The sequence below is a fragment of the Halictus rubicundus genome, chromosome 8, assembly GCF_050948215.1.
Source record: "Halictus rubicundus isolate RS-2024b chromosome 8, iyHalRubi1_principal, whole genome shotgun sequence".
Lineage (NCBI taxonomy): Eukaryota > Metazoa > Arthropoda > Insecta > Hymenoptera > Halictidae > Halictus > Halictus rubicundus.
Genome location: NC_135156.1, coordinates 17,305,169 through 17,828,190, shown reverse-complemented (window position 1 = coordinate 17,828,190; position 523,022 = coordinate 17,305,169). Strand labels below are relative to the sequence as shown.

The following is a 523,022-nucleotide window of genomic DNA, read 5'->3' as shown; positions in this document are numbered from 1 at the left end:
CGGGTTTGCGACGGTCCCGCGTTCGCGATCGGTTCTCGCCGGCTCTCGTCGCCGAGAGGCTCCGAGACACCACTCTCCTATTCCTCGAATCGCCTCGGCCTTCCTTTCTTTTCGCTCTCTCTCTCTCTCTCCCTCTCCCTCTCTATCCCTCTCTCTCTCTCTCTCTCTCTCGTAGCTCTCCAGCTCTCTCGCTCCTTTCGCGTCTCTTCTCCGCTTTGCTTTCGCAGCCGAACACCGCTCCGGAAAAACCAGCGGGCGCTCGCTCGCGTCAGTCGCGCGCAACGCGTCCACGAACTTCGGATCCATCGGACACGCGATTCCGCATTCTTCCGTGGATTTCACCTGGCCGGGCTTTCTCGGCCGCTGCCCTTGCACACGTAACAGTTCGCCTTTTCAGCTCGGCGAGCTCCGAACAGCACCGAAATCTCGGCCGGAAGTCGCGAGCCGAACGGAATCGATCATCCGAATCCCCTCGATCCGCAGTTGCTCCGTTCCTGACGCAACGATCTCGCGATTTTAACCCTCGTGCCGGCTGCACGCATTTTTCACCGATAACGAACTGATAGCATGCTCTACACTTTGGTTTGTCGGTTGGCAATGACGCGATGCTCCAATCCTTGGGTTGCAGGAGTTCCACTTAACTCATAAAGCCTTCCCTTATTTCAATCCTTTAATCCTTGGGCTGCAGGAGTTCCACTTAACTCCTTTAGCATAGAGCCTACCCTTATTTCAATCCTTCAATCCTTGGGCAGCAGTAGTTCTACTTAATTCCCTTAGCATAAAGCCTACCCTTATTCCAATCCTTCAATCTTTGGGTAGCAGGAGCTCCACTTAACTCCCTTAGCATAAAGCCTTCCCTTATTTCAATCCTTCAATCCTCGGACAGCAGGAGTTCCACTTAGCTCCCTTAGCATAAAGCCTTTCCTTACTTCAATCCTTTAATCCTTGAGTAGCAGGAGTTCCACTTAGCTCCCTTAGCATAAAGCCTTCCCTTATTTCAATCCTCCAATCCTTGGGCAACAGGAGTTCCACTTAATTCCCTTAGCATAAAGCCTTTCCTTATTTCAATCCTTTAATTCTTGAGTAGCAGGAGTTCTACTTAACTCCCTTAGCATAAAGCTTTCCCTTATTTCAATCCTTTAATCCTTGAGTAGCAGGAGTTCCACTTAATTCCCTTAGCATAAAGCCTACCCTTATTTCAATTCTTCAATCCTTAGGCAGCAGGAGTTCTACTTAATTCCCTTAGCATAAAGCCTACCCTTATTCCAATCCTCCAATCTTTGGGTAGCAGGAGTTCCACTTAACTCCCTTAGCATAAAGCCTTCCTTTATTTCAATCCTTCAATCCTCGGACAGCAGGAGTTCCACTTAGCTCCCTTAGCATAAAGCCTTCCCTTACTTCAATCCTTTAATCCTTGAGTAGCAGGAGTTCCACTTAGCTCCCTTAGCATAAAGCCTTCCCTTATTTCAATCCTCCAATCCTTGGGCAACAGGAGTTCCACTTAATTCCCTTAGCATAAAGCTTTCCCTTATTTCAATCCTTCAATCCTTGAGTAGCAGGAGTTCCACTTAGCTCCCTTAGCATAAAGCCTTCCCTTATTTCAATCCTTTAATCCTTGAGTAGCAGGAGTTCCACTTAATTCCCTTAGCATAAAGCCTACCCTTATTTCAATTCTTCAATCCTTAGGCAGCAGGAGTTCTACTTAATTCCCTTAGCATAAAGCCTACCCTTATTCCAATCCTTCAATCTTTGGGTAGCAGGAGTTCCACTTAACTCCCTTAGCATAAAGCCTTCCCTTACTTCAATCCTTTAATTCTTGAGTAGCAGGAGTTCCACTTAGCTCCCTTAGCATAAAGCCTTCCCTTATTTCAATCCTCCAATCCTTGGGCAACAGGAGTTCCACTTAATTCCCTTAGCATGAAGCCTCCCTTATCATAAGCGACTTCCCTCAGCACTCGAATGGCGACTGCAAGGCGCCCACTAGAAATAATTTTTACATTATTAAGTTTGTTTGTATTTAATAAATTACTGAACACTTCAGTACTGTACGAGTAAATTGCACAATGTATAACACGAAAAGAAATATATATATAGGAGGGAAATATTGTAGGTCAGAAGAAATATTTCGTTTTGGAGTTAAAATAGCTTTGAATGCAAAGGGTTAAAGAGATTAAAGCCCTTAGAGCTATAAGTAGTTAGTGCATGAAACGTCCGGAAGCATTTATATCATTGAAATCTAATAAAATTTTTAATTTAGTCTGACCGCGGCGAACCTTCCGGTCTCCGAACGAGATTTCTCTGCCAATTGAATTTTTAGAGAAGGAATTATAAAAACGAGAAATCGCATAAAGCAGTCTAGTTTATTCTCCGGGAATAAAAACTTAACAACCGAATAACGGAATGGTGTCTGGTTAACTTTGCCGCGAACCCATTAAAAATTGTAAGAATCATAATTTCTCACGATTTTACTGGGATTTTCAAGATGTCTACCCTGGTTACCTTGTTGAAGTATGTTCGTCGCGACGCACTTTAACGTTTCATCGTTTAGGATTGCGAGTGTTCATTCCGACGATGATTTCCGCGGTTTTCGCCACAGTGCCCGATTTTCCACGCTCGAATGCAAAGCGTAACACGGCGAATGATCGACAAAATTGCCGCGGTTGCCCGTACTTTGCACGCTTATCTTCGTCGGAACGTCACCGCCTCGGCGTTGCATCATCGCGTTTCAATGAACTTAATTACCGGTCGTCTACTTTATCGGGTTCCGTCTAAATCACCGAAACGTGTTCCACCGACGCGTTTGTTGATCGTCGACAGTGTACCCCGGTTGGCTGCAATTTCGTCATCGAAATTCCACGCGAAGTGTTTCTACACCTGTTATCTTGGCGCATAGCTAGGTTGCGTGCAATGCGCGCGAGTATTTCGAGCTTTTCGATCATTGCAATATTTATCTAACGAATCTAAGCGAAGGGATCGATAAGGATTTGAACCAGTGTCTAGGTCAGAGCTAATCTGTAATTTCTAGGCAATCACTTCTTCACGAGCTTTCTCGGCAATAACGAGCCGCAGTCGTTAGGAATATTTGAGGAACGAAGCAGTTAAAGATAATTAATTTCTCGAGCAACGCAACTGTAAACTTCTACGTAAAACCTGGAATTATTGGCTGGTGAATAAAACGCAGGGGAACGCAATAGTTGTATCCGTTAAAACCAGGGACCATAACTGTTACAACCAAAAGGAAGAAAAATCATAGAATAACAAGTATTTACTAATATCGTATTGGTTGCAAATAATTCATTTCGATCATTTATAACAGTTATCAATGAGAGAAGTTCATTTGGATCGCTCGTAACAGGTATCGATGCAGAAAATTTGTAATAGTTATTATTAAATAGTACAACTTTCAAACGGTAGACAATCAATTATTGAATAAACTTTTCATTCGTAAAATCAATTGCTACAATCAAAATTCAATGCGACAAACATGTTTGAAACGAATTGATGCCTTCATTTAACATTTTGACTGTCAAACTAGAAACCTCAAAAAATAATCAAGGTGTTATTTAATGAAATAAAAATCGAATGAAATTAAATGTATGACATTGACTAGTCCTCCAACTTTCTTACATTTTACTGATCCCAATCGGTACAATGAATGTATTAACGTACAAATTAATTTCAAAACTTGGACAAATAATTCCGTCAGCCACACGTGGGTGACATGGGGTAGTCAACGTGTTAAGCACGTATTATAATGAAAATCGTACAAAGTTTAAGTGAACTCAATCTTCTCCCTTCTATAAGACGTTTCACTTTTTATATGTCTTGTGTTTGGTAGGATTAATTTTAAGGATTTTTATCGTAGGAAATTGTAGAATAACTGTTATTTTTGGTACCTGGTTAAAACCATTAACGACACCAGAAGAATTCTTCTTCGGTAGGAAACATAGCGATTCAAGTTAAGCTATATTCCTGTACTGTTTACTTCGAACCGGTGTAAGATTGAGTTCTATGAATGCTGTGTCGAGGACCCGGTTCGAGCAAGATGTTCTATGAGTCAGAAACGAGTCGGCCCCCCTCCCTCTTCTGGTCGAAATCCAAAAAGACGCGGAGGAAGCAAGAGACGACGCATCGTTGTGGCACGAAGACCAGAAAGCCGGAGTAATTAGTGGAAAAATGAACGACTACCGTTTCGTCAGAGCGATTCCGACGAGTCGACTGGAAAACGAAAGGCTTCCAACTGAACCGTGTTTTCGCTTGAAACCGGCGCACAGTGGTGCCAAATGGCCAAAAAACGGCAAAAAATCTGTAAAAACGAAACTATCCAACGAATTTGTTTGAAAATTTGTGGAGAGATTGCCACAGGTACAACGCTTATTTGGCAAACAAAATTTTTGTAAAAAGTTGTTAACATTAAGTAATACGGACTAATCGAAAATCTCTGTTTTCTGCCCATTTTTTATTTATGGAAGCATACAACAAATACTTTAATAGATTTTGGTCTGGAACTAATCGTTTTGGCAAGCTGTAATATTGATCGAACCTTGTGCAAAAAATCATGAGACCCTTCGAGACGCTTTCGCCACAATTTAAGTTTAAATATCAACTTTCAGAATTTCCAAGAGTGAATCGTACGGAAGATACGATAATTTGATGTTCCAGGAGAAATTTTTTAGGAATATTTCTAAATAGTAAAGAAAAATGTGAAGTGCATATGATTTATTAATTTTTTATGTGTAAAAAAATATTTAATAACAATTTTTTTTATCTTACATAAATTATTTTCGTAGCGTTCATTGGAGCACTGCCGAAAAATACCTGTTGCATTTTTGCGACAGTGGTCCAGCGAACGAAAACTTTGTTTATTTAACATAAAAAATTGTTATTAAATATTTTTTTATATCTACGAATGTCACATTTTTTTTATTATCTGATATGTATCTCTTAAAAATTTCACCTGAAACATCAAATAATCGTGACATCCGCGCGATTCATTCTTGGAAATTCCAAAAGTTGGTATTTAAACTTAAATTGCGGCGAAAGCATCTCGAAGTATCTCATGAAATTTTGCACAAAGCTAGATCAATATTATAACTTGCCAAAACGATTAGTTCCAGATCGAGGCTATTGAAAGGATTTTTTATATTCCTCCATAAATAAAAAATGAGCGCAACGCAAAGGGGCTTCAGGTTAGTCCATATTACTTAATGTTAAACAACTTTTTTTGGAAAATTTTTTTTGCAAGTTAATAGTTGAAGCCATTTGCAATAACCCATACGATTTGTAGACCCCTAAGTATTCAATTATAGGCAGAGTAATTACATAACTATCGCACTGAAAACTGATGAATTCCCAGGAGCGAGGAAATGGTTATTTACCATGCGTATATCTCCGTAAAAACTTCTTTTTTCAAAAATCTGACGTTGGCACATCATGCACGCACTATTAGGCTATATAAAAATAATTTTTTTTTTTATAAAAATCGAAAATTTATAAAATGTATTTTTTGCCGAATTGGGCAAAAACACAGGCGCACAGTGGGCAATTTGGACAAAATCGGATTCAAAATCAAGGAACTTTCGATAGGAACGAGGTAGAGCGATGAAATTTTTTTCAAATTAAAGCTGAAACTTTGTAGAATATGGGAAAAATAGGGAGATTATTACCATCCAATCATTTAAACGAAAAAATGACTTCATTGGTTTTTGTCACAAAAATCTATTCTTTGCAAAATCCTGAGGTCGTAGACAAATTATGAGACCAGATTTGAAATCAGCGTGAAAAAATCTATGGGAAATGATGTATAGCATGTTAAAAAAAAATTTTTTCCGCCCGTGGTGTTGGAAAAACTAAAATTTTCTTGAATTTGTGCGCGTTTAACGAATTTTCTCGAGGTTGAAAAACGTTCGTACCACAATCTCTCCATTTTTCCCATATTCTACAAAGTTGCAGCTTTCATTTAAAAAAAATTTCATCGCTCTACCTCATTCCTATCGAAAGTTCCTTGATTTTGAGTCCGATTTTGTGCAAATTGCCCACTGTGCGGCGCGGAGAGGCTCGAGGAGAGAATGCGGGGAATCATCGTGTTAAGGGGCAAGCAGACGGGCGATGACGATGTCGATGATGTGGCAGGAGGCGGCGTTGGCCTCCTTTCCTTTTCATCGTTTCCCCAGTCCTCGTTCGGTCACGCAGAGCCGAGCCATGCTCGCGAATTTCCCCCAAAAACCTGGCCAAAAATCGCATCACTGCCGGGTCAAGCGCAATTAATAAGCGCAGTTATTAATTCGCAAGCTATCCGCTCACGCTGTCTCTCGTCGATGCGAATCATCGAACTGCAATCGAGAAAACATAGGTTCAAAGTCGACACCATGCATTAAGCATGATCTTTGCGAAAATTGTTATGTACGAATGCCGAGAGCAATAATGTTATTTATTTATGGCAGAGCAAAAAGGTTGTGCCACTCATGAATATGTGGAAGTTCTTTGCAAAATTGACTCGTGCGAAGCCCGAGGTCATTGATTCGGTTACGCTGCCCACTGAGCGGTTATGCTCTTCGGTAGATCCCCCCCGCGATACTAAACGATCAGTAGACGGTTTTCAGGACGTGCTATTGGCTCGCGGCGATACGAACGGACAGCGGCGATTATTATCGTTGTCGCTCGAAAAACACGATTACGTCGAGATCGAAAGAATAAACCAGTGGCACGATCCGGGAGTTGAACGTTGATCGTTGCGAATTAATTCGCAATCTGTTGTCGGTTGAATCGAACTCTGGAAGTGGAGACGGGACCGGAAGGTGTATTTAATCGATGCATAGGTAGATCCACTGGACAGTGTTCATTAAGCGCACGTAACCAGCAAACCTCGCGGCAGAATGTCTCTCGATCAGGTAACTGTGTGTTTCTATATTTCTGTTGTTCGCGAGCGAGCGAGTTTCTCCGGGAAAATGGGACAGGATCTTTCGCGAAAAATAGGAAAACACGGCGGTGCGGTCGCTGTTGCGGATTTTACCGGATTCGTTTTCACCGTTAGCCGGTTTCTATCGCGATTTTGTTGCAATCGAAACCGCGACAAAATGGCGAAATCGAAACGGAAATTGAAAATTATTAGCTGGAATTTCTGCGAATGAAATTGTTCATCTATCGAGAAATCGTTCGATCGTTCAAGGACCACTGTGTGATCGGTGATAGTGTTAACAATGAATAACCACCGATCAACAGGTTGTTCGAACAATCCTACCGCGATCTGCCGTTACGCGAGCACCGATAAAAATCCATAGTAATCGAGATATCGCGTAGTTTATCGGGACTCGCGTTGTTCGACAGATATGAACTGCGGAATAACAAAGGGAAGGAGAATGTTGATCAAACGAAAAATTTGATTATTTTCTTCCGATTGAAAGATTAGGTAGGGAAACTTATGGGAGGGGAGACGTTTTCCGCACAGTCACCGCCAAGGTAATGTCGGGTCGAAGGTGCGTGGTGGACAAGGTCCATTGTTTTATACTGGGGTCTTGACCTTTTTTTATTGAATTCTGTTATAGAAATTCGAAGAAGCGGCCGAGGCTACGAAAAAGTTTACCAAGCGACCTACGGATGATGAACTTTTGAAACTTTATGGTTTGTACAAGCAGGGAACAACGGGCGACGTTAACACCTGTGAGTGTTCTTTATTTCGTTCATTGTACTGTGCTTTATTTTAATCTTTTCGCGTTTGTGCAAGTATTCGGAATTTTTCGAAACATTCGATTCTCAGCCAAAGATTTCGCTGTTAATTTGTTCGATAACAATGTCAAGTTTACTCGCGTAAAACAGGAACAAAATGTTAGAAACGTTTTCATAAAATTCCAGCCAGGCCCGGGATGATGGACTTGAAAGGAAAAGCTAAATGGGACCAGTGGAAGTCAAATGAGGGCATGTCCAAGGACAAAGCGAAAGAAGAATATATCAAGCTCGTCGACTCGTTGACGGCAAAGTACACTTAACAAGTTCAAAGAATTATTCCACGCGTTGCACCGAGTGAACACATATTTTATGTTATTAGACGATGGAAACGTTGAAATAAAAACATTACCCATTGGTTTTCTGCTCCTCCCGGACCTCCATTAGCTCATAAAAACAACAAACGAATCAAAAAATCGAAATGAAATCGTAAAGAAACGCTCAAATATTTTCACAAGTAATTCGAACATTTAAATTTGCGCGCGCACCCGCTGGCCGCGTCCACCAGACTATTCCATCTATGTTCCATCTAATTATTGTACACGTTGCACAGATTTTCTCCATCACACGATGGAAACGATGAAATAAAAAGTTTCTATTTATGTATTCGCTCATTCTCTACCATTACTGTCGCAAAAAACCGAGAAACTAAACTGCGAATCAAAAAGAAATCGCGAAGAAAAATGTTTAAATTTGCGCGTCAATTCCCGCGCGTGCGCTGCGGACGCCCATCTACGATTCGCGTTCACCACCGTCGGTAATGCAGATCGCGCGATAGAAAATCTCACGTACCGACCGATCTACGCTCGTGTCTCGTCTATGGCGACGACCACTCCTCGACACTTGGCGGCGTCACGCGTGTGCGTGTCAAAACACTTGAAAAAAATGAACGCCAAAGCTGTGCTGATATTGTTGGTTTGCGGGTGCGTGGCAAATGGCCAATTTTTAGAAGACGAGTACGGCCAAGGTACGTAGCGGGTCCCCGCTCGACTGTAGACCTTTTGGACTTTCGTCAGGTTTGCTTGAAACCGCTGCCAGACAGCTGGGTTACCGACCGTTTCCGCTGCCACTGTCAACGTAACGTTTCGTTTTCTAACCTAGGTGCTAGACGCGCGCTCATCGAAAGACTTGGCAGGCTGTCCGACGGACCGGTCGCAGACAGTCCGCGGAGTTTCGACTTGAACTTGGACAATTTTGGGTTACTCCGAGGATACGCGTTCCGCGACGACGACAAGAACCGGCGAAATGCTGCTGGGAACGAGGATACCGCCGAAACTTGGAAGGGACGATGGATGCCTGATAAACCGGGCGAACCTGCTCCCCCACCAAAAATCTTTCCAAACTCCGAGCAGACCTCGTTGGGCCTCGAACCCATTCACGGGGTGCCGATGGGAAACCCATCGCCGAATTGCGACGACGCCAAGGTACGTGATCGAGGCACAGACCAAGGTAAATCAATCTCAGAGGTTTGGAAGAGAAATTTTGTGACTTCAATTTCAAACAAATCTCTGATTGTCAATGACGGTCGGTATGGTAGAACGCGACACGGAGTCGGTAACGGTGTCCAACTAATTTTAGTTGAAAATTTTCAACAATTTGCTTTGCCTTTTCGTCTGTGGCCAATATCGTCGCAGCTATTCTCCTTTCTCACAGCATCTCGTCCCCTAGACAAACCTGACCATGGACTGGAACGGCTCACCAGCCGATTACACGTGCTACCAGCCAAAATTTATACCAAATAAGAATGTATACCCCACGGAATACTGCGAACGCATTCCCAGGAATTATGTGGTAAGCATACGTCCTGTAATCGAGCTGATCAGCTACATCATCTCCTTCGTTCTCGTCTCGTTGATTCCAGGCCCTGCACAAGTGTATGCGCGAGAAGATAGAATACGACGACGAGGTTCCGTTGTTGTAAGTATCGCGCGGTTCGTTTCGCTAGGATATAGACTACCTGTTTATCTAATACCGGTTGCTCTTCCTTCAGTGGACCGCACAGACCCCTTTGGCCCGTCTACGGGGAGTACAAGTTTCTGCCGAAGCAAAGATGGTTGCATAGTCTAGAGGTACGCAGTGGCGTCGCATCGAACCGAACTAACAGAAGTTACGTTTGATTCCGTCTGTCCACAGCACGGCGCGATCGTCGCGCTCTACCATCCGTGTGCCAATCCCTTAGAGGTGCAGCGTCTGAAGAGCCTGGTATCTGGTTGTCTACGCCGTCACGTCATCACTCCTTATAACATGTTACCCAGCGAGCGCGTGAGTGAAACCCGCTACTATCGTTGGGAGCTTGGAATTGGTACAGAGGAGATAAAAGCATTCGAGGCTAGATCTATGCTCAGCGTTGTCGCGAAAATCCTTCCGGGGAACACATGACGTCACGTTCGTGTCCGTCATCGCCCTGCTGTTTGAAATGAATCACAAGCTGGCCATCTCTCTAGCTCCTAACGCTACCGACATTCAATTATTGAGAATTAAACGAGTTCGCTAACGATTTTCTAGCCGTTGGCCCTGGTCGCCTGGGGATGTCGATTGAACATGGCGTACACGAACCCCGAAGCGATAACGACCTTCATCCTGAAACACGCGCTCAGAGGGCCGGAGGACATACCGAGAGACGGAGACTTCGACGAGGGCCTCGTCCAAACGGCCGAGACCGTTTCCGACCTTAAAGACACGAACCTGTGTCCCAACGACTCCAATGCTTAAGCCTTACTCTCCCTTCGCGTCTCCGTTTATTTATTCATCTATCGATTTATTTATTCGTTCACCGATCTACCCGCTTCCGCGTAGACTTATATTATCCGCGTAGACCCAGCACCGATCAGACGACTCTCTGATGGGTGGGTGAAAAGTATAAGACAGATCAAAATAATATAAGTAATCGTTTGTGAACGAAGAATGTTTTTAAATCGAATATAACGTATATTTTTTAGAATTAACTTTCACGTCCAAAATCTCACATAGAACTTTAAATGTGCCTATTTGCACAACTAATCATTCTGTCTTGTACTCTACTGCTGACCCATCGGAGAAAAATATTCTTCGACAATCTGCTGTTGCGCCTGAAGACAGGCAACACGACATACGGTAGCGTTGACCATAGAACCTGTGTAGTATAGTCTAATAGGCGTCTTATGAATGCGAACATGTGGGACACTTTTCTCTGATAGATCTCTAGCATTCGGACAACCGAGTGGTTAATATATTTGGGTGTACATGGTTATACGTACCGAAGCGTTCGCATTGATGTCTGACATTCCCACGAGAAGTACTCTGTAGGATAAGACGGATACTCGTTGTATAACATTTGCCTTAATTGGTGCTGATACGTTGCAAGCCTATGCGAGTAATATAAAGCTACCACCGTACGTTCCCTCTACTCTCTTTCTCTTTCTCTCTGTATCGTTTGCGCGCACTCCTTGCCTGGAGAAAAATAAAGAAAGTACGAAAAAGCCATGACACTTTGTTTGCTTCTTTCGATCCGCCCTTCGGGCCCGCGCGTGGCCGTCGAACGTTGGCGAGAAGGAGACGAATGAATGGGAACCGCAGTCGTTTTTACTCCCATTACATATTCTCGTATATTGTTCCTTTTGTCGAGAGAAGATCGTTAAATACATTGAACATCGTGACGGTTTGTTAAATTCTCTTTGCGGACTTCATTGTCGTCTACAGACAAGTATTAAGTAACTTCATTGTAGTGCTGGCTAATATCGTTATTACTGCGGATACTTCGACGATATATAAAATTAGGGTTAAGACGATTAACGCTACCATGTTTCATTAATGTAAAATAGTCTACTCGTCTACTCGATGGTAAGTCGTTAACGTAAAAGAATATATATATGTATATATGTTGCAATAGAGTATATATATGTATATATATATATATATATAGATATATATATAATTGTACAGTAAACGCTTGGCTTCCTATATCCGTTATCGATGGATCCGCGGATGGATCGGGATTCGATCGAACCGATCAGGGCGCATCGGAAACCGAATTCGTTCGACGATTTCACGCGACGCAACGATCCCGACGTCTCGATCGCGACCCCGCTCGACCCGATCCCCATCGATTCCCCACGCGTTTTCCGTCCTCTCCTCTACCTCCCTTCACCCTTTTATCCTGACCCTTCGAATCTACCACGGTGTTTGCTCGCCGACAACAAATCGCTGCGCGTTTCGCGACCATACTCACGGAGGAACGAACGTTTGTGCATGATTCCACGACGACTAGACGCGTTCGATCGATCGCGCGTCCTACTTCCTATCATGGCGACGATCGTCGTTGCCGTCGTCGTCGTCGTCGTCTTCTTCCTCAACTCGTTTGCCCCTCGTCATTTTCCTCTTCTTCCACTACTCGTTCTCCCCTCGTTTCGACATTACCATGTTGGATCTCTTAAGATTATTGCCAACTTTGTACACGGTATAGATAAGAATGATCACTGCGATGACGATGGTACTAATCAGGGCGTGCTCATCTTGGAGCTGCGATCAACGGAATAAAGCGACGATAACAGCGGAGCTTGGACACACGTCAAGCTATGTCCATGCTGAAGGGAGGACATTTTCGTCACCTCTTATTGCCTTCTTCTTGATTCACCTAATCAAATTTTGCTTCAGTCTGGACGTGTAGCTTTACTTTGTAACGGAAGCGTTTCATACTGAAGCAGTCGGCAGAGGCCTGCTGGATGATCAACGATGCAAGAGAATATAGACACAACGGATTATCATAGTGGACTTGTTTTTTTGGACGAGTCGAGGGATGAAACTAGCACGAGACGCGTACGGTGTTTACTATGGAGACTTTTTTCCCATTTTCCAGAACTCAAGGATAACGTTAGGGGTAGCCATAAGCAATCAATTATTTGCAAAGAATTTGTAGAGCAGCCTGTGTCCAAAATATTCTAAAAGGTATAATTTTTATTACAACCCTGTAATAAAATGGCGGGGTCGGTACCTTCCGAAAATTTGCAGGAAGGATGGCTAACTGTCCTTGATAATGATGGAGATTATTAAGCCTGAGGACTCGAATGGCGACTGCAAGGCGCCACTAAAAATTGCTGTATCGTTATTGAAAATATTTTTTACACTATTAATGTTGTTTGTATTCAGTAGATTACTAAACACTTGAGTATTTTACGAGTAAATTGCACCATTTTTGTATGTATAACATGAAGAAAGAATATGTAGAAGAGAAATATTCTAGGTCGGAAGAAATGTTTCGTTTTGGAGTTAAAATAGCTTCGAGTGCAAAGGGTTAAAACCCTGAATTTACCACAAAGTTTGTTTTAGGTTACAAAACAATTGATTACTTATGGGCCCCCCTAATCCGTAAACTGTTACCATAGCTCCGATATGAAAGAAAGGGACCTCTGAGCAGCGTTTTTTATCGCCGCTCTCGTAGCTGCTATCGCAACTCCATCGTGAACGTAACCCTTTAGAAGTAATTCATGTGTCGTAACAAAGACAAGAGCGAAACAGCGATCTATCATCGCGATTCCCTCGAATTCGCTTTCTCCCTCCCAGGCACTCGGAACAGCACTCATCGGACATGCACACGCTCAAGCACACACGCACATATACGTCCGTACCGATTTCTTACCGATATCTCTTCCAAGTTCCTTGCCGTTTAGCCATTTCAACGTGTATCGTTCGCTCGCCCTTTCTTCCCCTTTCTCTCCCACTCTTTCATCCCCTAGTTTGTTGTTTCTCGGTAAACGGTGAATTTGTTCTTTTTCTTTTATTAGTTAATCTCACTTCGCCGAAGCTTCCCTTAAACGTTACGATTTGTTTTGTCAACACTGCTTTCCATTCGATCGCTCTTTATTTTTGTTCGTTTGTTTTCTTTTGTCTCAAAACATTCGCAAACTTACGACTTACGGTTTGAAAGTGGAATTGACACTCATAAGGTTATTTAAATAGTCTCTCGAAGTAATAATTGCACCGATGCGACACGACCCAGTAGTTTAGTCTACGCTCTCGACGGTTTGTCGCGATCAAGATTTCTAAAGCGTTCCCTCTGCTCCGTCGCGGCTCCACCCTTGCCCTTCTATGGCAAAACCGATCTTCTCGATCCCGATTCGATCGCGTGGCCTCCTTCCGCTTTCCGATTCTTCGGCTCGGTCGCGGGTCCCTTGCGCGAATCTGTTACCAATTTACCTCTCTCTCTCTCTCTCTCTCTCTCTCTCTCTCTCTCTCTCTCTCTCTCTCTCTCTCTCTCTCTCTCTCTCTATTTCTCGATCTACGTGTTTCGATCCCGAAGGCCGTTTCGTAGAAAACAGAGTCCCTGTAAACCGTGTTTCCCGAACGATTCGAATCTACTGTGCGTTGCCAGAGCGAAGAACGCCGAAAGCGGACGAGAAAGAAAGAAAGAAAGAGAAAGAGAGAGAGTGATACAATTAAGATCGAGAGAAAGATCGTTTCGTTCGTTCGTTAGGCCAAACCGAGTGCCGCGAGTGGCTGTCGATCAACACTGCCCGGCGAAACATTCGATGATGAGAAGGCGCGGTTCGATTTCTTCAATTCCTGTCGCGACGATTCGCCAAGGGACGAGGCTCGATCGGCGCCGGCGATACATACAAGATACAAGCTTGAATTCTGTCGAACGGAAACAGAGCCTCGCGTCGAGAGATTTCCCATCGAGGGATTTCCGCTTGCCGAGCGCTACGACGACTGAATACTGGAATCGGCAAGGCGCGTGCGAGGATGGGCGCTGCTGATTTTCAGAGCGATCGAGTTCTCTCGCGGAACAAGGACAGAGAGAAAAAGAGAGAGGGAAAGTGAGAAAAGTGTTTCGATCGCCCGTGGGAGTGACAAGGAGAGAGGGAGAGAGAGAGAGAACAGGAAGAAATCTCTCGAACGCGACGCGATCGGCGGGACAACGAGAGCGCCGATCTCGTCGACGGAACACCGAACGCGATCGGTTCCCGAACGCGAGACAATCTGTTCGCGGATCGGGATGATCGAGCGCGCACGCGCACGGTCGCTTACCCGACGATCTATTCGGCTCGTCGCAGAGGGATTACACGTAAACGTTCATCGTTATTCGTTAACGAATGATCAAGTAAATAGATCGTGGCAACGTAACTATCTATAAACTAACAATTATTATGCCCCTGTACAATGCAAAGTGATTTCTTTAAGTATCGGTAGTTTATCGTGTTCTCTTTTTTCTTTTTCTCTCTCTTTTCGTTTTATCATTATTATCGTGCTCTTCGTCCTCGTGATCGTCATCGTAGAACGCGTGTCGTACTTTCCTTTCCGCTTTTGTTCGTCTCTGTGTATACCATGATTCGTTTACGATTCATTTATCGTTAATTATTATGGTTGTCGGCAGCACGCGGCGATCGCCTAGCCCTCTCCGCGTTATATTCTAATCTCGCGTTTCCCTTCGCGCGAAAGGAAGTTTCTGTTTTGTTTTTTTTTTCTTTTTTTTTTTTTTTGTTGGTATTTTGTTTGTATTGTTATTGGTTTAGACGGGGGCGAGGCGAACGCGTGCCGTCGACACGACCGCCCTGCGGAATGCGGAAATTTCTTTTCTCCCCCCTCTTCTTCTTTTTTCTTTAATCGTTATATCATTTTGAAACATTAACCCATAATCTTTTTAAATATATGGTACCTCAACGTTCATATAATATAATCAACAAAACATTAACACGAACGTCGCTCGTTCCTTGCTCGAAAAGCGATTAGTTAATTGATAGTTCACGAGCAACAGGCGTCGCGAATAATAAATTATTATCGTTAATAGATTACTCTTTTCGACTGTGCCGACTAACTATTCATATATACATGTAACGCGTGGAGTGTGTGTTTGCATGTACGTGTGCACGCGTGTGTTTCTCTGTATCCTCTCGTGTACGTGTACTCGCGTTTCCACCGTGTCCGTGTGTGTGTGTGTGTGTGTGTGTGTGTGTGTGTGTGTGTGTGTGCGCGCGCGCGCGCGCGCGCGCTCGTTCGCCTATGCCGAGAACAACGAAACACCATCCCCCGTTCATCTTTCACGATCTCGCCTCGAAGAACAACGACGGTACGATGATCCTCATTTGCAAAGATGAGGGAGGATGTCTTTAACAATTAATTCTCGTTCTCGAACGCATCTCTGCTTTCTAGATACTTTCACGCGCGATTCGGCCGAGAAACAACGAACACATGCGAGAACGTTTAAGGGAAACTACACGCTGTAAAATGCAGACGAAATTCTGCGACTAGAAAACTGAAAATGGTGCTGAATAGAAATAAAATAGTGCTCTTTAGCGCGTTAAACGCTATGCCAGTCCCCCGGGGACTGCCGGTATACGATGCCTACAACATTAAAAAATGTTCACACTGTCAAGCAAGTGTTTTGCTTATGCACAGTCGCGTTTTTGTATTTAAACATAAATACAAAAGTGAAATGGAAAGCGTTTAACGCGTTTAACGTGCTATAGTAGTTGCGAGCGTTCTCGAGAGAAAAGCGAGAACAATTTAATCGACGCGTAACTTCCTGCGATACTAATCTTAACTGTCGAATTTATAATAGCAGAGCTTGAGTGACGCGTTTCGAACTGTTTCCTCGGAGCAAAATCGCGAAGGACGGTCTCCCGTTGTTATCGGCCAGTGTGTACGTGTTTTGAATCCGTGTGTGTGTTTTGTAGTGTACATGCGTGTGTGTTTTGGGCGCGCGAACGCATCTCCCCGCTCGTGTTGCTCTGTGTACTTCTATACGCATGTATACATTGTTTCGCGTACGTACGGTACATCGGTACGACCCAGATATTACCCTCGGCGCTTCTATTACCGTTAATTATTTTCCCCATAACACCTATATTATATTATTGCTGCAGCTTTATAGACACCGCCCTCTTTCCTCTTTCTCGCGCGTGCCTTCGCATTTATCCGCGTCGCACTCGCGTCCGCGCCGAATTCTCCGCGGCGTCTGTTTCACCACGGCGCGACGGCGAGACAGAGAGAGAGAGAGATACCGATCGTTCCAAAGACGATCTTCGCGAGATCGTGATCTGTAGTTCCCGGCTCTGAACTGAAATTACGACCGACGGAACGCGTCGATGAACGTAACGAACGAAACAAGGACAGAACACCATCGAAACGACTAACAAAAGAAACACGGTCCTAGCGGATCGGCGAAGCGCGTCTCAGGATGCGTCCCACTCCGATACAAGAAACGAAACCGGAAAACAGTGTCCGTATCTCTCACTGTTCCCTTATCGCACAACGCGTACCCCCCAAACCTTAACAAATCTAATTCTATACTGATAGCGGCAAAATCGCATCGAACGAACGCGTGCTTACCGGCAATTCTTTCTTAAACTGAGACCGACGGATTTGATGCGTCTACAAGAAAAATTGGTACGCGTGAAGTTCAACAGTAACAGTAGAAAGATTAACAAAATTGAACAACGTCCATATATATATATATTACTCTCTCAATGTGTATCAATGCAGAGAATGTTTGCACAAAGGCCCGCAGCCCGGTTCGAACGCGACAAACGCTTCGTTCGTTCGAATACATTTTGCCATGAGATTCTGTTCTCCTATAAAACGATTCCCAGAAAAAACCAACGTCCGACTTTGACGAAGGCATCCCTGAAGACGGGCTAGCAGAGTTGGACAGCGATCAGGACGCAGCCGTGACTTGTCGTCGTTTCGCTGAGCGTGTGTCGGTCGCGGCAACGTAAATGATTGGCGTAAACGATTGACGATTGGAATACCGGACATATCTGTCGCGTTCGAGAGGTTCGTCGGACCTTCACGAGGAACGCAACGCAAAACGAGCTGCCCGCGCTTTACCGACTAGCATGATCGGCCGTGTTCCGTGATTCAAGCGGAACAAACGGACATCCGCCATCCACCGCGCGGACGTACGCTTCGAGTAGTATGATATGTAGCGAAACACAAACGCATCTGTTGTCCGCACCTACTCCACGACAACCGAGAAACGCGAGAAGCTACGGGCTGTGTCCCGAAAGAAGGGACCCGAGGCCCACCGACGGAATACGGTGGTCGTGTACCGTCGGTCCACCTCGGGCTTCTTCTCCTGCAAAATGGACCGGAAGGTTCAACCTTCCACTGGGAACGACCAGCGAATTCCTCGGTTTTCTGCGAGCCGATTCTCGTTCTTAACGCGCTACTCGCCGGAAGCTTGCCGATCTGAGAGTATCGATGACAGCGAATCTTTACGTAATAGCAAAATTTTCTGCACGAATTGCAAACCGGAGGGAAATAGAAATTTATTTTCGGCCTTGACGCGATCGCCGAGTTTCGATCAGAGTTATTAATAGTTATTTGATAACGAAGTCTGCACTTCGTGGCAGCCGACGTGTTAATATGCTTAATAGATTGAAAATAATAGTGTATATAAATGCACACTGCTTGTCCAACTATAGCAGAGAAGAACTTGAAAATGTTCGTTCGACCCTCGCCGTATCGTGTACAGTTTCATTTCTCCGTTCGTGGCAAATTGGTACAAAGGTAAAATCAATATGGACATATCGGAGAACGATAATTATCGGGAACGTAAATAATTGACTCTGCAAATTTCCTCTTTCCTGGTGCGACGAGACCAGTTTGAAACGTGATCATTCTCGCTGTTCGCGATTAATGAATTTACGAGAACATACTATTCGTTCGGTGTACAAATAGTCCCAAAGAAGTGGCGTAAATTGTAGAATTGCGATCACCAGATTTACCATTGCTACCGAATAATGTTCCGAAAATTCTCAGATATCTAAGAACAAATTCTTACTCTGCAAATTTCCTCTTTCCTCGGCAAGGTGCAACGAGACCAGTTTGAAACGTGATTATACTCGCTGTTCGCGACTAATGAATTTACGAGAACATACTATTCGTTCGGTGTACAAATAGTCCCAAAGAAGTGGTTTAAATTATACAATTGCGATCACCAGATTTACCATTGCTACCGAATAATGTTCCGAAAATTCTCAGATATCTAAGAACAAATTCTTACTCTGCAAATTTCCTCTTTCCTCGGCAAGGTGCAACGAGACCAGTTTGAAACGTGATTATACTCGCTGTTCGCGACTAATGAATTTACGAGAACATACTATTCGTTCGGTGTACAAATAGTCCCAAAGAAGTGGTTTAAATTATACAATTGCGATCACCAGATTTACCATTGCTACCGAATAATGTTCCGAAAATTCTCAGATATCTAAGAACAAATTCTTACTCTGCAAATTTCCTCTTTCCTCGGCAAGGTGCAACGAGACCAGTTTGAAACGTGATTATACTCGCTGTTCGCGACTAATGAATTTACGAGAACATACTATTCGTTCGGTGTGCAAATGATCCCAAAGAAGTGGTTTAAATTATACAATTGCGATCACCAGATTTACCATTGCTACCGAATAATGTTCCCAAAATTCTCAGACATCTAAGCGACTACCGGGCGAGTGACGCGATATTCCAACGAACGGCTCTCTCGCTTCGCATTGTCCACATAGGTGGAAACTATTTCCGTTGCATTCGCGATGAAATTTGGTTCCCTGGAATTCGCTCGTCTTCGTACAGGCGTACAGAAGAAAAAGTCGGAAAGTCGGCCGAGTGAAGAGGTCGAAGCTCGCTTAAATGTTACGGTCGACGGACGCGTCCGTCCGTGTAATAGAAAACGAAAGGCGCGAAGAAAAGAAAACAGGCGTGGAAAGAAAGTGAGAATAGGTGGAGAGGACTACGGGACAGAGAGAATAGAGAGAAAGAGAGACAGAGAGAGACAGACAGTGAGAGAGAAAAGAGACAGTTTGTTGTCGCGGTACGGGGAAGTCGAACCATAGGTTCGCGATTATCGAATCGCCAGGTAATAATCGTCGACTCGGACACGAGCAGTTGATCCGATCGCCGTTTGGTACGCGTTGATAGGCCGAAGAACGGCTCAGGCACGCCGTTTCCGCACAGCCGCGGCCGCGGGAGAACGACGATCGAGCGTGGAAATCGGCTCGACGGTGGTTCTCCTCCGTCGCAGCGACGGATCGCGTCGCGTCCGCGTCATCGGTCCGAACCGAATCCGTCGACGACGCGACGGAGAGGAGGATTTCTGGTACAAGAAGGCAGGAGATCGCGTGATCGGACGAGATCGAGAACCGATTCGATCGCGTCGCGGATTCGCCGGGGATCGAGCGGCTGTTGATTGTTGTTCGACGACGATTCCGTTTAGATCGCGTCGCGTCCGCGTCGATTCCAAGCGAATCCGTCGACGACGCGACGGAGAGGAGGATTGGTGGTACAAGAAGGCAGGAGATCGCGTGATCGGACGAGATCGAGAACCGATTCGATCGCGTCGCGGATTCGCCGGGGATCGAGCGGTTGTTGATTGTTGTTCGACGACGATTCCGTTTAGATCGCCTTGCGTCCGCGTCGATTCCAAGCGAATCCGTCGACGACGCGACGGAGAGGAGGATTGGTGGTACAAGAAGGCAGGAGATCGCAGGATCGGACGAGATCGAGAACCGATTCGCGGACGTCGATCGGCCGTTGTTCGCGTCGGTCCCAGCCGAATCCGTTGACGACGCGACGGTAAAGAGGAGAATCGGCGGTTCGAGAAGGCGGGAGGGCGCGTCGTCTATGGGATCGCCGACGATCGCGGAATCGGACGAGATTGAGAAGCGAGTCGCGGGCGTCGATCTCGTCGCGGATTCGCTGGAAATCGGCGTGGCCGCGACGGACGACGATCGTGCATACGACAGCGGCGGCGGCGGTGACGGTGGCGATGATGATGACGGTGGTCGAGATGAGCACGATGGCGGTGACGATGATGGCGGTGACGTTGTTGTTCTCGTTGTTCCACTGTCGTTCGACGGCCGATAGTATCCGTAGACGCGCGACAGCAGGATCGATTGGACGACGACGACGACAACCGGGGGCGGAACGAGAAGCGATCCTCGTCGACGAAGTCGTTGACGCCATGCCGGACTCGGTGGACCTGGTGGCTGACGACGGCTGCCGCATCGTCGACGGGACAGTCGACGCTTCCGACGTCGACCGCGCGGACCGCCGCGGCGATCGTTCGACCACTTCGAAACGGTCTGGTGTCCTGCGCGTCCTCTTCGGCCCGCTTTACCTGGGTTAAGATGCTGCCGGTGGTTCACACTCGCACTCGTACACACGACGGCGACGTCTTTCGACTGTTCTGCAACAACAAACCACACCAGGTTACCAAGACTTTCCGGTTCCTCGACGCGCTAGGTGAAACCGCTTCGTTTCATCAGCCTTAGCTGCCCCCCGCGTCCACAAGCTGCACTGTTCACGAAATTCGGACATTTTTCTGTGCCCTCGGTATCCATTTAACCCCTTGACTACGGCAGACTTTGATACGCACCGGCCGCACCATACGGCGAACTTTTGGGCAGGGATGCATTTTTGTGAAAACATATTTCGTGACTCCACTCCCCCCAACTTCCCCTCTTTGATTTTTCGCTAATATTTCAATGTTTAAATGGCAGATGACTACTGGAATATGAACCAGCGAAATTAGCATTTACTCTTGTCTAACTGATATAAGATTTATGGGATATCGATATAATTTTCGGGGCGCCTATAGGCGCTCTCAGTAGCCAAGGGGTTAACTCGTACCTGTCCTCTTTCTTCGCGATGTTTATAATGTTGTTTACACAAGGTGTTCACTTGAAGACACGTGTCCGAGGATTTCGAGGGGAAAGAGAGGGGCAGGGTGTATTTGGGTGGCGTTTTCAAGGTCGTTTGAAGGTCAACTTTGTGTTTTCGAAAGGGAAGATATATTGTTTAATCTGGGATCTTATTGCACGTAAAAAGACCGACAATTTTCGTAGGATACTTTTCCTTTTATCCGGGCAATACACCATTTTATACAATTAATTGTACTACGATACAGTATCTCTTATTACGATGATTCACACTTGACCAAACAGTACAATCTTATATCGGAAGACAGACAACATAAACAAGAGATCAGTAGAGGACAATTTTGTTTTGAAACGGTACGTGCTAGTACAACTGGAAAACTATTACACAAATTTTACACAATAATATGCCTTGTTCTACTTCTTTTTAAATATCTCCGAAACTAGTGCGCGGATAAAAAAAAACACGAAAATTGCTGGTCTTCTTACGTACAATAAGACACCATAATCAAAAATATAGGTTTCCATTTGAAAAAACAAAGTTGACCTTCAAATGACCTTGAAATCCTTTTCCCCCTCGAAATCCTTGGACAGGTGTTTTACACTTTATTAATATCTTTTACACTTTTCCCTTTTGTACACCCTGTATATCGAGAATTCACTGTAAACGCGTGCTCAAAGTGCAAGGAGAAAGCAAGTGAACGGTGAACCTAGCTCGGCGCTATTAACACGTTAACTGTCAGTCACATATGACTGACAGTGATTTCTGACTAGGTTTAGAAATTCACTTTTATTCTGACATATCCAGATAAACCGAAATCTATTAGGACCCTTAAAACTCCAAAGGGTTGAGACAGCATCCCCTATAATACATTTTCAATTTCTAGTTTCGGTTTCGTTAACTAAATTACACTGTTTTGTAAGAATCTCTGGGATTGATTTCTGGCATTTAACACTTTGACCGCCAAACTGGAATCCACAAAAATTCCATAAAATCAAACTATTATTTAATGAAATAAAAATTGAAAAAAAAATTAAACGTATCATATCGAGTAGTCCTGCAACTTACTTGCATTTTACAGATCCTAATTAACTTTGGTACAATGAATGTGTTACCATAAAAATTCATTTTAAAACTTGGACAAATAATTCCGTCACCCACATATGGGTGACATGGGCAGTGAACGTGTTAACGTGTTAAAAGAAAAGATCGAGATCGACAAATCGTGTATGCCAGGTGCGTATAAAGAGGGTACCTGATTGCGGCGTTCACAGTCCAAGGTATCCAGCGACGGTGGTGGCCAGAACGATGACAAGTATGGTGACGCATATCATGATCATGATCTTCTTCTACGCTCGGCATCATCGGATCGGCATAAAACACAACAATCGGTTAAAAGAGGGTTCGTCGGGGTGACATTCGACGAATACTAGCGAACCCGACGCCGGATGGGCGCACGGTTGTCTTCTGGTTCCAGCCGAAGGGTCAGCCATTGTTCCTCCATTAGCGAGCTGCGCCGTTTGTGCTCTCGTGTCCGCTCTCGAACCTGCTCGAACTCGCGTGCCTCCGTCGAACATTGTCCCATTCGACAATCTTTCGACAATCTCTGAGAATCGCGACAGACACCGGGTGATTCGTCACACAAGCCGGAAAACAATAGAACGGGGAAAACGGTTCTCTGTGGTAGTATACACCGCGTTCTCGCGCGCTTTCGCAACGCGCGTCCCCGCGATTACAATCCCAACATTTGCCGTGTGTACTCGTAATCGTAATTATTATTATCTGTTCTATACAAATGCGGTTATGTACAATAATAGGCGTCGCGAGCGGGATCGCAGCCGCTCGCGACCATCCGGACGATTATGGTCGAGAGTACCGAGAGAAGATCGTTCTCGGTACGCACGCCTAATTCGCGTGGCTCGTTTCGGTTGTCGCGCGTTCCAACACACGCTCGCAGAATTCCTCCGCAAGCTCTTCTCCTCGGTTTCTTCTTGCTCTTCGAGAACCTAACTTTCAGCCTGAACCACTTCCGAACTATGCCGCACAGTCGCGAGATCGCGGACCACGCGTTTCACGTGTTCGCAAACGCTTATGGCTAGACCTTCAGATTTATTGCGCGAAGGAAAGATTGCTTCAGGTGTAAGAAAAAGAAAGGGGAATTTCTTTCTTCCTTCGACGATTTCAACCAACTGAAATTCTTTTAATTGGTCTGATTCAAATCGCACATACTCACTTTCACGCGGTCGATCACTTGGGTAATGTTCAGAAATTCTCTGAGCATTAATTAACACGTTCCCGCCGGCATGTACCACCAGTGGTACATAGAGGGCTGTTCCATGGGACGGCTTGTACCATTGGTGGTACATGCACAATTATCCCATCGGGCGGTATGTACCACCAGTGGTACAAATGAAGCGATCAATTTTCTGTATCTTTTTCCTTAATAAAAAGAAAGAAAAAATTTGCAAATGGACTGAATCGAAACAATTCTTTAAATTTAAACGATTTTAACATACAAATATATATATATATATATAGCCGTCAGATGCCGAGAACTACAAATAAGACCGCCGGCGGGAACGTGTTAAAGGCTACAGAAGCAAAGTACAAATTTATTTTCCTAGCTAATAATTCTCAGCTCGTTGAGCTCCCCAGTCTTTTTACTGTTTCAAATTGCAGCTACTCGCAAAATCCACGGTCTAGTGATATTAAACTGTTCGCGGATACTCGTTCACAGGAAGAGAACGAAACGCGTGTACAATAAACGATATAGGAATACTGATCACGAGGCGTGATTCGAAAGTGGTCCACGCGAACAGGAAGCTGTGAACCATCCTCCTCTGTCAACGTCGGGCCATCGAGCCTCTCCGGCGTTTCGCGTGCGTGCGGTTCTATCGAATGCGATTTTCGATCATGTACGGATACATACTCTCGCCTAGCTTGTCTCAACGCGTCCTTAACTCTTCAGTAGCATACGACTGCTTTTCACGCAAAATCAGAAACAGGAGGCAACAAAATACGTTCAGATTTCAAAGAATGCTAACTCTAAGATGCTGTAACGTAGATACAGTGAATTCTCGATATAAGTCACTTGTGGGGTCTGGCGAGTGACAATTAGACGAAATCTGTGGTTCTCGGCGAACGTTGCACTTGAGATAGTGCACTCGATATCAGTCGGTATCCGTGGTGGTATGGCTAGTCCCGACGACCCTTAAATGCGAGGCTCGCAGTGACTTATATCGGGAATTCACTGTATCCGACTGGCAAGATTTCTAATATAAATAATAATGATACTCTTCACGTTCTAGAGGTAATCGGACAAACGTATCGGCAGAACGATCAGAGTAGGCGTGCCGCAGGATCGATGATCGCATTCGGCGAGCCGTAGAGGAATGTTCGCGAGAACACCGTGGCGAAATCGTGAGCGCCGATTTTCTGCGACCGGGAGGTCCGCTTCGATCAGAGGTATCTTGTCCTAGTGGAGAGGCCAGCCTCCTAGCCTCGGGCTCGAGGAAAACGGCAGGGAAACCTGCAGAGAACCGACCTAGAGATCGACCCGTTGGTCGATCTTGACGAACGATGAACGGGCAGGAACACGATCGGCGAGATCGACTCGAATGGACCGTTTCGCTCGACGAAACGCGACTTGAACATGCGAACGGTGAACGATGTATATATATATATATATATGTATATAATGGTGAACGGGACACATTCCAAGTCGGAGATTGCCTATCCAAGAAGGAGAACGAGAGGGAGGAGCTGGATTTTTTGGAGGGACAGAGTCGGTTTTGCTTTGGCAGAGAGATGCTTCCTCCGAACAGTGATCTCCTATCCCAGAGTGCTATGCTACCTATCCTAGTTCTATCCTACGGTATCCGTTCGTGTTCCCACGACGTCGGAATCGTTTCGTTTCGCATAATCCCACGACGACCGTACCGAGCTGTACAACATACACACGCGATTATCCCCCCCCCCCATCCCCCATCCCCCAATCCCGGATACTCCCCCGATACACCCCTGACATCTACAGCGTGTATCAGGCTCTTTAGCTTCCGGGAAGGCACGCTATTATTATGGAGATTACTATCACGGCCAATATTAACACGCAGATTGTGATGAAGATCATTTTCTGTGGACAGAAAGAACAAGAGACGGTTGCGCATCAGAGAATAGCTCTCGGAACGAGGAGGCGCGGATAATACAGCTCACAAAGGCAAAAACGACGATGAACGACGACGTACGAAATCGGGTCGGGTCGGGTCGGGTCGGGTCTAGTCGAGTCGAGAAGTATGTAGGGTGGAAGGGTTTGCGCTTGCATTTCAACAACAACAATATAAAACACACCGAGAGCTCTATACAGGAACATCGAGAGCCAGTCGTCGTGGTACAGTGTTGTACAATGTGGTCTCGCGACGCGACGGTCACAAGCGAGAGATATCGATATGCTTGCACAGTCAAGAAGAACAACGAGTGAACAAACAACGGACAGTGAGCGAACGAGTGGTTGTACAAACAGACGGATAGAAAGGCAGACAGGCAGAGTTAGAGAGTGAGGGAGCGGACACATAGATAGATATAGAGATAGATAGATAGATAGATAGAGAAAAGCACAACGATTGTCTGTACTTGACACGCGTAACCGATGCGTTTCGGTGCAACCTTTTCGAGCACGGTCGAGCACATCGGAAACCGATGCACGCTCGCCGAAATTTGTTTAGCGTTATCGCGATTTTCAACCGATCAACCCTCCGCCGCACGGTGCTCTAAAACCAGAAATTTAGTGGCATTTTGCCAAAAAAAAATCAACTTGAATGCTTACTGCTTTCTAAAGATCCACCAACCTTGAAAATGAAGAAATTAATAAAATTTAACACTGGAGCTAGCGAACCAATCAAAATGACTGGTGGATGATTTTATCTTTCACGATTAGTGAAACTATGAAAACGTTTTCAATTTTTTAACCCTTTGCACTCTCGGCGCTATTTTCAACCTAAAACTAAATTTTTCTTCCGTCTTACAATATTTTCATTTTATTCGTACGAAACTGATCCAATTTCTACGTATAATATTTAAATGTTTTGTAATATATTGGATACAAATTTTGCAATGTAACAAATATTTTGTAATATTTTTTGTAATTTCTTCGAAATAATGCCACAACGATTTCTAGTGGTGCTTCAGAGTCACCACTCGAGTGCAAAGGGTTAATATATCTCTTCTTTGGAGTGCATGTTACCAATCGTATGAAACCTGAGCAAATTCGATCTTGCTGTTATCATAAAGGGGTAAGTCTAAGTCACGTTTAGGGCTCGGTAGGTCTAGTGTTAATAAATACTATTACTGTAATAAACGATTGAAGTTGGAAGTTTTGAAGGCGGGCTTTCTCATGGAAAAAATTGCTTCTCTTCTTTGAGATGCCCTGAGGATCCTTTCTAATATTTTCCTTGCAATTTTTTTTTGTAATGAAAGGTTTATCTTTGAGCTGTAAATTGCCATTGTCGATTAAAAATTACTATTCATATTAAGCATGTTACGCCGAATGCAATGTAGAAGATTTTCAAAATTCTTAAGACTTCGCAAGGAACATCTTCTGTATCATACGAGATCATAGAATTTTACAAAATGGAGTGTTTTCGGCATACTTTCTTCTACACAATCGTCTAAGAATTATTTCACATCTCGTCCCATATCTCAAGTTATTGTTATCTTTGAGCAAAAATAATCTTTTTAAATTTTATAGCGTTTTCTCTGTCTGCGACCTTGACTGACCTTCAGCAATCATAGTCATTGAATTCCCAATGAAAGGGACTATTATTGTAAGTGTTTAAAAAGAGGTGGTCCCGTTTAACAAAATGAAGGTGACCTTGATATCTCTAAAACAAAAATGACATGAAAACACAATGAAAGTGACCTTGATACCTCTAAAACAAAAATGACATGAAAACAAAATGGAGGTGACCTTGATATCTCTAAAACAAAAATTTTCTCGGTATCGCGTGAGCCCAACGTTACCATTCAACTTTGTCCTCAAGACATTTAATGTATCTTCGAAAACAACAAAAACATATCAGGTATATTCCTGCATATTCTATAAATAATTGGCCAGAAAATGGCGAGCTCCGATTGTTTCAAAGAATCTTTGCCCGCAGAGGGTTGATTTCGTGGCTCGCGGGAAAGATCGATGATCGATTTCGACGAGATTCTCTCAGCGAAGAACGGAGATCGATCGATTATGCGAATCATCGTAGAAAGGAATCACGGCGACGAAGCACAGGGCGGTTTCTAAGTTCGCGATGGTCGCGTAGGATCGCGAATCGATTCGTTTACCTTGCGAGTTTCGCTCCTTTTCCTTTCGCTCTGGTCCGCGTGGTCGTCGCACCGCAACCGCAACCGCAGCCGCAACCATAACCGCGATCGCAGTCGAGAATCGATCCGATCGGCAGAGCATCACCGGACTCCGATCCATCGATTTGCCCTGCCGAGCAGCAGAGGAGAACGGGGGAGGAGGGACAACGGATGTTCTTCGGGGATCGGAATCGAACGAAAACGCATCGGTGATATCGGCAAAGGATACTCGCTGACGATCGACGACAACAACCAACGGGAACATAGACGTCGCGACGCGTGTCGTACGCGTGTATTCTGAATCTCGGCGTCGGTCTACCCGAGTCTCTGTGCAGACGAGAGGAAAGGTGTCCGTCCGGGTCAGGGAGTCAAGCGAAAATGATCGTTAGTACCTGCTTTGCGACGGATCTGAGCGAAACAGTTAGGCAGAATCGGCGTTCTAAACACAGGCATCTCTCAGATCATTCCAACACAGTTGATGGAAGCGACCTTTCTCATACCCTGGCATTAGGGAGCACCCAATTAAGAATTTTTGGCACTCCTGAAATTTTCAGCTCCCAATTAAGCTGATATCTCCTGATGATACCTCCATTCTGGAGATTTGACAAGTTCTATAGTATCTTTCCCATCCTACTTTCTGCACTCAATACCCATGCTTCTATTTCTTTGATAGACCGCGGTTGATGCAGTTAAAAATTGTCAGCAACAGATTCGTCGTCTATGCCTTGTTAGAATGAAACCATGCTGTGAGAATACTACACTATGCAGGGGACTTTCCCAATTAACAAGCCGAGTTAGTGCGAAACCATTTTGCAAGGGAAACTCCTGTTACTGTCGCGAGGAACGAACATTTCTGTTCACAGCGATTCACAGCCGATATCGTACACCGCATACAAAAATATTAGGCCTATTAGGCCTATTATAATTAATATTAGACGCGTCAAGAGTCCTTGGAAATATAAAAGAAAAATAAAGTCACCGTAATTCACTCTAGAAAATGTCTCGCATCGGTCGAAACGTGTTTCAAATATTTTAGACGGTCGGGCACCGCCTATACAATTGAACTTTATCAGCGAAAAAGAAGTTCCCGCTTGCAGAACACAATGCACCGGCCGCCCCAATTCAACGGGCGAGCCCTACAAAACCGATTTTTCTATAGGATGTACGAGATTGTGGCCACAGAAATATCCCTCGTAACAGTTATTTAGAATATCGGTTCTTCGTAACTGTTTCAAGGACTGGAATCGATACCGCAACGGTTTTCAACCCCCCTGGACTAGATACACGCGTACAGGAACGCGCGCGCGCGCCTCCACAGATAATAAACACATCGACGACGTGTATGCGTGTGTATACAATCAGTCTCCTAATCGACGGCATACGCTTCAAGTCGGAATAACTCTTTTCTCGAAATTTGCCAAACTTCAGCTTTTCTTCCAAGCTAGATGCGTATGCATGAAATATTCGGCGTGTACAGAACTCATCAATCTGCAAAACACATTTCATAAATTCTCATTAGATTCAGACTAAACGCAATTTTTCAACAAGTAATCATTCCGTCTAGCAAACTAATCCATCCAGCTCGGGAGCAAGACCGAAGTCGTTAGGTCAATTTCGAGAAAAGTGATTCGGATACGGTGCTGTCGATTACGAGCATGATCGTACGTTTTATACACAGACAGACAGAGAGAGAGAGAGAGAGAGAGAGAGAGAGAGAGAGAGAGAGACGTATACATGTATATATAGTACAGGTGTACAGACGTACGGATAAGAGAGCAGTAAAAACACAGATATCGTGTAGAAAGCGAAAAAAATCGCGCTGCGCCGCGCGCCCTGCGCCATGAGGATCGCGTGTGTCGGTCGTCGGAGAAGCGCAGCGCAACGACGCGAAGCGCAGCGCATCGAAAACCCCCAATAAAGCGGAAACACAGCAGGCCTGGCGCTTCTCGACCGATCGCAGCAGCCGATCGACGCCGGCGACAACCGAATCGAGAACGCTATAGTTAGTCCGGTTAGAGAGCATAGGTTAGTAATACGCAGACTTTCAGTAGTACGAATGGAGACAAACAGTTCAGGGACGGAGGCACAATTAGCACACTCACGTTCAACAGGACAGAGCGACACACAAATAGAGAGACACGCGTGTGTTCAACATCTATACGACGATGCGTGTACATCGTGTGGTTGCAACGCTACCGATCGCGCCGCTGTCCGACACCGATTTCACGTTCCGACAACCGGTAGATGATTCTCGCAAATGTTTCAATTGTTCTCGGTAACGGTGAATTTTTGAATAAACGAATTTGTAATTTTTCAGAATTTTTTCCGCTACAATTAACAAAGCTGTACGAACGATTCTTACGCCCTAACGAGTACACTGTACATTTTTTAATAATCTTATGAACAGTCGAACATGGTTTATTTCCTCGGAGAATCCTCCACTGGTCGTCGAGACGCGAAGGAATTGTTAAAACTTGTCGAACAGTGTCATCAACACTAGAACTACGACGCGAGTCGTTTCATCATTCGCGTTTTACAATCGTTGAAACGGTAGAGACACTCTCGCTGACGATCGTCGTCGAACAATGTTGCTTAATCGTGTAACAATTCACGCTGTTCTTTGATCTTTCTAAGGCGTTTACAATGCAGTGCGCGATATTTCTAGTGTCAATGGAGACGTTCACAGGCCAAATCGATTTACAGACGAGCGTATATTATTTCGTCGATTGTCCGAACATTTCTTCCCAATCGATTTGGCAAATGACCGGCTCGTACGTACACGCACGTCCGTATATATGTAATAACGTTTCACATTTCTGAACCGACCAGAGCCAGGTCACACTGTAATTACAATTCGGAGACGCATAGGTGCGTAATTTTTAGTAGCAAAGGCGAACTATGTCTGGTTTCACCGATCCGAAGTGGATGAATTGATGGGAGATTGAAAAAAGACGCGCTGCTTACCGGAAGCCTATTAGTATGATTCTCAACAACTGTGCTAGATCAAAGAAGACCTTGAAAATCTTCCTCTAGAAAGCAATATCCCGAACGAAACGATTGTATCACGTTATTCCTTTAAGAATGGCCTAGTTCGCAAATAAAATTGGCTACTGTTGAATAATGTTTTCAGTAATTCTCAGCTGTGAATCATAATCGTCTGGCTATGCGGTGCAGATCGACATACAGGGTGTTTCAGCTGAATGGGATCCGCTAAATATCTGCCCTATTTACTGTTGTATAAAAATATCTCTCAGGACACCGTTTCAACAACCACATATATTCTCAAGGTCGTCGACACGTTTGTAGATAGTGGCGTATGTTTTTCCTTTAAAAATGTCGATGACCTTCAGACCCTGTATAACGATAACCTTGAGGAACAACTTGTCTCAAGATTACACGTGGCCGTTGGAATGATTCGATGCCGAGAGATTTTTCTTTATATAATAATAACCGAGACGGACATACTCGCGTGATCCTATTCAACTGCGACACCTTGCGTGTATGCGAGCAGCGATTCGATAGGAGGAACGGTTAACGCGCTGAGAAACGTTAAGAAGTGTCGCCGAAACACGGCCGGAAGCCGGAAGTCAACGTGGTTTCGTGTCGAGTTGTATTCGTAACAAACGATACACAGAAACAGATAAACAATAGAGAGACATAAAGGAAGAGAGAAAGAGAGAGAGAGATAGATATAAACAGAGAGAGACAGCAGTAATACGAAAAAGCATACGAAGGGAATATCGAACGCGATACAACCAAACAAATGGGGGAAAACGGGACCACGGGGGAGCGTCGTTTGCGAGGGTTTCGTTTTTGTAAGGAGGGGAGAAACAAAATGTGACCAATTAGAGACGAACGGAAGACCAATGGATACGCGCGAAATACCGGATAGACTCACCCGTCGGGCTTTGCTTTGATACTTGAGTGCTTTCTTGGTGTCCTGCGTAGCCGTCTGCACGTAATCTACCGCGTGCTCCACGTGGTACTCTATGCGATCTATCATCTCACCCTAAAATTAGGCGAACGTTAGTTCAAGCTGCGGATAAATATCCCCGTGAACGACAACTGGGAACGAGCCGATCGATAGATCTGTTGATAACAGAGAAAGTGACCACGACGCAACGTGTTCCCAACCTAGTGGACAACACCCCAAAATTCAGAACAATACAAATTTTCTTCTTTGTTCTAGTGGACGTCTAGTCTGCGGATTTCTGTTATTTCAAACCCATGAATGTTATTACGGAAAGAGACAAATATCTACAGTCAGGGACAAAAATAAGTGGACAATTAGTGGAGAAAGGTAAAAATGAAGTTTAGTCGAATTAACATGACTGTTATAAATTCAAGTTTATGACTGTTATAAACTTCATTTTTACCTATCTTCGCTAACTGTCCACTTATTTTCGTCCCCGACTGTACCCGGTTTGCCTTGCGGACGATTTTTATTCTGCAGAGAAATCTGCAGAGAACCTTGAAGAAGCGTGCGACGATTCTTTCGGGTCCAATTTAGCGTCGAAGAACATAAGAATTTAGAGTTGTTGTCCAGCCGGTTGTTACGTTCCGGAACACGGTTCGCGCGACGCGTTTGTTACGTTACCTGGCTTTCCACGAGCATGGCCATGTCCATGAACATGTCGTGGAGCTCCCTGATCGAGTTTTCCAATTTGATGATGTCGGCGTGGCGAGCCTCGATATCGGCGAGGGTTTGTTTCGCTTGTTGCGTTTCCATGATTATCTGCGGGAAACACGCAGTTCATCAGTTGAATCGTTCTTACAAAACCGGAGCTTTCCAGACGAGTAATGATGCGAGTGATTAGGCACGGGTAATTCGCTACCAAGTCATGTTTTTTCATAGCGTTCTTCGACTAGAACGGTATTCTGCACAATTTCGGGTCGCTACTCTCTCGTTCAAGGGAGTGAAAACCGTAAACTGTAGCTTTGATTTGATCAGTTATTAATTAAGATAGATTCTGCACAATTTCAGGCCGCTACTTTTTCGTTCAAAGGAGTGAAAAGCTTGAACTGTAGCTTTGATTTGATCAGTTATTAATTAAGATAGATTCTGCACAATTTCAGGCCGCTACTCTCCCGTTTAAGGGAGTGAAAAGCCTGAACTGTAGCTTTGATTTTCTCAGTTATTAATTAAGATAGATTCTGCACAATTTCAGGCCTCTAATTTTTGGTTCAAGGGAGTGAAAACCGTAAATTGTAGCTTTGATTTTCTCAGTTATTAATTAAGATAGATTCTGCACAATCTCAGGCCGCTACTTTTTCGTTCAAGGGAGTAAAAACCGTAAACTGTAGCTTTGATTTTCTCAGTTATTAATTAAGATAGATTCTGCACAATTTCAGGCCGCCACTTTTTCGTTCAAGGGAGTGAAAACCGTAAACTGTACCTTTTATTTCCTCAGTTATTAATTAAGATAGATTCTGCACAATTTCAGGCTGCAACTTTTTCATTCAAAGTTGTGAAAAGCCTGAACTGTACCTTTTATCTCCTCAGTTATTAATTAAGATAAATAGATGAAACAAAGGCGAAAATACAGCTATAAGCTAGCATCGTTTGTGGACATTTTTTTCAGAATTCTATGTCAATTATCAGTGAGCTCTCGATATATGTCAACAGCACGTGTCATGTATCGTCGAGGAGCCATATCGTGTTACGTTTGCACCCCTCGGCGTCCGAGGTCTCTCACGAGGTATTCCTGACGGTAGTGGGGATAAGGCCGCGACATTTATCGTCTAGGTCTCGGCGACATATATCGCGAATTCACTGTACTTCGGACCGCAAAGGGTTAATAGAAGGGGTGGATTCGGCATGTTTCTCCGGCGGAGTGGAGATTATTCATAATTACTCGTCCGGTCCGCTCGTTAGAGAAACGAGAAAGTGGAAATCGGGTTGAGTATCTCACCCCTTGCGTGAACACGGCCGGATTCCCCTGTTCCAACATCTCCTCGAGTTCCTCGTTGGTGGTCGTTCTTCCCGCTGCAAGCGACGAAATCGCACGGTTAGACACGCGGTTAATCGATCGCGGTAACGTCGCGAGATCCTCCGGGGAGGGGGGGGGGGGGGATCTCGAAGGTTTAGAAATGGAACCGGCTCTTACTGATTTCCAACTGTCGCTGTATCCTCCCCTTGCATCGCTCTCTGTAATCGGTCTGCGTCCGATTGTACTCCGTCATCACCTCGACGAACTTCCTGGACAGCGTCGAGTGCTGTGTCTTGCGTATCCTCAGGTCCGCCGACGATTTGTTTGTGTGCTCTTCCTGCTCGATATTTTGCTCTATCACTGTGGACACCGAGAAAACAACATACGTATCACCGTCGAAGGTCGGGCACCAGGCGTTGGCGCGCCCGCGAATCGACGAACCCTAAACGCTCCTCGGGTTCACCTACCTTTCGTCCTTCCTCGTCATGCTCCCACCGCCCTTCGTTCTCGCACGAGACGAACTAAACGGTTCATTCGAGTGTACGGTGCTGGATGAAATGATAAATTCAGTTCTCGTTCGGCAAAGTTCGTTTAGCGAAGCTACGGAACAACTTCTTTTCCCGTGAAAATGTACGAGGATTCGGAGCAACATTCGCTCCCTGTAACATGCACAACGAATAAGTGAACGTTTAATCTCCTCCAGCACCGCATCTCGTCTTTTCTACCTCGCATACTGTCCCAAAATGACCGTTCACGATTAACAGTTTGAGTACCGTGTCTCCCAGGGATGGTAAACGGAATTATTCGTAGCGAACGTTTACAAAATACTGGAAGAGCGATGGGACGAATATTTTCGGACCGTCCGCTGCTTCCTTTTGACAACGGGGAGAGGATGTTCGTCGTGTTCGCGGCGCAACGGTCGAAATTAGCAACGGCGAGTCGCCGCTCCCGATGTTCCTTACCCTTTAACTTGGCTCTGACTTTGTTGGCCGTCTTCTTAATGTCCGACATGAGGTCCTCCAGTTCCATCTTGACCTCTGCAACAGAGAACGACGGGGCATTTGGTCAGCGATCGACAACCACCACCCCATTCGCGACCATGGGGTCTCGCCTGTTCACGGGGAGACGTAGAAGAGCGACAGCGAATCGATTCCACCCATAGCACTCGATCTGGACGAAATCGGATTCAAAATCACAGAACTTTCGATAGAAACGAGGCAGAGCGATGAAATTTTTTTTCAATTAAAGCTGAAACTTTGTAGAATATGGGAAAAATAGGGAGATTATTACCATCCAATCATTTAAACGAAAAAATGACTTCATTGGTTTTTGTCACAAAAATCTATTTTTTGCAAAATCCTCAGGTCGTAGACAAATTTTGAGACCAGATTTGAAATCAGCGTGAAAAAATCTATGGGAAATGATGTATAGTATGTTAAAAAAAAATTTTTTCCGCGCGTGGTATTGGAAAAACTAAAATTTTCTTGAATTTGTTCGCGTTTAACGAATTTTCTCAAGGTTAAAAAACGTTCGTACCACAATCTCTCTATTTTTCCCCATATTCTACAAAGTTGCAGCTTTCATTTAAAAAAAATTTCATCGCTCTACCTCACTCCTATCGAAAGTTCCTTGATTTTGAATCCGATTTTGCCCACTGTGCGCCGCTGGAAAAATATTGCTGTATACCATTATTCGAAATATCGTCTACGTCAACTACTACACACTTTGGTTCTGTAACGGTTTTTTTAGCCGTAAAATTCAGGAAAATATACGCTGTAAAAATAAATCGAGAAAAAGGGAACAACGCTTTTTCGTTTTCGAGACAAATCGAATTTAACACTAGATTTACGGGACCCTTCGAAATGACGGATTCTAGTATTTCTAATTTACGAATATTGAGATTGTAAAGATGCATCCATGAGGAATTATTTAACAAATTGATTTCTTTGGATATACAGGGTGAATTCGATAAAGCAGCACACCTAAATATCTCCGTTACTTTTCGTTGTACAAAAAACTTCGTAGGACAAAGTTACACTGTTTGAAGGGCCGCATATAACGGTGTAAGGGGGAAAAAATTCAAGGTCATTTTTATGAGATTTCAAGGTTATCGATGTTTTTTTTAATGGAATGATATATTTTCGTTAACGTAATGTTGTAGCTGACAAAATAACGAATTCGTGCGTGTAACACAATATGACCTTCAAATGACCTTCAACCCAGAAAAATGGTATAAATAAAATTCAACGTGTAAGATTCATTTGATGTATTCTGTTAGATGGCCACAAATTTTGATAAATACAATCGTGTTATTTTTGAACCTAGTGTTAAAGATCCGTCCGGTTCGTTGCGTTCTCAAACTCTGTTTTCTCGAGAACGAAGCTGCGAATGGAAAAAATTTTATCGCCATATATTTTTCTGATATTTTCGGAAGGAATCAGCCTGTATAAAATGGAAATATTTTAGCTGGGCGAAAATGTTTGATCTCCGCGTTAAAATAGCTCCGAGTGCAAAGGGTTAATCAGCTAGGTTCAAACGAGCGAAAATTTGAACGAAGTACGTAACAAGCACCGGTTCTCGATAATCCCGGAGTTAACGCTCGGATGGCAGTGCACGGGTCTGTTTTGACCCGGCATTTCAAAGGCATCGCCTAGCTACTCACCAGGGAACGGAACAACAAAGTTCCCCCGACTGTCCTACTTCGATTTTAACGAGCTTTCGTGCGAAGATAACGTACAGGTCCATAATGGTGTATCTCTGGTGAACGTGTGCGAGAGTGTGTCGGTCGGAGTTGTTAGTTGTTGCGTGGAAAAGCACGTTGAAAATCCGATGTAGATCGTCAGTGATTTTCGACGTGACAGTATGTACAGATCTCATTTGATTAGACTTCAAAGGTTTCTTTATTAGTCAAGAAATTAGGTAATAGAGTCGTTGACTTTGTCCGATGATAAAATTGTAAAATTGCTTGTTTCTAACCATTTTTTGGCACTCTTATAGTTCGAAACGACACCGAACAATTTGGGTTAGGTGGTACAGCAGGACACGAGGCGATTCTGCTTGAAAAAATAAGTGAAAAGAACGAGTAACATTTTTTCATTTGACTCTATTAGAGAAATTTGTTCAACAGGAATCGGCTGATCATGGCCAACCGATTCTACTTCTCCCGGACGTCGGGACACGCGGTAAACTTTTCTTATATTATATTAATGATATTGTATAATATTAATATTATATTAATATTCGGTTGCCCGGAAAGTTGGTGCCGATTTTTAAGGGAGAACGCGGTACATTTCAATTTCGATGTACATTTATTGAATTATTATAGCTGCCATTTTGTTCGATAATCTTCCTCCATCTTTCGCGCAACTTTCAAATATGATTTCTTATGTCGACCAAAGAGTTAAAGTTCTTGTGTCATTATGGGAATTTTGTGTTGACCTAAACAGATGAAAATCTGAGGGTGTAAAGGGCGAATGGGGTAGCACATCCCAAGCAAGCTCCAACAGTTTTTGGAAGAAAAAAGCATCAAACGCCTACAACAATTCACTCTGTTTCCTTCCACATTTAACACTAGGTTTACGGAGCATTAAAAGTGAGTATTTCACATTACTTTATAAAAATAAGAGGAATGTGTCCATCCAAGTTTTCAGCCATTAGAAATAAGTTTGTTGACTAATTCCACGTAGATGGATCTCCACAATCTCAATAATCGTAAAATAAAAATATTAGAACCCGTCATTTTGACGGGAGCCGTCGTGTTAAGAGCGCATAGAGCTAACAAAAATTAATATATCCTGATCAAACTTTTTTCTAAAAATGCCTGATTCGGAGCTATCCTAATGCCACCTACAGAAAAACGGCACGAGCTTTCCGGACAACCCAATAGTATTCCTATTGTTTCACGTAGTTTTTCAAGCGGAATCGCCTGGTGCCTGTGCCTAATCGTGTTGCCCTGATTGGTTCGGTTAGCCGAACGGTTCTACCGCGCTGTAACTGTTGAGATATTGGAGACCACTTGTCGGCAAGATCTCGGGCCGGGTTCGTTGAACGCTTTGCAAGAGAATCGACGAGGGGGCGGTGCGGGGCTCGAGGGCTGCAAGGGTACGAGGACGAGGACGAGGACGAGGACGAGGGAGGGGCGCACGTATTCCCCTGCGTCGAGGGTGCTCGATGGAATTGGGTTAATACAGGGTGGAAACGTGCCAGACCTACTTCTATGGCCTCTCGAGACCTCGCCACGCTCGGGATACGCGGGACACGCTCGAATTCGATCGCGAATCGTCGCGCTTTTCTCGTCCCAGAAAAAATGTTGCTCGACGCGTTTAAACCCTCCTATTACGCGGGTACAAACATACAATACTATTTGTATCGAATCCAAGCCAATTTCCCGATATTCAACGTTCCTTTTCATCGAAACAATTTCTTCGTTTGCAAACTTCAACGACGGCGGTGTCCAAAATCATTTGACATTACTATTTTGACAAATTTTCACTCTTTGGTCCCGAGACAATTAACACGTTCGTCGCCGCCTCACCCATACGCGGGTGACGGAATTACTTGTGCAGGTTTTAAAATGAATTTTTCCGTTGATATATTCATTGTACTAAACTCGATTAGGATCTGTAACATGCAAGAATGTTGGAGGATTATCATACATTTAATTTTTTGCAATTTTTATTTCATTAGATAACTTACTTCGATTTTATGGAATTTTTGGAGTTTCTAGTTGGCCGTTCAAAGTGTTAAAATAATTTTCGAAGAAAGCAATCTCTTCGACAACCCCCTTGTGCAAGAGAAAATAAGGAATTCGAGGGAAAAGAGTTTTCGAAGATAGGTGGTGGTAGAAATTCGAAATTTTTCAGCAAAATCCGACTAGCCTTAATTGAATTTGATCCGATTAGTGCTAATTCCGAGTTTCCTGTAACGCGGGTACGAATTAATCGCGTTATGACAGGGTTGATTGTACAACGGCGAGGAAGGATCGCGGGTGTCGAATCGATTGGTGATCGACTCTCGCCGCGCTGATGGGACATTTTTGTTCGGTGGAAACGTCGCTTGTCGCTTGTCGCTTGTCGCGCGTCGTGTGCACCTGTCTTCGAGTCGATTTTCTCTCTGTCGGCGTGTGCGTCGCGTCGCGTCGCGTCGCGTCGCGTCGCGTCGCGTCGCACGCTCGATGGACCAGGGGTACGAAACGCGGGGCACGAGGAACAGCAACGCCGAGCTGCGAAATCGATCCGCGTTACCCACCACCTACACCACCCTGCCTGCCTACATGCCACGGCCTACTGCACAGTGCGGCAAACAAAAATCGAAAAACCCTATTGTTCAACGGGCTACGCGCCGCACCAATTTTCGGATGCGTTCCGCCTCGGAGCCACGTGGCCCGTACACGCCCCGCGTTATTACGATTAACGGGTTTGCTCGTGACAGATGCTGCGCAATATTTATACTATTGCGAGAGTCACGGTTTGCGCGTTTAACGCATCGAACGCCGCGCGAGTTCTACTTAACCTGTGCCCTGAAACATAACTGTGCGCTGTAACGTTGAGTCAGGCTCGCGAGTCTAGTAAAAGTATACGTTAATTTCCTGTAAACCGAAACGAAGTTCTACTCGACGTGGAGCCGATAGAAATATCGCTGCAACCGTATGATCAATCATAGTGCAAGTGGTTAACCCTCAGCACTCGAATGGCGACTGTAAGGCGCCACTAAAAGTTGCTGTATCATTATTTAAAATATTTTTTTCCTTGTTGAATTTGAATTGTATTCAATAAATTGCTAAACATTGCAGTATTGTACGAGTAAATTGCACCATTCTCGTGTGTATAACGTGACAAAAAATATATAGAAGGGAAATATTCTAGGTGGGATGAAGTGTTTCGTTTTGGAGTTGAAATAGCTTCGAGTGCAAAGGGTTAATACTGGATCTACCGGTCGCATGCGGTTCCAGACTATTTTTATTTGACAATTATTAAGATTCTATGTAAAGAAAGATGTTATCATAAACTGGCCCAATCAGTTAGCAACCAGTTAGCTGTTGCGACCTCTTTGAAAAATGTGTACCTAAGTTGCGTCGCAAAAGTTAACCGCTGTTCGAGTTATAGCTGTTTTGACGAGTATACTCGTCGTGACACAAAATATTGCCATTTCTTCGTGACGAGTATACTCGTCAGACACAGTTAGCTGGTTAAGGGTTGAAGGCTGCGATTCTACCGTATGCGGTTTTCGATCGCATGCGACGTACTGGAGGTCTGACTCGCTCGAATGCGTTTCGAACGCGTCCGAACCGTTCTCGCGACAATGCATTCTGCACGGTGCAGCTGCACATGCATAGGAATCGTCGAAATCGATATTTACTATCGACCCGGTATGTTTAATCCGCAGAAAATCGTTAGAACAACGCCGAGCAGTAGGAGTGAGTAATTTGCATTACCTTTTAAAAATAAGACCACTTTTTTCCGACGCGTTGCACGATCGACTAAATAAGTGTACCTACAGAGTAAGCGGCCGCATAAAAATCTTTAATAATCTCGGCAACGTGAAGCAGGGAATCTGTAATCCATTATTTCGGTGGCTCCGGTTTCCTGTTAACCTCTTAGCGCACTCGACCGAATGAAGTTGGGATTGAGAAAACGTTTTTTCTTCCGCGCGACCGAGTTAACTCGTCAGTTTCGGTTTTCTGTAGAAATACAACCGAATATACTCTTTTCACAACCCTGTAATAAAATGGCGGCGTCCGGTACCTTCCGAGGATCATATTCGTCGTTGCATACTTTTTCATTTTCATGCGGGATTTAATGTAACAACAAAGAAAATTTGCGATGTTTATGGAGATGTATCGAAGGTCAACAAGTGTCAACGTTGGTTCAGAAGGTATGCTGCTGGTGATTATGATCTCTCTGACAGGCCGCGGACGACCAGTTGAATTTGATAATGACACCCTAAAATCTCTAGTGGAAGCTGATCCAAACTTAAGTATACAAGAATTATCGAGAAGCCTTGGGTCCACCTGGTCAACTATACAAAGGCACCTACACGAAATGGAAAAGGCATATAGGCAAGGAATATGGGCACCGCGTCAATGATCTGAGACCAACAAGTATATTCGTCGATCAATTTGCACTTGATTGCTATCCAGATTTCGTAGAGATCCATTTCTCAGCAGGATCGTTACCGGAGATGAAAAATGGATTCTTTGTGATAACATAAAGCGTTCCAAGCAACGGCTTTCTGCAAATCAAACCTCAATATCAACCCCTAAACCTAGCTTATCACTTGGAAAGGTGTTACTGTGCATTTGGTGGGACTGTCGAGGCATAATTCGCTTTGAGTTGTTGAAACCTGGAGAAACAGTTACTGCTGAGTTGTATTGTCAGCAATTACAACGGCTGTATTCAGAACTATTGAAAAAGGGGGCATCTTTGGTCCAGAGAAAAGGTGTAATACTGCAAATTGACAATGCCCGGCCCCGTACAGCGAAACCCGCTCAGGAAAAAATCAAAGAATTGCAATGGGAAGTTTGACCGCACCCCCGTACTCATCGGATATTGCTCCCTCCGATCTTTTCAGATCTCCGGAGCATTATTTAAGAAATAAAACATTCCGTAGAAGATGCAAGGAGGCACCTTGAGTCACATTTTGCTTGAAGAACCCTGGATTTCTATAAGAGATTGAAAATTTGCAGGAAGGATGGCAAACTGTCCTTGATATTAACACTAGGTTTACGGGACCCGTCAAAATGTCGGGTTCTAATACTTTTAATTTACGATTATTGAGATTGTGAAGATTCATCTACATGGAATTACGCAACAAACTTATTTCCTTAGATGTATATTATTTAACAAATGACATTTCTCTTATTTTCATAAAGTAATGCGAAATACTCACGTTTAATGCTCCGTAAGCCTAGTGTTAAAAACCTGAATTAACTACAAAGTTTGTTTTAGTTTCCAAAATAATTGATTACTTATCGGTCCGCCTAATATATCTGCATGTTTGGTGTCGTTCGATCGACTTGGACAATTATCCTGTTGCATAAAAATCCGCGGTCTAGGTGTAACCACACCCTGACTCGTTCGCAGCCGCAATAGCGCGGCGAAGGAGTCTTTTCAAGAACGCGCGGATCGACAATCGGATCGCGTCGGGTATAATCGCTTGGATCCAAGGCGGATCGCCAGGAACGCGCGGCATGATCGACGTATCCCGACGTCGCCGAGACGGCGGCGAGGTTCCGGATGCGTGACGAGGTCGACGGAACGCGTTGCGTTCCCTTTTCCACGCCAGTCGACGCCGCGGCGTCCCGATTCGAATATTCTGCTTTCGAGGAGGAACGGAGCTGCATCGATCTTTTCGCTAGACCGCCTCCTTCGAGTCGACCAACGCGTTCTCTCGTTCTCCCTCTCCTTCTCTCTCTCTCTCTCTCCCTCCCCCCGCCTCTCTCGTCTGTCCCTCGTTCTCTTTTTCAATATCGCGAATCTTGCTCCACGATCGACAACAATGAAGAAGATCGCGATAAACGCTGTCCAACGGACGAAACGAAAACAGAACACGAGACGACCACGATGTTCTCTACACCGAGGGCCGACGAGATCGATCGAAACCCCGAAGCAATCGCCGGCGAGGCTCTCTCTCTCTCTCTCTCTCTCTCTCTCCTCTTCGTGGGGGCAAACAGGAAACAAGAGAAAGAGAGGCGAGAGGGAAACGTCGAGTCCGTTGACGTTTCCGAGATCGCGCCCTTTTGCACCGACGCGACGCGAAACATGGTGGACGATTTCCTCGAATAAGGTAAAGGTATCAGTAGTTGACCAGTTAAGAGAAGTTTTTCACGCGAACAACAGTAACCGCTTGCTCTGTCATCAAATAGCGACAGTCGATGCCTGAAGACACTCTTTAAGTCTTCTAGATTATGTAACAATGCCACTTTTTAAAAAAAGTTTACTTATACAAATTTAAGAAAGATATTTAAAAATTCTGTAATTGCTTCAGAAGTTGACCACTCTTAAACATGAAAAATCTAGTAATTGACCTTCTCTTCGTTAGTAGTTGACCACTTATACTAGAAAGAGGGTTAAAGCAATAATGTTGGGAATCATTTTAGTATCATTTAGTTTCAACAATGACTAGCACAAATTACAATTAAAGAATAAAATAAGAAATAAAATAAATCAATTCCATAAAAAGTTCAATTCAGGAACAGAGTAGACGTTGCGAGTTCTGCTCGATTTCGTGGGCTCATTGATATGCGCATCAGGCTTGTCTGGCCACTTCCATGATCGCCCGTACATTTTCATGGACGAAATAGTCGCTTTTGTTTTAGTTACACGAAGAATTTTTCCAAAAAAAAAAAAATTTCATCGTCTCTTCAGAATAATTTCTAAAGGAGCCCTTGATAGGAGGCATCTCTCGATAAGTAATGAAATAACTTCTGAAATAAATAATTAAATAAATGCATTTTAATTTTCCGTTGGTATTTATAATGTCACGCACATGGCTGTTTTAAAAGACACCGATCAATACTTGACCGTGAATGCAGTCAATAGTTGACCATGTGGTCATCCTCTAAAACACAGCATGCTACAAAATTTATAATTATATTTTGTACTCTTAACAATCGTAGATGTAAAATGGATACATTATAAGTCGTAAACAAATCTAAATGAGTCACGTTAGTAATTGATCACGCCTGTCAACTTCTAAAAATTGTTCAAAAACAATATTCAATATTTGACCACCTAATAAGCTATTGTTTTTCAGGTTAGAATAACAAAAACAATGCATTTATCACTTATAAAACTCTGTGAGAATATAAACAGCAAATAATTCGGTCGCGAAAAGTTCACAACGTATAGATTTCTTTACCTGAACCGTACAGCTTTTCTTAACAGAAACGTTAAGGAAATAGAGATATATCAGCATATTACTAACCTTAATGAATTCAAACGTCCGTTATTACTATGCATACTTCACTTCGCATGCAATTCTTTTGAAATTTGAACAACAGATAGCATGGCATCCGAGATTCACTTTCATCAAAAGTGCACAGCTCATAAAAACCTTATTTTTTATGTTTTTCTATAAAATGGTCAACTACTGGTACCTGGTCAACTACTGGTGCCTTTACCTTAATGGGACAAAAGAGAAAAAAAATATTCTTTAACAGTAAACCTACCGAGCCTTAAAAGTAACTAATACGCGTTGTCTTATAAAAATGACGAATTTATTTGGATTTTGTGCGGTTCGTAATATAATGCATGCTCTCCTAAATATATTTATTTAACACGTTCGCGGACGTGAATGCTACAGCATTCATTTTCATAGAGATGCAAAACGACACTTGAATGCTGTAGCATTCAAATTTTAAAGCCAATTTGTCCATGTGGTTGTCTGGTACAGGATCCTAATCATGTGCTACGACAGTGTCCAATCTTTGACAATAACAGAGACGCTTTGATTCGCAAACTTTGCAACAAGGGGTTCTTTCCACTCTACACAATAGACTCCTTTTTGTGCGGACCCTTTCTTTGTCCTCTATTTTTCATACACTCATTTCTTAAATCTCACTGTTTATATCTTTAATGTTAATGTTGTACTCGAAAATGCTCGTTATATTGTCTCAATCCTAGTTTTTAAGTCACCTATGTAATGTAACGTTAGCATGCACAGCCATGTGCATGCTGCTAATAATCCCATGTGGGGTTCTATAGCTTAATAGAAAAAAAAACAGTTTTTGTAATTAATATACATTTCAAAGTAATGACCAACTGTCATTGCTAATGACAGTTAACTTATTATTATTGTTTATGTCTGATCAGCTGTCGGACAGTACAACCAGTTTCGAGAAAAATTGCCTGGCTACTTTTGCAGCTGACTGAACTTTTTACTGTCCGTGAACGCATTAATCATTTCCCACGAAAGCATCTCTACAATTTCAGTAATCGTAAAATAAAGAATATGGAACGGTCATTTTGACCGGCGATGGTAGGCTCAGTGTTGAAAGATGAAATTTTTTTGGTAATATGATTTATTAACCCTTAGCACTCGAATGGTGACTGTAAGGCACCACTAAAAATTGCTGTATCATTATTCAAAATAGTTTTTACATTATTAAATTTGTTTGTATTTCATAAGTTACTAAACATTTTAGTATTGTACAACTAAACTGCACCGTTCTCGTATGTATAACATGAAAAATATATATATATATATATATATATATAGAAGGGAAATATTCTAGGTCGGAAGAAACGTTTTGTTTTGGAGTTAAAATAGCTTCGAGTGCAAAGGGTTAACGTCTGATACGTGAAACTCTCCTTCATTCCTATTTATAAGATAATTGGAACAATAAAAAAGTATTAAAATTTTCTCTCCACGGAGAATGCCTCCTGTGCATTGCAATGAATGCAAACATATCTTGCATAGTGATCCGCAGTCTACCAACAACGCAACGATATTCTTAAATTCTTTAAATATGTCGACTGCTTTGCATTTGATCCGCGCATGATCGAATTGATCGACGCTGAATCGAATTGATACTGTCGGAGATCGTCGAAAGAGTTTCCTCGACGCTCCGAGAATGATGGAGCGCCGCGGCAAATCAGTGTCGGGTTTCATCGTTTGCTTTTACCATTAATGAAAAATATCTTCTTCCGTGCCGTCGCGGATGAGCGAACGCGACGATACACACGGTCTTGTCAATGAATAGATTGATTCATTTGATCGAATACTTTTTTGCGGACGCGTTGCCATGATCTCGAGTATCGACAACGATGCGTGTGGGGGTTGCCGGATGGCCGCGAACCCGATTACGAGAGCAACCGGTGATACTGCTAGGCCGACTACCGGCTTCTCATTCTCTCTCGTCGCCTAACAGCCTTAGAGTACGCGCGTGTCGAAGCTGCGACGCTTACCATAAACACGCTCTATCTTTTTACAAAAGAACTTATTCCATTAGCAAGTCTATCAACGCTAAACCCGCACACGGTCGAACGACCGGTTTTATATTTTTGGGAATCATACTCGAACAATAAATTTTTCGTTTCAATGCAACAATTGTAACGAGCGTGCACTCACTCGATCGAATTTCGTCACCGCGTTTCCTGCTATTTTCCTGTTCCTTTCGCTCGCGGTTTCATCCTTGACTATAGCTTTTCCAAAGTGATAGTTACGCATCCTGTTCTCTTCTATCTTCTAAACAATAATTATTTCTCTCAAAGGAACGCGTCGCGTTACGAACGGCGACCAGAACATAATCGTTCGAAACGGACGCATTTCCCGTGGAAACGGCCAACAACGATCGGATCGATTAGATCAATCGTACAGACACGGGACACACGCACGCAACATTCAAAGGAATCATGGCGGACACTCACTTTCGTCGGTCTGCGGCGCCGACAAGATGGCACTGTGTTTTTTCTTGACATCCTCGACATTCGTCTGGATCCTGTCTATCATTTCACGGATCTCCTCCACCTAGATCAAAACGAAACAAGACCTAGATCGAAGCGGAACCGTTTGGGGAATCGGACTGGTCAAGGACGCGACTTTCGAGTCATGCGAGCGTTTTCTTAGAACGTTCGCTGATTACAGTGATTCCTCGATATATGTCGCCGAGGCCTGGACGATAAACGTCGCGGAATTATCCCCACTACCGCAGGGTATACTCCCCGTGAGGGGTCTAAAAGCTCGAGAGGCCTCGGTAAACATAACACGGCTGGGGTATGTCTCCTGGACGATATATGTCGCTGACAATACCCGTGTTGTTGACGTATATCGAGAAAAGACTGTGCTGACCGGTACAATGCCAGTTTTCCGCGTTAATTGGCCATTAAGAGAACTATTAGGACCGATGCGCCTCCCACTCGTGCTAATAATTATTTCATTATTTCATACGTAATTATTCGACTCAAATGAAATCGCACTGTGAACTTTACACGTTCGCGAGAAAAGTGCGTGGGTGAAATGCGAATGGGATTTAAACCGCTCGTACTATAAAATGTCGAGTCAGGCTCGTGACTACGAACGGAGTTTGATGAAAACGTTATTAATACCCTTCGAATTGAAATGAAATTCTATTTTATCGAGATCAATATTTAACCATTGCGGAGCACGTGGGCACATGAAATATAAATTTTCTTCTTTCCCCTGTTACTTTGTACGCATCGGAGAATCCAATAAGAGTAGCATAATCGTCGACTTATTCAAATTATTAAAGGAAGAAACAAACGTTTATTTGCATCGAGTCGCTTGTATTTAAGTGATGCAGCTTATCTCGCATAAAGACCCGCTCGTTACGCTTCTTTTTACCGTTTCGATGAATATCAAATAGAACGTAATCGAAACGAGCATTGTACCGAATCAGAACCAGTCGACATTCGTTTGCGACCCGAACGGACCCGAAGAGTGGAGAGTACCGTTGAAAAGGGAGGAGGATCAAATCAAGGAGAAAGGTAGAACGCTCCTGATGGCGACGGGTCAGAAAGTTCATTCCGGATTCGTGCTCACCTCCTGGAAAAACTCTGTCATGAAGTCATCTTGCCCGCCGACGTTGATGGACACGTCGTCCGCCACGTCATCGTCGTCCGACTGAGCCTGAAACCAAACCAAATCACTTTTCACTAAACTGTTTTCCCCCTCGAAAAACTCTCTCTCTCTCTCTCTCTCTCTCTCTCTCTCTCTCTCTCTCTCTCGTCTACTTTCATTTTTCTGAACGCCGCACAGTGGGCAATTTGGACAAAATCGGATTCAAAATCAAGGAACTTTCGATAGGAATGAGGTAGAGCGATGAAATTTTTTTTTAATGAAAGCTGCAACTTTGTAGAATATGGGAAAAATAGAGAGATTGCGGTACGAACGTTTTTCAACCTCGAGAAAATTCGTTAAACGCGCACAAATTCAAGAAAATTTTAGTTTTTCCAACACCACGCGGGGAAACAATTTTTTTTTAACATGCTATACATAATTTCCCGGAGATTTTTTCACGCTGATTTCAAATCTGGTCTCAAAATTTGTCTACGACCTCAGGATTTTGCAAAGAATCGATTTTTGTGACCAAAACTAATGAAATCATTTTTTCGTTGAAATGATTGGACGGTAATAATCTCCCTATTTTTCCCATGTGCTACAAAGTTTCAGCTTTAATTGAAAAAAAATTTCATCGCTCTGCCTCGTTTCTATCGAAAGTTCTTTGATTTTGAATCCGATTTCGTCCAAATTGACTTAATTGAATTAATTGTTCCATCTTAATTTTCCAGCAGCCGCCGCCGAGAAACGTTGACCTCGAGGGAGCGGGTTCAAAATGATTAGGTCAGTGCAAAAATTCGTGTCCGATTTCCCGGTTGTATTTTAACACGAAATCGGGCACGAACTTCTGCACTGACCTAATACATAAAAATAGTTGATACCGAGCAGTCACTCAGCCTTAACCCGTTTATGAGCAGTGAATTCTCGATACATGTCATCAACACGGGTCAAGTATCGTGCAGGAGACGTACCCTAGCCGTGTTATGTTTACCGAGGCCTCTCGAGCTTCGTGAGGTATAGCCCGCGGTAGTGGGGATAATTCCGCGACGTTTATCGTCGAGGCCTCGGCGACATATATAGAGAAACCACTGTACATTCCCGAATGGAGATATTTTTTCAATTGATCAGGGGAGTAATTAATTTTGCAAATTGAATTTAACTGCAGAAATTGTCTCACCGTAACAGCAAAAACGTGGATTACAGAGACTAGGTGAAAAGCCAGGAGAAGAAAGTATATTCGAAATTTCCACGCGCGTTTTTCCCTCGGTAGAACCATGATCCGAAATAGACAGATATTTTCCACTCTAAAGCCGGTGCATAAAGGATCTTATAGCGAAAACCTCTCACCTTTGTATCGTTCCGGTAAGATGGGTACCATCAGTGTTAACCCTTTACCATACTGTACTCCGACAGCGACCATAATCGTCCGACGAAATGTTCGCAATCTCGGCTCGATGAAAAATTCGATGCATCTCGCGCAGAACGTGAAAGTGTGATACATGTTACTCGGTTCTCGGGAAACAGCGAGGGATCATTCTCAAAAACGTATGTACTCGGTCTTATCTACTTTTTATCGAGAGGTTCCGAATCGATTCGGTAAACGGGCCTCGTTTACGTTTCATTCGGCAGCTGAATGGGATCGAGATAAACGAGGCACATATTTAACCGATTATGCTGTTTGGTGTCGGTGATCATTCTTTCTCCTGTCTCTGTGTTGAGAATTCAAGAAATGCAAGAGGTTCGAGGCAGTTATTGAATTAACCCATTTGCGTCATTAACGTATATATACGCTCAACTTTGTCGGTCGCTATCATTGTTCGTTAGCTAAAAAATAGAAATGGAAGGTGTTGTTGGAGATGATAGCAGTAATTCTGATTTTTTCCTATAATGCTGAGATATGAAGTTCTTTTACTTGTAGTCATTTCTGTACTTAAATATAATAAAAACAAAGTTCGATGATAAAGGCCTTCTTTTCAGATTTCTCTTTCTGATGCAAATGGATTAATACAAAATCGGAACAATTTATCTACTAAAAACAAGAACCGAGACGCTGATAAGGCAGATGGCTGAAATGGGCTTTTCGAAAATCTTCTTTCGCACAATAATCCCACACGAAGTTATTAGATTACGTTACTGAGCTGTTGTTTTTCGATTGGAGATTCAAAAGTCCTCAGCCAAAAATTATGCAATAATCGTCGGTGGATACTACGTTACGGTTTCCCATATAAAAACAAAATTCACTTAAAATAGAAAAATACAATTTGGTGCCAGAATCCGTGTTACCGTCCGGAAATTTGCAAACGTGGCAGTCCCAAAGACGATACCGTTGCAAAATATCATTCATGTTGCAAATGATAGTAATGCAAATCATAGTATTGAATTTTTCACCGCGGGAGTTTGCTATGATTCAAATCACAAGCAATCCGAGAAGAGGCATAGTGCGGGAATTTTTTTCTCGGATGAAATTCCCGAAAAACCGCGGTTAGCTGACGACCTATCGAGGATCAACGAGCAATCAGCTCGCCGTTCCCGGCTCGCGTTATCGATTATCGCTCAACGGGCACGCGATCTCTTCGTTAAAATCGCGGCGCGAGCGAAATTCGGATATGGATCGGAATCGTTGTTCGGAGAAGCAGGCCGACCGACCCGTACCGGCTCACCACCCTCCATTATCGAAAAAGGCATCATCGGCCGCGAGATTAGCGGGCTCTGATTAGGATCGAAAGACCGGTGGGGCACGACAACGCGATCAATCGGTGCCACGATCCCGCGAAAGATTCGTTTAGCCGGCCCCAACCGGAACACCGAAGCCCGATCAAGCCCGACACCCTTCCGATCATTATAATCATTGATTAACCCTCCGTTACTGACTTTCGAGCGACGTTCCATGCACCCATCGAGCCTCGTTTCCTTAAGATTTCGATTAGGCTATGTCGTCCGAGTCTTTGCCACCGAAGAGTCATAATTAGACTGCGGATCTTTTTGCAAAAGCTAATTTTTGTACATCAGTTGCAACCTGTGGGAGCTAAGTGAACACTTATTTTGATCATTAATCATTTTTATATGTTAAAGATGGTGTGTCGACATTTTTAAACCCCTTTAATCTTTTTACCGTTTTGAATCGCGCCTACTCATTTTTGTCGTAAATGCATAAAATCCTCAGTCTAATTGCAAGCGACGAAATAAAATTGCTGTTCATCCTATAAAACCATCATTCCTCAAATTCTCCTAATCCTCTTCCTACTTTGAATCGCACCTACTCATTTTTGTCATGAATGCATAAAATCCTCAATCCAATTTGCAAGCGACGAAATAAAATTGCTGTTCTTCCTATGAAACCTTCATTCCTCAAATTCTTCTAATCCTCTTCCTATTTTGAATCGCACCTACTCATTTTTGTCATAAATACATAAAATCCTCAGTCTGATTGCAAGCGACGAAATAAAATTGCTGTTCATCCTATAAAACCATCATTCCTCAAATTCTCCTAATCCTCTTCCTACTTTGAATCGCACCTACTCATTTTTGTCATGAATGCATAAAATCCTCAATCCAATTTGCAAGCGACGAAATAAAATTGCTGTTCTTCCTATGAAACCTTCATTCCTCAAATTCTTCTAATCCTCTTCCTATTTTGAATCGCACCTACTCATTTTTGTCATGAATGCATAAAATCCTCAGTCCAATTTGCAAGCGACGAAATAAAATTGCTGTTCCTCCTATAAAACCTTCACTCCTCAAATTCTTCTTAATCCTCTTCCTACTTTGAATTGCTCCTACTCATTTTTGTCATAAATGCATAAAATCCGCAATCTAATTGCAAGCGACGAAATAAAATTGCTGTTCATCCTATAAAACCATCATTTCTCAAATTCTCCTAATCCTCTTCCTACTTTGAATCGCACCTACTCATTTTTGTCATGAATGCATAAAATCCTCAATCCAATTTGCAAGCGACGAAATAAAATTGCTGTTCTTCCTATGAAACCTTCATTCCTCAAATTCTTCTAATCCTCTTCCTATTTTGAATCGCACCTACTCATTTTTGTCATAAATACATAAAATCCTCAGTCTGATTGCAAGCGACGAAATAAAATTGCTGTTCATCCTATAAAACCATCATTCCTCAAATTCTCCTAATCCTCTTCCTACTTTGAATCGCACCTACTCATTTTTGTCATGAATGCATAAAATCCTCAATCCAATTTGCAAGCGACGAAATAAAATTGCTGTTCTTCCTATGAAACCTTCATTCCTCAAATTCTTCTAATCCTCTTCCTATTTTGAATCGCACCTACTCATTTTTGTCATGAATGCATAAAATCCTCAGTCCAATTTGCAAGCGACGAAATAAAATTGCTGTTCCTCCTATAAAACCTTCACTCCTCAAATTCTTCTTAATCCTCTTCCTACTTTGAATTGCTCCTACTCATTTTTGTCATAAATGCATAAAATCCGCAATCTAATTGCAAGCGACGAAATAAAATTGCATCATTTTTCCTATAAAACCTTCATTCCTCAAATTCTTCTAATCCTCTTCCTATTTTGAATCGCGCCTACTCATTTTTTTCATAAATGCATAAAATCCTCAGTCCAATTTACAAGCGACGAAATAAAATTGCTGTTCATCCTATAAAACCATCATTTCTCAAATTCTCCTAATCCTCTTCCTACTTTGAATCGCACCTACTCATTTTTGTCATGAATGCATAAAATCCTCAGTCCAATTTGCAAGCGACGAAATAAAATTGCCGCTCTTCCTATAAAACCATCATTCCTCAAATTCTCCTAATCCTCTTCCCATTTCGAATCGCGTCTACCCGTTCTCGGAACAAATGCATCAAATCCGTCTACTTATGATTCAGGATCGAGACGGGCCCAGCTCCCGGGCCGCCGAGGGTTGAATCCCCGGGCAGGGGATGCTTCGGAACGAAGGCTCCTCGGGGCGATCGAGTAGATCGACGTTCTAAATCGTCTAGACTCTGGAGAATCGTCCCCGCGAATCCGGTGACCTCGTGATCGAGGATCAAGTTGGCGTTCCGAGGTTCGAAGGGCAGCGTCCTTGCGGCGGAGTCTCTTGCGACTTGTAGCCGCCGCTTCAGGTTCTCTCGCTTCAGGTTCTCAGGTTGATCCTCGGGGATCAACGGCGGCGACAACGGCAACGGCAACGACGGACGCGCAGTTTCTGTCCTCGGCGAGATGCTCGTCGATATCTCTCTGCCGCGGATCGATCGATCATCTAAACGACTCTCGACGAGCTCCCGAAGACGCGAGACATTAATCGGTGGAGCGAACATCCCTCTATCCATTTTCATCGTCGACCTCTTCCCCTCCCTCTCTCTTACTCTATACCCCTCTCTCTCTCTCTCTCTCTTGCCAGCCTTTGTTTCCATCTCCTTAACCTAGCTATCCACCAAGCCACCCACGAAATGCAAAGCTTAGCAAAAATTTCCTGCGAGACGTCGTCGAATATTGGTCGCGCCTCGAGTTTCGATTGCTCGAACCTTCGAGTTCCATTTCGTTCGGTCTCTCGTCCCACGCTCTTCTTCTTCTTCTTCTTCTTCCGCCTCTTCGGCATTTCTCCCGGCTCTGAGAGCCTCGAAGAGTGGGCGTCGAAGACGCGTGGCGCGTGGCCGCGTGACGTTCGCTGGATTCATCCTCGTCGAAGCTATCGGCGCTTAACAGCGAGCCGTTATGTAAATGCCACGGGGAAAATGGCATCGCCTCCTTCGGGGGCGCGCCATGTTTTTCCCCGTTACCCACGATATTAGCTCGCCGACGAAATTATCTCGACGCTCGACTTCGAGTGCACACTCCAAAAACCCCCGGCCCGCTAACTTCCCCATTTCCAATAGATTGCCGCCTTCCAATCGTTTCACCCCGAAGCGGTTCCCTATCTGTCGCGTCTTCGGGTAAGATCAACCTAGAAGTTCCAGTAAGAATGCGTGAATTCAATTGTATAGTTCGAGGCCAGAATATCAGAATATTGCTGAGGAACCGTCGTTCTCACAATGATCTGGCGTCGCTAAGATAGGTGCTGAAGATCATTTCATTAGGGTCATCAGAGATCCCAGATTTAGCTGTGAGCTTGGAGCCTCTTCATAATCGTTTTCTTTCTGCATGGTGCAGCTGTTGGGACACCGAAGACACGTTTTTCCTAAAAAATGCTTTGCAACTACCACCTGGAACTTGATGCACGATTATTTTCTTTCTGCATGGTGCAGCAGTTGGGACACCGAAGACACGTTTTCCCTCAAAGACGCTTTGCAACAACCCCCTGGAACTTGTACGATTTTTTCCTGGCCACTTTATCAACCCTTTAACGAAGCGTGTACAGGCAACTTCACTGCTGTAACCATGATGCTTTTGCGAACTTGTTCCCCGTTCCCGTTTTGTAAAACAAAAAAAGGTTGAGTTTTACGGAGTCGTTCTAGAGGGAAAACTTCAATCTTCGAATCCACGGTGGACTCGGTCGTCTTTTTGCCAGAGCAACGAGCAACAAGTTTATTTCTTCCGGAATTCTGAAGTTAAACAATTCTTCGGAAGCGTTTCGAGCATCGGCTTGCTTCTCGAACGGTTTCCCCAGCAGGAAGTTTTCGAAATACTTGAAGAGGCGGTAGTGGGTTATCGGAGGGTTTAATAAGTATGCTGGACGAGACAGAATCTCACAAGTTCGTTCAATTTTCATTATTCGTTGAACGTGCGGTCGGGCATTATTGTGCTCGGAATGGCTCAACTTTTTCGCTAATTTTTTGCGATAGATTTCTTTAGAGAAGAAAGAAATTGCATCCTATGCATAAGACCATCTAATCCGGATTATCCCGATGGGACGACTCACGATTCAGGATGTCGCGGCCCAATTACATTTCGGTCTGGCTCAATTTTTTCCCACATTTTACGGCTTTTGAATTCTCCTGAAACCTTGCTCTCCCAGAGCTCTTTGTCACGATTTTCCCAAAATTCTTGCTTTCTACATTTCCCAAATCACATCCTGGGGATTGAATTAACCCCCGTAAGTTCCGTAGGGTCTTTGATTAATAATCAAGCATCTCCCCACGCGAGGGGTTAACTTTATTTAACAGACACTGCCTCGAGCAAAGTACATATTAAGTCGTCCCATAAGTTCGATATGTTTATACTATTCACCATTGAAAAATGTTCAAATGAAAAACCGCAGAAATTTTATAGCGACGGTATGATGTCTTTGCCAAAAAGGTCAGAAGAATGAAAGGGTGATTGCACATTTTATTTTTAGAATTTAAATGGTACAAGTGTAAAACGAACTTATAGGACGACCAAATAGAATGAAAAGAACAATTAACACATTGCGAGACCGACTGACTGTTGTACCGATTAACACTAGGACTACCGGGCCAGTCAAAATGACTGGTTCCTAATTTTTTCTTTTACAATTACTGAAATTGTAAAGATGTTTTCTCTTCGTTGAAGCACATGTTACAATAAAAGTTGTATGAATGGGCACAGTCTTGTCGCTGTTACAAAGCGATATACGTCAGTCGCGTTTGTCGCTCGGTAGTTCTAGTGTTAAGGCGTTAAGTGTTCCGGTCAAAAATTGATTTCTACGGTTAAAAGATTTTGCCAGCCAGCGGAAATTGGAATTTATTTTTGACGTATGTACGAGACCGTGTCGTCCGAGCCGGAATTACTATACGCGACGCATTCCCACGCTACGATTTCGAGAGAATTGGAACGCGGATCGCAATTGTCGGAATGGATGGAAGTCGGCTCCGTGATTTACACGGTCGAAAGGGGAGGCTCAACGAGATCGAGTTCTCGAAATTCAGAACGATCGAGGACGCGGAGAAACGAGCAACGCCGGCCGAACGCGAGCTCGATCTAGATCGCGGTCTAGATCGCGGTCGCGGTCGAGGCCGGGATACAATACACGAAATAATTACGTATATTGGACAAAGTATCCTCCAGCCGTTATCAAGAGATAGTTTGCTTTATCTTCGACTGTTGCGACAACAATCGTGATTGTGGTCATACGATACCGTACAGGAAATCTCTACGCGCAGCTTCGTGATTTTTTATTTGACAGTACAAAAAAACAATACAAGTACAATTGGAAAGACAAACAAGTACGATACGATACAAGCACAATTTGGAAAATGAGATTTTTCGTTCTTAACATTTTGTACTCGAAGCTATTTCCATTCTGAAACCAAATTTTTCTTCTAACTTAGGATACTTCCATTTTAGGGTATTTTCTTTTATTTTGTGTATACGGAACTGATCCGACTTACACGTGTTAAATGTTTAGCAATTTAAGAATTTTTAACGGCGCCTCGGAGAAAATGTTGAACATTGTTAATCGTCGGTGATCCGGATATCTCGATAAATGTCACATGGATATTAACCCTTTGCCCTCGAGTGGTGACTCTGAAGCACCGCTAGAAATTCTTGTGGCATTATTTCAAAGAAATTACAAAAAATATTACAAAATATTACAAAATTGTTAAATGACAACATTTTTATTTAACAGATTACTAAAAATTTTAACATTATATGTGGAAATCGGATCAGTTTCGTATGAATAAAATGAAAATAAGATGAGAGATAAAATGAAAATACGACGGAAGAGAGATTTAGTTTTACAATGAATATAGCGCCGAGTGCAAACGGTTTTTTACAAAAACGCTTCGTTTCGATCGTGCTAAACCTCGACGTAATTTCTGATGAAAAATTAGTCGATCATACCATATTATTTCTAGGCCAGTCGAAATGAACGGTTCAACTAATCCAATTTCGAAAAGGTTGTTCCGTTCGAAGGGATGTTTGATCAATTATGCGAGTCGGTGTGATTAATTCGTGGAGCGTACCGCAGGTGGTTTCGAGGATTCGTGGTAAACGGTTCGACGAGACAGGTCCGGGCCCGGTTTTCGTAGATTCGCGATAAGGTAGAGTGACTACATTACCGTCCAAAAATGGTTTCACGTGCCTCAACTTTTCGTCCTTATACAAGAATATTTTGTCGCTGGTAAAGGGCTCGTTCGAAAGAGGAAGGTTCAATCTAGCGCGCGCTGGTCAGGAGCTGCCGAGATTATGCGAATATTTGGTAACATAAGCGTTAGAAGCAGGCCAAAAATTAAGAGCCAAGACTCCGTAGATTTGCGATAAGGTAGAGTGACCACGTTACCGATAAAAATAGACGAAAAATGGTTTCACGTGCCCCAACTTTTCTTCCTTATATGAGAATACTTTGAATCCGACCATTTTTCTGCTATTGGATCAGTTTTCCGAATGAAATCGAGAGCAGCGCGTGCTAGGAAATATCTCCGGCTACAAATTGAGCTATAATTTGTCTCGATTCTCTGCGAAATAAACCCGAAAACTTGAAGCAGGTTTCTGTCGTTAGAATTCACAATATCGATAATACAGAGCAAAAACTGTGACAAGTTTAGTCACGGACTTAACACCCGTCGGATCAAGACCAAGGACGGATCTGAAGTGTGAAGGCTGTGAATCGAAATTATTAATTAAAAAGTCACGTGACCATCCCGGGCCGAACGGGAACGGTAAAAACAAGAGGCGATACTCGGCATTGCCTAATTGACCGATGGAACGAGCGAAGTCGATAAAAATGCAGAAATAATTGATGGCGGATGCGCACCGCGCCGACAGATACGCCCAAATAATACACGGTTTTCTTGGCTGTCAGTGAACGCGGGCATGAGTCATCGACTGCCGGTACTCTGATTCCCCGAATCGTTCCAAACGATCGACGAGCATACTCATCCGGGAAGAGATCCGCGTTCGAACGGGAGCCACGCCGCTGTCACAAGCGATTCTGTCATCGTTACGAAATAAACGATGACGAAAAACATATATTGGCAAACACCTGTCAGCCACAGGAGCCACTGGTCTCTCCCCTTCCCCTCCGACCCCTCTCTATCCCTCCCCCGTCGCTGACACTCCATCTATGCATGGACATACGTATTTTCCTTTCTCTATCTATCCAACTATCCAAATATCTGTCCTATCTCTCTGTACGTATACGTATGTATACCGTACGTAGATCTGTCTCCGCTATCTAACTGTCACCGCGTTCAATTATCTATCCATTTTTCCCGTTGATTCACGGAACTTTCTTCCCGTGTGCATATCGACTGCTCGGGTGACACAGTCGGATGACAGTGAGCGCAACGGCTCCGACACCTCGGTAACGCCTTCTTTCACGTTTGTCGGTCTCCGTTTTCCTCGTTCCGGCATCGATCTCATCAATCTCTCGCGGAAGCGCGGTTTACGAAGGGACAACGGGCACACGTACACATACACACGCGCGCACCGTGTGCCAGAAAGAGAAAACAGGCGACACACGAGTTGCATACGAGTTGTCACGGCGAGCAGAGGAAGAATCTTTTTTCTCGGCTCGACGTACAACAGGCAACCGGGACGAGAAAATACCACGGGGAATCATAACAAAAGAATACGAGGGGGGATCGGCGACGAGATCGCGCGGGGGACCGATTTTTGGTTTTTTCTTTTTCGTCGACGGTTGACAGAGAAAGCGCGCGGTGTGCCCGTGAGAATTAACGAGGAGTAACGCGGATGGCAAGAGCCAGGAGGAGAAGAAAGAGAAGAGGATCGTGACGGAAAGAGAGAGGCCGATGAGAAGGAGGGAGAGAACGTTAACGGGCCTGGCTAGCTGGCTGGCTGGCTGACTGACTGGCAAGCGGACCGAATGCTCCGGTTAGGCGAATCGGCTTTAGTCTGTCCGCTGAATTGTACGTAGGCTACTTGAACACTCACCGCGACGAGGGCTGCTAATCTATCCTTGGTCATGGCGAGGGTGACGAACGGTTGCGAGTCAGCGGATGTACGAAGCGAAACAACTAGCGACTAATCCCATTCACAATTTGCTCCATGTACCACGAGCACGGCCACTAAAAACTAAAGGAAACGGACACACTAGCGGCGAGAGACACGATCGTAAAATCGATATACTCGCGAACTCGCCTGCTTCTGCAGTGCCGTCCGCTGTGGCGCGCACGCGCCGCTGACGTCAACTCGGCTCAGGACCGACCCCACGCAACCGAGCACCCTCCTTGCAATTTCAATTTCTCCCCACAACGCGGACTCTTGCCAGTGAGGAAATGAGAGTGATCACGCCCGGGATTTTAGTTTCCCCGGTGTAGTGCTGCCACCTAGTCTAATTTTTAGCCTGGACCAGAACCTGCAGCATTAGCAGCGGATTCCAAATAATGCCAAAGTGGATGCTACTTTTATCTTAAAAGAGGGTCTTCTATGTTGGCTCTGATCCAGCCTAAAAGATGATGCAGGCTCTAACACAGGCTAAAAAGGTGATGCAGGTTCTGGTCCAGGCTGAAAAGTTGATGCAGGTTCCGTTCCAGGCTAAAAAGTGATGCAGGTTTTGTTCCAGGCTAAAAAGATTATGCAGAAATGTGGGGACTCTCCGGTCGTCTCGGTTGGCCGACATCTGTCGCGATCAAGCTGCCAGGCCCTGAAAAAATTTGTAAACATTAACGTCGGATCCATTCAGTTTTTTCGAAATTTTCGTCGTAACAGATGTTTGAATGAGAAAATTTATTTTGTTGCTCTCCGTGAACGCAATTCTATAATGTTTACGAATGTAAGCTAAGAGACCGGTCATTTCGCCGTGAATTTAATCATCGAATGCATCTCTCTCTTTAAACAGTGTAGAAAATAACGGAACGGTGCAAGCATTTAAAATTAAAATTTCGTATTTGCCGCCGCTACGCGTTCAAGGAATGCAGAAATAATGAGAAAACACCTCTCTCATATGTTGTGGTACTATGGTGTGTTATAAAGGAAAATATAAAAGAAACCGTGCACGCTACCGCTCGGTACTTCTGCGACAATACCGAATTGTATTCGCTAATCAATTATCGTTCGTTAACAATTGTTCAATTCACCGATTTTCCTAAATATTTAATTTCCCTGCACACGAGCCATGCGGTAAGAAAGCACGTTTACCGCCATCTACGGCGAAATGCTCGAACTGCTACCGGGGATTTAGTTTGGTCGAGTTTTAAGATTTCGTCACGAGAGGGCACCATTTTGTAATTTCGTCTGACAAACTGTTGCTTTCAAATGACCGTCAAAATATTACACGCTATGTCGACAACATACGCGTTTCAATTGAATTGCAGCTATGTAACAAGGCTTCTATAACGAGACAAACGAAACTGTCCGACAATCTCTGAGAAGTACCCGATATATTTAAGCATAAATCTATATACATAGTTATTGAAAGCGCAATCATATTTCAAGTGAAAGAATATGTCGTCTCGGATTATTATTGAATAATACAAAACAATAAGGCCAAAATTCTGCGACTTTCGCCCTTAAGTTTTCATCGTTAAACGTTTGTAGCTCGTTGCAACGTTGACCAATTTAGATGAAATATTCACAATATGTATAATTGATACAGATGTACAAAACGTACTTTTTAAATTTTTAATACAAGTCCGCATATAAAAGTTGAAAAATACAGCTTTTAGTACTTTTTAGTACTTTTTGTTATGTAGCGAACCAATTGTTTTAAGTTCTCAAAAAATTTCAAGTAGTACAGTCCAATATTGACAAAGCTATGCGATTTTTAAGAGCGTCCGAATATTAGTGGGAGTCGCTGTACATTAAACCGGAATTAAACTGGTGTTCATAGTAACGGTTTTCAATTTGAATAACACCAATAGGAATGTGATTCAATACCCGCAACGATCGGTACGGTGCGTTGTGACATGAAACTACTAATGTGGCTCTAGATCAGTAACGCTTAATCAAATTAAATTTCAATTTACAACGTCGTCGTTGCTCACTGTTGCTACATAATTCGGCGCTTCTGTGTTCTTTATTGCGAACATGTAAGTAGTCGGTACCAACCGTTAAAAGTGCGTCGGTTGTGGTATACTATTGGCTATCGCATATTTCAGACTTCGCTGAAAGCTCTCTGATTGGAAGGGAGGAGCGAGATTGCTGTTGGAACGCTGTTCTTTCGTTGGAAGCGAAAATTCATCGGCGTCGGTTCGATATGGCGCGCATAAAATAGATGTCGCCACATTCGCCCGTATTCCTGTTGGGATTTTTAAAAAAACACAATGATCCACGCATTTTTTTAACAATACAATCAGAAAAATATTCAAACTGAATTTTTTCAGATCTGATTGGACGTACCTTGCCATTAACTTGAGTCCGGTTGTGCTCGACGAATGACGAAAAAGGGGACCCCTACTCGTCGAGTCAAGGGAACGCCATTGTGAGCCATAACAACTGTGTCGCAGGGTAAGTTTTATCGGTCATTTTCACGTACACGTCACTTGCCGGGAAATTTCGTACTCGTTCCGTTCACTTTTTGAAAATCTCGACAGAGTTTAAGGACAAGACATTCAACTGTTAAACCGTTCGTCGTTCCCGCAGCACCAGCCATAATAGTATTTCGTTAGAGTATAACGTAAAAGTGGTTCTCTGTGTTTCGACGGTAGGCGCCATTCTCTGAGAACGTGGTGGGTGAATTTTTATCTCGTCAAGTATAGTCACAATATCGCCGAACCGGCTTTTTGTGCTGCTCACCGATGTATACTCGATCGAGAATCCGATAGACCAAACTTCTTAAGTAAACCGAGACACGTTTCAATTTCTTCAGGCCCCGTTGTTCGACGAATAGGGACCGATCACGTTTCCGACGCGTGATACACGTCCAACGAGAAACTAGTATTTTCCAGTCATTTCCAAAACTAACAGGTACGAAAGGTTCGGTTGTCGCGCGCGCTATAGCGGAGTCGCTCGTTAACCGTGATCTCGCGAGATTTAAACCGTGTTGTAATCGTTCCAACGTGTTTCAGTCCACGAGGCATCCCCAGAGCGTGAATTTTGCCGTGGGCAGTGTCCTTCACGTTCATTTATACACGTTCATCGCTAATTTCGCAGATCTATCGCTTCAGCAAACATGGCACTTGAAATGGCACAGAATGCAACTATTCCGACTTTCAAGTGCGTACTGGTCGGGGACGGTGGTACTGGGAAAACAACGTTTGTCAAGCGACATTTAACCGGCGAGTTTGAAAAGAAATATGTCGCCACCTTAGGAGTCGAAGTACATCCTCTCATATTCCATACGAACCGAGGGCCAATCAGGTTCAATGTTTGGGATACAGCTGGCCAAGAGAAATTTGGTGGTCTCAGGGATGGTTACTACATTCAGGGACAATGCGCTGTTATTATGTTCGATGTTACATCAAGAGTTACGTACAAGAACGTGCCGAACTGGCACAGAGACTTGGTAAGAGTTTGCGAGAACATACCTATAGTACTCTGCGGTAACAAAGTCGACATCAAGGACAGAAAAGTCAAAGCGAAGAGCATCATATTCCACAGGAAGAAGAATTTACAGGTACTTGGGAGAATCTGACTAATCCGTGCAACTCTTTGTTCGATTGTACATACATGGAATATACTAATCTGAAGATTTCTCATGTTTTTAGTACTATGACATCAGTGCGAAAAGCAATTACAACTTTGAGAAACCTTTCTTGTGGTTGGCACGCAAACTGATCGGTGACCCAAATTTGGAATTCGTCGCCATGCCTGCTCTCCTCCCGCCCGAGGTGACCATGGACCCACAATGGCAACAACAGATAGAAAAGGACCTCAAAGAAGCACAGGAAACCGCGCTACCAGAGGACGACGAAGACCTTTAGTTTGTTACATCGTGCACACGATCCAAATAGGGGCATAGCGTACACGAGCGCACCTCGGCTGTTACGTTCTCATGCCTCTCCTATAGGTCGAAGATTCTTTCTTTGAAGGAATTAAAATTCGCGTAAAATTTTGTTCCATACGTTAACAATGATAAGAAATATTTCTGTGATTTCAAACTTCACGCGAGCTTTATCTTAAAGAAGGGATACAGGAATTGAACGTCGCCGCGTTTCCGAACGCTCCGTGAGCGGGAACGTGGTACGCGAGACCTCTAATTTTATACCAGTACCGAATAACCCAAGCATAACGTAAAACTGTATCGAAATATGGTATGAACACATGTAGGGGCTTCAATCGATGTATAACAATTTTCAAAATTTTACATGTCGAAGTTGAGAAGGTAAAGTCGTTCCACGATCGACGTTGTGCTTGTTCTCCAATACTTTATGCCCGCCCTGCATATTGTAAATGTATATGCGTGAATAAACGTATGTTGTCCGACACGATGTATTTAACGTAACCGATGAAATGATTTGTTTGGTAAACAAAATTGCCAACCGGATTTCAAATATACCGTTATAGTAATTCAATTTCCATCGTCGATACTGCCACAGCTAACTTAAAATCAGTAAAAAGTATGAACAGAAAAATAAATTGTCGAATCTTCGAATGAATGAACGCGCTGTTTCGTAAATCACGAATGTAGCATGCAAACGATTAATTCTGCAAGAAAGAATCTATCGATACAACTAAAACCGCTAATTTTTAGAAGTCACTGTTTACGCAAACACACATGTAAACACCTACACAGAGGTCGAGACGTACACGAACTCACAGGCCCAAAAGTTTTAATCGAATACACATCACTCCGGAACAAAAGTTCTTCAAATAGTCGAATCCTTATCAATCGATGACATATACTCTTCGATGTTACTTTACACCTCGGTTACGCGATGACGAATGAATTAGAAAAAGAAAAGAGGGCATCAATGTGTACATTGTTACTCGCCAAACGAACAGTGCAACAGCAATCGTCTTTGCGAACTATCTGCGACTCCCAGACATACTGTTGTATTTTGAAATAATGTTACGATTGAGATGAAGCACGGTTTGTAGTCAGTTGCGCCTGTCCATGATAATAAGGACTGTTTACTATTTTTATAAGCGAAGGTGAATGTATGATTTGTTCGACTTAAATTATATAAACAGTGTTGTTTTTCTTTTCTACACAAAACAGTTTGTTTTTCCGTTCAGTTCCGTTGGGAGGCTAAGCGTTTCACATACTGCTTTCTTCTCCTCGATTCCTCCGGTTTGTCACGGATGAAAATTGAAAATACTAAACTAGTACACGGTCAAAGGTGTACGCCAAATTTACCAAGGGACCTTTGTCGATGTAAAGAAAAAGCAGAAACAAAAAGAGTGAAACCACTCGACGATCGAGGGTTTGGTAATTCTGCTCAATCGAACTTGTACCGATGATGTATTGGATTCAATAAATCATCCTTGAACTGTTCTCAACGTTATAACATTCCCGAGAAACACAATATTCACAAAGGCACGCGGGCCGTATGTCGATTATTTATTGTATCGTTCGAACACGGAGCGTCAAAGGTCATTTTATCGTATTCTGGACTTACCAGATTGATATACCGTTTTTGCTTATCTTAGAACTCTATAGAACCACTAGGTTTTCACTGAGAGTTTTCCTTTTTGTACTTCTGGTGAGTCAGAAATAGAATAAACAGTTTTTATAAGAGCAAAGTACCTTGTATTATAAATAGTACTTGTATTTGCAGTATTTCGGTTACATAAGACTATAAAATCAACATTACAATAAACACGTATTTACAGTGAAAATGATTAAATTCTTAAAAGTAGTGTGTATTTGTCAAAAATGCATACACGTGGGGAACTAATACTTATATCGTATCGCGACATTGTTAGATATCCACTTTTAGTCGTGCAAACAATGTAATTTCCGTACAGAGCAATCTAACTACTGGAACCATATATCCAATTTTCCACTCATACTCGATGCAATACAATTTAAGCTTCTTGCACCTTTTCCTGCCTACTAGCTTTCTTTTTACCTTCCAAAATGACTATTCGCTCTTGTTCGGTAAGAGATTTTAATGTCTCAGTTACCACTCCGGTTGCCACGGTGACGCTACCAGTTCGCAAAGTAAATCGTTGTCCCTTTTCAAGAACCATCGGCCTGATCAGCTTTAATATGGCTCTGGATAAACAAAATAGTAAATACATTAATCTACCAGCGACAGGATGCATTTAAGTCCAGTAATCGTTTACATGTTAAACAAAAATGCTTACGTAAAATCTTCACCGGGCATGGCCATATCTTTTCCTGGCAAATTAATTTGTGCTGCGACATCCCATGTTTTGCAATACATCTGAGTGTTGCATTGGTTATTTAAAGGTTTCTTTCTGCCTCCTTCCTCGTGGGTTAGCATGTACAGCTGACATTGTAAATGATCGTGAGGCTTCAACGAACCTGGTTTACACATTATCATACCTCTCCTAAGGTCCTCCCTCTTCAATCCTCTAAGCAAAGCGCCCAGCTGATCTCCCGCATGTGCCTCTTCTAGTATTTTATGAAACATTTCGATTCCCGTTATGGTACTCTTCACAATTTTATTGTAACCGAGTATCTCGCAGTCTGCGCCCTTCTTCAATTTGCCACGTTCCAATCTGCCTGTTACCACGGTTCCTCTACCAGCGATCGAATAAACATTTTCGATAGGCATCAGGAAAGGTTTATCCAGGTCTCTGATAGGAGTCGGTATAAAAGAATCTACGGCTTCCAACAATTTAATTATAGACTCCTTTCCTATCTCTGGCTTGTTCCCTTCTAGTGCGCAGAGCGCGCTGCCTTTCACAATGGGAATTTTGTCTCCTTCGAATCCCATCGAGGACAGCAGCTCACGAATTTCCATTTCTACCAGATCCACCATTTCTTCGTCAGCCGCGTCGATCTTATCAAAGAGAAGAGAATGATATAATTGCTCGGACGTAGTTTTTGATTCGAACGTTAACAAATTATACCTTATTGATAAACACAACAATGTAGTCGATGCCGATTTGTTTGGCCAGAAGCACGTGTTCTCTTGTTTGCGGCATAGTTCCGTCAGTGGCTGCAACTACCAGAATAGCTCCATCCATCTGAGCTGTACCAGTGATCATGTTCTTGATGTAATCGGCATGCCCTGGACAATCCGTGTGTCCATAATGACGATTGTCCGTTTGATACTCTACGTGAGTTGCGTTGATCGTAATACCACGTGCCTTCTCCTCTGGCGCGTTATCGATTTCGGCGTAAGCTTTCGCCTGTGCCAGTTCTTTCTCAGATAGAACTGAAAAGGAAAGCGTATACCATTACTATAATTGATGATCAAAATGTTTATACGCAAAGAAGCCACAGATCTTGTAATAAAAGTATACTTTTGGTGATGGCTGCGGTGAGTGTTGTTTTTCCATGATCAACGTGACCGATCGTGCCGACATTACAATGTGGCTTGTCTCTGGAGTATACTTTCTTCTCCGCGTAAAACCTCTGTGCCGTGATAGTCGGCAAAAACGAGCCGATACATAACCTATTGCAAAATTGCTGCAACGATAACGGGAACGTAATAAGACACTCGTCAACGTTGATACAAGACATAAGCATAAATGCGATAAGTTTTTGAAAACTGTCTTACGTGTTTCACAATATTCTCGATGTAAAATACTTGTTTCACGGTTCGCCTTAAAGCTAAAAAAAATAACCGTGTTAGAGAATGATCCGTTCGAAAATGAATTTTCAATTATAATCTGACTGGGAAAGTGATGGCGCAACGAGAAAACGTTACTATTTAGGTACCTGGACTGAAAACAGATTTTCCGCAGTGGAATGCCATGCCTTCGAGATTCCTCGGTTATTTAACTATCTTCTAAATAGTAAATCCGTATTTCTGGTATATGCGTGTGGAGCAAGAACCAGATATGTTCTGTACACAGTGCAAAGTAGATTTTTAGAGGCGAAACTTCGGTAACGAATTTCCAGTGCGCATGTGCCCTTATGTAAATGCTCCATGAACATAGCTTCAGAACCAGCGATATTTTTCATCGTAATATGTACATAAAATATGTAGATGTAAAATTCGTCTTAAACATATAAAAATATCAAGTTACATTCGCAACATAATGAAAATAATTCGTAACATTGTTTTCAAACAAGCTACGTTTCAAATATTGCCGCGTTTCTCAACGTTTTCAATTTGTCGATCGAAGTCTCTTCGCTCCTTTTTCATTTAACCAATCAGAAAAAGGTACCATCTTGAAAAAGCGGCAATGTTGTGTGGAAATATGTATGTAGGCTGTCAAGGTCGCAGAATTTACGATTAAAAGCACAGACGAGGTATAGGCCTTATATCTCGTCTGTGTTAAAATTATCAAAATCAGAATGTACCTACTTGCGGGCGCATGCGCGTTGCGAGTTGGTTCTTGGAAAAACGCGGAAGAGTTTTGACTCTGATGCGTTCCGTAACACGGGTTGTTTTTGAAAAGCACCATGAATGGTTGGCGACCGAAGGTGTTCAATCTATAGAATTGAAATTTGTGGCGGGTTGTTGGCTGCCATCTTGGACCTCGCTCGTTTGAGAAGCCGGCCGCCCGCAAAAATCTTCGAGTTTCACGCGTTCGCGCGGCTTCACGTATTCCGGAGACCGTTTGCGTGATTTCACGAGGAATCGCCAGATCTGGCGCGGTCGATTCAATCAAGATTCGGGTCCGGAATGTATTAGGTGAGTCCGAAATAAGTCAACGTTAATTTCCTGATCGCGATGGCGTGTGATTTATCTCGTACATGTGTGTTCGTGCCTTGTGCTTGTGCGTGCTTCTCTATTTCATGTAGCAGATAGCAGATTAATTTTTACCTCGACTCGTCTTCGATTCGCGAGGATATTATAGTATTTTTTTTCGAACCACGGTCCACGTCTATTGGTCTCACTGGCGATCCGCGGACCCATAATTGTAAATTGCTGAATGAACCGGTAGTCTTCGGTAAACTCACAATCAATAGACATCTGAGTAATATGCTCTTCATTCGTCGTAATCACCGAACACATTTTTTTGTTTATTAATTTTCCGTGTCACGTTCGATCATTCCCTCCGCGTTTAAGACCCGATTTTACACCGCACAACAATTCCCGTCAAGATTCTTCACCATCCTAACCACATGAACGATTGTTTCAATTAAATTCTTTTAAACTTTGTTGCATAGGTACTTCCAGTAGAAAATACGTCTTAACAATTGTATAAAAGATTCGGTCACGTATTTCATCATTCATATTTTCAACAAAATACAATGGTAATTAATAGTTATTGGAGTACTTTAAGTTCTTTTTTTGGATTCTGTTGCTTTACCGCATGTTTAAGGAATACCTTTGGTTATATTTAGTGCGAATCATTTTCATTCAATAGATTGTGCATACCGTAATAGCTCTATGCTTCAATGAATCAATTTGCTTTTGTGTGTCAGCTTCCTTTTCTGCTATGTACGAACATTGAATACAATGAGAACACATTGCTTCAATTCCAAATAGAAAATGTAATGGTCTCAAGTGGGATATACATTGTTTTCATTTTATAATTCTTCGATATTTTATATTTTGGCGAAGCACAGTATAATAATTCTCGCAAGAAGCAAGTATATAGTTTGCTTACTTTTTTAGCATTTCCTTTTTTCCTGTTTTCTTTTCGATTAGATCGAGCATATAAGTTTGAAGTGAAATTTTCACATTCTACAATAAATCCCATACAAGCATTTTGTTCTTATTTTTTAATGTGAATTTTTTTTAATGACTCAGGTGTACTTTTTTCCTCGCGCATTCGTAATTGGGTGAGTGAAGGAGAAAAAGTAACTAGGTCTTGTAAATTTTTGATAGACAACGGTGAAAGAATAGCAATCAACAAAACAAATAATAATAGCTATATATCGGAGAGAATGGCATATCCTAGTAGATCGCGCGTTTATACCGATGTGAACTCACACAAACCTAGAGATTATTGGGACTACGAAGCCTATGTTGTCGATTGGGGGTAAGTAAAGATTTTTGGCTGACGTAAGTACATACATTTTCTGTAATTTCACTAGCCTCTTTGGTTTCTTAATCCATTTATTTTGATATATATATACATATAGGCAGCAAGATGATTACCAATTAGTAAGAAAATTAGGCAGAGGAAAGTATAGTGAAGTATTCGAAGCTATTAACATCACAAATAATGAGAAATGCGTTGTAAAAATTTTAAAGGTAGGCAACAAGCTTTTGATAATTGGTACATCATTTTTCAGGAAATCTAATATCTCTTTCCATCGAATTTTTAGCCTGTAAAAAAGAAGAAGATAAAAAGAGAGATTAAAATCTTAGAAAATCTTAAAGGGGGGACCAATATAATCACACTCCAAGCAGTCGTTAAAGATCCAGTATCGAGGACACCGGCACTGATCTTCGAACATGTCAACAACACAGATTTCAAGCAGTTATATCAGACATTAACAGACTACGACATTAGATACTACCTCTACGAGTTATTAAAAGTGCGTGTATTGTTAAGTGCAATGGAAACAAGTTCGAGATTATTATTTTCATAGATGTAGGTGTATATTATAGGTTCGAGTAAGAGTTCGAAAATATTCCTTGCTTAGCACGTTTGCAAGCGTGCAAAATTCTCATTTTATTGTCCATTAAGAAAGCGTAAGTCGTTCTTTTATAGTCTCTAACGAACGTTCAAAGCTGAGAAAGCTTTGTTCTGTTAGAAAGTGTAAAAGAGCCGCTTTATTTCAGCTTTTGAAGATCGTTGAAATTTTCGAACTCTCGAAATAGTTGCTTAAGTAAGTAATACGCGAGAATTCGCTTGATATTTTCGTTCGGTTTGTATATCTATAGCTGGTTCGAAGAACGAAGAGACGCGAATCAATTCACATGACGTTATTCCATCGTTTTCTTTGCTTAGGCACTGGATTATTGTCACAGTATGGGAATAATGCATAGAGACGTCAAACCGCACAACGTTATGATAGATCATGAAAATCGGAAACTGCGGTTAATCGATTGGGGTCTAGCAGAATTTTACCATCCTGGCCAAGAGTACAACGTACGAGTAGCTTCGCGTTATTTCAAAGGACCGGAACTACTCGTAGATTATCAGGTTCGTAACAACAACGATTTCACATATACATATATTTACCCACCGTTTAGCTTAATCGCTAATAACAAACCGATTTCTTTCCATATTGCAGATGTACGACTATTCGTTAGATATGTGGTCTCTTGGATGTATGCTCGCGAGTATGATATTCAGGAAAGAACCGTTTTTTCACGGTCACGACAATTATGATCAATTAGTTAGAATCGCAAAGGTCCTCGGAACCGAAGAATTGTTTGAATATCTTGAAAAATACCACATCGAATTGGATCCTCGTTTCAATGACATACTAGGCCGGCATTCGCGTAAACGTTGGGAACGCTTTATGCATTCGGAAAACCAGCATTTGGTGACTGCCGAAAGCCTCGATTTCCTTGACAAACTTTTGCGCTATGACCATTGCGAGAGACTCACCGCACGCCAAGCTATGGACCATCCTTATTTCTGTAAGTACACGCGGGATACAGGTTTTGCACTCCAAATTAATCCTTTTGCAAGTCAAATTCACCCTTTCACAGATCTAATGAGTCAGCCTTGGTAGCTTGATGTTTGGGTGTTAAGTAAAAAATTCACCCAATACAACAATAACCATTTATTAACAAAACAAAACTCAACAACGTAACAGGGAACAAATAAAACAACGAAATAACGACGCGACAAAATTGTCAACGCTACGGAACGTGCTAATACTCGGACAGATGATTACAAACAACTGACTACAACTGACTCTGTCATCCATCAGAATCCGCGCTTATATCTATCCCCCGTGACTCCGGAAATTTCCTTCAAACAAGAAAGAAAGAAAGAAAAATTCTCTTGCATTGATTACTTTGATTGATCGATTACAACAATGTAAGGAAACAAATTTGTGGGAAAACTTGATTTGCAAACGGGTGAATTAGGTCTGCAAAAGGATGAACTTGAAATGCAAAATCAGAGTGTTTTATAAGTGGTAGTGGAACTGGTCTACGGGTGACTCTACATAATACAAATTATCAGTCACTCTGTATATCGCGTACCTCTGCACGAACTCTGACTAATCTATCGCACTGTATATTTTAGACCCGATAGCGAAAGATCAAAGTCGATTAAATATGGTATCATCGTCACCTACTCCCTTGACAGGTTCGTTGCCTGTAGGTGAGTAACGGCCCAGGTAATGTCACATTTCCAATTTATAATTATTTAACCATATCATTCACGTATTGCTGAATCGACCACACCACGAGAACGCCATAAAAGAAACCGGAAAAGAAAAACGAAACGAAACGAAACGAAATGAAATGAAATGAAATGAAATGAAAATACTTTGATCCGCATCACCGAATATGATGCGCGTTGATGAGAACGATGATCCGTGAGAAGAGTTCGTAATTATAATTCGGATTCACACACACACACACACGATTTCTATTTTATAATATTTGGAAGGAACGAAAAGAATACCAGCTGGGGGGGTCAACGTACGTGGTATCTGTATCTCGGATATGGCGCCTGTGGTTTAACAACATGAGAGTCAGTTTCGGAATCAAAATCAGAATCCGGAGTCGCTTCAGCCGATTCGCAATGTCGAACAAAACCCCGTTCTTGGTGAAGAGGTGTTTGAAGCGTTGAGCGTTACAAACACACAACTACGTGCATATGTTCAGAGAAATGTATCGTTACCGAGAGGGTGTCGGTCCATGGATACCGAATTCCCATTGCGAATAGGTTGCAGCGGGAAACGAGACAAAAAAAACCTACGTTACGCTTTACGCAAGGTCGTTCCAGGCACCTAAGATAACAAACGGACAAAACAAATGTAAGCGCATCCGCGGCCAGAATAGGAATCATGTTATTTGTCACTGATGTATATTCGATTCAGAGATGTTCAGAGCAGGAGTATGGAATGACCAGTGCGGCTTATATAATAATACGATAAAGAGAAAGAGAAAGAGAGAGAGAGAGAGAGAGAGAGAGAGAGAGAGAAAGAAAGAGTGTGTGTGTGAGAGAGAGAGAGAGAGAGAGAGAGAGAGAGAGAGAGAGAGAGAGAGAAAACATGCGAAATAATAAAGTAACGGCCCTTAACAGCGCGGAACGATCTTCTTCGTTGCGAGAGTGAACCACGCGTTTTTATTTTTCACACGGTGCGACATGCTGTGCCTCGAACAAACTTTTTCCGATTCTCCGCGACACCGTCATGGTTTTTATCGTCTTCAGTGTTATCATTCTTTTTTTTTTAACAATGTGAGGGAGGGAGAGAATGAGAAGATCGTTTCGGATGACCGTCGTCGCTAGCGTGACCAGAGAGCGAGAGAGAGAGAGAGAGATGCGACTAAGCAAGTGTTTGATTTGAAATAGTCAAACGATTCAAGTCTGTGTCGTATGATTGTCGAACGATCGAGAATTCGAATAAAACTGTATAAAGTGCTGCCGATTGTTCATTCACATTTCGTTGTCGCATCGACGGATCTCGGGAGTGTCCTCGCGCGGTTCTTGCCTGTCGTCCTGTGCCGTCGGTCTCGTACCGATGCTCGGCAACAAACAAATAAGAGTCAAGAATCAAGTCGCCACGCGTCTGCGTGTCATTACTTGAAGGAAAATGTTTGATTCCGCCGTGAACATGAGCGATCACATTCGGGGGACTGGTTTGTCCTAATGCGGCGCATCTTCGCCGATCGAACAACATGCGAGATGTACACTGTATTATATGCTATGTATCATATTATATGCTCCAGACATGTATATATTTATATGTACGGTGACCCGCATAGTTAGTCGAGTACCTTTTCAAAACGGAATAACTTTTCCAAAATTGGACCGAACCGTTCGAATCCTTTCAAAAAGAAGCTGGCGACATTAGTTTACTAGATGGCGAGCAAAAAGAAAATTGGTCGGTACCGGAATAGTATAGGTCCGGAATTAAAAGAATGTTGTAAAAAGTGGCCGCTTTCCGCGCAATTCCGACCGCATAGAAATGTTTTCAACATTTTCTTTTTACACCATCCGGTAAACTAATCGTTCCAGCTTCCCACCGAGTAGACTCGAGTCCTCGGCTCCGATTTTCAAGAAGGTGTTCGACCGATTATGCGAGACTCCGTGTGTATATACACGAACACGTTGAACGTACCAGATGCAGTGCAATGAAAGTCTTGCGATTCCTGTAGTACCGAGAAAATACCGGTCGGCTGTTAGCGAAACGACAACTAGACTTGAATTGCTCGGTCATTTCAAAACAGGCAGTTTCCGTTAGTCGGTGGTAGCGTCTCTTTCTTTCTTTGTTCCTCGTGTTAATACATTCTATTGTTCGAATGCAACGAATCAAACATTTTCGTTTAGGTATTGATAGCTCTCGCGGGGGGCTCGAACCGATCCCTAGACCTGACTGCGAGCAACGTGCCGGTTCATGGAACGGACGGATCGAAAAACGCGAGAGAAGATGGAAATGAGGCCCGGGATGGAACAAAGTGTTCGCAGCGAGCATCCCGCTGTTACCGCACGGTCTCGGACTGTTCGCCCGTTACACCTGACCTCACCTGTGGCCACCCTTCCGTTACAGCCGACAAGAGAAAAGCCGAATTTAACGTTTTCCGTGCTGCGCAGAGTCCCGGCGCATTTTCAAACGTTCCCCGTTGTTCCCGGGGCCCTGGGAACCGTTTGAAAATCGAGTCCCGAGCGTGGTGCAACCGTTGCACCGACCTCGGCTCGCAGAGAGTCGATCCGACGGCGGTCCTTCTCCAAAGGAAGCGGTAGAGAGTGTTGTCTTTTAGAGGCGCACGGAAAAAAACGTCCTTCCGCTGACGCTGCTAGTTGACGTCACGGCCCTGGGGCTGACGATCGCCGTGTGTCACCCGGAGGATGACTATGATCGATCAATTTCCACGAGACATCAATGACGGACGAGATAGAGAGAGAGAGAGAGACGTTCGTTGCAAAACGAAAATGCCACGCTCGCATCTTTGCATTTGATTGAGAAATGCGCGCACGCTCGCGCCTCTACTCGACTCGACTCGACTCGACTCAACTCAACTAAACTAAACTAAACTAAACTCAACACGCTGTACACACAGAGAGGAATACGTCACACGGGACAGCTACACACACCGATACCAGAAACGATACATGCGCATATACATACACGTATACGTTCTCACACTTGTACACGTAACTTAGGCCGCTCGGTTTAGTACTTTTAACGATGATAAAAATGTTCGTTTATATCTGATACAATGATAGTTGAATAAAATGTTTGTTATAGCCAAGTACTCTTTGTGCTCTGTGAATACCTGTGTATCCATGACGAAAGATGCTCTTCCGGAGAGGCATCGTTCGCATTCGGGGGTGTGTTGATGTTACATCGTTTCAAGAATGAGAGAGAGAGAGAAAGAGCGCGAATCGAATTTTTCGATTATCTCATCGGTTCTATACGATTGTTTGCTCTCCGTTGTCCCGTTTGCGACGACACGTTGAACCGAGAATAGTCCATCGATCGGAATCGAGCATTCACAGACACCTTACACCACTTGGCGTCGGTAAAATCCTACGAAAAGATAGAATATTGTACAAGAAAGAGAACGAAACGCGCTCCTGCGTAGCCTGTACACACTTGCGCGCTCGACGCGTTGCTCGGAACTTGCAGTTTCGAACGAGTTCGACGGAACATCATTTGTACATGCTTGTTTCACCTGACTGCGGCAAATCGCGCGGACAACTTAGTCTGTTCCATCAATACATTGACAATATTACTTTTACCATTGTGTTCGACGCGTTGACTGCCGTGTCGCCTGCATTAACGCTAGGTTTACGGTTTACTTTATAAAAATAACAAGAACGTGCAACCCAGATTTTCAGAAATATTCTAAAAATAATATATACCTAAAGAGATAAATTTGCTAAATAATTTCTCATGTATGCATCCTTAGAGTCTTAATAATTTTAAATTAAAAATATTAGAACCCGTCATTTTAACGGGTCCTGTAAACCTAGTGTTAATACCGTACATTTTAACTTTCTAATTTCTGTTTTTAACGGGTCGCTTCGATTTTATGATTACGGCGGTCAACGTGTTCAACATTCGATCACATTCCAAATACGTTATTGAACCGTGTCGAACGTTCCACGAGTATTCGAAAAGAAAAAAATATCCGCAGTCTAATCTGTACAATTCCGAGAGCTGTAAGTTAGAACACCGTGTCGTTCGTTGTAAGTGTTTTCTTAGATAGCGTTGATTTTATATCATCGATGTCGGTGCAGCATTCTTATCGAGAACACTTCACCGAAAGACATACCTACGTGCGGGAATCGAGATTATTATTGCGTGCGTGAACACGCTCGGGTGTTCTCGAAACGTTGACGAAACGTATGCCGAACGGAGCCTCTAGTTGACAACATCTCAACCTGGACAACACGCATGATCGATTAGTCTTTCGTATACAGCATTACCAATGTGTTTCTTATCGAATTGAACGTGTAATTATTTATATACAAATATAAGCCGATTCATTGTGTACATTTGAAAAGAAAAAACAAGGGATATTCACTGCGCGCGCGTGAGTGAGCGAGCAAGAGAGAAAGAGCGAAAGATTAATAGATAGATAGAGAGAGAGAGCGAGAGAGAGAGAGAGAAAGAGATATGTACTGTTGGAAGCTGAAAAGTTTGCAGTCGGCAATGGCTGGCGCTAGTTCGTTAGAATAGCCCCCATGGGCAGACACGTAGAATTGAAGTGCTATGCCAGCGTACACGCCCTGTCCAAACAGTATCAGAATTTTCTTTGTCCCCCCGTAACGTCTCGACCGCTGTCTTTCCGGCTCCCAACAGTACCTCCATTGTATGTATAGGAAATAGAACACACACTCCACTTGTACACCGCGTACTTTCGTATTGTTTCGAAAGAATTCGTCAGTTCCTATACGTATAAATTCTGCGCATAAAGTACGGTCAATTCGATATACATAAATATAAATATATAAATATATATATATATATAAATATATACATAGCATATATACATTCACGATATATATATACGCTAGCGTATAACGCGTACTCGATTCAAGCGGAGTGTGAATTCAAATTCGAAATTCGACGAGCGACAGGTGGCTTTACGAAATAGTACAGTTTGCTTCTTACTCCGACCGGTGTGCCGTTTTTGCCTTATCGTCAAGTATCTTCGAATCTCACGTGTGAGACGTATACGTATACTTTATTTTTTAATATCACCTGGAAAGATATACGGGGTGTTCGCGCAGTTGCCAAGCCAGTTTCTCTCGTGAATGATAAAAGGTACAAAATGGTACTGTTCCCCAATGACGGTATCATTGTATCGCACGTGGGTGGGATTTGTTTTAACTGTCGCCTTCGTTTTGTCAACGGATGCTGTAAAATGCAAGATTTACAAGCATCATTCCTTTATTCATACTTTCTGTACGGTTGTTCTTTACAAATGTAGCTACTAGGACACCCTGTATACACACACGCATGCATACATACATACATACATACATACAGACATACATATACGGGAGGTTCCACGGGAGCTACGCTGTAGATACTAAGCGCATTAGGGAAAAACGAAAATTCTAAATACAATTTATTTATTACGCTTACGATCGTTGTGACCGCGCGGCGAACCAGTTCCGGTTCGTTTTGGAATCGTTTCACGGGGCAAGAACGGCGCAAACGCACTTGTTCAATCCGAGTTTTACAACCCCCCCTCCCTCCCTGTTCGTGCGTACGTTAAGTTTACGATAATCTAGTTTAGTTTTATAGGAGAACAACAAACGACCGAATAACCACTATTTAAATCTAAACGAACGAACGAACAAAAGAAAAAACAAATGAAAAGAGAAAGAAGATTAACACCGATTAAAGTAACGACTTTGTGTCATCAATACAATTAATATATTACACTATGAGCCTTGACCGTGCAATGGCACACTGTTTCCTCGGACTATCTATCTCGTACGCTACTACAAAATCATCATTGCCTAAGAGAATATGGAAAAGTACTCGTAATTATTTCGTTGAAGTCCAGGGGACTCCAGTGTGCCATTACAGGGTTGACTTTGATAATTTGTCTCGCCGCGTCATGATCTCACGCTGTAGTTTAAAGGGTGGGATTCCGTCGCCACTTTTCTTTCTTTTCTTTTCTTTTCTTCTTTTTATCTCGTTCAGGAACGGCAGCGTCATGTGGAAACGGAGTGCACTAAATTCGAATCTTAGCCCGGAAGCACGTAAACGCTCGAATGCCAAAGCGACGAAGCGAAATCGTTCTTCTAGTTCCCTCTTCTGCTAAAAAAACAAAACCAAGGAGGAGTCGCTTAGTTTTTACTTTGTCGAACGAACGCGGGATTAATTGTAAAATAAAGTATTTTGACATGGTTGAGGTATGACAATAAAATTAGCCAAAGTGCACCGAACTGCGAATTTGTTTTGAAACCTCGACGCCGACCGCCCCGGTGCTTGTTGCCAAACGGGAAACGATCATTCGTATATTTACTCTGTACCCGTGCGATATTTTGCAATGTTTGTCGTCCGGATTAGCGAATGCGATGGTTCATTAGTGAACCAACAAAAGCTACAGATTGTTCTTCTACGTGGACACGAGACGAGACACTCGCGCGCATCTGCGCACGATGTAATAGCAACACGTATATGATATGCAACACAAAGAATACAGCTTTGTAACAACAGGAAAATAACAGCATTGTATAGAAGCGATTGAACAAAAGGAAAATACAATTTCGTTTGTACCAAATATGCGAATTTTTGTCGGAACGAATTCACCCCTTGTTCGGATCGGGTCGGATCGACGCATTAAAAGCTCGAACCTACTGTATTTATTTTTTAAGAATCTAAACTGGCATTTAAGTTAACAACAAGACATTTTCAATATTCCTAACCCCTCAAATGATTTATTATATTTTAAAAGGTCGTTGAACTTGCAAGCGCAACAAACAGACTTTACCGATTGAAAGACCAAGAAGAATTTCATAGAAAGTAGAGTTACAAAAAGATGTCGGATGATAAAGAAGAATTAAGGAAAGAACTTTTGAAGATTTGACGTTTTGGAACGTCTTGCTTGAAAACCTGTAGGTTATGTTCCAACATAATTCTATATTACAGAATCTTTGCGAGCCTGAATGTAGATGATAAGTGATAAGTAAAATTCGTAATGTTTTATTCGCCACCTTGTTGATTTGTGTTAAAAATTTGACAAATTTTGTGGAGAAGCCGCGAACTTACTGTGACACGTATGTACATACACATACGTAATGTATAGTACTTTCTTTTTCTATCAACGATACGTTTCGAGCCGGACGCGTGTCATAGTGACATCGTTGTAATAAAGAAACAGTTTCGACTAGCAATTAATTGGAAGTTCAACGATGGATCAGATCGAGGAATTACAACGACGAATAAAACAGCTCGAAAATCAACTGTCGGAGGAACAGAATAAAAACATGCTGTCAGCTAGAGAAAAGATAGAACATATGTCGAGCGAGGTGGTTGATTCGAACCCCTATAGGTAACTGACCTTTTTCTGTTGTTTATTTCTTTAGGAACGATTTAGGTCAAAGACGGTCGTATTAGGTCGTTTAATATGAAATGTCCGATTTCTGATAATTATCTTTTTTGACTAGTCGCTTGATGGCCCTGAAGCGTATGGGCATAGTAGACAATTATGAAAAGATAAGGGAGCTTACTATTGCCATAGTTGGTGTGGGTGGAGTTGGAAGTGTAACCGCAGAAATGCTGACAAGATGCGGCATTGGAAAGGTAGTACTGATTTCACTCATCTGTCAAAAGATTGCGAATTACTCATGCGTTAAACAGCGAATATCGTGGATTCCAGCTGATCCTGTTTGACTACGATAAAGTAGAGATGGCGAACATGAACAGACTTTTCTTTCAACCCTACCAAGCTGGTCAAAGCAAAGTAGAAGCGGCAGCGAAAACGTTACAGTACATTAATCCAGACGTGGACATTGAGACACACAATTATAATATCACTACGATGGATCACTTTGACCATTTCATGAAAACCATAAGGTAGAGAGAACAATGCTGTGAGAATTACAAGAGTTGCAATAGCTACAGAGAGAAACTTTAATTTTCAGCACATCAAGTTTGAGCCAAGGACCAGTAGATTTAGTACTGAGCTGTGTAGATAATTTCGAAGCGCGTATGGCAATTAACACCGCATGTAACGAGCTAAATCAAAAATGGTTCGAGAGCGGAGTCTCGGAAAACGCTGTCTCTGGGCATATTCAATTTATTATTCCCGGGGAAACAGCTTGTTTTGCGGTAAATATGAATTATGATAAAAATACGAATGCAACTTCGATCGTTCTGACGAACCTGTTATTTTTAGTGTGCTCCTCCCTTAGTGGTAGCAGCAAATATAGATGAAAAGACGTTAAAGCGAGACGGTGTGTGTGCAGCATCTCTGCCTACAACCATGGGCATCGTGGCTGGATTTTTAGTTCAAAACGCGCTGAAGTATCTTTTAAATTTTGGCGAGGTATCCTACTACTTAGGCTACAATGCAATGCAAGATTTCTTCCCCAAAATGATACTGAAACCGAACCCGAACTGCGATGATAGATATTGTAAAGAACGCCAAAAAGAATACGCGTTGAAACCGAAGCTCGAGCCAGAAGTCAAAGAAATTATCGAGGATAAACCATTACACGAAGACAACGAATGGGGTACGTCGGTAACGCAACAAATGGAGCCTGAACAATTTAATCGATTATTTAAATAACATCATTTTGTAGGAATTTCGTTGGTCGACGAGCAGGATCAACAGGTGGACGAAGGATCGTCTTCTGTGGGCGTGATGGAAGCTCACAGTTCAGCATCCCATTCTACTGATTCCCCAATCTTAAATCCGCAATCCGAATCTGGCCCGAGTCTAGAAGAACTCATGGCACAAATGAAATCCATTTGAATTTTCCTTTTTATTTGATTTCCATTGGAAACTTTTCGCTTAAACTCGGGAGACATCAAGTCTATTCTTTTGCTACGGAAAACAATTGCATTGAAAACAAACATATAGCGTATAATACTCTACAGAGTATACACTAACAGTGGAACAAACAAATTTTTGTAAATTTATTATATTTTTTGCCACAGCATATCTCTTTTACGATTAAATATTTATTTAAGAGTTTCGGATTATTTATTACGCTTCCTTAAGCAGGTTTCTCTGGTTATATTAATTCTTATGTATTAAATATAGCTTGTTTAATTTCCTTTTGGATAAAAAAACTTGACAGGAATGTGAAAAATCAAGTTCATAATTGAACGGCGCGCCAAAATAAATAGTGGCGCCTTCTATCGACTAAAATGTGAGTCTAAATGCCTGTAGTTATATAGGAGAGGTAGAGAGTAAAACTTGTTAAATTATAGGGATGGAAATTTCAACTTATAGAAGCGACAACGTTGTATGTATTTTGGATTTCTGGTCAGCGAATTTGAGAACACAAGTGTCGCAGGATCCGACAAAATTTTCGCTCCTTATATATCCTTTTCCATGTCGATAGATTGAGAACACATTTATGCATTTATATAATTGTACAAAATAAAAAATTCAATCGGAACTATTAATAATTTTTAGTCCATTTTTAACGTACTGAATCTTTTAAGCAGCGAAGGATTTTTGGGAACACTTACGCATTAGCCAATAAAAATTCATTTCATTTACCAATCAGAATTAGTCTAATTTAAATGCTCTTCTCTTATAGTAACAAAATCCAGTAGGAAGTAATGAAATCGATATTTTTGTAAATAACAACACGTATCGTTAGAATTTTATTTACACCGTTTCAGTAAACAGAACAAGAATTAAGGCGGGGCATTTTTATTTTGAACTCAACAGTGCACTCAAAAAGATCGTTAAGGGTTCTCACGGGGAGATAGTGAATGCAGGGGATGTAACAATGATAAATCATCTTTCGTAGAAAACCACTTTCCCAAGAGTTCTTCCATATTAGGTACACCTTCCTGAAATCGAATATATTTTATACATTGAACAAGTAACAAATGCCTCTAATCTTACCTCATTGATATCACTATCAGGTACATTTAGCTCCTGTTTAAGGCGCACAGCGTTTAAAAGCCAAATGTGAGCACACTTGTGAACAATGTACAAATCGGAGTTTCTTGTTCCAACAATTAGATTATCGTTTATACACGGGGAACTGCAACAGACAAAGAAGTCTAACATATGTACGTCTGTATGTAACAGATTTATAAAACTTACTTATTGAGAAAATTCTCTGTTACTTTTTCCAGACTCATGTCCCATGGAACAATGGTTCTCAATAGTAAACTTTCTTTCTTTTCAGAATTCGAGGCTTCTATTTTCTCCAACATCTTTAGCAATCTACTTTTCACTTTTTTATTACCCACGTCTTTCCCAACGTCTTTCTCGCTAGTTTCTTCATTTTTCGTTTCCATTTTCTCGTCGCGCGCGAGATCTCTATAATAACCGCGTTCTTCGGATGATAATTTCTTCCAGAGACCAGCCAAGATCTGTGCAATTTGAGCTGCCGACTTATTAGGATTCTGTTCTACAACTAGCAATAGAGATATTTATTGTCGACGGTATTCGAATTTGTTCTGTTATACTGAACCGTGTGCAATACACCAAAAAGTTTACCTTGCGATCTGATTTGTGTTGAAAATTTAATGAAACCATCGCATACATTAGTGCGAGGCAAATTACTCTCTGACGGTTCGGTCAATCTTGTATCGGCACACGGTTGCACATCTGTACTTCCCTGCAGCAAAAGTTTGTGCTTTCCTACATCATAAAAATTATTTAATCGAATTCAATAAAATATTTTTACCTTTAAACCAGGCACGTGTCCTTTGCTCCATTCCAACAATGTGACACACTTCTTTTTATCCGGTTTATTCTGTTGTCGCGAGTCTGCTACATTTTCATTCTGCATCCTGTTCTCTTTCTCACTTGTGTCCGCGTTATGTGCAATCGAGGAATCGTTCCAATCAAAGTCTTCGCCTAAATCTACAACGGGTAATTGACTCAATGTTTCCTGTGACTTTATATCGAACGGAGGACTTTCGTCATCATTTTCTGTTCTCTCCTTCCTATGAAAATTTGTTTGAAAATATGTTTGTGGTCACTTTGCAATTGATCATACAATACAATTTCCAAGTGGTCAAATACTCACGATAGAGTGTACAAAGCATCGTCATCGCTGCACACCAGCGTGAAATGTTGGGAATCGTTCGAATCTGACTCGCTCAAATTCAAATTGGGCATACGAACATTAAAATTTTCTATTCCCTTTTCAGCAGTTTCCGCTTGCTTGTTATTTTCGGAATTGGCATGTACAGGAAAATCAAAATTTTGTTCCGCGTTGCCGCGTTTCTCCAGCGCACACGCGTGTTCCTCGACAGCTGTATCAACGACTTCCTTGACCAGTAATTTTCGTTTTTTACAGGCAGGCAATTCGGTCTCTTCGTCGTTATCAGTTCTCTTTTGCGTGTAGTCTTGGTACTCGCTCATCGAGATTTCACAAGCGTTTTCGCTTTGCACTTCTGTTTGTATTCCGTAGAATTCTTTTATACATTTAAGGAGTGTATCGTGAACTACTTGCTGTAGATACGACACGCATTACGCACAAATCTGTATGTATATATGTATAAATGAAAATTGTTTTTGCTAGAAGTGTAGTCACCTGTTCTTTGAAAAGAATGGAGGTTTTATTTGGTTCTAGATTAACGTCGATATTTGCAGCGGTCGTTAAAATATGTAGAAGAAATACTGGTTTCTTTTTGGACGATGAATCGCATTCGAATGCTTCCAAAATTGTTTTAGTCACGATCTAAAAATTAATTGACATCTTTCATTGTCGTTCTATATAGCTAAAATATATAAGAGACATAAGATTATACCTTCTCTAAATCTTTGTACTTAATGGGCCTATTATTTACAAAAATATACTGTGCTCCAGACTGAAACACTTCAGATGCATTCTGAGATTCTTTCAGAGGCAGCATTATTTTTATGCTGACCTGGAAAGTAGAAAATTTTGTTTGTTACGCATTTTATCTAAATACAAATAGAATTCTATCGTATAGCTACCTCTTCATTCTCAATGTTTACCCAAGCCATTCTTGATGTCACCTTCTTTCCTAAAACGCAAGATACCGCTTCTTCTAAGGTGGATGTGCTGGGCTTTGTGAATACAACATTGCTGTTTACCTTATAACTCATTCGTACCAAAAATTTGCACATTGCAAAACTTTTAATGAATGATTCTAATATCTTCAGATCTTGATTGGCCTTCTTTGGATTAGTTATGATTTGCCTCCTCACAGGCATTTGCTTAAATAATTGTCTAACTTGAACAGTTGTCCCTGAAAGAATATAGATGTAGAAATAATTATAAATGTAACTCTGCAAGCTGTCTCTATACCTGTAGCTCTATGGCAACTCTCAGACTTTGTAATGGATCCACTATGGTCAATAGCATACGACGTAGCTGCTTCCTCTTCTTCTGTTTTAGATACAATTGTAAGGTCCGACACTGCACTTAAGGCATACAATGCTTCACCTCTGAATCCATATGTCTCCAATAAATCTGCCATTGGTACGAATAGCAAAATTAGTTCGATACACAGTTTATTTTCTGTTCAGGTAGTTTGTTTTTTAGGTAAAATCTTTAGAACAAAAATGTTCAGCAATTACCTAAATCAGAGAAGTTTGAAATTTTCGAGGTGTATGCAGGCAAAGCCATGTAAGGTGCATCTGCCTTGGGAATACCACAGCCGTCGTCTTTCACTTCTATTAAAGTCGCGCCATTATCTGTCTGACAATTAAAACAGAGGTTTTACGTTAAAACCATTGTAGAAGTGAACGACGGATTAAAAAGAATTAGGTGCGAAATACCAGATTAACTTCAATATTATTAGCGTTCGCATCTAATGCATTTTCTATTAATTCTTTGGCGGCGTTCGAGACCGAAGTTATGATTTGCGTGGTGGTGATTAATTTCACCGTATCGCTGTCTAAAGCCGAAATGCCCATCTTTGCGGGACATCAAACCAATTCAATGTTCTACAAATTTTCAAAGTTTAACGAGTTGTGTTTTGGAATCAATGTTTTTTACATGGCAAGTGCAGAGTGCATGGAGTGCAGTACGTTGACGTACGAAAACATTAAAATCGCCAGCGCGGGAATACGAATTTCAAATTTCAGGCACGAATCATGGAGAAAACCGAGATGCCCGACCATGACGGGGATTAGAATATTTTCAAAATAATTTAATCTAAGACACATTGGCTAATTGGACGATTACTGTTTCTTATTATTAATAACATATACGACTTTTGTCATACTCAGACGATCTTAACTAATTCGCCAATTAATCCAGCGATAGAGACAAAATATGGAAGCTCAGTCCAGGGGTCTCTACAGCGCCAATCCATGCAGCGGCAAAACGCTGAAATCGCTAGACAAAAGTTACCGACGGATGTTAAATCTTTCTATTGCCAGATGGCGCGACATGTTGCTACTGTGGGCCGGTGTCGATAACGTAGATTTCTATATTGCGAATTCTTATTTCATAAATGTATATTAGATTTCCATTTTACCGACAGCATTAATATTGATTAATTGTAAATTTTGTTAAATAGTTTTGGACACATTGTAAATAATATTCATTCGTTTGTTCATCAGAATGGCTACAAGAGGCACCACTATTGCGCCAGATGTCCCTGAATAAAACACATAATTTCGAGATACTTGTGACGTCACAAGATAATTTCAAAATGGTTGACACAGCAGATCGACGCCGATACGCCGCGTTCTGTTTCATGCTAAAAAGTTGCCCAGGTTCTGTTCCATGATAAAAATGAGTAGGAGGCAGCACTTTATCGGGAACCCCGAAACCCCGGGTGTGAACACTCTCATATCCTCTCTGTCGACACTTTCCCTTGAAAATTTTTAAATTTTTGCGCACTCGAATTAAAGCTGGAAGAATGCGTTTTATAACAGATGGATTGTGAGCTGAATTTATTTACGATGGCATACTGAAAATCAATGTTCATCGTTTTTAACCAAATTATGATTCAAATGTCGCCGCGCTTTTCAACATTTCCAATTGCTTGCATGCAGTCTCTTCGTCCTCTTTCTTCCAGAAATTCTATGCTCTCGAGCGCAAGCAACAGTGCTCCCGAGTTTCCCCAGTGTTTCCTGTTGACTAGGGTTTTTCGGAGGCATTGTGTTCCCAGTAATCCCTCTAGCATCAACGATAGACATTCTGGTACAGCTGAAGCGAGTGCGAAGCAGCGTAAAGTGCTCCAAAGTGCTCGGAGTGACTTGACGGTCTTGACCCCGGACCCCTATGTTGTTGAACTCCGAATAAATTCTACCGTCTCGGAGTAGAACTTGCCGGCGGCGAAATGGCTGATTTCTTAGACTCCGAAGCGGAGGAAAGCGAGGTATTTTGTTTGTTCGTTCGGAAACTTGGAAACGGCTGTGCGGCTACTCGTTTATCTCCATTTGTTCAATGTTCGGCAGCTTATGTCACTGATCGATGTGTTCCGTTATATTGTAGGAGGAGGAGGAGTTGGACGAAAATGAGAAAAAAAAGCTGAAAAAGATAAAGGCCGTCGAGGAGAGCGAGGAAGAGGAGGAGGAAGGTGAGACGATGTAGTAACATATTTCGATTTTCCGTCACGATCGGTCATGGAATATTTTTTATGCTCCAAAGTGCCATATCTATTCGCGTACGCTAATTGTTACGCAATCGAAACAAATCCAGTTGTTTGATATTCGTTCGCAGACGACGAGGATCGCTTGCGCGAGGAACTCAAAGACCTGATAGATGACAACCCCATCGAGGAAAGCGAGGGGGAAGACAGCGATGGGTCCGGTACATCGAAAAAACGTAAGAAAAGCGACGACGAAGATTTCGACGATCGCCTGGAAGACGAGGATTACGACTTGATCGAAGAGAACCTGGGAGTCAAAGTCGAAAGGGTATATATACAATACGAATTAGTGCGGTGTTCGCAAAGATCGATCGATCGTACGGATGTAGTGATGTGATCCTTTACTTTAGAAACGTTTCAAACGCCTCCGCAGGATACAAGATGAGGAATCGGAAGAGGAACAAGAAAAGGAGGTGGACGAGGATAGGGATGCTATAGCGAACGAGCTGTTCGAAGGCTCCGGAGATGTAAGCCTGATTCTGAATCCTTACATGTTGTTATATCTGATTTTGTTTTTAGTTCTAATCAAACATTCGCTGTTTCTCATAACGTGAAACGCTTAACTTTTGTGCTTGTTTTCATACCTCTATCAGGAAAGAGAAATTAGTATGGTATGTACGGTAGCCAGAAAGATGAATTCACCATTGCGCTTCTACTTCGGCCGCACGATGTATGTTTTCGTTATTTATTAGGAGGACGAGAGGAGAAGCGAGCGAAGCCACAGGCCAGAGGTGGAGACGTTCGATGAGGAGGGAAGCGAGGGAGAGTATACGGACGCGGATGATTTTATCGTTGACGATGACGGCAGACCTATCGCTGAGAAACGTAAAAAGAAAAAGCCTATATTTTCGGACGCGGCCTTGCAAGAGGCCCAAGATATTTTTGGTGTCGATTTCGATTACGACGAGTTTGGTAAGTATGGAGAGGAGGATTACGAGGAAGAAGAAGAAGAGGAGGAGGAGGAGGATGAGTATATGGACGAGGAGGATGCGGAAAGACCAAGGAGACCAAAGAAACAGTTGAAGAAGAAGACCACGAGGAAGAGCATCTTCGAGATTTACGAGCCCAGCGAACTGAAACGCGGTCATTTTACCGACATGGACAACGAGATACGCAACACAGACATACCGGAAAGGATGCAGCTCCGTTCGGTTCCTGTCACAGCTGTCGCAGAGGGTTCCGACGAATTGGACCTGGAAGCCGAGTGGATCTACAAGCAGGCGTTCTGTCGTCCGACTGTCTCCATTCAAGACGCTCACTTGAACGCCGAGGCTAAAGAGAGAGCGCGAAAGGGGCCGCAGACGATCGGGAAAATAAAAAAAGCTTTGGACTTCATGCGGAACCAGCATTTCGAGATTCCGTTTATATCGTTTTACAGAAAGGAATACGTTCTGCCGGAACTGAACATCAACGATCTTTGGAAAGTGTACAAGTTCGACGCAAAGTGGTGTCAACTGCGTCAGAGGAAAGAGAACCTGTTGAAATTGTTCGAGAAGATGCGGAACCACCAGCTGGACGAGATCATGAAGAATCCCGACGCTCCGTTAGCCGACAACGTACGGGTGATCAAAGACGACGACATAGAACGGCTGAAGAACGTGCAGACCAGCGAGGAACTGAACGACGTGTACCATCATTTCATGCTCTACTACAGCCACGAGATCCCAGCGATGCAGGAGGCTGCTCGTCAGAAGGAGAAAGAGGCGCGGCGAGAAGCAAAGATTCAAAAGCGAAGGCAACAGCTCGCCGAGGCCGAGGAGAACGGCGAAGATCCACCGCCGGAAGACGAACCAGAGGTGGAAGAGGAACAGGAGCCGGACGAGACGTTGAAGCAAGCTGTACGGACAGGTCCGTACTCGATCTGCAGGCGAGCAGGACTCGACAGTTTGGCGAAGAAGTTTGGCCTCTCGCCGGAACATTTTGCCGAAAATCTGCGGGACAATTATCAACGGCACGAGGTCGATCAAGAGCCCACGGAGCCGTTGACCATCGCGAACGAGTACTGCAATCAAATACTCGGGACACCGGAAGAAGTGTTGAAGGCCGGGCAATTAATGGTGGCAATACAGTTGGCTCGCGAGCCTCTGGTCAGGAAATGCGTTCGGGAGATGTATATGGAGAGGGCGAAGATATCGGTGAAACCGACGAAAAAGGGGATCAAGGAGATCGACGAGAACCATCCTATCTACGGAATGAAGTATCTGAAGGATAAGCCGGTGCGCGATCTCGTCGGCGACCAGTTCTTGAACCTGGTGATCGCCGAGGAGGACAAACTGATATCGATCTCGTTGAGCGACAGCATCGAGGGCAACACCAGCAGCAACTACGTCGACGAGACGAAGCAACTGTATTACCGGGACGAGTTCAGCAAGAACGTTCAGGATTGGAACGCTCTGCGAGTCGGTAGCGTGGAGATGGCGTTAACACGTATGGTGATACCAAGCCTGAAGAAAGAATTGAGAACGAATCTGGTCGCGGAGGCGAAGGAGTGCGTGATGAGAGCGTGTTGTCGTAAAATGTACAACTGGATCAAGGTGGCACCGTACAGCTGCGAGCTGCCGGAAGAAGAGGACGAAGAATGGGATACCAGCAAAGGTCTTCGCGTGATGGGTCTGGCGTACGTTCCCGATTACTCTCAGGCCGCGTTCACTTGCCTCGTGGCTCCGGACGGAGAGTGCACCGATTACCTGAGGTTGCCTCATCTGATGAAACGAAAGAACAGCTACCGGGAGGACGAGAAAGCAATGAAGGAAGCCGACCTGGTGGCCCTCAGGAATTTCCTAGCGACGAAGAAGCCGCACGTGGTGGTGATCGGAGGCGAGTCCAGAGAGGCGATGATGATCGCGGCCGACGTCAAGGAGTGCATCGCGACCCTAGCCGAGGAGGAACAGTTCCCGACGATTCAGGTCGAGATCTGCGACAACGAGTTGGCCAAGATCTATTCGAACAGCAACAAGGGCGTGTCCGAGTTCCGGGACTATCCGGAACTGTTGCGACAGGCGATCTCTCTGGCCAGAAGAATGCAAGACCCTCTGGTCGAGTTCTCCCAGTTGTGCACCGCGGACGAGGAGATCCTCTGTCTGAAATACCACAGTCTGCAGGATCAGTTGCCGAAGGAAGAGCTCCTCGAGAACCTGTACCTGGAGTTCGTCAACAGGGTGAACGAGGTCGGCGTCGACGTGAACAAAGCGGTACAGCAAGCTTACTGCGGGAACCTAGTGCAATTCGTCTGCGGCCTCGGCCCGAGAAAGGGCCAGGCGTTGATCAAAATGCTGAAGCAGACCAACCAAAGGTTAGAGAATAGAACGCAGCTGGTGACCGCTTGCCACATGGGGCCGAAGGTCTTTATTAATTGCGCCGGTTTTATCAAGATAGATACGTACAGCTTGGGAGACAGCACCGAAGCGTACGTGGAGGTGCTCGACGGTTCCCGTGTGCATCCGGAGACGTACGAATGGGCGAGGAAGATGGCAGTCGACGCGCTCGAGTACGACGACGAGGACGCGAACCCCGCCGGTGCCCTCGAAGAGATCCTCGAGTCGCCCGAAAGGCTGAAGGATCTGGATTTGGATGCGTTCGCGGAGGAGCTGGAGAGGCAAGGGTTCGGAAACAAGTGCGTCACACTCTACGACATCCGAGCAGAGTTGAACAGCCGGTACAAGGATCTGCGTGTCCTCTATCAGTCGCCGAGCGCCGAAAGGCTGTTCGACATTCTGACCAAAGAGACACCGGAAACGTTCTATGTCGGTAAACTGGTCCTGGCGACCGTGGTCGGCATCAGCCACAGGAAACCACAAGGCGACCAACTCGATCAAGCGAATCCCGTAAGAAACGACGAGACCGGCCTCTGGCAGTGTCCGTTCTGTCTGAAGAACGATTTCCCCGAGCTCTCCGAGGTGTGGAATCACTTCGACGCCGGTGCTTGCCCCGGTAAAGCGACCGGCGTCAGGTTGAGGCTGGACAACGGGATATCCGGCTACATTCACATTAAAAACTTGTCCGACAGACACGTTGCCAATCCTGAGGAAAGGGTCAGCATAGGTCAGATCATTCATTGCCGGATCATCAAGATCGAGGTCGAACGCTTCAGCGTCGAGTGCACCAGCAAGAGCAGCGATCTCGCGGACAAGAATCACGAGTGGAGGTACGCGGTACTCTTTGTGGACTCTGCTAATCCCGGCTTGTTATTCTGTAGATTGGTTAAACTTGGGTTGAAATGGATTTCATTATAATTCTAATTCCTGCCTCTCTTCTATCTTTGACCCTTGTGATGAGTAGAACAGGATGCAAGAAAAAAATTTGACTTTGAATCTCAAGGTCAAGGTCAATTTTGCGGGGCGTTTTTTTAACAGATCTCCACCGATCGGAAGATGTACACCCTGTACCATAGCGTGATTCTACACCTACGATTTGGTGGAAATTGACATAAAGAACTCCCCGCAAAATTGACCTTGACCTTGAAAATTAAACAACAACAATTTTGTTTTCGTTTAATCGTGTTCTACTGGTCATAACGATCAACTTTGTGAAATAAACCATGGGTCGCATCTCAACCGTTCTCTTAAAAAATGATGTTGCATTTCTTATCATTTTTGCAGCTTCTTTCTTTCATTCTGTAGTTAGGGGAAATAGTAGTATCATGATTATGATAATTTCATACCCAACGAGATAGCTTACTGACGGTACCCGCTGTATGATAGTACGCTATTTACTTATATATTGGCGCTGGATGTAAAAAATTTAAAGAAGCTGCAAAAATTATAAGAAATGCAACATCATTTTTTAAAGAGAACGGTTGAGATGCGACCCATGGTTTCTTTCACAAAGTTGATCCTTATGACCAGTAGAACATGATTAAACAAAAAAAAGTTTGTTTCTTTGACCTTGATTTTCAAGGTCAAGGTCAATTTTACGGGGAGTTTTTTATGTGAATTTCCACCAAATCGTAGGTGTAGAATCACGCTATGGTGGCCGTGATATATAATTTTTTGACACCCTGTACATACTTGATTTAGTTAGAGCTTGTAGTCAGAGCTAGTCCCAACAGCTGTCCCGTCGGCTACGTCGCGTTGACGATTGTTCTCTGGGTTTTCAGACCGCAACGGGACCCGTTCTACGACACCGACGCGGAGCAGAAAGACGCGAAAGTCGAGGAGGACGCGAAGAAGGCGAAACAACGGCAGACCTACGTGAAGCGAGTGATCGTTCATCCGTCGTTCCACAATATCAGTTTCGCGGAAGCGGAGAAGCTGATGCAGACGATGAAGCAAGGCGAGGCGATTGTCAGGCCGAGCAGCAAAGGGGCGGACCATTTGACCGTCACGTGGAAAGTGACCGACGAGGTCTACCAGCACATCGACGTCAGGGAAGAAGGGAAAGAGAACGCGTTCTCGTTGGGACAAAGCCTGTGGATCGGAAACGAAGAGTTCGAGGACCTGGACGAAATAATAGCGAGACACGTGAACCCGATGGCCGCGTACGCCTCCGAGTTGTTGGACTTCAAGTACTACAAACCCACCGTCGAGGGTATCAAAGACAAAGCTGAGGAAATACTGAAGGAGCAGAAGAAAGAGAACCCTGGCGGAATACCGTACATAATATCCGCCGCGAAGGTCCGTAACGATCGGTTTCGGCGATGCTGGGTAGCGCGATACACGCTCACACGTTTTCCGTACACGTTTTAGAACTATCCTGGCAAATTCCTGTTGTCCTACCTGCCACGCACTCGGTGTCGCCACGAGTACGTGACAGTGTCGCCGGAGGGATTCCGATTCCGAGGGCAAATGTTCGGCAGGGTGAACGACCTGTTTCGCTGGTTCAAGGAACATTTCCGAGATCCGGTGCCGGGGCAATCGACTCCTAGCACTCCACGCGGTGCTATGACTTCCAGAACACCTTACCACACTACTCCAGGAGCAGTGAGCGGTGGGTAGTTTTCTCTACTGCGCGGATCCTAAGACCTCCTCAACCCTCGGCTCATACGAATGTCGAATCTGTTGCAGGAATGAATCAAGAAGCGATACAAAGAGTCGCGCAAAATCTTCCTCATCACATGCTGCACTCTCTGTCACAAGTGGCGAACCAAACCCCCCATCATTATCCACCACACACACCGGGTACCGCGAGCGTGGCTGGCTATGGTGGCGTTCACACTTACCCGAATACACCGTACACGCCATCCGGGCAAACCCCGTTCATGACACCGTACCAGACACCGCATCATACCCCGCACCATGGTCAGCCTACTCCCAGATACGGGCAGCAGACGCCTAATCATCAGCAGGGTCCCTTCGTTCATCCACCTCCTCCCTCGGTCGCCACTCCGGGCCACCATAGGTCCACTCCATCGCACAGACCCACACCTCCGATGTCCACACCCGGAGATCCGATGGATTGGAAAAAGGCGGCTGAGGCCTGGGCCAGATTGAAAACTGGCCCACGAATGTCGTAAGTGTCCTACCAGTTGACCATTCGTCGACTCTTCAGGATGTCAGACCATCTGTACACACAGGACGAAGCATTTAACACTAGATTTACGGGACCAGTTATATTTTTATTTTTAATTGTAAAGATGCATCCATGAGGAATTATTCAACAAATTTATTTCTTTGGCTATACAGGGTGGGGCATTTTAAACAGGTCACCTGAATAACTCGCTTGTTTTTGAAGATAAGAGAAAATGCATTAGACCAAACTTACTTGGTATCGGGGGCTCATAATCTGGTATTACCAATTTTACTGTAGATGGACGCGTAAAGGACATATGAAGGTCAACTTGATTTTTTAAAATGGAATCTCCCATTTTTTATACCATAGATCGATAGAGTATCAAAATCTGAGTATAAAAGCGTTGACCTTCATATGGCCTAAACCTAATGCATTTTCTCTTATCTTCAAAAACAAGCGAGTTATTCAGGTGACCTGTTTAAAATGCCCCACCCTGTATATTATAACACTAAGCTAAGGATTTGGATAAGCACATTCTCGTTATTTTTGTAAAGTAATGTAAAATAGTTACTTTTAGCCCCCCCGTAAGCCTAGCGTTAAAACAACGAATATTATATTCGACTGATCTGTTTTAAGTGCTTCATCCTGTTATTAATATGTTGCTGTGCCATTTTCCACCATGTTCACAAAATTTATTTCTGTTAACAGCTCGACGCCAAGATACGAGGACTCGAGGAAAACCCCTCGAAACTACGAGGAATCGGTCGGAAGGACAACCCCACGGAACAGAACTTCGACGCGAACTCCATCTTACAAATCTCCACGCGGAACGCCGCATACTAATTCTAGTCCTCGGAGTATGTCTCTCAGCGGAGACGGTACTCCCCTGTACGACGAAAGCTAACGGATTAATTTCTCCTTAATAATTCACGCTTTCGATAATATCATTCGGCACGATATAGAAAGAAAAGAACCGTACAGAAATGTCTGTAAGCGAATTGGGAATTGCATGGCGTCCCATCGCGTCGAAGATTCGATCGTCCCATAGCGACGAACATCTATCGTACTGTATAAAAAAGGAAAAAAAAAGAATGGCGAAGCCATTTATAAAGTTACTATACACATTAATAAATCGTTATCTTCCCCTGCACGTTTATATATTTAGGAAAAGCGATATTGGATGCACACTAAGATGGCATGCTACCGTATATACACGCATATGTACATATAAGGCGTCATTCGAGTACTAGATTACGTTTAAACGTATTCATCATTGTACGATTTGAAAAATCGTAAAACACCATTTATTAAACTTTCATTGTTTTTTTTTCACCGTACTACCGCATATCGACTTATACACCTTGGTACATATAACACGTTGCGTCTCGATTTTAACTCCACCGATGCTGAGTTATTGTACATTTTTTATGTTACTGGCTTAGGAATGGAATATATTTCTTACGCGCTTTATACAATTGTTAAATCACACTATTAAGCAATAAAATAGTCTACACAATACTTCGTGCGTTGACTAAATTTATGACCGAGTGCATTTTATCTTAAAATCAGAAAAGCATTCAGAATCTTTTTCTTTTTCGTGTTTTATTTACGAATGTAGCGAAATACATATAAAACTTTAAAACATTAAAATATTACTTCTCTTCAGCCGTAGCTATAATATATATGTTCGTTCATGCGAACGGAAATATTATGACGACGTGCAACGTGTAATTCTCTATTGTACATAAGATTCTTGATCCTCGGACAACGTGTCATCTTCTTTCGACCGAGATTTTCGGCAGTACACGTAATTTACGCTGCAACGATTTCCAGTTGAAGATGAGTATCGATTCGTCGACCTGAACAAGTACGCTGAGCGTCAACAACATCGAACATTGTATAAAACAAAACTACAAATACAATACTCCCGACAATTACATTTTCTTAACATGGCCAGTTGTCAAAACCGGTTTATCATTTGATCTTGTTTTCCGTTTAGTTTCTTCGTCCTTCAAGGAATGTTTACGCTGTAAGAACGAATTATATGCAATTATATCTTCGCTGGTCTGACCAAATCTGGAGTAATTAATCATTTACCAGTTTTCTTGGGCTTTCGTCTTCATCGTCATTTGTATAGGAATCCTGTAGATTCACCGTAAATCTTTGTCTCTGCCAAATTAAGCGTAGAATAAATATACATGTATTCGAAAAGGAGGAAATATATTACCTTTTTCACGGGAGAGCTTTTACCGTCAGAAGTGTTACTTGAATTCGATAGTCGCGGTACGAGTCTCTTCTTTTTTCTTCTTACCACTTCGGTTTTAGCACCTTCAACTTTCTCCGTACCACCTACGATACTCTTGTTCGTTTTATTTTCTGTCAAATATGTGTTTGGGCTCTGCGATATAAAATGTAAAACACTTTACAAAGTAACATTTACAAGAAATTAAAAGTCATAAAACGTAACGACAAACGCACCTTCGATTCCTTCGAACCGTTTTCCTTGTTCGAATTATTTTGCTGTTGTTTCGTTTCTTTCATATGTTTACTGTTAGTAGAAGTTTTATTCGTATATTGTATCGAAGAGTTTTGATGCGAACCAGGCGAGTACACCGAATTATCTTGTATCGTCGAGAAACGTTCACCTGAAGAGGAAGAACAACATTGTTATTTTGCTCGACTGTTGATCGTTTGAAAAACAAGTGGTTTATATATTTTACCAGTCCAATAACTTAACGGAGGCATAATTCTCCTGCCTTTCGAGCTCACACGAATGTTTGTTGTATTGAGTTCATTCTCGGTTGCATTGCTACTTTGCAATGATTTCCACTTCTTGCAAAACATATTTATATTTGCAGGACATCCTTGACGGCATTGATTCAGTAACTGTTTGGGTACCGCTGCGTACGCAACAATAATTTCGAATTAATTCTACCACATTTTTTGAGATACACGGAGCATTAGAATATCTTACCATGTTTGTGTTTATTGAAATCACCAACTAGTTCGTAAAACTTGTGACTTATCGTCTCGATTAAATTCAGTGATACTCGACGAAGTACAGCGTCCGTTCTAAATCTTCTATTAATAGTGAAGCCAGCAGAGCTACACATTCATGTCAACAGGTTATATATTAATGAGATCGTACCATCGGTTAACAGGATGTATATCAAAACACTTACTTCAGTAATTTACCCTCAAAACATAAACGCAATTCAGGATCGCATATAAGTATCGGAAACCAGCTGGATAATTTTTCAGTTTTGATATCACCATTGACTTGTTTATCTCCACAAATACGTGTGCGATCCAGCTGTATCAATTTTCTTGATCTTTCGTGTTCTTTTTGATCACAATCGATTGAGTCCGGATCAATGTTCTTTAGAGCGTTAGGTGTTTTTACAGGAGACTTTTCATTCGACAAATGTTGTACCCCTTTCTCCGATCCTCTGCTATTTCCATCAATGTTTCTCGTTTGCGCAATTTCTTTATACATTTTATTTATATCAACAGCCACAGAACTAACCACAACAGGCTTAGACGTGTTACTCGAAGTCTGATAATTATTATCGGGAATGTTATAGCTTTGTTTGTCTGAAGTTTTCTTCCGAAGATTTGTTTTTGAAATTGCATTCTCATTTTCTAAAGTTTCATTAATTTTACGTGTATCGTCTTCGTTTACATCGGAAAAGTCAGAACAATTTTCTGTTAGCTTATGAAGAGTCGTTGGATTTTCTTGAACGAAATGTTCTTTCATTTCACGAGGATTTCTTCCTTTCGTAGAAACATTTGTTTCTTTCCACTGCGATCTTATTGTTTTACCAAGATTAACATACTTTTTAACGTTATTTTCTATCCCAGAATTCGTCAATTTATCCACATCTGAAAATTCCGTGTGTTCTCCAATAATACTAACACTGGAATCGTTATAATACGTGTGATTAATATTGTCAGTGTTGATCGACGAAGTTTGCTTCTTTTCCGAATGACCGCATTGTCGTTGCAAACGATTTGTTGATCTTGTCTTATGTTTATAAGTTTTCATTAATACTTCTCTTTGCCGTAATATTCGCTCTGCAGATATTTTCGGAATTCCAGTATAAACTTCGCTTTCGCTATCAGAACTATTTTCATTTATACAATTATTAGCTTTAGCAGAATTTTTCAACTTTAATGAACAGTCATTAGAAGCAGTACTTTTGTCCGGATGTATATTAATGCTCTTACATTTACTCTTATTAAAGTCAATACCATTGTTTGAAGAAGTCGATTTATCATTAATCACATGTTTCCTCTGTTCTTGCACTACACTTTTGTCCTCTTCCAATGTTGTAATTTCCGTGTTGGATTCGTTCTCCCTACTCGATCCATGGGTCAGAACGTAATTTAAACAGTCAAATATACCAATGACTTTACTAAGATACTCTTGAGAACAGTTCTTATCTGCTATACTATTAACAATGAAGTGTAATTTGTCTTTCACTTTCTGTGTTTTATTGTCCCCATAAGGAATAAGTTCCTTATTCCTGTTCTGTTGATTATCTTCGCTTACATTAAGACTCCGCATACTCAAGTTCTCTTTGTTTGTATTTGTTTGTACATAAGTGAGCGAATTCGCTAAAGATATATTCATACTTTCTGCAGATGCAATCGTGAGATCCGTTACTTCGCTTCTTAAGTCATCGTCGCTGTCTGCGATTGGGGTGGGCCAGCGAAACGTTAGCTTGGATCCTTGTTGTTTGTACATTTGCCAAATCTGATGAACGTTTTCCCAGTCATCAGGAAATCCGTTGTAAAATTTATTTCGGACATAATCTGGTAATTCTACAAAGTAATCGTATTTTAGTTTTAAAGCATTACAAAATATACTGTCGAATAAATTTTTAATTTTTGTTCGTTTTGATAACTAAAAATTCTTAAAGTTCAAAAATCGACTTTGAGTCGATCGCATGATAATATTGAAAAATATTTACCACACTCATCGTCAACGATATTGCCTTCCAGCTGGTATACATGATTAAATAAAGACAGAATCTTAATTGGCGTCAACATCCTTGCGATAGGCTTGCTTCTAGCAAACTGGCCACTGCAATATTAAAGTAAAATTAATACCGAATAATTCATACATATTTCATGTAGACTTACCCATTTATTGTTCCTTGAATAACCAATTGGTCCTGTTTGTCTAATAGTACTTTCCATCTGGTAAAGATTCTAATCCTATTTTTTGCATGTTGTGTTGCATTATTAGGACTAATTTGTGGAGAACTAGAATTGGTTTTTTTAGGTGACTGTTTATTTGTGCATTTACTCTGAAACGCCGGCCCACTTCTAGGAACATTAGGCAATGGAGTACTGTTCGCTTTCTTAGAAGCACCGGCGATAAAATTAAAATTAGGAGGTGGCATCATAAAATAATCTTCTTGTAAACCAATCGTACTATTACAGTCTCTAACGCTAGACGTGCACATAGTTCGACAATTATTCTTTGCATCGTTTCTCAAGACTATGTTCCTGAGGTTATTACTGGAGGAGACGATTTCGCTACCGACTCTAAAGGCACACGGATCTGGAACATTGCAATTTATATCGGATGCATCCACATTAATACTGGACAGGCTAGGTGACATGGATAAACCCCATGATTTGTTTGATGTAACTGCTTTCCTGAGATTTGCCAGCTTCAATTCTCGTTCCAACTTCCTGTACCGTTCGTCATTTTGAAAATCGGAGAATTTGACCTGTACGGATACGAATAAATTGATAACTGAATAGCGACAAATCGATTCGATAATGGATATGAACAATTACCTCCGAGATAGGATCCATTTGGAGAAACTCGTGCTGATTATTTACACAAATTACAGAATATTTGTCACATTCATACAACTCATTTATTTCTTCGTGTCAAATCTGATAAAATGGTTCACAAAACAACGTTTATTTGTAAAATAACGGGGTGAAAGAACAATGTTTATTTCATACGCAATTTCATTCCGTGTCTTACACATACGCGCGCGATTTCCATAACCCCTCAGTTTTCAAATTTAAACGCGCAACTGTCTCTCTTTCTATAAAGTGGTTCTCAATTTGATGTTTATGTCACATACTCATAACGATACAGATTTGCATGATTTCTGTTTACGTTATATTGCGAAAACCCTAAGTAGTCGTTCAATTTATTAGTATACATTTATTTGTCTACTCGATGAAAAGTTTCTACGTTAAATATGTTACTGTTATTGCAACAGAAAATGTTCATAATATAAGTGTAGTTGATGGGGAATAGAGGGCGTATGGAACAAAGATAAAGAAAAATAAGAGAGACAAAGAGAGAAACGGTGTTTAATTAAATGGTTTTTTACGATTATAATAAGTTTTTCATTTGCGCTTCTCTATACAGGTCCGAACGTAATATATAAATTGTTAGAACGGAGAAAATATTTGGATGTAACATCGATGGCAGGTTGATCATACAACGATGTGTTAAGGTCATCTGTAAAACTATATACATACGAAGTCTATTATGACATCACAATAAATAATATTGAGTAACCTGTAAGTAAACATCGAATACACGTACACACCGTACTGAAATTTGCGCGCACATTAAGCTTAAGCATTGGTCAATTTAAGCCTGAGAAACTAACATCATATAAATATTGGTCGTATTTTTCTTTTTATTGTTATCATTGTCAACATCCTTACCGCCATCATTCATCATCATCATCATCATCATCATCATCATCATTATCATCATTGTCATCATCATCGTCATTATCATCATGATCACTTAAACAAAAAGAAGTACGTTATTGTTTCTTTCAGTGAAAAATGAAACAATTTCACACTCTTTCTTTGAATTTGTGACAGCGCAAGTAATTGTATTTACTAATTATCACTGACTCGTGAAGCACAGATGCTCTACCTTTACAACGGTAGAATACAATAGTAAAATTCGACTAGATTTCCACATTAAAGATCGTATAATCTCAATTCAATATTACCGCTATCTCTATGGCAAGCTGTACGTATGTAATCAACATTAATTATTAGTTTTAAGCAGGTAGAAGAAAAAGTAGATTATTCTCTTATTAACAAATATATCGCTATTGAAATGTTCCTTACGATCACCTGTATTCAAGATGAATAGAACAAAACGCGTCTGCCGCACGTCTAATATTTTTTGCAGACTGTTTCTATAACTTTATGATTTACTAGCCGTCGATTTATCTGCTTCTCTCGATCCTTCCGCCGAATCAACGAATTCTTTCTGATGATCCTTCGGATTTCTGTCCTTATAGTCCCGTCGGTGATCATGATGATTATTGTGGTTATTATGATTGTTATGATTATTATGACGATAATGATGTTGATGTTGGTGGTGATGATGATTGTTATCGGTATCTCTTCGATCTTTCTGCGACGTGTGAAGCCAATAATTTCGGTGAATTTTATAATGGTGGTACATATTTTCAAGTTGCTTATATTCAAGTTGCGGGAACACCGTAAAGTCCACTTCCGGCAGATGATCTTGTTTATCGTGTCGATTTTTGCCATTTCTGAAATCAGACGAACCGAGATGTAACCACGAGACAATAAAAATCGGTTCATTACGCTTTACCTAGGCGTTCGACGATGCCAATAACTCTGGCTTTGCAAAGGCGGAAATTTATGAGGCATTTGTTCCTGCATAGAACTCGTTGGTGATCCTCGATTATGGTGACCGTTGTTACTGTCGCGAGAACGAGCACCTTTATTAACACTTGCTGCATTTTCTAGTACTTCTTTTAACTTTTCAATTTCTTTCCTTTGATCTATAATCTGTTTCATTAATTGTTTTACCATCGATTCTACACATCGCAAGTCGGCCTCGTCGGTCTGATTCAGTCGAAAACAATCGACTTGAATCCCAACATCCGTTACCGATTGTTTACTTGCTTTTTGTTCCGTCGACGAATCCAATTTCCTGCAGCAAATAGAAATTTTTTCACATTAACGTGCAACGAGCGTGTTTCACCGTATCAGTCGTGATTACTAACTTTTTCTGTTTTTCAACGATCTCGGACAAGTACTGATTTTGCGTCTTAGCCTCCTGCAAAGATATTTTCATATCCTGCAAATCTTTCTCCAATAGTTCCACCTGCAACGGTGCAACATTCACGCATCCTGGGCTATCCTAAAAGAGAAACGAATCATGTATATAATCTTTGATATTCTTATTATACAAAACCATAGTAATTACCTTTGGTTTCGCAAACCCAGTTCCATTATCTTCGGGGGATGAAGGACTACTAGGTACAAAAGCAGATCCTTTCGAAAATACTAATTGAAACTGTAAATCTGTAGAGAAACGAAAAATTGTAACATGTTATTAGAAGTATATTATGTTATGCTAGAAGTATAACGATTTACCTCTGTTCCTTTGCCGAAGAGAATCTACTTCTTCGTGTAGAGCAACCAACGTTACTTGATGTTGTTCTTGCAAGAATTTCATGTTTTGTTCTAACTGAGCTACTATATCCGATGGTGGTTTCTTTCCCTTCGAAGCAATGTATATTATTCAAAGCTTTTACAATATAGTTTAAATAACGAGAAAAAATATTGTTCTTACTTGAGGAAAGGATACTTTCTGAACCGTCGATACCGTTGGTACTTTCGGCAATTTAACCAGCACTTCGGATGCCATTCTTGAGAGTTTAATACTTAGTTGAATGGATAAGACATAAATGTTCACCGCAGGTTTATAGAGATCAAATGTGGCGTTCTAAACGCAGACGAACGAAACGAAGGAACTTCCCTTTCGAAAGAGATCGCGCTTTCAAATATCTAGAAATACATCGTAAATATTAATTTTCCAATAGTAACATATGATATTACACTACCGATAAAACAATGACGTTATCTCGTATAAATGAAAATAGTCTCGCCTCGCAGCGTCGTAATCGGACACAACTCTGTTCTTCGACAGAGAGACACATTTCGATTAAACGCGAGATAACAGAAAAGATATGCAATGTCAGAAAATAAATGATACTACCCCAGAATGGCAAAGGTTCCTCCGACACTTTGCCGAATAAGTTACGTTTAAACAGGGATCATAAGTGCGAAATGACAGCTGAAAATTCGACAGGACACACGATCACCAAGGTCTTCGAGGAGCGTGATTCTGCGCCTGGATTTTTTGACGTCATTTCACACCAACCAAGGATTGGTTAATACTTTAGCAACAATGGTGGACATCGACTTTTAGCGATTAATTGTTCCGATACGATTTCAAAGATCGCCGACATTGGCTGAGCATAGGGAAGAGAACAAATTCCACATACGATCCAAAGAGCGCGAATGAACATTACGATAGCGTGATCGAGGAATAGAAACAGAGTTTCGCATCGGTGCAGTTAGCTCTAGAAGTTTGAAAAATAGCGCGTAAAATTTGTAGATCGTCAGGTGGATCCTGTTTGGACACGCAGAACAGTACCTGTTCGCAGGACGACCTGTGTTTTGTATGTCCTCACGAGCGGGAGTATTGACACAGAATACTCGGCCAGAAGCGTGGAGTACTCCGTCAGAGGCGAAACTTCGGAATTTTGCAAGGATCAATTTCCAGTTCGCATGCGTGCGCAAATTGTATTCGAAAAATTCAACAACCAATAACACCTATCGAGCGCGCGTGCGTACCCGTAGAAATTCTTTAATAACACAGTGTAACAGCACAAATATAAATATTAAAATTTGTGGAAATCTGTAGGAACATTCACTGATGTACCTGATTCAGTGAAAGTAACTTTTTAAGCACAAGTGAACTTATGAAACTACTTGCACTTCTTGAACACTGTTTTCCGAAAACAGGTCGAGATCTGTTTTACGTTTCGAATATTCCCGCGGTTTCGAATATTTTTAAAACAACGTCGGTAATGTAGATTTTGTCGGTAAAGAAGCGACAACGGTAGATTTAAATTGTAACCAAGGTTCTCCAGTTTAGGATTACAAAGGTGAAAGGTTCCGAAAGGAGTTTCGCCTCTGGTCAAGCACTCTGTAGTATTGATCCAATAACATTTAAACATATGATATCAGGCCATAGCATACCACAGCCGCGCCCATATTTTCTGTCGATATTGCCTTAACATTTATTAACGTACGATATATCGGTAAAACTTCGCCAACATATGAAGCTGTTTCTTTGATAACACAAGACAAACAAACATGATTTTCTAATTATTTCATATTTTTTAAAATTATTGCTATGTCAAACTAGAACCATTCCTCAGACATTCGATACATAAATGGATACAACCGGACAAGATAAATACTTTTAAGTTGAAAGTATTTCTCAATAACTAAACAAGCACTGCGACGTGCGTTCTTTATAGCAGCAATATGTATATATGTCTGTGTATTGCAAAAACGAATGTTCAGGTTTCGATTACCGACTACTCTGAAGTACTTATGTTACGCTACTGAAACATCGACATTTCATTGCCAATTTAACTCCTGTTCAAAAGTAAAAGAAAAGTACTTTTTTTTAATTAATTTCCTTCACGTTACCATTCGAAGGAAAGTAAGCTCGTATCCGATTTTTACAGAAATTGCGCGCGCTTTAATCTTTGGTCTTTGAAGCATTGCTAGATGTAAAAAAAATTGTTTAAATAATGTTTTGAATCTTCGACGTAACGAGAAAAAAAATGGCTTGTTTGGTAGACAGCAAGAAATGCGATGAAATAAATAATAAGGATAGAGAACATGTTCTATCTTTTGAAATGGGCGAAGATTATAAATTTAAGGTATTTATACATATATATGTATATTACATAACTGTGTGCGTGTGTTTGTGTCTATATGTCAACACGTTAATATAAAATGCTGTTTATTATAGTATACGCCAGAGAGTCATTTTAAGCATGTAATAAAAAGTGTTCAGAGGCAACGATGCAAGGAGGATGAAGAGCGCATCTGGACCTCTTTCGTTAAGGAACAGGAGTTTCATAATGTAAGATTTCCAGAAAAAGATATTCACCTGCCTATGCAAAGCGTTAAAGATCTGATACAAGAAAATATGCAAGATGTAGATAGAGAACTTAAGAGGCTACAAGAAGACGCTCTTCCTGAACGAAACAAAGGAATTTGTAACTGTAAATTGAATAATAGAAATGAAAATATTACAAGTGTAGAAGTAAGTGTTTTTACAATTTTCAGTTAATTATTGTCATAATTCATGAAAAGATAACGTTCACATTATTTTTTAAATTCTAGCCAAGCAGTATACAGAACTGTTCTCTAAGACAAAAGATGCCAGCAATAGATAAAGCTGCGTACGACTCTAATATATTGATTCCGATATCGCAAGCAAATAATATCACTGATTATCAAGACTTTAAAACATCCAAAAAAATAACAAAATCAAGAACCAAAAAGTCTGTATCGGATTCTTCTATTACACATAAAAAACATTATACCGATCAACTACTTCGCGCGACTAACCGCTTTGAGGACGATTCAGATTCAGATTCGAATTTGAGCAATAGTAGAACGGATACTGTTTGTGTACAAGCGGATCCACTTACAATACACAAGCTTCTTTCAATGCAAAGGAAAATATCTACATTGCTGAACGAAATTTCATTTCGATTACGTAGAATTCCTTTGCCAGATGGAAATAACGATCTGAAAAGAAGACAACAACAGACCATAGAATTTGCCATTAGGTTTTCAAGAAATTACCTGTATAATCTCAACAGGCTTGTGACGAGCATTCACGAACATATCGAAGCTGCGTCCAGCAGAAGGAAGCAGTATCATAGAAGTGTCGCCTTCCATCAAGATATGATTAAGCAAAAACTGATCGCTGCTTATCAATTGTTAATACAAGCATTGAATGCCTATTGCAAACACATACCTAACTCTATCCACGAGGGTCATCCTGCGAAGCTTCAAAATGCATTGCAGATCGTTAGCGACTTGAAAGACATTTGCAATAAGATTGAAATTACGGCCAATTATTTCTGCTCGGGAGACGTAAATGCCACGCCGGTAATAATACATATTGAACAAAAGTAATTCTAGCGATTTGGGTGTAAAACCCTATAGGAAAATTCTCTGTTACAGGAAAGAGATCCTCAAGACGACATCGATGCTGTCTTGTCTAAATTAAAATTGAATTTGGAATCTAAAGAGCAATCTGCAAGACGCAAGCATGTCGAACCCACAGTAACTCCTGCAAGAACGTCCTTGCAAAACGGAAGGCAGTTAAATAAAAAAAAGAATTTATCTAGTCGACTAAGCATGTACAGTATAGATGTACCTAAAGCTAATCAAAGGAAAGGCACAGATTTAAGAGGAAAAAGTATTGGAACTTGCATATTATTGATTATTACACATGTTATTTGAAATATCTTGAAAACGTGATTCTATCAATTTTTCAGAGTATCACAAAGGAAGAAATAGTAAAGTGATGGACGCGAAAAGCGTACACATTCAACACTTTACAATGCCAGAATTATTATATCCTAGTCCTGCTACGCACACATCGTCTTCTCGAGACACCGTTCTGATCGATTGTACGAAGAAGATGAAGTATTTGAAAGATGATGATATTAAAACTATGATGGACGAAGTACCGATCGATTCCGAGAATGTAAGATATATCAATAATATACAGAAACGAATTAGAATAAGTTTAAAAAGAAAGTAATTTTGTGAAATAGGATAGTAATCTAGAAATTCAAACCAAACATAGTAATGCGACGAAAGTAGAACAGTCTGAAGGATTGGAAAAGAAGTCTTTCATTGAAATATGGAAACCTAGGAACGTGAAAGATAAAGAGACAGATACTAGAGTAAAAAATACTTTAAATGACGATGATTTAGTAAAGAAAGTGACGACAATTACTAAAGAACACCTGTCCACTCTAGTTCCTGTGGTTAGCGATTTAATGACTCTCATAACCAAAAAGGTAGCACTGTGTACGCAGTAAAATATTTTCTCGTATTTCTCATAGTTCACGGTCTATTTGAATGCTTGAATTGTGTATTAAATCATTTGTCAAATTTTTCATAGAAGACAGACTTGCAAACACAGCCTCTGTCTGAAACATCTATGGGAACGCTAGTGAAGTTTCTACAAAAGTATCAATCCCCTAAAGATTCTGATACTCAAGCACCTTTAACGGATGGTGGTTGTAAATATTTTACAGCGGATAGGTAAATAAAATATAATAATAAAAATTCGTCTCACTTAGGTAAAATAAGAACAAATATTTTCCGTATTGTGATAGCTTATCTGAAATTCAGAAGCACAATAACAATGTACAATTGATTTGTATGACGTCCACGGATAAAAATTCTAACACAAGACAATGCGATGTTTCGTGTCAGGCAGACGAGACTGCGATAAATGTAAGTGATGCTATTGAATATTTGGGCCATCCTGGTATTCGATTCTTCCCTAAACAAAGATTACGTTTCATTTTTTTTTAGATGCTCGGTGACAGAAAAGCAACGCGTCCGAATACCAAGCACAAATTGAAACTTTTTATTTCGAAGGAAACCGAACAACGAATTTTAGCATATAGAAACGAGTACAAAAAAGTGTGCCAATCGAAACCAATGTATTCTAGCAATACACAGAATAAACCATGGGATATCGTAGCATGGTAAGAACATGGAATAATAATTGTCCTTTAAATTTGTACTAACACCAATTTTTGGAGCAGGATATCCGATAAACTGATAGACGAGCTCATAATGGAAACAGCGAAAGAATTAGAACCGGTCGGGGTAATACAAAAATTATACGAGATGGAATTTCAAGAATTTTAAGGGCAACCGTTTCATAATTATTGAATTAATCTAGAAGATCATATTTATGAAATTTTTTAAAACAATTTTCGCTTGGAGTATAAATTTTTTTAATAAACTATTGCTTTATACATGAACGTTTAATTTATTCTATCGTTTTTTTCTGTATTTTTAGAATAACAAATAATTATGTATGCATTTAAATAGTCATGTTTGTGTGTACTGTTCACACATACATGTGTTTGTTGCAACATGGCGCTGAACCTAACCTCTTAAAGTGCTTATTATCCACGATTCGAGTAACAATGAATACATGTAATAATTGAAAGACATAAAAGTACAAAATGAGACGGATGGTTCTAAGATTGTATAAAGACTTGTTGCGATACGGTGGAAATTTGAAATATACGGATAAATTATACTTTCGAGCTAGAATTCGTCATAGTTTTACACAAAATAAACAATTGACTGATGAGCAAGAGATAAATTTTCAGTTTCAGGTAAACATTAACTTTAATTATCCTTGTTGACGCGGTCCCCAATTTGTTGAATCATGAATGCACCTGTATTGCGTCAATGGTTGTTTCACTTGCATTTAATGGCTTCTGTATTTCGCTTAACCTAAAACCTAAGGAATTTAAATTGATAAATTTTTTTCAGAAAGGGCAGAAACTTTTGTTGGATCAACGTGTTGTATAATTAGTTATGAGGAAGCGAAGCTTGTAATTGTACAGTAGTAAAAATGTTTAAACATTCATTAAACAATGATTATTTCATTCATAAGTTGGTTATTTACATATCCTCGTTGACTCACAGAAATGTTGAGTTAGGTTGTAAAAACAGCCGAGAATTAATCGGACCTTTCAACTACAGTAATCAAGTACGGCATAAATCTTATAAACGCTTCTTAGACAACTCAAATGTGCCTAAACTGGACGAAAATGATCTCGAAGAACAATTCGTGAGGGGATCCGGACCTGGTGGCCAAGCAACTAATAAAACGAACAATGCGGTCGTTTTGAAGCACACACCGACTGGATTAATTGTAAAATGTCATGAAACTAGAAGTGTGTTTAAAAATAGAGAAATAGCCAGAGCGAATATGTTGACGAAATTAGATGATTTAATTAACGGTGAAAATTCGTTAAGAAATCAAGAAGAAACGCTTATGAAACAGGATAGCTTGAAAAAGAAACAGAAACAAAAGAAATTGGCAGCCTTAAAAGAAGAGTTCGAGAAACGTGAAAATCTCAAATAATTTATCACTCGATCAATGTACAAAAAAAAAACATTGTAAAACCATTGGCAACGAATAAAAGGGCAGGAAAATGCATGTAACAAGGTTTTCTTTCAGTTTTAATGGAAAATTCATATCTTTAATAGTCATCTCTTTTTTTGTAATCATGAAAGGCTTACAATTATTTTTCTTCGAAATAAAATATTTAGGTGGACCCTCCGCGAGGGAATTTAATAGTTAATGTTACATACAATGATGCGCGTTTTGTAACAGAACATGGTCAGTACGCTACGATAAAGCTTTGTATGCAGTCTCGCGTGATTTCAGGAAATTGCTTTCGCGAATGACAAAATCATCCGTTCCACACTAAAGATATTTCGCGCGCCGTTGTACCGTGCAAAAGCAAAATGATGACGAGTCTTTTACGAACACAGTGAAAACATAGAAACGACGAGAATGCCTCGTTCGAGAACGCAAAGACTGCATATATTTAAAGAATGTACAGTGGTTCTCGATCGAACCCAGTATCGGAAAAGACACTATGAAGAAATATTAATAAAATTCTATCGATGGGTGCCAATAGCATTAAATACTATTCTCTACGTACACAAATAATGTTTTATACATAATGTACAAGTTCGCAGGGCGTACAGGGGGTGTCGCCCAACGCGGCGATTTAACATTACTAATAAAACTGATTGACGCAAGTAATTCGAGTTCATCGTGTTGGGCGACAACGCCGTGTAAACAAGAGTAAATTTCAACCAGCGAGATCCCGTGGAAAATCTGTGTGTATGTCTCTCTCTGTGTCTCGAAATTTAAACTATACAGCACAACCTCTTCCGTCGAGGATTATTTCAGCTACTCTTCAACCATCGGCCGAACTGACCGCGGCCGGTTTTCAAACGTTTTTTCGGCGGCTGAACGTTCGACCGCGGTGAACTGGAACTTCTTAACCGTCTGTTGCTCGCGATCGTCACCGAAAGAATACTGTGGTCCATGTCAACTTGCTCGTCGATCTTCATCATCCGAACGACCGGTTGGAACTCGATGCTCGAGCGTCTCTGCTCGAGCTCCGAGGTTGCCATCATCGCCGGGCTTACGCGGCCCGACAACGCGCACTCAATCTCCGAGTTCTGCGTCGTCTCCGAGGATACGGCGTGTTCGGCTCGCCGTTTCACGCCCCTCAGGCTCTGTTGCTTCTTGCACGTGATGTTCAAGTAGGCTTCCTCCTTGCAGTTCTCGTTCTCCTCGTACACGGTGTCGGAAGACATGTTGTTCCTCCTAGCTCGCTTCCTCGAATGGATCCGCCTCCTGCCAGGACCTCTGCCGACCTTGCCGCCTCTGTACACGTTGTTGCGATGCTCTATCTCGGGGCTCGGATCTTCGGGATGGATCTTCTGCGGGCTGCGTTTCCTCGGCAGTCCGTTATGATGGTTTCTTGCGACTATACCGGACTCGGTCTCCTTTCTGCACACGTTCTCATGATTCTCGAGCTCCGCTCGCGACTCGCACGTCTCCGTCGACGTATTGTCTCGTTGACGCTTCTTCATCGCCGCCTTCGAGACGAGAACTCGCCGTTCCGCGAGCAGATTAACATCCTTCCCGAACACGTGATTCTCGTCGTTGCCAGGATCGTTCTCCGATATCTCCTCGATCTCCGAGAGATCCTTCTTGAACGCGAAATCTTTGTTCGTCAGATAACTTCTCTCGGGCTCGGTGCAAACACCGCCGGCGCTGGCTGGCGTCAACGGTTCCGTGCAGGCAGTGGTCTCCGTGTTCGTATGCAGAACAGAATTCTCTAGGGTCTCGATGCTCGCGTCGTTCTTCTCTTCCCCGTCGTGCCGCGCGTCCTGGCAACTGGTGTTCTCGGTGTACGTTTCGCATAAACATCCGTCGTCCTCCTCTCGATGGTGATGACGATGACGATGGTGATGATGGTGATGGTGATCAAGGCCGATCGATTGCTCAGTGGTAGATGATATCCGGACGCTCGTCGCCGCGTCCACTAGTCTGTCGAGAGTGTTCGTGTCCTGCACGTCGCAGCTGGTCTCGTTCCGCTCGACGTTCTTCTCCGACAAATTCTCCTGGTCGCAATCGGCGTCGACCGCGTGTTTCGTTTGGAGTTTCTTCTTCATCTTGATGCCGGGCCAACCAGTACGATTCTTCCGTTTTTTCCTGCGTTTCGACGGCGACTCGACGCTCACCTCTCCACACTCCGAGCTGGCGCACGAGGAGTTCTCCAATAAGTTCGCCAGCTCGTGACAATTCTCGAGCAACTCGAGCAAGTTCGACGGCGGACCTTTCGGGATACTCGGCTCGTACAGAGGGTTCTGTTCTATCTGCGCGACGGCAGTCTCGAAAGAGTCCTCCAGTTCTATGGTGTCGTTCGCGTTCAGCATCTCGTCGATCGTCTTGACCATCTCCTTCAGGTCCTCGTCCAGGTCCGACTTCACCTCCAGTTTCTGGTCCGGCCTCGGAGTAGCGTTGTTGCTCGTTTGCGAGCCGACGGACTGGCACTCCTCTATCGTATACAAATTCGAAGGCTGTTGATGCTGCTGTTGCTGCTCCCGCTTCCTAATGATCGTCGACATGATCGCCAAGGTGGACGCGTGGCACCGTGGACTTTTCCTCGGGGATCGCCCGACGCAACCGCTGCTACGGCCACGACCTTTCCTCCTGCTGTCGCTTCTGTTCAGATTCTTCGTTAAGACATCGTGAAAATTATCAATCTCATACGGTAAAAGAAACGGTTTTTGCGAGTCACCTTCGCTGAAATAATGCCAGTACTCGGCCCCCTCGTCTTGCCGCTGATACGTCTGATACCACGGCTCAGACTTCGGTACAGCTTCGAAGGAGAACTGCATCTTCTCGACTTCCGGCGAAGGTTTGGACGGATATACTCTCTCTTGCTGATCGGCTTGTACTTTCTCGACGACCTCCTCTTGCTCTTGGATGGCCGGCCTAGTCGTCTCCTCGACGAACGGGGGCTCTCTGATCCCGGTCAACGGCGCCTGATACCTCAGCCTGCTCCCAGGTGTCTCGAACTTGTAATAATTCTCGTTGTCCTTGATGAGCGCCTCGGCTTGCGTTCGTCTTCTTTTCCTGGCTCGACCGAGACTCAGCGAGTCCTGCGAGTCCTCCTCGATGGGCTCCGTTTTGATGGGCGTACTACAGTCTATGGATGAACTGGGACACACAGAGCTGACGGTGTCGTTGTAGTCGCTCTCGGTGTCCCTCGGCAACACGCTGCTCTGCTCGTCGTCGCTCGCCTCGCTCGAGTCGTCCCGCCTCGGCTCGCCGAACATAAACGACTCTGCCTCGTCGCTGAGCAACGACAACTCCGATTTCCTTACACGCTTGAACCGTACGACTACCGGTTTCTCGCTGGATGGCACTTCCTTCTTCTCCTCCTCCTCGTCGTCGACATCCTTCTGCACCGTACACTGCGAATTATTGTTCGATACCACACTTGAGCGCAACTTACTACCTAACACTTCCACTTTATAATACGCGCGGTTGTCCTCGATCAAACGCTCCTCTACAGACAGTCTGTGCCGTCCCCTGAACCCCCTACCCCCTCGCCTGCCCGATTTGAAATATCTCGGTTTCACCGACTCTACTACTTTCGTGTCGTCTTTTATAACGTGACCGTTGCACAGAACGTCGGCGTCGGCGTCAGCGTCGACGCTGCCGCATACCTCGGAAATCTTTCTTACACTCGACGCGACATTCTCGACCGGCAGTTTGCCGTTCAACCCTTTGACGATCTCGCCTCTAGACGTTCTGCAGGAATTGTTACAACCGTTCTCGTTTACACTCAATGTATTCTCGTTATAGTTAAGTTGTACACTACCGTTCGTTTGATCGTGATTTCTGTACTGCACAGAATCCCGATCCTGTTTGACGTACTCTGCACTCACACTGTTATTCTGTTCGTTATTGCAAGGTATCGTTCTCTGCAAATCCTGATTATCGGGATCGTTTTGCTTGTTGCACGCCACGCCACAGTCTTTCTCATTGTCCCGTTTCTCTTTCAGCTGTAAACGTTGCGCCGCTGTGAACGTATCGATCTTGAACTCGTTCGGTTTCGATTGGTTCAGCACCTGGTCACGCATCAAAACGTCCTCCGGATCATCCTCCTCTATCCAGATCGTTCCCTTCGCTCGTTTCTTTATGGTGTAGCCCTCGAATTTGTCGTAGAACTTCTCCGTTTTCTCGACCTCGTGCCACGGGCTACCTTTCGACCGTAGCAAGTGCCCGCTTTCGTGTTTCGCGCGAGTACGTAAATTGTGGGGCGAACTTAATCTTAAATTGAGATTCCTGCGCGCGCCATTGCACTGCACCATCTTTATATCGTCGACCTCGAAGTCCCCTAAGCTTTTCGAGTTTCTACTTACTTTCCCTTCTGGCAGTACTATGTCATGAAGATTACGATCTCCATTGGAAAACAAGTTGCAGTCTTTTCTGTTGAACAGAACGGAAAGAAAAAGGAAGCTTATCAAATGATTCTTGACAAATCGGTAACGATAAAAACGTGATTATATGTACGTACTCTATATCCTTTGTTCTGTTCAATTTTAGAAATGCTTCAACGTTGGCTCCTGCGTTGATCAGAGTATCCAAAGATAAAAAATTGTCATTGTTCCGCACAAAGCTGAGATGTTGGTCGCTTTGCACATGTTTGCTAAGATCCCGGTAACTGATACGACAAATTTCACAATAACCAGAAGCTAATTGTTCAGTTCTGCGAGCACGAGTGCCAGTCGTCCGTGGTCGCCGAGTCATCTCTTTATCCTGTTCGTTATTCAGAATATTATCGCCTGTTCTATTTATTGTACTTTAGATTGTAGCGCGCATCGCATAATATCGACTTACCTCCTCTTCTTTGATCGGTTGAATTCCCTCCCTATTTTCCTTTATGTCTGCTCGCAATTTCTCCGGCTTTTCTCGTCTTTTCGTGTTGAAAGGACAGGAGCCTAACGGCCCAGAAAAATTCAACGTCGGCCACACAGGTAGTTCAACGAAGACGGGCCTCGTATTCCTGGATACAGTTGGAAATCTAATACAAACTGTCACTTGCAATTTCACGATACTCCCTGCGGGGAAACTTACCTCCGGAAGGCCTCGAATTTGATATAAGGTCCCTTGAGATGCCTGACCTTCAAATCCTTCGTCGAACTCTGCTGATAAGACTGCTTCGATCGTTTCAAAGGATCGGTATCTTTAACAGAGGAATAGATTTTATCGAGCCAAGTTTGGAGTTTATCGATCGCCCAAATAGGAATTCCCCAATTTTGGGCGTTGTAAAGTGGATCCACGGAACACTGTTGTGGCTGTATCAGAGCACGTTCCAACATTGCATCCACTCGCGATTTCTGCAACAAGTCCAGAAGAAGAAACGGAAGGTCAACGAACCAGTACAACGTAGAAGCAACGTCCACCGTGAACACAATACTCACAGATCTTTGGGTAGTTTGACCCCTCAGAGAAGTAGAGTTAGAGAGAGCACAGTCGGGACTAAAATACGGCGTCTGAGGAGTTGGCACGGGAGTAGGAGTTTCTAAACTCCTCAGCGAGGGAGGTCCCCCGCTGCCTCCGCTGGCACAACCCCATTTATACTTCTCGAAGTTGATGCGACCCGACTTGTTCACCCTGTCGCTAACTACCAGAGTCACGTTTTGTACTAAAAATAATTCGATCACCTGGAAGGAACAAACGAGATCTTAGAAAGTTGGAAAATTTTCAGGAAAGAAAAGGATAGAGGACAAAGGACGTATAAAGCGAAGGAGGAAACGCTTTTCAAAAAAGGACGAGGGGGGGCCAACTTACGCGAGGCACGTCGGCAGCTGTGTGTGGAAAAGGATGTGCAGAAAGTGTGGACGCACAGTGATAGTAAGTGACTGGTTGACGGACGCACGGGCACTGATTTACATCGGTGGTATGCTGACGTCAAGGCGGTCTCGTGTTCCTCTCGAGAAGCGTAGCCGACCGAGCCCGCCTATCAAGCGATTTCGCAGAAGCGCGAGTTACGCGCTTGCAGATAGAAACGTTCGTGCAGCGAACAATGGTCGCCGCATTGTTGCACACCGCCGTTCTAATAATACGTCGGACTCGCGGAGAATCCAGAACAATAACGAAACACGTGGGATCGAACGAAACGAATAATTCAACGACGTTTCGATCGGAACGCCGACGCGAGAGTATACCGCGAGACGAATCGCCGCGCGATGGTCGAGGTTGTCGCGGCGAGTTTACGCTCGGTTACTTGTCAAACGGTATCGAAACGCACGAAACCGTCAGCACAAAACAACTTCCTCGAACGACACTGTTTATCGGGTCCGCGGATCACCCGAGTGTCGTAAAGTAAGCGGCGGACACTTTTCGAAATACGAAATTCGAATTCGAAGTAGGGGGAAGTTTCTCGAGGCGTTTCTCGGCCGGTCAAACGAAAGTAAAGAGATAAAGGAAAAGAGCGCTGGGACGCGCTGCGAGATCGTTACTCGCGGGGGAGAACTGTCACGCACAAAATGGCCATTCGCCGTTAACAGCTTGGCAGACGAGCCTGGAGGCGGCGCTTTGAGTTTCTGTTCGCCCGAGGACAGCGAACACCGCAGCGAACCGAACAACAGACTTTCCCTGGATACGTGAAAAGCGATTTTCGCTCGGTTTCCACGTCCATTTTTTCGCCTTTTTTTCCCCCCGTTCGACGCAACCCACCACGCAACAACACAACAACCGATGATGACGAATCCGCTCCACTTCGTTCTACTTCTCGGGCTGGCCTAAAGATGGCGCGAGCACGACCCGGTTTTTCACCGATTGTTTGTCAACAGAGAACTATTGGGTCGTACTAGAACTTCGACTCTTTTATTCCAGAATAATACATATTTGTCTCGCTTCTGTATTTATTTCGAATATTTTTCGATGTATCTTTCTACGGAATGTTTTGCCCGTTTTAAGAAAAGAATGTAGTGCCCGGAATGGGTGGTAATACGATGCAGTGAAGTTTCGAAACGATAGCAAATTTAAAGGTTAATCGGGATCGGTGAATGGAATTTTTCGCGGCAATGCGCGCGAGTTATTTATTTCCCGGATTCTATACAGCCGAATCGGAAATATTTCTCGAGAAACTGACAATTCTCGGGGCCGTTGAATTTTCGGGACTTTCGGTTCTGTCGAATTTCGATACATGTCGTTTCGGTTTATTTCGGAGAATTTGTTTTCCGTGGAGTAACGCTGCGCGTGAACCCGCGCGTAGAGTAAACGACGACGAGATATACAAATGAACGGGTTGAAAGTGGCGGGAAGGGGGGTAGAGGATGAAGCCAAAGGAGGGAAGAGGAGAAAGCAAACAACCATGAGAGAGAGATATAGTGGGATGAGGAGGGGCGGGGGAGGAGACGTTCAGATGGAACGCGAGGAGGGAGTTTGTGGTCCGTGGGTCGTCAACGAAAAGAAACTCGTATGCACTCGACTTATGTAGCTCGTTGTGGGCGATGATTCAACGATGTGAAAATAAAGACAACCGAAACCGAGAATTGTTTCGGAAAGACGATCCACACCCGAAAAGAATACTTACTCCGCCCAATTCTTTGATTTTCGCTTCTATTTTGGCTGTGGTCGCATGGTTTTTTATGTCCAAATAAAAAGTCTTTCCCTCTAACGGTTTATTATCTTTCCGAACACGAACATCTAAAAATATTAGAAAAATCTCTTAGCAACGATACAGGTACCGGGCAGGCAATTTCTTACACGATTAAGCGTACATGTAGTGTACGATAGGTTAACAGATAAAGCTTATCGTATCGGTTCGGTAAAATAAAAAGAAGAAAAATTATTATTTACGTTCTCTTTCGAAAGGGAACGATCGTTTCGCGAACCGAGAAACAAACGAATAATGCAACGCGATAAGTAGACTGTGTATGTTCATGCGAAATCGAGGATTTACGCGAACATCAATTAAATGGAGATGCTGCACCTCTGTTAATTTCAGGTTAACCAGTAGTAATTGAAATCTGCGAATCTACTCGAGTCCGTGGTCTCGTGACAATGAAACGGAATATCGTTGAAGAAGTATGCAAGACAAAATAAGAAAAGTAGCATTTTCATTAGACTGAATTGGTTGTATCGTACGATGAGATCATCGTATAAATGTCAAGGGACGAGTACGTTTACGTGTTGGGACGAGGTAAAGCAATAGTTTTACATGAATACGTTAGTTGTAATGTACACGGAAGGGGAGAGAGACGGTCGATGAAAGACTTGATTCCACGAACGGCGATCGTGCGTGCCGAGAAACTTTAATACGCATATGCTAGACGTACGTGACTGTGTGGTGAATTTATTTTCTCTCGGTGGCTGCTTCTGCTCTTGATGTTGGATTTTGGACGGAGATACCATTCCTATGCCATGCACCGCACACACAACAACTATATATTCCTTTCACTATACTTTAGTATTTTTGAAACACTTCCCATTCTCGCAAGCGTGCCGCATACCATCACAGATACCTCTCTGCATATTCACCTAGTCGCTCTAGTTTCTCGAAAGAACCATCACCGATCTAAACATCTCCTATCGAAATTTTCATTTTGTAACGAAAACGTACTCTGAAATCTTTCCGCACCGATCTGAACACATCGATGAACTGAACTGCTATGCGTAACAGTTTGATATTTTAAATTGTGAACACATACAAATGCGCAGGTGGCCAACAGAATAAAAGTTCCTGAATTCAAACCAGAGAGGAAATGAGAGTGCTCACACCCGGGATTTTAGTGTCCCCGGTATAGTGCTGCCCTCTAGTCTAATTTTTAGCCTAGACCAGAACCTGCATCGTCTTACCTGCATCATTAGCAGCGGAATTCAAATAATGCCAGAGTGGATGTTACTTCTATGTTAAAAGAGGCTCTTCTATGTAGGCTCTGATCCAGCCTAAAAGATGATGCAGGTTCTAATACAGGCTAAAAAGACGATGCAGGTTTTGATCCAGGCTAAAAAGTTGATGCAGGTTCTGTTCCAGGCTAAAAAGATGTGGACACTAAAACCCCGAGCGTGAGCACTCTCATTTCCTCTCTGCTTGGAACTCGCGGATAACTCGTATGAAAAATTAAAATCTTGCTCGCATTTAAAAATTGTTGCTCAGTTTTCCGCCGTTGCATCGATTATTTACTGAAAATATTAACTATTCAAATATGCGTAGAAGAAAAATTCAAAATCACATGGGTATGTTCGTCTATTGTTTTTTGATATTTATGCATAGGGATTTTTTTTCAGCCTTTATTCGTAGCGTTTTGCGTAGCGAGCCACAAGGTGGCGTTTCATAAAAATGTATATAAAGGATGTCATGTTACGAATAGAACATCTTAAATACATAAAAACGTTCAGTTGTATTTATGACACCAGAAAAATTAATTCTTGAACCACATTCAGTTCACGAAGCGACGCATGTTTGGTGAACATCGTTTTCTACCGTACAACATTTCAAATATTGCCGCGCTTTTTTGATCGCGCCATCTGGCGTTCTACCATCGAACGTCATAGTAAAAAAAGCTGGTTAGTGGAAATAGGTTGCGGATATTTCCGAATCGATGTATAGGATCTGGAATTAGGCGGACGTTTGTTTACTCTTTCAAAAGTTGTGTTAAACTTCAAATGAGATGGACTGTACATTTCCGATGAATTTGCTACACCGACTTTTAAGCTGTTAGATATGTTATACGAACTCTGTCGGAGAATTTTCGGTTGTCAGAGCGGGGCGGATGAAAATTCATCTGCTGTCAAATAGGTATGTACGATTTAATGTCGGTGGAGCTCGTGCATAACCTCACTCTTGACAATGTTGCGTTTCGCAGGTTTCTTCGGAAGAAGATCGATAACGATTGGATCATAGAGTTCGTACCGTAAGAAAATTTGAAGAATGTCGTGTACACTTGTACAACAGTTTGTCCAAAGACTTAAATCCAGAAATGAAGAAGGACGTAATAAAGCAGCCAGAGACCTGTGTCTCTATGTTAAAACGGAACTGCGGGAAGCGTCGCAGGAAGAAATTACAGCGTTTATGGACGAATTCAATCATCATATATTCGAGATGGTATCCGGATCCGATGTGAGCGAGAAAAAGGGTGGTATATTAGCCATAGTTTGCCTTATCGGCGCAGACGTAGGTAACATTAACACAAGAACCATAAGATTCGCGAATTACTTGAGAAATTTATTACCTTCCAACGATGTGGGTGTTATGGAACTGGCTGCTAAAACTGTTGGAAAGCTGGCGTTAGTTTCAGGTACTTACACGGCCGAATATGTAGAATTCGAAGTTAAACGTGCCTTTGAATGGCTAGGCGGAGATAGACATGAAGGCAAAAGACATGCGGCCGCTCTTGTTTTAAGAGAACTAGCTGTTTCTATGCCGACGTATTTTTTTCAACAAGTAACTCCGTTTTTTGAACTTATATTCAATGCCGTACGTGATCCAAAGCCTGTGATAAGGGAAGGTGCTGTAGAAGCGTTGCGCGCTGCTCTGGTCGTCACTGCGCAGAGGGAGACCGCGAAGCAAATGCACAAATCTCAATGGTATAAACAGTGCTACGACGAAATAGTCGCAGGATTCGAAGAAGTATATACCAGAGAAAGGGGGGTGAACAAGGACGACAGAATACACGGTTCGCTATTAATACTAAATGAATTGCTTAGATGCAGTAATGTCCAATGGGAAAGAAATTACGAAGCTTTAATGGAGAGATTGAACTGCTCCACTCAACAGAACGAAAACGATATACTGTCGTTGATGCCGCGCTTGAAGACGACCATAGTGTCGAAGTGGTCGAACTGTTCTCAAAATTCACCGAATTCTCAACAAACATTGTATCCGGCCCACGAATCAGCGGTTTGTCGTTGCTTGATGCAAGAGAGACTGGACGATATTTATACCGATGTAATGAATCAAAGAATGTCTAGAAATCCACACATCCAGCATGCTTTGATGATGTTGTTACCGAGACTCGCAGCGTTTAATAAGGAAAAGTTTACGAAAAATCATTTAAAGGAATCGTTGGCGTACCTGCTGATGACCCTGCGCAGCAGAGAAAAGGACAGGTACGCTGCGTTCACCACGATCGGATTTATCGCGGTTGCGGTGGAGGATGCGATAAATCCTTATCTTTCGAAAATCATGGAGGTGATCAAGAATTTACTGCCATCCAAGGAAACGTCCACCAAGAAGCGTGGTGCATCCTTAGAACCTGCGGTCTTCGTGTGTATAACTCTGCTCGGACACGCCGTGAAACAAGTAATAGCCGCGGACGTGAGGGACTTGCTAGAATCCATGTTAACCACTGGCTTGAGTCCAATTCTCACGACTTCCCTCCGAGAATTAGCTCACAGTGTTCCATCGTTGAAGCCCGATATATCTCAGGGGCTTCTGAGGATGTTGTCTCAGGTTTTAATGCAAAAACCGTTGCGACATCCCGGTGCACCATGGACCACAACCAGTCCGATTTCCGCAGCACCGACAGAGGTGGATATCCCATCGACGGTGCTAGCATTGAAGACACTCGGGACGTTCAACTTCGACGGTAATCCGCTTCTGCAATTCGTACGACGATGCGCCGATCATTTCCTGACGTTCGAGCAAGCAGAGGTCCGACTGGAAGCTGTGAGAACGTGTTCCAGGTTGTTGAGGTTGGCGTTGAACCAGCCAGGACCCACGGTAACGAATACCGTCTCCACTGTTCTTGGTAAATTGTTGGTCGTAGGTATAACAGACACGGATCCTGACGTCAGATTGTGGGTTCTGGCTTCCCTGGACGATTCGTTCGACATTCACTTGGCGCAAGCGGAAAACCTATCCGCGTTGTTCATTGCGATGAACGACGAGATGTTCGAGATCCGAGAACTGGCGATCCGAACGATCGGGAGGCTCAGCACTATGAATCCGGCCTACGTGATGCCTTCTTTGCGGAAAACACTTATACAGTTCCTTACAGAGTTGGAGCATTCTGGCATGGGTCGCAACAAAGAACAGGCTGCCCGCATGCTGGATCATTTGGTCGTCAGCGCGCCAAGACTCATCAGACCGTACATGGAACCCATCTTGAAAGTTCTCGTTCCGAAGTTGAAGGAGACTGAATCGAACCCTGGGGTGGTTTTAGCTATACTGCGTGCTATCGGCGATCTAGCAGAGGTGAACGGTGCTGAGATGCAACAATGGATGCCAGAACTTCTGTCCATACTGCTCGAAATGTTGGTGGACGCCAGTTCCCCGGAGAAACGAGGTGTAGCTTTGTGGGTTCTAGGTCAGCTGGTCGGAAGTACGGGACACGTTGTGAAACCGTACATGCAGTATCCATCATTGTTGGACGTGCTGATCAACTTTTTGAAAACCGAACAGCAGCCGATCATTAGGCGAGAAACCATAAGGGTGCTCGGACTGTTAGGTGCTCTAGATCCGTACAAGCATAAAATGAACCTCGGCCAGATAGATTCTCAACTGGACACGCTCACGTCTATGGCCGACACCAAGAGCGAGACCGAGAACACGCAAGATTTAACCACCAGCGAGATGTTGGTGAACATGTCCTCGTCCACTTTGGAAGAGTACTATCCGGCGATCGCTATTGCCACGCTGATGAGGATCATTCGCGATCCAACGTTGTCGCAACACCACACTATGGTGGTGCAGGCTGTCACCTTTATATTTAAGAGTTTAGGAATTAAGTGCGTGCCGTACATCTCTCAGGTGATGCCCAGCTTTCTGAACGTCGTTCGCACGGCCGACGTTAACTTCCGCGAGTACCTGTTCCAACAGTTGGCCATTCTAATAGCGATCGTGAAGCAGCACATTCGAAACTATCTGGACGACATATTTAATCTGATCAAAGAATTCTGGACGGTGAACAGCCCGCTGCAGAGCACGCTGATACTTTTGGTCGAGCACATTGCGGTCGCGTTGGGCGCAGAGTTCAAGATTTATTTGCCGCAGTTGATGCCGCAGATATTGAGAGTGCTGACGCACGACACCAGCAAGGACAGATCCGTCACGGTGAAGCTTCTTCAGGCCCTGCAGAAGTTCGGGAACAATTTGGACAACTATCTGCACCTGGTGTTGCCGCCGATAGTGAAGCTGTTCCACACGACGGATTGTCCGATAACCGTGAACAAGGTAGCTCTGGAAACCATCGAATACCTGGCGGACACGCTCGACTTCACGGACTTTGCATCGAGAATCGTGCATCCGTTGGTAAGGACCCTCGACCAATGTCCAGAGCTACGGAGCACAGCGATGGACACGCTATGCGCACTGGTCATCCAGTTAGGGAAAAAGTATCAGATCTTCATACCACTGGTACAGAAAATCATGACCAAACACAAGATCGGCAACTCGCGTTACGACGTTCTAATCGACAAAATTTTAACAGAGACCACGGTGGCCGACGGCGAAGACTTTCTGTTGATGAGGCATCGGCACACGAGGAACAAGAATCGCGACTTGTCCCTGACGTCCTCGGACACGACCACCATAAAGAGGTTGCACGTCAGCGCCTCGAATCTTCAGAAGGCTTGGACAGCGACCAGGAGAGTTTCGAAAGACGATTGGCTCGAGTGGCTGAGAAGCCTGTCGATCGGCTTGCTCAAGGAGTCACCGTCGCCGGCGCTCAGATCCTGCTGGGCTCTCGCCCAAACCTATTCCCAACTGCCCCGAGACTTGTTCAACGCGGCATTCGTTTCCTGCTGGACCGAATTGGACGAGACGTACAGAGCCGAGCTGATACAGACGTTGCAGCAGGCGTTGATGGTCCCGGATCTCCCGGAGATCACGCAGACGATACTGAACCTGGCGGAGTTCATGGAACACTGTGACAAAGGACCGTTGCCGTTGGACAACAAGATCTTGGGAGAGCGAGCGATGCACTGTCGCGCTTACGCGAAGGCACTGCATTACAAGGAGGACGAGTTCCACAAGAGCAGGAACAGCAACGTCTTCGAATCGTTGATCTCCATCAATAACAAACTGCAGCAAAAGGAGGCCGCGGAGGGTCTTCTCGAGTACGTGATGAACCAGAACAATCAACAGGATCTGAAGGTGCAGGTTCGATGGTACGAGAAGCTGCACAATTGGGACAAGGCGTTACAGTTGTACAGAGAAAGGCTGGAGGGAGATCCCACGGACGTTGAGTCGACTTTGGGCGAGATGCGCTGCCTGGAGGCGTTAGGCGAATGGGGACAGTTGCACGACGTTGCCACCAAATACTGGACGAACCAGAGCGACGAGACTAAACAGAGAATGTCCAGGATGGCGGCAGCCGCGGCATGGGGTTTGAGTCAGTGGGAAAGCATGGAGAAATACGTCTCGCTGATACCGAAAGATACCCAGGACGGCGCGTTTTACAGAGCTGTCTTAGCGATCCACGACGAACAGTACAACGTCGCGCATCAGCTGATCGACAGCGCCAGAGATCTGCTGGACACGGAGTTGACCGCCATGGCAGGCGAGAGCTACCAGAGAGCTTACAATGCTATGGTGGAGGTGCAAAAATTGGCGGAGCTGGAGGAAGTGATACAATTCAAATTGGTCCCGGAGAGAAGGTCGACCATCAAGTCTATGTGGTGGGAGAGGCTCCAAGGTGGACAACGAATAGTGGACGACTGGCAGAAGATTATACAGGTGCACACGTTGGTGATCTCACCTCAGGACGACATGTACACCTGGTTGAAGTACGCGAGCCTTTGCAGAAAGAACGGCAGCTTGATGCTGTGCCACAAAACGTTGGTGATGCTACTCGGAGTGGATCCATCGTTGACACCTGACCAGCCGTTGCCGACGACTCACCCGCAGGTCACGTTCGCTTATTGCAAGCATATGTGGGTCGCCAATAAACGGGAGGAGGCGTACAGTCAGTTGCAGAAGTTCGTGCAGACGTCCCGGCAGCCGACAACCGTGTCCGTGACGAATCCAGAGGACGAGAAGCAGCAGGAAGCCAAGAAGAGGTTGCTGGCTAGATGTTACCTGAAACTCGGCGAGTGGTTGGAAGCGTTGCAAGGCATCAACGAACACTCTATACCAGCCGTGCTGTCTTACTACGCCGCGGCTACGGACCACGATCCGACCTGGTACAAAGCTTGGCACGCGTTCGCCTACACCAACTTTGAGACTGTATTGTTTTACAAGCATCAGCATGGGGAAACGAACGCGGACGCTGCTCCGGGAAATGGCGGGACACGCAACAACCTATCCAGCTCGCAGTACATATCGAAATTCACTGTACCAGCCGTCGAAGGATTCTTCAGGTCGATCAATCTCTCTCATGGCAACTCGTTGCAAGATACTCTTCGGTTGCTGACATTGTGGTTCGACTACGGTCAATGGCCAGAGGTGTACGAAGCTATCGTCGAAGGGATCAGATTGATCGAGATCAACACTTGGTTGCAAGTGATTCCTCAGCTCATAGCTAGGATAGATACACCGAGAGCTTTGGTTGGTCGTTGTATACATCATCTTCTGATCGATATCGGGAAAGCGCATCCTCAAGCACTGATTTATCCGCTGACCGTGGCCTCGAAGAGCGCCAGCCAGGCGCGGAAAACCGCTGCGAACAGGATTCTGAGGAGCATGTGCGAACACAGCCCGACTCTGGTGCAACAGGCGATGATGGCTAGCGACGAATTGATCAGGGTTGCTATCCTCTGGCACGAGTTATGGCACGAAGGCCTCGAGGAAGCTAGCAGGCTCTACTTCGGGGAAAGAAACGTCAGAGGAATGTTCGACATACTGGATCCCTTGCACGCGATGTTGGAAAGGGGACCGCAAACTCTGAAGGAAACGTCTTTCAATCAGGCCTACGGTCGAGATTTAATGGAAGCGCAGGAATGGTGTCAGAAGTACAAAGCGTCGCGCAACGTTCGGGATTTGAATCAAGCCTGGGACATGTATTATCATGTTTTTCGAAGGATATCGAGGCAGCTGCCGCAGCTAACTAGCTTGGAGCTTCAGTATGTCAGTCCGAAATTGCTACTTTGCAGAGACTTGGAACTGGCTGTGCCTGGTAGTTACAGTCCTGGACAACCGGTAGTCAGAATAGCGAGCATACATAGCTCTATGCAAGTGATAACGAGTAAACAACGGCCACGGAAATTATGTATAAAAGGTAAACATTTCTTTGCGAGTTTAGTCTCGTTTGAACCTCGTTGAAATTCTAATCCTTGACGTTTGAATCTTGCAGGAAGCAACGGTAAAGATTACATGTTCCTGTTGAAAGGGCACGAGGATCTTAGACAGGACGAACGTGTCATGCAATTGTTTGGTCTAGTCAATACCCTTCTGTTACACGATCCAGACACGTTCAGAAGAAATCTTACTATACAGGTGAGTGAACCGAGCACAACTCCTCTAGTTCAAGATAACTGTTTATCTCGTTCTATTTTCAGAGGTTAATGCTTTGGAGTCTCTCATATTTTCCATCTTCTTCATAACTTCCTCGTTCGTCATTTCCACTCGAAAATCAGATTCTTGAGTCAAATAATTGTTTAACTTTTTTCAGAGGTACGCTGTAATTCCGTTGTCAACGAACAGTGGACTGATCGGGTGGGTACCACACTGCGACACGTTGCACACGCTGATCAGAGACTACAGGGAAAAGAAGAAGATATTGCTTAACATAGAGCACAAAATAATGTTACGGGTAAGCAGCTAGAAGAACGTTGCTTCTCTTTCGATAAACTCTACCAAACAATCTGACTTCCAGATGGCCCCAGGCTACGATCACCTTATGCTCATGCAGAAAGTCGAAGTTTTCGAGCACGCGCTAGAGCATACTCACGGCGACGATTTGTCGCGACTCGTGTGGCTGAAATCGCCATCGAGCGAAGTATGGTTCGATCGTAGGACAAATTACACGCGATCCCTCGCCGTGATGTCCATGGTGGGGTACATTCTTGGTTTAGGGGATCGGCATCCGTCGAACTTGATGTTGGATCGCCTCAGCGGGAAGATACTGCACATCGACTTCGGCGATTGCTTCGAGGTTGCCATGACACGCGAGAAATTCCCGGAGAAGATACCGTTCAGGTTGACTCGAATGTTGATCAACGCGATGGAAGTCACCGGGATCGAGGGCACCTACAGAAGAACTTGCGAGTCGGTGATGTCGGTGCTGCATCGCAACAAAGACAGCTTGATGGCTGTGTTGGAGGCTTTCGTCTACGATCCTCTTCTGAACTGGAGATTAATGGACAACGCCACGCCGAAGAGCAAACGATCCGACGCTCAAGGAATGAGCGCCAGCAGCACTCAAGAACATGGCGACACGTTGGACTCTCTTACCGCCACGTTACCAAAGAAAGGAGTGCCATGCAGCATCGAGAACGGCGGTAAGTTCGTCGTTGTATTCAACTGTTTTATATAAAAGAGAATTAAACGGCGAATACATTCGTACAGGTGACACCAATCAACCAGAAGCGTTGAACAAGAAAGCTCTTGCTATCATAACCAGGGTTAGGGACAAATTAACAGGACGGGACTTCTCGCACGAAGAAACGCTCAATATTCAACGACAAGTGGATCTTTTGATTCAACAGGCTACCAACAATGAGAATTTATGCCAGTGTTATATCGGATGGTAATCGAGTTATTGTTCTATAGATTCTCAAAACTCCGAATGTTTCATTTGTATATAATTGTTTTATGTGAATTATGTCTGATTGCAGGTGTCCATTTTGGTAAATATGAAAAAGCAACACTCCCAGGCCCGTGTGTAACATAAGTATCCATAGAGTTATCGGATGTGTACTGTACGCAGTATCGTTCCTGTCTTTGCATTTTTATTGTTAAGAAATAATTACGACCGAAGTCATAATGCTCAGACGCTATTGCACATTTGTATTCAGGGCTCTAAGACGCAACGATATAGACCAGGATTCCCAGATGTTTCAGTTTACGTTTCAATCGAGGTCTAGAAGACGGTATTTGTATTTTCAAAAGGAAAAAGCGTGTCGAAACAATTTTTTCTTTTAAAAATAAATATACGATAATACGAAAGTCGAACGTATGCGGTACGTTTGTATAAAAGCACGTGACTTGTATCGTTTCGTCTTAGAATTACAGATATACGAACTATATTATTACATCGATTGTACATACTATTCATGTTACTTCTGCTTACTAAGTAATGTATATTAGAAAATGACGCATCTTAGAAACCGCATGATAACCGATTACAGCTATAAATTACAGTTTTTTCAATGTAAACATAAAAGAAGCTACTCTAAAAAATAAGATTGTACAGTAACAATATATGGTTTCTTAAAGATGGCCTTTGTACCCCTGGAAACTTGTATATAAATGAACATTTCGATCGTTCAAATTACATGTATATTGTATGATAGCGTTAGAGATAAATTTATACATGATAATCTTAAGATTAGAACACTGTTCCGATATCGAAGATAACAATTTCCTTACACAAGCTAAGACAGCATAAACTCAGCCTTATGTCGTGTATAATTTAGTTCCTCTGTTCCGCGTGAACTCATTGTGATACTTTTAGATAACTAATGTCAAAGGTGTATGGCAACAAATTGCTTATTGTAGTTCTTAACACATTTTTCATATCAGGACTCGACAAATAAATTGGTATGTCACCGAACTCTGAAATATGTTGTCTACAGAAACCACATGGTGCAACAAAACTAGTACTGTCCCTCTTATCGGCTACTACAACCAATGCTTTGAATTTCCTTTTACCCTCTGACACTGCTTTTCCAATGGCTACTCTTTCGGCACAAGTTCCAACAGGGTAGGATGCATTTTCGACGTTGCATCCTGAAGAAATGGTCCCGTCACAGCATAAGACTGCTGCTCCGACTTTAAATTTGCTATACGGTGAGTAAGAATGCTCACGAACTGCGATACTCTCTTTTATTAGACTTTGAATATCAGGTTCTAAAACGATATGGAGCGTTTATTAAAAACTATTATCTAACAAACACTTATCTGAATATATCAAATTCAATCACAAATGACTTTTAATGCAGAAATGAAATATTATGCTGCAATGCTGCGAAATCAATTAAATGAGAGATGATCCAAAATGAGTGATCAAGTATGTATACGTTATCAAAATAAACGACTGTTAATGGTAGTCGGTAAATTCGGTTACGCAAAAATATTAGAAGGTTGAATTTACCTAGGGCCGAGAAATCAATAACTTTGTCTGCGCTCATTCTCGGTTAGAAATAGCAAAATTGTGTTCCTTGCTCGTCGCTGCTACGATTTACTTTCCAATTTGCAGGAAGAATTATACGTATATATATACATCAGATAAGAGACGTATGCTACATTGATAAGGCCTTGAAAAATAACTTACGTTTCTAACCTAACAGATATTTCGCACTATCATCGTTGCACTTCGTCATCAGAAACTCTACCTAACATTCATAACGTGAAACGTTTACGTAGCACATCTCAATGTACAAATCAAAAGCATGCTTGCTAAAATTATAAGGAAGCGTTTTGCAACTCATGCTGTTTGATCGAATTGTGTTCATCGATACGACGGTATCCAATTATGCAATTAAGCAGTTGATTTGCAAAACCGTGCGTCCCACTTTTCATTGCAAAACAGTACATGAACAGTGCAAGTTTTATTGTGAGAGGGCACCTGTAATTTAGTTGGCACCAGATTCGCCTATTTCATGTGTACATGCAACATTGTCTCTCGAACGTCGCGATTCGCAATCTTTTCCGTGTCACGTTTTCCATCCCCACCATCCTATTGCACAATTGACAGTGCGCAGGCGCTCGTCAAGGAGAGAAAGCGACGGGCGAGGAAAAAAAGACCACAGCAAACAATTTCTCGTGACTATAGTGTATGCACAGAATCATATGCTATTATTTGACTGTCCATACTCTCTTTCAAGTGTGTATTCGCGTTCATGCCATGCCCTTTCACTTTCTTTCACGATCTCCCTTTGTCTTCGGCCGCCAAACGGCACTGTCGCAGTGACAAGTTGTCGGCCAATCAGGGCGAAGGCGCAACTGTCTCCTCTGCTCTTTAACGTATCTCGAGCAAAGAGACGTTAAAGAGACGTGCGATACGATATTCCAAGAGAAAAATTTTTTTAAATTTAAAGAATAAATCTAATCTTACTTTTGACATTTTCTACACTATAGGTACTAAAATACAGAAATAAAGTGTTCACCATTTAGTAAAGAAGATGAAAAAATTTTTCGTCGACTATATCATTTGATGGAAATCTTTAGGAAAATCAGTACGATATCAAACTATTATTATGCACAACGACTTTGTTCAAGTTCGACCAAATGGTGACAAAATAAAAAAAATATTCTAATACATTGACTGCAGTGTTCAGATATTGGTTACGGAAGAATAGAATTTGATTGCAACCTAAAAGAAAGGAAGAAACTTTTCATTTCGATTTGGTGCATTCTGTATGAAATGTTAAAAAGTAGAAGAAATCCGGGGAAACCCGGAACAGAGAGGAAATGAGAGTGCTCGCGCCCGGGATTTTAGTGTCACGGTATAGTGCTGCCCCCTAGTCTAAATTTTAGCCTGGACCAGAACCTGCATCATCTTTTTAGCCTGGATCAGAACCTGCATCATCTTACCTGCATCATTAGCAGCGGATTCCAACTAATGCCAGAGTGGATGCTACTTCTATGTTAAAAGAGGCTCTTCTATGTAGGCTCTGATCCAGCCTAAAAGACGATGCAGGTTCTAATACAGGCTAAAAAGATGATGCAGGTTCTGGTCCAGGCTAAAAAGTGGATGCAGGTTTTGTTCCAGACTAAAAAGACGATGCAGGTTCTGTTCCAGGCTAAAAAGATGATGCAGGAAAAGTGGGGACACTAAAATCCCGAGCGTGAGCACTCTGATTTCCTCTGTGCCCGGAATGGCTAGCAATCCTACGCCTAATCGAATGCAACCACCAGACACGCGTGTAAGTCGATCGTGGCGTAGTTACCGTTATCGATGCGAGGGTGCGTTCCGGCTCCAGTTGCTCAGCTGTTTTGAAGAATTGACGCAGCTTGGCAGCGATTGTCCGTGGAACAGCGTGGAATCGCTACTTTCACGTCCAAACGCAAACAGATGTGGAGTGACTGTCCAAATTTTTGACATATCTCGTCCAGTATTCTCCGGAAAACGGCGAGCACCGTTTTTTTCCTTTTTTTTCCATTGGACTTCCGCGGCACGGTGAAAGGCCACGATTCACGGACGGTGTCGGAGGTTAGAGGGTTCGAAAAGGAAAACAAGAGATCGCCATGAGCGAGCTGAGTCAGGAGGAAGTGAGTACCAAGTAACACCGTTCTCAGTCGTTGTTCGATAATGAGTTTTGTTGTTGTCGTTCCGGGGGGCCCGTTTCTCGGTTTCGGTACCCTCCTTCGCGTGCCGTTGCCGTCGAAACCTGCCGCGACGATACCGTTCGCCAGAACGCGGCCGAGAGAACGACAACACGATCAAAAATAAAACAGAGAGAAAAACGAAACGTTTCGTTTGACGGCAACAACGACTTTAACCGTGAATTAACAGTCGTTTTATCGAGGCACCGTTCTTAAAGTAATTATGTAACGATAACAAATTACCGTTGATTTTTCATTCACAACGTTTGCACCGCACAGCAGAAGCTGTTCTCTTTCTTTGTTATTAACTGGAGCATACACCCCCTTGGTTGCAATAGCGTATTTTCTTTTTAATCGTTTTCTGTTCTACAGAAGTATGTCGTGCTTAACACACTGTTCACACAAATTTCGGAGTAATTTTTTCTGTAAACTTTAGAAGCAAAAATTGCCTTGCTGCTATTATGTCATTCTTTGTGGCCTTTGTCTTTGTTACAAATATAGTTGGGCTTTGCTCCGGTTGTACAGTCTTCTCTGTTTGCTTTGCGAATTCGTTATATAATGTTTGTTACATTGAATATTATGAAATTGTAACATGGATCGTGTAGTTCCTTCACCGACAAATGTACTTCCATCGGGCAAACATGATTATTGTACCATCTACATTTCAATCGTAGATGAGGAGAAGGCGAATGGCTCGTCTAGCAGGCTTGGATAACATAAGCACGGCCACTACGTCTGATCACAATGCTGGTCCTGTTTCCCCAAGTACACCGGGTCCATCCAAAGCATTTACAGGACAGATGATATCTCCTTCGAGTCAACAACAGCTTCAGAATCCAGAAGTGGCGATGGAAGTGGAAGAAAATTTTTATAAACAATGCGTTTCCGGGGTGGATGTGGATTCCGGAATAGAGAATATGGAAGTGGATGAGTCCGATAGAAGAGACACAAAGTCAAGATCGCGTGTAAGCATCTTGGTTTAATCCTTAGAGATCAGAGACGCGATTAGAATGATTACTATACGACTTTGTTTTCTTGTTTAGACTACCAGTTCCAGCACAGAGATAACCACCGAACAAATACATTCTGTGATCTCGCGGGTATTGTGCATATCATGGAAAGAGCCAACAGAGGGCACTATATTTCTTCCGCAAACAGCGTCTCAAGTGTCCATACAAAAAATTGTAGATCCTACAGAGATCATCAATCAGGCATTAATGGAGGTTCTGTGTATGTTCACACGAGGAGAAGATCCCTTAAAAGAAATCAATGTGGAAACCTCATCGGATAGGGAAGATAGTCCTAATAGTCAAACGAGTCCTTTATTAAGCCCAGTCGCGATACTTTGTCGTTGTGATATTTGTTGTAAATTGTCTGAGCCTAAGAGTTTCCCTTATTTATTAGATTGTTATTCAAGAGTTGCCGTCGAGGAACGAAATCACCCAAAGGTACGATATATTATTTACAAATAGAACATAACATGTGACGATCACGATAAACAATAATACTGTTTTCATTTTTTAACAGAAATCCAGTATCCCGCCACTCTCCGACGTATTAGCTGTTTTGAGAGCACAATGTGTTCAGTACTCCACTTTGGTGCTACAAGGCCTAGTGGGCATTCCTCAGTCTTCGACATCGTTTCCTTTGCCTATAACGCTTCTTTTGTATCCGTTGCTATCGCAGAGTTTACCTCGGGGCTACTTACACGAGCTGGTAGCAAGGACACACACGAGCCCGACAGTATTTATTAAAATTCTTACACCGCTGTTGCAAGGCTTGTACCTAACCATGCAACAGGGTAGCTTGGTAGGGAACACGCACCGAAGACCGATAGAAGCGTTAGAGGAACTGATAGATATTCGTTGCGGGCCGTCCAGCAACGTGCGTCCTATCTGCCGTTTGATCACTCATCAAGTTCAATTCTTGCCAGACATCATGACCCAGGGTGCTGGCAGAGAGCTCACCATAACGTCTTTCTTGGGACCGTTCCTGTCGGTGTCCGTATTCGCCGAGGACCAACCTAACGTAGCGGAAAAATTTTTCAGCGGCAACCCGCTTGTTGACAAGTGTTTGAACTTGACGCTGCAGCAAGAGCTGGAAAGCATCAGAACGTCTCTCCATAAAATAATCCACGCGATCCTCGCGAACACTAGCTGCCGCGACAACATGCTAAAGTACTTGGCAACGTTGTTGCGCCACAACGAGAAACGCGCACAAATACAAGTGGACGAGTTCTCCCTTGCCGGGGACGGATTCATGTTGAACTTGTTGTCGGTCCTGCAAATGCTCTCTGTAAAAATTAAATTAGACACGGTGGACACTCTGTATCCGTTCCATCCGTCGAGTTTCGTCGAGATCAAAAACGATACAAGGCTGAAGCTTTCGTCCCAGGAGGTGGTCGAATGGTTGAAACACTTGGAGAGAACCCACAAATGGGCCGAGCCAAAATTCCCGACGCAATGCTGGTTTCTCACGTTGCATTGCCATCACATAGCATTGCTACCGGCTTTACAGAAATATCAAAGGAAGCTAAGAACACTGCGAGACGTACAGAAGATGCTCGACGACTTACAGGCCACCGAGCAACAGTGGAAAGATACACCTTTCGCTGGACGCAATAAAGAATTAATCAAACGATACAACGAGCAATTGAAACAGCTTGGTAAATCGAGATCATGTACCGACGCTGGATTAATCGATCCCGTCTTGTTGAGAAGGTGCTTGCATTTTTATATTTCCGTGGCGGAGGTTCTACTGAGTCTGTTGACTCAGACCACGCCTGGGAATCCTCTTCCCGAACTTCCGCTGCCGCAAGAGATTCCACAAAAGTTTACAGCGCTACCGGAGTGGTACGTTGAAGACATAGCAGAATTTTTATTGCTTACTCTTCAGTAAGTATCGCTTCGTAAGAAATACGCCAGCAACTGGTTCGTGTTCCGTTACAATTACTATGATTCAATGTACTTTATAGATTCAGTCCTGGCGTGATAACAAACAACATGGATAATTCGCTGATCACGTGGTTACTCGTCGTAGTGTGTACTCCACATTGTATACGAAATCCATATTTAATAGCAAAAATTATCGAAGTGCTGTTTGTGATAAATCCCAGCGTACAGGTAATTCTTGTCTATGTACGGTGTAGGCATAGAACTTGGCTCGTAGCTCTTGTGAAACATGATTTATTGTTTCAGGGACGAACCGAGTCGCTGCACGATCAAGTTATGGCACATCCTATATCGAAAACGTTATTGGCATCGTACCTCATGAAGTTCTACACGGACGTCGAGACGACCGGCTCCAGCTCGGAGTTTTACGACAAATTCTCGATCCGATATCACATTAGCTTAATATTGAAATCAATGTGGGACAGTCCGGTGCACAGGGAATCGATCATCAACGAGAGCAATAACGGCAAGCAATTCGTCAAGTTCATCAACATGCTGATGAACGACACAACGTTCTTACTAGATGAAAGTTTAGAGTCGTTGAAGCGTATACACGAGATCCAAGAACTGATGTCCGATCTGAAAGCGTACGCGGCTCTGTCGCCCGACCAACAACACTCGCGCATAAGACAATTAACGGCGGACGAGAGACAGGCAAGGTCGTATCTCACTCTAGCCAAAGAAACCGTGGCCATGTTTCATTATTTAACGGTGGACATCACCGAGCCGTTCTTACGTCCGGAACTGGTCGGAAGACTGTGTGCCATGTTGAACTTTAACCTGCAGCAATTGTGCGGGCCCAAATGTAAAAATCTGAAGGTACGGAATCCACAGAAATACGGATGGGAGCCCAGAGCTTTACTTAGTCAATTGGTGGACATCTATTTGCATCTCGACTGTGACAACTTTGCGGCAGCTTTGGCCGGCGACGAGGTAACGTTATCTCTCTTTGTCGCAGCGATCAATATAACCGTTCCCACTCTAATAAATCTTTACAATTGCAGCGTTCCTTCTGCAAAGAGTTGTTCACCGACGCAGCGAACAGATTGCAGAGATCGGTGATCAAAACCACCACAGAAATCGAAAGATTTATAGCTCTCGCGGAACGAGCCGCAGTGATCGCTAGAGATAATCGTGCTCGAGACCAAGACTATGGCGACGCACCAGAAGAATTTCGAGATCCGCTCATGGACACTCTTATGGAAGAACCCGTTAAACTGCCGTCTGGTATCGTTATGGATAAGGCGGTGATCATCAGACACCTTCTTAATAGTGCTACAGACCCCTTCAGTAGGCAACCTCTCAGTGAAGATATGCTTATGCCAAGTGAGTACAAAGAAATTCGTTGGGTTAAAAATAAACGTGACCGAAATACCTTATATTCGATTTATCTGCTAATCGTTGCAGCGGTCATGCACTCTCGTGACAAATTTCAAATAGTCCCTCTGTTCTTTATTTGTACGTGTTTCTGAAAAAACGTTAACGACTAATATAATTAATGACTAATATTGCTCGAAAAATATATGACTTCGTGTTAACATGGAATAAAGGGAGTATTTATCATTCTGCAAGTAAAGATCATCGCTTACATTTATGATTCTCCCGAATGTTTTTAGTGCACGAGTTAAAAGAAAGGATATCAACATGGAAACAACAAAAGAAAAAGTCGTCAAATATATAAATCGTGATTGAATTGTGGCGTCCATTTCACAGAAAGACATCACGATGTCAGCTGATGTTGTTACTACAGAATTACATGCCACCAGCCTACGAATGAATTATTCTCGAGTGGTAAATGAATATAGTGCAATGATCTCGCTATTGTGCAAATAATTGCGCTCAATAAATCTACGGTTTTTATACCTTAAAAAAAAACAAACAAACAAACGTTAAACAGACTGCAGCTAGGTAACTGCCATCAATAACTACTCCAACAAATAATACCTGTAAACGAATTTGTAAATAATAGTCGACCGAGACCGGGTCGGCTGATCTTCCCCTCAGAGAAATTAAAATCGGATTCGTAAAACTTGGCACCGGCTTGTTCGTATCGGTGCACGTGCCTGCGAGTGAAGAAAAAAAGAAACCAAAACGTTTAAAAAGCATATCCCGCGGTTCAATTTTTGACAAGACACGAAAGTGAACAGGACAGATATTAGGAAATTAATTAAAGTTTCTCTCGGATTTTGCTGTGAACTCGATAACAACGCACGTAAGCGGCGATATTGTCCGATGCAAAATTTCTGCGTATCAGGTTTGTATGAAAAACGATCTTAACCGAAGTAAGAGGAAATTCATTTACAGCAATTACGAATTCCTTTCTGAAGATGTACATGGTAAATGTATCATGCATATTCGTTCAATAAATTTCATGATTAAAGATACGTATATGCATATGTATATAATAATGTCATTTGGAACTGTTCCATCCATTGAAGTATTTTTCGTTGTGTAAAAGAGTACTTTTCGAATAACTCAATCATGGATCTGATAAAATTTTTCGTTTTTATATATGATCAATTCGGGTGCTTGATTCTTTAAAACTTTCAATTGTTTGCGTGAATCGTAAGAGATATTCTTTCCTAAGATCTTTTGCATTTTTTGAATATCTAAATACGCGTATTACAATTATGTATGTGTGTATATATATATATAAATAAATATATGTATCGTTTGTAAAACAAAAACATTGCAACATTCCGAGAATTCGAAAAATGTAATACCGGAAGTTTGAAGGTACGATTATAATCAATAACTCGACGCATTTACAAAATTATACAGTACATCATTTACATCCCATAAACTTGTCATCAAACAACATCGCTATAACTTTTGAGAAATTAGAATATATTGCATCATAATTGTAAATATGAAGAAACAAATATTTCACAATGTATGATGAGTTGCTGCGCATGAATATCAGTAGTATAAAAATGAAATTTCCAGATAATTTGTTCAACCAACATTAAACATTATCACGTTGCATCGTTATGAATTTTGTAATTATTATTTGCCGCTGGAATATATATATATCTGTCGCGCCCTTATTTTACGAATCATGATCATGACAGGTTTTTACCTATACGATTCATTATGTAATGATAATGTTTAATTTGGCACGAGAATAGATGAAAACGCGAAACATTCGACAAAATTTATAACTAAGTATTAGAAAATTAAACAGTCACCGCGTTATCCCATATTTGTAAATAATTTTAGTTTTCTCTCATACATGATACTAACACACGTAACAATATTTTATGTATTATTAAAGAAATTATGAATAGTTCATCTTTTGGAAGATATTCCAAATCATGTTTGTAAATATTATGATTAATGTAAGTTACCGAAATTAAAAGATTTATGAAACTGAACGTTCTTCAATAAAATAAGTTTAAGTAACTAATACTTAGCAGGTAATAATAATAATAATCGATCGATTTCGTATTAATTGTAAATGATATAAAAACTGTATTATTGAAATTACACAGGTTTTTTTTCAACTATTTTCATGGTATCATAAATATAGATTTATATTCCTTCTTTGGCTTAGTTTACTTTAATGTGTCCAAGTATAAAAGACAATTAGATGAACTAATCTCTTTTTAATGATCTTCCAGCGCCCCTTCCAAGCAATTTCAACTGAACCTCTTGGATAATTCTGCCCCTTCCCATTCCTGATGAGCTATATACTGACTCAACGTCATCCAGAGCCGAGTCCTCGTTCTCCTCTCTCAGCATAGCCTCGGAATAACCACGAGGAGGTCTCAGATCTTCTCTGAAGTCCACTCTGAAATTATATAATAAATTAATAAAAATATATAATTTAACCCTTTGCTGTCCGCGCCAATCTTACTGTTTTGTTCCAGCCAGTCCATGCTACACTCACTATTTTGTACCAACCAATTTGTACGGATTCAATCAGGAATGTTGTGACTTTGAGCCACAATCGACATAGGACTGACTAAAACGAAACATGATGTCGAGCCACACTCAACATAGGGCCGCAAAGGATTAAAAGAAATATTCCAATAAACTAATAACAATATACTTCTGTGAGACAAAATTGTCATTCGAAATATTCTCGTTGTCTAGCGCAATGCTATCATTGTCCATATCTAAATCCCAATTCTCTGTACAATCAACTGTACTCGAGATCTCGGAAGGCATTGGAAAATTCATGTATCCATGATTTCTTACTTCTGTGAAACAAAACATTTGAATCTTGTTACCAATTAGTTAATTGGAAGCATAAAAATAAGTATCGACAAAGAATAAACAAACACCTTGATTCATTTCGGAATCCAATCCTTTACGAGTAGGACATGTCATAATATGTTCTTCCAGTTCAGATTTATCTAAACGATGGGTTGCATCAAAGGGACACATAATTTTGTAATGTTCAGGATAGTTCTAGAAAAATGAATATCGTACATATTAATGTTACAGCAATAATATTGAATTTGATAATTAATGCGTTGAAATAAATGCAATTACCTTCTCACATTTGACAATGTGTTTTTGCAGGCGAGACCTTGCAATGAGATGAAGATTATTATAGGGGCATGTTACGACTGGATCGACCAATTTAAGATACCTGTACATTTTCTTTTATTTTCGATACACTTTATAATGATTAACTATAAACTGTAGTTATTCAGCAATGTAACGAAAATGTACATTAAATCAAAATATCTTATCGACCTTCAAGAAGCTATTGTATTTCTTTTTAGAGGCGTTCCAAACAATCTGTAACAATCACAATATGTTCGGCGTCCGGCGTTTATTTGAAATATTTTCATCCAATGGGAACAATGATGGGATAATGGACGAGTTTTTCGTGCATCAGGTCCAGAAGCAGTAGCGTATCTAGAGCAATCTGGAGGGTAACGAGGCACATTCATTGGCGGAAAAATACCGAGAGAATCCAGGACGAGACGACGAGACAAGCAAGCTACTAAATTATTATTAATATTTGAGTGATATACACGTGTTATACATTCCTTTCCGCAAAATAAAATCATAAGAAATTTTACGAAATTATGCGGGGTGACCAAGGTACCCCATTTTAGTCAACCTTTGTTGTATTTATCCATCACTGAACGAGAATCGAAATATTCAATAAATCGATTTTATAACATGTATTGATGATATTTGTACGTAGGTATCGCCTAACTTCATGCCAAACTACAGAGGATTTTCACTCGCTCGATTATTTAAATATCGAGCGACTGCAAATAAATATATACTACACGACGAGCGGAAAATAAAAATGAAAATCTGTATTGATAAAAAAAGTCATTTATTAAATCATTACCTACAAAAACTCATTTCTCCTTTTTCTATACTTATTTCTTTATCTTTCTTTTTTTTTTCGTTCATCGAGACTATATACTCTACAAATATGCGATAGAAATAATCGGTATTAATTAAGTATCTGCATTTATCGTAGTCATAAATAATTACATTACATTTTTATATAGATTACTTCCATCATGTTATGAACATTTTAATTCAGGTGGTTTTGCATTTACAAATAAAATACATATTTTTATACACAGTAAATAAAACACGAGCAGCAACGAAATTCAGCTTTCTCCTTATTATTTTTGTTCTCTAATATCCTTTAATGCAATTGCATACTGTATTTTTTAGAAAACGGTACACGGTACAAGTTCGCTATCATAGACAGAGCTAAATCAATAACTTTTACTAATTGTCACAGCATCGACTTTCGTCTGCATTACAGAATAATGAAGCGGTACTTGATCGTATGATTAGTGGTACAGCGTCGAAAGTTATTGTCTTATTTTATGAATTTATCAACTTATAAAATGTAAAAACTTTGTGTTTCAGGTATATCTTCTCAAGATTACAAAACATTTTAGGATATGCACACAGTTCCGTACGAATAATACTACTTAAAATTCTAAACAATGAGTTAAATTATATATATATATTTTTCGTATATATATATATGTGTACATATATTTATATATATCAACATATATAAATATATATAAACATATTTAAACATATATAAATATATATAAACATATTTAAACATATATAAACATATTTAAATAAGTATACGTTCAAAACTCGCATTTACGTTCACACCTATTTTAGGTGCAAAGAATATTATGCTTATTACACATATTAGATATACAAGTACAAATTCAGATTCTAAATAATGCAGGCACTTTGTACATATGAAGGATCATCACATTGGTGAAAAGTTGCATCTAAATGTGTATTATATTAGAAAAACTCGATCGTATGATACATTAACTCAGTAACAAATTCTGTAATGTACACAATAATGCTTGCACAAGAGAGGCAAATAAATTAGATTTTTATAAATTAGAAAAAGCAAATCTAAACAGTCTCACGTTCGGGTGTTGGATGATTCACAACAAAACCAAGAACCAGTCAAAACTCATTTGAAATTATGCCATGGATTGATTTATCAGCTGCCTATGTAATCGCTCAAACTATGAATGTTTTCTTTCGAACAATGATACAAGATATATGTACATTACACGTAAGGAAGAGGATCGACGAGTAAGCACGCGACAACGTACAAAATGCCCAAAAACATATTCAATTTAGCTGTTTGTTTAGGCACGCTTTGAATCATATGTGGACTTCGAAATTGCTTTTCTATTTTAAAGGCAGTCGGCAGAGTGATGACCGGTAAAAGAAACCAGACCGAATATCTTAGCGCAAGCACCACGAAAGTTACGTACGGTGTGAACAATAAAAAAGCGTACAAAACGTGAGATACGGTATGACCTATTAATATGGCTAAAGTTACTATTCCAGCTTTTTTATCACTCTCCAAATCTCGAGTGTTATTACTATGTAGAATAGCCTCTGTATTCAACGCGAGAGGTATAGCATAGTATATTGTCCCCAATTCAAAATAACCAGTCTGAGCCATGAACGCGAAAAGTACGGATATAGGGCCGAATATAACTAAAACAAGAACATCGCCCAACGCGATGTACTTGAACCCTATGCCTCCCGTGTACAGAAACGAGAAGGACAAACCACCGAAGTATACAAGAGCTAGGTGCTCCATTTTTGCAGGTGATATCATGGTTAACAAAACAAAACCCAAACATCCTATCGCGTACAACAGTGCGCCTAGCGAAACTAATTCATCTTTCGATAAAATTTGATCCACTAATATTCTATCGTCGCTCTTTCGACTGTCTACTCCTTTGATGTAATCGAAAAAAGTATTTACTACATTACCAGCTCCGTGTACGCAAAACACTGTGTACAATGTAAGAATAAAGGATATCCAACTAAAATTTGCCAATCCTATTAATCGATACGCAAGTACAGATCCAAGGAGTGTTGGCATTAACGAAGCGCTTAATGACCATGGTCGTACAGCTAGAAAGTAGGAGGATAACTTCATCAACGGAGAGTTCAATGTAGATGATGATTTTGATGAACACTTTGTGTTATGTGGCATGGATCTGCCTCCAATTTCGTTGGTAGAAATCCGAACACCATTGGACATCATAGTTTATACTATGCTATAAACAAGAAACATAATTAATTATCTTCACATTTATTTGACATATCAATTTCATATACATTTTACATTTTACTCCATTTATCACCTAAATATCGAATGTTTCTTATGTTCCGATACGTGTCAATCCAAACTTATATAATAGAAAAGAACTGTTTGCAATTCAAATTTTCCTAACATAACAACAGTAATATATAGTTGATACATCGCTTGAAAATAATATTCCATGCGACAAAGATGACAACATAAATATGTCCGAAAAATTATTGAAATTAATACATTTGGTCGAGAAGTTTGCAACACCGTTCTCATTCACGAATTTTCTCTTTTTGCTACAACGCGTATCGCTGTACGAGAATTAACGACATTGGAGAAACGGCTCCGAAAATTTCTAATCGTAACGTACGTACTGTATTGACGAGAATGAACTTACCTACTGCTCGTTCAAAATAGTGAAAGTACCAGTTTCAGGTTAGAATTTCAATCATCATGAAAACTTCGAGATTCTTTCGGGCCAAGAATTTTCACATAGTTAACATTTGAACTTCGCGTTCGAAAAAGAATTTCGGATGTTCTTCTTGTATACGTTAAATGTAACGGTGACGTGTTTTCATTAATTTGCACGTGGCGCTCTCTGAAATATTTCTTTCCTTTTTCGTACGGTTAACAGCAGTGTCGGCGATCCTCGCTTTTTCAAAAGAAATTCGTTAATTTTCTTAATTTTTTACGGGAATCTCTAATCTGTCATCCATTTTTTCAACTTTACTCCGTGACTTGGCAAGTTTCTACACCGCACACGCCGACGTTTCTTTTGTCCTTATTATTACTTTTTCGATTCTCTTCTTCAACTTTTCGTGTACAGGATGTTTGGCAACAGGTGGAAGAAAACTTAAGGGTTTAATCTCCATGATAATAGAAGAGGAAAACCGAAAATGAAAAAATTCCGGTTTCAATCTTGTTTTCAAGATATTAAGCAATTAAAGTCTGCTAATAGCGATACTCTGTCTCTGTCTCTCGCATGGACTAACCTGACATACACACTTCACGATAGGTGGATCAAGATCGGTGGTTCAAAGATGTTTAATTATTCGTTTTCATAGCTATTTCGATTGTGTATATACAACTGATCTCGTTTCTTGTTCGAATCATTGATTACTTCTGGCTTCGTACTACTTAACACTCAGAAAGCAGATTAGTTTTCACGATTCTACAGATGACAATACTTATATATGTAGGTCCATTTAGGCAATTGTTTATCAATTTCTTGGTGATGTATTTTTAAAAGTCCTTGAACTGGACTCACACCCCATTAAATAACCTCTGATTTAAATTATTTACCAGACGCAATGTAGCTACAAATAGCCGATGCCTTTGAAATACAGCATACTGGGTCAAAATTGACCCGAGTAACACTGTTCACGGGTTAAATCGATCTTTTCTCCTTCTGGTGCTTTATTAGCATCGTATACAAATATACGATTAATATTATCCTCGTAACAGCCACCAAAAATTCATTTCTATGTAGAGCGAACACTTTATTTATTTTTCTGTTTTGAAATTTCACTATCAATCGGCATTACAAAATGTTGTTGTATACCGAGTAGGCTACCTTATATTATTGATTGTATACCTAGGACATTGAGTACTTGACGAGATGCGGAAATTCTGCTAGAATCTTTGACGTTCGTGTTACAATGTATGTAGGCTTAGTTTAATAGTAACTAGTTACAATATTTTACACCAGTAATTGATATTCACATCAGAGATTGCTCATGCTCGGGGTTTTAGTGCCCCCACTTTTCCTGCATCATCTTTTTAGCCTGGAACAGAACCTGCATCAACTTTTTAGCCTGGAACAGAACCTGCATCATCTTTTTAGCCTGTATTAGAACCTGCATCATCTTTTAGGCTGGATCAGAGTCTACATAGAAGAGCCTCTTTTAACATAGAAGTAGCATCCACTCTGGCATTATTTGGAATCCGCTGCTAATGATGCAGATTCTGGTCCAGGCTAAAAAGATGATGCAGGTTCTGGTCCAGACTAAAAAGATGATGCAGATTCTGATCCAGGCTAAAAATTAAACTAGGGAGCAGCAATATACCGGGGACATTAAAATCCTAGGCGTGAGCACTCCCATTTTCTCTCTGGCATTTTGGCATTCCCGAAAATCCCCCTCGTAATCATCATTTTTGTATGAAAGAAACCTATGTACAAAATGTCAGTCAATTCAGAGCATGGGGGTTTTCGGAGGTATAGCCTCCCTATTTTTTAATAAATTCATTGATTCGTGAAATATAATGTTACAATGTTACAATTTTTTACGAGGTGAAATTCCGAATAATATACGCGCAACATTGAGTAACTTCAAAAGTCGATAACTTGTCCAAGTTTCTTCAGTCGGTTAAGTAGGGCGTCTCCCCTTTTGATCGTGTTCTGGTAACTCAGTCCGCGATCACAGGTGGCGTCAGGTGCCTTACCTCTGTCGCAGCCGGCAGTGCTAACCGTGACGATCGTTCCCGCCACCCTGTCAATCTTGCAATGCAGTTTACCGTTTGCAATGAAACGCGCGACTTCCTGCTCGATGTATTCCTCGGTTACCCCGAATTCCGTAGCCATTCTATCGAGGTTGATTGTCCTGTATGCTTGCAGCAATTGCGAGTACGCTTTTACGCGCATCTCCCTCACGTAGTAACGGTAATGGGGATGCAGCAAAGGGTTGGTCTTCAGTTCGGTTTCTATCCAGGCGAGATTCTTGAAAAATTCTTTGTAACGGCAATCGTAGAATGAAAGGAAATAGTCCCTGTACGGGAGGGACTCGGTGAGCAAAGCCTGTTGCAACAGTCCGTTGTTGTTGACTTGACGGTCGAGCTCGGATCGCGTTAACGAGATCAACCCGGACAACACCGTGTACTCGACGACTTCTTTGAAGGACAACAGCTCGTACGATTCGAAAGTAGGGGTGCAATCCAGCAGAAGTTTGTTGGCCCGCGGGAAGTTTCGAGTCGCCAGGCAGTAAACAGCCTCGTACGCCTTTAATTTGTTCCGACAACACCAGTCGCTGCCGGACCCGCAAGCTGATTCCATCAGGCTCGTTATGTCTCCGATGATTTTTCCCATTGAACGACAATTGTTCCTGACGTACGCCAATCGAAACAGACAGAAAGCAGCTTCGACTCTGACGCTCGACGAATTAGTCTCGTTGTTAAATATTGTGCTGGCTAGATCCGTGGCGCGATCGAGATCACCGATCTCGCACAGGAAGTCCAGCTTCTCCCGCCAATTCGTTTTCAAATCGTCCAAAGTCGAACTCTCGTTCGACTCTAGTGTCTCCCACGCAACCTCGTTCGCGCGTTTCATCTCCTCGAGCAGTTCCTCGTTAAGGTTCCAATCCAACTCCTTGCACACATCCTCGTAATACTTGCTCATGTTCTTGCGAATCACTACTTCGAGGAATTCGTTCTTCAAGTGTTCATCATCTTGGTGTTCCTTTAAGGTTAGCCTGAACCGAATTTTCGCGAGCAGTATATAATCGGGAGTTTTCTGACACAATTCGAAATTGCTCATGTTTACTGTACGTTGTGTTCAACTTTGAATTACTATAGATGGTTCTATGCGTCTAGAACGTATCTTTTAACGTTCACGAAATTGTTGATATTTGTGCTCGTGAAGGGATCAACATTGATTTGCATGAGAATGACGCGAAGACAACGTCGTATGACGAGCTATTTTTAGAATTTTAATTGAGAATCGAGGGTTTTGACAGAGGGGAAATGAGAGTGCTCACGCTCGGGGTTTTAGTGTCCACATCTTTTTAGCCTGGAACAGAACCTGCATCATCTTTTTAGCCTGGAACAGAACCTGCATCATCTTTTTAGCCTGTATTAGAACCTGCATCGTCTTTTAGGCTGGATCAGAGCCTACATAGAAGAGCCTCTTTTAACATAGAAGTAGCATCCACTCTGGCATTAGTTGAAATCCACTGCTAATGATGCAGGTAAGATGATGCAGGTTCTGGTCCAGGCTAAAAAGATGATGCAGGTTCTGGTCCAGGCTAAAAATTAGACTAGGGGGCAGCACTATACCGTGACACTAAAATCCCGGGCACCAGCACTCTCATTTCCTCTCTGGTTTTGAATTCCAATCAGAAGTCCCAAGGTGCATTTCGACGTTCGTCGACCAATAGCAACGATCCGTTCAAACGAGTGTCACCGTGCTGCATGGTAGTGCTGGCGCCATTTTAAATCGTGTCAGTTAACCGCCAAACGTGTTGCCGCTAACCTCGCAGTGTGTTTACATCGGAGTGTCTAGTGTGACAACTTGAATTATAAACGATGACACAAAAAGCAGGGACTGTCATCAATTTACCATGGTGAATATTGCTTTTTGTTTTGCAATCGTGTCTTAATAGCATTCGTAGAAACACTCAAATCGGTGACTTGTCTTTGTTGCTTCAGGGTCGAGAAGTATCGTCCGAAGACATTGGAGCATCTTATATCTCACGAAGAAATCATCAAAACAAGTTAGTATGTTGTTTATTTACATATGATTCCATACGATCGACTAACAGAATATCTTGCTTATCAATATTTCTCTTTTGTCGTAGTAAATAAATTCATCGACGACGACCAACTTCCACATCTTCTTTTTTACGGCCCACCCGGTACAGGCAAGACCAGTACAATACTTGCTTGTGCTCGAAAATTGTACACAGCGGGCCAGTTTAATTCGATGGTACGATTTAATGTTTTCTTGTATATTCATTTTCACATGTACTATCCACTGTTGCTACCTTTTACCCATAGGTGCTAGAAATGAATGCTTCCGATGACAGAGGTATCGGCATAGTCAGAGGTCAAATTCTTAGTTTCGCGAGTACAGGGACGCTGTACAAATCTGGTTTTAAATTGATCATCCTGGACGAGGCGGATGCTATGACCAATGACGCGCAGAATGCCCTTAGGAGAAGTAAGTGTTGCTTGTTAAAATACTTAAAACCTGAGGAACATCTTCCAACAGAATGCTATGTTACAGTCATCGAGAAGTACACGGATAACGTAAGGTTCTGCATCATATGCAACTACCTGAGTAAAATTATTCCTGCTCTTCAATCTCGATGCACCAAATTCAGATTTGGCCCGCTGTCAGAAAGTCAGATTCTACCTAGGCTAGACGATATCATCAAGGAAGAGAAGTGAGTCTGTCTATGTGCACAGGAGTTTCCATACCTGTTATAAAAAAACGAATGGTCGTAGATTGGAAGTCAGCGAAGATGGGAAAAAGGCACTGGTCACTCTAAGCGGAGGAGACATGAGAAAAGTTCTAAACGTTCTCCAGAGCACGTGGCTCGCTTTCGGTACGGTCACGGAGGAGACTGTTTACACTTGCATCGGCCATCCTCTTCCAATAGACATAAAGAACATCGTGAACTGGTTATTGAACGAGTCGTACGAGCTTTGCTACAGCAGTATCCTTATATTTGTACAACAAGTGTCATTTATTACTCAGTAGATCATTTGTTTATTATTTCTTAATTTACGGCTGCACAGAAATACAAGATATAAAGCTGAAGAAGGGACTCGCGTTGCAAGACATACTAACGGAACTTCATCGGTTTGTCAATAAAAGTATGTAGCTGATTTAACGAGATATTCGATGCAGTCACGCTATGTTCTTAATTATTTCGTTTCAGTTGAATTTCCGGACCAGATACTTATCGATCTGGTGATTAAACTGGCCGAAATAGAGAAGCGGGTTGCGATTGGTTGCAGCGAAGCGGTGCAATTGAACGCCCTCGTTTCAGTGTTTCAAAATGCCCGCGATATCGAGGTCTCGTGAACTTTACACCAAGGTAATCGAATAAATTGTATTACTATTTTGTTACGAATGAATTCGAATAAAAGCGCCAACGTGGAAAAGTTAGCTGTCTTTTTCTAATCGTCGCAGACGTTATCGAACGAAATATCGTTGTTGTTTCTAGGAAACTGCGCATCACGCAATGCCTCCCACGCTTCCATATCCCACCATCTTTCTTTTTTTTCGATGCGGTTCGGTAATAAATTACGTTCTCTCGTGAGTCCTATCAAGGCGGCCAATCTCCAAAAATAAGTTGTCAAAGTCCGAGTCACAAATCAGTCTAGTCTGAACGTGGATACGAACGATCGTAAATTCTGTCGCTCGCAGTTCCTGCGATCGTGATCGTCCCTCACGTCTGCAGCCGAGTTATAGAAAACCCATCCACAGGGACGATAAGTTTCCTCGGGTCGGCGCGGCGTAGCTGCAACATCATCGTGTCTGTAGTTGATCGTACGAGTGAAACAGCGTCTGACAGTGGTCCGACAAATACTGGCCAATCAGCACGCGATCACTCGACGAAAACATATCCGGGAACCAAACACGCGATGCCACTATTTTCCACCATGGGCAAGCGGTGGCCATCGCCCGTGGTCCCCGCATTCCTTCGAATAAACTTTTATCGCGAGAAATCTGACGTGGGTCGCGCTCGCACGCGCTTCCGTGTAGATCGAAGCTTTCTCGTTCGACGAACGCAATCGTTGTTTATTTAAAGGTTTCAGTTGTTTATTTATGGAGACACGCTGATCCCTCTGGTTCCGGAATGGGAACCACTGACGCGCGAGAACTAGGTATCGGTCTCCTAAATCGTACCTCATCAATTTTTTTATAATTAACGACTATAGACGACGTTTATTGGTAAAAAAATACCAAACGAATGGGTCGTGAAAAATATAATAAACTGGTTCCCGGACTACATTTTATTTTATTCGTGCCGTAAATAATTAAAAAAAAACACAGACACACAGGCGCGATCGATGTAACGCGTGACCGCCTTATTTTAACCGATGATAATCTAACTACATGTTGTATGTATCTGTTTTTCCCTGTTTATTCGCGTTTCGCGTTGAAAATAATTAATAGTTGATTGATCGCGGATTATATGTAGATTGTAACAGGGTGTGCAACACTGATATCGTGTAATCAACATTTTTGCGTGTTCTCCCAACGGGAGACTTATTGGACATCCTGTATTTCGGTAAACCCGTAGAACAGTAATTTTCGTGCAATTATCCCGATTTCAGCTTACCGGGGAATAAAGTGTTCCCTAGTTAACGTCGTCGTCCCTTCGGCGAGCAGTTTTACGATCATTAACGGCCACCCTAATAAAATGTTTTATCGCGTTTTAATTGTCTCTCCCGCCGGACGAAGCGTTTCGCAATTCTCTCGTCCAAACATGGCGGTTCGGTTTCTCAAAAACGCGCGGCGGACCCGCGAGAACATGTTGCGATTCGTGTTCTTGAATTAGTATCGGAACGGTTATTGAAAAACGAACTCCTCGTCGAAATAAAGCTTTAAATTCATATTTTCTCCATTTTCCTTTACTCTCTTGTACTGCTTCTAGCCTGCGTGGCTAGTGGCTGCCTACTATCTATTAAATTTTTAATCATTTCAATGTTGTACCATTCTTGTTCTGTCCTTTTCCACAATATTTTGCTAGCCTTCTTTTCACAATTTTCGATTGGGTTCATATCTGAACTTTGTGCTGGCCACTTCATCACAGAAAACTTTTGATTTCCTAGCCAGGTTTTCACTATCTTTGCAGTATGCTTAGGGTCCCCGTCTCGTTGAAATACTACTTGGTCTTCAGCAAATAGAATTAACAACAGAAGTTAAACTATTTTGCAAAATATTTAAATAGTGCTCTTTGCACACGATACCTTCTATCCGAACTAAGACAATCTCATTTCCCTAGCATTTGTGTACTGTCTTAACCGTTTCTGATGATACGTGGAAAACTGTAAACATTGCTTCAAATCCTTATTTTTGTAAAATAATAATATTGCTTTATTCAGCCTTACAGCCAAGAATTGGGCTCGGTTTACAATATCCTATAATTACAACAAAATAAAACTATCTTATCTCTACTCTCTCCCTTTCTCTCTCTGACTCACTCATCCCTACTCTGACCACTCTACCTATATTCTGCCTATTCCTATTCCTATCCCGATTATTGCACCATTTCCTACTCTGCTACCTTTGGTTTACGCTTCATTACATTTTCTGCTCTCTTATCTCTCTTCTTTCTCAACTTTTGAAGAAAAGTCTTCAGCGGTTCCGCAGTCGGAGACCACAGCTACTGCACCAACCGGCGCCGTTTTGTAAAATGTTATATACATGGTTAATATTATCTAACGTTATGTTTTGTTTATCACAAGGGTCTCTCGAATTTGACACCGAGTTCCAATCACTTCGACTACCCCACTAGAGCCAATAAATTAGCCTAAGAGTCGAACACACTTGAGACCGAAGCGACGGGACTCATCCCATTTTTTCTGCGAGTTTCCGGCACGAGAACATTAACAATTGAAGACAGCGTCTGGACAACCTCTAAACACTCACCCCCAATTTTCTCCCACTACTATTTACCACCTCCACCACCAATTTCACATCCCTTAAAAACCCACCTCTGCGTGCGAGCAGTTTGTCTTCGGTCAGTCTTCAGCTAGTCTTGTTATCATTAAATTCGGAGTTATTGTTACCAACAAGTTCTACAATTCATTCTACCGCGCAAAACACCTTTGAAAAGAACTACCTAGCACGGTTTTAATTAACCAAGCAGGAGTGATAGATGTGAGAAAGTCGACTTAACTGATCTCTTCCATCTACGCACGTACATACAACATTCACTATATCATTATATCATTACCTAAGCTTTATCGTTCAATTGAGAAATAGACTGTATTATCACGTTTTAACAAAGTGTGTTTACACTTTTGCTCGTTTATGTATCAGGAGGTAGGTATTGAAACTGTAAAAGGAGATTTCCTTTTTCATAGGAAATTACTGAATTGACTTCTTTACTTAAGCAGATATTATAATGAAAATCGTAATTAAATTTAAGTAAATTCAATCTTTTCCCTTCTAGAAGATCTTTCACTTTTACATGTTATGTGCCTGGTAGGTTCAGTGTTAAGCATTTTAGTAGATATACAATGAATGTACATTTTCTTTTCCCACTAACAAGCAAGTTCGAATCATCGTACTATTCTATCATTATTGAAGTTTTAATCGTTCCATTACCGTGAAGAAAAGGATACATCAATATAACATTGAACGCGAACATCGAAGGGGTACAAATCGATGTCGGGAAGTTGGGGTTTTGTCGTAGCGAGTGGCGGGATTAGGATGAAATAAGGGAGCCGAGGACTGCAAGGTGTTTGCACTTGCAGTCTCGTTGAAGTGCGAGAGATCACGGCAGGTTGAGAACGCGCGAAAAGGAGAGCCCCAGCTAATGGGATGCCAGGCGAAACCTGGGTTATTCCACTTGCCGGGGATTGGGTATAGACTGGCAGTGATACTGCACGACGAACACGCCTATAAGCAAACGCTGAACCTCCTCGATTCCCGCGGTGCAACGTGCAACCTGCAACCAGCGAACATTAGCGCGGCGACATTAGTTCGCCGACGTAAATCGAATTGCGCGCCGAAAACCGTAATGGTTATCCGGAAATTTCCTGCGAATATTCGACCATTAAAATCTCTCATTGAAATCCATCTGGTCGACTCTCATTAAAATCGAGCCGTTCATGTTAATCGATTCGTATTTCACGAGATAGACCCCTTTGACCGTCGTCCGACGAGTAGCCGGGTCCACGCGGACCCGTTAATATTTCCTTTAGCGGTTCCGTTACTTTTTCTCAGGGAACCTATCAAACGATTCACCATTGAGCGCAATTGTTTCGTGCCGTTTCCGCGCTTGTTTTATCCCGTCCCGATACTAATGAGATAATCTGAGCGTGCTAATGCTCTTGTCTCGGCGAAGATGCTTCTTTAACGCGCATTCTATTGTTCCCCTTTGTCGCGCGATTAGTATTGTAGAATTGTGGACGCAGCCAGTGACGAATCCCAATTTTTTGTATCCCGCATTTGTTTGCAGAGGCTGGTAAAATGGTAGCGAAACAAAATATACGAAAGTTCAATTCGACACGGCGAAATGGAAGCGCGGCTCAGCCAGGTGCACAGGTGTGACAGGACTCTCTGTTGGTCAATTATATTCATCGCATCGACGTTCGCGATCATGCAATTCATATGGCCAATCACAGAGACCTACAGTATCAATGTTTCAACTGTTATTTCTTGGTGCCGGATGCTAAACATTAATATTTACCGTGGCGCAGGGGCTCTCAGTTCGAGGAGACCCATTTTTCCGGCGCAATCGATACTCTCGAATATGCATGGAACATTCGTTTAAGCGAAGTTAAAAAGCGTATTAATATTCGAGCGGGCCAGAGAGAAATCGATTACCGATACTCCGCGATTGAAATAACCCCGAATTAGACATTGCGCGTTCGCCGGAGTTATTCGCCGGATATTAATTGATGCTTTCCGAATCGTCGTCGAACTCGCGGGTCCGCGGCGCAAGTTTCGCGCGCGCGCGCGCGTCTCTGTCATCCGGACAAAATATTTTCTAATTAACGTCCAACCGGCTGAATAATTCATGCGCTTTTAATGGAACTTTTCGGAACGAAGACTTAAAGCGGCGCGACGTCGTCGGTGAAAGCTTCGTTACAATTGTGCGAATTTCCTGTATATCTTCCGTGCGAACGCGATCGAGAACCGACGTGAAAACGGGGAAAAAGGAAAAGGGAACTCGGATTCCCCATAATTCGTATTTAGCATGGCCGAGCAAATATTTTCACGGGGAACTTTTCTGAAAAGCATAACCGACCGGCCGATCGATTTATCGACGAGCGTTCGCTCGCCGGGAAAACAAGCGGACTGTAAATGTAATGCGTCGACAATGGCCATGTAAATTCGCCTGGAAAAAATATCGATCGCGTTCGAATATCCCCACGGTATATTTAGTTTATCTCACGCGGACGCTGATTCCGGAAACTCTGAGTCAACCAGTCGTACCCGGTCGGCTTTCCGTGATTTCTCGAAATTTCTCCTTGCTCGATATCGTGCCCGAATCGCGCCGAGCTAGTCAAGATATCAAATAGAACGTTACTGGCGTAAATACTCCTACAGATTTTCGGCAAACTTAGGATTCCATTCGTTAGATGTTCGTACCGTTAATAAGGCTGTCTATTCTGCAAAGTGGGCGTGTCTCCGTGGCCCTGTGGAGCAATATCTACGACTGCCAGCCGCTCTAGCTCAGGGAAATACGCGTTAAAATTGATTTTATGCATATTTTGGTTCCTCTGCAAGGAGCAGGCGTGGCCCGTCCGGAGAGGGCGTGGCTTTGTGGCCCCACGGAGCGGTATAGAAAACTGGCAACCGTTCTGGTGCGAGGAACCACTCGTTGTTACTGATTCAAGAAACGAGTTAAAATAGATTTTATGCATATTTTGGTTCCTCCGTAAGGAGTAGGCGTGGCTTTGTGGCCCCACGGAGTGGTATACGAAACTGTAAACCGTTCTAGTGCGAGGAACCACTCGTTACCGATTGAAAAAACGAATTAAAATTGATTTTATGCATATTTAGGTTCCTCCGTAAGCAGTAGGCGTGGCTTTATGGCCCTACGCAGTGGTATACAAAACTGTAAACCGTTCTAGTGCGAGGAACCATTCCGTACCGATTCAAGAGACGAATTAAAATTGATTTTATGCATATTTTGGTTGCTCCGCAAGGAGTAGGCGTGTCCCGCCCGGAGAGGGCGTGGCTTTGTGGCCCCACGGAGTGGTATACGAAACTGTAAACCGTTCTGGTGCGAGGAACCACTCGTTACCGATTCAAGAAACGAATTAAAATTGATTTTATACATATTTTGGTTCCTCTGTAAGGAGTAGGCGTGGCCCGCCCGGAGAGGGCGTGGCGTCGTGGCCCCATGGAGTAATGTCTCTGGCTGCGAGCCGAAGCAATCGTTACCGAACCAAGAAACGAATTAAAATCGATTTGCGAATATTTTTACGCCATATGGCTTGGAATAACCGGAGCGAACGTTGCGCAGTTTGAAAGCAGTTTAAAATCCGGTAGGTATCGAACAGGTTTTCTTAGCCGACTGGGCGGCCCCCCCCCCCGAATTGATAATTAAATAATACTCATGCTCGATATCAAACGAAACTTTCGGGTTAATAAGAAGTTTCTGGGGCTCGGGCGCTTGCTCGCATTCGCGTCGGAGGGGTCGAGAGTGACAGAGATCGTCGCCGGCCCCGGCGCGGCAGCACGTCGATTCGCCGAGTTATTTCAGCTTGAAAACTTGGCTGGCAGACGTGCCCTTAACTTTCCGCTTCGAAATAACTAATTCAATTAGTATATCAGCGCCGGTAGACCCGGGTTAACTACACCTTTGCTCGGTGTATCTAATCTTCGCGCGAACCTACCCGCTCTCCGACATTGCTAATCTCCCATGGAACCGCCGCCCCTCCCAGGGAATCGACTGTTCCCTATCCCGGCTCCGTTCCCGTTCCCTTTCCCGTTCCAGTTACCGTTGCCGTTCTCGTGTAATTCGAGACCCACCCTCGTAAAGAGTGATCATCAGCCTGTTTGATTTGCCGACGATTTCACGCGCGATTAAGCAGCTTCGACGAGAGTACGACTCGCGCCGTCGTCGTCGTCGTCGTCGTAGTTCCCGTTCACGGAATTGCTCCGACGAGGAGGAACCTCGTCGTCACCCGATTCCGATGAAACTTTGCGGATTCCTGTAACGCTAAACAAATTTTAGAGTACCTAAGCCTTCATTAGAATCCGTGGATCAATGGGCCAATTCATCCCGTGGAACGCCAAAATTTTCGGAATCGACGCTCTTCATTCGTCGTAAGCCTATTAGGATTTTTAACGACATAAAGCTTCGTCGAGAAGAAGGTGCTTGTTCAAATAACAATAATAAGCGACACGATTGTTCTACGAATACAAGGTGGACTATATTACTCGACATCGTTCCATCTACAAATAGCTGTTCCGCAGTGTTTCGACATAATTTTTAAAAGTTATTCAACAATGTTTCACCTATTTGACCATCTCAAAACTTTTACGCATAATACGTTATTCCTGATTTCTTTGAAGGTGATCACTCGCGGGGTTGTTTGCGAAAATCACCCTTGAGAAATAAGTGATCTTGTTTCAACCCTGAATAAGTGGTTTAAAATTCAAAATATCCCAGATGAGTTTGTAAGGGGTATGAATATCTCTCGAGATCTGAAATTTTGATCTCCTGAAATCTACACAGAGTAATTATTTCTGCGAATATTGACCAGTAGGTGAAGCGTTATGGTTTTACGGGAAAACAATCGACAATATTGGGGGGAAAATATTAGTAATCAATTATTTCGAAATCTAAAACAAACTTTGTAGCAAATTCTTCATTTATTATATTATTTCCGTCATTATCAAGGACAGTTTGCCATCTTTTCTGCAAACTTTCGACCCCCCTCTTATAGAAATCCAGGGTTCGCCAAGCAAAATATTTATTACAGGGTTGTAAGAAAAAATGATATCATACTTTTTAGAATATTTTGAACACAGGCTGCTTTACCGAAAACTGTTTCCTCTTCAACGATCGGTACAGAACCAAAGGCAAAACAAATTCTTTGCAAATCATTGATTACTTATGGGTATCCCTAATACAATTCCACCGACTACGGTAAAGGCACCAGTAGTTGACCAGGTACCAGTAGTTGACCATTTTATAGAAAAACATAAAAAATAAGGTTTTTATGAGCTGTGCACATTTGATGAAAGTGAATCTCGGATGCCATGCTATCTGTTGTTTAAATTTCAAAAGAATTGCATGCAAAGTGAAGTATGCATAGTAATAACGGACGTTTGAATTCATTAAGGTTAGTAATATGCTGATATATCTCCATTTCCTTAACGTTTCTGTTAAGAAAAGCTGTACGGTTCAGGTAAAGAAATCTATACGTTGTGAACTTTTCGCGACCGAATTATTTGCTGTTTATATTCTCACAGAGTTTTATAAGTGATAAATGCATTGTTTTTGTTATTCTAACCTGAAAAACAATAGCTTATTAGGTGGTCAAATATTGAATATTGTTTTTGAACAATTTTTAGAAGTTGACAGGCGTGATCAATTACTAACGTGACTCATTTAAATTTGTTTACGACTTATAATGTATCCATTTTACATCTACGATTGTTAAGAGTACAAAATATAATTATAAATTTTGTAGCATGCTGTGTTTTAGAGGATGACCACATGGTCAACTATTGACTGCATTCACGGTCAAGTATTGATCGGTGTCTTTTAAAACAGCCATGTGCGTGACATTATAAATACCAACGGAAAATTAAAATGCATTTATTTAATTATTTATTTCAGAAGTTATTTCATTACTTATCGAGAGATGCCTCCTATCAAGGACTCCTTTAGAAATTATTCTGAAGAGACGATGAAATTTTTTTTTTTTGGAAAAATTCTTCGTGTAACTAAAACAAAAGCGACTATTTCGTCCATGAAAATGTACGGGCGATCATGGAAGTGGCCAGACAAGCCTGATGCGCATATCAATGAGCCCACGAAATCGAGCAGAACTCGCAACGTCTACTCTGTTCCTGAATTGAACTTTTTATGGAATTGATTTATTTTATTCCTTATTTTATTCTTTAATTGTAATTTGTGCTAGTAATTGTTGAAACTAAATGATACTAAAATGATTCCCAACATTATTGCTTTAACCCTCTTTCTAGTATAAGTGGTCAACTACTAACGAAGAGAAGGTCAATTACTAGATTTTTCATGTTTAAGAGTGGTCAACTTCTGAAGCAATTACAGAATTTTTAAATATGTTTCTTAAAATTGTATAAGTAAACTTTTTTTAAAAAGTGGCATTGTTACATAATCTAGAAGACTTAAAGAGTGTCTTCAGGCATCGACTGTCGCTATTTGATGACAGAGCAGGCGGTTACTGTTGTTCGCGTGAAAAACATCTCTTAACTGGTCAACTACTGATACCTTTACTTTAAAGGCCGTCGTTCGCAATCTTCGGAGGAACGTCCGCTGGCGCGTCGCGCCGGACGTCGCGCGGATTTGTTTTGTCGTCGAGAGGGTAAGAGATCGTGTGTCGTGTCTACGTGACGGCGGCCTGGCGTTGCTGGAGCCGGGTGTTTCAAAATCAAGAGGCGTGCCAGCGTTTAGGTGGGTGGGGGATCGACGGGGGATAGGGGTGGCGACGGGGGTGGGGGTCGTTTCGTCAGGGAATCGAGGATCGCGCGACGAACGTTTGTATTCATCTATTCAACGTTTATTGCATGTTACAGGAACGAAGAAAAATGTCATCGGTATCGGGGGCTGGAATTTTTGTCCGACTCCGTTAGCCGGGCCGAGTAACCAACCATCCAGCACACATCCAGCACACATCCAGCACACATCCAGCCGGCTAGCCGGTGCGCCGCGAACGATACATCATTTAACGAGAGCGGACAAAGCGGCATGTAAGCGCAGCGCGAAATCGCCGACGGTCAGGAACGAGCACAAAGGCGCGGGCTTGAATATCGTGTATACCGTGGTGCGGTGCCGAGGTCCGTGGCCCGTGCTCCGTGCCCCGAGCTCCGAGCTCTCGTGCTCAGAGCTCGGAGCTTGGGCAGAGGGGGTGGTGGTGGTGGCCAGTCCACGCTCGATTAGCCGTGTCTCGCTGCTCGATGCTCCAAGAGATTGAAATGCTGCCGCGCGAGAAGAATCGCGGGGATTTATGTCCCGATCGAATCCCCCCTCCCTTCCTCTCGCTCTCTCCACCCTCTCCCTCCGACTTACATCCCATTTTCCTGCCTCCCTCTCTCTCTCTCTCTCTCTCTCTCTTTCTCTCTCCTCTCTCTTTCTCTTTCTCCGTATTCCTATATTGTGAAAGTACTTTCCTCGAGTGTCTAGAAACTTATACCCAGAAAGTTCCGAGTTTGGATTCTTGCAACAACCCTGCACTCCGGCCCGGAGTTGTTAAAGTGTCCATGAATGGACACTTGACGGCCACAGTCGGGGAAACGGATTCTCCAGACACTCTTGCGTCGATATTTAACGAACATCCGGCTTCCTCGAACACCGTCGCGGACCTCGCTCATGGTACACCATGCTCCGACGACGGCTCGGACCTCTGACCAACTTTCGACATACATAGTCATCGGGCACGTTTTTAACGCTGTAGAGAGAACGATGGTTTCTCGGCGAGAATAATTTTTAGCGTGCGTTTCCACGGGTCGAGTGTATCTGTTTTCCCTGTGGAACAAGGGAGAATTACACGAAGGAAAACGCAGGCTGCTTTAGACACCATATTTCTACCACCGTGTTCACGCCGGCGTGAACGTGTTGATGGAAATTTGTTTGGTACCGTCTCGGAAAGATAATTTTACTATTACCGCAGAGACGACGCACGTTCGCAAAGGTATAAAAATGGTTCTGGAAGGGGTACCGTATCTTTGGTTCTATGTTAAATTAGGCTACTCCCCCGTAGATCTTGGGGACCTCGAAAGACCTCCGGTAGACTGTAAATAGCACGGAAGTACCTGGAAGACCGTGAACCACGGCTTCCCGAAGTTTGTAGACAGGATTAGCGGGAGTCCTTTAAGGGACGCGGAGAATTCTCGAGGCCCTTCTGTCTCCGAACACCGAGGGCTCGGTGAACTTGCGATAGACTCGAAACATCATCGATCTCCATTAAGGTCCGCCGCTCGTCGAGTGCCGAAGGGACCAGGGGAGCCGGTCGAGGTCCAAGGTTCCGCGGAGAGACCCTGGGGACTGTAGAGGACATCGGAGTCCCGGCGCAGGGAAAACCTCGACCTTTTCAGTCGACGACCAGCCCCGTCACGGCACCGGCTGATTCCGAATCAGCTCGCGTTTACAATTATTTGCAACAGGGCCGAACTGCTCATCGCCGCGTAACAAGTGCATGATGCAGCGGGTTTCTCGGGGCGTGAAAGGATTTTTAAAGTCACTTCGGGTCGGAAGATCCCAAAGGGGTGCTGTTAGCAACGCGGTCGACACGATTGTAATGCTCATTAAAATTCAGGGCCGCCTCGAAAATAGCACGAGGAACGCGCGGCCGCGAAACAAAACCACGTTCTTCTTCCGAGCGACAACCGCCGATCGTAATGAAACTTGGCGCGTGTATAAAAAAGAAAAACGTTCGACGCTTTTTTCAAATGACGCCCAGGATGAAAATGTCTTGCGGAACGACGGGGACAAACTGTTCTAGAAATATCGTACATTTTCCGACTTTTCGAGAAAATAAGCATTTCTTCGTGGCATGTCTCTTCAATTGTTCGTCGACTAAATCAATATACTTAGCATAATTCGTTTTATCACTTACAAACTTAATTTCAGTGTGTCCATAGTATCCAATTCCGGCCCACACCATTACTCCACCACCACCGTGTTGCCGTGTACATAAAATTTGCTGTTCTTTACGCAAATCGTGGAAATAACATCGGTAGCCATCCGGTCCATCTAACGCAAATCTCTTCTCATCAGTAAAGACACTTTTTGCCATTTTTTCTTCGAATGAATATACTTCTCAGCAAATTGTAAACGTGCTCCTTTATGTTGCTTCGTTAGCGGTGGTTTACGCTTTAATTTTTGGCGTTTTATGTATTTACACTTTTGTACAATACGTTGTACATTACATATTTTGGTATTTACTCCAGCTTCTGCTGCAATCTCTCTTGTAGTAGCAGCAGAATTGGATGCAGTTCTTAAAATTGCACGCCGCTGACGATCAGTTGTCACTGTTGGACGACCTGTGCTCTTTTTTTTCCATATTCGTCTACATTTTTTAATAAATTGTAAATTACCTTGCGACTACGATTCAACAGTTTCGCAATTTTACCGATAGAACAATTTTCTTTACGTAAATCGTGTATTGTTAATATTTCAGGACCAGTCAATCTTTTACCGCGAGCCATTGTTGCAAAATTTCACAATATATTTAACACTGGAACACGAACAATCTTAACTACTCGCCGATATGAACAGACTGGCGCCTTGACGCTGACTGAAAATATACAATTTTGACTTTGCGCTATCATTTTGACGCAGCAGTCAGTACTACCGTTTACGTTTTCGGCTTAACGCTCAACCTATAAACAGAAACCGAGTGTTTACCCTGAACAGATACAACCTATTGCTAACTGAACAGTGATATATAATACGGGAACTGCTGTTCTTCGATTATATTTGCGAGAATTAACAAAATTAGATAATGTGCTATCTTTTTGTCGCGGAGTGTAGAGGAATAAAGTGGACATAACAAACAGTGTATCACCCTATTCCCTAACCAAGGTGCTCAATATTACCCAATACATGTTGAGAGAAGGCAATGGGAAATCATTCAACGCTGCCTTCGTATACAGCGTGGTCTTCAGTTTCCAGGAGCGAGATCGATTTGGCAAATGAGCGGCTGAGATCGATTTTTCGGCGGAACGGGCAGAAATAACAGCGGGAGGAGCGGGTTGACGTTAATCGGCGAACATTTCTCGGCCGATCGATTCCCTCGCTTCCGGTTGGCTCGTTCGCGAAGGATCCCGCGATGCTTAGGAATTGATGCGCGCCGCTAAAGGAAACGAAAAAAGGACGGTGGAAAATGGCTCGTGATCGATGCGCGTCCGCGAGGCGCCGCCGCCGCATCGCCAAAAATTTTCCCCGTCAGCCCCGTCGAGCTGCCCGCTTTAATATTAACCGTGCTGCTCGACTATTTTTGCCCGTGCGATCGACTTTTTGCCGCCACGCCACGCCACGCCACGCCACACGGTGAAAACTGTTATCGATCATGGGGGCCCCCGGTGCCCGGGAGAAAAGAGATCTCGGAAGTTACCGCGTGCTTAGATAACTTCCAGCGAACTGTTCCGGCCCGGGTCCCGAGATAATTATCGCCCCGGCGAGTTCCCTGTCTTCCAGTTTGTATATCAACGAGTCTCTTCGGCTGTTCGATCGATCGGAAACTCGGCTGGCCCCCGCGCCTTACGCGTTTCCTCCACGTCTCTCTCTCTCTCTCTCTCTTACTGAAAAAAACCTCTTCTTTCCTCGTACAATGTCGCCGTTCCGGAAGAACGATGACGAAACTGCCGAAGAACCTGGTTCCTCAAAGGGACCGTTACGCGAAACACCCGTGAAATGACCTCTAGCGATCTTCTTCGAGTTTTCCCCGTCAGTCTTCCCACGTAGCATACCGATCATTCGCCTGGAGATACTCGAGTCCGACGGTATTAAGCACCTCGGTTCTCGGACGAAATCCTTCTCCGGCGAGCTTGCTAGCTGCCCTTCGATTTCGATGATCTTCGAACGCTAGGCATGTTCTGCAGGGTTCAGTCTTGCAGTTAGAAGGTTAATATGTTCCTGTGCGCTTGTGGCGTTCGTTATTCCAGCAGTGCTATGAGACTCGTATGTTGGCACGCGTTAAATATGCTGTTCCGATTTTGCGCGACTGTTGCAGGGATTGGTGAGCCATCGAAACGGGTTAATAAGTTCCTGGGTCGTTCGAATCCCTGGCCTGGAAGCGGCGTTCGTGCTCGGTGGGCTCGAGAGCAGCGTGTTCCAGATCGTCGGCCCCTGGAGCGACGACGAGCATCTTCGTCTTCGTCTTCGAGTAATCTCGAGCAGACTGATCGAGCACAGCACGCCGGAATAGGTGTACGGTGGTGCGGCTCGATGCTGATCGCAGGGAGCTTGACCCGGTGAAGAGAGAGAGAGAGAGAGAGAGAGAGAGAGGGAGAGGGAGAGCTGGCAGCGTGGGTGGCAACGGGGGTGGCAAAACGGGGCTGAGATCGGACGAGCGGGGGTTGCTCGCCCCGCTGTCGTTAGTGCCGTAAGGCGCCGCTCAAGAACCTGCTACCACTTTCAATCGCTGGCAACTGGCATGCCGGTCACTGCCGGTCACAGGCCGGTCCTCGAGCCGAGCCGAGCCGAGCCGAGCCGAGTCGAGGCCCCCGGAGCCCTCGAGTTTAATGTCAGCCTCGCCTGGCAATTGCACGCGTTTACTACGAGGATTACATCCAGTGTCTACTCGGTGGTAACGAAGTAGCGAGCCAATAAACTCAACGGGACCATAAATAGAAGCTCTCTCTCTCTCTCTCTCTCTCCTCTGCTCCTGCTGCCGCCTCCGCGTCGTTGCTTCTGCTGCCTCGGCCTGGCCGGCTACAGAATTTTTCCACTCGAGGAACTTGTCACAAATTGTGGGACTACCGGTGTCCGCTGTAACTCGAACGGACCTTTGTCTTTCGGGAACCAACGCGTTAAAGAATATTTTCCTGTTTCTCCACGCTGCGACCTTATGCAACGTTCTGCTCTTCTGAACCTTCTTTGCATTTGCTCGACGATTCTATTAGGATATTGCATCTATAGAGTGTTCATTTGAAAAATTTCACACTCGACGAAACGGTACAATCTTATATCGAAAGACAGAAACAAGAGATCGATAGAGGACAATTTTGTTTTCGAACGGTACCTGCTAGTGGAAGTGGAAAACATCAACGATTTGTGTCAATGAATTTTACACAATAATATGCTTCGCTCTACTAGTGTGCGGATAAAAGAAAGTATCCCACGAAAATTGCTGGTCTTGTTACGTACAATAAGATCCCATAATAAGAGATATAGATTTCCATTTGAGAAAGCAAGGTTGACCTTCAAATGAGCTTGAAAACGCCACCCAAAACTCTGATACTGCCCTCCTCTTTCCCCCTCGAAATCCTTGGACACGTGTTTTACACTTTTTGAATATCTTTTACACTTTTCGAGATGTTCGGCTGGAAAGTTTTCAAACGAACACCCTGTACACATAGTTCTGATATTTTTAATTTACGATCATTAACGCGTTAACTGCCACGTCAGTCATATATGACCGACAGTGATTTTTATCCAGATAATCCGAATTTTATTGCAGTCTTTCGAATTCAAAGGGGTTAAGACAGCATCCCTTAAAATACATTTTAAATTTCTAGTTGTGGTTTCATTCATTAAATTACTCTGAGTTTGCAAGAATCGCTGGGGTTGATATGTGGCACTTGACGTGTTCAGATTGTAAACTTACATCCATGAGGAATTGTACAACAAATTTATTAAAGAAAAAGAGAAAGAAAGAAAGAACGATTTAGTAAAGAAAAATGGCTAAAAATTTGGACCGTTCTTGTTATCTCTATAAAGTAATGTGAAATGGTGATGTTCGGTGCTCCGTGAACCTAGCGTCGAGTTTATTTGAAGTCTTGGACCCCGATTTCTTCAGGGTTGATAGAGCAGGCTCTGAACCGTTATCAATTTTTGTTCGCAGGCTCGCCACTTTGCATTTCACTCGAACGTGCCGCGAACGCGGGAAGATCCACGGACAAATAATTGGTTTATTTTGTTTTGGAATGAAACGCTGCGCTTGCGGGGGTGGGATCTAGGCTTATCTTCGCTGCCGCTTACGCTGATTTGACCCTCGCGGAGGGTTCGGCGTAGAGTAAACAGTAACCTGCTTATAACACCGGTGTAAGTATTCCTTGCCGCTAATTGTGTTACCGGTTACCCGCACAAATGGTGATTCGAGGGTAAACAAGGGGTAACTTTATCGGCGGGACGTCTGCCTTCGCGTTGCTTCCGAAGAATCCGTGTTTTCAACTGATTTCCCAATGCTCTACGCATTTAATCTGTTCGGCCATTCTTAAACATTTCGTTCGCACATCCTTTCCGAAATTTTCCGTAGAAGTTATTCTTCCTTGTTCAGGCGAACGTTGAGAAATATTTTTGCGTTCTTTTTTTGCAGCGATCCTCCCACTTGTTGCGTTGAGAAAAATTCCTGGAACCGCACACATTCGAAATGGTTGAACGTTGGAGCACCCAACCACCGCTGTATCAACACTCAAAATATCCAGTTGTAAATTCGTTTGCAATTATCTGAGAAAGTAGAGGGCTACTAAGCAAGAATATGTAACGAATTTTAATTGTTGAATGTTGCGTCTGTACAGGACAGAGGACACGGGAAGTCGCGCAGTAAATAAATGGCCGACCACCAACCGAGAAGCTCAGAAAATCCCATAAAATAAGGGTAATTTATCGAATCAGATAGAAATGGAAAAGTTAGAATGTATGACGCCGAGAGTACTCTATCAACCTTCTTGCATTTTGCAAGAACCAAATTCGCTACACATTCCCGTTTCCGGGAGACGCGGCAGTTCCGGTGTTGAATTGAAACGAATTAAGATAATCCATCAACGAAAACGATGCAATGACAATTGATTGGAGAACGTTGGGAAGAACGGAAAAATGGCCGGAGAAGAATTCCGGTAGGTTTACCGTGAAGAGGAAGAAGAGGACGATCGAAACCGAGTTTTTGTTCGGGTTCGCGGGTTTCGACGGGTTCCGACGAGGGTCTGGGCTCGCGGAGGCCCATTTCCCGGTGATGTGAAATTTCGCGTCATTATGTGCTCTCCTAGCGGAACAATCTCGCGTCGACGCGAACCGGGATGACGCGCGCTTCGGATTCGCGGTTAGTTCCGGGCGGAGCGCGAGTTACACGCGTCGCGGCCGCGAATTATTCGACTGTGGAGTATAGCGCGCGAAGCACACAGCATGGAGCGCAGAGCATGAGAGCGCGGAGCGGAGGCGTCGAGCACCCGGATAAAATCTCCCACGTGCCCTCCATCGAAACTACCCCCGCAGTGCCATCAGCATTTTGTTTCGAGCGGAACTTTCTCTCCTCGATTTGATCTCGCAGCAGTTTTCTTCGAGGGTGGGAAAAACTTAGCGACCGCGGCCACGGCTCCCCTTCAGCCTGGTCGGAATCCCCTTAGATTAAACGCTCTGTATTTCAATCTTTCTAATGGCGGGTCTCGATCAAACGAACCAATTCTCACTTCGATAAATCCTTGCTCGTCTAACCCCTTGCACTACTATTTATTTTCTGACTATAATGATTTGGAATTCTCCATCGTTCAGAATTTCAAACAAAGGATATATATCAACTACAACAAAGTAGAATTTTATTTCGGTTTAAAGGTACTTAGATTAGCCCTTAGCACTCGAATGGCGACTGTAAGGCGCCACTAAAAATTCCTGTATCATTAGTTTTACATTCTTAAATTTGTTTGTATTTAATAAATTACTAAACATTTCAGTACTGTACGAGTAAATTGCACCATTTTCGTATAGCATGAAAAAATAGAAAGGAAATATTCTAGGTCGGAAGAAATGTTTCGTTTTGGAGTTAAAATGGCTTCGAGCGCAAAGGGTTAGAAATTCTCCATCGTTCAGAATTCCAAACAAAGGATATATATCAACTACAACAAAATAGAATTTTATTTCGGTTTAAAGGAACTTAGATTAGAAATTCTCCATCGTTCAGAATTCCAAACAAAGGATATAAATCAACTACAACAAAATAGAATTTTATTTCGGTTTAAAGGAACTTAGATTAGAAATTCTCCATCGTTCAGAATTCCAAACAAAGGATCGTATATCAACTACAACAAAATAGAATTTTATTTCGGTTTAAAGGAACTTAGATAAGAAATTCTCCATCGTTCAGAATTCCAAACAAAGGATATATATCAACTACAACAAAATAGAATTTTATTTCGGTTTAAAGGAACTTAGATTAGAAATTCTCCATCGTTCAGAATTCCAAACAAAGGATATATATCAACTACAACAAAATAGAATTTTATTTCGGTTTAAAGGAACTTAGATAAGAAATTCTCCATCGTTCAGAATTCCAAACAAAGGATCGTATATCAACTACAACAAAATAGAATTTTATTTCGGTTTAAAGGAACTTAGATTAGAAATTCTCCATCGTTCAGAATTTCAAACAAAGGATATATATCAACTACAACAAAGTAGAATTTTATTTCGGTTTAAAGGAACTTAGATTAGAAATTCTCCATCGTTCAGAATTTCAAACAAAGGATATATATCAACTACAACAAAATAGAATTTTATTTCGGTTTAAAGGAACTCAGTAACATACCAATTTATTACGCTCTGTTCAGAAACATCATCACATGTCTGACTCGATAGGGCAAGGGGTTAAACGTCGACCGCAAGCGAGTGTTTAAAGGATACATGAAATAAACAAATCAATTTTAGTCACAGACCTTACTCGGCCTCGTGACTACGTCTGGCGAAGAAATCGTAATCGCGGCTGGAAGTTTCATTATTGAATTCAACTGAACAATTTCATGATTGAAATTCGAATTTCGTCGGAGTGGCGGCCGGACAAGCACTCGTTCGTTTGGTCTAAACGCGTGATAATGTTACAGTTGCCAACGTGGATCGAGTAGTTTTAGATATTTGGTTTCACAATCGTTAAAAACACAGAAGTGCTCTCGTCAGAATTGATGCATTTATACGCACCGTCGCGTCGCGTCGCGTCGCGTTGCCGAGTATCCTAAATCGCGAGGATTCACGGCTCGGGGAGGGTGTCGCGGGTGTCGGGAACGCAGGAAGCGATTAACAGCGACGAAACTACAATTCCGAGCCGGTCGTCGTCCCGGGAATATTAGTAAAATTTTATTTCGAGCACGCAAGGACTATTACCCTCTCACGGCCGAAGAAAAACGCGGCCGCTGCTCCGTCTCGAGTAGAAGGAAAGCGACCGAAGACACTGCTCGTCCTACTTTCTTGCCTCTTATCCAGTTGCTTTTTGTTTCTCGCTTCGCAAATGGCTCTCTCTCTCTCTCTCTCCTCCTCCGCCGCCCCATTCCGTCCCCTTGAATGGCCTGCAATCAAACACACCGTGAACACGCACACACACGGAGAAAAAAAAGAGAAAGAAAGGGAAGGAAAACCGTGTGCCTCCCGCAGCTGGAGGAGGGGAGAAGGAGGGGAAATTTTCGGGACAATAATTGTAAGAGCACGATCCCGCGGGACCATCGATATCAGTCGCGAGAGTATTACTCGCCGCTCGCATAAATTTCCGGCCGCAGGACCGAATCGGGCTTTTCTTCCAAACCCCACTGCTCTCTGCCCACGGCCCCCGCTAATTAATTAAGAAGAATAATCGTGCGCGTTTAGTCGGAAGGATGACAATTACCGATATGAAAATGAACGCTGATCGAACGCCGTCCAAGTGATCGTCGGATTATCGATCGCCTCCGAAAATTACTATTTCAACCAGCTAGCAATTTACTCAAGGATTTCAAAAATAATATTCAGATTTTCCACGACTTTTGCAGGTTGTTTGAATAATACGCGGAGGAGGTGCGCCGCATTCGATCAAACGTTTCAATACCAAGCAGCGAGACAAATGGCGGCAGCGAACGCGTTGACCCCTCGCCTGACAATTTCACTTGAAGACTTTCGGATCGAGTTCCCGTTAACACCGGGGAAAACAAGTTCCGGTCGGCGATCGTTTCGGGGACCGGGATCGATATCGCAACAGTTTTCAAGACCGGCTCCCTCATGAATTAGTTAGCGAAGAAACCGCGAAGCCGTGCCCCCGCGTTCGCCGCTAAGTAATTGCAGCGTTCCGAGCGAAAACGTCGCCGATCGACGACGGAAAGGGGATCCGGCCCGGCTTCGAGAGGGCCGGGAAACTTCGGGGAAACGGCGTTCCTCGAAAGCGGGGTCGAGCGAAAAAGTTCGCGAAACATGGGGGCACGCGGTCGAGGGTTGCGCTTCTATCCGCGTTTCCAAGTTACGTCGCGTGACCGATTTTCGGCGAAGATAACGAGTTGTACCTCGATCGGGTAATTCGAGTCGACGATTCGCCAACGGAAACAGCTCCGCCATTTTCTACCGAAAGCGAAATAGAAAACCCACCCCCGTGGACCTTGAGACTCTCGGTTCCTAACAGATTTTCGTTTTGTCTTGCTTCTTTTTGAGGTAAAATATATTGGTCGTCGAATAGATGGAGCTCTACAAAGTGTACGATACAGTAGAACCTCGATTATCCGAACCGAAGATATCCGAGGTCTCTATGATCTCAACAAGCTTCGAATTTAAATAGTTCAACCTGAGCGGACCAATATGCAATGCTGTTTAGAAAAATCTCCAATGGAGATTATAGCTGGAAATTTAATTAGATTCTATTAGACGAACTTTCAGGCGTCCTTGTTTACTTCGGATAATCGAGCTTCTAAAAAGAGCGACTAGATCCGGATTCATTGTGCACGGTGGTTCACGGGTTTCCTCATAGATAGCTGTAACATATTTGTTCATCCAAAAAGCTTCGATGAAGCGTTATCATTTTTGTAATTTTTCTGTAGAAAATGCGAGACAGCATGCGAGTGGCTAGGACTCAGGAAAATGTTGAGGTCACAGTCGACGCTTCTGTGTCGCGCGAATTATTATTCGGCAGCTCCGCCTGTTTCTATTCGACAAGAAAGGGACAGGTGGAAGAGGGTAGGTAGGGCAAATTTTGCTGAAAATATAAACGAGCAAGTTCGAGTGAGGAAACTCGCGCTGATTGGCTCACGAGCCCTTCATACGTGATCAACGTTCACGTCCAAAATTTAACGTCTCCGATCATCCTGATTCGCACTTTTTTCTTCGGCCACCGGAGAATTAACGCTTCGACTGTCGACCCGGCATCCTGAAAAATTCCGGAAAATCAAAGTAATTTACTTCGCGGTGTAAAAATGGGAATGTTCAGGTCCCGGAAACTGCTACACCGGAAACAGTAGCGCAAAAATTCCGTTCTACAGCCGGAGAATCAATTCCATATCTCGTTCCAAGGTAGACGCGGCGGGCGAGCCGCGTTAATCTCAAATATTGTAGATGTTTTCGTTGCGTTTTTATCGGGTTCACTGAAATTTTTCGGTTTCATTTGCTTAACGGTGCGGCCTACACCGCGTCTGAGAACTGGAACGCTCCGTGAAATTGCTTCATTGGCGATTGCCACGATATCTGTATCGGTGTTGACATAAAAAATTGCAATCGGAGCAATTACAGTTATCGTTTGACCTACAATCAACGGGAAATACTGGTTTTCTAGGCAAATGGTCGAAACGTTCTATTTCGGTCGAAAATTTTCCTAGGAAACGAGCAACGTGCAATTTAGATACGTTAAATAAAATCCCAATTACTGTAGGGGTAACAATTACTGTGCCTATATTAATTAAACTTATCTTTAAAGCGAAATCAATCTTCAAAAAGAGATATAAAACATATATATTAACCGATTTCAAAGAGAAACATTAATATCTCTCTTTTAATATTCATTGTGCTTCAAGAATAAGTATAATTAATACAGGAACAGTAATTGGTACCCCCAAAGTAATCGAGTCACTTACCGTAACTGAAACTTGTCTAGAACCGATGTCAATAACACCATGTAGTCGACGCCGATAACAATGACAGGATGAAGCGAAAGGGTTTCTCGACGAATTAATCCTTTCAGTTAATCACACTTCACCTACCAATTGTCTAGTGGTCCTTTCGAAATTACGCGAATGAATACAGTGCGACAAACTTCTTCTGAAACGATCGTCTAGAAGACAATGATCGAAGAATCATAGCAAAATTCTTTAATAGGCTCTCGGTGGAAGTATTGAAATCGTAGACAAACAATCCAAACATCGCAGTAACATCAAAACTAGTATAACACCTTCGCTTTTTTCCAGGATTGAAGACATTGTACTCAGCTTCCCGAGGAAAATATTTCTCATATCTTAAAGGAACGGTGGTCCGCAAAGGATTCGGAGGAAGGGGAACGTTGACAGGGACCTCTAACGACGAACCAACTCGTCCCGGGTCGAGGGATGAAATTACCAGCGTGGAGTCAGCCTCGTGATCGGACTGTAACAGGTCAATCGTTGGATCCGGCGTGAAATGAAAATTCCTCGAGGATCGTCGGGGGTGCGGGCACCGAGCGTGTACGTCCCTGATGGAGATACGGGGGTGGTTGGAGGGGATGGAGCAGCTGGGGTGGCTGGAGCTACCTCGAATGCGAGCCCGCGGTACCTACACGCTGGCTGTCTGGGTTTGGCCGGGTCGTGGCGGGTCCTGCGCAGCCAAAGAGACAGAGAGAGAGAGAGAGAGAGAGAGAGAGAGAAAGAGAGAGAGAGAGAGAGAGAGATAGAGGTAAAGAGAGAGAGTGAGAGCTGGAGGAAGCGCGGATCGAGGCAGTGCCGGAGAGGGGTGAGCAAAACCGAGCTGGCTGGCGAGCAGGCAGAGGCAGGCGACGCCAGGAGGTAGGCAACTAGGCAGCTAGGCAGCTAGGCAGGTAGACAGGCGACACGAGAACGGGCAGAGAGGCAAGGTAGGCAAGGCAGGCAGGCAACCAGGCAAACGGGCGAGCAAGCGGAGAGAGCGAGATTTCGGGGGAAAACGAGCAGAAGTACGGGGGCTCGTCGGCCACCCTGTTGGGCCACCCTCGCGCGCCACCCTTGCCCGAAATCGCTCCCCCACCGATCGTCACTCGGTACACCCCTCTTCTCCGGCGTTCTTCGCACTCCTACTCCTTCTCCGGTGGTCTGAGCCGCCTCGTTCGTCCGTGCGCTCGTCCTCTGGCTCGCCAGCTCGTCTCGGCTCGGCTCGGTCCAAGTGCTGCGTGTCCAGGTGCTCTCTATCCCGACTTGTGCATCGTCGTCGTCGTCGTCGTCGGTTCTCCAACCACCGTCGCTTGTCATCTTCGGCCTCGTTGTCGGCTGTTATCCGTCGTGGATGTCGCGTACGTCCGAGTCGACGGCCTCGCGCGCGCAAACCTGACCTGCCTTCCGCGTCCTCGACGTCGCCCTTTCGCCTCCCCCACCTCCCTCTGCTTCCTCTCTCTCTCTGTCGGCGAGAAGAGAGAGAGAGAGAGAGAGAGATAGAGAGAGCGCCTAGTTCAGTGCAGAACTGCCTCCTGGACGGTTCAGGGGTGTTCGTTCGTTCGTTCGTTTTTCGGTCTGCGTGAGGAACAGTGAGAGCGTCTCCGGTGCCGATCGAGGACTGTGTGCGCTGTGTTTTGTACCAGTGACTCAAGATGACGAGGAGTACCGACGCCCCGCTAAAGGATCCCCGTCTCATCTGACTTGCCACACCGAGGAAGACAATCACGCACGCACGCACACCTACGAACAGCGAGACGAAACGGCACGCCGTGTCCTCGGACGTTGACACGCGTCGCCGCATCGCTGCCAGTCCTTACCTAGGCCGGTCGTTCAACGTGGCCCAACTTGGACATGTAAGTATACCTTTGATCTATGCGGATCTACGTTCATCAGCACCGAGCCGTTTCGTCGGAAAACCGAGCGCACTTTTCCGCGACGGTCCGCCAGGCAGCTCTGCCGCCCGAACTTTCCTTCCTTCGGGAACGGCGAATCCTGGTCACCACGACACCTTCTATCCCGATTATGCGAGCCATAGATCGTCCTCGGGATCCTACGGACTGTTCTCCTCGAGTCCTGTTTGTAAACCTCCGTCGGAATACAGCGCTCGTCGACTCTCTTTCCCGAGAATCCTTTGACAGGCTTATAGGGAATCAGAAAGCTTCTGTAGATTATGCTATTCGTCGTTTTCTCACACATACACTCAGTCCGAAAGCCGTTTGTTCTTTAACACTAGAACGACCGAACAATAAATGCGACCGACGTATATTGCTTTGTAACAGTGACAAGCCCATTCAGACTTCATACAACTTTTATTGTAATATGTGGTTCGATGAAGAGGTTCATTAAAACGTTTCCGATGAAAACATTTTTACAATTTCAGTAATTGTGAGAGAAAAAATTAGTGTTAACTAGTGTTAACACGTTCGTCGCCGCGTCGCCCGAATGTGGGTGACGGAATTATTTGTGCAGGTTTTGAAATGAATTTTTTGCGTTGATAGATTCATTGTACTAGACTTGATTAGGATCTGTAACGTGCAAGAATGTTGGAGGATTACTCGGTATCGTACATTTAATTTTGTGCAATTTTTATTTCATTAATTGACTTACTTTGATTTTTTGGAATTTTTCGGGGTTTCTAGTTGGGCGATCAATCATTTTCTAGTACTTCGATTCTTCGCGTTATTTTCCTACCCACGATGCGAGGTTTCTGAAATCGTACATCCTCTGTCCACAGCAAATTATTTCCTAGCATTGTTATTCCCTGTTTCTCTGCTCACTCAGACTTTCGCTGTTCCGTTCCTGAAACGCGTTTTAAATTATACATTTTCTTTCCGCGGATTAATCTGTTTGTCACTGATTGTCGACATTCATAGAATAACCAATTCCGAAAGCATTATTGAATTCTATGCAGCACCGCATTAAAATGTCCACCCCGTTCCAAAGCCGTCGCTAATTCGTCCTTGATTATCGCCGGGTTCCCTAATCCCGTTTACCTGTAGCAAACGTGGAGTCGTTAGACTGCCGATCTTTATGCAAAATAATTTTCTGTGCGGTTGGAGTTTTCTGTCGGAAACGATGTATCGACACTGTTCGATTCCTTTAATCTTTACAACCTTACAAATTATTGGACTGCCGATCTTTATGCAAAATAATTTTCTGTGCGGTTGGAGTTTTTTCTGTCGGAAACGATGTATCGACACTGTTCGATTCCTTTAATCTTTACAACTCTCCAAATTATTAGACTGCCGATCTTTATGCAAAATAATTTTCTGTGCGGTTGGAGTTTTCTGTCGGAAACGATGTATCGACACTGTTCGATTCCTTTAATCTTTACAACCTTGCAAATTATTGGACTGCCGATCTTTATGCAAAATAACAATTTTCTGTGCGGTTGGAGTTTTCTGTCGGAAACGATGTATCGACACTGTTCGATTCCTTTAATCTTTACAACTCTCCAAATTATTAGACTGCCGATCTTTATGCAAAATAACAATTTTCTGTGGGGTTGGAGTTTTCTGTCGAAAGCGATGTATCGACACTGTTCGATTCCTCCCAAATTGCAGTTACTCATTTCGTTCTTCATAAACGCATAAAATTTGCAGTCTAGGTCGACCCAGAAGCTTTCCCACGCACTTCCGGTTCTTCCCGATACGAAACATTCTTTCGCTCGCCATTGACATTCTCTGGATCGCTTTTTCTCAACCCTCCGCGATCCAGAGGATGTCTCCTCTAATTTAATTACGCTTTCGTGTGCAGCTTTGCTAGTCTACGTAAAGAACAACTTTCATGAATGCATAAAATTTGCAGTCTAGGTCGATCCAGAAGCTTTTCCACGCACTTCCGGTTCTTCGATACACACTTCCGGTTCTTCCCGATACGAAACATTCTTCTGCTTGCCATTGGCATTCTCTGGATCGCTTTTCCTGAACCCTCCGCGATCCAGAGGATGTCTCCTCTAATTTAATTATGTTCTCGCAGCTGTGCTAGTCTATGCAGAGAACAACTGAGAAATATTAGGTCGTCCCATAAGTCCGTGCCGTGGATATGTTTATATTATTCACCATTGAAAAGTATTTTAATGAAAAACCGCAGTATAGTGACGGTATGATGTCTTTGCCAAATAGGGGTCAGAAGAGGTCGTGGAACGAAAGGGTGATTACATATTTTATTTTTACAATTTAAATGGTACAAGAGTAAACGGCACGAGCTTATGGGACGTCCTAATATCACCTACTTTACCTAATATTGCATAAAATCGTTACCGTTGAATGATCAATCAGTGAAACAACTGTTGGCGCAAGAATTCAAGTCAAGGGAATGAAGGAAAGGGTTAAGGTCGTGGAACGGAACGGTGATTACATATTTTATTTTTAGAATTTAAATGGTACAAGACTAAACTGCACGAACTTATGGGACGACCTAATATCACCTACAGTAGTTGCATAAAAGTTGAATGATCAATCGGTGAAACAACTGTTGGCGCAAGAATTCAAGTCAAGGGACTAAATGAAAGGGTTAAGGTCGTGGGACGAAACGGTGATTACATATTTTATTTTTAGAATTCAAATGGTACAAGACTAAACTGCACGAACTTATGGGACGACCTAACATCACCTACAGTTGTTGCATAAAAGTTGAATGATCAATCGGTGAAACAACTGTTGGCGCAAGAATTCAAGTCAAGGTTCTAAAGGAAAGGGTTAAGGCTTGTCCTAATCAAGACTAAAATTTGTTCCATCATCTATTCGGTGTTTAAATCGTTTCATCAGTGGTGAATCCGTCCGCGAGGAACTTTTATGATATTCGTTCACGGGGTTCGTAAACGTGCAACTCCCGGCGCGATACTAACGTTTCGAAGCGTCGTTTTAGAAGACGTCGGAGCAGTAAACATCGGGGGCGAGAAATCAGCGGCAACACACGGGGTTGCAGGGTCGGTATCCGGGGCCGTGTTATTCCCATAACAATCGTTGAACCCCTCTTCGGACTCTCTCTCTCTCTCTCTCTCTCTCTCTCTCTCTCTCTCTCTCTCTTTCTCTCTCTTTCTCTTTCTCTCTTGGCGAATCTCGACGGAATTAAACCGAAAGTCGTGTTCCCCCGAGCACTAAATTCCGCGGACCAATCGGAGGGAAGGCCCGGCGCAGAGGGAACTTTCCGAAGCCGGTGGTTCGATCAGGCTTCTCTAAAACGTTCACGTTGCACGGGACAGGTCGTCTTTCGGGTTCGATCCGGTTTTACCCGTGGCCCTCCCGAGTCCCGAGGGATCGGTTTTGTCGTTTGCCGGGCGAAAATCGGTGAAAAGCGGCGGCCGCTCCTCTCCTCTCCTCTCCGCTTCGCTCCGCTCTGCTCCGCGCGCGCGGACCCCCGAAGATCGATCTGTTTGCCGGTGAGAGAGAGCGTGCGACACTGACAGAACTCGAACACGCGAGTAAACACTCGACTCGTGTGCCCGCGACGGGGAAACGGGAACTCGAGGGAAACAGACAGAAACAGACCGGAACAGAAACTAGCGGGGGTGAAAGGGGGTGGAAAAGAGTCGCGCGGGGAACGGAGAATCCGATTGGCCACGGGAAAAGGAATTTCGACGCCGATCGGCCGACTTTTCCCTCTAGGGCTCTCCCCAGTTTGTACAAATTGTTTTCGGTTTTTTTGCATCCTCTTGCCGCTTGACCCCCGGGGTGGTGGCGGTCCATTTGAACTCGGAGTTCCGAGCGTTACGGCGAAATTTGAATTTTCTAGTAGCTCGGTCTCGAAGCGTTCGCTGTTTCCACGCAGGGCAGGCGCGCCTTATTTTGGCCCCTATCCAGTACTCAGCCCTCCCGAAAATGAATTGGGTCTTCTTTGACCCAAACGTTTCATTTGAATTTTTACTTTAGAACAGTTTGAGCATTACTTGTTTCTGCATTTTTTCGAAGTTTGTGCTCCACGGCTGAGGACTTCTTAATGCGTTATTTTACTCATTCTCAGTAGTGCGATACAATCGTTTAGGCTTGTTAGTGAAAGATGGTTCATGAGCTTCCTATTGGTACAGCACAATTACCGAAAATCCTATTAACCCCACAATATCGAGCCAGACTCTTGATGCAGATTCTGAACGGGGTCTAATAAATATGTATGTTATTAATTTCCTTTAACACTCGACCCACCGAGCATTAACAGTAAATATTGCCTGATAAAAATGGCACCCTAAATTTATTGAGATTGTCTGTAATTTTCTGTACAATAAATGCTTGGACAAGGAAATTTGTTCCATTATTTTCCATATACGAATTTTTATAGTTTCAATCATTGTAAAATATAAAACTGGTCATTTTGACCGTGGTAGGTTTAGTGCTAAACCGAAATAAAATTCGATTTTGTTTCCTCTGTTTTTCTATAAAATTCTGGACGATGAATTTCCAATCATTCGAATCACAAAATAAATAGTAGTGCAAGGGCTTAACAGGGGTTAACTTGCATAAAGTGTTAAGTCCGATAAAAAGATGCGTGTTGATTTTTCAAAAAAAAAAAGAAGATGCCATTAAATTGTCAAAAGCATCCCCTTCGCGACAGTTAACCCTTAGCCCTCGAATGGCGACTGTAAGGTGTCACTAAAAATTGCTGTATTATTATTCAAAATATTGTTCACCTTATTAAATTTGTTTGTGTTTAATAAATTACTAAACATTTCAGTATTTTACGAGTAAATTCCTCCATTTTCGTGTGTTCAACATGAAAAGAAATATATAGAAGGGAAACATTCTAGGTCGGAAGAAATGTTTCGTTTTGGAGTTAAAATGGCTTCGAGTGCAAAGCATTTCCTTTGCTCCATCGAGTTCCAACAGCGTTACAGCTCGATTCGAATGTTGAGTAAGCCTGCGGAATATGGAAAACATTGGCGCGCTAGCATAAATTCCTTAGCACTCGTGGCAACGACTGATTATTGCACTAAAATACGACGCTCTTCTGTTCCAAAGACCCCTCCAGCCGTATCGTCTAGCGACGCTAAAATGATTAATTAATTATAATGTTGTTGTACTCCGAAGCAGTCCCCCGAAGGTGAAACGCGTTTTCCGAACGTAATATCTCGGAGATCAACCGACGAAACAACTCGAAACTCGGCAGACATCGCCGCCTTAAATCTGGACAGTTAACCATTTTAATCTCGCAGTATGAAACGGTCGTTCGAGTGTCCCGTGGCCATCCAGTTCCCCCGTGAAATAAAATATTTTTGTAGTCGAACCTCGCGACGGAGCCAACGACTCGTTTCACAAAAAGATGAAAGCTTGTTTTCGAAACGGTGCAGCGGTGTTTTTTTTTTTACATCGCAATATATTTTATTGGTTCATACGATACCGAAACACGCGCAGATTCAGAAACGTTTTGCCCTTTTTTGCGTCGCAAGACCACAGCGGTCGACATGCTCGACATGCTCGTTTTGTTGAAAAGGCTACCACCGCTGCAACTCCGAAGAAAACTGTTATTGTTGCTCGCAAAAATTTGAGTGCATCGTTGGAGTGTCGGCCGACACCGGCACCAAGTTTGGAGTTACAATGCTGGATAGGTTCTCTGGAAAAAATTGCGAAATATTGCCTCGCAATCGTCGATCCGGGGACGACACCCCTTCAGCCTGGGGGACACGTGTATCTCTTTAGAGGGAAAAAATGGGGATGGACGGGGTAACAACCGGTTCGCTGCAAAGCACCCTCGGGAAGATTGCGCAACTCCGAGGGAAAAAGGGAAAGAGGGACAGGGGAGACGGGGAAAGAGGGAGGAGCAGAGCGAGAAATTCGCGTGAACTAAGATCCTGCAGCCTCGATACCGGAGCCTGTTTTATGTCCGCCATCGCGATTACCTTTGATCGCCGGACCTACCGACGCCTTTGACCATAGCTCCTCGACTTGGTCGCCGAAGAGATCTCGGAGGCGTTGAAATTTCAGTTTCTGGATCAGTCCACTTTATTTTCGACCGTCCAAAATGTACACAATAATCCAACCTTTCCCGAACGACGACTAAAAATTAAACAGCAGAATTTTAGCCGCTTAACTAAAAATCTTCCTTTTCTTCTTCTTCTTCCAATTGTTTTCACAAGTTGAAGAGCAATGTTTCTCTCCACTTAGTAATTTTTGCCAGAAAACCCGCGCTCTAATTACCGTACCGTGATCCAGAACAATTTCCGCATCGCTAAACTCGTTTGCACGAGATTGCTAAAAATGTGGATTCGATAATTGCGAAGAAAATGAGAAAGGTTGTACACGAGTCCGTTCCAGGTCAAACGAAACGTCCGAGTTAACTTTGAGCGCAAAGGATGCGACTTTGAAACGGGCGCTGCCGGTCGAAAAAGGTTGGAAACTCTGTGCCTTTGACGAACACGCGAAGATCTCGAATTTGAAATCGTCGTGAAACCGTCGTTTGTTCAAATCTTTGACTCTCGAACCCCTTTCGGTGTTTCCTTTAAAACGTCGCGGATCACTAGCGGAGTATTGTCGCTGCATTATACATACGGGAGGCGAATCTGCGTGCAAAAACAAGTCGGAAAGGAGGAACAATGTTTTCTCGTTTGCGGTTTCGTTTTCGAGAAAAACGAGTTCGAAGGTCGGTCGATTTCGCGTGGCCTAGTATACGCAGTAAGTAGTATTGGTCGGCCATTCAGCAGACGCGTCCGACTTTTCGATTTTCTCGGGAACGAAGCCTCGAACGAAAAATCATTATTCCTCTTTTCCGACATATTTTTTCGCGTGGATTCACCCGGTTGTTGTTGATCGGTGACGCCCTGCGCAACTCGCCTCTCTCCGTTAAAGTAATCTATGGGACAGTGGAAGGGCGGGTAATTTAATTCGCGGAAATTTCAGTGTATTAAACGGGATAAATGATCGATGACCGAGAGCTCGTCGGAGGGTGGTCGGTGACCGGCAATTACAGAGACAGTTACATCGGTTGCCACAGTTAAGCGTCAGAGTTCGCGGAGTTTTTAATATTACTAATGGGGGCGGGGACATTCGGCCGGATAAACGAGCAAACTTCTCTAACGCGACTCAATTAAATAATTTCATGTATTCCGGCTGTTCTGCGCGCGCGCTATTATCATCGAGCACAACGAAAAGTTGAAAATTTGTTTTTTTTTTTTTGGACTTCTCCGAGAAGCGAAAAACGCGGATTTTTCGTTCGACCCGGTTCGACGGGGATTCGTTCGCGATAATATCGGTGCCCGTAATAATCTTTTAATTCCGATTGCAATTCGTGCGACGCGAATATTGAAATTTATTCGGGAAGATTGTTTTTTGGAACGGTCGGAACACGACCGGTCGGTGATTTATTTTTTCTCGCGCGAAATCGGACGGCAGCAGCCGGCGCGGCGGACAGTTCGATAAAGGGAGAGCGGAAGTGTGTTTCGCGGATTTGTCATCTGTTGCTGCGCTGCGTTGGGTCTTGGAAAGGATCGCATGATCATTTTTGAATAATTAGCCGTCTGTCACGGGCTGTTGGCCTGGGGCCACCGGGATTATTCGCTTTCGACATCAAAGAATTGATAAAACGTCGATACATCGTTAACGTCGTAACGTTAGACTTTATAACGTAATTTTCCCGGCGCTTTTATTTCGCAATATGCTCCGACGATTATAATGTATTTTCACGAGCGAATCGAACGCCCGCCCTGTCCCATATTGCCATGCTGCCGGGTCCCTCCTCGCTCAACAAAAGTATATTTAACGTTTTAACCGAGTCACTTTAATTGCGCACATTTAAACGTCGCTGCGGACAAGCGAGAGGAGCGGACCAACATTTTCGGCACAATATATTTTACTAGCTTGTTGCGAATTTTAACAGCAACGTTAAACAAACATTTTTTCTCAAAGCACCACCGTCTCCTCAAAGTATCCACAGTACGGATAATCGAGGTTCTACCGTGCAGTGAAATTGAACGAGTAAACGCTGATTTGTGCAATCAGAAAAGTGTCACGAATATGCAGTGTGTCCCACGAGCTCTGTCCACTTGATTGTTATTTCAAACAATACGAGAAAATGTTACAGAAGTTGTAGGGTTTAAGAAACCACATAATATGGTATAAATGATATCCTTGCAAATGGCCGCCTAGAGAAGATATAAAGGTCATCTTTCTTTTTTTAACACGTTGAACGCCACGTCAGCCATATGTGGCTGACGGAATTATTTGTGCAGATTTTAAAATGAATTTTTACGTTGATATATTCATCGTACTAAACTTAATTAGGATCTGTAACGTGCAAGAAAGTTGGAGGATTACTCGGTATCGTACATTTAATTGTTTGCAATTTTTATTTCATTAAATAACTTACTTCGATTTTATGGAATTTTTCGGGTTTCCAGTTTGGCGTTCAAAGTGTTAAATGGAATGTCCAATTTTGTATGCTCGATTTCGATAGATTGCCGTACTCCGAGTAGAAAAGTACTAAAGTGTATTTGTCCTAAAACTTACCGTTGCCGAGAAATCCTTGGAAAGAAAGAAGTTTTGTCTCGTCGATGCTCCGATGTTTTGTTAGCTCGCGATCATTTTCATTTGTCTGTTCGCGATATGATCGACGTTATCGCTATTTCCGAGATACGGAGAGCTTGTGTAGCCTAGTTGGCCGGGGGTTAATATTCTTAATGCGCAGGGGTCAGGTTTTTCAGCGCGAGTGCACGCGTAACGCGATAAATCGCGACTGGAAGGCGCGAGGGTAGAAAGTCTCGGACTCGGAGAGGATTGGAGAAAGGAGAAAAGCCATCCGGCAGGATCGAGGAAGGATCGAGGGAGGATCGCGGACGGCAGATCCTCTGGCACAATGAGCAGAGCTCGCCGAGTGGTCACAATAGTGTCCCTTCCTGCCGGAAATCGTTGACTCGGGACTCGGGTGTATCGTAAAGAAGTTTCCGGGGGAGACGCGTCCGTGACGACGTCGTCTGTATCTTTCTTCTTTCCCGTCTTCGAGATCGTAGAAATTAAATCCGTCGCATCTCGGCGACGGCGAAAAGAGTGATAGAGACGACGCTCGTCGCGTCGCGTCGCCTCGAAGCTGGGATGACGGAGGCGTGACACCGGGAGCCATTAGACCCATCGAGGAAAGATTCGGGACGCGAAGATTCAGGTTTATGACAGCTGTTCCAGCCGTTCGACGGGCTCCGAAATGATCGATTACGATACTACCCAAGCGCGCGATCTCTATTCTCGGGCATCCACACTTTTCTCTCTCTCTCTCTCTCTCTCACTCTCTTACTCTCTCTTCCGCTCCCTTTCTGCAGAACTGGATAGACACTGTTATGGATCCGTGATGGTTCTCGGCAGGGAACGATGACAGACACGGGTCTATCAGAAGAGCTTTATCGGATAGTCTGTGCCCGATTTCACCCTGGCTAACTTTTTGTTTCGCGAAAATGATGATCCTGGCATTCGAATCTTCCGACGTTCGACCCTCCTCTCGTTTCGTCATTTGACTGACGATTTTACGCGTCTATGCTGAGAATGGGTAGCCGCATTATCTCTTGTCTTAGTAATTAATAGACTGCGGATTTTACGCATTTATCACGAAAACGGGTAACCACAATTTAACACGTTCGTCGCCGCTAAAATGAATTTTTACGTTGATATATTCCTTGTACTAAACTTGATTAGGATCTGTAACGTGCAAGAAAGTTGGAGGATTACTCGGTGTCGTACATTTAATTTTGTGCAATTTTTATTTCATTAAATAACTTACTTTGATTTTATGGAGTTTTTGGGGTTTCTAGTTGGGCGTTCAAAGTGTTAAAGCAGTGAACATATTAACACTAGAACTACCGAACCAGTCAAGACGACTGGTTCCTAACTTTTTCTTTCGCAATTACTGAAATTATAAAAATGTTCTTATCAGAATTTTTTGAATGAATTGTTTCATTGAAGCACTCGTTAGAATAAAAATGGTATAGGTTTGAATAGACGTAGTCTTGTCATTACTACAAAGCAATATTCATCGGTTGTATTTATTACTCGGTAGTTCTAGTATTAAAAATATTTTAAGCGTACTGGTTTCAACTTAACAGAATAATCAAACGAAGAAATTAATTGTAACTCCGCTCCTGCGTCTTGCAATCGAAGCAAACATTTTTTATTTTGCATAAAGATCCGCATTCCAGTAATCGAGTTGAATGTTTTTTCTGTTCTACATTCGAGCTACTAATTTTCAGCACGAACGCATTAAATCTGTTCAGAAGCTGTTTGTTTAAATTTGTTCGAATTTCTTGGATATTTTGGACACCAGCGTTCGCGCCGGCCTGTGCATCAACAATATTGTTATCGAGGAAGTTCCAGCTAGTTTCACGTTTCAGCGGCCGCAGGATCGAAGTAATAAAACAGAGGCGGTCCCCGATAAAACTCCGTCGCAATAATTAGCTACTGTAACACTCGTAATGATCCTAAACAAGCAGCCGGCCGCGCGAAGTGCAAGGAGCCACAGCAAATATTGTACTTCGATCGAAGCAGCCGTTACTCCCGTCTCGGCGGAAGCTCTTCGGCATCTTCCAAAAATTTGCAAACACTCTACAAACGTCCAAAAGACTTCTGCACTGCTCCGCCCAATACAACCGTTCACTTTATCTCGAAAATTACAAGAACATCTCTGATCACTCTTTAACTCTTTTTATGGCATTCTTCAGGAAATATGGATTTAAACCGAAACAAAGAAATGCTCAAAAAATTTTTTTTTAAGGCTCCCCTTTAAATTTCCGAGGACTCGCCGCGGTGTCCATCGACGCAACAGAAAATTTCTGGCCGAGGGGCGAGGGGGGTTGTTAATTCCGGCGCAGATTAGTCGAACGGGGTAAGACGTCCACTTAGCGAGATAAGATTCGACGGATAGAGAGAGAGAGAGTTAGAGAGAGTTAGGAGAGAGAGAGAGAGGGTGCTTAAAGCCAGCGTATCGGCGCAACTTTGACCGACCGAACGAACCAACGAACGAACGAACGGTCGGAGAGCATCGAATCGCTCAATTACCGGGTCCAGGTATAAACCGTGCAACGAGCCGCGTACGCGGCGGAAAGGAAATGGGAAAATCGAGCAAGCCCGAGCGGAAGGCAATCGTTCTCTCTCTCTCTCTCCCGCTCTCTATCCATCTCTCTCTCTCTCTCTATCTCTCTATCTCTCTATCTATCTCTCTCTGTCGTGGTCCCGCTCTCGCGCTCTCTCGCGGCTCCGGCCGAATCGATCGTTTTCCACGTCGAATCCTACTACCCCTTGCGAATACTCTGTACGTGAAGCAATTCCAAGATGGAGCCGCCTCAAAAGAAACGGCAACTCGGCTGGCAGATGAGGGCGCGGATAGAGAAGAACCAAGGAAACGTGTTCGACGGACCCGACACTCTGCCACCGGGCTCTCCCGAGATCATTCCTAGACGACATCCGCCATTGTCTCGGCTCCATTCATCCTGGTACAATCGCGGCCGACCGATTGCCCCGTAATTATGCAATCGTTGCTACCTCGTGCACGCGTTCTGCTGACATCCAGTCTGCCCGCAGAGCGTGGCGGTTTCTTCGCTACTTTTAACTCGAGAAATGTCCAATAAAACATCCTTTGTATTCAACACGTTCACCGGCGCGTCTATGTTTGAACAATTCAATTTCGTACTACTGTCAAGAAACTTCTAATTCAGCGACGGAACGCGTTGATCACGACGCTGACTTTGATCGATAGATAAGTTTAGTTCGGAAAAGGAAGTTGGACATCTCATATGCAACAAACCTAATAACCGCGGATTTTTATGCATTTATGGCTTATGGGAATTTTCAAAAAATACTATAGCATAAAATTCGAGAGAATTTAGCACGTTTTGGATCTACGAAGGTAATTGCTACTAAAAGTAGGATTCCATTTGATGCGACTTTCTTAAAATTAGTTTGTAAAAATTGGAAATTGCATAAACATTCCGCAGTCTGCTAACAACTCTCGATCCGTGGACCGGCGTAGCGCGCAAGGATAAGAGGATAGCAATCGCGAGGCGGCGGAGGGAATAGAATAACAATTACCATCGAGCACACGGTCGCCAGGACAAACTATAGCTCGGGCGAGACTATAGGTAGTCTTCCGCGACGGTTCGGTCCGTCGTCTATCGGCGCGTTTCGATCTCGTACCCTCTTTCTCGCACCTTTTGTGTCATTCTCCCGGTCTTTCGAGCGCGACGTCAGCCGCGCGACTATAAAGAGATTGCCAGAGCGAGATAATAACGAGAGAACGGCGCGAGTGACGGCGGAGCTCTCGAATCCAGCTCCGAAAGAAGCTCAAAGGGGGAAATTCTGCGTGGATGTTTACCGGTGTCGATAAATTCTTCGGCGAAGGCATCGACTCGCGGAATTTCTGCGCAACGTTTCCTGTCTCGCGGTCGATCCTCTTCGAGGCATTCCGAATGGAACGAGCTAACGGAGGAGTCCTTTTTCCGCTCACGGACTATTTGTTCTTAAGGGCCCGGGGATAGTGAATTTTCCATTAATAATTTCCATTCACAGGCTTCAGACACTGACTTAAGATCTGTCTTGGTTTCGATCCGACGGGTCTTAAGTCTGTGACTAAACTTGTCACACTTTTTGCTCTCTGTATTATCGATATTACGAATTCTGACTCGCCAGAAACGTGCTTCAAGTTTTCAAAAAAAAAAAAAACAAATATAGATCAATTTGTAGCCGGAGATATTCATCCAGAAAATTCATCCAATGGCAGAAAAATGCTCGGATTCCATCGTCAATTTTTGGCCTACTTCTAACGCTTATATTACCAAATGTCTGCATAGTCTCGGCAGTTCATGACCAGCGCGCAGTAGATTGAACCTTCCTCTTTCGAACGAGCCCTTTACCAGCGACAAAATATTCTTACATATGTCCGAAAACTTGAGATACGTGAAACCATTTTTTGACGGTAATGTAGTCGCTCTACCTTATCCCGAATCTACCAAGACCGATGATAACTTTTACAAAAATTAACCCCCGCTCGACGAACACCATTTTAATCGAAGAGAGCGAGTGATAATATAAAAGGAAAAATATTGGAAATGTTTGCTTTACACGTGCACGCCAAGTTTTCTCGCGCTTTTCGAGATTGTTCTGTTCGAACACAAGGGGAGGGGGGAAAAGATTGGCGATAGCGGCATTATTTTTCATTCTTCTGATGCAAATGGGTTAACTGTGCCCAGCGGAGCTCCGCCGATAAATTGCGGAGCTCCGAGGCCGTCGTTTCCGGGTTCGTGGATCGGTCCGCCCCGGGAAGGAATGGCATCGGTGTATTTTTCGTTCGCGAAACTCGTTATACTTTGCTGACCGGCCGCGGCCAGTTTAAAGTACAGTGTAACCAACCTAACGTCGAATTAATTACGGGGAACGGTTCTTCACCTCGTCGCGGTGAAGAGAGTCGATCGCTTTTGCCAGGCCGGCGTCTCGTCTCGTCTCGTCTCGTTTCGTCTCGTCTCGTCTCGTTTCGTCTCGTTTCGACAGTCCTTCTCGGTCCTCCGTTCCCTCCGGTTCGTAAAAAGTTTTAATTGAAAAGCACCGGCTCGATGTTTAGAGACGAATCGATTACGAGTTCGTGAAAGCTTCCGCACTCGAAATAATTTCGTAATTAAACGAAGATTACTCTGATTGTCTTGGGACCATTTCCTCTAGCCGGGAGCGCGAGCGGTTAAGACGGGTACGGCCGCAATCCGATTACTCGTACCCGCCGCCCGCCGCGACGTCCTCTTCTTGTCGAACCTTCGTCGCTAAACGTTACTCGTGTCTATTGGCGAGCGGATTACTCGACGACCCGAAGCCTTCCGTAAACTACAACTGTGACTACGAATCAGCTTATCGATCGGTATCGACAGAAATTTTTCCGCTCACCTAATATCTCGCAATTACTCTAAACAATGCAAGTGAATTGTATCGCGTTGCAGCAGCTTCCGTTGCGAACGAGAGAAAACCCTTAACGGTCCGGAAGTATTTCAAGTTTACTTCCCACCAGGTCCAAGCTATTTTTCATACGAAGAGATACTGTGGACTCGACATTTTTATATCGAGTATAGAAAGGAAAATATATTTCAGTGAAAATTTATTAATATACATTCAGAGTAATGGGATAACAAGATGATTTGAATTTGATTTTTGCCGCTTATATGGTGGCATTGGTCCGTCGCGATAAGGTAGAGTGACTACGTTACCGACAAAATTGGGCGAAAAATGGTTTTACGTGAATCAAGTTTTCGTCCTTGTGTGAGAATATTTTTCGCTGGGAAAGGGCTCATGCGAAAGAGGAAGGTTCAATCTAGTGCGCGCTGGTCATGGGCTGACGAGATTATGCAGATATTTGGTAATATAAGCGATAGAAGTGGGCCAGAAATTAAGAGCCAAGACTCCGTAGATTTACGATAAGGTAGAGTGACTACGTTACCGACAAAATTGAGCGAAAAATGGTTTTGACGTGCCTCAACTTTTCGTCCTTGTGTGAGAATATTTTTCGCTGGAAAAGGGCTCATTCGAAAGAGGAAGGTTCAATCTAGTGCGCGCTGGTTATGGGCTGACGAGATCATGCAGATATTTGATAATATAAGCGTTACAAGTAGGCTAAAAATTAAGAGCCAAGATTCCGTAATTCGCGATAAGGTAGAGCAACTACGTTACCGACAAAATTGGGCGAAAAATGATTTTGACATGCCTCAACTTTTCGTCCTTGTGCAAGAACATTTTGTCGCTGGTAAAGGGCTCATTCGAAAGAGGAAGGTTCAATCTAGCGCGCGCTGGTCCTGAGCTGACGAGATCATGCAAATATTTGGTAATATAAACCTTAGAAGTAGGCCCAAAATTGACGATGCGAATCCAAGCATTTTTATGCCATTGGATGAGTTACCCTTGGCCCTTAAGGACCGCAAAGGGTTAAGGAAATGGATTCGAAGCGTAAAGAGCGATGGGGCGTTTTGACAGTGAAACGTGAAAAGGCTGCGAAGGTGGTTAGGCGGTTGAGCGATGTGAACGGGTGAAATGTAAGTGGCTCTGACTGCAGTCGGGGGGTGTATCAGGCGCGCACACGGTGTTAATACCGCGATGCGTGCACCCAGCCGGGGAATACTCTTGTACACGTGTCCGGCTGCAAATCCTGAACCGTGGCACACGGTGTAGAAGCTTCTGGCCGACAGCTCTCCGAGCCGCGTCGAACCTGCCCGGTACACAACGGATTCTCGTAGATACGTGACGGTCTATTACGGCTTGTATAATCGACCGATCGACCGGCCGGATTCCCAGAGCTGACACCCGATTCGTATCCGGCCATTTCGGCCGGATATGCGATTCAGACGTTCCGACCGTTTCCGATGTTCTCCCCACGAATTATTACTCTGACACCCCCTCCCGACGATGGATCCAGCCGGGGAACCACGATCGAATTGTTGTCCGTTGGGTCTCCGAAATTGCCCGTTTCGGATCGGGATGCGTCTTACAATTAATCGAATCGATGTTGCAGCGACGATGCTACCGAATGATCAACGCACGACCTCATTAACTCTAGCGCTTTTATCCCCGAGATGGGGAATTTTTTAAAAATCGATTCTGCATTAGAAAATTTTGAAAAAAATCACATGCGTGTGTCCCACTGGGTAGAAGGTTCATGAATTTTTTCGTAATTTTTTGTTGAGCAAAATGGAAGAAATGCACAGCTACCCTTGTGGTGGGGTTACCGATTTGAAATTTGCCACACTAGGCTCTCTCTGAGGGCTTCATCGAACGGTAGGACGAAAGATTAATTTGGTAAGTTTTTTATTCGACCATCCAAAGTTTTATTCGAAGACCCAAAGTTGGATAGAGTCAAGTTCGAGGATCCCAAAAATTCGTAATCCCAGAAGTACGACGATTTTTCTTTCGGGATCTTGACTCGACCGGGGGCTCCGGTACTCGCACATCCCTATCAATTATTCGTAAAGACTGTTTCGGAGCGATCCGGACGAAATGGGTGCTCGTTTCGGAACCAAACTGTCCGGTCCGAGCAACAGCTATTCCCGCCCCCTAATTAAATTGCCGAAGGTTCCCAGGGAATCATCCTTTTACGAGTCCACCCTCGGCAGTTGCTGTCGAATCTCCAATTTCCGACGTTTAGCCGGCTGATCTCGAGCCTCTCGGCCGAAACTTAGAAAATTTCCGCCGGGGCAAGACTAATCCCTCGAATCTGCGACACTTAAGTGGAAAGACGAGAGGCATCGAGGCGGAGAGTTAACCGTGGGGGAGAAGCGCGAACCACGAAAATAAGATGGTCGATTACTGGGTGGCCGGGCGAGAGAGAGAGGAAAAGAGAGAGAGAGACGGAGAGAGAGTGAGAGCGCACGGTCCGTTTAACCTGTATCACGGAGCTGGAAAAAATTGATGGAGCCGGTTGCGACGCAAGGGGGGGATCGGCAGGTGTCCTCGTCTCGGCGAGAGTTCGTTAAACTAATATTCATACATCTTGGGAAAAGTGGGTCGACCGAAGCCGTCCCGAGCCTTACAGGTCGCCCGTTTATTACGTTTCGTGCGTTCCGGAAACTTTTATTAAGAGTCTACGGTGAAATTCTGCTTATCGTCCGCGCGCCGGTTCCTTCTCCCCCACCGCCTAACAGGGTCAATCCGCTTTTCGTTTGTTCTTTCGAGGTCCTCCACAGGTGTGCGCGCGAGAAACTAACTAACTTTCAACCCTTTGTTCGTTGAAACGTCCAAACATTTCCGTCGGTTATTGATCACAGTGATTTTTCATCTATCGATGATAGATGACATATATCGAGAATCCACAGTGTATCTATCGGATCCGAAACGCGTGAAAGAACGAAGAATTGTGAAGAGTGTCGCGATAAAAGCCCGACGAAATTGCACGCGTTCTCGCCGGGTTTCTTTTTTTTTCCCCCGGCCAAATAATTTGCACAGCTCCGTGTGCCGGCGCCCTCGTTGGATGGTTGTTATGCTAACGAGCTTCAGCCGGCAAGGGAGCCATCTTCATTTTCCTGACACGTCATAACCGACGCGTCTAATCCGCCCTGCCCCCCCCCTCCCCGGTGATCTCGACAAACTGACGTAAGTCGCGTCATTTGCGAAGATTCCGGCCGATCGTTAACTTAATATTTGCGCCGGAAGAAATCCAAGGGGTCCGGGGGGGGGGAGGGAAAATTCGATTCGGGAGCGATCGAACCTTCTTTTCTCCGCCCTTGATCCTCGCGTTCGCAGCCTAAACTCTGAAGCCCCTCGCGTTCCGGCTTGTATCGTAATTTTTGCGCGATCGACTCGCTTCTTCCGAGTGATGCCCGCATATTAACAGCCCCCCTTCCTCCGGCCCCGGGCAAAACTCGGAACGTTTTGGACCACCGGAACGGAACACCCAGCACAATCATCCTTTGTGTCCCGGGCAGAAAACGAGGCACAAAGCTGCCGGTGTCCGCTTTGATCAGAGGACGCGTCTTCGAGTTCGACGGCGCTCATTCTTTTGCCCATCGGCGAGAGTACCGCACGCGGATACCGACGGCGATACAGTGGCAGAGACTGTACCGATCGAGAGGAGGGGGTTGAGAATTAATAAACGACCGAGAAAGTTCTCCTCTAAGAACGTGCGCGTGTCGGGGCGAGAAACGAGGCGCGCGAGTGTGCTCACACATACGCGATCCATTATACAAAGCGGGTTCGAAAAGTTAAGAAAAAGAGTGGGGGAGTGAAAAAAGGAAATGGAGAGAGAGGGAGAGAGAGAGAGAGTTTCGCGCACAGCGAAGATTTACGCCCGGCCCGTCTGTAATTTAATACAGGATACTTTGCCCGGAGTTCCTTCGAGAGTTACCTGTTCTTTGGGCGCTCGCGGAACGTGAGCGGACTTTGTGTCTCGGCATATCGCGCGGAGGAAGAAATAAAAACCCGGTACGAAGCTAGAAACGGAGAAGAAGGGTTGGGGGGGGGGCGTGGGAGTAGGGGATTGAACAACGGAGGCGTGAAAATAAAAAGGAGAGAATCGGGGTTGGCGTCGTTATTCACCAGGCTGCCGAGTCGAACATCTAATTACGATGAAAGAGGCTGTCCACGTACCGCGAGACCCGATGAAAAATTCAATATGAAACTGTAATCGGAACTCGCCGCGTTTTTCACCGAATCGTTATTATATCAGTGTCTTCTCCCTCTCTTTTGTCTCTCCGTCTTTCCACGTTATCCTTCTCGGGCCGTCGCTCTCCTTCCACCGTCGTAAGCCTCTTCCGGCCCAGTGATTTATAGCCGGGCCACACGTAACGCGCAACGGCTGAATAATTTTCCAAAGGGGCGGGGGGGACGATGTACGATACTTTCCCATTCTCATCGATCTCCAAGTGTCAAACTGGTATTAGAATCGGAGGAGTACGGTGTCTTATCGAGTTCTCGGCCGGAGGATCGTGCCGCGTACACGTATCACCGCGTATCCCGGGCTGTTTGACGAGCTCGCGACAGCTCGCAGAATTAAGAGACGGACGACGATACGACGCGCGACGACACTCCGCTCTGACGACGTCGCTCTTATTCCCGACGCGCACTGGGGACATTTTTGTACAAGCTTTGTAGTCGAAATTCGCCGTTTTCCAATCGCAACGGTGAAACAACGAAGTTCACGCGATCTCACGGTTTATCTAAACATGGACAAATCGATTTAATACAGTTCTTGTAGGTTAAAGTCATTGCGCATAATATTTGACGAAATTATTTTTCTTTTTGCTGAATTCATTGAATATTTCATGAAGGAGGTACGCTTATGGGGGCCGGCATGGTTTGAAATCCATATACGTATGCAAGGGTCAAAATCTAGACAAACTGCCGCTTCAATATTGCAATCAGCAGTTTAGAAGTGGTCAATTGTGTTTCCTAAAAGTCCAATCGACGTCTGTATGGAGCCCAAATTGCGAATTTCTACCTCATCCCGGGGTAATTTGTAATATTCGGCAGAAAATTCGAATTCTGAAGCAAGTATGACGTCACAAGATGGCTGCCGCTGAAAGATTCTCTTAATTTCGAGAGATTTAGTGTTCGTATCGGAAAAAAGGCTCCATACAGACGTAGCAAAGACATGTACAAACACGGTGGTATGCATTTTTAATTGATTACTTACTTATTTAAGACGTAAAATGTCTAGACAAAAGGCACAGGATAACATAGCGTGACAGTCAAGGCCAAATGCCTGCCGGCCCCCTTAAGGGGGGAACCTTGTGTAAATGGCCTGTTCTTCAAGAATTTTTTTGGGGAAATGTAATGGTTCGATTGATTTAAAATTTGAGGTATCATTTGTTAACGATATAATGTAAACGAAAATATTTTCTCAGAAATTTTAAGCGTTAATATCAACGGTGCAATGGCGGGTTGAAAAGGATCCAATTGGAAGGGTGAAAACAGCCCTTAACGCGTTCGCCACGAAGTTCACGCGATCTGGTTTATCTAAACATGGACAAATCGATTTAACACACTTTTTGTTGGTTAAACCTAGCACGGTCAAAATGTTCGGTTTTCTTTTTCACAATTATTGAAATTACAATAACGTTTTCATAGGAAATTACGGAATTGACTTCTTCATTTAACGCTAGGTTTACGGAGCACTAAAAACGACTATTTCATATTACTTTATCAAAATAACACGCATGTATCGATCAAAGTTTGTAGCCATATTCTTAATAATATATACCCAAAGAAATCAATTTGTTAAATAATTGCTCGTTTTTACAATCTCAGTACTCGCAATTTAAAAATATTAGTATCCGTCGTTTTGACGGGTCCCGTAAATCTAGTGTTAAGTACACATGTAAACAGAATATACTCTCTTTAAAATCTAGCGCGCTTAGTATGCTCCGCGCGCTTCTGTGATCCCGCTCGGTGTCTCGTCGAGTATGAAATTAGAATAAAACATAAAGATAATTAATTGGGATCAACAATATAGGAATAATTGACCTTAATTGTCGTTTCTCTAAATTTTACAGGTAGGGCGTGTGTAAATAGTGTACATAGCAATTATCGTTAACCGAAAATAAAAACTCTAAATTTTACAGAGAAACAAATTTGGTTAGATTATTCTGGAACCCCCCAACGTCAGATATAAATAAACATTATACATGTTTAAGTGAATTCAATCATTTCCCGTCTACAAGACGTTTCGCCTTTATATGTTTTCCGCTTGGTAGAGTGTTAAAGTTAAAATTAAAATTCAATATTTCACGAAGGAGGTAGGCTGAATGAAACGTTTCAACAATGAGAGGAAAGAAACAGTACAACAAACGCAGGCGATTTTGCCGAACTTCAAGTCGAAAAACAAGGATCGGGCTGGTACATATGTTTGGGGGTCGCGTGCGGGGTGGGCGGCAATCGATCATGGAAATCCCCGTAAAAAGTACACTCGAACGTGTCCGGGCCATCGGTCTCGTAGTGTCAAACGAGAATTAATAGTTTGGCCGAGCAATGTACAACGTGTATCGGGCGCGGAGAGGGTCGGCGCGGAGGCGCGATGAATAAAGATGAGCCGGCGGGCGGACGACGACGCGAATCGCTTCATCGACGTCGGCGAAAGACAAAAGACAGAAGGAAGAAGAGACTAGGCCCCGAGCGCGCAAGGGGCGGGAGAGGCTCCGAGTGTCACGACCGAAAAACAGAGGAAAAAGAAATTAATAATCGAGGCAAATCGCGAGGAGAGAGAGAGAGAGAGAGAAAGAGGGAGAGGGTAGCAAGAGGCACAGAGGTGGAGTTCCGGGAGAAGGAGGAAGCAAAGGAGTAGGCGGGGATGGTTTAACCGGTGACCTTTTTGAAATTCTAATTTCGTTGAAAGCACTTCGAAGCAAGCGGATTTTCATTTTTTTCTCCTCCTTCCTGTATTTTCTTCCTCCACCCTCTCCCGTCCCTCGATGCGCCTTCGGTCGCCTCGTTTCCTCTTCTTCTTCTTCTTCTTCTTTTTTTTTCTCTCTCTTTGTACGCAGCGAAAGACTCGGAAATAAACGCTTTGACGAACGAGCAGCCCCGGCCTCGCTAAATAGATTAATGAGGAGAGATCGTTTCCGGGGACTTCAATTTTATTAAAGGCGGTTCAAAGGGAGAATCCCTCGATACAGTCCCGTATCCCTTGGTCCGTATTTAAAACTGCTGGCTGGCGTCGGGAATGAAGAGAAATGAGAATTGAGAGGAACAGAGGACCCGCCGCGCGGAACCGTGGAATCGGAACGCGGGAAAAGAAAATCCGACTATAACCGGCAGAAAGTATGGCGTCGAGAGTGAAGGGTACGCTCTAACGTTCAGAGCCAAAGGCAAGTATACACTTGGCGGAGGTTTTCACCATTTCGGCTAGTTCGCTGCGCTATAGTTTCCCTAACACGTCCCGTGCGCCATGCCGTTTTTGCTTGACTTGTCCTTCAGGACATTTGATGTGTGGGCATTAACACTAGATTTACGGAGCACCAAAAGTGGTCAGTTTGGATTATTTTATAAAAATACCAAGGATACATTCAGCCAGATTTTTACTATAATATATGTTCCAAGGAATAAATGTGTTAAATACATTTCGTACAAATGCATTTTTACAATCACAATAATTGTAAATTAAAGCACGTAAAACCCGTCATTTTGACGGGTCCCGTGAATCTAGTGTTAAATAAATATGTCTGCGCGTACCACCGGTGGAAAATTCAGGCGGGGAAGTTACGAATGTTGTTTCGTAATGGTGTTGTCGGGTCGGGGCAATTATGCGAGGAAGATACACTATCCCGCCGGTGCGTAGGGGCAGAGTCCCGACGGTGATCCGTCAGCTTTCTTATTTACTATACAGGAGGCGGGAACGCGGACTCGCTCGGTAACGAATCGAATTGCTCCGATTTCCGGGGCCGCGCGACACCGTCCGGCCGAGAAATTCGATTAGCGAATCACCGGGCACCGCAGGCTTTGATCTATACTAGACGCCGCGGTGGCGGTTCGTTCTCCTTTTTTTTTTTCTTTCGAATTCCCGGGCTCGATATAGTAATCGCAATAATTTCCCGGCGAGCGCGAATGCGGGCGCGTGCCGGCTGTGCCTTTGGGATCCGGTTGCTCGCTGGCGACTAATTACAGTGACTCACGAAAGTATTTGTACACTTACCGTGAAATATTTATTATAAGTATATTTACAGAAATATTATTAACATTGTAAATTGGTACGACTCTCTAGATTGTACAGGTCGAGCTTCAATCGAATCGAAATATGTATACAATAGTTATGAATTATTTCTTACGAACATGAACTTCGCTGATGCCACGAAAGTATTCGAACACACAGAAACGAGCTCTGAGAATGAATGAAAACAAAGTTTTTCAGGCACTGAATGCAAACATTTCGCTGTTGGTAGTTGTTGTACGTTTGTCAGACATAGTCTAGCATTCATGGTGAAATATTCTATTGAACATGTGTCCCAAAACATGTGACAAATTCAGGCGAATCCTGAACACACACGGTCAAAATGGCGTCAAGGACTCACGAAGGTCGTGGAGCGTTTTTCTATGTGAATATTGCTAATATGTATACTCCGCGAAAAATTCAGGGGACTCCCAAACACATACGGTGCTCCGATCAAAATGGCGTCAAGGACTCACGAAGGTCGTGGAGCGTTTTTCAATGTAAATATTACTAATATTTATAATCCGCGAAAAATCCAGGCGACTCCCGGACACACACGGTGAAAATGGCGTCAAGGACTCACGAAGGTCGTGGAGCGTTTTTCAATGTAAATATTACTAATATTTATACTCCGCGAAAAATCCAGGCGACTCCCGGACACACACGGTGAAAATGGCGTCAAGGACTCACGAAGGTCGTGGACCGTTTTTCAATGTAAATATTACTAATATTTATACTCCGCGAAAAATCCAGGCGACTCCCAAACATACACGGTGCTCCGATCAAAATGGCGTCAAGGACCCACGAAGGTCGAGGAGAGTTATTCCAATGTAAATATTGCTACGAAAGGATTTTTGTTTTACTTATAAACGAATAATAATTTAATATCTGTTTCTAGAGGATAAAAACCTACATCGATTGTTCTTCGGAATGTTTTAAAATGGCCGGCCGGCGAATTCCTCCGCGCGGAGGGTTTCCGCAACGGGTAAACCGGCCCCATAATTCATCGGCCATGGGGAAAAACAAGGAGGTATCCTCGGCAAGTGTTTGTTTGCTCCGCGGGTCTGAAAGGTGAACTTTTTAACCGAGACTCGACTGGCGCAACGGCGCGCGGCACCGCGACGCTGAGAGCGCGGAGTTTTCGAATTCTTTGAAACTGAAAGGGCGAGAGAGCATGAGCGGGACCACGGTAGGAGATTTTGAAGTATTCAAATCCGTGACCGCTTAACGCAAAGTACACATTTAGTTTGCGTACTTATGTCGACGAGGCGGAGGGCGAGAGAGGAGAGTGAGAGAGAGAGGGGGTACATGTAAAATTCCTAGCAACAAGGAATTTCTAATTAAATAATTTCGAAGTTTCGCCGTCCGCGTGCGCGCGTGCGAATTGGCAATCTCCATAAAACGGTAATACCCGTGTTCTCCGGGCAGCCACGCCACAGCCTTACAACAGTCACGAATCGTGCATCTACACGCATAGTGGACCCGTGTAGATCAGCGTACAGACTGTTCCAGAATTATTGGCCGAAACTGTAGCATCTAATGGAACTCATGAGCAGTTGAAACTGCGGCCGTGGAAGAGCTGTTCAAAATGATCTTTATTGCCGCACGTACACCCGCGGCCCGGCCTTGTAAGCGACGCAAAGCTTTTAGAGCGAAATTTTAGGAGGCTACTGTTCCAAAACGCTTAATCTTCGAACAACGCCGCGCGTTCGAGCACACTTTCAGGGGCGAACAACCCGTGTAAATATTAATGCGCCGTGTTCTCAGGAACTTCTGTTACAGAAAATTATAGGTACTGAATTAAACATTAACGTCGCCGACCCTGACGAAGAAGAAGGATAATCGAAATCTCGAATTTTCTGTTATTCTATTATTATATTTTCTTGTTTCGCAGAGATTCCTTAAATGAAAAATAAATCCACCGGGTGGATTAATCTTACGGCGAGAGGCCACGGTTTGTTTACACGGGACGATAAAACTTGCACCGCTTCTCCGACACCGTGACGGGAATTTAGTCAACCCCGAGACTAGTTTGCTAAGTGAGAATAATTCGAGAACGGTGAACGGCCGCGTAGACGAGGCACGGCGTACAACAAGAGGAAAATTATCGTCCCGACGCCAATTTCGATCCTGACAAGGCTTTGTCGGGGCCACGTCGCTGCATTCGCTCGCGTCCGTAAGCTCCAAGACACTTCCGGAGGGTAACGACTGTTCCGTATCTGTGGCGTTAACTGTTCGCCGTGCGAGTTCCCTCCCCGGGAGCGTAACTCCTCAAACGAGCATAACCTCAACCTGACGCAGTAACGGGATATCGTCGATTCCCTAGACTGCCGTCGTACCTTCAAACAGGTTTATCCATTCGCTTGAAAAACCTTTGTCTGACATTTGTCGCTGCTCTCCTACAACCAAAAACATTCGATCCGTTTCCGTTCCATTCAAATTAATTCTAGCTTTTCGATTACAAACCTCTGTAACCTTTTCGTCAATTTTTGCTTCAGCTTTATACAATACGCCTCTGACTTTGTCAGAGAAAATATTAACCCTTTGCACTCGAGTGGTGACTCCGAAGCGCCGCTAAAAATCGTTGTGGCATTATTTCAAGGAAATTACAAAAAATATTACAAAATATTTGTCATATTACGAAATTTGAGGTCAATAGATTACCAAACATTTAAATATTATATGTGGAAGTCGGATCAGTTTCGTATGAATAAAATGAAAATATTCTAAGACGGAAGAAAAATTTGGTTTTAGGATTAGAATAGCGCCGAGTGCAAAAGGTTAATATAATATTTGTCAGAGAAAATGGTCCAGAGGACGATGCTCGAAGAATCGAACCTTTTATTTTGTTTGGTAGCACTGTGGTTCGAAACGAAAATATGCCTGTCCAGGAGCTATTAAATGAATTATTATTATTAAGTTATATCTATTTTCTGACATGACTTTTTTCCAGCTAAAATGGCCATTCGCTATAGTGCGTGCTGTGTCCCGCGATGGCGGAATCGAGCAATCATCAAATATTCGGATAATTTTGAAGCGGCCGGTACACATCGGTCGAAATTCGGACGTGCCCGTGTCCTTTCGCCGCTTTTACGGCACGCCTGGGAACCAGACAATTATTACAATTAGCGCCTCCGATGCGGGTCACGCGTTGCAATACGGCAAAATACAAGGGTCGGTGGGGAAGGGGGAAACAAAACGCGGCTGGGACGCACGCCGGCGTTTTCCTGCCGATTTAATGACGTTACACACAGGATTTAGTAACGGGCCGCACGCGTGACAGATACATTAAATTCCCGCGATCGTTCCGTGCCCTCTTCCGTTTCACGCTGAAATTAACACTAGACTGCACCGTAAAAAAATTATAAAACGATTCATAGTTCGGCTGTTCATACTCGAGCGCTTTTTTGCCAGACAAAAAATCATAAACAACGAGGACGCGTCGAACGTTTTGGAACCGATGGTGGAACCACTGTCTACTCTGCTACCCCCCCCCCCCTCCACCGGCCTTTGTTTCAACGGTATGCTCCCCTCCAGCCCGAATTTTCCATGCGGCGGGACAATTATTCGCGTCATCCGGCAAATTTATCATTGTTGATTCGCTCGGGGTTTTTTTTTCAAAGGACCAGCCGGAATAATGCCGGACGAACGTATTGACAAAAAGCCGGATAATTCTGTTCCTTTCATCCCCTCGGCCATCGACAACATCCGCGTCCCGGAATTTATGGGGAATTGGGGGAAAAAAGGGCGGCGCGGTTATTCGTGGCATTAAAAAAAGCCGGGCAGAAAACAACGGTGTCAATCGACTAGTGACTCGTTCACCATTGTTAAGTTGGCAATTCGCGAGCGCCACGCGGGACGCAGCGGTTCTCAACGAATTTCTGCGGCGAGTCTGTCTGCAAAAATTGTACCGTTCGTCGATAGGGTACGAATGAGACTAGTGTAATCGTTTCGCCTAATTTGCCGACCTTTCGTCTGCGAAGAGTGGTCGCCCGATCCGCTCCAGTTTTTTCAGCCTTTTTGTTCAAAGTGCGACAAGATGATCCAAGCACTTTCCATTCATTTGTCCCTCAGAATATAATTATAATCCATTTCTATTCGGCGGATTCGAAATGATCTTTTGATGGGAGGTGCTTGGAGTGCAGCCAATCGACGACGACCCTGCGCAGAACGAACGGAAACTCGCATAATTCGCCGGGCAGTATACCTGAACACGGAACCAGAGAGGAAATGAGAGTGCTCACGCCCGGGATTTTAGTGTCCCCGGTATAGTGCTACCCCCTAGTCTAATTTTTAGCCTGGACCAGAACCTGCATCAACTTTTTAGCCTGGACCAGAACCTGCATCATCTTACCTGCATCATTAGCAGCGGATCCCTAATAATGCCAGAGTGGATGCTACTTCTGTGTTAAAAGAGGCTCTTCTATGTAGACTCTGATCCAGCCTAAAAGATGATGCAGGTTCTGTTCCAGGCTAAAAAGTTGATGCAGGTTCTGTTCCAGGCTAAAAAGATGATGCAGAAAAGTGAGATCACTAAAACCCCGAGCGCGAGCACTCTCATTTCCTCTCTGACGGAACGATCGACAAGTGTGTTTATACGCATGCGCGATCGCGACCGATCACGGTCCAAGTGAAACGAAATGTCAGTAACGAGAAATTGCCTGGACGTTCGTGTGAGTTTGAATTTGGTGTGTGTTTTCTTTAATGGAGGAAGCAGAAGCAAGATCAAAAGACTGCGAAAACGAAGAAAACGAGAGGGAAAGAAGTAATCGAGCAATGGCGGGATTCGATAGACAGGTAGGCGGCGGCTGGGCATTATTTTCGAGGGATTGAATTCCGACTACAGTGCGACGACTAATTCAGCAATAACTTATCGCAGACTGATACACCCAGCCCATTGTCCGGGTTACACTCTTGTCTACGTTGTCGGCGTTTTCCGATACACGTCCCTCTTTCAAAAATGGCGATGCGTGCGCGCCATCGGAGCGAATTTTACCCTGTACCGCCGGCGCGGCGGTGGTTTATTTTCCTCTTCCAAACACGTTTCGATCGTTAGACGCTTTGTGCTCCCAATCTCCACACTCTTGTCCGGGGGATGGTCACGACGGCGCCATCTTGTTTAAAAGCCTCGTAAAATGGACGTGTTCGCTCGGTTCGAGGTTGGAATCCCGTCGCAATAAAACCATATCATTTTATAGAGAGCGAAAAGGTCAAAAGTTTGCGGTCGAGTGAAATCCGGCGCTCGGTCTTTTGGTCTTGCGAGCCGCGATCGGCGGCCATGTCGAACATTTCGGTTCGACAAAGTCGTTTCGAAAATCGCGGCGCCGTCGATTGATTGTCGATAAGTTTCATCGGGGATATTCATCGACACGCGACGTGTCGGTTATCGAATAGACGAATTATCGATATTTTCGTTACGCACGATCTGAAAAGTGCATTAACTGGATAAAAAGTTATCGATAAGTAATCGATATTGTCGAAAAATGGGACGTCGTCGATTATCGGTGATCGATAAGCGCGCGAGAGTTCCATGTGGGAAAATGGGTCGATAACGCGGGATGTCGGAGACAATCGATCTCGCAAGTTCGAAATACGCGCCGCCAGCCCGCGGCAAGTAGAAAAGGTCTTGCATGGTCAGACGCGTCAGGCAATTCTCAAACACGATTATCTTGCGAACGATGCTTCGCACGCGATAACTTTGTTCGACACTTTCGATGCAGTTTTTCATGCAGAATCATCCTGCGTTCGTTTTAAAATGCATTTTAATCGTGAAGGTTTTAAAATTCATTCATATTCATTGTATCAAACTTGATTAGGATCTGTAAAATGCAAGAAAGTTGGAGGACTACTCAATCTCATACATTTAATTTCGTTCAATTTTTATTTCATCAAATAACTTGATTTTATGGAACTTCTCAGGTTTCCAGTTTGGCAGTCAAAGTTCACCTTGTGTGAATAGTCTGTTTTAGGAATTTGTATTGAAAAATGTAATGCGTAGATTGATTTGAAATTTGGGGTATCATTTATTAACGTTCTAATGCCAACGGAAATATTTTTTCTAAACTTTAATCGTTAACACCAATGGTGCAATGGCGGTTTGTAAATGGCATCCTGGAAACGCGCCGTCAGGTTATCGTCTTTGCATTCGGCGCGGTCGGCTGGGCGTAGTCGTGCAATTGCATCGATTACTTTTCCGTCGCGTAAGAGGAATAATAGCGCCGACTGCAAATAGCCAGGAATTATAACGTCAATCAGTTACATCGGACTCGAATTTACTTAGCCGGGCCGTGTCACGTTTACGCGCCCGTAATGCAGAGCACTTTAAGCGTGGCAAATGTGGACAGAGGTCTCTCTCTCTCTCTCTCTCTCTCTCTCTCTCGCTCTCTATCTCTTTCATCGTTCTCTCGCTGTTCCTCCGTCGGAATATAGGAGGCCCATTATATATTTATGCACTCGATACCACGGCACAATTATAGAACACTCTGCCCGCAGGAATAAATTACGAAAGAATAAATTGTATGAAATTCACTGGCAGCCAATCTGCATATCACGCTTGAATAATGTATCGCAAACAGCGGAAACATAAAAATACGAGAAACGGTCGAAAGCAAAACCGGTCGCACGGCGGACCGGAATCGCAAAGAGCCCCGGACGATATTCGTGTCTCCGCTAATTAGACAGCGCCAATTACACGGGCGGAATAGTTTTTAGGATTAATTTCATCTGTTTTATGCGAACGGTTTAGCGCCGCGGCGGCGGTCGGTGCCCGGGCAACGTCGTTAAATGCAAAACCGCCGGGTATATCTCGTCCGTCTCGCGATCGGGTAAATTAAAATGGCTCTAGAAGAATAGAGAAGGTGATTTAAACGGAGAAAGCGGCAGGAAATCTGTAGGAAACGGAACCGAGGCCGAGCGCGTTCGTAATCTCGCTATTAAATTCCTAATGCAGTCGTCGTGTTACGTTCCTTTTGAAAAAGAAAGAGGAGAGGAAAAAGTGGAAGGGAGAAAAGGAGAGATTTTTCTGCAGCAGGGTCATGAAAACGCCGCCTTAACGGGGAAACGATCCCGGATTATACGAGGGAGACATTCGCGCGGGTACTCACACTTGGCACGCTTTAAACGGGAATGCGAAACGAGTAATCGAGCGATATATGGTGTTATCGATTATCCGTCTATCGTTTCGGCAAGCGAATTTCGATATCCGAAATGTCTCCCGGACGAGCATTGAAAAATGAATGGCCCCGCTCGAAATAAAAACACGTCGCGGGAAAACGAAACACTGGAACCGACCCGAAACGTACCGATCCTCCGCGGCGGCCATTTTGCTCGTTAACCAGATCACGGTCGGTCGAGCCAACACCGGAAGAAAAATCACGCCGCTCCCTAAGAACTTTGCGCCCCGTATAGTTAATACTTCCCCCCCGCTCGAGACAATGGAAAACTATTTTTCCGTCTTATCGTCGAGACCACGCGATCCTCGGACGTCACCGAGCCCCGGACCAATGGGAAACACCCGTCCGCTACTCGAACATTATAGTCCCATTCTAATTGCACGTCGATTACGCTGCTGTTCCATTTGAACAAATCTCGGCCGATTAATTCTTCGTAGGGCGAGGTCGTCTTTCCGTTAACCTCTTCTTTTACCATTTCTTTCAGCCCCGCTCTAATTAGAACCCGGATACTTTTTCTATACGAGGAAGAAAGTTTCTGTTTATTATACATTTACTCGAACGGAAAAATATTGATCACTCGATTGCGAATCTTCGTGCAAAAAATCCGATTCTGGGTGGTTTCATATTTCACCCGGCCCTGTTTCTTCGCTAATTGAACAAATATCGCTATCGATAGCAACAGAGTACGTGTTCCGATTTGAAAGAAACGAATACTGTAAATGTTTATTAGATTCTTCAGCGGAGTCCAACTCTGCATGTATTACAAGGGGGTTCAATAAAAAGGATATTGTATTCGTGTTCGTATCCCTTTGTACTCGACTGTGCCCTTTAAGAGAAGGTCTGCCCTATAAGAGGGGACACGGAAAGATTGCTGGCAGCTTGCAAGATCGAAATTGGTTCTATCATAGAATATCGCGGAACATTTTCGGTAATAATTTCGGCAAATGAATGCGTGCAAGTTGAAAAAGCGATTTCTATCGCTTCCGAACTGGTTGATTCTGATTTGGGATCGTTGTCAGCAGCCTGGTCCGAGGGTGAAATCTTTTCGCAAAATATGGAAGATCGGGCGCGAGGGAGGTTAGCAATGAAAACGATCATCGTTAAGGGTGAGGCGCACGGCGAGGCACGGCCCGTGTCTGCATGTGTAGCGTATAGCCGGCTGCCGTGGTAAAAGCCGGTGACCTAAATGTCGCCTTTATGCCAGGGGCGTATCTGTCATACGCGCAGGTGCACCCTATCCCACGACCGCCCCCGGGATATTAGCAGTGCTCCTCTCCACAATTCCTTTCTCGCTCTCTCGCGTTCTCTCGCGCTCTTTCGCTTCCATTCTTTGACTCGGTCCAACCTCCTTCCATCTTTCTCCGACGCGATCCCCACTCCCCCCCCCCCCTCCCCCGGCAATTTCTACCCACCCTTTTATCCTCCGTTCGCCGAAATAAAAGGTTTATCCGGTTGTCTATCTGTTTATCTAGCCATCTATCTATCTATCCGTTCATCTATCTGTATTTTTATTTCCGCCGTCCGTCTCGTTCTTTTTTTCTTCCCCCGCTCGTTCTCCGTTGAACGTGTCTTTCATTTTCTGCTCTACATTTCTCGTTACCCCGAGCCACCCAGCAGCCCCCGTCCTTTCCATTCACAACCACCCTCTCGCACCCTCTTCTGCTCCTATCCCTCCTCCCGTTCGGTCGCCTCGTCCTCACCTCACCCCCCACCCCCCCCCAACCCTGCCCCTCGCCGCTCGTTTCAGTTTCTATTTTTCTTTCTTTATCTCCATTCTAGCCTCCTAGTTCCGCGGACTCTCCTTTGTATAAAATCCTCTTGAAAAATTTACGGCGTGATAAATTATTGTTCGGCGGAGGCACGGGGACGGCGAAAGAATTAGACCGCTCGAAAAATGTTTTCCCGTGCGCCACCTGCCGTTCCGATCCGGCTCGCGAGAACCGAGCATCGGCTGAAAGGTGTCGCTCGAGAGGAATTAATCATTCCGTTATACTTTATCCCCCATTATATCTCTTGCTATCTCTCTCTCTCTCTCTCTCTCTCTCTTTCTCTCTCTCTCTTTCTCTTCATCCCTCCCTCCCCGTTCCCCTCTGTCTATCCGTTTCCCTCCGCACAGGCTCTGGCTCGCGTTACGTTTCAATTTTATCGGGATAATACCGCGGCCCGGTTCGACGGCTAAATGCCGCTGTAGATTTTAACGAACGGGAATTCGACGCAGCTAGCCTGGATCGAACAATTACCCTCTTTCCCGAATAACAACAGGCTTTTGTTCGCTTGCAAGCTGTTCGTTAGCTTCGCGAGCCACCCGCGGATATACGGGGTGTGCTCCGCGAAACCTCGCCCGAATTTATTCGATATCGCTCCTCCAAATTATCCGGACGGTTCCATAATTATTTCGGAATCATGGCTGGAGATCCTTCGGTGGATCCATCGACAGTAATTCTGTTCAGGATTCCCCTGTAAGAGAAGACTTTTCTAAGCTTCCGTTCGGTGCAGCAGAATTCTTGAAAAGATTGTTATTTGGCTTCCCCTGGATAAAGCGTCAAAATTATAAACACTCCGACCGAAAATACACTATGCCCAACGCATTGGAATTTTGTTGTACACGGTTCGCTGTATGTAGCGCAACAATTTCCATCTAATTATGGCGGCGCACTCTCGAGCAGGGCCGTGGAACTTTCGCGGCCATTTTGTTCCGCGAGAACATGAGAATATAAAGAGAGGAAAATGGTAGAATCCGGTCCCCCCCCCCCTACCCGCGTTCCACGTATCTTCCCGGCGATGAACGGCGAACGAGAATCACGGCACGCGAAATAATCCCCTGTTTTACGAACCAAACACGCCAGAAGGAGATGGCGGCCGTTCCAGACGGAACAATTAAATGCTTTATGCTACTGAAATTCGTAATCCGGTGGACCTACTTTCCATACAAAAACCCATTATCCGCCTTCGAAACGGCCAGGACACGCGTGTATCCTGTAGCGACGGTAATTAATGGAAATATGTAGGGTGCGGATGGTACCGCTTCGTCGAATAAAGTAGCAAATTCTGGATGGAACGGTGGATGGAACACCCCCACCCCCAAGGATGGGGGTTGGGAAACGAGCTGTTCCTGCGCGGGGGCGTCTCATGGTACGAGTAGGCCCCGGGCACTTTTCTAATGACTCTGCCGTCAGCCGTCTCTCCTCTCTCTCTCTCTCTCTCTCTCTCTCTCTCTCTTGCTCTCTGTCATCTCCGTGGCAGGGTTTATTTTGTTCCGAGCTCCGTGGAGGAACAGAGAGGAGAACCACCTACGTCCTCCAATTTTCATCGATCTCGCAATTGCATCGCCGACACTAAATTCCACCCCTCGATCCCATATGCTCGCCCGACTTAAGGGCTCGGCATAGTCACGTGACTTTCTAATTAATAATTTCCCCTCACAGCCTTCAGACACAGACTTCAGATCCGTCCTTGGATCTTGACGATGAATGAGATTTTTTTTTGAAATTTTCTCAGCAAAATCCAAAATTCCTGGGCAAAATTACGAGAAAAAATTCATTATCTAATTCAAGGTTCCCCCCTTAACCCTTTCGCTTCGGCAGTCCAGTCCGCCGAAGTGAAGTCACCGAACGGAAGCATGCGCCAGAAATGTGCACAATGCGCGTGGTTTTGTTACGTTCTTCTGAGTCTTAAATAATTACTATGCTTAATGAAACAATTGTTGCTCTAATGTAGCACGCATTCTTTATATTTTTGAAATGAGAAGATTTATACAATGTTATATTAATTACTTATATACACTCATATAGATGCCGGATGTATCCGGCGCTCGAAGCGAAAGGGTTAAATAACGGCGTACTTGAGAAAGAAAATTGAAAAGCTTTACTTCGACTATGAGATCGCGGTCACCGATTATCCAATTGTGTCATCAATTGAGTCGTTCATTGCACAAATCGATTAACTCCATAAAACAAAAAGTTGAGAAATGCAATGAAATAATGTACATTGTTTTTCAAAATTCCCGTTATAATATAAATTCAAATAAATATTGTAGAATGCATAAATTCAGATGTAGCTTTTATCTAATGGTATATAAAATTAATAAGAAAGGATAGCCAAAAAATAGTCGTCAGTAATGTTACAATTTTTATGTGACTGGTGGAGTTAATCGATTTGTGCAATGAACAGCTCATACATCCCAAATGCCTAGCCGATAAAAGTCCTAAACTAAATTAACTAAACTAACCTAAACTCCTCTATTCCTGTATGCCAAACCTTTTGTTTTTTTTTCATGCTTTTGTAAATTTCCGGCCCAATTATCAGGATTACAACTTCTTTTCCGCTCAATCAATGTGTTCGTTGCAATATTTTTACTATTTCAATCAGAAGAATCCGAAGAAAACCATAAACGTTTTCTCGAGCCAGACTGTCTGTTGATAAATCGTATTGAAGAACCATCAGATGATTCACTGTTTTCCACATCCACATTGTTATTAGTCTCACTCATCTTGATTATAACGGTGTAATATTTATTTCTTTAAAACCACCGACAAATTGAAATAATTGTTTACAATAATTTAATCTCAAATACGATCTGGGAGTGATGTTGAAAAGTATACAGTAGAAGTGAAAACATACCCAATTAAACTTCATTCTTGATAATAATTAATTTGACTTCACAAGTACTTGATCCCGCGGCAATTAGATTGTCACTGACTAATTTATTTCACTTTAATTCTGATAAGGCGGCACTGAAAAATGTACCGTTATCATTCAGCGGTTGCTAGTGCATTTGAGTTGCATTATTGCAATAGATTTACATTGGAGTACGGAGTTAATCAAAATGGCCTGTGAAATAAATTATATATTATTCAATGGCCAAAAAAATTTTGTCGTGTAATGGTGTTAATCTTTATTATTCCGGAAAGTTATGATAAGTATAAAAGGTTATGATTATACCAAGTGCTTTGACACTTAAATTTAAGATTGTTCAAAAAGTGGAGTTAATCGATTTGTGCAGTGAACGGCTCATTATTATGTGACAGACCGGTACGTCGATGATCACCACAACCTATTTCCGGTCCCGATACCGTGGAGATCGTTGGCCGATAATCACGAATTTTCGTCTATTCCAGGAATAATCATGAAAGTTGTAGCAACCTCGCCGTAGAACGTAGCCGAGAGGGGAGGGAGAGAGAGAGAGAGAGAGAGAGAGAGAGAGAGAGGTAGCTGGTACCGGTGGAGGGTGCTGAGCTAAAAGAGAGGCCGACAAAAGAGCCGGAGGAAGTAGAATGGGCATTCAATTCAGTCTATTCCAAGTTTTCAAATAATTCAGTCGTTTAAGAACTCGAGGTACTGTAATTTGCCTGAATCGCGGCGGAACCTAACGGAGATTTCGAGTCGTCTGTTTCGAACGTCGGCGCTCGGCCCCCGGAAAATCCAGGGAGTATCGCGGATTAATTAACGACGCTGGATATTGTCAAAATTTTGGTAAACAACGATCCCCGTTCTCGCGTTTCACCAACCATCGAGTTGCCCCGGTAGCCGAGCTTTGAAGCCTGTTGTAACACAGACTTCCATTGTATCGACTGTTTAACTGGTTCGCGAAATTCTTTTTGTACCCGCCAGACGGGGACGGATCCTCGGTTTTTGAGAAATTTCGTTTTGAAAGAAGCTCTGATTTTCTACGGAATATCGCCCTCCGTGAAAGTCATTGTTGTAGCTTTTGAAGCTGGAAAAATGTTTAACTCTTTGACACACGAATTGAATGAAAGCCAGTGTGACCAAAGGCGCCACTCAGTTTTCAACTTGTCGTCAGACTGCGGCTGCGTTTATAATGGAAACGAGCAGATGAGGTTTGAAACAGTAGAAAGATCAGAAGAATTTTAGAACACGCGTGTATTGTTTTCGGCTTAATTAAGTTATTAACGGGAGAAAGGCGTTTCGGTTTGGCTCCTGTTCGCTGCAGTTACCAAACACAATTTTAATTTTTGCATAAAGAGTCTTGCAGTCCGCTTGCCTGAATCTGAATATATTCCTAGGACGATAATACACGCGTTGTCGATAATAATTGCTGTTAATATTGAACAATGGCTTCGTGCGAAAATGTACAATGACGAGACTATGCGTCAGGATCAGTTTAAGCGTCGTGGCTCCGCGCAAAGGGTTGTTTCGCACATTTTTCCGTAAACGTTTCATTCTCCCGCAAGGTTTCGCTGATTGAATCGCGCTGTTCGCTCGAAACGAAACGAAGTTTGGGGACAGGCTGATATTCGAGTTGGTCGGCAACGAACAAGCATCGGTCGGGGACCGAACCCCGACGAGGTTAGGGTAAAATCAAGGGGGAAGAACACGGGGGAGGTGGGATGGCAGTTTGATTAACTTTTCACTTCGCGTCATTGCTTCGGCGCAGTCCGAAGTGTTGCGAGCCGTCCGTAAATCGCTTTCAAAAAGTTGAATTGAAACATCGGCGGATCGCTGCGCGGCTAACTTGGGGCTTTGGCTTGATTTACCGTCAACGAGGCTAACCCGTTCCGATCGTGCAGATATTTTTATATTATGGGTACCCATAAGTAATCAACTATTTGCAAAGACTATCATCTTTTCAAATCTCTGGAGCATCATTTAAGAAATAAAACATTCAGTAGAAGATGCAAGCAGGCACCTTGAGTCACATTTTGCTTGACGAACCCTGGATTTCTATAAGAGGGGGATTGAAAATTTGCAGGAAACATGGTCAAACTGTCCTTGATAACGATGGAGATTATATAATAAATTAAGAAATAAAAACTTGAATTTGCTACAAAGTTTGTTTCGGATTTCAAAATAATTGATTACTTACGGGTCCCCCTAATATTAGCCACGGCCTCGCGTAATCCGGATTCTCGCGAACGAACGGATGGGCGGGGCGGGTTACATTATCAACTGTTTGCCCTCTTCGAAATTGGCCCGAAAAATCCTGCCCCACGCGGGTCGCGATCTCGCGTAAATCACGGCTAACCGGGACTTTTTAGTCGCGACAGTTTAACCCGGACGTACATATGCAGTTCCCACGGCAAAAACAGGAAAGAACGGGAAACGATATAATGAGAAACACACGGCCAGAGTTACGCCGGACGATATCGCGCGCCCGAATTTATGGAATATTCAAAATGTGTTTTTCGTGTTGCTCGAAACTGGCCGAACGACCCCGCGTCGAACTGTCTCGAGGTGCGCGAAAGCACCTGGACAATTCATACTTTTCGTGGAAATTCCATTATTCCACGATGCTCGCGATCAGACGATTCGGACGTTCGTGCCCCGATTTCGAAATGAACAGTTTTAATTGTCGATTACAGTGTTTGCTCGATCTATGTCCGAAACACGGGTCTAGCGACGGACATGTATCGGCCAGGAGATACTTTGCGATCTTACGCTACTCCTTACACTCTCGAGTTTATAGGCCCCTCACCGGGGACATTTATCGGCCATGCCTCGGCGACATATATCGAGAATTCACTGTACTGAGAAATATTCTTCCGCTGCCAGCATTTGCTGTTTACCCTTCCTCGGTAAAATGTTCGATTAAATGCAACGTACCTCCTTCATGAAGTATTGAGACAACACAGTAGAAGTCTGGTACTCGTAGAACTCCTGCATGAAATTGAATGGTTTGGCGTCGAGTGTACAAATCGAAACGTTCAGCGGATTTACTGGCATCAGAGGGCTCGAATATTCGCACATCGTCGTTTCCAGGAGAGGTTAGTTGCGCCAGGGTTAAAAGAAAAATACTTGCTGTCCATCCGTTTAGTTTCGGGCCGCTTCGTTCCCGGCTAATCTGTCCTCCCCTAAAAATCCGTATAGCTCGGGGCTTTCGCGCGCGCGAGTCCTCCCGAATAACCGCGAATATTTCGTACGTTATGAAAGCGGGCCTCGGTCCTGCACCGCGGTGCGTATTTCGCAAACGAATGAATCGCACAGAAGACAAATTTTCATTCCGAACGACTCGTCGTTGTCCCGACGAGATCTCTGTGGGTTCGTGAAATTCGCGTTCTTGGAATTAGAATTGAAAAATTAATTATCGTTACGATCGATGGAAAAAAATATGCCCACTTGGGGGAATGGCGAGGGTTAGCATCGAGCGCGAGAAAATGGCGCCACGAAAGGGGTTCGCGGCCGTTTTATCGTCCGCCAGTGGAATCGGCACGGCTAATCAAACCGGCGTTTTCACTGGTTTTCGAGGCGGATTGGTGGCGACGACGACGATGGTGATGACGATGGCTACGAGGATGGCGACGGTGGTGGTACTTTGATTACCGTCTACGTCGTCTGCGTCGTCTGCGTCGTCCACGAGAAGAAAAGGAGCCGGGGCTAGTCGGCTCTGTCGATGACACCCACATTCACCCTCTTAACTGTATCCAGCTTGGTCTCTCTTCGTGGAGCGCGTCGTCTGCACGAGTGAAGCTGTGTCTTTGTGTCCTCGCAATCACGAGGAGAGACGAGCACCGCTATATAGCGACATCAAGGACGACGACGACGACTACCTAAGGCCAGGGTGGGGCGGGGGGAGAGGGGCCGGAGGGTCGGAGGAGGAAAAGAAGTCGCAGATTAATCGGGGACGCCTAACAATCGCGTGGTATTCTTCGTTCATGCGCTGTTCCCTGGCTCGACTACCTTTTCCGCACGAGAGGACGAGAGCCTCTGAATTCGACGAGGCCGTGCCACCAGAGAAACACGGGGAGAACAGTGGAAACGCGAACAGCAAAGAAAATGCGGACGCCGCACGATGCACACGGAATGCCCCGAAACACCGGCTACAACTTGCGACACGTACACACACAGACATACACATATACACAACCTGTATCGAACGATTTTTTCCACCGTTCTATCGAGAAACGCGACCACAATAGCTCGTTTCGACGTGGTTTCATTATTTTACGATTTCGCGTTGCCACGAGGCACGCCGTTTTCGGACACTTAACCCTGGTTACATCGAACGCGGCAACGTGATCACAAATTCATGTTTATCGCGAGACTTTGTCGTTCATAATTTTTCGTCATTTCCTAGAAGAAAAAGAAAGTCTTTATTTAGATGCTGTCTTAATTGGAGGATATCGAACAGTCAAATGATTTCTGAACGGAGCGACGTCGCACGGGGTATATAATGGTGCCGCAGAATTTATGAAAAAGTCGCTGGTTCAATTTTAAAGATTCTAAAGAAGCAATTTCGAAAATGCACTGCGGTCCTGCGTCCACAGATATTTTTTTAGCAAACGGGAAAAATATTAATAAGCGGGGATGTCCATCGCGAATCGAAACTCCGTAGATCGTTCTCGAAGATCCGAATCGAGCGGCGCAGCCTCGAAAATTCGTCGGCGAGAGGCGAACGAGAAGCGCGCGCATGGCGAACGAGAAAAAAAAATATGGAAGAATCGCGAGGGACGTTTTAATCACGACGGAACAAATTTCGGCCTCCTAATTTGGCGCGAGATGACGCGAACGTGTTCCCCTTCTATTTCGCGGGGCATTCAGTCGAAAATGCTGAAGCGAAAACTGGAAGCCGAGCGGCGCGGCGCTGCGGAGGAAAATCGTGTGGTTCCATTTGCGGGATATGTACCTTCACCGACAAAAAAAAATATGTTAATCATTCTATCTCCACGGTGAATAAATATTACTGCGCGCCGAGAACGCAAAGGGAGGGCAATTATTCGCGTAAGGCGAATCCGAGTCGTAATTACCGCGTTTCCGTGTCGATGTCCGATTATGCCAACAGCAGCAGACCATTCGTACAAAATTCGATGCGTCCGACGCGCATCCGAAAAAATTGAAATAATTAATGAGTACTGTTTTCGACTTTTCCGAATGCTTGAGAGCCAAGACTCCGTAGATAAGGTAGAGTGACCATGTTACCGACAAAAATAGGCGAAAAATGGTTTGACGTGCCTCAACCTTAACTTTTCATGCTTGTATGAGAATATTTTTCGCTGTGAAACGTTGTCGCTAAACACGACTATGAATCAGCTTATCGACCGGTATCGACAGAAGTTTTTGCGCTCGCCTAATATCGCACAATTACTCTAAACAATGCAATTGAATTGCATCGTGTTGCAGCAGGTTCCGTAGCGAAAGAGAGGGAACCCTTGACCCTTAACGGTCCGGAAGTATTTCAAGTTTACTTCCCACCAGGTCCAAGCTGTTTTTCATACGAAGAGAAACTGTGGACTCGACATTTTTATATCGAGTATAGAAAGGAAAATATATTTCAGTGAAAATTTATTAATATACATTCAGATTAATGGGATAACAAGATGATTTAAATTTGATTTTTGCCGCTTATCTGGCGGCATTGGTCCGTCGCGATAAGGTAGAGTGACTACGTTACCGACAAAATTGAGCGAAAAATAGTTTGACGTGCCTCAACTTTTCGTCCTTGTATGAGAATATTTTTCGCTGGGAAAGGGCTCATTCGAAAGAGGAAGGTTCAATCTAGCGGGCGCTGGTCATGGGCTGACGAGATTATGCAGATATTTGGTAATATAAGCGTTAGAAGTAGGCCAAAAATTAAGAGCTAAGAATCTGTAATTCGCGATAAGGTAGAGTGACTACGTTACCGACAAAATTGAGCGAAAAATGGTTTTACGTGAATCAACTTTTCGTCCTTCTATGAGAATATTTTTCGCTGGTAAAGGGCTCATTCGAAAAAGGAAGGTTCAATCTAGTGCCCGCTGGTCATGAGCTGACGAGATTAAGCAGATATTTGGTAATATAATATAATATATAATGCCGCGGTACCCAAGCATTTTTATGCCATTGGTAGAGTTTTCTGGATGAAATCGAGAGTAGCGCGCGGTGGGAAATATCTCCAGCTAGAAATTGAGCTATATTTTGTCTTGATTCTCTGCGAAAAAGAAGCCAATTATTGTTGGCCTCGAAATAGGTACACCTACCCGGGAGGGAAAAAATGGCCTCGCGGGCAACGTTGAAAACGAGAGAAAGCGCGTTCGAAGCGGGCAGATTCGCGTTGACATCTTCGAGTATCGTGCACGTGTAAACACGGCCGTAGCCCGAGCGCGCGAATAAAATTGATTCCGGCCACTTTGCCCGGTGACACAATTACGGCGCGACGCGACGCGGCGCGGCGGGCTGCCGGAATCGATACAGGGGAATATTTTCGATAACGCTGCCAGCCCACCGCCGTTGTGTTGAATTTCCTCCGTTTCTGTACGGCACGGTAAATTTACGGAAGGCCGTAATGCAGTCGTCACGTGTGTGGGATTAATACGCAAACGGTGCATTTATTTAACGGAGCTGTTTATTTGCCGGCGGGAGAGTCGACCAGAACCGGCTAGAACCAGGGCAGCAGCAGCAGGAGGAGGAGGAGGAGTGCCCCGTGAAATTTACAACCGGCACTGGTGTCGCTCTTCAAATAAAACTCCCCCACCACGCCACCGTATCTCCACCGACCCCCTTACCAACCCCTGTTGGCCCCTCACCGCCCACAACCCGCTACGAAAAATCGATGCGCAATCACGAAACATCGCTACGAAAATCCGCTCGAGGCAGCATCCTTCACACTTCTCACGCTCGGATATGGCGCGGACGTGCTCCCGTTTCGATTACCATACCGGGTCACTTTATGCCCGGCATCGGACACCGCGCTGATTCGATTCGCCCCCGTGGTTTACATACGCGCGAGAAACCATAGTCGGACTTTGAATTTTGATTCGACCGCCGACACGCACCGGATCCGATCGACCAAACCGACGCGTTTGCTCCCTCGACGATCTCACCCCGTGATCGCTACTCGTTTCCTCTATTTTATTGGACAACGAAATGATATTTAAAAAAAAAAAAGGAAAAGAAAAACGATACAAGCGATTTCGCGGAGAATAATGTGGGAAAAAATTCTCCGTCGTCGGATTTACCCGTTAATCCACTTCCAAAAATTGATAAATATATCTGGCACACAGTATAATATTTTACACGCATATTTTCAGTTTCTCAACGAATTTTGAACATGTTCCGTTTTTTTATTGTTCCAGTTATTTTAGTTATAAATAAGAATACAGAAAAGAAACTTATCAGTTTCACGCATTAGACATTGATAAATCGTATTACCAAAAAATTTTCATTTTTTAGAGAATTTTTCTCTTTCATTTTTGTCCCATTTTTCGTTCCACCGTCTCCAAATGATTGAAACGGGAAAATTATAACAGTTTCGAGCGATCACTACTGTGAACATTATCGATAGGATATGGTCATGTTTAACCGCATCATTTAACATTATACCTTTGCATCGTGAAATCGTGAATATTCGCAAGCTACACAGCCGCAAGGTAGATAAGGTTCCTTATCGGTCTTGAAACTGTAATTCAAATTTCCCGCCGCGCGAAATTCCCCGCGATTTTCCTGTTCGAACGTAAACGCCAGCTGACAAGGAAGACGCGCTGTTTTTCTATCTTCTTAGAAGACGCAGCTTCCGTCAACGTCAGTTTTCCGTTCGCCAGTAAATATTTAGACAACGCAAGTGCACTTGATTTGCTCGCCGTTGATCAAGTCTCGCGTAAGGGGAATTCCCGGCTCTCGAAGCGCTTGGATCGAAGCAACGTTGTCGCATGTGTGTACGGCGTGTCTCGACCTAGCATGAAGTAGAATCGGTTGACGATGATCAGACGCGCCAGCCGACTCTTGTTCAACAGCACGCGTAACCACCGAATGTTCAAAATATTTAAATAATGCTCTTTGCACACGATACCTTCTATCCGAACTAAGGGACCAACACCCTTACGAGTAAAACAACCCCAACACATAATTGAGCCACCCCCGAACTTCATAGTTTGTTTTATGCTACCTGCTTGATTACTATTTTCGGACGAAGTCCAATACCAAGACCTTCCATCAGATTCAAATCTATTAATTTTTGTTTCGTCAGAGCATATCACTCTTTTCCAATCTTCTGTTGTCCACTGTTTGTATGTGTGAGCAAATGTTTTTCGTAGTTTAATATTTTTGTCTGAAGGAGCTGGTTTGCGTTTCTTTTCTTTCGCTTTGAACCGGATTCTCTTTAAGGAGCGGCGAATGGTCCATTCGCTTGCATTTACTCCAACGTTTTCAGATTTTTGGAGTTTTATCACTTTCAGACCAAAGGCTATGTGCAATTTCACGCGCAGCTCTGTCGGAAACAAGTTGCGGCGTTTCTTGAAGAAGTTGACACACTATCATAGGTTCTCTTTATTCTTGCAACCATCGTATGACTTACACCACGTTTTGCTGCAATTTGCCGTAGTGAAAAACCTTTATCGCACAATGAAATGATACTGTTCCTTCTATCTGCACTAAGTGGTTTCATCTTGACTTACAACAAACTTTCAAATAGGAGAAAAACTGTGTAAACACCAGTCTAAACGTGTCTTACCACAGTTGGCTATCAGTGTTCACAATTTCATGTATTTCAAACGCGACGCTCGGCGACAACCTCGGATTTCGTCTAAGAGTCGGTCACCAGAACGGCGCAACTGACTCGTAACGAGAATTCACCGTATCGAGAAAGTTTAGCGTCCTTAAGGGGGCCGGCATGGTTTGAAATCCATATACGTATGCAAGGAAACTGACAAACTGTCGCTTCAATATTGCAATGAGCAGTTTAGAAGTGGTCAATTGTGTTTCCTAAAAGTCCAATCTACGTCTGTATGGAGCCCAAATTGCGAATTTCTACCTCATCGTGGAGTAATTTGTAATATTCGGCAGAAAATTCGAATTCTGAAGCAAGTATGACGTCACAAGATGGCTGCCGCAGTTCGTATCGAAAAAAGGCTCCATACAGACGTAGCAAAGACATGTACAAACACGATGGTATGCATTTTTAATTGATTGCTTACCTATTTAAGACGTAAAATAACATAGCGTGACAGTCAAGGCCAAATGCCTGCCAGCCCCCTTAACCCGGGTCGCAGGGTGTAGGGTACGTTCCGCTGACGCCCTCGCAAAAAGCTAAGCGTCAGATCCCGGACGTACGTGTATGTAATACGTGTACGTGTGGGTCGTGTCTGCGGCGCGACGTGGTGATGTATGACGCGTGCAGGGGACCCAGGATACGGTACCGATGGAGCAAGATTACCGACGACAGATAAGATCCTGATGATGCCAGGTCGCGCCAGCCGGCCTTATCCAACTTCTGATAGACAAGTCTGGGTAATACATGTGCCTGTTTTGTCGATGGGATCGCGATAGGTTCGCTCGGTCGGGTATAAATTGCGGGGAAGCCCGGGGATTGAAAACGCCTCTACCGGAAATCGGAATGACGAATGTGTAACCCGGTATATATGTGCTGCAGAAACTCGCGCGGCCGATCTTTGTTCGGATGACCCTGATGACGTCGGGAGATAAAGCGTCGCCCGCGGCTGTGAAAGGAGGCACGCTCCGGGGGATTCGAATCGGCGGGGACACTAATTCCCGATGCATACGGCCGCCGTCGAGTCGTAAAACGCGACTGAAAACCTCGCCCGTAAAAAACGGAACACGCCCGGGATCCCTTAGAATTTCGAAATCTCAACTGACCCGCGCCGTCTCTCGCTACAGAATCGAGATTACCGACGCCGAGATCGAGAGACACCGAGAAGCTGGATTACACGATTTCTGCTCTTCGCAATTCTTGCAAAGTTATCCGCCGGAATGCGGGTCCGAAAATCTTCAAAAAATGCTATGATATAAAATTCCAGAAAATTTAGTACGACTTTTATCTACAAAGCTGAGTAAAATTAGATTTTGTTTCCGCTTTCCTAAAGTTTGCCTACAAAACTTGAAAATTGCACAAACATCCGCTGGTTATTAGACACGCATAATTTCCGGTCACTTAACCCCGATCGAGATCCAAAGAGACAGAAGCCCCGGAGCATCTGCTTTCCCGGTAACACAGTGTAAACCGTCGTATAACGCGGGACAAAAATTGCGATTTGATAGATGTAAAATGAAATTTAATTTCATCCGATTTTCGGTGATTCCGAGTTTCTTATACAGGCGGTACGAATTAATCGCGTTGGAGGAGGGTCGAGCGCGGCGCGATCGGGTCGAGGCAACATGTTGCGGACAGAGAATAAATCCGGGGGATCGGAAATGGGACATTTATCAACGGCGAGTCGCACACGAACCTGAATAAATTGACTTTTTTGCCGGCGCCGCGGAACCGATAGAAAGGAATTACCGGCCAGATAAAATCCTGATGATGCCAGGTCGCGCCAGCCAGCATTTACTTACTCAGCTCTCTGCGCGAACCTACGGCCGCAAGAACGAGAGGGCAGACCGGCGCGTGTTTGATCTACGGAGATTGCCTGGCGCTCTGGCGGACCAATCGGTTCGCGATCGTCGAGCGAACGGACAAATAAACGACGGAGCAAATAAATAAATTTCGACGATCGCTCGAAAGTTGACACGGCTCCGACGCGACAGGATCGCCAAAACGATCGAGCTTTCAGCTCCCTCGGCCAGCTAAGACGTTGCTGTGGCCAAAAATAGTCCGGAAAAGGCGCTTTGATAATTTCGCGAGGACCCGGACTCGATCGGGAAGGGCCGAAAGGAGCATTGAAATTCCGTTCGTCTCTGGTATCGCGCGACCCGGCTGAACCCGGTTGAAAATTCTATCTCGTCCCGCTTCCTGGCGGCGTTTTATTTATATAATGACTCGGCCCGTAGGATCTAATTAAATAGCTCGCTTTTACTGCGCGGAACGACCGGGGGCTTTCAGGCAAATATTAATCAACCGGTGGATATTCCCGTTCTGCAAACGACTAACGCACAATTGAAAACCGGCCGCCGAATATAATATTGCAAAATACGCGGCCGTTATCTACGGGCCGGATTTTATTTTATTTATGGTCGCACTTGGACTCTGCCCCTCCACGCTCCTGCGACGCCCCGCGCCTCCTACACCCTCCCGCGGCCAAGCACCCCCCGAAACGAGAGAGCAGCAGCACGGTCCAGAAAGTTTGATTTTTGGCAACCGGGAAACCGCCTTCGCCACGTACAGCGCTTATTTCCTTCCCTTTTCAGTACCTTCTGGCACTTTTCCCTGCCAACGTCCAACTTCGTCCGACCACATATGTGCAGGCACCCTATTCCACGAATAGGTAGACACATTGCATCTGTCTCGTAACGCCCGGGGGATGTACGCTCGGATATCGGGGTTAGGGGAATCTATAGATTGAGCTGCGCGAACGACCAACATAGAAAAAAAAAGAAGAAAAAAAAAGACCCGTCGCTGTTCAACTTCTGTAAAACTCCGCCACCGAACTTTCCCCGTGGCGTTCTCGCATAATGTTGCCGGACGTGTCTTTACGGCGGTTGTCCATCGCGCCGAGGATCCTCCGCCAAACCTCGAGTGGCGTTCACGCTGAAATCAAAATTCATAGTCGATCGGCACCGTTCAAAATATTTTTCTGCTCCGATACGTCCAAACGTCCGATAATGTCATCCAACGGGTTCGGCCATTATCGAATCGTAGGGCATTCCCAATCCACAAATACACAAATACACTTTAGGATTTCGAAATCGAGCATAAAAAATTGGACATTCCATTTAAAAAAACAAAGCTGACCTCTATATCTTCTCTACGCCTCCACCGGCAAGAATATCATTTATACATATTCTGTAAGTAACATTTTCTCCTATTGTTGGACATAACCAAGATATTCAAGTGTACAGAGCTCGTGGGACACACTGTATATGTCGCCAACGCCTGTATGACAAACGTCGCGGAATTATCCCCACTACCGTATATCCCGTGATCGGGGTCGAGGAGTGTAAACATAAGACGGCTAGGGTATGTTTCCTGACGGCATGACCCGTGTTGTTGACATATATCGAGAACTCGCTGTACATCCAGTAATTTTTCTCATAGATCCATAGAATCCGCAGTTTAGTGATTCAAGATGCGCCGAGTAGAATCGAGAAACGCTCAGGACCTGCGCGGATCCTCGTGATGGCCCCGACAAAGCGCACCTCCTCCTCTTTGAATCTGCTCGATCGCGAGTCGCGAATTTTCCGACGCGACGGAAAAACCGAGAGTTGGTCCTCCTCGTTCCGTCGCCGTTCCATTAACATTTACCGAGCCTCAATCCTTTAATCTTCGAGGAATAGGGTCACGAAATCGTTCCGGGAACGGTCGTTAAAGTCACCTTTATCCGACTGGCAAGCGGCTTGGCGCGGCGCTGCGCGACGCGGCGGCGGAACTGTTTCCGCGTTATTGATCACGCGGAGCGGGTTTTCCCCCGGTCCGGTCGCAGCGATCAATCGGCGTGCCGACCGTCTCTTCTGACATTTTTATCGAATGAAACGCCCGGCTCGGCCCGCTTTCTGCCCGTCACGCATCGGCGCTGCTCGTAAATCCTTCGCGAAGAAGCTATCGCAACCTGTTGCGTAATTATAGCTTCTCGCGCGCGAGGGAGAAGCATGACTTTCGATTCCGATTGGTACGCGATGCCTCGAGGATCGATGCACACCCCTTCTCTCTCATCTCTCCTCTTTGCTCGATATCGAAAAGTTCCGGGGGGGGGGGGAGAGGGCTCGTCATCCGTTCATTTCGCCTTTGGTAGCAGCTGGTTCGCGGTTCGTCGCGAAAACCCTGTAGACGAAGCCTCTCTCTCTCTCTCTCTCCATTGAACCCGAATCCCGTCAGGCCGATAACCATCGACAACGGGACCATTCAATTCCGGCGGAATATTCGACGTCCGACAAAGTCTACCCGGCATCTAGCTTTATCACTTTGTCCCGTATCCGCGGACGTGGATGACCGGTCGCCATTGGACGCTTCGATCCGACAGGGAAAGCTGCCAGGAAAAAGTGTCGGTGGGCTCGCCTGCTTCCGGGCAAGTGGCCGATCAGCAGCTTTCGCTCGGCCGATGTAGATCTCTTTATTACCGACGTTGCGTATACGTCATCACTGGCAACAACTCGGTTCACCTCTGAAACATGCGCCCTCTCAAACAGGTATTCTATTGGGTATAGCTACTGTGGTACTAACGACAGCAACGTGTAAAAATTCACGAGTGCAGCCTAAACATTCGTAAACGAGTCTGCAGAGTTTAAAAAACGTATGTTCTCCAGTTTACCCCCAAAAATTTCTCAACGTACGGCCGAAGAAGACGCGATTCCCTTTGCGATCTTTTCGACGGCGACGCTGCTTTTGAGTACTCCGTTCGTGGGATGGGCTCGCCTCGTTACTATTGCCGAGGACATACTAATTAATGCCAACCAGCCCCGATCCACGAGACCCAACAGAAAGCCTACCCCGTTTCGGAGGAGGCATCGCGTCGCACGGTGCTTGCGGCGCTATGGGATCTTTATGCAATCGGTTCCGATGGAACAGTCGGCTGTATTGATTCTGATCCGGTAAATCCTGGAACGACCGTGCTAGCCCCAGGACATTGCTAGGCCCCAATGGCGGCAGAAGTTCCAATTACAGGAGTCGCCGGCGCGATCACCGAATCATTGCAGCGCGGGTCTGAGCATCACGGCCAATTTGCGTATCGGGTTGATGCCGATGCGTTGCAACAGGCCGTGCAGCCGAACTGGAGCGCGATAGGCGTTCGGCGGAACCGTTCTTCTTTCCCCGTTCCTCCCACGGAGGAGTATAGCAGCCGTAATGATCAGGGTAGAGACCAGGGGACCGTAGAAACCGTCGATCCTCGAACCGGGCTTTTGCCTATTCTTGGCCGACGATTCGCCAGCCCCAATTGCGCATCGATGGAAACGACCACCGGCGGTAGAGAGGTTTTTTCGAAGGGAAGAAAAGGAGGGTTGGCCGCGTGCGCGGGAGAGGGGAGTAGACGGGGCTCAGGGCTCGGGGCTCGAAGCTTGATCCACCGCGAAGAGGTCCTCTCAATCTGCAGTCGATTTTCCCGTGCACCGACCCAATTTCGAGGCCGGTGCGGCCAATTTAACCCGCGTCCGCCTCTTCCTACTCCCTCCTTGCCGGGATACCGTCCTTTTTCACCGCGGAATAACCGCCGAAACTGATTTTTAAAATCGCCCCGAGAAATCCCGCTCCGGACGGCCATCTTGTTTGCCCGCGGCGCGGGTAACCCTCGCCACCGAGAAAATGATTCTACCCGGAAAACTGCATCGAAAGTGTGCAGCAAATTTTTCACGTGTGTAGTCCAATTTCCGAGGTAATCGCGTTCGAAGAGTGCCCGGCGTGTCTGACCAGGCACGACCTTTTCTACTTACCGCGCTCTTTCCATAGTTCTGAATTTATTACCCGCTGCATGCTACAAGCTTTCCTCGTTAGGGTAAACCGAGGATACTTATGCAGAATAAAAATGGTTTGCATCAATTGAACGATTTAGTGAGCAGAGACTAACACATTACAGTGAATTCTCGATATATGTCAGTAACACGGGTCGTGCCAGCGTCATGTATTGTCCAGGACACACACCCGAGTCGTGTTATGTTCACACTCCTCGGCGTCCGAGGGCTCTCCTCCCGCGGTAGTGGGGATGATTCCGCGACGTTTATCATCCAGGCCTTGGCGACATATATAGAGAAGTCACTGTAAATAAATGCGCGCGATCCGCTGTCTCCACCTTAGATTCATTACTTCTGACAAGGAGCACCGTGTTCCGAGAGGCGAGTCATCGGCATTTCCGGTTTCAGTCGACAATCCGAAAAGTCGTCTGATCCAATCTTAGGCGGCCGAGCTGCGTTCAATTGACCATGCGCGCACAAGTTGCGCTCGCAATTCCGGCGGCACACTCCCAGTGCTCGCCGTATGTTCGGTTCGCGAGACGAGACGAGACGAAACGGGACGAGACAAGGAGAAATCAAGGCGAGGAGGAGAGAGGATGGCAGCAGCCTCTACCGAATTACCATATTCCACTCGGCGCTACGCGTTCCCGGGGAGCGGGGATGGGGCCGGGGGGTTTGGCCCAGATTCTGCTTACCGACTTAATAAACAGAGCCTTTAGCAGCACGCGTACCACTGAGACAAAGACATCGAGCGCGGGCCTCCCGGGATATTCGCGATCGCGTTGCCGCGGCATGCCGTCGCGATCATCACCCGCGAGAACTGACGTCACCGCGACGTCACGCAACCGTCACGTTTTCGCACGATTCGGCATCCGTTCGAACGATTAATTAGCCTTTTGACTTCGCGCGCGCGTTACACGCTGTTTTCTATACAACGAAATTCCGTACCGATCCGAGATCGGTTTGGAACCCGCCTTTCGTGCTGCGCTTATGTCCGCGTGTTTTCTGTTCAATATATGCGTAAGAGAGGAAATGAGAGTGCTCACCCTCGGGGTTTTAGTGTCCCCACTTTTCCTGCATCATCTTTTTAGCCCGGAACAGAACCTGCATCAACTTTCTAGCCTGGAACAGAACCTGCATCAACTTTTTAGCCTGGAACAGAACCTGCATCAACTTTTTAGCTTGGACCAGAACCTGCATCATCTTTTAGGCTGGATCAGAGCCTACATAAAAAAGCCTCTGTTAACACTAGATTCACGGAGCATTAAAACTGAGTATTTTACATTACTTTATAAAAATAAGAAGAATGTGTCTATCCAAGTTTTCAGCCAGTTTTTAAATAATATATACCTAAGGAAATAAGTTTGTTGAGTAATTCCACGTAGATGGATCTTCACAATCTCAGTAATCGTAAATTAAAAAAATTAGAACCCGTCATTTTGACGGGTCCCGTAAACCTAGTGTTAACATAGAAGTAGCATCCACTCTGACATTATTAGAAATCCGCTGCTAATGATACAGGTAAGATGATGCAGGTTCTGGTCCAGGCTAAAAAGATGATGTTGGTTCTGGTCCAAGCTAGCAATTAGCCTATCATCAGGGGCAGACAGGAGTTTCCTCCCCCGGCTCGCAATCCGGTTATCCTTTATGAGATTGCTGGCCGTTCCCGGGAGCCACCTCTTCGTCATCGACAGGTTAAACGAGCCTGGAAAAATTTCGGAACTAACCGACGAGAACAGGCGCGCGGCTCTTTGTTCCGGGGGAATAAGGAAACATATTCCCGGGGATAAATATAGCGGGCTGAATAGAATTAGCATAATCCACTTGCTGGCGCAACGCGACGCGGTCCAGGCACGAGCACAGCCAGCCCGGAAGCTACATTCTTCGTCTTAATAAGCCTCCACCCCCACCCCCAGCCCCTGTTCTACTCGTGTCGCGTATTAAAATCGTCCCGCGAGCGCGCGCAGCCATTACGTTCGCCCCGTATACATACATACGCTTGTATGCGAGCCGGTACGTGTCGGATAGGGGCTGTCTCCGAAGTTCATCCCGCGATTCATCGCGGGACAAGTCGTTTCGTTCTCCGATTACGACTTTGCTCCTTCGTCGCGATGTCGTGTCACAGTTTTCTGCTGAGGCCAGCCTGTCGTCGATAACACTGGTTTATGCGTTTGCCGACTGGAACCGTTCGGCCCCATCACCATCGGCACTTCGAGCAATTTCATCGCGAAAGTCAAATTTTCAACTTTAACCATTTCTTATACTTTCGCCGTAAAAGCTGCGCGAACGATCCTCGCGGGAAACGGTTCAACGTATGAACCATTCCGGGTACAATGGCGTATTTGCTCGACGCATTAAACATTTCTGCGCGACGGTTAATCTTATAATGTGAGAATAGAGAAGAGGATGTTTCTCGTACAGCAAATCGAAACAACTCATTTAACGCGTTAACAGTCACATATGACTGACAGTGATTTTTGACTAGGTTTAGAAAGTCATTTTTATTGTCACATATCCAGATAAACCGAATTTTATTAGGATCTTTAGAATTCAGAAGGGTTAAGACAGCATCCCCTATGATACATTTGAAATTTCTACTTTCGGTTTCATTAATTAAATTACATTGATTTTGTGAGAATCTCTGGGATTGATTTTTGAACGTGTTAACCGGTTAAATGCAGTTTTGGTTTCGTTCGCTAAATTAGTTTAGCTGGATCTTCTTTGGCGGTCAACGTGTTACAGTCCTGTTGCGTCTCGTAGATCCTAGGAAATTTTCGAAAAGCTTGATATCTCTGACGATGATCCGAATGTTTTTCAGGGTGAGGGGGCATGTTGATGTGCCGGCGGTTGCTGCTGATCGCAGCCGCGATCACGGCCTCGATCGAGGCTGGCTCCGCTAGTTACCACCCCGAAAGCGCCACTACCACGCCGGCATTCAATCCGGACAATGTTGCTGTTTGCAGGTAACCCGTCCATATCAAAAGACGGCATTTTCTCCAGCCTGTAAGACACGTTACAGTGATTTCTCTATATATGTCGCCAAGGCCTAAATGACCGTAGTAACTAAAATATTTATTCAATTTCATTAATTTCTTCATTTTCGAGGTCTGTAGACAAATCGATCAGTTTTCAATTTCGAAAAGTCGACTTTCTGGCCGAACGTCCCTAAATTCTTCGATCCGGACCACTATGCGGCAGTCACGTCAGCCGAGCCCGCGTAGCCGGCGAAGGACACTGGTGTTTCACGGTTTATTCGCATTCCGTTTGCAGATCGTCCGAGTACCTATGCGACACCGGAAACTGCATCGCCCAGGACAAATACTGCGACGGGGAAAATGACTGCGGCGACAAGTCCGACGAGCCGAAATATTGCACCCGTGAGTCCGCCGGTCTACAAATTCCGCGTTCGATCCCGGGGAAATTTCAACGTGCTCTCGAGACGCGTGGCGGCCTTTTTTTGGCCGGGCGATTTCGTTCAACCGGTCCCGAAAAGCAATTAGTAGCGATGGGGTTGAGTGGTTCGCGAGCAGAGCAGAGCAGAGCAGAGCATATTCGGCCTTTTGAAAATAAAAATGGCACGGTACCGAGCGCTCTTGAATTTAGACGAGACCGATTCGAGTCTTTCCGATCGAATAGGCTCGAGACCCTCCTTTGCTTCTCGCGTACCTCGGGTCGGGATTCGAGGGTGGATTCTGCGAGGTACTCGTTCCAGATTTCGAACGAGAACCTCGATACAATAAAAATCGTGCAAAGGATAGAAGCAAAATCCCGTGGCGTCGTTTCCTTCCGTTCCATCGCTGGCAATTAGTTTGATTTCGACAGCGGTCAGTCTTCTTGGTCGACAATGACGGGTGATGGCGCGAGCGCGCGCGCGACGTAAAATTAGGGTCGTGAGAGATTTGGTACGTGGCTTTTCAGCGTGCAACAGAACCCTGTACGGCGACGTGGGCAGAACTTACAGCGTGGAGGTCCGCCGGCCGAGGGAGGATCGACTGCCATTCTTATGTCATCTCAACTTCACTGCCGCCGGGTCCGACCTCGGAGACCTAGTTCAGGTGGGACAAGAAAGGAGCTTGATTCCCGTAGAAAATAAATGCTGACTCCCTTCTAGCGGCGGAGCGGGACTGTCACGGACCAGACACCGCCTCCAGACCGGTCTCGGATAATCATTTTTTGTCTGTCCGTTCGGGTCACGTCGCTCCTGTTTCCCTGAAAATGCCTTGTCCCTCGAAATAGCTCTTGTAAGTTTGTTTATTCCACCCCTCTCCCTCTCTCCCTCTCACTCCGACTCACTCCTTCTCCCCCTCTCTCCTTCGGTTCCTCTCCCAGTTTCCGTTGGCCGTGCAACAATTAATCAGTTCTATCGGATAGCCGCAGAGATTCTTCGTCGAGAAACACCGTCTCTTTATTTTCTGTTGCGTTACTCCCCGCAAAGTTACTCGGTTCTTTTTGTACCGGAGGCCGCACCCCGGCGCCTTTAATCACACCAACCGCCTAACAATCTTGCTCCTAACTTCTTCCATACCTCGCGCGGTCTAACCGTTCGGTATCTCGGCTATGGTAATACACTACTATTTGTTGGGTCACTGGAACTTTCCCGTTAGCTCCGCGGAACAACGCGCATCCTAGACAACATCCCGAACTCCATCACCTTCGGATACCCACTTGCATCCTAAATGCAGAGACTACAATAGCAAGCTCCGAACGTTGCAAGCCAGTGTTCGCCGGATTAAGACTTGTCTCACACTCTACCATTCCTCTTCTACCACGATATTCCTCCACGCTTCCACCACGGGGCCGGTCACGTGACGCGTTTCGTCTCTGTCCTGCATGTGTCGCACTGTCACGTGACTAGCCCGGCACCCGCAGAGAGAGAGAGGGTCACTGTATTCCCCTCAATTCCTAGTCAATTCCCCTGACGCGGTGACACCGGTGCGAGCTACCGGTGCACGGTGAGTCTGAAACAATCGAAGCACCGGTCAAGATATAATACATTCTTCAAGATAGTACAGTGATTTCTCTATATATGTCGCCTGGATGATAAACGTCACGGAATTATCCCCACTGCCGCGAGGTATACCAAAATAAGGGGCCACGAAGCTCGAGAGGCCTCGCACGCCAAGTGTAAACATAACACAGCTCGGTTATGTCTCCTGAACGATATACGACGCTGCCAGGACCCGTGTTGTGTTGACACATATCGAGAATTCACTGTACACTCCCAACGTTGCGCGCACCAAAATGGAGCGTGCGAGGTTTGCGTGAAGATCGGTGGTGCAATGAACGAGAAGCTATATCGTATACGCTTCGAATTGGTAAAGATCGAAGCTGATGCTTTCCGGGTCATCGTGCACCGTGCAGTGGGGTTTTCTCCCGTACAGGGAGTCGACTAAAATGATCCGTGGTCCACAGCTGACGTTCGACACGTTCACGGTGGGTCGGTTCTCGACGCTCGAGTCGAAAAGTTGTCCGGACGGGTACATGACCATCCACGAAGAGGGTCGTCCTGTGACCGGTGGACAATGGTGCGGAAGCGCGTGGGGCTACACGGTGTATTATAGCGAGACGCCTTCCATCAACTTGACTCTGTACATACTGCGACTATCCGAGCAGGCAAGTAGAACGAGCCGTCAGGGAGCTCTCCTTATCTTGCGAGAGAGAGAGAGAGAGAGAGAGAGAGAGAGAGAGAGAGAGAGAGCTTGCCTCGAGACGGATCTTTACCGAAGGCTGGTTGCTCGTTTGCTTAGGGGAGTGGCTACAATTTCGATTTCAAGTTGTCGTACAAGTTCCTGAGACGCAGCGAGGCTCATCTCAGATACGGGAACAGCAGCATGTCCACGTGGCGAGGCGAGCTGGTGAACGGCACCTATTGCGACCGCGTGCTCACCAGGTGCGACACAAGGGCCTGCCGGCTACAGTCCCCGAATTACCCGGGTGTTTACCCCAGGAACGTCACCTGCTACTACCGCGTCGAGCAGACTCGCGCGCCTCCAGGACATCGAGCCTTGCTCGCCGTCAGCCAACGGAACAGCCATAAGATACACATCAAGGACCAGGTCGCGAAATACGACCGAAACCTCAGGTAATCGTTCCCCGCGTCTCCTTTCTCGGACTCGTGCCCCGATCGATCGATTAATTCGATTGGGTACGAGGTGTTGCGTTCCCGATATTCAGGACCGCTGACGAAGTTCTAATTGAAATCAAATTGAGGCTTCTCAAGTCAACACTTTCGGCAGGTATATCCGAAAACTGAACAAACTATACGAGGTAGGGCAAGGGAGCCAATTACCCTGCGTATATTAATTATACTTCTTTTTAAAGCGTAATGAATATTAAAAAGTAGATATTATATTTTTTCATTGAAATTAGTTAGTATGGATGATATATATCTCTTTTTTAATATTAATTAAACCTTCGCACTCGAAGCCATTTTAACTCCGAAACGAAACATTTTTTCCGACCTGGAATATTTCCCTTCTATATATATTTTTTCATGCTATACATCACTCGTACAGTAGTGAAATGTTTAGCAATTTATTAAATACAAATAAATTTAATAATGTAAAATTATTTTGAATAATGATACAGGAATTTTTAGTGGCGCCTTACAGCCGCCATTCGAAGGGTTAATATAGGCAGAGTAATTGGTACCCCCACAGTAATGGGGTCCCTTACCCTACACAAACTTTGCGTTTACCAGTGATTTCATGATTTAGTCTACCGTGGTTTTAGACGTTCTATGCGTCGTGAGTTCTAGTCGATTATACAGGGTGTCTCACTTAACACGACCATCTGAAATATGTCGCTTGCTTTTCGACCATCTAAAATATCGCGTTCGGCCTGCCCGAGACCGCGGACACGAAAGAGGTCGCTAACAGCGGACCCCGTTACGTTTCCTCAGAGTTTGGGATCAGTGCAACACGGCGCAAGACTACCTGACGGTGTACGACGGCGGATCCACGTCGGACAAAGTGTTGGTCAGATTGTGCGGAGGAGACGCGGTGCCGGACATCGTCAGCAGCCATAACACGATGCTGCTGGAGTTCCACACGTCGCCGTACGACACCCCGTTTCATCCTGTTCCGCTGTCATTCCTGCCCGGTTTCGAGCTCGAGGTTCAGGTAAGCTTCAAACGAGCAACCGCATCCTCGACCACGACGTACTCCTCGATCGAGAAGCTGACACAATCGTTCGTTGCAGGTGCTGTTCGTAGACGAGAAGTCCAGGACGTTCGTGAAGGAGAACAACAACTGCGACTTTTATATATCCAGCGAGGACAGCTCGTCGGGCGTCCTCGAGAACCCGAAGCACTCGTTGCCTCCGAACACGACCTGCCGTTATCATTTCCACGGCAAGCCGAACGAGATCGTTTGGCTGTCCTTCGTCAAGTATTACGCTGCCAGCGCCGAGGCCGCTGCCACCATCGACGTCGCGTCCGATTGCAACGCGACGCTGCTCATATGGGACGGCGACCATACTTTGGATAAAGAGACCTCTGTCCGAAAGGTATCCTCCCGTTTGCTTCTCGTTGCCGCTGAAACGAAACATCTAATTAGGTCGTCCCACCGGTCACGTCGTCTATTCCTCTATCTTTCAACGAAAAAAGTTAATACTAGACTTCAAAGAATTTGAAAGTATTGATAAACTGGTTTCAACTTGTCGAAATACTTGAAAGGAGGAACTGATGTACCTCTTGTTTCTCAAAATTGGTGCAAACAATTTTTACTTTGCTTAAAGATCCGTAGTCTGGGTAATACGACCCTCCCCACCTTTCGATTGAAATAACTGACTAAATCGCTCGCGTTCGCAGAACATTTCGCTTCTGGGGCAGTTCTGCAAGGACGAAACTCCCAGGCTGTGCGACCACAGCCTCCTGCGGAACGGCAGCCGTCACACGAGGCCCTGCAGCCTCGCGGAGAGCTACGTGTCCACCGGCAAAGACCTGACCCTCGAGCACATCCTGCGGCAAGGGAGCGCCCTTTACCCGATCACCTTCGGGCTGCGGTACGAGTTCGTGCACGAGGCGGTCTCCTGCAATCACGTGTTCGGTTCCGCGTCGACCTCATCCACGTCTTCCACGTCCTCCTTGTCCCTGTCCTCCGCTAAGATCGGCCGATTCGCGTCGCCGAAAAGTGTGTTCTTCTACGGACGCGGTGGTGCGCAGAACGTTAGCTGTGTGTATCGTTTCGAGGCCGAGCCCGACCACAGAATAGAACTTTCAATAACGAGAGCCTCGTTCGGAAACAAAGGATGTTCCTCGTACGTCGACCCGTTAGTCAATCGGTGGACCTGCGATCGCCGTTTGGCCGACTCCCCGAAGTTTGGCAGCGCCGAGCTCGTCGTTGCCGAGTACCCGTGGCAGGGTGTCGAATTGGTACGCATTTCAATTCTAGATTTCGATGATAGGGTGTTCGACATATCGGTCTTTCATCGCACCATTCGACGAGGCCCCCCAAAGAGAACCCACGATAACTTCAATAGAAAATCAGTAATTTTCTCGAATTTTTTAAAAATCCACCTTGCAGTGAAAAATTCGGAAAAAATTCACAGTCGTGCACGCTATCAGCTAGAATGTTCATGAATTTTTTCGTAATGTTTTAAAACCACGTTCGCCCTATAACTCTACCCTTGTGGTAGGGGCTTTTCTTTGGGAGCACGTTTGATCATCTTATCTGACTATAGCCTTTGCGCGAGACATAGGTATTATTATTATCGTTCGATTGGAACCTTCAGGTTCGCGACTGCCTGTGCTCGAACGTGACCGACCGGATCGCTTTGCGGACCTTGACGTCGAACGTGGTGGAGGTCCGGTTCACGGTGACGCTGATGAATGTCACGCAAGACTACAGGGACTACTTCTTCGAGGGGGAGTACCGTTTTGTTTCTCTGGGAGCGGACACGAGCGAGCAAGGCTGCTCGACGAAGCTCGAGGAACGACGACTGCGCGGGACCAGCGGCGAAATCTCTCTGAGAAGTCCTCTGCCGAGGATCATTCCCGGCGTGGCAGCCGTGGAGGAGATCCTGACCAACACGGAGGACCTGACCGCGACCCAGTGCGTGAACGAGCCTTGGCTGATCGAGCCGGAGGACGCGCGGATCAATTTCCTCTACCTGAGAACAGCGGGCTACAGCATCACCCTGGACAACGTCGAGGATTGCACCACGCTGAATCGCATCGTCGTTTACTCGGCCTCGAACACGAAGGACCGCAGCGTGATCTGTCCCGAGGGGGGCGTCGATACTGCCAGAACGGTCGACTTCTTCTCCGGCGGTTGGAACTATAGCGTAATAAATGCCAGCATCGCGATGGCCCAGCACGCCAGGAGTTTTGTTGTCGAGTTCCTTCAGAGAGAGCCTGGATTCTACGCCGTCACGTGGATGGCCATTTCCAAACGATCTCCGAGTCCGAGCGTCAGCTCGAACGTCTTCACTATACTGCCACAAGAGGAATGTCCATACAGGTCAGACATGTCAGACTTCGGTGACCATTTTGTATACGGTCAAACCCTTCTACAACTCGATTAAACTAGATTAATTCGTGACGTGAAGTCAATGTAGATCAGGTTGATTCTTTCCGCGTTATAAGAGGGTTTTCCGGTACTTTGATTTAGGGTAGATGCAGCTCTGATCGCCTACCGTTGTCAGGTATGATACGATTGTCATCTTTCAGGTGTCCAGAGATCCAGGCGTGCATAAGCGCGGTCCTATGGTGCGACGGGATTCGTCACTGTCCTTCCGGATTCGACGAGGAGGAAGCCAACTGTTCGTACCGTTTCGGGGTGACTTTACTGTACGTAGCCGTGGGTGCCGGTGCCCTAGGTATATTTCTAATCCTTTTGCTCGCCACCGGCTGCCTGAAGTACTGTCTCTACCGTCACAAGGCGCGCAAGAAAAAAAAGAACGTCGCCCTGAACGTAAACCATCTTCACGTGAATCACACTCATCACAATAATGGCCTGACGGGTAGTCGATTGAGCGGACGGTACAACTTAGCCACGCCTCAGGAGATGTACCTAGACAATTACGGGAAGGACAGTATTTGTTGACAATACGCCATCGCTGATATCGAGACCACCGTGTGAATAATTAAAGATTTTTAAATTTACGCCTACCTCGCTGGCCTCCGGATCCACCAAGACGGACGAGCGACGAGCGACGAGCGACGAGCGACGAGGTCGATCGTTCGAATCATCCACGCAATAATCGTATTCGAATTACCATAGACCAATTCACGAATGGCATTTCACCGAGCGGGTCCGACTCGTTTCGTATTTTCCAACGACGAGCTGTGCTTCGGTCGTGCCGTTGTTCGAGTCTCGTACGCGGTCGAATGGTAACGGTCGACGTGTCAACCTGTACTTATGCATGTATATATTTGCAGTGAATTCTCGTTGTATGTCAGTCCCGCCGTTCTTCTTACTGACACGAATACGAAATCGGAGGTTCTCGCCGAGCGTCGCATTTGAAATACACAGGGCGCGCTGGAAACCTAAGAGTCATATCCGTCTACAAGTCATAAGAAACCTATGACCAGAGAGGAGATGAGAGTGCTCACATCCGGGATTTTAGTGTCCCCGGTATAGTGCTGGCCCCTAGTCTAATTTTTAGCCTGGACTAGAACCTGCATCATCTTTTTAGCCTGGACCAGAACCTGCATAATCTTACCTGCATCATTAGCAGCGGATTCCTAATAATGCCAGAGTGGATGCTACTTCTGTGTTAAAAGAGGCTCTTCTATGTAGACTCTGATCCAGCCTAAAAGATGATGCAGGTTTTAATACAGGCTAAAAAGATGATGCAGGTTCGGGTCCAGGCTAAAAAGTTGATGCAGGTTCTGTTCCAAGCTAAAAAGTTGATGCAGGTTCTGTTCCAGGCTAAAAAGTTGATGCAGAAAAGTGGGGACGCTAAAACCCCGAGCGTGAGCACTCTCATTTCCTCTCTGTTGTAAGGTTGCCACTGTCATACAACGAGAATTCACTGTATCCGGTGTTTCTCGATCGGATATTCGCGAGTTTCTGGGACACGTACCGATCGAAGAAGCAGCTGTTGCGTTAAGCGAAGTCTAGATCGGTTGGTACGATCGTGTAAATGATTTTCCTGACAAAGACCCCGGTATCACGGTAGCTTTAGAGAGACACACGTGTTAGATTCGAAGCGTTGAACGGGGAAAAAATTCGAACCACCGGGAAGAAAAGAAACAGAAGCGGAAAAAGTAAAACAAGCGAATGCAAGTATATGCTTTTAAAAGACGAAGTAGGAATCGTAATTTGCATGGAGAGAGAGAGAGAGAGAGAGAGAGAGAGAGAGAGAGAGAGAGTTTTTATCACGGGGTCGGTTGCCGAAAAAAAAAATAGTGCCACAAACGTCCATGACCGGAAACGACGCAGAGAACAGATTTTGGCGGGAAGACGGGCGGAAATAACGCTGTTTACGCGAACACAGAGTCACGTGACCGACGGAAATCGCGTTTGAAAGTTGCCGGGAAAAAAAACGAGACATCTGTGATGCATTGCTGGAAACAAGGAAACGAGAAACAAGGGATCCGATATCACGAGAAATACGTAAAACGGAAAAATAATTTTCACCGATGTTTGTCGCTTTTAAAGTCCATTTTACCGTATAATTTTATAACTGTCGTATCCGTACGGCGTTCGTCGTACGCAAACATTTTATCCTAAGGATCATCACGACCAAAAGCGTTATCATAGACCTCCCCCCCACCCGATCCGTCGTGTTATCAAATCGATCGGTGTGATCTGCGTCGATCCGTCGACAATTCCATCGTTTTTTGTAAGAGACACGCAGCCTAACCACAATAGTTAACGCGGGAGCTTAGCGGCGCCATTACCGATACATAGGAAAAATTACGAACAGAGACACGGCGTTTTATAGTTTGAGTTCTGATCGAGCGAAGAATTCCGCGATCGTTTCGCGCGTGTACGAAGCATAATATTTTAACCGAAATTATCCGAAAAAAAAAGAAAAAGAAAACATTGAACGGTATTCAAAACGAAATGTATACATACATATATATACTCGCGTCGACTTCGGAACGAAAGAGCTCTAAGAACCGAGAAAGTCTAGGCACCGGGAACCCTATGCTCCTGCATTAACCACGGAACTTAACCCTATACAGATTTCATAAGTGCATAACGTTATCAAAGATGATATAACATATAGTTAAAGATCACGCATATAACCTAGGTTTGATATCGATGCGCGAGGCTTGTGACTGGGACGTAGAGATTGATGTATAGTTGGTTATCGTTTAAACGAGCGCGAATACGAGAGGTATGCGAGGGCGGACAGAAGAAGACGACGAAGAAACGTCTCACACCATTGTAACCCCTCTTCCACACCCCCTGTTACGAAAGTGTTAAACTACTAAAAGCCATCGTTTCACGCGCGCGGAACCACAGTGAGAGAAAGAAAAGTGTGCGATTGCGAACGAATGAAAGTGTAAGAGAGAAAGAGAGAGAGAGAGAGAGAGAGAGAGATGTACGAAGAGAGGATCACGTCATACATAACATACTACATACATGAATACATACACACAAGTATGGTAACAAGCGCGTATAACTTACGTCTGTATGCTGTGATAGAAGTAAGCGTATCAACAATCGGAAATAAATCTCTCGCGTGAAATTGCGCTTTCGATGGTGTTCAATCCCCAACATTCTCCAGCTCAAATTAATTATAGATGCCACAGGATCGTTCATGAATATTTATTAATTATCCTATCGGTTCGATCAGTTACATCCCAGAGGTTGTTTCTGTTCCGAAATGCTCGTATATGTATTATATATATATTTCCGAAAACATCGTCCATGTTCCCCGATCGAAATTTAAGTATACATTTTAATTTGAGCTTTCCGCTCTGATTTATGATTGCGAACCTGAAATAGAAATGCAACGGTGTCTCTTAAGGTTATATAGGTATGTACGCGTTTACACCTGCGTTTCTAGTCCACAGATCCAGTGAAGCGAAAATGGTGGTCTTGGAAAAGGGGCCGTATTTTGTTCCTTGCTTGACTGACCTTCTGGCCTAACGAGCGCATACAATCCGAGATGGACCTTCAGTCTTATTTGAACACCGCCTCGGTATCCGACGATTTCTAAGGGGACGCGTTTGAAACCGGATGTCGGTCAACCATGAATATCCCGGCGCGAATGAAACGTTCGATGTGGGTCAGTGGTGTCGGCAACAATTTATTTGGAGTTTACTTGAAACGTTTCCACTGGCTCTGCCGTTAACCTTCTTCTTTCACCTTCGTCTCGTATTTTTCTCTGCTTTTGGGAACGCTAGTAGCCTTATTTCGCGCCCATTCGGAGTCCGGCGTCTCTCGAGAACTCTTTGGCCTTGCCGGTTGTTGCGAAAACAATCGTCCATAGAAGTACTCGCGAGAATTGACCTCTGGCGATAGGTGCAAGATATACGTAATCAGAATAATTTCGGTCTGGCAATCAATCAAAGGAGAGCTCATGAAAATACAACAGGTAGCGAGTGGAATTCGAAATAAACCACAATCGCGATACCATAGTTCCGAGTACCCGGTCATCAAGATAGAATATGGATGATGGTCACTGAGAAGTTCATCCTTGGTCCATCCATATTCTAGTTGTAATTTAAGTTCTGCAATCGGATCTCGTGGATCCGCAGCATCTGCTTTGTCTTCGGAGATTCATCAATTATAACCGAACATCCTTTGATCAATTCATGAATATTCATATTTAATAACGGACACACGAGTCCTTCGATAACTGACGCGCTTGTACTTTATTTTGAAAATCAGCAAGTTGTTTGCTACTTGGTACATCGTTTCTATACCCTTGGTGGCACCATACTTGAAATAAAAATTGAACGCACACAGCACGGCCAGTAGTCAATGTGAAAAAGTTTATTAACAAAATCTTTTATATTACAACAACAGCAAGTCAATGCCAGACAATGTTCTGTAAATAGGATTGAAACTCGGCGGCGGGAAGCGAGTGCGTTCGTTACGTTGACTCGAACATTCCAACTCCCAAGAGTAAATTTCTTCGAGAAAAATGCAACGTCAGAACAGGCGTATTCTTGGTCGCGAATGTCCTGAGGAGATAGGTTTCCGCGTTCGTTTTCACGTCTGGGTTGTGGGACACGTTCACGTCTTCTAGACTCATCTCCTCCGCGAGCTTGGTGAAGTCCCACAATTTAATTGTGGAGTCCAACGACCCTGCGGATAGAGAAAATATACATTTCCGTTCGACGATAAAGATTTGAATTTCAACAAGAGCCGACACCAACCCGAGACCAGTATATTACCGTCCCTGCTGAACGATAGGCAATGAACGGTGCCGGTATGGTTCGACAAGGCAGCAACGAGATGGCCGTGCGCCAAGTCCCAAACTAAAACGCGATGATCTGCCCCAGCTGACGCTAGAAACCGGCCCTCTGCAGAAAAAGCAAGGGAGTAAATCGGCGCTTTGTGCCCGGTCATTAATCTCACTTGACTGCCGGTGACGCAGTCCCATAATCTTATTGTCATGTCGCTGGAGCCTGTCGCCACATAGTTCGAATTTGGATGAAACTGTACCACCTGAAAGAAATTCCGAATTTGAGAAGACGTTCGTTGCAAACGTTAATTCGTATCGAAGTCAACGCACGTCTACATCCGAGTAATGACCGGCAAATATTCGTAGAGGTTGATGAGAATCGGTCGCCCAGAGCCTGGCAGTTTTGTCGTGAGAGGACGTGGCGAAATAATAACCGTGAGACGAGAATCTCACGCACCATACCGGGAACAAGTGTCCCTTGTAGCAAACGACGCAAGTCCACGTGTGCAAGGACCACAGTCTGACTGTAATATATCATAAGATAACATATTTTCGAGCAATCCCAGACGCGCAATGTACAACTTACCTGTGCTATCCTCCGAGGACGAAAGAAGAAGATTCCTATCCGGACTGAACGACAAACTATACACGGGACCGTTATGTCCGAACAAAGACCTCGATGTTTCCGCCGTACGATCGTCCATCATCCTCACCAGTACATCGTCTACCGTTGTGAAAAAAAGCAAAGTTTTAATCGCGAACGTTAGAATATCCCGTTGCAGAAACCATACCTGCTTCCCTGTCGATGTCCTGCAACTGCTCTCCAGTCTTCATCAGTCTTAATTTCTGTGGGACTAGGCTCCATACTTTGATACTGGAGTCACTGAACCCGATAGCCAGTAGACTCGAGTCCTCGGCCACTTCTGCCGCTGTAACACTATGTCTAATATTATATGCATATTCGGATAGATACACGGTTTCAATCTTAGCGGGAACTTACGTGTGAACCGCGTTCAAAATCGTATAGAAACATATAGACGGCAACGTGTCCGGACCTAGTACAACCCTCTTCGAGGCTTCCCTGAGCGCCTTAACTTTCTCCAATTTGTCCGCGTCTTTTCTGTACTCAAAATATTTGGATTAATTTCGCTTCGAACGGCAGGAACGGAATTGTCGAGGAACGACTTTCTTACAAATTGGGCAAAGGCATTCTGCCTATAGGCGGCGCGTTCGGATCCGATTTGGTTTTCTTCGAAAATAGTGGATCCTTCTTCGCTTTCTTCTTTTTCGGTTTATCGCCGTCTGCGCCGCCTGTGTCGTCCTCTTCTTCTTCCGTTGGCGGCAAAGATTGGATGTCTGGCTCCTTTAGAAGTCCATAATACACCTTGGCCTTATTGTCTGCAATCAATTTGATTCAATCGATTTCATCGAAACTCTAAGATCCTTTTAAATTCCAGTACCTTGCCTCGTAGCTTCTCCTACTATTGCACCAGACGTAGCATCGATTTGCTGTTTATTTCTTGCTACTCCTTCGTACATATCGAAGTATAGGTGTTCTTGTATAATGTTCAACAGCACGCTGTGTTTTTTCTCTTGTAAATGCCTCTTTATTATCGAAAGCGTGTCTCTCGACATTCTGATTATGAACTGATTCGATCTGTAGATTATTTTATAGAATTCGTACAATGAAACCTATTTGTAATTGTATCCCGTATAGATATAATGTGCGCACGTACTTGAAAGTGTCGGTTAACTCGTTTCCCGCCATCTGCTCGCGTTTAGTAACATTGGACAATCTTCTCAGGTCGTTCTGATAGTACTCCTCCAAGTTCCCACCAAATTTCTCTAAGAGTTGTTTGGCTTCTTCCGAATGATTGTTATAAACCAATTCCAGGTACATGTGTACCAATACTGGGTATAATATAGTACCCAATTCATGCTGTTTTTAATAACAAATACATTTCATCTTTTCGAGCATATAAACGAATGGTAAAAACAGATATTTTAGTCCTTTTATAGCCTTCGCTAAATATAGTTAACTTGCACGTAATGATTTACCTTGTATATATCTAATGAACCTTCTACAAACTTTTTAAGCTCACTGTACGCTTTCTCGTAGAGGGCAGGATCCCCTTCGCTCTTGTACGCGGAGAGAACACTATTAACTTCAGAATCAGTTTGTTGAGCATCATCCGGAGAGATATCTGTCAAATTCGCCTCTTTCCTAAACAACTCTTCGGTTCCCTAGGAAAGAAATTAGTCGGATTTGTGCACGCTGCTGTGATTTTCTATTATCAAATAATATCTTCATATAGGAAGATATAATTTCAATGTTTCCGCGATAACGCTCAATGTTTACATACGGTGTTGAGGTTAGAAAATGTTCAATAACGAAAATGTCCATGTCATACCTTCAGATTATATTTTCTTAGCAGTTGAAGAACCGCCAGCATAGTGCTTTTTTCGTTGTCCATTTTGCCTCAAATTATTCTGTTATAAAATCGAATTATTTGCTGACAGACACACTGTTCGAGAACGTACACACAAATTCCGCCAAACCAACCGTGCAGTGCCGTCAATTGCCGTACACCACCGTACACCAAGCGCAAGCACTATTTACATTCCAGATGCGAAACTTACACTGTGGCAAGCGAGAGGGGCGCTACTAGTGACGAAATCTTGAAGCTCCGTTCAGTGCTCGTTGCAGAGAGGAAATGAGAGTGCTCACGCTCGGGGTTTTAGTGTCCCCACTTTTCTGCATCATCTTTTTAGCATGGAACAGAATCTGCATCATCCAACTCCTAAAGACCAGAACAAATGATTCTTGCCGATATTCCCATAAGGGGTAGTGCAATAAGCGGTAGGAATCATCTGCTCCTGAAAATCTGTAAATAGCGCCACTAGACCGTAGCGGCAAAACGCTCAAACTGTTAGCCAAACGTTACCGACCGAGTACCGACTTGGTGCCGCCAGCTCCACCTGGCGGTGGAAACCCGAAAACTAATCGGCTACAAGCTTGGGCGTTTTGCCACTACGAGTTAATGGCGCTGTTTGCAGATTTTTGCCGGAAAATGTACGTGGCGCCACCCAGCGGAGGAATCCTGAACACTAATCGGCTACAAGCTTGGGCGTTTTGCCACTACGACGCATGGCGCTGTTTGCAGATTTTGCCGGACTTTACGTGTGGCGCCACCCAGCGGAGGAATCCTGAACATTAACCTGCATCCTCTTTTTAGCCTACATTAGAACCTGCATCTAAGGGGAATGTTCCACCAAAAGTTGTGTCAGTCTCCCCGATGCCGCTGAGATGATTGTATTATGCGGGAGATGCGGGGAGTCCGAGACAACTTTCATCATAACATTGTTTAGTCTACAAATAAACAAATCATCCATGTAACCGTAAATAAAGATTTCCAATAGCGATCTATAAATACGCTTGCCTGTATCATATATCAAAATAATTTCGATACTAACGAAAGGGTTAAGATCATCGAACGGACGAACGACCGAAAGGATCCAGGTCAGTTTTACGCAACCTAAGGATCAGTCGGCCTTGAAAACGAGTTTCTTATGGAGATAGAAATCGTAAGAAATTCCCGTTGCTTCGGGATATTAAATTTCACGACTGATACCAGTGAATCCTTTGTATTTTCCAAGTGTACACGCTGCGACCCTGTTTCTTATCTTATCGTCTTAGATTTCGACTACATCCGCCCTTCCGAATAGAAAGTCTCGCTTACATACAAGCAGATAACATCTCGTAAAAATATTTGCGATGCTTTTCCCACGCTTTGCAAATCGTATCGTTCGCTACCACCAATGTAACGATTCAATCACAGTTCAAAACTAACGAGAATTAAACTCGCCAATTAAACCTGGCAGGACCGTGCACTCTAATTTAGGACATTGAAAAATATTATAGGATTATCGTTTGTTAATAAGAAGGATTAGGATATTCGTGGCTTCCGCATACGAAGGAGCGTCCAAACTCCGAGAGAGAGAGGGAGAGTCAGAGAGAAAAAGAGGGAGAGAGACACAGAGAGGCGGTCAGTCGCTGTCATAGTTTCTTGCCAACCGTATGTTGGCAACGCTCGTACCAAGGAGCCGAGGAGCCGCCAAACCGGTCGAGTGGACCGTCGCGAGGCTTGGAGACGCTTGGGCTGCATAGCGCCTGGATAAACAAAAGATGGTCTGGAACGGCTACATTCGGACCCGTAGAATGTGAATGTGAGTCTCGACGGCCACGCTGCCAACAACCAGGAAGACGATCGACTCGCGCGGATCGATTATCTTCACCTGTTGCTCTGTCGAAGGTACTTCTTCTAGAGAACCGAGACATGTCCCTTAGGTAAGCGAGATCTTCTACTAAATTACACTGGACGAGACTTTCAGTGCCTAACAGTTCCGTGGAAACTTTTTATAGACTCGAAAGTATCGGAAATTGGCGAATATTTGAAACAGAATTCCGGCAGACGAGCATGTTTATCTCGTAAAATTGTAAAATTGAGCTGTCGAATCGCTACTGCTTAGAACATTTGTTTATCTGTGCAGTCCTGCCTTTGTTCTCGCTTCGGGACAAAATCGCTGAAACTTTTTATTCACCGCGAACGAAAGTATTTAAGACAATGAAGTTCGGTGTGCACGTGCCTCCACTTGCTCGATCACAAGGTCGTTACACACGAGAAGATTTACACGTTCATTCATAAGCGTGCAGAAGTCTTTGATCTCGGATCGAAGATCTATCGGTTCGATCGGTTAAGCTTGGCTTCTGTCGTCGTTTCCAGATATTAAGAAAAGTTTGAATATGTTTCGGCTTAGCGTGCTTAATCAAAGATAAACCTTGAGTTGATCGCATACTATCCAGATAGAATGCGCGATAACTTGTAACACTTTTTTCGCTTATCGCTATGACACATTTGGACGTGTACTAACAATAATCAAACGGGAGTCAGCAATGTTGCGAAGCGTGACGAATCCAGCCTTTATATACACATTCTTGTTTTCAAATTCGCGCAGTAGATCTCCGAGCGTCTAATCAAGTGTACGAAGAGTATAGTCCCGTTAACTTCACGTTCCGTCGTAAACCGTTTGCGCGCGTAAATCCGAATCGTAACAACCACCGATAAGATTTTTCTAATGAACAATCGTCGTTGACGAACGAAACGTGTTTCGATAACGCGACAAAACAATCCCTGAAAATATTATGGCCTGTTCCAGGGCATTCGTCGATGTGTGGTAACCGTTATAACTAGTCCGTGCGATTGACCGACACGCATAGTCGGTACTGTCGGATGGTCACGAAGATTAAAATGGAACGGATCAGAGATGGTACCGATCTGCAGGCTGGCGATACCGCGAAGGGTTCGACGAATTTCATCGAATTGAACGTCGACATGAACGTGACCGTGTCGAACGTGAAAAAATCAAAGATATTCCAAAGATCGCGGAGCGTCGTTGTCTTCCTGTTGGCGATTGCGTTCGCTGTCGTGCTCTCGCACATGCGAAAGGAAGTTCGCGCCTTACAAGTACAGGTAACGCACACTCGACTCCCGAGCATACAGGGTGATTATAAAATATCGGTCCGTTAGAAATGCCTGCAGCAAACTGGAAATAATATTGAATCGAGTCAAGTAAACAGAAAAAATTCTCGAACGAGTATCTGTCGATACAAATATCTGTTACGAAATATTCTGCCACCTGGTGTAGGTGCGCGTCGAGACTTTATGATCAACCTGTAAACAAAGAATAGAAATCGAAGAAAATCCATTAGCTTGAATGGCGTTTCGATGACGACGCTATACCGCGAAATATTCGATACAAAGAAATTCCGGGCGACCATGAAAATGGCGCGGGATATCTCCGAGAATCGTGGTGCACCTTAGGGTACACGCTGACTGTAAACGAATATATTTTTAGATGCAGTCGGTGAACGTGAACCTGCTCGTACTGATGTCCAAATACGATCGACTGAACCGAAGCTTGAACCGAGTATGGTTTCACCGGCCGGACAGGTCTCTCGAGCACAGGAGCATGCACGAGATAAGACGGCTACTCGAAGGTGCTTCCTCGATCACGGAGGCCGTCGAGATGTTTGAGAATATTCGTAACGAAACTAGGGAAACCTCGTACGCTTTTGACGCGCATAGTCAGTATTTTAATCCCGTCGGAACGCCGGAGAACGAACGCTCGTCGCAAGCCGACGACCCTAGCGAACCGGGTTCAACGCGCTCGAGTTCGTTAGTGACGCCGGAGGACGACGGGAAACCTAATTTGCGTATCGAGAGAGCAATATTAACGGCGAACACGAGAATCTCGTCGGAAAAACAAATAGATTCGAACCCCGGCGACACTGTCGTGTACAACGACGATACTGACAGTGACTATGTCGACGACGATTTCGAAACACGAAGAGAACCTCGAGCCGAGAGGTCTCGAAGAGACGAGGGAAGAGGTAAAAAACGGGGAAAGAACAAAAGGCGGCCCAAACGCAGTCGCAGGCGATTGGGTATCTAGTATTATTTAGTTAGCATGTATTTCATTCTTTCTTTTTCTTTTTTTTTTTTTTTTTTGTTACACGTCCACCATTTCTATCAACCAGACCCTTTATAACAGTTACTTACAGTCCTCCCATTTAAATAGATATTGTGCTTATTATAGGATGTGATCGGCATGTTGCAAATACCGTTTCCGTTTTGTGTTATTCAGGTCCACTAGTGGCAACATTTGTCGGTGCAATTCCTGAACAGCATGTCACAGATACAGGTATGTGCCCGCAGCGCGTGATATTTCGATTAGTCTTGCACGAAAACGTTTTAAGAAATTTAATTGTCTCCCCATGTTTCAGTTTATATCGGGCCTTGGGTGAAAAGCAACAAAAACAATACTCAATTTAGCCTAAACAAATTCCACTTAGTCGAGGATAAAAAGTCTATTGAAGTTACCACAACCGGTCTGTACATGATCTCTGCTCAGGTATGTGTATGCACGGTTCAAGGTCATTTCAAGTTTATAACATCCTTGAATTCGTCTTGAAAGCAGCTACTACGCTAGGAAGTCTAATATCGATGACCTTCAAGAGACCTTGAAGATAATCCAATGGAGAGATGCATTAGTATCGGTATATTTATCCCCGTGAACAGAACACCTTTGACATTTCCGTTTACCTCGCATACTAACAGAAACATTTCACTGTTTTACGCGACTCACCCTGCACGCAGAACACTTGCATTTAATTACATTTCCGAATTGTTACAGATATTTTATTTCGGCGAGCCAACCAATTACTCGTATTGGATATTGCTGAGTTCAGAAGGTGACTCGAAGACTCAGAAACTAGTTAAGTGTTCTACAGCATCTTCCACGTCGGCTACAGAAGTTTCATGTTACACAAGCGTGATTACACCTTTACAGAGGGGTGACAGAGTCCACATACAGCAACAAGAGAAAGACAGGTGGGCGTCGGATTAATTTCTTTTTTCTCTTCTTTAACCCGGTTCGTGGCGAGTCTTATTATGAAATCGTAATTTCTAGATTCATAAATATGCGGGAAGGACACAGCTACATACAACTCGTACTGTTGTCTAACAACATTCGCAGAAACCCTCTGCGGTAGAATCACGCACGATACAAATTTCTGAAATACATTGTGCCATGAGTAACTGCACAGGGAGATGATTCTGAAATGTGATCCTGCGTCAGTTTTGCAATTTTAAGAAAATTCGATCCGACGATGCGTTCGTTTTAATCGTAAGCTTAATTTTAATCTAATTATAATTATTAATTTTGTAATAATTATAATTCTATAACCTTACACGTTTCACGCAAGTGATAATCGATTCGTAGAACTTCCGATGCGCGTACATGTACAATTATCTTTCATTCATTCTCACACGCGAACTATTCGTATCGATTGAATATAAATACGACGTATAGTTCAGTTGAAGATGCATAATAGACGAGGAGCGTACAAAGGAATAATGCTCAGTTGCGGACAAATTAGACAAATGAAATTTCCAACGACACTATACCTTTGTACTTTTAGCGGTTTATCTTAAACTGAATCGATTACAGATGTGATGTTAAGTTTTAAGAAGAGTCAGTAAGATTAATGCATGTTATTGCGTTTTTATATTTTTTCAGTTTTGTACATTTTTCATATTGTTTACAACATTCGCGTGTACTGTTACGAAGAACAACGTAAAACATAAATAAACGAAATAAAACGATGAAATTTCACGACAACCTGTTGTTTTCTTTTCTTTTTTAACGAGTTTGAAAGTTTAAAAAACTATTCCAGTCTTGCAGAAATTCGACCATTTATTTATTCTATATTCTGTTATCGTAGATCGTGTTATCTCTGATTTTGGGCGATTCGTAAAAGTACAAAGTACAACATCTGAGTACCTTTTAGTAATATTTTCCTTGCGAAAGAAAGGAGCACTCGAGAATCCTCTTGTAAAACATCGTAGATGCCAGTCATGTGGCAGATGTTGCTCGGCTCAAACAATGGTAGTGCCACCTTGTACGACAATACAGATGTTATCAACCTAAAGAAATTAATAATACAGAGTTAGAAAGAAGACAGTAGATAACAGAAGCGATTCAAACTTATAAATATAGATACTCGATTTATACCTATTGTCTAATATTCGCTTATAAACAATACTTGAATCACACATTATTATTATTATTATTATTATCATTATCATTATTATTGTTTCTGTCGTTATTACTCTTAAACTTTTCGTAGATATATTCAGTATATTCCTTCCCTGCTTTTTCTTATTGTCTGAGCAGTAAGTTTTCACGATTGGTTTTGTGAATTGATAGTTTATTCCGAAAAAAATTTCAAATAGTATTTCTGTCAATCGTTGCCTCATCGTTACTATTGCGGTATACAATACTGCAGGTATCGCACGTATAAAGCGGTTCACAAAATGATATGGGTGTTTGTATCGTTTGAATTATCATGAGAAAAAAGAAAACAATCCCTGTGTATCCCTGTGCTGAATATGTCGTATTTTAGCATGACCCTGTCTACATGTATAAATGATTCCACTTTACACTCGATATATGCAGGTTTATGTAGCATTTATCTTTGCTAACATTTGCTTTGCAATAAGTCGATACGTTTGTTTGTTTGTTCGTTTTTTTTTTTATTAAGAAACGGATAGATTTATATTTACTCACCTGAGCTTGGGTTGAGGTTTACTCGGGCATTTGTATATATATATTTTTTGTTTGTTTAATAGATTATGAGCATAATACATGTTAGCATAGATTTAGTTCGTTAATTCTCTTGCGTGCTCTATCCATTGTTTATTAAGAAAACAGTTCGCTTTTCTGTCTTAAATGTGTGCTTTCTGTTTAGTACACAGAGATGTACATATACATGAATATGTATATTACGTATACATGTATGCATATGCAAGAAACTTGACTGAATTTTTGTACACAGTAACTTGTAAGAGAATAGAGATTCACTGATAAGTATATTATTTACATAGAAAAAGAATCGTGACAATATATATTTATATATATGTATGTATATACTTTCAATAAAAAAACTGGGTGCATCATAAACAAACGATCGAATACTATTCAGTACTGACCGACTCGTTAGGAAATGAAATAAATATATAAATTCTAATGAATGAAAGTACTATATATAATACTCTAAAAGAAGAAATAACAGTTTCTAGATTTCATTGAAATGTGTGCGGTACCTGTGCCATTGGTCAATAATAACTTTTTATCATATCAGTCGTCATTTATTCGTATACTCTATTTGTATGATTATCAGATTCGGTATCTCCTTGCTGGTAATGGAGGGAAGGTATTCTCTCTCTTTCTCTTTTTCTCACTCTCTCTCTCTCTCTCTCTCTTTCTTTCTTTGTGTTCCCTACGTATCTCAGGTTGTTGCTACGCCTGTGAAATAAACTTAATTTTCGTCAAATTTTTTTAAACACCTAGAATCTTCCACCAACGGACGATTAAAGTCGACAAACATCGCACTCTGACTAAAAAATATATCCTTTAAACAAACTGTGTATACGTACAACAAACAAAAACGATTTGCTTTTGCTTACGGTGTTCTTTGTCTGTTCTTAAATCTTCGTTTAGAAGTTAGAAAAAAAGATTCACTCTTTAATAAAAGCTCATACCTACATTTTGCTCATATAAGTACATTATGTTCTCGTCAAGTTGGAATCATTCTGGTTTCCTATGGCAGTTGCTGGTTTGATCAATTTCTTTTCCTAGCAGCGATAAGTTCGTGATCTTTCGTGTTGAAGGTGAGGAGAAATAAGAAATATGAAAAAGTATTGAAGTTTTTTTTTTGTTTTTTTTTCTTTATGATTCCTTGTTTCAATGTTTGTTTTCATTGCAATCGTTAGACTATTTTACTTACAATACTAGATTCAATTTACTATTACTATGCTGATGACATCATGCGACAATGAGAGACTTTCAGTACAGTTCATTTCATTTGATAGTGTTATCGATATAATAAGTGGAAATAGAAGATTTCATTGGTTGCCCTACGTAAATGGTTCTGTGCCTTAATGTACACAATTGGCTGGGACAAATTACTTTGATCTACTCATGCACGTTATGTTGTCTTTGGACAAGTACTCCGAAGTACTTTTTTATATGTAGCTTTCCATTTAATACAAATATCATCTACTCCGATCAACGTCTAGAGTATTTTTATGATTGTCTCTGCCAGTGTGACATTTTTCTACTAGTACGTATCATCGTATATTGAAATACTCTTCGAACCATCCTAAAACATGTAATTCGATTCTCACGATACCGAACAAACATGTATACCACTTGGTTGTTGTCACTTCTAAGCAGAGTATTGACGCTCAGTTCACGCCAAAATTCCTCCTCTATTGTTAAAAGTCACGAAATGAAAACAATCGCAACAATAAGACTGATTTATTGTATTGTTATATTGTTAATTTTCAGAAAATCTTGTCAAGAAATCAGTAGTCGCACTAATAAACGCACAAGTATGAACGATGTTATGACCCGATACATGTTAGAATTTCTTGAGATATACGTTAATATATAAACAAAATACACCACGAAATACAATTATTTCTTCTCTCCGATCTTTTCTCTTGTTTTTCTGTTTTTTTTTTTTTCGTTTTGCTATACAGAACATACGATATTATTCGTTCTGGTTTTACTCTATTTCCTAAAATTCATATTTAGCGGTAATTGAGCTGTGTTCACAATGATCGACTGTTTAACGACTTTACAAATAGCGTAAATATTTTTGTACCTTACTGTTACAATGCAGACAATTATACATGTATGTGGTGTGTGTACGTGTGTGTATGAATATATATATATATATTTATATATGCGTGTATGTATACATACATATATGTATACATATATATACGTACTCGATTTAATATTAATTATTTTACAATCGCAGATTAACTTCGACTGTACACCAAACTAAACTTAATCCTAAACGAAGTTATTTTAGTCAAACATGACAAAGTAGATGCTATGTGTTGCTAGTCAAGTATAAAACGCTTTTGTCATTTATACTTTTAATCATAATCGTAAATGATCGTTTTGCGCTCTAACGCGCAACATTGAAATTAATTTTTTCATCCATGAGCGCGCGACAAAGATAGGAAACATAAAAGACCTGATCATAGCGGACCACGCTCCTTCCCTTCTCTTCTCCTCTATGGTAAAACCATTGTACGTTCAATCGTTTAAATGTAAAATACTTGTACACATACTTAACGACAAATACCATTTGTCCAACTTATCACGCGCCAGGAATGATATCTATACATTTATATATATATGTATATGCATATATATGGATAGATATATATACATATATATATATTTTTTTTCTCGTTAAATTTGGAAAAAATGTCTGGATATCTAACGTATAAAATTAAATAGTTGAATGTGTAATTTAATAACGTCGCTGAGACTGGGCGTTTTGGTAACCAGCACTGCCACCTGCGAACAACCATAGAGCTCCTCCGTTCAATCATTTCGTAAGCATAACTTTGTTATTTGATTCTGTATTAATTTCTATATACTTATATAGTACACACATTAATTGTCACGGGAAACTGATCAACTACACGGACATCATTTCCCTCTGTTTCGGAATGTATTATTGACTTCTGGTTTCATTAACACGATTAGTTTGTCATGCAATTCAAATTCTGTGTTTTCTGTTTGTATCTCTTTACATTTAATACTAGTACGTCATCAAATTAATCGAATCTGCTCTCAAATAGAATATTCGTGTCCTTGATCGTAGGGACACATTTTCTCGACATACATGTATCTGTTCAGTATCGAAAAATATATTAAAAATAAACCTGTTATTAATACTGTAATATTCTTGCGTTCAACGTTAAAACTTTTGTCTTTTGTATTTGTTTTCTTTTCTCTTGTGAGAATGAAAAATTCTCGACTGAACATAGTTCTTAGGTTTTGTCAGTTATTTTTCGTTTTGCTATACTAAGAACTGTTTCCCCTAACGGTATACTTGTAATCGAGTCTATTCTTACACGTAATATGAAATTGCCTCTCAAAATTTAATAATGTCTGTTGGAATGTGAGCTGTACTTACCATAATCCTGTTTGCCGTATACACCATCCTGATTCGAGTAATCTGTAAACACGATAAACAGGGTGATATTATTGATCGATTAGCAGCAGGTAGGTGGTGCAAAAAAACAATTACAATTACAGTTAATTATCATTTTGAAATTTCGTTCGGCAGAAGCAATTCCTTGTGGTTTGATTTAAACGATCGTCAGAGTACTCCAGGAAACATCTGATACTACTGTTCTATAAGATAGTATAAACAGTATAGGAGAGATAGGAAGAGAATGTAGAAGAGAGAGAGAGAGAGAGAGAGAGAGAGAGAGAGAGAGAGAAAGAGAGAATATGAATATACACGTGCAATCTGCAAGTATGTAGTTACAGGATAATCGGAAATCTGTTCAAAGCTTAGAGGCAAGAACTATGTAATAAATAATTTAAAAAAATAATAATAATAAATACTACTGCTTTATACCAACCTGATGGTGGTGCTTTGCCATAGCTGTAGGGATCACCAGTACTGAAAGCTCCTGTAGCGGGAACGGTAGGTGCTCCGCCATACCTATTATCGGCTGCGGTCGATGGAGGGTAGCCCTAAGCACAAGCAGAAGTATCCCAAGTTATATTCATGTAATCGTCGACTCGTATAACATACTACTCTGAATATATTGACTTACTGCTGTTTGTCCGTAATCTGGGGGCTGCTGATAACTTTCATAGCCCTGGTACGAGGACTGAGTATAATTTTGTGATCCATAGCCTCCGCCGTAGCCCACTGCTTGTTGCTGCTGTGGCTGTTGCTGACCGCCACCATACGCATTGCTAGTGCCTCCTCCATATCCACCTTGACTGTAACGTAATTTTTTCATTTTCAACGAATACGATTTCGTTTCCAATCACGCTGTTAGACTGCTATCGAAAGAAGTCTAGGTACCTGGGTGGTTGAGTCGCATAGCCATTCGCAGGTTGAGAAGACGGTTGATCGAACCTTGGCCTCTTGGATGGTCCACTGGAACCTGGGGGACCTCCTCCGCGTTTTGATGGGCCGCCACGACCACTGCCTCCTCTGCTCCCACGATCTCCGAAACCTCCTCTACCACCTGGACCACCTCTGCCCGATCCACCTCTGAAATTTACAATTCGATGAAAACAAATCGAGAAGTCAGCCGTAGTATTCTGTACAGCTCAGAGCAGAACTGTATAGAAGCGTTCAAATATAGAAATTAACGATAATTACAGGTTGTACCTGGATCCTCCTCGACTGCCTCTGTCCATCCCTCCTCGACCACGGAAATTGCTACTACCTCTACGGCTATCACCTCGCGAGAAGTCACCCCTTCCCCTACCACGGAAGCCGGAGCTTCCTCCGCCTCTGCTACCACCCCGTGGAGGACCTCCCATTCCTGGTGGACCAGGAGGGCCGTTGCCTCCAGGTCCACTGGACATTCCTGGCTCTGGAGGACCTCTGTGAATTCGAAATAAATTGTAAAAACAATAAAGTACACGATAAAATGATCCTTAGAATTCTACTGCAACCAACAAATTTTATCTTTTTGACCCCTTGCACTTGAGTCAGACTCCTGACGAAGATTTGGAACAGAACCTACTAGATAGGTATGTTATTAATTTCCTTTGAACTTAAATAAAATTCTATTTTGTTGTTGTTGATGTACAGCAATTGGAGAATACATAAGCATACAATAGTTATAAACTTTCTTCTTCTTCTAGGCAAGTAGGAACGATAAAGAAGGTCTAATCGTTACGACCGTAAAACAAATCTTAGTGCAAGTTGTTAAGAACAGACAGCGTTATTGGCTTAATATACTGTACCCAGGAGGAAAATGTCCGCCGTGTCCACCCCTTCCAGGAGGACCTCCTCTGCCCCTCATTCCAGGTGGTCCGCCTCTCATACCACCTCCAGGACCACTGCCACGACCGCCTCGCATCATGCCTCCGCCTCTTGGAGGTCCACCCCTTAAATACCACCACACAATAAGTTATATTTTATAGCCCTTTCGGAACAACAAACACTTTCAATGTTATTCTATTTGCTTTATGAACTCTTCTCAAAAGAGACACTCATTCATTCGGCATCGAAGGAATAAACTCTGTACTTTGTTTAAAAACAACTAGCAAAAACATTACTAAAAATTTGTTACCTTCCTCTATCTCCGAAACCACCACGTCCTCTCATGGGGCCTCCAGGACCACCACGGCCACGAAAGCCACCCCTACCAGCAGAAGCACCTTCCATTTATTTGTGTATCTAAAATTGTAAACCAAACCAATTAGAACTGAAACAACGTGAATTATAAAATATTAACGACTCCGTTTCACGCTTTAACCTATCGAAAAGAAAGAAAACATAGGGACGAGTCAAATTTCGATATTTTACGCGAAAAACGGTTGTATCCAACTCCGATTTTTAGAGGAGGTTACGATCCATCCCATTTCTAAATCATCCTATAGACGCCATCCGATACCGTCGTCAAGCCTAAAGCGTTTTTCCTTTTTCCTTCTTGTTTTTCAGAATATATCGGGAATCTTAACCGCAACGCAGAGAGACGTCGCGTAACGGGAACAGTTTACTTCAATCAAAGTGTACTTACGATTCACTGGATGACAAATAATCCGTTTATAAATGACGAACGCGCCAACTTTAGACAAGCCAACAAGGAAAATGGACGCCGGCTCAGCGGTGAGATATCGGCCAACTTTTCTCGCGCATGCGCGGCGATTTTAGCCTCAGTAAAGTATAATTCTGAATAAAACAGGGTACCTGGATCACCCTGCAAAATTTTTAAAATTGTTATTATTTGATTTTGAAAATAGCGAACTCTACGCCTCTTTATAGCTTCTTCTCCAATATTAGCTGCTGTTGCATAATAAAATATTAAGGCTGTACGTCCGAAAGGGACAACCTAATCCTAACCAACTTGAATTATACCTTCACCTTGAGATCTTGTATGTGATCCTGCATATTAGTCATTAACAAAGTAACTTATATATGTTAATTATACCTTGTATTACGCGGAATTAAAAATCCGCCTAAAATGCGGCATTCCGGCCAACAGAGATGTACATTGTTTACGTCATAAAGGCGCGCGACAGTCACGTATCAAAGAGGATCCTCGGTCACATCCAATGGTTAGGCCAGAGAGGAAATGAGAGTTCTCACGCCCGGGATTTTAGTGTCCCCGGTATAGTGATACCCCCTACAGTCTAATTTTTAGCCTGGACCAGAACCGGCATAATACCAGAACTAATAATACCAGAGTGAATATTACTTCTATGTTAAAAGAGGCTCTTCTATGTAGGCTCTGATCCAGCCTAAAAGATGATGCAGGTTTTAATACAGGCTAAAAAGATGATGCAGGTTCTGGTCCAGGTTAAAAAGTTGATGGAGGTTCTGTTCCAGGCTAAAAAGATGATGTAGGTTCTGTTCCAGGCTAAAAAGATGATGCAGAAAAGTGGGGACACTAAAACCCCGAGCGTGAGAATTGTCATTTCCTCTCTGGTTAGGCTTTGACGTCCTACACTTTAAACGATAATTTGGCTAGAACCGAAAATGCGTGTGTAACAACTCAATTGGACGGTTTACACCCGCATGCCTGCCGAATTCCTGCCAGGTGACTTCTTGTGAAGCACGCAGAGTATCTGTCACTTGATACGTGACTGTCGCGCGCCTCTATGATGTACGCAACGTACACCTCCGTTGGTCGGGTTGCCGCATTTTAGGCGGACTTTTAATTGTTAATAACTAAAAAATTCATTTTCGTCATATATTGTTATGGAGAACCACTCCTTGAATTTTCTGCCACATGTAGTCGAACACCCTGTGTAGGAAAATATTGTTCAGAATGTTGAGTTTTACATACCCGCCAAGTTTCATCTCGATCGGCCACAGGTGCCTTTCAGAATAATATCCAATATTAACAATAAGTTATCATAAATTCGTAGGAATCTCGTTTCGTCTCGGAAGAGATTATTCCGGTACTTTCCCGCCAATATCACTGCCCCACTACCTTTTCCTCATAATATAGATACGTTACTGTTTTGGGCGCGCATGCGCAAGAAAAGTTGGCCGATATCTCATCACTGTCGCCGGTTCCCGGAAAAAGAAGCATCGACCATTGCCACTCGATTACTATAGCCGACATTACCGGATATCCTTCCATTAAAGTCTATTTTCACAAGACGTCGCAATTCGACTGTCGTGTTTCTCCGTACATAATTTTAGTAATTTATCAAATCAGATAAGCGTGTGCTTGCATACATTATAAAACGTTTAAAAATAAAGAAATATATTTTGTTGTGTCCAATATCGTGTCTAATTTTTCAAGATTACACAAATACCTACTTACCACCATACTTAAGAATTTAAGATTTATTTACGAAAATATAGATGTACGTAGACGTGATATCTAGCGTGGAAATGAAATGCATATTTAAAGTCAGTTTAATATTTATGTAGTAACTTCAAATTGCCGCCTATGGTGATAGAGCCTCAAGGCGGACACGCAACGCGGAATGGGCTGAAACCGCTAGGAACTTTATTCTAGTTACAAAACTTTGTGAACCCATTGATCCAAATGTTATAGGGAATATATGTTCGTGGTCTTGGCAGAATTTACGCGGGTAAATGTGTGATTGGTTGCGATGTTTAGATTTAAATATTGAAATCCGTTGCTTGTCTTCCGCAAGACAAAAACTGTAGTTTGAAATTCGGAAGACACTCAACGGTGTAGTACTCAGATCTTTTCGGGTGGTACACAATTACTGGACGTTCCGTCCCGAAACTAAGACTGAAATATCAAACTTGACTGCTTGCACACAATCCGAATAATATAGACTAAGAGCAATCTTAATCAAAATGTCGAAAGACGAGAAGGAATGTGTTATTCCGGACATTATATACGACGTACACTCGGGGAAAAGTTACATCAAAGGCCGATTTTTCGGAAAGGTAAGCTTGCGCATCTGTCGCCTTGCTTTTTCGTTTCGCTTAATTTCTAAACTATTACGACAAAACAGCCAAGCTTTCCTGCTTGATCGTCTTTGAAAGTGTTAGCCTTTGTTGCTGTAATCAATCTGAGTAGCATAGTGCTGAAACACGTCATCGTAAAAAATTGTTGACTGTATTGTACTTGCATGAAGTGTAATGAAGTTCCTTACATTAAAAGAATAAGCATATTAGAGAGAATAAATGTGAATGTCTATGTATACCGGTAGAGTAACCACAGACTCCAATTGTGCCAACGTGCTACGAGTATAGCGTCATAATATTTTAGGGTGGCTTTGCAAAATGTTACGAGATCAGGGAATCAAAGTCACATCGTGTGTACGCTGGAAAAATTGTCCCAAAGGCACAAATCACAAAGAGCAATCACAGAGAAAAAATGACACAAGAGATCTCGATTCATCAGACTTTAAACCATAAAAATGTTGTAGGTTTTTATGGATTCTTTGACGATCCTCAGAATATATATATAATTCTAGAATTATGTCGCAAAAGGGTAAATAACTTTGACATTCCTTGAATCAACAGGTTGTACGCAGAGATACGTACGTTACTAATGCAACCGTTTTAAATTCCAGTCGATGATGGAATTGCACAAACGTAGAAAAGCATTAACCGAATGTGAAACTCGATATTATATGAAACAAATCTTAGACGGTGTTAATTATCTGCACCTAAATAAAATAATTCACAGAGATCTGAAGTTAGGTAATTTATTTTTGAGTGACGATCTACAAGTTAAAATTGGTGATTTTGGATTGGCCACTAGGTTGGAGCACGAAGGAGAACGAAAGAAGTAATGTTCGCGCATGTTTACACGCGTGACCAACCAATGAAAAACAAAATCAAACTTGTCTTCTCTATTAACAGGACCGTCTGCGGAACTCCTAATTATATAGCACCAGAAATTCTGACAAAGTCTGGCCATTCCTACGAAGTTGATATATGGAGCATTGGATGTATCATGTACACTTTACTTGTGGGCAAACCACCGTTCGAAACATCCAGTTTGAGAGAGACTTACGCTAGAATTAAACAAGTTCAGTATAAAATTCCACCTCATATCAATTCTATTGCTATGAATATGATATCGGAGATGCTACAAGGGAATCCAACCAAACGTCCATCTATAGGCAAACTAATGAAAGATCAATTCTTTACTTGCGGTAAATACGCGTTTCTATCTCTAATATCATCGTTAAGAAAATCCTCTTTTAATTGAACGTCTCCAAAACTTTTTTCAGGTTTCATGCCGGCAAGTCTACCGCTATCGTGTTTAACGATGGCGCCTCGCTTGGACATGTTAGAAATGCACAATCAACGCAAACCGTTATCCGAAATGAACACTAATATAATAGGGGAGGGACAAGACTTTGTATTCAGAGTACCAAACAGTCCAGGGCGTAAGACGAAACCTACAGAAACGGTAAACGAAGTCCAAAAACTGAGTCATGATATCAAGAACATGCTTCAGGTACTAAAAGAGCAGCTGGCTGCAGTATTGAAAGCTAATCCAAGCAGAGAGGCAACGTTATCGGAAGGTACTCGACAATATTGATTCTTACATGATATGTCTATCGAAACTGGCTCGAGTGAGCCATCCTCTTAACTTTTTTTGTTTTGCTGTAAATAGCATGTACTCGCTGATAACTAGACTACAGACTTTATGCAATTATGACAAGAACGAGCAGATGCAATTCAAGGCTATAAACAAATTAAGAGAATTTAAGAACGTCAATGTATTAGATTCAGCCTATTAAAATGATAAGAGGAAGCATGAAACTTCTATTAGGCTTCTGTTTGTTGCAGCAACTGATACAAAGAATTTTTATTTTGCATAAAGATCCACAGTCTACCGATAACAAATCACAATACGATATGAATGTCTATACATTTTATGTAAAGATAATCGAATTGAAATTGTTTAGATGAAATGACTGACCCCGCCGCGCAGCCTGTTATATGGATAAGTAAATGGGTTGACTATTCGGACAAGTATGGTTTCGGTTATCAGCTTTCCGATGACGGCGTCGGTGTTATGTACAATGACGGAACCCGCTTAATCATGCTGGCTAACTGCTTTAACATCCACTACATAAATCGCGAGGGGAACGAGCTGTATTACACTGTTCGAGAATACCCTCAGGATTTGGAAAAGAAGATGAAGCTAATGAACTTCTTTTTGAAATACATGAAAGAACATTTAATGAAAGCTGGAAGTTCTGTCGCTGTGAAGCCAAGCGATGCTATGTCTAGGATACCGTACATGCATCAATGGTTCAGAACACAAAATGCTGTAGTTATGCAACTTACCAATGGAACTGTGCAAGTAAGCGAGACCGAAGTTATGATTTCGAGTTCTCATTCGTCGACACGACGAAATCGACTTCTTTTCTTTTTCAAAATCCCTATATATATTTTCCATGTTATTTAACGTTACTGTCCTTGCAGATAAACTTCCTGGATCATACGAAAATTATTATGTGCCCGTTAATGGCGGCAGTTACGTACATAGACACAGACAAGAACTTCAGGACGTATAGATTCCAAACCATCGAAGAGAATGGATGCTGTAAGGGTTTGGCGAAAAACTTGGCGTACGCTCACGAGAAACTAGTATTGATGTTATCGAATCCTCAAACTCGACAAAATTGTTGTTGAGAGACTGGTCGGGGACAAGCGCTGTCGACACAGTATGTCGTAGAAGTATTGAAACTATTCTTCATTTTTCTTTCTCTTTTTTAATAAGAATAATATCTGTACACTCGGCAACATACGCATTCCTTTAAGTAACTATTTTATTTTTATTTTATTTTGTAGAACCGTATAGAAGTTTTTACTAGGTATTTTTATTGTAACAGCAAAGCGAAAAATCAACGAATTATGCGAGCAACTTACAGATATAGGAGGAAAGGAAAAGCTCTGTAATGAGTAATAGAGGAAAGGCCGGGGCCTGTATTATGTTTCGTTCTTTTTTTTTTGTTTTTAGAACAGCTGACGATTAAATTGTGGTTGTAATCTATTGTGTAGACTCTTACTTTGACATAATTTTACGGATAAACAAACGCTAAATCTAAGTGCCTCACCCGCGATGCGCATGTTACTCCGCACAAGTGCCTCGAACACGGCTGTAAAAGAGTGAAAGTTCATGGTACCGGTCGTGCTCTGACGGAGTAGTGCAATTTAAACATTTCTCTATTTATGTCGGTGCAGAACAAGCGACCTAAACTTCATTCACTTCGTTCGTAAAGGAAAAAAAAAATAGCAAAAATCTTTTCATATTCTCCATTGACCAAAGTTTGAGGTCTGCTAATGTGTATAATATACGGATGTGAAAAATCGTCGAATGCCCAAACACACGAAAACCTAGAGTATCTTTAAACCTTGTACGAGGTTTGAACAAACATTGAAGGCCTGAACGGTAGAACGATTCGAGGTGGACAATATTTATAGAAAGACTTAGGGATTCATACTTTAAAAATAAAAAAATTGCTTTGGGAATTTACGATTAGGGATCTAAGTAAATGTACATACATACAAGCATCCTAATTATGATATGTCGAACATCGCATAAACATATAATGTATTAAAACGATTGTAATGATAGGATTATTTTTGTAATTAGCCTATGACACTGTTTTGATGAGAAAGTAAACTGTTTTCATACGTAACGTGTCATTCTCTCGTTGTTCAGCGTGCGAAATGATCAAGAAATAAATACACAGTGTGTCCATTTTATTTATGGAAGAAACTACGCACCTCGAAGATCACGGGGGCAAATATGAGAATACAATCGCGACATTGAGAAGGCTTTACGAGGTCATTGTAACATAAAATAAATATTTCCGTAGTTTTCGAGATGTTTACAAGTTTCCAAACAAAATAGACGCACCGTGTATCGTTCGCGATGGTTCCGAAATTCTGTAAAGTTTCAAAGAACGTCCGAGGATCGAGCTGGCCGTAAAGAAGAATTAGGTTAGGTATAAATGTTGACGTCCCATAATTCTCGTTGCTCGAATACCCGTCGAGTTCTATTTTATACACTTTTTAAAATGTTGTTCCAACGACGAGACTGTTATGCAAATAGCGGAAGATAGCATTTACGATGTATGTATTAAAAAATAAAGGGAAACCTGACAATACATAAATTATTATATAGACAAGACTAAAATAATCCTACGGTGAGTTGAAGACTGGCGACGAAGCCTGAAGAGAGAATGTAGTTCTCGACTCTGACGGAGCCAGTCGAATTGGCATAAATGTTGACGTCCCACAATTCTCATTGCTCGAATACCCGTAGAGTTCTATTTTATACACTTTTTAAAATGTTGTTCCAACGACGGGACTGTTATGCAAATAGCGGAAGATAGCATTTGCGATGTATGTATTGAAAAATAAAGGGAAACCTGAGAATACATAAATTATTATATAGATAAGACTAAAATAATTCTACGGTGAGTTGAAGACTGGCGACGAAGCCTGAAGAGAGGACACAGTTCTCGTCTCTGACGGAGCCAGTCGAATTGGCATAAATGTTGACGTCCCACAATTCTCATTGCTCGAATACCCGTAGAGTTCTATTTTATACACTTTTTAAAATGTTGTTCCAACGACGGGGCTGTTATGCAAATAGCGGAAGATAGCATTTGCGATGTATGTATTGAAAAATAAAGGGAAACCTGAGAATACATAAATTATTATATAGATAAGACTAAAATAATTCTACGGTGAGTTGAAGACTGGCGACGAAGCCTGAAGAGAGGACACAGTTCTCGACTGTGACGGAGCCAGTCGAATTGGCATAATGCGCGCGATAGTATTGGTGAGTTACAGCGCGAAGAGCGAACGAACGAACGAGCGAAGAGCCAAGCAGAGGAAAAGCGAGATCTGTAGTCAGTAGCGGCGCAGGTTTTGCGTTGAGTGCGCGCGTGTCGGTTGGGATTCGTTCGACGCGTATTCCGCCGCTGAGAAAGTCAATTTCCCTCGTTCCAGCATGTGACATGTATACGTGTGATTCTCTAGCGAAGCCGAATCACGAACCGTCTACTGACGCAAAACAGTGAGTACATAAGTCGACCAACTAGGAAACGGGCTCGGCGTCAGCCGTTCGTCATCGACGGCTCGCTTTCGAATCGCAAACGACCAAGACTAGGCGAACGTTTGATGGTTGACGTCGAGGCCACCGCGCGGTAGCTGCTTCGAGGAACGCTTACCCTCCTCCTGGCTCAAAATATATTCCGCTAGGCTTTTTTGGGAAAGATCGACTATGCGCATGCAATCGCTTACCGAGTCGAGTCTGCTGTTGATAAAGCAGCGATTAAAGCCACGATTCCCGCAAAAACGATCATGATTCGTTATTTTGTATACACGTGTTGTTTTTATAAATTCATTCACGTAGCTCGTTTGCTGCACGACTGAATCTAATTAAATTAACGATCAACCGCCGGTGCCGGTTGTTAACCACGCGTGACTGTTCAATTGTTTCTCACGATTATTTGCGTAAGATATAATTTACAAGCATCCACGCGCGATGATGACAGGTCTTGCTGTGACGAAACCATCACGAGTACATTTCGTTTCGATGATAGAAAATATCAGTCCGGGAGAACGGCTAATCGAATATTCAAATGAACGGCGCACAGTGTGACGAATGGCCTTTTTAGCTGGACAAAATTCTAAATCGCCTATTTTTCTGTATTTATCGATTACATTGTTTACATTTGTATAAACTATGAATAATTAATTTTTTACAACATTTCGTTGGTTTTTGTTAATTAAACAATATATTTTAAGTGATTTATAATTAAATATAAAATACAACAAAGTTAGTAATGGATCTATGTAACACAGAATGATTTAACAAGTAGTAGATATTGTCAAAGAAGACGTCATTTTTAAGTATGGACAAAAAGAATGTAATTTTGGAAAAATGATTGTAAATGTTACTTTTTGGAGATTCAGACATATTCTAACGGGAAAGAATTATTCTTTGGTATAGTATAAGCTTGTGTTGTTTATACCAATTTGTTTAGATTAATCTAAAAATTTGTACTTCCTATTTACACTTTTCATAATTTTTATAAGGGATGAAATGTTTTGATTCAACGTGCCTGATTATATCTAAGGAAGATTTTGTTATAACGTTTTGACGTATAAAGTGATAACGTAACGAATAAAACACTAACAACAATCACAGTAATTATAACAATAACAATACAACAACAATAAAAATAACGAAACTGAAAGATATAAGAAAAACGCAAGGGAGATCTACACTGCACGCTGATCGCTCTGAGACTGAAGAAACGAATTTTCATACGAAGAAAGTTCAACGACGTAACTTGATTGTAAAAATTAGTATAGTTCTGCAACGTTCCACAAGCCAATTTTGGTATTAAAATAAAGTAGAGAATCTCTACTTTATTATATGTAAAAATCATCGCGTGGACCGAGACGTGGCGCATACACTAATTCATTAACGAAGAGTAGTAACATGGGCGTTTCTGTGGAAAAATAAGTACCGTCTTTGACACTTAATTTACAAAAATAGAGGAATGTTATCGATAATTTGGAACTACTAAAGTGAAAATACATGTTTTGAGATGTTATATCCATCATATATAGGAAATTTAAACACTCATTTACATTTTAACATATTTCTAGCGTGTATGGAAATGTGCCCATTCATTTATAGGTTAGGTATTCGTCTTTTAGGTGAAGTTTACACGCTCTGTAAATATACAACAAAAGAATTTTAAGTTTTCATATTCAAGGGTTTTAATACATGGTTATTTTAGATTATATTAGCACAGTTAGTTTTTCTTTATTTGAAATTTAATTTTGTCCAGCTAAAAAGGCCATTCGTCACACTGTGCGGCGCCGTGCCGGCCGATCTTCCTGTAAAATTGAATTTTACTTCCCGACCGTGTTTGTATAAATAATTTGAAAAGGCCCAGTCATCCACAGCGCAAGAGTAGATGCGCCCAGAGTGTATCGCGTTGAACCGTTATGAATCACGTGTCGTTAGCAATTGACCCCTTCGCGGCATCTGGTCATGATAACAATTTCGCGTGGCATCGTTTCGATGAAGGTCCATTAAACGCGTCAAGTAGTACGCCATTTAGAAGACTACACCCGCAACGGTTAAATAGGAGGATCACGATTAATAATCGAACAAACGCGTATTTTTAGACCTCGACAGTTGGATGGTCAGTTGGAATCGCGAGTGTCCAACGTTGGAACGGGAGAAAGATAGCTATGCAGAACTTCGCCACTATCTTCGTTTCTGTTGCCCTCTCGTAGGCGATCGTCCGATGTTACAGGTTAACTTTTCGTTGCGTAATGCGTTTCAATTGTTTCCAGAGGACATCAGCGATGACTTCCCGACGAAACCGCGCGCCAGCTTGTTTGATCGGTCTTCTACTCGAATTGCAAATCTCAGATTTGATTTTTAGAAAGAATCTATGAAAAGTTTGCTCGGAAAATCGCCGGTCACAAGGGTGCGTTCTTGAAAGGACGATTCTGGATAATATTTTGTGGAAATTATGAAATGTAATTTTCATTATTAAATTATTAACATTTTTAATTATTATTGCTATCACGCGTCTACGTAGGCGGTTCCGATTGCTCTATCGTAACGTTCCCATTATTCGCGATCGTATAGAATTTATATTTTTTATAAATATAGGAGTTACGCGAACGACAGAGTTTCGATTTGAAGTCAAAGTTCAACGTTTCGCATGCGTTTACCGGTTATGCGAACCGAACGCTTCTTTAAAGTAATCGCGTGTTTGCCGAAACGTTCGGTGACAAGATTACAATTTAGGAGGACATTTTCCTAGCCGATCGATAATGGTGTAAAGTAACGTGTTTGCAGAAGATTTCGAATCTCGCAACACCGGAGAAGTGAACGGATTTACTGTTAGCGGATTTCGCTTGTTCGTATCTCGGAAACTCTCGGGGAGTGACAGTCTAAGTATTTACCTGGGTTGTAATTTGTTTTACGACGGCTCTTGTGTACATATTCGGCCATCTTCGAATCACGGGTCGTGCGCGACTTTACCGACTGGGTTAACAAACCTTGATTCCCTTCTTCTGCTAATATCTGAGGCGATATGCGAATACAAACACGACATATCGCGTTCAGGGCTATTAATTGTGAACTTGACACCTGAAATTGGGCTGTTTATTTAAAAATCTGTTCGGATCGGATCTCAACGCGCTAACGCAATCGAAATACGTGAAAGTTTGCACAGTCGATAAGGGGCAGTAAATTAACGTCAGGCTGCGCGACATTGAAATATTAGGGGAATAATTCTTGATCCCGAGTAAAGAATCACGCCTAACCGAAAGCACGATTATTATCGTTGCCTCGTTCCGTTACATTTTTACGCGAAATATGAAACATTTTCCGCGTATCTACTTACCGATGCATGATCCAACAGAACCGGTGTCCGTCGAAAATCATGCGGAGTCGCGTTTCAAATATTTTCTCCTTTTATCAAAAATTTAAAGAAAAGAGAAAGAACTCGAATAAGTTGCGCGGGGAGAGCTAATTCGGTAGTATAGCAAGATGCATGTATTCGATCATTATTAATTTGACCGATACGTTTGTCACAGCCTTAATTTGTATATTTATGTGATTGACCGAAAGAATCAGCTATGAACGTGGGAACAAGATTACATAACTCGTAATGATGCACATACACGCGTGCCCCATGGAAAGTTTATAGGAATTTGTCTTGTATAACCATGACGGCGACGGTTCCACCGACTTGGCAACCGTGCAGACGGCGACAAACGACGAATACACATACATATGTATCTGTATCGTTCTACATACGAATCATGGATGATGGTAATGCATACGGAAATACTCATTCGCTGCGATAACAATTAACCATCCAGCGTCGCGAAGTATTCGCAACGGTTCGCCATGTCGAGACTTCTGTTTCTCTGTCGCCTTTTCGTCGTGACTAGAATCAATGCTAACAATTGGAAACAGTTTTCCGCTGAATCACGATGATCGTAACGATGATTACTGGCACCATTTCATCTTCGTCATTCACTCTGCACACAGCTGATACGCGATAACTAAAAATAAGACAACAATTATTTAACCGCGGATATACATACTCACGTTTCCGTGCAACATCCAAACGACGAGATAACGATTTTCTACGAATTTGTTTACGACGGTAACGCTTTCCGATCGTTCGAAAATGTTAAGTACACACATATCTAATAAGTGCACACTTATCGATTGCTTTCAAATCTTTTCCATTGTAACAGCGAAACCGTGAACACTCTATTTAATAAAATGTTTCGTAAAATACTATTCTACTAACATTTTCTTCGGTGAATTGTACACGTTGCTGACAGAATCCTAACAACTTAACGGACTCTTCGCGTTCAGGCTGGTATCATGTTACAATTGTTTCTTTTATCTCGTTGATTCGTGCGTCGGACAGGCGTATTTGAACAAGAGACGATGATGAATTACGAAAAAAGTTTGTGCAGTCGCGAGAAGTTATTCAAAATTGATTGATAAAATTCTCGTCCGATCAATAAATTCATTTGCCGCCCCTGGATCGGAGATTTCTCTGTCAGCACCGTTCGGTTCTCTAATTTTCCACGAGAGCGGTTTGGGACAAATGCTCAACAACGTTATGACAATTATAATGATACGTCATGCAGGATCAATACCGCAGTGATATCACTCGCAATTACTTTAATACATCTATTAACAACGGCGAACAGTATTAACAGCGACCCAACTGGGCGCAAACGGGCTTTGATCAATAAATATTCGAGTTAACGTCGAAAACCGCGTACAACACGGCGCGCAATGGTGCCAAATGGTAAAAAAAAAACGGCAAAAAATCTGTAAAAACGTAACTACCCAACGAATTTGTTTGAAAATTTGTGGAGAGATTGCCACAGGTACAACGCTTATTTGGCAAAAAAAAATTTTTTAAGAAAGTTGCTAAACATTAAGTAATATGGGCTAATCGGAAATCTCTGTTTCCTGGCCATTTTTTTTGGAAGCATACAATAAATCTATTAAAAAGTTTAAACATCAACTTTCAGAATTTCCAAGAATGAATCGAGCGGAAGTTACGGTGTATTTGATATTTTAGGTGAATTTTTTCGGAATATTTCTAAATAATAAAGGAAAATGTGGAATGCATATGATCTATTAATTCTTTGTGTATAAAAAGATATTTATTAATCATTTTTGTTTGCCAGTTAATAGTTCAGGCTATTTGCAGTAACCCACATGATTTTATAGGCGGAGTAATTACATAATTATCGCACTGAAATCTGATGAAATCCCGGGAGAGAGGAAAAGGTTATTTACCATGCGTATATCTCCGTGAAAAAATTTTTGTTTTAAAAATCGGACTTTGGCACATTTTTGATAAAAATCGAAAATTTATAAAATGCCGGTTAGCCGCGCACACAGCCCCCGAGGATTTGTTTGAGGAATGACGAAGCAGCTAGTAGGGAGATAAAGAAAAGAAACCCAATTGATAATTACACATTTTGAAACAAGATACAGAATTCGTTTGTCCTTAAATACAGGTGCTCGATCGACACCCGTCTCATTCATGAAGTAGAAGAGGAAGGATTTGCTGGTGTATCAGGAAATCGGTCCTGTTCGTTGAAACGATATTACCAAGCAAGCGAGCGAGCTTGGTAAACAGTGTTTTCGTGACATCAGTCCCGAGATTGCAGCTTTATCTGAAAGCCTAGTGTAAATTTTCATATGATAGGCGAAATTGCCGGCAATTAATCGTGAAACAGACCGTAAGACTGGGTTTCCGTTCTCTATTGCTGCTGCCGCTACTGTTGCTGCTGTTGCTACTGCTATTGCCGTTGCTGCTGAGCGCAGGGAATTTCGAATCTCGGCTTAAAACGTCCTCTTATTCCCGTTTAGTGGTATTTAAGTGTCGAATCGCTCGAGAAGTGAGTTAATGCGGTGCGTACAAGAAGATGGACTCGAGCAGCGTCAAATCGAACCCGAACCCTCGAGAAAAGGCGAGCCTGGTGTCCGTGTTATTATGGTGGTAAGTATCTTCAACTATTTAACGACTCGATCATTCCAATAGAACGAATACCCTACCGATTTTTATGCGAATCCCTGCTCTCATAGATCTCTCGCCAACCTTCGTCAGCAGGAGCTTATCTCGATGCAAGAACAAAATAAAAATTTGTTTTTATCGATTTACGCGTTTCCTTGTATGCCTTTTATATAATAAACGCACAGAATCCGCAGGACAATAAAGTTATCATTAGATTGCGGATTGAACATGTTAGAAGAAATAAATAATATCGCTGTGTCCTACGTGATTGATCAAAATTGTTGAAAATACATTTTATTGTTTGACCTCTGTTTCTTGCAATCGTTGAAGATCACTTTTGTTTTATATAAAGCACCGCAGTCTAGTTATCAATTGCTGAAAATACATTTTATTGTTTGACCTCTGTCTCTTACAATCGTTGAAGATCACTTTTGTTTTATATAAAGCACCGCAGTCTAGTTATCAATTGCTGAAAATACATTTTATTGTTTGACCTCTGTCTCTTGCAATCGTTGAAGATCACTTTTGTTTCATATAAAGCACCGCAGTCTAGTTATCAATTAGTACATTAGAATAGTTTCTTATCGGAAGACAACGGCCATCGAGTACCGCTATTTTTTAATTATTTCCAGTTATTCGAAAATTATCTTAACGACAGCAATGATAGCAAACAGGCATAATTTGATGGCGATTGCATAGGAAAAATTGTATGCGAAACGGGCAATAAACGTCGGCAAACTATAGTGCTTGCGTGCGCGCAACTGCGTTATCATTATGCGCGGTGATCACCCATAACTATGGCGAACCGTTAAGTAACCGATGTATATAAATCAATCGTTAACAGGTGGACGATAGGCTTGTTCAAAACAGGCTACAAGAAAGTTTTGCAGACGGACGATCTGTATGATCCATTGAAGACCGATCGATCGCACGTGCTCGGGGACAGATTAGAGAAGTTTGTATCGAGAATTGAAATGAACATCGACGTTCGATTAACCCTCGGAAGGCGGATGTTGTTCAAATGTACTGATCCGTTGATGCTACGCGAACAATCGCTTGCGACTGCATAGTCTTTTTTTTTTCTTTCTTAAACACAAAATAGAGAAAGAATAATTCCTCTTTTTTGTTTAGTTAACATTCGCTATTCGAGGGTCAACACGCGGAAACGAAAGATAAAGACATTGTTCGAACCTTTTAATTTTCAGACGATGGACAATCGAATTGGAAAATGCGAGGAAAAACAAACGGGGACCCAGTTTCCTGAGGGCCATTTTCCGCACCTTTCTGTGGGAGTACACTCTGCTCGGGCTGATGCAAATAGTAAACGAATTTGTACTAAGGTACCGGACTCTACTCTTTTCCCCGTACAACGATTTCAAACCGATGATTTTTGTCTCCGGATCGAATTAATCCTAACTGAAAGTTTCAAATAGATTGGGAACACCGATACTTCTCGGAGGGCTGCTGCGCTACTTCAAGAAAAACACCACCGAAACGTACGAGACTGCGCTTCTGTATGCAGGAGGGATTTGCATCGCCACTTTGATAAACGTGGTGTTGTTCAATCAGGCGATCTTCGGCGCGTTCCACGTTGGCGCAAAAATTAGGATCGCGGCGTGTTCCGTTGTTTATCGTAAGGTAATAAAGATGGCGGTCGAGTATCACAAAGTGGAGGGGAATATGCATGACCTGTTCAAGCTCGATGTAGTCTTCTTGAACTTTAAATTGGAAAAATTTTCAAACAAAATTGAAGTAGCACGACAAAGAATATATTAGGGGTACCCATAAGTAATCAATTATTTGCAAAGAATTTGTTTTGCCTTTAGTTCTGTACCGATCGTTGAAGAGGAAACACGTATTCTTTTACAGTTTTCGGTCAAGCAGCCTGTGTTCAAAATATTCCAAAAAGTATAATTCTTTTTTACAACTCTGTAATAAAATGGCGGCGTCCGTACCTTCCGAGGATCATATTCGTCATTGCATACTTTTTCATTTTCATGCGGGATTTAATGCAACGGTGACAACAAAGAAAATTTACGATGTTTATGGAGATGTATCGAAGGTCAACAAGTGTCAACGTTGGTTCGGAAGGTTTGCTGCTGGTGATTATGATCTCTCCGACAGGCCTCGAAGTGGACGACCAGTTGAATTTGATAATGACACCCTAAAGTCTCTAGTGGAAGCTGATCCAGAATTAAGTATACAAGAATTATCGAGAAGCCTTGGGTCTGCATGGTCAACTATACAAAGACACCTACATGAAATGGGAAAGGCATATAGGCAAGGAATATGGGTACCGCATCAATGATCTGAGACCAACAAGAATATTCGTCGATCAATTTGCACTTCATTGCTATCCAGATTTTGTAGAGATCCATTTCTTAGCAGAATCGTTACCGGAGATGAAAAATGGATTCTTTGTGATAACATAAAGCGTTCCAAGCAATGGCTTTCTGCAAATCAAACCGTAATATCAACCCCTAAACCTAGCGTATCACTTAGGAAGGTGTTACTGTGCATTTGGTGGGACTGTCGTGGCATAATTCACTTTGAGTTGTTGAAACCTGGAGAAACAGTTTCTGCTGAGTTATATTATCAGCAATTACAACGGCTGTATTCAGAACTATTGATAAAGAGGACATCTTTAGTCCACAGAAAAGGTGTAATACTGCAAATTGACAATGCCCGGCCCCGTACAGCGAAACTCACTCAGGAAAAATCAAAGAATTGCAATGGGAAGTTTGACCGCACCCCGTACTCAACGGATATTGCTCCCTCTGATCTTTTCAGATCTCTGGAGCATTATTTAAGGAATTCTGTACAAGATGCAAGGAGGCACCTTGAGTCATATTTTGCTTGACGAACCCTGGATTTCTATAAGAGGGGGATTGAAAATTTGCAGGAAAGATGGCAAAAGGTCCTTGATAACTTGATACTACAAAGTTTGTTGTAGATTTCAAAACAATTGATTACTTATGGGTCCCTTTAATATGTACTTCGGACATGAAAGAATGTCCTCAACTTCGCCGAATATTTTCTATTGTTCCTGATTTGTGCGATTTTCTGTACAGGCGTTGCGGCTCAGCAAAACAGCGTTGGGCGAGACAGCGCCAGGAAAGGTAGTCAATTTAGTGGCGAACGACGTGAACAGGTTCGATCTTGTTTCGGTGTTCATTCACCACATGTGGTCGGCCCCGCTCTCAGCACTGATCATAGCGTACTTCCTCTACACCGAGGCTGGCTACGCCGGTTTGATCGGCATCGCCGCGGTGTTCGTTGTCGTGCCGATTCAATGTGAGTTTTCGGTAATGATTATGCGTATACATTCTATACCGGACGCATACCGTTAAGTCGTGCAACGCTTACGTATTACGGTGACGCATTTCAGCCTATACCGGGAAGCTGTCCTCCAAGTTTAGGCTGCAGACCGCCGTGAAAACCGACGAGAGGGTGCGACTAATGGACGAGATCATATCGGGCGTTCAAGTAATTAAGATGTACGCATGGGAGAAACCGTTCTGCGCGCTCATAGAAACCGCCCGGAGACTGGAATTGCAAGTGGTTACGAAGAGCTCGTACATCAGAGGCATCTACATGACTTTCAATCTGTTCACCACGAGAATGGCGCTTTATTGCACCCTGGTCAGCATGATGTTGCTCGGGAACGATCTGACCGCCGACAAGGTGTTCGTCTTCTCCTCTTACTTCAACATATTGGCGCACACCATGTCGGGAATGTTCGTACGCGGTTTCGCGGAGATAGCCGAGTGCTTGGTCGCCGTGAGGAGATTGCAGCACTTCCTGATGTACGACGAGTTCCAAGAGAAGGGATTCCATCTGAACAAATTCGCCGCCAGTCTGAACGGTAGCATCAACATGGACGCGAAGCAGGCTTCCAACAAAACGTCTCGAAATGATCTGCCGTACATCGACGACGAGATAGAGGGCTACGAGAATCTCGACAGATCCGAGGAGAAGAGGAAACACAACGGTTTGGTGGTGGTCGCCAGCGATCTGTTGAGGAACACCGCGACTCTCATAGAAGGTAAGACACGCGACAGAAATGCCGTTCGCGCGGAATGGCACGAGGTTCGAAATACTACCGGTCACGTTTTTTTCCGCAGACAAGAAACGTACGTCTGTGGCGAACGAGGAGTCATGCGCGGTTAAGATAGTCAACGTAACAGCCAAATGGGAGCCCAGTCAATCGGAGAGCACTCTGGAAGGACTGAATCTAGAGATCGAGAAAGGAAAGACGTACGCGGTGATCGGTATGGTCGGCGCGGGGAAGAGTTCCTTCCTCTCCGCCATCCTCGGTGAAATAGAGGTCACGGAAGGTCAAATCAAGGTCAATGGAAGTTTGAGCTACGCCGGCCAAGAAGCTTGGGTCTTCGGGTCGACCGTTCGACAAAATATACTCTTCGGTCAGCCGTACGATCGCCCCCGTTACCAAAGGGTTGTCAAAGCGTGTTCCCTTCTGAGAGACTTCAAGCAATTTCCTCAGGGTGATCAGACAGTGGTCGGAGAAAGGGGCAGCTCTTTGTCAGGGGGTCAAAAGGCTAGGATCAATTTGGCCAGGTCGTTGTACCGACAAGCTGATATATATCTACTGGATGATCCTCTGAGCGCTGTGAGTAAAGTTTGCCCTGTATCCTCTGGTATCGCTTAGGCAACCGAGCTTCAATGACCATCCGTGCAATGACGTTTCAGGTCGATACGCACGTGAGCAAACATTTGTTCGAAGAGTGCATTCAACGATTCCTGTCGGGGAAAACCAGAATTCTGGCGACCCATCAGCTGCAATACGTGAAGAGCGTCGACACCATCGTTCTGATCGAGCAAGGAAAGATCACAGTGTTCACGAGCTATCAGGAACTGTTGGACAAGCGACCCGAGTACTGTAAACTTCTCGCGGAGGGTGGCGAACCCCACGATGACTCTTCTTTGGAGAAGAGTGGCATGCGAAGGCAATTTTCGTCGTCGAGTACCAGAGTCGGTTGCATTTCGTATTCTCGTATCGTTTAGGATCCAGAAACGCTTCTTCGGACGGAGAATGAACAATCTGTATTTCTCTTTTGGCAGAGCCGAACACCGGAAGCTAGCAGCTGCGGTACCGACGACGAGGAGGAAGACGAGGACCCCGAAAAACAGAACGACGGTTTCGAAGGGACATCCCGTGGAACGGTCAAGGGACCGATTTTCATAAAGTACTTCCAAACAGGCGCTAACTTGTGCCTGGCAACCACTGTACTTCTGCTATTTCTAATTACTCAGTGCATCGTCAGTCTCAACGATTATTTCGTTCCGATTTTGTGAGTAGTTCCGTTCCCGTAGCTTTGTTCCGACGCGATGATCGCATAACAATTTTTACGAGCGTCGATCGTGTTTGTAGAGTCAACGTAGAAGAAACACGACACCTGAACGCTAACCTGAACGCTACCAACGACACAATGACGATCGACCAATCGGATATATCGTCTTCGTACCCTTATCTGTACATATACACGGCTATAGTACTGGGAATATTTATGATTGGAATCACCAGATCCCTGATATTTTACAAGGTCTGCATACTGTGCAGTCAAAAGCTGCACGACATGGCGTTCAGCGCGTTGATCAGAACCGGTATGCGGTTTTTCGACACGAATCCCAGCGGCAGGATTCTCAACAGATTCTCGAAGGATATGGGAGCGATAGATGAACTACTGCCGAAAGCGATACTCGATGCTGGCCAGATATGCATGATGATGGTTGGCTCCCTAGTCGTCTCTTGTATCGTCAATGTTCTTTTCTTGGTACCGATAGTGTTCCTGGGATTTGTATTCTACTGGATACGGAAGGTGTTTCTCAAAACTAGCAAGAACATCAAAAGAATGGAGGGAATGAGTATGTAACGATACCTAGATCACCATAGTAGCACGTGTTTCTCGTTAAAATAACGTCGACGCGTTTTTCTCTTCAGCTCGATCACCCGTATTCACTCACCTAAACGCCACGCTCAACGGGCTGACTACAATCAGAGCGTATTGCGCGCAGGAAATATTGAAGAAAGAATTCGACAAGCTACAAGACGTCCATACTTCCACATTTTATATGTACGTAGTAGCTAGCACTGCCTTTGGATTTTCTCTGGACATCTTTTGCCTTGTGTTCACTTCGTTGGTTACCTTCAGCTTTCTTCTTTTACAACAATGTAAGACTTTTATAATTGTATGGAGCAACTCTCGGGGCGACTAGATGATCAAACACGTGTCTCGGCGGTGTTTTTACCCACTCTTCTTTTTTGGGGGAGGGGGGGGGGGGGTTTGGTTTATGTTCTGATCGCGCGCCACTATTTTGACCTTTTAGATGCCCGATAGAGTTCTCCGTTCCTCTACTGTATTCTTTTCTTTGTGGCGACACGAATCGACCGACTGATTTCCTCTTGTTCGCAGCGTTTTCGGGAGGCGAGGTGGGTCTAGCCATCACCCAGGTGATGGCCATGACTGGAATGATCCAATGGGGCATGCGACAGAACGCCGAAGTGGCCAATCAGATGATGGCCGTGGAACGTGTGCTCGAGTACACGCAAATAGCACCGGAACCGAATCTACGCGACCGAGGAAAATTCGCGAAGAAGACTGAGAAAGCTGTCGCTCTTCCAGCTGACGCTCCGGCGAAATGGCCCGCGGAGGGAACGATCCAGTTCAAGCAGATCTACATGCGATACGTGGAAGACGATCCTCCGGTGCTGAAGGGCCTGAACATTGTCATTTCCGCAGGGGAGAAGGTTCGTTTGCTTCTTCCGAATTCTACAGGATATCTATAGGAAAATGTACTTTCTCGAAAGGGGTGATTCCCGAGGTCATTTCAAGTAAAACCACGGTCCAATCGGAGCGCGGCTTCAGTGGACGGAGTCCGACGCCGTGCTCTGATTGGTCCGTGTTTTTCGTTAATAACTTAACCTTAACAGAGAGGAAATGAGAGTGCTACCCCTAGTCTAATTTTTAGCCCGGACCAGAATCTGCATCATTAGCAGCGGATTCCTAATAATGCCAGGGTGGATGCTACTTCTATGTTAAAAGAGTTGCAGCCTAAAAGTTGATGCAGGTTCTGTTCCAGGCTAAAAACTTGATGCAGGTTCTGTTCCAGGCTAAAAAGTTGATGCAGAAAAGTGGGGACACTAAAACCCCGAGCGTGAATACTTTCATTTCCTCTCTGTCCTTAACAAAGCCGCGGAGAACATTTTCGCAAAGTGACTTCAACATTTTGGGACACCGCGTATAAAGTTGCTGTGATATGTTACAGGTAGGAATTGTTGGTCGGACCGGTGCAGGAAAATCCTCGCTGATAGCCGCACTGTTCAGATTAGCGAAAATCGAGGGAGCCATAGAAATCGATGGCATAAACACCGGGTCGATCTGCCTGGAGGATCTACGGCGCAAGATATCGATCATTCCCCAGGATCCCGTTTTGTTCTCTGGCACCCTGAGGCGCAATCTAGACCCGTTCAACGAGTTCTCGGATGACGCACTGTGGGAAGTGCTCGAAGAGGTTCGTCGGATAAGAGAATAAACTTTTTCGAAACGAGTAAACGTCAGTTCTATGGAAATTGATCGGTGGATTTGAAAATTGGCAGGTGGAGCTGAAAGACGCTGTTGTCACTGCCGGCACCGGGCTGGGCAGTCGAGTATTCGACAGAGGGAGCAATTACAGTGTCGGTCAGAGACAGTTGGTTTGTTTGGCAAGAGCAATCTTACGGAACAATCGAATACTCATGCTCGACGAGGCAACCGCGAACGTCGATCCGCACACGGACGCTTTGATCCAACACACGATAAGACAAAAATTCGCCAAGTGCACTGTACTTACTATTGCCCATCGGCTCATCACCATCATGGACAGCGATAGAGTTCTAGTTATGGATAAAGGTCGTATGGCGGTAAGCAACGAACTATATCTCTTTCGCGGCTGTGTTTGAAAAATTCAGTGAGTGGCGCCATCCACAATTTTCTACGGCAACTTTCGCAACCACCCTTCGATGAGCTTGTTATCTGTATCCGTGATAACGTATCGCTGTATCTAATGCTTTTCCGGATGATAAATGATTTTTTCTTTTAATCTATGTTGCAGGAGTACGATCACCCACACATACTGCTTCAGAACAGCTACAGTCAGTTCACGTCTTTAGTAAAGGAGACCGATCGCGCGATGTATGACCAATTAGTTAAGATAGCGAGACAAGCTTACGTTGCGAAACACGGGGAACGATGATCTATGGGATCTCGGCAGTCGATCAGACTATTTTGCTCTTCTGGATCGACTTCCGATAGCTGATAAGCGGCGATTGTACGATTATACTTCTACACGTATAGAAACAAGTATTAAAACAAGTTCCGAGAGCGCGCGCGCGCGCGAAAGATCGTTTATACATATTTTTATTATCGTTGAACGAGCCAACAGATATACATATATTGTTCCCAGTACTTCTTGTAAATGAAAATGGCGCTGTTGAGCGGCGCTCGCATCTCTTCCAAACGGGTACTTACAATTTTTTATTGTATATTTTACATGATTCTCAACTCTTGGCAATTTTCGATCCGTGAATTTTGATCGACGATAGATGGTGCATTAAACTATATTTCCTTTACACCGTAGAATTGTACGAATCGCGCACAATGTGAATTAATTCTATTTTACGCATAAACTATACATACTATGCGATGTTAACGATACCACTAATTGTAAGTGCGTTGAATGCTCGAAGGCGATCGTTACGCGGAACAGTTGTTAAATAAATAAGTTTAAACAAGCGAAGGGTGACACGTTCTCGCGACCCAAGGCCGGACAAGTCCCGCCTCTCGTATAAATTAATGCCTGCCCTAGTGTTTTGCTGCTTTCCTTCACAACTGTCTCGCGTGGCTTTTGCATGAAAAGAAGTTCTAGCTAGATCATGGACTAGACGGGCGTGATAGATAATAAAATCGAACAGGGAAGGAACGATTAATATCGGCGTGAAAATAAATAAAATCTCATATAAAATTCTTCGTGAACTATCGATAATAGGCAAAGTGACTCGATACGAAAAAGAAAGTCTATAATGAACACTGCACACATTTCTGTATACTTTACCGAGTAACGTGTACCAGCAAGAAATCGATGGTGCCGGTATCGAGTCAAAATACATTTTAGACTACACAGGGAGATTACAATGTCGTATATTTTTTATGAATACGTACGCGAGGAATATCATTAATGTATAATGTATCGAATTGTGTAAATAAAACTCCAGTTTTATAGACGCTATTGATTTATTAATAAACCGTTTTCTATGGACGGAACCTCTTATCGGAAAATAGTACTCACGGGTCGTGGCGTTCGCCAAAGGTAGTGAAATCACGTACGCAACGTTTGCCGCGTATCACCTTGCGATTGATAAAAATAATTCACTGTTCACTACGTTCCACTGGAAGCGTACACACAACGAAACGTTTCGATCTGTATCGAATTGCTGCAATATTGTCGTTTCGAACCACAATCCGGAAACTACCTTATCGTGACAAGAGCCGCGATCGAACTAAACGCCACGGAAGACAAGTCCACATGCGCGTACTTCCTACGACTAGGTACCAAATTCTGATTGGCTGTGACTGCGCAGGCGTTCAACTTACCCCCACGGGCGGCAGATTTAAACCGCGTACCGTAACGCGCTGAAAACAATGCGGTCATTAGGCGATCGCTTTTCTTACAGACACTATATGTATATAGTATTCTCTCGGAACGTTTAGCGTATACGATTTCTACTGGCCAAAAGTTTAAAATGTTATTGGAACTTTCTAAAAGTTAGTAATCAAGTGTTTTACCAAATTCTGATTGGCTGTGACCACGCAGGCGTTTAACTTACCCCCACGGGCGGCAAGTTTAAACCGCGTACCGTAACGCGCTGAAAACAATGCGGTCGTTAGGCGATCGCTTTTCTTACAGACACTATATGTATATAGTATTCTCTCGGAACGTTTAGCGTATATAATTCTACTGGCCAAAAGTTTAAAATGTTATTGGAACTTTCTAAAAGTTGGTAATCAAGTGTTTTACCAAATTCTGATTGGCTGTGACTGCGCAGGCGTTCAACTTACCCCCACGGGCGGCAGGTTTGAACCGCGTACCGTAACGCGTTGAAAACAATGCGGTCGTTAGGTGATCGCTTGTCTTACACACACCATATGTATACAGTATTCTCTCGGAACGTTTAGCGTATATGATTTCTACTGGCCAAAAGTTTAAAATGTTACTGGAACTTTCTAAAAGTTGGTAATCAAGTGTTTTACCATTTTACTTGTACTTCACTTTCAATTTCAGAATTTTATATTCAAAACGTTACCCTCGACTCCAATATTATCTGAAATGAATAATATTTTGGATCTTGAAGGTTTGAAGTGTATTGTTACTCTATAGCAAAAAAGTTTTTCAAAATCTTGAACTACGAAACATTGATTTTTGCCCAGTAAAATCGCGTTCTGAGACCACTGTGGCAGCGGTGCAACAACCAAATCCTAATCTACGGACGTAAGTGTTTCCATTCTCCAAGACGCACAGCTAAACCAATCTCAAAGCATAATTCGCAATCAACTAATTCCATTGTTAATACTATACTCAGCAAGTACTTTCCTTTTTGAAGATACACGAAGGCTGAACCTATGCGCTCCAGACTAGGCTACTCGCCGCTATTGCAGTAGAATATGCCGGCAACATAACGTCCTTCAAATGGTCCGTTGGCCTCGATTATGTCTTGTCGTTATATCGGCACAAAATGGCTCTGTAACAATATGTAATCGTAAATCATGTTAATGAATAGTTTAACCGGCGACCGGCAAGACACAAGGTCGACGAACGGACATAACATTCGTTCAACGTTCCAACGACGCTTATATTTGGGAACATGCTTTTCTTTCCTTAATATAGCTAGCATTATTCGTTGAATTCTGGAATTTACGCTAGCTTGTCCGAAATGAGTCAGGAAAAAACGCTGGTATCGACGATACACGGCAATAATTTAAACTCCAATGCTGTAAAATCCATATTTATTCGAGTACGAGGTTCATTGTTTACATCATTGGTCGGTTTTTGCTATCAGCATGTTTGCTATGTATCCTTTATCGGGACGAATAAATTTTAATACGAAATCCACGTCGAAGTCTGTTCAACCGTCGTCAATGTTACAAGACTGCTCTGTACGTTCGCGGGTGTTGGAGAAGCCGCGAATCGTTACCTAACAGGGTTTCACGGTTTCGGACGGGATAATGGAGCCGAAAAAGGTGTACACGAAATGGAATCCGAAAGAGAAAGCTGGACCACTGAGCACATTATTTTTTGGGTGAGTGTCTCCATCGTTGAACCGCACATTTTTATTCGCGTTCATTTAGAAACGAATTTCGGCGTCGTCCTATCGAGTGTCGCCGATTTTGTCAGGATCTGCACAATGCGAGAAGGTTGAGTGCGTATCTTCGGTAAACCACACGTCTGGAAATGTTTCATTCTGCAACAATAACAGGACACTAATTAATTCTCCTTTCTCAGTTCGATTGTAGTTTAAGGGAGCCGGCAGGCATTTGGGCTTGACTGTCACGCTATGTTACGCTGTGGCTTTTTTTCTAGACATTTTGCGTCTTAAATAATTAAGCAATCAATTAAAAATGCATACCACCGTGTTTGTACATGTCTTTGCTACGTCTGTATAGAGCCTTTTTTTCGATACGAACACTAAATCTCTCGAAATTAAGAGAATCTCTCAGCGGCAGCCATCTTGTGACGTCATACTTGCTTCAGAATTCGAATTTTCTGCCGAATATTACAAATTACTCCACGATGAGGTAGAAATTCGCCATTTTTGGCTCCATACAGACGTATGTAGATTGGACTTTTAGGAAACACAATTGACCACTTCTAAACTGCTCATTGCAATATTGAAGCGACAGTTTGTATAGATATTGACCCTTGCATACGTATATGGATTTCAAACCATGCCGGCCCCCTTAACGATACTAAAGATTTCGAACGGTCCCTATACTTCTATGCACTCGTTTGTATATCGCTCAGTCGGTTTTATCGCGAATGAATAAAATCGACGGACTGTCTCGAACGTTTTCAATTCGTCCGTTATTCTAGTTTCTATAAATACGGGAATATTCGACGGAAGACTCGTTGTCTAATTGCTATGATGATAGGTGGGCTTGGGAATTGTTGTTGAAAAGCAGAACGACGGAATTGGAACTGACGGATCTCTATTTCCCCACAAGAGACAACGAATCCGAGAGACTTTTAAACCGATTGAACAAGTAAGCATTCTCCGCCGCTTCGAGTAACGAAATAACGACTAACGAAATTCTAAAACGAAGGTCGTGGGAGCGCGAATTGACCAAGTTGACACACGAGGACACGGCGGGCACCGAAACGGACGAAGGAAAGTCGAAAGAAAAGATCGGCCCTTCGTTACGGTCGGCTCTGCTGCGGACGTTCCGCAAGGAATTTGTGTACACCGGGGCACTGTGTGTCATCATCTTCGTGGTCCTGCGTCCGTTGATAGCTTACATGCAGTCCTTCGTGATCAGGTACTTCGATCGCGATGAAGGTGGTATGGCGCTCAGCAAGCGGGAGGTGCTGACCTACGCGGCCGTCATGGTATCGTTAACATTTTTAGTGTGCTTCCTCGTACACCATGCTACACAGCTGCAAGCCCAACTAGCCATGAGACTGCGAATCGCGTGCTCCGCTCTCATTTATAAAAAGGTAACCGATAATCTTCCCTGTATTCGAAAACCCTTTGCCCAAGTCCATCTATTCGTCGCGATTGCGAAACCCCGTTCTGCAACCCGTCCGGCCAACGACAAGTCTGATTCATAAGTAACAGATAACATACTAAACAAGCGAGCACTGTCCAAGGTCAAGCGACATTTCGGTATCGCCAACACGACATCGTTAATTGTAAAACTATTTCCATGTCTGGAGATTCTTTTCTCGTTCGGAAACGGCTCTTTTCATCCCTTCGATACGTCTCTGCTTTGCGAGATCAGACGCTTCAAACTTTAACCCTTTGCACTCGAAGCTATTTTCACCCCAAAATGAAACACTTCTTCCGACCTAGAGTATTTCCCTTCTATATATATTTTTTCATGTTATACATACGAAAGCGGTGGAATTTACTCGTACAATACTCGTGAAAATTATTTTGAATGATGATATAGCAATTTTCAGCGACGCCTTACAGTCGCCATTCGAGTGCTAAAGGTTAAAACGGGTCCAGGCATATATCGTCGTGCAACCCTATATAGCGTCTGCTTGTCGTCTGTTAAGAAACATTTTCTTCTGCAGATCTTACGGCTTAGCAAGAGCGCGTTTACGCAAACCACCTGCGGTCAGGTCGTCAACTTGCTCAGCAACGACATTCAGCGTTTCGACCGTTTCTGCGAATGCGTGCACTTCATTTGGGTATCGCCTCTTCAGGTAACTCGGTTCGAAATTGTCTTGTTCTTGCGAGGCGAGACTGTAATCTGTCAAACGAGACGAGACGAGGCAGTGAAGATCCGAGAATGGTAATTTCATGTCTGTCTGTAACTCAAGTAGCTATGTCTGCCCTGCCTCGTCCCGTCGGACAGACTATAGGGGGAACAGAGGAAGTATCGTTTTGTACGCTCGCAGATGATAGTGATCGGTTCGGTGATGTGGACCAGGATCAGCTACGTGACGCTCATCAGTATAGGAACTCTGATCATTGTGTCTGCTCCGATACACTGTATCACCGTCAAAATGATGAAGGGGCTGCGACAAGTGATCGCCGAGTTGACGGACGAAAGGGTGCAGTTGATGCAAGAGTTGATAACCGGTATGCAGGTAAGCTGTACGTCGCGTCGGTCACCTTGAGACGCAGACAAAATTTCATGTGTAGCCCGTTGAAAATGATGATTTTCCTCTGGAAAGGTGATCAAGATGTACGCTTGGGAGAAACCGTTCTCCAAGATCATAACCGCGGTCAGGACGACCGAGATACTGAAAATTCGAAGGAGCTCGTACATACAAGCCATCTATCTGGCCAACGTGGTGCTGACCTCAAGGTTCGTCCTGTATAGCACCGTCGTGTACATCGCGCTGGCCGGGAACGGGCTTCGTTCGGATGTCACGTTCACGTTGTCCGCCTACTTCGAGATGCTTCAGCTGACCGTCGCTTTTTTCTTTCCACTGGGCCTGATAAGTTTTTCAGAATGTATGGTTTCCATCGACAGGATACAGGTTTGTGTCCAAAGCGTGGTACTTTCACACGGTAGTACACACGATTCTAATAATATATATATATATATATATATATATATATATATATATATATATATATATATAAAATATTAGGTGTTGACACTTAAAAGCATTATAGATATAAACAGTTAAATATTACATATTAGGGGGACCCATAAGTAATCAATTATTTTGAAATCTAAAACAAACTTTGTAGTAAATTCAAGGTTTTAACCCTTTGCACTCGAATTGCGACTGTAAGGCGTCACTAAAAATGGCTGTATCATTATTCAAAATATTTTTTACATTATTAAATTTGTTTGTATTTAATAAATTACTAAACACTTCAGTGTTGTACGAGTACATTGCACCATTTTCGTATGTATAACATGAAAAATATATATATAGAAGGGCAATATTCTACGTCGGAAGAAATGTTTCGTTTTGTAGTTAAAATAGCTTCGAGTGCAAAGGGTTAATAATCTCCATCATTATCAAGGACAGTCTGCCATCTTTCCTTCGAATTTTCAATCCCCTTCTTATAGAAATCCAGGGTTCGTCAAGCAAAATATGACTCAAGGTGCCTCCTTGCATCTTCTACAGAATGTTTTATTTCTTAAATAATGGTCCAGAGATCTGAAAAGATCAGAGGGTGCAATATCCGGTGAGTACGGGGGTGCGGTCAAACTTCCCATTGCAATTCTTTGATTTTTTCCTGAGTGAGTTTCGCTGTATGGGGCCGGGCATTGTCAATTTGCAGTATTACACCTTTTCTGTGGACTAAAGATGCCCTCTATATTAATAGTTCTGAATACAGCTGTTGTAATTGCTGACAATACAACTCAGCAGAAACTGTTTCTCCAGGTTTCAACAACTCTAAGTGAATTATGCCACGACTGTCCCACCAAATGCACAGTAACACCTTTCCAAGTGATAAGCTAGCTTTAGGGGTTGATATTGCAGTTTGATTTGCAGAAAGCCATTGCTTGGAACGCTTTTTGTTATCACAAAGAATCCATTTTTGATCTCTGGTAACGACTCTGCTAAGAAATGGATCTCTACAAAATCTGGATAGCAATGAAGTGCAAATTGATCGACGAATATTCTTGTTGGTCTCAGATCATTGATGCGGTACCCATATTCCTTGCCTATATGCCTTTCCCATTTCATGTAGGTGTCTTTGTATAGTTGACCATGCAGACCCAAGGCTTCTCGATAATTCTTGTATACTTAATTCTGGATCAGCTTCCACTAGAGACTTTAGGGTGTCATTATCAAATTCAACTGGTCGTCCACTTCGAGGCCTGTCGGAGAGATCATAATCACCAGCAGCAAACCTTCCGAACCAACGTTGACACATGTTGACCTTCGATACATCTCCATAAACATCGCAAATTTTCTTTGTTGTCACCGTTGCATTAAATCCCGCATGAAAATGAAAAAGTATGCAATGACGAATATGATCCTTGGAAGGTACGGACGCCGCCATTTTATTACAGAGTTGTAAAAAAGAATTATACTTTTTGGAATATTTTGAACACAGGCTGCTTGACCGAAAACTGTAAAAGAATACGTGTTTCCTCTTCAACGATCGGTACAGAACTAAAGGCAAAACAAATTCTTTGCAAATAATTGATTACTTATGGGTACCCCTAATACTTACGCGGTGTAAGTATGCGATGACAAAACTAGTTTCCATTATACGAACTATAGCCCAGATGTACATTTTCAGAAATTTTTATTGCTGGAAGAGCAAAGCGGACAGACATCGCAGGTTCAAGCGATACAAGACGGTAAAAACGGACAGAAAACGAACTATAAACGGGCCAACGAGTCGATCGAATTGAAAAATGGCCGTCAAACAGCATTGGTGACGCGTATCGACGATATTACGCCGGTGTCCGTGACGCTGGATCGCGTCTACGCAAACTGGATACCCAAACACCTACCGCCGACAATATCTGGGATTTCGATGCAGATTCGATCCGGAGAATTGTTCGCGATCGTTGGCTGCGTCGGTTCCGGCAAGTCCTCCATCCTCCATCTACTTTTAAGGGAGATACCCCTGGGGGCCGGCAATGTGCGAGTGTACAGCGGCCCCGCGGAAAAGCTCGACAATACCGCGCAAGGTTTCATTGTCGACAGTCCGAACCTGACAATCTCGTACGCCAGCCAGGAGCCGTGGCTGTTCTCGGGAACCGTCAGGGAAAATATCTTGTTCGGACTGCAGTACGACAACGAGAGATACGTCGCCGTAAGTTCTCTCTACATCTAGAAGGCCGGCGTGAGGATTTCGTATTCGAGTGGAGAGCGGATCCTGTATGTTGTATCGTTTGTCGCAGGTGACCAAGGCTTGCGCGTTGACCAAGGATTTCCAAAATCTTCCTCACGGGGACATGAGCAGCGTGGGCGAGAACGGATCGGCGTTGTCCGGTGGCCAGAAAGCTCGGGTGAACCTAGCGAGGGCGGTCTACAAGAAAGCCGACATCTATCTGTTGGACGACCCGTTGAGCGCCGTCGACGCCAAAGTAGCCAAACACCTTTTCCACAAGTGCATCCAACAATACCTTCGCGGGAAGACGAGGGTCCTGGTGACCCACCAGCTGCAATTCCTCGAGCAAACCGACTCCATTGCAGTCTTGGATCGAGTGAGTCTCGTCAAGCAGCAGGCATACAGTTGTCTTCCTATATTCAATGAACGCGTTGATCCTCTCTTGTTAAAGGGTATGGTGAAAATGCAAGGGTCGTACAACGAACTGTCCAAATTCTCGAAGAAATTCGTCGGCGTAATCGAAGATATCAAGATGTCGGTGGAAGCCACCAAGCAAAGAGAAAGCATCGATACGCATTTGTCCCCGTTGCCAACGGATAGAAGAGTCAGCCAGAGAAGCACTGGCAGAGCTTCGGTGGCGTCTGTCGCCAGCAGCAGGGTATCTGGAATAGTTTACTTTAACGTCGAAGAATCGGATGGAACGTATAGAACGACATCTCTGTGATTACAGATGTCTTACGAGTACGATGCCGAAGACTACGAGTTGGCCGAAGACAACGAGTTGTCTTCTACCAAGCGGTTCTCCGGCAGTGTGTTCAAGAAGTACTTCAAGTACGGTGTATCGTACGTTCTGCTGGCTGTGTTGGCGTTGATCATCATCTTCTCCCAAATGCTCGTCAGCTCCAACGATATCTGGCTATCTTACTGGACGAACATGGAGAGCGCTAGACGATCCCTGAATAGTAACGGTTCCCGATCCTCCTATGATAATTTCCCGCACAACAACGCTTTTTGGGGAAATATATTCACGCTGGACAGCAACGGTCTCCTAACGACCATTGACTCTGTATACCTTTACACGTTCTTCATTCTGATGTGCATAGTGTTCGTGTTTAGCCGAAACTTTTTCTTCGTATGGGTATGTTCGAAGTCCAGCCAGAATCTTCACGATACGATGTTCTGGAACGTATTGCGGACGTCGTTATCGTTCTTTCATCGCAATCAGTCCGGTAAACGAATTCATTGCCATATCCGTTCCGATCGAACAGATACAGCTCGATCGGCTATCTGAAAAACATTTGCCTTCGCAGGCAGGATCTTCAACCGATTTACCAAGGACGTGGGCAACATAGACGAAATGCTACCCGCGACGATGTTAGAGAGCGTTCAGGTTATGCTGGTGTTAACAGGCTGCGTCATTGTTATAATGATTTGCAATTACTGGATGGTCATTCCTCTCGCGATTTTAGGCGCCATCTTTCTTTTCCTGTGGATGAACGCCTCGAACGCCATGACACGTCTGAAGCAACTGGAAAGCGTAGGTGAGTACAGTGAATTCTCGATATATGTCAACAACACGGGCAAGAGCTAGCGTCCTGTATCGTCCAGGCCTTGGCGACTTTTACAGGGTGAGCCACCTAACGTTCGCACCTCAAATATCTTTGTTGTTTCTAAAGATACGTAAAATATGGTAAGGACAGAGTTGAATGGTACAATGGGGCTGACACGATGCCAAAAAAGAATTTTGTTTTTATGTCATTTTTTTAGAGATATCAAGGTCACCTTGACTTTTTTAAATGGAACCACCCTTTTTTAAACACCTACAATGATAGTCCCTTTCATGGTTCCCTTTCGTGGTTCCATTTAAAAAAGTCAAGGTGACCTTGATATCTCTAAAAAAATGACATAAAAACAAAATTTTTTTATGGCATCGTGTCAGCCCCATTGTACCATTCAACTTTGTCCGTACCATATTTTACGTATCTTTAGAAACAACAAAGATATTTGAGGTGCAAACGTTAGGTGACTCACCCTGTATATAGAAAAATCACTGTACCTACAACTTGTGCCGACTGTGTCAATTGACGTGATCCGCTCGCGATCCCATTTCAGCGAAAAGCCCGGTGTTCGCGCACGTGAACGCAACGATCGAAGGACTGAGCACGATTAAAACCTGCGGGCCCAATGTGGCGAAACTGTTGGAAAACCAGTTCCACCATTTGCAGGACATACACAGCGGTGCATGGTACATGCTGATAAGCATAATGTCCACAACGAGCCTCTACATTGACATTCTGGTTTCTGTCTTCTACACGTGCCTCGCCTTCTCCTTTATCCTAATCGACAGCGGTGAGTCTTCGTCGGGACCCACGAAACAGATTATCGGTCCGCTTCCTGATGACGATGGCTGATGATTTGTTTTGTTAGAGACCGTCCTCAGCGGCCACGTCGGCTTGGCTCTGACGCAGGCGTCCATCATACTCGGCACTTTGCCGCATGGTCTAAAGCGAATTAACCGCCTGCTAGCTTACATGACGTCGGTGTCGAGGCTGTTGGAGTACACCGAGTTGCCATCCGAAGGAGACTGGCATAGTAGCAATCCTCCGCCACCGACTTGGCCGCAACGTGGTCATCTGACCCTGCGGAACGTCAACCTTCGATACGAACAGGATCAGCCGACCATTCTCAAGGTAATTAGAGATTGTTATTTCGAAATGCGATCACGCTGTTTCTCTGTTGCGAATCCACTCTTGAGCACGAGTCCATTCCAGGACCTGAACGTGACGTTGGAGGCGGGATGGAAGGTCGGCGTCGTGGGCAGAACCGGCGCAGGAAAATCGTCGCTGATATCGGTCCTGTTCCGGCTGTTCCCCGAAGGGTTGCAAGGAAAAATCGAGATCGACGGGATAGACGTGAACACGTTGGGCCTGCACGAGCTTCGCTCCAAGATGTCCATCATTCCTCAGCAGCCGTTCCTCTTCTCGAATAGCGTGCGCAACAACCTGGACCCGTTCAACTCGTACGACGACGCGAAGCTGTGGGACAGCCTTCATCAAGTTGAGCTCAGCCACCTGTTCCTCGACCACAAGATAGAACATAGCGGAAGCAACCTGAGCATCGGCCAGAGGCAACTGATATGTCTGGCCAGGGCGGTCTTAAAGAACAATCGCATTCTCGTGCTGGACGAGGCCACCGCCAACATCGACAACGAGTAATCGTGCTTTTCCTCGAACCGTAGTGCGACCACGATCGCGTATCCTGTTCACGGTAACCCTGCTTCGTTTCAGAACCGACTCATTGATCCAGAAGACGATTCGAACCAGGTTCGCCGACTGCACGGTCATCACCGTCGCCCACCGGCTCAACACCATCATCGACTGCGACAGAATCATAGTGATGGATGCTGGACGCATCGAGGTACGGTTCAGTTTCAGAGCATTATATTCTATATTGTGGCCTTGAAATGGTAATGTGCGAGATTGAACGACGATCGGTTTGCGAAAACAGGAATTCGGCAGCGCCCACGAGCTGCTGCGCAACAATCCGAACGGGATCTTCTCGCAGATGGTGGAGAACACGGGGCCAGCTATGGCGCAAATGCTGCGGAAACAGGCGGAAGAGGCCAGGAAGAAGAACACCCTGAGTCCAACTCTCGAGTCGGGGGAGCAGTCTTCCAGCGACAACGACACTGAAATTATTGCTCAGACCTCACTATAATGCGTTAACAGAATTAAATATCACACGGTTAACACTTTGAACGCCAAACTAGAAACCCCAAAAATTCCAGAAAATCAAAGTAAGTTATTTAATGAAATAAAAATTGCAAAAACATTAAATGTACGATACTGAGTAATCCTACAACTTTCTTGCATGTTACACATCCTAATTAAGTTTAGTACAATAAATATATCAACGTAAAAATTCATTTTAAAACCTGCACAAATAATTCCGTCAGCCACACATGGCTGACGTGGCGTTTAACGTGTTAATGGCCAATGAATAGACTGTCGAGTGCAACATCGAGTGCAATGAGCAGGAACCAAATTTCTTTCTTCCTTTACTCATTTTTATAATATCAACGTCGGTCCCATTATCGGATCAAATCGAAATAGTTAACAAGCGAAGCCTACTGCCGCAGAATTCAAATTTCGCTGGGTCGTCTACAATCTTGGATCAAAATGGATTCAGGTCCGGCCATTCGAGGGTTGAACTGAAATAATAGGCATGTATAATATATACCACGGATCTTTATGCGCGTGGAAAGTCTACTAATTCATAGATAATAGAAAAATCTCTGTTTACCATATTAAACGTTTTCTCTTTTCCAAAACAACTCGTTGGTCGCTTCTAAAGTAGTCTCTCGCGATGCATAAAGTCCGCGGTGTAACGACGATCGAAAAACGAATGAACAGAGAGAACAGACTTTCGGATTTGTCGTATTTATTTAAATATGAAAGTACCTATACAAGTGTAACTTTCAATGGAAAGCGACGAACCGTTTCCCTCCGGTGTTAAAAAATAACGGTATTGTAATCGTATTTAGAATTTTCGATTTTGCCAACAATGTTTATTTCGTGCGATCAAAATACTAAATCCGAACCGAACTACCGATCGACGACGACCGATTTCTCGACTGGCAAACAATTATAACCGCGGGACAGAGAACGTGGAAATTGTTGATGTTCCGTCAGAAATATACAGCACACGTACAATACATACACTGTGCGCACACTGTGTACTGTATATACGAAGAATCGTTAACGGAAAGAATCCGGTCGATCCGTTGGAAGAAAAGAAGACACTTCGAAGAAAGTAGAATCGTAAAATTATTATTCTCTCTATGTCTGTCTCTTTGGCATCTATGACTACAAACGAGCAATCATCGGTAATCCTCTTAACCTTGAAACGAGATTATTGGGGATCTCGGATCACACTTACAGCATAAAAGGCATTAAGTTTTCTATGACGCGTTCGAGGAGCGACAACTCTCCTACTCCGCCGGGGCCGCGTCGATCAATCGATTCCTGTGTTCTAAAACCTTGAAACGAAACGAGTACGTTCACGTTCCGTGTAATAAATGTTGAATACGCATACGTTCTATGTTTAATTGTGTAAGTGTAATATTATTTAAATCCTCTCCCCACCTCCGTCTCTCCCGAGTCGTTACACATTCAGTAAATTCGTTACTAAAGTAGATCATCCTAGTAAGTATACGTTGCTCTTCGTAAAATTGTATCTCTGAACCGTTCTCTCCCGACACTCGAGGAAAAAAGAATCGTACTCGTCCGATTAGAATATATCCGAGGACACGGTCCCCGTGGAATTCTCTATCAAAACTCTTCTAATACTCGCTAATTGTAAGTGTTGAGCCACACGGTCTGAATCGAGTGAATCGACAGCATTCGGATATCCACGTACAGGGTATCCCAAAAATGTTGCGTTTCCCTGAGAAGGGTGATTCCTAAGGTCATTTCAGAAAACTTTTTCCTTCGCGAAAACGTTCTCCGCGGTTTCGTTCAGGAGTTATCAACGAAAAACACGGACCAATCAGAGCGCGGCTATGGCGGACGAAGTCCAGCTCGGCCAATGACAACGCCGCGCTGAGCTGGAATCCGTCTGTTGTCTGCTCCGATTGGTCCGCGTTTTTCGTTAATAACTCGTTAACGAAGCCGCGGAGAACATTTGCACAAAAGAAAAAGTTACTTCGAATGAGCTCAGGAATCACCCATTTCAAGGACGTACAACATTTTTCGGACGCCCTGTATATCCCGAGCGTAAAGATTAAAGTAACACAGCCTTTCTGAAAACGAGAACACGTGGCGTTGTTTACACGCAAACAACGAAAAAATATCGGAAAACATGATCACGAACAACCGCGACTCGATCGTCATCGACATGTTGCTTGTCTTCAACCTTTAAGTGGACATTCGACACGGACGTGAAAACACGATAAGATCAATATCCCTTCGATTGAGTATTTTACCAGTCCAGTAGTCCAGTTAAGGGTTAAAGATAGGAAAGAAACGTTACAGAATTCGATCATACGAATCGAAAAGTAAAGGATCATTTTTCAAAAGAATTATTCGAAATTATTCGCTCGAGACGGAAACGAATTTCGATGTCGGAACCCGAAACGCTTTAAGCGGACCGTGTTACATACATTTAGTTCTCGTACCCTAAGCGTCATTTGCACGAACGTACGTTCCGCATATGAAATGAATTTCGCATCGCGAGACTCCCAGCGAGTTGCAACTGTCGTTAGACAACAATTGCAGTCGAAATGAAAGAAAGAAAAAAACGTTTGTTCCCTACATTAGAGATTCTATTGTATTTCGAGGAGGCCAAGAATCTGGTTGAACTGTTTCAAAGAATTTTGGAAGACGAAAACCGTGCATGCATAAAATGCATAAAATCCAGAATCTAGCAGTTATACAGTTGTCGGAACATTCGATTCTCTGCGAGGAGCCGGGCGTTTGCTTGGCGCATCACAAGATGCGTAGGATGTCCTAATGTCTTGTATACTTTCTAAAAACTAATTATACAATATACCGTGATGTAAACTTTTTCTTCGAGTAGCACTTATTACGATACATATTGTTGTCTTCCTTTCGCTTAATCACTGCTTCTTGTAATTTACTTTCAGTCCTTACAGTGGTACTTAACGTGTAACCCCTTAAACCGCATGGATTCGCGTACAGCAAATATGATTGATCGATGATCCAATTAAAAACTATGTTTGATTTATTCGTTCGGATCGCAGTTCGTGAATCGAAATATCGGCTTAAAATATTCAATGACGACCAATCGATCTCGTTTCTTTCCACGTACGAATCACCTAGTCCTCCAACTATCTAGTAGGCGAATTTATCCATTTCCGCTTAAGTAATACGTGTTAGTCGTTTTCGTGTAACAGGTAATTATATTCGAATAACAACTCTCTAACGTGACCGAGTGTTTTATAGTTGTAAGTTACTTCGCTATATCCCATAATCTCTTTCTGTCGCAGCTAAGTAGACTCTAATCGTTTAAGTGCAACTATAAACTATAGTACTAAATATTGTATAACAGCGATTTTATGAGTGACCTTTCTTTTAGAATATCCGCGGAAGTGTGTCCTCTAAACGTCGCTAATAATTCTATATGTTTTAAATAGATCGTCTGATTTTCAATTTCCTTTGGTTAGTAAGAATATACTTTGCTACTATTTTCTTTTCCTTTCTTTTTTTCTATACGTTTTAATTATAGATATATCTATGTATATATTTGTATATATCATTGCGAACCAAAGAAATTTGTTTTGTGAGCAAAGGACGAGCACGCGATGAAAAATATTCTATTATATAAAAAATGTGATCGGCCTCGGAATGAAATTGAACACTTTTCACAGTAGAAGAAAAAAACAAAGAGAGCTGAGGAAACACTGTTATATAATATTGTACCATATTAATCTCGTCTAATTAATTCTTTTTTTTTTGTTCTTTCTTTCAGCTTTATGAGAATTTCTTGTGCGCTGGAACTTCACCTACAATTGTTCCCTTAATGGTATATATTTACGTATAGCTCGACAAAAATAGTTTAGCAGGTAAACTCCGTGTACCTGTTCGATGGAAACCGTGCATCCAACCTGCCAAGTTATTATCGTCGACCCTGCAACCACCTTCTACCCGTTCAACAAATCAAACGTGATGCGAGCTCTCGTTGTCGATACTAATTGTAATCCTCCCCTGTCTTGCGCGTCCGGCAAGCCTCCAAGTTAAACAACGATACGCAAGTTCGTTAAAACTCATGGCTCAGCGATGAGGAAAGTCGAAAATATTTCTAAACAGTACGAGAAAAACCATTAACGTTACATATGTATACGTCGAAACGAATCTTTGATATCGTTGAGAGCAAAAACGTATTTCACGTAACTTATGTTAAAGATAAAAATCGAGAACATCCTTTAAACAACAGTATGAGACAGTTTTACATTCACCGCTTTCTCTCTCTCTCTCTCTCTCTCTCTCTCTCTCTCTCTCTCTTTCTCTCTCACACACTCCCTCGCCCTCTCTGATCGTCTATTGTTCGTTTCCATTGTTGCTAAAAATTGTACAACTGCTAATCGAACTTAAAGTATTTTTTGGCAGTTACAACGTTCTTTGAGCAATGTGTGTGATATTTTATTAAATTATTCATGTATTTCTGTGTACGTACTTTAATATTATTTGCACTTATCTTCGCATCCGCTACGTCGACGAAACTGAAATCGTCTAACCTCCATGGAACTGAACTGTATCGTTCACGTTAACGCATAACAACGCAACGACAATTAAAACTAAGGTCAACCGTAACCACGTCAGCTGCAAACACTCGAACGATTCAACGTAATAGAACAAACGGGGTGTTTCATCTGAAACATGTCGTGGAATCATTGTTCACCAGCTACGATGGTACGAGAGTGCTACACATATGCGTGTACCTATTCCAACCGAAGAAGATGACTGGCCTGTTTCAGGCGAAACACATTCTACCCCTAATCGTTAGATCTCGTGTGTCCCTCGCTATTGCACTTCTAATTAACAAGAACCTTTAATAAAACGTGCAGTCAATAGCCAGGGATAACCGAAAGACTCCACTTACCATCGACTAGAAAACAAGGTACTCGAAAGGATGAATCATGATTGAAAAACGTGGAAACAGTGGTAAGTTAATGGACGGTGAAGCATAGAGAAATATTGCTAAACTGTTGTTTCCCGGTCAACGTGGATGTACTCCACGAAACCGGGTTGCTGTTGTCAGGAGGCTGCTCCGAGCAGCGTTTCTTCTGTGGGCGCGCGTCTCGGTCTATTGCTTTTCTTTGTACCCTTGTAATGAAGTCCCTTGTTGCGTGTTCTTGACCTGCAACATACAAACCGTGCTTTACGATCTTTATCCTACCTAAAATGTACAGTCCTCTGACAATTATTTATATTTTATACACCTGTAAACATATTAATCGATAAATATAGAAAAATAGGCGATTTAGAATTTTGTCCAGCTAAAAAGACCATTCGTCACACTGTGCGCCTGTACATACAGAAATGCATCGGTGTACACCGAGTTGCCTGCTGCAGGCATGATACAAGACATAAAAAAAAACCTTTTTCGTACACGTCGAGACGTGTGTGACAAAGACCTCTAAATCAATTTTTAATTCATTTTTTCCCTTTCCCCTTAAAAATTCTACATAAGGTTAAAAATCGGGCGGCCGGCATGGTTGCAATGAGCAGTTTAGAAGTGGTCAATTGTGTTTCCTAAAAGTCCAATCTACGTCTGTATGGAGCCCAAATTGCGAATTTCTACCTCATCGTGGAGTAATTTGTAATATTCGGCAGAAAATTCGAATTCTGAAGCAAGTATGATGTCACAAGATGGCTGCCGCTGAGAGATTCTCTTAATTCTCTGTACAGACGTAGCAAAAACATGTACAAACACGGTGGTATGCATTTTTAACTGATTGTTTACTTATTTAAGACGTAAAATGTCTAGAAAAAAAGGCACAGCGTAACATAGCGTGACAGTCAAGGCCAAATGCCTGCCGGCCCCCTTAATTTTATCCCTCAACGACTCGAAGTCAGGATCGCTCACCTGCTGATGAGCACAGCGAAGAAACACGCGAAGGCAGCGATAATACCCGCGACACCGGCCAGCACCAGCCACATTTCCGATGGAAGCAGTCCAAGGAGTTTCGCGCCGTTGCCGCAGTTGGCCTCGTCGTGCCCGGAGGGGCAATGTGCTCGTCCATCGCACCAGAGGCTCGCGGCGATGCAGGCGCTCAGCTCGGGGCATTTGTGAGGGCAATCCCCATGCGATAAAGTTTCGTTCTCGATCCCCCTCTCGGGCAGGCGCAGTTGTCTACGCAATGCCGCTCTGCTCTTCGATATCTCGAGCCACGAGGCTGCGGCCTGGCCAGGCTCCCTAGCGACGAAGTCCAAGAGGAGAGCAGGTGGCCGCGGCGGACCAGGCCATTTGCCCTCACCGGTGCCACCGAGCCACTCCTCCGAGAACACGTGGACCGTAAACTCCCTTGCACCTGGCTCGGCAGGGCAAACCACCTTCAGTAGCTTGGGCGGCCATCCGGAGTAGAGGAGTATCCGGTTGGTCGTCGGACACTTTGTCTGCTCGTTCAGTTCCGAGGGCGGGGGTGGCTCCAGAGGGAGGAACCAGCCCCAGGTCAACACGAACAGAGACCTGTTCTCGCGCGCTTCCACTAGCCAAGGTAGTCCCTCGCAATAGATGTCCGGTCTCGACAACGGTGGTGACACGAACCTCAGCTCGCCTCCTGAGAAGCACAAAGGAATTCGGTAAAAGTATCCAGTTCACATGCACAATTGAATAAAGATCTAATCGGCCTAATCACCTTCTCCGCGTACTCTCTGCTTCCTGGGACACTCGGGTGCCCGGATCAACTCGAAGCTCGCGTAGAAGAAGAGCGTCTCGAAGTCCTCGTGCGGCGCCTGCTGATCGACCAAGAACGAGATCTCCAGAGCTCTGCTCGAGGAGATGTGCGTCAGAGGCAAGTGCGACGTGTTGTCGCACAGACAGGCTCTGGGCAGCCGAATATCCCGCCAGGGGGCCTCGTACAAGACTACCCGGGCTTCTCTGGAGCCCACCTCCTGAACGCAACGCGGTCGACCGGTGTGAGGGTCTGGCTCGCTCGTGCAAACCGTCGACTCGCCGAGGCTGACGTTGTGTAACGTTAGCCGCACCCTCTCGTCCGTACCCGCCTCGATCCGGTACCGGCAGTCCAACTTGGAGGACCCGCCCCTGCCGAACAGCCGTACGTCCCGCGGCGACATCACCTCTCCGCTTCGAACTTTGCGCCAAACCCGGCTGCAGACCCCGTCACCCCAGGGATCGCCGACTTGAAGGGTCGATATAAATTCATACTGTGCCTGCGGAATAGAATCGTTCATTATACACGCTGCTTCGATCCGCTATTTACAAATCGTATGAAAAACAGAAAGGGCCTAGCCGATTAAGGGCGGCCGGCATGGTTTGAAATCCATATACGTATGCAAGGGTCAAAATCTATACATACTGTCGCTTCAATATTGCAATGAGCAGTTTAGAAGTGGTCAATTGTGTTTCCTAAAAGTCCAATCTACGTCTGTATGGAGCCCAAATTGCGAATTTCACCTCATCGTGGAGTAATTTGTAATATTCAGTATGCTTCAGAAGCATGTATGACGTCACAAGATGGCTGCCGCTGTGAGATTCTCTTAATTTCGAGAGATTTAGTGTTCGTATCGGAAAAAAGGCTCTGTACAGACGTAGCAAAGACATGTACAAACACGGTGGTATGCATTTTTAATTGATTACTTAATTATTTAAGACGCAAAATGTCTAGAAAAAAAGCCACAGCGTAACATAGCGTGACAGTCAAGGCCAAATGCCTGCCGGCCCCCTTAAGATGGTCAAAACTGCCCTTAGAGGTTTTTCAATGATTAATGAACCATTCGAAAGGTGACCCAGAAAAACCCCTCTGAGCAAAATTTCAACGCCCTATCTTGCCCGTGAGGGTAGTTACAGGGTAAATTAGATTTCGTGCTTTTCCGCGAATTTTCCACACTCTGATGGTTGCTAAAATTCTGAAAAAAAATGTGGCATATTTTGGATCCTAAGACAGATTTTTGACAATTTTTTCAGATTTTTTTCTTGCAAACTGTGGTCGTAAAAAATGAAAAAAAAAATCTGATATATACAGCAAGTTTCATCTGAAACTGTACGCAAAGTCGGCGATATAAACGAGTAGGGAGAACCAAGAGTCGATATATTGGCTTCTTACATTAAAGTTAACCGTGTGAAGAGCAGTGCCCAACTGTGTCTCCATGCGCAACGTCAGGGAAGGTGCCTCCGTCATGTAGCTCTCCTCCTTAGAGCAGGGCCGTGTACTTCTGGTGACGTTTCTCAAAGCTGCGTGCGCGCACAACTTCGGCGTGTCGTCGCAAAGCGTAGCCACTGGGAAACCGGTGGTCGGTGTCCCATCCCAGAAGATCAGTTTCACCGCGCATGGTACGTCCGACTGGGAGCTGGCGTTATTCTCTACACTGCCTGTTAGATCTCTCTGTGAGTAAGAAGAAAAATAGATCCACACTCTGTCCCCGACAGCCCCTTTGATGTTCCACGTGCAGCTGGAGTTTGGTGGCAGTGCGTGAAGCGGTGCTCGCAGTATACCGCTTCGTTTGCTAGTCCCGTTTACAAAAAAGTGGCAGCCTTGAGGACCCCTGGCGTAATCGAGTCCATCGGAGTCGACGTACACTACTTGGATTTCGAACTCGAGCCGGAGAGCAGCAGCACCCAAAGGAATGGCTATCGGGGAGCTGCGGAATTCCACTTGCATCGACGGACCCCTGGCAGTTATTCTAGGCAACGGTCCCCCGCAATAGATCAACAAGATCGGATCTTCTGGGCGAACACCGTCGTGGAAGATGAGGCGGTCCTTCTCCGGAGGGCAATCCTGCCATACGCTTAAAGAACTATTGGCTGTAGTGACCCCGACTGGACCAACCGCCGTGGATTTCACGGAGATCATGGCATGCTTGCATGTAGGCACTTCCTTCTGCCTTATGGTGATCAAGCAGCTAGCGTTCCTCGGGTACTCGCCGGGATAATTCGGGCTCTGTAGTCTACACTGCTTCAAATGGCATTCGTAAAAATTTCTAGAGCAGTATGTACCCGGCACTGGGGAGCCTCTCTCAATTGGAAGATCTGGTTTTCCTAATCTAGCGACAGCTTCGTTGCGTGCTACGAATCTATACCGCAACCGGAACTCGAACGGCACACTAGGAGGCGCGTGAAACAACCGTATGGACGCTGTTACCGTGCTGGTCTCGCTGTAATAAGACGCCTGTCCCTCTCCCACTCCGCACCAAGAGCCACCGGTAAAGTGTCTACCCAGTTCTGCTAACTGCAACGAACCCTCCGGGCAACTTGCTAAAAAGCTATCCGTGTTTGGATCTACTCTACCTACGCTGAACGCGTCCCACAGCAGTTGCACTAATTCCCCGTACCCCTGTCCAGCAGCGGTAAACGTCAAGTGACAAAGAAACGGTAGACGTTCCTCCGAGGGTCTTGGAAGATCTAACTTGTACGTGCGTCCTTCTCGACCGTGATAGGTACGATTGCACGGTGTACACATCGGTGGCTCGTCGCTGTAGTCTCCACAGTCGTCCCGGCCATTGCAGTAAGCATCTATCGGTACGCAATGTCGATCTCTGCAAGTCAACTCAGCCAGACCGCAATCACCTCCCGCTGCATAGTCGAAGCAACCGGACAGAAGCACCGACAGAACCAGAGCAGTTACCCGAATTCGCTTGTAGCCACCTCCAGCATCAGCTACCTCCTTTGCGAAACAAAAACCATATCGGTTAGCTGAATAATCTTTTATCGAAACACTTTAACACTATTCCTACCGCGACCGGTGAAACGACCGTTTTTAAAATTTCGATTAGAATTTCCTGTATACAACGTAATTAAATCGCCTTTGAACTTCACGACTTTTCCTAAAATATACGTATAATACATTTTTCAATATTCACTTCTTTTTTTATTGTTTATTTTCTGAGAAAAATTTGTAGTCTGTCTTACCTACCACGACCGGTCATTTGACCGGTAGAACGATTTATATCTTTTTGTAATAGTATTCTTTCAAAGACTCAATTCCGAAACTATAAAGTCGTTACAAACGAAAGGTAATGCAGTTGTGGCATGATTTTAGCCGAAAAGTGCTTTCCAGGGACTGCTGTACGGCACTTCAAAGTGTTTACAGTTCTCGCGGTGTTTATTTGCCCGATTCGTATCCGAAGCGATCCAGAACCTCGGATTTTCTTACACCGTCTTATCTACTATGACTGTAAAATAAATCAAATCATAGCCGAAGGGGATGGCCTAGACGTCTTCTCACGAATTCAAATCGGTAAAGTCTTGTGACCTGAACAAAGAGCATCAAAACGTGAAAGTTACAAGGAGCACATTCGGCAGTCTTTTACTATTTTATATTTTTATTCTATTATTATTCTACTTTTATTTTATATTGTATTGCGTGTTATAAGTGTCATTTTCAAAAAAGTGAACAAACCAACAATACTTCGTAGTGTTTCACATTTTATCTTTTGTTCATTTTTTTATCCATCTCGATTTACATTTTTATATTTTAGTTTTTATTTTATCCCTCGAATATTCATTCCCAAAATGTCAAGACGTTCGAAGAGTGTAAATTTATTATTACAGAAAATAAATAATATTGATGAAGTGTGTTCCGAAGATGATCAGGAAATTTTTGATATTGAAAATGACAATGCGGAAAAGTATGATCTATTTGAGACCGACTCGAACACCGATGAGGACGAAGAGAATGTTTCGAACGTATGTAGATGACGAAAGAGAAGGAGATTTTTAATTACTTCCGATAGTGAGAATGAGGAAGAGGTAATCGAAACTGTTTGAAGTAAAAGAAGGGTCTAATCCTGGAAGAGCACCTATTCATAATATTTTTAGGGGAACATCAGGCCCAACAGGGTATAGTAAACGAAATATTAAGCGGTGAAAACGAATAAAATGTACATTATATACTCCTAAATGAAAGAAACTATGTTTTTATATTGTCAAATTGGCTATTATCTTCATTCTATATTAAAAAAGTTGTGCTAAAGACCGGTCATTTGACCGGTCGCGGTAGGAATAGGTATACGTGAAGTGTCGGTAGGAATAGTGTTAAAAAATATAAAATCAAACAAAACATAAATCATTCCTACCTATCGTTTCAATAAACTGGAAAAAAATATAAATCGACGAATATTTCGTAGTAGCAACAAAAACGAGAAGCAATCGAGTAAATATACGTGTGTGTGTAAACATTGGCCGTCAAGGTGCTTCGAGTGTCGACCATCGTTTTTTCGTTTCCGTCTATCATTCACACGGTACAGGACACTCTCGACGTAATGGATATTTTCATTGCAATTCACTCGTCTCCTCGCTGTTTACAAACAAAAATTTCGAGAGGTTCAAAAGCAAACAGAAACAATAATTGCGTGTACATACACACTCGCTCTCGAGTTGTTTGCTCGACACGGCACTCGCCGAGATTAGATCGAGTCTACCTAAATGAAACATGCTCGTTGCGAAAGTCGAGTACAGATTTTTCCCATATTGTTCCGGCGAAGACGCCTACCGGCGAATACATATGCACCTGTCTACATTCAACGATCACGTTACACCGAAAAACAATAGAAAAAGGAAAAACTAATTTTCTCTGTAACACGTGAAACATGGATACGTCAAATGATTTATTCATTACGAGGCCGTTGCTATTTCGTTCCCGGAACGTACGTATGTATGTGTGTCAGAAGCGCACGAAATCCCGCACGCAAACACGAAGGCCTCGAAAGAAGATATATAACGAGATTTACCATAATCGTCTGTCATTGAATCGAACATCACAATAGCAAGCCCGAGTACGTCGATGGAATCGATGACATTCACAGAATACCAGCGACTTTGCTCTCAAGGGATGGTGATTCTCGATTGCGGCTGGTCGGGATGACGTCTGCTGGCGACCGATACAGTCAACATGATTGCGATTAACGAACGATACCGGTAATCAACACCAATCCCGGCGAAACCGCGACGGACCCTGGACGAACAACGACATATTGTCGACGGTTGTGCTGCTCCCGGAGATGTAGGTTGAAGCCGAAAACGAAAACGAAGCGGCGCAACCGAGCCTTGAAGACCGATGCAACGGCAACGGGACTGAAAGTCCAGTGACCGAACGAACGGCACGCAACTCCACACCGTCGAGGGGTTAATGCGCAACTGCACGGTAAAAGAGAAAACCCCGGGGGGCTGGTTCGCTGCAGGGCATGTTCTGGGGTAAGGGTGATGGAACGAAACGGGGCTGAGCTCAGAGCCTGGCGCCTCAATGCATCGATCGACGTTCGGTCCTTCTCTCTCTCTCTCTCTCTCTCTTTTTCTCCCTCCATTCCTCTTTCCCTTACTCTCACAGTTTCAACGCCCTAAACCGTGCTACGTATGCCGCAGTGACGTAACTACCGATCGCAACACCCAAATCCCCTGGTCGGCCGACTGAACCACTCCGAGGCTCGTGTTCCCATCAACAGATGTTGTATATGCCAATCTTACTTGTATTTATTACATTAAATCGTACTATCAGTCTCAGTCGTCCCAACCATCGATTCCTCCATAGTAAATATCCGAAACTTTCCCCTGACGATTTATAACGCTTCACGATTCTTCCGAATTTACTCCCTACAGCTCGTCGAGTACGTTCGACGAATTGGATCCAGTTGGGCAGCTAAGTTCCGATACCCGTAGATCCGAGCAACAGTAAAAGGGCGTTTAAAATTAGCAAAATGATACGACAATCATAATTATGTTCTAACCGGGATCGAGATTCTATCGATACTAGATTTACGGGACCCGTCAAAATGACGGATTCTAATATTTTTAATTCACGAATATTGAGATTGCAAACATGTATCCGTGAGGAATTATTTAACAAATTGATTTCTCTAGGTATATATTATTACAAAAATGGCTACAGATTTTGATTGATATATTCATGTTATTTTTATAAGGAAATGTAAAATAGTCATTTTTAGTGCTCCGTAAACCTAGTGTTAACCAGTTAAGCGTGGAGTTTAATTTGAAAAATCCCTCACGGCGCGGAATTAAAATCAAGCAATGACGAATATGGCTATTATAACAAATGCGGCTATTATAAAAGCCAAAGCCCTTGTAAAGCTAAATGAGAAAGAATTGCATTTTTATTCGATAAGAAATTAACAATTCGTTAACGTTAACCGCACCTCAATAAAGTTTCGGATTGACGTGTATACACGTCGAACACGCTTAACTGGAATTTAACAGAACGAACTGAAATTACTGAAAATGATCTATCTCGGATTGTTGGTGTATCGATTATTCAGGACAGAAATGTATTTCGGTGGAAGTGTAATTCCGCGAATCGATTCATTCGCGCCCCACGATAAGAGTTGGTTGAAACCTCGATAAACTCATTCTTGTCATTTATATAATGAAATCGTATTCGGTCGGTTTCAGTTTTCTACGGCGTCTCCGACGATAATTACGACGCGTTGTACAAGGTCGACGTCTGAGAAAATAAATATTTGGACAGGTACCCCGGCTATTAAATCGCTGCTATTTACACAGTTGCAACGCCGGCGAAAGTTTAAATAGAGCTGGCCAGTAATTTTTCTTTCATTGACACGGTGAAGCGCTCAAAGCCCTTCGTAGCCCAGTTTTACGTCTGAAGGTTAAACGAGGGTAATAACGTTGCGTTATACCCTCGATACGCTCCGGTACGCGGATTAACCGCACTTCGGAGCTTCACCGAGAAAAGAATGCGAATCACAACGGCGGCTGACCGCTATAGGGGATGAATTGTAGGTCAAAAGAGATGCACATAAACCGAGGCGGTAACAGGGGGAGAGAAGAAAACGAGATCATGAAATTCTAGCGAAACATCAGAGATGCAACACATCGGATTCTTTTGGAATGGTAAAAGCATAGAAATGAAATCGGTTGTTGGTAACTATCAATTACTAACACTACATCTACGTAAATAGTTCAGTTGTTCCTGTATTTGCATCGCGATGCTTTATTTTGTAACTTATATCTCATAGTTTCATGACACATTAAATGATAGTCCTCCATTTTTTAGTCGTTTTTACGAAAGTATTAGTTTATTTGTGGTTTGAAGCTAACGTGTACAATGATATAAAAACGAAATTAAATGTGCGAATACAGAAGTATGTGAAACGTAGACACGCAACCTTCGCACGGCCTTTGTAGATAGTTTAACAATTGTTTATCAACCTCATTTTTAGCTCGGCAATTTATAATCAGCGAGTACAGCTCACTTTGCGGCCGTTATATTTATAATGTTCAAATAGGTCGATAAAGCATTCTATTTTTTTCTGAACTGTGAAAGTACAGTTCGTCTATAGTTTTTTTAGCAATGTACTGCAAGTGAACTGTGGCGAGGTTAAAGAACGGCAAGAAAGAAGAAATTAATCAGAGCATAATTTACGAACATTACACGTGGAAGTAATATTCCCAATAAGTTTTTTTTTCCTCTACGCTTAAAAAAAAATATGTGTGTATTTATCAGTATCGCACCGCACTGCAGTTTTGTCGGAACGCGCGGCACGCGGTCAACGGAACAGCGACAAAGAAAATTCGAAGACAACTGCCCGGCACAATAATACTAGTTTTTCACGAGTGCACGAAATCAGGGTTCGTCCTACGCTACTAAAGATGCGATGTAAAAATTTACACATTTCCGACGATTAAAAATACATCTCCTTATCATTAACAAACGCTCCTTTTCTGTACTTAAATTAAACCTTTCTCTCTCTATGATCACATTCAAAACTAACTTGTAATTACATACGACGTGTGATTATTCTATACCTATCTTCTTTTTAACCCTTGTACATCGAAAGTATGTGTGTGTTAAATTCCTCTCGTCGATGAACGCTTGCCTATTTTGTCGTACAAAATAAAGAAACGATTAGAAACGGTGTCGAAAAGACGGGAACGGAATGCAAACAAATAAAATATAGCTTGTGAATGAACTGACACAATTAATACGTCGTTTCGAGATCCTTAGAATGCGTAACGCGTGCGGATGTCCTCGAGTTTCTTCGAGACTTCCGACGGCGTTCGTTCGAGATCGCCGGATATACTCTTTTGTTTCGCCGGTTCGATCGAGTTGAACTGTTCGCAGAGATCGCCGTCGATTACGTTTTTTACAGGGTAATAGTACGACCTAAAGGACAAATGATCCCTTCCGCAGAGGGGCGGATGCTCGGAGCGCATGTGCATCTCTAAATGCTGGAAGAAATCGTGATCCTCGTGGCTCGTGAACGGAACGAGAACGCCCACCGTTCCGCTTAACGTCGTGTACACTAAACTCTCCGATCCGCCGGGAATCAGAGTGGCCTTTTGCAAAGACATAACCGTTTCACCGACATGGAAGCAAGCGACAGTATCTGCTTTCTGACTGGCACCGTTCAGCAGACCTCTGTCCCACAAAGCTTTATTCCCAGTAGGGTCTTCGTCCACGTCATCGTTAATTCCGCTTGCCAAACGTATCTGTAAAGACATTAAATCAACTTACCAAGTTGTTCGACTTATAACAATGGGTACATAGCCGGATAAGGATCTTTCATTATACCATTCAATAGGGCTCCCAAAGAATACCCTCTGTGGCAAGTTTCATGCCGGTACTCCTACCACAAGGGTAGTTATAGGGTGATTTAATGATTCATGCTCTATTCCTTCTGCGCTTCTTAATAAGATAGCGCACACGACTGTGAATTTCGATTTTTAAAAAATTCCAGAAACTTAAAATTGCTGATTTAAGTTATGAGATTACCACGTTTATATTGTAATGTTAGCTGTGTTTTATTATGACCATGTGTATTTTCTTTTAGATTCCAAAAACCCAATGCATGCTTCTCATAGAACCAGTTTTGCAGAAATTTTTCAGATTTCTTTATACAGGGCATCGGAGTTGATAAAGAAATCAATTCTTTCGGATAGTATGATGAAAAATCAATTTGGTTTGGGGTCACCTTGTCCGGCTAAACGCTTCCTCAAGAATGAAAGAGAGTACTCACGACAGCGATGTTCCCAAACTTGTCCGCAGTGGCAACGGTGTCGTAATCCAGCACGCATGTCGTCGTGATCCACCTAGGATGCGTATCGTCCGCGAAGACAATCAACTGATTCTCCTGTCGTTTGTATCTGACCGCGTAAACCGATTCTTGAACATCGCTCACGTATATCCGTTGACCGATTGCATTGATAGAAACAACGGCATTTGGAATATGCTTGTTCTCGCATTTGCGCAACAACTTTTTCTTGCCCATATCGTACAGACGCAACATTCTGCCGACACCGACTAACACTCGTCCCTGGTAAGGGCATATAGCCAACGGTACCTCGTCCAGATTCGTTTTGTGAACCAATTCGAGGCTGGTGCATTCGAGGTTCACCCTAGACAAAAACCATATTGTAACAATACATCCCTCTTCAAAATCGTTACAAAGTCTTATTCAAAATTGTTATCAGTACTGCAGGAATATCATCATACGATACAGTAATCGTGTAATTTTGTCATCATATAGATCTACCAATTTCGAAAATTGTGTCGAATCTGCTCGAACACCAGACTTACTTGTAAGTATACAGAAATCCTCCACTGCTGACTCTCGGGTTCAACTGGAATTCTTTAGCGACACCAACGATGAGAAACAGTTGATCACCTTGGTTGGCGAATTTCACAAGACTCAAGCTGCAATGTAAATGTACAAGTGAATCAGTTTATTCTTTCTCTCGGCTGTAAAAAAGAAAATTAACGGTAAACGAACATCAAATTCTCACCATAGGGCAGCCAAATTTTGCTCGAGCCTATGAATCTCGAAGGTCTGTCCGGTCGTGGGCGCTATTATTCTGATCAAGGACGCCCATAAACCCGGTCCAGCTCTCGGCGCACCAAATATAGCTTCATTCGGTTCTTCGGATAAGAAAGCCTCCGCAAGTTCTCTCGCTACAGCTGCCTCTTCCGCGCCTGCAGCCTCCTGCATCTCTTCCGCCATTTGTAATCTCCTTTGTTGTTTCGTTTCTTCCGTGTACGCGTTGTGCTCGGTCTCGATGATTATCAGGTGCGCGGAGTCCGAGTGGATGGCGAATTTCCTTGGCGTGTACTCCAGAGGGAAACTGATCTGATTGAACACGGCGCCTAATTTCTCGAGGGCGAGGATCCGCAATGTGTTCGTCGAAATCGCAACGATCCCCTCGGGGCATTGCTCGGAACTGAAACCCGACGCGAATTCCAAGCTCTCGTAAGAAAGCGGCGTCAAATGGAAACGGTTCTGGTAATAGTAGCTCAACCACGATCTGCTGCTCATCGCGAGCACCGCCTGGTTCCCCTGCATTTTTATCCTAAACAGCTTCACAGGCCGAGATCCTAGATAGCGTGTACGCGTGTCCGCGAGATCACCGGAAATGGGATCCAGTACTGTTCTCAATAATACACCGTTTTGCAAACCTAAAGAGAATGCAGACATACATTATATACTGGTTTGCTTCGAATAATAGATAGAACGCTCTGTAAACAGAGTTGCACGCAGGGTGGTTCACCTAAAGAAAAGGATATTTAGATGGACAACCCTGGTATACAACGTAGGTCGTCTTTGCGGGCTTAGTTTTTACCTATGTTTAAGTATAAGCTAGATTGTTGGGGTGACAAGTCCTCGGAACTGTTAGCGTCTTTCGCACCCATTTCAACGATACATAAACTTTCTGCAGCCGCGGGCAGGGCTTGCATGCTTCTGGGTGCTAGACAATCCGATGGATCCAACGAAATGATCCTGACCGTGTTGTCCTGAAGACCAACGGCCAAAAACCATGACCTTTGCTCTCCGATCGCTACGTTGCCGAGAGCCATGCACATCACTTCCGACGGCATTTTCTTCCGTTCCGTGTACTCGTTCAATTGTCCGGTCTAGAAAGTACGAAACGATCAGCGTTAATCGAAGGCTGGAACGTAGAGCAGATAAAATGTTCACTTCTCATCCACTTCCGAGGCTCAGTGACGAGTTGACTACACGCGAGATGAAAAAGTGATATATTTTCTGCATCTCTTACGTCTCCGAGAACAGATGTTTTCACAGAGAGAACAATCGATGCAACGCGTAAACGGAAATGTAAAGTAGTAAAAGCGTAACGAGAGAGAGAGAGTTCACATACAGGATCCATTTCGAAGTACACCAGTTCTCCACCGGTCAACGCGATCACGACTTGACGCTGATTCACCGCGCATTTGACTATGGTCTTTTTGCCGGGCGCCTTCCACTCGTTGACACGCTTGTCGGCGCGTATATGGCGTATCCCATCTGGATATACCTAAAATAAAGTGGAGAATTACTTTGGTATCGGCACGAGAAATGATTTCTCCTTTCATTGTAAAAGGGAACTGTCGAGCTCTAAATACCAGAATTATTTAGATAGAAGCTAAACATTCAACGATGCGACGAACTCGTTATAATTTAGCACCAGTTTATGCGACCGTCACGTGGTGGACCAGGTGCCGGAGATACCTTAGTGCAGCGACACAGGTAAAACAGGTAGAATGATCGAATAATTTTACCTGGACCAACGCGTCCTCGCCCAAAGCGGAGCAGCTCAGCGTAGGTGTTGTACCAAGAAAACCGGAATCGGTCACTTCTTCGACAGTTTCTCCGATACTAAGTACAAGAGTTGCATTCACGAAGGACACTATGATGTAAGCATCATACTCCTCTGTAATCAAAATTATAAAGCTCACTCTGAGATATCGAAGCAGAATAAAACACAGGCGAGAAATAGTGATAAAATAGTGATTATCCTCGTGGCAGTCGAGCGCACGCACACACCCTGTCATCCTATACACAAAGAGTAGACGGACTTTTGGTGCAAATGAAATGCTCTTTATCCCCCAGCAAAATCGAGTGTTCTTACCTTTTAGTCACTCTGTGTTCTGTAGTTCAACCAATAGCATGCTGGTAGCCTGAAAGAGAGAACTGGTGTTTGATAAGAGTGTATCAAGCCACCAGATTCGTCAATATCATTTACACAAACTAATTTATTTCTCTTTAGAATTAATCGCAATTCAAAATAACTATAGAGTTCCTATCGCGTATATCGATATCAACTATTTTCCAGAGATTTTATGATATTGTTTGATTCGACTATCAGAAGAAAAGAAAACAGAGATCAATTTATACGTGTACTTAAAATGAAACGGACCAATTGTAATATACTCTAATATTAAATCGAACAATATATACGTATATATAATGGGTATAACTGTGATATTAGAATTAACATGTATCTTCAATGTAGAGAAAAAGGAAAGCTAACATTTGTTCGAAACTGTTGGTTAAGCGTAATAGTAATAAAAAAACATGCAAACAACTACTGGGTAAGACGTTTACGAACTAACCATCGATTCTCCTTTTAACAGTCCACACAGCGTTTGGATTACCGGGCAGTTCACTGACTGCCATTTCAGAAACTTCCAAACCATGCCGCAATACACGCAGAGTCGAGCGCGGTCCTCTGCCACACGTTATGTACAATTGAGGAGTATCTTCGTTCGCCAAATCGGCCACCTACAACAAGTGATTAACTCTGTAAATACAAATTCTACGTTTTACGTCCGCTCTAGATTGTTTGTACGGTCTATCTGTCATTCTTAGGTTCAACTTCAGTTTGCAATGACAAATAGAAGGCGACTAAGAACGTTTTACTCTTGCACCTTTCCACAGAAAAAAAGATCTTTAAACATCAGCTTTCTACTTGAGGGTGCACGGAACATTTCATTCGCGTGAAATCATTAAAAATTCTGTTAGGGGACACCACATTTACCTGGCACGCCATTATCGGCGACAAACTGTCCATCTCGTCCACCAACACCAAATTTCTAAGCGGTCTTGGCGCGAAGAAGAAGGTATCACCTTCTTCGAGTGGCATGGCAGAACTGAACTCTGGTTCGTCGTCGTCGTCGCCTAAATGTGCGATTTGGTAGAGATAACTGGAAGAAAAAATGTATTTATTCCAAATTTCAAATCGAACCAACGCGTTGCAACGCGAGTGAGGATTCTTGTAACTATCCACTTACTGGTTACCAAATTCCGATGCAACGAATAAGAATCCTGTTTTCAAAACACACATGCTCGCCGCAACAGGTACTGTATCGAAATATTTTAGTTTGATTTCAGTCACCATGTCTTCGTCCGTTTCAAGGGTAATCTTGAAAATGTCCCCTTGCTCGGTTTGAGCCAAGAAAAAGAACATGCTCTTGGTTTTATGAGTGGCTGAACAAACAAATATCATGCCCCTCTCGGGGTCATCTAAATCGTTGCGCCGCCTAGGAATAGGGCAACGAATATCATGTTGATCTCCCAAGTTTTTGTACGTTAGGTAATTCTCTGAACAAATGAGAACGCCGCTAGGTCCATCATTTCCACCAGGAACGGAGACAAGAAAATTCGCGTGTTCTTCTAAAGGTTCGCTATACTTGCGAACAACATGGTTTAAACCAAGGTCCAACTCATACAAGGTCAATGTTTGCTGTGTCTTTACAGCAGCATCGCCAGTGGGATCACTATCTGCTTCCTATGAAACATAAATAGGATCATTTCTATCAGAGAATATTATAGGTCGCGGCAATCTGTAGTCGTTCGAATAATGTTGAAATTAATACCTCATAGTCGATTTCTAGGCAGGCAAACATAGGATTCTCAAAACCTACATCCACACCTACCGTATGATAAACTAACGTATTACTTTTATGAGCTTCCAAAGGCGAGGAAATTGTTAATCTAGCCTCTGGATCTCTATTCAAGATATATACAAGCTTTTGCTTTTCAATTGCACCTGAAACAATTACCAACATAGTTAGTACTTATCGATAATTATAAGAATTGAAAAGAGACTGATTGAAACAGCACCATCAGTCTGAATAGTATAATCAATGTTAATCAGTTGAAACACGGATCAGTAGAATAATCATATGGTGGAAAGTATATTTCTAAATGCCTGCATTATTTATTATTATATCAAAAAGTTTTTCAGGACAAAGCTGTGTTATCTCAAGAGGCACGTATAATGGTAGAATCTTTTCTCCAAGCAGACATTTAGGAGCCCATTTAGCCAAGATACGCTCCAAAATGTAATATAAGTGGAACAGAAGATAAATACCTATCATTACTGCTCTTCCTTTGGGATCTATAGCTAAGTATTGTCCAGGAACAATACGTCTGCAACCGCTTTTTCCAAATGTTTCCTGATGTACTTTTTCAAAAACATTCTTTGCAGGGATGTACTCCAAAATTACAATACGTCCTGAATCAGAACCAACTACGATATAATCCTTGGTACCGCCAGTCAGCCTAAAGGCCATTAAGGACCTTATAATTCCGAATACTTCTACGGTTAACAGGGTATGGACTTTTCCAGTATTTGGGTCTGGTCTTAAAAGCTCCAGAGACTTCCCACGAGAAACTAGAATCTCTTGCATCTTACTACCAGAGAAATTCCCATGCACTGCATGGGTAATACCCGTTGCACGCTGCAGCGTTAAGTTATACAAATACATTGTACCCTTTGTTTTTATTCAGTCGATGGATAGGAAAAACTACTGATGTACGGAATGTCCATCCATTCTGTAACAAATACCATACATGAGATCATTTCACCGGATTTTCCATCGTCAGATATAATTACAAAAAATGATTACACACACTATAGCGTGCATATAAACATATATATAATATTTTTATCAGTCGTACACTCGTTTCACGAGTAAAATGGACTACAGGAAAACGTACTTCACATAATGAAACTTCTCAACACGCATCATATTAAACAGTTAACGGCAGCAACGTTGCAAGAATATATCGCGCCACACTTTGTCGCGCGAATCGTGGCGAAGGGATAAAAATATTAATATTTCTGAATATACGGAAAACCGAAGATTATTATTTTACCTTGTATTTGAAAGCACTTTCGTCCCCTAGCGACGATGCCCGTCGATTTTACGTTCACCTCGTGAACCGACCACCATTTGCAATGACCGATTTCTTTCCATTTCAGGCGGTCTATCTTTACGAACTTGATTAGTGGAGATAGAACGGCGACCGGAATGTTTTATACGCACCGAAATAACCGAGCGCCATCTATAGGAAAAAAGTGGAACTGGAAAGTATTTTTTCAACACATATTTAATTGTGAATCAACCATACTTTTTTCACGTGTGAATAAACCATGATTTTTTATTAATCTTATATTGCTTTTTTTTATTTACTTCGCTTCAATTATTTTTCTTAGTAATGGTTATCCAAGTCTCCCACAAATACCAACCTGAAACGCCATCTCTTGTGTTACTGTATTCAAGAGAAAACTAGTAAACCTAACCTAACATAACGATTTCTAATTCCACGAAGATAAAAATTATGTTATATTTTATGCTTTTGAAATTATAATATGATTCAATTAAATATCTTTTCTTGCTCTTTTTTACGCACGATTAAGATTTTTTTTGTTTTACGAAAGGGTTATTTCTTAATTGAAATCCATTGGAAACTCATTGAAATCTAAGCTTTAGGTTGGTATCCTTATGTTAACAGGGCCGTTTGAATTCGAATCATTTGATTCTAACAGTTCTCATTGCAAGGTACGCATGGACAATTGACATACGTAATGAATGGGTAAGAAGTAAAAGATTGTTCAGTAACATGGAAGAAATCTGTCAAATTCTTCGTGACTGTCGTTTGTATAATGATAAGAGTGACGAAGCATCGGACATAATCGAGGACGATTCATTGGAAAATGTGAAAAACGATATTGAAAGATTTCTGATGAGCGCGAGATGCAGCGTGGGATGCGTTGAATATACAAATTTAAATAAAATGTTAGCAATCTGTTATTTAAAGGTATCGTTTGTGTATCCTGAGAGCGATAATCTTAATTACATGATTTGATTGAAGTTCTAAAAATTGTCTACAGATAGGAAATGAACTAGAAGCGGTAAACCATCTAATTGAATCACATGCGGTGATACTTCGTCAACAAATAGTACACAGATACCTGAAAACAGATATGAGAGAGACAATTCTGAATAAACAGCAAGTGTATGGACTCAAGTCTTCCTATGTTAATTTTAATACGAGTAATATGAATAACATTGACAATTTGAAAGCAAAACTCTTTGATCTACCTAAAGGTAAAATATATTATACAAATATATTTGATTTTGCAAAGACACACTGTTCTCTTGGGCTGTTAAAAGTCACAAAGTACAATTTCTTGAAAAAAATTAATATTTGTAATTATGTCACGATGTAGTTCTAAAAATTGATATATATGAAATTTTGCTGGAGTCTGAGACTCCATATTATGCCTTTGCTAACTTTAGATCATACAATTATCCTTGCTTACGTTAATTGCATATGTATTCTGATTTCTAACATAGAATGGTATATGATCCAAATTACTGCTCAATATCAGCCTATAGATGGCATAGAATGTGACAAGTCCATGCCAAATGTAATGCGAGAGATACATATTACTGTACTACCAACTGGAACCAAAGACACAGAACCTTTGTGCATAACACTGCCAAAACCAAAATTAGATTCCTCGTACGACATTTGTTCTGAAATTCAGAAAATACTTGCATGCAACAAATCGGAGCTTCAGGCTACTTACGCAAACAACGAGTTATATTGGAAAATGCGTGATCGGCAAAATACTAAAATGAAGGTATTTAGAACATCAATAATTTGTGTATAATTAACTTTTATAATTTCCATGTATATATACAAATATACATACATGTACGCAAGACAGCTATACAAGCCTTAGAATACAAATGGTTACGAGAATGGAGAATCTTATTTGTCGCAGACCCTATAGACAAACAGGATGTAGTGGAAGACATTGTTCAAATGATAGACAAACTCATATTAGACAACGAAAACCAGTAAGTAAGGTTGTTGATCCAAAACTTAATTTTAATATATGAGATACTAAATAGAATATTTTATAGCAGGAACATATCAAAACGATCCAAGTGGTTATTGAAAAAAGTGGCCTTAACTGCCTGTTTTCTAACACGAGAAGAAATAGCATGTGCAGTAAAATACGTGCTTCCCAATTATGATAAGCTTGCTAATAATGTCATATTATCTATATATGGAAAATTGGCATCTATAGAAGAACTAAAGGATGCAGTTAGAAAAACATTAGTTTTAATCGTCGACGAAGTAAGTTTACAAATATATATATATATATATATCACAAATTTTCCAATATTCGTATATTTGTGAAACATCTTTCAGCACATGGATTACATACCCTTTGAATCTATGAAAATTGTGAACTGTCACCCAATTACTCGTTTTCCATCACTGCATCTCGTGTATGCTCTTTTCAAAGAACACGAAAGCACGATAGAAAACGGTTGTAAAATAATTAAAATAAAAAAGGACATGGGTATGTGTATAGTTAACCCATCAGGTAATTTGACTAAAATGGAAAAACGTATGAGACTTTTTATTGAATACTGGTTGCCAAATTGGAAAAGCTGGTACAATGTTGAACCACAAGTAGAAGTTTTCGAAGATGCTTTAGTTAATCACGACATATTAATGTATAATGGTCACGGTAATGGAATACAGTACTTACCTGGAGAGCAAATCGAAAGACTAAGGGTGAAAGCGATTGTTCTATTGTTCGGTTGTAGTAGCGTAAAGCTACTTACAGTAGGAGGACGTTTCCCGCCATACGGTGTCTCAAATCAGTATTTAATAGCCAGCAGGTAATAAATTACAAGTTACTGAAATCATCGTGTCTATCGCGAAGTATTAAAAAAAATCACTTGTATTAAAAAAAATCACTTGTATTAAAAAAAATCACTTGTATTTTATATTTTATTTATAGTCCTTGCGTACTCGGTATGTTGTGGGAAGTCACCGATGCCGACATCGATAAAATGACTACAAATTTCATTAGCAGCTGGATACCATCGCCATTGAACAGATCATGGGCCGATGTAGACGTGAACATGTGGTGCGCGGGTACCCTTAGTTAGTATAGCAAATTTTATACAATCTTTAACGGATTTCTCGATTAATTTTACTACCATCGAAATTTCAAACGATTAGAGTTTCTGAAAAATCCACAAGGAAGCTCGCAAAACTTACCGATGGAACCCGAGATGTTGAGAGCAGTAGCAAAATCGAAAAATGTTTGTTCTCAATATATGACTGCGGCTGCGATAGTAGTACGAGGACTGCCGATCAAATTAATTTGAATCGTAAGTGTAAAAACGTTACAAATTACTATAAATATTGGATGTTGATTTACATAGTTCAAAAAGCTGTTACAAAATTTTCTTTTCGAAGAAGTATACGCGATTTGGTCTCAGTTCTTATATCGGTTATCGGTATCAACATGGTTGTAACTCAAAATATTGTCTTTAGTCACATGATTATTTGAGGCTCCGGCACAGAATTGGAAATGCTCTTGTGAGGCAGCACTTGGCCTCCGTTGATGTATAATTCGTCTTTCACGATTACATCTTCACCGAGAACCGTTGTACCTTCCATCCGTACCCAACGGCCAACAACGCTTCTCCAACCAACGATGCAACTAAAACAATACACCAATACATTCGTTATACAGTTAAATATTACTCGAAATACGAAACAATGTGATTCAGACGATAGATTTTACCCGTCTAGCCACGCGTGTTCTTTTATTATAGCCGATTTGAGAATGGTGCTGCGTTTGATGCAGCATCCATCGGATAACACAACACCGGGACCAATGGTGACATTGGGTCCTATCCTACAGTCTTTGCCAATCTTTGCCGTTTCGTCTATTAAAACGTTTCCTACCACACCGGGACCGGAGTATAATTTTTCAGGAGATTTTTGTCTCAGAGATGTCAGGTACATGCTCATTCCTGCATAAAGGAAACGTAAATGAATAAATTAGTTGGGACGATTGTTTAAATGCGCATTAAACATTTATTGCGAGTATATACCTTTAAGGAAATCTTTTGGTTGCCCTACATCCATCCAAAATCCTGTTAATTCCATCGCGTACAATTCTCCGTCTTTGGCCATTAACGGGAAAATTTCCTTCTCTATACTTGTCGGCTTCAATTCTATTCTTTGTAAGGCACTCGGATTAAAAATGTACATGCCTGAAAAGTCATTTCGAGAAACATCGTTACATATCTTCCGACAACATTATTTAACCATCTAATTTCATAATTGATCAAAGAAAAAAACGATACCTGCATTGATTTTATTCGAGATAAATTCTTGCGGTTTTTCTATAAAGCTTTCTATTTTACCATTGTCCGCATATACAACAACACCATACTTCGATGGCTCCTCCACTTTAGTAACAACTATTGTACCTTCTTTACCATGATTCTTGTGAAAATCAAGCAACTGCTTGAATGGAAAATCACAAATAATATCAGAGTTTAAAACAAAAAATGGCTCGTTTCCCGAGCTTAATAGATTGTGTACAAGCGCAAGCGGTCCTGCAGTACCAAGGGGTTCTGGTTCATGCGAAAAGATTAAATGTACTCCTAATTTCTTTGCTTCCTCTCCTAAATCTCTTTCCATCTCTTCCGCACGATAAGACACAGCTAATATCACCTCGGTCACTCCTGTTTCTACCTGTAATTCAATTGTGACTCAATTTTTTCAAGTCTACCACAGACATTTAAAAATCTATTAACAGAAATATACTAAAACATACCAGAGCCTCTATTTGATGTAAAAGCATTGGTTTATTAGCAAACTCGACTAAAGGCTTAGGCCGACTTAACGTGAGCGGTCTTAATCTAGTACCATATCCACCGACAAGAATTAATGCCCTCATTGTACCCAACTTCTTCTTTTTCTCTTGCATTACTCCTCGGTTGTTCAATTGCAACGTGTTTAAAGCAACATGGATTTGCGATTGGATAGAACTCTATCAAAACTGTTATTTAAAACATTAGGAACATTACTAATAATTTCAACGAATATTGCAGTTTGTCAGTTAAACACTAGTATATACACCTGTATGTTATAAAATCCATACACGACTGAAATTTAAATAAGAAATTGCTAAATATAGAAAGACACTTAGATTTTTTAAAAATACTATCTTTAAGAACGTCGTGAATTTATGCGAATGTATATAATGAAAGACAACATACAAAAGTTAACATAATGAACAGTTTCAATTACAATGCACGTATTTCTTAAAGACTTATACAAAAGACTTACCTGTTATCTACTTATCAGCTTGTTAAAGTAATGCTTTAAAATAATTATTTTTATTTTTGCCACGTATTGAAACGCCGCGTAGACGTGCGTATGTACACAGTGACACACGTAGATACACGATAAGAATACACGCGCGTAAGTAACGATACAAATATATAGTCGTGTCAATCACTATCAGTCTTTAGCGTATTGTCCTTATTAAAATTTCTACCTTTTAGTCCTGACTAAATCTTCCGTTTATGGTTAATCTAACGAAATGAGTCATTCGTCATCACCGGTGAATAACAATAATTGCACTTTAAAAATTGTTTTCTTAAACACACTTTTTGAAACTTCCTTTTATTCAAAATCTTTTATACACATTTATCAAGTCGTTTCATAATGTAATTTATAAAACCAACAGAATTGTCATGATTGTTACAGAAATTTTTAATTGTCAGTATTCTAAGACATGAACATATTTTATACTTTTCCTGTTCACATGGTACAAGAAATCATGAATAGCAATGGATCGTTTTTGTTCTTAATAGTTTATCGTTCAAATGTGAAGTTCGAATGATTACAAAATTTAAAACTACACCTATACCGTACGAATCTGTGTCTATTTATCGTTAATGTATTGTAAAACATGAAAATACACATTACGGAGGAATAACATAGCGTTATTATACAGAAACCCTCTGTACCGTAGCACGTTAATCATTGCGTCTGCGCCAGAATGAATAGTTTATGATCACAAAAGAAAGATGTAATATATAATTTTGTTGTGACTGCACGATTCTTCACATTTTTTGCCGAATTTTTACAAACAGGGAAAAAGGAATCCTTTATTCAGGAATAGATTTCCTTTAGGATTAGTTCTTGTAAATTTCCATTTCTTTTTTAGCTTTTTCAAAAAATGTTAAATATCACGCAGAGCAATCAATTAGTTTGGGCACATTAAAATGCATTCAGATACGAATAATATTTCAAATTTAATTCATAAAGGGTAATTCAATGATTATGTCTATAAAATAACGAAAACGTAGTACTCATGTTTGCTTAATGTTTAATATGACGAAGCAGCTGTTCTCAACCTTTTCGCCGTGCGACCTAATACATTTGTTTGTATGTATAGTACCGCGACCCAAATGTTTTTAATAAAGACCTCAATCACTGTATATAATATAAATAAGTGAAATCATACATATTTGACAGTAACTTTTATTTGCAAAAAGTAACATTCAGTACATATTATTTTTACAGAAGCAATTATGACGAATTTACATTAGATACTTCAATTGCAAGATTATAAAAATCATATCAAAGGTAAAATTTAGCCACTTTCTTTACATATTAATCATTTTCGTCACTTCAGCGTGAGGAGGCAGTTATCGTCTCTCGGTTTATTAAAAATTTAACGAGGCTTGTAAGTTGAGAAACGCTGTGTTAAAGGACATCGGTGAGTTTTTTTTTTGGAAATCATATGGACACAGAGCATTTTTATAGAGATGAAACTCCATTCGAAACTTTTGTTGTCCGTAGTCCAAACATTTTGGACCATTTTAGATCAATCTTCAAAATGAAAGAGATCGAAGAGTCTGCAATGCTAAAAATTAAAAACGTTGGAAGACACGACAATACTTGAAACGCAATATCATAAAAAACGGTGATTTAAAAAAAAAGTTATTTTTATCGTGTTACGTATGTAACTGAATATACTTATACATTTAAAACAAGTTCCACATTTGTTTTGCATAGATATTAAAGAGTTTTAACAATAAAATACAAATATTTCGAATAAGGAAGTCAAATGTACAGCTTCGAAGCTGTATTCATGGTGAAGAAACTACCGTCGACATGCGCGCTTGAGTACGACGTTCCGAGACTATGTTCACGATGATCCACATCCGGACGCATGCGCACTGGGAATTGGTCACCGAAGAACTCCGGAGTTTCGCTTCTGCGAAGAACCTTCTGTGTAGTGATGGGCATTATCGACTAAAAACTATCGACTAAGTCGATAGTAGGTGTTACTATTTCAGTCGACTTAATTTTGCTGTGGTGGGGTATTACTATTGTTACTATTTTCAGTTCACTGCTTTACTGAACCAAAGATTTCCTCTCTGACTGAATTATCGACTGATTTATGCAGCGGTAGAGCGGGCGGAGCTATCAACTGAATTTAAGCGTGATTATCGATCAGATCCGATCATGAGATTTACTATCTCTTTACTACCTATTGTTTATTTCGTTAGCGCAATCAATTTGATTAATTCATTAAACATATGTATGTATATTCAATTGTTCTACTACTAAATACAATTAATTATTACAAATATTCTCCTAAAAGATGAATAATACAGAAAAGCTTTTCATCAACGTCATCGAACATCGAGAGCATAACCAGCAAAGCGCTCAGTCGACTGAAAACTATCGACTATTTAAATCGATAGTATGTCGCGACTAAATAGTAAGTAGTCGATAGTTGAATTTAGTCGATAGTGCCCATCGCTACTTCTGTGAAAAGGATTCTCGATAGAAACCGGGATATGAGGAAACATCGTCGCATTGTAAATGATGGTTTAAAGGTAGAGACGACTGCACGGCATAGCCGCGAGATGGCGTAATAAGTACGACGCTGCTTTTGACGTTCGCGTACGACTTTTTTTTTTGGTTCCTTCTACTTTGAAAACGGCAGGAAGCGAAAATTGTTAGTACTGTGCTTAGTGCTTACTGGTCTGACTGAGGATGTGGTGGAAAGTGTTGGGCACGATAGGAGAGATTCAACCGGAAAGGATTTCGATTTCGAGCACATAGTACGCGAGACACACGAGGTCCCGCGATTGGCCAGTTTATGAGACGACGATGGCTCCGTGAGGAGAGGAGAACATGGCTGCGACGCAAGCCGAGAGCCAACAAAACGATGTGAAGCTGAACGAGTCCGTGAAATGCGCACAGAAACGTCCGCAAGTCGGTGGGAATAGTGCGAGTGTTAACGCGAAGCAGCAGCTGGATCCAGAGCCGGGTGATAAAGTGCCCCGGGGCGCGGCCCAGCTGCTTAAATATGTGAATCGCGGCGGGGACACGGGTTTCGAGATGAGTCAATACCGCGAGGACATTGGTGGACACACTGCCGGTGAGGTAAAATCACCCAGAGAGGCTGGCCAGGCGCCTCAAGAATCTATCGGCAAGCAGGAGCCTCTCGACGCGCCCGGTCATCCGAACCATCCCGGACATCCGTTCACGTCGAACGTAATACGCGACTACTCGGACGAGTATACTAACAAATCGAACGAGTTTCCCTCCAAGTCGTTGACCGATTATCCGACCAAGCAGATACCGGAATACGTGGGAAAGCATGGAGATTTTCCAGGGAAACAATTGGAGTATCATGGTAAACACTTAATACATGAAAGCGAAAGAGTCCACCGAGCAGACATGGAAGAGCATTATGCAGCTTCCAAGATTGAATCCCGATTGGCATACGTAGGGGCTACTCCGACTAGCTTCCCGGGCCAGCCAAGGTTTCTGTCTGGCCAAAGTATATCGCAAGCCACTGGTCCGACCCCGACGTTAAATCAGTTGCTTCAAGCATCTACGCCAGTGCATCGGTTTCATGGAAATTATCCTGGAATGGGACCGGAGACTTATCAACAACCCTGGCCTATTCAACGACCACCGGTTGTTCCTCCAGTTTACCCTCAACCTGGTCAACGACCACCGCAGACGGTAATTTCTTAAGAATTTTGCTATATACAACGTCGTACGAATTATGTTCGACAATGGATAGAAGAAAATACATTCTGTTGTATGGTGGATCGATGCATTTTGTTCTATCTGTTTTCTAAGTTATATGTTTTCAATTTTGTCAAATATCTAAAAATAGTACTGTTCTGTGAAAAATAGGGGTCACCAAGATTACACGCTGGGCCTGGGGGACCAAGTTCTCCGACTCCTATGCCATATCAACAATACACACAACGTTATTCTTCTCCTTCGAGACCCCATGCGCCGTATACTCACCATCAGGTAGCATCTTTGCATTTATTTTACAAAAATCTATGACAATATATGAATTTTCTAATGAACAGGTGATTAATGATAACTTGTTTTTTCTAGATAAACTCATACACCACGCAAACCAGTCATCCTTCCAGTCTGTACACAGAGCAGAGGGGATGGAACCAAGGTGGACCACCAAATCCACCACCACCTCCATCCAATCAAGCTAATCCTTCCAGTCAGTCGCCACAACGTGCTCTTTCTCAATCTCCAGCACCGCCACCTTCAGCATCTCCACAACCACAATCTGGCCAATCACAGGTAATTTACACCTATATAAAATACATAATACATATGTTTTGTTTATTATGTAAGTACTTTCCTTGTATTGGAACTATTCGTGATATCCATTAAAAAACGCGTGAAATTGCGTGTATACGATTTTGAATAGGAAAGAAGGTCTATAGGATAATATTATTAATCGTAATATGTGCATGTACAACTTATAAAAGAGAGAAAATTCTGGAATTTCTAGAAAAACAAACAATCACATTCAGTATGTTTTCTGTAGTAAAAGTATTTCTTTACGGTTACATGTATAAATCATTACAAACATTATATGTGTGATTTCTGTGCTTACAGAGTTTCCACAATCTACAGCAAAGATCCACAACACCGAATACTCAAGGAATTGATTCAGGGGTAAGTGTTTTTGTCTTACCAATCCATCAAAATAACAAAACATACTGAGAGGTCTTTCTTTGGTAACGTGTCGATCATAAGTCGTTCGAATAAAAAAAATTTCACGCGCCTAACCTTCAGCCGTAACTTTAGTCTTAATTATAGAGCACATGCGCGTGAATGCACGTGTACACACGTGTTATTGTTATTTGCTCTTTCTTTTTCTTTTCTTCTTTTTTTTTCGTATCAACCGATTCGAACTTGGAAACAATTAAAAAAGACAAAAAGAAGCATAGGAATTGAGTCTTATGTGGGACGATATTGCCGACATCGCGGAGCAATTCTAATTTCACGTTGCCATGAAGTGCCATTTGATCTTGGATACAGTGGACGGAGGTACTTGAATACTTCCCTCGTGAAAAGAGCAAGCATGAGTGAGCGAAAGGGAGACCTCTCGAGTATGGCTTGGCTACGGTAGGAGGGGCAGGGTGTGGGAAGTGGGGATGGAGAATAAGCGACTTGTAGAGTTCGATTAGGGCGCGAGTTGCGCGGCCGCTGGAGCCCCAGATATTAGCGACTTCCCCTTCTCTCTCTCTCTCTCCCTCCCTCTTCCCCTTCCTGCCCTCCCACTCGCTCTATCTCTTTCACTCGGTCTCTACCAGCACATTCTGTTAGTGTAGTGTAAATGTACGCCAGCGCGCACATGTGCGTGCTCTTTCTCTCCCTCCTCTTTCTCTGTATCTGTCCTCCTCTCTCAGTATCCCTTCCAAACGCGTACGCTGCACGCGAGTATGTGTGCGCATATCCCCACTCCTCTATGTTCGAGCTCTCGCTTCTTCCAATATAGATGGGCGGGTTAGTGAGAGGCCGATGTGCAACATAGGTTACAGGAGCATAGGAGCGAGCAAGAGAGCGTGCGTATGATTCGCCCGGATTGATGGTGGGGAGAATACAGAATATATCCGAGGCAGTTCTCCCCCACCACCGGTTCTGACGTTTTATATCGTTCAGCTATATTCGGTTCGTTAGATCATGCAACTGTCACTCCGCGACATGCTATCGAACTTCTCGTATTCCCATGACACGGCTGAAAAGTGTCGAATATATTTTAAACGCTCGATGAACGGTTCAGTCTGTGTGACATTAAAAACGGGCCACTGGCGGCTATTCGTATATAATGCAATCGTACTTCTTTCCTCCATAGAAATTCTTCCCTCTATACCGATCTAAGGATTTTTCCGTTTCATTGGTCTTCGCTCGAAACGATCATCTAGCCTCTCCGTTCTTTCTTCTTTTCTCTTCGACGTTACGGTCCCAATAAACCGCTGTTCAACTGGCGTGGATATACAGAGATTATGTTCTCTCTATAGTAAAGCAATGTTTCAGAAAGGTTGACTGTACTTGAATTCGAAACTGTTATTCTCGGTGCCGTTAAATCTGTCCTGCAACGATAACGTTGTTACAGCATTAACAGAGATAAAAACATTATTATATAATATCCGTAATACCATCCGCGGCTACGTAAATATACCCACATTTTATCATCTATCTCGTTGCGTATAGTCTACGTTATAACGGGACAGTACGAAAGTCCCTCCCATTTCCTATTCAAATTTCTCGTTTCTATCATGTCGTGTTCGATCATTCGTTCGAAATTTCATTTGTTCGAGTACACATTCCAGTGTTTGATACAGGTTAACCCGAATCGATAATTTCGATAATATCGAATTATAGTTCGATAAATTAATTACGAAGTTTCCGTTGGCTATAAAGAATCGGGAGAATTTAAGGGTGGGGGAATAGAAGAGAAATATTATGAAAAATTCGATTAGTAGGTTTTGTAAAAAGGGAGTAGTTGCACACCCTCGTACTGTGTTTGGACTTCGAAGTAGTTTTCTCTCTATCGCATGCTCTCTCGGGGTTTTTGGAGCACACGGGTGCTTTTCAAGCGGCGAGCGACGGAAATGGCCGACGGTTGCCGAACGCTTGCCGCGCCACGAAAGAACGCCCTCCAACGAGCAGCAGCAGCTAGACGCGAAATCTTGTAAACCGAAGTCACGGAACACGCATTCGATAAAAAGAATCACGTTTTTTTTCCCCCGTTTGCCCTCCGGCCATGTATACGTACGTAGACGATCAACGCTCCGAATTTCGAGTCTGTTGTTGTTTCCTCGTGGACTCCTGATCCGATCGATCGTGAGAACTGTTTTTCCCTTGATCGAGAATATCGGAGGGTTGTTCCTCGCGATACGAAACTGCTCGGTGGGACTTATTGACACAACATGCGATGCTCGAGCGAGGCACACGGTGTGTGAACAATCAGTAGGCAGTTCTATAATGTACTGACAATGTTATGACCGTTCTCTTGCGGGTTCCGTCGAAATCACCGTCGACTCTCTCTCCCTCTCTCTCTCTCTCCCTCTCTCTCTTGACAGCACATGATCCTAGCGTGGATCTCTGTCGTCGTTGTTAGGCCACGAGATTCCCGTAAAAACATGTGAAAATCGTACGGGGAAGCATACGAATCGTCCACGGTCGGTTTTGTCGTAGTGCGCGCGGGGTAACGCCTCTCGTTCGATTCTCGCGTCATGCCGAGAGTCCTTGTGCCCGACACTGTCTATGTTATATGTTCCGTGATCCATCCGAGGAAGTCTCTAATCGTCTTCTCTACGGATGAACTGTCCACTGTCTGGTAGGTGTAATGATGTGTTCTTTTCTTTCTTTCTTCCATTCTTTCTCTATCCTTCTCTCTCTCTCCCTCTCTCGCTCTCGTTCTCTTCTTCCATTCTCTGTATCCTTGTTTCCATCTCGCTCACACACGTTCGTCTACCGTGTCTCTATCCATTTATCTATCTTCTGCTCACCTTCTTTCTCTAGCAGCGTACTCGCACAGTCTCTTTCTCTTCCCCTCCCCGCCCCTCTCACGCTGTCCCCCTTCCCCCACCCCCTCCTTCATCCTGCTCTCTGTTTATCTCTCTCTCTCTCGCTCTGAATGTATCATTGTAACGACCTGTGTGAAGTGTTACGTGTGTATACATATACGCGGAACGCGCACATTCAAACTAATAAATATCACGGATACATGTGCGTGTGTGTATGACGTGTTATGTTGCACCGTACGATTAGTATATAGCGAGTGCCGCGTGTAGTGTGTATTCCTGATTTTACTCGTGGTCAAAATATGACAGCGAATAGATCGTGTTGCATGGAATAAGCGTGGACGGTTCCCAAGCGTCTCTCGCAAACTGGCCTTTCTTCCGACGAACGGCTTTTCCAACGAAACCTTTCGTTTTCCTTTGTTCTAAGTTTTCCTCTTTCGTGGAAACATCCGTTTCTCGATCGTGTGTCTCGAAAAAGACGCGCACAAGTGACCGTCACGGAAAATAACCTGTTATACGATCGTTCGAAAGTGACTCCTGTGTACATAACCCTCATTCGTGTACTTTCGACCAGATCACTTTTCCGCATGAACGGAACGCCGTATATGCCCATAGGTACCCAACATATCCTGCCCCCTTAATTCTCTGTAGTTGTATTGCAAATATACTTTGACTTTCCAGCAGGTTATATTGTTTGTTGTATTACAGGAATTATCTGGGCAAAACAGTAACGATAGTTCGAATGGACCAGCTTGTCCAGGAACACCGAACTCGCAGGGGATGAGACCAACCCCTTCACCTACAGGATCCACAGGTTCTCGCTCGATGTCCCCTGCTGTCGGTTCGTATATTCTTCGATTTGTTCTCCGGCATAGACGTTCGAAATCATTTTACTGGAAGAAAATCAGAATAATATTTCGTTGACGTTGCTACAATCTGTTTTTTCTTTTTGAAGGCCAACAAAACGTTGTTCAGATGCCTCCACGCCCGTCGAGTAGCCAGTCAGATGGTAGTGGACCAGCACGAATGAGTCATTCTCCTATGACAACTCAAGGTAAATAAGAAATATTTTGCGGAGAACAAGAAACAGCCGTATGAAATGTGTAAAATGTTGATTTTCATTGTTCCAGTAGCATACCAGCAACCATTGGGTCCTTCGCCACACATGCACACCTATAAAATGAATAACACCGGTCCTGGTGTGGTTCAGCCAGGACCCGGTGCTACGAATCTTGGCGGGATAAACCCTATGGGTGGTGGGATGGGATATGCAGCTGGTGGAACGGCTGCCGGTCAGCCTGGGGGTTATCACGCGCAAAGTACCTATCCTCCTCCACGTCCGCATGTACAATTTCCACAGGGATATCCATCACCAGCTAATTCACAACCACCACCTAATAATCAATACCAGACACCCAACAGACCCAACAATTTGGTGCAATATCCCCCGTATACGGTAAGTTTGCAAGATAACTTCAAAACTGTCGATACGTAATTAAACATTTTCGTAGCTCTGTTATCTAATTGTACCTTTTTCTCGTGGTTTTAGCATAAAATGGGATTTAATAGTGTACCGCCAGGTATGCCACCCAGTCCTGGACCACCTCAGGTTTATGGGAGTAGCAATACAACAGGTATGGTACCTCCTGGCACCCCTGGTGTGACTGTGATCGGCAACATGGGACCTCCAGCTAGCTCCATGGGCCCTCCTCCACCTTCGCCCAATCATGTCAGTAGTCAGCCACCTCCGACAAGCTCGGCTGTACCGCATTTACACACTCCTGCAGCTACACCACCTCTAAATCACGAGGGAAGCCCAATGCCTCCACCGAGTACAACTCCTAATTCGCATCCTACTTCGACGCCAACTTCGACGAGTCATTCGGACCTTACTACGGAAACCTCGAACGACAACGGCATAACAACCACGGCTTCAGGTATTTTCATTTTGAAATTCTTTACACTACTTTTCCATCACGTCGGGGCATGTTTTCGTTAACGATATATGATGTGATTTTTTAGTAACATCATCGATTAACGTCACATCCACTTCGAGTGGTACTGTCACATCTGTAATAACGACCGGTCCTGATGGCACGTCCTTGGACGAGGGTTCTCAACAATCTACATTGTCAAACGCATCGGCTGGTTAGTAGAAAGCGTTAAGAATATGTCAAAGTTACTTCTTCATTCTTCTGACCGTGTATATTTGTATTACGTGTTATCTAGCTTCTGGAGAAGACCCAGCATTTACACCAAAGGTCCGGAAAGAAATGATGGGAGGTTATCACAGCCATCCAACTACACCACAAAGTACAGTTCCGTCGCCTGGCGCCGCGAGTATCAATTCGATTCACGAAGAATATCCCGACATGAACAGCCCTGGTTGGCCACGTACACCTGCTAGTCCTGTATGTATAGTTTCGTTATTATAGTTCTTTAGAATTTGATATAACGTTTTTCTACTTCGTATGTATATTTGTATATTTAAACGTACGTTAGTCGTTTTCACGATCAAAATTTCAATTAAAAAGAAAAGATACGTTCAGGGTAAATAATTTTACACCGCAATCTTTTCGATCTTTCAATATTTTATATATTTTACAGGTTTTTAACAGTCATGTGCCTCAAGACCCGTACAGATCTAAGGTTACTGTTTTTTCACTATAAGTATTTACTATACTGTTTACGAAAAATATGACACACATTGAATGCTTCGAGCTTTATTTAATTTCAACAAAATTTTCGTATTTGCTTCGCAAATGTCCTTCGTGTATCACTTTAACATTCATTTATATGTTTTTAATGCCTCGCTTCTGCAGATATACAGGGTCTGATATAACGCGTAAAAGCGAGCACGATATGCTGCTCGCAAAAAAATATATAATAGAATTTATTCGCCCTCAGTTTATATTTCGAGAAAGTCGAATTGAAAAATCTATTGCATGCCTGTGCTGTTATGGCGAAGTTGCTATAACGTGTTTCGTGCGTGTAAACAATGTCTGCAGGGCATTCAAATAATTATTGGTTTGAAAGAAAAACATTGGGGCCATGTAGGTATTGTTTACACTCCGAATACACATTATATGTTCGATGGACCATATACCTGTACCTTTACTAATAGCATAGGGATGCAGGAGATTTTCAAACTCTTGATTTTTTTCGAAAATTAAGCTGAATACGAACAAATGTTATTCTATATCTTTGTCCTATTTTTTCCATAAAAAAGTCACGCCGTGCTCACTTTTACACATTAATCGATCAGAGCCTGTGTATATGTATATAGCGTTCGTTCGTTTGTGTTGTAAAAAAAAATAACAATATGTTCCCCATGTTATTTGTATATTCTTTACGGTATAGTGTTCGAGAAGTTGTTGGATAGTGGTTACATATCCCTACACGCGTCTGTACATACACGTAACACGATCATTCATTAACCTTGGCGAAACACAAAAATCATAACCCCGTTACCGACACGTTTTATCATCGAGCGAGAACATTTCTTGTTTTTACATCATTTTGCTTCGCATAGATGCATGATAATAGATTCGATACGTTTCATTTTCGAACATAGAACTTTCAGGGAAAACAGCACTCATTGCATGAATGATTTGGGTTGTAGCAGCACTTGACCAAGTCAAATAAAAATATTAATATAGCGTCACGTTTGTAACATACGACATTTGACAGATGTGTATATAACATACATTGTTAGAAATAGTGCTCTAAACGTTTCAGACTAAATACTGTGTGGCATATAGTACAGAGGTGGCTAAATATTCTAACGATGATTATTACAGAAACCAGATAGTTTGGCGAAATTGTACGAAATGGACGACTCGATGGAACGAAGAACATGGCTGGACAAATTAGTTAACTTTATGGAAGAACGAAGAACACCAATTACAAGCTGTCCTACCATCTCCAAGAACCCCCTCGACCTATTTCGGCTATACCTCTACGTCAAAGAGAGGGGGGGCTTCATGGAGGTATGCAAGGTGCAGTGTAGTTCCATCTAGCCCTCGGTGTCTTTACGTAGTTTTTTTATTGTCTCTATATGTGTTCACGTTTTCTTTTCTCATTTTGAACATTGTGTACACGCATCGAGCTGTCACCTAAAACTGACAACTCGGACGAAGGCGCACACACACACACATACGAGTTTCTCGTTTTCTGTTTTTTTTTTCAATTCTCCTTTTCCATATTTATGCATTTTAAAACGTATCGTCGGTTGTTGAAAACCACTGTGAACACGCTTCTTTCTGTTTACGCTGAATTGTGCATGATCACATTGTACTTTTTTTTTTGCTGTTAGTGTTTCATTTTTCCCTTTTTTTTCTTGTATTATAACTATATTAAAAAAAAAAAAAGAACGAGAGAGAGAGAGAACAAAGAAGCTTTAACACGTCTTTTCTTGAAGTAGTCGTTCGACGCGTATGGAATGCGCCCTGATCTACGAACCTTGGTGCTATATGGAATTATTCTAATATTCAGTGAAGATAAACTTTTAATATCAATATAATTACGGTAATTCGTCTCGACTGTACTTTTTTGTCTGTTTCACTTTTTCCGTACTTTTCTGCATGGTCAGACAAAAAGAAAAAACAACAAATTAAGTCGTTCGAATGCAAACAAGGCAGAGTTGGTTATTTTTTTCGCCAAATCGATGTTTTGTTTTTCTTTTAGACTAGTACCTGTAACGATTTTTTTTTCCTTTTTTTTTTTGTTTCTGTTCACGTGTAATTTTTCCTTTTATTTTGCGTTTTCGAGATGCAGATTTTTGCTGTTTGGATTTTACATTGATAAACACGGCGCGACGCGTCTAACAGAGGAAAACAATCACGTTCATTCTCTATAGGTGACAAAGAACAAAACGTGGAAAGACATAGCGGGGTCGCTCGGCATCGGTGCGAGTAGTAGCGCAGCGTACACGCTACGAAAACACTACACGAAACACTTGTTGGCGTACGAATGCCACTTCGACCGTGGAGGTGTGGATCCACAGCCCATCATAAACCAAGTCGAAGCTGGCTCGAAGAAGAAAGGATCAAAGGGAACTGCTTCTGTACCCTCGCCGGGTAGGTGTACAAAATCATTTTTCAACTTGCAGAATAGCTGCCTACTCCAGCGGCGTTCAGTCCAAAAATTAAAAACTCAAGAAAAATGAATTATACAAAAATTGTTGGCATTTGAGTTAGTTTGGGTTAATTGGGTGGGGCCCCAAAACTGGCCCGTCGCTGGCCTACGCTCTGATTTCGATGATTTTTCGATACGTTACAAATAGACGTTCTAATAGAAAATAAATAGATCAAATGCAAAGCAGTAAAATTATTTAAAGAATTTATAAATGGTGTTGTATTTGTCAGAACTGATTGAAACGATTGAGAAAAGAAATAAATGTCTATGTACTTTCTATATCTTGCAATTAATGCAGATAATTTTTCCTTCGGATGATAGTGGCGTTCAAAATATTGATTTGCACAACACATCAAAAAATCATCAAAATCCTAGGTAGCTGTTCAGCAGGTTCACCGGGTGACCGATAAAGAGACTCGATGAATAAACAATTCACGTTCCTCAGGGTCTTCCAATTCACAAGATTCCTTCCCTGCTGCTGGATCGAGTAATGCTTCCATGGATGGTTATGGAAGTTACCAGAGTGGTTACACCGGCGGTACACCTGGAGGACCTTCTTCGGAGTACACGCCTCCTCCTCCTAGACCGCCCAGCCAGAGTAGTGCTCCTTCCCCTCATCAAGGTAAATGACTCGCATTCTATTCTATTATTCACGTTAGATACAACGTATTAACACGTTCAGCCCCCCTAAACGAACCCGCAGCTAAACCCCTTTTCGCAGGTATAACTGCGGGTCAATAATCAATAAGATTCAGGGATAGGATTCAAGTTCAATATTCACCTATGAATTCAAGTCAATTAACCAAGTTTCGTTTCACGAGTCTCTATCAGTACAGTAAACCCTTCTACAACGCGGAGCAAACATTGCGATTTCTATCCAATTTAATTTGATCTGATTTGGAGGGTTGAATGTACTTAAAAATCGACAAAAGTTTCAATGAGTATACTTGCTACCCGTACGTTGCTATGTGATCATTTCATACAACCTGGGCTCGAATTCTAGAACGAGTAGGTTCGAGGATCCCATCTCTGATAACTAGACAGCGGATGTTTGTGCAAAATAAAAATTGTATCGATTACAAGAGACAGCATTTCTTTCTTGAATCATTTGAATAAGTTGGAATCTGTTAATGTTTCTACCGTTTTAAATTGCACAGACACAACGTGTGTCATAAAGTGCACAAAATCCGCAGTCTACTAATGGTCGGCCGCCGCGAAAAAATATTCGATTCGGTCCGACAGGGAGAACCTTGAGATCTCGGCCGGGGCTGAACTTGTTGGGTTGGTGTATACATATACGACGACAATGCCATCAACCTGATAGTTGTGGAATCGTGTGAAAGGAATAGCGGTTGAGAGAATGATATTCCGACAGGTGGTTCGAACCAGGGCGGGCAGAATAGCGCGAAACCGTTCGACAACAGTGTGGGACGCTCTGCTCGCAAGTCGAACGCGGCGCCCTACCCTGGTCCACTACGAACCCCAGGTACTTCTCTCTTCCTTGTGTCCTTTCACGACTTAGAACGATGTATATGTTTCCCATTTTGGCACGTCCTTGTCCGTTGTTTACTGCCTGTTAATCGTTTACCTTTTATTCTCTTATTGTTATCCGGAGAACGCATGTTACAGACTAAACATCATTGAACAACTGGAAAATATTCGTTTGTGTTTAAGGTATACAACAAACCAGTTACCAGAACACAGGTTCCTACCAAAACTATCCCCAGGATCAGTACATCCGCCCTCAAGGAAACACCCTGTCTCAACAGGGGGAGTTCAATCAACCTTACTCACCGAGGTCGCATTATTCACCTTACGTACCGGACGTCGACAGGTTAGATCAACGAAACGCCCGAGGTCACGGTAGGTTCTCGCTCGTTGCTCTCCCGATCACATGACCTCGATAGTGGGGGAGTTATAGGAATTATGGAAACCCTCCCTTTTCGTACAACGTGCGAGTACCTACTGTAAGACACGAAGCAGAGGTGTGAGAAACGTAACGTTGACCACCGTTCACAAATTTCACAGGGGTTATCCTGGAGGGAACATGCCACCGAACAACGCCAGTGGACAGGATATATACAATAGATATAGTAGTAGTCAACAAGCTGGAAGCTACCCGGCAGGAACACCGCCCAACGCCAGAAGTAACAGCTACCCGTCTGCGCCGCAGACACATCCGGCTACTGTACCGCAACAAACGACTACCAGTCAACCTTCTTCACCCTCCCAGCCTTCCGCTACTTCGTCTTATTCGTGCCCACAAGATTACTATCGACAGGAACAGGTAAATATTCCTCGCCGCCGAGGAGCTTCTTACGAGCTGCTCGCTAACAGTAACTGCATCGAGGTTTGTTTTGCTTGGTGATTGCGGCCAGTTCGTTGTAGACCTTGCTGTGTTGTGTGCACACGGAAATTATAAGATATGTCGGAAGAAGATCTTTTGCTTGTATCAGCTTCGTATTTAGTCATACGAGAAGACGGTGTTGAAAGGGAAAAAGAAAGCGACAACGAGCGTGGAGAATATGTTTAACAAACGACAGAGACTTTACGAGGACTGTGAAAAATTACTCGGTACAATTGGCTCTGAATGCGTCCACCATGTGTCTTGAGAGTTCGTCGAACAGATTCTTTGGTGTTCTGTTCACCGGAGCGAGCTCGCTGCCAGCTGATCATAGTTCGCTGAAGTGTTTACGCTGCTGTCGGCGCGAACTGTTTGCGCCAACGGCAGCGTGGACTGATCATCGTCGCAGTATCTTATCGACTATGATTTGCTTTCGATTGAAGGGAGGATATGGAGCTCCAGCAGGGACACAAATATATTCAGGAGGCGCGAGTGCAAACAAGAACATGCCTCCGCCACCGCCAGGTCCAAACCCGCCTAGGCGCCATCCTGATTTTGCCAAAGACCAACAGTATCCTCAATATAATCAACCAAGACCAACGTATCCAGGTAAATCGATCGGTATTCGATAAATGAACAGCGAATGTGAATAGTTGAACGACATATTCTGTGATGGGCAATAGGATGGCCAAATACAACCAACCAGTACAACAACAGTAGCGCGAGCAGTAGGGTACCGTACACATCGCAACAACCGCAATCGCAATCACAACCGCCACAGCCACCTTCGCAGCAACCGACGCCACCGGTCGGTCCTGTGTCTTCTACGCCTGCAGCAGGAGCAATCGCTAGTAATCAGCAATGGGGTAGTCAGCAACCAAATAGAACTACTCCTCAACCGACTCTGAACGCTATAGCGCACGCTCCTCCTCCGTGGGATCATCGATACTCGAATCAACCGTCCCCCCTTTATCCTGCACCTGGTAATCACCAGGTACGTGATTATACGCGATAAAACGCATCTTTCATTTTTAAAAAAACATAATGGTAACGCGCGTTGTTACGTTAATTGCTCGTTCATAGACTCAGCTCGGAATCAACCCCATGATAAGTCAACAACCTACATCGAAAAGAGAAATGACATTCCCTCCTGACAGCGTGGAAGCGGTGACCCCACTTATCTATAAGCGGCGGAAGCTGACACGAGCCGACGTTGCGCCTGTCGAAGCTTGGCGCATAATGATGGCTTTACGATCTGGCCTATTAGCTGAAAGTTGTTGGGCCCTTGACGTACTAAACATATTATTATTTGACGACTCTTCTGTAAGTCTTTACATCTTTTTCTTTTTTCTTTCTCGATCGTTCCTGTCTCGCGAGAGTATACGAATACACTTTGAAGAGTACCGCGTCGAAACGTGTAACCGTTGTTCTTGCAGGTAAGTTATTTTGGATTGACGCATTTGCCGGGGCTGCTGGACGTCCTGCTGGAACATTTTTCGCGTTCCCTGTCGGACATGTTCGAGTCGACGGTGAACGAGGAGGATCGCAACTGGAACCAATCGGCGGAGGGGCCGGAAGTGGATTTGGGCGCCGTGACACGACCGATCGATCCGGAAGATCGAACGAAACTTTTGTCCTCGTCGAACTACACGTTCCTGTCGAGAAGGGGTCGTCCGGTGAAAATCATTTCAAGGGACGAGGACCTGTTCGTTCTGGACACACGGAGGACTTGGGATCACCAGGAGTGCGAATCCGAGACCGAACCTTGGCAAGTCGACACCTGCACCACGAAATACATAGTGACCTGCTTTCAGTCCGAGATCGGATCGGTACCGTTCGCGCGTCTCCTCAGAGACGAGAAGCCACCGTTGTTGCAGAAGGAGGTCGAATGTACAGACTCGAAGGACGAAACCAAAGTCGATTCGAACACGCTCGAGACGTCGTCGGAGTTCTCGTCGCAGAAGGCCGCCGAACTCGGCGACAAGCCGAAGGAGGCCAGCGAGAAGAAACAGCTCGACAAGAAGAAGAAAACGAAAACGTTGAGCGACGTTTTGTCCAGGATCAAGAAGGAACCGGTGGAGATGAACGATTTGACGAGGGAGCTGTTCGAGAAGAAGAACGACGGTTTCAAGAAAGAGTGTGAAACCGAGAGTGCGAAGGTGAACAACAATATGGGCGAGCACTTCTCGGACATACAAAAGTCCGAGGAGGAGCTGATCCCGACGCAGAACGGGTTGAACGACGCGGCGACGGCGAACGTCGAGATTGAGAAGCCCGAGATCAAGGTGGAGAACGAGGATCAGCAAGAGTCGATATCGAAAGAGGACGATAATAAGGAGGGACCAAGATTAAAAATAAGAGATGCGGCGGGTACGTTGAAGAGGAGACAAATAAACGATTACGAGGACGAGAGTTACTCGAGGGACGAGGCGAGCTTGTACCTCGTCACCGAGACACAGGACAACCTGGCTCGTCGTTGCGTCTGCTTGTCCACGATATTAAGGAATCTCACGTTCATACCGGGCAACGAGGCCGAATTCGCGAAGAATGTGACGTTCTTGAGCTTGCTCGGTAAGCTGTTGCTGTTGCATCACGAGCATCCGGCCAGGACACAGAAGACGCGGAACTACGACCGGGAAGAGGACGCGGATTTCGCCGACAGTTGCAGTAGCCTGCAAGGCGAGAGCGAATGGTGGTGGGATTTTCTCCATCACATAAGAGAAAACGTGCTGGTGATGGCGGCGAACATAGCCGGCCATTTGGATCTGAGTCAGCACCCGGAGGAGATATCACGGCCGGTGTTGGACGGTCTTCTGCATTGGGCGGTATGTCCAGCCGCTCACGGCCAGGATCCGTTCCCGACCGTCGGCCCAAACTCGTCGTTGTCGCCTCAGAGATTAGCGTTGGAGGCTCTCTGTAAGCTTTGTGTTACCGAGTGCAACGTGGACCTAGTCGTTGCGACGCCACCGTACTCCAGGCTTCAGAGACTCTGCTCCGTGTTGACCAGGCTACTATGCCGGAGCGAGGAGCAAGTGCTGCGCGAGTTCGGCGTGAATCTGCTCCATTTCCTCTCGGCGGCCGACAGCGGGGTGGCGCGCACCATAGCACTGCAAACGCCGTGCGTTGCGTTACTGGTCGCGTTCATCGAGCAGGCGGAATCGAGCGCGCTCGGGGTCGTGAACCAACACGGATTAGCCGCGTTACGGGACAATCCTGAGTCTATGGGAACCAGCCTGGACATGCTGAGACGCGCGGCCGGCACGCTGCTCAACCTTGCCAGGCATCCGGACAACAGGACTCTGCTGTTACAGCACGAGTCACGGCTACTTGCCCTGGTGATGAGTCAGATATTGGATCAGCAGGTGGCCGCGATCGTTGCTCGTGTATTGTTCCAGTGTTCCAGGGGCGCGTAACTTTGTTGAGACACACAAAAAAAGAAAGAGAGAGAGAGAGAGACAAACTGTATTCTCCTTTTTTCTTTTTTTTTTCTCTTCTTTTTTGGGATATACACGCGGGTGTGTTTGAAATCCGTGATCGTTTAGCCTCCTTCCTTGTGTAAAATGCTGATACGACGACGACGACTACCACGATGATAATGTTTTTTTTCCAAGGTGACAGAAAGACAGCTATATATATACGCCTAGTGGCTGCTATTCTATATAGATAATACGGAAAACACGAGAGAGAGAGAGAGAGAGCGAGCGAGAGAATACACGAACGAGTGAGAGAGAAAGAGAGAGAGAGAGTACGTTTAGGATGCGAGAGACAGAGAGAGTGAAAGAAAGAATGAGAATGAGAGAGCAAGCGAATGAATGAGAAACAAAAAACGTAGAAAGGTGTAGAAAAAAGTGTGAGCAGGAAGGTGATAGTGTTCAGTATAACGGAGGGAAAAAGAAAGGAGCACGTTGTATGGTAAAATAGCACCATGGAAGAATAACGGAAGGAACGGTGGAATCGGTTATAGAGAATACGGTAGACGGAACAAAGTGTCGATATAAGAAACGCCACTAGATTCGCGTGGTTGTAGTTTTATATCGAGTAAATACGGGGAAGAGAATTAACAAAAAAGAGTTGATCGAACGGTGTTAGCCGCGTGCGCGTAACAGATACACTGCGAGATACGCGAGTGCCGCGCCCGTGCCCGTGCGCGCGCTCCTGCCCGCGCCCGTGCCCGCGCCCGCGCCATGACACGACACGCGATACCTGTCAGCTATACCTTTTTTCCCCCCCGAAAATGCCCCCCCAATCCCCCTTCGTGAATTGGAATAATATCGACATAGTGTAAGATATTTACATAGTTAATGAAAAGAATGATTAACGGAGAAAAAGGATCAATGAACGGAGCGAAACGGCTGGGTTCCCGAGGTCACGAGTGAAATCGTGCCGATTCAAAACAAAATGGATTACAACTAGTGGGAGAGGGAGAGGTAGGACAAGATACCGAGAGACGTCGAGGGTGCGATGGTAGAATCAGACGGATACGGACAGAGAGAAAGAGAGAGAGAGAGATTGAAGAAAGAAAGAGCGAGCGAGAGAGAGAGAGAGGGAGAGAGAAAGAAGAAATGAGACAAACGATTATTAGCAGCATAATAATATATAAAAGAATAACTGAGAGACGACGATTGAGACAAAACTATTGAAGAAAAATAAAATAACAAATCTGTTTGACGAACCTTAAAATGGTGCGATGCGGAACGATAATATTGGGGTGACGATTATATATATAAATATTAACGATAATATAATGCAAATTTTTATATTTGCATGTTTTGTGCTGTAATTAGCGAGTAATTAAGATATTTTGTAGATAACACATATACACGCGACACAAAACACGTACACGCGGACACACACGCGCGCGTGCATTACACAGAGACACGCGTACATGGATACGAGAGAAAAATACAGACAGACACACAGAGACACACCTACACTTCCATTGAATCGTGTATTTGAGCTACGCGTCGCGCCGCCGCGTGTCAAGTAACGAGACAATTTAAACAAAATGAACAGAGAGAGAGAGAGAGAGAGAGAGAGAGAGAGAGAGAGAGAGATATGGTGTGAACAGAAATACGAGAAGAATAAAAGTACACCATGCGGCGCCGAACGCGCTACGGTGGTCTCGGTTGCGAACGGAGATACAAAAATTGTATGAGAAAAAGCCGGTTGGACCACCGAGAGTCTCGACATTAGATGCACAGGCAAACCTAGAACTGAGGAAAGACATTGTTGGGAAAATGAGGAGAAAGAGGGAAAAAGCGAGAAAGTGTATGTACGTGCCTGCGAATGCATATATGTGCGTGCGTGCGTGCGAGAGAAAGAAATAGGAAACTGCGATTATTGACGGAGAGGATGAAGAAGGAGAATTGTAACGTGAAAAGAGATAGAATCATACGAGTAGAAAAAAAGCAGAGAGAGAGAGAGGAGAATGTTGAAAAATGTTGTCTGACTTCCCTTTTGCCGGGAGATGATCATTCTCGTGCGAGGAGAGCGTGAATGGGGGGAATCTGTATGTGTGTGGTTGCGTGTGAGCGCGCAACGGATAAACAAGAAAATTAACGAAACAAACGAAAAAGCTGAAGGGACACGGTTTTAAAACAATTCAGGTGGAGGATAAACTTACGGAATTGTAACAAAAGCGTACACGTTGAACGAACGAGAGAGAGCGAGAGAGAGACGAATGAACGTGTTCTCGTCGGACCAGAAAGGGACACGCGACGATTTCCGTCCGTGTGTCGCTGTTTTGTCCGTGCGTATGCGTTCGTGCGTGTGTACGCGTGAGTGTACGTGTGTATCGACAAAGGTCACGAATGAACGAATGGTTCGGTCGTGTGTGCACCAGGGATGGGGTTGCTGGTAGAAAAAGGGGTGGGGAATAGTGTCTGTGAAATTAACTGCTAATGTACTACGTATACACGAGCTTACAAGAACTAAAGAATAAGAGAGAGAGAGAGAGAGAGAGAGAAAAAGAAGAGAATGGTAGAGGAAAGCACAGGAAATGTTGTAAGCGGAAGGATAAACTAGAGGACAGTCCGGGAAAGAGCAAGCGCGCCAGATAACGCTTAAGTTTATATTGACGAAAACAAATTTTTTCACGGAATTATTTTCTTTTATTTTTTCGGTGGATTCCCCGTTTTTTTTTATTTCTTTTCATTTTCCTTTTTTTTTCCAGCTTCTTTTCAGGCGATTTCTCGAAACAAGAAGTTCCGTGTAGATAGACATTTCGGTGTTTTAGTTATTTTTTTTTCCTTCTTTTTTTTTTCCTTTTTGAATGAACGTGTTTGTAAAAAATACAACCGAGCGCTGTTGCGGTCGAATTAGAACATGTAACCCGTGAACTGAGGGGATCGACGAGAAATATGTAATCGTTCGTAAATTGTGGGGAAAGAGTAGCAGAGAGAATAACAGAGAGAGAAAGAGAGAGAGAGGAGAGAGTGAGAGAGAGAGAGAGAGTTTTGAGTGATTTTTCAGTAATGTAAGCAAACGCAACATACAGAGACGGATAAAACATGGAATTTTTAAATCTTAAGCTCTCGATCGTGCCATTAAGTAATTCTAATGGGATGTAATTGTAATCTCAAGACTTTTATGCTTTTTCGAAGCGCGTATGTTATCGTAAAGCAAGAGAAAAGAAACTAGTACGTACTAATCCCCCCCATTGTCAGCTTTTGCACACATTTCGACGATTCTTACATATACATTTACCTAATGTAATTGAAAGAAACGAGAGAGAGAGAGAGAGAGAGAAGAAGAAAAAATGACGAAACCACCCTAATTTTTAACAGTTTGGAACAATGGCATGTTTGTATTCGTGCGCGCACATACACACACTCACACACACACACGACCCGCCCATTACACACACACGTACACATGTACACGTCCACAGAAAAAACTCGGGACACAAACATACACGTACATACACTTTCCACGCCGGTACTTCCTTTTTCGTTTCGGTAGAGAGAAATGTCACGAACGAGCGGTGTTTAAGTTTTCACAAGGGTAGCGCATGTAAAAAAAAAAGAAAAAACAGAAACGAAAGGATCTATTTGATTCGACAATGTTCGAGGATAATTAGGTGAAAAGGATGAAGGAAAAATGGAAAAAAAAGGTGGACGAGGTAAATAAGTTAAACAGAACACTTTCCCTGATCCCAGCTTCTCCCTGACCCCAAAGTATCCTACTCTATAGATATCTAAATACGTGTAGTTCTTAAATTATTTACTTTAGTTCGAGTGGAGATGCCTGTAAGTGTAATTTACTAAGACTTTTTGTAAATAAATTATGAAATAAACTAGACGTACTTTATCCAAATGACTATATACATATATATATAATAGACATATATATATATATGATATACGGACACGTCTGAAACATTGAGATAGAACTTAATAGCGATTTAAACAAGGGGAAAAAAGAACTATTTACGAGAGTATATGAAGAGCTCTTACACAATTGTGATGATGATGATGATTATAATGATTATGATGATGATGATGATGATTATGATTATGATTATGATGGGGTGATGATGATAACGACGGCGATGGCGGCGATAACCATGCGTAGAGGATATTTAAACTATACGAAAGTTGAGAATGAATTAAATTGTACTTGTAGGAAACAAAACAATGTTGCTTCTTAGTCATAGGTTTTCAATATAGAAGGAAGTGTTGCGTTCATTGGAGAATTTATTGTGCCTGATTAATTTAAATATACAATGATCTTTCTTTTATAGTTTGGGTTCCAGTTACACAACTTGGTTTGAACATATACCGTTCTCCATGTTCAAGATCATGGCTATATTTATTTTCTGGCACAGCCACTCCAGAACATCTGTTGCTTCGCTTTCCAAATACCAATCACCCGTGGGCGATAAGCTGTCTTCGTTCTACAGGTAAGATCGATCCATCAGTATAGTACGAGTATACGTAGCACGGATTCAAATACCATTATAGTTTGATACATGATAAAAATACCTTGTTCACATGTAGGATCAGTTTATTATTGACTACGGTTGTAGGTGATAGCAGTTGAGTCGTTTCCAGAGTCCATTTCACGTTCAAAGATCCCCATACGGATCCTTTCTCGATAAAGTATAGTCGCCTAAACAGCAATGGAGAAAAAAATGTAGCGAGCACACGCTTTCGAATTTGGTTGAACGAATGGATTTCTGTCGACATACTTACTGCAAAGAAACCAGTGCTATATGTTTCCCGTCGTTAGACAAAGCAGCATGCGCCCAATACGTCTCTGCTTCCATACAAGGATTTTTGTTTATCAATGTCAGAATGTGCATCCCTTTCGCCTTGTGTACCGAGAATATTTCGACTCCCTGATGCAAAAGAAAAATGACAATCACACTTGTAATGATTCCCATTGAATTCAAATGAAATTCTACTTGATTGCGTGGGTATAGAATAAATATTTTGCTTTTTTCATAGTAAAACAAGTAGCAGTGCAAAGGGGTTAACGATTAATTCGATTAATGAAAATGATTAAGGTTTACCTTGTATGGATTGACGTAACGCGGTAAGCGTATTCGAGATATAAACTTATGACCTATTTCTTGTGCCCTGAAAAAGGTGTACGATAGACTATAAATATGCTTGATGCGAATGGTTACTATACTTATTCCATACCTCTTTATAATATCTGCTATCACTTTTGAGTAAGCTTTCAGGGAGGAACTTTCAGTATGAAAAAATATTGATGTTTTCTTTCCTAAAGTTCTGAAGAAATATTTCAACTCTTCCTGGTGAACACCTACACAATTTCAACGCACGTGTTTACGTATAGTTGTTTACTTACGAACGGTGAATAATATTTGACTTACTATTTATAAATGCAGTTACTAAGCTGCAAGTCTCTAGCTCAATCTCTGTAGAAAATGAGGTACGAATCAAATGATTCAGAGGAGGTACGTCCTGGTTCTGAAAGCATGGCTCTTTCGTCTACAATCAAATCCTCCGATTAATCGACCCCCGACAATTGTTGCAGAAACACCAGGACTATTCTGTCTTGGTCCATTACCTTTGCCGGAGATACGTGAAGTTCAAAATCAAAATTAAAGGCTGACGTCTGTATAGTGTCTACCGTGGCGTAGCCCAATTGACACGCTACCTCGTGGCTCAGTTTCTCTGCTATTTCATCTCCGCACAGGATCAACTACGACGCAGAATAACTCAAATTAAATTAGTCTGGATGGAGACACGAAATAATTAAAATCGAAGGATATCTGTGAACATTCGGTTTGGCTTTCTTACGGTGTTCGACTCGTAGAAGTTGTCCCCTGGTGATTTAAAGTTGTAGCCATACTGATTTCCTAGAACGGTAATCGAGCGAATCAACACCTGAAATTGTTGCATAGCCTGAGCGGCGTACGACCGTGACAGATCGAACGAAAGTTCTTCATTGTTAACAGTAATAAAGTTTCTTTGATAACAAGGGAGTCTGAAATTTCAAGATTCGATATTAGCGTCGATATCGATATCAAATCATATTATGTATAGCATTAAATGCCCACCTGAATTCAGCATGCTTCTCGGAGCTTCCATTCTCAGAATATTCAAAAATAAATCGGACAATATTTTTGTAATCCGCGATATCGCTAATATTATATATGTTAGGTCTCTCTGTGTCAGCTAACAATATCAAGCGTATTAGGATCGGTGAAATATACATGTGCTCTATTATATTCTTCTTTTTAACAATCGAACTCTGCAACTATCAGGTCATTGTCAACGGGCGTGTCGTTCGGACACAATTTTATAAATAATCGGTAAAAATTACTCCGGAAGTACCTTGTTGTTTCTGTTGGAAGGCAAAATGTGAACGCTCGAGACGTCCTTTCTCAGTTTTGCGGCGATGGAGTACTTAGTCACCGGTTTTTTCGGGATCAAATCGATCAGAGAAAGAAGGAAACCTTCTTGTAAATTTAAATCGAATTCCCGCACTATCACGCAAATGCCTCTGCGAAACAAGTCGAAAGATTCTAGTAAACAATACCCACGATTACCGATGCAAAGATTCACGCTTACTTGTAAACATTGTAATTCAGCTTCCTCTGCTTCAAGCCAACAAACTCGATAGAGTGCTTCAGCTTAGGGTTCCCAGCATAATTGATAACGCTCTTTTGTAGGTTCGAGTACAGAACTACAGGGAAGGTTGTGTTACGGATTTGATTATCAATCTGCGAAACAGCACACGCAATTCTCAGTATCGTGTTATCCCCGTGGAATGCAATGTTAAATGAAATTACAGTTATACCTGTATTCTATGCACATAACCCTGCACGTAAGTCAACGTCATAGACTTCCTACAGTGCAACCAAATCGCTGGAGAGTAGGTCCTTCTCAGTTTCCCAAAGAACGGCTTGGTTATGTGCATTTTTGCCAGGTCAACCTGAAAAGTTCGTTCATGTAAATACTCGTGACCTCTCGTTGAGCGATGGCGAAACAACTTACGTCAATTAAATTGTCTAACTGAGCCTTTTTACAAGAATTTACATATTTGCTCTCTATCCACGCGCTCAACTCTAACGATAAACTTTTCCATTTTCTGCCGAAGTAAAGCTCCCAGTGAGCTGCAGAATCTGTCACGTTGGCGTACACCAACTCCCTCAGGATCTCGTTTGATTTAGTTACCTGAAATGCATTTTATGCTTTAAGAAACCATCGACCAGAGAATCAACCAGCTTAGTCCTCGACTTACAATGCTGATGCCGATGCCAGCGAGGGAAACAAATATCTCCTTTCTGCTCGGCTCAGGATCAATGATGTTCTTCGCTTTTAAGAACACTGCCTCGTGTTGCGTGAACAATAGAACTCTCTGATTGCTCTCCATGTAGCTCACCCAATAGACGACAGTGGTCTGTTCCGTCTGGGCGCGTTTCAGTGTCGGCGACTTGACATCCTCGTCGCAGACGTTGTTCTCACTGCCGCTGAAACTCGCGGATTTGGTCTCCAACCACGTCGCCTTGTTGTTGCACTGTTTGTACGAACAGGTGGAGGAGGACACGGTGTTGCAGGTGTCGACGATCACAAGGGGTACAACCTCTTGACCACATCCGTCCTGAATAACAAAAGGATTCATGTTTATTTCACGCTTTATTCGCTGCGTATTTATCGTTGCACTTGCCTTTTCGAACTTGGCGTCATACCCGGTCTTCTTATTGTTGTAGACATTCCAGATCAGCTCTCTGGGCTTCGTCGGATCGTCCCACGTGTACAAGAGGCTTTGGAATGGATTCACCAATGCCACTTGTCCCAAGTTGTGCTGGCTGATCTTCAGAAACAGGTCGTCGCAGAAATTGTCTATCCTCACCGGTATATCCCCAGGCACGCACTTTTGGAACGTGATGTTGTAAGGGGAATTCAGTCCGCCATTGATCTCCACGGTGATGGCTGACTACAAGTGCCACGCGATGATTTTCTGATTTGTACATTCTTATTATAATTGCTGAGTATTTCCGGTACTTACGCCGTTGTCCATTCTCAGCACCGTTTTCCCTGTATCGGTGATGCCGAAGTGCTGAGACACCAATTGACTGTTCCTCCACTTTATCCTCATCCTCATCGAATCCGTGACCGGCCAAAATGGCATGCTCTGTCCAGGCAGGAGGTCGTTCCACAAATCTGCTTGATCGTTCTCCTCCATGAACCTGAGCGTTCTCTTCGTTTTGTTGCTGATGTAGAAGTAAGGCAGGAACGTGATAATCTTCGTGAAATTCGACAAGCGAGAGCTCTCGATTTCCGTCAAGATTCTGTACTTCCTCCCGCGCTCCGTGTCCTTGCACACGATCAAAGACATCGAGGTGATCCCTTCGAGGCCGAACGGTAACGACCACTCGGACTGATGAGCTTTCAACCTGATCGTACCCTTCTTGTTATTCTTCTGAGAGAATATGATCAACTCTTCCTCGGGAATTTCGTTGATTATGTGGGAATGACACTCCTGAAACCGTTTCGTTAAGCCGTCAAGTTGTTGCATCGTGTGAGATTCTACTGAAAAATTGAGTGGCTACCTGAATATACAAAGGCAATCCAGACTTATTTATTATCCAATATTGAGATTGAATAACAATGTGCCAGCTCGTGATCTTGCACAATTCTATGTTCAACAGGAAAGGCTTGGTCAAGTCCGATTCACTGTCCGCTGTCATCAGAATGAATTTCCTTTCCAAGTTGGTGTTCAATTTCGCTGTGCCGGTCCAGTATCCGCCCAAGTAATTTTGAATCTGCAACGAGAAGTTTCTCAATATGAAATACTCAACTATACAGGGTGAGTCACCTAACGTTTGCACCTTAAATATCTTTGTTGTCTCTAAAGATACGTAAAATATGGTAAGGACAAAGTTGAATGGTACAATGGGAGCTGACACGATGCCAAAAAAAAGGTTTCAGCCCCATTGTGACATTCAACTTTGTCCTTACCATATTTTACGTATCTTCAGAAACAACAAAGATATTTGAGGTGCCAACGTTAGGTGACTCACCCTGTATATGTCTCTGATGTTTTCTAAATCGCCCCCGGTACGTAAAGCATTCGTATAGAGCTGTGCGAGAACCCAAAAATGTCTGATACTTCAAATAAATATGGGATTCTTGAAAAGATCAGGAGAATATTCGAGATCCCTAAGGTGCTCGGGAATTTTGCCGAATAAAATTTTGGTCCCGACATTTTCGGGTCGTCTCGCACACCTCTAAATTAGTAGCAGTCTGAATGAACGGTACGCACCTTGAACACAAATTGTATGTCATTGTTACAGTTCAAGGAATGCATATTGATCTTCTCTCCGGGTTCAATTTTCACTTCATAGTTGATAGAGGGTATGTTGACGTCTACAACGAACGGTAACTGATTGTTGAAAATGAGAGGCGAGTGGATGCTAATCAAGTAGCTCGGTACTTGACAGCTCGGTCTCGTGGTTAATGGAACCTCGTTACAGGAAACCTTGACACAAAACACAGACTGATTCTCGTCCTCCTTCATTTTACAGTAAATGTCTCTCGCCACGTTCATCGACGCGCTCAGCTCTTTCCAATAGATTCCTTCTTCGCTGACATGGTACTTTCTGCAACAAACATTTCTCGTGTCGTACACCGTTTCGAACATTATTTGTTGCATGCTGCGCCTGGATTTCCACTTACTCTAAATAAGCGGGTAGAATATGTATAGGAAAATGGTAAGCTATGTACAAAGGAATATTGTAAGTGGAATCAGGTTCGATGATTGTCATTCTAATATTGTCGTCGAATGGGTTCGTTGGCACGCCTATACAAGACAGTCCCAGTTTGTCCAACAACGATTTTTTATAGTAAAGACCCAGCGTATAAGAAGTTTCGTTTCGAAACTGCAATTAAAATATGAAGTGTGTCAAGTACTATGTCGCTTGGAATAAAATGGATGCTGGATAGTTTACCTGCAACGGTGATCGTACGGTGATCGTACGATGCAAATAATTATCTATCGTAGCGTCGATGACCAAATGATAGCGGACTTCGTGCCTGACCGGTCGCAGTGGTACCAAATTGCAGCCTTGTCGCATCGGACAATAGACGAGCACGTCTTCGAATCCTAAATTGAACAAGGAATCCGTGAAACTTCGACGTTCCCGTTGCATTGCTGCGTGTACAATTCTACAAGAAACGACCGATACCTTGAAAAGTAACACGCAACACCTCCCCCGTGATTGTTTTGTATATTCTGATGGAAGAATCGTCTTGAAATATTTCCTTGATCGGCATCGAGTGATTTTGCACTGTCGGATTAGGATCCGTGAACTCCATGTCATTCTCCGCCCATTGCGGACTACCATGTGCAGACTGAATCTCTGGTTCCGGGCTACTTGGAACACTCGCTGGTGAATCGATATTATGGTAGTCTTGGCTCGCTATAACGCGACTACCAGTCTTGTTATCTTCCTACAACGAAAGGAAATAAGGTTGAAATCAGATTGAAAAAGGCGTTCGGTGCATGGTATGTCTAGTGCACTGACATCTGTCGAAGCAAGCAGTTCTATTCGACTTTCGTGACCGATGGCATTCAGTAGATTCAGCTTCCTGATACTGGTAGGTACTACTGGTATTCCACTGTTGGCTTGATGAAACGCGTTTATAATAACGTCCGTGACAGCAATTAAGTTCGGGGTAACTATAAGATTCAGTTTCTCCTCCGTGGAGACGGTGATGTAGACTGCCATGTCGTTGGATTTAATCGACTCACGACCGATCGGACCAACTGTAATTAAACATTGTTATTAAAATAATGGTATCAATTCTATCGAATGCTATTTTCTCACAAGAATCCACGTTGCACTCTGGTGTCAATTCCAACCCCTCATCCTCGTTTGTGCTAGAGTTATCGCTGTCGCTGTCCTCCTCGCCGCTGCTGTTACTGTTAAACAAATAATTGGACGTTCTGGTCAACTTTTTCTGACCCTCGTCGTCGTCCGTGTCAGAATCTTCTTCGTACGGTGCATACAGTTCACTGTCTGAAATATTTGTAGTCACGGTTCAGTCGCGTATTCCGTTTCACCGAAACAAGAGATCGAGCTCTAATTGTGCGCTACCGTTTGGTTTTGATACAGCCAAATGATCCGGAGTTATAAAAACCATGTCCGTAAAATCTTGGTCGATGCTCTTCACGCCTTTCTTCTTGGTCTTCAGAGCGTCTTGCTTTATCTGCTGGTACGGATCGGTCCAATTTGAGTTCACCATGAAAGCTTCGCCGTGACGCATCTACGAATAACATAACATTAATTGATACCGACAAAAGATATTCATCTGTTTACTGACAGCAAAGAACAGACGGCTCTTTAATCAACCTTTATTATCAATTCCCATGGTCTGTAATTAGTATCATCGTCGGAGCACAAGTCGATCAGTGGCTCCCAGCTCTTGTAATCCGCGTTGTAACAAAACGCGTGGAGCTTCATGCTGGACTCCAAGGAGAAATTGTTGAACCAGTCGTTGATGGAGACGGTTACTATGTTCTCCACCTTGATAATTGGCAATCTCTCGGTCGAGTATTCGATCTCCAGCAACAACGAAATGACCAGAGGCTTTACATGGACAGTTACTATTTTGTCACTGCATTCGCACAGCAGATTCAAATCATCTGCAACATCCAAAGAAAAGATTGTCAATCTGGTCGGAGGCTCAGAATCCAATCAAATTTCGATTCTCACCATCGATGGTCTTCTTATAAGGTACATTCGATATTTTCTTCGGGGTCCACAAGTTGAAGTGCGCGTTAAAATCCTGATGAAATAACTTCTCTTCCGTTTTCACGTGCATGCTTTCCAGAAAGCTCGTTGCTTCGTTCAGTATCTAAAAAAGACGTTAGTGCATACGTGTATGACAACTGATCGAAGCATTCCAGTTTGTTGGTACTCACATCGATGAACGTGTGAATGATTTCTGCAGACAGGTGGATGTCGATGGCATTGACAGTGACGGTGTAGTCAGCATTGAACTCCGGCGCTTCTTCTTTCCTGCAAATCTCTATGTCGCAGGGACATAGTAACCAGCAAGGAGTCTGTTTCGCGTAATTTCCTTGTTTCTTTGACTTTGCACGAACATCGGTGAAGGTGCAAACGATCGAGGACGAGCAGCTATGCCTGCTGCTCTCGATGGTTACCTCTGCCTGCAGTAGAATCACATGAGAGTTGCCCGTCTTCAGCCCTCCAAAGAGCAAGATCTCTGGTTTGTGTATTCTCACAGACACAGAAGCATCTAGACACGTGAAACAACAGCTGTTATTGCAATTCCGTATAAATGGGAAAACAAACGATAAACGTACATGCGCAGTCGTGGCAGGTCAACACGTTGACTATCGAAATGCGGTCCCAAAATATTCCACAAAATTAAACGAACAAACTTATCTGTCAAGACATTTTTTTTCTCGCGTACGAACCGTAAGGTAGTCAACGTGTGAACATTTAAAAATCTTGCCAACCGATGCTTGTTACATATGGAGAGGGAGCAAAACAAGCTAAACAGAAAACCGCAATCGAAGCAACATGACGTTACAAACGCAAGTACCTGGCTCCTCCTTAAAATATTGTGCGTATTTTAATTTATCTCTCTCCACGCTGGCAATGTCCCTGTTCTTGATTTAAAAGAAACACGCATCGTGACAATAATTACGTTGTTGCCATAACGAATATCTTGGATGGCACGAAAAAGTTGTGTAGATCGGTCGATCGAATCGAATCGAAACGCGACTTTCTACTTACTGTTCTTTGATTGTTGCTCTCGTATCCGTGGTTAATGATTCCTTCCTCGACCTGCTCGGCTGGAATCGAATCCATGATGTACCGTGTCAAGTGCATCACAAATGGCACGGACAGGTTCATTCTGACCTCCTGGATGAGCGCGTCGAGACACTTCTCGCCGGCAGGCGCACAGGTGTACGCGATGTCAACGATAGGCGACATCGACACAGATATGCAGGATTCTGGATGCTCTCCGATCAATCTTGCAGGCGCCTGGATTATCCTTCGATGGAAAAAAAAGTAATAGCGTTAATACAGTTCGCTCTCCGTCGAATGTGCAGAAAATAGAATGCTACACAGACTTTCTTATAGCTTGAGAATCCTTCCTGGTATCCTGCAAAATGCAACTTTGAAGAGACAGCTTCATCTTCAAGGCCTTGTCGCTGTAGAACGCATAAGTGTTGATCAACTCGCCGAAGGTTAACCTGCATAGACCATGATTCAGGTCGCGAACCGGTGAACTCAACACCTGCGAATGAAAAGCTGCTTAGGACAAGCTTCCAAATCTTTTTCGACCAACCGACCTATTAAAACTTGCATCTTGTTTATTTCAATATGAAGAAAATAAAATGACCGAAAGCTCTATACCTCCTCCGAGTCCAAGAACAAATTTAATTGCAGCCCCTCGAGAGTTAGCTTAGCGTTCACCTCGCACACGGTATTCTCGTTCTGAGTGAGAAAGTCTTCCAGTTTCTGCACCATCATGTCCTGATTGGACTTGGTCAGTTTCTCTTCCACGTTCGACTGCGTTTCATTCTCGTGTATATCTTCGAACAGTACGATCTTTGATATGTTGTCTTTCCACACTAGAATGCTGGACTTGAGATCTCTTTGGCTCAGATTGATGTACACAAAATCCATAGATCCTTGCACATTGAACAATCCATATGTTTGAAACTCCATTGGGCTGCGATATTCGGTTTTTCTTTTAATATCAAAGTGGATATGTATCGGCTCTACTATCGGCTCCTGTGAATCAAAATTTCCATTATTATCCGTTGTAAGGAGCACGCTCGTGATCCACGAATCAATAATCAATTTTACTTGAATTTCTAGATCTCTACTAAGCGTCATGATCGCCCTCGACACGGTCAGGTTTTTCAGCTTCACCAGAATATTGTCGATTATCAGATGACTTCCATCGGTTTTAGAATTCTCAGTCGATTGTTCAACCTTTTTGAAAAAATTCTCCACCGATAAAACACCTAGAGAAATGAATATGTTAATAATTGCAATCGATCGATAATCTTGACTACCTGTTATTAGCGAGCACAACCTGTATTTAATACCAGAAGACTGGGAACATCTTTCCTTTGCGGTAGAAGGAATATAGGGCCTTGTATGTCGATAAAAATATGCAGCTTCGTAGCGCTCTTCTTAAACTCTTTGATGCCGTTTGTAACTTTGTCGATCAAGTAATTTTTAAATTGCATACAGTAGGTTGAAAAGAACGGCGCTAAAAAGTACTGTGGAACGAATCGAATTTGTAACTGTCGGTACTCGCAGGACCTTTCCAAGAATACGTGTCGAAGGTTTGTACCTTTAAATCGTACAATATTTTAGAAACGAGCACACAGTTCATTCTTCCAATGGAGAGCTTGAAAGTTCCATCCGACATCACGTCGTCCTTCTTGGTGTCGATGTCGGAACACGTGTATAGCCTCGGCATGTGTCTGACATATTTCAAGTCGAGCACTCTATCCTCATCGGTGGTTAAAAGCTTCAAATAAAACGAATTAACTTTAACACACGAAACTAGGTTTTCATCACCGAGGATTGTAAATCGAAGATCGTAGGAATTACTTTTGAATACAGAGTATCGTCGTGCAAGTCTTCGACGGACAGATGTCTCAAGTGCGCACGCAAAACCATCCTCTCGTTGGCGTTGTAGATGCAGTCGTTCTCCAAGCCGAGAACTTGTATCTCTAACAGATCCATGTCTTTGTCGCAGAATCGAACGACGAGCGCGCTGAGTCGCGCAGAATAATTCAACTTGATGGCACCTGGAAGTATGTAGATTCATCAAAGTTGGCAGTATTTATCTTTTAGCGTTGCAGCAGTCTGTTTCTCTGTACCTGGAGGAATGGGTGGATCGTTATTCTTTATTTTCCATTGCGCTATAGTGCGAAATATTTTCTCCGCGAAACTGATGAGATTATTCTTCTCGAGTGTACTGAAAACAATGGTGTTTTGTATTGAACATACTCTCCCTTGACACTAAGTTTGCGGGACCAGGCATTTTCATGAGGAATTATTCAACAAATTTATTTCTTCGGGTATATATTACTTAAAAAATGGCTAAAAATTTGGACAGACGTATTCTTGTTATTTTTATGCAGTAATGTGAAATAGTCACTGCTGGTGCTCCGTAAACCTAGTGTTGAGGTAATAAACGAATCAAATGCTTACTTGATCAAACCGAACCAGTATTCTCGAAGTTTCATTAGCGCGGGTCTGTGAAGATTTATGTGAACACTGAGAATATTTATGACGAGCGATCGCTCGATGCTTTTGAAGTGGGACTTGAAGTCGGGGCAGTTCGATTTTACCTAAAGAATTACAAGCTCTTAGAAGGATAAATAAGCGAATTATAATGATAGTTCAAAGTGTTCTGTACCTTACGGTACGATACGACAAGAACTTCGTGTGGCTCTTCGGTTGATATCAGCTCCAGGTAAGATCCTGTTACGCCCGCATTAGTTTTGTCCACCAAAAGTATAGATCCTACTCCAAACTGAACAGCAGGACCGTACACCATTAAAGCAGTCTCTAGGTACAATCCGTGGAGTCTCAAATTTAGATAGGGCTCTTCTCTTCCGTGATTGAGGCTCACCAAGTGAAACGATAGCTAAGAATTCGTACACGTTATTAGAAGATTCGTGGCACGATAATTAATCAGAGCAAATTTTCATGCGCGAATACCTCTCCAATGGCAAATCTCAGTAACAATTTGATATGATTGCACGGAGACACGTTATCATCGAATCCAGACAAATGTATAGTTTTAGATAATTGTTCCAAATCTTCCTCGCTGATTTCCGAAGACACTACACTCCTGTCGACAAAAATATCTCTTACCGACCGTATACTTGCCATCGTCTTAAGAAATAGTCAGCCAACGATGTATCGAAACATCTGTTTTTGAAGTTAGTATTAAGTCTTACTTGGTTACCTATCGAGTTTCTGTTTCTGCACATTACTGGTCAGCAATTCTTTGGTAACGTGATTGAACTTGTTTTGCAATGTTCCAATCGATAGCATGCACACACTGCGTTGGACAGTCTTCAAATGTTTTATCGTCACGACGACGGCGTCGGGATTCTTTTTCGTACCGTACTGCTTCCAATTGAAATCACACTTTCTAAAGTTTTGCTGATAGGTCAACAACAATAAATTCAAAAAGTGAACGATCATTTGTATCTTGTTCTCCGACAGATTGAACTTGATGCTCGAAATCGAAACGTTCACCTTGGTCCTGTGAAATCGAACATTGCAATAAGCTTGATTGCGATTCGATTCGAACTGTAAAAACACACCTGGGTAGTTGATGGTACTCCGGTTTTATACTGTACGAGATAGTCGTGTTCGCTTGTATCTTTTGCACGAAGTGGCACTCGGAGTCTTTTCGTTTCCTGGCTGTTCTCCAGTCGTCTCCTGTAACGTATAACGAGGATGTTAGCTGCGATCCAAGTGTACGGGCACAGCAAGACATACCCGAGTGGCAAAACAAAACTTGTGCACCGGAGAATACAAAGTGTATTCTATCGTAAAGCAATTCTTCTAGCTCCATGAGCGTGGCGTCCTCAAGCTGCAAGTTGGTCGCTTGAAGTTCGTTGGACACACTCACGTTACCAAAATCCAGAACAAGAACATGTCCACCTCTAAAATTCCTTCGTGTACAGGCTCAAACCACAATTATGTTACAATCTAAGAAATGTTTTATATCGTACGCACTTCTGTATCGATCCGTGTTCGGGAAACACGATGTACGGTCCTTTAATGTCAATTTTGAAACTGATTCGTAGGGTTTGAGAAACGATATTGTCCGCTAAAACCAGAAGGTTCCCTTTCATGTACTCGTAAAGCTTGTACATCCATAGAATCGTGGTTCGAATGTTCGCGTCGTTTAGTTTAAAGAATTGTATAATCTCCATCGCGGCATGCTGAAATAAAATTTTAATAAATACATGCGTTTTCATATACTTCGTACGGTATATACCACATTGCAATTACATGGTAATAAGTAACTTCGATGGGCTCGAGTTTTAAAGATACGTCGAAAGTTGGATCCACGTTTTCTCCATTTTTCTCGAAGTCCATTGCCAGGAAGTTAGTCGACACGTTGTCTGAACAGAAAAATGATCGAAATCGTAAATCGAATTTTAACTTGTATGGATAACACGTTCAATTACCTGTGAGAATGTTGTCTACAGTGATTAGAGGCACCAGATCACCTTCTGGAGAAACACCTTCCACTACGAAGCTCTCGGCTCGAGCAGACACTTTGAAAGCAGACATGATCGGTTGCACCTCAATGCTGGTCAGAAACTGTGTCATAGTTATAACAAATATTTCTCTGTCGCTGTTGTTGAGGAAACTCAAACAAGCGTTTGCCAAAGTGAAATTGAATTTATAATCTGCAATCAAAAATTATCCTTAGTGTTCCTAATATACCTAGTGTATTAGCATACAGAAATATGATTGTACCAATAGGTTGCGGTAACTTTTCGAACTTTATCTTCTTCTCTAATCCATTATTGGCATTACTCTGAGATAATTTTTTGGTTTCTTGCGCATCGATACTCTCAACGTTCGGAGTTTGCCCTTCTAAGGATGAAGACGCGTTCTCCATATTCTTTTGTATCGAGTGAACGCCGCTCAAGTCATGAGACTTCTCTTCCATAGTTTTATTTTGCAATTCTTGTCTGGCGTGTTCTCTGGCGATTACTATATTCAGTATCGTCAAACAATCTTCGTACTTCTGTAAATCTAATTTCAGTTCCGTATCGTTCGGCCTCAATAAACTCTGCAGACATGTTTCTTTATACTTCCTGTAGCTTTTCCTGTGTTCGGCGATTCTTGTCCAAGTGTAGGGTTTCACGTTATATTCCAGAATCGAATTGTAGGCGTATTTCCACCAAGCTGACGGATTCTTTAGCAGAGCTTCGTTTGGACGATGCTTCATATAAGGTCTATAACATTATTGGAGTAAATAAAGACATATTCATATTCGAAGCAAAATAGATTTTAGGACACATACTTATTTATAATTGCGCGCTCCAGCGAATCGTAAAGATGGCAAAATGTAATGTACTGCTGTTCAGTAACTTGCATCGCAACGTCGTGCAACACTATATCGACTAACATACGACATGTTTGAGCCTCGTTTCCTTTGTGTATGATCACCTTTATTTTTGCCGTGAAAGGTTTCAGAACTGAAACACGATCAAAATGATATTAATTCTGAACCATTGAATGAAATGGAGTGTACCCTACAAAGACACACTTGTTTGTCGAAAACACTTCCTAAATTTCTTTTAGATATATAGCTCAAGCTTGCTAAGTTTTGAGACACCCTAGTGTGTCATTGCAGGGCTGACAATGAAGCATAAGAAAGAACATACGAAATTGAAATTCCTTGTCTCCAACACCAAAAGTTTGTAGAGATCTATGCATAGTATCTTTCCACTCTAGGACAGCGGATATGTCCCAGTCACACCTGTTGCTTGCGAGACAAGACTCAGTGTCATGGTCCATGTACATGCTTAGAGATTCTGCTCTTACTAATTGATAAACTGTGTTCACATTGTTTCCACAAACACCAGGCTTCCATTTGCTAGAATTTATTTGATAACAATAACGAATGTTTCGCGATACAATTAAATATCTTGAGGAAACGATTACCTGTTTGTAGTCATCACAGATATACTCTGAATACAGACACCACATGCACACAGAGACCCGTTTAACTTCTCTTCGTATCTAATATGTACATTGTTGATAGTAATTTGAAAGTTTTTTGTTACCGACGTTAATATGTTGTCGAAGAATTCTAAAAATGATTGAGCGTATTAACAGCTGCATGGTAAGTGGAATTTAACTGTATAAGCTACCTGCTTTATGAGGTTCATGTTCTTTCAGATCTTCCAATATCTTTTTCTTTTCTGCCCTTATTAATTTCTTTTGTATCTCAGCATCGTAAGCACCGTGAGCAGCAGGTACTGCTACTATGTACACATCCTTGAAAGTTCAAATTACAATGATAAGGATACAATTTGCTGACTGCTAACAGTTAATAAGGAGACCAAAGAATCAATTTTCTACCTCAATGCAGAGGATAATGGGTTGAGAAAATAATCCAGACCATGGGATCTTTAAAACGATCTTTCCTATAAGTCCTAATTCTACCCTGATGGGTAGACCAAGCTGGTACTGGAAACAATCGTTCGAACTGTGACTTTTCCATGAAAAATTGAAATAGAGATTTCGAATAGGGTACACAGGAGAAATCTTACCAGAGCCTCGGGTTTTAATTTAAGATCGGTCAAACAGGTATCGCCGGAAAAAATGCCAACGTTAAATTGCTCGGTATCCAAATCTTCAACGTACTTGCCCAGGAGCCGGTTCAGAAACGCTGCTATGGCACCCTCGAACATCGTTCCGCATTTAACTGAATCTACCGCGGTTGTTTACCTGTCGCGTTCAGTGTGACACTGTTTTCTAACACGGGTTCCTTTCATAACCTTAAGAAATTCGTAAAATAAATTCCGTCATGCGCGACTCCACGACAAGGATTTTATTGATCCCCCCGGGCTCTCCTTGGGATTTCGCTCCGGACACGTTCAACGTGAACCTGTTTCCAACCACCATGGACGACTTCGGTCCAGTCCATTCATTGCCATATATTTTTCTTTAATGAATACAAATAAAATATAGATAAAATACAATTAAAACATTCGAACGTAATTCGAATTCGTTGATCGTATTACCGAAACTGAAGAACGATCTATGAAGCTGGCGGGCAAATACGGAACAGTATTAAACAATACCACCAATCTATAATAGCACTTGTTTATTATTATATCGTACAAGATTGATCGTTTTAATTCTTGTATTTACAATTACGCGTTACACCTGGTGAAATTGATTGCCGAACGAAACAAGGTGGTATCGGTAATTACGATGCGTTCAATCTCAAAACGAGTTTTGATAATTTGATAGATAGTGACTATGATCGTGCTCGCTTATAATCACAATGGCGGCGTTCAACCGTTACGATTATTAACAGAGGATCTCGTCTGTACAGAAATGTTTACAATAGCGAGAGAGGCGAAACTATAATTGCACACTTGTTCTTATGGAAACTTCTTAAATAAAAACTAAGCAGCCGCACTGATTCGAACGAATTTCAAGTTTTTTTGTTTCCCTAAGCATGGCCTACCTACCGTTGTAACGATATTTTTAAACGATTCTATTATGATTGAAAGAATGATCTAAAAAAATGGTATATAAACGCCTAAAATGCGTCATGTAACGACATTTAAGTATTTATATATACATAAATGTGTCTGTCTGTCTATATATGTATGTCTGTGTGTGGGTGTATATTACATGATCGTTTTCCTATAACTGTTCTTTTAAACGTTTAAATGTTTCGTTTCTCCGGTATTGGGATCCACTAAAACTTTCTCCTTACAGCTATTTACGGTCGAACTGTTGCCGAACGAATTGTTATCGTTAAGGGGGAAGAATCTTCCGTCTTGATATTCTTTAAACAACAGTTCCGTCGACTTCTGTTTCTCCTCCTTTCCATTGTTGGATGGTTTCTTCATCGTTAACGTTAAAAACTCTATGATTAGATAGGACTCAGGCTTGTAAAGTCTAGTGAAATGCAGCCTGATATGTTCGCCAATATTCTCATCTTTCCTCGGTCTGTAATCGCAATGGGGGCAGGACGGTGTCACACGGTCTATACCGTGGCGGCGTTTATGAGAGTCCATGGCGTCTTTGTCGCTGGACGAGAAGGGACAGCTCTGGCAGCGTAACGTCTCAGTCTCGTCGTTATGCGACACGAGTATGCCCTTTTTCTGCATCAGTATCAACGACTGTTTGTCCTGATTGGAGGCTTGCATGCCGCCGTAGTTTAGCATCGCGGTACCGTTCAAGGACACCGTGGCCGACGAGCTGCAGGACGACTTGAGAGTCTTCCCCGAACGGGACACGGACGCCACGTTGTCGGAGACGGTGTCGCTGTCGATGATGATCGTGTCGTCCTCGAATTGCCGGCGCGAGGCTTGAGCCTCCGCGTTCGCCTGGTGCTTCTTCACATGCTGCATATAATTCGCGTAATATTTCACGGAATAGTCGCAGCTGTAGCAACGGTATCTCTGTTTCGCGCCGTGCAACGTCAGATGAACCCTGTACTGTTCCCGTTTCTCGAACGCGGAGGGACACTTGTGGCATTTATACCGTTTCTCTTTCAGTATGCCGTTTCTCAGGTAACCGGGATAGACGAAGTTCGGGTTGCCTCGCATGAACAGCCCAAACTGAGGGTCGGAGGCCGGCGGCGACAGATTCGCGGATATCTCGCTGGTCTCGTTCTGTCGCCGGTGAACCACTTGGTGTTTCACCAGATTCTGGGCAGTCTTCGAGGAGTAGTCGCACTCGGTGCACTTGAATCTGTTGTTCGATCCGTGCAGCGTCATGTGGTACTCCAAAGCGTCTAACTTAAAGTAACGGGCAGGACATTTGGCACAGGTGAACACTTGATTCCCGGTCCTCGGTTGATTCGGATTGCCGACATTGTTGGAGCCGTTGTCCGTGGTCTCGGAGATCTCGACGACGATCCACGCGACCGTGCAACTCTGATTGCTCGAATCCTGGCTGCTTGCTTCGACGCAAGCCGTGGTGGGAGGTGGGTATCGCTGGGAGTAACCGTACAGAGACAATAGCTCCTTCGTACGCTCCTGATATTCCGTTGAGTGCGCTTTCTGATGGGCCGACAGATGAGCCTGCTGGCGAGCGGCGTACGAACACCATTGGCACGAGTACGCTAACTCTGTGCAATGGTACCGCAAATGGATTCTCAGTTCTTTCTCGTAGAGGAACCGTGCCGGGCATTTGCTGCAACAATTCACCAATCTGGAGTCGCGCAGATCGGGCTCCGAACCTAACGCGGGAGTATGTGCAAATCCAAGAAGCGTGGTCAGGTCGCTCAGTTGCTGTGAGTCGGGTCTGGTGTTGTCCACCAAACAGTGAACGGTACCCAACGACCCGGAATGCATTTCCGTGTGGGCGACCATAATTTCTCGACGGGTACAGGTAAAGCTGCAGTCCGTGCAAGCGATCACGGGCCCTTCACTGGGAGTGTCGACGTGCATGGTCTCGTGATCACGGACCTCAGTGAGTCTAGAAGACACGTAAGGACAATGACGGCATTTCAACAACTTCACAAGGGTGCCGTCTGGTCTAGACACCCAGACCAACGGCGGGTCTGGCAGTGATCGCGTATCCAACAGCAATGGCGGCGGTGCATTGGCGTTCTTCGAGGCGTTCGATATGCAAGTCACGTTGTTCTGCGTGGTTATGTGGATTACCTGTTCCATAGACCTGTCCTGTTTCATACGATTGTTACCTGAAACGAGAAACAACGAATAAGCAACGCTCAGCAAGACCAAAGGGTGCAGCAGACTTACTGTTATCGGAATTAGCCTGTTGCCCTTTATATTTACTCGATGAAAGATTATAGTCCGTACTCTGTTGGTGCACGACCGCGAGCTCCTCGCCGTGGAGCCTAACATGATCCAAAAGTTCCCTGCAACGATCAAATACTTTTTTTCTCTGTCTTTCTTGAAAAGTATACAGAGTTGATTTTCGTAAAGCATTAATCGATACATACGCTTTCGTGCTGACGTAATAGGGGCACAGATAGCATTTGAAAATAGCTTCCAAGTTGGGCCGATGATGGACTCTATGTACCGATAAAGTTGCAGCGTCTGGCGCGGAAAATGGGCAATCTCCGCAACCGAATGGATTCTACAGAGATTTATAATTCGAGTTAAAGTACGGTTACCAATTCTTGGCAGAAAGCATTCGATCAAATAGACCACCAGAGAGCATGGATAATTTTTCTTTGACGAAAGGAATCGAACGTATTATCAAATTTATTCTGCTGTATTTGTTTAATACGTATGTATTCGGCATTTTAATCGAATGTTTCCTGCCAAGGATAGTAGGCACGTTGGTCCACGAACTAAGCTTACTTTCTCGTCTTCGTTGCGTTGCTCCGATTCATTGTGGGACTTGACGTGCAACGATACGGTCTCTCTGTTCGAATGTCTGAAGTTACAACGTTTACATTTCCACATGGTACGTTTATTGTCTATGGAGAGCGTAGTGGAAGTGGATCCACTCTGTCCGTGTGGTGAGATCAAGTTATTTTTTAGCAAGGATTGACCACGATTTCGAGCGGCAGCTTTTAGAGGAGGCGGTGGTCTTAGGCCAATATTGATAGTGTTAACATTACTTCCTTCGCTCGTGGACACAATCGAGAGCGGAGTGGAACTACATTCCGGCGCTTGCAAATACTCGTTGCTGTTCATAATCAACAACTTAGCCGGTGGCTCATCGGAATTACTCTCTTCCACGCTACGCTCCTCCATATTTTGCTCGTCCCATGATTGTTGCTCGACCTAAGGAAGGACAGAGACGGATTACATTCGATATGGAATCGTTTTGATCATGTACGCGCGAAACGTTGATGTTGTGCGGTGAGAAATGGACTCGGTAATTTGCTAACACGGTAGAAAATCTAATCGGCACACTGAGAATTTTCTTTGGAAAAACTGAAAGTCACTTTCGAAGCATCAAAAACATTTAGACGATTATTCTATATTTATCGTGTCGGTTTCAATTACTAAGAATATGCTTGTAATTTCAATAAAAATATGAAATCATAACACCAATCAAGTGTCCAAGCGCTCCGATAATAATCAATTTTAGTTCCCATAGAGAGAGATATATATATATATATGTTCTACAGATAGAACAATTTTAAAGGATCATCACTGGTGCTTGTCGTAGGTTTAAGACAAAACAAAAATAATCGAGCAAGATCAGTGCGCCTAGAAAAAAAGAAATGAGACGACAAGCACTGTTCCGGTAATCAACTAATATGGACTAGCTCGGCTTAATGTAAGTGAAATTAGTGCTTTCACCTGTGCAAGATACTTGTTATACTTGGAATAATTCCGTCGACCGGTTTCATCCGTCATAAGTACCCTGGCAGTCATATGAACTGGATCTTTAGCTGCTTTAAGTTTAATATGTTTTGTGATGTCCCACCGCCAGTTAGAGCGGTACGCGCACAGGGAACACTCGAATGGCTTCCGATTTAAATGACCGACTATATGAACGTGAAAGCGACTTGCGGTGGATGCCCAAAATGGACAATGCGGGCATTTGAATACCCGGCGGCCACTTGGATGCGCTGAGGTGCCTTCAACCTGACAAAAGATTTTACTGCCTTTATCAAAATAAACTGTTAAACCGCGCTCGAAACACAATGGCTACGGTCTCGATCGCCATAAGGGAAACATTGAAAGCACATTCTTAATAATAAAAAGATGTATGTACAAAAACGTAAACAAAGAGGAACAAAAAAAAAAAATAAAAAGAAGATATCGAATACAAACATTAACAACAGTTTACTATAAATAGCATTGCACACTTAAAATAATTGATCGTGACTTCAAGCTGAAGTATGCGTTCTAAGTATGGAGTACGAGTACGTTCCAACTTTGTCATATTGAATTATTTCCTATATCCGGAATGTTTCTATAAAATCAAATGCGATGAGCACTCTATCGAAACACCGAAGACAAAGAAAATATTTCGAATGATAAAATCGGATCGGGCACTCCACAAGGTGCTTGCAATCAAAACACTTAATATAAAAAAAGTTTAACGTGTGTATAAGATATATACATATAAATATATATATACAAATATATATATATATGCTATGTATATAGTCAGATCTGTTGACTCTCGTATTGCAATTCGTCTATTCATTCGTGTGCGTGTGTTCATTTCATTATTCCATGTGCACGCGGTTAGATAAAGTATGTATTGTATATAGATAGATTATTTCTATAGAAACATCATACCGATGATCCAGAAGAATTGAGTCCACTGAGATTTACGTCCCAATCCGTTTGCGCTGGGAATGCATATTCACCGCGATACGAGGTCACACGTAGTTCTGAACAATTCGATAATTTTTCTAAGCTACTGTCTATGGACGAATCGTTGCTCGTCGAGCGACAACACTGCATATGCGCTTGTAGATCAGCCGAGTTTTTGCAACGTCTTCTGCACTTTGGGCAACGCGTCGTGCCCACAGACACGCTGAGAGCAGTGTGGTGTGTTTGTTTGTGACAAGCCAGCTCCTCCATGCTACTAGCTTTAAATGTACACCAGCATTTCAAATCGTTCGTGGTACTTACTGCTACCTCCGCCACTCCGTTATTTATCGACGCCGATGTAGTAAGCTTTTCCTTTAGCTTATCAAAGAAGGACGCATTTTTTTTTTCAAACAAATCTGCCGCGTTATTTGCATCCTTCTTTATGTTGTTGACCTGTTGGAAGTACGTTCGAATCACTAACAAACGAAAGTCCATAAAAAGAACGAATCAACGATCGTGCGTAACAGAAGAAAACAAGGTGACTAACTTCTTTATTCCCATACAACTTAGCCAGTTCCGTGTCTCTGGCAATTTGAGCAAGTTCCGGCCGTACTCTTACACGTGGAACTTTTAACAGTGTTGTGGACGATCCACTGGCAGTATTATTCGATTTAGCAGGACTCAAGGGAATCAACATTGGCAATGGTTTTCGAGACTTGTTCGGTGTAACCGGTGCATGACACTCTGCCAGGTGTCTTTGCATTTCCGAGTCCCAGGCGGTAATGAACTGGCAGCCCTTCTCCTCACATTTCAACGCTATGCATTCTGCATTCGCTATTGCACTTCTTTTATCTTCCATGGAATTCATCGATTGATCGGACATAAACGAGTCGCCGGGACTTAGGGACACCGTCGTGCTTCCGGATATGTGAAGCGCATCCCGGAAATCGCTCGCGCCCACCTAAAACCATAAACCACATATAAATTTCGAACGCATCCAAAATGTATCAATAATATTTATCGACTACAGTAGTGTACCTGATTGTAACGCTTAGGACTATTTCTCGGCTTACGCTCAAAAGGTGCATTAGTCTTGCGATTTGTCTGTCCTACTGGTGGCTCGTGATGATTCGTCTCGTGCACTGTCAAGCTTTGCCTGATGTCAGCTGTGAAATTGCAAGCACGGCACTGAAAAGCTCCCCCCCCACCGTGGTTCCTAGTGTGTCTATCCAAATTCCACTGTAAAAAACGTGTTCACTGTGTTATTACTTTTTCTCAGAAACAAATGATCTACCGCATTCTATGGAAGTTGCGTTAACCTTGTACGGTGTACGAAAATCACAGGCGTCGCACTTGATCATCGGCATGGAATGATACTTCACGTGTTTCGTGTAACGAGCGCGTACATGCGTTACGTAGGAGCATTTCGAGCATCGAAAGAATCTCCTTTTCAAATGATGCACTCTCTGGTGGGTTTCGAGGTCTCTCGAATTTAATGCAACGTACGGACACATCGAACATCGATTTCCAGCATCACGTGCGAATTTCCCCTGGAAACCATTATGCTCCTTGTCAAGTTGACGTTAACTCAATTTCTGTTATGCTTTAATCTTTTGAACGACGAAAAACATAAATGTACCTATTAAATTATTTATATTTTGAAATGAAATTGTTCAGAATAAAGTATTAATTCTATTTTATGATTATAATTTCATGATTATTTATCACGAACTTTCGTTACATTACACTTCTATTCGTGGAAGCGAGAAAAGCAATTAAAATCTCCATATTACCGATTCGACGTCCCCCCGTTCGAAACGACAAGAACGACAGCGATGGTATACCTTTTGTTTGTGCTCCTTTTTCAGATGGTCGAGGTAAGCCTTAAGAATCGGAAGAGGCTTCGGTGGTTTGCAGGTTCTACATTCGTAGCTCTGCGAGGACCCGGTACAGTCGACGAGGCCGTCCTGTTCGCCCTTTAAACTGTCCTTCGCGGAATCATCATCGTCTTTCTCTTCGAACGAAAGCTCCTCGGCGGAGGTTCGCGACTGTTGCTCCTCCATCGCGGTCTCCTTGAGATCCTCTTTAAGGTTACCTTCTTTTAGTTTGGACTGCTGAGGTCGCGGACGAAGTGCACGCACACGGGGCAGCCTTCCTGACATCTTGGACGAGGCTCGTTCTGTCCCACGTACGTCCTCCCGTGTTCCTGTCGCGCATCGGGAATACTCTTTTAATTCCCCTCAGCCTCCTCCCAGGGCCCGAGTATCTCGCGACAGGGTAAAAAAAAGGAGAACGGCATTCACTTCTCCATCGGTCTACACCGTTTTCTCTTTCCCGATGACATTAACGTGACGAGCCCGCTGGCCTACGGTCTACGATCGCGTACGCACATCTCCCCCCCGCCCCTCGCTTTATCTCTCTCTATCTCTCTCTCTCTCTTTCCTGTTCACGTGTATGTGCCTTTAAAAACGATTTTCCGCCCCGGGACTTAAAATTCGTCGGATTCTCGATATCCGAAATTCGTTTCGCAGGGAACATTTAGAATCGAGGACCCCGTGGTGCACCTTACGGAAATACACGATTACGGGAGCACTACTCGGTGGTCGCGCGATCTACACGCTGCACGCCGCCATTTTTCTTTTCGTTCCCAATGAAACTCTGACGAAGAAGACACCGAAATTCTCCCGCAAAGGAATGCTCGCCCGAGAAAATACTCGTCGAAATATCGATAACGAGAAAATTATATTTTATTTTTAATAAAGTCTCTCCGTCGTGTCGCGGATACCTACGCTTCACGTTGATACGCTGGCAGACAAGATCGATCACTGGAAACTAGTACTCGCGTGTTCGTAAGATCGCGATCGTATCGATGATAAACGGATCTCTATCGAAAACATTGAGAATAAATATTCCCGGTAATTCGGAGAGCCTGCGTTTCGATACTTTATTTCCGATAACACCCGTTACTCCGAGCTCGCCTCTATCAGCGTCGGCTGTATATTTAGTTGTAGTCAGAAGGAAAGCAATTCGGTTCCTCTTATCGGAGCAATAACCGGTCGCTGCGAGTAAAACTTCGTCGAACGGTCGGCCTTTCCTACTCCCGACATCCGGTTCACATGATACGGCGGCCGATCGCAGCGAGTCAGGGTGTCGTTGGTGCATTAATCATTTTCATGCGCATAGATTTCTCGTCGGCGATCCGCTTTGCTCGAAATTAGCGGCGATATTCAATAAACCGTGTGTAATCTCCGAGTAATCTCGGTTTCGGCAGCGGCAAGGTGTACGCGAGCAACAGAGAAAGAAGAAGAAGAAGAAGAAGACGATTTCCGTTTCTCCGAGCGATTTCCGGTTTACAGTCGAACGACCGCTGCTGTTCGACAGGGACGGGCCATGCACAGTGGTGTGCGTGTCTCGCGCGAGCCAACAGAAACGGGGAGGAGAGAATTCAATCCCGGATTCGCTGATAGAAAACAAACCTCGAGCGAAGCGGTTAATTCAGTTGCAGTGGTAGGTTATCTTCCGGATTACCGTTGGAAATAGGTACGGGCAGATTGATAAATTCCGAACGATGCGCAGAGCCGAACGAGAGAAACGATCACCGGATTTACCATCGCGACGTCCTACGATTTCGACGCCCGAGAAAATCGGATACGCTGGTTGGACCCTCGAGCTCCCTCCCTTCTCTCTTTCTCTCTCTCTCTCTCTCTCCTATATCGCTCTGGTTCTCCTCCCGAGCCACCGTGACCGCGAGGGCCTCGATACCGCTCGTGTTCCTCTTATTGTTTTCTCGAATGCCCCGTAGTTTATATCGTCGGAAAATAAGTACCTCTTCGTCGTCGTCGGCGTTTTAACAGTAGCCGACGGACCGGAGGATGAATCGTACAAAGACTACGAAGAGACCGAGCGTACCAGTAGCCCCTCCCTCCTCTTTAACCAACTCGGACAGGAACGACGCGACGGCGAGGCCGAAGTGGCGCAGGTCGGGCGCCATCTGCAATTCCAATTCGGTTTCTGATTCTGGTAACCACGCACAGTGTCCTCGTACGCCCCCACTTCCTCCGCCCTGGTCTCATCCTGCAGCCCTCGGGCTCGAACCAGCAGGAGCTCAGCCTGACTAAATATTTGTCGACTATATAACTTCGTGTACACACACGACCATTTCCGATCGAATATTTTTACTATCTTCCATCTTCGATCGTTTACTCGATAAGTCTTTCCTCTTTTTGCAAACGGAAACGCGAAGCCTGAACTGCAAACAAACAACTGTCTCTGATCATTCGTGTACTGATAAATACTTTCAATAGTCGAGCTCTTCTTGCTGTTATCGACGTTGATGGTCGATTTACTAAGGATAATGAAATTTAAGAAATGCTTATTTTGTCAATTTTTCTCGTCTAGAACTATTTGTAAATATATTTGATGAGTATATATGAGTACGTTGGTAGTAAAAACCCACCGACAGAAGCCGGGGGCCTTCGAGATACCATAGTTACGTCTATTTAGCAGGCTAGAGAGTATATATGAGTATATATACTCATTTAAATTTGCTAACACGACGAGCAAAAAACTGTTGATCGACCTGGTATATCTGAATTGGAATTGCTCTGGTTTTCAGTCAAATTGTTAACGAATATTTCTATAGTTTCATAGAGATACTATTTTCCACGACGTTTCGTGGTTGTGGTTTAAACACGATATAGTTTCCTCTTCTTATAATTTAGCATCTACGCGTCCTATATTGGACGTTGCAATGCTAACAGATTAGTCATTTATTTGTTCTACATTTATGGTTTTTTTTTCGGGTAAAAATATTTTCTCGGATTAGGTATTCTCGTTATAAAAGTGAAAAGTATTTCATTCACGGCGCTGATCGTATTGGCGTAGGCGTTTGCCGATAAGTTACACGTGTACGGCCTGGTACGGCCATAGAAGCTGACCAGGTAAGTATATGTATTACCGAAGTAGTTCATCCACTTATGTATAATGTTTAAAGAGGATTAAATAAATAACATAAAAATAGTTATTGAGAACTTTTGTAGATATGTCCTTTTACTGTGATAAAATAACGTGTAACAATTCTCTAAGAGACACGTGGCAAAACATACAAATAACATGTACAGTCATGGTAATGCATATTTGCATGGAAATCATTAGAAGAAAAAGAGAATAGGTGCCCAAGGTATATATTTCTTACGACAACAGTAATTAATTACTGTAATGAAATAAGAGATGTATATGTATTCATTTATTTCACACCGAACGATTAACCTAAGAAGATGTAACTATAATAAATGTAGCAGTGATTCAAATTATTCGACTGTTATTATAAAAATATTTATTTCCGAGAATCTTGTGCTAACGACAAGTGATACTTATTATGGAAACACAAAAATAGTATGATCTTTCCATATGCTTCTTGTTCATTTTTTTTTAGTGTTCTCTTATGATAAGATAAAATATCTCGATAGAATGTAGCTCTACGCCTCTATGGTCTTTTGATATCGACCGAGCGTTAAACAAATAATATGTTTTTATATAAATGAGCACCCAACGGTTTGTTCATTATTTTGTCGAGCCCGAAGTACTATCCTTATTTTTAATTTTGCATAAAATTGCAAGGTAATTCGAGTAATAATAATTATGAAATCTGACAATATATCCGGAAAAATTATATAAAATTAATTAATTATTTTGTTTTACGGAATGTGTCTTTCTTGAAACTTATAATCATTTTTTGTTTTTTAAAAATTAAAATTGTAGAATCCTCGGTTTGTCGCGCGGCACGTAATAATTATTGTTAGCATGAGGGGAATCACTGGTAGGGTGTTATTCTGCATAATGTGGAGTAAAAAATATAAACAATTATATATTTGATTTCATTTACAATTATTTAATTACAGATAACGAAAGAGTAACAAAAAGTGCAAATGTACACAATGTAAAAAAGTATATTCTTCCAATATAAATTTCCAATGATAATTTTTAATATATTAATCTGGATTTGTTACGTATACATATATATATTACTATTCCATATCTAGTTTTATGCCAGTTGTTTATACACTCTTTTCCCTCAACCATTAATCCGTGTCGTTTCTTTCATATATCTTTAATACTTTGATTGTATATCAAAAGAATCACCGTTTAGTCACTTGAGCTGCTTCTTCAAGTTGTCAGCCAACTTGTCCATAAATTCGAATGTTTCCAAATAATCGGATCTAGTAACATTGTTCATGCCTTTAATACAAATCGCAAGATCCTTGGTCATAAAACCTGACTCAATAGTATTAATGCAGACTGCCTCTAAGGTTTCTGCAAATTTCTTTAAAGATTCGTTGTTGTCCAATTTCGCACGGTGAAGCAAACCTTTAGTCCACGCGAAGATCGATGCGATCGGGTTGGTTGAAGTCTCTTTGCCTTGTTGGTACTGACGATAATGTCTGGTAACTGTACCATGGGCAGCTTCGGCTTCCACCGTACGACCATCTGGGCAAATTAGAACCGAAGTCATCAGACCCAGGGATCCATATCCCTGTGCTACAGAATCGGACTGAACGTCTCCGTCGTAATTCTTGCAAGACCATACAAAACCACCCTCCGACTTCATTGCATACGCTACCATATCATCGATTAAACGATGTTCATACCAAATCTTCTTAGCCTCGAATTGCGCTTTGTATTCCTTATCATATACTTCCTCGAAGATGTCTTTGAATCTGCCATCATACTTCTTAAGAATTGTATTTTTCGTAGAAAGGTACAGAGGATAGTCTCTAGAAAGAGCATACTGGAAAGAGCTGTGGGCAAAAGCATGAATGCTCTCGTCTGTATTATACTGAGCTTGCGCGATTCCAGGTCCCTTGAAAGAATGTACTGTGTGCTGAATTTTTTTACCATCGTCTCCAGTCCATGTGATTTCAAGTTTGCCTGGTCCAGGTACTATGAAATCGGTCGCTTTGTACTGATCAGCATGGGCATGCCTACCGATAATGATCGGTTGACTCCAACCAGTTACCAAGCGAGGAATGTTTTTACAGATGATCGCCTCACGGAAAACCGTGCCACCCAAAATATTTCTAATAGTACCATTAGGACTTTTCCACATTTGTTTCAAATTGAATTCTTCCACTCTTTTCTCATCTGGTGTAATAGTAGCACACTTGATGCCTACGTTGTACTTCTTAATAGCTTCCGCGCAAGCTACAGTAACTTCGTCTTCGGTTTTATCTCGGTTCTCTACGCCTAAGTCGTAAGTATGCAATTCAATGTCTAAATATGGTAAAATCAGCTTTTCTTTGATAGAATCCCAAATAATTCGAGTCATTTCATCTCCCAGGATGTCGACGACAGGTCCAGCCTAAAATATATCATAATGGAAACAATATAAAGAAAACTTATTTAAAATTATGGAAAGTACTTAAAATACGAAATTTTGTCTTATAAAAAAGTCGAAACAATTCGTCTTTCGACCGAAATTGAAATTTATGGCGATATAAATGTATTATGTACATGTATATATAGTTATATGTGTGTGTGCAGATATATATAGATTCACAAGTGTCAGTGACATAGCATTACTAGCCAACCGCTCACCTTTATTTTAGCCATTGTTACGGATGAAGCACAAAATGTCCTTACGAATGAGTGTGCGGTCTGATCGTGAGCCAGCCGAACTTTTGGCGATAATATTCGCGAGAATGTAGCACTGTTACTAGCGGTTTCGATGCTCGCTGCACTCCTTATGAAATGCAGATTCGTTCGAATGAAACGGTGGGGCGAGAACATGGCAGCCTTAGCAACGTATCCTACTTTTTCCTTTCCTCTGTTCTCGAGATCTTCGATGTCGTACGATCAAAAAATCTTTATCTATTATCTTCTTGACCATGAAATTTAATTACTCATACGTTATCGCGTCTCTTTCATACATACAGTTATTTTCGACAGTTTATCATAACAGGTTCATCGCACGAACGAAATATTCACAAATTCTCTAAATTTCTTCCGCTACTTAATCTACTGTATTTTACAAAGGATCGTAAATTCTGCATCAACGACCAATGAGTATCTGAGAACAATTACATCATTTGATCATTTTTGTTGAGCAGCAAACGAAACATAGTGCCTTTTATCTATGAAAGAATTTCATGTAATCTGTGGAATTTGAACCACGATGAGCAAACAATATTTGCGTGCGAAAATTCAAATGTTCTAACTGTGTTATTCTCGACTACATAAAATATTTGTATCGTCGCTCGTATTTTCGATGGAAAAAGTTGCGGACATCTGCGAATTGATATTTTGCAACCGTGTCGACAAACAACTTGGTCAACAAAACGACTGTAGCATAAAATATTAAAAGAATTTAAATGATTCGTGATCGCGTAAATAATGTACAACATGTCTACGATCATTGAATATTAAATATGAATGATGGAACATTTATCAATGGAGATTAATTTCTTCTATGTCCTTCGAATTTGCATTTCGCAAGCGTGTAAAACTTGATTAAATACAAGGTCATTGCGAATAAGTTGTCTATGTACCCAAATAAACGAGATAAAAAAATTCCATCAGACTTATTTGAAGCAACTAGATTTTCTAAAATAATTTACTTTCTGCCTGACCTTTAACCTTTTACATCCTTAAACTTCAAGTGTTTAATTCATTATATAATACTTGTAAAATGTAAAATATAGGCTGATAACAGTAGTATATAATGATATATCCATTGTTACGTAGATTATAATTCCAAAAGCAATAGTCTTGTTTTTAAATTACAACACTTTCATGTTCATTGAACACCTCGTGTGCAATGCGAAATTATCGATTGTCAGTAACATTATGCACCATCTAGCGACATTCTCGTGAAACGGCTAGAAGATTGTGCACTTTGCCGTAGATGGTGCCATAAATATTTCCAAATGTAAACACATCATAATAAACAATTCATAACACGTATAACGTTGATTAAAAAAAATCGTAAGAATAAAAAAAGTAAATAAATACTCTATTCTTTACAGCCGTATCATGCAAAGAGATGAGACGATCAAAAATTAGAAGTTCTACTTAAACCGCAAAATTTCTATTCAAATATTTCCGCCATTACATTAGAACTTGCTGTACGAACCTTGGAAAGAATAGATTTTCATGCAGTTAAAAGCAAAATTACGCAACTATGACGATAGAACGAATAATTAATAATTATTTGCAAAGTCTGTCGAAGCGTATGAATATGCATTTCAGTTACAACTCCCATCTAAGAAAGGTTAGAGAGGTTTAACTTTCATGTGTGAGGTTAGGCCGACAACCTCTTCCAGTTGATGATGAAATACTGTACCCCCTGTAATGACTTTTCATTTTGAGAATTACTTCTTTTGTGTTAGTGTTAGAAATGATTCTGCTTAGGCGATTGTTTATGAAAGGTATTCTATGTCAGCGTTTAGAATATCGTAGTTCGACGATTAAACATAGACAGATATTTTACACGCCCTTAACGCTGTCGAATCGAAGTAAGGGGAAAACATGTATATTTTCAACGTTAAGATATCACAGCAACAACACCGTACAGATAAATGTTTTAAAATCGACCGGTCGTAGCACGGTGAAACCAAAGAAAGTGTCGGAACTAAAAAATCTAATGATGTTAGCTGCACCTGAGAAATGGCGATTGGTTGGTGCCATTACATTTTTATTAGTCTCATCTGCTGTCACAATGGCAGTGCCGTTCTGCTTAGGAAAACTAATTGATATAATCTACACTAAAGACACAGAGGGCATGAGGAAAAATCTGAATCAATTATGTATTATACTTTTCGGTGTATTTGTTGTCGGAGCTATATGTAACTTTATTAGAGTGTATCTGATGTCTACGACAGGGCATAGGGTCGCTCAATCTTTAAAAAGAGAATTGTACAGTGCAATATTACGTCAAGAAACAGCAATGTTCGATAAGCGTAGTACAGGAGAGCTAGTTGGCAGATTGTCCGGTAGGTTCTTTTGGTTTCTAAAACAAGAGAAAATAAATAAAACATTGACTTATTATCAATCTGTTCGTTCTAGGAGACACCCAACTCGTTAGCTATGCTCTAACTACTAACATATCGAATGGACTACGTTCTGCCATAATGACTATTAGTGGAATGTCCATGATGTTCTACGTTTCACCTACATTGGCTGGCGTCGGTTTAAGCATAGTACCACCGATTGCTGGTGTAGCCATAATCTATGGTCGTCATTTAAAAAAGATTTCTAAAGATATACAAAATAACGTAGCCACATTGAACACGATAACCGAGGAAAAAATTTCCAACATAAGGACGGTCAAATGTTTTGCCAAAGAGACGACTGAAATCAAACGTTACAATTCCCAGTTAGAAAATATACTCAGAGTATGTTATAAAGAAAGTTTGCTCAGAGGAATATTTTTTGGATTGACCGGTTTTACCGGAAATGCGATCATTCTCTCTGTATTGTATTACAGCGGAGTTATGATCTCTAATTCTACTATTACTGTCGGAAGCTTAAGTTCTTTCTTACTGTACACTGCGTACGTAGGAATATCATTGAATGGATTATCCTCATTTTACGTTGAATTAAATAAAGCACTAGGTGCGAATACACGTATCTCTGAATTGATACAAAGACATCCAGAAATACCTATTCAAGGTGGTAAAATCTTAGAGAGGGATTTGTCAGGTGATATTGAATTCCGAAATCTTAATTTCGCTTATCCTACGAGAAAGAACGAACGTGTTCTAAACAATTTCAATTTAACGATTCAGAAATCTACAGTAGTAGCTGTTGTCGGTTCTTCGGGTTCTGGGAAATCTACGATAGCTTCGCTTTTATTGAGGCTTTACGACCCAGACTCGGGACGTATACTTTTAGATGGTCATGATCTCAGATCTCTCGATCCCATGTGGGTGAAGTCACAAATGAGTATTGTTTCTCAGGAGCCAATCCTATTTAGCGGTACAATAAGAGAAAATATATTGTACGGAGTAGAAGATTCAACGAATTACGAATCGGAAGTCGAAAATGCTGCAAGAGATGCATACGTTCTACAATTTACAAAAGATATGGCAGATGGATTGGACACTACGATCGGAGAAAAAGGTGCTACGCTCAGCGGTGGACAAAGACAAAGAGTTGCTATTGCTAGAGCACTGTTGAAGGTAAAACTGATTTATTGATATTATTGATTATGTGATTATTATTATGACCTAAATTCGATGTTTAAATAATTCTTTATTTAGCAACCAAAAATACTAATTCTGGATGAAGCAACGAGCGCATTAGATGCTGAAAGTGAACATTATGTACAAGAAGCTTTAAAAAATGCTATTAAAGGGCGAACTGTATTAACAATAGCCCATAGACTTAGTACGATAAAAAATGCTGATAAGATTGTAGTTATAAACCAAGGTCAGGTAGCAGAGACAGGAACGTACAAAGAACTGATGAATATTGATAATGGCTATTTTCATAAATTGGTTCAACATCAGACTTTCGCATAAATTTTACATATGGGTATTGAACGTGTTAGGAGTTGAGTAAAATCTGGCAGGAATTGGATCAAAACTGTTAACAAAGGACATTGAAAATCACATCAGACTTGTAATAAATAATTAGTAGATTTATTAATTTAATTTTTGAAATACATTATCTTATTCTGTAATCTATGAATTACGTCTTAATTATTGATGATTCCTTTATACCACATGTCGAGTGTTAAGAATGTTTTTAAATAATACGAAAAAGGTGTGTACTTAAATAACACTTACAATTACTGACTTTATCATTCTGTCATTTACTTCTTTCCTTTTCTCATCTACAGGAAGTATAAACTTGACGATAAAGGGTGAATTCGAAGGTAGGAATGAAATATATGTTTAGTGTGCAATTATTTAATGTGCTAAAATCATTTGTATAAGGCGTGAAGCATTTATTAACAGATTGTAACTTGTGTTAATATCAAATTTGCTAAAGCCCTGTATACATGTATGTACACACGTATATGTATATGTATATACATATGTATATATAATATATATCCACATGTACATACATATCACTTCTGATCTAAGGTATAAGGCAGGTATTATAAATAATTCCACTTTGGTAATAATTTTTAATATATTTTCCTATAAAATAATGTACACTGCTATTTTAAACTATCAATGTATCTTATATTGTCCATCTATATTATCTTTAAATTAATATCCCATTACTACAATTACATCAGAATAATCTACTTCGAAACCCGTGTACAAGTAAAAATATTCCATGTAACACATGATTAATCAAGTAAATCGTTTCAATTAAATTATTATTTCAATTAATTATGTCACCGAAGAATACATTTTTCTTTTCAAGGAGTAAAAGGACATTTACGATACCCTTGTTATCCAATAAGTATTTATCTATTAATCTTCTATTACAAAATACAGCAAGGAATAAAGAGAGCAATAAAATCCATTTTTCTAACATGGAAAAACGATTGGTACTTTTTATTCTTGCTCTATTTAATATTTTTCTATATAGGAATATGTGTAACAAGGACATTCGTTAATCAATTACATCTTGAATCATAAAATGAAATCAGTCCTTCAATATCGCTTATGCTTATTATAATTGGAACATTTTTAATCTTCAGTCATCTCTGGGAAAAACTGTGCCTATCGAGTTGTGAAGTCTTAAAACTTGGCATATCTCTTTTCTAATCATAGATTAATTCACCAATTGTTTCATCGAATTTCGAAATATCTGTATAAAACATTTGCCAGCTAATTACTGAAAATCTGAATTTAGAATGTGGTCCAAACCATGATCATACATATATAAATTAGATCGTTTGTCGATAAAATGTACTTTAAAACACCAGAATGCATATTTCAAATGCTCTTTGTTCACATAGCTATCACACGTCACATTTGTTAGGAGCCACATTAGAATTTCTTATGCTCCAGTCACAAGCACAGCCATACCCTAAATAGAAACTTTATCTGTATAAATTTATGATGAAACTTTTTACAATCCGATCTGAGCAGAAACTCAAATCGTAGTTACAACTGGTCGTTAATAGTATAACATCTTGAGAATAGGTAGTTCTTTGCTTTCTACAGGAGCTTAGAAATTCATACGCACAAGTCTCTGTACAAGTAAATACCAAAGTTTACCAGATATTTGAATTGCGATTAGAATAGTCAACGAAGCAGTAAACGATACATAATTGTATTCTGTAACCTGTTTTAGTATTTTCTCATGTGTTTTACACCTCGAATTGTGCACTGGTATTCGTACAAATTACACTTCAATTATTACGATAAGAATTTTCTTGTGTGGATAAGTTTCATTTTACATATCCCGTGCGTTTCATATTGTTCTGGTAAAGTCCAAATCGAGGATTAAATCAATTAGACCATCATCTTAAATGTTATTAACTTTGCGACGAATGAGTTGTTTCTTGTTCCATTGGTTCGTCTTCTTGTTGGAACATCGAAGATGTTTCTTCATCGTCTACATCCATCATTTCTGTTGTGTCTTGCTCTTTTTTATTTGTAACAGTTTCCATTATCGTGTCACTGTCTTCTACTTTAGACACAACAGTACCTATATTATTATCTTGCAATTCCATTATATCGCTGCTTTCAATGGACATTTTCTCTTTACATTCGGATTGGCACACACTTGCGGTATTTTGATCCATGGGTTCTTCTAACAGTTCCACGATGGGAGTAGAATCTTCCTCTTTGATAGCAACTGGTTCTGGATCTTTTGGTTCTTCTATGATAGGAATTGGTTCAGGTACTATAGATTTAATTACTCTGGATTCATCTTCTATAGCTTCTGTTATGGTCAAAGTCTCTTTCTCTTCTTGGTCTTCTCTCTGGTTCTCACTAAAATCTTCCTTTGTGTCTTCTTTAGAACACGACTCTTCCACAACGGGTTTTAATTCTTCGATTAATTCTACTTTTCTATTTTGATCTTTTGCATTCTCTGTGTCTACAGACGAATCTTCTTCTGGTGTTCTTACAAATGAGGTCTCGACTGAAGTCGCTTCGTCAGTGGATAAATGTAAATTACCAATAAGTTTATTCGAATTGCTTGCTAAAGACATATCCCCTGTGTTAGTATTATCCAAAGGCGGAGTCTCCTTCTCTTCTATATTTGTATCAGGTGCATCTACGGTTGTTTCTATATTATCTGTGTTGCTACCAGACTTTACAGTTTCTTTGAAATTCATATCGGAAGTATGTAAAAGATTATCAACTACCGGACTGATTAGCTCTTTATTATTTAACGGCTCTTTGGACTCTATGTCGGACTTAACCGATACATTGTTAGTTTTATTTGCTTCTTCTTGTACGTGCACCTGTATTGGCCCTATTTTCGTTTTCTCATTTACTTTAGAGTTATCTAAATAAAATTTGGATGATTTATTTTCACTAGAGCCAAAGTCTTTCGGTTGGAAAGTGGTTTGCAATTTTCTCGTCGACTCTGTACCGTCTCCTTCTTCATTCTCCAAATCTAAACTAGGTTGAGAACTGGTGTCCTCGTTCATTATGCCTTCCGGAACGTCGTTCGATATTCCAGAATTTTCAGACACTATGGATGACAAATTTTGTATAGCTGGTCCTATTTGTGGCTCTTGAGGCTGTGACTGGGACGTTAAGTTTGAAACAGCGGAAAATTCAGATGTGGTTGCTACAAAATTAGACGCTGTAACATCTGCTTTAGAGGAAATAGAATCGGCTTTCTCCTGAGAAACTTCTTCCGCACCGAATACAGTTTTTGTGACAGTGCTGGTTGGTACAACAGTTTGTAACATGGGTGCTTCGTTGTCGACGCTGTATACGTTAATGGTTACGGTAGAGGGACAGTCCTTTTCCCAATATTCCATTTCTACGTCCTGTGGGGGTTGCGTACCTGAAGTATCTTCGTCCACAGATCCGTTTACCATACCGTCTCCGTTCTCGTTTCTCCTAGCGATCGAGCCTGGTTCTCTAGTGGAGACAACCAAAATATTCTTCTCTATGGCTCGCATGAATTTGTCAACCCTGTTGTATTCTTTGCGCGGTGCTGTAAGGAGCTCGCAGATTCGTTGAACGGTAAACGGCGCGTTCGCGAAGGACTCTAAACGTTCCAAAAGATTGCTTTTCATAGTGTCATAGTTGAAATGTTCGACGTTCGGACAAGGCGCTAGCTCCAGGGTCGGACAGCTCTCGTAAAAGTCGGTCATCACGCGGGTAAGCTTCTCCCGGAACAATGTTTTGATCAGCGGCCACTGATAAACGGGGTCGCCGGTTTTCGCGACCCAACCCAAATAGTCCTCTAACTCTCGAGGTATCTCGCTCGGGCGCATTTTCTGAAACTCGTCGAGCGCCTGCAACACCTCCTCCAAATTTTCCATGTTCTCCGCCTGCTACCCCCGCGCTCTGCCTCTTTCGTTCGCCAAAGAATTTTCGTCGACACTTTTTCCGGTAAAATCCTAAAAGTTATTGGCAGTGAAACTTTCTACAGCAGAAACAACGAAAAACGCAAACACACCGGGTACTGGCACAGCAACAATGAAAGGATGGGGGAATGGAGAGCAGGGCTACCAATCATATCCGAAAAACATGTCATCGTGACAGCGTTTGGGTTAGCTTTCGCAAAACTCGATTGCGTTACATGTTGCTTTAAATGATCTTTCGTTTATACCGAATCGAATAACGAACCATTTTGATTTACCTTTGCCTCGAATCTATCTTCCACGGCTCGTCTCTGTTTCATTATGTACGTCAAACTACCGAATACATGTTGACCTACAAAATCGAATTTACGTCGCTGAAAAACTATTTCTGTTTATATCTTCTTCCTAGAAATGTTTCGCGTGCGTCCGTGGACACCGAACGTTAAATTTGTATTTTTGAATTGTATATCTGTTACGTTGAACGAGACAAACAACGGTCATGCATTTTCGGTAATGTTATACGAATCGAAAGAACACGACAACTTCAGTTTCTACGCTCACGTAGTGGTATTGATAATGCCTGACACGCACAGTTTATTATAGAACGATTACAAACTGGTCAACCGTTGTAATTTAAAATATTATTATTAGAGCGCACTTGAAAAAGTAATTTATGTTATCAAAATAAATGACTCAATCGATTATGGGATATTTAAGAGTTGGGTAATGTTTAGTGTAGTTAACGATTCAGTATAATTACAGCAGAATATTCGATTATCAATCATTGCAATTGAATTGTAATTTAATTGTTGCTGCAACGAATTTCGTTTTTTGTAATTTTAAAAGGTCAGGAAAATAAGATACTACTTTAAATTCGTAAATATCAGATTTCATAAATGTTGCATAAATTTATTTCAACAGAGCTTGTAATTTTGAACTTTGATTGGACATTAAGATTCGGTAACATGTACATGTATAAACAATCATATTAATGGAGTAAAACGACACGCATAAATCCTTAAATATTATAATATGTTATCTTCTTAATAATCATACAAGGAATAAATATAATTGTACGGATGTAATTATGCATTTGAAAGTTACAAAAATACCATTTGTGTTTCAGTCTTATTCATGATTGTAGTAAAAACAGACTTTTTATGACAAGGTCCAACATTGTTCTACCAAGAAATACGTCTCCAATATTAACAGTAATTAATCAAATAACATGTGTCTCTTTCAAATGCACAACTAGTAGTAATTAAATACGAAACAATATATGGTACAATACTTCTTCTGAAATGAGTTGGAAGCTTTCTGGAGATTCATTGTATTACATATAACATTTAACATAATGGATCGTGTATATTATAATATAAATAGGATGCTCCCATTTATATTATTCTAATAGCATTTCATTAGAAAACTAAAAGAACACAGCAAAAAATGTAATGCTCTTCTTAAAAGTATTGCACATTAGTCGAGAATACTGTACAATAATTATTAAAAGATGTGCCGTATGTAAAACATAACGTTTATAAAAAGAATATCTCAACTAATGACTTACGCTTATACGACTGCACTTCCATAATTTTTCTAAAACAACTCGAAGATCTTTATATATATATATATATTAATTAAATGAAATTATAAATTAAACAAATAATAACAAAATTATAATGTAAACTAAAAAAAATAAATATATATATACATATATTTACATCTATAGAAATATATATATATATACATATATATTTATATATACTTTAACATAAGGTGCGCTGATGCGTAACGTTCAAGTTACACGGAATAGCAGGTGTGCTCGATATTAGAAAGTCGGCGGTGAATTAATTCTAATATACGTTGCATTATAAATAAAACTTTAACAGTGATAAACTTATATATATATATAAATTGGCTTGACCGAAGACTTGGTAGTGGTCATGATTTCAACCTACACAGAGCTTTGTTACTTACAACTATCCAATAAAATTTGTTATTAGTAATGAATTTATAAAGTCAAATTGATGTTACCATATATTGATATCTAATATTCTTTTTTTTTTACAGATTTTGATTATTTAAACATCAACCACCATCTTCTTGTGAATATCTGTATTACCAACAATCTGGAATTATAACATTACAAATATATTATGCAATTATTTTAGTTTTAATCACCCGATCTGTTAATACTTACAGAACAGAATTCTTCAAAACTGATTTTACCATCTTCGTCTTTGTCAGCAAACAATATTGTTTTATCAACTATTTGTTGAAGTTGTGTGTCTTTTAAATTATTTCCTACCATCATTTTCAATACTTGGTATAATTCTCCATTGCTTATGAAACCGTCGTTATCCATATCATAAATTCTAAAAGCAAATTTTAATTTGCTCTCTTTATCACCCTGTAAAACAAAATACTCTATTTCAATATAATGTTTTTACAAAGATTTTTAAAAAGTATATTTTATGTACCTTGACACTGAATTGAGAAACACCATGGATAAATTCTTTAAAATCCACTTCTCCATTACCATCTGCGTCAAATATGTCGATGACACGCTGAACCAAAGGATTTTGTTGCAATTCTGGCAACGACATGAATTCATCGATGCTCAAGGCACCACTGTTATCTAAATCTAACTTCCTAAACCGTTTTCCCAATCTTCTAATTTCATCGACATCAACTGGGACATTAATTAATTTGGTATTAATAAAAAGAATTATTTCAATGATATAGCTTAACTAATGCTTGTTTCTAAACTGGTATTAATATGATCTCTCTACGTGTGTATGTATATATGTATGTAACTGTAGCACTATACAGTAAAGAACAAGCAGATACAGGGACAGAAACTTTATGAGTGCTATGTTTAGTTAGTGATAAAAATAAATTAGAAGCGGTGCATGAATTAAAAAAGGGAAAGAGATTTTTGAAGTTGCACATCACGATAACAACTTATTTGAAATTATAAAAAATATTTTTGCGATATGTTCGAAACAACTATAGAACGAAAGGTGTAAATTATACGAATGTAAAAGCTTGTGCAAATAAAAGTAGGTTACTTTGTGCGTAGCGAATGTAATATCTGATATTGACTCACAATTTGAACATAATTCCATAGGCAATGAACTTTCGTTACCCTGAAAACAGAAAATTAGAAATTTACGTATTCTGTTAGTAGCATAACAAACCTTGATAACGTAAACCACACAAAGGATTGTTTTTCTTAAGAAAACTGTACTAAGCCAGAACTAGATACATAGTAACACTTTAACTTGTTGTTCTGTGGGACTAAAAGAAATTTAAACTTAATTAAATGCAATCACCATCGTTAATTCGATTTAGCAGACTTCTGTTAGGAATTCAGCAGAAAACGCCAAAATTGATCAGCAGACACTATTTTATGGTTGATGATCAATGGAAAAGCGCGCAGCATAGACGGGAAACTCTGAGAACAATTCGAATTCACGCGATCGTTTGCGCTTATATATACAGATACTCCAATCAATGTGCGTGTGTACACCTATATTTACATGCTGGGACATGCACTGCAAAAAGCAGGCCTTTAAAAGTTCAAGTCATGAATACTTGCTTTTTTATATACGTTCATTGAATGATTTATTGAGGAAGAATAAAGGTGCATTTGTCTTTCACCGTGTCATTTGAAAGCAGTAGTATTTCGTAGTTCGTTTCGTTTACAAGGACGAGCAGAGTTATCAAGGACTTTGGCTCAGGCTTATTTTAAACAAATACACATTCAACTGGTGTAAAATGGACCAATAAAAGGTCCATCGTATGACCATAAGCGCCACCATTGTCGAACGATCATAGAGTATTTTTACAAAGGTAAAGCTCGGGCGTCTATCGGTGACCAATTTCTAGGACGCATGCGTCCGTAAGTAGATCCCTTCGTCAATGTAGCCACAGACGAGGTATAAGGATAGACCTATCATCTTATGGGACTTCATGTCACATGTTCTGCAATATCGACAGTTCAAAAAATCAGAGGTTTTTATAATTATTCGTTTATTTTCTCGTATTCGCGAGCCTGCAGTGACTATATATAGCTATTTTTAACTTTAATTCCTACCACTGAGGATGCTGTCAGCAAATTTTAGTTCCAATTGATAATACAAGATGTGACACGGAAAATGGTAATGGGGTTACGTGACCCCAAAAAAGTGGGCCACAAAAATACATTGGATGATAGGTCTATCCAATACCTCGTCTGTGATGTAGCTTCGAAACTTAGTGCGCATGAATGTGCAAGTTTCTGCACCATGAATACAGCTTGAGAAGTGCATATTTAATGTAGCAGTGTTTGCGTTTCATTGTTTAAATTTCTTAATATCCGTTTTAAAGGGATATGAAACTCATGTTAAATATACGAAAACATTTAGTTGCGTACATGACACGATAAGAATAAAATTTTTAATGACATTCAGTTTATGGAATTGTGTATATTCGTTGAGCGTTTTCTACCACGGTGCGTTTCAAATATTGCCGCGCTTTCCGACGTTTCCAATTCTCGCATGCAGTCTCTCTCGTTTCTTTTTTCTTCATAATCTCGAGGTATGGAGCAGAGATATCAATTGATAGAAGGTGCAACACTGTCCGTATGTAGATCGAAAATTTCGGGCTGACGAATAGTAAAGGTTTCGACAAACGAGTTTCGTTTCTGTAAGAATGCTCTGTGGTGGTTCTGTGACTGCAATGATCTTAAGAAATTCCAATTGCAGTTAACTATGGAGCCGTTACTGTATCCGTATACAGTAAGTCTTCCTCTATGGTAAGTAATCGGAAAAATATTGGGCATTTTCTACTACACTTGACCCATGACAACAATGACAAATATTAAGCGGCCCGGCGATGCGTTTTAGAGATGAGTAAACCTGCTTTGTTATTGAGGAAACATAAATACATGATGTACAGTTTCGAAGGAGATTACAGACGTAAACCACAACAAAATTTAGCCGGTGCGAGCAGGAGAGATGATAAAGCGGAAAAGTCACTGCTGTTGCAACATGCCCAATTGGAACGTTTAAAACGGGAGCAGCAACGCAGAAGACACTATGCAGCCTTGAAAATTCAAGCGTTCGTTTGCGGTTTCATCGTCAGAAAGCGCACGAAGATAATCGTGAGAAAAGAATTCGATGATTTGCAACAAATCACTGGTCGTAGAAATTTGAATTTAGAGGACTTGATAGTGTATTTTCGAAAGATATTATTCTTTTACGATTACACTTTGGACAGCGGTAGGCTGATCTGGATGTTCCAACATTTTTTAATGCACGAACAAGAGATCAAGCAGAAGTGTGTAAATTGCCCCGAATGGTTATGGAGATTGAGGTAACATTGACAATGCAATAAAGAGAAACACAGTAGGCTCGCGTACTAACAAAATATTTTACAGGTGGATGCTTCGTATGTGTATGCAACACAATTCGGAAGCCCTAATAGATGGAGCCAGTTCGCTGGCGATACCGTTAAGGGCTTTAGAAACATTTACTAGTCGCGAGGATACAGAAAAGACTTTAGGAGAACACAGTTATAAATATTTAGAAATAATCTTTGTATATTTGATAAAACACAAATACTTTGATCGATTAAGGAAACTGATAGACGAGAAAGTTCCACCTATGTTAGAGCCAAGCGCTGTCCCTCCGACTCCGCTCTCAAAGTGTCTGGTGGACATGATAAAACGACCGTTGGACTTGATCAGCTATCTAGATCAAAAGGATGATTTTTCCGAGCTCGTCTTAAAGGAACTCTGTAGAAGCGTTTTGTCGCTAAAACTGTCCGATCCAATTCGAATGTTCATTATTCCATCTCTAGCAGAATACAAAGAATTTCCGTACGATCAGCTGATCGACTGCATCAATAGAGTCCAAATAGAATGTACCACGAGTTTATTCTATTCCATTTTATCGTTAGAATCGAATCGTTTGTGTAAGTATACAAAAATGGATCATCGACAAGGAAAAAGTACAATGGAAAGAGCGTGTCCGGTTGACGAGACGTTTTTTCGTTACAGCAACGTACAAATCAAAGGACGTCCTAATCAACTACCTGCAAGTTCTTGCCGCGATGAGCTCGATGATCGTTCCATTGGCCGCTGAGGAGAACATAGATCAAGCGGACGACTCGGACAGGGAATCGAACGCTAGCATGATTGACGAGGAGCAGGCCGACATTCTACATCAGTGCCTGGAGATGCTGAACGAGCAGCATCGCGTTCAGGAAATACTGTCGGCGGTGGATCGAACGAAAGATCCGACGGTGTTGCAACCACTGTGCCAACTATGCCATCATTTGCTAATCTCCAACAAACTAGCCATACATAAGTATAAATTGTTGTACATGCTCGCGTTCAAGCCTGTATTCCTGAAAAATTTATGGACCGCTCTGTTATCGGTTTGCCAAGTGTCGTTGTTCGGCGGAGCGACACCGTTGCTGCAGATCATGTCGCGAGGCCTTGGACTTTCGAGCGAGGACACGAAAAAGATCGTCCCGCTTCTGGTCGTGTTTTGTTCGTTGTTTAGCTTGCTGATCGCCACGTTACACGATACAGAGTTTTTCATTGAAACGTCCACGACGACGACATCGGCCAGCGAACAAACGTTGGACACAAACGGACAGCAGACAATGCCATTCACGATTTCGGAGCTCGTGGCGTTGTCGAGCCACTTAAAAGGTGTTTGCCTGGGTCTGGTGGAGCTAGCGTTCCCCGACAGCAAACCAACTGTGCGAAACGACTACAAGGACGCGGTTCTCGGGTCATCCTGTTCGATACAGAGCCAGCAGGACACTAAGATCTGGACGCATCTATTCAAGGTGACCGTCGGTCTGCTTCGCCAGTTGTACACAAGAGACTTGAGACAGCAATTCTGTCCGGAAGGTCACTGGTTCGCCTCGAATATCCTGATACCAATCGACAAGCCGCAGAATTTTACGTTCCATAGACGCCGGCTGCGGGAATACGTACCGTTCCAAGGGCTGCGTGTGTTCACCAGAGAGGACCTGGAGGAGGGGCCACCATTGTCTTCGAGAGAGGTTCGAACGTTGACGCTGCTCCGCGAGATACCGTTCGTCGTGCCGTTCAACGACCGTGTGATAGTGTTTCAGTCGTTGATTTACCGGGACAAGTCCGAGCAACAAGGTGAAATGACACACTTTTTGCAAGGGCCGTCGATCACGATATCGGTACGGAGGAACTATCTCTACGAGGACGCGTTCCAAAAGTTGTCACCGGAGAAGGAGCCGGAGTTGCGGCTGAAAATGCGCGTGCAGTTGGTCAACTCCGCTGGATTGGAGGAAGCCGGCGTAGACGGTGGCGGTCTGTTCAGGGAGTTTCTGTCGGAACTGTTGAAAACCTGTTTCGACCCGAACCGGGGCTTTTTCAGGCTCACCAAGGACAACATGCTGTACCCGAATCCGACGGTACAATCGTTGGTCGACGATTTCCCAAAGCATTATTATTTCATCGGTAGGATACTCGGCAAGGCTCTGTACGAGAACCTGTTGGTAGAGCTTCCGTTCGCGGAGTTCTTCCTGTCGAAGATCGTCGGCCGTCAGTCGGACGTCGACGTCCATCACTTGGCCTCGTTGGATCCCGTCATGTACAGGAACCTGTTGTATCTGAAGAGTTACAAGGGCGACGTCGCGGATCTCGGCCTGGACTTCACGATACTGTCGGACGAACTTGGCGAGCGACGTGTCGACGAGCTGAAACCGAGCGGTGCTAATATACCGGTGACCAATCACAACCGCATCGAGTACATTCATCTGATAGCCGACTACAAGCTGAACAAACAGATTCGCGCGCAATGCTACGCGTTTAAACAGGGCATCGGCAACGTGGTCCCGATGGACTGGGTTCAGATGTTCAGCAACAAGGAGCTGCAAGTTCTGATATCCGGCGCCCAGATACCAGTCGACGTGAACGACTTGAAGCAGCACACCAACTACACCGGAGGCTACGCCCCTGATCATCCTACCATCGCTGTATTCTGGAAGGTCGTCAACGAGTTCAACGACCAACAGAAGAGGTTGTTGCTCAAGTTCGTTACCAGCTGTAGCCGACCACCTCTACTTGGATTCAAAGTATGCCCGTTTGCTAATGCCTTTCACCATTGTTATTATTATTCGTTTACAGCGGAGTTGGACAAACATTATTTCGAATAACGACTGTTATCGAATGTTACTCATTATTCGAATAATGCCCAACTCCGGTTTACAGTCGGATTGTATTGTTTCATTGAAATCACACTTCTTATTGTTTCGTTCCTGATAGAATTGTTGTGAACATTTCAGGAACTCGACCCGCCATTTTGCATTCAACAAGCCGGCAGTGTAGATCATTTGCCGACTTCCAGTACCTGTATGAATTTGCTGAAGCTCCCAGAGTTTCCGGACGAGAAGACTCTACGCGAGAAACTTTTGTACGCTATACAAGCTGGCGCAGGCTTCGAACTGAGTTAAGCCCTGGAGTGCTCTTGGATATTCTCTCGAGCGAATTCTTTTTTTAGTTAAATCGGTGATACCTGACTCTGTGTACATAAAAAAAGAAAAGAGAAATGTATGCGTAATATGGGAATATCAATCCGTAACACACAGACGCGGGGAGAGGATGCGATAACGCTTTCTTTCAACATTCTTTTTTAATTTTTACTTTTCAATTTAACGAATATAATTACGATACTTTTACGAGCTAACAGAAATTTCAAGATGGGAGCGAAAGATGCTTTTTTTGCACGGTGTTGGTTCTTTATTGGAACTCTCGTCGCGTCTGTGGTTGCAGATTGAACACGTGTCTTCGAGAACAAAGTGCAAACGTTGTAATATTTTATTAACGGTAAGTTACCAAGTGCGTACTCCGTTGTGTACCGCGTTCTCGTCGTCTAGCGAATCAGAAACCTCGTGGACTGCTCTTTCGCCCACTTGGTAGGTCGATGTTTGGGTTTCGTAGTGGGGGCAGAACATTTTTATGGAATTTCCATCGGACAAGGTAACGATACCTGTAATATTGTCAGGAGGGGCCAATTAATTAGGTAGCGTCTCGGGCGATCACACACTACCGGTGCAGAGAACGAACGTAACATTTGTACAAACACGTTGATTCGCCCTGTCCGGTAATATACGATCTTATACACAAGCTCACGCATTGTCCGTTCAACTTAAAAGTTCAAACGAATCACCAGCACAATGGCGATACGTCTAGTCGCGTTCCAACAAGTCCGAGGGAAGTTTTTAATACGTTGTGTACTGGTAATGTCGAATGATTTTTCGAAAATCAATGATAAATGAATCAGAATTTTCTAAGAAGTTTATTTGGTAGCCAGCGATATCGTTTGATCATTTGGACCTTCGACATAGGGGAATTATTTAAGTTCCTTTTAACGTTATGTGCTCATTGAAAGCCGTATTATTGTATGATTATTAAACGAATGAATCGATAAAATAATTAAAATCGGGCAGCTTCAATTAGGATATTTTGTCGTCGCGCGTTATGCTCCTGCCAAAGTCGTGTTTCGCTTGAAGTTCAACGGACAATGCCTACACATACATGTGTATAGAAACACAGGTATATCTACAGATATGTATACATATACATATATATATGTATATACATATATATTTATATATATATACATGTATATTTTTTGTTGTTGTAACTTCTCTGTCCTTGGCAACATCTCTGTCTACAACTGTACATTGTGTATATTTTTATGTTTTGTATTCGCCACGAAAGTCGCGCGACGCTATGTATATCCACATCGAGTTTACATGACAGGATAGGATGTATGTATTTATGGATTCGTTAACCTAGCGTGTAAATAAAAAAAAAACCGAGATCCTCGAGTGTTACACACATCTATGGACAAATACATGATTTGAACGTTACATCAGCGTTTCATATTTTATTCAAAAGGTAGCGATCGTGGAAAAAACGAGCAAGAATAATATATAATGCCGAGTTGGAAAACTGAATAATGTTGCTCGGTTAAGACGGTTGAACTTCAGAGGTCTATCGTCGTATATGTCGCGGACATTACGGTCGAAACCGACACCGTTCTCACCGGGTCATGTTTTCTTCTCATGGCGCTCGTTCGCCGATATTGTGTCTATGAAGAATCGCACACACACGTTCGGAGCGGTTAGAGAGAGCTTATGTCATTTGTGTAACATGGCGTCCAACGAAAATAGCGATTCCCAGAAAGTTTTGGAGTTTAAAATCTACAAATACTCCAGCTTCTCGTCGTCCTACGTGCCGGAGTAAGTATTTCTCGATGGTCGAACGGTTCGCTGGCAAGTACAACAACGCAATTTGTAGGCTAGACGAATTGGTTGTTCATTGTAATCGAATCTGACTAACCTAAAGTAACCGTTACGATGTAGAACGCGAGCACGTTCTACAACTGAGATTATTCAATAAATGAACAGCCTGATCGCACCGGATTTCTCGCTATATTTTCGATTAACGTTCTTCGTTCTCCTCGTAGAAATATCCTCGTAGACAAACCGTCGGATCAGTCATCGCGCTGGTCGTCAGATATTGACAATCATCCACAGGTAAACATCGTTTCAAACTTTAACGTAATACACATCAATTATTAGAAACCATTCGGATTGCTCCAAGCGCCGATTCTCCTTAACATTTATTGCTTGTTAAATAATTGTAAGACCGTATTCGTTGTTTAGTTTCTTGTACTGAAGTTGCAATGCCCGTCGATAGTGAAGACAATTACTTTCGGAAAATACGAGAAAACACACGTGTGCAACATAAAAAAGTTCAAGGTATACGGCGGCTTGGAATCAGAAAACATGATGGAATTGTTAGAGAGGTGAGTCGGAAAGTTGCGACTTAGGGGTATGAAGGCAATATAACGTTGTCTGTTCTGTTCCAGTGGCTTGAAAAACGACTCTATGCCAGAAACGTTCGATTTGAAGCATATCGTAGGAAACAAAGACAATTACTTTCCAGTTCGATACGTGAAAATTCTGCCGTTGCAATCGTGGGGTCCCAGTTTTAATTTCTCTATCTGGTACGTACGATTAACCGGAATTGACGATCCTAAGATAGTCAGACCTAACATCGAATGGTTCAACGTGGTGAGTACAGCGATATATTACTCCCGAGATGCTGTCGCTTCTTTGTACAATGAAACTGACGATCGTTCGTTTCAGTATCGTCAGAAAGAAGTAGTGAGACTCTGCATGAAACACTTTAGAAGACTGGAGCAACCGGAGATCATGGAAACATTGCATAAGGTTACCGGGGTTTCATTGGAGGATCCTAGATTGACCGTGTTGCACGATTTGTTGGTGACGAAGGGGGATTATCTGCAAGCGGAACATTTTATCAGTAACATAGTAACGAGTGAGTTTTCATCCATTGTATTGCCTCAAAGCAACGAAATAATTTTCTGCAACCGTAGAAAGTAGTACGATCTACATTACAGTGGGCCTTTTGAACGATTACATCCATGCTCAAACCTACAGAGCAGTCTGGACGAAATTGTCAACGGATGATCCGAAGCCTGGGATGAGAGGCGGTCATCAAATGGTTCTTGACCCGAGCGCGGAGCTCGTGTACCTTTTCGGGGGGTGGGATGGAAATAAAGATCTTTCAGATTTGTGGGCGTACAACATAACCACCAACAAGTGGACCATCATCTGTAAAGATGCAGAAGCTGTGGTAAGCAAGGGGAGACTAATTGTTCGATAGAGATACGATACAGGTCGTCTCAACCAACTGAAATCTATCAAATATCTCGCCTATTATCGATATCAGGGTGGACCGAGCGCGAGATCCTGCCACAAAATGTGCCTGGACCCCGAGCGTCGACAGCTTTTCATCCTCGGAAGATATCTGGACACCCAGTATAGAAAAATGGAGAACTTGAAAAGCGATTTTTTCGTTTACGACATCGAATCGAACAAATGGACCCAGATATCGGAGGACACGGAGGCTGTGGGTGGACCGGAGCTAATTTTCGATCATCAGATGTCCATGGACGTTGAAAAGCGAACGATTTATATTTTCGGTGGCCGTGTCGTTGTTTCTCCTAATATGTAAGCTCTGTTAGCTCGTAGGTAATTCACCCGTAGGCCAATTACCGTTTTAAAACGTTTCGTTTCATCAACAGTTCCGAGGAGTACGAATATCGTATGATACCAAATTCGACCGAGCCAATTTTCTCTGGGCTGTACTCTTACCACGTGCCCACCGGTACGTGGACGAAATTAGCTTGCGACATTGCGAGACCGTGCCCTCCGAATGTACCAACTATCCGATCCAGAGCCGGCCATTCTATGCTCTTTCATCCGGTACGCGCTATGAAAATGTTTCTCGAACAACGTTCGTGTCGCTTAAGAGCTATAAAAATTGAATTTTCATGGTCTGTCGCAGGGCTCAAGGAAACTGTACATATTTGCGGGTCAAAGGGGCAAAGAGTACCTTAGCGACTTTGTCACCTATGAGATCGACACAAATCACATAGAGCATATAAACTTCAATGATTCTAGTTCAAGAGATTCGAACCACGTGCCAGCAGCTGGTTTCACGCAGAGGGCGACGATCGATCCTGAATTGGGGGAAATTTATGTTCTGTCGGTTCGTGTCGAACGTGTACATCTATACAAATGTACTGTACGCGCCGGTTTTCAAATCTTCTTCTCTGTATTTTCGCAAACAGGGTTTGAGCAAAGACAAAGACAAGAGGGACGACAACGTGCAGAATTCGTTCTGGGTGTACAACATCGAGAACAACAAATGGTCCTGTATCTATCGACACGAGAACGCCGGTGAGAAGTACTGGAACAAAATGCAAGACTTCGTCCCGTGCCCGCGATTCGCGCACCAGTTGGTCTACGATCATGTGAAAAAGGTAGACATCGTCTTCAGAGGAGGAGCGTTACAAGAAATTCAGAAGTAGCAGAAATCAGATCACGTTCAATGAAATTTTTCGAAAAATTAAAAAGAAAAGATTTCTTTTTATCGTGATCAAAGCAAGAACTTGTTCAAAGTTGAAAATCTGACTTGTCCTCGTCGGTATCATTTTCTAGGTGCATTTCTTGTTCGGAGGTAACCCGGGAAGATCTTGTCTGCGAAATCTGCGGCTTGACGACTTTTGGCAGCTGAAGTTGTGCAGACCTTCTCAGGAGGAGATCCTGAAGAGGTGCAAGCTGCTGATCAGGAAGCATAAGTTCAAAGAGCTGGCCTTGGGCAACAGCGTCGAGGCGCTCGAGTACCTGCAGACCCAAGTGTCCGAGATCATCGATCACAACGACATGGAACAGACGAAAGAGGTATTATTGACTATATTATTTCTCAGTAACGGGTGAAACACCACCGTTTTATCCTCGATGATTCCGCAATACTGAACTCTGTACTCATTTCTTCGTTACAGTTTCAATTATTAACGTCTATTCTATTCAGAGAACAAAACTCGTTAGTAGGAGAGGCCATGAACTTGAACAGTTCGGAAAGCGTGTTAGCAAATTTCTGTCACCTGGGCGAGTGTGTGTACGCTCAAAACAATCGGGATGTTCACGTATTGAGAACCGAGTTGTACGATAAACTGACCGAATTCTTTCCGGAGTCGTTGACACAACCGCGCGCAAACCTGATCGATCTTTTACCATTATGAACCGGCACTGACCGATAATAATCCGTCGAACAACGCCTCTGAACATACATACACACACACGCATACACACATACACACAGAAAGAGAGAAAGAGAGAGTGAGACATAGAAGAGCAAAGAGATTCCGTTTGTTTTCTTGCGATGGTGTTTACCACATGACAGTGAAATGTGATTTTATCTTTAAACAAAAATGATGAAAAAGAAGGAAGGGAAACGTTATTTTTATATAGTGTAATTCTTTGTATCGTTTTAAAAGGAGAAAGGATTTACACAACATATACTATACACGTACGAGCTATCATATAAATATTAGAGAATTATGCTAATATATACTTCATTGTGATACTTTTAAGTAAAGACTCGTCTAGTAGGCTAAATCTGTATATTATATATATTTTATGTCTTTTGTATGGAGTTTTCGTTTGTATTGAACTGTTATCGTGTCCATAGATTTTGTTTCATTTAATCTGTAATTATTATTTCATCGAACGTGATCAACGAGTATTATGTTTCTCTGTATAGAGTGCTGTAGCATCTTTGAAATTAGTTTCTTTTCTATGCCACACAGTTCTAGTTACCGTGTCGTGGTGCATTTATAACTTTCTACAAAATGATATTTCATTTCACCGGACAAACAAATTTCACAAAAATAAGTATGGTGTTCGCTGAGTGTGCGAGAAGAAAGCTGGCACAGACTTTCATGAAACGAAAACTCGTTCTATTAGACGACACGTTAGAAAGCGTATATATTCTTCTATTTCGCTGGCTTCGTTCTTTCAGCTGTTTCAAATATTTTACACGTTTCATAATCGCGTTTCGTGCTATTTAGTATCGAGGAAATACCTCATGAGAAAGAACGTGATCAACTCGAGATAAAACCCAGTAACGCGAGTTATCTGTCTTCTTCCTCGTCCTAGCTCGCTACTTTTAGATGATGTACTATTTTTTTTTTTTCGACTACAATGCATCGGCGGTTTAACATCCGTTGCTATGGACAAACATGAAATATAAATATTCCGTTGCTGGTTCGATAGAAATTTGTACAATGATCGACTCGTTGCGTGATTTTTCTTTTTATCACCTATACGATATACATATATAAATATATAAATATATATACAATAGAACTTATTCTAGTAGAATACATAATGTTATATAGGTACGTACCTATGTGTTCTACTATAATAAGCGTTTAACTAAAGCCTTCATTATTGTTAACGATTGTTTGTACTGTAAGCGTTACTCGATGACACGCGCGTTATTGTGCATCAAACATCTTGTACATAGCATCGCTTTGCCGATATATCTGTTGTAAACGTATTTCTAGTTTCGTTGTGGACGCACGACAACAATGTCAGTAAGAGAGTGGGGGAGGGGAGAGAGAGAGAGAGAGAAAGTGTGTGTGTTTGTGTGAGAGTAAGAGAAAGAGAGTATGTGGAAAAGTGCGCGAAATTCAAATAGCATCTTTGTATATAGAACTATCTACGCGTCGGCGGACGAAGCGATTGTACAATTCGGTTATAGGTTAGGGTAGCGTGAAACTTTGTAAAAAAAGGCGATGAGAACTCGAGGCAAAATACATTAGAATAAAAGAATAAGTCGAGTAGCGAGAGTTTCGTAAATGGATCTTGCCGGAAAAGATCATCCGTCGTGATCCTTGTCCGAAAGGAAAAAGGCTGTTATAGTTGTTGCTCGCCATAGTGGTGTACTGGACAAGCGTCTTCGATGTTTATCGGTCCCGTTCGAACGCTGATAAGTAGATTGCGGATGTTTATGCTGGTACGTTCGTAACATAAGCGTGAACGCATAACGTCCGTAGTCCACTGGTATGTTAGGGACGCGTACGTTGTATAGCCGACTACAAACGATACATACTTCCACCGTGTTATATGCACACACAACACAAAACAGGCAGACACACACACACACACACACACACAGGCGCGCATACATTACACGTTATATCGAGATACCAGATATCAGAATTGTCTCAGGATTTTATCTCATCGCTAGATCATCAAAATCGACGAGAACGTTGGATAGGAGCTGTAAAGACGTGATATTCGAAGTTCTAGTCAACTAATGCGCGATTAAGGGAGGCATCATCGTCGAGAACTGATTGGACTGAACACGGCGAGCGTACGATTTCTAACGATTTCAAATTATTCTTGTCATACACAGTCGCTGCGCGCTTTATACTTCCATTGTATTTCTACGATCCATTCGCTTTTACTGAATTACTTTTCTTCTCCTTGATTACTTCGCAAAATCGGACTGCGGATGTTTATGCAGGCATAGGTGTTCACGGGCCAGTTTACAGAGAATGGTATATATTATAGAACGGTTCTATCAGACTCCGTAGAAAATAATTTTGTTAAAACCATATTTAGACTTTTACTACGTATTTACTGAATTTTATACAATCGCGTTCTTGCTACGAACACATAAAATTCGCAGTCTGCCCATCATCCTGGGCCGTGCTGTTCGAGCGAACCGAAATACTGACTCCGATACCTACCATCTACGTTAGACGTGAGAATATTGTTATTAATGACAGGTGGAAATCTTGTGAAACGTGCGGAAGGTCTTCTCCGTGAGCAGCACGGCCGTACTTCAGGCAACCATTTTCTCTTTATTTACTGGCAAACTTTATACCGTTGTAACATTTAGACGTAACCATCAATTTTTATGTTCAAATATAATCGTTTCGTTAACGTCGATCGAATGCATTTATTCAAATCCTGTTACCAGAGAGGAAATGAGAGTGCTCACGCCCGGGGTTTTAGTGTCCTCACATTTCCTGAATCATCTTTTTAGCCCGGAACAGAAACTGCATCATCTTTTTAGCCTGGAACAGAACCAACATCAACTTTTTAGCCTGGATCAGAACCTGCATCAACTGTTTAGCCTGTATTAGAACCTGCATCATCTTTTAGGCTGAATCAGAGCCTATATAGAAGAGCCTCTTTTAACATAGAAGTAGCATCCACTCTGGCATTATTTCGAATCCGCTGCTAATGGTGCAGGTTCTGGTCCAGGCTAAAAATTAGACTAGGGGGCAGCACTATACCGGGAACACTAAAATCCCGGGCGTGAGCACTCTCATTTCCTCCCTGCTGTTATCATCCTGATCGTCCCTGTATGTAGAGAAATCATATTGATAAATGTTAAAACGAACTGATTTTTAACCGGAAAAGATCCTGGAGAATAATACAATAAGAATAAAAAGAAAACACATAATTCAAGAGGGGCGAATTTTCTATTGGTCTATCGAAAGTCGCTGTTGCTCCAACAGCCATATTCAGTTCAATCTTTCAGATTGCACATCCGACGGAAAAGCTGGCCGAGAAGCTTGAACGGAAAGAAATTCATTCAGAAGAGTTCAAATAAGAATGGAGGATGCTAAAGAAGTTCCAGATACCCTCGTGGATACGATCACGAGCAAAAAATTTCCCCAAAACACATTCATGTTGGAAAAGGTATTCATTCGCTATCCTGTCAATGTCTTCGGTTCATTGGTTTTGGTTTTTAAGTTCGACGCGAAGCAAGTGCACGAAGTGATGGAATTCAAGACGGGAAGATCAAAGATCGACCACGAGAGACACACGCACGCTTGTCAGACCGACCACGAATGTAAAGTGAAGCAACCACAAAGTTTCTATTTCGCAAAAATGACGGAGTTCGCGAAGAGATTGCCCTTGTACAGCCTGGTCCCTGTATGTGATTTCAAATTGCGCGCGGCTCAATGCGCGTCGAAATTGTTGCGCGCGTTTCGCTACCTCTCATTTCTATTCGAATGTTATAGGGATGGGAGGAGAACATGCGAAAATTGGTAGCGGATCAGTTGCGCTTGAAATACGTGGATACATTCGAGGAGCAGATGGACGAGACGAAAATGCGTTACGAGCGAGTAATGCACGAGCAAGCGGTGAGACGCGTAATTGCGATAGAGTGCCAGGAAACGTGCAACAAAGATCTGGTGTCGATACCGCCATACAAATTAGCAGGACGAACCGACCTCTATCCGAAATACTTGAGAAACCGTTGCGCGATAATGAAGAAATTTTACTTACCTCACAAGTTGATGAGAAACATACTTGCTAGGGCGCACTTGTTGATGCCGAAGTGGATATGCGACCTTAACCGTTACCGGGAACTGGAGTATCTCGATTTTAACAGGTTGCCTACTTTTCTATATTAAACGCCAACGTCGCGATCACACGCGTTTCCACAAAAAGAATTTATGGCACGAGAAAGATTGAGAACCTTCGATTCAAGACGATATGTCCTCATCGTATACTTCGTGGCACTTGATGCATGCGCGCGCGAACGGAACTTTCTCGTTTTCGTTATTCGCGCAATCATGTTCTTCCCTACTTTCCGCAAGTGTAAATCTGCGTTCGATCAAAACAACACGAGACTAAAGGTTTTTGACTTGAAAATTTTTTAAACTTTAAGGTTTCTGGACTTGGTGGAAACGGATACGAAAAAAGGCGCGCTCGACGTCACTGGCACCTACTACGGTGACATCGTACGACTGATCTCTCAACCGCGTTACCTTTACGACGTACCCCCACCCGCTCTACACGACTTCATCAATTGCGCGGACAATTTGCTCGGTCTACAAGTAGTCACATGCATGATAAACACCATCGAACGTCTGCTGTATGTGTTGAGTAACTGGAGCACCGTGCCACTGTTCAAAGTACGCCTTTCATTTCTTACGCTAGCTGTCCGAAAAATCTACATTACCGATCGAGCAAATTTATCGTACACAGAGATCGTACTATTGAACGATAAACGATACATTTGTGTGTTTCGCAGCTGCAACTCAAGTGCGAAAACAACGAGCTGTTTCTCAGTCCGACGATACAGGAAATTTGTTTTTCTTTACACGACGTAATTGAACAAATCCGCACGGTCGGTCAACAACTACCGCCACTGGCGTCTTGGGTCAACGTGAAAACCAATGTCGATCATATTAAAGTTGTATTACCCGAATGGTACTTGGAAGAAACTTACGAACGTCTTGCCCTTGTTCTGGACGAGACATATCGGCCGTTGATTGATTACGTCGAAGACCTACGGGAAAAGTTTCGATTAGTTTTCGATCCGGAAACGCGGGACGAAGTCGTAGCGTTCGTTCGTTCGGGGTACCATTTTAAAGAATGCGTGAGCAAGGTGGAAGATTTCAATCAATTCATTCGATCGATTCATGGCATGGTGGGTAAAAGTTTCTATCGAAGATTGCACGCGTCGATCGTCGATCGTTCTTTTTTCCGGGCATATTCGAAACGGTAGAACGATTCTCGATCGAGCCTACTCGCGCGCCATCTTGATCCGTCGCGGGAAAACTTAAATTTCCGAAATTCAATTGAAAAGTTTGAAATAATCGTTTCAGCCGAATCACGAGTACTTTCCGATAGCAATCATCGATCAGATTGCCGCAAAGGCGGGTCTCCTCGAAGCCACAGAAGCCGTGCGTCAGTTGATCATCGGGGAACTGGTGAAGAGTCACCGGTACTTCAACCTTGAAATCTGCAACGCTTTCGAGACCATACGAGAGCGTGCTTTGAACGTACCGAACACAACCAAGGAACTGCTCGAACTGGGTAACTATTTTACATTGGGAAACGAGAAATCCAAAAAGAACGCGAAATCTCAACGGTAAAATTTTAGGCGAGTATATGCTAACGGCTGCGTCGACGACGATGAGGTCACTGGAAGAAAAGATCACCCAGTCGCTGCGCATGATGGCAGCTCTAATCGAAATGACCACTTTGTCCAAGGACCACATCGAATTGAACAACACCACTATACACTGGTTGAAGCGTATCCGGCCTGTATTCGAACAAAACAGCGCTGTATACGAACAAATCAAATTCGAATTGGAAGAGAAACTTCAAAACAAGGTGGAGCTCCTGAACAAGGAGGTCGAAGACACTTTCCCTAGGTTCGCTAGGCCCTGCATCGATTTTTATATTACTATCTATTGCGTTATCGATTTGTTGTCGATCCCAGGTTGGAAATAATGAACGACATGGACGACGCGACTCGCATTTCCGAGTATATAGAGTACATGCGGAAGTTCGCACGCGACCTAGACCGCATGGACGAGAGGGTCAAATGGATCAACGACGAGGAGAAGCTGTTCAAATACCCGAACTCCCAGTATCCGCGGATCAACGAGCTCAAAGAGAACATAATGCCGTATTACGATCTAATTTATCGCGGCTATTGCTGGCAGAGGCATAGCGGCGTTTGGTTGAACGGCCCGTTCGAGTACTTGGACTCGTCCGTGATCGAAAACACGACCAACGAGTACTTCAGCGACTTCAACAAGATCAGCAAACAATACAAAACGCGAATCAAAATGGAGCTCGCGACCAATTATGCGCACGGGTAAGAACGGAGTTACTAAAAATATATCTCGTAAAGGGAATAGACCAAATGAAAAGGCTAATGGACCAAAACCACGTTGTGTAAAATTTTAATCCTATACCTCGATCGGGAGGGTGTTTACGGAGTAAAATGGAAAAGATTTGTTTTTGGCCTATGTTCCCGATTTATATACCCACCGTATTCTAGTACATAATAAAATTGCATAGATCAGTTTCTCAGGTTCACCGGACGATCCGGACCCCTACCAGCAACCAGCGCCCCTAACACTTTGCCATCAGCTGATCGAGGACATCAAGTGGTTCAAGGTGATTCTCTATCCGTCGAAGATTTTACTCGAGAAATGATATGGTTTCTCGGTCGTTTTCAATGTATAATTATCGACCAGCAATACGTGCCTCTGTTGGTGGTGTTCCGTAATCCCGCGTTGAAGCAGATCCACTGGAACGACATGTCTGCGGTGGCCGGGTTCGATCTTACTCCTAACGCAGGAACAACCTTCCGAAAGATCATAAACATGGATTTGATGGCAGACTTGGAAAAGTAATAGTAACCAAGCGAGATATCGCTGTAGTATCCGGGACAGAACAATTGTTAGAGGGACGTTTCTCCTTTATCGTAGATACGAGATGATAAGCACGAGCGCGAGCAAGGAACTCATGCTCGAAGAGTCGCTGGCGAAGATGATCAGCGAGTGGGACGATATAATATTTACCACCGTGCCGTACAAGGACACAGGCGTGAACATCCTGGCGCAACTGGACGACATCCAAGCGGTTCTAGAGGAGCAGATCGTGAAGGTGCAAGCTATGCGAGGATCCGCATTCGTCAAGCAAATCGAGGAACAAGTCAAAGACTTTTACCTCTTGCTGCTTCGCATACAGTCGACCATCGATGAGTGGACCAAGGTACTTTCTGGTTTGATGGTCTTCGAACAATAAATAGACTGTTGATCTTTATGTAAAATGAACATTTTCCACATCAATTCTGAGAAACAGGAACCGTGTGGAAATTTCATTTTTGCTTTAATATTATAGTTTCCTTCCTACTTGTTTAAGCTGCACCTATCAATTCTTCTGATAGATGCAGAAAATCCGCAGTCTACTTACAAACGCGAGCAGTTTGCCAACAGTAGCATAGAAATCTACAAATTTTTCGTTTCAGGTGCAAGTACAGTGGATGTACCTGTTGCCAATCTTCTCGAGCAAGGATATCGTGGCGCAGCTACCCGAGGAGGAAATGCTATTCATCCAGGTCGACCGAATATTCCGTAGCGCGATGAACGGTGTCGCGAAGGAGCCCCATGTTCGGGAGACCGCAGGCTCCGTAAGCCGAAAAAAAAATCATTTTATCGAGAAGCAATGTGATCGCCTATCTTAGGTAGGTCTTTTAGAAATCATGCGGGAAGCGAACACCTTGATGGAGAAAGTGAACGACGGTGTATTGAATTACTTGGAGAAAAAGAGACTCTACTTTCCGCGATTCTTCTTCCTGAGCAACGACGACATGCTCGAGATACTGTCCGAAACGAAGGAGCCTCTGCGTGTCCAGCCGCATCTCCGAAAGTGTTTCGAGGGAATTAACAAGCTGGGGTGAGAATCATTAGAGAAGAAGAAAACGACAATTTTCTTCTAATCTGAGTATAATTCGCCTCTGTTCACAGATTCGACAAAGACTTGGAAATATATTCGATGATTAGCGAGGATATCGAAGAAGTGACGATGCAGGAGAGAATCTCAACGGCGGCGGCGAGAGGTTGTGTGGAACGATGGCTCGTTCAGGTATATTGTACACAATCGATTTTTAGTGAATTTATCCGAACAAACTTATAACAGGACCGTTGAACCACCTCCAAATAAAAGTTGCTAATCTCACGATATAATATATTCCTTGAATACGTGGAATGTCATCATAATGGTTATAGGTGGAGGAGCAAATGGTGAAGTCCGTGAGACACGAGATCCTGATGAGCTATCGGGACTACGAGGTGAACCCGCGGCCAATATGGGTCCGCATCTGGCCGGGTATGGTTGTCCTTTGCGTCTCTCAGATCTACTGGAGCATAGAGGTCCAGAACACTCTGATGACACATATGCGCTCGGCGATGGAAACGCTTTACGGGAAACTGATGAAGCAGATTTTGGAGATGGTCAATTTAGTCAGAGGTAGCTAGCGAAGCATTTTCGCGCGTGACAAATCGTTGCTAAACGGGTTGTTACTTCTCAGGACACCTGTCCAAACAGAATCGGACCGCCTTGAACGCTCTGATCACGATCGATGTGCACGCGATGGACGTTGTCAGGTCGTTGATCGACAAGGGGATCACGAACGAGACGGACTTCGATTGGCTGTCGCAGCTGCGCTACTACTGGGAGGACGACGTGTTCGTCAGGATCATATACACGACGGTGTCCTACGCGTACGAGTACATCGGGAACACATCCCGCCTCGTTATCACACCTTTAACGGACAGGTATGCGTTCGCTCGACGCACGGATTACCCAGTTAAACAGTTGGGCAAAAGTTATATCGAACAACGAGCTTCGAGGAGCTTTGATCGAACAAAAATTACCCGCAGGTGTTACCGGACGTTGATCGGCGCGTACTCGCTGCACCTGAACGGGGCACCGGAAGGTCCGGCCGGTACTGGGAAAACGGAGACAACCAAAGACCTGAGCAGAGCGTTGGCGGTGCAGTGCGTGGTCTTCAACTGTTCCGAGGGTCTCGACTACAAGAACATGGGCAAGTTCTTCAAGGGCCTCGCATCGTGTGGCGCGTGGTCCTGCTTCGACGAGTTCAACCGGATCGACCTGGAGGTGTTGTCCGTAGTGGCGCAGCAGATACTCTGCATCGTGCAAGCGGTTAGGGGCAAGATGCAGACGTTCATGTTCGAGGGGACCGAGCTGAACTTGAACCCGGCCGTTTACGTCTGCATCACGATGAACCCCGGTTACGCGGGTCGCTCGGAGCTACCCGACAATCTAAAGGTGTGCATCGAACGATTAGCTGAAATAAAATACGTCCGGGATTTTAGTGTCCCCGATATAGTGCTGCCTCCTAGTCTAATTTTTAGCCTGGACCAGAACCTGCATCATCTTTTTAGCCTGGACCAGAACCTGCATCATCTTACGTGCATCTTTAGCAGCGGATTCCAAATAATTCCAAAGTGGATGCTACTTCTATCTTAAAAGAGGCTCTTCTATGTAGGCTCTGATCCAGCCAAAAGATGATGCAGGTTCTAATACAGGCTATAAAGTTAATGCAGGTTCTGGTCCAGGCTAAAAAGTTGATGCAGGTTCTAGTCCAGGCTAAAAAGATGATGCAGGTTCTGTTCCAGGCTAAAAAGATGATGCAGAAAAGTGGGGACACTAGAACCCCGAGCGTGAGCACTCTCATTTCCTCTCTGATTTGGATTACTGGTCTGAAATGCTACCGGATCAATGTAAACCCAGATTTAGAAACCATCGAGACATTTCACTTGCTGTCGCTTTTGCCAGGTGCTGTTCAGAACGGTAGCGATGATGGTACCCGACTACGCGATGATCGCCGAGATATTCCTGTACTCGTCCGGGTTCAGCACCGCCCGGGAACTCTCCACGAAGATCGTGACCACGTACAAACTGTGCTCCGAGCAATTGTCGAGTCAGTCCCACTACGATTACGGGATGCGAGCGGTGAAGACGGTGCTGACAGCCGCTCAGAACATCAAGCTGCAATTCCCGGATGAAGACGAGTCGGTGCTTCTGCTCAGATCGGTGATCGACGTCAATTTGCCCAAGTTCCTGGCCCACGATGTTCCCCTGTTCCAAGGCATCGTCTCGGACCTGTTCCCCGGGCTTGAACTTCCCGCGCCGAGTTACGACACGCTTCTCAAGGCTGTCCGCCAGATCGCCAAGACTCGAAATCTGCAAGCGGTCGACGGTTTTCTGCTGAAGATTATACAAACCTTTGAGATGATGATCGTCCGCCACGGGTTCGTTAGCGTCAACCTACTTAACGCTAGGTTCAGGGGACACGTTCTAATGTTTTTAATTTACGATTATTGAAATTGTAAAGATCCATCCATGAGGAGTTATTCAACCAATTTATTTCTTTGGGTATATATTATTAAAAGATGGGTAAAAATTTGTATAGAGGAAATTCGTAAAGTAATGTAAAATAGTCACTTGTAGCGTTCTGTAAACCTAGTGTTAAATCAGGGAGCCTATTCTGTTATTGTTAGATTTCCGAAATTTCTAACAGGTTCATGTTGGTCGGGGAGCCGTTCGGCGGTAAAACGTCGGTGCTGTACACCCTGGCGGACGCTCTGACGATGATGTACCATCAGGGCGATGAGAACGGGGCGGTGACCAAATATTACACGATTAACCCGAAATCGGTGACCCTGGGCCAGCTGTACGGGTTCTTTGACCCGGTCTCGTCAGAGTGGACGGACGGCATTTGCGCCGTAGCATTTCGCAATTACTGTACCGAGGAAACGCCCGATCGGAAGTGGATCATCTTCGACGGACCGGTGGACGCGGTGTGGATCGAGAACCTGAACACCGTGTTGGACGACAACAAGAAGCTCTGTCTAACGTCCGGCGAGATCATGCAGATGTCCGGTACGATGTCGATGATCTTCGAAGCGATGGACCTGTTTCACGCCTCGCCGGCTACGGTATCCCGCTGCGGGATGATCTACATCGAGTCTCGAGTCCTCGGCTGGCGACCGTTCGTCCGCTCCTGGTTGAACACACTGAACCCGGAGTGGTCCGAGGGCTACCTGGACAACATCAACGAACTGTTCGAATGGCAGATGGATCCCTGTTTAGAGTTTCTCAGAAAGAGATGTCGCGCAACGATTACCGCCGGCCAGATTCACCGGGTGGTCAGCACGATGGGCCTGTTCGAGATGCTGATGGAGGACGCGGTCGAGCAGAACCCGAAGACGTTCGACCAGTTCACGTTGCCCTGGCTGCAGGCGACGATGGTGTCATCGGTGGTTTGGGGCGCCGCCGGTACGCTTGATTACGATTCCCGGACCAGGTTCAACGAGTACTACCTGTCCATGTGGAAGAACGAGCTGCCGGAGCACCCAATACCCGAGTTCCTAGCCGAGAGCATAATCTCGTTCCCCGTCGACGACACGATCCACGACTGCTTTTACACGTACCGCGGCAGGGGCGCTTGGAGGCGGTACGTGGACGTCGCTAGACAAGAGGAGTTCCTCGACACCGGGAGCATCGTCCAGCTGACGATCCCCACGATCGACACCGTCAAGTATCAGGCCATGTTCGAGAAACATGTACGCCGCCGGAAACGGTTCCTCTTGTACGGCGAGACCGGCACAGGGAAAAGCGTCTACATCAAGGACCTACTGATGAACAAGCTCAGCGAAGCGGAGTACCTGCCGAACTTCATTACGTTCACACCGTACATCACGGCTGCGCAGACTCAAGAGCTAATCGTGTCCAAGCTGTACAAGAGACGGAGGAACCAGTTCGGCCCGTTGCCCGGTACCCGATGCGTAGTCTTCGTCGACGACGTGAACATGCCCGCGAAGGAGATCTACGGGGCGCAGCCGCCCATCGAGTTGCTCCGGCAGTTCTTCGATCACGAGATCTGGTTCGATCTGAAACAGCCAGAAATAATTCACATTTACGACACGATGTACGTCTGTGCGATGGCACCGCCGGGTGGCAGCCGTCAGGAGATCTACCAGAGGTTTCTCAGACACTTCAACCTGTTCAGCATCAGCACCTTCACCGAGGACACGGTGACGCGTATCTTCACCAGCATCGCGTTCATCGGGCTGCAACGGAACGGCTTCACCACCGCCGCCATGCCCTGGATCATGGAGGTCGTGAACGCGACCATGAACATATTCCAGAACGCCCGGAACGAGCTCAGACCCACACCCGCCAAGTCCCATTATCTGTTCAATTTGCGCGACTTCTCGCGCGTAATCATCGGCTGCACGATGATCAAGGAGGAGTCGGTGGACTCCAAGTCCATGTTCGCGAAGCTCTGGGTCCATGAGATCCTGCGAGTGTTCGGCGACCGTCTGGTCGACGACTCCGACCGTCACTGGCTCTTTCTCAGGATCAAAGAGACGGTCGGTGGTTACCTGAGGGAGCAGTTCGACGCGCTGTTCGGTTATCTGCCGAAATTCGACGACCAACTCAACGAGAAGAGCCTGCAGAGTCTGATATTCGGCAACTTCATGGACATCGACACGATCCCGACCGATCGTCGCTATGAGGAAGTTGAGTCGATGGAGGAATACCTCGAGGTAGCCACGTCTTGTCTCGAGGACTACAATCTCACGCACAGACACAAGATGGACATCGTTCTCTTCCGGTATGCGCTCGAGCATCTCGCCAGGATCTGCCGGATTCTGGTGATCCCGTGCGGTAGTCTGCTGATGGTCGGCGTCGGTGGATCCGGCAGGCAATCTCTGACCAAACTCGCCGCCAGCATGGTTGGCCATGGTCTCTTTCAGCCAGAGATGGGTAGCGCTTACGGCCTGCAAGAATGGAGGGACGACATTAAGAAGGTTCGCGTCTACCAGAATGGTCGTATGTACAGGGTGGGGCACATAACTTGATTAGCTTCGAATAACTTCTAAATTATTATTCGTTGTACAAACAGAGACGAAATGAGAGTGCTCACTAGTCTAATTTTTAGCCTGGACCAGAACCTGCATCATCTTTTTAGCCTGGACCAGAACCTAAAGGCTAAAAAGATGATGTAGGTTCTGGTCCAGGCTAAAAAGGTGATGCAGGTTCTGTTCCAGGCTACAAAGTTGATGCAGGAAAAGTGGGGACACTAAAACCCCGAGCGTGAGCACTCTCACTTCCTCTCTGGTACAAACAATTATTTCTACATTTAGAAATTATTCGACACGATCAAGTTAGGTTGCCCCACCCTGTATTCGTCAACAATACTATGCGAATTAATCAAAACGGAATAATCGTTTTCCAGGTGCTCATGAATTCTGGCGGCGTGGGTAGGGACCACGTGTTCTTGTTGACCGAGGGACAGATCAAGGAGGAGATGTTCCTGAACGACATCGACAGTCTGTTGAATTCCGGCGAGGTGCCGAATCTGTTCACCATCGAAGAGAGACAGGAGATCATCGAGGCGACCCGACTGGCGGCGCAAGGTGGCAATCGGAACCTGGACGTGTCGGTTCTGGCTGTCCTCTCGTTCTTCGTGAACCGCTGCAAGGAGAAGCTGCACCTGATGTTGTGCTTCAGCCCTGTCGGGGACACGTTCCGAATCAGATTGCGTCTGTACCCGAGCCTGGTCAACTGTTGCACGATCGATTGGTTCGACGTATGGCCGGAGGATGCCCTGGAGCAGGTCGCTCTTCGCAGCACCACCGACATCAACATCGACGAACAGGTCAAGGTAAACGCCGTGGTCGCCTGCAAGTTCTTCCACGTCTGCGCCAAGGATATCAGTGTCCGGTTCTACGATGCTACCGGCAGACACACCTACATCACCACCGCCAGCTTCCTCGATCTCATTCGTACTTATGCAGAACTGATGCAGGAGAAACAGCTGGAACTCACGCTCGGCAGGTACTTACACGGGAAGGACCCGAAATGTTCGACTTCGATTTCAACGATGGCTTGGTAGAACGCAGGGTTCACATCGTTTTGCAATTAGCAGTCTCAATTAATTTGACTCGATCTCTTCCGTTACTACCATCGCGCTGCACCAACGATGCTTGTGCAGTAAGAGCTTATACTGTTAGCGTTCCCTTCGTTTTCCAGAGATCGATACCTGAACGGGCTGGACAAACTGCAATTCGCCGCGGAACAAATCGACAAGATGAGGGTGACGCTGTCGGGACTGCAGCCGCAATTGGAAGCGTCCGCGAGGGAAACGGTCGCGACCATGAAGAAGATCGAGACCGAGAACGTGAGCGTCGAGAAGGCCCGGATGCTGGTCAAGAGGGACGAAAACATGGCGCACCAACAGGCAGAGATCTCGATGAACCTGAAGACGGAATGCGAAGCGGACTTGGCGGAAGCGATGCCTGCCTTGGAGGAAGCTATCGGTGCGTGTGCATCGATCCTCGTTGAAAGCGTTTATTTATTACATTCTGTTTCTTCGTTTGTTTCGTCTAGCGGCTCTAAATACCCTGAAGCCGGCCGACATAACGGTCGTAAGAACTATGAGAAGTCCTCCAGCTGGCGTGAGGCTCGTAATGGCTGCAGTCTGCGTGATGTTGGACATACCGCCAGCCAGGATCGAGGACCCGGCCACCGGTAAAAAGGTGGTCGACTATTGGGGACCTAGCAAACGTTTGCTCGGCGACTTTCGGTTCTTGGAGACGTTGCGCCAGTACGACAAGGATAACATTCCACCCCGTATAATGCAGGTATTGAATCACTTACGATCTATTCGTGCGGTAACTTACTACTACGTTTCATTCTATTGTCGAAACCTCAGGAGATCAAAACGAAATACTTGACGGACAAGAATTTCGAGCCGAAGGTGGTGGCGAGGGCTTCGTCGGCTGCCGAGGGTCTCTGCAAATGGGTCAGAGCGATGGTCCTGTACGACGAGGTAGCCAAGGTAGTCGCGCCGAAGAAGGCCAAACTGGAGGTCGCGGAGCGGGAATACGAGGACACGATCGCGTTCCTGAACGAAAGACGCGCTATGCTCGCCGAGCTCACCGAAAGACTGGCCGTGCTCACCGAGCAGCTGCGAGTAGCCGTAGCGAAGAAGATAGAGCTCCAAAACGAGGTGCAACTGTTGCTCGCGATAAAACTTTCACTAAAAAATTGCCTTGATCTGGAATAGTATTACCAGAGAGGAAATGAGAGTGCTCACGCCCGGGAATTTTTTTTTTAATTGCCCCCTAGTCTAATTTTTAGCCTGGGCCAGAACCTGCATCATTAGCAGCGGATTCCAAATAATGCCAGGGTGGATGCTACTTCTATGTTAAAAGATGATGAAGGTTCTGTTTCAGGCTAAAAAGATGATGAAGGTTCTGTTTCAGGCTAAAAAGATGATGCAGGTTCTGGTCCAGGCTAAAAAGTTAATGCAGGTTCTGTTCCAGGCTAAAAAGATGATGCAGGTTCTGTTCCAGGCTAAAAAGATGATGCAGGAAAAGTGGGGACACTAAAACCCCGAGCGTGAGCACTCTCATTTCCTCTCTGGTAGTACACACAATACACAATACACAATTTTCTCCTAAATTTCCTCGATGTGGTAGATTGTCCCTTTGTAAACGAACCGCTCGATTCGATTCGCAGGTGACCCTCTGCAGGAACAAACTAATCAGGGCGGAGAAGCTGATCAACGGTTTGGGCGGCGAGAAAAACCGGTGGATGGACGCGGCGGCTAGCCTCCAAAGAGCCTACGACAGCCTGCCCGGCGACATTCTGCTCTCCTGCGGTATGATAGCGTACATGGGACCGTTCACAACCAGCTACCGCGTCGAGAGCCTGGAGAAATGGTTCGCGTACGTGAAACGCTTGGAGATACCATGTACGGACGACTATGACTTCGTCGAGATCCTCGGCACCGAGATCAAGATCAACTCTTGGAACATATTCGGACTGCCGCGGGACTCGTTCTCCATCGAGAACGCCATCGTCATGGACAACTCGAAGAGGTGGAGCCTGTTCGTCGATCCCCAGAGTCAAGCGAACAAGTGGATCCGCAATATGGAGAAGCAAAACGAGCTGGAGATCGTCAAGCTGACCAACGTGAACTATATGAGCATCATCGAAAGGGCTTTGGAGTATGGTACGCGTGTTATGCAGGATGGTCCACGCCATTTTTTTATATGATTGCAAGTAACGGAAATATTCAATTTGTGCAACTTGCTTGGACCACCCTGTATATCTATGTATGTTGGTTTGAATTGTCAAGTTTGTCTCGCGATCAGGCAAACCGGTGCTCATCGAGAACGTTCTGGAAGATTTGACGCCAGCCCTTGACCCCATACTGACCAAGGCAATCTACAAAATGGGGAACATGTGGTTCATCAATCTCGGCGAGAAAGTGATCGAGTACAGTTTACGATTCAAGCTGTACATAACGACGAAACTGCGGAACCCGCACTATCTGCCGGAAGTATTCAACAAGGTGACGCTGATCAACTTCGCGTTGACGATGCCCGGTCTCGAGGATCAGCTGTTGGGCATCGTGGTGGCCAAGGAGAGGCCGGATCTGCAAGAGAAACGGGAGTTTCTGATCGTGCAGAGCGCCGCGAACCGGAAAGCTTTGAAACAGGTCGAGGACAACATCCTGAAAACGTTGTCCGATTCAGGCGCGAGTATCCTCGAGGACGAAGAAGCGATCGAAATCCTCGACTCGTCCAAGATTCTCTCAACCGACATCCAGAAGAAGCAGTCGATTGCGAAGAAGACCGAGATACAGATCGAGGAGTTCCGGCAGAATTACAAGCCGATCGCGAAACACAGTTCCGCGCTCTACTACACCATCACCGACCTGCCAAACATCGATCCGATGTACCAGTACTCATTGGTCTGGTTCATCAATCTGTACGTGAACTCGATCGAGACCGCGAACAAGAGCAAGATCCTCGAGCGGCGACTCATGTTTCTCAGGGAGACCTTCACCTACAATCTGTATCGCAATGTCTGCAGATCCTTGTTCGAGAAGGACAAGGTAAGTATCGTTGCGAGCTCGACAAGTTGACACAGAGGCAGTGTAAAAATATGAAAGGTAGTCCTACGTGTTTCGGACCAATCATAGGCCGTGCCAACTGCCGAACTTCCAACGATAATTCACGTAGGCATTTCAATTTTCAATTCTTCGAACCGCCAGGTTTTGTACTCGTTCATGTTGTACACGACGATCTTGATAACGGAGAACGCGATCACCACAGAGGAGCTTATGTTTTTCTTGACCGGAGGCGTCGCGTTAGCTTCGACGTCGGAGAATCCGGAAGCCGCTTGGCTTCCGGATAAATCTTGGGCCGAGATCTGCCGCGTCCACGCGTTGCCGAGCTTCGCAAATTTCCAGACGAGCTTCCTCCATAACAGAAACGAATGGAAACGATACTACGACCTGACGAATCCGGAGAACGCGCCGATGCCGAACCCCTGGGAGAATACTCTGACTCCGTTCCAAAAGCTGATCGTCGTCAGAATGATCAGAACCGATAAAGTGACAATTATGGTAAAGGCTACCCTGCTGAACCACCCCTGAGGTCTCTTCCGGAATAATGGGCTTGCTCTGTTTACCATTCGTCTTGCTCATTGTCAGTCTCTACTGTTTTTTTTTCTTTTTTTTAGATTCAACGGTTCGTCCAGGACGGAATGGGCTTGAAATTCGTCGTGCCCCCGCCGTTCGACATCTCCAAGTCGTTCGCGGATTCCAACTTCCTGATCCCGTTGATCTTCATCCTCTCCCCGGGCTCCGATCCGATGGAGGCGTTGACGAAGTACGCGGAGAACGTGAACTTTCTCGAGAGGTTCAACTCGATCTCGCTGGGACAGGGTCAGGGACCGATCGCTCGCAAGTTGATCGAAAACGGGCAAGCCGAAGGAGAATGGATATGCTTGCAGAATTGCCACCTGGCCGCATCCTGGATGCCCAGCTTGGAGAGCATCTGCGAGAACTTCGACGCCTCGAACACCCATTCCAGTTTTCGCCTTTGGCTGACAAGCTACCCGTCCGAACACTTCCCCATTACTATTCTACAGAACGGCGTGAAGATGACCAACGAGCCGCCTACGGGATTGCAGAACAACATCATGAGGTCCGAAGCTGGGTCGCGAATTTTTGTAGTCGGATCCGTAGCATTCCAGTTAACACGTTGAATTATCATCAAATTGATACCACTAAAGAATTAGCAGAAATTAACTACATTGTAGTATAAGCTAAGAGCTTCATTATTAAGTGACTAACAATTGTTATTAATAACGTAGATCGCATCTACGTTTAAAATGAGCGAAACTCGTGCGGATCGCATAAAATTCGCGCGACAGTCAACATGTTAACAACAGTCATCAAAAATTTGTAGGTCGTATAAAGCCGAGTCAGCCAGGGACCCGGGATTCTTCGACACGGTCCCGAAAAAGAAGAGAGCGTACTCTAAGCTGCTTTATGCCCTGTGTTTTTTCCACGCTGTGGTACAGGAGAGGCGGAACTATGGAGCCCAGGGCTGGAACATAAAATACGGTTCGTTGAGTCCGTCGATTCGTGATCCGAGATCAGTTTTGAAACGTGGCTCGGTTGCGTTGCAGGTTTCAATGAATCCGATCTGCAGATATCTGCCCAACAACTCCAATTGTACATGAACGATTACGCGGAGATCCCATTCAAAGCGATCCTATATCTGACCGGAGAATGCAATTACGGGGGCCGGGTCACGGACGACCGGGATCGGAGGTGCTTGAACACAATATTACAAGACTTCTACAACTTGGACGTGATCACCGATCCGAATTACTCGTTCTCGCCGAAGGCTGGCCCCGAATATGCTCTACCAAAAAAGTACCAACTCTTTTTCTTTTCATCATTACAATCTGCGCACCGGGGCTTCTTTTGTAGGGCGAAAGCAAATCGGAGAAAAATCTCAACGGGAAAACATAGAAGTATAATATCAGAGAGGAAATGAGAGTGCTCACGCTCGGGGTTTTAGTGTCCCCACTTTTCTGTATCATCTTTTTAGCCTGGAACAGAACCTGCATCATCTTTTTAGCCTGTATTAGAACCTGCATCTTCTTTTAGGCTGGATCAGAGCCTACATAGAAGAGCCTCTTTTAACATAGAAGTAGCATCCACTCTGGCATTATTTGGAATCCGCTGCTAATGATGCAGGTAAGATGATGCAGGTTCTGGTCCAGGCTAAAAATTAGACTAGTGGGCAGCACTATACCGGGGACACTAAAATTCCGGCAAGAATCATTTACCCCGTTCAAACGTCGCATAAGAAAAAGCGGCAATATCAGTTGCGCTCGACGTAAAATTTTCTTTAGAAACTAATTACGATGGCACAATAAGAATTTTAACTTGTAAGATAACATTTTTCGTTCCCCTGTTGCGAACAGACACGAGTACGACGATTACATCAAATTGATCGAAGGGATCCCGTTGAACCCACCACCCGAGGCACTCGGTCTCCACATGAACGCAGGGATAACACGAGATCTCGAGCTAGCAGATACCTTTTTCCGGTCGATGTTGCTGATACAGCGGACAGGAACGACGGGTGACACTTCTAAGCAGGACGAGATACTGCTCAATATGAAAAAGGATATCTACGATAGGATGCCGACTTTGTTCGACATCGAGGAGGCCCAGAAACGATATCCGGTGATGTACATGGAATCCATGAACACGGTGCTGATACAAGAATTAGAGAGGTATAACACTTTGCTGCGCGAAGTACGGCAATCACTCTCTATGCTTGAGAATGCAGTCAAGGGGCTAGTAGTGATGACTCCCGCCCTCGAGGTAACAATGCCGTCTACGTTAAATAAACTGGAACGAAGTTCTTTAACGTGAAAACAACGTGCAGGATTTAGCTGGTCACATAATGAGCTCGAGAATACCACAGTCGTGGATGAAAGTGTGCGCCTACCCAAGCCTGAAACCATTACCGGGTTTCGTCAACGACTTCCTCGACCGATTGAATTTCTTCCAAAACTGGTTGGTCAACGGAAAGCCAACGACATTCTGGATATCGGGTTTCTCGTTCGTACACGCTTTCCTCACGGCGACCACGCAGAACTTTGCGAGAAAGTACAAGATACCGATCGACAGGATCGACTTCGACTTCAAGGTTCAATCGTGACAGAGCTTTTAGAAAGCTCGACTAGATTATTATTAGAATGCTCACTAATCGGGCATCCGAGTACTCGAATTTGAGTACCCGTCAACCGCGAACAATAGCAAAAGCTCTAATTGTTCGCGAAGAAATCGTTTTAACGTACGGTCCCCATAGGTACTTCCGGCGTACGAGCTAAACGAGTCACCGGATGACGGCGTTTACGTCTACGGCATGTTTTTGGCTGGCGCGAGATGGGACATGACAACCATGTTACTCGAAGAGAGTTATCCAAAAATCTTATGGGATCGTATGCCGATCGTTTGGACGAAACCAACGCATATGGATTTCATACATATCGGCGAACGATACGAGTGTCCTCTTTATATTACTTCCGCCCGTTTCGGTATATTGAAAACGACCGGACATTCGACGAATTACGTGCTATCGCTTCTAATAGACACGAAATATCCTGTTAGTCACTGGATCAAGCGAGGCCTCGCTTTGCTGTGTCAGCTAGACAATTAATGTCTTGAAGCGTAATTTAAACAAATCGATAACGTCGATCAACCGAGTAACCACAGACAAAGCATGTTAATAGACAATAAAAGGTGACTGGTCTACTCTTGTATCCTGTATCTCGTCTGTGATGCAATTAATTCGACGGAGGGAGCCACGGTACCATACAGACCAGTCGGTAACATTATTATGGCGCCTTACCGGGGCGCTTTAAATCCTTCGGAAGAAGAACGTAGATGTTCTAAGTGTAAAATAAAGATTGATTAACGTTTGCGAACGTACAAGAGGAGGAAGAAACGATCAGTTTTTGCTTGGCATTTAATCGACTTGTAAATATGGTCAGTTCTGCGTTCATTATTGACAACGGTGCCAACACTGCAAAAGTTGGGTTAGCTTCTGACAGCCCAAAGTAAGCTTTATACCTCGATTATAATAGATTGAAGAGAGACGACGGTTTTTATGAAAAGAGATCACATGCTTTTATTTTCAGATTAGTTCCTAATTGTATAATGAAAGCGAAAAGCGAACGGCGAAGACCATTTGTCGGAAATCAGATCGAGGAATGTCGAGACGCGTCCGGTCTCTTCTACATACTACCCTTTCAGAAAGGGTACCTTGTTAATTGGGACGTTCAAAAGACCGTATGGGATTATGTCTTCTCAAAAGAGTGTTGTCCTGTAAATTTAAGTCACCTCTCTGTAGTCGTGACCGAACCGTTATATAATTTTTCCACCGTCCAAGAAGCTATGACCGAGATATTCTTCGAGGAGTACGAGTGTCAAAGTTTATTGAGAATTAACGCAACTACCCTCTCTTGTTACCAATATAAATCAGAAAATTCTAACTCGAAATGCTGTATAGTAGTTGACAGCGGATATAGTTTTACCCACATTGTACCATACGTAAACGATGCCAAAGTGAAAGAAGGTATCAGACGCATTGACGTGGGTGGAAAGCTTCTCACAAATCATCTAAAAGAGATCATATCTTATCGTCAACTGCATGTCATGGACGAAACTTTTGTGATAAATCAAGTGAAGGAGGATTCTTGTTTCGTCTCGCAGGACTTCTTCAAAGACATGGAAACGGCTAGAAACAAATTGGAAAATAATCCTATAATCAAAGATTACGTTTTGCCGGATTACACAACGTTGAAACGCGGTTTCTTGAAGAATCCAGAACCTCCTAATGAACAGCAAACTCTACGATTGAGCAACGAAAGATTTGCTATACCAGAAATATTATTCTACCCATCTGACGTTGGCATTCGACAAATGGGTATACCGGAAGCGATTATGGACTGCTTGAAATCGTGCGAAGAGGAAACGTGGCCTCATCTCTTGTCTAATATCGTCCTTACAGGTGGGAATGCAAAGTTCCCAGGATTCCGAGAAAGAATTTACACGGAAGTTAGGAGCCTTGCTCCCGCGGAGTATACGATAAACGTTTATTCGCCCGAAAAGTAAATATATTTGTTATCTGTTCTGTTATCATTATAAAATGTTAACGTGTGTTCTTCACTGTTTCAGCCCAATCACGTATGCGTGGTACGGTGGCAAAACGTTATCGGAAGATCCATCGTTCTCAAGTCTTTTAGTAACTAGGGAAGATTACGAAGAAGAAGGACAAAATCTTTGTTTCGAAAAATTCGACGTTTAACTGTGCCAAACTCGCAAATAAATCAACTCTTACTTTTCTATACGATAGCGCATGAAGTCGCGTTGCATATACATGTAAATAAATACATCGTGAATGAAATTAATGTATTTTAAATTTCACGACGATGCACAGTTGAAAACGGTACATGCAAGATACATTCAGATATGTTCATTAAATATCTTTTTCTATTTTCATGGGTCGTTAATATCTTTTTTTACACGGACCATTCAGAGTGCGGCTACATCCAAGCGTGGCGTTGCCATTGGCCGAGCCGGAATCCGTCCGCCGTAGCCGCACTCGGATTGGTCCGAGTTTTCCATTAATAACTCGAAAATGCAAAGCAAAGGCACGAATTAGCAAAGGGAAAAGGTGCTTAGAATCACCTTGGGAATCACCTCTTTCTTTTTCCTCCATTCTTTCTCAGGACACCCTGTATAAGAATCCTATAATTCTCAAGACTGTGGTCACATACCGAACATAGATGGTAGAACTTTGGCATAAAGTAAGATCAGTTCTCCCTCTATGCGGCGAGGGATGAAGATGAGTATTCCTCGCGTAGGAGGAAATGAACCTTTTGCGCAACGGTACTCTAATCGCAACAGTATTCGTGATTAAAGCGCGTCGAGTGTGTCGTTGCAAACGATACACACATACAATATCGTCTATCGAGGATTGGGGAATCGTGTAGGATGGAAATTCGAGCTTTCACAATCTGAATCGCGCTATGCCTCGAAAGACGATGGATACGTATCGGCGATCACGTTAAGGTATTCAACGACCGTCGACAAATCGAGTGCGAGATTTTTTTTTCTGTTCGTTCTCAGCATACCCTTAACAGAGAATTCGGTTTGTTGACAGGTGCGCGTACATTTACCTTCCGTTATTTATTTTCCTACCTCTTGTCAGATCCTTCTTCGATCTTTTCGCACTCTCGCTGTATAATTGCAACCCTTAAGCGACTTATCCCCCATTTTCATCCGCCGGGTAAAAAAGAGTTGAGCTCTTTACCCTCACTGTTCTTCCTCCACCCTCTTCCTCTCTCTCTCTCTCTCTCTCTCACTCTCCTTCTCGCTCGCTCGCTCGCTCTCGCTCTCGTTCTCTCTTTCCCCCCGTTCCCCTTCTCTCTTTGTCTCTTTCTCTGAGTCTCTAATTTTCTCCCCCTCTCTTTCGGGACGTTGCTGATTTTTCTTTCTTTTTTATTAAATGTACACGATAACAAGACAATTTTCGATTCTCTCGCGCATTGTGAACGTGGATGAATAATAATTGTGGTGTCGGACGGTGGCCGATCATCTTCGGCTGGTCTGCCTGGGAAGCGAAGAGATCGTGAATGGTCCTTACGTTTTACTGGTGTCAATGTACACACGGTGCAACGTTATTGTAGCATTGGCCGTCACCGAGCACTTCTAACCGAGATCCCCGAGAAGTACAGACAGAAAATTCGACATGATGAAGGGCAGCAGTATGCTCAAAAAAGAGAGCAAAATGCGCATACGTGCTTTCCCGGTGAGTACACTGGCCTCTTTTTCCTATTATTCATCCGAATACTTTTTTAGCTTTGTCCCATTCGTTTGGCCTCTCTGCCGAAAAATTTATTTTGTTTCTTTCGTCCCCCCCTTCGCCACCCCTCCCCCTACGATCGCGTTTCTTTCATCTCTCTTACACTTTTTCTCCTTCTTTCTCTCTTTCTCTTTCTATGCGGATATGGTTTTTTTTTAAATAACCATTTCTAATAGCACGCACGCATGTATTCGCGTATACATAGACATTTTATAACCTGTTTCATTGCATTATACGTCAGATATGAAAATGTTGACTGATTTTTCAAAAGGAATTGTTTGTCTGCCTCTTTTGTTGACTCCCACAACCGTGTTGTTTTTATTAATAGTTTCTCTGTTATATGTTTGAATTACATTAGATCTCTATACAACTACGTATACACGGAGTACACACAGTAGACAGAGAACTGTATGGATATTCAGGCGATAGACCACAGTTGCTATAGCACCGTGAAAGAGAAGCATTGAAATATAGAGATTGCAATGTTATCCCGTCCAAAGACCAATTTCAAGTCTTATCTGTCAGTTGAGTTGAGACACCTAAATTTTGATTAGCCGCTAAATCTATAATTGTTAAATTGTTTCGTAGTTGCAAAGAATATCAAATGTTTTAACCACCACAGGAAACTTATGCATCTGTTTGTGGTCATGTTTCTTAGAACCGTATGTAATCTGTTAGAAAGACATTATTTGTTATTTCCCTGGAATACTTACCATGCGTTTTAACATTTTATATAGGTGATTCTCATACCTTGATAAAAAATATATTTATCGACAAAACATTGAAGAACAATGTCGGTTCAACAGTGTTATTTAAAGATTTGCAGTAGTTCTATGTACTTTTGCTAAACGAAAAGAGGCAATGTGAAAAATTGAGAAAAAAGGAGTCATGATTAATTGTCAGATTCAGCAAAATGTTGAGAATAATAATGGCATGATGAACAACATGAATGTGCATGTAATCCATTACACCCAGGGGGTTTCAATCATTCTTTAGTAACCACAGATGTATTCTCATAATAAAAACATCTACTTCCATAATATTTCCGATGATTTTCTTGTTGTTAATACGAGTAATAAAGCTTGTAGTTCCCTGAAGACATTTATTCATTTTTTCTAATGCTAAGATTAACAAACATTATATGCATATGTATATTTTTTTAGACTACTATGGATGAGAAGTATGTAGAAAGTATCTGGGCCCTACTGAAAAATGCGATTCAGGAAATACAAAAGAAAAACAATTCTGGTCTTAGTTTCGAAGAACTTTATCGAAATGCTTACACTATGGTCCTTCACAAATACGGAGAACGTTTGTATACAGGTCTGAAGGAAGTTGTAACATATCATCTCGAGAACAAAGTACGAGAAGACGTATTAAGATCTCTTCATAACAATTTCCTTCAAACGTTAAGCCAAGCTTGGAACGATCATCAAACGTCGATGGTGATGATTAGAGATATTCTAATGTATATGGATAGAGTGTACGTACAGCAGCATGACGTAGACAACGTGTATAATTTGGGTCTTATCATATTCAGAGACCAGGTAATTTTCGCTAACGATCGAATCGACGATAATCTCACGATTGAACGAATACATGTTTATTCTATTCGTTTCAGGTGGTCAGGTATGGGTGTGTTAGAGATCACTTAAGGGAAACTTTACTAGATATGGTAGGAAGGGAAAGAAGGGGAGAAGTAGTAGATCGCATTGCAATAAAAAATGCCTGCCAAATGTTAATGTTACTCGGCATTAACAGTCGCCAAGTTTACGAAGAAGATTTTGAAAGGCCTTTTTTACAACAGAGTGCGGAATTTTATAAAGTAAGAATGTCCTGTCTTTCTGTTTTTCACCTTGTAAAGCCACGTATCTCATTCTTATTATTGTTGACTGTTATTTCTATTCGTTTGTAGATGGAATCTCAGAAATTCTTGGCAGAAAATAGTGCATCGGTATATATAAAAAAAGTTGAAGCTAGAATTTGCGAAGAATCAGAGAGAGCAAAACATTATTTAGACGAATCTACCGAACCACGAATAGTAGAAGTTGTAGAGGAAGAACTAATTAAAATTCATATGAAAACTATCGTAGAGGTACACGAAAATTGTACATTCTAATTCGGAAAGTTGTTGTCGTTTTTTTTTCCAATGCTATATATATCAGATTTCTTTCCTGTTATTTCTAGATGGAAAACAGTGGCGTAGTTCACATGCTTAAAAACCAAAAAACCGAAGATCTAGGCTGTATGTACAAATTATTTGCGAGAGTCTCAGACGGATTGCGTACGGTATGCGATTGCGTCTCGCAGTTTCTCAAAGAGCAAGGTCGTGCCATGGTTCAGGAGGAACACGAGTCCACAACAAACGCTGTGCTGTATATTCAAAATTTGTTGGATCTAAAGGATCGTTTCGACCACTTCCTTCATTACTCGTTCAATAACGACAAGAATTACAAACAGATGATCGCCTCCGATTTCGAATACTTCCTAAATTTAAATACAAAGAGTCCGGAGTACCTCTCGCTTTTCATCGACGACAAGCTGAAGAAGGGTGTCAAAGGGGTTAGTCCTGTTAACTGTATTCCTATAGATGTCTTTCACCGTGTCTTTTGTAACGGTACGAAAGGACTTGAGCATCGTTCAAATAAGAAAGAAAGTTGACACATTCCCACTGGATGTCGCATACATGAATTTTTAGATTCTTCAAACTTTTGCCTTCAAATAAAACGTTATAAATGGTTTAATTTATCTTTGGGTATGTTACAACAGATGTTTCAACGGTTAGACGTATTATGTGATTAAAAAGTTGTAGTAATTTCTTTAAAATAATTGCGAAAATGTTGCAAGTTTGCCCAGCAACTGTGTCAAAAATGACCGGATGTCAGTGCGTTAAAGAGCTGTACATATTTTAGATGACGGAACAAGAAATCGAGGGTATTCTAGACAAGACCATGGTTCTCTTTCGGTTCCTTCAAGAGAAAGACGTATTCGAACGGTACTATAAACAGCACTTGGCTAAACGTCTTCTTTTAAACAAGTCTGTCTCCGATGACAGCGAGAAGAATATGATATCTAAACTTAAGGTAATTGCTACGTTCTTTGTCACTAATCTTAACTAAGAAGCGACACGTCGATCAACCGAACGAATGATTTGCCGTAGACTGAATGCGGATGTCAGTTCACGTCCAAATTGGAAGGAATGTTTAAGGACATAACGGTCAGTAACACTATCATGGATGAATTTAAGGATCACGTACTCACGTCCAATGTAAGTGTTTATACACGGGGTCGTATTTGGTCGTACGACGATTCAGGATCACAAAATATCGATGCTGTTTCTGTTGCAGACGAAGTTGCACGGCGTCGACATAAGCGTCAGAGTTCTGACGACCGGTTTCTGGCCAACGCAGTCGGCGACTCCGAAATGCAACATGCCATCCGCCCCGCGAGACGCCTTCGATGCCTTCCGACGTTTTTACCTTGCTAAACACAGCGGTCGACAGTTGACGTTACAGCCGCAATTAGGTCCGTTTACAATTAAAAACAGTATTCTCTCCGTAACCGTTCAAATCTTGTCCCTACCACTGGGGGAATCCCCCTTGAAACCGAAAAAGCAAAGAAGCAAAAGATTGAAACTTCTACAAGTAGAAGTTTCATTGACGATAAACCAAAAATATGGAATTTCGATTTTTCAATTTAAAAGGCTGAACTCAGTTCTTCTTTCTTTTTCAATCGTTATCTTGCTGTACGTTCAGAACACTACGAAGAATGTGGTACCTGTTCTATAGCCGTTACTCTAGAGACCCAAAGTCTTCACAGTTACGGAGAGAAAGGGAAAATACTGTGTTATCCAAGTAGAGTAACGTTTATGCGCTTTTCTGTTACCGCGTTCAGGTTCCGCCGATTTAAATGCCGTGTTTCATGGACCACGAAGGGAAGAAAGCAGTTGCGCCGGGTTAGACACGCCGTCGTCCTCCAGTTCGATTGGCAATGGAAGCGGGAGCACGAACGGTAATCGGTTGAGCCAGTACAGCGTCAGTTGCGGGAACACAAGGAAACATATAATTCAAGTCTCGACTTATCAAATGTGTGTCCTGATGCTGTTCAATAAGAGAGACAAATTAACGTACGAGGTCAGTTGATAACCGCAGAGTTGGTAATACCGTTCCTCTATTTCTGGTTTGACTTTTTCCCATCGGCTCTATTTGATGTATCACGATACAATGTATGAAAACGTTGCGTAGGAAATTCAAGGTGAAACCGATATTCCAGAAAGAGACTTGGTTAGAGCATTGCAGTCTCTCGCTATGGGTAAAGCTACGCAGAGAGTTTTGCTAAAGCAACCTCGTACAAAGGAAATAGAACCGACGCATTGTTTCTGCGTCAATGACAGCTTTACCAGTAAACTACACAGGTATACTGCGTTCAGATCATTTAAATCGGAACTAAATCATTCCTCTTCGTAGCGAAATCTATCCGAAACTATTCAATAATAATATTCGTCATTACTGTATCATTTTCTAAAGAGTAAAGATACAAACGGTGGCAGCGAAGGGCGAATCAGAGCCAGAGAGAAGGGAGACGCGTAACAAAGTCGACGAAGACAGGAAGCACGAGATAGAAGCAGCTATCGTTCGCATTATGAAAGACCGGAAACGCATGCCCGTATGTAACAGTAGTCCAGTAGCTGTGCTCGGTGTTGTTTAACATTGACGCTTAATACTAGAATAATTGAATGTTTATTCGGTGCATCAAAGTTCTACTTTTTCTTCGTTTCAGCACAATATACTTGTGACAGAAGTAACAGAGCAATTAAAAGGGCGATTCCTACCTTCGCCGGTAATTATTAAAAAACGTATAGAAGGTTTAATTGAACGTGAATATTTGGCACGCACGCCAGAAGATAGGTACGTAACGATTAGTCACTTAAACACGGGAAAAAGATTTATAATTGAATTTTACATAGCATGCTGATGGCTATCGATTTTCAATTACAGAAAGGTGTATACGTACGTTGCTTAATGCACGAATTCGAACGTTGGATCTGTACAAACATGTAAGTAATTTGTAATAATACATATTCCTTTGAACGTATTATCAGTATCTTATTATATAATGCCGATTAATTTGTATTGTTGCATCATCAATTTTCATTGATTAGAAGAAGTTGTTATTGCTTTTATTATTGTTTCACGAGTATAGTTAAGATCACCGCGATCAAGGCATTCTACATCAAGAAAACCATGCAACTCGGAATAATTGTCATTCTAACATTCCATTTACGTTCGGTAGGACTTTTTTTTCTTCTTATGATACACTTCTATCTTATATTTTAGGTTTTAGTAAGATATCAGAATATTTCGCTCTAAAGTAAAAAGTGTCGCATGTATTCGGGAGGTTCGTAGCGTTATGCGTACGAAGATTTTTGGGGGGAAAAAAAGTTCCGTTCGATACAAAAAACCTAAAATTTAATATAGAAATTTGCGTGGAACAAGAAAATTTACGATAACGCAGAAACGCGATTCGCGTTGTCGATTGATGTGGACTGCCTCGAAATTTCAAGAGAATAATTAGTCATGTTTCATAATTGAACAGTTTGGTGGAAAAGGTTGATGTGTATTCGGGAGCTTTAGGCAATTTATACTCCTAAGCTCGGAATAGAGATTTACGAACACGTTTTGTAACATTAATAACACCTTTATCCCCAACCCTCCCGATTTCACTTCATTGTATTATCGATCATAAGCGGTTTGAATTGAATGAGACTTGCGGACACACCAGCTATTATGAAATACATAATTGTAATTGAAATTCAATAGCGTTTAATTACAATGAAACTAAACGTTTCTTAATCATACGATTGCTAGACATGATTTACACATCAGTCGTGTTACGATTAAGGAATTTTTCTACACTTGTAAAACTGTGATTGTCTATGGTCGTATACAAACTACTCTAGAGATATACCATGAACTCCGTTAAAATATTGGTGTTACACCAGGATTTTATTTATATCTGTGGATATCTATAATGTGTGTACATAAGCAGTGTGAATGTATATCTAAAAATATATTTGCCTCATTTTCAGTGTTCGATTACTTTATTTGAGAAATGTTCTCTGCTATATACTCTTCTTCTTTTTGAAATTTTTTTATTTCCATCTTTGCGCGCAACAACGGACACGACGGAATTCTGTTTTCCTTCTATGATTTGATTATATAAGTATTCGAATAAATAAAAGTACTAATCAGAACAAGCTGTTGGTGCATTTTTCGCAACTTCTACCTCTTCCACCTAGCTCATCAATTATTTTGCTGCGATCAACTCTTCGAAAACCAATGCTTCGTTAAATCGCAGAATATTTATTGTAGTATGCCAAAAGTGGAATCTACGAATCTGTAACAGATGCGGAGTGTTATTGGTGGATTAAAATGAAATGAAAGAAAAATTAGAATAAAGATGATGAAGAACTTAATAAAGGAATGAAACAAATGTTGTAATTGGATGCTACGTTAATTATAAGGCATTATGCTCGAGCGTTTACAACGGAGATTACGTGAAAAGGCATCATATTTTTATTTTCATTTATATTTTTATTTATCAATATAGAGTTTTAATATTTAAATGAAAAGGTTTTACCCTTTCTTACGCAAACTAAATAAAAAATAAAATCTTGTAAAAGCAGTTCTTAGTTGAACACATTTTAAATACAGAATATCATGTTAATTCTGCCTAGTCCTTTCCTAAGTCTTACTTTAAAATGATTTCGTACAAGATACATTTCATGTTTAATACAATAGATAAATATTTTTTTTATATATGTATATATAAATTTCATATATATGTATATAAGCGTATTCAAAGTATAGTGAGGCAAGTTTAATACTTTCGCTGTTGATCTACATTAAAAATAGGGACAATAATATTAAGTATGCTCACTATTTTAGGTCACTCGTTTACTACTAATTACACGCGTATAATTAAACAAAACATATATTCTCTTTTGTTTAGGAACCGAATGTTTTATTGCATTTGATATTTCATATACTAAAATTATCAATCTAAATTCTATTGAATAAAGTGTTGAGTCAATAGATGTGTTGAACTTCTTAATATTTAATGTATTAACGTTACATCAGAATTCGAGAATTACATATACCGTAAGTAGTACCATCAATCGTAATTACATAGGAGATTACAGAGTTACAAATTAATAGGTAGAAACGAATCGTCGACATAACGTTGAAGAGATATGTGATCGCCAGAATGTTAACATCGAAATGCGTTTACAGCGTCAGCATGTTTTTCAATAATCATACAAATTTATGTACATTCATAACGACAGTTTCGCGCGTACAGACCCTATTGATACTAGCCCAAAGTTACTTGTAGATCGAATAGTTAAAAATTACTATTAATTTAGTGTTAAATGGATCTTTCGAAAGCTTTAGCGTCCACGAACAACGAATTATGAATCGCTTTAACAATAACTGAAACGAACCCATGAATGTTCTTCAAGCCTTTTTAAAAATTGTACGAAATCAGTTATGAAACGATTTTCGACACACATATAGTATACAATATTATACAGTTAGTTTGTTAATCCGTTTTATAAACATTACAATTTGCACATATAAATATCATTGTTGGTAGTCAACCAATACTGTACACATGTATCTCAACTCGTTTATCGTGTAACAAATAAGTCTATGTTGGCTTGAATTAAATTAGCTGACAGGTGGCAGGCATCATGGTCAGTAGGGCTAATCATTCATGGTTATTCATTGGAAGAGGGCGATTCCCGCCTTTTTTCTGCATGTTTCTTCGTAAATTCTTCTGCGTTCTTTAAAAACTTTTTTCTATCCTTCAAAAACTCCTCTGCAAGATCTGTCCTCATTGGATGTTCTGGCTCCGGATCATTTACTAAAGCTATCAAAGCTTGTATAACTGTGAATAAAAATTTAGCAGTTATGTGGTGTTCTTTTAGTCTCGGTACAGACTATCGGTCCACACACAGTCCGATCAAAAATAAATTACATTTATTTTATAGTTTATAGTTTACACTATAGGGCACTGTTCCGTTCTAGCCTGCTCTGGTTTGATTAAAACGTGAGCAGACCAATAGTCTGTATCGAGTGCTACTTTGGCAATGGATGAAAGAAAAGAACAATTTCACCTTGACCTGCCCTTGTAGCTGGTTTCCAATTCTCGTCGCTTATAATTGGCAAGCAAACCTGACCTTTGTCGTTTATATTAGGATGGTATATTTTTGTTTTAAAATTTATTCTTGGAGGCTTGAAAGGATATTCCGCTGGAAAGTTAATTTCAATACGAAATGCCCCTTTATTATACGGCGGATTATCCTAAAACATTCGAACTATTAGAACTCGGTTGAATATGTTATAGTATTCTATATTGATAGAAAGGTAACAAATTGTGGATGCTTTTCGTATTTATAAGAGAAAAGTACGAACGATTAGAACTCGATGAAAGAAGCTTCAAGGCAAAGATTTATTTGGTTTTCGCTTTAAATAGAAATGCTATTTCCGCACTGCATAAGCCGATCAAACTCTAAATTAACGCTAACGTTCGCAGACCTGGATTAACTCAAATTTACTCTAAATAGAAGAGATACGAAGTTGGGTTATGTTTCCCGATTAAAGTAATTATGCTAGAACGTACCGGCAATATAAGACCTTGCCAAGTGAGAATATTCGATTCATCTGCTTGGATATTCGTAAAGTTTTTCATAGGCGATGCTCTTAGGTCACGAAGTTCCTGGAAAGGGGAAACATAGTCATCGTTGGTATATCCCATGAGAACAGACTCGGAAGAAATATAATGCTTGTCTTTGATTTTCAAAGAGACAGGAATACCTAGAATAAGACTCGCAATAATAAAGCATGCATAAAGAATTGATAGAAAACATTAACGTTCTAAATTTCATTGAAAAAACTCGGTGTCATCGATGGGTAAGGATTCAGTTCGGCGACACGGTTAATCGAAGATGAGCGAACATGTTACAAATTAAAACAATATTTTCGCACGTTTTACAAGCATTTAAATACTTCCAAGAACGGTTCGATCTATTAAAACTTCGAATTACCTTTTGCAATCTTTTGGCAACTGCCATTTTGAAAATAAATTTCACTAAAAAACTAGCAAAACTTGTCAAGTTCTTCACTGCTTCACACTGACGTCTTCACAACTATATATATATATGTGTGTATGTATATATATATATGTGCCCTCCGAAATTCCCCAGCTATTCTACATTGAAAATCTTCCAAGCGAATTTTCGTTAATGACGTTTCTTTTTCGTAACTTGCATCGATGCGAATATAAGTAGAAATTTGCAACTGATTATGTGTGAATATGAATCAATCCGCTATCCGTTTATCCGCTTTGTTGCGAGCAAACGAGCACGCGTGCGCAAACACAATTCAAGCTCATCCTTGTATATCCGAATGTTTGTATGGATGAACGTTTTAATTGGTTTCCGTCAAAAGTGCCACAAGTAGACATGGTCTAAAGTATATTACAAGTACATTCGAATTTGACTACATTAATTTGTACAACCTGACAAGTACTTCGAAAAATAAGCGCAATACTTTTAATTGGATTCACAGTCGGCCGACATATCTTCGAACCCGTTGGAAGTACTTTGCGAAACGTAAGCGGTTGGTTGGTTGGTTTATTCTTTACTCTATTATACATAGAGATGGCGTTGGAGAGCCGGAGCCCAAAGCAAACTAGTCATACAACAATTTATAACAGATTTTCCTTACATGCTATCGAGCCGGTACTTACATACGATTTAATCTTATTTACTAAAATGTTAGCGTGTAATATTATGTTCCCTTGTCGATTTTGGAATCTAATTTCTAATTTGGGCTTTTGGCAGAGAGGAAACGAGAGTGCTTACGGTCGGGGTTTTCGTGTCCCCAGTTTTCTGCATCATCTTTTTAGCCTGGAACAGAACCTGAATCAACTTTTTAGCCTGGATCAGAACCTGCATCAACTTTTTAGCCTGTATTAGAACCTGCATCATCTTTTAGGCTGGATCAGAGCCTACATAGAAGACCCTCTTTTAACATAGAAGTAGCATCCACTCTGGCATTATTAGGAATCGGCTGATAATGATGCAGGTTCTGGTCCAGGCTAAAAAGATGATGCAGGTTCTGGTCCAGGCTAAAAATTAGACTAGGGGACAGCACTATACCGGGGACACGAAAATCCCGGGCGTGAGCATTCTCATTTTCTCTCTGGTAAAACAATATGTCATATATAAAATGTGCGCAGTGTCTTTGGTCTTACATTCAATTTGTACTGAATTTGTACTTGGTGTTTCATAAGGCACTTTCCCGGAGCACTCTCCCTTTTGGGCGTGCTATGATTAAATTAAATTGGTTTGTCAATTTGTGCCAAAAAGGCTGCTATTGACCTTGGGACGGTATCATCTTTTTTGCACAGTAATTTGGTGACTTCCTCTTCTAGTTCAATGTCTTTCCTAGCGAAGAGTCTTAGCAATTTTCTTCTTTTCCTATCATAGATTGGACAGTTCCATATGATGTGATTGATCTCCTGAGAACCGCTGATCAGCGCTGATTGGCTGGCGAAGACGTGGCGGTACGTTCGAGCCAGCGGAAGAAGCTAATGAAAATCGAGGATGATTTGCGCCAAAAGATTCGACTGTTTCCGGCCAATCAGCCGGAAACAAGCGAATCGCGTGGCCGAGAATTCTGCACGCTTACTTGCACATTGTGTACCTAAACACCATGGATTACCAAGCGGTGCAGAAATTGATTATCCAAACAGAAAGTTTCGAGTAACCTGTTGCTCATTGTTCATCGTTTGGACTTGTAAATTTTCATAATAAAATGAAAAAGTATTAAAATTGAGCCGTCATACGCTTCTCAGACATAGCTATGGCAGAGATTCTGTGATAATGCGTCACACAATTTTTATTTGCACTTTAAGTAAACAAATTAGGCTCATGTAGAACTTCATAAAAAGTTTATGACGATCAGAAATAGAATATGGTGGAATTTTTACCCTGAGCAACGCGTGTAGGTCAAGTAATGATTTTATTGGATAAACACGATGATGAATTATCGTAATGATATTCTGTCCATCTTTGTTTAGTGCCAGCGAGAGAATTGTATGGCAGAGGGCTCGGATCAATGGGAATAAAATATGAATGTTCATTTTTTACCCAACTATACACGTTTGATTGACATTTCCTACCACCCTTGGTAGAAACTCTGTTCAGTCAACATAGTTAATACTAAAATTTTCAATTCAAAATCATGAAAATTCAAATAAATGTTCTACTTCGAAGAAGCTCGCGATGAAAATCACTCAATTAAATTTTTAAACACAGAAACTGCATTACAGCTGGTGCACCTAATCGATACAATAATTTCGAGTCAGATTCTACCTCCGTAGGCGTATATTTAATATTTCACTACTCACATGTTTCCCCGCAATTTTTATCCAACTACGCTAATCGATAATCTAGTGTAAACAGAGGTCAATCCGACAGTAAAAACTGCAATGCTCCCACCGAGATAAATAACGCCGATACAGCTGTTCTCAAAAACGTAGACAAACACTTTTCCGAGCAACTGTACAAATTCCTCAATCTCGAATTCAAAAACCTGACTTCTAAACGACCAGTTTCTTCGTTATCTCGGCTAAAAACAGTCAATCCTTAATTTTCGTCCTGTTAGTAAGATCCTACACAAACGTTTATATTCTTTCTTCATTTGATCATTCCTGCACGTTCGTACAACTCGCAGAAGTTTATATCGTATCGAATCTAACAAATAATTCCATAGGCCGTCTATCACGGGCGAAGAATTTTATAAAAGGGAGGGCCGGTTAAACGATGCATCGAGCCCATCAATTAGCCGTCCATTCTCCCGCCAAAGGAAAAGGAAAAACGCACGATGCTCGAACTTATTGGGAGCAAAGTGTATACGCGTGACAAAGGCACACTTGTCGCGTCGTTTCTCACCGAGGGCTGTGTGCAGCGACGCCGATGCGGGACGCGGGTTCGCGATTATCGTAACTCCGTTCCTGACGTGAAACGGTGTGGTGCGCGTGCGCCGATTCGAAAGAGCCAATCGGAAAGGAGCAACGCCACGGAGGGGACATCGGGGGGGCTCTCGGTGGCCTTGCGCGTTCTCCCGATCTCGTGTAGGCTTTCTGGCCGTCCATTTTGCCAGCACGTACGATCCCGGGTAGTCGACGCCGGTGGAGACTGTAATTCCCGTTCGCGACGAGTTCGTATCATCGGGACAGTGGCTGTCTGTCGGCGGCGTTCCTCGGGGGAGCACTCTGGTAGATAGCGCGCGTGAGAACCTTCTGCTCGGAGACATCGGCCGGTAGAAGCCGTCGCAAGAGAATCGTTGCTCGCAGGGGCCGCGAAACGCGTCGCGTACCCGGTTCTCGTTCCCGAGTGTCTCGGTTTTTCTCGCAGGGTAGCATGGCGGAGCTACAGGGGACTCAGGTCAGCCAGGACGCCCTGGCCGTCGCTCAGCTGGAGCTCGGCGGTAATCCAAACGCCCTGGCGTTGAATAGGCCATTTGAGCCCGTGGCACATGATCTGGACGCGACCTTCCGCCTTACGCGGTTCGCCGACCTGAAAGGATGAGGGTGTAAGGTCCCTCAGGAGGTTCTCGGGAAACTCCTCGAGGGACTACAGAATGTCGATGGTAGCGCACAAGATCATGAGCATGCTCACTTCATGCACATGGCCATTCCACGCATCGGTAAGTAAGACGACTATGGAATCCGCGGGCCGCAATATACCCCTTGACCGGCGGACATGTTTGATTTTACTGCCGCGTCTAGTTTCTTTGTTTCTTTCCACGAATTCGCGTAATTGTTCCTCGCTCTTTCTACCGCGAACGCCGACATTTTGCGAGACGATTTCTTCGTACGGTTTCGAAAACATTTTTAAACGGAGGAAATTAGAATTTTTTTTCTGTTCGAGATTTTACGAAATTTTTGCCGGTTCTGATTATTGGCTTTTACGAATATGTTTGATGAAATTTATTTGGATTCCTCCGTTTTTGTTTGGATTGTTGCTCTGACGGGTGAGACGGTTGGGGGGATAAATAGTTTTGTTATTGGCGAAACCCGGGGCGGGAGTATTAACAGAGCCGGCCCTGGTGCACTGTCAGCCATATTGTCGCCTCCCGCCTGTTTTCTCCCACGCCACCGGAAACACAAGTGTTCTCAACCTCTCGAGACTATACTGCACAATCAAAATATACGATGACCATTTCTGGATCCGGAGTTCGTGCATTGTGTCCAATTTTGTTTAAATATGTCGAAACATCCCGAAAATTTAAATGAATCGTTTCATTTAAAAATTGATAGGAACAATTTATTTTATATGTAGGAACGCAACAATGTCCAACCCGTAATTTCACTTTAAAAATATGAAATGATATGTTTTTCATCTATGTTACAAAAAGTCACATGTTTAAATTTTAACAAGTCGGTTTTACACTTCTAAGCTCGAGATTTGCAGTTTTACCAAAATCAATGTTAGCCCTTACAATTAAATTACTCGTTGCTTAATTTAGAGTGCCATAAATTAAATGCGAATATTATTTTTATGTTTCAGGTATTGGTATGGATTCCTCCGTGACTCCACTGAGACACGGCGGGCTAAGTTTGGTTCAGACCACAGACTTCTTTTATCCACTGGTGGATGATCCATATATAATGGGTAAGATAACAAATTACACCAATCCCCGACGGAGAAACTAGATTTTTGTATTACAGTCTTGGGCTGAGGTGCAGAATTGTCATAAATTTGTATGGAAATCATTACATGCACGATTTTCGAAGAATTAATGGTAGGGGCAATTCCGCACTACCGTCCAGCCCTGGTCTCTGCGAGTAGAGTCCGCGATTCGAATAATATTTGTCTCCTTTGTTAAGGATAAAAATTTGTAATATGGCACCCTGTTTGACCACTGCTATTGGAGTACTTTTCCAGGTAAAATTGCATGTGCTAATGTTATCAGCGATCTGTACGCCATGGGTGTTACGGAGTGTGACAATATGTTAATGTTGCTGGGAGTCAGTACAAAGATGACTGAGAAGGAACGGGACGTTGTTGTTCCATTGATCATGCGAGGGTTTAAAGATTCTGCCTTGGAAGCTGGCACAACAGTGACAGGGGGTCAAACAGTTGTTAATCCTTGGTGTACAATAGGCGGTGTTGCTTCCACTGTCTGCCAACCAAACGAATACATTGTGTACGCATTATAATCATCAATTATGTATATTTTACTTTTGCTCTTCACTTATCTACCGATGATAATCATTTCTCGATCGAATTCAGGCCAGACAATGCGGTGATGGGCGATGTCCTTGTGTTGACAAAACCTCTCGGTACTCAAGTTGCTGTTAATGCCCATCAATGGTTAGACCAACCGGACCGCTGGAACAGAATCAAACTTGTAGTCAATGAGGACGATGTCAGGAAGGCTTACCAGAGGGCAATGGACAGTATGGCCAGACTGAACAGAATAGGTACACATTCATTTACATTCAAAATAATAACTCAAAGCATTGATCATTAATCTTTTCGTTCTATGAACAGCGGCTAGATTGATGCATAAGTATAACGCACACGGGGCAACAGACGTCACAGGATTCGGACTTTTGGGACACGCGCAAAATCTGGCTAAACACCAGAAGAACGAAGTCTCTTTTGTTATCCATAATTTACCTGTTATCGCGAAAATGGCGGCGGTAGCGAAGGCCTGCGGCAACATGTTCCAGCTGTTGCAAGGTCACTCCGCGGAAACCAGCGGCGGATTGCTCATCTGTTTACCCAGAGAACAGGTGGGTAACAGAGCTCCGAGTACTCGAGTACCTAAAATTAATTCCAAGGATACTCTGACCTGAGCGGAAGTGGGTGCTCGAGTACTCAAACTCTCTAGTAAGAACCCTAGAGTATATCGACGCGTAACAAGTTAATAAAACTTTCGCAAACGATGTTTAGGCTGCAGCGTACTGCAAGGACATCGAGAAGCAAGAAGGATATCAGGCGTGGATCATCGGCATCGTGGAGAAAGGGAACCGTACAGCCAGAATAATTGACAAGCCCCGAGTGATAGAGGTTCCAGCTAAAGAGAAGGACGGCGAGCTCTGGTAAAAAGGGTCGACGGTCTTCGTCCCCTTCGTCACCGACATGTATTTAGAGAATACCACGGTCAAACGCGCATTTACACACGAGAAACACACTCCTCGCAGATTCAGAGCACTGAAGTGGTGCACACTATTTTACAAAAAGTCTCCTCTTTCTCTAGATACAAGGGAAAAAGTACTGATGAGAAAACACACACACACACAGAGAGAAAGAGAGAGAAACACACATTTCGTAGCAGTGTCAATTACATGTTTCGTTCTATGGGTTCCAAGACGTGATATATATATATAATATTAATGACTATCCTAATTATGCGTTATCTTTATCGAAGTTGAATGGGGATACGATTCTCTATCTTTTTTTTTATAATATTTGTCAAAAGTACGAGAAAGCGTTCGTAAAAAAAAAATGTTCTTGCTGGTCTTCCGAGGATGAACGATCATCGAGAAACTCGATGTCGCAGGAACAATGGGGAAACAATTCGAGAGGAAACGTTTCAGAGCTAGGTGTAGTCTTTCTAAGATTAAGACGAGATACGCTAAGTGTAGACTCGGGTAGCACTAGGTAAAAACTTTCCAATTTGCATTCGATCGAGCTGGCGATACACGTTGGGCGATGCAATTCGGTGCTTAGCGTCGACAAAAATCGATCGATTGGGGCACAGACGAACGGCAGGCGGTTACAGAAGATCTATAAATATATTTTAAGGGTGTACACAGCATCAAAAGATTTTTAAAAGGAAAAAGCAAGCTAATCAATCAATCAATGTACATTATACTCGAGAAACTATGAGTAGAATTCGACAACGCAGTTCAGAAAATTCGTAAAACATGTACTACCCTTACGTGTAGTACCCGGTGACAGGAATTCAACGCCGACCAGGTTCCCACGATTTGTAATTCTGAATCGATTGTCGATAACAAGACGTGTACAAGTTGTCCAAGTGAAAGATAAGGCCTTCTCTAGTTCTCTCGTTACACATGCGCTTTTGAAAATGATTATTAAAAAAAAAGAAAGATGAAAACAAAAACAATGCACAGGCCCTAATGTTGTATTACTTTTTCATATGAATAAAGTGCTACTTTGTCAATAAAAATACCGATCTAGCGTTGTCACAATCTCAACCCTCCAGAGAGCATGTATGAAAATGCGTTTGGCGCCAATTCGGAAATTACGAAACACGCTGACTGTTTGCGTCATGCGTGCGCACGGTTTTTCCTTCGTAATGTTGCGCCGCCTCGAGGGACGTTCGGGGGTGATGGAAATCATTTTCTCTTGGCTCTCATTGACTGAAAAGTTATTATAGTTTCGCTGCGAGCTCGCGGTTGGTAGCGTTACGGGGTGTTGGGAATAGCGACGCGACGGTATGGGGGAAAAGGTGTAATCAGAGAGGAAATGAGAGTGCTCACGTCCGGGATTTTTGTGTCTGCGGTACAGTGCTGCCCCCTAGTCTAATTTTTAGCCTGGACCAGAACCTGCATCATCTTATCTGCGTCATTAGCAGCGGATTCCAAATAATGCCAGAGTGGATGCTACTTCTATGTTAAAAGAGGCTCTTCTATGTAGGCTCTGATCCAGCCTAAAGAAGATGCAGGTTCTAATACAGGCTAAAAAGTTGATGCAGGTTCTGATCCAGGCTAAAAAGATGATGCAGGTTCTATTCCAGGCTAAAAAGATGATGTAAAAAAGTGGGGACACTAAAACCCCGAGCGTGAGCACTCTCATTTCCCCTCTGGTGTAATTTCGGACGTGTGCAGCTAAGCAGCCAACATGCCAGTGGTGAAAGGACTAGACGAGTCCGTTCATTGGCTGATCCCTTGTCACTCTTGTCGATAACTGGCCGTGCAATCGCGGTTCACAGGTCAACCACTATAGATTGGCAGATATATTTTCCCTCGGCACGGATAGTTCCGACTGTCGCGTAAACGTTTCGCACCGGTAAACGAACCACGAGCTCCGCGTTCCGCGAGTTTCCTTTTTTTGTTGTTACAATTCTTTTTTTTCTCTCGCCGAAACAACGGTTTAATGGTAGCGCTATCCACGTGGTGTTTCAAGGCTGCGGCCTTCAGGGCCGTGATACTGGGCGCCCCAGCGTCCGGCAAGGGCACTATGTCGTCCCGAATTGTTAAACATTTTAAAGTGGCTCACATATCCAGCGGCGACAAGCTGCGACTCCACATGGCCAGTGGCACCGGTACGTACAAGAAACTGTTTAATCGTTGCTCGCATTCCTCCGCACCATCGCGGCACGAAACGTGCTACCAGACTCCCGTTGCATCCTTCGTTTCAACACATCTGAACGTGGCTATCGAGAACATTTCTTTGTAGACGCTCTTTAAACTCGACTGTTGAGGATACCTTTCATTATCGCGCAATGTTCGAATAATGTTCTTGGCCTTCTCTTATCATGCCCGATTAGGTTAATATGGAATATGGAATCCGAGAATTTCATGTTAAATGAAACTGTTAATAGCACGTGCTCGATTGTATCGATTCCTTTGCGAAAGGACGTCGCGACAAAAGTGTCCTTTCCATTTTTATGCAAAACTGTAGTGCATGATATGGGTAAACTGAGGATGATGATTTCATATTTCTTTTTGAATGAAAAGTAACAGGCAGAGTTAAATAATTACGGGAATCAAGATCTACAGTATCGATCGACAGGGAAGGTGAAAGCGGACTTCGTTTAATTTGTTACAGATTAAAGCTTCCCTTGGAGATTCGCGATAGGGAACAGAGTTAAATTGGACACGATTAGATTGCCCCTACTCCGTGTTATTTTGTGGGATGTTCTTATCAGTTTGTTCCGCGTTCTATTTACAAACATTTCTCGGATGGACAACGATTTTACAATGTTTTAAAATTGTAGGAACATACGAACGTTTAAGGCTACCGGAGCTTTTGTTCTTACGGCTACACGTTCAAATTGTAGTCGAATACTCGCTTACTCTAGGTACGAATATTTGCTCAACTTAAAGGACCCAATTTCGTCCATTTAAATCAAAGTACTTGGGTACTCAATCAATTCGTATTCGAGCATTCAAGCACTCCATTTTGGATCTGAGCACTCAAATACTCACTCAATTGTCGGGTGTTCGAGTACTCACTCAATTGTCGAGTGTTCGAGTACTCACTCAATTGGGATCAGAGTATTCGAGTACTCATTCAATTAGGATCTGAGCACTCAAGTACTCACTCAATTGGGATCGATGTATTCGAGTATTCACTCAATTTAGATCTGAGCACTCAATTGCTCACTCATTTGGGGTCGGAGTATTCGAGTACTCACTCAATTGGGATCGGAGTATTCGAATACTCACTCCATTGGGATCGGAGTGTTGAAGTAGTCGCTCAATTTAAATCAGAGTACTGGGGTACTCGCTCAGTTTAGATCCGAATACTCGGGGTCTCATTTGATTTGGACTCGAGTACTCACCCAGTTTTGATCTCAGTACTCGGGTACTCAAATGGGACTCAAGTATTCGGAGTCTCATTTAATTTGGACTCGAGTACTCACTCAATTTCGATCCTACTATTCGAGTACTAAATTCATTTAGACCCTAGCAATAATTCAATGTAGATCCAAGTACTCGAGTACTAAATTTCGATTCCATTCATATATTATTGCCGCAGAAACCCGACAAAACAGCATTATCACCGGCTCCAAAGTCCAGCGTGATGATAATGAAGCGAAGATAATTGGGTAGCGAGCATAAATTAAAAGGCGGGAATATTTTTGTTGACAGAATTGGGTAAGCAGGTGTCCAGTTACGTGGTCTCCGGCAAATATGTGCCGGACGACGTGATGATCTCGATGATAAACAAGGAAATCGAGGCGGTGGGCGAGCAAAACTGGTTGTTGGACGGTGAGTGTTAGGATAAAATTGTATCGGCGTGCACGATCGCGGTGACCGTGAACGACGGATGACCGCGCGTGACTGCAACTAAATCCGAATGAATTGTTGGCATCGGTACAGGATTCCCGAGAACGTTGCAGCAGGCGGAAAAGCTCCAGAAATCCGACCCCGTGAACCTGGTGCTCTACCTGGACGTGCCAGTCTCGGTGATTCTGAAACGCGTGGAGAACAGGTGGGTTCATTTACCCAGCGGCAGAGTCTACAACATCGGATTCAACAGCCCCAAAGTGCCGGTAAGTCGGCAACCAAATTTTCATTCTAATTCCGAAACATTCCTGGCAGCCCGCCACGCGAAATATAAGCAATATATTAAGTAATATACAGTCTGTCTCATAATCGATGGCACACGCTCTAAAACAGAACGACTATTTTTATTAATGAATCAAAAGACCAGTTTTTTCTGCCAAGTTAGATGGTTTGGTTTGGTTAGGAAAAATTGTGTTTGTGCAGATATTTTTGTCATTTTTTCACATTTTTTAAAATATCAAAAAAGTTGTGAAAAGTAATTTTTACCATTTGTTTAGTAATTCCGACTGAACGGAATTTTTCCAAAATCTGCATTACATATCATCTGGTAAACTAGTCGGTCTAGCTTGGCAGAAAAACCGAAGTCCATTTATAAAAATAGTTGTTCTGATTTAAAGTGTGTACCATCAATTATGAGACTGACTGTAAGCATTTCTGTTATACTATTTTGTCAACCGTTATTTACATTCTTAAGGGCAAGGACGACGTAACCGGAGAGCCCCTGAGCAAAAGGGACGACGACAAAGTGGAGATTGTACAGAAGAGATTAGAGAACTATGCAAGGGAGAACGATCCGGTTCTAACTTTCTACGAGGGTGTTGGGATTCTGAAACGTTTCCGCGGTAGCACTACGGATGAGCTATGGCCGCAAATCAAGGACACTATCACAAAGTTTTTATCCTAGCTGTTAAGTGTTGGCGCGCGTTACTTTGCAAAGGAACGAATTAGATAGGTGTTCGAGTTGTTCGCGATCATATGCTTCCAAAGAGATTGTACATTATTAGAGCTGTTACTATCCGGGTATCCGAGTACTCGAATCTTAGTATTCGAATACCCGGATTCGAGTTATCAAACTTAGATCTAAATTGAGTGAGTATTTGAGTATTCACGCACGAGAATCCTCAACGCAACAATAGTACTTCGCAGTTACACAAATATCAGTGACTGTGTGAAAAACGAAAGAAGTTTTTAACGTATTTTTCTGTAATTCATTATATATATTCATATATATATATAACACATTATATATAATATACATGTTATACATAGATATATGTATATATGTGTGTATATTATATAACAGTTGCAGCATGATTTGAACATTCGTTATTAACACAGTACAAAACGGTCAAGCTTGTACATAATTTTTATTTGTTTTACGGACGTTCTAAAGGGTGTTTTTTTAGCTTAGATAGAACTTACGATAGGGGTAATTATCCAAATTTACTTTGAAAATTGGTCTTCGATTCGCAAGACATAATCGTCCATCGGAGCAAGCCATCCGCCTAATTTTTGGCTTAATGGGTTTGTTGTGACCAATCCAGAAGAGGCTCTATCGGGCTTAACAAAGCACCCTTTACTTGATACTGGTGTCACAACAGTTTGTAATCAGGCGCACATTTTATGATAAGTATTGTCGTATCGGATTTGGCGGCGAAAAAATATATTTGAACAATACTTTAGAACGACATCTTGCCAATTGTAAATACGTCGATTTTTACATAGATTTACCATGAGTTCGATTCGCTATTTTTTTACACGAAATTGTTTGTAAGGGTTGTAAACGGGGATCAAAAAATCTGTTAACTCTGTTATTATGGTTGCGGAGAGATGATAGATTTTTAAATGGATAGATGATTAATGAAGCGGGGCCTGGCGAAGAGGCGAATATAGGTTAAATTAAACGTCGAAATATTTATTCTTGTAACTCTCTCCAAGTTTATTTTGTAACTGTACCGATATAAGAATTTTAACAATTTTTCTCGGAGCTGTGTACAGACCTATTAACAATATGAGAATAATATACATTTACATATAATATATATCATGCTCACATTCTTATTCACGTTCTTTCTGTTCAATTCTCGAAAAAATTAAGTGGTTCCTCGGTTCGATAACAGTAGCCTTAAATATAGTATGTGTATATATATATATACGTTAATAATCGCACATTTGTTTCTTTCATAACATAAAACGTTATGTCGAATGCAATGATAAGGCGCGACGAGGCGCGAGAACTTAGTATAAGTTCAGTATAGTCAGTATAGTCGTCAGGGGGAGGCAAGTAAGTGGTATAATTAAATAAATAAATAACTGAGGATGCTTCGCAACGAGACAAACAAACGAACAAACAAACAAAAAGAAAAGTCGAGTGTAAACGGTTTCTCGTAAGTGGGATATGGTCATGTATACATCGTGCTGACTGGCGAGGGAATGAAGTTATGGTCATGTTTTGCAAGGGGGGGATTACTGTATTGCTGAGTTATAAAATAAGTTATATCAGGAACATTTCCTTAAAGTTTTAAGAAATGTTATAAAAATTACTCTTCATAGCAAAATTCGTCAACTTACGATCTACGTAAGTCCGTGCGCGGCCGCCGAAACGCGGAACGCGTCAAATAAATATCCTCTCCGGAAACCGAACGATCCTTATATAGTATAATCATCATCAGCCGCTCGCATGAAATCAACGCGTCAATCAACACGGTCGGTTGAGGTGGCGTTCTCCTTTGTTTCATTTTGAGATCAAAAATAAGAGATAACGTAACGAGAAAAAGTGTTGTGCAACAACGTATAGGATAGAAAAGCCGCATTAAATTATGATCACAGAATTACATGTTGACGATGATAACGCTCTTTTTCTTTTAAGTCTACAATACCACCGCGTTCTTTTTTTTATATCGCGAATGGAAAATATGTAATGTACTTATCCGCGCCGTTCTATGGTCGCGGTTTAAGATCTAAAGAGACGCGCGCGCGCGGCTCTCTAACTCTCTCTCTCTCTTTTTTCTTTTTGGTATGCACGCAGCATCAAAAATTCATTTCACAAAAATTAATTTACTCAACGACTAACCTTTTATGCAAAAGGATGCACCTACTGGAGTCATCGATTCGAATAGTTTTGTTCCTTGTACACGTGTGGACGAATGAGAGAGGAGAATCTCAGGATGAACGACGTTAATGTTGTCATCTTCCTCCGAGAGACTATTAAATTGTCTTTAAGTACATAGCGCTCGAGAGTACACGCCGACGCGAACACCGTCTCACTGAAGCAACATGAACTCTTCGCACTCGTCGAGGTCATCGTCGTACGACTCGTTACCTGTGAAAGAGGTACCGGACGGGATGTTCTCGGCGATCTCGATCTTCTGATGGAGATTCCTTCCGCTCCCTTCGCAGAACAAGAACATCGGGTAGTCGACCTTCTCGTCCTCGGGCACCAAATACTGCAACATCAACGTGTTCAGGCCTCAAATTCAAAATTCAAATTCATAGAAAGGCGTCAAATCAAATATTAGTAAACCTGCAGATACATACGGAAGGCGCGATCTCCATAAAATTCGTGAACTGCACTTTAGTGTGAAAATAGAATCCCACGCAACAGCTGGGGTCCATCTTCGAAATCAGCATCTTCCTCGGCGAGGTGCAGTGAAAGCTCGTCAGTGGGAAGTTATCCTTTAATACGTCAACGGTCTCTTGACAATAGTGCGGGTCCAGGTTGATCAATTTGTCCTCCTGGAAGCCGATGAAGTAGAGCGAGTGCCTCGGCCGTCCACCGATCACTCCGATGCAAGTTTCCAATGTGAGTAGGTGTGTCAAGCAGGACGCGTAGATAGGATTCAATTTGTCAGCACCGAGTCTTAAAGGTACAAAGAGTACGAGAGATTTCCATTTGTCGTCGGCCGTTTGACATACGCTCTCCACGTCTTCGAGATAAACTGCAAGAAAACGACACGGTTAGAATCCAATGAAAAATCGAGCAAAGACCGTACCGGCGATTATTCCATAATTTCTATAATTTTCTGTATACTATATCACTAGGTTTACGGAGCATTAAAACTGAGTATTTTACATTACTTTATAAAAATAAGAAGAATGTGTCTATCCAAGTTTTCAGCCATTTTTAAAATAATATATACCTAAGGAACTAAGTTTGTTGAGTAATTCCACGTAGATGGATCTTCACAATCTCAACAATCGTAAATTAAAAATATTAGAACCGGTCATTTTGACGGGTCCCGTGAACCTAGTGATATTCTACTACAACTTCTTCTAACTTCTATCGCAGCTCCATCATACTCGCACCCTAAGAGGCCCGGTTCAGGCGTGTAATTACCTGCGCAATCTTGAGCAACGTAAACAGCCAAATTACTAAATACTGGATGGTGTTCCGCCGCATGTTCCACTGCCCTGGACAACACGTGCGCGACAGAGGATGGTCCATACCAATCGCCGGCGCGTTTCCCCCAGAGCGCGCCCAACGATACAAGCGTATGTATCGAGAACGGGGATATACGTTCAGGCAGGTCTCCGAACGATTTAATGATCAGTCTGTGATGATACTCGTCCAACTGTTGCTGTTCTGTTTTGATTGGCTGATCTGGTTGCCACCGCCATTCTACGCAGAAACGTTGCATTCAGTCGTAGTTCGCTTGGCAATATATCACAAAATTATCAAGAAAAGAAGAGTAGTACCTCTTCCAAGAAAATGGCAGACCAGCGCCTGTGCCAACATCATCTGGCCGCTACGCAGCATACAGCCCCAGCCACAGTCAGTGGTGAATGTGGATCCATTCAGAATCGGGAATTCTCTTCTGTACGTCAGCCAAAGCCTGGACGCGAAGTCCTTCTTGAATTCCTCTATACCGTCCTCGAAACTGATAGCGTCTATCGCCAGTGATATCTCGCTTCCAGTGTCCAGGGTTTTTTCAGCCTCCGAAGCCTTTTCCAGAAACTCGTCGGGCTTCTTACGGTAAATCTTCCCTAGGAGAAATACTGGAGATTCTTTGGAGAAGTTCGGTTTCACCATCTTGATGGTCCAGCCTGAAAAATGGAGGGTATCGGTGGAGTTAGTTCGAAAGACGGATTTAAGAGCTAAAAATAGATGGAAAGACATATTTAAGAAACGGCTAAACTGATGGCCTATTTTTAAACCAGCAGAGCCGAACAGCTGCTCACCATATTTGACATTATTCCACATAGACAGGAGCTTTGTCTTGACTTTACTATCGACCTCCGTTGCAACATTGCAATCATCCGTGGGTATTCCATTGTTCGTTATATCGAGTTGTATGTTCGGGACATGGTCTGTAGTGATCATTCCAGAAAACAATCCAACTGTACTGTTGCCCAAACCACCTGCGAACGAAAATTATATCTAAAATTAGAGCCTCAGAAGTACACTATAAAATATTCAATGATACCAACAAGAAACTTCTGCCGCTTGTACCGAGGAGTCACAACGCAAATGTAATTATCAGCTGTGAATCATCTGCGCGGCTATAAATGGTAAAGCCAACAAGGTTTGCCAGCCAAACACAATTGCTTATTAAAAGATTAACAATTACAAGCGGTAACGCTAACAGCCGTAAATATCCTAATCTCTTTTTTTTTCCAGTGGCCAAACCGCCGATAAAAATGGTGTTAACAATCACGAGCACGAAACTCGCAATTTTTCCCGTCGAGAATACTAATGTACAGTTATGAACGGAAATTTCAGTAGCTTATGTCATACTGGCTCGAAACGGCGGTCACAAGGACGGCGGTGGACGAACGATCAAAGGTAAAGGTTCGAACGCAAATTCTGTATTCGTGGCGTCGGTAGAATCGACGCGGGAGACTTACGGGACTATAAATGAAAAAATCGCAATTAAATCGTGGGGGGAGGGGGGCTACGATGGGGAAGGAGCGGGCGAATTATTAGGTTGTAAATTGCACGTAGGGATGCTTACCTAACCTCTCCCTGGAGGGTTGCACCTGTCCATTCATGCCCAGCAAGTAGATCTTGGAAAGCATCCGCTCCGAGACATCTAACTGATCCGCTGAACGAAGGAGACGAAGCGAAAGAGGAAGGTTTTTGGGGGCCAATCACATTTTCGCGGCAGGCACGATTATCACACCGAAGACAACGACGACGAAAGGGATGCTGCGTTCATTGCATCGCGTCGCTCCGACCCTCGACCGCGTTCAGGACGATCGGAAAGCGCAATTATGCATCGGCCGACGCACTCGCGCAGGTCTTGCGTTCACCGTGGTGTCTCGCTGTCAACCCGAACTTAGCATTTTCCTTCACCCCGGAGAAAAAGAAAAAAAGAGAAATAGTGAAATACCAGCTCCGTAAGACACTCGAAATAGACGAAACGCGGAGAACGGTGACACACAGATGGGCGAGAGAGAAAGATGCGTGTGTTCGTTTCTTCGTTGGACGCGAGACTGGCGACGAGGATCGGGGAACGTTTCGAAAATAGGATTAAAGAGACAGCGCCGTTGTGATGCGCTGAGAACGGGACGCGTCGTGTTTACAAAGACGCGTCGCGTGCGAAAACGCTCGCTAGCTCGGCGAGTCGCCAGTCCCGCGCCGCCTGGCGGCAAATTTGAACAGCCCCCGGGACGAACGTTGCACGCGAACTGCGACAACCGTGGATTGCGCTTCCACGGATCTGATTTCGACACCGTTGTGATAGCTTATCGCTGCGCACACGCGATCGAAAACCTTTTAATCGCATGGCAAACGAGATTAGAGCGAAAGAAAAAAAGAAAATATGTAATCAATGCGGTTCGCTTTGTTTACCGCGCGATTATTCAGGCCACGCTCTTTTGAACGGGACCGAGCACATTTTCTTTACCTTTTGGTTTGCGTAATTGTACCTTTATCGTTTCAGAGATGCTAAGGCGATGATTAATTGATGCGTCATGATGAATATTTATGGAATTTTAAGTAGGTTTTGTTAACCGTTGTGTAGGTAGCCGATAAGTGCAAGTCATTGTAAAATGATTTATTATTTATTAACTAATGTCCTATTTATATAAGAAATTATATTTCTTTTTTTTAAGTCGAAGTTAAATGTGAAAATTACTATATACAAGTTAATGAAATCATTTAAATAAATTATAAGTTCATTCGATTCATAATCTAATAATTAAGATTAATAGGAAAGTGAAAAAAGTATAAATTGATAGGAGAGAAAGATTATTTAATAATTTTAGGATTGGTAAAATTAGAAAATTATTCGACCACCAATTATTATTATTGTGCTAATAATCACAAGTCATGCGATTTTGCTTTGATAATACAAATCGATGTATCGATGTCGTATAAATGCATATCCAGAGCGATTTTATTCAAATATATTGGAAGGGGGTTAACATCATTTCGATGAGTCGGCACTGCGCTACGTTCTCATTCATTTCATAACATTCGGGATGTCCGCAGCGTCTCAACAGAAGATTTTTGTAAAGTCCGCAGGAATCGTAATTGTCCTATTCATTAATTTGAGAGGCGAACCTGGTACATAAAGTTTAAATTTTCGACTTTTTTCTCGCATAAATCGATAGTGCTATTCGTCGAAAATATATTTTAGGTTGGCAGAGGAAAGAAAATATATTTAAGGGGGCCGGCTTGGTTTGAAATCCATATACGTATGCAAGGGTCAAAATCTATACAAACTGTCGCTTCAATATTGCAATGAGCAGTTTAGAAGTGGTCAATTGTGTTTCCTAAAAGTCCAGTCTACGTCTGTATGGAGCCCAAATTGCGAATTTCTACCTCATCGTGGAGTAATTTGTAATATTCGGCAGAAAATTCGAATTCTGAAGCAAGTATGACGTCACAAGATGGCTGCCGCTGTGAGATTCTCTTAATTTCGAGAGATTTAGTGTTCGTATCGAAAAAAAGGCTCTGTACAGACGTAGCAAAGACATGTACAAACACGGTGGTATGTATTTTTAATTGATTACTTACTTATTTAAGACGTAAAATGTCTAGAAAAAAGGCACAGCGTAACATAGCGTGACAGTCAACGCCAAATGCCTGCCGGCCCCCGGTTAGCTAATACAGACCATGGAACAGGTACGCGTCACGCAGGTATACGGACCTTCATTCGAACCTTCGCACAGGATTTCGGGAACTCTGCAGATGTTCCTCGAAGTAGGTACGAGTCAATATTTATGGATAGGGTATCCCAACTAGGTACGTATTACAGATACAAAGGGACCTTCGAGAAGGGTACCCTGTACTTGAGGCAGTTATTGGTAATAATTTATTGCCTTTACTAACCCTGGTCAGTCGAGCTCCGATTTTCGGAAAACTTACCAGAAAGCAAAATGGCGAGTGCGAACGTGCATCAAGACCGGCGAAGAGATATTTTCGTGGAAATATACGGAACCCTTCACCCAGGTAATTCATAAAATCATGAAATTCATAAAAGATATTGTTTTAGGCGAGCGAGGGCTTCCCTAAGTACACTCAGCGTACAAAATTTGTAAACGATGGTATCTTCACCAGGTTGTGCGCCTAATCGTAGACGGTTGGGTTCAGACCCTTCCGGAGATTTATGTTTATGACGCGCAATTGGTTGTCAAGGGCGTGCAGAGATTCGAAAGCGAAAATGATTTCTTACTCTCTGAATATAGGATAAAACCCCCTTAAAGTTTTGGAGACATCCAATTTATTATTGTGAACGAAAAAAATTCGTAAAAATCACTGTTATTTCGTAAACCAGGTTCCTCCCTTAATAACCCGCATCGAGTTCCGTGCAAATAGGATGTATCCGCGTTAATTGAAGTTTATAATATATTTAATCGCCGGTATTATAGCACTGGAAACGGATCTTAAGTACTCCGTAAATTGGACCGCCATTCCGTTAATTAATACCGTCGAGAGGCTAACAAACGGTGCACCGCTTTCACGCGGAATTAAAAATCGCCGGAACTCGATGGAAACTGGATCGGCGCTGTTTCAAACTATTAATTAAACCCGAGAATTTTCGGGACGTTTAAGAAACACAAACTCGTTCGCGGAACGAAAGAGAACGATATTTTCCACGCCGAATCGCTCTGAAATAATTACACCCGGGAAATCAACGGTTCAGTTTCAACCGCCCTCCAATGGAACACAACACGTTCACTTTCACTGTGAATAAAATTCCAGCGGCGTTATTTTACAGAAAATAATTGTGGTATCGCGTGAAGTGTTCGCTGTATCACCGGTTGCTTGCTTAACCTGTACACGGTGAGTCACGTATTTAAGTAAACAGTATTTGAGATCGTTTCGTGCACATTTTCATTTCGAAGATGGAAATTGGTGTAGTTTAGGAAAACGTAAAACATCGTCAAAGAAAATCTGTTGAATAGAAACTTGCATGCCCGGTTGCCGACAGAAGGGTTGCCCCTTAGACACGCAACCAAATCTGATAATCACGCGTAAAGAGCGTCAGTATTCAAGATTTTGTTGCATAAACTTTTATTTTGACTAGCGTTTAATAAATAAACATTCCAGACGATTCTATTGAATTTTTAGAATACAAAAAAGATGATTGAAGATAATATTATAGTGAACGCACAGTTGTATACACTGTTGCCTGCACAAGGGGTTGCCCCCTCAGGTACGCAACCAAATGTGCAAACAAGTTTGAACCTCGAATATTCAAGATCTCGTTGCATAAATGTTTTGCCAACATAAATTGACGTACTAGCATCTGGAAGATGAATATTCCTCGCAATTTCCGAGCACTTTCAGCATAACAGAAAATTATTAAAGACAATATACCGAAGTTTCAGCTGCACGCCTGGTTGCCTATACAAGGGTTGGCCCCCCTGGCCGCAGGCAACCGGAATGCACAAACGATTGCGAAGCAGTGGCATTCAGGATGATCGTGCGGATGATTTTGATCGGTGGCCATCGAGATGGAGAACTACAAAGTTGGACGGTGAAACGGAACGAGAAACCTGGAGGCCGGGAACAAGATTAACGGAGAAACAACAGAGCCCGATCGGGGTGCATTATCCCCTTTCGTCGTGGCGCAATAATGCACTTTTATCAGGGGCAGGGAGAGAGAGAGAGAGAGAGAGAGAGAGAGAGAGAGAGAGAGGGGAGGGGAGAGGGATGAACTGGAAGGTCGATCTGAAAGGGAAAATGGAATGACGGGAGGAGTGGAATGGCTCGCAGGAAGCGACGGAGAGCGAGAACGGAGGATGTATAAGTCCCGGCGTGTAATAGAGACAGCCGGGCGGCGCGGAGGGACTGTCATGCGCGTCTTGTCGCGGAATAACCAATGAGGTACGCGTATCCCAGCTTACCTCATTGATTACCGGGTTCGCGCTCGTTCTAAATTTCGCATTGTGCCCGTCGTCGACGTCGACGTCGACGTCTACGTCTACGTCGTCGTCATCGTCGCGAAATATGAATCGGTCGCGATCCGTCGCGGCGACGGCGGCGGCCAACCGACCATGGCACCCCGTGGCGGAAGATTGATGGAAGGAAATGGAACGGCCCCCGGTCGCCAGGACAATAATCTCCCGGCCTTGCTCGCGCTGCATTAACAATAGACTCCCGGGGCAGGTGTATTGAAAAGAGCCGGACGAATATCTATCCTGGGGGCAGGGGTGTGCGTCTCACCGGAAGGTACTATATAACCGCGTGTCCTTGGAACGGGTCCTCGTTGCCAGGGAATCCGATGATCCTCCACGGTGACACGTGTCGTCGCTAGGGTACCGTCCACTTGGGTGGCGCTGTTTCGATGGGGAACTGCTGTAATAATAACAATCGAGGGTCTTCAAAGTAAGTGGTGTCTTGCGGTTTGGCGAGGGGTGTAACGGGGGATGTGTTTTGTCGGGAAATATGCCGGAGAGACTGGCGAAAGATGTCTTTTCAGGGTAAGATGGCACTCGAGAGTTTTGGCAGTTTTGTTGAGAATGTTCTTCGGCTAAAGGATTTAGGTGTATTGGTTCGGTGGAAAAAGTTCGTGCCCGATTTGGCGTTGAAATACAAGGAACACGAACTTTTGCACCGATCTGATAATATGATTTAGATGTTCCAGGTAAATGTAGGCTCTGCAAGTAATGGCTGTGGTAATGGCTCTTCGCCCTTTGGGGCCATCTGGATTGCCCTCGGGGGTTATCATAGGGGTAAATGGTTTCGGAGCAAGCAGTGGAGTGCGAACGTTGGGAAATTAGGGTCTCTATTATTTCCTGTGTGTAAAGTGCCCTGGGATGGGCGTGGCTTCGATGCTCTCGATCGTGGGCGGAGCTACCGAGAGTGCCCCTTGGGGCAACTTGTGCCTGTATCTATCTGCAATTTACAGTAACCAGGGAAAATGGTTTGTTCCAGGATGAATAGGATCAAAGAAGACGATAAGAGACACTGTCCACATTGGCCTTTGTGTTTAGAGTGTTCTGTGTGGGCGTGGCGAAGTTGTTCCATTTTTGGTCAGACCTTCAACAGTGCCTCACAGGGAAATCTACGCATACATCTATTCTATAGTAAAGTGATAAAATACTATTTACCTTGGTGTCTCTGTTTACAATGACTGAGGTAGGCGTGGTCACCCTTTATTGAACATAAGAAAAGAAGAATGGGGAAGAGGTGGGCATAGGCTCACATGTCGGCGAATTGAAACGAGAAGGAGATCTCCGCAAACAAATTTAATTAGACCCTGACTAGGCGTGGTCTCGTGGCTCCCAACTCTCAACGGAGCCAGATCAGTGCCCCACGGGGCAAAAATCGCACGACACACGCCGGGGGGAGGCTCGTTGAAAAACCTCGGCAATTAAAACGAGAAAAAGGTCTTCGAAGCAGACATCCCTGCCCCTTATTTACCTTGACCAATTCCTCCAGCGATTCCAAAGCGCTCCAGCGACTGGGAAGTTGGGAGCAAACGTTGCACGGGTCTGCGGGCGCTAATAGAAGATCGACGGAGCCTGGAGAGCCTGGAGAGGGAGAGGGAGAGAGAGAGAGAGAGAGAGAAAGCCGGAGGATAATTATTTCTGCAATAAGTAGTATCCACCGTTGTCTCGATGCCGACTGGGAGGGGTTGGATCGCGGGAGGAGGGCGAGGGTGGAGAGATCGGAAATTAGGTCATGCAAGAATATCGACGGACCGACGTAATCACGGTGCACGACGGGGCTAAGGACATCACCGAGTCACGCTCTTTTTTTCCCAGGGTGTCCTCGCGCCCCGGCAAGATCGCCCTCATCTAACCCGGAGGGGTTCTTCGAGTTAATGCTCGGACAATTGACCGAGATACGGTTGAATCGTCGAGTTAGGCGAGCCGGGGAGCTGGACGAATCCTCCGAGGCTTTGAGCGGTTAAATCTTGGCCCGGAGCGTGGACAAGAAAATAGGGGCTCCGGTACGATGCTCCAGGGGTGAATATCTGTTCATGAAACGCTCGACGAAGCTCATATCTCTGTTCTTCATACAGTATTTACCCTTTCAGTGCTTACTTAAGTATGAACGTGTGCGCAGCTGTGATTAATAGCTTCTTAATAGCTCGAGCGGCCGTTCTACTTGTGAACGTTGGCGAATCTAACAATTTTCATGTAACTTGTTATTCACATTTACACGTGTAACGTTGCAATTTCTTTTTGTAGTTCGTTTAGATACTCTTCCGTCGTACGGAACCATTTTTTAACACGTTGAACGCCACGTCAGCCATATGTGGCTGACGGAGTTATTTGTGCAGGTTTTAAAATGAATTTTTACGTTGATATATTCATTGTACTAAACTGAAGTGGGATCTGTAACATGCAAGAAAGTTGGAGGATTACTCAGTATCGTACATTTAATTTTTTGCAATTTTTATTTTAAAATAAAAATTTTTTATTTCATTTTTTTTAATTTTTATTTTTATTTTTACTTCGATTTTATGGAATTTTTGGGGTTTCTAGTTTGGCGTTCAATTTTCTGATCTGCGTACGATTTCGTACATATAACATTGATCACATCGCTGTTTATCTTTACGACTTTTCTTATAGTATGTATACAATGTATTTTTCAGTATTTATTTCTCGGTTTGATTTCTTCTTTTCCGAGAAATATTTGTATCCTGTCTACTCTTCTATTTTCAAAGCTCTTCGAAACCGAAAAAATCAGTATAAAAGAAAGGCTATTTTCAACGCACGTTTCATGTCGACGTACATAAAAATCGCAAAGGTGGAGGACACAGTACAATTTTGTAAATCGAGGAGAGAGTGTCGCAGTACTTTTCATATAATTCAAAATTATGTGAAAATAAATTTGTACCGTCATTCTATGGAAGTTGTTCACCCACTAATTCCTTCAGCAACAAATCGACTGTTAGTCTACGTTCAATTACATTAACAATAACTTTTTTTAAGGACCGGTCACTTTGACCGCGCACGGTAGAAATAGGTACACAAGAAATGTCGGTGAGTTTTAATTACTCGTTCCTGGGCTCTGTCGAGTCTACGATTCAAAATCGTATCTCCAATTTTCAATTTTTCAAAGTCGATGAAAAAGGGCCAGATCATTGAAACCGAGGGGTTGTGTATACGACAGGGGGTGTATTTTAAGGGAAGGGGGTGGAATGGAGGTTGGAGCGTCTGCATCGCGAGAATTAGGCGATGCCCTGTAGCCCCGATAGTTCCTTTATTCGGTTGAAGGGGCACGATTTGGTCCTTCGGGGTTGGGAACTTGAAGAGCACCCTAATGGAAGCGCCGAGGGGGTGCACGACGCAGAACAAACTGCTCCCACGAGTCCCGCAGCTATTGCTTTCTTCCAAAAGTTCTTTCAGAAACTACATAGCATCCCCCTGCACCCTCTCTCTCTCTCTCTCTCTCTCTCTCTCTCTCTCTCTCTCTCTCTCTCGCTCTGTGTTCGACCAACCCTCGAAGCGTGGGCGCGAGCCGGAGCGAGCAGCGCCGTTACACGACTGATAATTCCCATCAGAGAGAGGACTCATTAACGAAGCTATACTTCCTCGGGGAGGGGAGCGAAGCGTGCCAATATGCACGGCTCGTGAAACGCGGAAACGCGGCCGGCTTTGCGCGATATTAGCCGGGCCGGATCGATAAATCGACCCTGCTTCCGCCTGCGGAACAACCCGCCGCGAATTAGAACTCTATCTCGATCGTTTTCGGATCGGCCGGCAACTATTCCGCTCGGTTTCGCTTTCGTTACGAGCACGCAGCTTCGACCGCTTCTGAATTTTCCACGTTTCCCGGTCAGGGGCACTTCTTTCGTGCGACCCTGGTGATAACAAGTAATTTAAACAAATTTTTTTACCACTGGATACATGAAAAGTATGTATTTTTCGGACGTACACGTCTCGAACGATTTCTGAACGAACATTTCGCGACCGTTTAATTTCGCACGGCACACAGTGTGACGAATGGCCTTTTTAGCTGGACAAAACTCTAAATCGCCTATTTTTCTATATTTATCGATTAATATGTTTGCAGTTGTATAAAATATGAATAATTATTCATCTTTTACAACATTTAGTTGGTTTTTAGTTGGTTAATTAAAGAATATATTTTAAGTGATTTATAATTGAATAAAAAATACAACAAAGTTAGCAATGGATCTATGCAACACAGAATGATTTAACAAGTAGTAGATATGATTAAAGAAGACGTAATTTTTAATTGGGGACAAAAACAATGTAATTTTGGAAAAATTATAGTACATGTTGTTGAATTATTCTTTGGTTTAGTATAAGGTTTCACTTTACAAATAACAACTCTGTTTCATATTATTGTTTACTATTTTAATAAAAATATAATAACATGAAAATATAAATAAAAGAAAAGAAATAACAGAGATCGAAATCAGTCTTCAATAGGAACATTCGGTTGCTAAAAACTAGTAACTTATAAACAAATGTAAATAGAATATATCTAAGCGTATTTGTGTTACGACAAATGTTTGGGTTTACGACTGAAGAAACGAATTTTCATGCGAAGAAAGTTTAGAGGAAAACTCGGGGATCTTATCATTGTTTATTCCTTCAATATACAATGAATGAGACTAAACAAACCGGTAACAATAAGTGGCGACGGCAATCGGCATCGGCTGCGTTCGAAACGCCCGGCCCGAGCTATGATGGTCGCGAGCGTGTACGTAAAACGACGTAACTTCATTGTAAAAATTAGTATAGTTGCGCAACGTTGCGCAAGCCAATTTTGGTACTAAAATAAAGTAGAGAATCTCTACTTTATTTATATGTAAAAATCATCGCGTGCGGCGACGTGGGGCATATACTAATTCATTAACGAAGAGCAGTAACATAGGCGTTTCTGTGGAAAAATAAGTACCGTCTTTGACACTTAATTTACAAAAATAGAGGAATGTTATCGATAATTTGGAATTACTAAAGTGAAAATACATGTTTTGAGATGTTATATCCATCATATATAGGAAATTTGAACACTCCTTAGTACATTTTAACATATTTCTAGCGCGTATGGAAATGTGCCCATTCATTTATAGGTTAGGTGTTCGTTTTTAGGTGAAGTTTACACGCTCTGTAAACATACAACAAAAGAATTTTAAGTTTTAATATTCAAGGGTTTTAATACATGGTTATTTAAAAGTTACTTTTGTCCAGCTAAATTCATTTATAGGTTGCCCATTCATTTATAGGTTAGGTGTTCGTTTTTTAGGTGAAGTTTACACGCTCTGTAAACATACAACAAAAGAATTTTAAGTTTTAATATTCAAGGGTTTTAATACATGGTTATTTAAAAGTTACTTTTGTCCAGCTAAATTCATTTATAGGTTGCCCATTCATTTATAGGTTAGGTGTTCGTTTTTTAGGTGAAGTTTACACGCTCTGTAAACATACAACAAAAGAATTTTAAGTTTTAATATTCAAGGGTTTTAATACATGGTTATTTAAAAGTTACTTTTGTCCAGCTAAAAAGGCCATTCGTCACACTGTGCGCCAGTGTGTTAGATTGTTTAGCAATTGCAAATGAACACAGTTCGCAGACGCTGGGCGACTTACGATCTCTGTGCGTGTTCTCCGATGACACGTTCATGTTGGAATTTGTTTTCTTCTGGAACCACTGGCAGACAAACTTGAACAGCAGCGGGATTCGGTTCACCTTGCACAGTTCATCACTTCCCAGGCTGATTGTCACATTGGCTAAACGCTATCAAAACGAGGACTTCGTTGAACGTTCACTCGATGGCTTCGTTCACCGCTCAAGAACCATGGAATCTTCGAGTAAAGTATTAGAGGGACCCATAAGTAATCAATTATTTTGAAATCTAAAACAAACTTTGTAGTAAATTCAGGTTTTTATTTCTTAATTTATTAGATAATCTCCATCATTATAGGCCAGTGTACGTATAAGGATATTTTAGTATCAATTTACTGGAAACAATTGAAAATATGCCGGTACCAGAGTGTGATGTATTCCAACATGACAATGCTCCTGGGCATTGTGCGAAGAGCTTAAAGAATTGGCTTGCAAACTCAATCATTTCAAACGATGGAATGGCCTGCTCAAAGCCCAGACATAAACCCCTATGAAAATGTCTGGGCATACTTAAAAATGAAGTTGCAGAATAAATATAGTGCTCCCCCAACAACGATAACTGATTTGTGGCAAAGAGTGCAGGAACAGTGGTATTCTATTACACCAGAATATTGCGAAAATACAGTATTAAGTATGCCTAAACGTATTCAGGCAATTATCAAGGTTAAAGGTTCCTGGACGAAATATTAAGTGCACGAAAATCTGAAATCTGTTTACTAAAAATTAGTTGCGGTGCAAAACCGACTACACGAAAAAAAAAAAAAATTGTACGAAACGAAACAATAATAATATCACAAACGTTAAGTTAGTTTTGAGAAGCCAAAAGATTGTGGATAATACCAAGCATTTTGTTTCGTTTGTATTCTACATGCAAATATTGAGTAAAAAATTATTTTTCTTAAAATGTCGTACGTGTGTTCAGTTTTGCTCCTTACTGTAATTGATTGCTTATGGGTAGCCCTAATGTGATCGATGACTTCTTCTCAGCGTGCTCGGATGATGATTCTCATCGTTCCGAGAGGAGAGTTCCTCTTTGATGGCGTTCGCGTGCGGACGAGAACGGGGAACGTATCCGGAAGGAAAATAAATCGTTCGCGGTCCAGGGAATTTCGCGGGGTAAAACGAGAGGGGTAGGAGGAGGGCCGTGTATGAATAAGCACGGCTAAGTTAAAACAAACTCGCGGAAACTCGGGATCGAGGGTGGGAGGGGGGGAGGGTGGCGATTGATTAATATCGAGCGCAGCTGCCGCGCCGTTGAAAAACTGCTGCCGCCGATAGAATCGAGGAAAAATTGGCGAACTTCGCGAAAAGCGAAACTCTGCTTGGCTTTTCCTCGAGAACGGGAATTTAATAGAACCGGGGAGAGAAGTGCGCGGATTCTTCCCTCGATTTAACGCTGCCGGGCTGTTCGCGCAACTGACTTGCAATTTCTTGGAAAAATAACGGCGGCTAGAACAAGCATACTTTGCGCTGAACGCGTGCTGTTGTTTCCGGAGGAAAATTGTTCAAAGCTTGGAACTGCTTCATCGTGTCATTTTAAGTAGGATCGGTACAGAGCTAAAGGCGAAACAAATTCTTTGCAAATAGTTGATTACTTATGGGTACCACTAATATTTGACTCCTGTGTTCTGCAACTGGCTTGGACAATTTTAACACTTTGATCGCCAAACTAGAAACCCCAAAAATTCCATAAAGTCAAAGTAAGTTATTTAATGAAATAAACATTGCAAAATATTAAATGTACGATGCTGAGTAATCCTCCAACTTTCTTGCATGTTACAGATCCTAATCAAGTGTAGCACAATGAATATATCAACGTGAAGATTCATTTTTAAACCTGCACAAATAATTTCGTCACCAACATTCAAAGATCCACAAAGATCCACAGTCTATTCGGTAAATCTTGCTCGCGAGTTACTCCGGACAATTTTGAATAAATTTTGGAATTTCTTCCCGTACGAATTTTTGGACGTTTGAACGGTCAAACGAAAGCTGGAAGTTCGCAGTTCATGATAGGTGCACTTAAGTTGGAATAGAATCGCGAAATCGTATTGGAAAATCAATCAAACCCAAAGGTCGCGTCAGTCGAAATTGCCTCGTTTTTAGAAGATTCTGCGAGTCAATTTTAGAATATATTTCCATGAGAATCACCGAGCTTCCGAGGGCTTAAATTAAAGCTAGAGATCTTTACTTTGTAATAAATTAATTTAGGAAAATTCAAGCCCGCGTCGGGAAGTCGATAACTCGCGATCAATAGCGAATCCTCAATCCCCCTAGGTAGCTGTGAACACTATGAATTAACACGACAGCTTCCCGACGTTGTCAACAGATTTTTAAGAGACCAAACAGCAGCTAGTTCGCAGAAACATTTTTTTTTTTGAGGAATCTTTTCAATTTCGTTCGGAACGAATCGTACCCTCGTGTGCCCCGTTCATTCGAAAAAGAAACGAAAATGAGAGACCCGAGGAATCAGATCGCAAACATTCTACTGTTGGTTCTGCTGCTTCTGCTAATGCTTTTTTAGACGTTTACAATATTTGGTAGTTCGTGTAAGCGAAACCCTTTCGTAATGTCAAGCAGTTTGCTACCCTTTCAAGCTCCTTGGTCAATAGCTCTTGAATGCGACGCTTGATCTGGATTAGCTCCTTGGTCAGCGATAGTCTGACAGGTTTATGGACTGTTCTTCTCTTCTGGGAGAAAGAGAGTGACGCGAACAACTGCCAGCTGGCGGCTGTCGAAATTCGGGAGACCAAAAATACGGTTCGATCCTGGATCTTGACAGTTCCGATCGAATTGTACGATTTTTAGTACGATTTCAATTTTATCTTGCTTGCCGGATTGAATCCTGACTGACCAATAAATCGGGAAATGCCATCAGAATCTACAAATTTATTCTACACCGTTTAACAGTGCAGAGCTGATCTTCAAGGTCTTGCCTTCAATTTTAACACTGAACCACGGTCAGAATGACCGGTTCTTTATTGAAATTATAAAAATTCATTTATGGAAAATAGTAGAATAGCATTTCCTTGTCCAAGCATTTATTATATTGAAAATTACGGACAATCTCAATACGTTCAGGGGGCCATTTTTATTGGGCAATATTCACCAGTTAATGCTTCATAGGTTTAGTGTTCACTTAGATACCTAATTCGCAAAATTTCGATGCGAATCGATGCGATTGTCGTGTATTCGTTTTATATGACTGAAAGAGTAATGTATTATCGATAGCATTACGCGATGGTTGGTCAATACCACAGAGCGCGAAATTGTGAAAATCGAAAGTTCGGATAATCGAGGCGCTACCTTGGAATTTTCCTCGAATTTTCGACTTGAATCAATTTTTCGAACTGACGACTGTTTTGAGGTCCGTCGCGTCTCGAGTTCCCGCAAACAAAGTCGAAGAACGTTTCCTTAGAAGAAACCAACCGAGAAAGAGAGAGAGAGAGAGAGAGAGAGAGAGAGAGAGACCAAAAGAGACCGCGTAAAAGCGCTAATTGCTCTCGGCAGGCCAAGAAGACGAATCGATCCGTCTGTTTGCTCGTGATCGAGCCACCGAACGTGTTCCGCCGCGCTCCGTGAATTATGACGGTGCCATAATTCACAGGTGGCCGTTACACGTGACTCGACCTTGTCGCTGGCAATGCCTGTAATATTGTTACAGCGGTAACGGGCTGGACAAACACGCAGACGACAACGACGACCAAGACGACGACCAAGACGACGAAGAAGACGACGCCGGCCGATTAATTTGCGGAATTAATTATGATCGACGGCACGCGCAAGGTGTTCCCAAGGTAAGCTCCGCTGGGCGTTCTTCCTTTCCCGAAGTCTCCTCCAACTTCCGCGTAACAGACGCTCCCGCGGAGACTTAAATCGCCGAGGGAGCACAGCTGAACAACACCGGCTAATTAGCCGGATATTTTGCGCCGTGGAACTTTACGAGAATCGAATTGCAGTTTTTATTGTTCTCGTTCGCTGCTTCTCCGCAGCTCTCTGCGATTTTTCTCCCTCCTCTCAAAATGACAGAATTTTTATTCCGCAGGAAGATCACTAATCTGCTATCGGTCGAAGACGATGACGAAGAAGGTATAGAGCTACTGTCCAAGTACCTTGAGAGTCTAGCAAACCGTTTGACAGTGCGAAAGGGTTTTGCTGGCACGAGCTACAAACTTTGCTGTAAACATTTTCTGGGAAGCATCGGTAAAAGCAGCGAATGCAGCAGAAGCAGTGGAAGCACAGTAGCATGTTAGCTCTGATACCTCGCGTCTCTCGTTTCTTTTTCGAAGAGTAGGAGCACACAGAGGGAAGGTTACTATCTGCGATTCCTCCCGGCGATTCTCTCGCGTTTGCACGCGCGCGATGGTCCGAGAAAGAGAGAGAAAGAGAGAGAGGAAGGTCTCCACGGGTGAAACGTGCCCCCCAGGATTTGCTCTGTCCAGGATAAACTCCGGCCAAGGGAAATAATATCCTTAAACGCGGTATAGTTTCCGCGTCGGGAAGCGCTGCGACGGCGCGTATTAATTAAAACGAAATCCCCGGGCCCGGCCGAGCGGAGCCGAGCGGAGGAATACGCGCGGATGTCGGCGGCCCTGACTCGACCGGAAATCCCGGTCGAGTCGCTTCAACGTCCGTCGGACGTCTGCATTTAAACGACCCTCTTAAACGCCGGTCAAAGATTAGCGAGCCTCTCCGGATCTCTGTTGGATCTCTGGATCCTGCGAATCGATACCAGTTGCGAACGTTTACGTGAAACGTTACACCCGTAGACTTGCAGGTTGGGAAAAATCGTTGATAGGAGACAGCATCTTTATCGGGTCTGTTGCCAAGCTTTTATCCCTAAGACGACGTCAAATTTGTTTAATGGTAGATGGAGTTGCAGTCCGAGCAAATGTTGGCACTTTGAGGAAGAGGATCTGTTAGAACGTTCAAAACAGATCGACCACATCTTTATATTGTTTTAATGTCTTTTCCATGTTGTGTTGGATTTATTCAAGTTTATGTCTAGTCTAATGAAAACATATACGTCAATAACCAACAACAATCATCATCAACCCTCAAACGAAATGAAACCCTGGAACGTTCCTGAACCAATACATCTGCCCGATCAAGCTGAACAACCTCCATAAGATCCTCCAAGAAAAACACCTGTAATCCAAAACAATTTCTCACCACATAAAACAAACAACCCCCCTCACTCAAAAACAAAAAACAATCATGCCAGGCAGCTGTAGCATCTAGTGGGCGGACCAAAAATGTACTTCCTTTGAAAGGGCTGATTCTGGTTGAGGGGTTATTAATGAAAACTCTGGACCGTTCTTGAACCAATACATCTGCCCGATCAAGATGAACAACCTCCATAAGATCCTCCAAGAAAAACATCTGCAACCCAAAACAACTTCTCACCACCTAAAACAAACAACCCCACTCACTCAAAAGCAAAACAATCATATCAGGCAGCTGTAGCATCTACTGGGTGGGTCAGAAATGTTGTACTCCCTTTGGAAGGGCTGATTCCTCAGGCCATTTGAAGCAACTTTTGCGAAAATGGTCTCCACGGTTTTGTAGAGGTGTTATTAATGAAAACTCTGGGACGTCCCCGAACCAATACATCTGCCCGATCAAACCAAAACAATATCCCATCGCGTAAAACAAACAACCCCACTCACTCAAAAACAAAAAACAATCATACCAGGTAGCTGTAGCATCTACTGGGTGGGTCAAAAATGTACTTCCTTTGAAAGGGCTGATTCTGGTTGAGGGGTTATTAATGAAAACTCTGGACCGTCCTCGAACCAATACATCTGCCCGATCAAACTGACCAACCTCCATAGTATCCTCCAAGAAAAACCTCCTCAGAACCAAAACAATATCCCATCGCGTAAAACAGACAACCCCACTCACTCAAAAACAAAAAACAATCATACCAGGCAGCTGTAGCATCTACTGGGTGGCCCAAAAATGTTGTACTCCCTTTGAAAGGGCTGATTCCTCAGGCCATTTGAAGCAACTTTTGCGAAAATGGTCTCCACGGTTTTGCAGAGGTGTTATTAATGAAAACTCTGGGACGTCCCCGAACCAATACATCTGCCCGATCAAACCAAAACAATATCCCATCGCGTAAAACAAACAACCCCACTCACTCAAAAACAAAAAACAATCATAGCAGGCAGCTGTAGCATCTACTGGGTGGCCCAAAAATGTTGTACTCCCTTTGATAGGGCTGATTCTGGTTGAGGGATAAACCAATACATCTCCTCGATCAAACCGAACACCCTCCATAGGATCCTGCAAGAAAAACCTCCCCGGAAACAATCTTCCATCACGCGGCTCGCAACTGCACACCCCCGAAAAGAGAAAATCACACGAGATGACCGTGGCGTTAGGGCGATCGCGGTGCACATGCACGGCAGAGTGCAGCTATATCTACGGAAGACCTACACCGAGGACGAGGAGGAAGCGGAAGAAGAGGAGGCCGAGGATGAAGCGCGACGTAAGAGGAGGTGGTTGGAGTAGGAGGATGAGAAGGAGAAGGAGTATGAGGTGGTAGGGGGATGGTATGTATGAGGCCGGGTGTAGGCGAGGGTGGGCGCGCAAAAGGGGGAAACGGGTGGCGCGGTAAAGGGGGTTATAGCGCGCGCAAGAGTGAAAGAGGAATGCTGGAGAGAGACTTTACAGAGGGGGGGGGGTGGGAGAGAGCATAGAGAGAGAGAGGGTGGTTTCGGCCGGCCGGTCAGTCGTGCTGTGGCGGCAACCGCGACGCGTAGTCGGTCCACGTTCCACCGCGATGTTGCCAAACAACCCCCTCGAATCGTTCGAGGCCTCGAGGACCGGTCCGCGAGAGGGATGAGCCGGGAACGAACCCCCTCGATCAGGTGGGAACCCCCGGAGCACTACCCTAAACCGCCGTTATAGAACAAAGAGGAGATCGAACCCGGCCGACCAGAGTTTTGCGGATCAGCTGGCACTCGGACCACCATCCACGCCTAATATCTGGCATAATCCATCCCCCGGTCGAGTCAGTGGGATCGTCCTGATGGACTGGCACCCCTTCTACACACGCCTCGCACCAATTAGTCCTGCCAGCCAACCTCGGCTGACTTAGGGTACGTCCGTTGTGCTCGAGCTCCGTGCGCGATTGCTTGCAGATCCGAGATCAGAGAGAACACCCGGGCTAGGGGATGCGTTCCATTGTTTCGTCGGGGAAGTGTTTACATTGGCGAGCGCGCCGCGATCATAGATCAACGATTCATTTTTTTTTTTTTATTGGAATTGTTTACGCGGTTTGGGTTTCGCAAGGGTGTTTTTGTGATACGGGACTCGGGGGTGACCTCGAAACTTCGTTTGTTGTTTTCGAGGCTGCAGGGATTTTAGTACAGCGTCATTTGTTCGTTTGTTTATGTCAGAAAGGTACATTTGTTCGTTGTGCTTGTTATTTGTTTCTTTGAAGGTGCGAAGGCTTTTTAAAGGTTCGTGTGTTTACGTTATGGCTGAGATCTTTGTTCGTTCTGTGCAGAAGCAGGCGGTCTTATTTAACCGTCGTTACCTAATTGTTAATAAGACCGTTTCATTCGCTTAGCAATTTCCCCGTGCTCGTCTTCGATAAGGTCCGTGAATCAATTATGCGAACAACGATGGTAGCGAGGGAGAAGCAATACTTAGCGCGCACTTTAGGCACGTTTACGTCGGAGCCGTGATAAAAGGAGCTGTCGATCCGAGCCGTTGCAAAACTGTCTTTGTTTATTGTGTTTATGCGGTCGTAATAGTACTTCTCGTTCGCCCATTAAACACGTACTCGAGCCGCGTTTATACTGGAGCTGTGTTAGAGACTATGAGAGCGTTGATCGGTGTTGTTCGAAACTGTCTTTGTTTATTGTGTTTACGGGGAAGCAGGTATGATGGAAATTCTCGTTTATTTGTTAAAACCGCATTAGAACGTACTCGACGTATTGTTGAAGTAGTAGCAGAAATTACGAGAGCGTCGATGATAGAAGGTGATTAAAAATATGTTTTTTTTTTTTTGTTTTGTTTAGAACAGATTCAGTTTGTAAGCGGACCGATTTTTATTGGCATTAAAGCAAAACACCCGGTACGGCGCACTTTAATTTTCTAGTTTCGGTTTGATTAATTAAATTGCTCGGACTTTGTGGGAATTTCCGGGGTCGATATTCGACACTCGACGCGTTAATTCCTCCGCATCCATCGTCGATACGAATCAATTAAAAAAACAGCGATGACAGCGAAGAAAAAGTAACGCTTTGCTCACGATTATCCTTGCTCTGTCAAGCTGATATCAATTTATGTTTATTTATCGACAGCATACAGGACGTGTCACGGTTCCCACACTTTCCTAATTAACAACTCTCACGCTGCCTTAATAAAAAGACTATTAGCCCAGTTCTAGTGCAAGAAATTAAAGACTGCACACGCCATTCTCTCGTTATTCGCTTATCTTGTAAACACTTCCATTGTGAAACAATATTTCATTTGTTCCTGAAACATTGTACGCGCATTCATTTCCAGTATTTTGTTAATTGAGAACGCGGATCCTTACTCGTACAGGACAGTGGAATTAGGTGGTAACATGAACACGTTCGATTGAATGCATGAAAGAATTCGAATTCCAAGGATTTAGTCATCAATCATCGTAAACGTGCATAACCGTGATGGAAACGAGGCCACTTAAATAATACAGTTGATAATACAATTAATTAAAAGAGGCCGAATAATAGAATTGATCGAATATAATTCACAGGAGCGAACGGTTCATGTTGCGACCCGTATTTATCATATTTGACATAGATCAATGGATTCTGACGTCAATGGCTTCCGGAGAACCATTTAACTAGAAAAGATCGAGTGTACAATTAATTACAGCGATTTTTCGAAACCCCACCATCGAAATTTCGCGTGCAGTGTGTCGACAGAGTATAATTCCCACGTCTCGCTGTTATGATGCGTCGAACATGAACGCCCTTAGGCGATCTACACAGGGTTCTCGATTTTCGGGGGTATTCTGGCTCTCGAGATCGTTTTTGCAGTGTTTAGGATTTTTTTCCAGAAAAACTACTGAACCTTTTCTATTGGGATTTTGCACACGTATTTATTGGCATTTGAAGTACACGCGTGATTTTTCTCAAGTGAAAATAATAAAAATTGTCCGAGCTGTATATTTTTTTGTAAAATATGATTCCGATCTTTCTACTGATCCGACAAGGAAAGAAATAGAAAATCTTGATTATTTACAAAATGACGGCAATTAAATCGATTTATTAAAAAATCGGAATGCGTCCTCGACGAAGGATCGGTTACTCCTGTTGGCTGGTGAACAGAGATCTACGGGATCCTTCGTCAGGATTCGGGGCACACGTGAGAGAGTGGTGGCAAGTGGTTCGAGATGATCGTTCGATCATGATCGTCCGTCGATCATCCGTCGCGGGGATGAAGCATTTTCTAGGGTCCGTCAAGGACAAGACGTTGGTCGATTTCGCAGCTGTGCATGCGGCTGATCCTTGCTGCCCGATCGAGATAACCTTGGTTGATCTGGATCTCTAGGTCAGGCACGAACTATCGCGAGCGAATAATTAACGGTGCCTCTTTCGCTATCGCTCTCCCTCTCCCCTTTCTCTTCCGAGCTTTCTCTCTCTCTCTCTCTCTTTCTCCAGGAGAGAAGTGACTTTATCACGCGAGGTGTTAACATGCGCGTTAGATCCTCGATGCTTCGAGTTTGTTTTGTTTGTATTGGGTTGTTGCAACAAACGGAACTCTGAGTAAAATTTTCTAGAAGAATTTTTAGAAGAGTTAGGAGAATTTAGGAGAATTTTTTAGACGTAAGCAAACTTCTTTGTTGCGATTGGGCCGTGGATTTTTACGCAAAATACAAAATTTCTGTAGCAACAGCAAGACACGGGAACCGTATAGAAATTGTTTTCTTTTCATAATGGTGAATAAATCCGCAGGCATAAATAGTGTTTCTTGGTTAAAACGTTTCGTAATATTTGCGTCCTGAGACATTTCGTATGCAGCAAATCAGTATGTATTGGGTTGTCCGGAAAGTCCGTGCCGTTTTTCTGTAGGTGGCATTAGGACAGGTCTGAATATGTCGGAATGATTGAAAACGAATGGTATGTGTGCATAGTCTGAAAAGGTGATATTTCAGGCATTTTTAGAAAAAAGTTTGATTAGGATACAGTAATTTTTGTTAGTTTTGTACGCTCGTAAATATGGAAGGAAACAGAGTGCATTATAGGCATTCGATGCTTTTCATTACACCCTCAGATTTTTATCTCTTTAGGTCAATACAAAATTCCCATAATGACAAGAACTTTAACTCCTTGGTCGACGTGGAAAATCATATTTAAAAGTTTTTCGCCGAAAAACGCAAGTTGCGTGAAAGATGGAGAAAGATTATGGAACGAAATGGCACTTATAATAATTCGATAAATGTACATCGAAATTTAAAGGTACTGCGTTTGAGTTTTCCTTAAAAATCGACACGAACTTTCCGGACAAACCCATTACTTAGAACTTGTGTGGAAAATGATGGATTATTGTGTAGGATGTTGTAGAAGTCGAATTGAGTTCCCGTTGAATGTAGAATGGTGGATGATATCGAGAGTTTTTGGTGTAGGTTATTGATTCGTTTGTCCCACAATAGAAGTCCTCAATCAAACAAACAATCATTCTCCAATAAAGATGAATCGGTCAAGTGGAAACCGTTTTAAATTCACCGACAACCGAGAGACCTACTAAAAACGATCATAAGATCCAAATAGAATCGATCTATCGGATTAGAACGGAGGTTCTAGAATTATGATATATATCATTACTAGAGTGCGGACGTTTATGCAATTTCCAATTTTTGCAGACAAATTTAAAAACCATGGAATGATACAAAATCCTATTTCTCATGGGAACAGCCTCTGTAGATCCGAAACAAATAAACATCGTACTAAATTGTATCGAATTTTATATTATAGCACTTTTTTAACATTTTCATAAGCCATAAAGATCCGCAGTCTAATCATTAGGTGAACCCTTTGCACTCGAAGCCATTTTAACTCCAAAACGAAACATTTCTTCCGACCTACAATATTTCAAAAATGGTGTAAATTACTCGTACAGTGCTGAAATGTTTTGTAATTTATTAAATACACACAAATTCAATAATGTAAAAAATATTTTCAATAATGCCACATTAGTTTTCAGTGGCGCCCTACAGTCGCCGTTCGAGTGCCAAGGGTTAATTCAATAACACGATAAGTTGCCCTCAAAATGGCAGGAAGTAATGGAACAGATTAGAAAATATGTTATAATAATTTTATCCCTGACTATTAATTGAAAAACGCCACGAACTTTCGTTCCGACCCAACATGAAACGAAAACCCATGGTTTTCACGGGACAACTATACCGAAATAAACAACGATTCAAAATCTCGATCGGAGTTGATGGAATCTCAGCTAAAGATAAATGATTTCGACGTCACGATCGAGCCCGTCCTCGAAACACAGTGGAATCCGGTTCCGCTGTGTCCTCGAGGTAGTCTCACAGTAGAACAAGTCGGCGGAAAGTCGGACGCCTCGTCTCCGGGATAGATCGAGGCGCAAGGATCTCCGTGGATCTCTCAGGATTGGCGTCACCGATTCGATGGCGGTGGTAAACAAGCCTCGGTCTCGGTTATCGATTCGATACGCAGGATATTCGTGGCCGATAACGGTCCTCGGCTAATTATTTCGCCGACAGAGAGGGAAAGCTTCGGCTTCGGTGGCTGCGTGTGCTGGCAGCCGTTTTTCCGCGGCGCGATGAATGAAGTGGTGATCGTTATTTAGGTCAGCCGGCAATTTTCGTACCCGAGGCTTTTAAGCGTCCGTCCTCTAAAGGGTTTTCAGACGAAAGAGAGAGAGAAAGAGAGTGAAAGAGTGGCGAAAGAAGAAGCGGGCGACGATAACCAGTCGCTTAAAAAGCGACGCTCTCCCGATCCTCCTCGCTCCCGACATCAGGACTCGAGAGGTCCTTTTCCCGGATAGGTGTAAGCGGTGATTGCCCCTCGACTCGAGACTCAACCGGTCGAAAGTCTTATTCCGAGAGGAATCACGGAAACTTCTTGAGAAACGTCGCCGTGCGATCGTACCGATCGCTTTGCAGATTTTTCGGGCCGACGCACAGGATAGGATAGAGGATAGGATAGGATAGAGGATTGGATAGGATAGAGGATAGGAGAGGGTAGAGGATAGGATAGGATAGGGGATAGGATAGGATAGAGGATAGGATACGATAGAGGAGAGGATAAGGGATTGGATAGGATAGAGGATAGGGTAGCATAGAGGATAGGATACGATAGAAGATTGGATAGGATAGAGGATAGGATAGGATAGATGATTGGAAAGGATAGAGGTTAGAATAGGATAGAGGATAGGATAGGATAGGATAGAGGATAGGATAGGATAGAGGATTGGATAGGATAGAGGATAGGAGAGGGTAGAGGATAGGCTAGGATAGGGGATAGGATAGGATAGAGGATAGGATACGATAGAGGAGAGGATAAGGGATTAGATAGGACAGAGAATAGGATAGGATAGAGGATAGGATAGGATAGGATAGGTTGAGGATGGGATAGGATAGAGGATACGATAGGATAGAGAATAGATGATAGGATAGGATAAGATAGAGGATAGGATAGGATAGGATAGGATAGAGGATAGGATAGGATAGAGGATTGGATAGGATAGAGGATAGGAGAGGGTAGATGATAGGATAGGATAGGGAATAGGATAGGATAGAGGATAGGATACGATAGAGGAGAGGATAAGGGATTGGATAGGATAGAGGATAGGATAGGATAGGGGATGGGATAGGGGAAAATCTGGCCAAAATCTAAAATATGAACTTTCAGCTGGGTAAGTTTCAAGTATGGGGTTGGTTACTCCAAAAGTGTTTCTAAGTGGGGGTAAACAGCAAAAAGGTCGTACTTTTATACCTGACCAACAGTCACAGTCCGAACTTCCAGTTCATTCGACCATACCTTTTTAAGCTTGTGAAGCACATTGCGAATTTTATGTGCACAGTGTAGAAATTGTGTTGAAACGTTTCGATTTTAGTTGTGCATTATGGATGCTGTTCGTGGAGGTAAGTTGCATAGTTTTTCGTGCCAAATGTTTATCGTTAACTGATAACTATGTATGCAAAGAGATAGAGTAAAAGTGAAGGCATCAATTTTCAAGATGTAGAGTAAAAGTTGCAAGTCTCGCACGGTCTATCGTTAAAACTTGTTGGAGCTTCTACTGCATAGTATTATCTTGCAATTCTAAAAGAAAAATTAGCTGCACCTAGGCGCCTCTGTTGTCGTAGCACTGTTTTTTGTAACGCAGAGTAGGTATTTTATGTGCTTTCCTTGCATTTCTTGTCAAACTGTGAGAGATATGCACTAAGTCTTTCTGTAAAATTTAAACAGATTTTGAATAGAATGTCAATTTTTTTATAAAGAATCATGTACCGGATATTTTTTTATATTTTTCAAACACGAATGCTGTTTTTATATCAACTGGTCATTTGAAAACTTCCCAGCCGAATATCTGGAAAAGTATGAAAGATATTAAGAAAGTGTAAAACACGTGTCCAAGGCAGTATCATTTTGTTATTTGGATGGCGTTTTCAAGGTCATTTGAAGGTCAACTTTGTTTTTTCAAATGGAAACCTATATTTTTGATTATGGGATCTTATTGTACGTAAACAGACCAGCAATTCTTCAATTCTTTCCTCTTTGGGAACTATGAAGTGCGAATAGAATACCTACTTTATACAATACATAGGGTAGAGTTTGCTATCCGGAGAATTAGTCTTTCCCCACGTTCAGGTCAATATGAGACAGCGAATTTTCTAATTTCAAGTTCAGATTCGTGATCAGCGACCCCAAAAACGGCCCAATACCAATTTTCAAGCAGAATCAATAATTTTTTAATAAGTTGTAAGGTTTTGACCACGTTTTGGCGATTTGGGTCACGGTGCGACGCACAGTGGTTCGAATCGAAGAATTTGGGGACCAAAAACTTTTCGAAATTGAAAACTAATGTATTGCTTCGTAAGCGTCGATAGACCTCGAAAATGAAGAAATTAACACTAGAACTACCGAGCCCTAAACGTGACTTAGACTTATCCCTTTGTGATAACAGCAATATTGAATTTGCTCAGGTTTCGTACGATTTTTATGGTAACATGTACTCCAAAGAAGAGTTGTATTAAACAATTTGAAAACGTTTTCGTAGTTTCAGTAATCGTGAACGAAGAAATCATCCACCAGTCAGTTTGACCGGTTCCTAATTTCTTCTTTTACAATCACTGAAATTGTAAAAATGTTTTCACAGGAAAATTTTTTAATGAACCTCTTCATTGAAGCACATATTACAATAAAAGTTGTATGAAGTCCGAATGGGCACAGTCTTGTCACTGTTACAGAGCGATATAGGTCAGTCGCGTTTATTGCTCGGTAGTTCTAGTGTTGATGAAATTGAAGAGATATTTTAGTTACTATGATCATTTAAAGTTGAGCTCTTTGAAAGTAGCACATTTCACCAGGCAAAATCGCTCAAGTTCTTTGCGATGTCCTCATCGTTTCGTCCCATATTTTCTCTTAGTTTTTTTTGTATGATACAGAGCATCCCTTCCCGTTGAAAATTATACTCGAATAATAGTGAATTTGAAAGTAGAACTCATCGTTAAATAGAACAAGAAAATATGCTCCGAAATGTGTCGTGTTTGTACTCGTTTCAATCAGGAGAACACCACGAATACGTTGGCGGAGGTTTCGTGGAAAAATAGTCAAGAACAAACAATTTTCAAAATTGAACACTCCGACTCGAAGTAGTCCGCCTACGAACTGATCGACGAACTCTGTATTTATGGTCGAATCGAGCTGAAAAAAATGCATACAACTCGACAAAAGCATTACAAAAATCTACACAGAGTTTCGAAAAATTCACTCGCAAATTTCCATTAAAAAAAAAAAAAAAAAAAAATAGAAAAGGTCCAGAATATTTCGTCACCAGAAAGAAGAACCTCTTAACAAAATCTTTGGCTAAACCATTCTGTCGAGTCCCGAACGGCTCTAGAATCCGATTCATTCCCCTAGACGCTTGTCTAAAAGCGGAAGTAGTTTGAACAGGGGCCGCTGTCAGGTCTGTAATAAGCGACGGAACAATTACTAGGCCCGACGCGCTCTAACAGAAAACGTTTTCGAGTGTTGTTTGGTTGATGTACTTCTTCTGCAACTGATTCGAAGCAGACGGGAGACAGAGAGCGAGAGAGAGAGAGAGAGCATTTCGGTTCCACAGTTGAAACCCGAAGATCGTCCCCCCGGCGAAAACTGCGCGGAACGCAATTACTATTCGCGCTCTAATTAATTCGGAAGCTCGAAAGTCGGATAACTTTTCGGGACCCTGGGGAGAGAGCGTTCGATGCACTTTGAACGACTGGCTCTCGTTAATTACGCTCGAAGCGAGGCTCCCGTTCGGACCGTATCTCCCGATTCTTTTCAAGAGCCCGCCGAGGCAAAAGAAACTGGACCTCCCTTTCACCTGGATACCGTATCCGCATAGGGTGTGCGAAATTTTCATTGACCCGCGAGCGATTCCCGTCTGCAAGGTACCGTTACGAATCCGCGATCGTTAGACTGCGGATCTTTATGCGTTCACAGCGGAAATCTCAGGGGTGAAACACGAAACTGTACAGCCATCGGAAGAACTCAACATGCTGTACTACTTTCGACAAAAATTATTAGAGAAAGGTAAACATTCGTAAGGGCCCGGTCTTCGTAGATTCGCGATAAGGTAGGGTGACTACATTACCGACAACATTAGTCGAAAGATCGTTCCACGTGCCTCACGATTTATAACTCGCATGAAAAATCTGCAGTCTGTTTATGATCGTAGACTGATTTTCTGCATTCATGACAGTCAGTCTGCGGATCTTTATGCAAAATAAAAACTGTCTGCGTCAGTTCCACAGGGAGCAGGATTTTTCTCTTCCAGTAACGATTTAAAAAAGACTGAAAATTCTTTTAGTCTTTCTACCGTGTTTAAACTTCTATTAATTTTTGTCAGAAGTACGTCATCAACACGTCGACGAAAGTCTCATCGGAAAATCACTATCAATGAAAAAGTTATAATTCTTTGCAAGAAGTACTGTCCACACGATATGAGTAACATTTCGGCCCCGAATATTTAATTGCACATATCAAGGTTAATTAATAGGAACAATCTCCCAGAAAATCGTCACAATATTTCTCAACTCGTAGTGATCACTAGCCTGCGGTTGTTCACGCAATTTTTAACTTTTGTAGACTTTTAAGAAAGTGGAATAATGTAAAACCTCATCTTCAGCGGCAGTAGTCTCTGTAGTTCTGAAATAAATAAAAATCCTCCGAAATTCTGTGGAATTTGATATTCTAGCATTTTCTGAAGATCTTCAGAAGCCATAAATGCATTTTCCGCAGTCTAGTCGTCACGAGAGCGCAAGGCTCCCAAAAAATATGGCATTCTTCGTGCCTGCCGAACCCGGAACCGGAAGTGGACAGGAGCTCGGGCCGTTTCCTTTCCGCAGAGCCCGATAATCGAAACTCTTCGTCAACTGTTGGTCCGAGGACACGGTGGATGACGGTATCCGCGTGTCCCGTCGTTCTCGTTAACGTTCGTTGATCGATCGGGCTAACGAGCCGCCTGCCGGGGACAATAAGAGGAATCAAAGCCGGCGAAGTGGTCGTCGATGCGCGAAATAATAGAGAAAAAGAAGCGGGAGAGGGGGGGAGCGTCGTCGACGTCGACGCCGACGTCGACGTCCTCGGGGGGAGGGTTCCCCGTCGACGGGGAACGGCCCGTTGGAAAAGGGAAACAAAAACCACCCTTCTGACGCACGTCGTGTCCGTCGCCGCGCTCTGTCGACACTTCATCTACCGGAAAAGCCACCGACAGGCTTCACTATAATATAAAATGGCGCAACAGCGGTCTCAAATATTCGGACGTGATCCTGAGTCTTTTCTAAAAATTGCTTGCGCTTAAATTGTTACTCTTATGAACGAAAGTGGTACAATGACATGCCCACACCCGTTTCAACCCCTTTGAGAAATCGGCTGGCAGCAAGAGGGTTAAAACGTGTAAATAAAAATTCTCTCTAAAATGGATTCTCTCTCTTTTTCTCTCTTTGACAATTTTAATATATTGGAAATAATGTGCAGACAACTTTAAGCGAATTCAATCTTGCAGATTTAAATCTGCACTAGGGTAGTTCTCTAAAACAGATATTGTTTCTCTCTCTGACAATTTTAATATATTAGAAAAAATGTGTAGACAACTTTAAATGCATTCAATCTTGCAGATTTAAATCTCCACTAGGGTAGTTTTCTAAAACAGATATTGTTTCTCTCTCTGACAATTTTAATATATTAGAAATAATGTGTAGACAACTTTAAATTCATTCAATCTTGCAGATTTAAATCTCCACTAGGGTAATTCTCTAGAATACATATTCTTTCTCTCTCTGACAATTTTAATATATTGGAAATAATGTGCAGACAACTTTAAGTGAATTCAATCTTGCAGTTTCAAATCTCCACTAGGGTAATTCTCTAAAATAGATATTGTTTCTCTCTCTGACAACTTTAATATATTGGAAATAATGTGTAGACAACTTTAAATTCATTCAATCTTGCAGATTTAAATCGCCACTAGGGTAATTCTCTAAAATAAATATTCTTTCTCTCTCTGACAATTTTAATATATTGGAAATAATGTGCAGACAACTTTAAGTGAATTCAATCTTGCAGTTTCAAATCTCCACTAGGGTAATTCTCTAAAATAGATATTATTTCTCTCTCTGACAACTTTAATATATTGGAAATAATGTGTAGACAACTTTAAATTCATTCAATCTTGCAGATTTAAATCTCCACTAGGGTAATTCTCTAAAATAAATATTCTTTCTCTCTCTGACAATTTTAATATATTGGAAATAATGTGCAGACAACTTTAAGTGAATTCAATCTTGCAGTTTCAAATCTCCACTAGGGTAATTCTCTAAAATAGATATTATTTCTCTCTCTGACAACTTTAATATATTGGAAATAATGTGTAGACAACTTTAAATTCATTCAATCTTGCAGTTGAGTGTACCCCGACAGTAATCGGGTCCCTTAGTGGAGATTTAAAACTTTAAATTCATTCAATCTTGCAGTTTCAAATCTCCACTAAGGGACCTATTACACTTATTTTTAAAGCGCAATGAATATCAAAAAGGAGATATTAAATATTTTCTCTTAATATCAGTTGATATGCACGCGAAATATCTCTTCTGCAATGTTCACTATGCTTCAAAAATAAGTCTAATGAATACGGGCACAGTAGTTGGTACCCCCACGGTAATTGGGTCCCATGCCGAAGCCAATTTCGCCAGGAATGCATAAAATCGGCGGTCTAGCTGTTACCGATTCTGGCCGAGCGCGGGCGAGGGATGGAAACCAAGAAACGAGCGGTGGTTTCCGGGGGTTGGAAAGTCGTCGGGGAAAATAATCTCGGCGCAGGGGGTTCGCGGGGGTGGTTGGTGGTTAGCGGGCGGATAAGTGTCCGCGGGCGGACTTCGGGAGAGGATATTGATTTGTTTTTGTTGCTCGTGATAGCGGGGAATGTGTGTCAGGTGGCAGACGACGGACGAAATTTCCCCGAGGCTCTGCTCGGGACCCAAAGGGATCAAGAGGGAAGAGGACAGTGAAAGGGGTAGAAACAGGAATAGAATATCAGGCGGCGGTTGGAGGAGGGGGTTGGTCGGTGGAAAAACAGCAGCGACGGACAATTATTGCGAGGAGGCTCGAAGACTCGGCCCGGATATAATGAGAACGGGGCCAGAGGGTCGGCGCATTCGCATGATTAAGACAGAGCTAACCGGAAGAACACAGTAGCCGCCGCCGCCGCCGCCGCCGTCTCGATCTCGATCCGAATGGATTAACGTCTCGCGGAGAGGGACTCGGTAAATCGGCTTGATCCTAGCTCGACTTGCTTGTCCCAGCTTCCCGGGGACGCCTCGGTTTAAAGGACGATTCATTTGCGGCCGCTTTGCGGTTCGTTGGAACCGCCACCACCAGTTTCTTAGTCGCGGTGCGGTCGCAGAGATCGGCTTCGGGGACACCGGTTATTGGCTGATCTTGAACTTTCGTCCACCATCTTGCGGGCTGCACGAATCTGTCAGATGTTTGTTTCCGGTGTCCAAAATCGAGGGAAAGTTCGAACCCAAGAGTTCGTAGATTCGCGGTAAAGTAGAGTGACCACGTTACCGACAAAATTGGTCGAAAAATCGTTTCACGTGCCTGAACTCTCTTCGTCCTTGCATGAGAATATTTTTCGCCGGGAAAGGGCTCGTTCGAAGGGTTCAATGCTGCTGACGAGATTATGCAGACGTTTTGTAATATAAGTCTTAGAATACAGGTAGCCCTCCTACAACACGGTTTCGCTATAACACGATTCATAAATTGCGGGGGAACCCTCCTACAACACGGCTACAATTAACTTAAAGTTGCGTTAAATTGAAATGATATTTTTTCTTTTGTATTGTACATATATTTATGTTTTTAATTAAGTTGTTTATGCAGAATTAAAAAATATATTTGTTTTTAATGTTTTCGGATCGTAACCCCCCCTTTTTCTACTGGCTCTGGCTCTCATGCAACACGGCATTTTCTAGGAACCAATCTACCGTGTTACAGGAGGGTTACCTGTAGGTCAAGAATTGATGATCTGCATCTTTGAGGATCGTCGTTCGATCTCGGACCTACCATAATTCCTAGCAGCTTCTACAGACAGGTGCTTCCTGGCCCGCGAGGCTTTTTTGAGAGACGACAGAAAGTCGAAAAATTCGAGTGAAAACGGTAAACGGTTCGAAAAATTGCGTGTTCGAGGATCGTTTCGGAGACTCGTTGTTTGATCTTGAACCGTTCCTCGCGTCTCTACGGTTTCCTGAAAAACACAGTGCTTCTTGCCTCGGACGAGGGTAGTTTGTCGAGAAAGAAAGAGAGAGAGAGAGGGAGAGTGAGCTGTGAAAAGCTGCGAGGCGAAGGTAAACGATTCGCAAAATTACGTGTTCGAGGACGCTCTCGAGCGTCTCGACGGCGGCGTTCTCGCGTCGGAGAGCGAAAGTCTATTTAAAACATCGGCTCTGGGCTGTCGTTTGTCAAAGCGGGAACGGCGCTAAAACCGGTGCTCCAGCGTCGTCTCGGAAGGTTATTTGTGAAAATGAAGAGCTCCTGATCCGCGACGAGAATATTTCGAAGTCGAGTGTCGCTTGAAAAAAGATTCCTCTCTTCTATCTCTCTCTCTCCCCCGTCCCCTCTGTCTCTCATTCTCGTTGCCTCTCTTTCTATTTTTCGCTAGACATCACGGGATTGAAATAACCAGGCGGTAGCGAAACGGAATCGCGGGCTATCGATCGGCCGGAGAGGAGAGATTGTCGAATCGCGTTCAGTCGATCGAGAGGTTGACATTGCGCAGCCCGCCCGCCGAGACGCCGCCAATTAGAGTCGTTTTCGCGCTCGTTATACCCGTTACCGGCCGGTCAAAGCTTGTCCTGCTTCTTCGGACACCTGTTCTGACTTTGCTCCGCTCCGCTCCGCTCTGCTCCGCTTTGCTCCGCTCGAACTTTCAGAAATCGGTCCGCGAAATCGCACAGTGACAGCTTCGGTTTACAATAGATCTGCAAACACGGAGATTAGGATTTCTGAGTGGAATGGGACCTGGTCCGATGATTCGAGATGATCTGTTGGCTCACCGGGATTGGGCTACCAGGATTTATTGAAGGTTCGAAGGATTCATCGGATCACGTGGATCTAGCGGACAGGTGGGAAACAGTGATAAATACACAGCGGATCTCTATGCAAAGTGAAAATAAAATAAAAAGTCTCCACCGGAACTACGACCAACTGGAGTGAAATAGATTTTTTATTTGTTTGCTTTCTCAATAGGTTCAATAGGTTGACAATGATGTAGCAGTATTTTTCAATTTTTCTAATATTTTTACTGTTTTAAATACCTACCCAGTTTTGCCATAAATGCGCATAATTCTCTGTCCCGTGATAAGATCGTCTAAAAAATTGACCAGTGTATCGTCCACAAGATTTATAACAGCATTTTTTAATTTTTCTAATATTTTTACTGTTTTAAATACCTACTCAGTTTTGCTATAAATGCGCATAATCCTCTGTACCGTGATAAGATCGCCTACAAAATTAATTAGTATATCGTCTACAAGATTTATAACAGTATTATTAAATTTTTCTAATATTTTTACTGTTTTAAATACCTACTCAGTTTTGCTATAAATGCGCATAATCCTCTGTCCCGTGATAAGATCGCCTACAAAATTAACGAGTATATCGTCTACAAGATTTATAACAGTATTATTAAATTTTTCTAATATTTTTACTGTTTTAAATACCTACTCAGTTTTGCCATAAATGCGCATAATTCTCTGTCCCGTGACAAGATCGCCTACAAAATTGACCAGTATATCGTCTACAAGATTTATAACAGTATTTTTAAATTTTTCTAATATTTTTACTGTTTTAAAGACCTACCCAATTTTGTCATAAATGCATAAAATCCGCTGTCCGCTAATAAAATCGTCTAGAACATTGTAGTAGGAGTCTGAAAATTTGATTTACAGTGATTTCTCTATATATGTCGCCAATGCCTGGACGATAAACGTCGCGGAATTATCCCCACTACCGCGGAGTATGCGAGGTCACGAATCTCGATAGGCCTCGGACTCCGAGGAGTGTAATATCTTTCCTGGACGATACATGACGCTGGCCCGTGTTGTTGACATATATCGAGAATTCACTGTAATCGAAGTAAGAAGATAGCAAGATGAGTCCGAACAATGTTCCTCTAATGTTCCCCTAAGATCCACGGAGATCGGTTTGTCGGCCAAGTAGAATGGATAACGTTAGGTTAGGGATCGAGAGAAGTTGTTGGACAGAAGAAGAGGATGAAGAATACCTTTCCAGGTTTACAGAGATCGCGGAGGAGATCGAAGCGGGGCCACAGGTCTAGCATAAAGGGAGGATTTTCTAGTTCAGATAGCGATAAACGTAAGGTATATCCGAGCGAGAGGACATTAAGCTAGAAGTAGATCGGCAAGATCTATCACGAAGGGAAGATTTCGTTCACCTTGCGCGGTACCGCCGATAAATAAGAATCGAGAATCCGAAAGAGAGGATATTAAGAGGCCATTAGGCTAGCTCGCTGGGGAGAATCGAGAGCCAGCACAGAGGGAGACACGGGAAAACGGCTTCTCCGAATCCTGAAGAGAAGATACTAGACATTAGGGCAGTTTGCTGGAAAGACCCCGCTAAATGGTGAATCTATAGTCCTGGCACAAAGAGAGCATTTCGTCCTCGGTTCGTTCAAGAAGAGATAAACGACGGTTACACGCTGAAGAAGAAGATACTAGAAGACATTAGGGCTGTTTGCTGAGAGGAACCAGCGAGGCTCGAGTCCCGACACAAAAGGGAGAATTTCATTCTGGTTCTTTCAGTTGCTGTAGACGATATCCGCGACCCCGAAGAACGTGATTATTATTGTGGACATTCGGGTTGTTTGCCGAGTAGATCGAGCTAACTCGAGAAGCTATGGAGGGAGAATTTTATCTTGGTTTGTGCAGATAAGATGGGCTATGGATCTTCATGCAAAATAAAAATTGTCCAGATTCTCTTCTAATCATCCCAAAAAGTCTAAAAATAATATAACAATATCCGTAAATTCTTCTACTGTTTCTTCATTTTTCTATTCGACCTATTCATTTCTGCCACGAGTGCATAAAATCCGCAGTCAACCGTGTCCCGAAAAAGAAGACACCGAAGGTCATCAAACAACTGTACTAAATCCTCCAGCAAATCCCGAAGCAACTATCACAAATCACTGCGGATCACAAGAAGAGCTTGCCACCCCCTAAACGACAGGCAACAATCAGAATACAATCACATTAGTCCATCACAGCGACGGATCAACCCCTATCCCCGAATCCACGAGGGTTGGAGCACCGTTAGGGTGCAAGGCGACGAACCACGCGAAGGCACGAGTCCGATTTATACCATCCCCTCAGACACGGGACCGTTCAGCGTAATAATATTTTAACAATAGTTTTGTTGTTCAGTTTCCGATACGTGTCACGTTAAAGAATGTACCAAACCTCCTACGAAAAGAACCCGGACGGTCCGAGAAAGGTCCGACAAAATTCTGCAGCAGAGTCCAAGGTCCAACAGAGTCAAGGAAAGTCTAAGAAGGTCCAAAAGATTCGAGTCTAAGAAAATTTCGAGAAATTTTGGCAAGTCCCACAGAGGTCACAGCTGGCCCAAAGTGGTTCGAAATGATCAAGGAAGGTCTGAGAAGGTCCAAAAGATTTGAGGACGATTTAAGAAGGTCTAGGATGCCGCAAGAAAGTCTACAAAGAAGGTCTAGAAAATTTCGAGAAAGTTTGACAAGTCCCAGAAAGGTCCGAGCAGGCCCAAAGTGGTTCAAAACGATCAAGGAAGGTCTGAGAAGGTCTAAAAGAACGAGTAGGAACATTTAACAAGGTTTAGGATGCTGCGAGGAAGTTGAAGAAGGCCTAAAAAATTTCGAGAATTTTTGGCAAGTCCCAGGAAGGCCCGAGCAGGCCCAAAGTGGTTCAAAACGATCAAAGAAGGTCTGAGAAGGCCCGAAAAATTCGTGGAAGATTTAAGGAGGTCTAGGATGCTGCAAGAAAGTCTAAAAAGAAGGTCTAGAAAATTTCTCGAAATTTTGACAAGTCCCAGAAAGGTCCGAGCAGGCCCAAAGTGGTTCAAAACGATCAAAGAAGGTCTGAGAAGGTCCAGAAGATTTGAGGACGATGTAAGAAGGTCTAGGATGCCGCAAGAAAGTCTAAACAATTTCTCGAAATTTTTTGGCAAGTCCCAGATAGGTCCTAGCAGGCCCAAAGTGGTTCAAAACGATCAAAGAAGGTCTGAGAAGGTCCAAAAGATTTGAGGACGATTTAAGAAGGTCTAGGATGCCGCAAGAAAGTCTAAGAAATTTCTCGAAATTTTTTGACAAGTCCCAGAAAGGTCCAAGCAGGCCCGAAGTGTTCGAAACGATCGAGGCAGGTCTGAGAAGGCCCGAAACAGTCAAAGAAGATTTTAGAAGACTCAAGATGTCGTTAGAAGGAAAAAGTTGCTTGGAACATCGATTTCAACAACCTATCCGAAAATCATCGAAATCGTAGGGTAGGTAGCTGGGGGTAGGTAGGTTAGGCTGGACCTAGATTAGGATCAGCTGACGCGTGGGTGTATCATCCGGTGTCCCGAGGAGTGAAATTCGCGCGACGCGACCCGCTCGGTCGGTGTTCGCCCGCTAAATGAACAACAGCGGCGCCTTCTAGGTGTGCTGGAAGAAACGGGAAGTCGAGTGGAGGGTGGCTTTCGAGTCGAGCTGCCGGGGGGGGGTAGCAGGGGGTAGCGGAGGGTTGGAGAGGGGCGGCAGAGGGTGGGCTGCTCGGGGGAGGAGCGGGTGCCGGGGCAAGGAACGTGGCATGAATTAGAACTCATTTGGTAAAGTGTTGCGCGTGTAGCGAGTTTTCAAGAGGTCGTCGGGGGTGGTTCGACGGGGGGTGCAGGCTTGGCTAAAAGCGAAAACGAGGGTGGTGGGAGCGAGAGAGACGGGGAGAGACGGAAAGTGAACGTTTGGGAACAGAGAGAAAGATGCGAACCAGTGCACTCGTCGCAACTCTGATGTTTTCATGCAGCCATTAGAGCAATTTAAATATATTATTGACAACCTATTAAACATATTAAGAAAGAAGGTAAATTTCTACTTTCACTCAAGAGTGCCGCAGTTCAGGTAGAAAATTTTCATTCTGCATAAAGTGCCGCTGTATAATTATCGGCGACCCTGAAAACCTCGAATTACCAAAATTTTGAATATCGAAAATGCTTCCAGCCTGCAGAAAAGAGAGGACGAGATAGATAGATAGTAAAATAGCGGAAAAGAGAGAGAGAGAGAGAGAGAGAGAGAGAGAGAGAGAGAGAGAGAGAAAAAGAGACCGTAGCGGAAAGACGGAGAAGCATGAACCAGTGAAAAGTACGGAAACACAGAAAAAGGGAAGGCAGAAACACGGTCTATAGTGAAGAGAAAGACTGGACTCTGAGAAAGAGAGTGAACGGTGGGAACGCGATATCGGAGAAAGAGGGGTTTCGAAAGCAAGAGATAGAAAGGGGGGAAGGTGCTGGACCATATCGTGGAAAGTTGAATCCGCTGGCAACTTGAAGGGAGAAAAGGTGAAGGGCCAGAGGGGAGAGGTCGGAGAAACGTGGCGGAGAAACAGAGGAACACCACTTTGCCGATTCTCGGTCCGTTGAAAGAAAACGGGTCGACTTGTCCAGGTTATACCACTGCCCAGTAAGTAATACCCTTTAATCAACGAACGGCAGGAGGAACGCCGGGAAGTTTATGCTTGGGATCGACTATAAAGATCGCCCTTGAACGATTCATAGTAGCTGCAACAAATTTTGAACGGCGGGGAGGCTGATAATGGAACTGCAGAACTTGCGGAGAAAAGTTTTAGGATTCGAAGAGGTCTGGAGAATTTTTATTCTCGGAGGAATCTGCTGATGGAATTCTAGAACTTGTGAAGAAGATTGTTAGGAAGTTTGCACTGCTTAAAAAATGTTTATTATTGGAGAAATGTGCTGGTCGAACTGCACAACATCTGCACGAAATTACTACACTTAACCCTTTGCACTCGGCGCTATTTTCAATCTAAAACTAAACTTTTCTTCCGTCTTGGAATATTTTCATTTCCTTCATACGAAACTGATCCGATTTCCACATATAATATTTGAATGTTTAGTGATCTATTGAATACAAATTTTGTAATGTAACAAATATTTTGTAATATTCTTTGCAATTTCTTTGAAATAATGCTACAATAATTTCTAGTGGTGCTTCAGATTCACCACTCGAGTGCAAAGGGTTAATATTAATATATTAAAATTCTGATTAGATGGCGAATTTATCTTGCCACGGAAAATACACGAGCGTCACATATCGATTTTGATGAAATTTACACGAGAGATGGTTCTCGCGAAAATAGTCTTTTGCACGTACCTTTTTTATCGGTCCATGTTGGGAGAGTGTAGAAGTGCAAACAACGCTCGAAGATGGGGGTTGGAACTACACTTCTTTAATATCTTGGCAACCACGGTGCGCTGCAATAAAATTTCTTTTTGTATTAGATGCTTTCGAGTAAAAAATATCATCCCGGGCACAGGAAATATTAAAAAAGGAGATTCTTTCGAAACAACGCATCAAAAACTTGGAAGCTCTTGCAACTTTTCTGTAGAAACGACCCACCAAAAACTTGGAAGCTGTTGCAAGTTTTCATGCTAAACATTAACCCCTTTTCCGAGAGAATCATTCTATGAAAATATGTTGCAATATAGTGCGAAAGTTCGTGACAGATTCCTTGTATTTTATTTCTAAACGTTGGCAGGTCAAATGATTTCATATTTATTATTTTGCAAATAATTGAATATTGAATTGAATATTGAAATTGTAAAGTTGCTTCGAGTAAACTAAAATTGCACAAAATCTAAATAGACACAGCTCTGTTATTTCCATAAACATTTTGCATCTATGAAAATATGTTGCAACATAGTGCAAAAGTTCGTGCCCGATTCCTTGTATTTTATTTCTAAACGTTGGCAGGTCAAATGATTTCATATTTATTATTTTGCAAATAATTGAATATTGAAATTGTAAAGTTGCTTCTAGTAAGCTAAAATTGCACAAAATCTAAATAGACACAGCCCTGTTATTTCCATAAACATTTTGCATCTATGAAAATATGTTGCAATATAGTGCAAAAGTTCGTGCCCGATTCTTTGTATTTTATTTCTAAACGTTGGCAGGTCAAATGATTTCATATTTATTATTTTGCAAATAATTGAATATTGAATTGAATATTGAAATTGTAAAGTTGCTTCCAGTAAACTAAAATTGCACAAAATCTAAATAGACACAGCTCTGTTATTTCCATAAACATTTCGCAAAGAGAATCGGTTTTACCGTTTGGCAGGTTTAGCGTCGAAGACCTAAAAGTACCTTTGCACTTTTGCACTGATTTTTGCACTAATACATGGACTAGTTCACATGCGAATCGATAGCGCTGCTTTTTTCCGACGACCAGTCTCGGTGGATTTCACAAAAATCCTTGTTAGTGAAAATTTGTTTCTCTAAAGCGTTATAAACGATTGTGTCTTCCGCGTCCATTACGAGGGTAGTTTCTGCTCGTTTATAGCCGGGGAGCGCCGGAGAGTTCTTAATGATGACTCGTTAACCTGCTATCGAACACCTGTGCGATACCCATCGAATGACTCGGCGCTTCTCGTTCGCCCATCAAGGGAATCGAGGATTTTCCACCCCCTCGAAATCTTCCCTTTGGAAACGTCACCCTTTTGCGCGCGCCATTCAAACGCGCTTTCCCCATCGATCCATCATTAATATATTCTCCAGGATTTTTCAGCCATCTTCAAACAACCTTGAACATTCGCGCTCATCACCCCTTCAGTTTTGGAAAGTGGTCGAACAAAGGGTTGGAAGGTTCGAGGAGAAAAAGAATGTTCTACATGAAAATTGATTTTTAAGAAAAATCTTAACCGACTCCAAAACGCTCTTGAACAATAATTGAATTATCGAAACTATAAAAATTCGTCTATGCAAAATAACGGAACATATTTCCTTGTCCAAGCATCTATTATACTGAAGATTACCGACAATCGTAGATCTGGGTAGGGTAGTTATATGGTAAAATGGGAAAAATTAGTTTTTGCCTTACTTTTCGGTTTAGTCATACGCGAAAATTCCGAAAAAAATTGTACAGATGTCGAATACCCCGATACACGTACCTGAATTAATTTTTAAGCAGAAAGTCCTGGTTGTGAAAAATTAAAAACTTCAGAAGAAAAATCGGAAAAATGTTCCGCACTGAAGTTCAAGATTTCTAAAAATTCGTCGACATTTGAACCGTCATAATTTCATAGAAAATGCTATAGATTACTCACGAACTGCCATAAAATGTCTCGTCGTGCCAATTTCGCCGGGAAAAAATCGAGGTTCGCGACCGTTGACAGCGGGGGATTCAAATGCAGGATAAAATCAGCGGAAAGCGGTGCATCGCGGTCGGAACAGCGAAATTTATGCGAGTTTATTCTTCGCCGGTGCGCACTCGTGGCTTTTACAAATTCCTCTGGCACGGGGAGGGGGGGGGGGGGTGGTACAATGGCTGTTTGGATTTCCGCTCGAGATAGGTCGGCGATTTCCGGCGGAGGTTTTCGCTCGTTGCAAAGACGAACGAACGAAATCACTATCGTGGGCGAGAAGGATCGCGGCCGAATGAATGCCCGGGGAAATAAAAAGCGATGGCGGAGCCACTCTAGCAAGTTAACAGGTGTTCTCGTTGAAGCTCCGAAAGCGGAGCTTCCGAACAAAACCGTTCTCAGCCGGCGTTTTCCTCGCGAAACATTGTTCGAAGTTTTCGGAAAACCGATCAGTTATTGACCTCGCGAACGCTTTCTCGACCACCTTTCACCGAGGAACTTTCGCCGAGAGAAAATCTCCGCCCCCGCCCGGATTTATTCGGACTCGCGTTCTCCTGCGCAAAATTTCAACGAAATTAACCCTCCTCAGCACTCGAATGGCAACTGTAAGGCACCCACTAAAAATTGCTGTATCATTATTCAAAATATTTTTTACATTATTTAATTCTATTGTAATTCTATTTAATAGTATTGTACGAGTAAATTGAAACATTTTCGTATGTATAGCATGAAAAAATATATATAGAACGGAAATATTCTAGGTCGGATGAAATGTTTCATTTTGGAGTTAAAATGGCTTCGAGTGGAAAGGGTTAACCCTCCTTGGAATGCCACCTGTCGCATTAAAATCTTCCGAAAAATCCCCTAAAAATATAGTCGAAGCCCCTACTTGCACATCGTTGATTTTTCGCCGAAATTCTTTCGCACGATGCAGGAAAATTCAGAAAGAACACGTTTTCGTGAAAGGAAAATTGAGACAGATTCCCGATTTTCCTTCCGTGCAAACAAATTTCGGAGAAATGTCAAGGACATGTAAAGGAAGCAGAGGTTCCAAGCTTCAAAATGAGTGCAAGTTTATTACCGTGCGATTGTTTTTTAGGAAATTATAACAGTTTGAATGTCAACGATCCTCCGAAAATCGAAACTTACTGCAAGTAACAATTCGTTCCACGGTAGGATTCTGGCAGTCAAATTATCGAAAATTAGTTAAATTTTGCATGGGACTGCGCTCTTAAAAAAGCTGCAAGATTCTCGAATTTAAGTAGAGGCTGCATAGTTCTTTGGATCTCCGAATTTTCGGATCCTTCGGAGAACCGCGAGAGCGCGTTTCGCCGTAGTACAGGGCCGCTGAAAAGCACATGATTGCCAGAGTAATATCCTCGGATTATCGGCGAGAGATCGATGTAGCGGTTGATACGGGGCGTGGCCGCGGAATCAAGTGGAATTTCCGAGGAAATCGACTTCGAAAATCCTTGTCCGACCATTGCCGGCCGTTACTACTTGAAGTAAATATTGACTTTCACGTTAGCCCTCTATATAACCGGATTTCATCGCTCTCCGAACATTGTTTCGCGAACAGACTGCGGAAGTTTGCGCAAATTCACGGCTACCGAGCGCGGAGACCCAGCCAGATGTCTCATTGAAAACGCCTTTATTATCAACAATCATCAACCTTTCGAAAAACCGCCAGAACATTTGCATCTTGCTTGAATCGATAAATTCAGCCGGACTGCGGATTTTTATGCTAAATAAAAATTGCCAGTAGCAGAAGCTGAATAAATGTGCATTTCTTTCAATAATTTCAGCGAGTTGGTAATAATATAATTCAGTTACTTGTGTTATATTGAAATGCGTAAAAATATATTTGATCTCTGCACATGATTCTTATGCTAACTAAAAATTGCCAGAAGCTGAATAAATGTGCATTTCTTTCAATAATTTCAGCAAGTAGGTAATAATATAATTCAGCTACTTGTGTTATATTTAAATGTGTAAAAATATATTTGATCTCTGCACATGATTCTTATGCTAACTAAAAATTGCCAGAAGCTGAATAAATGTGCATTTCTTTCAATAATTTCATTAAGTCGGTAACAATATAATTCAGCTACTTGTGTTATATTTAAATGCATAAAAATATATTTGATCTCTGCACATGATTCTTATGCTAACTAAAAATTGCCAGAAACAGAAGCTGAATATAAATGTGCATTTCTTTCAATAATTTAAGCACGTCGGTAATAATATAATTCAGCTACTTGTGTTATATTTAAATGCATAAAAATATATTTGATCTCTGCACATGATTCTTATGCTAAATAAAAATTGCCAGAAACAGAAGCTAACTAAATGTGCATTTTTTTTTCAATAATTTCAGCAAGTCGGTAACAATATAATTCAGCTACTTGTGTTATATTTAAATGTGTAAAAATATATTTGATCTCTGAACATGATTCTTATGCTAAATAAAAATTGCCAGAAGCTGAATAAATGTGCATTTCTTTCAATAATTTCATTAAGTCGGTAACAATATAATTCAGCTACTTGTGTTATATTTAAATGTGTAAAAATATATTTGATCTCTGAACATGATTCTTATGCTAAATAAAAATTGCCAGAAGCTGAATAAATGTGCATTTCTTTCAATAATTTCATTAAGTCGGTAACAATATAATTCAGCTACTTGTGTTATATTAAAATGCGTAAAAATATATTTGATGCACATGATTTTTATGCTAAATTACCTAAGTTAATTCCAAGGTATATCAGATGAATAGATATTTATCTATTTTCTTTCAAATTTTAGTGAGTCGCAAATGACACAAAATTCTTGAAATGTTTTCACCGTTTTGCGCTCAATCATTTTTGCCATAAACGAATAGAATCGGCAGTGTATACGTCGTTATCAAAGCTGTCGTTTTTTTCCATCGGCAACTAAAAAACCAGTAAATTTGTATTGCATTTCGTTGTTCTCGAGCGACCAGAATTCACTTCCATGGATAAAAGCCGGCGATTCTACGTAAAAAAAAAGAAATAAGACAAAACTGTGGTCAAATTTGATTTGTCCTCCTTCTGTCGTTTGTCGAGTGCACGCGCACTCATCTTGCAGTGCGATCGACAAGGGGTTGGCTTTCACGAGAAAATAAAATACCATTTTTTTTTCGCTGCTACGGGTCTCTTTCTCGGAAAAAAATCGAGTTTGAAACCGACCCATTTTCAAAATGGATTTTCTGGGAAACGAGAATGCGAAAAATTTTATTCTACATTTTTCACTTAGTTCCCGTATGTAGATTAACCTTTTGTCGATTACAGTGCTCGTTGTTGCTCGAGAAATTTTCAAATTGCTTTTCGTAGACGAGGAAGTCTGTGGAATCGCACTCTCCGAGATTGCGCCATTGATCTTTCAAAAAATTTTACCAAAAACCGTGGAGCCTGTAGATCTTTTACAGAATATAAATTAACGAGGATTCATAGTTGAATTATTGCTCTAAATACTCGATAAATTTTGCAACAGATGTGCCTTGTCGAGCTCGATTTCGGCGAGTTGAAAATTCCTGTGAAAATCCAAGATGGCCACCAGCTGCGAGCGGAAATTAACATACGAAAATACGAATTTCCATGGAGATACGCGGTCTATTTATTACGGAATCGATAGCAATGTCGTTAATTATTCGCGGAGCCCTCGGAACATCGGTATCAACTAAAATCGGACGTACAAATGGCCGCAGCAGTGAAAATTCTTGGCAGTATGATAAATGAAAATTAAACCGACGGACGTTCTAACCGTTCGCCTTTTTCACGTTAATACAACGTTCCGCGAACTTCTCCCTTATTCCGATGAAATTGTTAACAGAGCAAACTAATTTCAACTCGCGGATCCGTGTTCCGCAAGTTTGCGAATAAAAATCCGCGTTTGCACAAAGGCGTCCGCGTTATAATCACTACGAAGGCGCCGCGGGACTATTGTATTGCTGCTATCAATGGTTGCTTTCGAGGTTGATTTCTCCGGTACGGTTCGATCGACCTAACGATGCCTTTCATAATTAATTTTGCCTACATTTCTCAGCAATTTCTGGTCACAGATTTTTTCAAAATTTCGAGAATTCTAGAAGCCACGAGATACAGAAGATGAATATGCACGGAAGACCAGTTCCAGACGTTTCACATCATTTTCGGTGAATTGTTTAGAGGCAAAGTGTTTATAATTTGTAAACTGTGCATATTTGAGCATAAAAATCAAGAGCAACGAGAGCATAAAAATGCATTCATCAATTATCCAAGCCCTTAATTATTTCAGTTCAAAAGCTCCGTCGCACTTGATCTATTTATTTTCCTCACTAATCTTCAAATCAAATTCGATCGAGTTGTCTAACATTTTTATAAACATTGACAATTTCATAAAATTGTGTATTGATCATTTACTAAATTGTAATGTAACTTCAGTCCTGCAGCTTCTGCAACTCTTTGACTATCCCAACAAAATTTGTTTTCAAAATGTTTACTAATACACTAATAAAAAAAAAAATCGATTCAGGGAAGCTTCAATAGCGCGGAACGTTTTGAAAATTCAACGCATCAATCAGTAAATCGTCTGGGCTCGTAGAAACTCCAAGGCTAGATGAACTTCGGCAATTTTGACAACGATAGACGTTCCAACATGGCGACAATACTTTTAATCGTAATTCTCGCGAAGAGTTTCAATTTCCACGGAGAGATTTCCGTCTTGGAGACAGCGGGAAGTTGTCGATGGCGTCTGAGGCCGTTCGACAGACTCTGTGCTCTGTGTATCCGGTTTTCGGACTGATAATTTTGCGGACAACTTCCGGCCCGTGATTGCCCGGGAAACTGCTAATGTGCGCACGTCCTACATACGCGACGGAGGATCGAACGTTTCCGAAGGCACGAGTCCCTGGGGATTGCTTTTCGCAGGGGTTTCCTTCCCCGTGGAAAAGAACAGCTGGCCGGCACGCAGGCCGGCTGGAAAATCGCCGGGAAATTCGCCCGGGGAAAATAAACGAACGAGCCGACCGACGGGCCGACGTCTCCGGCCGATATCTCCGCTAAATTGGCAATTTCTCCCCGGCGGAGGGCCCCGCGACTAATCAAACAAGCCTGGTCGGACTCGTTGCGCAAAAACACATCGAAAACATACTACAAGATTTTCTCCCGCGACCATTCCTTCCACGAGAAAATCGACTTCGAACGCAACGGCCACGCGTGGGTCACGTCACGCTCCTGGTCCCATTAAAAAATTATGTAACACCGCATCGACGCGTTTTTCAGTGCAGAATCTGCTAAGAGTTCAATATTTGTACAGCGGAGAAAAATGTTGCAACAATAAGTTCTAGAAATCCCACTTTTCACAACGCTTCGGACCCCTTGCAGGGTTAACACGGTATCTGGTCTCCGGGGCCATTTTTACACGAACTTTGAAGATTTTTTTCAGGAGAACTGCTGAACCTTTCTCGTTAAGATTTTGCATACATATGTACCGGTATCTGAGGTACACGCGTGATTTTTTTCGAGCAGAAGTAATCAATATTACACGAGTTAGATATTTTTCTATACGTTTTGACAAATTTTGTTTTGTATTTCAAGTTTCTCGTCAAGTGTGCTATCATTTTGTCCCGTTTGCGGTCACAATATTTACGTTCTCGTTCCTAGAATTCCGATGACGTGAATGTTGTGGACGACTCTCAGGACGCTACAAAAACGCTATACAAAAATGTTACAAAAATGATGACATATTAAAATACTCATTTTCTTCAGTGTATGGTGTCAGACGAGGAAAAACATGTGATGTCCTTTTCGTCCCGAAATGTATGACGTCGTCGAATATCGTAGAGAATTTCCGTGATTGACATAAGGGTCGAGGAGCGATTCCGCGAGCGGATCCGAGGAGAAAATGGCGGAACGGCGATTTGACCGGTTGCATCGCGCGCGCAACAGGGGAATCGGCGGCGCATAAAAATCGATGCATCGCCGTTCGAGTGTCGGGGGGAGAGGTGCGAACCATCTGGTCGTTGGATCCCGGTGGGAAAACGGCTCCCGGTAAATATCCCGAGTGCTCCGAGGCTTGTCGAACGCTCGGTCGATACTCTAAACGGGAAAACAGGAAGATAGCCGGTTTTTATTTCGCGGCGGAGAGATACAGGCCCCCGGAAGTTCCGGCCGAGGAGGAAGCACATCGAGCGTATCGGCCACGAGGGAACGAGCGCGCGAATATGGCCTCGAAAGCCATTCTCGATCGAGACACACGCTGCCCGAAAATTCGCCCTCGACTGCGAAGATTGATTGGCTCTCTCTCTCTCTCTCTCTCTCTCTCTCTCTCTCTCTCGCTCTTTCTCGCTTGCATGTTTCATCGCACCGAAACGCAGAAACGGTTTTTCCTCGCGCGTTTCTCAGGTAATCGAGTTTCGAAACGGGTGACGAGATGACAGCAGCCTCGCGCAGGTTACACGACACGGATCAGACAAATTTCGCGCCGAGTTTTCCACCTGATTTTTTGACGTTTCCAGCGTTTCTATTTTTTTTTTCTTTGACTCCGAAGCGGTGCAGGAGGGCTGGCGTTCGATTCCGTGGACAAAACCGGCTAAGAAATATAGGACGCGATTTTATTGTGCGAGGTGTAGTTTTGAAAATATTTGGGGTAACCATAAGTAATCAATTATTTGCGAAGAATTTGCTTTGCCTTTAGGTCTGTACCGATCGTTGAAGAGGAAACAGTTTTAGGTAAAGCAGACTGTGTTCAAAATATTCTGAAACGTATAATTTTTCTTTACAACACTAATAACATGGCGGCGTCTGTACCTTCCGGGGATCTTGTTCGTCATTGCGTTTTTTAAACGTTTTTTTCATTTTTCAAAAAATGGAAACCTGAATTTCCTACAAAGTTTGTTTTAGATTTCAAAATAATTATATTTTATCGCATGTGTTATTGCATGGACACGGTGATATTATTATGGCAGCTGCCCCTCATAATGATTATTAACGTGTATTTGTTTCCAAGATCTTTCGAACGAGGTGGACACGTTTAGAAAAATTCGAAAACTGCATATTCCTCGTACATGGATGTTTTAGAGATTTGAAGATGATGTTCTTGTAATTATTCGAATTAAGCCAGAGTAACCGGTTTGATAAGCCGTCTAAATGTTCATTTTTCAAAAAATGGAAACCTGAATTTCCTACAAAGTTTGTTTTAGATTTCAAAATAATTATATTTTGCCCCTAATATACTGAGGTTATCGCATGGACACGGTGATATTATTATGGCAGCTGCCCCTCATAATGATTATTAACGTGTATTTGTTTCCAAGATCTTTCGAACGAGGTGGACACGTTTAGAAAAATTCGAAAACTGCATATTCCTCGTACACGGATGTTTTAGAGATTTGAAGATGATGTTCTTGTAATTATTCGAATTAAGCCAGAGTAACCGGTTTGATAAGCCGTCTAAATGTTCATTTTTCAAAAAATGGAAACCTGAATTTCCTACAAAGTTTGTTTTAGATTTCAAAATAATTATATTTTGCCCCTAATATACTGAGGTTATCGCATGGACACGGTGATATTATTATGGCAGCTGCCCCTCATAATGATTATTAATGTGAATTTGTTTCCAAGATCTTTCGAACGAGGTGGACACGTTTAGAAAAATTCGAAAACTGCATATTCCTCGTACACGGAGGTTTTAGAGATTTGAAGATGTTGTTTTTGTAATTATTCGAATTAAGCCAGAGTAACCGGTTTTGATAAGCCGTCTAAATGTTCATTTTTCAAAAAATGGAAACCTGAATTTCCTACAAAGTTTGTTTTAGATTTCAAAATAATTATATTTTATCGCATGTGTTATTGCATGGACACGGTGATATTATTATGGCAGCTGCCCCTCATAATGATTATTAATGTGAATTTGTTTCCAAGATCTTTCGAACGAGGTGGACACGTTTAGAAAAATTCGAAAACTGCATATTCCTCGTACACGGAGGTTTTAGAGATTTGAAGATGTTGTTTTTGTAATTATTCGAAGTACTCAGCCAGAGTAACCGGTTCTGATAAGCCGTCTAAATGTGCAGAGCGTGTGCAGAACGTTTGCGCAGGAAATTACTGTGCAACGGCCGTCGATCCTCGCTGCACGATCGACTTTCTCGACAGTTCTCATCGATGAATAATGATATTTATTCTTTCGCTGATGCCGACACCTATTCCCCGGCCGTTAAACGAAACATTTTTCCGTGCATCGTCGCACTTTGATCACGGTCGATTAATTTCGTCGATCCGGCTAAAGTACTCGATCGACTAAAACTAAATTATACGTTCGAGACTGTGGGTGCAGAGTTTCCCCGGAATTCGTGGTCCTCGGAATTAATTGAAATCGTTGTTGCGATGCGTATCGGGCCGTAATTAATCGTGAAACACCGATAACGAAAGACTGGAAAAATTAGAGCGGAATGTCCGGATTGAAAGACGATGTTTGCGAGAATCATCTGACCAAACTGCTATGAAAATGCTGTATAGTTCAGGTGAAACACAGGCGAATGAACATCAAAAAGAAAAAAAGAAACCGAACTTCTCCCGACAAGCACTAAATTTTCATCGTTAACCCATTCGCATCATAAGGAAATATGAAAAGAAGGCCTTTATCGCCAAACTTTTCTTTTAACATCATATTTAATTAATTAATTTAACACTAGAACTACCGACCCAGTCAAAATGACCGGTGGATGATTTCTTCTTCCACGATTACTGAAACTATGAAAACGTTTTCAAATTGTTTAATATATCTCTTCTTTGGAGTACGTGTTACCAGAAAAATCGTACGAAACCCGAGCAAATTCAATCTTGCTGATATCATAAAGGGATAAGTCTAAGTCGCGTTTAGGGCTCGGTAGTTCTAGTGTTAAGTACAGAAATTACTACAAGCAAAAGAACTTCATATTTCAGCATTATAAGAAAAAATAAATTGAGTGACGAGGAAAATTGAGCGTATATATCTACGCTAATGCTGCAAACGGGTTAAACAAACAACGGATTCCAAGAAGGTCGGTCCGCTAATTAATTCGCGCGGCCGATAAACATCGGAATCCCGGATCCGGTGCACCAAAATGGCCGCCGCGCCGTTTCCGTTCCGGCGAGTTCGAATGCATATCGGGCGCTAACAAACGCGCGCTTATGGGGGTAAAGTAGGCGTAAACGCGCGGGAAACGGGCGGAACGACGAAAAGGGGTTGGGAAAGTCGAGCTCCCTCTCTTTTATCTTCGCCGTCGAGCAGCCAGATATTTTTTTGCCTGTCGAGCCACGGTTTCATTCGATTTAACTCGACGTGACCGAGTCGGCCGCTATTTAGGACGATTTCACTCTTACTCCTTTCTGAAAAGCCACGAAAGGAAGACGAACGACGAAGGAGGAGAGAAAGAGGAGGAAAAAATAGGTGGGACAGAGAGGGTGGGGAGGAAGGGGGGGAGAAAAGGCACACGCACGCCGTCACCGTCAAAACGGCTGCGAAATTCTAGGCTCTCCTTCGCGGGCTCGTTAAATTTCCCGACTCGTACTCGTTAAGCGGACTTAATTTCACGGAACTCTAACAACCGTGGCTCCGGCAGCCGGCTTTAAATTCGAGGACCCTCCGACTTTTTCCCACCCTCTCTCACCCTCTCTCCCTCTCTCTCTCTCTCTCTCTCTCTCTCTCTGTCTCTCTCCCTTCTCCTAAGATCGCCAGCCAACGCACCCCCCTCCCCCCATTGTCTCGCTCTCTCGCGAATTATCCCGCGAACAGAACCTCTCGCGAATTCATGCAGCAGGATGGACCATCACCCTCTTTAACATCTCGTTGCGTCGGGTCACTTGGGAAACTCCGCGGTTGATGGATTTCGTCCGTGCTAGGCGCGAACATCCGGCGTATGCGGTGCTGTGCACGTTTACAGAGACTTTTGCATTGTTACTAACTTTTTTCCATTAAATTATTTGTCTGTGAAAATCTTGCCAGCAGATTGGCGACTATTTTCTGATCGAAACGAGCCCCAACATGACATACTTTGGAGAATATTTGCCCGTTTAATTCATGACCTAGCAGAACCTCGATTATCCGAACCGATGATGCACACGAATCGCTTCAGATTGATCGCTTCATATTCGGAAAATGGAGAATTGAGACACGATCCGTTACGAATCGGTAAAAAGTGTCGAATTAAAAGAATGATGTTCCATTGATGGGTTCGGATAATAGAGGTTCCACACTATCATGCATTAAACGAGCAAATATAATCGAAACTGTATCGTGTTTGGACTCATTGTAACCGGGAAATTGTCACGGATACGTCGGTGAAAGTTTCATTTAGAAAATCATTGAAAACGGAAGAAGTATTATTATTATTTTCCACTGTTAATGAAACTCGAACTCGAACTGTCGCACGGGTGGGAAAGAAGGTTTGTTGCGAGCGAACGAAGGTACTACTCGGCTGATTGATAACAACGGGCCTCCGTGCGCGAATCGCGGGGCCATTTTTTAGCGGGTCTTGTCACGCCATTATTTCCCGAAAAGCCGGTCTCTTTCGCTGGCGGAAAAAGGAAAAAAGAAAAAAGAAAGACGAGAAGCGTGCGCGCCAGCGATCCCCTTAGCCCCGCGAGATAGACGTTCAAATGGAACGTGCATATCGAAAATTTGTCACGTCGCGAGAGGGCCGCGTTACGAAATCCCACAAAGTAAATGGAGGTTTTATGCAAAACGCGCTTTCAGTCGCCGGCGACCGTCACCCCTCGCGGCTCCTTCGAGCAGCACGCTCTTTGTTAGCCGCTCTCACCCTCGGCCCATTTCTGCCCAACGTGCGCGACATTCGGAACAATTTGTCCAGAATATTTGCCACCTAACCGGCCCCATCGATTCGACATGGGAACGATCGACGCGCCGAACGATTCAACGAGGAAATCTGAATTGAAAGTACGAGATAAACGATTTCACCAAATCCATTCGTTTCGCAGAGAATTCGCCCCGAAGATGAAGATGCTTGTTTTCAACGAAGTTTTCAACGAAGTTTTCAACTTCGAGCGCGATTATTAGGGGGGCCCATAAGTAATCAATTATTTTGAAATCTAAACTAAACTTTGTAGTAAATTCAGGTTTTCATTTCTTCATTTATTATCAACGACAGTTTGCGATCTTTCCTGCAAATTTTCAATCTCCCTATTATAGAAATCCAGGGTTCGTCAAGCAAAATGTGACTCAAGGTGCCTCCTTGCATCTTCTACAGAATGTTTTATTTCTTAAATAATGCTCCAGAGATCTGAAAAGATCGGAGGGAGCAATATCCGGTGAGTACGGGGGTGAGGTCAAACTTCCCATTGCAATTCTTTGATTTTTTTCCTGAGTGAGTTTCGCTGTACGGGGCCGGGCATTGTCAATTTGCAGTATTACACCTTTTCTGTGGACCAAAGATGCCCCCTTTTTCAATAGTTCTGAATACAGCCGTTGTAATTGCTGACAATACAACTGAGCGGTAACTGTTTCTCCAGGTTTCAACAACTCAAAGCGAATTATGCCACGACAGTCCCACCAAATGCACAGTAACACCTTTCCAAGTGATAAGCTAGGTTTAGGGGTTGATATCGCGGTTTGATTTGCAGAAAGCCATTGCTTGGAACGCTTTATGTTATCACAAAGAATCCATTTTTCATCTCCGGTAACGATTCTGCTAAGAAATGGATCTCCACGAAATCTGGATAGCAATCAAGTGCAAATTGATCGACGAATATTCTCGTTGATCTCAGATCATTGACGCGGTGTCCATATTCCTTTCCCATTTCGTGTAGGTGCCTTTGTATAGTTGACCATGTGGACCCAAGGCTTCTCGATAATTCTTGTATACTTAATTTTGGATCAGCTTCCGCTAGAGATTTTAGGGTGTCGTTATCAAATTCAACTGGTCGTCCGAGGCCTGTCAGAGAGATCATAATCACCAGCAGCAAACCTTCCGAACCAACGTTGACACTTGTTGACCTTCGATAAATCTCCATAAACATCGCACATTTTCTTTGTTGTCATCGTTGCATTAAATCCCGCGTGAAAATGGAAAAGTATGCAACGACGAATACGATCCTCGGAAGGTACGGACGCCGCCATTTTATTACAGGGTTGTAGAAGAAAATGATACTTTTTAGAATATTTTGAACACAGGCTGCTTTACCGAAAACTGTTTCCTCTTGAACGATCGGCACAGAACCAAAGGCAAGACGAATTCTTTGCAAATAATTACTTATACCCCTAATAAAATCAGCAATTTTAAGTTTCCGGAATTTTTGAAAAACCAGGTTTGCATTTTGCAGTCAAAAATTCGGAAAAAATTCACAGTCGTGTCCGCCGTTACCTAGAACGTTCCTGAATTTTTTCGAAATTTTTCCTCGAGCAGAACTGAAGAGATAATCCATCGAAACCGTGCTCACCGTGTAGCTACCCTTGCGGCGAGGGTCCTATCGAACGGCAGGATGAAAGATCAATTTGACCGACTGCACCCTTTTCACTTGAAAGCAAGGGCATCTAAAAGTCGAGCGGAAAAGTAGCTTCCCTTTCGGGCGATTTGCACCTGGCATCCCTGAAGTGGTCCGCGAGCCGGAAGTTGTCGCGTCGTAAGACTTGGAAAATATCGTTCCGAGGTCCGTCGAAGGTCTGGGGCTCGGCCGGAAACGGTCCGCGGTGCCGGAAATCGTCGGGATCGCGGCGGTGCGTTCCGCGGAGATGACGGAGGAGCGTTTTTCCGGGTCGCCCGGCCGGGAAATAGCATGCTTCCGGTCGTCGCGACGGCTCCGTCCCTTCTCCCTCGATCGATAAAATGCTCCGGTAATCTTGCTCCTGGCATCCCCCCGCGTCCCGACGCATTAATACCGCCGATTGCTTACTCGCCGGACCCGCAGGTGGAGATCGAGACCGATCGACCGGGAGAGCCGAGGATTTCTGGGATCAACGGAACAAACCGCCCGCTAAACTGTCCGGTGACGTCTGCCAGCTTGGGGCTCTTCGGATGCTGGCTGCTGCGAGACCGTCACAGCAAACGACCAGGACGGGGTGATCCTCGAGGAGGACCGTGGACTTTCTAGACGTTCTAACGTGATTTCGCGGACGATAGTGCGATTACTATGGTGACCGTTTGAAATAGATCCGAGGAGAGGATACGAAGAGCGAGCTAGCCTGAAAGAGGTCTGGAAGCTTGAAGCAGTCTTGGAAGGCGTAATTCTGGAGTTTGCGAGGACGTTTAGGTGTATCGAAAAGCTAGAGCTGTCTCGGATGGCCTGTTGGAAACTAGATAGGTGCGCCAAGCCTTAGAAGAGTCTCGAAAGGGCCTAATCGTGGCCTGTGTGAAGTTGTCTAGGTATAACGAAGCCTAGGGCAGTCTCAGAGCTCTCAGCTCTAGCCTCCGTGAAGTTATCTAGGTCTACCGAAGCCTTTGTGAGACTAGATAGGTGCACCATAGCATAGAAGAGTCACGAAAGGGCCTAATCGCGGCCTGCGTGAAGTTTTCTAGGTGTTCCGAATCCTAGAACAGTTTCCGAGGTTCCGGCCCCTGAGAAATTATACCGAAGCCTAGGGCTGCCTCGGAGGGCCATTGCGAAGGGCCTACCAAAGCCTAAAGGAGTCCCGAACGAACCTAAACGAAGTTGTCTAGGTGTACCAAAGCTAAAGAAGTCCTAGAGGGCCTAGTCCTAGTGTTTGCGAAGCTGAGCCTAAAGGGATCTCGAAAGGGCCTACTGCTGGCCTTCTTGGAGCTAGTTGGGTGTACTCAAGTCACACTCGCACCAATGTTCGAAATTGGCCTAATCGACTAGCCAGAGACATTTTTTCTACGCCGACGAATCCCATGACCCTTTCTAGCCAGCCTCCCGTAGCAGATAGACCCGGCGCACAGACGCCGTGTTCCACAGTCGACCGATCGACTTTAAAGAGACTCGATTTTACCAAGAGAAGTGTTCTACCATTGATGAAGAAGCGTCACTGCTGCCAACAGTCGACTGATCGACTTTAAAGAAAGACGTCCCCGGGAAGATCAAGAAGAAGAGGACACAGTCCTCCTCCGGTGGAAACTTGAGGAACTGCCTGGGAGCTCGACAAAGCGACACCTCGCAGTGTCGGGGGACTTCGAGGAAACCTAATTTCGAGATAGTGAAGGTAAAGGAAGATCCGAGAAAGAACGGTGTAACTTGGTTCGAGGTGGCTATTAAACTTCGCTCGGACGACATCGATACCAGTCGAACGATCGATTCTTAAGAAGGACACAACCTCCGGGGAACGGGCAATCGAAGGAATTATTAAATTCGCGTTAGGAGACTCGATCCGGCGAAAACAGTGTGCCTCGAGAAGTCTTGCAGCTGGATCTGACCTGGTTTTAGTTGGTAGAATAGTGGAAGACTTGCTGGAGATTGGGGATCTAGTTGGAGACCTGGCTTGGACTGGAAATCTAGTTGGAAGTCTACTTTAAGACCTGGACTGATTTAAAACCTAGTCAGAGTCCTCTTAGATCCGGCAAAGACACCGTCACTCACGTTCCTCGTCTTCGGAGACCTGGTGGAGCTTGGGGACCTAATTGGAGACCTGGCCTGGACTGAAAACCTAGTTGGAAGAACTCTTGAAGACCTGGACTGATTATAAACCTAGTCAGAGTCCTCTTAGATCCGGCAAAGACACCGTCACTCACGTTCCTCGTCTTCGGAGACCTGGTGGAGCTTGGGAACGTAGTTGGAGACCTGGCCTGGACTGAAAACCTAGTTGGAAGACTACTTTAAGACCTGGATTGATTTAAAACCGAGTTGGAGACCTGGACTGCTTGGAAACCTAGTTGGAAGTCTACTCGAAGACCTGGACTGATTTAAAACCTAGTCGGAGTCCTCAGTCATCCACATTCTCCGTCTTCGGAGACCTGGTGAAGCTTGGGGACCTAGTTGGAGACCTGGCCTGGACTGGAAACCTAGTTGGGAGCCTTCCTGAAGACCTGGATTGATTTAAAACCGAGTTGGAGACCTGGACTGCTTGGGAACCTAGTTGGAAGTCTACTTGAAGACCTGGACTGATTTAAAACCTAGTCAGAGTCCTCATTCATCCACATTCTCCATCTTCGGAGACCTGGCGGAGCTTGGGGACCTAGTTGGAGACCTGATCTGGACTAAAAACCTAGTTGGAAGTCTACTCGAAGACCTGGACTGGTTTAAAACCTAGTCAGAGTCCTCATTCGGCTAGATCCGGCAAAGACACGGTCTCCGTCACCGAAGACCCGGTCCAGGTAGTGCAAAGAGCCTCCTGAGCCGCACAGCCAGCCCCCCAGGTTCAAAGAAGGGGGGCTCCGGGTCGAAATAAAATGCATGAAGCCTGGTGAGTGGAAGAACCGCATCGATTAAAATGAGCCACCCTCTCGGTCGGCTGCTGGTCCTGCTGTTGTCGCTCCAGCAGCTTCCTCTGGTGACGCAGTCGAAGAATCACAGTGAACGCGAGGCCGTGCTGATCCCCGGGGACATCGTGCTGGGCGGTCTGTTTCCGGTGCACGAGAAGGGCAGCTCCTCCTGCGGGCCCAATGTCTACAACCGTGGCGTGCAGCGTCTCGAGGCGATGCTATTCGCCATCGATCAGATCAACAGGAACGACAAGATCCTCCCGGGCATCGTCCTCGGCGTTCACATACTGGACACCTGCGGCAGGGACACCTACGCTCTCAACCAGAGCCTGCATTTCGTTAGGGCGTCGCTGTCCAACGTGGACATCACCGTTCTCGAGTGCGCTGACCGATCGGTGCCGAAGATCACCAAGACGGCTTCGGCTGGGCCCATCTTCGGGGTGATCGGAGGGTCCTACAGCTCGGTGTCCCTACAAGTGGCCAATCTGCTCAGGCTGTTCCACATACCGCAGATCTCGCCCGCTTCCACTGCTAAAGCACTCAGCGACAAGACCAGGTACCTTTGATGTTCACATTACAATGAATTCTCGATATAAGTCAACAGCACGGGTCTTGCCAGTGACATGTATCGTCCAGGAGACATACCCGGCGTCCGAGGCCTCTCGAGCTTCGCGGCCCCTCACAGGTATACCCCGCGATGGTGTGGGTAGTTCCAATGACTATTAAACGCGAGGCTCGCGCTGACTTATAACGGGAATTCACTGTATTTCCTAATTTTTTTTTTATTTTTGATCCCTGATTGCCAAGTACGTTAACAAATCCTCTCCGTCGCTGTCCGCAGGTTCGACTACTTCGCCAGAACGGTACCCCCGGACACGTTCCAGTCGATCGCCCTGGTGGACGTGGTGAAGAGCGCAAACTGGTCGTACGTGTCCACGGTCTCTTCGGAGGGTAGCTACGGGGAGTACGGGATAGAGGTGTTCACCCACGAGGCAACGGAGCGCAACGTGTGCATAGCAGCGGCCTTGAAGGTTCCCGGAGCAGCGGACGATCACACCTTCGACGACATAATTCAACGTCTGAGCAAGAAATCGAATGCCAGAGCGGTGGTGTTGTTCACCAGAGCGGAGGACGCCCGAGGTATCCTGGAGGCAGCGAGACGATCGAATCTGAGCCAGCCTTTCCAGTGGCTGGCCAGCGACGGTTGGGGTCGTCAGGGTAAACTGGTAGAGGGCCTGGAAGACGAGGCCGAAGGTGCGATCACCGTCGAGCTGCAGTCGAAGAACATACCAGGCTTCGACGACTACATGGCCTCGTTGACGCCGGAGAACAACAAGAGGAACCCGTGGTTCAGCGAGTACTGGGAGGAAGTCTTCGGCTGCGTGCTGAAGAAACCATGGCCGGCTGTTCAGAACGGCACCGTGTGCTCCCCGCAGGAGAGACTGAACGCCGCCTCGGGCTACGAACAAGAGTCCAAGGTGCAGTTCGTCGTGGACGCGGTCTACGCGTTCGCGCACGCGTTGCACAACCTGCAGAAGGACATGTGCGCGAAGGGCAAGGGTCTGTGCCCGAAAATGGCCAGCTACGACCGCGGGGCCTTCTACAGGAACTATCTCCTCAACGTGTCCTTCACCGGTGAGTTCACTATTCTCTCTCCACTTCCGGTCTTGTTGCCGAACAGACGAAAAGTTAGCTCAAGCAGATCTCAGCCTGGTTGAGGTCGCCAAAAGCGTCGACACGTTTCCCTCGAATCATCCTCAACGAAACTAACACCAGAAGAAAAACCATCCCCCAATCATGTAGAGCCCTCAAATTCCCAAAAACTCTCCTCAAAATTCTAACCACCATCGCCGAGCTGCCTGACGCCGTTCACAGGTGACCCGTTAAAAGAGAGAACGGTAGGGGAGCCCGTGAAAGGCGGAGGATTCAATATTTCGGGGATGAATAGGGCGGTTGAGTGGACGTATTCCCGGGGTGTCTACGGTGACTTTTTTCTTTTTCCGGTGGCGCAATAAACGGGCGCGACCCGTTATCGCGCGCGGCCGATAATATCGCGCGGACGGGGGATGCGGCCGGGGGGTGGTAAACGCCGATGGAACGGAGACGTTCACACACACACACACACAGAGAGAGAGGATCGACGAACCGCGGCCGATATGAAATTTTACACGCACCTGGGATGCCTTCGGGGCTGCGCTTTGATCGCACGGGTAATTCGCGGGTAACCAGGTTTCGGGTGCCGTTTCAGATATCCTCCCTTCATCCCCTTCTCTCTCCCTCTACCCCACTCTCTCTCCCTCCCCGGCTCTCGATCTCTGGCTCGCCAGCTCTCTGCTTCTCTCCCCAGCTCTCTACCTTTCTATCTGTCTGTCTCCTCAGCCCTCTATCTACCTTTCTATCTGCCCCTCAATCTCCTCAGCCCTCTATCTAGCTCTCTATTTCTTCAGCTCTCTCTCTCTCTTTCTCTCTCTGTTCATCTATTTCTCCAGCCCTTTATCTCTCCAGCTATCTGCCTGTCTCTCCAGCTCTCTAGCTTTCTACCTGCCTATCTCCTCGGCCCTCTATCTAGCTCCCTGTATGTGTCTTTATTTCATCAGCCCTCTATCTACCTTTCTATCTGCCTCTCTATCTCCTCAGCCCTCTATCTAGCTCTCTCTCTTTCTCTCTCTGTTCATCTATTTCTCCAGTCCTTTATCTCTCTAGCTATCTGCCTGTCTCCCCAGCTCTCTAGCTTTCTATCTGCCTATCTCCTCGGCCCTGTATCTAGCTCCCTGTATGTCTCTTTATCTCATCAGCCCTCTATCTAGCTCTCTATTTCTTCAGCTCTCTCTCTCTCTCTTTCTCTCTCTCTGTTCATCTATTTCTCTAGCCCTTTATCTCTCCAGCTATCTAGCTTTCTATCTGCCTATCTCCTCGGCCCTCTATCTAGCTCCCTGTCTGTCTCTTTATCTCATCAGCCCTCTATCTAGGACTATTTCTCCAGCTCTCTCCCTCTCTTTCTCTCTCTATACATGTATTTCTCCAGCCCTTTATCTCTCCAGCTATCTGTCTGTTTCCCTAACTCTCTAACTTTCTATCTGCCTATCTCCTGTATGTCTCTTTATCTCCTCAGCCCTCTATCTAGCTCTCTGTCTCTTTCTCTAGCTCTCTATTTCTTCAGCTCTCGCTCTCTTTCTCTCTCTCTCTCTTCATCTATTTCCCCAGCTCTTTAGCTTTCTATCTGCCTATCTCCTCAGCCCTCTATCTAGCTCCCTCTATATCTCTTTATCTTCTCAGCCCTCTATCTAGCTCTCCGTCTCTTTCTCTAGCTCTCTATTTCTTCAGCTCTATCTCTCTCTCTTTCTCTCTCTCTCTTCATCTATTTCCCCAGCTCTTTAGCTTTCTATCTGCCTATCTCCTCACCCCTCTATCTAGCTCCCTCTATGTCTCTTTATCTCCTCAGCCCTCTATCTAGCTCTCTGTCTCTTTCTCTAGCTATCTATTTCTTCAGCTCTCTCTCTTTCTCTCTCTCTCTCTCTCTTCATCTATTTCCCCAGCTCTTTAGCTTTCTATCTGCCTATCTCATCAGCCCTCTATCTAGCTCCCTGTATGTCTCTTTATCTACTCAGCCCTCTATCTAGCTCTCCGTCTCTTTCTCTAGCTCTCTATTTCTTCAGCTCTCTCTCTCTCTCTATCTCTCTCTCTCTTCATCTATTTCCCCAGCTCTTTAGCTTTCTATCTGCCTATCTCCTCAGCCCTTTATCTAGCTCCCTCTATGTCTCTTTATCTCCTCAGCCCTCTATCTAGCTCTCTGTCTCTTTCTCTAGCTCTCTATTCCTTCAGCTCTCTCTCTCTCTCTCTCTCTTTCTCTGTCTGTTGATCTATTTCTCCAACCGTTTATCTCTCCAGCGTTGTGTCTCTCCATCTCAATAGCTCTCCATCCATCTCCCCGTCCGTCTCTCGAGTCTCTCGTTCGCAGTTTATCGTCGAGATGAATTTCTGACGAGATAGAGAGGGACGAGCGGCTGCTTGAGTTTTCCGGCAGGGCCGATGCGATGCAGATTTTTGCGAATAATAAACACGGCACGGTAATGACGTCGAGAGAGAGTAAGAGAGAGTGAGAGAGAGAGGAGCGTGCTCTCCGACGAAGAAGTTATTCGAACCCGTCTGTTTGAGAACTCCGACTACACGAGCCGCCGTTCTTTTCAGTTTGCACGGTGGATCAAAAGCATTCCGAAACGCGCGGGGGTGAGGAGGGGGTGGGGGGGGGTACAATGCGATCTCTTTCGGAGTTCGACGTTCCAGGGATGCGCTTGGCTGTTGGCCGGGGGGGCGCATGCTCGAGATTTTCGCGATTGAAGGGTCGCCTTTCTGGGCGATGGGCTCTCGCAGATTGTCTTCCGCCAAAGAATGTCGTTGTGGACCGGTTGTTTTGACAAGGGTGGCTTTATGAAATCTACCCCCTCCGCGGGAATGACCATTTGTTTTTCCTGGGCTTGCTGCTGTTCGAGCTGAAATGATTTTTTTCTTTTTTTTTTTTTGGAGAACAGTGACGTTCAGCCTTGAGAGCTCGGAGAAAGACGAGGAGTATCGAGCATGACAGGAGTTTGCTTTCGGAGAATCTACCCCTTGATATGGAGAGACGGTTAGTCTTTGTGAATTAAATTAGAAGAGGTCTACGACACTGTAGATAAAAAATGTTTCTGGTGAACCCACCCCCGAAACTGTAAGACGACTCGTTCTTGCGAAACTCACCCCCTAAACCAGAAGATAGTATGTTCTCACAGCACCATCCCCTTCAACCAGATAAAGATACGTTCCTGTAGAGCATATCCCCTAAATCAAAAGATAATAAGCTTTTATGGACCCCAACCTCCTGCACCAGAAAATGATACGTTCTCGTAAAGCCCACCCCCTGTATCAGAAAATAATACGTTCTTGTAGAACTGCCCCTCTAAATCAGAAAATCATACGTTTTTGTAGAGGGTGTCCCATGAATCAAAATATGATACTCTTTGGTCAGCCCAGCCCCTAAACCAGACAATAATACGTTCTTCTGCAGCCATCCCCTTGGATCAGAAAATATGTCTTTTCTAGAACCAATCCCTTACGTTAGATAGTACGTTTCTCTGGAACCTGTACCAAAAAGAGAGACGTTTTCCGAAACTCGAAAAATCGAAAATTGGAACCTACCCCTAAAAAAAAGGTTTCTATACACTAGGTTTACAGAGGACCAAAAATTCTCTTTGAGAGTTATCAAAATAACAGGACTGTACCTATCTAAATTTTTAGCTACGACGTATACCCAAAGAAATAAATTTGTTAAATAATTTCTCGAGGACGCATCTTTCACTAATCGTAAATTGAAAGTATTAGAACGTGTTCCGCAAGCCTAGTGTCAAAATCGTAAATACATTTTTACAACCCCTGCTACGTTGTCGTGCGAACAACCCCCGGAAACCAAAAGTCCCACGCTTTCATAAACGAATCCCCGAAACCAAAGAAGCCATAGAACCATCCCCTAAACGGAACAACGAGCATTCTCGCGGAGAACGATGAAAACCAGCAGAACTGGAGAGATTGTCATCCGCAGAAACGAAATGTTCGGCTGGTTAAAAAATTAGGCGAAGTCCCGCGTTCGGAAAAAGCGGCGAGGCTCGGGGAAACACACGGAGGGTGGTTTTCGTCCCGTTGCTGGGGGGGCGCGGGCAAAGACAGACCCATTAAAAAGGGTTGAGGGAAAATTCGTCCGAGGCCAGAGCGAGGCACCGTGACTCTGATGTGCAAGCTCGATGCTAGAAGGGGAAAGGACAGGGACAAAGGGTGGCGAGGGGGTTGGTAGGGTTGGAGAGTGGGAAGAGCGCGAAAGGGAGAAAAAAATGTGGGGCGGGGATGTATCGCAGAGGGATCGTGCTGTATCGATCCTAAATGTGCAGTCGAATGCCATTGTTTTTTTCCAACGATTTGCAAGGGCGACGTTATGGGCTGAAACTGCGAGCCCTTTTTCGAAACGTCGACGAACCCAAATACCGTGGAAAATAGTCCGAACCTCCCGTAAAACTCGTTTATTGCAGAACCGGTCTTTACCAGAATCTTTTTGTGGTGATAGAACGACCCGGTCGGATTTTTACGAACAGAGTTTCCCTTAAAATTGTAAATATCTCGCTTTTTAATTAGCTGGTGGTTTTTAAAAGTGTGTTAGCGGGTTCTTTATGATGAAATACACGAAAAATGAAGAATAACATTTTTTCGTTTGAAGTCCTGTTTTCGAGAATTTATTTTGAAGACAGTAGGAGCAGCAAGGGATGATCCAACGTGCTGTTTAATCGCTCTCGCGTTCCTCCGACTTTCGAAATTAATTATCTCAGTAATGAAGACTCGTATGGGAAAACGGTATTCTTCATTTTCGATGCGGTTTTTCCTGTAGAATCGTATGCATTTCATTTCGTCGAGGTATCGGCCACGGGACAGCCGCTGTATTAGTTTCCCCGGATGATTGTCTGTTCCCACATCCTCGTTCTCGAAGCGCGTCGTACCAACTTTCAAAGTTAATTATCTCGGTAACAAAAGAACGCATGAAAAAATACTATACTTCATTTTCGACGCGGGTTTTCCCGTAGAATCGTGGCCGCGTCGTCCCGCGGGGCCGCGGCTCGCGGGACAGCCGGTACATTAGTTTCCCCGGATGATTGTCCGCTTCCATTTCGCCGGAGTCAAGACCCGTTCTACTCATGTTCAGAGTTAATTATCTCGGTAATAATGGCTCGCATGGAAAAACACTATACTTCATTTTCGACGCGGTTTTTCCAGTAGAATCGAGGGCATGTCGTCCCGCGGAGCCGCGAGTCGCGGGACAGCCGGTACATTAGTTTCCCCGGATAATTGTCCGCTTCCATTTCGCCGGAGTCAAGACGCGTTCTACTAATGTTCAGAGTTAATTATCTCGGTAACAAAGGCACGCATGGAAAAACACTATACTTCATTTTCGACGTGGTTTTTCCAGTAGAATCGAGGACGCGTCGTCCCGCGGACGCCGGAGTCGCGGGACAGGCGGTACATTAGTTTCCCCGGATGATTGTCCGCTTCCATTCCGCCGGAGTCAAGACGCGACCTACTAATTTCCAAAGTTAATTATCTCGGTAACGAAGGCTCGCATGGAAAAACAGTATACATCATTTTCAACGCGGTTTTTCCAGTAGAATCGAGGACGCGTCGTCCCGCGGACGCCGGAGTCGCGGGACAGGCGGTACATTAGTTTCCCCGGATGATTGTCCGCTTCCATTCCGCCGGAGTCAAGGCGCGACCTACTAATTTCCAAAGTTAATTATCTCGGTAACGAAGGCTCGCATGGAAAAACACTATAGATCATTTTCGACGCGTGCTTTCCGGTAGATTCGAGGGCGCCTCGTCCCGCGAGTCTCGGGACAGCCGGGTATATTAGTTTCCCCGGTTGATTGTTTGATTCGCTTCGGTCGCGGTCGAGGCGGGTTTCGATCGAGCTATCTCGAATCGAATCGGCGTCGGCCGTGCATCCGTTATCGATTCCGCGTCGCGGCGGCGAGAGCATCATCGCGTCGGCCCGTTTCCACGAAATGACCAGGAAATAATGGCCCGGTTTCGGTGACTTCGCTCCCCGGTTTAGATCGATCCGGCCGCGAGGCTTTTACGAGCCCCGCCACGGATCAGGCGGAGATTACGGCGCGATCGTAAAAACGATCGGGGAACTGTTTTTCTTGGACGAGGGGGTGCATGCGGGCGGGGTGACATGCGACTGGACGACACGTTCCGGGATGCTCGGGGATCGAACGATCCGGCAGGATTTAGGGAATCGAGAACGGTGACCGATATCTTGCGCGCGATTCGTCCGACGACGTAAATAACGTCCTCTGCTGCCGGGGGTTGGTTTTCACGGAGAGCCGCGCGAACGTGTCCCGGCCCGAATAAATAAACTGTTATGGGCTCGTTGGATCGCCTCTGAATGGCCGGACCATCGAAGAACTTCTGGAAAATGTAAATTGTTCGAGAGAACCGGAAACGGGGCATGGGAAGCGAAAAGTGAGGGTGTGAGGGGGTTGTTGTAAGAATGCGTGGAATTTATAGATTATTTTAGGCTCTGCGGATATCATTATTATTTCGTTGCATAATCGGAATAAGAATAGGAACAGGCAGAATATAGGTAGAGTAGTCAGGGTAGGGGTGGGTGAGTCGAAGAGAGAAGGGGGGAGAGAGAGAGAGAATTAATGCGTGGATAAAACAGTTATTTTTGGTAATTATAGGTTATTGTAAACCGAGTCCAATTCTTGGCCGTAGGGCTGAATAAAGCAATATTATTATTATTTCATTGCAGACCATTCTCTGAAAATAGTGAATAAACAGAAATAGGGATAAGGGTTGAAAGAACGAAAATGTTAAAAAGACTCTGTAGATTACGTGAATTATTATACACCCAGTGGATCACCACCGAATTATAGACAATTCGTTGAACACAATTAAATAAACAGGCAAAAAACAAAGTAGGGGATGAAAGAACAAAAGCAGGGATTACAAATGAAAGACAAACGCGCGAGTGGTTGCCAGTAAGATTATTTCGCATGCGTACATGATTGTATGCTCTGCGGATCGCGGAAAACATTTAAATAAACCGACAAAAAAAGAAGAAGAGACGGGGGACGAGAGAACAGAAAAGCAGGAATTAAAAATGAAAAACGAATGTGTGAGCGGTTGCAACAATACTGCGCCGAACAAATGAGGTTTTATGAATCACTGAACAATAGTAAATTCTCTGAAAAAGCCAGACTAAATAGAGAAGAATAAAATAATGGGGGACGAGTGGCCTACTGGAAGTGTTGAAAATGGAAAACAAACGTATAGAGAGCAACAAACACCGCATCAACTAAATATATATATATATATAAATCAATGAATCAGCGAACAAGAACGGGAAACGAGGAACCAAAGAGCAAACAGCAAGAATCGAAAACGCGAGACAAACGTACAGAAAGATTATTATTAATCCTGTTGTGCAACTCCAACGACGCACCAACAAAACCCAGAAGTCGTTAATAATTAGAGAGCGAGAGTCCCGAGGAAAGTTCCATTTTTATGGACTGTTTTAATAAGCCCGGGACTCAAAGAAAGTTCTTGATGCTTCTCGCTTGCGTTTTTCGCAATTTGCGAATTCGTAAACGCACGGAATCTGGCCATTAATTTTTCAATTCGTTCCGGAACAACAACGCGCGGATTTTTAAAGACCAATTGATCTCGAATTTAACCGTGATCATGCCGCGGATTATATTTTCAATTTATTCGAGCCGTCGCAGCAAGAAACATATTTTTTATCTGGTGCTCGCTATCGAACTATTGTTAATTTTACATCGTATTATTATTAATTTGTTATGCGGCAGATCGGAGAGAGGCTTTGTACAACAATATTCCGCGGACAAAGATGGCGGGTGACGCGCGTTGAATTTTTGATCGAGGTTCGCTTTGCCCGAAACGCGCCAACAAAATGGCGGAAAGGGCGCGCGCGACCATTTATAATTATCGACGCGTTCTTAGCACTCGAACCCGAAGCCGAGTTTTTTAATCTCGGCCCGAAGTTTCGCTCTCGTTGGCCCTTTATTTTTTCTTCTCCTTTTTCGCCGAGGATCTACATCGCGATCGGAAACAAAGTTACGCGGAGGGAAAAATCGAGGCTACGTTCCCGCGACTGACGGTGACACGATCAGATACCGTGGGTTATTACCGACGCATTTCTGTTGGCAATGAAGGAAGGTAATAGTCATCGTGTGTCACTGATTGCACACCGTTATCGCAGAAAAGAAAAAGAGGAAAAACCACCGAGCATAATTGCGAGCCGCGAACTTTCTTTCAACTCGCATTTTCGAAATTGCCCAGACGTTTTCTTATCGAAATGTTAATTCGTTGACTATCAACTCGAAACAGATTGTGCCCTAATTTTCGTTTCATCGTCGTTCCCCCTTATTAATATTTGTCTAATTGCATCAAGGTGGCGCGGGAATTGTCGCGAATCGTTGCTATACTGTGAGCTTTATGCATTTGTTACGGTTTTAGAGTCTGGATATTGTTATTCGAGGCATTTAGGACCAAGCTGATGTTTATCAAATGTTTTAGTGAATCAAAACAATTTTAATAATTCATCCTTGTACGAAAATACCGTCTAAAAGCTTGCAAAATTCACCGCTGTCGATGTCTGTTTCTATAGTAACGACATTTTCGAACATTAACATGTCCCTCTCGCGTTATTAATTCATGTCCTTTCGCTGCGAAAAATTCGGTAGCTAGCAAAGGGCTGCAAGTGCATCCAATAACTCGTAAACTAAAACATGAATTTCGTCAAAAAATTTGTGTACTCGTTCCCCGCTGCATGTCGGGTATCAACATAATTTGCACAGAGACATCACATGGAATTTTTTCAGCACATCTGAAACGCAAACTCGGTTTCCCCGATATCAGAAAAATGGCACTCGCATGCCTTTGGCTTCGGCTGTCTCGAATGAAAAGATGCGCACAGACTGCAATAAATGCACCAAAATGAAACTCCCAATAAAACTTCAAAATTGAAAACTCAAAATTCAAAAGCTTAGAATTTTTAATGCATCCAATTTTTCCATAAAAATATTCGATCATTCTTGTCCGTTCGTGACCAGAAGAATTCACGAGCAAGGTTTACGATATTTGTCGAGAAGTTCAAGTTTAAGTCTAAAAACGTGTAGAGACAGGGTTTTCCGAATCGACTAGTTGCGATTCCCGCGTTTAATTGGACCTTAATGCGCAGAAATGCAAATTGCATCGCGCTGACGTTCACAACGGGATAAGTTGCATCGGATCGGTATTATTAGACATGGCGCGGCATTTGCGCGGTTCGCAACGAATGCAACTGACGCGATGCACAATGCAGCAAGAACTTCGCCGCGGTTCGTCGAGCAAACCCTACTTTCTTCGCCGCGCAATGAAAGTAATTAGGGTAATAAGATTCTATTTATACCCTGTCGTCGAAACCCGATCGATGAAAATTATGATTTCCATCACACCATTTGCGTTGCTCTTTCTTGATGGAACGCACCTAACGCTGCAACTAAAAATCCAAGAGACGCGAAACCATTCGAAATGTTTCAACACGAACAAACATTTACTATTTAAATTAGACAAAATTTTCGAAAAATTTGTCGGTGAAACATAGAAGAGTTGCGGTGTTCAAAGAAGAGGACAATTAAAAATCACTTTCTACGTTGACGCATTCAGCAAATTCGGATAAATTCTTTAAATTATAAAAATAATTTCGTCTTCGTATTTCACGGATTACCTCCGTTCAAAGATTAATTAAAACTGATTTTCCACGTTGCTGCGTTAGGCGAACTAACCCCGAATTCTCAAGATCAATTCTCTCGGGCTCTATTTTATTAACGACAACCATGACTACCGTTCATGGCGACTCGAGAAAAGCGAATTAAAGGGGTCTCTCTGCGTTGAGTAGTCAAATGAAATTCCGCTCGGATCCTACAGACCGGGGGAACCCGTTCTGTCTCGGTTTTATCATGAAAATGATATCGCGCGCGGATTTACGGTATTGCCACGATCTTTCATGCGGGCAAAAAATTATGGCTGTCATCGCGACCGTGCGGAGCTCGAAGGAAACGCGCGCGGATCGTATCAGCTAACGCGATAAACGTCCTTTCGACAAAGCCGTCCAAGTAAATCACGGCGCATGTAAAATAAAACTCGAAATAACCTAAAAACAAAAAAAAAAACAAAAAACCCGTGGCGTATCGACTCGACGTCGAAACTACGGGAGAAAAAAAATCCAGAGGGAAAAAGTTCTCGGGCTGGCTAAATCGAGAGTGATCGAGGGAGACCGGCTTCGTGGATCCCGCGGGCCGGCGTTGATCCGCGGATATTACAACGGGCCGGGATAGTATTGAAAACAAAGTGGAGTGTAATTTTCGTTCCCGGTCGAATTATTTCGCGAGCCCGGAGGTACGGCTGCCCCGAGACACAATCGCGTGTCAATTACGCGGCCCGGAAGAACGATAATTAAAAGCTATATTGCCGGGATGATATCGTTCGGCCTCGCGGATATATTAAAATCCGGCCGAGCGATAAGCAAACGAAAGCGTATAAATCCACCGTGTAAATTTAACGAATTGCGCTATTTTTTTGTCCACCCGCGCCCCGCCGCTGGGAACAATGCCGGCCGAACACTGTAATTGAATGTGCCCGAGGGGGCGGGGACTATGGATTTCAAAGCGGCGTGAAACATTATTACAATAAAGCCGGCTCGAATGTTCGAGTGGATAAAGCCGTTGCGACACGACACCTAACGGCGAAAAAACAATCGAGCACCTCATTATCGTTACTTCGGACCCGCTACGCTAACTGACGGAGTCGTTTCAGCCATTAGAAGATCGTTAGTACGGCAATTTTACGGGAAAGAGTTGTGGAAAGTGCGTGTTCGGTAATACTGAGACGGTGTTACACTTATTTTTGTAGAGTTTCTTTTGCCTGATAGTTTTAGCGTGCGACAGCTCCTGCCCAAAAATTCTATTGGCTCTCCTTACTAATTCCTGTTAGCTCCTCCCATCAACTTCTTTTGGCCCCTCCCACCGATTCTCAGTTCTCCCCACAAAGTATTTTTTACCGTTTTACAAATATTCCTTGACCTAAATTCATAGTGTCAGTTAAAGTTCATAGTGTCAGTTCCTTCTATTAATTCTCATTAACCCCGCCCATCAAACCCCTAAGACTCCACCCACTTTCCTCTTCGCTCCTTCCACAAAGTTCAACTCCCCTCAGTAATTCTACAGGCTTCACCAAAGTGTCATCCAACGATGTTTTGACTCTCGTTTGCCCCGCCCATGAAGCTCCTCAGACTCCACCTACTTTCCTCTACGCTCCTCCCACAAAGTTCAACTTCGCTCAGTAATTCTACAGGCTCTACCAAAGGGTCACCCAATGACGTTTTCACTCTAGTTTGCCCCGCCCATCAGACCCCTAAGACTCCACCCACTTTCCTCTTCGCTTCTCCCGCAAAGAAGCCTACAGGCTTTACCAAAGTGCCATCCAATGACGTTTTAACTCTCATTTTCCCCGCCCATGAAACCTCTAAGACTCCACCCACCTTCCTCTTCGCTCCTCCCACAAAGTTCAACTTCGCTCAGTAACTCTACAGACTTTATCAAAGTGTCATGCAACGACGTTTTGACTCTCGTTTTCCCCGCCCATGAAGCCCCTCAGACTCCACCCACTTTCCTCGTCGCTCCTCCCACAAAGTTCAGCCCCAACACAACAGACGTTTCCAACGCAATTTCCGCGGTAAAATTATGATTACAAAACGAAAAGAACTGCAGGTCGGTATATAGTTGGAAGCACGGCTAACGAGATAACTCTGGAAACAAGCGGTGATAATTGATTTTTTCAGACGGCGCCGGCAGCGAGGTGAAGTTCGACGAGCACGGGGACGGCCTGCCGCGTTACGAGATCCTCAACTTCCGGAAGTCGGAGCACAACGGGTCCAACGGATACCACTATCGGGCAAGTGAATGTACTTTCTGGGACTTTTTCCACAACGGTTAATTAGAAACCAGGGCGCGCTCGTCGCGGTGGCTCTGGCCGCAGAAACTTTTGCCAACGGTTGGAACCGCTTTCGGCAGTTTTACGGCCGGTCGGCCCGGAATAATATCGAGACTGAAGTTTCCATTATTGGGTTCGACGAGTTTCAACGGGCCAGAGATAATTATACCCGGGAACGATCCGAGGGTGCACGGAACCGTGTTTGCACCGCCAATCATGCGGCCGCTCCCGGAAATACAAATTATTTTTCTGCTCCCTTTGACGAATTTCAATCCGACCGGCCCGGACGAGATGCGTACGTCATCCCGGGCATTCATGCGTTTCATATCTCCTTCTGCTGTCCGCCGTTATCAGTAACATGTCATCACCATTACACATCCCTTAATTCGCGCTGCTTTTTAGAACGAGTTGCACACTGGTTTCAAGGGGTATTCCGGTCTTTCATTCTGAACAGAATCGATCAACCGTAAATCCGTCAATTTTTTCTAATTTTTTTTATCGTACTACTCGATTTGAAAATCCAGATTTTTCAGTTCTTTTCGTTCCGACCATGACTATATTCATACGAATGAATAAACAACATAATTTTTTCCATAAAATAACCTCATATACCAATGAATACGTGTGTAAAATCCCAATGCAAAAGGTTCGGTAGTTTTTCCGAAAAAATTCACAAGAATTCGTGTAAAAATTTTCTCGACACCAGGAAACCCCCGGTCTTCGTGGATTCGCGATAAGGTAGAGTGACTACATTACCGACAAAAAATGCTTTCACGTGCCTCAAGTTTTCGTCCTTATATAAGAATATTTTGTCGCTGATGAAGGGCTCATTCGAAAGAGGAAGGTTCGATCTAGTGCGCGCTGGTCAGAAGCTGCCGAGATTAAGCGGATATTTGGTAACATAAGCGTTCGAAGTAGGCCAAAGATTGACGATGCGCGTGCCGTGGAATCCGAGCATTTTTCTGCCATTGGATGAGTTTTCTTAGGACACGTCGGATCAAGACCAAAACGGATCTTAAGTCTGTGTCTGAAGGCTGTGAATGGAAACTATTAATTAAAAAGTCACGTGACTATCCCGGGCCCTTAACATTTAAGCGTTGCCGGCACATTCCAAGTGCGTCACGAAACGATAGTAGCCGACCTAATAATCGGCCGATTCGATTAAGCACACCTCTCGGCTCTCGCATTAATTTATTTAACGTTCCGCGCGATTATTGCCTCGGATCGCTCGATCCGATGGATCCGGTGCGGTTAATTTTCCGCTCCGGAGATAAATGAAAATCCTTTTTCCCTTTGTCCCCGGTAATCGGGCGTCCCCCTGTCGGCAGACTCAAAGAAACGCTTAATACTTTATTTCCGACTCGATCCCGGCTCGATTCAATTTGCGCGGCCGGGCCTTTGGATTTTCTCTCGGGGAATTTGCGAACGGCGCCGCTCACAGTGGTCGAAAACGCGAAATTTAGTGACATTTTTGTATAACTTCTAAACTATTAAAAATATCGAAGTGATATTTTGGGGTGTAGAATATTAACAAGTAATCCGTTTTAATGGTGCATGATGTACCATACTTTTTGTTTATTTAATAGCTTTCTTTGCTATTTCTTAAATATATTTACAAATTTAACAACTTTTAGAAACACATTCAGCTTATTGTTAGTAAATATATTATTCCTCTAAATTTTTGAAAAATCGCTCTTTAAATAAAATTTGGTTTAGTGCCTAAAGTGTTTTTTAGTCGTCAAAAAGTCCCGACGAAGAACCCGAGAACCTATCTTTCATTACCGTTGAGAGGAGCCATTTTATTTGAGTTCTGCTTTTCGCAATTTCTCTTTTCAGTCCTGATTGTGAGAAATTGCACGGCTTTCTCGTTTAAACCGTTCCTCCATCTGTAGTTTACATAACATTGTATAAAATATATTCTCCATTTTCAACATTAACCTCTCGTACTATAATAACGAGTCAGACTCGCGATGAAGGTTTCGAACGTGATCTGCTAAGTATGCTACTAATTCCCTTTAAACTGAAATCAAGTGGAATATTGCCGTAGTCAGTATTTGGTCATTGGAGAATAGTGTGTACAATAAATATAAATTTTCTTTTCCTCCTAGTAAATTATAAAAGAAGTTCTAATCATCGAATAATCGTTACAAATCTGTGACATTCGCAATATCGCGATTTATTTAGAGATAGTTAAATTAATTTTACACACTTCGCTATTTAAAGTCGGAGTACCAACATAATATTTATTTATATTAATGTTTATTCTTCAGTTAAATTGTTTCAGAATTTCGTGAAAGAGGTTCGTTGCACCGAATAAAACATTTTAACTGTTAATTTCTAAAATTTTGGTTGTAATGTGTGTCGTAAATCGTCCTCCACGGTTCCATGAAAACGCGCGTGCATTATTGTAGAAAATGTTATATTTGTTGTGCGCGAACCTGCATCGGATATATGTCAAAAGCTATTTACTTTGGAATTGGTTTCGTTTATTTCGTTCCCGCGTGTAAATTATGCTCTCGAACCGGTAAATCGTCGTCGAGGAGGGCCGCGGCGACGTCGTCTCGCGTCATTTCGATCTGCAAACGATTTCCCAACGAGCACGAAACACCGAGGCAGTTCCCGGTCTCGTCCGTGAGCCCGGTTAACGATTGTTTTTCGATAAAAATCGTAAATCAATGGCGTCGCCCGCGTTTCCGACGATAAAGTAGCCCCGGCGCGGCGCGGACATAAATTGCAACGTGACCTTCGCCGTGTCCGCCCACCCCCTCGCGCAACTTACCGGATGAAATACGACTTTTCTCTTTTCCCCGGAACCAGGTAACTTTAAATCGTCAAAAAGCGCCGGTTTTATTGCGCCCGCTGCGTCGGCCATTAATATTAGGGGTGCCCATAAGTAATCAATTAATTGCAAAGAATTTTTTTTGCCTTTAGTTCTGTACCGATCGTCGAAGAAGAAACAGTTTTCGGTAAAGCAGCCTGTGTTCAAAATATTCCAAAAAGTATAATTTTGTTTTACAACCCTGTAACAAAATGGCGGCGTCATTTTCATGCGGGATTTAAGGGGGCCGGCATGGTTTGAAATCCATATACATATGGAAGGGTCAAAATCTAGACAAACTGCCGCTTCAATATTGCAATGAGCAGTTTAGAAGTGGTCAATTGTGTTTCCTAAAAGTCCAATCTACGTCTGTATGGAGCCGAAATTGCGAATTTCTACCTCATCGTGGAGTAATTTGTAATATTCGGCAGAAAATTCGAATTCTGAAGCAAGTATGACGTCACAAGATGGCTGCCGCTGAGAGATTCTCTTAATTTCGAGAGATTTAGTGTTAATATCGAAAAAAAGGCTCTATACGTATGCATTTTTAATTGATTAGTTACTTATTTAAGACGTAAAATGTCTAGAAAAAAAGGCACAGCGTAACATAGCGTGACAAGAAAGAAAATTTGCGATGTTTATGTGTCGAAGGTCAACAAGTGTCAACGTTGGTTCAGAGGGTTTGGAATTCTCGTTCGAATCGAGAATGCCGATGAAATCGCGACGACATTCGCACGCATCGGCGTCGACCGTTTCGGATTTTTCCGATCGGCCGTCTCGCCTGGAAAAAATTGACAAATTGCAAGTGCTTTCGAAATTGAGCGAACAATCCGATTTTCTCACGCTCGATGCGAGAGCCTCTCCAGTTTTATAAGTGGTTCCCGTTCGAAAAAACAATTCCGTGGAAGCGGGTAGCGCGAACGTATAGCTGACATCGAGTGCCATCTAAAGTTTCCGTTTTGTAGCGAGCTTCAACGAGCCCCCTCTCGACACCTAGCCAATCGGAGTTCGACGAAAATTTTCCATATCGATCGATACTCCCATGGAAGTTACGATTAGACGCGCTCCCTCGAGGAGTGTCGATCGAAACATTGTTAGAGGCTCATAAGAGACCGCGAAGATACATTCGATTGAAAGCATTTTCCTGTAAACTCCGCCCACTGCCGATTTACCACGCCTACTATCCATTCGCCACGCCCCTTGCTCGATAGCTCCGCCTACTATCCATTTGCTTCATCCATTAGCTACCAGCCCCGCCTACTATTCATTCGCTTCGTCGATTATTTGTCCAGCCCACTGTTCATTGGCCCCGCCTATTGTTCATTTACTCCGCCTATGATTCATTTGCTTCACCAATTACTTATTAGCCGTGCCTACTACCTATTTACCCCGCGCACTGTTTATTTGCTGTTCCTGTTGTTCGTTCGCTCCACCCATTACTCATTTGCCACGCCCTAATTTTCCTCGAATAAGACTGAACCAGGGACGTAGAACGGTATGATGAGGTTCGAAAATTGATTCAGGTGGTGGGCAAATGGTTCAACTCGCTGGACATGAGTACGGAGGAGCTGGTGTGGGCTGGTGGAACGAAGGAGATACCGATATCCGCGTGCTCGTTGCCCTGCGAGCCAGGTATGATAAAGAAGCAACAGGGTGACACTTGTTGCTGGGTGTGCGACCAGTGCGAGGAGTACGAGTACGTCTTCGACGAGTACACCTGCGTAGACTGTGGCCCGGGTCGGTGGCCGCACGACGACAAGAAGGGCTGTTATCGACTACCGATCAACCATATCAGATGGAACAGCGCGTTCGCGATCGTTCCCGCGGTGATCTCGTGCCTCGGAATCACGATGACGTTGGCGGTCGCCTGTCTGCTGTTCCGTCACCGAGACACGCCTCTCGTGAAAGCGTCGGGACGCGAGCTGACAATCATTCTGCTGGTCGGAGTGCTCGTCTGCTACGTGAACACGTTCCTGTTGCTGTTGACCCCCACCACGGTCACCTGTATCCTCCAGAGGTTCGGGGTGGGCGTTAGTTTCAGCGCTGTCTACGGGGCGTTGCTCACCAAGACCAATAGGATCGCGAGGATCTTCGACTCGGCCTCGAGATCCGCGGTCAGGCCCAGGTACATCAGTCCCACCTCCCAGGTCTGCATCGCTGCCGCGCTGATTGCTTTACAGGTGAGTAGAACTCGTGGGCGGGGTCTTTCAATAGGCGTGGTCAATGAGGGTCAATGGGCGGGGCTTGAAGCAATGTGGATTCATAGCAGAAATTGAAGGGAGTTAGTGGGTTCAGTCAATGTAGGTTAGTGGGAGGGGCCAGTCAGTGTGGCGGACCAATGAGAATTCATGGGGGAGGGGCTAGAAGAAAAGTGGATGAGAAAAATTGGAGAAATTTAACGTGCGGGGCCAGTAATAGTAGTAGGAGATAAGAACAATAGTGGTTTTGACGAATCTACACGTGAAATTAAATTAAAATCGTGGAATAGACTAGCGTGAATCGGTAGAAGGGTTCAGAGAGAAATATGGGAGGAGTCAAGAAGATTAACTGGGCGTGGCTGGAGCGAACAATGGGCGGGGCTTGCGGTAATCGAAGGAATGGCTAGGAAACGATAATCTACAATTAGAAACCATGACTACGTATCTGAACCGGTACGTTTGAAATTGTTGCAGTTCGTGTTGACGTTGGTGTGGATGATCATCGAGCCTCCGGGCACCCGGTACTCGTACCCGACCCGCAAGCAGGTGATCCTGAAATGCAACATCCAGAACATGAGCTTCCTGTTCTCGCAACTGTACAACGCGCTGCTGATCGTCGTATCGACGATCTACGCGGTGAAGACGCGCAAGATCCCGGAGAACTTCAACGAGAGCAAGTTCATCGGGTTCACGATGTACACGACGTGCATCATCTGGCTGGCGTTCGTGCCGATCTACTTCGGCACCGAGAACGCCCACGAGACACAGATCACCACCCTCTGCGTGACGATCAGTCTGAGCGCCTCGGTGACCTTGGCCTGCCTGTACTCGCCGAAGGTCTACATCATCATGTTCCAGCCGGACAAGAACATCCGGCGGAAGGTGACCATGGGCGACAAGTTCAAGAAACAGGGCAGCAGCGCCGGCACTTCGTCCATCACCAAGTGTGAGTAACCAGCTCCTAGAATCGTTCTATTTCAACCTACCCCTAGACAAATCATTTAATCTTCGTACGCACCTCGGAAATAGTTGCATAAAAACTTTATTTTTATAAGGCAACACTTTTAGTGCTCGATAAATTTAGCTAAATCAAAAAATGTTTCAAAAATCCTTTCTCGAATTTTCACCCTGAGGAGCGTACAGGAATTAATTCTTTTTATTTGACAAGAAATGTCTTACGAAAGAAACAGGCTAGATTAAATTTGCAAGGTTGGCATTGAGTTTACCGATTGTAGATTTATTTAATAATTCTGGAAAGGGTAGGTATGCAGGGTTGATGTGTGTTTCAACATCAAAGAGACTCGGATTTATTTAACAGGAAAGAGCGAAGACTCTTCCCGAGCTTGTCGTCAGACTAAAATGAAAATGGGAACAATGGGAATGTTTTAAATAATAAAAAGGGGAAGCTGAAGACGCTATGGTACATCGTTTTTTATTCTCCTTGATGGTTCGGTGCTGGGGACTCGAGGTCTTCGGACATATCGAGAGAACGTCACGAAAGGAATTCGTGGCCGGGATTCTTTCGTCAGAGGCTCGATCGCTTTCGGGCCGAAATAATGAACAGGAGAATAAGAAATGAAGGCAATTAGTATCGAGTACCCGAGATCCTCGAGGGTTTTGTCTCCCGGGGAACGGGCGTATTTTAATGATATCGCGGATCGAGGGTAAGGGAACGACAAAACAAATAACAAGCACCCCGGGGGGTAGGGGGAGGCACAAGAATTCGGGATTCCCACTATTCGGGGGATTCCTACGCTTTTGTCCCGCTCTGCCTCGAAATGGCTCCCAATTATTGCGCCGCCGATAAGACAGAGACCTATTTGGCTGCGCGGCCGCGTTCGACAATGATGTCGCGCGCCGATACACCTCAATTACACAAACTCTGACAGTCCATCGATCATAATCTGCCGCGGTAATTAATGAATTAGAATGTTATCAATCCGTTCACCGGTGACAACGCGGTTGCTCCGCTGTCCGCGTTCACTATTGACAATTTTTCATTTCGTCAATTAGAACATGATTTTCCGTTTTCGATAGTACGTTGACGTGTGAAATAATGATTCGTAGATGGGAAACTCGGCTGTTTTTTACGGATTCAAGTATTGTTCTAGATTTGCTAAGACTCCGGTCGTCTCAGAGGGGTCACGCTAGTGGACGAAAATAGAGGACGGCTTGAAAATGAATGGTAATTGAAAAGTATTATTTATTAATTGATTCGGAGACGGTTTTCGAGCCTATTCACCAGGAAAGTTTTGTTTTCCCGTTGTTCCGCCGCCTAATGACGTACAAATCGGTCGTCGACAAAAGGAAGACCGCGGGCGGGGAAAAGTGGGACCGCGAGAGATACAAGGCGTTGGCAGCGAGCCGAGTTCACCGGGCGTGTTTCGCTGCTAGGTAATTTGCGATCGAGTCAGCGTATTCCCGGCATTATTAGGCTTGATCGTGACGAGCTGATTCGAACCTGCAGTCGCCGACGAGCCCCGGAGGTTCGACGGGTAATCCAGTTTCGCGCGAGGAACTACCCCCGAGGCAACGGCCAAAAATAATTCTCCATTTTCCAGGGAGTTTTGTAACGATCGGATCAGGCTCTGCTATTTCTGTTTCTGGATCTGCTATTAAAATTAAACATTCAAGATTTGATGGTACACTTTCGGGCTATGAACCACCCTTAACCCCCTGAGTTAAGAAGAAATTATATATTTATTGTATCCCTATTATAGTCTCCAATGACTGCACAAGATGTCCCAAGAATATTATACTCATTGAAAAGGATGATTCCTGAGGTCATTTCGAGTAACTTTTTCCTTTACGGAATTATTCTCCGCGGCTTCGATAAGGAGTTATCAACGAAAAACACGGACCAATCAGAGCGCGGCTACCGCGGACGGATTTCGGCTCAGCCAATGCCAACGCTCGGTGTAGACGCGCTCTGATTGGCCAGCGTTTTTCGATGTTAACTCCTCAACGAAGCCGCGGAGAATATTTCCGCAAAGGAAAAAGTTACTCGAAATGACCTAAGGAATCATCCTTTTCAACGAGTATAATATTTTTGGGACATCTTGTGTAGTCATTGGAGAATATAATAGGGATACAATAAATATATAATTTCTTTTTAACTCAGGGGGTTAAGGGTGGTTCATAGCCAACGATCGGCGTAGACGCGCTCTGATTGGCCGGCGTTTTTCGTTAATAACTCCTCAACGAAGCCGCGGAGAATATTTCCGCAAAGGAAAAAGTTATTCGAAATAACCTCGGGAATCACCCCTTTCGAGGACAACATTTTTGGGACAGCCTGTATATATTGACAACAACAATAGAATTTTAATTCGATTTAATAACACGCGTATGTAGTATATTCCGTTCTAAATCTTCGGTGCTATAGTATTTGCAAGGGTTCAGAGCAACAGTTAATGATAGTTCTATACTTCGCAGAGGAAATATGTTCCAGCGGCCCCGATACGAGACCGGTTGTTGATTAGTGTGCCGTTCCCTGTTAAATACATTTGGTTAACGCGCAATGCTCGAGCTGACAGAATATTTTCCGGCGCTAATACTTAATGCGGATTCGATTGTTGGCAGACGCATCAGCCCCCGTCCCGTGTCCGTATGGAAATCGACCGTCCCCATCCCCGTTACCACTGTCTATTGTAATTACGGGGCTAGTTACACAGTCTGCCGGCGTGCAATCACCGGGGATTACGGGCTGGAACGATAATGCCCGGAATTGTTCTTGTCTGCGACGAATTATTAAGTTGATTCTTGGCCTGCTCTTCCACGGCACGATCTGTCAGCCTTTTCGAACGACTTTTGTCAGAATTCGGCCTGCGACCCTCGAGAATTAAACGGTGTTATCGGTCAAATGAAATGTACGGTTGTTATTTCCAATTAATTCTTTACGAAACTTTTACTGGCATACTCGCGACATTTCTCCGAGTAAAATGATACCAAACACGACACGGTTCAGATTGCGCTTACTCGTTTAATCCAGGAAATAGTGGAACCTCTGTTATCCGAACTAGTCAGGGAAAATACAAATATAGTATATGTATAGTATAGCTACACTGTTAGATTTTACTGGTTTGTACAGTAAACCGTAGTTTGTACGTCGTATACGGATTGAGTTAGACAGAACCGTTTACACGTAGTGACATATAACGGAGAGTTCAAATATCGTAGGTTCGGATAGTCGAGGTTTTATTGAATCCTGTATTGAACGAGCAAACATGCTCGGAATTGTGTCGTGTCGGGGCTCATTTTAATCAGAAGATTGTCACGAACACGTTGGTCATTGTTTGACGAAGAAATAATCAACAAGAACAAATTTTTGTTATTGAATTTGGCTTCCAAAACTCTCGATGTCATTAATTTCTGTCGAATCGAAATAGAATTGTATTTCTCTACGAGGAATACTTAGTAATTGGATTAAATGTATAAATAAATACAAATTGTCTGTTCCTTTTAGAACATTACTGGCAACAAACTAGTGCTTTCGACAGCTGTAAAATAAATCACGAGGTGAACCCATCGACTTGTTTGTCCACAAAAACGACTGTTTTCTCAAATACACGAACGGAATAACATTTCGCGGAAGGGGGTTAAGAGCTGCGAATTGATGAAAGAAAAATTGTTATTCCAGCTGACGACGGTGGTCGGGGGTGTGCAAGGCCGAGCCACCCCCTGGCCGGAAGGGGTGAAAAATGCCGATTGTAATTAGCGTTAAGAGGTTCGATCGCGCTGTGTCTTCCCACTCGGTATTAATTGCGTGTTTCGGCTGGATAACGAACGGATAATTAGCACGTAGTTAATAACGATAATACACTACTCCGAGAGGAGCAAGATGGCCGATCCCGACAGTATTCTCTCTCGAGCGCTACGTACGTTCATGTTCGATAAACGATCCGAGAAGTGAGCGTCGGAATACATTCGATTGTTCTACAATGGCAGTGTTCACATTGAAACGTGACCCGAGCTACAGTTGCAGTACTTTCAACAAAAAAAAAAACGGGGCCTCTGTTTTCCACCATGCATTCTTCGGCCGCCTCTAACTGCATACGTTCATTTTTCGAACGAATCCTCTCGCACGTATACTCTACACTACTATAATCAATGAAAATAAAGACAATTTTCGGCAACTGTAAGGAACTGAAAAATTATTTCTCTTTACAAATTTTATAAAGCTGAAAATAACGTACCGACATCCTCAAATTGTTGAGATCTCTCGGTTGCTTTAAATTGCACTTATCTGTTTTTCCGTGTAGATACATAAATAAACTTGAATATCAATTTTCGCTACGATCTATGAAGTAAACCAAATTTTACTAAGACCTACAAGGTGTGAAAATGTTACAATAATGATCGTTATGATAAACCTTGACCTTTCTGATGAAAATTTGTAAAAAAAGAATATTCCTTGTCCCCTAGGAATTTCCAAACGACAAAGAACTGATCGCAGAGGACGAAGAAGAAAATGGTGGCACAAAGACAACGCGTGGCGAAAAGCTCGATTTTTCGAAAATGTGAAAGCAGGATAGGAACTTTTCGCAGGTCGAACATGCAGTACACGGCCGAACAAACGCGAAAGCAAACGTTCTCTGCAAGCATTCTACCGCAAATAGAAACGAATCTATCCGCGGCAGCTAGCCCACTTCTACCCCATAAAAACGTCAATTGGCGTGGCACAATAGGGCGGGCGGAGCGCACAATGCGCGGATAAACATCGAAATAGGAGAGACACGGAATAATACGTGACCGGGTGGTACAAAGTGTTGGAGCATTTATTGAAAATAAATCAGGGTGTGCCGGAGGAGGTACAGGCGCCGCGAGAATGCCATAACCGTGGCTCGATACCGGTGGGATCATTGGGAAATAAAAGTTTCCCAGGTTCGAGAGCCTCGTCAATAATGCTACAGCCCATAATTCCTCCAATTTCCCTCCCCAGCCAAACGGGTTCCCTCTCACCCCCTCCCTCTCCCCTTTCTCTCTCTCTCTCCGTCTCGCTCTCTCTCTGTATCTTCAACCGGTGCTCGCGAGGAATTCACGGAAATATGCAATACAGATAACTTCACAGGGGACGCTCCAATATCCGGATGCGAGATATTACGTGATATGAAATTTTCAGGGGACTTAACAGCAACGGTTAAAAACGCTCCCGGAAGAGCCGATCGATCACGCCGACGACGCTCTGTCTCGACACGAGAATCGCAATCCCGCGATTCCTCGCGGCCACCGCCGCCTCTCAAGGATAACAGACTCTGAATTAGGCTACCGTTCGCGATAGACGCCGCGACGGCCTCGCATAAAAGCTCTCTGCTATTCCGGAAAACAGCTCCGTCGTGTTTTCAGCGACGACCACGATGCAACGAAACCCTCGGGGCAGTATCGGTTCTTTATTTGCGTGGCGTTCTCAAGGTCATTCGAGGGTCAACTTTGGTTTTTCAAATGGAAACCTATATCTTTCATTGTGGGATCTTATTGTGCGTAGAAAGACCAGCGATTTTCGTAGGGTACCTTTTTTTATCCGCCCACTAGTTTCGGAGATATTTCAAGAGAAGTAGAGCGAGTCATATTTATACCGCGAGAAAGTTTATTTCTTTACAACTATAGCAAATTTTCAAAATGTTCTCCGTTGTTTTCTAAACGATAACACAGACGATTCTCAAATTCTGAACGAACATTTCTGTCGAACTGTTGGAATATCCAAATCCTTGGACACGTGTTTTACACTTTCTAAATGTCGGCTGGAAATTTGAACACCCTGTATAAATAGATTGTTGATCGTCTTATGGAGAGGTCGATGATCGCTACGAAAAATGACAACGATGTAAGGGGCCACCGATGTGACATCGATCGAAGCGATTTTGAAAAAGCGCAAGCAACGGGGACGAATCGACGAGAAATTATCAACGATTTTCTCGCCCTCGTTGCTGGCTAATTATGTTTATTTCCGGGTGTTGTTCTTTCAGAGCAGCGATCCCCGAAGGATCGCAGGGGCCACCGTATCAGTTACAATTAAAACGGTTTAAACTTTCGACGATCGTCCGGAGAAGTTGTACAGTTTTGCGCTCGGCAATGCTCGGTAACCGTGTTTGCTCTTCCGAAGTTCGAGCTCAAGTTCCGAACTAACAGTGGAAATTTTCATTTCCGCGCGGCCCGCGGCCCGCTCGGGAAACTTTAAACTGCCTTTTCCGAATGGCAGAATGTTCCGTTTCCGTCGCGCCTATCGCGGGAATAATCGTTTCCCGGGGTTCTGCCAATCGCCTGGCAGACGTTCCGCCAATTTTCTCGTCGTTCCCCTAATTTCCCACCTCCTAACGTCGCCCGGCTCGCAAATTCTACGGACGATCGATCGTCGTCGATTTGTTGCGCTTCTCCTTGCTTGTCGAGCTCCAGTTAATTCTTTCTTTCGCGAAAGTATCATCACCCGACCGCGTCGAGAAAGAGAATTTCTCTGCAATATACGTATATGAACCTGCAAGGGTCAAAATCTTGACAGATTGACGCTTCAATATTGCAATGAGCAGTTTAGAAGTGGTCAATTGTGTTTCCTAAAAGTCCAATCTACGTCTGTATGGAGCCCAAATTGCGAATTTCCACCTCATCGTGGAGTAATTTGTAATACTCGGCAGAAAGCTCGTCTTCTGAAGCAAGTATGACGTCACAAGATGGCTGCCGCAGAGAGATTCTCTTAATTTCGAGAGATTTAGTGTTCGTATCGAAAAAAAAGTCTCTGTACAGACGTAGCAAAGGCATGTACAAACACGGTGGTATGCATTTTTAATTGATTGCTTACTTATTTAAGACGTAAAATGTCTAGAAAGAAAGGCATAGCGTAACATAGCGTGACAGTCAAGGCCGAATACCTACCGGCCCCCTTAAATTGTATTCATTTTCATCGACGGAGACGGTTGTCTGCCTAATCTCGGAATTTTAATTTGTTTTCAGACACGGGCTGCGAGCTGACCAGCGAGAGTATGCCGTTGCAGAGTGCCCTAACCGCCGCCGTGCAGACGTCCGTGGGCGTAACGGAGATCAGCCTGACGTCGAACACATCGGGCAAAACTACTAACGAGCAAGTGGCAGAGCTATAGAGAGAGAGAGAGAGAGAGAGAGAGAGAGAGAGAGAGAGAGAGAGAGGGTCTACCAGCGCGTCGTAATTCAGATTTTCAGAGAACCCTGGCCTCTGGTTGCGCCCTGGCAAACGGCCAGCCGATAAGACCGACCGGAAGGTCCGCGGTAGTGAATAGTGCGAATGTGTGCTAATAAAAAGAGGAAGGACAGCTCACTTCCACCCCCCGACCATCCCCTGGAGCGTCACTCCTCGACCCCCAAGGGTGTTTCACACCCTCTGTCTCTCTGTCCACCTCGCGTTCGTCGGAGAAATGTTGCGCGAATCGGGAGCAGCAGGACAAGCGGAAAACGAACGGCCCCCGGAACTGATAAGGGACCGGTGACAAAGAATCGCGACAAAGCTCCTCGCGCGTCGTCCGACGCCTCGCGAATCCTACAGGATACCGGCAAGCTTAGGCTACTTGCTGCCCCTGGCCGAGGTACGGCGAACTCTCGACCCCTCACCCCCGTAAGGGCCCCTAACTAGAGGCTCCAACTGGAGCAATAATGTTTTCATTAGAACGGAGGAATTCGATCAATTTAAATTTAGCTTGTGCAATTTTATCCGAAAATTACTAGCTGAAATACTAAACGGGAATTCTATTCTTTTAAATGAGCAGGCGAAATGCAAAACTGCGAAGATATTACAATTCGAGAATATTGACCTATCATTTTCGATTTATTGAAATTGTTAAACCGGAGAAGTATATTTTTATATTTTTTTTTCTGCGTTGCACAACCGACTTGGAAAATTTGTGTTCTGCTAGTTGTTTTAACACTGAACCTACCGCCAAATGACCGGTTCTAGATTTTTAATTTTACTGTTATTGACACTTTGCACTCGACTGGTGACTACGAAGCACCACTAGAAATTTTTGTGGCATTATTTCAAAGAAATTACGAAAAGTATTACAAAAGATTTGTTACATTACAAAATTTGTATTGAATAGATCACTAAACATATTATATGTGGAAATCGGATCAGTTTCGTGTGAATAAAATGAAAATATTCTAAGACGGAAGAAAAATTTAGTTTTAGAATGAAAATAGCGCCGAGTGCAAAGGGTCAATACACTTCCTTAATCTGTGACGTTCTGATAAAAATCGCATAAAATCTAAATAAATCGTGCCATTTTTATGAGCGAACAGATCCTGGCCACCTTTCAACACTAATCTTACCACCGTCGAAATGACTGGTTTTTTTCTATTCCACAATTATTGAAATTATAAAAACGTTTTCATAAGAAATCACTGAATCGACTAAGTTCAAGTAAATTCAATCTTCTCCCTTTCACAAGACGTTTCACGATTTCTGCTACGGTAGGTTTAGTGTTAATTGATCGAGTGTTGATATATTTTCTAAAGACATCTGAAAGTTTGCAGCAATTCTTTCCCTAAAAAAACCCACCGGAAAAACGGAGAGACAAATTAGGGAAGGAGAATACACCCCTCAAAATGGAGGCAAGATGGCAGACAGAGTGAAGTTTCTGCTTATCAATCTGGAAGAGGGGAAATTCGCTGTACCTCGTCCAGACGCGGAGGGTTCGCATAATCGGAGGACTCGTCGCCCGGGGGAGGGGGGGGGGGGCGTAACAAAAGACTATGCGCGCGTGGTATAATAAACGCGATGGAGGGGAGGAAAAAAAACCTAGATACGCTTAGAAATCGTGTTTGACTGGCGGCGCCGACGGTGGTAGACCGTTCGCCGACAGGTGTGTGTAATCGGTGGTGAACTTTGTATGTTGTATCGGAGGATGAAAGCCTGCGTTGCCTATTGTCTGAACGACCACGACGACCAACGAAACTGATCGTATCGTGTCCGTCGTCGCCGGCGTTTTCGTTCGCTCATTATACCGGTATATCGGGATCACTCGTATCGCGATCACTGTTGTCGTTATTGTTACTGTTAACGTTTACTTCGTGAATTATATATTGAGCATGTGTACACACAATGACACGCGTACCGTCGCGAATTCGAGTATTGACGTCACTCTTGTCACCCTTATTCGACTGCAACCTTATTCTTATCGACATTTCTACACTGGGTCGTTCGGGACCCGTGGAAATTTGTTCACTAGGTTTCTGGAATTCGGACATTTTTCTTTAACACTAGGTTTACGGACTAAAAACGACTATTTTACATTACTTTATAAAAATAACATGAATGTATCGATCAGAGTTTGTAGCCATTTTTTTAAATAATATATACCCAAAGAAATCATTTTGTTAAATAATTGCTCGTCGATGCATTTTTACAATTTCAATATTCGCAGTTTAGAAATATTAGAATCCGTCGTTTTGACGGCTCCCCGTAAATCTAGTGTTAAATATTCTTGAGTACTCTACATTTCTGGGGCATTAGAGTGGACATTATACTGGAAATAATTCTCGTTCAATGATATTATATTATTCATGTGGTCGAAGCTGTGTCAATACTTTCATTCGTCACTGTACGCACATTCAGACCTACACGGTGTATAAGTATTGCGAGCTGTGAATGGCACGAGTCCGCGTCTCGGGGACAGCACACTCGAAAAATGTGCGTTTCGAAAATATTTAATCACGTTCCTGAAACGATTCAAAAATCGACCAGTCCTTTACCGGTTTGATAAAATTCACCAAAACATGTTACAACTAGTATTGCGGCTCTCTGTACAAAATAAGGATTACAGCAACAGGAAGGAGCAAGATGTTTCTTTATTTTTACAACATTCATAAGTTGGAAATCGATATTCTTCGATCATTTTAATTGCCGTGCCAATTTTTCGCCATAAATGTATAACAATCCACACTCTAATAACGCTTTAACTCACGGCGGGCCACGAGGGGTTGGAACAGAGGGATGAAATCGATTCAGTCTAATCTGTTAACAAAATTTGTACCACTCGTTCTTAAGAAACCTTCCAAAATTTTAAATAAAAATTCACTGAGGCCGCAAGGATGCATCAAAGGGAAATCATTTAGCAAATCAATTTCTCTCCTTCAGAAAAGGGGGTGATTCTGCGTTAAAAGACAAATCGAAGGGTACAAGTAAACCCACGGCAGAAATAGTGTTAACAGGTTAAAATAAACCTTCTTCGACCTCATCTTTTCTAAACAATTTCCTTTCTTCTTGGAACAAAAGCTTCCGCCTCGTGGAAAAGCGATCGTGCAGGGGTCGGCAAATCGAATTCGAAGATCGACAAAGATCAGGGAGGGGTCGGGTAGATCGGTCTTAAACGATTCTAGCGTTCATTGACCGGGAGTGCCGGCTAATTGACGAGATTAGAGCGACAGTATCAGGGGTCTCGATTCGATTAGGGCTAATGACGACGAGCGATTCGAGGTTTTCCGGCGTGGCCCCGAGACGCAACGGGGGTTCGCGTCTGTACAAGCACGTCTCTCCGTATCTGCCCGTGTATATACGTATGTGTGTGTCTGCGCGCGTGTGTGCGTGTGTATGTGTGTTTCTACGCCCCCGGACTCGTGCCAGGAATTATTCTGTCGGGGGAGAACGGCCGGTACTCGCTCGCGCAAATCTAATTAGCTTGTTCCGAGTGATCGACGTTCATTGTCCATTCTTCCCACGTGCGCGCGGGAAGGGAGGAGTAAGGAGTATTTACATTCCGCGAGATGTGTATATAGAACGCGCGCGCGCGCGCGCGTGCGCACGCGGTGTCGTAGGCGTATATTGTATATTATCGCGCGAGATCTCGCGCATATCCTCGAGACGTTATTACCGTTAGCTTATTTAACCTGTTAACCGGGGTGACGACGAGTATACTCGTCGCGACGCTCGCTGTTCGTCTTCCCGCTTTACCCTCTCCAGCGACGATTTTATATTTTCTGTTTTTGCCGTGACATTTGGTCTCCTTTGCAGCACGACTGAAGCGCCTTTGATTGGTCCAGTTGGAAAACCAAATTTTCAGAAATTACTAATTATTGGATAATTTTTATTTGTTTACTTGTGATCGGTTTCGATGAAAATGCACGGTCCACTGGTAATTCAATATGCCGTGAGACGCAAAAGGCACACTAGACGAGGATGAAATTGATTTAATCTGATTTTATAGAATTTGATAACAAAATTTTTATACACTAGTGTTACCCCAAGTTCTACATCGACAAATTCTTAGCTTCAGTCTCATATAATTATTAAATTGTACGAACTTCATCTTCGTGGACAAATAATTTGGTGCACCCCAGTGAATGTCTAGATAAAGTTTGCAACTTGGCGGGTGGTGTGCTCCGAATGAAAGCAATTTAATTAAATCGAAGCAGAAAACAGTATCTAGAAATCTCTTGTACACCAATTTCTATCTAGGATCCTATAAGGGTTGCAGGAAGCCCCATAACGTATCATTCAATTAAATTAAAGCACCAGACACTACCCAGGAATCTCTTCTACGACAATTTCCTAGAAATCTACAAGGGTTGGTGCTAGCTCTCCACTCAAAATTACTCACAAACCCCCATAACGTCTCATTCAATTAAATCAAGGTATTTGGCCATCAAAGAATCTCTCGTATTTTCTAGAGACCTGCGAGGGTTTAAAAAATCAACCCCACTGGAATTGGGGAATTGTGCTGACTCACCCCTGTAACGTCTCACTTAATTGAATCAAAATACCAAAAGCCAACCAAGAATCTCTTGTACAACAATTTCCTAGAAATCTACAAGGTTTGATGCTAGCTCTCTCATCAAAATTACTCACAAACCCCCATAACGTCTCATTCAATTAAATCAAGGTATTTGGCCATCAAAGAATCTCTCGTATTTTCTAGAGACCTGCGAGGGTTTAAAAAATCAACCCCACTGGAATTGGGGAATTGTGCTGACTCACCCCTGTAACGTCTCACTTAATTGAATCAAAATACCAAAAGCCAACCAAGAATCTCTTGTACAACAATTTCCTAGAAATCTACAAGGTTTGATGCTAGCTCTCTCATCAAAATTACTCACAAACCCCCATAACGTCTCATTCAATTAAATCAAGGTATTTGGCCATCAAAGAATCTCTCGTATTTTCTAGAGACCTGCGAGGGTTTAAAAGATCAACCCCACTGGAATTACTCACTTACCCCCGTAACGTCTCACTTAATTGAATGAAAGCACCACACACCTCCCAAGAATCTTGTACAACAATTTTCAAAAACAACAATTTCCTTGATATCTACACGGGTTGGTACTGGCCATCCCATCAAAATTCACTCATTCGCTCACTCACCCCCATAACGTCTCATTCAATTAAATCAAGGAATTCGGCCATCGAAGAATCTCTCGTATTTCCTAAACACCTGCGAGGTGTTAAAAAATCAACTCCACAGAAATTGCTCACTCACCCCCATACCGTCTCACTTAATTGCATGAAAGCACCAGACACCTCCCAAGAATCTTGTACAACAATTTTCATAAAGCCTATAAATCTACAGACCTACCTATCCCATTACAATTACTCGCTCACCCCCATACGGTCTCGCTCCTCTACCAGTTCTTCCCATTATCACAAGACGTCTCTCTCTCTCTCTCTCTCCCTCTCTCTCCGTAAGCACCGACTAAACCGAGAGGGAAAAAGCCAGAGTGAAATAATAATTCGCTGGAAACAATAGACCGGAAGCCTGGGAGGCCGTGCACGGAAGTCGGACGCGAGCGGCGTCGACGCAAGGGGGGGAAACGGGAGATTTTGGAAACTAGGCCGGCCACGGGACGTGCGAACGTGTAAAGCCCAATACACACGCGCATACACACTACACACGCTTCTTCTTCCCCCCACACACACACGGAACGGCGGCAGACAATAAACGAGTCTCGCTTTAAACGCGAACTTCCGAAACCCCGGGCCCAGACCAATATCGGGATTTACACTCGACCTGTTCGATCTCTCGCGACACTTCAATCTCGTCGACTAAGGCGGCGGGTTGATATTTAGCTTCCCCAGTCGAGGAACACACCAAGTCAGAACTCGTTCCTCGTTCGAGTGTTCGAGCACTCGAGGACATCGCCGCCATTGTTCGCGATATTTGTAAATCGAGTTGCCGTCGCCGCCACCACCCGCCAACTGAATTAAACCGATTTTAACGACCTCCCAGCAATCCAAGGACAGACACGTCTCTGCAGACAGTAGGGGTGTGCGAGAACCCGAAATATCGGGAACCCGATGGTCGGGGCGAGTCGGGAAGAGGTCGGGTCGGGTCGGGCCGGGTTCCCGAAAATTTCGGGATTCCCGAAAATCTCGAGATTTCCGAAAGAATCGAGATTCCCCGAAGGAATCGGGTTTCCCGAAAATTTCGAGATTCTCGAAAGAATCGAAATTCCCGAAAATTTCGAGGTTCCCAAAGGAATCGAGATTCCCGAACATTTCGAAATTCCCCCAGGAATCGAGATTCCCGAAAATTTCAAGGTTCCCGAAGGAATCAAGATTCCAGAAAATTTCGAGGATCCCAAAGGAATCGAGATTCCCGAAAATTTCGAGATTCCCAAAAGAATCGGGTTTCCCGAAAATCTCGAGATTCCCGAAGGAATCGGTTTCCCGAAAATTTTGAGATTCCCGAAAGAATCGAGATTCCGCGAAGGAATACGGCTTCCCGAAAATTTCGAGATTCCCAAAAGAATCGGGTTTCCCGAAAATTTCAAGGCTCCCGAAGGAATCGAGATTCCTGAAAATTTCGAAATTCCCCGAAGGAATCGAGATTCCCGAAAATTTCGAGATTCCAAAAAGAATCGGGTTTCCCGAAAATCTCGAGATTCCCGAAGGAACCGGGTTTCCCGAAAATTTTAAGATTCCCGAAAGAATAGAGATTCCCCGAAGGAATACGGTTTCCCGACAATTTCGAGATTCCCAAAAGAATCGGGTTTCCCGAAAATTTCGAGATTCCCGAAAATTTCGAGATTCCCAAAGGAATCGAGATTCCCGGAAATTTCGAGATTCCCGAAAGAATGGTTAGTAGGGTCTCGGAATTTTCGGAAATCATGATTCTTTCGGGAATCCCGATTATTTCGAGAATCTCAAAATTTTCCGGTACTCGTCCCGAACCCGAAAAAATTTCGTGTTCCCGACCCGACCCGATATTTCGGGTTGTCGCACATCCCTAGCAGACAGATTACCCGTTTAATTCCGAGCGCGTCTCGCGAGGATCGCGAGGGGACCCGGCCCGAGGCAGCGCGTTCGCGTCCGATGACGCCTATTGGCGTCGCACGCCCTTCACGCGTCCATCGAAGCGATTCGTGGATCGTTTTCTTTGGAAAACGGTTCGTTGATCACCTGCGCAGGTTCGTGCAAGCTTATGGATGATAAATTCTTGTGGATGGTGCTGTACATTATGAATTTAGCGAATTGTTAATTTAATGAGTTCGGAAGATTTTCGCGCGGGAAAATCGCGTATCAAATTCTGCTGTTGAGAACTTTAAATGATTGTTTGGTTTATTTATTAAGCGTGTGAAGTATGTGGAAGGTTGTGTTCGATGATGTTTTATTGTCAGCCTCCGACGGCGATATTGTAATTGAGTTTTGTTGAACTTTGTCTGAGACAGAACGATGAAAAATGTATCCTGAAAAATGAATGAAGTTGGAATGAATTATGTTTAATGGTTTGTTACTGTTATTATGGTTATTTAATGGTTAATTACTAAAGTTATTACTTTATTACAGACGTTGTCACCTGCGATGAAAGTGGACGAAGATGTTAAAATTGTAACGAATGATTGTCCGACCCGGTTGAAAATGATTTCTCGAAATTGCACGATGGCGTCCGAGATCGTTCACCATTGGAGAAAATTGTGATTGTTCGACGAAAGACCGGACGCGAACGCGCGAGTCACAGTGTAGGATCATTTCTCCGATTGAAAATCTGTATTCGTTGGCACGAGTCAATTTTTTTCGTACGAAATCCTCGATGTCAATTGGTCGAATCGATCGTAGAACCGTGAGAACACGCTGCGAGCCTCGAAGATTACAATCGCAATCGAAGAAACCGAAACGCGCCTCCCCTCGAATAACAAATATGGCGGCTCATCTTTTATTCAGCCGATCGCGTGAAATTCGCGATCACCGACGAATCCAAGAAGAAAAAAACAAAACAAAACACTTAGAAATATAAAATATTTATCGAGGGGAAGCTTGATTTTAAAAAGCAAACAGTACCTTCGACGACTCCGGGGGGAAATTAAGGGAGAAACGGGGGACATTAAATGGCAAAAAATGTATGGCAGCTTCCTGAGCGACCCAGAGTGCATCGAGCATTGTCTCGGCGACGGTTCCCATCGGATCCCAGGCCGGTTCGAATCGATTTTAAAGCGAGTGTTGCGCAACGTTCACGTAACTTCGAGACTGTAATCTTCGAGGACTACGTTTCTCGGACTGTGCATACGAATGAGAGTGATCGGCTCGCAGAAACGTCTGTGCTGAGAGAGAGAGAGAGAGAGAGAGAGAGAGAGAGAGAAAAGAGAGAGAGAAAAAGCGATGGGGGACGTGTGGGTGCACGTGAATCGAACGGTTGAACCGGAAGCATCGTACAAAAGATAACTTTGTATCTTTTATTATAACACTGAAAAGCGTTGAAATAGATTTGCCCCGTCGAAAACTCGAGCTGTACCCGAGCCTTTTTTTCTTCTTCTATCGACCCGCCTGAATGATCCTTGTCCTCGTCCCGTATCGTACGAAGCAAAAAAAAAAAAGGAATTAATTAAACATCGTTCGGCCAGGCTGGCGACGATCGAAAATATCCACTCCGAATGAAATATCGGGGCTCTAATTAAACATACGGTCTCTTTGCCCCGGGTCCGTATGAAAAATTAACGAGTCCGATACCCGGAATCCGTAATACCGCGGGAAACAAGATGGCCGGATGTGAAGGATCCAGAGCTTAGGATCGTCAAGGAGGACGAAAGGTCGTTTCATAATTATTTATACCCTCCGCGGGATTTATAAGCGTCCCGTTGCATTGTCGACTCGGTCCCCATCAAATATTCACGTCCGACGGCTTGCATGTCTTCCGTCAAACGATTTCAGCCGATTTTCTCCTCGTGATCGTTTTAACCTGTTCGCTGTCTGTCCGTCGAGTGTACCCATCCCGATGCAAAATTCATTATCGAACGGTGAACATCAATCCATTTGGTTACATCCAATTTGTTCCCTTCGTTTGTCATCGCGGCAGACAGTGACAATCAATCAATTATAAAATCTATTAACCCTTAGCACTCCAATGGCGACGGTAAAGCGCCACTAAAAATTGCTATTCAAAATATTTTTCACATTATCAACCCTTCGCACTCGAGCGGTGACTCTGAAGCACCACTAGAAATTGTTGTGGCAATATTTCAAGGAAATTACAAAAGATATTACAAAATATTTGTTACATTAGAAAATTTGTATTCAATAGATTACTGAACATTTAAATATTATATGTGGACATCGAATCAGTTTCGTATGAATAAAAGGAAAATATTCGAAGACGGAAGAAAAATTTAGTTTTACAATGAAAATAGCGCCGAGTGCAAAGGGTTAAACTGCTTTCTATCTAATAAATTACTAAACAGTAATGTACGAGTAAATTGCACCATTTTGCTATATATAACATGAAAAAAAAAATATACACAGAACAGGAATATCCTAGGTCGGAAGAAATGTTTCGTTTTGCAGTTAAAATAGCTTCGAGTGCCAAATGGTTAAATTAAAAAGTCTTTACTCGATCGCAGTGGTCAGCGTTTTCAACGTGTCGTAATTAAATCGTCGAGGAAACACCGACAGAAAAAGCTATTAAACGAGCCATCAAGATCCCATCTAACAACAGCGACAACCACATTTCCCTAATGCAAATTCGGTAAAAAAAAAAAAATTGTAAAAGCAACATTCTCTGGACGCAACGCATCTCCTTATGATTAAAAAGAAAAACTGGACCCGTAATTAATTCCGATCAACCGCGTTTCGTACCGGTGTCCTTGAACGACCTTGACCGTTCGCGATCATCGAAATCGAAATAAAAATTAAATCTCCGTAGAAAACGATGTTTATCCCGCGCTTCCGGGTTATTTCGGCGTAACCCAGCTGGCGGGTTCGTTAATTTGCGAATTCGAGAAATGGCGGCCGAGGCGAAGCTCGGATAAAGACTAGCGGAGGGTGTTGGTCGTTCCGGAGCATTTAGATTAATTAAAACGTCGCGCGAGTCGGCGATACCGTCGGTGGATATTATTTCAGCCGGTTGGTAAATTGCGATCTAATTGCGAGCAACCGGGGGGAGGAGGGTGGGGGGGGGGCATGTGTTAGCATTCTTCGTTAACGATTTTTCTATTACCGGGAGCGACGGTTATCTTGGAGGATATTAAAACCGGGTCCTCGGCGGACGGAGCCGAAAGCGGCCACGGATAATTAGATTCTCGTTGCGCCGCTAATTTATCGGCCGCCAAAACCGGGTTACAGTTCCATAAGTCATGGGAGCGAGAGAGCGTGTCACGCTTGCGGCGTCGAATCAACGTATGGATTTTGTCATCGGATACCGAATTATTTAACCGGGCAACCCCTCTCACCCTCCCCTCCCCCCCTTTTCTATTTCGATCGCGACGATAATCGAATCTAGCCCGCTAATTTTGAATTTCGCGCCTCGACGAACACCGGCTGACCCTCGTCAACCCCCCCCCCCCCCCGCCCTCTGATTGCTGATTAGCTTAATGAAAAGGTTGGTAGCCTTTCGCTCGAAATTCCGTCCCGGTTCGAACAAATTGTTTTCGCGTTTATTGCTCCACCGTGCGGCAGCAACACGTTTATTATTAATTATTCTGTACGATGAATAATTGCGTCGACGGTGTTGACAAGATTGCAGAATCGGTTTGCAAACCTTTTAGCAATGTTTATTGGACTTCCCAGTTTCTAATTGTATTTTTTACTCGTAGTAATTTTCACCAATAAAACAACACCGTCGCGAATGTTTCATACGTTTATTTATATGTTTCAGTAGGTGTAAATGGAAGAATTGCAAAATTTATTTTCGACCTACGTACTAGGATTATACGTACTAGGAAGAAAATCAATTTCAGGAATATTAATGCACTTATTCTATAATTTGTTTAAATCCCGTGTAATTAATGAACACCGTGTAAATTCAAATTGATTTTTGCTGCAATCTGAAGCTGCGAATGTTACCCTTTTGCTTACGAAATTTCACTCAATTATCTCGAATGGTTTAGAAGGTATTATTTGAGCCAAAATGGCGCTTTCGCCGACTGCGCCGCGCCTCCCAGGTGTTCTAATTATTACGGCCAGGTGCGTAGCAAGGGACAGATTGAATTTATTCGTCAGTTGATCCGGAACAGCCGGGGGGAGGGGCAGCTCGTTTTCTTCACCTGCGACGGAAGTAACTCGCGAGCTCGTTGAAACACAGAGAGTAAATTTACTAATTCACTCGTCTCCCGAGCAGCCACGGGTGCGCGCTCCACGGTTTTAAAATTGTAATTACTAGGCAGAGGCATGTTGCTTTTAAACCCCGGTTTTAATCGCCCCTGGCCAACCCAGCGATAAACTTGTCGCACGTGGTCGTCGTTACCGGCGAGGTAACCGTGCCGTAAAATTCATTCCTTCTTCTAAAATATTCAATTGAACCATTAATTACTTCCCCACAAATTTCGCGAATCTATGACGGCGTCGCGCAATTTGCTATTCGAAATTACTGCCGAAAGTTAACTCGTTTAATTCCCTCTCTTGGGCATTTCTCGCCCTCTAATTTAACGGTCGGAACAGTAATGACTAAATTTAGTATAGAATTATGTACATTTCATATATTTTATACACACTTATCTTCTTTGCAACAAGAGAGAATTAAAGAATTCAATATTGTTCTCGTTGATCCTAAAATATCAGACGAAGTCAGTCAATAATTCTTTCACAATTTTAATTTTATACATATTTTATATAAATCTATCTTCTTTGCAACAAGAAAGAATCAAAGAATTCAATATTGTTCTCGTTGATCCTAAAATATCAGACGAAGTCAGTCAATAATTCTTTCACAATTTTAATTTTATATATTTTATATAAATCTATCTTCTTTGCAACAAGAAAGAATCAAAGAATTCAATATTGTTCTCGTTGATCCTAAAATATCAGACGAAGTCAGGCAATAATTCTTTCACAATTTTAATTTTATATATATTTTATATAAACTTATCTTATTTTGCAACAAGAAAGAATCAAAGGATTTAATATTGTTCTCGTTGATTCTAAAATATCAGACGAAGTCAGTCAATAATTCTTTCACAATTTTAATTTTATACATATTTTATATAAATCTATCTTCTTTGCAACAAGAAAGAATCAAAGAATTCAATATTGTTCTCGTTGATCCTAAAATATCAGACGAAGTCAGTCAATAATTCTTTCACAATTTTAATTTTATATATTTTATATAAATCTATCTTCTTTGCAACAAGAAAGAATCAAAGAATTCAATATTGTTCTCGTTGATACTAAAATATCAGACGAAGTCAGTCAATAATTCTTTCACAATTTTAATTTTATATATTTTATATAAATCTATCTTCTTTGCAACAAGAAAGAATCAAAGAATTCAATATTGTTCTCGTTGATCCTAAAATATCAGACGAAGTCAGGCAATAATTCTTTCACAATTTTAATTTTATATATATTTTATATAAACTTATCTTATTTTGCAACAAGAAAGAATCAAAGGATTTAATATTGTTCTCGTTGATTCTAAAATATCAGACGAAGTCAGTCAATAATTCTTTCACAATTTTAATTTTATACATATTTTATATAAATCTATCTTCTTTGCAACAAGAAAGAATCAAAGAATTCAATATTGTTCTCGTTGATCCTAAAATATCAGACGAAGTCAGTCAATAATTCTTTCACAATTTTAATTTTATATATTTTATATAAATCTATCTTCTTTGCAACAAGAAAGAATCAAAGAATTCAATATTGTTCTCGTTGATACTAAAATATCAGACGAAGTCAGTCAATAATTCTTTCACAATTTTAATTTTATACATATTTTATATAAATCTATCTTCTTTGCAACAAGAAAGAATCAAAGAATTCAATATTGATCTCGTTGATCCTAAAACATCAGACGAAGTCGCTTAGTCAATAATTCTTTCACAATTTTAATGTTACATATATTTTATATAAATCTGTCTTCCTTGCAACAAGAAAGAACCAAAGAATTCTTCTCAAACAAAGAAATCAGCTTCACAGTTTTTATTATGTCACCAACTCAATGTTACGATAAATATGTACGTAAAATACGCTGTATACCAACAATTTCGTGAATGTGTCTCAGCCTTGAAATTGTATTCAATCAATAAATTACCAATTCACCCCACGCCGAAGTTTGATTATACTTGCGAATGTATCTGCGGGTTACGCCATGATTTTTCCGCGTCCGGAATTAATTTACAGTGGGGACCAATAAATCTTCGAGTAAATATCGGCGATAACAGTATCCCGGTTAAAAATGAAATATCGCTCCACATTTTGTGATTTACGTTTCGAATGCCACGCGTTCGCGAAGATGCATTCGCGCGTGTGCAACATGTGCAACGCGTGCATGTGCACACGGGCCCGTGCATTGTGCGGCGACGGTTTTGCATCCGAGCGCGTCTTATTACCGGACGACCCGCATAAGAATATTCATGACCCCGTATTCGGGAACGGCGGGCCAATTTTCGCGGAGGACGAGCTTCAAAAAAAGAGAGAGAAAAAAAGAGAGAAAATGTTGTGTAGCCGTACAGGGAAATGGGCTGACACAGCCCCGATGTATATTCCATTCCGTACGGCAAACAGCGAAACCGTGGAGACCCGAGGAACACGCGGTTGTCATCGTTCCTTCAACATTTACATTCAACAATAATTGTTATCTGTCGCCACGGATTCCGCGATTTCCATGGAAATCCGATGTGCACCGCATTCTAATACACTTTGGGATCAGAACGCCGCTACAGGGCGTCCCGAGATGGCGGACGGAGGTCTCAGTCCCACCACAAAATGGCGGATGGTAGCCTAGAACTCGAGGAATGATCTTGTGCAATTTATTTCTGCACTTGTTTTGGCAATTTAATTGTATGGTGGCATTTTCTCGATTTTATTAGACTGCGTTGCATTTAGAGGTTGTAGAACGCCTCAAGATGGCGGATGGAGGTCTCAGTCCCACCACAAAATGGGGAATGGTAGCCTAGAACTCTAGGAATGATCTTATGCTATTTATTTCTGCGCTTGTTTTTGCAATTTAATTGTATGGTGACATTTTCTCGATTTTATTAGACTGCGTTGCATTTAGAAGTTATGGAACGCCTCAAGATGGCGGTTGGAGGTCTCAGCCCTACCATAAAATGGCGAATGGTAGTCCAGAACTCGAGGAATGATCTTGTGCTATTTATTTCTGCGCTTGTTTTGGCAATTTAATTGTATGGTGGCATTTTGCTTGACTGCGTTGCATTTAGAGGTTATGGAACGCCTCAAGATGGCGGATGGAGGTCTCAGTCCCACCACAAAATGGGGAATGGTAGCCTAGAACTCTAGGAATAATCTTATGCTATTTATTTCTGCGCTTGTTTTTGCAATTTAATTGTATGGTGACATTTTCTCGATTTTATTAGACTGCGTTGCATTTAGAAGTTATGGAACGCCTCAAGATGGCGGTTGGAGGTCTCAGCCCTACCATAAAATGGCGAATGGTAGTCCAGAACTCGAGGAATGATCTTGTGCTATTTATTTCTGCGCTTGTTTTGGCAATTTAATTGTATGGTGGCATTTTGCTTGACTGCGTTGCATTTAGAGGTTATGGAACGCCTCAAGATGGCGGATGGAGGTCTCAGTCCCACCACAAAATGGGGAATGGTAGCCTAGAACTCTAGGAATAATCTTATGCTATTTATTACTGCCCTTGTTTGGGAAATTTAATTATATGGAATCATCTTTTCGTTGGACTGTGTTGCATTTAGAGGTTATGGAACGCCTCAAGATGGCGGCCGGAGGTCTTGTCCTTGAAAAACTGCTTCTATACAGTTCCTTCTAGTACTTCTC

The 523,022-nt window shown here is 43.1% G+C and overlaps 49 protein-coding genes, 3 long non-coding RNA genes and 1 pseudogene across 95 annotated transcripts; 28 read left to right on the top strand and 25 right to left on the bottom strand.

Moving 5' to 3' along the window:
• Positions 1-6,780: 6,780 nt before the first annotated feature.
• On the top strand, positions 6,781-8,325 carry LOC143356208 (acyl-CoA-binding protein homolog). The gene is made up of 3 exons (XM_076791714.1): positions 6,781-6,890; positions 7,545-7,659; positions 7,852-8,325. Exons 1-3 carry the CDS (start codon positions 6,876-6,878, stop codon positions 7,983-7,985), a joined length of 264 nt encoding a protein of 87 aa, XP_076647829.1. The 5' UTR covers positions 6,781-6,875; the 3' UTR covers positions 7,986-8,325.
• A 201-nt stretch (positions 8,326-8,526) lies between these two features.
• On the top strand, positions 8,527-11,184 carry LOC143356206 (uncharacterized). Its single transcript, XM_076791710.1, has 7 exons — positions 8,527-8,689; positions 8,824-9,146; positions 9,391-9,513; positions 9,584-9,639; positions 9,713-9,791; positions 9,856-9,984; positions 10,228-11,184. The coding sequence occupies exons 1-7, from the start codon at positions 8,542-8,544 to the stop codon at positions 10,432-10,434; spliced, it is 1,065 nt and encodes a 354-aa protein (XP_076647825.1). The 5' UTR covers positions 8,527-8,541; the 3' UTR covers positions 10,435-11,184.
• A 4,150-nt stretch (positions 11,185-15,334) lies between these two features.
• Syx1a (syntaxin 1A) lies at positions 15,335-58,191 on the bottom strand. Of its 5 annotated transcripts, none has more exons than XR_013082629.1 (10): positions 57,915-58,191; positions 47,124-47,210; positions 45,992-46,091; positions 34,586-34,660; positions 33,801-33,983; positions 33,606-33,679; positions 32,291-32,428; positions 31,592-31,702; positions 22,601-22,951; positions 15,335-20,875 (listed from the first exon to the last, which is right to left on the bottom strand). XR_013082629.1 is itself a non-coding variant. In XM_076791712.1 (10 exons), the coding sequence occupies exons 1-9, from the start codon at positions 57,945-57,947 to the stop codon at positions 22,614-22,616; spliced, it is 882 nt and encodes a 293-aa protein (XP_076647827.1). In that variant the 5' UTR covers positions 57,948-58,187; the 3' UTR covers positions 15,335-20,875; positions 22,601-22,613. The 5 variants fall into 5 exon arrangements, 3 of the variants coding, with proteins under 3 accessions (XP_076647827.1, XP_076647828.1, XP_076647826.1); XR_013082630.1 differs by having other exon boundaries at positions 15,335-20,870; XM_076791712.1 differs by having other exon boundaries at positions 22,601-22,694; positions 57,915-58,187.
• Positions 58,192-60,295: 2,104 nt separating this feature from the next.
• Positions 60,296-63,357, top strand: Ran (RAN, member RAS oncogene family). 3 transcript variants are annotated; one of them, XM_076791961.1, is made up of 3 exons: positions 60,296-60,428; positions 61,074-61,536; positions 61,628-63,357. In XM_076791961.1, exons 2-3 carry the CDS (start codon positions 61,093-61,095, stop codon positions 61,841-61,843), a joined length of 660 nt encoding a protein of 219 aa, XP_076648076.1. In that variant the 5' UTR covers positions 60,296-60,428; positions 61,074-61,092; the 3' UTR covers positions 61,844-63,357. The 3 variants fall into 3 exon arrangements, with proteins under 3 accessions (XP_076648076.1, XP_076648077.1, XP_076648078.1); XM_076791962.1 differs by lacking the exon at positions 60,296-60,428 and adding an exon at positions 60,435-60,649; XM_076791963.1 differs by lacking the exon at positions 60,296-60,428 and adding an exon at positions 60,703-60,887.
• Positions 63,358-63,606: 249 nt separating this feature from the next.
• LOC143356347 (elongation factor Tu) lies at positions 63,607-65,893 on the bottom strand. The gene is made up of 6 exons (XM_076791951.1): positions 65,719-65,893; positions 65,558-65,610; positions 65,301-65,466; positions 64,905-65,212; positions 64,173-64,834; positions 63,607-64,080 (listed from the first exon to the last, which is right to left on the bottom strand). The coding sequence occupies exons 1-6, from the start codon at positions 65,753-65,755 to the stop codon at positions 63,891-63,893; spliced, it is 1,416 nt and encodes a 471-aa protein (XP_076648066.1). The 5' UTR covers positions 65,756-65,893; the 3' UTR covers positions 63,607-63,890.
• A 549-nt stretch (positions 65,894-66,442) lies between these two features.
• On the top strand, positions 66,443-76,439 carry Ckiialpha (casein kinase II subunit alpha). Of its 7 annotated transcripts, none has more exons than XM_076791957.1 (9): positions 66,443-66,640; positions 67,120-67,206; positions 67,706-67,937; positions 68,041-68,152; positions 68,227-68,439; positions 68,856-69,050; positions 69,142-69,493; positions 70,110-70,187; positions 72,366-75,832. In XM_076791957.1, the coding sequence occupies exons 3-9, from the start codon at positions 67,843-67,845 to the stop codon at positions 72,473-72,475; spliced, it is 1,155 nt and encodes a 384-aa protein (XP_076648072.1). In that variant the 5' UTR covers positions 66,443-66,640; positions 67,120-67,206; positions 67,706-67,842; the 3' UTR covers positions 72,476-75,832. The 7 variants fall into 7 exon arrangements, with proteins under 7 accessions (XP_076648072.1, XP_076648073.1, XP_076648070.1 ...); XM_076791958.1 differs by having other exon boundaries at positions 66,443-66,655; positions 67,133-67,206; positions 67,784-67,937; XM_076791955.1 differs by having other exon boundaries at positions 66,443-66,655; positions 67,133-67,206.
• Positions 76,158-77,094, bottom strand: LOC143356351 (uncharacterized). The gene is made up of 2 exons (XR_013082655.1): positions 76,994-77,094; positions 76,158-76,314 (listed from the first exon to the last, which is right to left on the bottom strand). It is a non-coding gene; the product is annotated as an uncharacterized LOC143356351 (long non-coding RNA).
• Positions 77,038-79,185, top strand: Uba5 (Ubiquitin-like activating enzyme 5). The gene is made up of 6 exons (XM_076791952.1): positions 77,038-77,554; positions 77,670-77,805; positions 77,882-78,078; positions 78,147-78,333; positions 78,401-78,737; positions 78,807-79,185. The coding sequence occupies exons 1-6, from the start codon at positions 77,415-77,417 to the stop codon at positions 78,977-78,979; spliced, it is 1,170 nt and encodes a 389-aa protein (XP_076648067.1). The 5' UTR covers positions 77,038-77,414; the 3' UTR covers positions 78,980-79,185.
• Positions 79,186-79,829: 644 nt separating this feature from the next.
• Positions 79,830-83,220, bottom strand: LOC143356236 (uncharacterized). Its single transcript, XM_076791749.1, has 12 exons — positions 82,952-83,220; positions 82,751-82,871; positions 82,479-82,643; positions 82,145-82,419; positions 81,955-82,074; positions 81,738-81,884; positions 81,228-81,655; positions 80,883-81,144; positions 80,693-80,813; positions 80,294-80,609; positions 80,090-80,231; positions 79,830-80,034 (listed from the first exon to the last, which is right to left on the bottom strand). Exons 1-12 carry the CDS (start codon positions 83,087-83,089, stop codon positions 79,927-79,929), a joined length of 2,343 nt encoding a protein of 780 aa, XP_076647864.1. The 5' UTR covers positions 83,090-83,220; the 3' UTR covers positions 79,830-79,926.
• A 1,091-nt stretch (positions 83,221-84,311) lies between these two features.
• Positions 84,312-92,745, top strand: LOC143356294 (transcription elongation factor SPT6). 2 transcript variants are annotated; one of them, XM_076791853.1, is made up of 10 exons: positions 84,312-84,504; positions 84,621-84,705; positions 84,849-85,045; positions 85,128-85,244; positions 85,371-85,388; positions 85,470-88,921; positions 89,873-90,389; positions 90,462-90,702; positions 90,780-91,224; positions 91,933-92,745. In XM_076791853.1, the coding sequence occupies exons 1-10, from the start codon at positions 84,466-84,468 to the stop codon at positions 92,126-92,128; spliced, it is 5,307 nt and encodes a 1,768-aa protein (XP_076647968.1). In that variant the 5' UTR covers positions 84,312-84,465; the 3' UTR covers positions 92,129-92,745. The 2 variants fall into 2 exon arrangements, with proteins under 2 accessions (XP_076647968.1, XP_076647969.1); XM_076791854.1 differs by lacking the exon at positions 85,371-85,388.
• Positions 92,746-92,794: 49 nt separating this feature from the next.
• LOC143356296 (uncharacterized) lies at positions 92,795-97,335 on the bottom strand. Of its 2 annotated transcripts, none has more exons than XM_076791858.1 (11): positions 97,036-97,335; positions 96,370-96,965; positions 96,198-96,310; positions 94,407-96,048; positions 94,199-94,329; positions 93,945-94,124; positions 93,703-93,869; positions 93,452-93,622; positions 93,322-93,393; positions 93,163-93,251; positions 92,795-93,096 (listed from the first exon to the last, which is right to left on the bottom strand). In XM_076791858.1, exons 1-11 carry the CDS (start codon positions 97,051-97,053, stop codon positions 92,997-92,999), a joined length of 3,279 nt encoding a protein of 1,092 aa, XP_076647973.1. In that variant the 5' UTR covers positions 97,054-97,335; the 3' UTR covers positions 92,795-92,996. The 2 variants fall into 2 exon arrangements, with proteins under 2 accessions (XP_076647973.1, XP_076647972.1); XM_076791857.1 differs by having other exon boundaries at positions 92,795-93,083.
• A 220-nt stretch (positions 97,336-97,555) lies between these two features.
• On the bottom strand, positions 97,556-98,011 carry LOC143356302 (uncharacterized). Its single transcript, XR_013082650.1, has 2 exons — positions 97,875-98,011; positions 97,556-97,780 (listed from the first exon to the last, which is right to left on the bottom strand). It is a non-coding gene; the product is annotated as an uncharacterized LOC143356302 (long non-coding RNA).
• On the bottom strand, positions 97,556-100,902 carry LOC143356299 (uncharacterized). Of its 4 annotated transcripts, none has more exons than XM_076791863.1 (8): positions 100,706-100,902; positions 100,110-100,631; positions 99,839-100,053; positions 99,640-99,766; positions 99,470-99,567; positions 99,267-99,403; positions 98,849-99,193; positions 97,556-98,786 (listed from the first exon to the last, which is right to left on the bottom strand). In XM_076791863.1, the coding sequence occupies exons 3-8, from the start codon at positions 99,911-99,913 to the stop codon at positions 98,432-98,434; spliced, it is 1,137 nt and encodes a 378-aa protein (XP_076647978.1). In that variant the 5' UTR covers positions 99,914-100,053; positions 100,110-100,631; positions 100,706-100,902; the 3' UTR covers positions 97,556-98,431. The 4 variants fall into 4 exon arrangements, with proteins under 4 accessions (XP_076647978.1, XP_076647979.1, XP_076647976.1 ...); XM_076791864.1 differs by having other exon boundaries at positions 100,265-100,631; XM_076791861.1 differs by lacking the exon at positions 100,110-100,631.
• On the top strand, positions 97,643-105,158 carry LOC143356298 (uncharacterized). 2 transcript variants are annotated; one of them, XM_076791860.1, is made up of 11 exons: positions 97,643-97,782; positions 101,811-102,008; positions 102,101-102,397; positions 102,478-103,254; positions 103,330-103,567; positions 103,647-103,858; positions 103,929-104,177; positions 104,282-104,424; positions 104,499-104,619; positions 104,701-104,876; positions 104,937-105,158. In XM_076791860.1, the coding sequence occupies exons 2-11, from the start codon at positions 101,910-101,912 to the stop codon at positions 105,040-105,042; spliced, it is 2,418 nt and encodes an 805-aa protein (XP_076647975.1). In that variant the 5' UTR covers positions 97,643-97,782; positions 101,811-101,909; the 3' UTR covers positions 105,043-105,158. The 2 variants fall into 2 exon arrangements, with proteins under 2 accessions (XP_076647975.1, XP_076647974.1); XM_076791859.1 differs by having other exon boundaries at positions 97,738-97,782; positions 101,483-102,008.
• An 88-nt stretch (positions 105,159-105,246) lies between these two features.
• On the top strand, positions 105,247-105,815 carry LOC143356301 (mitochondrial ribosome and complex I assembly factor AltMIEF1-like). Its single transcript, XM_076791867.1, has 2 exons — positions 105,247-105,521; positions 105,682-105,815. Exons 1-2 carry the CDS (start codon positions 105,366-105,368, stop codon positions 105,718-105,720), a joined length of 195 nt encoding a protein of 64 aa, XP_076647982.1. The 5' UTR covers positions 105,247-105,365; the 3' UTR covers positions 105,721-105,815.
• LOC143356300 (mitochondrial translation release factor in rescue) lies at positions 105,764-106,353 on the top strand. Its single transcript, XM_076791866.1, has one exon. It carries the CDS (start codon positions 105,764-105,766, stop codon positions 106,277-106,279), a length of 516 nt encoding a protein of 171 aa, XP_076647981.1. The 3' UTR covers positions 106,280-106,353.
• A 37-nt stretch (positions 106,354-106,390) lies between these two features.
• On the bottom strand, positions 106,391-114,949 carry LOC143356295 (uncharacterized). 2 transcript variants are annotated; one of them, XM_076791855.1, is made up of 7 exons: positions 114,586-114,949; positions 113,841-113,953; positions 111,721-111,963; positions 111,374-111,636; positions 111,137-111,302; positions 110,814-111,055; positions 106,391-110,725 (listed from the first exon to the last, which is right to left on the bottom strand). In XM_076791855.1, exons 1-7 carry the CDS (start codon positions 114,659-114,661, stop codon positions 107,116-107,118), a joined length of 4,713 nt encoding a protein of 1,570 aa, XP_076647970.1. In that variant the 5' UTR covers positions 114,662-114,949; the 3' UTR covers positions 106,391-107,115. The 2 variants fall into 2 exon arrangements, with proteins under 2 accessions (XP_076647970.1, XP_076647971.1); XM_076791856.1 differs by lacking the exons at positions 113,841-113,953; positions 114,586-114,949 and adding an exon at positions 112,091-112,600.
• A 783-nt stretch (positions 114,950-115,732) lies between these two features.
• Positions 115,733-124,970, top strand: Tor (serine/threonine-protein kinase Tor). Its single transcript, XM_076792416.1, has 7 exons — positions 115,733-116,048; positions 116,116-122,406; positions 122,482-122,624; positions 122,800-122,940; positions 123,004-123,628; positions 123,696-123,876; positions 123,965-124,970. The coding sequence occupies exons 2-7, from the start codon at positions 116,181-116,183 to the stop codon at positions 123,978-123,980; spliced, it is 7,332 nt and encodes a 2,443-aa protein (XP_076648531.1). The 5' UTR covers positions 115,733-116,048; positions 116,116-116,180; the 3' UTR covers positions 123,981-124,970.
• On the bottom strand, positions 124,062-126,016 carry LOC143356592 (cytidine deaminase). The gene is made up of 2 exons (XM_076792418.1): positions 125,443-126,016; positions 124,062-125,198 (listed from the first exon to the last, which is right to left on the bottom strand). Exons 1-2 carry the CDS (start codon positions 125,477-125,479, stop codon positions 124,786-124,788), a joined length of 450 nt encoding a protein of 149 aa, XP_076648533.1. The 5' UTR covers positions 125,480-126,016; the 3' UTR covers positions 124,062-124,785.
• Positions 126,017-127,243: 1,227 nt separating this feature from the next.
• Ube4b (Ubiquitination factor E4B) lies at positions 127,244-132,442 on the top strand. Of its 2 annotated transcripts, none has more exons than XM_076792775.1 (8): positions 127,244-127,562; positions 128,291-128,581; positions 128,660-129,064; positions 129,144-130,510; positions 130,591-130,738; positions 130,814-131,500; positions 131,572-131,893; positions 132,184-132,442. In XM_076792775.1, exons 1-8 carry the CDS (start codon positions 127,539-127,541, stop codon positions 132,246-132,248), a joined length of 3,309 nt encoding a protein of 1,102 aa, XP_076648890.1. In that variant the 5' UTR covers positions 127,244-127,538; the 3' UTR covers positions 132,249-132,442. The 2 variants fall into 2 exon arrangements, with proteins under 2 accessions (XP_076648890.1, XP_076648891.1); XM_076792776.1 differs by lacking the exon at positions 127,244-127,562 and adding an exon at positions 127,636-127,833.
• LOC143356799 (uncharacterized) lies at positions 132,240-135,400 on the bottom strand. The gene is made up of 4 exons (XM_076792777.1): positions 135,065-135,400; positions 134,854-134,980; positions 134,619-134,769; positions 132,240-134,357 (listed from the first exon to the last, which is right to left on the bottom strand). The coding sequence occupies exons 1-4, from the start codon at positions 135,170-135,172 to the stop codon at positions 134,162-134,164; spliced, it is 582 nt and encodes a 193-aa protein (XP_076648892.1). The 5' UTR covers positions 135,173-135,400; the 3' UTR covers positions 132,240-134,161.
• A 452-nt stretch (positions 135,401-135,852) lies between these two features.
• On the bottom strand, positions 135,853-138,737 carry Heix (UbiA prenyltransferase domain-containing heix). Of its 2 annotated transcripts, none has more exons than XM_076792900.1 (2): positions 138,550-138,737; positions 135,853-138,117 (listed from the first exon to the last, which is right to left on the bottom strand). In XM_076792900.1, exon 2 carries the CDS (start codon positions 138,102-138,104, stop codon positions 137,106-137,108), a length of 999 nt encoding a protein of 332 aa, XP_076649015.1. In that variant the 5' UTR covers positions 138,105-138,117; positions 138,550-138,737; the 3' UTR covers positions 135,853-137,105. The 2 variants fall into 2 exon arrangements, with proteins under 2 accessions (XP_076649015.1, XP_076649016.1); XM_076792901.1 differs by lacking the exon at positions 138,550-138,737 and adding an exon at positions 138,205-138,459.
• Positions 138,738-138,877: 140 nt separating this feature from the next.
• On the bottom strand, positions 138,878-142,139 carry LOC143356864 (uncharacterized). Its single transcript, XR_013082742.1, has 2 exons — positions 141,946-142,139; positions 138,878-140,008 (listed from the first exon to the last, which is right to left on the bottom strand). It is a non-coding gene; the product is annotated as an uncharacterized LOC143356864 (long non-coding RNA).
• On the bottom strand, positions 140,293-141,907 carry LOC143356861 (26S proteasome non-ATPase regulatory subunit 6 pseudogene; annotated as a pseudogene).
• Positions 142,140-142,257: 118 nt separating the features above from the next.
• On the top strand, positions 142,258-144,033 carry Rfc3 (replication factor C subunit RfC3). The gene is made up of 8 exons (XM_076792902.1): positions 142,258-142,486; positions 142,572-142,636; positions 142,721-142,848; positions 142,920-143,082; positions 143,149-143,308; positions 143,370-143,581; positions 143,664-143,741; positions 143,807-144,033. The coding sequence occupies exons 1-8, from the start codon at positions 142,449-142,451 to the stop codon at positions 143,950-143,952; spliced, it is 990 nt and encodes a 329-aa protein (XP_076649017.1). The 5' UTR covers positions 142,258-142,448; the 3' UTR covers positions 143,953-144,033.
• A 23,009-nt stretch (positions 144,034-167,042) lies between these two features.
• Positions 167,043-246,131, top strand: LOC143356487 (uncharacterized). 2 transcript variants are annotated; one of them, XR_013082679.1, is made up of 12 exons: positions 167,043-167,153; positions 218,554-218,698; positions 219,006-219,112; positions 219,654-219,790; positions 221,148-221,348; positions 221,483-221,817; positions 222,637-222,856; positions 222,936-223,241; positions 223,546-224,109; positions 224,469-225,196; positions 225,406-226,586; positions 246,076-246,131. XR_013082679.1 is itself a non-coding variant. In XM_076792218.1 (11 exons), the coding sequence occupies exons 2-11, from the start codon at positions 218,565-218,567 to the stop codon at positions 225,779-225,781; spliced, it is 3,108 nt and encodes a 1,035-aa protein (XP_076648333.1). In that variant the 5' UTR covers positions 167,043-167,153; positions 218,554-218,564; the 3' UTR covers positions 225,782-228,125. The 2 variants fall into 2 exon arrangements, 1 of the variants encoding a protein (XP_076648333.1); XM_076792218.1 differs by lacking the exon at positions 246,076-246,131 and having other exon boundaries at positions 225,406-228,125.
• Positions 229,627-232,653, bottom strand: Taf5 (TATA-box binding protein associated factor 5). The gene is made up of 11 exons (XM_076792641.1): positions 232,460-232,653; positions 232,107-232,292; positions 231,785-231,987; positions 231,509-231,705; positions 231,242-231,446; positions 231,049-231,168; positions 230,840-230,985; positions 230,635-230,772; positions 230,379-230,572; positions 230,020-230,311; positions 229,627-229,948 (listed from the first exon to the last, which is right to left on the bottom strand). The coding sequence occupies exons 1-11, from the start codon at positions 232,520-232,522 to the stop codon at positions 229,734-229,736; spliced, it is 1,959 nt and encodes a 652-aa protein (XP_076648756.1). The 5' UTR covers positions 232,523-232,653; the 3' UTR covers positions 229,627-229,733.
• LOC143356494 (uncharacterized) lies at positions 234,142-238,305 on the top strand. Of its 3 annotated transcripts, none has more exons than XM_076792229.1 (7): positions 234,142-234,396; positions 235,266-235,579; positions 235,965-236,499; positions 236,754-236,810; positions 236,893-237,020; positions 237,303-237,499; positions 237,579-238,305. In XM_076792229.1, the coding sequence occupies exons 2-7, from the start codon at positions 235,340-235,342 to the stop codon at positions 237,658-237,660; spliced, it is 1,239 nt and encodes a 412-aa protein (XP_076648344.1). In that variant the 5' UTR covers positions 234,142-234,396; positions 235,266-235,339; the 3' UTR covers positions 237,661-238,305. The 3 variants fall into 3 exon arrangements, 2 of the variants coding, with proteins under 2 accessions (XP_076648344.1, XP_076648343.1); XM_076792228.1 differs by having other exon boundaries at positions 235,965-236,553; XR_013082682.1 differs by lacking the exon at positions 237,579-238,305 and having other exon boundaries at positions 235,965-236,553; positions 236,893-237,165; positions 237,303-237,418.
• LOC143356496 (uncharacterized) lies at positions 238,455-245,421 on the bottom strand. Of its 3 annotated transcripts, none has more exons than XM_076792233.1 (9): positions 245,258-245,415; positions 244,808-244,914; positions 244,479-244,622; positions 243,886-244,113; positions 243,583-243,774; positions 243,326-243,497; positions 243,128-243,242; positions 242,674-242,715; positions 238,455-238,594 (listed from the first exon to the last, which is right to left on the bottom strand). In XM_076792233.1, the coding sequence occupies exons 2-9, from the start codon at positions 244,900-244,902 to the stop codon at positions 238,590-238,592; spliced, it is 993 nt and encodes a 330-aa protein (XP_076648348.1). In that variant the 5' UTR covers positions 244,903-244,914; positions 245,258-245,415; the 3' UTR covers positions 238,455-238,589. The 3 variants fall into 3 exon arrangements, with proteins under 3 accessions (XP_076648348.1, XP_076648347.1, XP_076648346.1); XM_076792232.1 differs by lacking the exon at positions 238,455-238,594 and adding an exon at positions 239,298-242,048 and having other exon boundaries at positions 243,895-244,113; positions 245,258-245,421; XM_076792231.1 differs by lacking the exon at positions 238,455-238,594 and adding an exon at positions 239,298-242,048.
• A 940-nt stretch (positions 246,132-247,071) lies between the features above and the next one.
• On the top strand, positions 247,072-251,339 carry Polo (Serine/threonine-protein kinase polo). Of its 2 annotated transcripts, XM_076792225.1 has the most exons (8): positions 247,072-247,614; positions 247,940-248,164; positions 248,247-248,464; positions 248,539-248,834; positions 248,913-249,209; positions 249,597-249,997; positions 250,120-250,361; positions 250,489-251,339. In XM_076792225.1, exons 1-7 carry the CDS (start codon positions 247,522-247,524, stop codon positions 250,327-250,329), a joined length of 1,740 nt encoding a protein of 579 aa, XP_076648340.1. In that variant the 5' UTR covers positions 247,072-247,521; the 3' UTR covers positions 250,330-250,361; positions 250,489-251,339. The 2 variants fall into 2 exon arrangements, with proteins under 2 accessions (XP_076648340.1, XP_076648339.1); XM_076792224.1 differs by having other exon boundaries at positions 250,120-251,339.
• Positions 251,340-252,511: 1,172 nt separating this feature from the next.
• Positions 252,512-268,032, top strand: LOC143356485 (ATP-binding cassette sub-family C member 4). Of its 2 annotated transcripts, XM_076792214.1 has the most exons (17): positions 252,512-252,727; positions 258,253-258,477; positions 258,608-258,737; positions 259,597-259,707; positions 259,958-260,092; positions 260,186-260,390; positions 261,824-262,046; positions 262,141-262,797; positions 262,877-263,382; positions 263,463-263,744; positions 263,835-264,064; positions 264,145-264,638; positions 264,715-264,945; positions 265,187-265,521; positions 266,040-266,285; positions 266,371-266,673; positions 266,865-268,032. In XM_076792214.1, the coding sequence occupies exons 3-17, from the start codon at positions 258,664-258,666 to the stop codon at positions 267,003-267,005; spliced, it is 4,173 nt and encodes a 1,390-aa protein (XP_076648329.1). In that variant the 5' UTR covers positions 252,512-252,727; positions 258,253-258,477; positions 258,608-258,663; the 3' UTR covers positions 267,006-268,032. The 2 variants fall into 2 exon arrangements, with proteins under 2 accessions (XP_076648329.1, XP_076648330.1); XM_076792215.1 differs by lacking the exon at positions 258,253-258,477.
• A 1,812-nt stretch (positions 268,033-269,844) lies between these two features.
• On the top strand, positions 269,845-279,195 carry LOC143356484 (ATP-binding cassette sub-family C member 4). The gene is made up of 16 exons (XM_076792213.1): positions 269,845-270,105; positions 270,956-271,066; positions 271,127-271,517; positions 272,100-272,231; positions 272,427-272,618; positions 272,706-273,014; positions 274,747-275,268; positions 275,357-275,662; positions 275,738-275,944; positions 276,017-276,515; positions 276,597-276,827; positions 277,399-277,635; positions 277,714-277,976; positions 278,058-278,497; positions 278,574-278,703; positions 278,794-279,195. Exons 1-16 carry the CDS (start codon positions 270,032-270,034, stop codon positions 279,001-279,003), a joined length of 4,254 nt encoding a protein of 1,417 aa, XP_076648328.1. The 5' UTR covers positions 269,845-270,031; the 3' UTR covers positions 279,004-279,195.
• Positions 279,196-282,532: 3,337 nt separating this feature from the next.
• Positions 282,533-290,964, bottom strand: LOC143356488 (uncharacterized). Its single transcript, XM_076792219.1, has 5 exons — positions 290,715-290,964; positions 287,093-288,649; positions 285,665-286,199; positions 284,893-285,586; positions 282,533-284,163 (listed from the first exon to the last, which is right to left on the bottom strand). The coding sequence occupies exons 1-5, from the start codon at positions 290,715-290,717 to the stop codon at positions 284,061-284,063; spliced, it is 2,892 nt and encodes a 963-aa protein (XP_076648334.1). The 5' UTR covers positions 290,718-290,964; the 3' UTR covers positions 282,533-284,060.
• A 2,037-nt stretch (positions 290,965-293,001) lies between these two features.
• On the bottom strand, positions 293,002-301,016 carry Sf3b3 (splicing factor 3B subunit 3). The gene is made up of 13 exons (XM_076792217.1): positions 300,888-301,016; positions 300,100-300,563; positions 299,603-299,775; positions 299,018-299,514; positions 298,765-298,930; positions 298,340-298,508; positions 297,506-297,657; positions 297,106-297,261; positions 296,569-296,860; positions 295,738-296,404; positions 295,532-295,648; positions 294,972-295,350; positions 293,002-294,444 (listed from the first exon to the last, which is right to left on the bottom strand). The coding sequence occupies exons 2-13, from the start codon at positions 300,494-300,496 to the stop codon at positions 293,956-293,958; spliced, it is 3,654 nt and encodes a 1,217-aa protein (XP_076648332.1). The 5' UTR covers positions 300,497-300,563; positions 300,888-301,016; the 3' UTR covers positions 293,002-293,955.
• Positions 301,017-301,514: 498 nt separating this feature from the next.
• On the top strand, positions 301,515-304,502 carry Sse (extra spindle pole bodies like 1, separase). 2 transcript variants are annotated; one of them, XM_076792223.1, is made up of 9 exons: positions 301,515-301,832; positions 301,906-302,122; positions 302,372-302,661; positions 302,745-302,881; positions 302,948-303,164; positions 303,240-303,718; positions 303,841-303,986; positions 304,065-304,216; positions 304,383-304,502. In XM_076792223.1, the coding sequence occupies exons 1-8, from the start codon at positions 301,635-301,637 to the stop codon at positions 304,211-304,213; spliced, it is 1,833 nt and encodes a 610-aa protein (XP_076648338.1). In that variant the 5' UTR covers positions 301,515-301,634; the 3' UTR covers positions 304,214-304,216; positions 304,383-304,502. The 2 variants fall into 2 exon arrangements, with proteins under 2 accessions (XP_076648338.1, XP_076648337.1); XM_076792222.1 differs by lacking the exon at positions 304,383-304,502 and having other exon boundaries at positions 304,065-304,260.
• On the bottom strand, positions 304,230-306,911 carry Gmppb (GDP-mannose pyrophosphorylase B). Its single transcript, XM_076792230.1, has 6 exons — positions 306,195-306,911; positions 305,680-305,904; positions 305,204-305,597; positions 304,949-305,110; positions 304,636-304,867; positions 304,230-304,551 (listed from the first exon to the last, which is right to left on the bottom strand). The coding sequence occupies exons 2-6, from the start codon at positions 305,830-305,832 to the stop codon at positions 304,383-304,385; spliced, it is 1,110 nt and encodes a 369-aa protein (XP_076648345.1). The 5' UTR covers positions 305,833-305,904; positions 306,195-306,911; the 3' UTR covers positions 304,230-304,382.
• A 1,860-nt stretch (positions 306,912-308,771) lies between these two features.
• Positions 308,772-327,951, top strand: Osa (trithorax group protein osa). Of its 6 annotated transcripts, XM_076792206.1 has the most exons (21): positions 308,772-309,570; positions 309,667-309,905; positions 310,083-310,205; positions 310,296-310,499; positions 310,821-310,880; positions 314,447-314,579; positions 314,694-314,792; positions 314,869-315,194; positions 315,288-315,675; positions 315,761-315,886; positions 315,968-316,149; positions 316,346-316,387; positions 317,539-317,736; positions 318,597-318,816; positions 319,320-319,496; positions 320,549-320,708; positions 320,903-321,161; positions 321,662-321,827; positions 321,902-322,212; positions 322,302-322,541; positions 322,655-327,951. In XM_076792206.1, exons 1-21 carry the CDS (start codon positions 309,066-309,068, stop codon positions 324,629-324,631), a joined length of 6,135 nt encoding a protein of 2,044 aa, XP_076648321.1. In that variant the 5' UTR covers positions 308,772-309,065; the 3' UTR covers positions 324,632-327,951. The 6 variants fall into 6 exon arrangements, with proteins under 6 accessions (XP_076648321.1, XP_076648319.1, XP_076648320.1 ...); XM_076792204.1 differs by having other exon boundaries at positions 308,772-309,905; positions 314,872-315,194; XM_076792205.1 differs by having other exon boundaries at positions 308,772-309,905; positions 317,539-317,727.
• On the bottom strand, positions 327,319-344,362 carry LOC143356479 (intermembrane lipid transfer protein VPS13A). Its single transcript, XM_076792202.1, has 51 exons — positions 344,016-344,362; positions 343,825-343,932; positions 343,614-343,740; positions 343,405-343,552; positions 343,125-343,336; positions 342,761-342,935; positions 342,208-342,692; positions 341,913-342,137; positions 341,734-341,846; positions 341,455-341,663; positions 341,215-341,381; positions 341,037-341,154; positions 340,673-340,975; positions 340,423-340,555; positions 340,118-340,348; positions 339,910-340,049; positions 339,576-339,673; positions 339,304-339,503; positions 339,041-339,220; positions 338,777-338,966; positions 338,545-338,705; positions 338,089-338,469; positions 337,803-337,969; positions 337,462-337,723; positions 337,268-337,334; positions 336,621-336,958; positions 336,412-336,553; positions 336,049-336,341; positions 335,794-335,962; positions 335,524-335,715; positions 335,221-335,462; positions 334,882-335,146; positions 334,645-334,799; positions 334,373-334,575; positions 333,960-334,296; positions 333,247-333,459; positions 332,703-333,176; positions 331,935-332,630; positions 331,688-331,867; positions 331,491-331,625; positions 331,262-331,413; positions 331,025-331,193; positions 330,748-330,947; positions 330,488-330,674; positions 330,255-330,389; positions 330,058-330,175; positions 329,864-329,987; positions 329,731-329,797; positions 329,411-329,556; positions 329,201-329,327; positions 327,319-329,112 (listed from the first exon to the last, which is right to left on the bottom strand). The coding sequence occupies exons 1-51, from the start codon at positions 344,154-344,156 to the stop codon at positions 328,972-328,974; spliced, it is 10,341 nt and encodes a 3,446-aa protein (XP_076648317.1). The 5' UTR covers positions 344,157-344,362; the 3' UTR covers positions 327,319-328,971.
• A 195-nt stretch (positions 344,363-344,557) lies between these two features.
• Positions 344,558-353,608, bottom strand: LOC143356482 (uncharacterized). 4 transcript variants are annotated; one of them, XM_076792209.1, is made up of 11 exons: positions 353,512-353,608; positions 351,530-351,891; positions 351,005-351,235; positions 350,724-350,924; positions 350,233-350,646; positions 349,668-350,138; positions 348,717-349,004; positions 347,763-348,191; positions 347,399-347,535; positions 347,196-347,314; positions 344,558-347,134 (listed from the first exon to the last, which is right to left on the bottom strand). In XM_076792209.1, the coding sequence occupies exons 2-11, from the start codon at positions 351,845-351,847 to the stop codon at positions 345,138-345,140; spliced, it is 4,605 nt and encodes a 1,534-aa protein (XP_076648324.1). In that variant the 5' UTR covers positions 351,848-351,891; positions 353,512-353,608; the 3' UTR covers positions 344,558-345,137. The 4 variants fall into 4 exon arrangements, with proteins under 4 accessions (XP_076648324.1, XP_076648326.1, XP_076648325.1 ...); XM_076792211.1 differs by lacking the exon at positions 353,512-353,608 and having other exon boundaries at positions 350,007-350,138; positions 351,530-352,114; XM_076792210.1 differs by lacking the exons at positions 348,717-349,004; positions 353,512-353,608 and having other exon boundaries at positions 351,530-352,114.
• Positions 353,609-355,526: 1,918 nt separating this feature from the next.
• Idh (isocitrate dehydrogenase [NADP] cytoplasmic) lies at positions 355,527-357,879 on the bottom strand. Its single transcript, XM_076792226.1, has 2 exons — positions 357,279-357,879; positions 355,527-357,042 (listed from the first exon to the last, which is right to left on the bottom strand). The coding sequence occupies exons 1-2, from the start codon at positions 357,468-357,470 to the stop codon at positions 355,834-355,836; spliced, it is 1,401 nt and encodes a 466-aa protein (XP_076648341.1). The 5' UTR covers positions 357,471-357,879; the 3' UTR covers positions 355,527-355,833.
• Positions 357,880-358,648: 769 nt separating this feature from the next.
• LOC143356490 (ATP-binding cassette sub-family B member 10, mitochondrial) lies at positions 358,649-361,366 on the top strand. The gene is made up of 3 exons (XM_076792221.1): positions 358,649-359,671; positions 359,745-360,859; positions 360,941-361,366. The coding sequence occupies exons 1-3, from the start codon at positions 359,077-359,079 to the stop codon at positions 361,199-361,201; spliced, it is 1,971 nt and encodes a 656-aa protein (XP_076648336.1). The 5' UTR covers positions 358,649-359,076; the 3' UTR covers positions 361,202-361,366.
• A 435-nt stretch (positions 361,367-361,801) lies between these two features.
• On the bottom strand, positions 361,802-365,906 carry LOC143356489 (uncharacterized). Its single transcript, XM_076792220.1, has 2 exons — positions 365,418-365,906; positions 361,802-365,175 (listed from the first exon to the last, which is right to left on the bottom strand). The coding sequence occupies exon 2, from the start codon at positions 365,095-365,097 to the stop codon at positions 363,124-363,126; it is 1,974 nt and encodes a 657-aa protein (XP_076648335.1). The 5' UTR covers positions 365,098-365,175; positions 365,418-365,906; the 3' UTR covers positions 361,802-363,123.
• A 116-nt stretch (positions 365,907-366,022) lies between these two features.
• LOC143356497 (calcineurin subunit B type 2) lies at positions 366,023-368,623 on the bottom strand. The gene is made up of 5 exons (XM_076792234.1): positions 368,475-368,623; positions 368,249-368,288; positions 367,620-367,831; positions 367,340-367,549; positions 366,023-367,268 (listed from the first exon to the last, which is right to left on the bottom strand). Exons 1-5 carry the CDS (start codon positions 368,475-368,477, stop codon positions 367,221-367,223), a joined length of 513 nt encoding a protein of 170 aa, XP_076648349.1. The 5' UTR covers positions 368,478-368,623; the 3' UTR covers positions 366,023-367,220.
• An 835-nt stretch (positions 368,624-369,458) lies between these two features.
• On the top strand, positions 369,459-375,051 carry LOC143356569 (ubiquitin-protein ligase E3C). Of its 2 annotated transcripts, XM_076792374.1 has the most exons (6): positions 369,459-369,828; positions 369,888-369,937; positions 370,029-370,497; positions 370,562-371,097; positions 371,183-373,251; positions 373,462-375,051. In XM_076792374.1, exons 3-6 carry the CDS (start codon positions 370,031-370,033, stop codon positions 373,627-373,629), a joined length of 3,240 nt encoding a protein of 1,079 aa, XP_076648489.1. In that variant the 5' UTR covers positions 369,459-369,828; positions 369,888-369,937; positions 370,029-370,030; the 3' UTR covers positions 373,630-375,051. The 2 variants fall into 2 exon arrangements, with proteins under 2 accessions (XP_076648489.1, XP_076648488.1); XM_076792373.1 differs by having other exon boundaries at positions 369,459-369,937.
• Positions 375,052-375,154: 103 nt separating this feature from the next.
• On the top strand, positions 375,155-381,519 carry Muskelin (muskelin 1). The gene is made up of 12 exons (XM_076792375.1): positions 375,155-375,423; positions 375,651-375,720; positions 375,850-375,992; positions 376,056-376,260; positions 376,336-376,528; positions 376,611-376,846; positions 376,943-377,223; positions 377,298-377,478; positions 377,561-377,764; positions 377,847-378,038; positions 378,217-378,459; positions 378,561-381,519. Exons 1-12 carry the CDS (start codon positions 375,188-375,190, stop codon positions 378,798-378,800), a joined length of 2,424 nt encoding a protein of 807 aa, XP_076648490.1. The 5' UTR covers positions 375,155-375,187; the 3' UTR covers positions 378,801-381,519.
• Positions 381,520-382,191: 672 nt separating this feature from the next.
• On the top strand, positions 382,192-399,473 carry Dhc62b (Dynein heavy chain at 62B). Its single transcript, XM_076792634.1, has 32 exons — positions 382,192-382,278; positions 382,333-382,515; positions 382,605-382,978; positions 383,258-383,504; positions 383,624-384,022; positions 384,201-384,411; positions 384,479-384,752; positions 384,821-385,201; positions 385,413-385,506; positions 385,587-385,741; positions 385,821-386,106; positions 386,363-386,524; positions 386,579-386,790; positions 386,862-386,979; positions 387,123-387,363; positions 387,425-387,671; positions 387,777-388,185; positions 388,696-389,171; positions 389,441-391,736; positions 392,165-392,766; positions 392,962-393,248; positions 393,319-393,572; positions 393,644-393,940; positions 394,453-394,948; positions 395,091-395,836; positions 395,996-396,349; positions 396,466-396,932; positions 397,197-397,354; positions 397,420-397,669; positions 398,227-398,632; positions 398,697-398,960; positions 399,123-399,473. Exons 1-32 carry the CDS (start codon positions 382,192-382,194, stop codon positions 399,471-399,473), a joined length of 11,784 nt encoding a protein of 3,927 aa, XP_076648749.1.
• A 256-nt stretch (positions 399,474-399,729) lies between these two features.
• On the top strand, positions 399,730-401,306 carry Arp6 (Actin-related protein 6). Its single transcript, XM_076792717.1, has 3 exons — positions 399,730-399,873; positions 399,955-400,926; positions 400,994-401,306. Exons 1-3 carry the CDS (start codon positions 399,800-399,802, stop codon positions 401,121-401,123), a joined length of 1,176 nt encoding a protein of 391 aa, XP_076648832.1. The 5' UTR covers positions 399,730-399,799; the 3' UTR covers positions 401,124-401,306.
• A 374-nt stretch (positions 401,307-401,680) lies between these two features.
• On the top strand, positions 401,681-413,852 carry Cul3 (cullin 3). Of its 6 annotated transcripts, none has more exons than XM_076792199.1 (14): positions 401,684-402,629; positions 403,847-404,230; positions 404,305-404,508; positions 404,599-404,778; positions 404,871-405,245; positions 405,596-405,766; positions 405,844-405,951; positions 406,031-406,208; positions 406,578-406,816; positions 406,928-407,097; positions 407,210-407,348; positions 407,463-407,590; positions 407,681-407,739; positions 413,236-413,852. In XM_076792199.1, exons 1-13 carry the CDS (start codon positions 402,570-402,572, stop codon positions 407,703-407,705), a joined length of 2,361 nt encoding a protein of 786 aa, XP_076648314.1. In that variant the 5' UTR covers positions 401,684-402,569; the 3' UTR covers positions 407,706-407,739; positions 413,236-413,852. The 6 variants fall into 6 exon arrangements, 5 of the variants coding, with proteins under 5 accessions (XP_076648314.1, XP_076648312.1, XP_076648313.1 ...); XM_076792197.1 differs by lacking the exon at positions 413,236-413,852 and adding an exon at positions 409,055-409,175; XM_076792198.1 differs by lacking the exon at positions 413,236-413,852 and adding an exon at positions 408,772-409,031.
• Positions 409,780-412,326, bottom strand: Ubc10 (ubiquitin conjugating enzyme 10). The gene is made up of 4 exons (XM_076791570.1): positions 411,790-412,326; positions 411,366-411,461; positions 410,860-411,046; positions 409,780-410,630 (listed from the first exon to the last, which is right to left on the bottom strand). The coding sequence occupies exons 1-4, from the start codon at positions 411,814-411,816 to the stop codon at positions 410,461-410,463; spliced, it is 480 nt and encodes a 159-aa protein (XP_076647685.1). The 5' UTR covers positions 411,817-412,326; the 3' UTR covers positions 409,780-410,460.
• A 1,020-nt stretch (positions 413,853-414,872) lies between the features above and the next one.
• Positions 414,873-418,432, top strand: Sps1 (inactive selenide, water dikinase). The gene is made up of 6 exons (XM_076792924.1): positions 414,873-415,459; positions 416,323-416,427; positions 416,701-416,962; positions 417,049-417,239; positions 417,310-417,554; positions 417,715-418,432. Exons 1-6 carry the CDS (start codon positions 415,174-415,176, stop codon positions 417,865-417,867), a joined length of 1,242 nt encoding a protein of 413 aa, XP_076649039.1. The 5' UTR covers positions 414,873-415,173; the 3' UTR covers positions 417,868-418,432.
• A 1,189-nt stretch (positions 418,433-419,621) lies between these two features.
• Positions 419,622-423,847, top strand: Ak3 (Adenylate kinase 3). The gene is made up of 4 exons (XM_076792201.1): positions 419,622-420,055; positions 421,608-421,727; positions 421,839-422,011; positions 422,500-423,847. Exons 1-4 carry the CDS (start codon positions 419,887-419,889, stop codon positions 422,707-422,709), a joined length of 672 nt encoding a protein of 223 aa, XP_076648316.1. The 5' UTR covers positions 419,622-419,886; the 3' UTR covers positions 422,710-423,847.
• A 465-nt stretch (positions 423,848-424,312) lies between these two features.
• On the bottom strand, positions 424,313-428,369 carry Atg4b (Autophagy-related 4b). Its single transcript, XM_076792200.1, has 6 exons — positions 427,757-428,369; positions 426,984-427,163; positions 426,501-426,848; positions 426,142-426,423; positions 425,343-425,743; positions 424,313-425,251 (listed from the first exon to the last, which is right to left on the bottom strand). The coding sequence occupies exons 1-6, from the start codon at positions 427,818-427,820 to the stop codon at positions 425,069-425,071; spliced, it is 1,458 nt and encodes a 485-aa protein (XP_076648315.1). The 5' UTR covers positions 427,821-428,369; the 3' UTR covers positions 424,313-425,068.
• Positions 428,370-481,220: 52,851 nt separating this feature from the next.
• Positions 481,221-508,369, top strand: Mglur (metabotropic Glutamate Receptor). The gene is made up of 6 exons (XM_076792661.1): positions 481,221-481,874; positions 482,160-482,953; positions 494,736-494,848; positions 499,229-499,885; positions 500,378-500,849; positions 507,845-508,369. Exons 1-6 carry the CDS (start codon positions 481,327-481,329, stop codon positions 507,988-507,990), a joined length of 2,730 nt encoding a protein of 909 aa, XP_076648776.1. The 5' UTR covers positions 481,221-481,326; the 3' UTR covers positions 507,991-508,369.
• Positions 508,370-523,022: the final 14,653 nt, after the last annotated feature.

Excerpts from the sequence above, each read along its gene's own strand:
- LOC143356208 (XM_076791714.1), top strand. Across the intron at positions 7,660-7,851 it reads AACGGGCGACGTTAACACCT|CCAGGCCCGGGATGATGGAC; the intron begins GTGAGTGTTCTT and ends ATAAAATTCCAG.
- LOC143356206 (XM_076791710.1), top strand. The coding sequence starts at position 8,542 with ATGGCGACGACCACTCCTCGACACTTGGCGGCGTCACGCGTGTGCGTG. Across the intron at positions 9,147-9,390 it reads CGAATTGCGACGACGCCAAG|ACAAACCTGACCATGGACTG; the intron begins GTACGTGATCGA and ends CTCGTCCCCTAG. Across the intron at positions 9,514-9,583 it reads GCATTCCCAGGAATTATGTG|GCCCTGCACAAGTGTATGCG; the intron begins GTAAGCATACGT and ends CGTTGATTCCAG.
- Syx1a (XM_076791711.1), bottom strand. The coding sequence starts at position 57,947 with ATGACCAAGGATAGATTAGCAGCCCTCGTCGCG. Across the intron at positions 34,661-45,991 it reads GGCGCCGCAGACCGACGAAA|AGGTCAAGATGGAACTGGAG; the intron begins GTGAGTGTCCGC and ends TCTCTGTTGCAG. Across the intron at positions 33,680-33,800 it reads ACAGCGACAGTTGGAAATCA|CGGGAAGAACGACCACCAAC; the intron begins GTAAGAGCCGGT and ends CGTCGCTTGCAG.
- Ran (XM_076791961.1), top strand. The coding sequence starts at position 61,093 with ATGGCACTTGAAATGGCACAGAATGCAACTATTCCGACTTTCAAGTGC. Across the intron at positions 61,537-61,627 it reads ACAGGAAGAAGAATTTACAG|TACTATGACATCAGTGCGAA; the intron begins GTACTTGGGAGA and ends TCATGTTTTTAG.
- LOC143356347 (XM_076791951.1), bottom strand. The coding sequence starts at position 65,755 with ATGGCATTCCACTGCGGAAAATCTGTTTTCAGTCCAG. Across the intron at positions 65,611-65,718 it reads AAAATCTGTTTTCAGTCCAG|CTTTAAGGCGAACCGTGAAA; the intron begins GTACCTAAATAG and ends TATTTTTTTTAG. Across the intron at positions 65,213-65,300 it reads CACCGCAGCCATCACCAAAA|TTCTATCTGAGAAAGAACTG; the intron begins GTATACTTTTAT and ends TTTCCTTTTCAG.
- Ckiialpha (XM_076791954.1), top strand. The coding sequence starts at position 67,843 with ATGGCATATCCTAGTAGATCGCGCGTTTATACCGATGTGAACTCACAC. Across the intron at positions 67,938-68,040 it reads GCCTATGTTGTCGATTGGGG|GCAGCAAGATGATTACCAAT; the intron begins GTAAGTAAAGAT and ends ATATACATATAG. Across the intron at positions 68,153-68,226 it reads GCGTTGTAAAAATTTTAAAG|CCTGTAAAAAAGAAGAAGAT; the intron begins GTAGGCAACAAG and ends TCGAATTTTTAG.
- Uba5 (XM_076791952.1), top strand. The coding sequence starts at position 77,415 with ATGGATCAGATCGAGGAATTACAACGACGAATAAAACAGCTCGAAAAT. Across the intron at positions 78,334-78,400 it reads GGGAAACAGCTTGTTTTGCG|TGTGCTCCTCCCTTAGTGGT; the intron begins GTAAATATGAAT and ends TGTTATTTTTAG. Across the intron at positions 78,738-78,806 it reads ACACGAAGACAACGAATGGG|GAATTTCGTTGGTCGACGAG; the intron begins GTACGTCGGTAA and ends ATCATTTTGTAG.
- LOC143356236 (XM_076791749.1), bottom strand. The coding sequence starts at position 83,089 with ATGGGCATTTCGGCTTTAGACAGCGATACGGTGAAATTAATCACCACC. Across the intron at positions 81,656-81,737 it reads CCATTCTTTTCAAAGAACAG|CAAGTAGTTCACGATACACT; the intron begins GTGACTACACTT and ends TCGTATCTACAG. Across the intron at positions 80,814-80,882 it reads GACACGTGCCTGGTTTAAAG|GGAAGTACAGATGTGCAACC; the intron begins GTAAAAATATTT and ends CTTTTGCTGCAG.
- LOC143356294 (XM_076791853.1), top strand. The coding sequence starts at position 84,466 with ATGGCTGATTTCTTAGACTCCGAAGCGGAGGAAAGCGAG. Across the intron at positions 88,922-89,872 it reads GACAAGAATCACGAGTGGAG|ACCGCAACGGGACCCGTTCT; the intron begins GTACGCGGTACT and ends CTGGGTTTTCAG. Across the intron at positions 90,703-90,779 it reads TACTCCAGGAGCAGTGAGCG|GAATGAATCAAGAAGCGATA; the intron begins GTGGGTAGTTTT and ends AATCTGTTGCAG.
- LOC143356296 (XM_076791857.1), bottom strand. Across the intron at positions 96,049-96,197 it reads TATCGTTGACGATGAGTGTG|AATTACCAGATTATGTCCGA; the intron begins GTAAATATTTTT and ends ATTACTTTGTAG. Across the intron at positions 93,252-93,321 it reads ACGAAAGCCCAAGAAAACTG|CGTAAACATTCCTTGAAGGA; the intron begins GTAAATGATTAA and ends TCGTTCTTACAG.
- LOC143356299 (XM_076791863.1), bottom strand. The coding sequence starts at position 99,913 with ATGGCATCCGAAGTGCTGGTTAAATTGCCGAAAGTACCAACGGTATCG. Across the intron at positions 99,568-99,639 it reads TCTTCGGCAAAGGAACAGAG|ATTTACAGTTTCAATTAGTA; the intron begins GTAAATCGTTAT and ends GTTTCTCTACAG. Across the intron at positions 98,787-98,848 it reads TGGCATCGTCGAACGCCTAG|AAATGGCAAAAATCGACACG; the intron begins GTAAAGCGTAAT and ends GTCTGATTTCAG.
- LOC143356298 (XM_076791860.1), top strand. The coding sequence starts at position 101,910 with ATGGCTTGTTTGGTAGACAGCAAGAAATGCGATGAAATAAATAATAAG. Across the intron at positions 104,425-104,498 it reads AAATATTTTACAGCGGATAG|CTTATCTGAAATTCAGAAGC; the intron begins GTAAATAAAATA and ends GTATTGTGATAG. Across the intron at positions 104,877-104,936 it reads CCATGGGATATCGTAGCATG|GATATCCGATAAACTGATAG; the intron begins GTAAGAACATGG and ends TTTTTGGAGCAG.
- LOC143356301 (XM_076791867.1), top strand. The coding sequence starts at position 105,366 with ATGAGACGGATGGTTCTAAGATTGTATAAAGACTTGTTGCGATACGGT. Across the intron at positions 105,522-105,681 it reads AGATAAATTTTCAGTTTCAG|AAAGGGCAGAAACTTTTGTT; the intron begins GTAAACATTAAC and ends AATTTTTTTCAG.
- LOC143356300 (XM_076791866.1), top strand. The coding sequence starts at position 105,764 with ATGTTTAAACATTCATTAAACAATGATTATTTCATTCATAAGTTGGTT.
- LOC143356295 (XM_076791855.1), bottom strand. The coding sequence starts at position 114,661 with ATGGTATCTCCGTCCAAAATCCAACATCAAGAGCAGAAGCAGCCACCG. Across the intron at positions 111,056-111,136 it reads AACCGATCAAAGAAGAGGAG|GATAAAGAGATGACTCGGCG; the intron begins GTAAGTCGATAT and ends AATAACGAACAG. Across the intron at positions 110,726-110,813 it reads AACAGAACAAAGGATATAGA|AAAAGACTGCAACTTGTTTT; the intron begins GTACGTACATAT and ends TCTGTTCAACAG.
- Tor (XM_076792416.1), top strand. The coding sequence starts at position 116,181 with ATGTCGTGTACACTTGTACAACAGTTTGTCCAAAGACTTAAATCCAGA. Across the intron at positions 122,407-122,481 it reads ACGGAAATTATGTATAAAAG|GAAGCAACGGTAAAGATTAC; the intron begins GTAAACATTTCT and ends TGAATCTTGCAG. Across the intron at positions 123,629-123,695 it reads ATGCAGCATCGAGAACGGCG|GTGACACCAATCAACCAGAA; the intron begins GTAAGTTCGTCG and ends ACATTCGTACAG.
- LOC143356592 (XM_076792418.1), bottom strand. The coding sequence starts at position 125,479 with ATGAGCGCAGACAAAGTTATTGATTTCTCGGCCCTAG. Across the intron at positions 125,199-125,442 it reads TATTGATTTCTCGGCCCTAG|AACCTGATATTCAAAGTCTA; the intron begins GTAAATTCAACC and ends ATATCGTTTTAG.
- Ube4b (XM_076792775.1), top strand. The coding sequence starts at position 127,539 with ATGAGCGAGCTGAGTCAGGAGGAA. Across the intron at positions 130,511-130,590 it reads TTTTTATTGCTTACTCTTCA|ATTCAGTCCTGGCGTGATAA; the intron begins GTAAGTATCGCT and ends TGTACTTTATAG. Across the intron at positions 131,501-131,571 it reads CAGCTTTGGCCGGCGACGAG|CGTTCCTTCTGCAAAGAGTT; the intron begins GTAACGTTATCT and ends TTACAATTGCAG.
- LOC143356799 (XM_076792777.1), bottom strand. The coding sequence starts at position 135,172 with ATGTACAGGTATCTTAAATTGGTCGATCCAGTCGTAACATGCCCCTAT. Across the intron at positions 134,981-135,064 it reads ACATTGTCAAATGTGAGAAG|AACTATCCTGAACATTACAA; the intron begins GTAATTGCATTT and ends TCATTTTTCTAG. Across the intron at positions 134,358-134,618 it reads GACAATTTTGTCTCACAGAA|AGTGGACTTCAGAGAAGATC; the intron begins GTATATTGTTAT and ends ATATAATTTCAG.
- Heix (XM_076792900.1), bottom strand. The coding sequence starts at position 138,104 with ATGATGTCCAATGGTGTTCGGATTTCTACCAACGAAATTGGAGGCAGA.
- Rfc3 (XM_076792902.1), top strand. The coding sequence starts at position 142,449 with ATGACACAAAAAGCAGGGACTGTCATCAATTTACCATG. Across the intron at positions 142,487-142,571 it reads ACTGTCATCAATTTACCATG|GGTCGAGAAGTATCGTCCGA; the intron begins GTGAATATTGCT and ends TTGTTGCTTCAG. Across the intron at positions 143,742-143,806 it reads TCATCGGTTTGTCAATAAAA|TTGAATTTCCGGACCAGATA; the intron begins GTATGTAGCTGA and ends ATTTCGTTTCAG.
- LOC143356487 (XM_076792218.1), top strand. The coding sequence starts at position 218,565 with ATGTTGATGTGCCGGCGGTTGCTGCTGATCGCAGCCGCGATCACGGCC. Across the intron at positions 219,791-221,147 it reads ACCTCGGAGACCTAGTTCAG|CTGACGTTCGACACGTTCAC; the intron begins GTGGGACAAGAA and ends CGTGGTCCACAG. Across the intron at positions 221,349-221,482 it reads TACTGCGACTATCCGAGCAG|GGGAGTGGCTACAATTTCGA; the intron begins GCAAGTAGAACG and ends TCGTTTGCTTAG.
- Taf5 (XM_076792641.1), bottom strand. The coding sequence starts at position 232,522 with ATGGACAACGAAAAAAGCACTATGCTGGCGGTTCTTCAACTGCTAAGA. Across the intron at positions 232,293-232,459 it reads TAAGAAAATATAATCTGAAG|GGAACCGAAGAGTTGTTTAG; the intron begins GTATGACATGGA and ends TTTCTTTCCTAG. Across the intron at positions 229,949-230,019 it reads CGGTAATATACTGGTCTCGG|GGTCGTTGGACTCCACAATT; the intron begins GTTGGTGTCGGC and ends CTCTATCCGCAG.
- LOC143356494 (XM_076792228.1), top strand. The coding sequence starts at position 235,340 with ATGGTCACGAAGATTAAAATGGAACGGATCAGAGATGGTACCGATCTG. Across the intron at positions 236,554-236,753 it reads ACGCAGTCGCAGGCGATTGG|GTCCACTAGTGGCAACATTT; the intron begins GTATCTAGTATT and ends TGTGTTATTCAG. Across the intron at positions 237,500-237,578 it reads CAGCAACAAGAGAAAGACAG|ATTCATAAATATGCGGGAAG; the intron begins GTGGGCGTCGGA and ends CGTAATTTCTAG.
- LOC143356496 (XM_076792231.1), bottom strand. The coding sequence starts at position 244,902 with ATGGAAGGTGCTTCTGCTGGTAGGGGTGGCTTTCGTGGCCGTGGTGGT. Across the intron at positions 243,775-243,885 it reads GGAGGATCCAGGTACAACCT|AGGTGGATCGGGCAGAGGTG; the intron begins GTAATTATCGTT and ends TGTAAATTTCAG. Across the intron at positions 243,243-243,325 it reads CAGATTACGGACAAACAGCA|GGCTACCCTCCATCGACCGC; the intron begins GTAAGTCAATAT and ends GCTTGTGCTTAG.
- Polo (XM_076792225.1), top strand. The coding sequence starts at position 247,522 with ATGTCGAAAGACGAGAAGGAATGTGTTATTCCGGACATTATATACGAC. Across the intron at positions 247,615-247,939 it reads AAGGCCGATTTTTCGGAAAG|GGTGGCTTTGCAAAATGTTA; the intron begins GTAAGCTTGCGC and ends ATAATATTTTAG. Across the intron at positions 248,465-248,538 it reads CACGAAGGAGAACGAAAGAA|GACCGTCTGCGGAACTCCTA; the intron begins GTAATGTTCGCG and ends CTCTATTAACAG.
- LOC143356485 (XM_076792215.1), top strand. The coding sequence starts at position 258,664 with ATGGACTCGAGCAGCGTCAAATCGAACCCGAACCCTCGAGAAAAGGCG. Across the intron at positions 260,093-260,185 it reads GTAAACGAATTTGTACTAAG|ATTGGGAACACCGATACTTC; the intron begins GTACCGGACTCT and ends AGTTTCAAATAG. Across the intron at positions 266,286-266,370 it reads TGTGGGAAGTGCTCGAAGAG|GTGGAGCTGAAAGACGCTGT; the intron begins GTTCGTCGGATA and ends GAAAATTGGCAG.
- LOC143356484 (XM_076792213.1), top strand. The coding sequence starts at position 270,032 with ATGGAGCCGAAAAAGGTGTACACGAAATGGAATCCGAAAGAGAAAGCT. Across the intron at positions 272,619-272,705 it reads AGTTGATAACCGGTATGCAG|GTGATCAAGATGTACGCTTG; the intron begins GTAAGCTGTACG and ends TCCTCTGGAAAG. Across the intron at positions 276,828-277,398 it reads GAAGCAACTGGAAAGCGTAG|CGAAAAGCCCGGTGTTCGCG; the intron begins GTGAGTACAGTG and ends ATCCCATTTCAG.
- LOC143356488 (XM_076792219.1), bottom strand. Across the intron at positions 286,200-287,092 it reads TTCACACGGTTAACTTTAAT|GCACAGTATGAATTTATATC; the intron begins GTAAGAAGCCAA and ends TCTATTCCGCAG. Across the intron at positions 285,587-285,664 it reads GCAGAGAGTACGCGGAGAAG|GAGGCGAGCTGAGGTTCGTG; the intron begins GTGATTAGGCCG and ends TGTGCTTCTCAG.
- Sf3b3 (XM_076792217.1), bottom strand. The coding sequence starts at position 300,496 with ATGTATTTGTATAACTTAACGCTGCAGCGTGCAACGGGTATTACCCAT. Across the intron at positions 299,776-300,099 it reads AGGAAGAGCAGTAATGATAG|GTGCAATTGAAAAGCAAAAG; the intron begins GTATTTATCTTC and ends TAATTGTTTCAG. Across the intron at positions 296,861-297,105 it reads TGTACTTCGAAATGGATCCT|ACCGGACAATTGAACGAGTA; the intron begins GTATGTGAACTC and ends CGTACTTTCTAG.
- Sse (XM_076792223.1), top strand. The coding sequence starts at position 301,635 with ATGGAAGAAATCTGTCAAATTCTTCGTGACTGTCGTTTGTATAATGAT. Across the intron at positions 302,662-302,744 it reads GGCAAAATACTAAAATGAAG|ACAGCTATACAAGCCTTAGA; the intron begins GTATTTAGAACA and ends CATGTACGCAAG. Across the intron at positions 303,165-303,239 it reads TAGTTTTAATCGTCGACGAA|CACATGGATTACATACCCTT; the intron begins GTAAGTTTACAA and ends AACATCTTTCAG.
- Gmppb (XM_076792230.1), bottom strand. The coding sequence starts at position 305,832 with ATGCAAGAGAAAAAGAAGAAGTTGGGTACAATGAGGGCATTAATTCTT. Across the intron at positions 305,598-305,679 it reads TACATCAAATAGAGGCTCTG|GTAGAAACAGGAGTGACCGA; the intron begins GTATGTTTTAGT and ends ATTGAATTACAG. Across the intron at positions 304,552-304,635 it reads GAACACGCGTGGCTAGACGG|TTGCATCGTTGGTTGGAGAA; the intron begins GTAAAATCTATC and ends GTATTGTTTTAG.
- Osa (XM_076792203.1), top strand. The coding sequence starts at position 309,066 with ATGGCTGCGACGCAAGCCGAGAGCCAACAAAACGATGTGAAGCTGAAC. Across the intron at positions 315,195-315,287 it reads TGCAATATCCCCCGTATACG|CATAAAATGGGATTTAATAG; the intron begins GTAAGTTTGCAA and ends TCGTGGTTTTAG. Across the intron at positions 315,887-315,967 it reads ATTGTCAAACGCATCGGCTG|CTTCTGGAGAAGACCCAGCA; the intron begins GTTAGTAGAAAG and ends CGTGTTATCTAG.
- LOC143356479 (XM_076792202.1), bottom strand. The coding sequence starts at position 344,156 with ATGTTCGAGGGTGCCATAGCAGCGTTTCTGAACCGGCTCCTGGGCAAG. Across the intron at positions 340,976-341,036 it reads GAGTACCATCAACTACCCAG|GACCAAGGTGAACGTTTCGA; the intron begins GTGTGTTTTTAC and ends TCGATTTCACAG. Across the intron at positions 329,988-330,057 it reads AGTAACTGCATTTATAAATA|GTGTTCACCAGGAAGAGTTG; the intron begins GTAAGTCAAATA and ends GAAATTGTGTAG.
- LOC143356482 (XM_076792209.1), bottom strand. The coding sequence starts at position 351,847 with ATGTCAGGAAGGCTGCCCCGTGTGCGTGCACTTCGTCCGCGACCTCAG. Across the intron at positions 350,925-351,004 it reads ATTTTCGTACACCGTACAAG|TGGAATTTGGATAGACACAC; the intron begins GTTAACGCAACT and ends CGTTTTTTACAG. Across the intron at positions 348,192-348,716 it reads ATAACAAGTATCTTGCACAG|GTCGAGCAACAATCATGGGA; the intron begins GTGAAAGCACTA and ends GTCCTTCCTTAG.
- Idh (XM_076792226.1), bottom strand. The coding sequence starts at position 357,470 with ATGTTCTCGCCCCACCGTTTCATTCGAACGAATCTGCATTTCATAAGG. Across the intron at positions 357,043-357,278 it reads TAACAATGGCTAAAATAAAG|GCTGGACCTGTCGTCGACAT; the intron begins GTGAGCGGTTGG and ends GATATATTTTAG.
- LOC143356490 (XM_076792221.1), top strand. The coding sequence starts at position 359,077 with ATGATTCTGCTTAGGCGATTGTTTATGAAAGGTATTCTATGTCAGCGT. Across the intron at positions 359,672-359,744 it reads GCTAGTTGGCAGATTGTCCG|GAGACACCCAACTCGTTAGC; the intron begins GTAGGTTCTTTT and ends TGTTCGTTCTAG. Across the intron at positions 360,860-360,940 it reads TTGCTAGAGCACTGTTGAAG|CAACCAAAAATACTAATTCT; the intron begins GTAAAACTGATT and ends TTCTTTATTTAG.
- LOC143356489 (XM_076792220.1), bottom strand. The coding sequence starts at position 365,097 with ATGGAAAATTTGGAGGAGGTGTTGCAGGCGCTCGACGAGTTTCAGAAA.
- LOC143356497 (XM_076792234.1), bottom strand. Across the intron at positions 367,832-368,248 it reads TATGGAATTATGTTCAAATT|TTGATGTCGATGAAATTAGA; the intron begins GTGAGTCAATAT and ends TTAATGTCCCAG. Across the intron at positions 367,269-367,339 it reads GTTTTGAAGAATTCTGTTCT|ATTGTTGGTAATACAGATAT; the intron begins GTAAGTATTAAC and ends TTATAATTCCAG.
- LOC143356569 (XM_076792374.1), top strand. The coding sequence starts at position 370,031 with ATGAGTAAACCTGCTTTGTTATTGAGGAAACATAAATACATGATGTAC. Across the intron at positions 371,098-371,182 it reads GTTAGAATCGAATCGTTTGT|CAACGTACAAATCAAAGGAC; the intron begins GTAAGTATACAA and ends TTTTCGTTACAG. Across the intron at positions 373,252-373,461 it reads CACCTCTACTTGGATTCAAA|GAACTCGACCCGCCATTTTG; the intron begins GTATGCCCGTTT and ends TGAACATTTCAG.
- Muskelin (XM_076792375.1), top strand. The coding sequence starts at position 375,188 with ATGTCGCGGACATTACGGTCGAAACCGACACCGTTCTCACCGGGTCAT. Across the intron at positions 376,847-376,942 it reads GTAAAGATGCAGAAGCTGTG|GGTGGACCGAGCGCGAGATC; the intron begins GTAAGCAAGGGG and ends TATCGATATCAG. Across the intron at positions 377,765-377,846 it reads GGGAAATTTATGTTCTGTCG|GGTTTGAGCAAAGACAAAGA; the intron begins GTTCGTGTCGAA and ends TTTCGCAAACAG.
- Dhc62b (XM_076792634.1), top strand. The coding sequence starts at position 382,192 with ATGGAGGATGCTAAAGAAGTTCCAGATACCCTCGTGGATACGATCACG. Across the intron at positions 382,516-382,604 it reads CCTTGTACAGCCTGGTCCCT|GGATGGGAGGAGAACATGCG; the intron begins GTATGTGATTTC and ends CGAATGTTATAG. Across the intron at positions 398,961-399,122 it reads GGATCGACTTCGACTTCAAG|GTACTTCCGGCGTACGAGCT; the intron begins GTTCAATCGTGA and ends CGGTCCCCATAG.
- Arp6 (XM_076792717.1), top strand. The coding sequence starts at position 399,800 with ATGGTCAGTTCTGCGTTCATTATTGACAACGGTGCCAACACTGCAAAA. Across the intron at positions 399,874-399,954 it reads TTAGCTTCTGACAGCCCAAA|ATTAGTTCCTAATTGTATAA; the intron begins GTAAGCTTTATA and ends TTTTATTTTCAG. Across the intron at positions 400,927-400,993 it reads AACGTTTATTCGCCCGAAAA|CCCAATCACGTATGCGTGGT; the intron begins GTAAATATATTT and ends TCACTGTTTCAG.
- Cul3 (XM_076792199.1), top strand. The coding sequence starts at position 402,570 with ATGATGAAGGGCAGCAGTATGCTCAAAAAAGAGAGCAAAATGCGCATA. Across the intron at positions 404,509-404,598 it reads AGAGTGCGGAATTTTATAAA|ATGGAATCTCAGAAATTCTT; the intron begins GTAAGAATGTCC and ends ATTCGTTTGTAG. Across the intron at positions 406,817-406,927 it reads GAGACAAATTAACGTACGAG|GAAATTCAAGGTGAAACCGA; the intron begins GTCAGTTGATAA and ends AACGTTGCGTAG.
- Ubc10 (XM_076791570.1), bottom strand. The coding sequence starts at position 411,816 with ATGGCAGTTGCCAAAAGATTGCAAAAG. Across the intron at positions 411,462-411,789 it reads TTGCCAAAAGATTGCAAAAG|GAACTTCGTGACCTAAGAGC; the intron begins GTAATTCGAAGT and ends TCCCCTTTCCAG. Across the intron at positions 410,631-410,859 it reads AGCTACAAGGGCAGGTCAAG|TTATACAAGCTTTGATAGCT; the intron begins GTGAAATTGTTC and ends TTTTATTCACAG.
- Ak3 (XM_076792201.1), top strand. The coding sequence starts at position 419,887 with ATGGTAGCGCTATCCACGTGGTGTTTCAAGGCTGCGGCCTTCAGGGCC. Across the intron at positions 420,056-421,607 it reads CCACATGGCCAGTGGCACCG|AATTGGGTAAGCAGGTGTCC; the intron begins GTACGTACAAGA and ends TTTTGTTGACAG. Across the intron at positions 422,012-422,499 it reads TCAACAGCCCCAAAGTGCCG|GGCAAGGACGACGTAACCGG; the intron begins GTAAGTCGGCAA and ends TACATTCTTAAG.
- Atg4b (XM_076792200.1), bottom strand. The coding sequence starts at position 427,820 with ATGCTTTCCAAGATCTACTTGCTGGGCATGAATGGACAGGTGCAACCC. Across the intron at positions 426,424-426,500 it reads CTGCCATTTTCTTGGAAGAG|AATGGCGGTGGCAACCAGAT; the intron begins GTACTACTCTTC and ends GTTTCTGCGTAG. Across the intron at positions 425,744-426,141 it reads CGTTGCTCAAGATTGCGCAG|TTTATCTCGAAGACGTGGAG; the intron begins GTAATTACACGC and ends GTTTTCTTGCAG.
- Mglur (XM_076792661.1), top strand. The coding sequence starts at position 481,327 with ATGAGCCACCCTCTCGGTCGGCTGCTGGTCCTGCTGTTGTCGCTCCAG. Across the intron at positions 494,849-499,228 it reads CCAACGGATACCACTATCGG|GTGGTGGGCAAATGGTTCAA; the intron begins GCAAGTGAATGT and ends AAATTGATTCAG. Across the intron at positions 499,886-500,377 it reads CCGCGCTGATTGCTTTACAG|TTCGTGTTGACGTTGGTGTG; the intron begins GTGAGTAGAACT and ends AAATTGTTGCAG.